General features: G+C 38.3%; 4 protein-coding genes and 1 long non-coding RNA gene across 7 annotated transcripts in view; 2 read left to right on the top strand and 3 right to left on the bottom strand.

Moving 5' to 3' along the window:
• The window catches only part of RHOJ (ras homolog family member J), a 78,699-nt gene extending 20,959 nt beyond the window's left edge, over positions 1–57,740 (bottom strand). Inside the window, exons 1-2 of the mRNA XM_032405268.1 lie at positions 57,089–57,740; positions 8,510–8,568 (exon numbers count right to left, since the gene is read on the bottom strand). Of these exons, the coding sequence (XP_032261159.1) occupies positions 8,510–8,568; positions 57,089–57,329 (300 nt within the window). The 5' untranslated portion in view covers positions 57,330–57,740. The remainder of the gene's footprint in view (positions 1–8,509; positions 8,569–57,088) is intronic.
• Positions 57,741–59,050: 1,310 nt separating this feature from the next.
• Positions 59,051–67,441, top strand: LOC116632681. Its single transcript, XR_004299483.1, has 4 exons — positions 59,051–59,148; positions 59,496–59,671; positions 65,696–65,761; positions 67,244–67,441. It is a non-coding gene; the product is annotated as an uncharacterized LOC116632681 (long non-coding RNA).
• Positions 67,442–166,731: 99,290 nt separating this feature from the next.
• Positions 166,732–465,643, top strand: KCNH5 (potassium voltage-gated channel subfamily H member 5). 3 transcript variants are annotated; one of them, XM_032405260.1, is made up of 11 exons: positions 166,732–167,634; positions 197,917–198,040; positions 210,158–210,264; positions 214,730–214,858; positions 224,840–224,955; positions 230,868–231,260; positions 263,833–264,259; positions 362,567–362,766; positions 400,217–400,469; positions 412,458–412,654; positions 464,639–465,643. In XM_032405260.1, the coding sequence occupies exons 1-11, from the start codon at positions 167,562–167,564 to the stop codon at positions 465,584–465,586; spliced, it is 2,967 nt and encodes a 988-aa protein (XP_032261151.1). In that variant the 5' UTR covers positions 166,732–167,561; the 3' UTR covers positions 465,587–465,643. The 3 variants fall into 3 exon arrangements, with proteins under 3 accessions (XP_032261151.1, XP_032261152.1, XP_032261153.1); XM_032405261.1 differs by lacking the exon at positions 464,639–465,643 and adding an exon at positions 419,225–423,335; XM_032405262.1 differs by lacking the exon at positions 412,458–412,654 and having other exon boundaries at positions 464,639–465,585.
• LOC116633044 (60S ribosomal protein L36a-like) lies at positions 314,630–315,021 on the bottom strand. The gene has a single exon (XM_032405267.1). It carries the CDS (start codon positions 314,989–314,991, stop codon positions 314,674–314,676), a length of 318 nt encoding a protein of 105 aa, XP_032261158.1. The 5' UTR covers positions 314,992–315,021; the 3' UTR covers positions 314,630–314,673.
• A 26,485-nt stretch (positions 465,644–492,128) lies between the features above and the next one.
• Positions 492,129–494,049, bottom strand: LOC116633041 (TOX high mobility group box family member 4-like). The gene is given in 2 exon segments (XM_032405263.1): positions 492,129–493,401; positions 493,404–494,049. Coding segments are annotated over 2 exon segments (1,854 nt in total). The 5' UTR covers positions 494,032–494,049; the 3' UTR covers positions 492,129–492,175.
• Between the last annotated feature and the right edge of the window lie 82,667 nt (positions 494,050–576,716).

Raw genomic sequence — 576,716 nt, 5'->3', positions numbered from 1 at the left:
TATAAGATGGCAAGGATGCTGAAAAATCCTAAGTCCTAAAAAGTAAACTAAAAGAATAAAAAAATCAGTTATAGTGGCTCATTGATCATATTTCTATTAAGCCAATAATCGGAGTTGGGGGCACTGCTGAATAAACGCTGGTCATACTGGGCTGTTGGGCTGGGCCTACAGGTTACTTATCAGCTAAATTGTTCCCTGTGTGTGTGTGTGTGTGTGTGTGTGTGTGTGTGGTGCTGGTGGTGACAAGGCAGTGGGGAAGTGGACAGCTCATTTCTTGTCACTATCCCCTCCTCTTTATACAAGAACCCTGTAACCAAGCCTTCTTGCCCACGGTCTCTGCACTGCTCTCCGTTCTCTCTGGGGCTTTCCCTTAGGGAGCAGCTGTGAGACTGACAAGCTAAGAACTCTCCTTCCCAGGCCATAACTTACAGCTGTTCATGATACCACCTGCCCTCTGCCACTTCATCCTCCCATCTGGATTGTGATAAATGGAGCAGGGACCATGCTGTTTTTTTCCTCATGCCCTAGTTATACTCCGTCCACAGCACACATTCCATAAATGCCGCTCACAGATTGGGGCAGTGACCTGCAAATGAACACATGGCTTTCTGTTGGTCATTTATGGCAGAGTTTTCATTAGAATCACCAGGGGAACTTTTAAGTCCATCCTGACACCCTGCTAGCCAACTACCTGCCTCTCTCCCCACACTCCAGACCCAATTAAATCAGTTTTTGGAGAGTGGGCCGGGGTATCGGGGCATTCTGGTATCATGGGCTTGGAATTGACGTGGAATTGAGAATAACTGATTTGCATCATCCTTATCTTCATCATCACTGAGGTTGCATCAAGGGCTTAGCATGAAGGGTCAGGCCTTGTTTCAGGCACTTACATTCATTACCTTGTTGAATCTTCACCATAGCACTGGAGAGATGGTAGCATCCACATCTTTATTTCATAGAAGAGGAAGTTAAGTTTTAGAGAAGTTCGATAATGATCTATTAAATACTGGGATGGGCTATTTAGCCCAAATCCAGCTGCAGCTCTTAATTGTGAGAACATTATTTGCTTCATCTCAGAACTTTAAGTGACAGATTAAGCATTTTTTTTTTTTTTTTGGAAAATTCAGTTATCTGGGAATCTTAATACAAATGCTTAACCCAGGAATCTAAGAAATGTTGGACCTTCCAGGTTTAGTATCTATTTCATGGCCTGCAATTGCTAGTAATTACCACCAGATGGCAGCAGACACTGCATATTTAAAACCTCAAAGCCAAAAACCAAAAACTGCACAATCAGACGTGTCACAACTAAATAAGGTAGGAACAAATAACTAGTGGTCTGAAAGGATCATGTTTATTTTATTTCTATACCCAGAAGCTATCAAAGCAATTCTGCTTCCATTCTGGAAGAGTTAGGAAGACCACGAGTTGCTGTGGGGGCCTGTAGGTGGAGTGTGAGAGGAGCTTGGGTTTTTGATCATTTACTCCTGGCAGGGTAGCCAGCGCCCTCCAGCTGAGCGACTTGCGACTTTGTCCTTCACTGGGCTTTATCTTGCTCCGTATTCTGGATACCTCTTCCGTAGAAGCCTTAGTTCTGCTGTGTAACTCCATTCAGAAAGATGGATTAATTGTCTCCTGCACTGTTAAAGATGCTATATGAAGCCTAGAATGTGAATAAGAATTGACTCTCCACTTGGGGGAAAGAAAATGAAAATATAGAAAGAACTCAGTTTATTTGGAAGTGAGGCAGGCCAAGTTTCTCTTGCTCTTTGTTAGCTCTGTGATAAGGTAGAATATTTATTTGACTGGATCAGAAAAGCACAGAGCAGGACAGGAAGAGGTTTTGGAGATCGGTTAGTGCAGGAGCTCCCCAAGTGTGGTCCCCACCTGGCAGCCTTGGCCTGGGAGTGTGTAAGGAATGCACATTCTCAGGCCCTTCCCTGCCCTCCTGCGGCTGCGGCCCTGGGAAGGGGGGGCACCGTCTGTGTTGGAAGCTCTCCAGGTGACCGTGCTGCAATGCAAATGTCACAACTACAGGTTACTGTTCTTCCTGGTCCCCTCAGCTGATTTCATAGTTGAAGAAGCCAGACTCTAGACAGACTGCGCGATTTATTCAGGACCACAGAGCAAACACACCTCTACAGAAGGCTCGCATGTGGGCTGGCAGGGCTCCTGTCGCCCCCCTTAGCCGCAGGCTGCAGTGATGACACGTGGCAGGGGCTTCCGAATGTATAAGGGGAAGCGTCCTCTTGAGAGTGAGGGCTGGGCGGTGGAAGGTTGGGGGGGGACTGAATTTGTACCAGCTGATACGGTTTCCCAAACAGGGCACATTTTGAGCCTAGGTCGGATGACCACAGGTGGAGATGCTGTAAAGGAGCTATGAGAAATGGAGAATTCGTCTAGCTGGCAGTTGAGGCCCCTTACAATGTTGAGACTGGGAATGGAAGACCGGGGCTGAATGTTTCTAGAGGAGACAGTGTGTCAATCTAAAATTGAGACTTGAGTGGGGTTTGGAGGGCTAAAATGGACAAGGGGTTGGGGGGGTGGCTTCAGGGGATAGGGAGGGAGCTGGGGCAAGGTAGGCTTTTGAGTACTTTCCACTAACTTTACCCCGAAGGCAGGAGACTGGTTTGAAGGCAGATCCTGTGCTCTAGGATGACTGTTGGCCACTATGAAGAAAGAACAGTTCATGGGCAGCCTCGTCAGATGGCCACACGCCTTCCACATATGCTTGGAATAGCCAGAGCGTAGTGGTCCAGGTGGTGAGGAAGTGAAACGATTCAACCAATCCTTCTCAGACTTTAGGCACCCCTGAATCTTGTTAATGTGTGGCTTCTCATTCAGCAGCAGGGCTGGGATGAAGCCTGAGAATTTATTTCTAACAAGTTTCCAGGTGATGCTGAGCAACTTGCGACTTTGTCCTTCACTGGGCTTTATCTTGCTCCGTATTCTGGATACCTCTTCCGTAGGTATCCAGAGGAAGATACCTCTTCCTCAACCGATCTTGTCACTTTGAGTGACAAGGAGAGTTGCATTGAGACTACCCCTCCCCCAAATCCCAAGCCCACCCCAGCCCCTACCCACAATCATTTGGAAATAGAATTCTGCTTCCAAGTCCTCTTGGGTTTAGTGACATTTATCCTAGATTTTAGCATAAGTCTCATTTTCGTCTTCCCCCATAAGTACACTCATATCTGTCAGGCTTGGTTTGGAAAATGTGAATAATAGCCAGAGGGTGGGAGTGTAGCATAGTGCTTAAAAGCGTGGGCCAGGGAGACACATTCTCTAGGTTCAGATCCCAGCACTGCCTGGTGACTCCTGTGTGACATTGTGTAAGTTCTCTTGGCCTGTTTTTTTATCTGTAAAATGAAGTTGATAGTAGTGTTTGCCCCATAAGGTTGTTTGAGAATAAAGTGCATTCGTATGTGTCGACCACTTAGAGCACTGTCTTGAATGTAGTAAGTTCTCTAGTGGTCAAGAATCCATCCCCGTGAACAACAGCTTCAGTGTCCCCGCCCTCAGTGGATACCAGGGCTGAGTCTGAAATTCACTTTCTCTAAACTGACTAGTAACAAGACCCACGTACTTGCATATTCTAATTACACCTCTGAACCAGATGTCCCTACAGCTCAGTTTTTTTTTTTTTTAATAATTTGAGAAGTAAGATTGTGTCCTAAGGTTACTTTTACCGGTAACTTGTCGTGTTGCAAACTTCTTCCTAATCTCCAAATTGCACACCTCTAAAACCACACTAAGATACCTATGAGCAAGAAAAGTTGAGTTGCTCATTGGGAAAAACATTTGTTTTGAGGTGTTAGGCAAACTTTCCATGGAGGGTTGATGCCAGGTTCTGTGCTCCAGATGGCCCCATGGGGTCAGCCAATGGCCAAAGGGAAGGCTCATGTCCTTCCAAGTGGACCCTGGGTTGCCATGAGTGAACCCCAGTGGTACTTGCCTCGCATGCCTCGTCAAGCTCTTGGGGGCAGAGGCGCTTCCGGAATCAGGGCAGGTGAAGACACGCGGTGTGCAGTCCCGGCTGAGGGCGGCATGTGGCTGATATGGCCTTTCTACTCCCACACTTCCCTGGTCACTGGTGACAGCTGAGCTGCTGGGGGCTGTGGCTTTGCAGTGACGGACACCATTCCATGCTTGCCAACATACAGATAGTCCCCCATCCTGTGGGGCTTGTGTGCAGAGAACCCCGGGGGTTCATGCTGCTGAGATACCCAGCTCCTGACACCAGGAGGTCCCTATTCTTCCCTGATGGGGCCGCCAACACCACTTTTGCAAATGTGGCCTTTGAGCCATGTCTATCCTGGAGTTGGGCCTGAGGGGCCACGATCTGAGTAGGGCTTCACCTACATGGCTCGTGTAGCTGAGGGCTCACTGACAGGAGGAGGCAAGATGTCTCTTGCCATGGCAGGCTCCGTTCTAGGTGGCTGGGAGCAGGATGGGAGGTTGCCTGGCTCTGAGCCATGACCTGGGACAGACATGTCCCCCAGTTTGGCATTCCTCGGTTGGCGAACGCCCAGGCTTCACTGCAGCGTCCCCACCCCAGCATCCTGTTCTCTGCTTGGTCTCTGATGACGCACTCGAAACACACTGGCTTGCAAGTACGTCATGGAAAAGTCAGCTCTGGGACTCTTTGTAGCTGAGCCAAAGATCTGAACTCTAGAAATCCCTTTCAGAACCTTTGAGTAATACACTCCCAGGGGCCTGTGCCGTACAGCATGACTTGGCACAACCTCAGTAGATTTGGCATCCAGGCCCGGCCTTACTACCTCTCCAGTGTGAGCTGAGGGGTCACGTGCAGAGTCAGCCTGCAAAAACTCCCTCACCCCATTGCCTTAACTTAATGTTTGGAATTCTACCTAATAGATGAACCAGAGTTCTGAAGACTCTCTGTTTTCAAAGGATTCTACTCCAAGTCCCAATATTCCTTTGTTTCAGGGATTTGGGGAGGGAGCTCATTAAACAGAGGGAACACAAGCAGGGGGAGAGGGAGAGGGAGAAGCAGGCTTCCCGTGGAGCAGGGAGCCCGATGCGGGGCTCGATCCCAGGACCCTGGGATCGTGACCTGAGCCGAAGGCAGATGTTTAAGGACTGAGCCACCCAGGAGCCCCCATGTGACTTCATTCTAAATTGTCTTTAGCAAATGCTTGGTGGGCTTCTGAAGGGCCAGGAGCATATCTATGGAGGGGGGGCTGGTGGGGCCACAGTGGTATGACTAGGTATGGCCACGTGGACAGAGCCAGGTTAAAGCATTTTGTCTAGCACTGACTTTGAGGGTAGAAATACCGAGTTCCAATCACTTTACTTTTCAGAACATGTGCCTCTTGAGGTTGTTTTCATCAACTCTGACCCACAGTTAGCTCAAGACAAAGAGGAGGGACACTACTTCCCGGTTTATTCATGTCAGAAAATCTAATTATTCCCAGCAAGATAGCATTCTGGAGTTGGTTTCAGACTTATTTCTTTTTTGTGGTTCAGAGATTAATCAGTTGGTTTTGAGATCACCTCTCTTTCTTAGTAACTCTGGCCATATGAGTATTTTTGAATTAGTTGAATGTTCCTTAACCTTGTGACCTCAGTGACGTTTGCTGAAATATAACTGAGGACAGTGGATGATCCTGCCTGAGGCAGGCAATGGGTATTTTGGGATCATGGTTCTAAGTTAAATGTGTCACAAAGCGTTATTGGCAGAGGTGTGGAACCAGGGGAATCAACTCAGGTAAGGGGTATTTTCTGCTGCATCCTCCTAATGTTAGAGCCATGCTTTGATCACCAGAGACTTCTAGAGTAGTGCTTCACATATGGATCATGTGGGGATCTTCCTAAAATGAATTTTCAGATTCAGTAGGCTGGAGTCTGAGAATCTGCATTCCTAACAAGCTCCCTGGTGATGTTGATGTTGTGGTGGACCACCACTTTGAGTGGCAAGGTTCCGGAACAGTGATTCTTTTTTTTTTTTCCCCAGCACTGGGCTTGAACTCATGACCCTACGATCAAGACCGGGGCTGAGACCAAGAGCCAGACGCTTAACCGACTGAGCCACCCAGGCGCCCCAGAAGTGTTTCTTAAAATATGGTGTGCAGACTAGCAGCCAAGACACCAGGAAGCCTGTTAGAAATGCAAATCCTTGGGCCCCATTCCAGACCTGTAGAATCAGAAATTCTGAAAGTGGGGCCCAGGGGCTGGGTTTTAACAGGACCTGCATGTGATTCTGATGTCTGCTCAAGTTTGAGAACCACCACTATTGTACAAAATAAATTACATGTCACCCTTTAGGTGGTAACACACTCCAATATTTAATAATCCTTTGCTGCTGGAAGGTTTCCCCTTGGGTCTGGCCTCAAATCATTTTAATTACTCCAGGTCTTTTAGGCCTTCTTGAAGTAGTCTGTTAAAGTCCTGATCATAGAATTTTAGGCCCAGAAGGAATCTTAAGATGTGTTCTGATTCCTTTTCCCCAAGCTGCATGCCCCTCCATGAACCTTGTCCACTTTTGAGCTTTCAAAGTAGCTGGTGGAAAGCATTAGAGTACAAGTTGAGTTGAATATTTATAACCCACTTGTTGTGATAGTTTGTCAGTGCCCATCACTTCTTCTGTGTCAGGTTTGGATCATTCTATTTTCTTCAATTTGGAGTTTAAGGATATTTTTATACTGCTTTAGAGCTTCAAGTCTTATACTAGTGTTATTTAAATTTTTTTTCTAAAATGGACAGTAGTGGGAAAGAATAATTAAACTCTATAGGAGCTTTTAAACAGTTATATTGGATTTGAAATTAAACAGAAGCTTAGGGAGTTTGTTCTGAGGACAATGAATGGGTAGAAGCTAACAATTGTCATGGATTGATATAGAAGAGGGGAGCACTGGATGGGCGTGAGGGGCACAGGGAGCTTTTTAGAAGGTGAGGGAAACAGAGAGGTTTCAGAGCCAGGCAATAATCCTTGCTGTACTGAACTTTTCCAACTAGATTGTATTCATAAACTCTGACTATGGGGATGAAAGGTGTAAACTCTCTCTCTTCCAGGCTGTGAGATTCTGATGAATGGGGACACTCTAATGACTATATGACTGAATGAAAGTAGGCAAATTCAGTCCAAAAAACAGTGTACCTCTATTGCTGGAAGGCTTTCTGGTGGGGGGGGGCAGTCAAGTAGTGGGTGCATGGAGGCCTTTGTACCTTAACCCAGAGGAGCTGAACCAAATTTCTGATTTAGGCATTTGGAACATCATTTCCTAATTGTGTGTCTTGATATCGATGTGAGAAGTCTCCTCCACTCCCCAGTTCCTGAGAGTAGCTGGCTAAAACAACCATCTGCAAATGAAGGGTAACTGACTAATTCTTAGAAGTCTTGAGTCTGGTGCAAGATTTTCCAGGTTCCCCACTGTCCAGGCCTATCCTACATCAGCCTCTGATGTCCCACAGGCATTTATACATGGTCCTTGCAAATACATACAGAAACCCCCAAAGGAATTCCATTTATTATTATTTTTCCTAGTACAGAGTTTTCAAGTTGAGCAAAAAGACATATCTCCAGATAATTGTGAACAAAAGGCCCAGACAAATGCATAACCACAAAGAGCAATGACCAGGAAACACACAGTGGGAAAGAGCATGGTCAATGTTCACTCCAAAGGACTTAAGATGTATGAACAACCCGCTGACTTTGACCTAAATAAATGACCCAATGGTAACAAAACTCTACCAAAGAAATTGGGCCACAGCCATCAGTTGCTTAACCCATGAATTTGTAATATTAGAAACTTTTCATAGTGGAGTGTGGGGTGCGAGGAAAGAAAGATGAGGTGGCATTTTTACCCAAGTAGGGCATGTGCTAACTGATAAGTGTTGAGGGTTCTTTCTAGTCTACGGCCTTACATTACTGGGTGGCCACGTTCTCCAACTTGAAGACACATCTCTGACACAGTGAGGATATTTCAAGAAGCTTAGAGAATTTAGAGTCAACCTCCAGTTATTCAGGGCTCAACCCTCACTTTTGGAAACCATTCAGGATCCTGGCTTTTCTTCTTTCCAATACTTAATCCATCTCCCTCCCACCCCCACCCACCTCCCCATCTCTTTTTGGACCTTTCCAGGGCTTATTAGGCAATTCAAATAAAGGCTGGGCAAAGTATATAATGTGAACAAAAAATAATGGGTGAAAGTAAAATTTATAAAATTGACTCATTCATTCCGAATTCAAAATTGGTGTGGGTAGGAAGAAATTGAGGCTCTTGGCCAAATATGTTATTTTGGTTATTGATAGTCATCAACCAATGAATGAATCGTTATTTGCCCATCAACACTTTGAGTAATGATTTGGTTTTTTTGTAATTATACGTGTTAAGATATTAAGAATGTACCACTGGTTGTCATTTAGATAGACAATAAATTTGTCCCAAGTGATCAGAAGAGGTAATATCTGTTCCCATATGCCTAGCCACATGGATCATTCTCCCCACTCCCAAACCCTTAATGAATCAAAACAGCAAAACGTTACCTGTCCCGCGGTGTCATATAGTCCGAGCAAGTGTTGCTTGCCTCCCACTGTCACAGTAACTAGGGGAGAAGAGAAGAGGAGAGTCCATAAGTGCAAGCTTTTATCAGGAGGCTTCACATTTCTCCATGACAACCTCTTCCTGGGCAGTAAGAAGCATATGCCTCATTGTGTATATTCTAAACCAAGGTGACAGCGTGATTTCCAAATGAAAGGCCACCTTGGCCTGCAGTGGGAGCAGATGGGCTCAGCCAAGTCCACATTTCTCAACCAAGATGAATATTATTTGTCCCACGAGGGCACTCTGTAGGCTACTCATGGATCCCTATTAGGCCCTCGAATACCAAGCTCTTGAAAGGAAAAGGATGCTGGACCCTTTCTTGGTTCAGTTATTTTTTTCTTTTGTTCCGTTGGAGCCACCTTTCAGGATAGAGAACTGTGTGAACAGCTTCTCTGCTCCAAATCTCTCTGCTTTGGTCTGTCTCTGAAATGTTAATAAAACCATAAAAACCAAGAATAGTAACCCACCTACATATTTTATAGTCTATAAGGCAAAGCTAATAATGAAACAAGAAGGGCTTAATATTTATTTTTATTTTTATTTTTTAAGATTTTATTTATTTATTTGAGAGAGAGAGAATGAGAGACAGAGAGCATGAGAGGGAAGGGGGTCAGAGGGAGAAGCAGATCCCCCCGCTGAGCAGGGAGCCCGATGTGGGACTCGATTCTGGGACTCCAGGATCATGACCTGAGCCGAAGGCAGTCGCTTAACCAACTGAGCCACCCAGGCGCCCAAGGCTTAATATTTATTTTTAAAAAGTTTTTTTTGTTGTTGTTGTTTTTAAATTAAATAGTACAGTGCTTTAGCCCACCTGATTTATCACAATATTGAATGTTAGGTGCAGGAGGAGATGTTGTCCGGGTTTGCTTTCATAGACCTAAAGGGTGTGCATAGGGTGGAAAGTTGACAGTTTGATTTACCCAGCAGGCTTACTGCCTCGCCCAGCAATTGTGTCCAAAAGGAAGAAGTAATGGAGGGGTATGGACCACTCTGTACATGTCTGGAAATGAAATAAAGTCTCATCTTGAAACTAAACTGAGATGGATCACATGGAATGCAAAATCCTCATGGCGAATGGAAACAGTGAATTTAAACACCCCCCCCCCATTTAATCTCTTTTTAGAAAAAGGAAGTAAAATGTGAGGGAGAATGTGATTTTTTTTTTCCCCTACTTGATCAAAAAATGTGCAAATGCAGTGTAAAGATGATTTTTGTTTCCTCCAACCATTAGCTGTGCAGGAGAGAAAGATCTACCGGGTAGTAACCTTTGTCACCAGCTCTCTGCACACACCCACTGCCCCATTCTCCAGCCTGTTGCTCAGAGTTGCTGATTCAGGACTGATTGGACTTTTATTTGTTTTCAGGTTCCTGGGCTACATGTAGGCTAAGTACCTCTCAATGGCTCATTCTCTGAAAAGCACTTGTTTAAAAGCGCTGTGTCCCTAGACACCAGGAACAATGTTTCTAATCTGCCCAGGTCAACAGGTGTGCAGCTTGATAATGTGGCTGCCGCCTCTCACCCAGAGGAGCTTTCAAATGTGTATGTTGACGTGGTGAGCGCAGCTCCATGCAACGCTGGGCACGATGCTGACAGAAGGGCTTCCAAACATTTTGATTCCCTTTCATGTCAGGCAAGCAACGGGAATGAAGGTGAGAACGTGTGGCCCCAAGTTTGGTCCTGTTCCATCTTCCTCTCCCTGCATGCTTGGAGCGCGGTCAGATGTTCCTGAAATCTGCCAAAGTGGTTTCTTTAATGACCAATTCACTACCTAGTCATGGGTCAGGAATGAAGGGAAGAAATCCAACCATTACAACATGGAATTTCCTGCCTCTGGTGAGCCCAGGACAGGCGGGTCGGGGGCGGCTGTTCTGGAGACCCTCCTGGAGCGTCCCAGGACCTACAGGCCCAGGGCCATCAGATGCCTGGTCATCCTCACGGCCCATGTGGACACTGCAGATGTTCCTCAGCAATGACTCTGACCTTTGTCGCAGGAGGGCTGTGGGCTCTTCCCTCTGGCCCGTTTCCCTTCCGGCCCCAGCTTTGGATGCAGGGAATTGCACCGGCCCGAGGGAGTGCCAGCCCAGTGAGGCGGCGGGGCAGGAGAGACTCCGGGCAGAGTTTTCCCTTCTGTCTGTCCTTCCCTGACTCCAGGGTTTATGGGGTTCCTGGACTGCGCTCAGCGTTGGGAGTAGAAAGACCAGCTAGAATTCCTCCTGTCCTGGAGGGTGGGGAGGAGGGGTTCACCCGCAAGGCTGGGCACAGCGCCACGTAGTAAACACCATGCCTGGCCAGCACGGAGGGCGGTGGGAGCACACAGTAGGGCCATTGCTGTATTACTGTGTGTGTGCGCATGAGTGTGGGTGCCGGTGGGGGTGGGAACACGCACGGCGTGTGCGCGCACGCACACACGCGTGCACACACGCACGCACGCGCGCACACCCGCTCTGTGGAACTTCATCAGAGAAGGCTTTCTGGAGGACAGGTGTAAGGCGCGTCCCAGGGATGGCCGTGAGTTACTCAGGGTGCCCTGGGGGAGGGACAGGGGGTGGTTCACCAGCTACACCGGCTTTACTGGGGGGGGGGGGGGGTAAGCGCACAGGGTCTGGCTGTCCTGACTCACTAGTTTAGATTTTTTTCCAAAGGCTTTGTGAAGCGTCGAAAGTCTGGAATTCTTTTTCCCAAAGAAAGCGAAAGAGAAGGAATTGAGATCATTTCCTCGTACTAAGTAAAAACGGTGGAAGGAGGAGGGAGGGCATTTTTCAGGTGGAAATCTCGTTGGCTTTCGGCTTTGCTGGGTGTCCACTCTGTGTATGTGGCCAGCCCTGGTGGAAGAATCCTAAAGGAAGGGGCAGAGCTTGTACCTCTAGCCCTGGCAATCACGGTTATTGTCTCTTTTCTGCCCTTTCAGTCTCCCATTTTCTTGGAAGGGAGATAAGGGGATCCCACAGATGATGCTAGGGAACATGAAGGGACAGATCCAAGCATCAATCCCATGCTGTCGAGAGTGCAAATGGCTTTGTGAGTCCTTATCTTAAAGGAGCAGTGGATGCCTTATTGCTCACCAGCCTTTGTCCTGCAAAGTTCCTCAGTTTGGAAACAGATCAGTCAGACAGCACAGAAGGAAGGGAGGCACTGCAATGCTAATAGTAAAGGTAGTGAGGTTGAAAGAGCAGGATCTTTTAAGTCAGATGGTTCTGTGTCCAATACCTTCCTTTGCTATTCACAATCTGAGTGACCTCGGGAAAGTCACCTAACATCTCTGAGCCCTGCCTTTCTTATTTGTTAAAAATAGGGATAACATCACCTACCAAAGAGAGCACCTGTAAAGAGCATATTAAATGAGAAAACACCTGGCACACGGCCTGGTCCATAGTAAGCGCTGAGCAATTATTACCTCCTCTCCTTCATTCAACGAATGCTTCCTGAACCTTAAGTAAGGACTTGCTCTCCACCGAATCACCAGTGCACCTTAACTGGCACAAAAGTTTATAATACTTGTGAATTACTGGTCACTTTTTTTTTTAAAGATTTTATTTATTTATTTGAGAGAGAGTGAGAGCCAGAGAGATCACAGAGGGAGAGGCAGAGGGAGAAGTGGACTCACCACTGAGTGAAGAGCCCGATGCGGGGCTCGATCCCAGGACCCTGGGATCATGACCTGGCCTGGAGGCAGACGCTTAGCCAACTGAGCCACCCAGGTGCCACTACGGGTCACTTTCTACCCCAAATGACAGCTGTTTAGATCTATGTCTTGTATCCCCCACTGGATAGGAAGACCCTTGAGGACAGAATGTCCACACTTCGTATCCCGCGCGGTACACAGCACAGTTCCTAGTATACGTGGTTGAAGCTGAGCACATGGTACAGAAATGGAACACCAGGGCAACTCAGGTGGAAGAAAGTCCTTCAAAATGCACCGAGCTGCAGCTTGAAGCTCCCTGGCAAGACACTGACTGCTGGGAAGCGCCTGCAGCCAGCAAATCTGCCTGGCAGACCTCCGTCAGGCTACAATCCCAGATCACCGTCTATTCTTGGAGCTATTAGAGCTGTTTACTGAGCTTAGAGAGATTTTAAAGAGAGTGGGTCAAATGACCCGCTAATAGCTCCGTTGGTTCTCTCAATAAAGTGTGAAAGTTGTCAGTGACCTGTTAAGATGTAAAATGAAGGCCTTCTTCTCCAAATCCATTAAACTTTTTGCTTCCTTGTGGTTCTTTGCGCAGACGGGAGTGGTTAATTTTGTGAGCTGGATGAGGTGCTAATGAAGTCTAAGTCAGTGGTTGGCTCTCTTGAGGATCAGTTAGTTTTACCCAGAAAGAAAATGTCCCAGGCGGGCTCTGAGCCTACTCCCCTTGGCATTTCAGTCACCTCGTGTCTGGCCCTGCGTGTCATTTGCAAACCTGGATGAGGAAGTGTTGGTCGTTCCCTGTAAGCCAGCTCCGACCCTCAGACCCTCAGCCCAGCTCATCAGCAGCACGAGGAGCCTGATCCAAAGTCCCTCCCTTGTTAGGTGGTGGGCTGGCCATCTTATCTGCCAAGAGCAGTCTTTTGAAGTCAACATGATGCACAGATGATGAATTCAAAGAACTGGAATGGTGGAAATGCCGGGTCAGCTGGGAGGAAGCCACCCTTTCATTCCCAGCACCTAGCTAGCTGCCTGCATGGCTCATGTTGAGTGTACTCTTTTTGGGGGGTAGGATGAGGCAGACCTGACGAGGTGTGTGCATGTAATACCATAAAGGTGCTATTTCGGAGGAAGAAACACTAGATGATATACATAGCAAGAAATTGAATTTTAAGAGAGTTAAAAACGTGGCTCTCAGGTAAATATAGGATGAAGATATGTCAAAGAGTTATTAACTTACTGATGAGAGAACCAGTAAGGTGACAAATCTTATACAAGGAACATTTTGAAGAACTGACATTTATAGGTACTTAAAAAGCAGAAGGTTGGGAGGAAGAGACTAGGTTCAATGGGAAACTAGTTGTTGTCCTATGGAAAAAATAACCTTCGGTGTTGTCTTTTCTACTAAATGAGAAATCTTTGCATGTCTACCTGACAAGATATACAAGTTAACATGCACCTGTACAAAGGTACGTTCCCCCAGATTATTAATCCCTGGGGGGAGGGTGCCCCAACATGATAGCAAAAGGACAGTTTCATGCTCTTGGCCTTATATCCAAGTTTCAGATAATTTTTGTTCATGTCTGAATCTAAGTCCATACTTTGTGACTCATTGGTGAGATGTTGGGCAAGCCAGTAGGTCTCTCTCACCTGGAAAATGAATCATGTTTACCCTGAGGGGGCATAAAAACTCCTTCTAAGCTGTTCAAAAGCCAGGGGTAATCCTCACAATATTCTGTCCGTGTCTAGGGGGCTATAAGAAATGGAGAGTTTAAGTGAAAATTCTTGATTCTGACTCTCATCATGCTTAGCTGACTGGACATCTTCAGGAGCAGCCTCACCTTTCTCCTCTCTGAACCGACCCTCATCCCCCACTCTTCTTTTTTCTGGAAGAGCCCGTCTGGGGCAGTGACGTACCTAGCTCCCCTGGCCACTCTTAGGAGCTGCTTGTGCATGTTTGTGACCTGGTTGAAGCCTCACAACAGGCATGTTTGTTTTATAAGGGACCAACTCAGAAGCATCTGAGATTTTCTTCAAATTAAAGTAAGTCAGAAAGCTGTATGAAACTAGAAGTAAATGATATATTTTCCTGAATATGAGTGGTAGTGAATTTCTTCCTGGTCAGTTTCAAACTTCCAACATACACAATCCTCTTCATGTGGCTTGAAACCTTTCTCATCCATCTACACTGGCCCACCCCAGGCAGCTCTTTCCCCTTCTTTGCAAGGAATGCTTCTTGTTTGCTGAGCAGCAGATTCTCTCTCCCTCCACCCTCTTCTCCGCCCCCCCCCCAAATAAAAGTTGCCTGGGGAGGTCTCTTATTTGATGTGCAAGCATGAGGTCTTGTTTCTGCAGAACACAGACCAAGGAGAAAACCTGACAGGCTACCTGAGATTCTGTTAGGACTCTGAGTTGAGGACTTTTTGTTGTTGTTTTTAGGTCTGTATATGTGTCCTACAACAATGAGAATCCATTTGAACCAGCTACCACTTATCTGCATGCATCTTCCATCCCTGGTCATGTTTCTTTCTCCTTTAGGCATTTAGGTATTATGACAGGGGATTGGGTTTGTAATTATTACAAGTTGTAACCACCCTGGATTTTAAGGCAGAAGAACTGGTTGGAACTGTGGATTCACTGCAAATGAGCTCGGGGAGCTTTAGCAAGCTACAGCTTCCCTAAGTCTTGATTTTTTTATTGGAAGTTTGGGGAGCAAAAGAAAGCATGAATATGACAATTTTGTACAGCAAAGTTTACCCAAATGGAAGGTGGCATCACTGGACAAATGGCTTCTTAAAGAACAATACCGTTGAGGACAGAGTTTGAGGGAATGAAGCTGCCTAGGTTCTGGGTTTGGGGTGCGTGTTCAGGAAAGGTCTGCCCTTGCCAGTACTTGTCTGATGGCGGAAGAGAAGAAGGAGGAGGACAGGAGGAGGGGGCAGAGCTTGTTTAGTTCTAGGACGCTTGGAGCCAACTGGGGATGAACACACTAATAGTCTGTTCCTGTCAAGGGTTTTCAAGGAATTTCAAAAAGCCATGATTCCATGACGTCCACATCCTGGAATCTCAGAGTTCTGCTTGGCCTCACTTTTCCTTCCACGACATTCATTTGGTCTCCACATCCTGCCAATTCTACCTGCTCGGCAGCTCGGGAATCAGTCCTCTTTACCATCCTTGCAGCTGACCCTGTGTGGCCCAACCTCCCAGCCTTGTCATTGCCAAAGCCGCCTAATCCACATCCGGTCTCCAGGCTCAGCTGCTGTGCTTTCCCTACTGCCACTAGAGTTCATGCAGCTGTGGTTCCCGAACATCTCCAAGATAAACTTCAAATACCTTCCAAGAGTATATGGAGTCCTTGTAAGCCGGCCCTGGCTTACCCTTCCAGCTCTCTTCTATTTTTTGACCCTCCAGTGATCCAGACTTCTTGCAATCTAATATACTCATGATGCCTTTGCTTAAGCTGGTCCCTCCGGAATTCTGGAAAAAGCAATTCTGGAATGCTTTCTCTGCACTTGTCAGTCTGGAAAACTGCCACAACCATAAAACTCCCTCCAAATTTCCCTCCAAAATTCCCTCTAAATATTAAACCTCTTTCCACGCCTCCTTGCTCCCTGGGCCATACAGTGCTGTATATTATTTATTCTCACGTCTCAGAGTTAGCATGGGCCTGCCCTGTAACTCCACAGATAGTGGTTGAGTGACTGAAATGCGTTAAACTCTACCCAAACTGAAGGTTTTCTCTGTAGACGAGTCTTTGGCGTTTCCTGAAGGGTTACCATGAGCTTTTCTGTACAGTAACGGGCAGGATGGGGTCACCAGCAATGGCGTCCTCCCCTGGTGCTGGCCCACCTGCCACGAGAGGATACCCTGGCAGTGGGGCTTTGCTGGGTGGGATCTGTGCTTGGAGCCCTCTGCCACTTTTCCAGGCAACTCTCATCAGCCATGGGGCTGTCGGATTCTAGGCCAGTAGGGCAGGGCCACTGCCAAGGTGTCCTGAGGTTCACTGGGGCTGTGGAAGCCATAACAGCCAGGCAGCTTGGTATTAGTCACAGAGTACAGGGGAGCTGTCTTTTAATTAAGACTTTGGGAAGAAGTGACTGAATGATAAGTGAAGCCTGCACACGGGCTTGTCGTGGCAAACCAGAGCATGCTTTTTGCAGGATCCCCTATATAAAGAGATACTTAAAAAAATGCCAGCTTCTTCATAAATTGCTTAAAAAAAAAACCCTCACTATTATTAGGCTTGCATTGAGGTATGGTGGGATAGATGGCTAAGGTGGAGGCAGAAATGTTCAATTGTAGCCTTTTGACTCCGTGATCGAAATGTTTCATGGCAGCCAGCAGGGGGAGCTAGTTAAAAACACAGAGTCCCTGGTTTCACACCCCGCTCCTAAGATTTTGAGGAAATAGGTGTGGGATGGGACCCAGATGTCTGCATTTTAATCAAGCTCTTCAGGAGACTGATTCAGATCTGAACCTGTGTTTCCTCATCTTAAAGGTGAGACTAATGACAACTCGATTACTCTAGAGTATTCATCCCCTTTAGACAGGTGTTGTGAATATTAGATGAGGTAATATGTGGGGAAGACTGTAAAGTTTACAGAATGCTACACAGATATTATTATCCTTTTGGCCATGTCTGACTTACAATATGGGGATGAGGCACTTTGGGTATAATGGCACTCTCCCCTCCTTGTCTAGAAATAGTCACTGGAAATGCAAACACCTGGGTGATGATGAAAGTGGAATAGTGTGTTCCTGTGAAGAATTTTCAAAGAATTATTGGCCCATAAAAATTCTATCAGGTACCAGCTATAACTCGTTAGAAAATACGATGGAAAGTATCCTTTTCACAATGACAACAAAAACTATAAAGTGTCTAGTAATGTGCAAGACCTTTCTGGAAAAAGCACTCTGTTGAGTGACATAAAAGAAGGACGTGGAGAAACATGGATTTGGGTGGGAAGCTGTGCATTAAGATGTTAGGCCTCCTCAGTTTAATAAGTTTAAAATAATTCCAATAGGATTTTTGAACTGGGAACACAACAGAGTGATTACAGTTGTTGTATGGAAAATGAAATTGATGAGAATAGCTAATAATGAAGAAAATGACAGGATAACCAGGTTCAGACACATTAACATGTATTATAAAGTTATACTAATTAAAGGAGCATAGCACCAGCACAAGAATCAATGAAACAGAACAGGAATCTCAGCCACAAAGCCGATGCTACCTGTGTAAAGATTTAGTATATAAGTGGCAGTGGAAAAAGACGAAGTAGTCAATATATTGTATTTAGACAGTTGGTTACTATTTGGAAATAAAACAGCAAGTGAAGAACACCATAAATAAAATGATCGATATACTTGATTTTAAAAAAAGAAAGGTAAGTGTACTGGGAAAAAATGGTCATGATATATGAAGGTTAAAGAAGGTTATCTCTGATACATAGGGTGTATTCTAATCAATAAGAATAATCCAAAAGAAAAGAAATAAAGAATATGTACAATTTACAAATAAGTTAAGGGCCAATGAATATCGGAGTGAAAATATTCCAGTTATACAAGATATAATCTCTGGCCTATCAAATTGACAAAGATGAAGAGAATGGCACCCAGTGTTGGTGAATACATGAAGGTGGAGGAAATGTAAATTGGTTCAAGTTTTCTGGCAAGCCATTTGTCAATATAGATGAAATGCCTAAGCACAGGTCTGTCTCTGACTCAGCAATTCTATTTCTATGGTGTATCCCCAGGAATAATCATACATGTGCACAACAATATATACATAATACAGTTTATCACCAAAGTATTTATAATTGCTACCAATTGGAAACAGCCTAAAAGTTCAGGAATTGGGGATTGGTCCTCTTCAGTTATGGAGCAACCTTACAATGTAAACTTTTATTTTGTATTTTTTAAAGATTTATTTATCTTAAAGGGAGAAAGATCTCGGGGGAAGGGGCAGAGGGAGAGGGAGAGAGAGAATCTCAAGCAATCTCCATGCTGAGCATGGAGCCCAGCACAGGGCTCAATTTCACGACCCTGAGATCAGACCTGAGCTGAAACCAAGAGTCTGTTGCTCAACCGACTGCGCTACCCAGGTGCCCCAAAATGTAACCTTTTAAAGAATATTGAGAAGTGAGACAAAATAGTGAGGATATAATGTCTGATAGAAGGAGATAAAATTCTACATTGCGTATGTAAAAATATTTATAGAAAATACTTTTTATTTTTTCCATACTTTGTTACCTTGAACACGTAAGTCAGAAAAAAAAATGATATTTGGGTGCTCACCAGTTGTGGTTATCGTGTTCTGATTATCACTGTTCTATACAGACTAGATTAAATGTCATCTGGTTTGTCTCCTGTCATTTACATTCTCCCATTATTTCTAGGTTCACTCTCTGATTTTGTCTTAGGCTCCTCCAGATTTATTTGAGGCTGTAGGACCGAGCTTTTATTCTTATGAGGAGGCACATGCGATGCTTGCTGCCGCGGAAGGTTATAAACTGTATTCCGGAGCAGCTCATCTTCTTCAGAGGATTATGACAAGCCCCTAATGCTCTACCTATACTTGCTTTTCAAAGGTACCGAGAAAATATTGTGCATTTGAGGATGCTGGAATCTGCCAAAATGTATTAGTTGTAAAACCAAAACAAGTGTATGAGCTGTAAAGACAACAGCAGTAAATTGGTTCCAAATATAGCCCTTTATTGACAATGTCTAGGCATAGTGAAATAAACCAGCCCAGCAGATAGTTAGAGTATGTGTTTGTGCTCTCAATAACTTCTCCACCAAAGGATGACAAGATAATTTGGAGAACATTAAACGATTTTTCTCTATTTTATACTTTTGTGCATGGTGGTTGTCCTAGATTATGTTTACTCCTCTGCCTCTTTGTTATTCAGAAGCCTAGAATTTTGAGTACTTGTGGTTTTTTTTCCCTTTATTTATTTCATTTATTGTAGTCTAGTATCTGCACAAAATAGGGGTTCTTTAAAGTTTTATTTTTTGCTTTTTTAAAAAAATTTGAGAGAGAAAGAGAGAGAGCTTGTGCACGCACAGTGGGGGGAGGGGCAGAGGGAGAGGGAGACGCAGGCTCCCCACTGAGCAGGGAGGCTGATGCGGGGCTCGATCCCAGGACCCTGAGATCATGGCCTGAGCTGAAGGCAGACGCTTAACCCACTGAGCCATCCAGGCGCTGTTTTTTACTTCTTAACAACTGTCCAGAAATAATAATTTCTGGTTAATTATGATCAAAAGAGGATGTATGTATGACAGTCTGGGATAAAGCAGTTCTTGGAGCCTTTCTGCAATAAATATCTGTGAGACCATCTTGTAACTTTATTGTTAAGTATTTTCTCAGTTTGTATAAGGTAACGTCTACCAATTTTATGTCCTTGTTCACAGGTTTTTCTCCAACTATTTCTCCTCAAACCATCTGAAAATAAAACTAAGTTTTGGGAATGCTTATCAGCAACACACAGTGCATGGCTAGCCAGTTCTGTTAAGGACAGGTACATTGATAGTAGTGGGTTTGTGACATGCACTGTCACTCAAAGCTAGAAAGAAGCTTCGTACAAGGCTTGGTGCCTCAGATCAACTGGGTCAGTGGATTAGCGGTCTGAGGCTTTGAATTCTTATTCTTGGTTTTGCTGATGCTTTTCTTGTCAACCATTCTGACCATAAATGAAAGATAAAGACACCAAAGGGAGATTCAAATCATAAACCGCAGCACTGCTTCTTAAATTCATTTTCTCAATATTTTTCAGAGCCTACCAACAGCTTTGAAGCTTTGCCCCTATCCTCCACTCTTCACCAGCACACCTTCCGTACATATTTTAGTCTTCTTTCTGCCAACCTACAAGGAAGCCCAAGGCTTGTGTGGCGCTCTCCATTAGGCTTTGGAGGGGAGGGAAACTGAGTAGTCAGAGGTATTTTCGCTCTTCCATAGCAGTGGGGGTAGGGGCAGGAAGAGGGGGAAGGGGAAAATAATAAACATTTATAATTTAATATCCTTTCTTGTATCCCTGATGCATTTATAATGCAGCTGTTTGTTTTACAGGTCAGGGGGCTCACTTGCTGAACTCGGGTGTGATACTAACATCATGTCTTTCTCTTGGAACCCATAGGCACTCAGTAGTTTAAACTACCACATTGTCAAGGACACCAGGGATAGTTGGAAGGGCAATTTCTACCAGACCAGAGGTTAAAGGCTCAAGGGCTGAAAGGGGAATTAGAGATAAGATAATGGCTCTCTTCAGTTGTCGCAGATTGTCAAAAGCAAAATGAGGTTGTGCCGGTGGGAATGCCCTGGACACAGGATCAGGTGGTTGACAGGTATCTGTGAATGGGGAAGGGTACTGAACCACAGAAATGCGGGAAGGAGCTGGGTCCAGCCGCTGGAGGGCTCACTCTCACCTGCCCCCTCACTGGTCTTCAGGAATGAAGGGGCTGGGGGTATAAGCACATTACTGGTCCCGCTAAGAGTGAAGGCTCTGGAGATGGCTGCTGGTTTCCTTGGTGGGAATTTGAGGCTTGGAAGGAATGTGTGCCAAAAACGAGGACTGCAAAGAGACGAAATTATAAACAAGTAATCTTGAGGCTTGGAAAATGTTGTCTCATTCCCCTGGGTCATCACTGAGGGGAAATTGACCTCAAAATGTGAGAGCATGAATAAAGGGAGGGAGGCGAGTGATTTGGGCAAATGAGACCATGAAAAGGGCCGATTTGTTCAGTAATTTATTTCAATATTTCAGTAGATTGTACCCTGGCAGCTTGGAGCATAATAAAAACCAGTGTGCTTTCTTGTATATGGGGATTTCTGAGTGTCTTTTTGAAGTTCTGTGACCTATTTTAAAAAGTGTGCTTCTGGACCTGTGGAAGTGTCTACTCTTGCTGTCCGTCTGTCCAGTGTAAGGGCCTGTGCAGCCCTGGCTTTCGGAGCAGCTGGTGAAGTCAGACATGTTTCATTTGTCTGGGTGAGCTCCCCTCACCTCATTTTCCCCTCTCTGGCTCAGTAACTGGTGTCCTTCTTTCCCCTGCTCCCTTACCAACGTCTATCGTCCTCTGTTTTCCCCACACATTGAGGTTCTACAAATGATTAATAACTGACTAGACTGTGAATTATTTACAAGCAAAGACAAACTTCTAGGATCCAGCAGTGTTTTGGAAGTAATGGGTATTCAATAAATGGGTATTTGTTGAATGAATGGATAGTCTAAACTACCGCCCCTCCCCCCCCGGCCCCCAAGGAAAGCGTACATTTTAAAGGCAATCACGCCAAACTGATAAATTTCTAATAAGGATTTCAGGAGCATCTGATAGGTTGGAGGAGATTCTGTGCAGACTTGCAGCTTTCCTCACACTCAGGAAATCACAGCCGAGGGTCCTGGTGATACTTTCTGGTGTAGATGCCAGGAGACACAATTGTTGAATTGAAACTGATCAATTCTAGAAAACAAGGAAAGCTATTGAGCCCAAGGCTTGGGCTCACTCCAAGATAGACAGTGATGGCATGTTTGGCTAGTTCCCAGCACTGACAGTTGAGACAACCCTGATCTGGTCTTGTGTGACATAAGGCAGCCCTTGGGGTTGTCAATTTCAGGGCCTGGGGGGAGCAGCCCAAGCCCTTGACCTCTACCTTTGCCAGGGACTGGCTCCACCATCACTCCAACCACCATGTTGCCTGGGAGCCCTTTGGGGGACAGTGTGGGCACCACAGACTCTGCTTCCAGATCTCACTCCCCAGCCAAGAAGGAAAGAAAAAAATAACTAAACACATCTGCTAATTATGTTCCAGATAGTTTTTTGAAAATACAGAATTAGTGAGGGATAAATGAGCATTAACCATACCTCTTGAGACAAATTCACACTTTTTTTTTTTCTTAAATCATCACATTGGCTGATCCTTCAATGGTCAGCAAAAAATTTTCTCTTTTAGACTTTGGTCTAAAGTCTAAAGATCAGGGGCACCTGGGTGGCTCAGTCGTTAAGCGTCTGCCTCGGCTCAGGTCATGATCCCAGGGTCCTGGGATCGAGCCCCACATCGGGCTCCCTGTTCGGCGGGAAGCCTGCTTCTCCCTCTCCCACTCCTCCTGCTTGTGTTTCCTCTCTTGCTGTATCTCTCTCTGTCAAATAAATAAATAAAATCTTAAAAAAAAAAAAGTCTAAAGATCAGGTCTTCTGGCTCTCCATGAGGTATGTTTTGTGACTGGTTGTCGTTACATGATCCCAGGAAGAGTGAGAAAAGATCAGTTTTACAAATCAGTAAGTGCTGACCCACCTAAAAATAGAAATGGCTGGAGGAAAGCAGAGATAGGCAAGAAGGGGGCAGTGGTCTAAACCAGTGAGAGAAAATACTAAAGAAATGATTTATGATATTATCTAAAACCTACATGCTTTTGAAGTGTATTCAGGTGAGTGTATTTTTAGCAGATGAGGGAATTAAGGATTGGCATTTGCAGGCAAATGACAGCCGGACGCTCATGATTAATAACAAACAAGTATCTATTAAATGTCCCTTTGCATGTCACCACCCTGAATTCTGAAGGGTTTTCACCTTAAGAATTATAGAGGCCTTGACCTTTTGTTCAAGCATAAGGAAAGGCAAGAGAATAAACAATATACATAAAAAGTCCAGAGCCAGCAGCAGGGCTAGAAAAATGATCTAAAAATCCAGTCAGATTCTTCTTAAAGAGTTGTGGGAATTTCCTAATTTCTCTGTCAAAGATCTCATCTTCACATTCCTGTTCTTAGGAAATACTTCTTACCCCATCTTCATGTCCCTGTTCTGACGCTGCTGCCTTTCTGGGAATGGGACTGGTGGAATGACCAGAGGGCAGGAAATCCTAGGAGTGGGGGTGGAAGGGGTGGGAGGGTCTGGAGGACCACAGAGACTGCTGAGAGTTCCAGGCGGTGGGGGGTGGGGGTGCGGGGGGGTTGGGGGAGCAGAATAACAAAATAGTTTTTTCATCACAGCTGCATGCTGGAGGGCTATTGATTAGGAGGAAGTGATGTTTTTGTGAGGGTTAAAATCAGCTTTGGAAACATTCCTAGACTACTTTTCCAGGGCCAAAAAGTATTTTTTTTTATCATGTCTTTCGACTTAACTGTTTTAATAAAGGAATTAGTTTGAGTGGATGGTTCCAGATACTGGAGACAGTTCTTTGATATTGTTTTAATCATATCCCAAATTCATACCTTGGCATATCCACAGACACCTAATTTAGTGTAACAATGGTAAAGCAGAATAACCATCTCCCAAAGGTATCCACCTCCTAATTCCCCAAACCTGTCCATAGGTTAACTTATGTGGCAAAGGAGACTTTGTTAATGTGATTAAAATAAGGATCTTGAGTTGGGGAGATTTTCCTGAATTACCTGGTGGGCTTGATGTAGTCACACGTGTCCTTATAAGGGAAGGAGGGAGGCAGGGGAGTAGAGTCAAACACGTCAGAATGGGAGCAGAGGTTGGAGTAATACGAAGGGGTCCACAGGAGCTGGAAAAGGCAGAGAACGGACTTTCCCCTAGAGCCGGTAGGAATACAGCTCTGCGGACACCTTGATTGTAGCCTAGTGAGATACATTTTGGATCTTCAGAAATGTAAGATGATAAGCTTGTAATTTGTTATAGCAGCAATAGAAAATGAACACAGTAAACTTTATATTGTAAAATAACTACTAGTTAAAGAAATGTTTGCAAGTCAATAATGTTTGGGGAGAGAGGATGTTCTTTCCCTTGACTTAGAGTTTCCACGTGAAGGGTATCAATTAGTGTTAATATTCTTGGCCTGACCTCCCCCAGGAGAGTGGAGAGAATTAGAATGACCTGATTGGTAAGTGTGGGAGCCACACCTGGGCATGCCTTGCTTAGCCCTTCCCACTTCCCCTTTGGGATCCATCTGCCCAGAAAAGTAAAAGTTCTGCTCTCTCTTTGGATACAGAGGTCTTTGTTTTCCAATGTTTTTTTTTTTTTGTGATGGATTAAGAAGCCCACTGTTACCCATGTGCCTAAACCCATTCTAGTCTTTTTCTGTTGGATTCTTCTTTCTCAAGCAGGGAAAAGAGGTCTTATTTATTGAATCCAGTGAAATACAACTCATCACATAAATATGCTTTCTCTTTTCCTTGAATAACTTATGTGTCATTATTTAATTTATTTATTATGCCTTGCTTAGTTCCAGAGAGTATTTAAGATGGCTTATAAATACATTATAATTAAAAAAGAGGAGTAGAGGGGCGCCTAGGTGGCTCAGTTGGGTTAAGCGACTGCCTTCGGCTCAGGTCATGATCCTGGAGTCCCAGAATCGAGTCCCGCATCGGGCTCCCTGCTCAGCAGGGAGTCTGCTTCTCCCTCTGACCCTCCCCCCTCTCATGTGCTCTCTCTGTCTCTCTGTCTCTCTCATTCTCTCTCTAAAATAAATAAATGAAATCTTAAAAAAAAAAAAGGAGTAGAGGGGGAAATGAACGAAGGATTGATTAGATGAAAGTAGAATGAGGTTAGAATCATGAGCGTCTCCTCCAGTGCTGGCAGGGTTTGGGGTGGGGAGGCTCACAAATCTGACCCTGAACTTCTTATCAGTCAAAGCAAAGAGGGAAGCCTAATTGGTTAATGATTTATAGAATCATTGTAGAATCAAAGTTGAATGATTTATGGAATATGATAGCAAAACACCCAGCAGGTCACTCAAGAGAAACTAACTATACCTAACACTGGGACTGTGGGAAACTTCCCCTGGGTGTTCATAAAGGGAACGCTTATAGAATGTAATGAACAGGATTCTAAACACTATGTTGAGTAAACATGGCTGTACACTTCATGATCTATTTCTTACAACATCTCTCTCTGTAAGTAAATGGCACAGTAAAACACACTTATTTACATTGAATATTTACTGAGCATCTACTATGGGTCAGAGAAAGTAGTGCTGGGTGATCAAAACAGAATTGTCCTTGGGGCACCTGGGTGGCTCAGTCAGTTAAGCATCTGCCTTCGGCTCAGGTCCTGATCCCAGGGTCCTGGGATCGAGCCCCGTATCGGGCTCCCTGCTCGTCAGGAAGTCTGCTTCTCCCTCTCCCTCTGCCCCTGCTTGCACTCTCTCTCTCTCTCACTCTATCTCAAATAAATAAATAAAATAAAAAAAACAAAAAACAAAAAAACAGAATTGTCCTTGTCTTCAAGGAGCTTATAGTCTAGAGGAAGTCAGATGCTGTAAAAATAACCCCACACTGGAAAGATATAAAATCAGGCACTCAGTATAAAACATGGGACTCACTTTAGATTAGGCGTCAGGGACAACCTCTTCGAGGAAGTGACTTTAAGCTGAGATTGTGGCAATAAGTAAAGTGAGGAAGGCAAAGAATATTTGCGTGTTTAGTGGAAAGAGATCAGGGGTGTGTGTGTGTGTGTTTAAGGGAGAGGGAACAACACACACAGAAGCCCGGAGATGGAAAAGATGTGGAGGAAATGAAAGGTCAAGGTGGCCAGCCCGTAGTAAGTGAGGGGAGTGAGCAGACAATGGCTGGAGAGTTTGTATGTTTTGTAGCATGAGCAATGGGAAGCCTTTGAAGGTTTTTGAGGAAGGAAGTGACATGTTCTTATTTATATTTTAAGAAGCTCACCCTGGCTGCTTTGTGACAGCAGAAGCAGGAGAGAATCGGGAGCGTGCTTTCATGGCTGAGGAAGATGGCGGTGGCTTAGCCCGGGTGATGGCAGCAGAGACGTGACATGTCTACGGTGGTGGGGGCAAAAGCATGCACAGATAGGTGGCTTGCTGCTGACCTAGAGAACATTTCTCCCTGTTTCTGAACTTGATTTAATCCTAAATCGATGTTGTTTCTTAACTGATTGACTATAACATTTAAGTTAGTTATATGTGCAAATTGGACATGTTTCCTAGGAGACACTTCATCTCTAACAAGGTTGTACTTAGAGCAGTGGTTTTCAACCTTGCCCATGCCCTGGACCAATGCTAACGGGATCTCTGGGGCTGAGACCTAGGCATAGATATCTCCGAAACCTCCCCAGAAGATCACACTGTGTGGCCGAGGTTAAAAAACACTGACTTAGAGCATTAGATTGATGATGAGGGGTAACACGTGGGGTGAGAATTAAATCCAATATATAATGTTGTAAACAAGGTGGAGAACGAATATTTCTACTAATGTGAGGTTTGGATGGAACCCCCTGTTTGCAGTTTTCTCTAACCAGCTCAACACGGGGAAAATTAAATCGTGATCAACCGAGGAAACTAACATCCCTGCAAAGGCTTTAACTTTCAGTAGCTCTTGTCAAATTCATCTGAAGCCTTGCACTTATAAATAAAGGTGAATTCTTAGGCACTACATGAATCAAAGTGTAGGCTAATTGGACATGAAAGGTTTTACTTCTAAATCACTGCCAGAGGCCAGCAATTTTGAGCATATGGTGGCTGCTCAGTGGTGGTTTTTAACAGAAAAGTCAGCCTGAATTCTGTTGCTAGGGGAAAATTTCCAGGGCTTCACACTTGTTAGCCCTCATGTATCAGAAATGATTCATGCATGCACTGAGTTGTGAGTTCCCATCATCCTGCCAATTCTTCAGAGGCTATTAGCTCTGTAGGGACAGGGAGTGGAGTGGATGTATCTTGTTTCTTCCAGCACCAATTTCATACCTTCCTCTGTTTCCTAAAAGTGCCCCGAGCTTCTCAGCAATAGGCAGAGGGTTCAGACCAGTGGCAAGAGGGAGCTGTGATTACTGTAAGCCTGTCACATATTCTGTATCCCTATTTGGTTGACTGGTTGGGAATTACACATGACCCAAGTCAGACCAGTTGGGACCAACAAAACTCAATTCCAGGTCCTTTACTTGAGCTACAAGAGAATGGATCTCCTTCCGGCTAGAAGTGAGTGAGTAAGGAGTTAGCTCCAGGAGCTACTGGTAGCCATTTGGAACTAGGAAAAGAAATCTGACAGTGGAACCAGTGTTGAGAAGGCAGGGCTGAAAGATGTTTGAGTCATGTATCAAGTTTCATCTAAAGCTAGGACTCAGGGCACCTGGGTGGCTCAGTCGGTTAAGCCTCTGCCTTCGGCTCAGGTCATGATCCCAGGGTCCTGGGATTGAGTCCCGCATCGGGCTCTCTGCTCAGCAGAGGAGTCTGCTTCTCCTTTTCACTCTCACTCTATGCTCTCCCAATCTCTCTCTCTCAAATAAAGAAAGAAAATCTTAAAAAAAAAAATAAAGCTAGGACTCCCCCTGTAACTTGCAAGATGCTTGCAGGCACAGTGTCCCTTGCTCACTGTGGCTCCAGCCTGACAATAAATGTTTGTTGAGTGAATGAACAGTAAGCAGAGGAAAAAGAGCAAGCTTAGGAGAGAAATCAGTATGGAACTTTTGTAATTACAGAAGAAAAGGTCATTTTCTTTTTCTTTTTTTAAGATTTTATTTATTTATTTGACAGAGACAGCGAGAGAACACAAGGAGTGGGGGAGCTGGAGCGGGAGAAGCAGGCTCCCCCCGCTGAGCAGAGAGCCAGATGCGGGGCTCGATCCCAGAACCCTGGAATCATGACCTGAGCCGAAGGCAGACGCTTAACGACTGAGCCACCCAGGCGCCCCGAAAAGGTCATTTTCAAAGACACCAAATCCCATCATTTCTCTGACTCTGAAATCTCCTTGAATTAACAAAGTATGGAATTTCCTTCTAATTACCTTACAATGACAAAGGGAGCTAAAATGGAAAAGAGCAATCATAAATAATAATCTGGCCATGAGGTGGATGGGAGGGGGCAAATCCTTTTTCCATAACACTAGTATCGAGGGGAATCTGGCTCAGATTTAACGCATGTAAGTCAATAAGTTGCCAAGCTGAAGTATTTTATTATTTCCTTAGCTTTACAAATGGTTCCCTTCATTTAATCGCATTTACCTTGACATAGATTATCAAAATTTTGGCCATATATGAATTTATAGAGTCACTGTATCATGAAAGAAAATGTATTCACCTGTTTCAGTACACTAATCAAAAGATAAACACACCTAGTCAGTGATCCCCATGATAATTTGTTACCTTATTGAGAGCTGTAAGGGTACTTTATATAAGGACTCTATCCCATTTCACCTATAATATGTGAGAAGAAGACAAAAGGAAAAAGATCTCTATGATGACCAGTGATCAGACCAGTGACCTCTATTGATGATTTTTATCCAAGGACATATCCAAGTATGAGAAAGAGACAACTCACTTTTATAAATGAGAAAAAAAGATAGTTTTGCATTTGCCAATAGAAGCTTAAATAGTGTCTTCCAGGACACTACGCAATGAAAATTTTCATCATTTCTTCCCTTCTTGCTTTTTTTCCCTGTCTTTTTCCCCCTATTCACTAGAGAAATCTAGATTCTGGGCCTACAGGAAAGGGGGAAGTAGACAGAGAAAATGATAAACTGAGGGTAGGGTCTGCAAAGGTTTTAATTTCAAATCTCATGCTTTGGAAATCCAGATACACTTGGTGAGCAGGGACCTGCCGCCGGGGATGCCATTGTGGAGCTAGGTACCTGTTGTAAGATGTATCCTTCCAAGTCTCCTGCTGAAGAGACTTGTCGAGGGTCTAGGGAGCCACTATCACCCTGAGTGTCTACACTGAGAAAACCTCAGTGTATTATTCCACCATAATCTACACGAACTTACTCTTTGATGTCTCTACTCTGTTCTTCACTTCATCTAACAATAAGGGCCAAGACCCAGCTGTCCCTTGGGAACCTCCCTGATTGGCTCTGCTTCTTTCTGATCCCAGCCTTGTTCTGCATCCCCTTCCAATTCTGTCTCCAGACCTGTAACATGGAGCTGGGTAGGAACACAGGGAATAGTTAAAGGGAATTAATAAGCCCATTTCCACCAAGGGCTGACTCTTAAGATCTCATATGCGCCGGTAAACAGATTGTGATCTGAAGTTTGTCTAGCTGAATTTGCAACTTGGAATAGAGTCTCCCCACCCCCTCAATGTTCAGGTTTCTAGGCTAGCCCACAATAGCACATACAACAGCTGACTTCTTAGAAATATATATGAAAACAGTAGTAGAAAGTGTTCTTACTCCACACATTGTTAAACAGGAAAAAGTTGTTAAAACTGCATCTTGAATCTTAGTGGTCAAAGGAAAGCTAGGTGCCAGAAACAGGAGGAGGGAACCAATGGGATTAATAATAGCTGACAGTCACTGCATACTTGTCATGTGGGCACTGTGCTAAGTGCCTTATATGACTCATCTCATTTAATTTCTCACTTTAACAGTTAAGGGAAAAAAAAAGTCTCAGATTATGTGATTTCCCCAAGAACACACTGATAGTAAGAGTCAGTAGGCTTGTCTAATTTCAAAGCCCAGGCTTTATCCACTCTGTGGTTTTGGTAGAGATTCTGAAGAAAACTTCTGGAAACTTACCAGGCTCTTGATGTCACTGGCTTATTATTAAGGCCAATTTTCTTAAACTCAGACGCTTGACTTTTTTATTGTATGTCATCCTTTTGGCTTACACATGAAATGAGAGAGAAGAGCCTGAAAGAGAAAGATTTGGAAGCCCAAGGTGAAAGGTGGGGGTTGAGATGAGGGGAGGGAAGCAAGGACCTGAGGAGGAGGAGAGGCGAGTGAGTGCTGGAGAAGGTGATGGGAAACAGGCATGGGGTTGAGCCCAGTTACCTTGGTTGTTGTCGGGAGGGAGCTGCAGTCTGGGAGGGAAGGGTGAGACACTCCTAAGCTGGGTCTTTGAAACATTGGGAGTCCTTGCCCTAACTACGGAACATCCTCTGGGGTTAGGAAAAGGTCATCAGTCATCTAATAGTAACACCAGCTGCGCAGGTAATAAGTGTCAAAATGAGAATTAGAATCCAAGCCTGTTCGAATTCAAAGCCCAGGCTCTAACCACTCCTTCTTTTTGACGTCTCGGATGGTCTGACCTACTGTGTGTGGGTGTGGACGTCCTCTATGACGTCCCTGCCATTGGTGGTTATGGATTTTAGAAGTTTGCCAGACCCTTCAGTTTCCAAGCATTTGGCCAGAAAGAGATTATAGTCCCAGATTTATACACTGGTCTATGCTCAGGTCAGATTTGGACAGCTTAGGAAATATATCTTTTTCTAAATATACCGTGTGTATTAATGCAGCCAATCGAATCTTCTACCTTTCTTTTCAATGAAGCAAAACAATCTTGTACTTATTCCCATTATTGAGCTTACACTGTGATGACTCAAAGGTAAGACAAAGTAATGCTGAGGAACACCACTGAAAGAACTGCCTTACTACCTTAATGCATCCAGAGTTCTTTAGCACTAGATGAAAACACCTTGGGTTTAACATTTCCATAGATGTGATTGAGGACATTTTTGGTTTTTTAGTATTCAGTGACTTCATATTACTGGATCGATTATTTATCAATAATTGATATATTACTCAATTTTGTTCTTTGTGTGTTCAATATTATGCTTTTCCAGAAACTGTCTAAAGGGGGTTACTAGAACAAATGTAAGATTTTTGTAAAGTGAGGAAATCAGGGTGAAAAAAAATTAATGCAGGAAAAATTAAGTGAAGACAAAGAAGATGTTATTATACAAAATAGTAGTCTAAGCTGTACACAGCTTAACAGTCTAATCTGTTCTACTTGTGAGAAGTAGAACACAGATTTGGTCCTGCTATTTCGGCAGCTAATGTGAGGAGGGTCATAGGATGACTCACAATGTACATGTGAGTCCATCTTATATTTAAGGACACTGACGTGCAGAGAGGGTCACCCAGCCAGAAAACCCTGGATTTGTATTTAAATTCATGAGTGTTTGACTCCAAGCTCATGCTGTTTTCAGTAAGCTGTGCTGCTTTTGTGAATACCCATGTGTGAGTGGACTCAATCAGAGACAAGTATAAAGCTTTGCTTACTTGAAAACTCCCTTATTTGTGGAAAATTAATTTTTATGCAGTTTTATGACCTTGGGAAAATCAATTAATGGATTTGAGTCTCAGTTTCCTTGTTTTTGAAACTGGTATCTTAACACTTAAGGAATTGTTGTAAGGATTAGAGACAATGTGTAGACATCCTACTAATATAATGCTTGCGATATGACAGGTGTTCAATATTGTGGCCGTTATCAATTTCCAAAGCTGCTCATTTTTGACCAGGCATTTCCTCAGTTTGATAACGTCCCTCATAGTGTCACAAACTAGAAAGCTAACATTTCTTTTCTTCTTGCAATGTGTGAATTGTCAAGCGCTTTTTCTGAGCATGTCGTCTCTCACATATTCCTCCCCAAGAGCCTGTGAAGTCAAAGCTCTATCGTCCCCATCTTTGAGATGATGAGACTGAAGATGAGAAGTTAATAGAACCATCTGTTTCAGAAATGAATGTGGTCCACATTGTGGACAGGAATAGGTGCTGTTGATCAATCTGTATTAGTCAGTTGTAGGAGTTCATCTGTAAAATATGCTAGTCACGACGCCACCCTTTTAGCGGTATATCATAGCGCCCATTGCACAACTGTGTCAATGACTGCCATTCATCTCGGAAGAGTCTGTGACTCTGACAGCCTAATTCAAAGAAGACCACCACTCCAGAGTAGTCACTGTTACTGTTGTGCTTCCCATGTTGCATCTGAAGGAGTCAAGAGTGAAGCCTTCCTTAATGGCTGAGGAGTTATTTTATGGCAATATTTTTCAAGCTATTCTGGCCATTTAGGTAAAATATGGTGGGTGGGTCACTGTGTGGGTCATTGGGTCAGATCCTTTGCTGATGCATTAGAAATACCGAGTTTTATGCAAGCATGCTACTCCAAAGAGTAGGAGAAGAAAAGGAGCTAGTTTGGGTGCCATGGGTGGATCACTCTAATTGAGAGACCAGTTAGTGATGCCGTCTGGGTTACCGAGAGACAAAAAGGGGAAGAAATACTTTTCTCTCTATGGCTTTTAGAAGGGCTTGTTCAGATAGGAGGTGGGGAGAGTCTGAAGGCATATTTTATCCCTTTTTTCCTCTGGGAGTTTTTCTTCAATTAAGTTTTTAGTTTAAATTAAAACAATAATGAGAAGGTGCAAGTACCATAGTTCTCCATTTGGCCACCCTATCATTTGAACACTTCTGTGCCCACAATATATATTCCAATGCCCCCTGGAATCTGGTGGGTTCCTTGTATTTGATGGTATGATGACACAGCACATGCTCTCTATTGATTTGAACTGCAAAACTCAATAGGAGATGAGTGAAATTCAAATGAGTTTGAATTATTTGCCAGAGATTTTATTTATTTATTTTTTAAGATTTTATTTATCTATTTGTCAGAGAGAGAGAGACAGAGAGAGCGAGCACAAGCAGGGGGAGCGGCAGGCAGAGGAAGAAGCAAGCTCCCCGCTGAGCAGGGAGCCCCATGCCAGGTTCTATCCCAGGACTGTGGGATCATGACCTGAGCCAAAAGCAGACACTTAACCGACTGAGCCACCGAGGTGTCCCTGCCAGACATCTTATTTCTATAAAAATACTGAATGTAGCAAATAATTGTGACCATTTAATTTTAAATCTCTGAGTTACCTCTCTTGTATAACTGTAAAACATAACTGCTTGTATAGGTCTGTTGACAGTTGCATTTGGTTTGGATAAGAGCTTATGGATTTTTCTCTCAAAATGGCAGTGGAGAATGGCTTATTTAAGGAGAGTTATGGCAAAGAAACTTATGGTGATTGCTAATGTGTGCCTTTTCATCAGCACCCAGCTTCTTAAAGTGGGTTTGAGTGACAAGGAAGAGAGAGAAAAGGGGTGACTCTTCCTGCAACATCAACTCCCAATAAAACAGCCGGATGACAACACTTCATTTTCACATTAAAACAAAGAGAGAGCTATGATGGGACAGAATGCCAAATTCATAAGGATATTAAAGGCAAAACATGAAACTCTAAAGAAATTTTCTGCTTGTCCCTGCTAGGTATGCCCTCCCCCTCCCCCCCCATCGCTCCCTGCGTCCTGCTCCCGCTATTTCCAAGTTGCTCCCCTTCCTTTAGGCTTGCACCAAAGGATTTCCTTTGCAGTCACTTGTACCAAAAGACTACCTATGGTAGAAACCTTTGTGAGGCGCTGGTGACACCACCAGGACCCTTGAATTCACTTGAGGGTAATGTGGTCTTCAAAGTGGAAGCCTTATACCATTTATTCATTTATCCTCCTAACGTGGAATCTCCTGACCTGAATATAAATTAGCTTGACATTGAGCTACTGAATCAACCAGCACTGGAGGGGGCTCTGCTTCTGCAGACACCCTGCAGGCCTCAGGCTGGCCTCACAGTGGGCCCTGGGTGCCAACCTGCACTTTCTCCTCTTAAGTTCTTAACCACGTAACTAACTGCTCTGCAAAGCTAACTGGGTATTGATGTCCTTGTCATCTGCAAAGCTGCAGAGAACGCATAAAGGTAGTTAATGTGAGTGTCTTTTGCTTGTACTTGCTTTTCTTTACATCAATAAATCCTAAACCTTCCGTTGAAGTCACCAAGAACGACTGGCAAGTCATTCTTCTGAATGTGTGCCCAGAGACAAGGAGAATAAGTATTTGTTGAAAATATAAAAATAAAGCCTGCAAGTCGGTGATGGGGCTAGAAATCTCTTCCTCTCTTCCTCTTTCTCTCTAGTGATTATGACTGTATCCAAGACTTGGGAGGATACAAACAATTTTTTGGTCCTTATTTTCCCAGAAAGCTTAGAGGATGAATGATCAATACTATTAGGATGGCATTGCATTTTTGACTTGCTGTTTAAAATTCACATTTTTTTTTTTTTTAAATGTGAACCTCCAATGACTATGGAATGAATGCATGTATGGTGTGGCCTTCCAATATGCAAGAGCTGTCCCCTGAGTAGCATTTGTGAGCTACTCTAGGGAACTGATAATAACTTCAAAGGAACTTTCCTGTGAAATCTTTGATATCTGGAATTTACATTAATCATTACTTCTCATGAGTGCTCTGGGAAGAGAGCAAGTGAAATATTGACAAAGGACTTGCCATGTGTTGGATTTGGAATCAAAAGCTTTCACAAATGGGAAAACAAATACATTGGAATCCTGTTATAAATGTCTTCGATGATCTGTGGGTTTTGTTGTTGTTGTTTTGTTTTGTTTGTTTGTTTTTAAGTAAACTCTGCCCCTAACTTGGGGCTTGAGCTCACGACTGGGAGATCAAGAGTCACATGCTCTACCAACTGAGCCAGCCAAGCACCCCTTAAATATCTTACTTACATTAAATAAGTTGGATAATTTTCTTTCAAAAATCTAATTGCATGAAAATCCTGATACAACTTGATTTCATTATGTTCTTATTGGTTCTGTAAAGCCGGTAGGTATTTCTGCAGTATCCATTGTAAGACTTAATAACAAGATTATAAGGTGGTCCTATAGTTTGTGGGCTTGGTTGTTTTTCTTGACATTTTGAGCTGGGTATTTATCATCTCCCTCCCTTATTGCTTTTGCCATGTATTCAGTGTAAATATTCCAGTATCTTTCTATTTACTCACTATTTCTCTTCTGCTCTCCAGAGCCCTCCACATCTTTAGCCATATCATTTTTTTCCTCTGAGATCAATCAACCAGCAAGTATTTTATATTGTTGCTGTAACAGGCTTTGCAGGAATTAGGCTATAATTCCTAAAGGAATGGAGAACATTTCTGTCCAAACTGCTCCATATAACAACTAATAGAGTAATATTTCATGCCAAAAAGTACTTAATGGTTTTGATGACAATAATAAATAAATACATTAGAAAAGAATGGGATCTTTACTTTCTATCTTTTAAACACAAGAAAACTTAGACTATTCCAGAAAGAAAGTATATTCACATACTCTTATTATTAAGACTTTTTATGTTTTTGTTTGACCATGAGTCACCTCCTAGCCTTTGCTTCTTTCTATGAACCAAATCCAGCTCCTTTAGGGTTTTCTCATGGGTCTTATTTTCAATATTATAAATTATTCAATTTATCATTCCACCATATTCATAGAGTATTTACCATACAGAATAAAATATAAAATGCCATGACACTTTACAAAGGTAATGCAGGTCAGGGCCATTGCCCTTGAGGATTGGAATAGTAGGATTCAGAGAGCCACAGAGGTTTCTATTTTAGTTTTTCAGAATTTCATCTCTGGTCTTTTAGCCTGGAGCTGACTTGCATGATGACCCTTTCCACTGCCCTTAAGTCCAGAAAATATCACACATGGATCAGTAAAGAACCTTCTGTTTCCCTTCCTCTACTCATCTTGAAAGAAGGTGGCTTTCGTGTATTTCTGTCCTGCAGGAAGTCAGCTGTGACCATCACAAAATTACAGCCCAGGCATCCTGACCTGACTCTCTTAACCCCTGAAATGCAGAAAAAGCTCTTGACAGGGGCAGTAGGTCAGTCATGTCAGGGTCTGACAACTAAATGAGTGGTTCTGGTCAAAGCAACTTTCAGAAACAACTTGAGGCCATTTTAATTTCCCAAAGGTATCCATAAAAGTATTTGGGCTGCTGACTTCTACTGTTCTAGAACAACATAGGACCCCAAAGAGTCTCTGAGGGTCCCCTGAAGTCTTTCTGATAATACGGGTCATATTTGTTGGATGAACTCTCATTTCAATTTCCACTCTAAAATGATTTGTTGTTCATTCCCATAAGTTGTGTTTAGCAGTGTGTAATGACCTAGAAAGGCCACAGGCTGGGTTTGGGCCCTCGTTCACTCAGCCCCCAGCCTAGGGTGTGATAAGGCAGTGTGGTTTTATGGTTATGAGCATGGGTGTGGGATGTCAGCCCTGCTCACTGGCTCCTATATGATACAACTGGGCACATTTCTTAATTGTCTTGCATTGTTCTCATCTCCAGAAATGGAGAAATCACAGTCACCTCCCAGGATCACCATGAAAATGTACTGATAAATACAGAAGTTCTCCTCACAGTTCCTGAAGCATGAATGGCGTGCCATAAATTCCATGCTGACTGTGTTATTGTCCTAAGCATGACTAAAAATACATAGCTCGAGACTTTCCCCGACCCTGAGTTTTGGAAAGCTAACTTTAATACCATGCTGATGATGGCTGTTCCTTTAACTATTTCTACAACTTCCTCAACATGGCCTTGTCTAAACTCTATTTTTTTCCCTTTGCCCGAGCGAAACAAAGACACAAACAAGCAAGCAAAATACTGGAGTTACCTTTAATACTTCTAAGATGACTCTGACTTCAGCTTTCTGAATATACCTGAACTCTACATTCCGCCCCTCCCCACCCCCCCATCTCTCACTTAGGAGTTATCAAGAAAAAAGTTTTCCGTGAAAGGTTTGCTATGTTAGGCCATGATCTGCTGGTGGAAACCTAGGCCAAGAGGCGAACCCATTACAGGGACTCTAAAGTGTGTTGAATATGGTCTAAATCTCGCCAATGCTTGGCAGCAGGAGAACAGCCAGGCTTAAGTGGCAAGGAAAATGCCTCTGACACCTAAGTTGTACTTGCTAAAGAATGAGAAGCATGTGAGAAATCCCTTGATCTCACTGTGCTGAGCTAACAAGACCAGGTGTGGCTGAGATGGTCCGATGGTACACATCAGTTAATTCAGCCTCACCTTCAAATACAGTCGAACTTCATGATAAAATCTGACTTACAAAATGAATACCTAAATTTTCATCAGCATTTCTCAGTTATAGCTCTTGGTTTTTTTCTATATTTAGATACTGTTTGGAAAACTGAACAAGAAATTACTCTTTGAGGCCATAATTAAACTGAAACATAACAAGAGTGTAATTGGAATTTTTTACTAATAGCTAACAGAATGCCATGTCACACACCACTCTCTTGCTCTTGGCCTAAGAGAGACCAGGAGGGTTTCAGAAATCATACTGACTGTCAAGAGCAGATGTGTTTTAATATTTAAAATTAAAATTTTCCAGGGATTGGTATTGATCTGATTGGTATTGAATACCAGGGAGTGGTATTGAAACATTCATACTGTTTCAAGTGCCGTGGAGAGCACTTGGAAATGAAAGACCATTATCTTTTTATGTTTGAAAGTTTTTTCTCATGAGATAAACTGAGCTGGTTAATGTTTTGTCAAATCATGCTTTCTAGGCTATGTCATCTTATTTCCTGCTAGCGTCAAGCTCTTTTTTAACAATAGAGAAACTCTGATTTTTTTTCCTCTTGCTATTTTCTCTTATTTCTGTAGGCAAATTATATCTGTGAAATATCCTTTTTTGTCAGCTCAAGTCCCATTGACATAACGTTTCCCATAGTGTGTGTGTGTGTGCGTCCGTGCGCACGCATGTATTTCAGACTTCTTTCTACAAAGAGAGAATTCTGGAGCCTTCACTGCTTTTTGGCCCCGAGAGTACATTCCATGCCCCATACGGACATTGGAAAGAATATCCCAAAAGGCATTCAGCTGGGTCATTTGCCATCTTGGTTCACATAGCAGGTTTTGTTGACAAGGCTTTGTTCAAAGCAAAGGGACTATGCCAAATGGTTCACAACCCTTGTAGCCTCTCCTAGAACCTTCAGCCTTTCTTGGAACTTGCCAGCCATTTAAGAGACTTTCTAGAGTCAGAGTAAGGAGAATGGATGTAGAAGGGGAAATGTGATATATGTAGAAAAATGCAGAAACAACTTAAAGTCTTTGTGAGAACTGCATTTAGCTTTCAGAACATTGAAATAATGAAATGTGTTTATGAAGGAGAATTTCTTCTATGTGTCCCACATGACATTTTTTTTCCTGGGGAAATATTTATCCAAGCAAAAAAATATCTGTTAAAGAAAGAAATGAATTTGCATTTTGATATTTCCTTTCTCTGGGAGAAAATAATGCTAATTCCAGGTCTTTTGGAAGGTTCTAGGGTAGGATTAGCTAATTGACTCTTCTGATATAAACACAGTTCCAGAGTTAATCAGAAACAAACACTGCCATCTCTGTATCAGTTCCAACAACAGACTTACGTTTAACACGAACTTACCATCTCAACTGGAAAAAATGTATGTGGCTGCACAGGGCACAACTATGATTTAAAAAAAAAAAACTTTCTTCAAAGTGGATTTTATCCTGATTTTGGAAAATTTGGAAACATACTGAAAAGTTTAAAGAACGATAAGAACACACTCTACCTCCCAACCTAGATTCAATAATGTGAATGTTTTACTGCATATGCTTTCTATCTCCATGTCTATGATGCATACAGTTTTTCCCCTGGAACCCCCTGAGCTGCAGACATATGGGTGACATTTTACCCATAAGTACTTTAGCAAAAATAAGGACATTTCCTCCCAAGCCACAATACTATTATTATATGCAAGAAAATTAACCTTAATTTCATAATTAATCTAAATTATTGCATATTAAAATGTCCTTCATTGCCCACAACATGTCTTCAGTAGCTTTTTTTTTTTTTTTTAAGTCAGGATCCAATCAGGTTAAAACACAGTGTTTAATCAAAAGTGGTCTCTTTACTTTTTCCCTCCCTGTATTGCTTTTATTTATCTTTTTGAAGAGTCCAGACCAGTTTTTCTGTGGAATGTATCATATTTGAAACTACTAATAGTTTTGATATGGCTTCTGATCATTTAGAATCACAAAGAAGCAGCCTAAGAACTTAGTTTAGTGTATTGGTAAACGAGAGTTACCAAAAAGCTTTTATATTAATATAGAAGCCTCGGGAGATTTAGATTAGATGGAGTAAATTTGGCAGGAAACAAAATAGTATTTTGGGATCACAATGTTTACAAGTTTACTGGTTTTTAAATATTCTAAAGTCAAAAGAGAGGGAAACGATTTCTTTAGTGGGCCATCATTCTTCAGTGGAAATGTTTAGCAAATGGCCGGGAATGGCGGTTGGCAGCTTACAGGAGAAATTGCCGTTACAGAAAACAAAGTGGATTGTGTCACAGTGTGGATTGGGAACTGTGGGGACAGGAGCCTTCACCTTTCTTCCCACATGTACAAGTTTACATATGTTTTTTAAAAAAGATACATGTGGAAAGTGAGATGTGAGAAAAGCCATCTTCTTTTTATGGTTAATTTCGTCTCTTCACATATGAAAGTATATATAATTATATATGTGTATATGCATTGCATATCTATATTGTTTAGATTGGAACAACCAGAAAACAGCATTACTGTTACTAATACCAATAAAGCCTATCTCTTTGGTATCAGGTATTTTATACTGAAGTGAAAGGGGGGTTCATAAGTAATGTTGGCAATGTTCAAATAATCTCTGTAGTTTCCTTTTTTCATTTACTGACGGAATTGTTAAGCACTTACAATGTACCAGGCGGTACACTTGAGGCAGGAATGCAAAGATGAACAAAAGAACATGATTCCTCTCCTTGAGGGATCACAGTCTAGGGGGAGGAGGCAGAAATGTACTAAGTTATAGCTGTATGAGACTTGGTATAATAAAGGGACATACGAGGTGCTATGTGCTGACCCACAGCAGACCCTCAAAAAATATTTTTTTTGAATAAATGGATGAATGAAGGAATCATAGAGTAGGAATCATCTAGTGATTCCTAGAACTGGAGAAATAAAAGATTGTAAGAAGGAGGTGAAGTTTAAACTGTGTCTTAAAGGCTGGACAGGAGTTTTCCAAGTGGACAAGGATGGTTGAACATACCAGGTGGCTTGTACAGACATGGAAGCAAGAGTATGGGGAACACGTATAGTTCAGTTGGCCCAGTGTCAAGGTTCGCATGGAGTGGTGGTGGGGGGACATGGTTGAAAAGAGGGCTCAGAGCACAGACAATGAAGAACAGACAACTCTATTCTGGAAATGGTTGAGGTCCAGTGAAGGATATTGAGTAGAAAATTGATGTGCTTGGATTTTTTTTTTTTAAACCTTTCTGATGGTGGCAGAGAATGAACTGAAGGAGGGAAGACAGGCTGATTAAGAAGCACTTACAATAATTCACAGAAGAGACAATGAATAAATCAGGGACAGGAGGAATAGAGATGAGGACAGATTGAAGAGTAATTTGGCCTAGTAGTCAGTTGTTACTGTAATTATTAGATAGGACTCTGCATATGCATTTAGGAACTGAGAACTTTGATACATTTTTATAAGGGTTAGAAATGAAAATATCCCTCATTTTATTTCAGTCTTTAGCTACTACCCAGTTTCTGTTTAACTTTTTTCCCCATTCATCTTCTTTTAAAATTTTATTTTATTATGTTAGTTTAACTTTTATAAGAAAAGAGACTGCATTACTATCTTCACTTTTTTTCCAGTCCCGATTATTTTTACAGCTTTAAAAATTGAGATATAATTCATATACCACATAATTCATCCATTCAAAGTGTACAGTTCTGTGGGATTTTTTCTTTTTAGTATAATCACAAAGTTGTGCAAGCATCACCACAATCAATTTTAGATGATTTTCATCACTCCCAAAAGAAACCTTGTACCCGCTAGCAGTCACTCCCCATTCACTCATTCTCCAGTCCCTGGAAACCACTAATTTACTTTCTGTCCCTATGGATTTGCCTACACTGGGCATTCTATAAAACAAAGTCCTACAATATGTTCTTTTGTGATTGGCTACTACCTTCACTTTTGCTCACCCTTAGAGACAGGAAATTGGGAGGGGACTAAAAAACGGAGAAAACTTTTGAGAATCTGCCCTTTCCCTCCAAAGACTATAGAGTCCAGAGAAGGTACAGTTAGTTGCTTAGAGCTCTGTAAGAGGCCAGATAGAGGTAAAAAAATATTTTTTCAGTAATGATGCTACCTCTAAATTATCATAAAAATACATAATAATATTTCCATGCATTAAATGCTTGTTAGATGCTTTATGTACAGTAGCCCATTTATTCCTTACAACGTATTTATGAGGTAGGTATTTCACTTTTTTATAGGTAAGGAAATTAAGGATCAGGCAAGAGGTTACTTATTTCGTATCTCACTTGTATGAGCTCAAAAGCCATGCTCTCGATTACTGTTTGAGAGCAGGAAGCACCCTATTTTTTTTAATTCCCAGGTAACTTTTCTTTTTTATTTGCCACTATTCATGATCTTCACATTTTCCTCAACTTGGAGTAGCTCGCTTATCTTTTGGCTACTGGCCTCACCTTTTGAAGCACTAGGAAAACTCATGATAGATCGATGAATAAAGAGGTTGTGGCACATATATGTACAGTGGAATATTACTCAGTTAACAAGTAGTATCTTGCCGTCTGTGGCAACATGGGTGGACCTAGAAAGTATTATGCTAAGTGAAATAAGTCAAACAGAGAAAGACAAATGTAATATGATTTCACTTATATGTGGAATCTAATAAAACAAATGAACAAACAAGAAGTGGGAGGGACAGGCTTCTAGCTACGGAATGAGGAAGTCACAGGGATAAAAGGTACAGCGTAAGGACTCTAGTCAGTGGTGTGTAATAGTGTAGGGTGACATACGGTAGCTACACTTGTGGTGAGCACAGCATTCTACACAGAGTTGTCGAATCACTATGGTGTGTACCTGAAAGTAATGTGACACTGTGTGTCAGCGACACTTCAATTAAAAAAGAAAATAATAGCAACCAAAGATACTATCTAAATTTTTAAAAATAAACACAGTGGGCATAGTGTATCATAGAAGCGTAAAACCTCCATAGAGGACTATGGAATAAATATTGCAACAAATAAGAAAAAAGAAAACGCATAAAAACATGTCTTTCTTAAACAGTGGTAGGACTAAGAATCTCCCCATTTCCCCATCCTTAGATGGGGTTGGGAGAAAGCTCTATTGTGAAAGTGGGTCAGGGTAATTCCTGTTTAATCACCCAGCCAAAGGATGAGACTCATTACTTGAAAAATATAGGCATTTATATATATATGTAATGATTACAGAAATCACATTTTATTTATTATTTCTTCTCAATGTTTTATGAGAAACGTGATAATCTGATTCAATGTTAAACCAACTCTGGCTTATTGTCTGGATATAGACTGTGCTGTGAAGAGCTGTCCGCAGGGGTCAATGATGCATCAGCTGTCAGCTCTCTATTCTAGCAAACTTCCTTGAGTGAAGTGGCTCTAAGAAATAGCTTCTGTTTATTTTCCTTCTTTCCCACTCTCCAGGTACACTAATTTATCTTTCTCCCGTGTGCCATTGTCTAAATCTTCCTTGAGATTATTGTATCAGCCAAGTGTAGTTTTGGGAAGGTGAGACGGCTTTTCCTATCTTGAATTTAAATTTAACAAGCACTTGTGAAAATTAGTCTTTTCAAGTATCAGAAGGGAAGAAGGTATGTGTGAATGCCCAAGAATGTAAGAATTTACTTGAGTTTGTCCCTTATGATTCTCTAGTTGAAGATGATTCGATGAAACCCACAGTATGGGGGAAGCTTTGCCAAGAAAAATAAAATGCAGGTTTCGGAGGGACCCCAGAAATGTGTTTCATGGGATCCCCTGCCTTAGGCATGTCAGTGTCCTAAGCACTCAAGTACCACGAGACTGTTCTCTTTGTGAAGAGATCTTCATGTATGTAACTTTGTAACTCCCGTCCTCATGTCAGTGTTTTATGAACACATCAGAGTATATTGAGTTAGTCGATGGACACTTTGTGTTGTTTACTCTTTCCTGAATGTTGGAAACTACCATAGTCAGGGAAATTACAGTCTATGAGGTCAGATGTTATGGAAAGACAAAGAAGTTGGGTCAAGTGTCTCTCCCACATGAACAAAAACAACAATAGCATTTATTCAACACTGATAAATATACTGACACATTGGCTCAATTAATCTTCATATGTCCTAGATGAAGTAAGTCCCATTATATCTTCATTCTACACATAAAGAAACTACAGATTAGAGAGTTAAATGATTTGGCCAAAATCAAAATGACCACAGAATGATAGAGCTGTGTGTCTAATTTAGGTATGTTTGGTCGAAAGCCCCTCTTCTTTTATTTTTAAAGAATTTATTTCTAAGTAAACTCTACACCCAATGTGGGGCACAACCCTGAGATTAAGAGTCGCATACTCCATCGTCTGAGCTAACCAGCCACCCTGAAAGCAAATCTTCTTGACTCTTCTACATGTATATGCATCCATTCCTAACATGGCTATGCAACATAATTATATGATAACATTTTGCAAAAGCATGGCTAGTTCTTTGCCCACATAACCAGAAAAAAATGATAGTTCAAGCATGACGTGTTATAAAGAAAGTAATTTTTATTTATTTATTTAAAGATTTTATTTATTTGACAGGGAGATAGAGAGATAGCACAAGTAGGCAGAGAGTCAGGCAGAGAGAGAGGGAGAAGCAGGCTCTCCACTGAGCAGGGAGCCTGATGTGGGACTTGATCCCAGGACCCTGGGATCATGACCTGAGCCGAAGGCAGCCGCTTAACCAACTGAGCCACCCAGACACCCCAAGAAAGTAATTTTTAAAAAATATTTTATTTATTTATTTTATTTTGAGAGAGATCGTGTGAGTGGGGGGCAGAGCAGAGGGAGAGAGAGAGAGAATCTGCAATGAGCATGGAGCCTGACTTAGGGCTTGATCCCACGACCCTGAGATCATGACCTGAGCTGAAATCAAGAGTCGGATGCTCAACTGACTGAGCCACTCAGTTGCCCATAAAGAAAGTAATTTTGATTTATTTGACTAGCTGTTAATGTCACCCAGCAAGATGGTTGGGTTCACTGAATTATGGAACTGGTCAACTTCTCTGTGATTTTTCATAAGTATGCTCTAATATCCACTATAAAGGACTCATAAAATCAGAGGGGAAAGGTAGAGATGGATACAAATAATTGTTGGAATTAAGGAAGAACCAACATATACAAATAATTAGAAAGCATTGTAACCTTTTAAATGTTCATTCACTCATTCAGAAGATATCTATTGAGTGCTAAGCGTTCTTCTAAATGCTAAAGACATGGCTCCCCATCCCCATCTGACTAGACAAATGATAAAGCAATGTGGTGTGTGAATGCACACATATATGCATGCAATATTTTTAGGTGGTTATAAATTCTGTAGAAAAATAATGCAAGATAAATGGAGAAAAATTCATTATTATATAGTGTGATTGAGGAAGACCTTGCTGAAAAAGTGACATTTGAGTGGATCCTTGAAGGAAGTTATCTAAAAGGAAGGACTTGGTATGGAGAATTAGTAAGAGGGTAAATGAATGGAATGAATAGAATAAAACTTCTACAGCAAAGTTTGTACCTAATATTGACACTTAAGATTTAACGTTCAATATCTCATTTGAAAAGTTTGGTTAATAACATGTCTACTCTAGAAAATTCTTTTTTTTTTTTTTAAAGATTATTTATTTATTTGACAGAGAGAGAGCTCGTGCACATGCGCACACAAAGCAGGGCGAGGGGCAGCGGGAGAGGGAGAAGCAGGACCCCCTCCTTCCCCCCTGCTGAGCAGGGAGCCCAACTCGGGGCTTGATCCCAGGACCCCGGGATCATGACCTGAGCTGAAGGCAGATGTTTAACGACTGAGCCACCCAGGCGCCCCTACTATGGAAAATTCTTAAGGCTCTTATTTACCAGCTTGAACTATGGCAAATGTCATATGAAATTCATTTTAGTTGAGGAAAGAAGCATTTAGTGCTCATAGTGCAAGCTTATCCAACATGAGCAGAAAGGAGTCTTGAGAGAGAGAGAGAAAGAGAGAGAGAAGCCAGTTTCCTTCTCATATCTCTTACTTTGGCAAGTATAAAATGCCTCATTATTAACATATATGAACATGTTCATTGCATTTCTTGCAAGCATACCAGCTGAAAATTAGTATGCTTTCTAGCTAATGAATGCTTGTGTTTTATATATCATTCATAATTCCTAGGAGTTTTATGCCTGTTATACATTAAGGAGATTATTGATTTACTGTTTTTCCTCATAATTAATCTCATTATCTGGAAAAAAAAGCTATATGGCATATACTTTAAGGAATTAAGCTTTTCTTTTTGTCTCTATAACATCCAAAAAACAGAGATAAAACAGAACTCCTTTATATAATTAGGAAAACAACTTTTGCCTGGTTAAATCCCCCAGATCTCACAAGTTTGAAATATGACTAGAACAAAATATTTTAGAATTTTTTTCCTAGAAAAATAAAATTGTTTTGCAAGTTCTAAACCAAGCCAATACAATATTTCTGAATGTATGTTTATGATGCTTAGGATATAATTACAGAGGAAATAAATAGGTCTTAAAATGAAGCCTTATTTATTCCGAGTGGTCTGGCCTCACTGAGGAGATAACATTTGAGCTCATAGATTTGAATCCTTTCTGCCACTTCCCAGCCTTGTGATGTTGGACAGGTGACTTAGAGCTCTGAGTTTCAGTTTTCTCATCCATGAAATGAAGATACTTACTACCTAGAGAAATTGTGGGGCTCGAAGAAGTAAGCAAAAGTAACACAGGGTTTGACACGTACTAAATACTTAGCTAAATAGTATTAGTGAATTATTATTTTTTTTAAGTAGGCTCCATGCAAAGCATGGAACCCAACATGGGGCTTAAACTTACAACCCTGAGATCAAGACCTGAGCTGAGATCAAGAGTCAGAGGCTTAACTGACTGAGCCACCCAGGCACCCTGCAAATTACTATTTTTACTAATCAGCTGTAGATTTTCCTGCAAAAGGATCAGGAAACAATTTTGTTCACTATGTTGCATTCTGCTCAGGCCACACAGAGCATTGTTTCTCCCCTGTTGGCAAGCAGAATCACATTCTGAGGCTTGATTTGCTAATTTGTATTAAAACAGCTGGAGAAACTCCAAAGGAAGGCTGGGTCCCCACTAGCAGGATTGTTTGTCAACTGGTTGACCCGGTAACTGTGCCTGAGTCCCAGTTCTGAGATTTCTGCCTCCCCCAGAACTGACATGCTATCTCTTTCAGGAACCGGATTCTAGCCCAAGGAGGAGCCTTTCTGGATGCTCCGTAACTGCATTTTTTTTTTTTTTTTTTTTTAAAGATTTTTTATTTATTTATTTGAGAGAGAGAATGAGATAGAGAGCATGAGAAGGGGGAGGGTCAGAGGGAGAAGCAGACTCCCCGCCGAGCAGGGAGTCCGATGCGGGACTCGATCCCGGGACTCCAGGATCATGACCTGAGCCGAAGGCAGTGGCTTAACCAACTGAGCCACCCAGGCGCCCTCCGTAACTGCATTTTAAGAGGTTTTCCATTTTTGTTTTTCCCCAATGTAGGTCAAAGCGTGAAGAACAGAAGGATTGGCCGAGGGGAAACAGATGTTTATGTTCATTTCATAATCGTAGGGCTGGGTGGTTGTGGAAGAATAGTACAGAGCATCCAAGACGTCCAGAGCTACACCAAAACCACCCCCAGGGTCCCTGGCTCCTTCCTGTTTTTTAAGACTCCTTTGCTTCTTCCCCTGAGAGGAGGCGTTCTCTAAAATTTCCCTCAATGAGCCCACCAACAGTCTCCCGGTCAGGCCAATGATTGTTTTCCAAACAGCAGGCTCAGTGAACAGAGAGATTAATTGTGGGACTTTGTCAGTCACAGCCAAGGCTGTTCTCCCAGCAGCTGGTGCTCAGGGCACCCCAGTTTGCTTAGTTGGCCCCTTTCTGCTGTCTTACAATTCCTACTCCTCTCTGTTCTAAGCTCTGAGGCTTCCCAGCCCTCCCCGCCCCAGCCCTCTCCCAACACTTTCTGAGTCTCAGCCTCGTGCATTCTCTTTCTTCCAGGATCTCTCTACGCCCAGCCTTGACAGCAGATCTCTGACGAGAGCACTCTGGTCCTCACTTAGGAATTTGCTAGTTGTTTCTGAGAGGTTCTAAAGGCCTTTTCTGTTTTATGCGACTTTCCTTGTCAGAGACTCCCAAGTCAAGAAATTGTATATGTGGATATGTATTTTTAAGTTGCTTTTTACTGATGGAATGTTTTATCATAGAACTGTCCCTCTTGACTTGATTTATAGGCACCTTATAGTATAAAGAAAGGTTTTCTGAACTTGCTAAATTACATTAGATTGAACTATATGACCTTATGATATCCAAAAGATTTTGAACTGTAAAATGGAAGTTTCGTAGGTTCCATCTAATAAGAAATGCTTAGGATGCTTGTTGAAATCTATATTTATCTCTCTTTCTCTCAGTGGGTTTGATATAGCAGACTAAGGCTATGGCATGGACTAAAGAATCTGCATTTTCAACAAGCAGGTTTTTCTGATGAGCAGGCAAGTTTGGGAAATACAGGTATGTCATTTGTAGCAGAATAAACACCTCATTCAGTACGGTGCTTAGGGCAGTTTCTATTGTTTATGTGGGTCTGCTATATTTGGCAGAAGAAATCTCAACTTAGTGATTATAGTAAAGATTACTAGGAGTACAGTAAAATCTGTTTGCCTTTTCTTTGGGCGTAAAGCTAACCTCTGTCACAATTACACGTGGCCCAGGGTCTAACTTCTCTGTAATGAAGTGTGAACAGAAGTGAGGCATGCCACTTATAAATCTGGCCCACAGCACCGCTCCTTGCCCTCACTCCTCCCTATTCTTTTATCGTCCACTGTCTCGACACATGGCACTATTAAGCCCCAGGTAACAGCAGAGTCACAAGATGGAAAAAAGTCCGTGAATGGCCACAGGGGGCAGAACCATCTCATCAATACGAACACTTGCCCAGCCTGTTATATGAGCAAGAAATAGAATTCTAATAGTTTGAATCATTATATGCTCCAGTCTATTTGTTACAGTATCCTAGTCTATTGAGTGTGGTGTTATTACAAGAACCTAAAAAAAAAACAACAACAGCAAAACTGTACTGTTGGCTTAGCTGTTCAGTGGCAAGTGGTAAAAAAAAAAGAGTCTGGAAAGATGGAGATCTGTGCTCTCCTGTGGCAAGACTAGTTTTGCAAAACTATTATCTGTGAAACCTGGAAGGTAAACTGAGTCCCTACAGTGTCTGTAGCACTCAAAGGAAAGACCAGGGAAAACCAGAATGTTACTGTATGTTAATTGTTACTTACTGTGTTTAGCAAGGTGTTCTAAGAAAGAAAAGAGCGGAATCGGTTGTTTTTTTTAAGCAGAGATTGATAGAACACAGGTATTGATGGACTTACAGAGTTGTAAAATTGATTATTTTTGGATTCCACAAATAGAAGATACAATTAAAAAAGGAGCCATAAATGTCCATTTCTCTGTTCAAGCAGGAGAATCAGCTCTGTGTCAAAGATACGATCCCTTGCATCTAAACCTCCTGCTTCATACGGCCTCTTGGTGGCTATTGTTAATTTGAGGGGAAAAATAAAAGACATTGGCTACAGGAGGCAGACAAATAAAGTATGTTTAAGAAGTATGTCTAAGGAAGACATACTTTAGTCTTGGATGTTGTTACTGGTCCATGGAATTTACCAGAAACCTGGTAAGTTTTTGAGACTTGTGTTTCCAAAGAAATGCCAAACTTGGACAGAATACGCTTATAGCTATAAAACTACACTGAGTCCCCAAATTGTACAAGCAAGAAGCAGGCTGTGAAAATGTTGTAGTCCCTGAGGAAAACATGCTCCCAAAGGCCTCATTGAGATGTGTGTCACGGAGGGCAATGGATGAACAAGAAGAACCTCCTAGACCCGAGCCAGGAAAAGTCAAGATTAATAGAAGCAAAGTCAAGACTAAAGGAAGCCTGAATTTCTCCTCCCAGAGAATAGCATCAGGGTCAATTCCCAGAAACTTCTTCCACTGACAGCACAGAGGGTCTTCCCAATGTTTGCTATCAGGATTCTGTTATTGCCATGTGTCTCCCATTCTTTCCTTTTCTGAAGGGGTTTTGAAAATTTTAGTTATTCCATCCCTGTTCTACCATTGTTTAAGGGGTGATTGTATAAATGGGGCAGATGATGAATCTCCTATTGCACCACAGGAACCATGTCTCCATCAGATGGAAAGAGCTGTGTATCACCTGCAAACACTGGACTCTGACCTGGTGCGGTGACAGAATAGGACTCTGGGCGGTCCTTCTGTGGAAAAGGGCAAGTTGGTTTTTTTACATGGGGGAAAAGTGTGGACGGATATTTAGTGGCTGGAGAGTCTGATACAAGCAGAGATGTCTGATCTCCACTGAAATCTATTCTTCCCTCTCTCGGGCCTGCAGGTGGGTTTCCTATCCCAGCCTCTCTTAGACTGAGGCGTGGCCTCGGGACTCATTTACAAGTCCTCTGGAGTGTGACTGGAAATGATGTCTGTCACTTCCAGGTTTGGCCCACAAAACTTTCCATTTGAGTTTGTCCATGTTCTTTTTCATTAGGCTGGTTGGATGCAGGTAACTATGAGATCTCAGGGGATGGCAGGGTCACAAGATGGAAGGAGCCCGGGTGTCTAGATGACTAAATGGAGGGAAGTGGCCCCACTGACTTGATTACTTGCCCAGGACCGTAACATCAGCAAGAAACACCCTGCCATGGTGTTAATCCCTTACATGTTTGGGTTAGGTTAGCATACCCTACCAGTGGCTTTTTGATTAATGTTAATAGCTATAATGCTCTACACTGCTTATGTTGTTTGTGTACTGTCTCATGGCCTCCATTTACTCCTTTACAAGTCATTTAACCTTGGGCATATTGGTTAATATCTTTGTGCCTTGATTTCCTCATCAGTAAAATTGGGAAAAGAATATACCTCACAAGAGCATTGTGAGGAAGCAGTGAATTGATGTATGAAAATATTGCAAAATGCCTGAATCATAGCAAAGACTCTGGAAGTGTACAGCTACTGTTATTGTTGTTAATACATGTACTAATGACACTTGAGTTTCATAATTAACACTACCACACTGCTTGTTGGATCACACATGGCCGTAGAGACTCATGCTAACACCGGAAACGAAGAGCACTGGAAATAAAAGCTGTGGAAATAAAACCAGGTGGATACACATGAATCAAGTCCTTTTGTTTCATGAAAATTGGACACATTCAAGAAGCTGGTGGACTTCAGAGCTTTTAGGAACAATGCCGGGCCACTCTGTGACTCACAGTTGGTCTCTATTGAATTCATGATGGAATTTATCCTGAGTTACACCCGGAAAATTGACTGTTTGGATTCTGCTGACTAACCCAACAGGTGGCATGGATTTTTGTATGTGGGAAGGTAAATTTTCAGCATCATATCAGCATCTGCGTCCGTACACAGAGGGTAGGGTCTCCGTCATAGGCCCTTGTAATCTTGGGCTCAGGATTGATGAGGGAGAGTGTTTCTCTTGAGTTTTCTTACCTGTTCTTTCCTGAGAGGTCTTATGTTTGTTGCCCATCTTCATGCTGCCTTTTTAAAACAGGCCAACTGTACCCAAAATGTCCAATGTGCTGGGCCATCCCTGAGCCAAATTTGTTATTTGTCTCACACTAAGAGGGAGAAATGGCAGATTTTGCAAAAGCTATTCCTGAAATAAAATACTGTTTCCCTGAAGCCCAACCTCCATGGGCAGGTTGGTAGTAAAATTTATGAAGGATTTCCTAGCCTGGACATGAAGGGAGTTAGGCCATGTGGAACTAAGTGTCTTGGTCACAGGGGGCCTGTCCACTGGAGCCTGAATTGGTCTCGCTCCTTGGTTTGTTGCCAGCTAAAACTGGAATGCAGGACTGCTGAGAACTGCAGATGCTGTTTCCAATCCTGGGAGCATGGTTGTTTTTGGGTCACAGATACTTAATTTTCTTGATCCCTCTTCTGTTCTTCTTTCTTACTCCCAAGAGCTGCAGCTCACAATTCATAGTCCCTGCAGTTCGCTTTGGCTTTCCGAGTGTAATTTGCACCCTGGAAGCCTCTGAATGTGCTTGCTTCCAGAAGCATCTCAGGGTGGAAGGAACTGTTTGTGTGATTCCCGCCACTGCCCCTTTGGTGTGGCCTCCAAGCGTCCAGAAAAAGCATCAGCCACACATTACACTCCCTCAAAAGGAGATATTGGGAGGTTGGATACCTACAAGATTTTGTGTTTTTGAGCCCCATTGCATTTAGAAGGAACAGAGTAAGTGAGTCCACTGGTCCATTCTTGTCTCCTCTTACACAAACTTTTATATTTTCATCTGAGGTTAAAATCTGGTGATTTAGTTCATAGTCCCATGAGAGTTGTTTCAGGTTTCCTTTTAGCTTATAGAAAATGAATCTCATCCATTCTCTAGAGACTCTCAAGTGTCTTCAGAAAGAGCAAAAGAGAAACTCCTGAGTAAATATTCCCAAATGGGTAGAACTATGTCACAAACCTTTATAGGCCCAGGATTTGGTTTTATTCACTTTCTATTATTTTGTGTTACTCCCCCTCCCTGGTGGATTGGACAGTTTCCCCTGCTCTGGCCATTAAGTTGTGATTAAGTCTACCTTGGATGGATCACCATTTAATTAGGTGAAAAAGTTAGACCTGACTTTCAGCTCTCTGTGAAAACGACTTCCTTTTATATCTCACTCAGCTGATAGAACAGCTAGATTCCCACCCCACCCCCATGAATCCTGTGAATTTCCTGCATAGATGGCTGGATTTGCAAATAGCGACTTCAACAGTGAGTTTTGAAACACAGCTGGTTTTTTGACAAATTCTAGGAGGTACGGGTGATAGAAGAAAGGGCCACAGACAAAATCAATTCTAAGCCAGAGGCTGATGGAAATGGTGAATGAGGTACACTGTGCGCAGGCCCCAATGTGAATAGGCTTATTTGACACGCCTGTGTACATGAACATACAAACCATGGACGATCTAACTTGACACACAATCTAAGAAAACAGAAAATGGAAGTGTTATCCTTATGTCATATGTTCTGTGAAACAGAAGCATGAGTGGCCCTATCTACTTTCATCCTGCTGCCCCTAACTTTTAGTCCTAGCCCTTGGTTGAACTTGGGGTCACTCTGAGGCATGCTCTGTATATAAGAACTGTAAGTCTTTGAGGGGGCCTCTCAAAATTTAGGTAGGCTTTTGAATATAATGCTCATGGAGCAATTTGCAGCTCATCTGTTTCCAAATGAAATTTATGCATTGCAGAGTTACATTATTCAACAGATGTGACATTGGACGCTTGGGTCAAGAAAACTCAATGCTATGTTACAATTCCAGTAGAGATAAAATAATACTTGTGAACAAAAGAGTTCAAAAATAGAATAAATTTAATAAATTTCTAAACATATTCATTCCTAAAGATTGGACCAGCCGTTTGTTCGTTTATTCAGCAGTTTCAATGGGCTAGAAATTACCTAAGCACTTGAGGGACAAAGGTGATTAAGACATATGAACTCGTTTATTCAATAACTATCTATTGAGAATCTACTGTATGTTGGGGTCTTTTTTAAAAGTTGGATATAGAGCAGTGATTAGATAGAGCAGTGATTAGTGTCCTCATGGAGTTCACATTCAAGTGTGGGATAAAAATGGTAAGCAAATAAATAGAAGTATAATGCCAGTAGTGTGAAATGTTATAGGTATGTAGTAGGATAAGTGGTTAAAGAGTGACTCTGTGTGTGTGTGTTTGTGTTTTTGTGTGTGTATGTGTTAAATAATGTGGTCAATTGAAGCTGAAGAGGATCTGGGGGAACAGTGTCAGGCTGGGGGAAGGGCAAGTGTGAAGTCTTCAAGGAAAATGGGATATCGGTGTGTTTGAGGCATACCAAGATGGCTGGTACGGCTAGAGCAGAATAACTGAAGAGGAGACTTAGGTGATGGGGGGTGGAGAGATGACAGGGACCAAGTCATGGAGTGCCTTGTAGACCATGATGAATGATGGGTCTGAGTGTGAAGGGATTGGGGGATTTGGGCTGTGAATAGCCCCCCTGCCAGCTGTGTGGAGAGCTGACTAGAGGGGGGCAAGGTTGGAAGCAGGGAACTGAGAGGTGATTACAATAGTTTAGATGAGACATGATGGTGCCTTGGACAAGAGTGAAACAGTGTAGGTGGTGAGAAGTGATGGGGTATTTTGAATGTTGTGCTGATCAGTGGCAAGAAGGAATAATAATGGTTTGAATGGAGAGGGTGGGGGGTATTGTCATAGGAAGAAAGGACTCAACGATAATACTGAAGTTTTGGTTCTAAGCAACTGGGTGCAAGACAGTGGTCATGTACTTGCATGGGGAAGTCTAGGAGAGGACTAGATTGGGGCAGTTAAAGAATTTTGTTTTAACAGGTTAAATTGGAGATGCCTATTAGATATTCAGAGGGACAGTTGGATCTATGAGGCTGGGTCTCAGGGTGAATATTGGGACCAGAAATATAAATGTGGGAGCCATTGGTAGATAAATAATAATTAAAGCCATGAGACTAAACACAACCAACTTGGGTATGAGTGTAAATCAAGAAGGGAACTGAGGGACTGAACACTGAGGTTTGCCAACATATACTGTTTGGGAAGAGACAGAGTAGGCAGCAGAGGAGATGGAGAGAGATTTGACAATAAAGGGAATAAAAGCCAGGAGAAGCTGTTATCCCAGAAACCAAGCAAAGAAACAGTAATAAGCCATAAAAAAGCCTCCAAGCCATCCAGTAAGATGAGAGCTGAGAACTGACCATGGGATTTGGCAAGACACAACCTTCTCCCTCAGGAGATTCAAGCACAGTGGAAGTGGGAAAAACAAGAAAACAGATAAATTGCTCTATATTGTGGAAGCCGTCTTCTAGAAATGTAAAGAAATTTCTGGAGATGGGTTGAAGATGGAGCAAGGAACTCTCCTTATAGAGTCAAGGGGGCTTGGAGAAGAAGGATGCCGGGAGGAAAGATGCCTGCAGGAGATGTACTTTTGGGCGGAGGGAAAAGAACTAAGATTCATAAAACTTAAATATTTTTTCTAGCTGGTTGTTAATTTTTTTTACAATCACTCATTCAAAACTGTTATTTCCCCTCCCAATTTAATATCCCACTACTATTACTCCATGCATATTTTATCAATTATCAATACATGCGATTACTGTATTATAAGGACATTACATACATCTCATCACATCCTACTCCATTTGGAGGATACTCTTCAAATTGTATTTTTCTTTGTTGTAGTTTTTATCTTTTTAATTTAGAGGTGGGGAGGGGCAGAGGGATAGGGGAAGAATCTCAAGTAGGCTCCATGCCCAGCATGGAGCCTGATGCAGGGCTTGATCTCACAACCCTGAGATCATGACCTGAGCTGAAATCAAGAGTTGGATGCTTTTTTTTTTTTTTTAAGATTTTATTTATTTATTTGACAGAGAGAGACACAGCGAGAGAGGGAACACAAGCAGGGGGAGTGGGAGAGGGAGAAACAGGCTTCCCGCTGAGCAGGGAGCCCGATGCGGGGCTTGATCCCAGGACCCTGGGATCATGACCTGAGCCGAAGGCAGACGCTTAACGACTGAGCCACCCGGGTGCCCCAAGAGTTGGACGCTTAACTGAGCCACACAGGCGCCCCTGTAATCTTTATCTTTTAATTACATTTTAATTTCCTTTCCTAACTGTGTGCAAGTGTAGAGAACTTACTCTTTATAATAATAGCTACTATGTACCTCACACCATGTGTGAGTCACTGTTCTAAGAATTTCACAGGTATTAATTTACTTTGTTCTTACAAACACTCCTAATACTTCTATTGTCCCTTTTCTTCTCTTGTGATAACTGAGGGACAGAAACGTTAAGTAACTTGTTCAAGGCCACACAGCAATGACAGTGCCAGTATTAGAACTAAGCTCTCTGGCTTCAAAGCCCACCATCTTGAATAGTATGCTATTCAAGTATGCTTCCATCCTTATTATTGTTATAGCTCTACTTTCCTGGGATGGGTAGCTGTTAGGGAAAAATCTTCAAGGGATAGTCTCTCTTAGACTTCAGCTGCAATTTTCTAAAGACTCAGGAATTCAGTTGCTGCTTGTGATTTCAGAATGCACCAGTAGGACCCAGAGACTGGATACTGGATACTTGTCCATATGGAAAAGAGAGGTAAAACCATAGAGTAGCCAAAATCTTTAAGGTGCTTTGGTACTCAAATAACAGTAAGTATATACACATTTGAAATGTAAAATAATTTCATCCTGGTGGAATCTAGTGGTAGTTCAGCCTTTGTTTGAGCTCTAATATATTTTTTATAGGTTGACTTTATCCCTAAAGATGGTTTTATCCTCTTTTTTCTTATACTAGGCTGATAACTGGTTCAGCCAATAGATGGGGATTGGGATACATCATTTTCAAAAGCACTTGAGGCCTCTCCCTTTAGTCAATTTTGGGCCTCACCTTTGATCAAAAAGTTTTTGAAATTAGGTACCAGCCAGTTTTCCTTTCCTGGCAGAAAGAGGGTATAGAATAAATAACCTTTGCTAAGATGTTTCCATGTCAAGTACCTTTACTTAAGTCCCGGACCTCTTAATCTTATTAGTTTTTTTTTCCCCCCCTCAGAGTGAGTCTTCTGTTCTCTTTATTCTGTTCTCATTAAAATGTTCTTCTCTGGTCACAGTCATTATACTTTCGGAAAAGCTTAAGGGAGCCAGACTTAAAATGTGCTCTTAATTTTACAAATATATATATATATATATAAAAAGCCTCTGGGAAGTGGATATTATTTTCACTGTGGTACTGTGGTACTCTCCCAATGTACTATGTAATACTGTCGTAAATCATGTAACTGTAGGAGAAGGAGGGGACTTAGGTGATTGTTTAGTTCTGGTAAAGAAGCTACTTCCTAACAGGGAGAGGATTTCAAATGGCCACATAGCAAAGTCAACATTCACACAGGTTTCCTGTGGGCCACTTCCCCTTTGCTGAACCTGACCCAAAGCCAAGGTAAAGGAAGGGAAAATTTTCTCTTATGAAATCTCAAATCTCTGATAACTCACCAAGCTGATCACTCTGTTGAAAAGAGTTATAAAACTAGGGTACTATAAACTTGAAGAATTTCATGAACTTGTTTTTGAGGAACAATAGATATGTTTTGGAAATTAAGAGAAAAAGTAAGAATGAAAATGGAAAAATTGATGGGGCGCCTGGGTGGCTCAGTTGGTTAAGCGTCTGCCTTTGGCTCAGGTTATGATCCCAGGGTCCTGGCATGGAGTCCCGCATCAGCTCCCTGCTCAGTGGGGCCTCTGCCCCTCTCCCTTTGCCCCTCTCCCTGCTTGTGCTCTCTTTCCCCCCTCTCTCAAATAAATAAATAAAATCTTTAAAAAAATGGAAAAATTGAGATAAGCTATCACATTGTCAAGTACACCTACAAACTTTAGAACACTCAGAAAATAAAAGTAACTGAAAGGATTAAGTTGTGACTACTGTATTTTAACTGTCATGCCTTAAAATATTTTATGTCCAATTTAATCCTTTCTGGACATACTCTAAAACGATTCAAATGTTATTTTTCTCTTTATTTTTACTTTAAAAACACATTAATTAAAAGTGTTTCTTTGAATTCAAGATACAGACTGCCTAATAGATACTTAAAACCTTTCAGTACTCCCCCCGCCCATTTACAGCCCCAGGAAGATAAAAGCACAATAGTACAGCCACCGATTGTTATAGAAAAATGAGTGTTCTAATGTTTGTTAATCTTACCATTTCATTTAAGAATGGCGTGAGGTAAATATATGAAAAGTGGCAAAAATACTTCTTTCACTAGTTGTGTGGTTAGTGGTGATTTTTTTTTTTTAATGGTGTTGCAGTTACATTTTAGAATGTTCCCATAAAAAGTTATGAATCTTCCCAAGAACGTTGCGTGAAATCTCTGGCCCCAAAGCCTGGAGGGCAGTTCAGGGTATTTCCCCAGTATTCGTCATTTGATTTAAGGAGGGTGGGTGGGGAGTTGTGAGGATACCAATGGACGGACGAATTGTCCTAACCGTTCCAGCAGAGACCTTGGCTGTGTGTTTCGCTCCGGGACCCGGCGGCGGCCAGGCCCGCAGCCCCTACCGGCTGCCCTGCGAGCTAAAGCAGGCCCCTCTGAAGTTGGGGTGTGGCGGCCCGCATCGCGCAGCCCGTCCGCAGGGCAGGGTTTTCCGCCTTCCCTTACCTGCATAGTGGTCAAACACAGTGGGCACATACTCCTCTGGGAAGGCGTCGTTGGCGTAGCTCATCAGCAGGCAGGTTTTCCCCACGGCGCCGTCCCCCACCACCACACACTTGAGCATCTTCTCCTCCGTGCCCCCGCAGCCGCAGCGCCTGTCACCGCGCTCGGTGCAGCTCATCCCCGCGGCTCCAGCTGCCGGCACCGGGCAGCTGCTGTGGCTTCTCCTGCTTCTCCCGAAGCCCATGGAGCGCGGGAAGCGGGCGAGCGGCGGGCTCGAGATCACCCTGCCTTACTTAGGGCGCCTGGGATCACACGGACCTGTCCCAGGCAGCCGGCACATGCCCTCGCGCTTACCATACTGGTCAGGAAAGGTAGCACACATTTGGGAGAATGATTAAAAGCATCTGTCCCTTTCCCCTTTAGTTTGAGTTAAGAAACCCTCATTTTTTCTCCGAATTCGCTGTGCTCTTCCCCTCTCCAGCCTGGCTAGAAGACACAGTGGAATTCTGCTAAATCTTCCCCTTTTTCCACTTCACATCTAACATGGAGGGAAGCTGGGCTTTTTAATGGAGTTTTCCCCTTGCTTCCTCCAGCTTGCCGAGTACCAGGAAATCATGGGTTTCCTGCTGCATTCCATATTAGGATCAGTAGGCTGGGGAAGGCTGCAACAATGGGAGCTCTGTGTGTGTGTGTGTTTGTACTTGTGGGGAACGCTGCCAGGGCATGGAGTGGGAAAACACTAGGGGTCCCACTGCAGACTCAAGCTGTCCGACTTCCTGTTTCATCTGCTGCTGGGGAGGCTGTTTGCCTGGGGCTGGCTGGGAAGAAGCTGACGACAGGATGGAAACTGGGGAGTGCTGTCTGCCACAGAAACAGAGGGAATGGTTTAAGTGAGCAGAGAGAACCACACCAGCCGTTGTAGGATAACAGATGACATCATCCCTCACTGAGTCACCAGTGAAAAGCTCTGCAGAGTAAAAATGGACAGTTCTTCACATACTTAAATGAGAAACTTTAGGCAATTCATCCAGGCCATAGAGAAGAAAACCTTCCAGAATTACATTGTTTCAAAGGGAAACATTCTTATAGATCATAGGTATGTGTGATCAAGTTTATGGGTTGCCACATTTGAGCACAACGCTCAGACGTGTACTCCAGACACAAACATCTTTATGGTTGTAGCACATAAGAAATCAACCAGACGTGGGATGTTTGCATCTTCTTATTTTAGCGAACAAACACACATGTGCTTGGCTCACAGTCTTGGAACTGAGAGTATGTGGGATGGCTTTATTGGTTTGCTTCAGATCCCCAAATGCTGCTTTTGCTTCGATGGTTCCCTTTGAGCTTTACTCCTATCCGCTTGGGTCAGCCTGGTCCTCGGCCATTACGAAGGAGCCATCGGCAGCTCATTTATTTGTCTGTTGGGTTGCTCAAAATGAAGCTCCTTTGAAGCCCTGTGTTTGATTAATGTACTTGGTCTTGGAGAAGAAGTGGAACTCTGCAAATGATTTTGACAAATGGATCAAGACTTTTTTGATGGGGGAGTCTCAGTTAATTTGAGATTTGTGAGCACTTATTTTAAAGCATTTAGATTACCCAATTGATTTGAGAAGGTTTTTTTGTGTGTGGGGAGGAGATGGGAGAGAAGTCTGTTTTAATAGGTGGCTAAAAATACTATAGGTAATATAATAATATAGAATATTACTATAATAATGTATATATGTAAAATGATACATACACATATATATGCTACAGTGTAACAGATAGAGCCCCAAATTTCTTCTGTTTTAGATTATAGTAACATTCACCACAGTGCTTAGTATCCCGATATTTTTTTTCCTAGGTTGTGTTGCCGTAATAAACAACTCCCAAAGTTCAATTATTTAAAGTAACACGTGTGTTTCTTGCTCACATTGTTATCCATTTTGCATATTTTTGTCACCCGCATTCAGGGATCTAGAATGGTGGAGCAGCCACATTGAGAACCGAGGTGATCGCTGTGGCAGAGGAAGAAATTAATGTGGTCAAGTGGCATTGGCTCCTAAAGCTTCCTTCTCAAGGTGACATTTCTGCTTGCATTTATTGGCCAGAGCAAGTCACATACCCATGCTAGGTTCAACAAAGTCAGAAGTATAATCCTACCATGTGTCAGGAAGGAGGGAACCAAATATTGGAGAACAGCCTGAACAGTTTAGAGGTAGTTCAGATCACAGAGATATTTTAGTTAGTTGAGATTACGTTAGCAGTAGGAAAGTTGAATTCTTTATGGTTGGTGTCATTTGGGAGCATTTGAAGGCACCTATGACCGCATGTGATTTGTATCATTTTATTTTCATTTAGTCTACCCAAAACATTGGGAATATGTGATAATAAAATTGCAACTTGAAAACTTATGTTTTTCTTCTAGAAAAAACCCTCAAGGGTGAAGGTGGCAGCCAAGCAAATCTGCGCAGGTAGAGTGGTTGACAATGTCAGGAACCCCAAACTGAAGATGAACAAGACCACTTTGAGCACAGCGGGATGATTTGTGTTTGGCAGAACTTTGAGGCGTTCTGACTTTGACCTCATCCCTGAGATCAGGCAGTAAGTATGGCATTGAGTAAATATTCTCGAGCAATGCCTGGCCCCACCTGTATTCCTACACTACAAATATGCTTGAGCCCACTGAACACTTGGACTAAGAAAAAACTGAGAAATTGGATTGGGTGAAATGTAGCTATATCTGTGTTTAACCTAAATCTTGTGTCATCACACACAGATATTTAAGTCCATGCCAATTGGTATGTGACTAAAAATTGGGATGTCGAGGAAGAGACTGGAAGCATCCAGTTGTGGTCCTTGACATTTAACTCTAACTCAGAGGATTGGTACATCAGCCAGATCGGGTTGTATGCAAAGATGGGTCATGGCTGTTGAGAATGTTGGCTCTATTTCTCAAAATAAACTTGTTTCATCACTGTTTACTGCCCTCCCAACCCCAACTGAATATTTATAAGAAAAAAATGTGTGAGACATTCTGTGGAAAATGGCAAAGAAAGTTAAAATTTTAATAGTCTGCTGATTATATGGATCACATTGTCCATGTGAGAATAAATCTTTTTAAATATTAAAAGATGGCAGGGCGCCTGGGTGACTCAGTCTGACTCTTGGTTTCAGCTCAGGTCGTGATCCCAGGACCCTGGGATTGAGCCCTGCATCATGCTCCACACTCAGCATGGAGTCTGCTTGATATTCTCTCTCTCTCTCTGTCTCCTTCTGCCCCTCACACTCGTGCTGTCTCTCTCTCTCTAAAATAAATAAATAAAATCTTTAAAAAAAAATAAATATTGGGGCGCCTGGGTGGCTCAGCCATTAAGCGTCTGCCTTCAGCTCAGATCATGATCCTAGGGTCCTGGGATCGAGCCCCATATCGGGCTCCCTGCTCAGCGGGAGTCCTGCTTCTCCCTCTCCCACTCCCCCTGCTTGTGTTCCTTCTCTCGCTGTGTCTCTCTCTGTCAAATAAATAAAATATTTAAAAAAAATAAAAAAATAAAAAAAATAAAAAAAAATAAATATTAAAAGATGGCTCGAGCCAGAGTAACAGAATTTAAAGAAAAAAAAAAAAGTGAAGACAATTCAGCCTTGTTTTTATAGGTCCATGAGTCCATAGAACTGTGACTGCTTCCTTGTTCAGGTAGAATGGTCAAGAATATGCTTTAATTCCAAAGATTTATAGTTATGAATTTAGAAGTGGTATGAAAACTGTTTGCTGAAATATTCTCAACTAGATGCCTGTATTTTAAGGATCTTGGGCCATTTGAATGATCGAGTGGTGGTTTCGTAGCCATTAATTATTGGTTTACCTCGAGCACCAACTTTATACAAACTTACCAGTACGTGGTGAAATCTTGTTGGGCGATATTTCCTGCTTTTTTCTGAGATCCCAGTTCCTTGGCTCCCTCCTGTCCTCTGAGCTGTGGTTTCACACGAATTTTCCCAAATGCCAACAGAGCATTTTTGCAGAAAATTCTGACTTCTCTGATTGCTTTCAGTTTTAGTATGACTTTAATAAAAGAGCCCAGATTTTTCTCCCCTATTTTTTTTTCTTTTGTGCTTGAAACTAGAAGTTGCACAGGGAAATAAGGCAATTGGACCAGATACTCTGATTCGGGATTAGCTTCTACATAGGAGAATATTTTGACTCCGGTCTTAGGAATGTGGGATGTGCTGTGGTTATGGTGATTCCGAGATGTCCAGCCCAGGCACGAGTCACCGCCTGTTCCAAGGAAGCCCTCTCTGGGGCTAATGTGGAAGTCAGGCCTCTAGTGGTGGCGGGCAGGTGGGAGACAGAAAGGGGAAGCATAGTTTAGGAGTTCTGACCCACATCTCCCACTGGACCTAACCCTTAAAATCAGTTGGGATATTGCTAAAACTTAACAGGCTGTCCTAGGACTGGCCTGGTCTGGAACAGCCGCTCCCCAAGAGGGATGAGTCATTATTATCAAGAACACTCATGTATCTGTGTTTTTTTAATCTGTCAGACCACCTGTACTCAGCCTCTGACTATTGCCCATGTTATAATCATAAGTCATATGGTATGATATGATAAGATATCATAATCATTTATCAGCCACATTTTCTTGGATATGATCTTTTTATAGTTCTTGAAATGGCTTCCTTTTTCCTTGCTTGGAGGATTTTTCTTTCTTTGCCAAACCTCTTAATTCTGATAGAAGTAGTTACTTGTGAATCTCGGGCAAATGGGGACTTCTCTCTGTCCTAGGAAAGAAGAGGCTGATTTAGCCAGTAATGGTGAAGGGGTGTGTGTGTGTGTGTGTGTGTGTTCTGTATTTCACTATTGCATAATTTAACTCTGAATATAAAGCTTTGTCCTGGACTTGTGGATAATCTATTAAAAAAAATTTTTTTTGGTCTCCCTCCATAGAAACCCAGAGGTTAGGGATCTTTCATGTTCCCCCCAATCCGGAAAATCTGGAGATAGCTAACAGTTTGGAAAGAAATTTCCCATTGATTCCTGATTTTGTAGATTGAAGAGGTATGTTTCGGAAGGCAGACAAATATGAGGTTGAGGGGGTGCTGAGTTGTTTCTCTGTCAAGGCCATGGAGCAGGAATAGGTTTTGGAAATAGCCATCTTGGAGTCAAACAAAGATCTTTGATGATTATTTCAACTCATTAGTGATAGGGTCCAAGATGCCTAAGGTCGTTGGATTGGTCATTGTCTGAGTGGGAAAGCGTCAGTGTCACTGCCTCAGGCTGAACTTCTTTGGGCTCAGGGCCCTGCCACAACTTATTGCCCTTTTTACATGTGGGATCTATCGGAGAAAGTGAGAAAGATTGGTGTAAATCTTCATCTCTGCTAGAAAAACAACTCCAAATTTGCCCTCTACTTAGGATGCATTGTTGTTACATGAAAAATTAACACAAAGATTGAGGAGTTGAAGGGCAGGGGACGTGGGACTCTGATGTATATAAGGAGGCGTTTTGGTTGTTGTGACCAGATTAAACCCACAAAGGAATCTACCTGAGACCCTGCAGGTTACCGACCAACTCCTTGTTGGTGAGACACTAAATGCAGAGGGAAATACAACTCTACTCTGTGGACGTAATATGTCTGATCACACTTCCTGAACAGCCCATTTGCTAATTAATTTGTGTCTAGAAATCACCTGCATCAGAATAAAGAGAGATATAAAGACTACCAGGGCTTACATGAGACCTCAGTTTGGATCTCAGATTTGGTGTTTGTGCATGACAGGGACTGAGGGGAAAGATCTGGAAACTAAATCCCAGGGGGATAAGTGGGAGAGAGGAGAAAGAAAACAGCTTCAAACAAATCTATTAAAACCCCCAGGACAAAGGGAGGAAGACAAAGTCTTCTGTGATTGTAATCCCAGCAACCAAGGGCAGAAGGTAGGCGGAATCATTATGTGAAAGGACGCATGGCTTTCAGGTTGAATGTCCTAGAAAAGACTCCCTTCTTATTGTCAACATGGAGAATTCTTGCAAAGTGTTTATTTTCCATTCAGTTTTATGAAATTTTCTTTTTTTGTGAATTTTCTATTCACTATTGTGCTGACTCATTAAAAGTGAGTATTTCAACAATGTTAGCAGTTTTTAATTTGCTTCTCTTGTTTTCGATCACATTATGTTTGGAAGTTATTTTGTACTTTCCCTCACTTTTTGGAAAACTGAAGAAATTGTCATCGATTTTATGAGGTGTATATCTTTTTTCCTACTCTGAACGTCTGAAGGTAACTTCTTTATACTGTAGTTTTGTATGATAAAATAATTTTTACTGACTTTATAATGAGAAAATTGGTAAAATGGTTTTGTTTTTATAAATTTCACATATGCAAGCTTTTATCCAAGCTTTATTTTGTTCTTTCATGTTGAAAGGAAGGTGATCCTCCAACACTCTGCACATCTCTGAAGCATTCATGGCTAATTCCAATTACAGCAAATGCTCGGTACCATCATTGACTTGTTATCTCAAATGTGGAGACTTCATGATAATTGCCGCCCATTCTGTAGATGCTCAAAGATTTATTTCTGTTGTATTTTTATTTTTTATTATGTCTCAAAATTCTTCCAGACCTCAATCTCATTGAGTCTGGGAGGGACTTTTTATAATTATCAAATCCAACTTTTTAAACAATAAAGGAATTTTCTTTACAACGAGGCTCAGAGGCTGTGCCCTTTTCATGAGTACTGCTGTTCACTATGTAAAATGGCAGCTACTATTATTTACTATTTGAATAATCATGGTGTAGTTGGGCTTGTAGTGGACATTTGTTGCTTTTGCCGATCTAAGGTCTCTTTCCTCTTTTGGGAATGGCACTCCAATTTTCCTTCTACCATCTATCTACAGTCCAAGCTGTTCAGCTCAGGCTAATCGCACCCTCTAGCATAGGAGTGGGTACTTGACCCAGGTTTGGCAAATAAGAATGATCTCTGGGGCATTTGCTGTTGCTCTCCGGAAATAGGTGCTCTTCTCCCCTGGAATTTCTCTCACTAAGGATCACCAAGTGGAAAGATCCTACCATACTGATCATAATGATGATGATAAAGTAGTTTTTTTTTTGTTGTTGTTGTTTTGTTTTTTAGGTAGGCCCCACACCCAGCATGGAGCCCAATGTGGGGCTCAAACTCACAACCCTGAGATCAAGACCTGAGCTGAGATCAAGAGTGGGATGCTTAACTGACTGAGCCACCCAGGTGCTCCAAGTAGTATATATTTTAACTCATTTAATCCTCCCCCCAAACCTATGAGGTGAATATTATTATTTCCTCCATTTTCATGATAAAAAACTGAGGCTAAGTGAAGTCGGGTGATTTGGTTAGTGTCAAACAGCTAGGAAGTGGTGAATCCGGGATTCTAAATCTGGCTGCCTGATTCTAGAGCTCATGCTTCTCCCATTATACTAAAGAAAAACATGGCTGTAAGAGAGAAAAACGGATTCCTGATCACAAAATTTGAGCTCTTGGATCAAACGATTCCTAACAGAGCCCTGGATTTCCCTTTTGAATGAACCATTACATTATCTTTTTGGTTTAAATTAATTTGGGATGGATTTCCATTACTTGCACTTGGAAGAGCCCCGACTACTGCCTGAAAGAGCAATGGGGAAATCTTGGATAAACTGCCACATGATATTTGAGACAATGCATGTAGAGATGACTTGTTTAACAAAGCTGTGAAATGCGGAGTATCATTTTGGGCACATGTGATTATAATTTGAGTTGAGTTGCTCCTCAAATTCGGGCTTTTGTATTTACATGTTTACATTCAGTATGAACAGAATGTTTGTTCCCCCCAAATTCACATGTAGAAACTCAATGTGATGGTATTAGGAAGTGGGGCCTTTGGGAGGTGATTAGGTCATGAGGGTGGAGCCCTCATGAATGGGATTAGTGCCCTTATAAAAGAGGCTCCAGAGAGCTCCCTTGCCCTTTCTTTCTTTGTTTTTTTTTTTTTTTTTTAAAGATTTTATTTATTTATTTGACAGAGAGACAGCTAGAGAGGGAACACAAACAGGGGGAGTGGGAGAGGGAGAAGCAGGCTCTCCGCTGAGCAGGGAGCCCGATGCGGGCCTCATGACCTGAGCCGAAGGCAGACGCTTAGCGACTGAGCCACCCAGGCACCCTCCCTTGCCCTTTCTGTCATGTGAGGACAAGGAGAGAAGACAGCAGTCCATGAACCAGGAAGCAGGTTTCCAGATACCAAATCTGCCAGCACCTTGATCTTGGACTTCCCAGCCTCCAAGAGTGTGAGCAATACATTCCTGTTGTTTATAACATTTGTGGTATTCTGTTAGAGCAGTCCAAATGGACTAAGATACATGGTTAAGAACTAGATGCAAGTCACTTTAGCCCCCATTTGTATAGACTCTGAGAGAAACCTCATCAAATAATAATTCTCTGCTTTTAAATAAAAATATATTAATAACATCTCTATAAATGTAGTCATGAATATATAAAAGATCTAAGAAACAAAATTAGATCCAAATTAGCTTAAGCTAAAAGAGATTTATAATCATGTAACCGAACATTCCCGGGAAGCTGGCTTTGGGATTGACTGACCTAGGACTTACTATTGTTGCCACTAGGATTCATTCTTGGCCTGCCACTTCTGGGAAGCCTCCATCCTCAGCACATCCACAGCCACAAGCCAGGTGAGTTTCACTTCTTCAGCGACCTAGCCCGGTGGAGAGGAGAGTGTGTGTCTCAGGATTTCCTGCACAAGGGCCAGGTTTCTCTCTGACTTGGGTTAAGTGAAATGTGCTGATGGGTTTAGGCCAATCAGGCTCCACACCTGGTACCCACCAGGCAGAAAATGGAAGATGCGGTTGAGAGAGGAAACTCCAGAGACTGATGTTAGGAAGGGGAGTAAAAAATGTAGTAATAATAATAGTAGTACTTGTAGTTACAATGAGAATAATAATCATGGTTAATAATCCAGTACATATTATATGTTGGCATCTATTAGCATATTTAATCCTTACCACAACTGTATAGGTACCATTAAATTCTCATCTTACAGAAAAAATAAGGAAAGCTTTGGGGCACCTGGGTGGCTCAGTCATTAAGCGTCTGCCTTCGGCTTAGGTCATGATCCCAGGGTCCTGGGATCGAGCCCCGCATCGGGCTCCTTGCTCCGCGGGAAGCCTTCTTCTCCCTCTCCCACTCCTCTTGCTTGTGTTCCCTCTCTCACTGTGTCTCTCTCTGTCAAAAAAGAAATAAAATCTTTAAAAAGAAAAGAAAAAATAAGGAAAGCTTTAAAAATACATATTCCTTAATTTTTAACCACATGTCTAATTGATTACCTTTTATTGAATATTGTGATTAATCACATTTTTTTTTTTAAAGATTTTATTTATTTATTTGAGAGAGAATGAGAGAGAGCACATGAGAGGGGGGAGGGTCAGAGGGAGAAGCAGGCTCCCCGCCGAGCAGGGAGCCCGATGCGGGACTCCAGGATCATGACCTGAGCCGAAGGCAGTCGCTTAACCAACTGAGCCACCCAGGCGCCCTAATCACAACATTTGATAGGATATTTGTATGACTTCCTGAATGGGGGATGGGGAATAGATGTTAGTATATTACCCAGGAGCCAAACTTAAGGATCCTCTAGAGTTAAATGAAGATGTATATTCATATTCCGAAATATCTAAATATTACAAATATATCTTTTCCTTTGTTTAAGCCATAAAATATATTTTATTTGGAACATACCAGTACTCTTGCAATAATATATTTATGATATATTGTGATAGTGAAAAAAAAATTCTCATCTTACAGATGAGGTAACCAAAACCCAGAGAGAGGAAGTTTGCACAGATAGGAAGTAGCAGAACCAGGATTCACACAGGCACTCTGGCTCTAGAACCTGCACTGTTTACCTGGCTTTGTTAACAATGGATGGTGGTGAGTCACAAACAAGGAGTGTCCTACACGCAATTTCCACCCTCCAATTATAATCCTTGGCCTTTTAGTTAAGAGCTTGTAAAGCCTTGGCAATGTTCAGTGCTATGCTTTACAATCCAAGCCTACATTAGTCTGTTTGTGGTGATGCTGTAAGCCATGTGGAGTAGCCGATCCATTTCTGAACACTTGAACTTTAGGTCATTGTTAATACTCCTTTGTTCTTACTGAAGGTGTTGATAAAGCACCATACGTCTTCATGAATCATCTCTGCAGCTGATTTCAATTATTCCCGAATCAAGGATGACCGTCAAATACCCTTCTCCCCTGTTTGTCTTCATGGCTATCGTTTGCATAATCACAACAGGATCAGGACTGTGGGTAAGGGTGAAACTGCTTGGATGTTGTGACGATATCTTTAGGTCCATGTTTCTTGATTTGATATAGAACAAGAGCCATCCAACCATTTGTTTGGTTTAATTTTTGTTTTCTTTTTTTTTCTGGTAGATAAATTTGGCACATAATAGGAAACATTTATTTCCTTCTACTCTTATGTACAAAAGCTTATTATCAGATAAGTTGCTGCCTTTGATATCAACTTAAAAAAAAAAGAACTAAATACCATTTTGCCCACTCTCTTCTTTCCTTCAAAATATATCTTGGCCATAACACACATTTTTAAAAATTTAGCTATCACATTCTCTATGCCATGAAAACAAAAGCTACTGTTACTAGGCCAGGTCAACTTGATGAATAACATAGCATCTTAGGAGAATAATTATATTCATGTCTAATGTTCTTTTCTTCAGTTAACATCTGTCTCCTGCACTTTTCTTAATATTTCTTACACCATTGGAATCAATAAAATACTTAATCTTAAATTATTCTGGATTGAAGATCTTTAAAAAAAAAAGCCGGTATTTTCTTTATGTCATTGGGAAAAGCTCCCTTAGAGTAAATGTGGGCCTTCAAAATCTAGTTGAGGAGTTGGAGATTTGTGAAGCCTGATTAGCTAGCTTTCTGTGCTTTTAGACCCTGAGTATACTGAAATATACTGAAAGAGGCACACTCCATAAAATGGAGCGACAGCTCAATTGTCTTGATAAGCCTTTTGTAGAAATACAGATTTTCTGCTGTCTTTCCTTAAGCCTTTCCTTAACCTCGGAAATAATTCTACAATTGATGCTCCTTTCACAGTTACACTAGAAAAATCACACGAGCATTTTGAGAAATAGAGGGTTCTCTGTGAGGCACTAGGGTAAACCATTAAAATCAGGATGGTAGATTCTGCTTAGATACCACCATTTTCCTCCCTCCCCCTAATTCCAAGCTAGATGTCATCATAGTGCAAGTTCTAGATGAATTTGAACATGGCCATCAAATCCTTCTCAACCCAGTTGCTCTAGGCATCTATCACAAACTGATTAGTATGTAAAGTAAAATCCTTTTCCAGCTTTTCCTGTGATCAAGGAAGAAGGAGAAAAAGGGAGATGGACCTTCTAACATTTAATGAACAACTATTATATGTTAGGCACTATGTTGAGAAATTTTGCACACTTACCACATTTAATCCTTTCAAAAATCAGAGGTGGGTGATGTGATTTCCATTGTTCTTAAATGGAAATGAAATCTCAGGCTCAAAGTCACAGAGCTGGTAGGTTAAGGGATGTATCAGGGATTCAAGTCCAAGTCCGAATCTGAAGGCCATATCACACTTGCTCTTCAACCTTTTTAGAATCATTTTTAATAATCAATTGTTTATATAATTTTAAATGTATAGTATTAGTTTGGGAAAATGGCTAGAAGTACAGTTTACCATGGATTTATTAATTTCTGCAACAAATATTCTTTGAGTACCTACCAGGTGCTGGGAATATTGTGGTGAACTAATCAGATAAAATCCATCATTGCCCTTGTGGAGCTTACATTCTAGTGGGAGGAGGTAAATAATAAACAATGAACATAGCAAATATGTAATTTAAGTTAACAGGTGATAAGTACTATTGGAAAATAAGAAGACTTCAGTAAGATAAGAATAATTTGTCAGAAGAGGGGTGGAGCAGAAAATAGTTCTCAAAGGCTGAATGTTTAATAGGGGATAGAATATGTGAGGGAAGAATATTCTAGACAGAGGGACTAGCCAGTGCAAAACCCCTAATGTGAGGGTATCCTTGGAATGTTTGAGCTCCAGTGTGCCTGGAACAGAATGGGTGAGAAATAAAGCAATGGAGGAAACAAAATGCTGGCTGCGGGGCCTTTTAGGTCCTGGTATGGACTTTGGCCAAGTGTGATGAGGAGACACTGAAGGGTTGGAACAGAGGAGTGCTGTGATTGGGTAGTATTTTAAAATGATCACTCTGGCTTCTGTGAAAAATATGGACTGGGAGTGGGTGGGGAGGAGGATGAAAGCAAGGAGATCCATTGTAATAATTCAAATGACATGTGGGTGGCTTGGACCAGAGTGAAAGTGGAGGGAAGAGGTCATATTCTGGGTGTACCAGTGATCTGAATGATTGGATGTACATTATCAGAGAGTACGAGGAATCAAGGATGAACCCAAAAGGTTTTGTTTTGAGCAACTGGAAAGATGGAACTTCCATTAACTGAGACTGTGAGTGGAGAATAGAGGGTAGGGAAGATCGAGATTTCAGTTTTGGGGCTGCTGTGTCTGTTAGACAAAGAGGACATACACAGTCCTGGATTTCAGGGGAGAGCTAGGGCTGAAGATGTGGATTAGCTTCCCTGGAAAAAGGAGAACTCTCCTGAGGTTATAGGAACAAAGGGATTGAGGAGGAGCAAAGAGAGTGCCTCAAGAAGGAAGCTGTGAGAGTGTGGTGTGTCCAGGAGCCCAGGTGAGAAGGTTTTTCCTAGAGGAGGCAGTGATCAACAGTGCCAAATACTGCTGATGTTCAGTAAGAGGAGGGCTGGTAACTGACTATGAGATTTTGCAATGTGAAGGTCACTGGTGATCTTGACAAGGCTGATTTTGGTGGAGTTGATGGGAACAAAAACCTGACTGGAGAGGTTTAAGAGAGGGATCAGAGAAAGCAGAGTTTTTTTTTTTTTTTTTTTGAAAAGAAGGAATAACGGCATAGTTTTTATGCTAATGGGAGTGACCTAATAAAAAGGAAAAAAATTGATATAGGAGATAGAGGGAAAATTGTTCGTGAGAGGAAAGGTGTTCACAAGCATCTGCAATGAGGGAAGAGATAAAACTCTTTCTTCATGATGATCTGATAATGACAGCTTTATGCCATTGACATATGTTTTCAAGTGGTTTGCTCAAATGGTGTATATTACTGATATCAGAATCTCAGTTTGATCCATTATTTTGGCATATCGAGATTTTTAATATTGAGAGTAAAATGAGAATTTGTTTCTAAGACTGACCTACAGTGAAAAGAGCTCCATTGCTGAGAATTTTATTTTTCTCAGCACATGATGATGTTCTTCACTGACCCCAGGAAAAACTGATTATGTATTATAGGGGTATATTTGAAAACCGTATCTAAATGCTATAGTAGAACCTGAAGAAATGCTGTTAGAATTGGATTCTGTCAGAGTGGATTGAGAATTAGATCCAGTTGCTAACCTTTCTGCTTTTGTGTGTGTTGGGTTCCTTGACTCAGCATCTGACAGAGCTTTGAAAGTAATCTTCAATGAAAAATCATCCTATAATTTTTGGGTCATCTGCTTAATTCAGTTATGAGCTGTCTGAAGATCCATCCTAGATTGCCATTCCTGATATCTACAACTGTAATTTAGGATTTTAAAGTTTACTAGAAACAAAATATAAGAAAATAAACCACCTATATGTGGATGGAAAGTGATCTAAGTTGATAAAGAACTGGATGCCTTGGTGAAAAATTGCAAACAATATACTACCTCTCGCTTACATGTGACCATTTTCATTTTTATTTTTAAATTATATTTTTATTATTTTAAATTGGATTAAGCCTTTGCTTCTTTTTTTAAAATCTAAAACTTGTAGCACTGTGTCAACTGACTGCCCATCATATGGGCTTCAGCTGCCAAAGGTTGGAGAAACATTAGACTAGGTCATGCAGAAACATGTAGGCTTTGGAAAAATGTTTGAATTGTATTCAAGGGCAATAAGAAGCCACTGGGACACATTAAGCAGGGCAATGTGATGCTTATAAGTGTTTTTAATAAAGATCACCTAGTTCTTGTTTTGGTTAGAGAGGTACAAATGTGGAATTAGGGAGATCAACAAAAGGCTGGTCTACTTGAGGGGTGATGGTTATTTGGAATGGAGTGGTGGCAAAGGAGACAGCAATATTTAACATTTATTGACTACTTACTATAAGAATCTTACAAAGTAGATACTATTATTGGTCCCAATTTTACAGATGATGGAAACTGAGGCACAATGAGGCAACGTAAGTTGTCCAAGGTTACACAGCTATGAAATTGGAGCTTGGCTTTCAATCCAAGTGATCTGATTCCATAACTCATGATCTTGATTACTAAACTAACTTGCCTCTCTTGGATGGAGATGAGAAAAGTCGATAAAGATATATTTAGAGGTGAGATCAGGAGGACTTGATAACTGATTGGTTGTGGATAGAAGGTAGAAAATAAGATGGAAGATGCAGAGGTGACTCCCATGTTTCTCCCTGAATCAACTAGAAGGATTCAATGTTCATTAAAACAGAGAAAAGTGGAGGATACCTAGATTTGGAGGAGAATTTCAAGTGTGCTGTTTGGCAGGTACAGGTTAAGATGCCTTTGAGAAATCCAGGTGAAGATGGTCCATGTAGAAGTGTAGCTCAGGAGAGGTCTGGATTGGAGAGATCCACGTGGGGACTAGTGGTTCATTGGAAACTATGGTTGTGCTCTGAGTTGACCTGCAAGCAATACAGTACCTCGTACGTAACATGGGTCAGTAATGCTGAAGGAGTGAATCTGTAGAGTAGCCATAGATCTTTGGATTTGGAATGCACCATACATAGTACCAACTCATGAATTCAGAGTTTTGCTTTCTGGCTGTTAGATGGTTAACAATGTTCACTCAGAACATTCTCAGATATTTCCCATGGAATGACTGTGAAAGAAGAGCCCTCTGAAAAAATATCCATTTTGAATATGTACATGAATACTTAAAACTGTCTGCTTAATGAATAGCTCTAATGATCTACATTCTTATTTTGCTAAGAGATAAGCTTTTTTTTTTTTTTTTGCTCTAGAACTCAACCAACATTATTAAACAAGATGGTGGGTATTGAAAACAATGATAACTTTTGTTATCTTTCAAATCTTAATACCCTCATATTTTATTTTATTTATTTTTTAAAATAAGTTCATATTTTAAAAGAGTTAAGTTTAAACATTTTTAAATTTAAAATAATTATAAATTTAAAGAAAAGCTGCAATAATAGTACAAAGATCGCCCATAAATTCTTTTTTAAAATTTTTTGTAATATATCCAAGAATTTTATTTTAATTTAATTAATTTTTAATTTTTAATTTAAGTTCAATTAATTAACATATAATGTATTATTAGTTTCAGAAGTAGAGGTCAGTGATTCATTGGTCTTATATAATACCCAGTGCTCATTACATCACTAGTCCTCCTTAATGTCCATCATCCAGTTTCCCCATCCCGTGACCCCCTTCCCCTCCAACAACCCTCAGTTTGTTTCCTATGAGTAAGATTCTCTCATGGTTTGTCTCCCTCTCTGATTTCATCTTGTTCTATTTTTTCCTCTTTTCCCCTATGATCCTGTTTTGTTTCTTAAATTCCACATATGAGTGAGGTCATACGATAATTGTCTTTCTCTGATTGACTTATTTCACTTAACATAATACCCTCTAGTTCCATCCACTTTGTTGCAAATGGCAAGATTTCATTTTTTTGATGGCTGAGTAGTATTCCATTGTATAATATGTACCACATCATCTTTATCCATTCATCTGTTGATGGATATCTGGGCTCTTTCTATAGTTTGGCTATTGTGGACATTGCTGCTATAAACATTGGGGTGCAGGTGCTCTTTTGTTTTTGTTTTTAAATTTTATTATGTTATGTTAGTCACCATACAATACATCATTAGTTTTTTTTTTTTTTTTTAAAGATTTTATTTATTTATTTGACAGAGAGAGGCACAGCGAGAGAGGGAACACAAGCAAGGGGAGTGGGAGAGGGAGAAGCAGGCTTCCCGCCGAGCAGGGAGCCCGATGTGGGGCTCGATCCCAGGACCCTGAGATCATGACCTGAGCTGAAGGCAGACGCTTAACGACTGAGCCACCCAGGCGCCCCTACATCATTAGTTTTTGATGTGGTGATCCACGATCCATTGTTTTCATATAACACCCAGTGCTCCATGCAGTACGTGCCCTCCTTAATACCCATCACTGGGCTAACCAATCCCCCCTCCCCCCTCCCCTCTAAAACCCTGTTTGTTTCTCAGAGTCCATAGTCTCTCATGGTTCATCTCTCCCTCCAACTCCCCCCCCCCCATTTTTCCCTTCCTTCTCCTAGTGTCCTCCATGCTATTCCTTATGTTCCACAAATAAGTGAAACCATATGATAATTGACTTTCTCTGCTTGACTTATTTCACTTAGCATAATCTCCTCCAGTCCCATCCATGTTGATGTAAAAGTTGGGTATTCATCCTTTCTGATGGCTGAGTAATATTCCATTGTATATATGGACCACATCTTCTTTATCCATTCATCTGTTGAAGGGCATCTCGGCTCTTTCCACAGTTTGGCTATTGCGGACATTGCTGCTATGAACATTGGGGTGCATATGGCCCTTCTTTTCACTACATCTGTGTCTTTGGGGTAAATACCCAGTAGTGCAATTGCTGGGTCATAGGGTAGCTCTATTTTTAAATTTTTGAGGAACCTCCACACTGTTTTCCAAAGTGGCTGTACCAACTTGCATTCCCACCAACAGTGTAAGAGGGTTCCCCTTTCTCCACAACCTCTCCAACATTTGTTGTTTCTTTCCCTGTCCATTTTTGCCATTCTAACTGGTGTAAGGTGGTATCTCAATGTGGTTTTGATTTGAATTTCCCTGATGGCTAATGATGATGAACATTTTTTCATGTGTCTGTTAGCCATTTGTATGTCTTCTTCAGAGAAGTGTCTTTTCATGTCTTCTGCCCACTTTTTGACTTGATTATTTGTTTTTTGGGTGTTGAGTTTGAGAAGTTCTTTATAGATCTTGGATACCAGCCCTTTATCTGTAGTGTTAATTGCAAATATCTTCTCCCATTCTGTGGGTTGCCTCTTTGTTTTGTTGACTGTTTTCTTTGCTGTGCAGAAGCTTTTTATCTTGATGAAGTCCCAAAAGTTCATTTTTGCTTTTGTTTCACTGGCTTTTGGAGATGTATCTCGAAAGAAGTTGCTGTGGGCGATGTCAAAGAGGTTACTGTCTATGTTCTCCTCTAGGATTTTGATGGATTCCTGTCTCACATTGAGGTCTTTCATCCACTTTGAGTTTATCTTTGTGAATGGTGTTAGAGAATGGTCGAGTTTCATTCTTCTGCATGTGGCTGTCCAATTTTCCCAGCACCATTTATTGAAGAGACTGTCTTTTTTCCGTTGCATGTTTTTTCCTGCTTTGTCAAAGATTATTTGACCATAGAGTTGAGGGTCCATATCTGGGTTCTCTGTTCTGTTCCATTGGTTTATATGTCTGTTTTTGTGCCAGTACCACGCTGTCTTGGTGATCACAGCTTTGTAATATAGCTTGAAATCAGGCAACGTGATGCCCCCAGCTTTGTTTTTCTTTTTCAACATGTCCTTGGCAATTCGGGGTCTTTTCGATGTATGAAAACAATGGTATCGATGATTCCATACAAATTTTAGGATTGTTTGTTCCAGCACTTTGAAAAATGTCATTGGAATTTTGATTGGGATGGCATTGAAGGTATAGATTGCTCTGGGTAGCATAGACATTTTAACAATGTTTATTCTTCCGATCCATGAGCATGGAATATTTTTCCATCTTTTTGTGTCTTCTTCAATTTCTTTCATGAGTGTTTTGTAGTTCCTAGAGTATAGATCCTCTACCTTTTTGGTTAGGTTTATTTCAAGGTATCTTATGGTTTTTGGTGCTACTGTAAATGGAATTGTTTCTCTAATTTCTCTTTCTACAGTTGCATTGTTAGTGTATAAGAAAGCAACTGATTTCTGTGCATTGATTTTATATCCTGCCACATTACTGAATTGCTGTATGAGTTCTAGTAACTTGGGGGTGGAGTCTTTTGGGTTTTCCACATGAAGTATCATGTCATCTGCGAAAAGAGAGAGTTTGACTTCTTCTTTGCCAATTTGAATACCTTTTATTTCTTTTTGTTGTCTGATTGTCGTTGCTAGGACTTCTAGTACTATGTTGAACAATAGTGGCGAGAGTGGGCATCCTTGACGTGTTCCTGATCTTAAGGGAAAGGCTCTCAGCTTTTCCCCATTGAGGATGATTTTCGCTGTGGGTTTTTCATAGATGGATTTTATGAACTTGAGGAATGTTTCCTCTATCCCTATACTCTGAAGAGTTTTAATCAGGAAAGGATGTTGTATTTTGTCAAATGCTTTTTCTGTATCAATTGAGAGGACCATATGGTTCTTCTCCCTCCTCTTATTAGTGTGTTCTATCACATTGATTTGCGAATGTTGAACCACCCTTGCATCCCGGGGATAAATCCCACTTGGTCGTGGTGGATGATCCTTTTAATGTATTGTTGGATCCTATTAGCTAGGATTTTGTTGAGGATTTTGGAATCCATATTCATCAGGGATATCGGTCTGAAATTCTCCTTTTTGATGGGGTCTTTGCCTGGTTTGGGGATTAAGGTAATGCTGGCCTCATAGAATGAGTTTGGAAGTTTTCCTTCTCTTTCTATTTTTTGAAACAGCTTCAGTAGAATAGGTATTATTTCTTCTTTGAATGTTTGGTAGGATTCCCCAGGGAATCCATCAGGCCCTGGACTCTTGTTTTTTGGGAGGTTTTTGATCACTGCTTCAATCTCGTTACTGGTTATTGGCCTATTCAGGTTGTCAATTTCTTCCTGTTTCAGTCTTGGCAGCTTATAGGTTTCCAGGAAGGCCTCCATTTCATCCAGATTGCTCATTTATTGGCATATAGTTGTTGATAATAATTTCTAATAATTGTTTCTATTTCCTTGGTGTTAGTCTTGATCTCTCCCCTTTCATTCATAATTTTATTAATTTGGGTCCTTTCTCTTTTCTTTTAGATAAGTCTGGCCAGTGGTTTATCGATCTTATTAATTCTTTCAAAGAACCAACTTCTAGTTTCGTTGATCTAGTTTCTGGTTTCTAATTCATTGATCTCTGCTTTAATTTTAATTATTTCTCTTCTAATGCGTGGCTTAGGCATCGTTTGTTGCTTTTTCTCTAGTTCTTTAAGGTGTAGAGTTAGTTGGTGAATTCGGGATTTTCCTATTTTTTTGAGTGAGGCTTGGATGGCTATGTATTTCCCCCTTAGGACCGCCTTTGCAGTATCCCATAGGTTTTGGACCGATGTGTTTTCGTTCTCATTGATTTCCATGAATTGTTTGAGTTCTTTGATTTCCTGGTTGACCCAAACATTCTTGAGCAGAGTGGTCTTTAGCTTCCAAGTGTTTGAATTTCTTCCAAATTTTTTCTTGTGATTGAGTTCCAGTTTTAAAGCATTGTGGTCTGAGAATATGCAGGGAATAACTTAATCTTTTGGTATCGGTTGAGACCTGATTTGTGACCCAGTATGTGGTCTATTCTGGAGAAAGTTCCATGTGCACTTGAGAAGAATGAGTATTCTGTTGTTTTGGGGTGGAATGTTCTGTAAATATCTATGAGGTCCATCTAGTCCAATGTATTGGACTATTTTCTGCTTAGATGATCTGTCCATTGCTGAGAGTGGAGTATTGAGGTCTCCTACAATTAACGTATTGTTATCAATATGACTCTTTATTTTGGTTAACAGTTGGCTTATGTAGATGGCTGCTCCCATGTTGGGGGCATAGATATTTACAATTGTTAGATCTTCTTGTTGGATAGACCCTTTAAGAATGATATAGTGTCCTTCTGTGTCTCTAATTACAGACTTTAGTTTAAAATCTAATTGGTCTGATATAAGAATTGCTACCCCAGCTTTCTTTTGAGGTCCGCTGGCATGGAAGATGGATCTCCATCCCTTGACTTTCAGTCTGGATGTATCTTTAGGTTCAAAATGAGTCTCTTGTAGGCAGCATATGGATCGGTCCTGTCTTTTTATCCAATCTGCAACTGTGTGCCGTTTTATGGGAGCGTTTAGGCCATTCATGTTGAGAGTGATTATTGAAAGATATGAATTAATTGTCATCATGTTGCCTATGAAGACATTGTTTTTATAGATTGTCCCTGTAAATTTCCATTGTATATCACTCTTGGGGTCTTTCTCCTTTTATAGAACCCCCCCTTAATATTTCTTGCAGGGCCGGCTTAGTGGTCACATATTCTTTCAGTTTCTGCCGGTCACGGAAGCTCTGCATCTCTCCATCCATTCTAAATGAAAGCTTTGCTGGATAAAGTATTCTTGGCTGCATGTTCTTCTCATTTAGTACCCTGAATATGTCTTGCCAGGCCTTTCTGGCTTGCCAGGTCTCTGTGGATAGGTCTGACGTTATTCTGATGTTCCTCCCTCTGTATGTAAGGAATCTCTTCCCCCTAACTGCCCTTAAGATGGTTTCCTTGGTTCTAAGATTTGCAAGTTTTACTATTACATGCCGGGGTGTTGGCCTGTTTTCCTTGATCTTGGGAGGGATCCTCTCTGCCTCTAGGATGCGAATGTTTGTTTCATTCCCTAGATTAGGGAAGTTCTCAGCTACGATTTGCTCAAATACATCTTCTAGTCCTCTCTCTCTCTCCACTCCCTCCGGGATTCCAATTATTCTGACATTGGAATGCTTCATGGTGTCACTTATTTCTCTGATTCTAATTTCATGGATTCTGAGTTGTTTTTCCCTGGCCTCCTCTTTTCCCTTTTTATCTATTATATTGTCTTCCAGGTCGCTTATTCGTTCTTCTGCCTCACTTACCCTAGCTGTTAGATTATCTAGATTGGATTGGATCTCATTGAGAGCATTTTTAAGTTCTGCCAATTCAGCTTTCATTTCTGCCTTTAGAGACACTATGTTGCCATTAATGGATTTCTCCATTCTGGCCATTGTCTTCACAATTGCTAGCCTGAATTCCATCTCTGACATCTTGGTTATATCTGCATCCATTTGTAAATCTGCAGCATAAGTCATAATCTCTGAGTCTTTTCTATTTTGGGGGCTCCTCCTCCTAGTCATTCTGTTGATGGGTGTTTGAGGGAATGTATAGAGTCCAAATTATTGACCAGAACCCAAGCAAGATGCACCTGTTTTCTTGGGACCTTAGGGTTGCTGGCCTCTTGTTTTCCCAGCCTGTCTTCTGGGGGAGGGGCCTGCCGTGCTGTTACTCAGGCAACCCTGTTTGGGCGGAGTTGCCCTGCCCCCCTGTGGCGGGGGATGGGCTCAGCGGGAATCAGTTTTTGGGGCTTTTGTTCTCTGGTGGCTTTCCTTGGTGGCTTTCCGCGTCTCTTCCGTGAGTCAGAGCAGAAGAGACCGTTTCCAACCCTCTGCCTCAGAGCACAGAGACCGCAGTCTGTTCTTCAATGAGCTCTCCAGGCCACACCGTCTCCATTTCTGTCCGTGCTGCTATAAACTGCAGCGTCCTGGGTTGTGAGCCCCTCCGCAGTGCCCCCAGTCCTGCCTCCAGGTTGGGGCACGTCTCTGCCCTTTGTGCTTCTAAAACCGCCAGCCGCTCCCAGTTCACCCATGCGACCCTGCCGCCCCGGGATTCCGCCCTGGGGGCTGCAGTTCGCAGGTGTGACCCCGCCGCTCCGGGTTTCCGCCCCGGGGGCTGCCCTAGAATCCTTTCCCCACCGCTACCGGTCTGCGAGTCTGTGCCTCGTCTGCAGTGCGCGAGGCTGTCGCTCACCAGCGGTGCAGGATCCCCACGGCCAGGCACCCTCCTGCTGCCATTTATCCTCTGATATCTGCCCGGAATCATGACTCCCCACTTCATACCTCAAAACCAACCGCCTCCGATATTGTGTTTGTAGAGATCCAGATCTTCTTACATCTCAGGCTGGTTTCGTGGGTGCTCAGAGTGGTCTGGTAGATATCCAGCTCAATTCCGGGGACCAGTTGAAATAGGGTCCCCTACTCCTCCACCATCTTTCCTTCCCCCCGCAGGTGCCCCTTTGGATCACTACATTTGTATCTTTGGGGTAACTCCCTAGTAGTGCAATTGCTGGGTTGTAGGGTAGCTTTATTTTCAACTTTTTGAGGAACCTCCATACTGTTTTCCAGAGTGGCTGCACCAGCTTGTCTTCCCACCAGCAGTGTAGGAGGGTTCCCCTTTCTCCGCATCCTCACCAACATCTGTCGTTTCCTGACTTGTTAATTTTAGCCATTCTACTGGTGTGAGGTGGTATCTCATGGAGGTTTTGATTTGGATTTCCCTGATGCTGAGTGATGTTGAGCATTTTTTCATGTGTCTTTTGGCCATTTGGATGTCTTCTTTGCAGAAATGTCTATTCGTGTCTTCTGCCCATTTCTTGATTGGATTATTTGTTCTTTGGGTGTTGAATTTGGTAAGTTCTTTATAGATTTTGGACACTAGCCCTTTATCTGATAAGACATTTGCAAATACCTTCTCCCATTCTATTGGTTGTCTTTTGTTTTTGTTGACTGTTTCCTTTGCTGTGCAAAAGCTTTTTATCTTGATGAAGTCCCAGTAGTTCATTTTTTGTCTTTGTTTCCCTCACCTTTGGAGACGTGTCTAGCAAGAAGTTGCTGCAGCCGAGGTCACAGAGAACACAGGCTGCAGGCTCTGTTCTCCTCTAGGATGTTGATGGATTCCTGTCTCACATTTAGGTCTCTCATCCATTTTGAGTCTATTTTTGTGTATGTTATAAGGAAATGGTCTAGTTTCATTCCTCTGCACATGGTGTCCATTTTTGCCAACATGATTTGTTGAAGAGACTGTCCTTTTTCCATTGGACATTCTTTCTTGCTTTGTCGAATATTAGTTGACCATAGAGTTGAGGGTCCCTTTCTGGGTTCTCTATTCTGTTCCATTGATATATGTGTCTGTTTTTGTGCCAGTATCATACTGTCTTGGTGATTACAGCTTTGTAATAGTGCTTGAAGTCTGGAATTGTGATGCTGCCAGGTTTGGTTTTCTTTTTCAACATTCCTTTGGCTATTTGGGGTCTTTTCTGGTTCCATACAAATTTTAAGATTATTTGTTCCAGCTCTGTGAAAAAAGTTGGTGGTATTTTGATAGGGATTGCACTGACTGTGTAGATTGCTCTAGGTAGTATAGACATTTTAACAGTATTTGTTCCTCCAATCCATGAGCATGGAATGTTTTTCCATTTCTTTGTGTCTTCCTCAATTTCTTTCATGAGTGTGGTATAGTTTTCTGAGTAAAGATCCTTTGCCTCTTTGGTTGAGTTTATTCCTAGGTATCTTATGGTTTTGGATGCAATTGTAAATGGGATCGACTCCTTAATTTCTCTTTCTTCTGTCTCATTGTTAGTGTATAGAAATGCAACTGATTTCTGTGCTTTGATTTTATATCCTGCCACTTTCTGAATTCCTGTATGAGTTCTAGCAGTTTCTTGCGGGGGGGGGGGGGAGTCTTTTGGGTTTTCCACATAGAGTATCACGTCATCTGCAATGAGTGAGAGTGTGACATCTTCTTTGCTGATTCAGATGCCTTTTATTTCTTTTTTGTTCTCTGATTGCTGAGGCTAGGACTTCTAGTACTATGTTGAACAACAGTGGTGAGAGTCGACATTCCTGTCATGTTCCTGACCTTAGGGGAAAAGCTTTTAGTTTTTCCCCATTGAGAATGATACTCTCTATGGGCTTTTTGTATATGGCTTTTATGATATTGAAGTATGTTCCCTCTGTCACTACACTGTGAAGAGTTTTAATCAAGAAAGGATGCTGTACTTTGTCAAATGCTTTTTCTGCCTCTATTGAGAGGCTCATATGGTTCTTGTTCTTTCTTTTATTTGTGTAGTATATCACATTAATTAATTTGCAGATGTTGAACAACGCTTACAGCCCAGGAATAAATCCTACCTGGTCGTGGTGAATAATCCTTTTAATGTACTGTTGGATCCTACTGGCTATATCTTGGCGAGAATTTTGACATCCATATTCATCAGGGATATTGGTCTGTAATTCTCTTTTTTGGTGGGGTCTTTTTCTGATTTTGGGATCAAGGTAATGCTGGCTTCATAGAAAGAGTTTGGAAGTTTTCCTTCCATTTCTATATTTTGAAACAGCTTCAGAAGAATAGGTAGTAATTCTTCTTTAAGTATTTGGTAGAATTCCCCTGGGAAGCCATCCAGCCCTGGACTCTTGTTGGTTGGGAGATTTTTGATTACTGCTTACATTTCCTTACTGGTTATGGGTCTGTTCAGGTTTTCTATTTCTTTCTCTTTCAGTTTTGGTAGTTTATACATCTCTGAGAATGCATCCATTTCTTCCAGATTGCCTAATTTGTTGGCATATAGTTGCTCATAATATGTTCTTATAATTATTTATATTTCTTTTGTGTTGGTTGTGATCTCTCCTCTTTCATTCATGATTTTATTTATTTGGGTCCTTTCTCTTTCCTTTTGGTAAGTCTGGCCAGGGGTTTATCAATCTTATCAATTCTTTCAAAGAACCAGCTCCTAGTCTCATTGATCTGTTCTACTGTTCTTTTGGTTTCTATTTCATTGATTTCTGCTCGAATCTTTATTAATTCTCTTCTGCTGGGTTTAGGCTTTATTTGCTGTTCTTTCTCCAGCTCCTTCAGGTGTAAGGTTAGGTTGTGTATTTGAGACCTTTCTTGTTTCTTGAGAAAGGCTTGTATTGCTATATACTTCCCTCTTAGGACCACCTTTGCTGCATCCCAAAGATTTTGAGCAGTTGTGTTTTAATTTTCATTTGTTCTCTGAGCTTTTTAAATTCTTCTTTAATTTCCTGGTTGATCCATTAATTCTTCAGTAGGATGCTCTTTAGCCTCCATGTGTTTGAGTTCTTTCCAAATTTCCTCTTCTGATTGAGTTCAGGTTTCAAAGCATTGTGGTCTGAAAATATGCAGGGAATGATCCCGGTCTTTTGGTACCAGTTGAGACCTGATTTGTGACCCAGTATGTGATCCATTCTGGAGAGTGTTCCATGTTCACTCGAGAAGAATATGTATTCTGTTGCTTTAGGATGGTATACTCTGAATGTATCTGTGAAGTCCATCTGGTCCAGTGTGTCATTCAAAGCCTTTATTTCCTTGTTGATCTTCTGCTTAGATGATCTGTCCATTGCTGTGAGTGGGGTGTTAAAGCCCCCTACTATTATTGCATTATTATCAATGTGTTTCTTTAATTTTGTTGTTAATTGGTTTATATAGTTGGCTGCTCCCATGTTAGGGTCATAAATATTTACAATTGTTAGATCTTCTTTTTGGATAGATCCTTTAATTATGATATAGTGTCCTTCCATCTTTTATTACAGTCTTTGCTTTAAAATCTAATTTGTCTGATATAAGGATTGCTATTCCAGCTTTCTTTTGATGTCCGTTAGCATGATAAATGGTTTTCCACCCCCTCACTTTCAATCTGGAGGAGCCTTTGGGTCTAAAATAAGTCTCTTGCAGACACCATATCAGTGGGTCTTCCTTTTTTTATCCAATCTGATACCCTGTATCTTTTGATTGGGGCATTTAGTCCATTACATGCAGAGTAACTATTGAAAGATGGGAATTTAGTGCCATTGTATTACCTGTAAACTCTGTATATTGTCTCTTTTCCTTTCTGGTCTATGTTACTTTTGGGCTCTCTCTTTGCTTAAAGGCCCCTTTAATATTTCTTGCAGGGCTGGTTTAGTGATCACAAATTCTTTTAGTTTCTGTTTGGGAGGCTTTTTATCTCTCCTTCTATTTTCAACGACAGACCAGCTGGATATAATATTCTTGGCTGCATATTTTTCTCATTTAACACCCTGAATATACCATGCCAGTCCTTTCTGGCCTCCCAGGTCTCTGTGGATTGGTCTACTGCCAGTCTAATGTTTCTAACCTTATAGGTTACAGACCTCTTGTCCTGAGCTGCCTTCAGGATTTTCTTTTTGTCTCTGAGATTTGCAAGTTTCACTATTATATGTCAAGGTGTTGACTTATTTTTATTGCTTTTGAGGGTGGTTCTTTGTGCCTCCTGTTTCCTTCTCCAGATTAGGGAAGTTGTCTGCTATAATTTGCTTCTGCCCCCGCCCCTTCCTCTTCTTCTGGGATCCCAGTTATTCTAATATTGTTTCACTTTTCTCTCGAATTCTCCCCTCATGATCCAGTAGTTGTTTATTTCTCTTTTTCTCAGCTTCTTTATTCTCTATCACTTTGTCTTCTATATCACTAATTCTCTCTTCTGCCTCATTTATTCTAGTAGTTAGAGCCTTCATTTCTTATTGCATCTCATTAATAGCCTTTTTAAAATTTCAACTTGATTAGATTTTAGTTCTTTTATTTCTCCAGAAAAGGGTTCTCTAGTTTCTTCTATGCTTTTTTCAAGCCCAGCTAGTATCTTTATAATCATTATTCTGAACTATAGTTCTGACCTCTTACTTATATCCATACTGGTTAGGTCCCTGGCAGTCAGCCCTGCCTCTTGTTCTCTTTTTTGAGGTGAGTTTTTTCTGTCTTGTTATTCTTGCAGGAAGTGGTTGCTTTTCTATTAGAGTTGCAGCTCTTCTTTTCTTAGATCTCTGGATGAGTTTGCAGGTGTTCAGAATGATAACTGTCTAGTTGAATTCCTGGGACCAGATGAAACTAAGGTCTCCTACTTCTCCGCCATCTTGGATTATCTCTGTTCTCCCATAAATTCTTAATCCAGAATCACCAATTATTAACATTTTGCCATATTTGCTTTATCATGCCTTTTCCCTTTATATGTAGTCTTTCCTGGACCTTTGAGAATATGTTGCAGGTATCATTCCTTTACTTCTAAATATTTAAACATATATTTCCTAAGAATGAGTTCATTCTCATCTATAGCCACAGTATAATTTTCAAATTCAGGAAATATAACATCTTTGTATACCACTTCATAATTTGCTGTCCATATTCAAATTTCTTCATGGCAATTTTCCCTCCGGTAGAGGACCCAACCGAAGGTCATGCATTTCATTTAGTCATCATGTCTCTTTAAGTCTCCTTTAGTTTGGGCAGTTACTCAGCCTTTGTCTTTTAAGATGTAATTTCTGAAGAATATATAAACATGTTTTGTAAAATGCTCCTCACTTTGAGTTAGTCTGATGTTTCTTCAGGATCAGATTCAGGTTATGAGTTTTTGGTAGGAATACAACAAAAGTTAAGGTTGTGTTCTTCTCGGTGTACCATGTTAGGAGGCAAATGATGCTGGTTTGCCTGATTATTGGTGGTGTTAACTTTGGTCTCTTGGTTACAGTGGTATTTGTCAGGTTTCCTCATAATAAAATTATAATTTGTCCCTTTATAATATTAAGTAATGTGAAAGAATTAAATTTTAAGGTAATAGCTACTACATCTATAACTCAGAACCTGGTTTTTTCATTGCCAGATCCCTAGGAGGAAGATACATTAGGAATCTAGAGGTCAACTAACAGAATCTGCTGTGGAGCCCCATGTTAATTTCCTCAGTTTCTAATATTCACCTTCTAATTTTGTTTAAATCTCTTAATCACACCATAGGGCTAAGATGGAAAGGGGTGGTATGTGATTATATTCATGATGTGGTTCCAGCCCATTCTGGTAGATAGAAGAAAACTTCTGGTCTTTGTACCATCCCTACTTTCCCTCACAACCCAGTACTAAAGAAAGGTTGCCTGATGATTATTCAATATACCTCCAAACTATTTTACATAAATTACCATTGGCTTATCTCTCCCCCCCGCCTGCTCCCCACATACGCAAGGATTCTAATATTCATAATATCCTGGAATTGGGTATTGGCTTTTTACCTTGTCTCATTCCCTATACTTACCAATCTTAGGATGCCAAAATGAACCTTAAAACACCAAGAATCTACTCATATAAATAAGAAGCAATGTATAAATGAGCTTATTTTCATTCTATTCTTAAATTAAATGGTTATTCTCTCAGCCCTGTAATCATGAGGTTTTTTTTTAATTTTTATTTTTTTTAAAGATTTTATTTATTTATTTGACAGAGAGAAAGATGGCGAGAGGGGGAACACAAGCTGGGGGAATGGGAGAGGGAGAAGCAGGCCTCCCACCAAGCAGCGAGCCCAGTGCGGGGCTCGATCCCAGGACTCTGGGATCATGACCTGAGCCAAAGGCAGACGCTTAACGACTGAGCCACCCAGGCGCCCCTGTAATCATTAGTTTTAACACAAATTCTGTAACAACCATAAAAACATGAAAAACAACATACTTGTGTAAGGCTTTATGCATATTTTATCCATTTTTATTTTATAAACTTCTAATGAGTCATCCAGTATGAATTTTGGCAGACTAGTGTAAAATAGTGCAGTTCTATGATTTTTCAGACCCTGGTAACATTGGGTCACATTTTGCCTTTGTTCCACATCTGCTCAAAGCTTGTAACAAATTTATCAAAATTCCTGCTGTATGAAATGTATATGAAATGAAAGAGATTTCAGAGAACAATCTCTTTCAAGCATGAATATTTAAATAAGACATTTGTCCTTAATATCTTCCCATGAAAATTGGCTTCTTAGCCTGGTTTCCTGTTATTTAACCCTCAAATGAATTCCATTGGGTTAAAAACAATAAGAAAAATTTATTCCATTCAATCATGTTGTCTCCATGATTGACCCCCAAGGTAATGGAATGGACCACAAAATAGAAAGGAAAGCACATCTTATGCTGTTAAGTAGTGTGTCAAATCTGGTAAAAGTCAATTGCCTCATTTACTATGAATAAATTTAAAACTATTGAATATCCAAGTTGAAACAGGAATCTCACCTCATTTGGTCAAGTATTGAGATTGGATACTTCAAAAATATACATTGCTAAGATGAGCAACTAATCTTAGCCCAATAATAGCCTGAATACATTGAATGCCCTTAGAATACTTTTCAACTAATGTCAAAATTGCTAGAAAATTTTTTTGTAGCCTTAGTACATTGTGCTTTATAATAAGTTATAAGACATTTTCTCGAACAGAATTTTTCGGACTGTCTTACAGTGTTCAATTGCAGCAAGACACTTTTCCTGTAAAGGAATATTGAAAGACACTGATAATTTTATTATGATGTCCCTATCATCTTTTCTTCATGAAAAGAATACCAGACAATTTCAAATTGACCTTAAGCATTATTTAAAGCTAAAGCACAGAGGGTATATGAGTTAGGATGAAAGCTCAGATGCTACACCAAAGAAAGTGAACAATACTGTAGCTTAAAGAGCACAGAAGCTTATTTCTCTTGTGCTGTAGTCTAATGAGTCTAGGCTGGGGGGGCAGTGGGATCCATGGAGTCATTCAGGGGACCACATTCCTTTCATCTTTTTTCCCCCCAATTTTCTCAGATGTTGTCTTTGTCTAGAACTTGAAACTAGGTTGTGGGCTAGGTTTGAAGCTAGGTTGCATTTTTAAAAAATTTTTTGTTGTTATGTTAATCACCATACATTACATCATTAGTTTTTGATGTAGTGTTCCATGATTCATTGTTTGTGTATAACACCCAGTGCTCCATGCAGAGCGTGCCTTCTTTAATACCCATCACCAGGCCAACCCATCCTCCCACCCCCTCCCCTCTGGGACCCTCAGTTTGTTTTTCAGAGTCCATCATCTCTCATGGTTCGTCTCCCCGTCCAATTTCAATTTATTTGACAGAGAGAGACACAGGGAGAGAGGGAACACAAGCAGGGGGTGTGGGAGAGGGAGAAGCAGGCTTCCCACTGAGCAGGGAGCCCGATGCAGGGCTCGATCCCAGGACCCTGGGATCATGACCTGAGCCGAAGGCAGATGCTTAACAACTGAGCCACCCAGGTGCCAGCTAGGTTGTATTTAAAAAAAAAAAGCTAGGTTGTCTTTGGTTGAAGCTAGGTTGTGGGCACACGCATGTTTTGATTCTTCAGAAAGGGAAGGGAGCATGAAGAAGCACATGTTCAATGTCTTAAGGTCCAGATCAAGAAATGGTACACATTTATTCAGTTCATCTTCCTTAGTCGCATGGTTACTAAATGTAAGGGAGGCTGGGAAATGTAGTGTAGCTGAGCAGTCCTGTACCCAGTGAATATTGTGTGACTATGGAAGAAGGGGTAAATATTTAGCTCCAGAGAGGTTGGATAATTAGCCTTAAGGCCACATAGCTAGTGAGTGGAAAAATAAGTAAGATTAATGCCCAGGCAATCTTGTTCTAGAAATATTGGCCTTAAATATTGTTTCAGTTTTTGTTGCTGTGTAACAGCCATCCCCAAATGTAGCTATCTTTCATGCTTCTGTGGGTTGGCTGGGTGGTTCTTCTGTTGCCTGGAGTCACTCAGGTGGATACATTCAGCTGGCAGATTGGTTTAAGACTGGGTTCAACTGGAGCTGCAGGTGGGGCATCTTGATTCTTCTTGGGGCTTCCATAGCATTATGAAAATAGTGGAAAACCCTAATTGCAAAGGGTTTATGGGATGGGAACTGTTGTGTCCATCTTTCTAAACAATTTACCACAAATACTAGGCAATTCTACTTCTAAAAATCTAGGCTTGGAGAACACCTAGGGAAATCTGAGAGATGCTCTGATCAGGTCTGAAATTCACATAAGAAATATATGGAATCTGTGGTCTTCCCATTTTCATTCTGCCCTAAGGAACGATCAGGACAAGAAGCATACCAGGATGGAGCTAAGAGACTATGAAAGAATGTCTGGTTCTGAATGGGTGATACACACTATTGGATTTCCTATGGCATAATGTATTTACATTTTGGGGTGTGTTCAAGGAACTAGGAGGCTTGATGTGTGGATACATGTTAGTTTTGTTCACTAGAGGGCACCTGAGGTTGGGAATGACTTCATCTGGGGTATAATCAGGAGGAGATGTTCTCTGAATAAAAAGACCTGGATCTTGGGGCCAGATTGCCTCTGAATTGAGAGAGACAGTCTGAGAAGCAGGGAATCTAAGCTCTGTAGGGCAAGGTAGAGGGGCCAATGCTGCTTCAAGTAGGAGTCAGGAATCTATAAGGCAGTTGACAATGGGAAATAAAGTTCACTGGGATGATGGGCGAGGGGATCAAATGGGATTGGGAGCACAGAAGAGGAGGATATTGAGAAGAACTAAAACTTCAGATGGAAACCTGAGATAATTAGTCCTGAAATCTTCAAGGGTAGTAAGTGCATCCCATTTACTCTCACATCCCTCGCGAGAGTTGGTGTTAAACATGTGCTAGATTCACATAAATGTGTATTTAAATAAAATAATTTTGTACTGAAGCAGAAGTGAGAAAATTCCTAACTAATAAAGGCAAGTAGTAGTGGGTGCTAACAAAAAGACCAGGAGGCTAGTTGGTAGCAGATGGTCAGAATTTGTGATTTTGAAAATCAAAATGGGATTTGTTTCTGCCCATTTTGTGGGAAGAGGTGCTTAAAAGAGCCATGGTCCTTTTCTGCTATGGTCTCTGATTTGATGGGAAATACAATTTCCCATCTATATGCCTGTAGTTGTAGGACATAATTTGGCTTCCAATAAAACCCAAATTCATGAAATAGTGGAGCATTTTAAAAAGGTTTTCCTAAATTGTACAGTTAAATTCCCAAATCTTGAAGATGGAGGATCCCAGTTGTGCTGAATTACTGATTTTCAACTAGTTCAACATTTTTAAGTCTCTTTCAATATGGCAGTATTAAAAAGGCCTTTTCATAACATTAATTCTGTAGTTTTTTCTGTCCTTAGTTTCAAGCATGCACTCAAATCTAACTTTTAAATAACTCTCTTTTTTTGGTCATTGAGGTTTATCATTCTAGGCAAAATAAAAATTTCCATGGGTTTTAGTAAGCAGCACTGCCAGCAGGTGTTAGTTGTCTCTTAACTATACTGTCTAGTGTTCAAGGTTGGTTGATTATATCCAAAGTTTCTGTATGTTTAAGCTGAATTTGGACACATACCCAAAGAATTGATGCAGCTCCTGAGTTTTTGTATAAAGTATTTTTGGAGTTCCTATATGCTATCTTGCAAGGGTATATACCCAAGTAAGAGTAAAAAACTTTCTACTTTTGGTTATGATACAGAAGAATAGGAAAAAATATTTACTCTCCTGGTACCAAGAACTAAAAACTCAGATAAAATTATTCTTTTATATGGGGCTTAGGAAGAAAAGTGAACACAGGAAGCCTTGAAGAACCAAATTCTAGGTAAAAAGAAAAAGAGAGAGGGAGAGAAAGAAAGAACAAAAGCAAGCCAGCAAGCAGCCTTTTATAGATAACAAAGAAGTGTGGCAGCTTCCATACATGGGGCAAGTCACCACTCCAGGTTTGGGCAGATGGAGTTGCGGACCTGCTATAGATGCAGAACTCCTGTAGGATGAGGAGTAATCAGCCGAATCTTAGATGACTGTGTGGGCTGCTGGGATGGACTGAAATCTGGGAGAGCACTAGAGACCAAAGCAAAGTGATCTGAAAATCCTCCCTTTCCCACTATCCTTGAAGATTGTTGAGAAAGCTACAGTGGATGAGGCACTGGACAGCAGAGAGCAATCATTTTGTTTCACATATTCTTATAGGAGTGGATTCCATGGCTCTACCAGAGTTAAATACAAAGATGAATTTATTTATTTATTTATTTATTTAAGATTTTTTATTTATTTGAGAGAGAGTGAGAGAGAGAGCATGAGAGGGGGGAGGGTCCGAGGGAGAAGCAGACTCCCTGCTGAGCAGGGAGCCTGATGCGGGACCCGATCCCGGGACTCCAGGATCATGACCTGAGCTGAAGGCAGTCGCTTAACCAACTGAGCCATCCAGGCGCCCCACAAAGATGAATTAAAAAAAAAATCTGTCTCCAAACCCTTCCTAGCTTAAATGCTGGTTGTCAAAGATTCTGAGGGTCAGATTTTACCATAATCGCAAGCTAATAGGTTAGACTGCCACAGGTTCATGGATGCTGGGAGAAGACACGGAACTCCCGGGTCATAGATGAAGGATAGTCTATTAATTACAAAAATAGCAGTAGCCAGAAAATAAAAATATTTGCATTGGTTCCCCAAGCTCCAATTCATATAGGGTGTTGCAGAGAGGGTCAGATGATTCCTGAATAGGCAGTGAGTTCTGTTACAAGAAAGTAAACCTGAGCTCAGGGAACCCAAATATTTTATAATGGGTTGTAGGCATGACTGCTCTTTGTTGCTATCCCTGTCTTCCAAGACTGTGTGCTATACAAACATCCTTGAAAAGACAGTCTGGAAGACTGTCAGTCTGGATGATAGTGAGTGCCTTTCTTTGTACGATATGAAGAAGTATTAGAGATGTGTGAAAAGTGAAAAATTGTTTCCCCATACTGACCAAAAGGTAGAGGCTCACAGGGCCATAGGGATTGGGGCTAATCACAGGTGAACATAAACAAAATAAAGCTGTAGCCTAGCTTCAGCTTGACTGAATATGAACTCCTCAATTCAACTGTCTGATGAAGGAGAGTTACTTTCTGAAAAAACATTAAATCAAAAGAAAACAAAAATATTATATTCGGTCATCATTGTTTTTTTTTTTTTTTTTTTAAGAGAGGGAGGGGCGAGGGCTGGTGGAGGGGGAGAGAGAGAATCCTAAGCAGGCTCTATGCCCAGTGTGAGCCTGATGCGGGGCTCCATCTCACAACCCTGAGATCATGACCTAAGCTGAAATCAGATTTGGACACTTAAGCAACTGAGCCACCCACGCACCGCAGTCATCACTGTTTTTTATATATAATGTCTATAATACAATAAAAATTGAGACATGAAAAAAAGCAGGAATATTTGACCAATAATTAGAAGAAAACAGAACCACTAGATGCAGACTTGTAGATGACCCAGTTATTGAAATTAGCAGGCAAAGACATTAAAATATGTTAAAATAATTTACAGGAAGGATGGTTATAATGTGTGAAGAGATAGGATATTTGAGGAGAAAAATAGAAATTCTAGATAAGAACCAAATGAAAATTATCAAATTGAAAAAATATAATTTCTGAAATAAAATCAGAACAATGTATGGACATCAACTAGATTGGGCACCACAGAATAAAAGATCAGTGCTCTTAAAACCATATCAATAAACATTACCTAAATTAAGTAGAAAGCTTAAAAGTAAACTTTCTAGGGGATTGAAATGCTCCATCTCTTGATAGGGGTTAAATGGGCTTATATAGTTGTCAGTATTCATCAAACTCTGTGCTTAATATCTGTGCATTTCGCTGTATAGAAATGATAATTCAATTAAGAAAAACAGAATCATGACAAGGAGTTGAATATTACAGAGAAAAATAAAACTTGCCTTGTAGTCCATGTTCTATAATGCAATGGATAAAATTTCTTTGAAGTTAACATGGACTAGTAATTTTTTCATTTAGCAAAACTGTATCGAGTACCTCCTGTGTATAAGGCATGTTCTAGGAACTGGTGAACAGAGAAAATAAACAAGCTTGGCTTGCATATGCTTTACATTTTAGGCAAGGTAAAAGGTTCATGTGTAGCGGGGAGAAGCAAACTATAAATAAATGACTTAATTGATAAAATTATTTGAGATATGGGCCATGAGGAAAATTGGTTAGAGAAGGGGTAAGAGGAGAAATATATTAGATCAGGTGATGAAGGAAGCCTTTTGAGTGGGTGATATTTGAGCTCAATCTTGAATGATAAGAAGGAGCCAGTCATATGAAGATCTGTGGAAAAGCATTCCAGGCAGATGGAACAGCCAATAAACAGGCTCCACCGTGATAGTAAGTGTGGCGTGTTGAAAGGACCAAAGTAAGCCTGGGTGTCAGGAGCACAGTGGACAAGGGGGAAAAGAGTAGATGATAAGGGTCATCTTGTGCCTGTTACTTATGCTATGTGGATTCTCATGGATTGTTTTGAATATAAATATTCCTGGTTAGTGTCCAAATCATCTTATGGATGGAGAGTTTGCATGAGAATATCCTTTGTGAACTGAAAATAACTAAATGCATTCGGTTATTATTGCTGTTATTTTAAATTTTTATTTGTATGTTTTCATCAGCAAACCCTCCTTTAAGCAGAGTTATTAAAACTCTGCTTTTTTATTGCTTAGTAATCTAAGTTATAGTGGAACAATTAGAAAACCATATTTAAAGCCAAAAGAAAAAAAAAACCAATCCTGGTCATATTAGGTATATAATTCTGGACATAATCATGTACATTAACCAGCCATGTTGTATTGTTCTGAAAACTGATATCACTATTTCCATGTCACTTAATATGTGTTACAATATTATCTTAAAGGCTACATAGTGAACTGTCGCGATCCTGTAATCCTGTGATCTTGAATATTTAGGTTTTCTATTCATCATGATAAATAATTGTGCATCTTTGTATTTATCCCTAATTATTTTGGGGATACCTTTTTGGAATTGTTCTTTTTGATATATACTAACTGACGTACTAACTAACTACATCTGTACCAATATAATGAACTGTTTCAATGTAACTTTCCTTTACAAAAATTACCTGGAAAAAATGATCAGTCTTTCTATTGTTTTGTAGGCACATTCTGAACCAGGAAATGTGCTGTTTTGGTTTTCAGAAAATCTAATCCAAGACAAAAGCTTTTTTTGAAAAAAAAGAAGAAAGGTTATGGTCCAGTGGAAAAGTCATGGCTCACAGGTTGACCCATTTCGCTTCCTTCTTCCTGTTTGGCTGATGTGTTACTGGAATCATTACGTGGTTGTGTTATGAGGGGAAAGAATGAGAGGGAGACGATGGGTAATAGGATGAAGGGACTAGATGCAGATGGAACCAAGGAACAGGGCAAGGGAGATAGAATGAGCCTGATATGGGAGGCAGAATAATGGCCCCCACAAGATGTCCACGTCCTAACCCCCTGACCCTGTAAATATGTTGCTACATGTGGCAAAGGGGACTCTGCAGATGTGATTAAGTTATGGATCTTGAGGTAGAGATTATCCTGGATTATCTAGTGGGTTTAACGTAATCATAGGGATCTTTATAAGTGAAAGAAGAAGGCAGGAGAATTAGAGTCAGAGAAAACGTGGCAACAGAATTAGAGGTCAGGATGGTGCAATTGCTTGCGAGAAGGAGGCAGCCTCTGGCAACTGGGAGAGGCGAGGAAGCCCAGCCTCCCTTAGGAGCCGCCAAAAGGAATGCAGCCCTGCCAACACGTTGGTTTTAGCCAGGAAAACCCATTTTGACCTTCTTACCTCCAGAACTTTAAGATAATAAATTGTTTTAAGTCATTAAGGTTGAGGTAATTAGTTACAGCAGCAATGGGACGGTAACAGGTGCTGAAGGTAATGGGGGATTTAGGAAAAGGAGTTTGACATTCAGGGGGGAGAGATGATGATGGAGATAGGTAAGGTATGTGGGAACTGCAGGGAGGGGCTGAGCAGAAGAAGGGGGACTCCAAGATGAGGTCTTGACCCATTGCTGGGTTTTCTCAGCACTGCATACTTTTCCTTCCTAGCACGGCTTCCTATATACGTGTAATGATTTATTTGATCTCTATCTTTCCCTCTAGAATGCAGACTCTATGAGGGCAGAGACTGCCTGTTTTGATCATCATAATCTGAGCAGGGCTATAATAACTAATAAGGAACACATAAACATCATAAAGAATAAGTCAGTGACTGAGTTGGGAGAAAAAGCCAATGGATAAATAGAAAATAATAGAAAATCCGACAAGGAGGGAAGCCTGACACATAGCCAGTTTCTTATAGATGTAAACCTCCTTACACAGCCGATCATGATTTTTCAGTCAGTAGGGTTTACTGTTTGATGCAGTTCTATAGGCAGAGTGATTGATGAAGAGCAGGTGGGAAACTAGATTTCTTTGGTTCAAATCCACGTAGCTATGCATACTGTCATATTTAAGTATGTCCCTACTTAAATGTGATACTTGTCAGATAAGCTGGGCTAAATAGAGCAAAAGGCTCCATGCATCCATGCATCCTTGCATCCATCCGTCCAGTCCAGGCTGGTGGTTAGGAACACAAGTGGTAGGGGTGCCTGGGTGGCTCAGTCGGTTAAGCGTCTACCTTCGGCTCAGGTCATGATCCTGGGGGTCTGGGATGGAGCCCCGCATCGGGCTCCCTGCTCAGTGGGGAGTCTGCTTCTCCCTCTCCCTCTGCCCCTCCTCCCTGCTCGTGCTTGCTCTCTTTTTGTCTCAAATAAATAAATTAAAAAAATCTTAAAAAAAAAAGGAACAAAAAAGTTACTATAGGACACTGGGCAAGTTACTTATAACTCAGTCGTTTGATCTGTAAAATCGAGGCACTAACAGAGCTGTTGTGAGAACTAGATGTAAAGCCAATAGAGTAATTGCTGGCACCTGGGCATTGATAACTATTATCTATTAGTTATTATTATTATTATTATTATTATTAGTTGAAGAAGATAAATTTGGGGTTAAATAGAAGCCGAGACCAAGTCTGCCATTACACAGCTGTGGGAGTGTGGACAGATTCTGTATTTCTGGTTAGGGAGAGGAATTGTTCTAAACTGGTGATTGTCAATCTCTAACATGCGTATGAACTGCTCGTAGATGCTTGGAAAATGCAAACTCGGGTTCAGTGGGTCTGGGTGGAGGCCGGAGTTCTGCATTCTAACAGGCTTGCAGGAAATGTGACGCGGCCGGTCCGTAGACCACACTCTGAGCGGGCTCCTGCTAGTTATAATACTTCTGCTCTTTGTGTCACCAGCCTTCTAGTTTCGCAGGCTGGGGAAACCTCGCACTTTCCTTCCACTTTTTCTTCCCTCTCATTGCCTGTTCCAATCTTTTCTTTGCTGAGTCTGTTCATCTTTTAAAAATGTCTCTTTGGTGTCCACGGAGCCTACATTATGAGAGAATGATTTAGAAAATTGATATAACTGCTGTGTAGCCACTAAAATGGTGAAGACTATGAATATGGCAAAATTTGTATAATTCGATATTACAATTATGAAAACATACATCATGTACGATTAACTCTAGGATACTCCCAACCCCCAGCATTCTATATACAGAGGAAGAAGGGTAGGAAGGAAATACCCAAATGGGCTGAATTAGGATGGTAGAAACATGGTTCTCTCCAGGTGTGTATTACTTTTTTTCTTTTCCTATAGCTCCTTTAATGAGTATGTAGTATTTGGAAAATGAAAACATTGTTTTCAAAGAATTGCCGGACCAGAGTCCTTCCAATGCAAAGGTATTTCTGGAACCTTTAGGGACTGCTGCACTCCTTTCTAAGTATCTTTATAGGCTTTTCTTTCTCCTCATTCTTTATCTTCAGGCTTCACTGACAGAAAAGGCCCCACTCTCCAAAAAGATCTTTCTTTCATCTCCCCTGTGAGTGGAAACTCATCCCCTCCACCCCCCAGGTTCTGCCTGATGGAGGAGATTAGCCTCTTTCCTGTAACATGGTACAGAACACGGGTCCCCACACAGCCAGGTCTTGCTTCCAGTGGCTGCCAGGGGCCCAGGGCCAGAGTGCTGATGCCATCCAGAATCTTGCCCTGACCCCTCTGGGGTCTGCTCCATGTCAAAGGACAGGGAGGGGATGCGGAAGGACGGAGCCACATGCTGCCCGGCTGCAGCTGATGCCGGCAGCGACTTGGGAGGCGGCCCCACAGCTGTGAAGCAAGCCAAGCAGCCAGCCACGTCCACAGCCGCGGAGTCTCCAAGGGAAAAAGCACCATCAAGCCAGATGTTGTTTCTAGAAAAAAAATTGCTGTGGAACTTGGCCTCTGAATGGTGCATCTGTCCAACTTATCTCTGCTTGGTCATAGATGATGAAAGCTCTGCTAGGAAGCCTGGAAAAAAACAAGGAAGAAGCATAACTTGACTTTGAAAAGAAAGTCATGAAATAGATGTTTTTGCCAAAGCATTCATTTTGGAGTTTCTCATATTTCTTAGCTTGAATTCATATGGAAATGTCCTTTCTGGTAGGAAAAAATGTCTGTTAATCAACTGCTGATATATATTCTCCTTGATTCTACTTTTTATGTCCCATGGGATATGAGGAGGACACTTGATTACACCTTAGAGGAGAGAAGGAAAACGCTTGGCTTGTCCTCGATTCTAGACCTTTCTGGAAAAAACCTCCTATGTGAAGCCACTGTACTTTCCAGGACTGCCAGGTATGGTTGGATGGGTTGTTCACTGCCCAAGGGGCCTGACTGAGGAACCAGAAGGGGGCTAGAATGTAGCCTGTGCTCCACACACTAGGCTGTGCCCTGCACAGGTCTGTGTCCAGCTGGGAGGGGTGTATTTCTATAGATAACACAAAGATGCTGTCCACTTGCCGAGCGCTGTGCCCACACCTTTACCTCCATGTGGACAGGATACGGTTTCCTAGTTAGCATAAAGTGTTATGTGGGCATATAGCCCAACCTGACCCCATTTCAGACCTTCAGACTGAGACCACTGCCCTCTCAGTTGCCGAGCCAGCAGCCGCCTCCATCCTGACTGCAAACCAGAGAGCTTGTAGGACTCTGTCCAGGGGCCAGAGCATCTGGCCCTGAATCTGGGTCTCCATTCTGATCAGGGAGGTTTTATTGTGAGGTCAAGGCTCTCCACTTATACCTAAGAGAGAGAGATTCTTGTCTTATTTTCTGAGCCAAGTTGCTATCTGAGAGACATGCCTGGTGTTTTGGTTCCTTTGGAGCTAAGGACCTGTCTTGGTCTGGCCATTCACAGGCCAGGAATCTGAACAGAGCTCTGCTCCCCAGCCTACTTACTGCTCCTAGTTTCCCCAGTGGTCCTTTCTAATTAGATCTTGGAATGTGACCTGTTTCAGAGTGAATCTCTTTATTGTTCCACTTGCCTATATAGATGCTCCTAGCAATTTGTGTTATGTTCCTGAAGTTGACAGCTCCCCTGGACCACTTCCTTTCTCTTTTGCCTTGAATCCTCTGGACATGGTATTCTGAACTTGTCCTTGAGGCCTGGCTCTCTCTATTGGGTGGGTCTGGTTCAATGTCTGTTCTTTCCTAAGCCTCCTGATCCTGCTTCAGGGAAGAGGGTGCATACTTATCCATCCTCTGAGATGTGGTGCTTAGATCTGGGAAGGACCCAACTTTATATGAGCAAATAATCACTTAAATGTTATAATGAATGCTCCTTCCTGCCAGGTGTGCAGTGTCTGAAATTCTGTCAAAGGCACTTTTCTCTCCAGGAGGGACAGGGAGAGGGACAGTGACCAGTGAGTTACAAATACTTATGGGCATTGGTTAGTAATATCATTATCTTTCTTCACTATAGGAATCCAGGGTAGCAGGCAGACCAGGGAGAGCAGAAGGGAGACTTATACAGAGAGCAAGTTAGGGAGAATCGAGGACAACTCTTCCCATTTTTCTGCCCTTATCTGGTCCCAGTCCTGGGATAGCAGCTTACGTCGCTTTAGACTTTGATATAGTTTGGACACTAAGAGAATATTGGGCAAAAATATTGTCCTTTAGGGCCAATGGAGAAAGAAACAGAAACAGGATTTGGCTATTATTTGGAAGTGGGCAGAAAAGCTGAGGAATGAGCCATAAGTGCACCATGCAATAGATTATAATGTAAAATAAGGACCTAAAAATGATTAGTGTCAGAAATGAGTTAGGGATAAAGGCCAGGGAAAGGATGCGGGATCACAGGCAAGACGACTAGCAGTTAGACCTCCTGTCACTAACATTTAACTTTGAATGTAATGTACACACTCAGATGCTCACGTAAACGCTCACCTCTCTGGGACAGGCTGGAGTACCTTACTTCCTCCAGGTTAATAAGGGCAGTACAGGCTGATGGGAAGAGCTTAATATGTGATTGATAGGTCACTAAGTGGGAATTGAAGAACTTCTTGTGATTTTCTTGAAGCAATAGGGTTGCTGCATGGAAATTCAGCCAGCCATGGGAGGTGGTGATCCAGAGTGGCTGGGACATGGCTTTGGTCTCAGCCAGGATGGGGTGCTCTCTAGTCCTAGCTCAACCACTTGCTAATTGTCTATGCTTGAGCACTTAACCTAGGCCTTACTTTCCTCATCTATGAACTGGGTACAATAACAGTACCTGTGTCAGAGGGTATTGTGAGGATTGCATGGGATCATATGTTCTTACACAACATGATATTACGAAGCTCCAAATAGAATGTCTGGCAGGTGGTGAATGTTTAGGAACGGTGCCTTTGTTTTGGAGGAAGGCCCTATTTTCCCACAAAACAACCTGGTATTCCTGTCAGCAGAGTTCTCAGATGTCTAAAGAGGTCAGAGCACTTTCATTTTCGAATCTTCTGGTGTATGAAGAAGCGAAATATAAAAATAGATTTATAGTTTACATAACTGCGCTTAACAAATCAGTGCTGTTAACACACAAACACACACACACACAGCATTGTGCAACATGGTTGTGTTGTTCATATGATCCTGGTGAGCCTGAAAGAGCCCCAGGTTTAAAGTTATATGGGGAATGTCCTTCAGTTCTGTTTGGGTGTTTCTATAACTGAGTGTTTAACGTTATTGGGGGTTAAGGTGAAAAGTCTAAATTTGAAGCTCGGGCTAACGGCCCTCCTAGCCCCTTACGTGTAAGCCTCAATGAAAGAGAAACCTGAGCTGTACAGATGACTATTCTGTTTCTGCTGGTAGAAATCAGAAAGCGTCTGCTCTTCTCCTATCAGTGTAACAGATACACGCAGTTTAGGTTAAACTTGTCTTTATTTCAGGAGCATCTTTATGTGGGACAGGCACTGGACTAGGTATGAGGAGCACTGTGTTAAGGTTTGACTCCATCTACCGGCATCAGGAGGTGTGGACGAAGGTGCTTCTCTTCTCCAGGCTCCGGTGCCCTATCATTCAAATGATGGGGCTAGGATTTCATTGTCCAAAGGTCTAGGCTCTAGGTTTCTGTGATCCTGTGTGTGCATGTAGAGTGTACATGTGCATGGGGCACACTTTCTTAAAGGCTGAAAGAATCAAGCAGAGCCAAAGATTTGATCTCATACTTTTCAGACCAAGTTAATTATAAAAGGTAAAATTAGTAATTAATCGCTAAGTTAATTAAAGTGATTTCTTCTTGGAATAATCAAAGTTAATGGTATCTTTAGATTTTTGGGTATCTTTGCAAGATTTAAACATCAGGGAAAACAGTGAATCTGAAGATGAAAGGAGTAAGGCATCAAATATGAAAGGGACCATCCTAGAGTAAAAATGCCACCAAGTTCTGCAGATACAACCCCAGGATCCCAACAGATATTTTCCCATTCAGTCCTTACTTCTTGTTCTTCTTTTTTTAATTTAAATTCAATTAGCTAACATATAATACATACTTAGTTTCTGATGTAATGTTCAATAATTTATCAGTTGTGTATAACACCCAGGGCTCATGACATCAAGTGCCCTCCTTAATGCCCATCACCCAGTTACTCCATCCCCCCACCCACCTCCCCTCCAGCAACCCTCAGTTTGTTTCCTGTAGTTAAGAGTCTCTCATGGTTTTTCTCTCTCTCTGATGACTTCTCATTCAGTTTTTCCTCCCTTACCCTATGATCCTCTGTGCTGTTTCTTATATTCCATGTATGAGTGAAACCATATGATAATTGTCTTTCTCTGATTCAGTCCTCACTTCTTTCATTTTCTCACTGAGTTTCTTTTTAGCTTTATGATCTCCCTCTCTAAGTATCTGTGTCTGTCTACACTATTCCACTTTTATCTTTTCATTTTTTAAATAAGTTTAGGTATGGGCACCTGGGTGGTTCAGTCGTTAAGCGTCTGCCTTCAGCTCAGGTCATGATCCCAGGGTCCTGGGATCGAGTCCCACGTCGGGCTCCCTGCTCAGCGGGGAGCTTGCTTCTCCCTCTCCCACTCCTGCTGCTTGTGTTCCTGCTCTCGCTATCTCTGTCTCTGTCAAATAAATAAATAAAATCTTAAAAAAAAAATAGTTTAGGTATATGTCATAATGACTTGACTTACATGTATCATGAAATGATTACCACATTAAGTTTAGTTAACATCCATCGCCTCATTCAGATACAAAAAAAATTTTTATACTTGTGGTAAGAATCATAGGATCTACTCTCTTACATTTAAAAAAATTATAAGGTTTAAAATGGCAGATTCTGGAATATCCTTGAGCAAAAGGAAAAGCATATCTGTGAAACAACTCTGACTTCTCATTTCTTCTCTCTGCCAACAACGATCAGTTGGAAAGTAAGAAAACATTTTCCAGTAAACAACTCACATATTTGGACATGCCTAACTGTTTAGATGAGGGATGAGAAAATAAATGTATAACTTTATTTGAAGAGATAGTTAAAAGTCTGTATTCGAGGTCTTTTGTGAAAGTGATTAAGGCATTAAAAATAGGAGAGATGTGTATTCAGAAGAAAACATTATAAAGAAAAAGAACAAAAATTATGCCGTGATTTAAAAAGTTTGAGAGATAAAGGATATAGCAAAAGGCATTTAATGGAGTTAATTTATGTATTTGAATAAAAATGTCTTTTGACTAGAGAAACAGATTTCTTTATGAAATACTATTCACATAAGTTATTCAAGGATAATGGGAAATTTACTATATTTCCAGATCAAGACAGATCTTAGGGTGGGTTATGGGTGTGACAGTTGTTCTCAAATTTCACCCTTATGAGTTTTATTCCTTTGGATTCTAAAGATCTTCTGTCCCTCCAAGGCCCCCAGGGAAAGGGGAAATATTTCTGGAGTGTATGATTGTTGTCCTTTGTTTTTTTGAAGGCAAGGGTGATATCTGAGTGTAGCCCAGGGACTGGAGGAAGAGACAAAGGGGCATAATCCCTTCTATTTCACAGATGTAGCAAGAGCTGTGTTACCCAGAGCTATGTGGAAGGCTAAACGCTGAGAATCAGAACAATGACTCATTAATTCAAATTCTGAGGATTATCTTGATCAGAAGGGCAGGGAAATCACTCTTGGAAAGTGAATGCATAGATTCCAGGGGAAAGAGTAATGACCTCTAAGTGCATGAAATAGTTGGCATCGCCATTCATAGAGATTTCTTTTGTTTGCAACCGAACCCAACCTACTGTTCAGAGAAGTCACTAAAGGAATCTTAGAAACTAAAAATTCAGTTCATGCCTTTGCCTCGGGGGTCACTGGGTGTCTTTCTCCACCTAGTGGCCAGTCCCTCCCAACCACAAAACTAAAAGACAATTAGTTATTATGGCAGCGGAACAAGTGAGGTTTTGCAATACCAGGCTGTCGAATCCTAGAGTGAAGAAGATATTTAAGCATGTGTTTGGAAAAGCCAGTGGGCGTATTAATAATTAGGTTGGCTTGCAAAGCTTCCATTGTTCAGATGACATGCTTTGCATTCTAGTGGAGAAAGCGCAGTTGGGAATGCTTGCTGATCAAATAATGCACACAAGTAGACTTAAAGCTTGAGGCCAATTTTATAATATGAAGTGTTTCCAAGGACAGAAAAAAATGAGAAGAAGAGATTTAAAGAATCTCTAATTATTACTTTTGGATGATTTTTGGATAATCTCTCTCAGTTATGCTCTGGGCATACTATAGGTACTCAATAAAAGCCTTCTGCACTTAATTGAATTTTATAGATCCCTCTGTGCCTCAATTCTTAAATTGTTCTTGTTTCTACTTCTCCCACCTAAAATCCTATTCCATTAAAAACAAATACATGTTTTGAGCATTTTCAGCTGTTTTCGTGTTGGTCTCGGCAGGATTTGACACTGTTGAGTACTCCCTCCTCCTGGAAGCATTTGTCTTCATCTCTGCTCTGGTTTCCATGACACCATCCTCTCCTGCTTGCCTCCTACTTCCCTGGCAGGATTATTTTTTTTGTCTGTTATCCAGCATCAACCTCCTTTCATGGTCTCTTAAATACTCTTGTGGCTGAGGTTCTATTCTTAGCTCTCTTTTCTCCATCCCACTTGTCTTCCTCTGTGGTCACACATCACTATTCGAACCCTTGATGTTGACACTGATGGTTTCCAGTCTCCAGCTTCAGCTCCACCCATTTTCTCCTGAGCTCCAGACTGAAGTTCTAGTCTGTTTGTTAGATCTTTCCACCACAACATCCTACAGCCACCTAGAACCCTGGGAAGTCCTAAATAAGCTCATCATTTTGTGGCCTTATGCTACTTGCACCCTTGCCTACATTTTCTATCTGGGTATGTGACGTTCAGTATTCAGGACCCAGAAGATTAATGGTGTTGTCTTCATATTAATAATAAGAACTATAATTCGTTAAGCAGTTAGGATTTTCCGTATCGTGTACTTGGTGTTTCATACATGTACCAGATAGTTTCTGAACCCATGACATATGGCCTATATCAGCTTGATTTTAGTGCAGCTATGGTGAAAAGTTCTGTGCTGGTTGCCATCACCCCACCCCAAGGACATGCCTCAGGTCTTCCTCTGAAGCTGGGGAGGGCTGCTTAGCCAGTGAACAAGCCAGCTGGGAGGTGAGGGGAAGATTAAAGCTCCTTAGCGAATGAGGAGTGGGATTAGTGGATAAATGTCCCAGCTTCCTATCCTGTAGAAGCACACTTTGGAGGGCCATTCTTATAAGGTTCCTCCAAAGGCCCCTTGCAGGATTGAACACCAGTTGCCCGGAATGGTAACCAGTCCAACAATGTATTCTTAGTTGGCTTGGCATTCCTCCTTTTCTTGCCCTACCCTCCCGTCTCCCGGGGAACACCCCCTAAACAAGCTCTCTGAACCTGAGTCCTATCTCAGGCTCCACTTTTGGGAATACCCAAATTGAGACATACACATTTAGTCCTCACAATAGGTCTTCCTGTGAGATAATGGAATGCTTAACCCCATTATAAAAATGAGGAAACTGACACCCAGAGGAGGTAGATAGATTTACCTGGGGTTATTCAGCCTACTAGCTGAAGAGCTGGGATTTGAACACAGGCACTCTGACTCCCAAACCTTTGCCCACCAAAACAGTGACCTGATGGGCAAGGGAGAGAATACCTGAGCAGTTAGACTTGATTGGCTCTGATAGCCATATGTCATTGTCTCTTCAATGTCAAGAGATTTTTTTTTTTTTTTCCCTCAGCCTTTTCCAGTTTCGTGATGAGAATTCTCAGGAGATTTTTGGCTTGATGTCTAATAGAATGGAAAGATTTACAATTAAGGAACTGTATATCTAAAAAAGAAAACAAAGTAGGCTTGTATTTGTGGACAAATCTAAAGGATATTAATGTTTTACATGGGAAAATATGCATGCTTTCTGAAACTTTTTGGCACTTTGTACACTTGAGGTTAATGCTTGGATGTTCTTGCGAATCTCTTTGCTTTTTGTTTCCATTAAATGAGTATGCACCTTCACTGATAAAAGGCATTTTTAAATGTAGGTAAAAATGTGATAATATTGTACTAATACATGGTAAGAATTTTAGAAACATTAGTGGTTCCTCATATAATCAATAGATTCAGACAAAAGGAAAAATAAAATGTGAGAATTCACCTTAATTTAGAGTAGCAGGTAGATTTTGAAACATTTTTGAAATTGGAAATAGGATGAGGAAAAGGAACCATGTGTTTCCCTATGTGGTTTATTTATTTATTTTTAAAGATTTTATTTATTTATTTGACATAGAGAGAGAGAGAACAAGTAGGCAGAGAGGCAGGCAGAGAGAGAGGGAGAAGCGGGCTCCCTGCCGAGCAGGGAGCCCGATGTGGGGCTCGATCCCAGGACCCTGGGATCAGGACCCGAGCCAAAGGCAGCTGCCTAACTGGCTGTGCCACCCAGGAGCCCCTCGCTATGTGCTTTAGATACATGATCTCCTTTTACTTTCCATCAACCTTGCAAATATTCTCGTCATTTTTCTTGTTTTACAGATTAGGGATTAAGTTTAAAGGATCTGACAAACTCCCTTCAAATCACACACCTATGAAGTGGCAAAGCTGGGATTTAAACCTAGGTTGAGGGACGCCTGGGTGGCTCAGTTGGTTAAGGGTCTGCCTTTGGCTCAAGTCATGATGCCAGGGTCCTGGGATTGAGCTCCACGTCAGGCTCCACACTCAGTGGGGAGTCTGCTTCTCCCTCTCCCTCTGCTCCTCCCCGTACTCATGCTCTCTTGCTCATGTGCTCTCTCTCTCTCTTTATTTATTTATAAATAAATAAAATCTTAAAAAAAACCCCAAAAAACCCAGTTTGAGTAGCTCTCAAATGCTTGTTACCTTGCCTGGGCAATAGAACGTATGAGCAGGATGCAAGGATTTTGAGGTTGCACATTTATATATATATGTCTTTCCAGGTTACATGACACGTCACCTGTAGGCCAATGGTGTGGTATAGGATATGCACAAGTACCAATTTGGTGGACCTTGAATTAATGCAAACAATGACCTCCCTTGGAACAGCGACCTCCCCATTTCCTCAATGTTCTCAGGAGCAAATTTTCAAGAATTTTACATATAATTTTAACTCAAAAGTATTCTAATTTATAAAACTACCAACCCTGGCTAAATCACCACACCAAAAAGAATTAACTTGCTTTGCTCTTTTACCAGAAAACTGTCCACTGTGGGATGTTATCTTTTCTACCAGGGATTGGCACACTGGCCAAATCCAGCCTGCCACCTGTTGTCATTCAGCCTGTGAACTAAGGGTTTTCACATCATGAAATGTTTTTTAAAAAACCAAAGGAAAAAGATTATTTCATAACATGAAAATCATGTGAAATTTAAGTTTTAGTGTGCCTAAATAAAGTTTTATTGGAACACAGCCCTACTCATTCATTTGCATATTGTTTATAGCTGTTTTTGCACAACATCTGAGTTGGGTAGTTGTGACACAGACAATATGGCTCTCAAAGCTGAAAATATTTACTATCTGGTACTTTACAGAACAAATTTGCTGACCCTTTTCTACACTATTTGGTGGCTGGAAGTGAAACTTTGAGCATTGGCTTTCTATGGCTTTATTTTCTAAAAATCATTAAAATCCAATGCAATTAAAAAAACAAAATCCAATGCAAATAAAATGTACACTCAAATACTAATGTGCACGTACACTTTGCTCATACAAGCTAGATTTTCTTCTCTACTTTCAAGATAACACTATCTTGAAACTTTTATCTTCCAGTGTTGGTTCCAATAATAAAGAGACATAGGGATGTGAGAAGTGAATTCAAACTGGGACTGAGTCATTCTTTGGAAAGCAGTTTTCCTGGTAGGAGTCATATTAGTAGTAATAATGGTGACCTAGGAGTGTACAGTTTAGAAATCACTTTTGAACGTCAAGTCACATTTAATCTTGATTTAATTTAACTTTGTGAGATCATATTATTATTACTCTCTCTTTTGTTTACACATAAGGAAACAGAGAGTCTGTGAGATTAGTTGACTTGTCCAAGATGCCCAAATCAGTAAGGATCAGAACCCAAACTCAAATACAGTGGTTACTTCTTTTTCTTTTTCTTTTTTTTGGGGGGAGGAGAAACTTCATTGTTAAAAGGAAACATTTATGTTTTTACATCTATGAGCAATACAAATGTTTTGGTATCAGAAAAGTGATGGGAATTTACTTAAAAAAACAGCTTTTAGCATTTTGATTTTATTTTTGGAGGTTTTTACTATTTACAGTGTTCTTTGAAGCAACATCCTTTTATCACCATAATTGTCAATATTTCTTTGATGCCAGTTAAATTGTCAGCACTGAAATAGATTTTGCAAGTAGTGACATATGTGAGTGTATACTAAAATGATTTTTACTTATATGAGTATAAGTATGAACAAATATGTTCATTTAGTTATAGAAACATGCCCATTTCAGTATTTTTCTGAATGGAAACCAATATTTTAAATGAATAAAATATATTAAAGAAAAATGTCCCAAGACATATGATTGAACTTAACAGGGTCCTAATAAATGGTTTATTTGGATTTGTATTTTACTTAAATCCTATAAAGTTATTTTATTTATTTTTCACATATTCAAAAATATTAATACAGAATAGATGAAAGCACTATGTCAGGTATTGGTGATGGGGTGTTACCCTGTGCTTTTATTAAGTTTATGGTTTATAGAAAGATTAGCACAGGAACCAATAGTTACAGTATAACTCAGGTTGATATGTGCCATCATGGAAATCTACATGAATTTGCTATGGGTACGAATTAAGTCTGATTAGAAAATGAGAATATTGTCAGAAGGTAGGTGGAAGGATTGGGTGAATGGATGGTTCCATCTAAATAGAGAATATAGAAGAGAATATAGAAGGGAAGTTTGGGTGATAGAAAGTAAAAAACTGGATGAGAGGGTTGGAGTATGAAGAAGTTAGTGAATTTGGTTTGGACATGTTGTACCACTAACAGTCTGGTGAGAGCTAATACAAGAAAACATGGTTGCAATATTTTGTGAAAAGGGCTGTGATCAATAGCATGGGGTACCAAGGGAGAACAGAAGATGGGCACTAACTTTGACCAAGTGAGGAAGTCCAGAAGAGATTCCTGAAAGAAGGCACCTCTACAGAGATGCTTAAAGAAAGAGCAAGGGGCGCCTGGGTGGCTCAGTTGTGAAGCATCTGCCTTCGGCTCAGGTCATGATCCCAGGGTCCTGGGATCGAGCCCCGTGTCAGGCTCCCTGCTCCGTGGGAGGCCTGCTTCTCCCTCTCCCACTCCCCCTGCTTGTGTTCCCTCTCTCGCTGTGTCTCTCTCTGTCAAATAAATAAATAAAATCTTAAAAAAAAAAAAAAAAGAGCAAGAGTTATCTGGATAAGATTGGCAGATCACCACTTGTGTTCCTGCTCTTGTTATCTCTCTCTCTGTCAAGTAAATAAATAAAATCTTAAAAAAAAAAAAAAATTCCCAACAGGGGATTCTGGTCATATGGACTCAGATGTGAATGGAGTTCCCCTGGAGTTCTTCAGTGCATAACCTGTGCAACCATATATGCTGATCCTATATGGGAATGGGTATTGGGTGTTCTAGGTAGAAAGGAATGAGAGAGAGAGAGAGAGAGAGAGAGAGATCCTGGAAGAGTAGGCCACAAGAGAAGATAGGAGCTCAGAGGTAGGAGTAACCATGAAATGGTCAAGCAGTGAAAAATGGATTTTAGTTTCTGTTGTAGAGTGAAAGAATGGGGTAGTGAGGTAGGGGAGAAAGGACCAGAAATAAAGCTACAGTGGTAAATATGGACTAATCATCCAGAGAGTTGATATCAGATAGGATGTTGGAATTAGAGATGGAGAGAAGTGAATAAATGAATATATCAGGAACAGATTTAGGAAATAAGCTTGAGATGCTTATAGGAAATTCTAGAAAGTGATACCTAATAACAAAATAAGAAGAACAAACACATTGTGCTTATTATGTTTCAGGTACTATTCTAAAACTTTACATATATTACATATAAAAAACCTTTGCATATATTAAAGCATTTAATTGGAACATTAATCCTATGAAGTAGACACTGTTGTTTACCACCCTCCCCCAATTTTACAGATAAAACTGTAGCACAGAGAGAGCTTAGGTGACTTCCCCAAGATCACACAGCTCAGGCATTCTGGCTCAAGTCCACAATCTTAACTACCACACTCTTCCACCTTTCTATAAGAAGTCAAAATAATGGGATTGACTGGAAATCAGGCATGAGGAGGCAGTAGATGTAAATTTGGAAATCATCAGTGGAGAGAAAGAGAAGACTCAGCGTGGTGCTCTGCAAGTGAAAGGAAAAGTTTCATAACAAGAACCAGTGGACAACGTCAAGGGCAGCAGAATATTCTATTTGAAGAAGTTACCAGTCTTCACAGGCTTCAGTAATAGAGGGTCACAAGTGACCGCGGTGGAAGCAATTTTAAAAATGATGATGGGGGCAGATGCTAGCACATCCTGGGTTGAAAAGTGGATGGGCACTAGAAACAATGGAGGGAGCCAAGGTAGATGTTGATGGAAGTAGAAGAGGGGGCATTAACTAGAGGAAGATTAGTCAAGGCGGGGGGCGGATATCTATCTATCTATCTATCTATCTATCTATCTATCTATCTATCTATCTATCTATCATCTATCATCTATTATCTATCTATCTATCATCTATCTATCTATCTATCATCTATCCTCCTACCTACCTACCTATCCATCTATCTATCACCCATCCATCATCTATCTATCTGTCTCAAGGTGATATTACCTCCACAGGCTGTGTATCAACAGGTGGGGTACTTTTGATACCTGCTGTATATTAGTTCCCATATCATAGCACCATCTTCTAATGTGCCAGACCTAGCATGCCCACCTCAAGCATGGAATGGAGGGTAGTGCCTAGAAAGCCATGGCAAGCCCCAGAGTTGGTTCAGAGTCCCTCCTTCCTTTTACTCCTAAAGGTCTGCCTCACATCCGTTCCCACCTCCATTCCCTCTTCACTTGGCTCCCTGTTCTCGTTTTGTTCCATTTACACAGTTTACTCTGGAACCAACTAGGCAACTTTTTAGGGTACACTACTTCTGACTGGGGCCCCTTGGCACTACCTGTCCTACAAAAGGTCCTCATGGTATTACTGGTGAGGCTCACAGTAGTCCTCACAAAGGAAGTGATGAGTCGCTGGAGTAGTTTCTAGGCATGCTTAGAGATTGAGGGGAAAAACCCAGTAGGATGGATGTATTTTGTCTACTTGATTACTGAATTCATATCCAGGGCCTTCTCAAATCTTTATATTTTTCTCTTACTTACAAAAATTATATTGTTGACTCCTATTCTTTCAATCAATGGAAAAATAAAACATGAATGAAAAAGTTACGTCTTTTCTTAAACACTCTATCCTGCTTGTCTATCTATTGATCATCTATCTATCTATCATCTATCTATCATCTATCTATCTAACCTATTTATGTGTGTTCATCATCTACCAGTCTTCCAATCAACTATCTATCTCATGTTAAGTTATTGGAAAGTAGGAGCTTTTTTTTTCCATGAGTAGTCACTGATTTTGCATTTTTAGGAAAATGCTTTTGTTCCACAAATTTTAACTATTAACTTAAGAAGAAAAGAGATTTATAAAACTAGAGCCTGTGATTCTGTTAGTCTAGAAAGGTCCATGTTAAGGTTGAAAAAATTATCTCAACAGTCTTACAGTGACAATCAAAACCAAAGAGATACCTTCTGTGCTCTGAAAGTTTTCAGGTGTGAATTATCATATTGGATATTTGTGAAATGTATCTATGAAGAAAAATTTGATTGGCAAAACTCCCTTAAGTCTTATTTATTCTTTTTTTTTTTTTCAAAGATTTTATTTATTTATTTGACAGAGAGAGACACAGCGAGAGAGGGAACACAAGCAGGGGGAGTGGGAGAGGGAGAAGCAGGCTTCCCACTGAGCAGGGAGCCCGATGTGGGACTCAATCCCAGGACCCTGGGATCATGACCTGAGCTGAAGGCAGACGCTTAATGACTGAGCCACCCAGGTGCCCCTTATTTATTCTTTAAATATATATTTTCGGGGTGCCTGGGTGGTTCAGTCGGTTGGGCAAGGACATGTCCTGATCTCAGGGCTCAGGTCATGATCTCAGGGTCCTGGGATCAAACCCTGCATTGGGCTCTGCACTCAGCAGGGAGACTGCTTCAGGATTCTCTCTCTCCCTCTCTCTCTCTCTCTCAAATAAATAAATCTTAAAAAAAATATATTTTTAATGTAGTCCTTTTTCCCCCACTTTGCATTTTATTTTATTTTATTTTCTCTATCCTCTACATCCTTACTGTGCTTTTTTTGGTGCCTCTTCCTCCTTGTGTTCTTTGTAATTTAGTTTTCATTTCTGAAATGGCTTTGTCTTTTTCTTACTTTTTTTTTTTTGCCCTGCGTGCTCTCAGTTCCTGTTGCATATCCTCCTGTTATCTACTATCACTTCCTCTCATCTGGCCATCTGTTCTCTGAGTTTGGGTGTTTCAATTGCTGCATAAAAGTTTAAGAATCTCAGTTGGAATGTTAGATTACACTTCTTATCTGCTTTGTGTCGGTATTTTTCTGCTGTTTTCACTGTAAAAAAGCTATTTTACTCTTTTCCATCTTTTGTTTTTTTAATTTAATTTAATTTTTTATTTATTTTTTATTTTTAAATATTATATATTTAAATATGTATATTCACATATATTATTATATTTTTATAATATAAAATATATTATATTTTTAAATATTAAAATTATTTTATTTTATTATGTTATGTTAGTCACCATACAATACATCATTAGTTTTTGATGTAGTGATCCACGATTCATTGTTTTCGTATAACACCCAGTGCTCCATGCAGTACGTGCCCTCCTTAATACCCATCACTGGGCTAACCCATCCCCCCACCCCCCTCCCCTCTAAAACCCTCAGTTTGTTTTTCAGAGTCCATAGTCTCTCATGGTTCGTCTCCCCCTCCGATTTCCCCCCCTTCATTTTTCCCTTCCTTCTCCTCATGTCCTCCATGCTCTTCCTTATGTTCCACAAATAAGTGAAACCATATGATAATTGACTTTCTCTGCTTGACTTATTTCACTTAGCATAATCTCCTCCAGTCCCGTCCATGTTGATGTAAAAGTTGGGTATTCATCCTTTCTGATGGCTGAGTAATATTCCATTGTATATATGGACCACATCTTTATCCATTCATCTGTTGAAGGGCATCTCGGCTCTTTCCACAGTTTGGCTCTTGCGGACATTGCTGCTATTGGGGTGCATATGGCCCTTCTTTTCGCTACATCTGTGTCTTTGGGGTAAATACCCAGTAGTGCAATTGCTGGGTCATAGGGTAGCTCTATTTTTAATTTTTTGAGGAACCTCCACACTGTTTTCCAAAGTGGCTGTACCAAAGTGGCTTGCATTCCCACCAACAGTGTAAGAGGGTTCCCCTTTCTCCACAACCTCTCCAACATTTGTTGTTTCTTGCCTTGTCAATTTTTGCCATTCTAACTGGTGTAAGGTGGTATCTTAATGTGGTTTTGATTTAAATTTCCCTGATGGCTAATGATGATGAACATTTTTTCATGTGTCTGTTAGCCATTTGTATGTCTTCTTTGGAGAAGTGTCTGTTTATGTCTTCTGCCCATTTTTTGACTTGATTATTTGTTTTTTGGGTGTTGAGTTTGAGAAGTTCTTTATAGATCTTGGAAATCAGCGCTTTGTCTGTAGTGTCATTTGCAGATATCTTCTCCCAACCTGTGGGTTGCTTATTTGTTTTATTGACTGTTTTCTTTGCTGTGCAGGAGATTTTTATCTTGATGAAGTCTCAAAAGTTCATTTTTGCTTTTGTTTCACTAGCCTTTGGAGATGTATCTTGAAAGAAGTTGCTGTGGCCGACGTCAAAGAGGTTACTGCCTATGTTCTCCTCTAGGATTTTGATGGATTCCTGTCTCACGCTGAGGTCTTTCATCCATTTTGAGTTGTCTTTGACCATTCTCTAACACCATACGCAAAGATAAACTCTTCTCCATCTTTTAAATTTTTTTTCATAGGACCTTTGTGTATGTAGAGCATATTGCTTTGTTGTTAATCATATTTTAATGAGATGGATTTTTGTGATATTTACAGGGGGTTCCTGTGGAGGCATAAGGCCAGGGTAGATCCTAGGCTTCGCAGCTCAAGGGCATCCTCCTCTGCTGCCCTAGTGAAAAACCTAAAGTATGGCCTTCTTGTGTGGTTCCAACTTTTAAAATTATTACTATTTCTTTATTCAAGTATAATTAACATACAGCATTATATTAGTTTCAGGTAGATGGTATAATGGCTCAACACTTCTGTACATCACTCAGTGCTCATTGTGATAAGTATATTCTTTTTTTTTTTAAGATTTTATTTATTTATTTGACAGAGAGAGAGCGAGAGAGGGAACAAAAGCAGGGGGGAGTGGGAGAAGGAGAAGCAGGCTTCCCACTGAGCAGGGAGCCCAATGTGGAGCTCAATCCAAGGACCCTGGGACCATGACCTGAGCAGAAAGAAGATGCTTAACTGAGCCACCCAGGCACCCCTGTGTTAAGTGTATTCTTAGTCCCTTTCACCTATTTCCCTCATCCCCCCTACCTCCCCTCTGGTCACCACCAGTTTGTTCTCTATAGTTAAGAGTCTGCTTTTTTGTCTTTTTTTTCTTTGCTCATTTGTTTTGTGTCTTAATTTCCACATATGAGTGAAATCATATGGTATTTGTCTTTCTCTGACTCTTTATTCTTCCCTTCCAAGACTACTCCATCATTGGGCAGGAATTATTTGAACTTTTCTCATTTTCTGTTTCCTGGTTTCACTGAGAATAAAGTTTACGTGTTTATTCTCCTTGCTGTTCTTTATGATGAGCAGATTCAGTGCTAAGCTGCCGCTGTATTCCTAGCAGAATCAAATCAGTGTAATGTAGTGCTTGTTAGTCCTCAAATTTATTTGGGCCCCAAACTTGATTCCCCATTTCCCAGATCTGCAAGCTTGTTCCCAAGCCTGAGGTGATGAATAACACTTATTTTGAAGAAATATGGGGATAAAGATTGAGACTAGAACAGATTATTTTTGATTTTATGTTTGTGCCTCTTTTCTCCTATGCAAAAAAGGTTACTTCCTAATAACATTTCCCATTTACTGTATTTTAAAAGTAACAGTCATAATATTTCTGCTAAAAATAATATAGCTGAATGCAGCTTGTGATTTCATGGCAGTTCTTTTGTCTTTTGTATTCATTCCCAGAGGAAGATACATTCAAAATATAATATTTTAACAGTCACTTGATATGATTCTTCTCGATGTAGTCATACTATTAATTTGATACACTATTAAATACATCTGTTTCAGATTGTTATTTTTATAGAGTATTCTTTTTTAAATCTATTTTTTAAAGTTACATAAAAACATTTATATGGTTCCAAAATCAGAACAATAAACAAAGTACATTCAGAGACATAGCTTTCATCTTTGTTGCCTGTACCCTATTCTCTTCCTCCCTAGTTTATTCATTTTTGGTTTATTCATCAATTGCAGCTTTTTGGTAAATAAGCATATTTATATCTTCCTACCTCCATTCTTAGATAAAAGCTGTCATATAATAAATATTTTTCTGTGTTTTGATTTTCCACTTGATACTATATCCCGGAGATCATATCCTCACACCAGAGCAGTGTATGAAGTTCTCTCTCCCTCCCTTCTTCTCTCTGTCCCTCTCTTCTGCTTTTCCTCTCTCCCTTCCTCCCTCTACTTTCTTTTTCTTTTCTTCTTTCTTTTTCAAAACTGAGGTATAATAACATGTATACAGCAAAGTGCACAAATCCTAAATTTTCAATTCAGTGAATTTTTTATTGTGTGATCACTACCAGATCAAGATATAGAAATTTATCCCCATCCAAAAAGGCTCCTTTTTGTCACTTCCCAGTCAATATTTCTCAAAGGAAACCACTTTCTGATGTCTATTTTCATGGATTAGTTTTGCCTAATGTATACATTTGAATAAAAAGTCTTTTGTGTCTGGCTTCTAACATTATGGCTGTGAAATTTATTCGTTCTCTTCCAATGTTGTGTCATATTCAATTGTATGAATACACCACAACTTATTTATCCAGTCTGCTGTTGATAGACATTTGGTTATTTCTAGTTTTGGGAGACTATTTTAGTTTCATATGCATGTCTATTTTTAAAAAAAGACTATGTCTTTATGCACTGAATTGCATATACATCTTTGTAAAATATATATCCATGAACCTATTTCTAGAATCTTTACTCTGTTAGGTTGGCCTGTGTCGACTCTTTTACCAGTGCTTTACTTCTTGAATACTAAAGCTTCAGATTATCTTGAAGTCAGGTAAAGGAATCCCCCAGCTTTGCTCCTTTAAAAAGAAAATTGTTTTGACTGCTTTAGTTCCTTTGCTTTTCCTATAAATGTTAGAAATAGCTTGTTGTTTACAAAAAAAATGCTAGGATTTTTACTAGGATTGTATAGAATCTACAGGTCAGTTTGGGGAAAATTGACAGCAATATTGAGTCTTCTAATCCATGACCACTGTGTATCTTTCCATTTATTTAGGTCTTTGACCTAATTTTTATTTCTTTCATCAGTGCACATATTTTGCTAAATAGTACCTGAGGTGATATTATAAGTAGTACAGTTTTTAAAATTTCAATTTCCATTTTTTAATTTTTAATTGTGTGTTCAAATACAACAGACTTTTGAATATTGACCTTGTATCTTACAATCTTGCTAAGCTCACTTATTAGTTCTAGGGTTTTTTCTTTTTTTCCAGATTCAGTGGGATTTCCACTATGATAATCACGTTGTCTGAGAATAGGTCACAATCTGTATGGCTTTCTTTCTTGCTTATTGGATTAGCTACGAATTACCTCTTTTATGCTCCCACTTTTCCTGTGAAATTTAGGGAAATTTAGTGAAATTTCCTGTGATCGATGATTGAGAGAAATTTACATGCAGATCATGGAGCTTTCTTTCCCAGGGCTCCCTTCTCTTTGTGATTTTAATCTTAAAGTTTTAGCCCCTGTGGTTGCCCAGATACCAAACTCTCTCTCCATAGCCCGTTAAGACCAGTGTATTTCTGGCAGAGCTCTAATCCTCTGCTTCCAGAAAACTGGAAAGCAACCTAAGGAAAGAGCCAGATGAAAATGACAAAGCCCACTACCTGTTCCTTCTTTTCTACATGCATCACGGCTCCTCAAATCCTCCCTGTACTCATCCCCCCTCCATTCCTGCCATTATTTTAACATATTTTGTCTAGGTTTTGTAATTTTTTCAGTGGGATGGATTAGTTTGATATCAACTACTCCATTATGGCTGATACTAGAAGCTTTTAAATGTACTTTTATGTGAAAGAAACAAGGAAAATAGAAAAGCTGATATTAAGGATTTATTTATACAAATGGTTCTCAGCCTTTCTTTTTCTATATGGTTCAGGCTGACGTGTAACTATTTGAAAGTTTGTGGGAACACCAACCAGGTTGAGGTGTGGCTGCTTTGGTATCTGCAGCATTGATATTGTTTGTTACCATTGCACAGTGGTTACAAATTCCAAAGTGGAACCCCAAAGTATGACTAGGCACACAAGATACACCACTCTGTTTTTTTTCTGGAATTTCCTGATAACATGAGTGCTTAGTGTCACCACTCTTATCTTTGCTCTTAGAGGGCTCACAGGCACTTTGGGTATCCCTGCCAACACCCCACTCTTTTATTGCCCTAGGCAATGACTCAAGAAGCATTAATCACAATGATTCTTACAAAATGTTGCTGATTCCTCTCTATCTGAAATTCCTATTGCCATTTAAAATTTTTATTTCCAGCCTTGAGGCTCTCGCCATTTCTACTAAGCCAGCAAATGTTTCCCTTTATTGCACCTTCCCCTTAACCAAGCTCCTCTGAGTTTGGATCCAGACATGTTTAACACTTTCTGATTTGTTTCACACCTTCTTTTGATAAGCTCAGCATTTACATTCTCAATTTGATTTCAGACTACTTTCAACATTTCCTTGCTAAATTCAAGTGTTACCTCCCATGCTCTGGGCCCCAGGTGGAGTATAAATTTCTTTAAGAAAAGGACTTTGTCATCTATATATTTTGTGCCTACTTCAGATCTTGACAGAATATGTTGGTTCACAGCTGTTCCATAAATATGCTCAACAGCTAAATTACAGTTTTATAGAACATTATCTTTAGTTGCTATAAGTATAGGTTTTCAAGGTTATTTTTTCAGATGTTATTGGTGTTCAACCTAAAATTAAACAGTAAACAATTTGAAGCATAAGAGCTACTCCAAGGAAAGCACAAATATCGTTGATATCCATTGCCCATGTAGTGCTAGAGGACAGACATTACCAACATTTTTCCATGACTCTTAACTTCAGAGGTTTATAATTGCAACAGTGAAAAAGAATGTACATGAAATTTCAGGAACTCACAATGCCAAGCTGTTTCAGAAACAGAGTTGGTGGTACAATATGTTTGCTGCAGTTTCTTGTAGAATTGCTGGGCACTTGGGTCATGTTGTGTCATGATGGAAGGAATGCTGGTCGTCATTCTGCCATGCCCAGCAGCCCTTGCTTGTGATCCTTTAATCTTCTGCCATTGGTCTTCTTGTGAGCAGATTAATTGTAGTAGAAAAGTATTGGCATTTATAATGAGACTCAATTTGTTCTGAAAATGAAGACCATAAGTGAATGTTTTTCTTCTTGTATTTCCTGATAGGACTTCAAATCGAGAGACAAAATAAATGTTAGAAACATCTAGAAGTTGGTCTTAGAAATTGAAAGTGATCACAAGCTCTTTGAATTACATCTCTGTTAACATTGAGGCCTGTTCCTTATTCTCTCCATGCTGAGACTTCCTTTTTTGTCAGAGGTTAATGTTCCCTCTTTATTCATACAAAAGATTAAAGAGGACATATAAATATGAAACGTGCTTTTCATTAATCAAGGTTTTAACTCATCTTCTTGATAGACATCAAAAGACATAAATTGCTGCGTGAGAGTTAGAATTATATAATACAACTAATACGAAGTGGATAGCTTTATTTGAAATATGTAAAAGTAGTTAATGTTGTATTTCTTCTCATGGTAGAGGAGGAGTTGGGTGATGGGTGACTATTCTTGCCCAAAAGGAATCCTTTGGTTTCTTTTTATAGAGGCCTAACCTTTCCTTCTTTGGGAACAATAGGGAGTTTGGTTGGAAGCAGTGGGAAGAAGGTGTGCCAGGTGAAGGAAAATGGAACTAATTTATTACCGTTAGAATTGTAGTGCTGTAAATGACATTAGAGATGATCTATTCCTGATCCTTATGTCACAGATGAAGAAAACTGATATTTAGAGTAGAAGTAGACTTGCATGAGATCACACCTGCAATTGGCTGAGCAAGAACATAGCCAGGAAAAATGTTCTGATCACCCCATAACTGTCACAAACCACACTCAGTACTCAGGCTGCTCTTTGATAGTAGGGAGTTTCCCCAGCCCCACAGAATATAAAGAATGGGTTCATGGGAGGAATTCCTGCTTAGGGTATTTGTTCCATGAGCTAGGGGAACAAGAACATTCATACTTAGTTTTTAAAGATCTTTATGACAAGGTAAAGCAGGGTCAAATGACCACTATCAGGGAGGCTCATTCTCATGCAGGGTGTCTGCCAACTCCCTTCTAGCTACGTGTTCTCACACCTGGTAAGCTAGATCTATTCTGCTAAACCAGCAGCACAGCTCAGGTGAGATTGCTCAGAGGGAAAAGTGAAGGTAAATGCAACACCAATTCTAACACTGCTGAATTTTGCTGACTAGGGTCAAGTGGTTTTGACATTGTAAATAAAGGCAAAGTGGTTTAAAATTTGCGATGTCTAGTATTTTTAAAATCTGTGGAAATTACAAAAACCACACCAGACCAAACCAGAAATGATTGAAAAATACTTCAGTGTCACCAAAGAAATCTCCTCTTACTCCACCCTTCCTTTTTTGCTCCATGGTACCACTGGTATCTGATTAATGAGATTCCAGCTCTTTTGCTGTGTGTACATAAACAAAAAAATGAGGATTTTATTTTGTTTTTATAAAAATGAAGCTGTACCTAGTACACTTGATTTTTTTTTTAAAGACTTTATTTATTTATTTGACAGAGAGAGAGAGACAGCAAGAGAGGGAACACAAGCAGGGGGAGTGGGAGAGGGAGAAGCAGGCTTCCCGCAGAGCAGGGAGCCTGATGCAGGGATTGGTCCCAGGACCCCGGGATCATGACCTGAGCCGAAGGCAGATGCTTAATGCCTGAGCCACCCAGGTGCCCCATAGTACACTTGATTTTTAACCTCAGTAATATTTCTTGGATTGCACCACATATCAAGACCTAGCTATATACTATTCCATAGTAAGGTTATTCTATTGTGCATTATAACATTTCTGTGTTGAAGAACATAAAAGTTGCCTCTGGTTTCTTTTACTTACAAGCAATACTGGAATGAATATTCTATACCTATCCATGTGAATGTGTGTGATCATTTCCTTAAGCTATGTCTGTACAGGTTGAATTTTTTCATTAATACATTTAGGCATTGAAAATTTTTCTAGGTAAAGTCAGTTCATCTTAAGGATTTGATACAGAGGTGAGAGCCAGGGTAAAGGGATAGATCTGTGTAGAAGTCCTGAGTGTTCTCAGTTCCAAAAATCTACAAGGATAAAGAAATGAAAAGAATTAGTTTCTCTTACTCATTTTGGTATTCACTCAAAGTGGCTCTGAGCCAGGGCTCCTCAGGATAATAATCAGACTTGGTGATTTGCTAGAAGGACTTAACAGGATTCAGAAAAGCTCTTACACTCACAGTTATGGTTTATTACAGTGAAAGGATGCTGATTAAAATCAGCAAAGGTAAAAGGTGAATGGGTGAAGTCCAGGAGAAGCCAGATGTAAGCTTGTAGGTGTCTTCTCCATTGAAGTCACATGGGTATGGCTCATCCTTCCAGCGATGATGTGTGACAACATGTAGGAAGTGTTGCCAACCAGGGTAGCTGGCCTGAGCCTTGGTGTCAAGGGTTTTTACCATTATAATGTTTCAGGTTGGTTTTATAGGCATGCAGCACCCATGTGATTAACCTTAGCTACCCAGTTCCAACCCCCCCAGAGGTCAAATTGGTGCAGCATAGCCCATGACCTCAGGCATACAAAAACAGGCACTTACTGCAAGTCACATCATTAGTTAGCATAAACTATCTGGTCAAACTGACACAGCCTGACCAAGGCCTTGGGAATACAAGACACTTTTACCAAGCAGGATATTCCAAGGGCTCAGAGGTTATCTCCTAGGAGCTGGCCAAAGACCGATCCTTCTGGGTCAGGCCTTTCTTTGGAATATACAGGGCTGGAGCAACTGGGCCTTAGTTAACCCTTTACTGCACCATCTCCTTGTACTTTATTGGAGTGATTCTGTGATCATATGTCTTGATCTACTCAAAAGGAAGGAGATATTAGGGCTACTTGGAGTATGTTGATCATTTATTTATTTTAGGCCCGAGCAATTTCTGCTGCTTCACCTAATGGGGGCGTAATGCATATGGTGGAACCAGTGCCTGACCAGGCTGACGTGACTTGATTTGAGTCCTAATCTAAGCAAGTCCTGAATCAGAGTCTGAGAGGCTCATCATTCCGATAAAGATCAGTGGTTTGTATGTGGAAGCAAAGTAGGACTTTCCAGGGATGAAAAGGCAGTGATGAGAGTTTGAAAAAAGATGTCCTTTGGGGGTATTGGTCTTGGTCTGGAGGGAAAGAAGTGCCATTAACAAATATTCAAGGTCCAACACCAGTTAATGTTTATTCAAAAACCACAAACATCTGCTTTATACTTACTATATGCAGGTACCATGATGTTCAAGTAGGGACAAGACCAACAACGGGTAGAGTTTCAAGGGGGCAGATGTTTTAACATTATACAGCTTAGGCAACTCTATCATTGACCCAGTTCTAAGGAGAGTGAAGTCCAGGGACAAGAATACAATTTCTTGGTTACAGTGATAGCAGACAGAGAATCCAGAAATTGTAAATTCTACTCTTAAAGGGAAAAAAAAGAATCTAGCCATGAAGTGGTAGACCATAAAGTAGGAACTTAGATAAAGGATAACAAGAAGACAGGGTAAGGATTCAGTCACAAGGAGCCTGGGTCACAAGTCAGGAAATAAATTACTGACAAACTGAACTTTTCTATCAGCATGGAACCAGAAGTAAGCTTGAGGCCAGACTCTTCTATTCCCTGTATAGGAAACAGATTGGTCTCAGAGTCTGGGAGGGACTTAGTGGCTCCATTTGTAGATTGGAGCTATTCAGGGGCCAAATGTGTCGGGCTTTATACCACTCTGACATTCATGGGTGGTGACTTTGCTTTTGTTTTATGAAAAAGAAATTAGTGCTTTATTTATTAAGTGACTAAAAATTAAAAATGGGAGATAGGAAAATATAGATACAGTTGACTTATGGAAGAAAAGGAGGTGGGTGGTGTGAGTTGACGGGTGATAAAATGAAAAACAGGAGGGAAGAGTTTCCTTAAGTGTGGTAATTTTAGGTGGCTTGTTAAAAAGAGAAACTTCAGTCGGTGGACAGCAAGCAGTCCCAATTCTATTCTGGTCCATTTTCAGAAAGACCCATTTCTCCTGTTATGGGTTGAATTGTGTCTCCCTCCCTGAAAAATGAAGAAAGATGTATTGGAGTCCTAACCCCTAGTGTCACAGAATGTGACCTTATTTAGAAATAGGGTCTTCACAGAGCTAATCAAGTTAAAATGAGGTCATTGGGGTGGGCCCTAACCCAATGTGACTGGTGTCCTTATAAAAAGGGGAGATTTGGGCAGGTCAGAAATGCACAAAAGGAAGATGGGGTGAAGACAGAAGATGGCCATCTATAAGCCAAAGGGAAGGGTCTGGAGCGAATCTGCCCTCACAGCCCTCAGAAGGAACCAACCGTGCTGACACCTTGATTTTGGACTTTTGGATTCCAGAAATGTGAGAATGTGAGGCAGTGCATTTCTGTTGTTCAAGCTTCCCAGTCTTCGGTACTTGTTTTGACAATCCTATCAGACTAGTGTACTTCCCTTAGCTGCCTCTATTGCCTTTCTTATCCCTGACCTCTAACTCCAAGGGCACAAAACTTTCTATCTTTAATCTTTGTCGTATCTATCAGGCCCCTTTAAAATAAATGTTTTTGAGTCAATACAATAGGTCAATAAGATGTCATATTAACTAAATAATTAGGTAGGTGGCAGGTAAAATATAGCTTAGGGGTCAGTGAAGAAAAATTAAGAACACTTTAAGTAGAACAAAGACCATTATGAAAACACAGAACCATTCAAGGCTTTTCGGTTTTAAGTAGATTGCTGGTTGGGATAATAACAAAGAGAGAGAGAGAGAAGTGATTTTAAAATCTTTATCCTGGGGTAGTTTGTTCCTTCACTGAATAAATGACTAAAACAATCCTCTATTATACTAACACTACATTACTGAAAAGTTTTGACATGTAGTGATTTTAGTTTTGTTATTGTCGATCTGAAATAATATTTTTGAACAATTTTCCTTCTTATTTACAGTAGTTCTTGCTTTATATCATTCACTTATAAAAAATTATGGCAGTTTATTCCTCTTGTCAATACAAATTTCTCTCTTTGTGCTACTTAAGTCTTTGTGTGTAATTCGTAGGTGTCCCTCGGTTACTTTTTGTTCCTGTATACCTGATAAATATATCACCATCCTCTTGTTTTTGACATGAAGTGCTCCCCGCTCAATTCCTAGTGTCTGGTAGGCATTCATTTGGTGTGGCCCTGCCCGGTTGATGCAAGATCTTATTGTTTTTCACTGCCTCTGACTCTATGAATCATTGTGGCACATGGAAAATTAGAATCCCCAGCACTGCCTCCACCCAGTGCTCTTCCTCCCTTCAAGAGTTTACACTGAGGACAGGACCTCTCAGTGTGAAATATGCTGGCTTTCTTCCTCAGGCTCCTTCCCCCACCTTCCTAGTTTGGTGTTTCCTTGAAATTGCAGCCTCCTGATGTGTGTAGGTAGAAATGTAGTACTGTTCCAGCCATCTGGGAAGTGGTGGCTCAGAATGGATTACTGACATGGGAGAGGAACTGTTGCCACTTTTCCATTAGTGTGGACTCTGAATTTCTGACCTGAGGATAACAAAGCTGTAATGGATATGATTTTTGTCCCCCTCTATGCATCCTCCTTTTCCAGGTACCCAATTTAATTTTTCTTTCAGAGAAATATTCCTTCTCTATTGCCCAGGGCTGATATGGGGTGGGGATATGGAAGCAATTGGTTCACTGGCGCATCATATTTTCCCAAAGTAATGCCTTCACAGAAAATTAGATCCATGGAGAAAACAGCCAAGGTATAGCTTTGTATGCCTTATTCTCCCCAATAGGGGATGTGGCTCTACTCGATCCCTGTGGTTTCAAGGGGGCTCCTCCCCTAGTTTGAGGGAGGAGGCAGGTGACTCTGGCATGGCAAATCAGAGGACTGCAAGTTCCCCTGGTCACAATGATTCATTTAAGGTTGGGAGGTGACCTAGGCAGAGCCAATGAGACATAATGGTCCCAGGCTGAGACACAGATAAATGTTCTTCTGCTTTTGAGCCCAGGAAAATATGACCCTGGAGCTGCTAGGGGCTATGCCATGAAGCCTGAGATGTATTCAATTCAGCCAACACAAGAAAACACAGACAACACATGAAGGGGAACTGAGTCTTTTTTTTTTTTTAAGATTTAATTTAATTTAATTTATTTATTTGACAGAGAGAGACACAGAGAAAGAGGGAACACAGGCAGGGGGAGTGGGAGAGGGAGAAGCAGGCTTCCCGCTGAGCAGGGAGCCAGATGCGAGGCTCGATTCCAGGACCCTGGGATTATGACCTGAGCCGAAGGCAGACGCTTAACGACTGAGCCACCCAGGTGCCCCGAAGGGGAGCTGAGTCTTAATCATATTATACAAGCTTCTCCATTATTCTCTGCCTGAATTTTATGCTAATTTGAGTCAGGTTTCTATCATTTGGAAACAAAGAAGCATTGACCAGTACAGTGGGAGAGGGATGTGTTGTCTCTCTACCTTCTTTTGGGGCTTGTTACTTATGCCTCCGGTAGCAAAGGGTGACCCAGGGGTCAACAATTATTTCTCATTCCTACTTTAACAACTGTACAGTTAGTTGAAATTCCTTCTTGACTCATAGAATGCATTAACAGTAAGCTCTGGTTTTCTCTTTCTGGTCCTTATAAATGTTTAGTGGGAGATTGAGTGAGAGTTAGTGAAGGACTCTTAGATACACTTTAAACTGGAAATGGTGATGTCCATGGCTGAGCTCTATCATGTTCTTACTTGACATTCTTTCCCAATTGTCTCATGCTGATCCCTTATTAATTAAGCTTTTTTTTAGTTTGGCTGCAGATAGCAGAAAATCCAAGTGAGAGTAGCTTAATCTAATTATGATTGATTATTAAAATATTTTTTCTTCCAAATTTTTACTTAAATTCCAGTTAGTCAACATATTAACATTATTTAATGTTAATTAGTGTAACATTAGTTTCAAGAGTAAAATTTAGTTATTCATCACTTACATACAACACCCCGTGCTCATCATAAGTGCCCTCCTTAATACCCATCAGCCATCTGGCCCATCCCTCACTCACCTCCCTCCATCAACCCTGTTTGTTCTCTATCATTAAGAGTCTCATGTGATTTGCTTCCCTCTCTTACTCTTTTTTTCCTTCTTATTTGTTCATCTGTTTCATTTCCTAAATTCCACATATGAGTGAAATCATATGGTATTTGTCTTTCTCTGACTGACGTATTTCGCTTCGCATAATACATTCTAGCTCCATCCATGTCATTGCAAGTGGCAAGATTTCATTCTTTTTGATGATTAATATTACATCACATATATATACCACATCTTCTTTATCCACTCATCAGTAGATGGACATTTGGGCTCTCTCCATAGTTTGGCTATTGTTGATAATGCTGCTATAAACATGGGGGTGCATGTACCCCTTCAAATCTGTATTTTTTTTTTTTTTGTCCTTTGGGTAAGTACCTAGGAGTGCAATTGCTGAATCATAGGGTAGTTCTATTTTTAACTTTTTGAGGAACCTCCATACTGTTTTCCAGAGTGGCTGCACCATTTTGCATTCTCACCAACAGTGTAAGAGGGTTCCCCTTTCTCCACATCCTTGCCAACACCTGTCGTTTCCTGACTTGTTAATTTTAGTCATTCTGACAGGTATGAGGTGATACCTCATCGTGGTTTTGATTTGTATTTCCCTGATGATGAGTGATGTTGAGCATTTTTCATGTGTCTGTTTAGCCACCTGGATATCTTCTTTGGAAAAATGTCTATTCATATCTTCTCCCCATTTCTTGATTGGATTATTTGTTCTTTGGGTGTTCAGTTTGATAAGTTCTTTATAGATTTCGGATACTAGTCCTTTATCAGATATGTCATTTGCAAATATGTTCTTCCCAATTTTTCCTCATGTAATGAGGGTTGGAGGTAGGTAGTGTAGAGATAGAAGGGTTCTCTATGACGTGATCAGGGAACTGACTTTTATCTTTCTGCTCAAATATCTCGAGCATGGATTTTTAGTCTTAAGATCTCAGGACCTTGACACAAAATTCCAGACAGGGAAGAAAAAGACCAAGGAACAAACATGTGCCAGTTGAATGAATCCCTTAGGAGAGCCTTCTTGGAAGCCTTACCAAGTAATTTCCATTTACTTCTCATTGGCTCAAACTGCCACATGGCCACCTCTAGCTGCAAAGGAGGCTGGAAAGTGTAACTATTTAACTGGGGACATAGGTGTTCCAAATAATAACCGTGTTCTTTTCGTAAGAAGAAAGAGGAGAAGAATGGTTATTGGATAGACAGCTTTTTAAGTTTCCTTAATAAGAAGGGTCACCTGGGTGGCTCAGTTGGTTAAGCGTCTGCCTTTGGCTCAGGTCATGATCCCGGGGTCCTGGGATTGAGTCCTGCATTGGGCTTCCTGCTCAGCTGGGAGTCTGCTTCTCCCTCTGTCCCTCCCCCCGCTCGTGCTCTTTCTCTCTCTCACAAATAAATAAAATCTTTAAAAATATAAGTTTCCTTTATGAGAAGAACAGATATTGATTGGATAGGTAATTGGAAGCCTCATCTTATATACTCACTGCTTTGTATCTATTCCTGTATTTTTTGGTTATTATAAATATTCTCTGTATTTTTGTCATTGTTGTTAGCCTTGTGTCTCTTTCCTACAGTGCTCTGTTCTTTGAAGTCTCTGAAGCCACCTGTAGTCATATGTTGAAGGATACTAGTAGATTGCATATTACTCTTGTTCAGGTTATTATCTTACATATTTAAGCCATGGCTGGACCAGGGGTATGCTGGAGCTAGCTTTACTGTCTCTAGGAGTGGGTTGTTAAATTTTCAGGTATTTTCTAAGCCAGCTGTTAAACACAGCCATCATTAAAAATGTAAATTATGAAAACTTACACTGAGATAAATTATTAAAAACAAAGGAAAAGTGCCCCAAACTCATCACTTCTTAATTATTTCACTCTGTAATTATTATCTATGCTTTGAGGTTATTTATGTGTATTTTATCTATATGGTAGATTAGATGCTAGTATGTCACTGTGCATCTCTTCTCAATTCTGCATTCTATGACATCATGTTGGTAGCTGGAAGGGGCCATGGTGGGAGTATCTATACCATGGAAATCAGCAAACACTACGGATTAGGACTTGAATTATTGTTTTGTTGATTGTCCTTCTAGACTTAAGAAAGTGATAGAGCAGTGTTGATAATGCAGATTAAACTTAAGCATGTGGTGCCTAGCTGTTTTATTATGACTAGCACAAAAAATTAAGAAAATACTCTTCCAGAATTAGGAAATTATTATCTGACTCAGTAAACAAGTTGTTCACATGAAAAACAAGCCAGTGAAATTTCAGACATCTTAATTGTTTCACATCTGCCTTACTTGCTAACAGTAACCAAAACATCAAGCAATATTCAAGTCAGAACTATAGACAGATAGTCAGTTGCTAAAGATTTACCAGCATACCCTGGCTGCAGCCTAATGGGGGAGAAAGTCATGTTCTTGATATCTAAACTAGAGTTGGTTTATGTTGGAAAGAAACATCAAAGAACTTGGTTTTTTCGTTGTGCAAGAGTCAACACAGCATCATAAGACCCATACTCTAGCTTCTGCCTGCCATTTATGCTCAAATTGTCTAGGTTCACAGACTACTTCTATAATATTCCTTACTTTGTGAGTGGTTTTCTTAAATCAACTTATTCTTATTTACTACTTTAAGTAATATATGGGTGGTAGATTATACTTAACCTCCTGTGCAGTGTGCTGTGGGCTTTTTGGACAATCACTAGTGCCCACACACTCTGAATCTCCCAAGTCCTTTGCTCTTCCACTACTTCCTGGGAGGAGGCTGGGATTTGCAGAGCTTCTCCTCAGCTAAATTTTCAGATGCTCTAGAGAAAACCATGCAAATTTGCACTATATCCAACATATTAAGCTGTATCCTATTGTAGTGTACCTGAGTGCTCCAGGTTCTCAAAGATTTATCACTCTAAGGAAAAGTATTCAAAAGAAGCTGAAATTTGTAGTTAGTTATTTTGAAAATCAGAAAGGCAATAGGAATCTTTCGAACATCGGGCAGAAAAAAATTGGACATGGTCCATCAGCTCAGTAAGATAATTTTACTGAATCACTTTTTCTTGCCAGCCATGACATTGTTGGCTACTAAGCTGGTGATATTTTTCAAATAAATAGAGAAAAATCTCATTAGTTTAGATGCCACTCATGTATAATTTGAACAAAGGCTGGTTTGGAGTTTTTCTGTGTACTTTTTTTTTTTGAAAGATTTTATTTATTTGACAGAGAGAGACAGCGAGAGTAGGAACACAAGCAGGGGGAGTGGGAGAGGGAGAAGCAGGCTCTCCGCTGAGCAGGGAGCCCGATGCGGGACTCGATCCCAGGACCCTGGGATCGTGACCCGAGCCGAAGGCAGCCGCTTAACTGACTGAGGCACCCAGGCGCCCCTTTCTGTATATTTTTCATGATGAATAAAGACAACTAAATGAATAGTCAAACAAGAAGAGAGAAGCAAGAGTACAAAGATTTTCAAGTACTTTAGTAGAGCAATTGTAAATGGTTTTGTTTGCCAGTGTTGCTAATTAGCTAACCATTAATGCTGATCTTGTAGGCCTTCACTTGGCAGAGCTCTGTCAGTCACCAGGTGAGTTCAACTTACTAAAAGTAGTATAATTACATAACCTGAAAAATCACCTATGATTAAGATTTTTCACTGATTCAGATTGGCATTTTTCTTCAAGTAGACTCAATTAGGTATTAAGGTACAGATGTAGGCACAATTCTGAAATATTACACACTAAGTTGCATATATGCCCATCAGAGTGCATTTCTCACTGTTATTAAAATATTAGTATTTTACTTCCTTTGAGAGTCATCATCCTCTAGTATCTTTGTGCAGCTGTGAGTGTGTGTGTGTGTGTGTGTGTGTGTGTATGTGTGCTAGAGGAGGAAAGATCCTTGGATCTCCTCTTCCTGCATTCACTCTTTTAAGTCTTGTCTTCCCACCCACCACTCTATGCTGTACCACAAGACATGGCTGTCTTTGCTAAAAGTTAAATCCAGCAACAAATAGTCCATAGCTCATTCAAGACAATATTGTTCCTATCTGAAGGACCATCATGAAGAGGGCTGGTAGAGAACATAGTGGAGGTAGGAAACACATGACAGGGCTCACTTCTCTTCTTTGTGTTCTTCCTCACTTCCTTTCAGGACTTAACTACGCTAACTTGTACAAACAAGAAATTATATTAAGGGAAGACTTTTAAAACTTTCTTCAAAGTATTACCTTTCCCATGGCTCAAAAGAAATAGAAATGGATCCAAGAGTTTAAACCTTTGTCAAATAGGCACTTTGTGGGCCTTCAGTATTCCCCTGTAACATTTCCTAACTTTATTCTTGTGTCTTTGGATTTACCTTCTCTTTTAATTTCCTCAAGGTGAATCTCTGTTCATCTTTTATAAACCCTCTCCCCCTGGCCAAGTATGGCCTCAGATCCATCTCTTTTGCCCAGTAGTACATTTCTCAATGTTTGAGTAATGTAGTCTAGAAATATGCCGTTGGGGCTCTGGGAGGATAGTGTAGGATGGCCTTTGAAAGTACTCCAGTCTAGGGTAGAATTGAATCCTCAGAGTTTTTCCCCCTTCAAATTTCTCCCCTAAAATAAGCTGTAGATAGGCCCTTTATACTATTCTTTCTCTCATTCTCTCTCTCTCTCTCTCACACACACACACACATGCACGTACACTACAACACACACCCCTAAGGACACATATATATTCTCAGTGATGTATAGTGTGGTGTAGTATAGTATAAACTCACAAGATGAAGAATATTCCCAATGACATTATAATTTGTGAGGCCACTTATCTCAAAATACAGATTTCATAGTATTATGTAGAACATGATTCATTCATCTTCATTCATTCCTCTCCATTCCCTCCAAATTGTGCCCCTTCAGTCCCATTGAGGATAAAAACCAACCAAATGATATATGCCTCTTAAAGAAAGCATTCAGTGACACAAAGCCCCAGCTTGTAAGAGCTTCATTAAACTTTCAGATGAGTTATCAACCACTTCTTTAGGTTCTGTCTAGGCTGGAGAAGTTTAGTTTTTCTGTTTACACCACTCTTCCCCATCAAGCAATCTCCTACTCATTCTTCGTGCCCACATATTGGGAGCTTTTCCCCAACTCCAAAAATAATTGGTCACTCACTTCTTTGCTCCCATGTTACTTTATACATATCTCCTCAACAGTCCTGTTCACCTGATAATTATTTATTTATATATTGGTCTAGATTGTGCTGTCCAATATGGTAGTCACTAAGCACATGTGGCTATTTAAATTTAAATTAATTAGAATTAAATAAAATTAAATGTTTATTTCATTAGTTGCATGAGTAACATTCTAAGTGCTCCGTAGCCATATCTGGCTAATTGCTACAATATCAGTCAGAGAAGTTATAGAACATTTGCATAATCACAGAAAGTTCTATTAGAGAGTGCTGGTCTGTGAACTCTTGTATTACTAATCATTGTATTCCCTGCCCTTAGAATAGTGTCTGTAATAGGTGCTCACCAAATGCTTGTTGGATAAGTGAAAGAATAAATGAATGATGAAGAATCCTTTTATGTTGGCTCTGCAGTCTTATATGTTTTCTGCAAATCTTCAGTCTCTTTTGTTCTTATTGAAATGGAGGATCAAGAGTTTGTTTCTGAAGTTTTTCTTTTTTAGAGATTTATTTATTTATTTTAGAGAGAGAGAGTACACGCATGTGCATGAGTGGAGGGAGGGGCAGAGGGAGAGGAGGGAGAGAATCCCAAGCAGACTCTGCACTGAGCACAGAGCGCAACACAAGGTTAGATCTCATGACCCTGAGATCTCATGACCCTGAGATCGTAACCTGAGTCAAAACCAAGAGTCAGGTGCTCAGCCAAGAAGGGTTTCGGGGCCCTCTGAGGAATTGAACTTTATTCTGCAACTCTGGAAAATAAATTGTTAAGAAAGAAAATTACTTTGGATGTCTGTTTTAGAAATATCATTGTGGTTATAGGACAGAGGATGGACTTAGGGGGAAGATGGACCATCAAGGGACTTACTGCAAAACAACTAGAAAAGAAACAGTGAGGGTAGTGTGCAGGGGGTAGGGTGAAAAGGAGTTCGTCTGAGAGAGATGTGGGTGTTGGAAGTGACAATCCTGGCAACTTTTGAAGTGCGGGTGAGGAAACGAGAGGGTTGAACGTGACTGGCCAGCTTTCTGGCCTGATTCTTCTTGCACAGGGAGACCTTTTACTGGCATTGGGACCACTTGAGGAAGAGCAAGTATGGGTGGGAAGTGAGGGGACAGGAGGTGTCAGGTGTAAATTTTAAATGCATGGATTTGGAGGTGTTTGTGGGATATTTAGTTGGGGATGGCCAATGAGTGATTACAAATTCAAATTTGGAGCTGGGGAGAGAAGTGCTGGATAAACAAATAAAATCTAAAAAAAAAAAAGTGCTGGAAATAGAAATTTCTGTTCATCAGAGAAAACTTGGTAGTTGAAACTGAAGAAAAAAACACATGAGGTGAAAACTAGGGAAAGAAGAGAATGTGGTACATTAACTTTTAAGGAGCACATGAAAGAGGAGGCTTCAGACAGATGGAAGAGGGATGCTTGAGAGAGGAGGGACAATTGCTGCTTATCTCAATCCTCAAATACTCCTCTCTGATCAGGTGTTACCTGCACTTGGGAGGCCCAACACCAGCCATCCTAAACATTTGAGCCCAAGTACACTGTTACCAAGTATCCTTTCCTTTGTTATTGGCATCTTGAATCTGGTCTATTTCTTTCCCCTGGGACTTGGGCTCCTATAGATGTCCTGTTTTACTAGGCCATTTGGCCCATATGTAATTTAAACAAATTATATAATCTTTCTGGGACCCAATTGCTCATTCGGAAAATATCAGATTAAGAATTTTCAAATTCCTTTTAGTAGCCATAGAACCCTTTTCTCAAATAAAATCTTTCGTGGAGCTTCACTATATTAAACAGAAAAAAAGGTATAGCTGCTTTGGTTGAGGTTGGATCAGGTGTAACCAGACCCTGTGCTCTTACTTATCAAGCTATCTACCTCAACAAATGGTTTTAGATTTAAGCTTAAGTCTTTGCTTATAGACCCAAGTCCTATTAACTCACTTAAATAGAGGAAATATATTTTGGCTAACAATATTTGTGAATTTTGATGAAGATGATGTTCTTTTGTGGTACTTTTGGTTGCCTATCAATAGCCTTTTCCTTGTCAATTCCATTTCTCATTTCTCCCTGTCCCTCAACTTTTCATTGTTGGCAGAGCTCTGATTTTGTTTTATTGTTTTCCTCTGACTGCTTAAGAAAAGTAAACTTTATTCCAGCTCCAAGGAATAATTGATAATTCGTCTAATTGTGATGGTCTTAAACTCTTTTCCAGTGATTTGGTTAGGAATGGGTACGGCATATATCTCAATCTTGGCCTATAGAATTGAGGGTAATTCTGGGAAAGGTTTTTCTCATTAATAAAAAGAGTTGAATGGAGGAAACACTCCTATTGTTAGCTGGATGTTGTCATCCACCTGTGATATCTGAAATGCTCTCGTCATCTTGTGACCATAAGGGGATGGTCCTGTTCATGCATGCTGAGCTTGCAGAGCAGAGAGAAGGAAAGAAACTGGAGGCTGAAAATATTATTCTGAAGCTGAAATAATTGACCCAAAGCTGACCCAAAGCTGCCCTCTCCATGGTCTTCTAATTGTATGATATAATAAAAATTTTTATTGTTTAGACCTCTATTAGTTGGATCTTCCATTACTTGCAGCTAAAAGGATTATGATGGGTTCACCTGCTCTTCTGGCGTAAAGGTGATAATCTTCAAAACTGTTCATTCTTTTACGCATTCAATAAATATTAATTAAACACGTATGTGCCAAGCATTGCCTAGGTGTTGATGATACAGTAGAGAAGAGCACAGATACGGAGTTGACAGCTTGGAAAGTTGTAAAAACAGAGAGAAACTTAGTGTGGCTGGAGCACAGTGACCAAATTATGTGTAGTGTTACAAGCCAGGTTGAGGATTTATAATTTTATTTGAAGAGGGGTAGAAAGTATTAAAGAATTTAAAATGAAGGAGACATAATCAGATTTGCATTTTTAAAAAGACATGCTGGCTTCTGTGTAGAAAATACACTGCAGAAAGTCTCGAGTAGAAGCAGGAAGGAGAATTATTTACAGTGGTCCCGTGAGAGATGAAGTTCATTTGAAGTAGGGTAATAGCCTTAGAAATGGAGATTCATATTTCAAGTTATAATTTAATGGAATCATTATCATGTGCTGATCAATTGGATCTGGGTGGTAAGGGAGAGATCGTTGTCAAAGTTGGCTCCCAAGTTTCTGGCATTGCATGGATAATGGTGCAATTTTTGAGCTAGGGAATGCTGGAGAAGGAGCAGATTGAGGTAGCCTAAGAGGTAAGAGTTCAGTTTTGGACATGTTAAGTATGAGATAGCTAAGTGAGACATTTAAGTGGACATTTTAAGGAGGAAGGTGGAGATGTAAGTCTGCATCTTCAAAAAGGTGTCTCTCAGGAGAGAAAGAATTTAAATAATCTGATATTCCACTAATGATGATAGATTTGTGTAATCAAACCCTCTGTGCTTGACAACCAAACACAAGTAACTGCCACGTGTCTGCTCACAGGATCCTTAATTCCCCTTAAGGAGAATATGCAAAAGCACAGAGGAATAAGGTAGTATTGGTTTAGGGAACTAAAAGTTAAAAGAGGAAACTAATGTTAATCAAGTATAATTAGTCACTGAGATAAACACTTATATTATAGAGAGAATTAGTAATCTGCTTAAGGTTACATAATCTGTTCTTTTAAAATAATATGGTACATTGTTATTTAATCAATGTGGCTTAAAATACGAATGGGTTTGTCACATAGTTCGGGTGGATGGGAGAGATTCATGCTTAGAGGTAAGGCTGATACAGGGCAAGTATATGGTCAGTCTCATGTGCCACACGAGGTATTGAGATTTTGTGCTGTAACTCAGTTTGCTCGAACTCATGTCAGAGGAGGCTTGGATGATGATGAAAAAAAACACATTAGTTCAAATTCAACAAATAATTATTAAGAAGGCTATTGTATAAGCTCTGGGTCATACAAAGTGAGGTCAGACTTGGCTCTGACCTTTGAGGTGATCATCTGAGAGGGAAATGAGACATGCAAGCTCATAACTACATTACAAGATGGAATGTGAAGCCAGAGGGCTTTAAAGTCAGGAAATGTGGGAAATGAAGGTGTTCCAGGGAAGGTGGGTGAAGCATGAAAGGCAGAGACAAAGCTTTTGTAAATTTGCAAGTGAGTTTGTTGTCTGCACAAAAGAAGAGGAAAGGACTGGTGGCCTTTCTCCTTATGCCTACAATATTTCCTGCCCCCTGATTGCTTGTCTACTAATTCCTACCTCATTTCAAGGACTCTAAATTTACATCATTAACCCCAGATTCTTTCCTGACCCCAAAACCATACATCCAATTGCCTTGCTGACATCTTCACAGAGAGATAGTAGAAGTGTCTATCCTGATTCTGGTGGGATCAGAAAGCGATGAAGACCAAATCTGTGAGTCAATGAGTCGCTCCAAGAAACCCAGCAGAGTTCCAGATTTAAAACAGATCAATTAGAGTAAGGTTAACGATGTTACCGAATAATATTTGGTCTTATAAAAGAATTCGCCATGGAATAAATAAGCAGTGCCCTCCCCAAAGACAAGGGAGAATTTTGTTTAAAACATTTTCTTTCTACAGGTCTCCAGCTCCCACACACAGCGAGGTCCTCCTGTGATCTGCCCCTGAAGCCCATATGCCGCCTGCACTTTCTCTTCTCCTTTGGTGCTCGGGACGATACTGCTATAGCTCATTTCCTGACCCTGTAACTGCTTCAACCCAACGGCAACTAGGGCACATGTAGAGTAGAATAAAAATGTAGGCAATGAAAAGACATTAATAGCCTGAGCAGGTAGTTGGGCGGCTGCTTTGAGGGAAGCTGATCACTTTGCTTTATAGGATAAAGTCCTTGTGATAATGTTGGTCAAAATCTGCCCAGGGGAAGCAAACTGCTTTTGTCTGCATTGCCATGGGTTGGCAAACCATTAGACTGATTTTTTGGGTTTGTTTGTTAATTCTCCATCAAATCTGGATAATACTATAAGCAGAAAGCAGCAAGCTTAAAATTAGAAAAAATTTTGAATTTGGTCTGAAATCATGGTAATGTATTGCAAAGGAGAAGAAAAAGCAAAATTGAGTTTGTCAAAGCTAGCCATTTTTTACTGGAAAAAAAATTGGGAGATTCATAGGGTAAGACAAAAAAGTTCTATTTTGATAGTCTGAGATTCAGAACCAACAGGGGGGAGAAAGAAAGTCTAAAGATCTTAAGACTCATTTAATAATGAGTTCGGTGTCTATTTTAAACATTTGCAGAATTAAGACTTCCATTGTGAAGTTGGGTGTTTATTGGGAATGCAGGTTTATATCTCTCCCCTGACCCCTGTTCACCACAACCTTCATTGATTGGAGGTACATTGTATCGTGTGTGGGTCTGTGTGTGTTTAAAGCTTTTGCTAAATTGGATTTTTTCTTACCAATCTTACAGGAGGATTTGTGGAATCCTTTGCTGATATGATATTACATTATTGTAAAAGCTTTATTCCTCTTATCTTCGTGGGCAGAGGGTCAGAATGGACTACATATGAGGATTAAAATCAGCCTGTGGTGGAGCAGAGTAAACTGGGATGGATTACACAAAACATTTTAACAAATGCTGGAGGTCTTGGCTTGCCTTTATCTTTTACTTCTGAGATTTCAGAAAATGTTTCAAGAACATCATTTGGAGGAAAGCAGAAGTCAGAAATATAAAATTCCAGTAGCAACGAAGGCTGAACTTATGTAAAACATTGATCTTAGTTTCAGGAAACACTTAAATGCTTAAAAAAATAATGGTAGAAATATTCTTAGCTCTTCCTGCATTGATGAAATAGGGCACCCTAAGGCTCTACGTTATGCTCTGCTCTCCCCTGCCCTCCTCAAAGGAGCTGACTTCCCTTCTTTGGTTTTCTTTGTAACCTACAAGTGAGGGTCTGGACAGTGTCCAGCCATACTTCTGAGCAGACCTCACATCCTGGGGCTGTCCTACTGCCTGGCATGTTTTAATTGAAAGTTCTAGAACTGTCTCTCATCCCATGTGGCTGATATATAGACCAGTCCCTTTGTTACTAAATTGTTATCACGAAGTTTTTGTGGGAAAGTATTAACTCAAGAATATATTAATAGTATGGTCTAGGATTAATACTTTTTCTTCTCAAATGCTACAATTTAAGAAATGTATTGGCCTGCCAGTGCCCCTGGAGAATTAGCAAGAGCACCTCCATTTGAAGAGACAGAAGTTTTCTGTGCAATTAAAGTATAAGTAAGTTATAATTAATTAAGGTGTTCATAAGAGACTTTAAAAAACCTGAAATTACAGTGAACATAATAACTGACTTTTAATGTGGGTAGAATAATTAACAAAGGTGAGAGTAATCTCTATGTGGGAGCTGATGGGTGAGAGGGAAAGAAAAGAGAAGAAAATGGGCCTCTGTCCTGTTCTTCTGGACATATAAGTCAGGGATGCCAGAGGAATGGTCCATTATTGAGCAAAGCACATTAATGAATCTTAGAATATCAATGATATGCCCAAGCCAAGCCACAGGGAGCAGAGAGTTAAAGTGTTCTGCAAATTAAAGATGGGATTGAGTTTCCAGAGGATTCCAGAGAGAGGGGGGAGCTTGAGAAGCAGAGATGCATGAAGTCTTTAGGGAATATCTATTGTTCCAAGATTTATTTATTTTTGTTCCGTTCATGGTATTCAAACTTTATGCCTTGTGTTTTGGGTAGAAATCAAAGCAAAGGGGTGGTGTTCTTTCTCTTACACAGATCTGGGAAGACAGAGTAAGTGTGACTAGAAAGGAGAAAAGCAGCTTCTTTCTTATTTCCCCTCTCTTTCAGTCCTGCCTCCCATTGGGGGAAGCCCCTAGGAGGATGGGCAAGGTGGCCCACTTCCTCTGCATGGGGGATGGTGGCCCGAAAGCGTCTTCCTAATCTCAAAAGGCATCTACCTTACGCTCAGCTCTAGATGTCTGCTTGTTAAGCATTTTCAAAGGGAATTCTAGAAGTGGAAGTGAAGAGCATTCTTAGAGAATAATTTTTGGAGCCACCCTGACCTGGGTTTGACTCTTGCATCTGACAATATAAAATCTGTATGAATATGGACACATTTTAAGACTTTTTAAAAACGTTTGACTCCTCACCTATGAATTAGTGTTGTACTAAATTACATAATACTTGTCAAGCAAGTGGCACTGAGCTTGGTGCATGACAGGTATTCAATACACGTACCTTATATTAATGTCAGTGGATTGGGTCTCTGTAATGAAACCTCAGGATGCACTAAAGCTGAGGCCAAAAGACTCATGAAGAAGGCTCACCTATTTCTCCTCTCCTCTCTTTCTTTTTTCTTTCTTTCTTTCTTTCTTTTTTTTTACCTTCCTTATCATCTGTTCCTGCTCTGAACTATCATCTATTCTGTGCTGAGGTGATGTAAGAATTAAATCAGGAGGCAGCTCAGGGTGGGTAAGAAGTTACTAGCAGACAGAAAAGAAGAACACAAATGCAAAGATGGGTGCTTAGCAGCAGAGAGGAATTTCCTTGGTTTTCTGGTCAAGGTGGCACTTCCTGTGCTCACTTGGCTGACAGGGAGGCATGCTCCCCTCTTCCCGACCACATGCCAAACCATCCTGCCCCTTAGGGCACCTCCTGATAACTTTGTCTACAGCATGGTGCTTGTCAAACAGGTGCCTCCCACTGTTGTCATCACCAAGCTTGGCTGGATGGAGGTGGGGTGAGGAGGTGGCCCATCCTGGTTGTTGGGTCCCTGCTGCAGATGGCTGATGACAGGTAGGCCTGTAGTTTAACATACAGAGCATATCAGGAGGGAAAATGACTTTCTATCGTCTGTGTTCTGTCTATGGTGCCTGGCCCTCTTCTGCTCTCAGCTGCCTTTTTTTTTTTTTGGCCACCTCTAGGTCCTGAATGCTATCTTCACAGGGGTTTCTCATGGATTTTGGTCTTCTGAGTTCTGTTAACTTCTTCCTGGCCATCTGCATGGCTCAATTCAAGGGTGAGAAAGCCAGCCCTCTGTGTATGTCATCCTTTCCCCTAGCTCTCTTTGGAAATGTTCTTTTTCACATCTTTGATTCTGCTCAGATGTTACTCAGCCTGTTAGAGAGTTTAATTTTGTAATAGGTCTTCTGGGAAGGAGTCTACTCAGTATTGTGGAACCTTGGTTACACTGATTAGGTAGGAAGGGAGGGAGGGTGACTTTGAATTCAGATAAGGAGAAACTCCATTAGGTGTTCCTTCTGTACACGGGGGAGATGCTTTATAACTTGTTAAATGCATAATTTAAAAAATGGTTGCAAATTGTCCCACAGTATAATTTGAGAAAATGGCAGTGTCAGGCTTATCACTAAACTCCGTAGGATGGGCATTATCAGAATCATACAGTAGAGGTATGCCTTTTTATGGTAAGATCACAATAAAGTATTCTAGATTCAAAATAGGATAAGAACTAATAAGAGCCTTCATTGCAACATGCAAGTAAGCTGTCTTGAATGGTGGCAGAGGTGAAGAATGTTGACCGTTTTGTTGATTTCCCTTCCTTTCTTGAAGGGAGGATTTGATCATCTAAAGGCACTGTGTGAAAGAAAACATTGTAACTGAAAATCATGTCTTTACAAGAAACAATGAAAAACCTATTCAAATTGGCTTACTTCCTACATCAGCTTCTCTGTGCTATGGAACTTCAAAATGTAATTACTGGGCCAAGCAAAGATAATGAATTAAAAAAAAAAAAAGGCCCTACAACCAAGACAAGCACACTCCCTGGTGTTTCTTTGCTTATGTGTAATCCCCATTGCCTCCACACTATAAACAATCCGTTCTGTTTTCTAAATCTTTATTAATATTACAATAAATTAAATATCCTCAGAGAATGATTATTTTCTCTTCATGAATAATAATAATTGTTCTGTGCTGACCATCCATGGCCACATTTCTCCAAAGAATTGATGCCCCCTGTTCTTCGTACATTTTTTTGTTTATATTTGTGATTTTATTTTTATCCTAGGGTATTTTAAATTGAGACTGTTATTATGCCAGACTTGCCATTCAAGTGAATCTGTGAGACTAGAAAAAATAACATTAAATGTTAGCTGGGCCATAGGTATATTGTCTTGCTCAGGTTAATTAACATCTTGTATTTCCATTTCTTCATCTGTATAATGGGAATAATACACTTAATGCATGGAGTTTTTAGAAGGTTTAAAAGAGATTATGAATATGAAAGCAGTTTTTAAAGCATGATGCAAAATACAGTTATTAGTTGTTCTAATTATTCATAATAAGATAATAATTACTATCATTTGAGAAACATGTTCCTATCATTTACTGAATACTCTGATTTTTAGAACATTTCTGCCTGGACTCAACGAAATCTTGGTATCAAAATACACAGTGGTAAAAGTCTTTGTTTCTACTTCCATAGTTAGATTCCTTTTCATTTCTCAGAGGTATAGACCACCAGTGCAAGGGCTCAGGGAAACTTTGACACTACCCCACATACCCCACGACCCATCCTTGTTAGATCAGTCCTTGAGTGTGTACAGATCTATGAGAATATTTTTCTTCATAAGCACCAGCAATTCATGCCAACAGTTTGTTTACTTATATGAGATTTATCCAATGTAATTAATTGATTTGTCATCAAGACTCCAACTTGGGCTTTAGACCTTACTGATAGTTTGGCAAACTGTTACTTTATCACATCCTTGGGTTCTGCATTCATGGTTTGTGTGCTTCAAGTGATCCCCCTTGGAGCATATTTGCTCTTATCTGTGGTCACTGTATAAAGAAAGCACACCGAAGACTTAAGAGAGTCAGTCATCTGCCTAGAAGGTTAAATTTGCTTCACTCCTTGAATTTGTTTGCAGGACAAATGGCCTTTCAAAGATGTCTGTATGAGTACCAGTTGCTTTATTGTGCTTAATTGACCCCCCCCAACCTTCAAGAAGCTTGTTCCATGAATTTTGTTGCAATAATTTAGGTTTGTGAACCTCTAGAACTTCTAACAATGCTTTTTAAGAGATGATACAGGACCCATCTATCTGGCATGGTTTAAGACACTCCAAACCTGAGTGTGGTGAGATTCACAATATCCAGACACACTGCCTGGCCTAATAGTTCTATGAATCTCTAAAGAATGTCATAATTAACTGGAAAATGAGATATTTCATGGCACCTTCATATCCTTTCATAGTTTTCTTCTTTCTTCAATATTGTAACTTTGTATAACAGCTTCTCTCTTTGATCTATCTGTATAAAGTGTTTATGTACAGATAAATTCCATGTATTCCTGTTTGAATTTAACAGGTCCTTATACTACAAGTTGCAAGTTGGTAGAATACGAATGTTTTAAATCCATGCCTTAAGGGAAAATGACTCAAAGAGATAATTTCCTAGGACAGATACACCTCAAACTGAAACTTACAATTCATTTTCATAGGAAGAGAGCCAGGGATTATTTCAACTTCAGATCATCTTATTCTGAATCCCTCAATCTTCTGTGTGGTTTTCCAGGCACTTGTTATATGTTCTTGCCTCCAGACATTCTTCAGTATCATTTCAAATACGAGCTGGTGGCCCACTTACCTTTGTGCAGCCAAACTGTTGTAAACTCAACAGTGCCTTCCATTCTTCTTAGACAAAGGAGCCTGGCATTTATTGAGTACTAGGTGCTAGATGCTATGCTAGGTGCATTGCCCACATTATCTCATTTAATCTGTAGAGAAATATTATGAGGAAATGCATTATTGTCTCTTTTATATGAATGAAAAACACAAGGGCTCCCTGCTCAGCTGGGAATCTGCTTCTCCCTTTCCCTCTGCGTCTTCCCCCGGCTCGTGCTCTCTCTCGCTCAAATAAATAAATAAATAAATAAATCTATCTTTAAAAAAAAAAAGAAATCATCAAGTTATAGTAAATTACCTCAGTGTGCATCAATGTAATGTAATGTGTGTGTGTGTGTGTGTATAATTATAGCCTGTCAACTTGCAAGTAAAGATTTGAAGTATCTCGGAATCCCAGTATGTCTAGTGTCCCCTGCTATAGAACCACATGTGGACATGGTCTAGCATTTGCCTGTACTGCTTAGTCAGCATGGACATGATCCCCTCACATGACTTTGGGAACAGAGATCTCGCTTTGGGGTGTTTCCCTCTGCTGACATCTAGTGCAAGGGTATCACTGCTAATAAATGCAAAATGAATTTAGAAAACTCCAAACTACCATGAAATTCAGTGCTGCCCTGCTGGTATGACTTTTAATCCCAGTGTGACCTAAAGTACATAAATTAATTAGCACGTAATTAGCATGAGATGAAGCCAGCGGTCTAGTTATAGATGGCTTTAGAAAGTGGCACCAGGGACCCAATACTGGCAGCGGTCCATACTTCCTTTCTCTTGGAAGGAATAGGAATCGTCAGTGATGAACACTGGCAGGATTGGGTCTTTTCATGCTGACTCAGAGTTTATGCAGAAGAGAATTTTAATCCCCCAGATGAACAGAGACTTGGGAAATGGAGGGTTTTTTCATGGCTCTAAATTAGTAAGATGATATATAGATAAAATAACGTGGACAATATATGGCCCTTTAAAATTATTAAATATCTACCTTTGAATGAGGAGGAACTGATCATGTAAAGTGTAGTAACTTCTTATGCAGGGGCAATTGTAGATGTATACAGATAGATAGACAGGTAGATCCATCGATCCATCAATCCATCGATCCATCCATTGATCAATTGATTGATCGATGCATCCATCTGTCCATCCATGTGTAACATAGGAAAAATTAAAGTAAATAATGAGACTTAAGTTATTTTTCTCCTATGGTCAAATGTAACAACTATAACAGTAAAATGGAATCAGTAATACTAATATTTGGGTAAGGACCTCAAGACTTGCAATGACTCCAATTTTGTATTTATGTATCTTTATCAGAGAACAATGGTATCCATGTCTTCACAACTCTCAGAGAGTCAGGAATCACAAATTGTACTTTAACTCTTATTATTTTCCCCACATGTAAAATGAAAGGGTGAATTAGATGATCTCTAAGATCCTTGTAAAAATCACAGGATAAGTAGAAAGAGCTGACTTTTAAATTTGACTTGTGTTTGAATCCAGGCTTCATTCCTTTCTAGTTATGTAACTCCTCTGTGCCTTAGGTTTTTTGTTTTTGTTTTTTGTTTTCTGTAAAATGAGAATGTAATATTATTTCATATGGTTGATGGGAATATTAAATTAGAATAACAAAAAGAGCTTAGCACATTGTAGATAGACAAGGGATTTTTTTTGTTCTCTTTCTATGACTATAGGGACTAATTGAGATACTAAAAGTTAGCTATTGTTCTTGCTCTTGATTTTAATGGTTCAGAAGAAACTGTTAAAAACGTATAATATTACATGGGCCAATAGACAATTGCATTCCGATAAGCCATGGTTAGGAGAGAAATATCTCACACAGCTGCTGTGGAAATTAAATAAATGAGATATTTTGAAGTGATTTGTTGATTCCTCCATTCAAAATATGTTTACCGAGAGGATCTATGGGCTGATGTCATGCTGGGTGTATACTGATGGGCAAACCCAGATGAGTCTCCTGCCCTCAGGAGAGTGGGGAGACCATTATTATTCAAAGCAACACACTGAAGTAGCACTGTGTGGCCCCTTCCCTTGGGAGAATTAATCCACCTTGATTCCTAAGAGATACTGAGTATGGTAGGCTTCCTATTACTGAGACTTGAATCAGGGGTAGTGCATGTGAAGTGAAGTGCTTTTGATATAGGAAACTGGAGTTCACCCAAGATCCTGTTCACCCAGTTTATCATGAAGATACCTGAGAGCTGATAAAAGAAAGTAACCAAGAACTGAGGCCACTTTAGAGACTTGGGGAGACTCTGCCTCCTTGTGGGCTGTTACGGTCTCTTTGCTTGTAGTGTCTTGTTTCTCTGTGGGATTTTTGCCTCATAACATTTGATTTCCATAACTTACCATGGCCCTGACAAGCTATCATGGCTTGATTCCAGCTTCTGCTCTCTAGCCTAATTATCTTACTAATGCCTAATTAAAATTTCCAAGGGAGGCAACTTGGATTATCTCTCCTTTTTGCTCTAAGTCACACCAAAGTCCCTGACCAGTGTGTGGATGCTGCTCCTGAGTTGGGTGCATATTCTTCATCCTATCAGTTGTGGCCAGGGCTGCTGGACTGACTTTTAGCAGGAGTGGTGAGTAGGAGAGGCTCTGGGGGTGGTCCATTGTGGTTCATCAAGACTCAGCATAAAGCCTGGATAAAATATTTGTCCAGACCATCTGATTTGTATACTCCCCAAACAACCTTCTGTTAACTTACATGTCTTTTCAGGCACCTAAATGGGAACACAAGGCTGTGAGTAAGTTATGAATGGAATGGCTGCTGGAATGTATTGGTCACTCCATTGAAAATCAGTACATGGATGTTTGATCTGTAGTTTCATCTCTTGTTGGTCAGTGACCGCCAATCTGACCTGCTTTATGTGTAATGACAAAACAGAATGTGTAACACCTGTTAGAGTCGCGAAAATAAAAAACACAAGAAGCAATGAGTGTTGGTGAGGATGTGGAGAAAAAAGGAACCCTTGCGCACTGTTGGTGGGAATGCAAATTGGTGCAGCCACTGTGGAAAACAGTTTGGAGACTCAAAAAATATATGCACCCCTTTGTTTATTGCAGCATTATTTGCAATTGCCAAGATATGGAAGCAACCCATTGTGTCCATTGATAGATGAATGGATGCAGAAGATGTGGTATATATACAACGGAATATTACTCAGCCATAAAAGGAAGGAAATCTTGCTATTTGTAACAACATGGTTGGACCTAGAGGATGTAATGCTAAGTGAAATAAGTCAGAGAAAGACAAATACCATATAACTTCACTCATATGTGGAATTTAAGAAACAAATGAACAAACAAACGGAAAAAGAGACAATAAAAAAAACACACTCAAATTCAGAGAACAACTGGTGGTTACCAGAGGGGAGGTGGTTGGGAGGATGGGAGAAATAGGTGAAGGGGATTAAGAATACACTTATCTTGATGAGCACTGAGACATGTATAGAATTATTGAATCATTATATTATATACTTGAAACTAACACTGTATGTTGATGATACTTGAATAAAAAAAAAAAAGAAACACCCAAATGTATAAAGTGGAAGACAACACACTGGGATGGTAACTTCTCCAAGAACTAGATTTGTTGTTGGGATCTTAAGTCTTTAACCTCACAGTATTAGAGTATGCGCACACAATTTCAGTTCAAATTTGAGAATTAGTTTGTTGGTGTATAATGCCTGAAAATTACTTCCTTATAAAAAATAGTACAGAATAGACAGATAAAATATAGAAAATAAAAATAGCTATAATCCTGCTCCTGAACAATAGCCAATATTTAAATTTTTATGTACATCCCTCCCAAAAGGGGATAAGAAAGCATGCAAAATATATGTACAGCTACATTTATAAAAGTGGGATTATACTATTCATACTTTTGAAGTCTGTTCACCTTACAGTATTTCTCTAGTTTATATCCATTTCTCTAAATGGTCTTCTACCATATCTTTAATGGCTAATAGCATCCTTCTGTATGAACAAAACATATACCTTCTAAATTGTTGGGCAATTAATTGTTATTACAAACAATATTACGATGAGCTATTTTAGCTAAATATCTGCCACTCTCCAGAAGGACTCCTTTGGGCCACCTAGTAGATTTGGTTGATGCCCTGCCCAGACTCCCTTTACTAGACCAATGCATCTGTCCCCCAGCTGCTGCATTTTGGCTGCTAATGACTCACAGCTGCTCCCTTCCCCCAGCTAGATAACAGCTCCCAGCTGATATGGGAACCTGCTTGTCAAAAAGGTTACAACTCTGGGGCTGGGGGCAGCTGCAGCCTAAGACCAACTAATACGAGGATCCATAAGACCATCCTTCTTGATTCAAGGTAGGGATGATTCTGCAGGGACAATTTAGGCTCTTGCTTGACTCTTTTCTCCTCCAAAAATACAGTCCTCACTTCCTTAAATGTTTCCCTGAAGAGTACTTCCTCAATACATTGTATGCAGTAGAATCCAAGAGACTCTGGCTCTGCCTCGGGGGGAATACGACCTGAGAACATGATGAATACCTACATGGTATGTATAAGAAAGGGCATACGGAAAGGACCACTGATTTTTTTAAATGACATCTTTATTGAGAATAAAATTCCTTTTAGAAGGAAAAAACCCAAGAGTTCAAAAATATTCACAGATAAATGTGCCCATCAGGACAATTTGAGAATATTTTATCACCTCAGAAAGAAACCTCTTATACTTTAGCTGCACCCTCTACCCAATCATCTGTTCCAGCCCCAAGCGAGCACTAATCTACTTGCAGTCTCTGCAGATTTGCCTGATTTGGATATGTCACATAAATGGAATAATATGATATGTGTTCTTTTGTGACTGGCTTCTATCACTTAGCATAATGTTTTCTGTTTTCAAGGTTCACGTGTTCATATTAAAATTTCATCAATTGCCCGATATTGATTTTCATAGCTATGTTTTCTTCATTCTAATCCAGATTCATGCAGTGCATTTACACATTTAGGGTTGCTGTGATTTCTTGGCGAATCGATCTGTTTAACATTATGGAATGTTCCTCAAATTCATATGTTTTAAAAGTTATTATATATTTTTATTGAATTTAGAAGCTCCATATTACTCCGGATGCAAGTTCTTTGTCAGATATATGTATTGCCAATATTGTTTTCTGGTATATGGCTTGTCTATTCATTTTCTTTCTTTTTTTTTTTTTACAATGGCATACTAAATTATATTTTACTATTTTATTTTTTTCAATTTTATCATGTTATGTTAGTCACCATACATTACATCATTAGTTTTGGATGTAGTGTTCCATGATTCATTGTTTCCGAATAACACCCAGTGCTCCATTCAATACATGCCCTCTTTAATACCCATCACCAGGCTAACCCATCCCCCTACCCCCCTCCCCTCTAAAACCCTCAGTTTGTTTCTCAGAGTCCATAGTCTCTCATGGTTCATCTCTCCCTCTGATTTCCGCCCCCCTTCATTTTTCCTTTCCTACTATCTTCTTTTTATTTTTAAACATATAATGTCTATTCATTTTCTTGATAGTATTTTATTTTTTTAAGTTTTTTTATTTATTTGAGAGAGAGAGAGAACTCAAGTGTAGGGAGGAGCAGAGGGAGAGGGACAAGTAGACTCCGTGCTCACGGGGCTCGATCTCGTGACCTGAGCCGAAATCAAGAGTCAGATACTTAACAGACTGAGCCACTGACGTGCCCCGATAGTATCTTATTTTAAAGTTTTTATTTTAAATTCCAGTTAATATTCTTGATAGTATCTTTTGATGAGAAGTGGTTTTAACATGATAAAGCTAAGGACTTTTGCTTTATCATATATATTTTAGAAAGACCTCATCAGTTTCTGCAAAACACCTGCTGGGATTATAATTGAAATTGTGTTGACTCACTAGATCAATTTAGATATAATTGACATCTTAACAACATCATTTCCAATACCTGAACATGATATATTGCTCTATTTATTTAGGTGTTCCTTAATCTCAGCATTATTTTTTTAAAGATTTTATGTATGTATGTATGTATGTATGTATTTATTTAGAGCACAAGCAGGGGAGGGGCAGAGGGAGAGACAGAATCTCCAGCAGACTCTGTGTGGAGCGTGGAGCCTGATAGGGAGCTCAATCTCATGACCCTGAGATCATGACCTGAGCTGAAATCAAGAGTCAGTGGCTTAACTGACTGAGTCACCCAGGCTCCCCAATCTCAGCATTATTTTAAGTTCTCTTTGTAGTTAGCTTATATGTCTTTTGTTAAATACATTTGTAATTGTTACTTTTTTGATGCTATTGTGATACAAAAAAAAACTTTTCCCTATGGTTTGCTGCTAGTATATTTGTCTTATTTTTGTATGTTGACTTTCTACTTAGAGGCCTTACTGAATTCGTTTAGGATCTAAGGATTTTCTACCTAATTAGTGATATAATCTGTGAATAGAGACTGTTTTACTTCTTTCCTTTCAAACTTTATGATTTGTATTTCCTATTTATGCCTTTTTTCTCTGCTTAAGACCTCCATAAAATTGAATAGATGTGGTGGGAGTGGATATCCTTGTCTTATTCTTGAGTTGGGGAGAAAGTATTCGGTATTTCACAATGACATAGGATGTTAGGTGTCTTAGATTCCCCTCATTAAGTTAAAAAAGTTCCTTTCTGTTTTTGCATTTAGAAATTGCACATTTATTACATACATGGATGTTGATTTTTGTTAAATGCTCTTTTTACCATCAATTTAAATGGTCTTCTTCCTTTATTCTTTTAGCATGATTAATTGCATCAACTGATTTTGAATGCTAAAACAAACACATTTTTAGGGTAAATTGCACTTGGTCGTGCAGTATTTTCCTTTCTATGTTTTGCTGAATTTCATTTGCTAGTGTTTTTTTTTAATTTAATTTTATTATGTTATGTTAATCACCATACATTACATCATTAGTTTTTGATGTAGTGTTCCATGATTCATTGTTTGTGTATAACACCCAGTGCTCCATTCAATACGTGCCCTCTTTAATACCCATCACCAGGCTAAGCCCTCTCCCCACCCCCTTCCCCTCTAGAACCCTCAGTTTGTTTCTCAGAGTCCATAGTCTCTCATGGTTTGTCTCCCCCTCCGATGTCCCCCCCTTCATTTTTCCCTTCCTACTATCTTCTTCTTCTTTTTTTTTTTTAAAGATTTATTTATTTATTTGAGAGAGCAAGAATGAGAGAGAGTACATGAGAGGGGGGAGGGTCAGTGGGAGAAGCAGGCTTCTCACTGAGCAGGGAGCCCGATGCGGGACTCGATCCCAGGACTCCAGGATCATGACCTGAGCCAAAGGCAGTCACTTAACCAACTGAGCCACCCAGGCGTGCCCCCCCCTTTTTTTTTAACATATAATGTATTACTTGTTTCAGAGGTACAGGTCTGTGATTCAACAGTGATTCACATAAATCACAGCGCTCACCATAGCACATACCCTCCCCAATGTCCATCACCCAGCCACCCCATCCCTCTCACCCCCCACTACTCCAGCAACCCTCATATTGTTTCCTGAGATTAAGAATTCCTCCTATCAGTGAGATCAAATGATACATGTCTTTCTCTGATTGACTTATTTCACTTAGCATAATACCCTCTAGTTCCATCCACGTCATCCCACATGGCAAGATTTCATGTGTTTTTTTTGATGGCTGCATAATATTCCATTGTGTGTGTATATATATATATATATATACACACACACACACACCACATCTTCTTTATCCATTCATCTGTTGATGGACATCTTGGCTCTTTCCATAGTTTGGCTACTGTGGACATTGCTGCTATAAACATTGGGGTGCATGTAGCCTTTCGGATCACTACATTTGTATCTTTGGGGTAAATACCCACTAGTGCAATTGCTGGGTCGTAGGGTAGCTCTATTTTCAGCTTTTTGAGGAACCTCCATACTGTTTTCCAGAGTGGCTGCACCAGCTTGCATTCCCACTAACAGTGTAGAAGGGTTCTCCTTTCTCCGCTTCCTCGCCAACATCTGTCGTTTCCTGACTTGTTAATTTTAGCCATTCTGACTGGTGGGAGGTGGTATCTCATTGAGGTTTTGGTTTGGATTTCCCTGATGCCAAGTGATGTTGAGCACTTTTTCGTGTGTCTGTTGACCATTTGGATGTCTTCTTTGGAAAAATGTCTGTTCATGTCTTCTGTCCGTTTCTTGATTGGATTCTTTGTTCTTTGGGTGTTGAGTTTGATAAGTTCTTTATAGATTTTGGATACTAGCCCTTTATCTGATATGTCATTTGCAAATATCTTCTCCCATTCTGTTGGTTGTCTTTTGGTTTTCTTGACTGTTTCCTTTGCTGTGCAAAAGCTTTTTATCTTGATGAGGTCCCAATAGTTCATTTTTGCCCTTGCTTCCCTTGTCTTTGGCGATGTTTCTAGGAAGAAGTTGCTGCGGCTGAGGTCGAAGAGGTTGCTGCCTGTGTTCTCCTCTAGGATTTTGATGGATTCCTGTCTCACATTTAGGTCTTTCAACCATTTTGAGTCTATTTTTGTGTGTGGTGTAAGGAAATGGTCCAGTTTCATTCTTCTGCATGTGGCTGTCCAATTTTCCCAACACCATTTGTTGAAGAGAGTCTTTTGGGTTTTCCACGTAAAGTATCATATCATCTGCAAACAGTGAGAGTTTGACTTCTTCTTTGCCGATTTGGATGCCTTTTATTTCTTTTTGTTGTCTGATTGCTATGGCTAGGACTTCTAGTACTATGTTGAATAGCAAGGTGATAGTGGACATCCCTGCTGTGTTCCTGACCTTAGGGGGAAAGCTCTCAGTTTTTCCCCATTTAGAATGATATTTGCTGTGGGTTTTTCATAATGGCTTTTATGATATTGAGGTATGTACCCTCTATCCCTATACTGTGAAGAGTTTTGATCAAGAAAGGATGCTGTACTTTGTCAAATTTTATTAATGTGTTGTATCACATTGATTGATTTGCGGATGTTGAACCAACCTTGCAGCCCAGGAATAAATTCCACTTGGTCGTGGTGAATAATCCTTTTAATGTACTGTTTTGCTAGTGTTTTCTTATGGAATTTTGCCATTGTTTTCCTAAAGAATGTTGGTCTTCATAAAGCTAAAAAGGACAAATTTGAGTTCATACATTTGTAATGCCTACAACTAATGATTTGAAAAGCCATGAGGAAAGTGTTGAAAGTTTTGACAATTTGTATATATTTATATATAAAGAAAAACAAAGGCAAATTGTCACATAGATTAAATTCACACAGAATAAAACTAACTTTTTTTCCTTTCTCTTAGGTAGCAAAGTTATTCTCTGTCCAGGTAACAGAGATTTCTTTTATTTGTTCTTACTCTTTTATTAATAAATTGTTCTTTTTTTTTTTTTTAAAGATTTTTTATTTTTATTATTTATTTGACAGACACAGCGAGAGAGGGAACACAAGCAGGCGGAGTGGGAGAGGGAGAAGCAGGCTCCCCGCAGAGCAGGGAGCCCGATGTGGGACTCGATCCCAGGACCCTGGGATCATGACCTGAGCCGAAGGCAGTCGCTTAACCGACTGAGCCACCCAGGCGCCCTAATAAATTGTTCTTACTCTGTGCTTTTTGAATACTCTTAAATTTCTTTGAAAGAAGATTACTTATTCTTTCAAAGTTAAAACTATTAATAGTTATGGTTACTTATTTAAAAATATTGCATGTAATTATTTCTTATCTTTGGATATTAATGACTTATATGCTCTTATCTTTTCTGATAAATCTGATTTTGCCTTTCTCAAAATCAAACCTCAAACTTAAAATAAAATTATTAAGATGGCCTTTATGTTTGAATAATCTTTTGAGTTTCCTGGTAAGGCCACCAGGAAACATAAAGATTTCCTCTTCCTTTATCCATAAAAAAGAAAGTGAATAGAAATAATTATTTCTTGGCGCTCTCTATATTTTAATTAATTCAAAACTGTTGTGAGAGCTCTTTTGTTTACCAAACACAGAATAAAGGAATGATACATGGAATCAACTCAAAAGAAAATTTCAGTCTTCCTAGGCTATCTATGTTAATATAAATAGATCTCAATGACCGTATATCTTTCATACTAAAAGAAACATTATCATGTGCATGTACAAAAGCTGACAGTATTTACAGAATGTTTTATTTCTCGGTTTTAATACTCTTGTCAATCAGGGACAATCATAATACAGTTTTATGGGATAAATTAAAGTCCTAGGGGTTTGTCAATTTTCTCACTTTTCATAGTATATCATCTTTTCCCCAGCATAATCAGTGCCTAAATCTTTATAAAATTGATTACATATTATAGCTTAGTAGAAGGTTCCATTCTCCTCCATTCTGGTATTTTGATAATTGTCTGATAAATTGTCTGATTATTGTCTGATAAACTAACAGACAATTTGTTTTTATCATTCCCAGGGGCTTCTACTGCTTCTTTATATTCACCTAACTGTCTCTGATGTAAGATTAAGAACTGGAATGTGTCTTCCAGAAGGAACACTAAAAGGATCTGAGTAAGGAACTGTAACAGGTGTTCTTTCTCTTTCTCCCTCCTTTTTAGGATGCTCACTTTTGGAAAACTATGAGCATGTTGTGAGGAAGCTGGGCTATGTACAGGTGCTCTGGTCAGCATCTTCAGCTGATGTCTCAGCCCATGGCCAGCATTAACACTGGGCAGGTGAATGAGCAAGCTTTCAGATGATTCCAATCCCCATCCTTCAAGTTGTCCCACCAAATGCCCAGTAAAGTGGAGATGAGTTGTCTTTGCCAAGGCCTGTTCAGATTTCAGATTCATGAGGAAATTAGATATCTTTTTGAGCCACTAAATTTTGGAACAATTTGTTATGCATATCATCATCAAATTGATTTTAGTTCTGGAACACAGTAACTGGAACAGATAATATAGCGAATACATTTATAGGTATCACTGAAATCATCACCACCAACAGTGACTGAGTCAAGATTTCCAGAACTATTTGAGTTCAGAAGCAGGAAACAACAGCAACAGGTTGCTTTCTTCCCAGATTATTGGCATAAGTCTCCCAGATTCCAAGAGCCAGTGCTTGCCATGAGCTTCTTTGCACGTTTTTATGTTTTATCCTTTTTTTTTTTTTTTTAAATCATACCTTTGTAGGAAACTCTGTTCTTTAGTTACAGTACTCCCAAACTCCTTATCTTAACAATTATGAGATATGCAACCAATTTTTCAAATGCAGCAAAGTTATCCTGGGATTGGATATTTTCTACTGGGAATTTATAAAGTGAATCATCTACAAGTTGACTGAAAGTTGAACATCTAGATGAAGAGTTGGGAATTAGAACTTTTGGATAGATTTACCCTAATTTTATCTTGTGGAGGAAATGGGGGAATTTTCCCCGCTGTGTGTTGATGTGACAGATTACAATCTTGTTCACAGCGTGTGAATGCAGAGCACACCTGCAGCACCTTGTGTGGTTGGTTTATCCCTTCCTTCCTTCATTGTTTTCACTGCATAAAAATCTTTTGGTTGCAAGTGAGAGAAAATATAATTCAAACTAGCTTAAACAATCGAGGGAATGATATGTCACCCTAACAGATAATCAGATCTAGAAGTTAAGAATGTATGTGTTCCAATCCAGTTGGAAGCTCTGTCTATTGACCCATTATAGCTCCAGGCTCTGCCTTTTAGGTAACAAAATGACTGCTTTAATTCGAGGTTTCATAATCTACCAACTAGGGGGGAGAGAGAGAAAGCTACTTCACAGGAGTGTTCGATAAAATCTTTTCACATCTCTTTGTTTCTAAGTAACATGGTCATATTTAAACCAATCACTGTGGACAAAGTGGATATGGAATGCTGATTGACTTAAGCCAAATACTCCTCTCCTGGAATTGGTAATGCATTGGGGGTCAAGGCCATCTACACCATATGACTGAGACTGGGAGATGGAGGCTGTCAAAGAACTTTGGGGATACCAAGGAATACATTTCAGAGAGGGAGCGAATACATGTCTATATATCTACTGAGTATTTACCCTGTACCTGGCACTGTGGTGGTAAATGCTATATGTTTGGCAGCCCTGCTGGCTCTTTTCCTGTTTTACAGGTAGAATCTTGAAAACGAGAATGCAGGCAAGGTAGGAAGGGGATATTCATGTATGTATGTATGTATGTATGTATGTATGTATGTATTATTTTTCTGAGTATGCTGAGGAAGACATGTTGCTAGCATTATCCTGAATATTGTTGAGAAGAAATAAGCTTGCCTGTAATTTAGAATAGTCTTTCACTTGATTTTTGTTAACATGGGCAGCTACCTTATGTTAGGTGTTTGCTCAAATAAGTCCCTTGGGACGCCACCTTTTCTCTAATTAGGCAGTGCTGTTTCCTTCCATATGGAATACAGTTTAAGGGAGAATGGATTTTGAGCATTCCTGAACAAAGTGAGAACTTTTGAACATGACATAGAGAAAAATATTTATTATTATTATTTTTAATTTAAATTCAATTCGCCAACATATAGCACATCATTATTTTTTGGTGTAGTGTTCAGTGATTCATTAGTTGCATGTAATAACCAGTGCTCATCACATCACGTAAAATATTTTTTAAATCTTGTAGGTGATTCCAGCTTTTTTTTTAAAGATTTTATTTATTTATTTGAGAGAGAGAGAGAGACAGACAGACAGAGAGAAAAAGTGGGGGCGGGGAGGAGCGGAGGGACAAGCAGACTCCCTGCTGAGCAGGGCCCAATGCGGGACTCAATCCCAGGATCATGACCAGAGCCAAAGGCAGATTCTTAACCGACTGAGCCACCCAGGCGCCCCAGGGATTCCAACTTTTTAATCCCTGATTTTATTTGAGTCTGATTCACCTCATTGCACATAAGACAAAGTGATTTGGGAAGATATTAATAGATTATAATGCTTTATTATGTTAATAAATATAATCTCACTCTCTGGAAATTTTATTTCAAATACTCTTTTCTGGGTTGCATAGATACTAAAATGAAAATATCATAATTTCTTTGCTTCATTTTGGTCAATTTATCCATATTTTGAATGTAAAGCATAAAAGTAAACATGTCATGTGCTTTCTAATCATTTTATAAGACAAGTACTTTTCTTTATATGATTATTCTTATTAAGTATCTTGTAAGATATTTCTGAATACCTGGTTCATATTTTACACAGGAAATTTAAGAGGCATCAATAGTAAACCACAAAATAAATAGGAATCTCACCACTGAAATTTTAATTTTGTGGATCTTGTGATGGACTGAACTGTGTCCCCTTAAAACTCACATGTTGAAGTCATAACATCCAATACCTAAGAATATGACTGTATGTAGAGATAAGGCCTTTAAAAAGGTGATGAAGTGAAAATGAGGTGGGCCCTACTATAATCTGACTGGCATCCACACAGAGACACCAGGGATGCCTGCACAGAGGAAAGACCATGCGAGGAGACGACAGGAAGGCGCCCATCTGCAAGCCAAGTGGAGAGGCCTCAGAAGAAACCAAACCTGCCGACTGACACCTTGATCTCAGACTTCCAGGCTCCAGAATTACGAGCAAATAAATTTCTGTTATTTAAGCTGCTCGGTCTGTGGCACTTCATTATGGCAGCTCTAGCAAAGGAATATAATCTTCTATAAATGTGTATCTAAAGCCAGGTTACTTTCTTGTGCGTTTGTCAAGGTCAGGGAATAAGGTGGGTTCATCGGTGCTTCCTCATCATCTGACTAGAATCCAGCCCCGAGAAGGTGCATGGGAAGTGTTTGTTGAATTGAACTGAAATGAATAAACACACGCTGTTTTGATCATGGCAGGGGCAGAGTGGCTGGCTGCCAGCCTGGCTCTTTCTGGCTTCCACCTGAAATTTCCAGACTGTTGTTTGGTTCTTCCTAAGTGAAAATGGCTGTTTTTGTTCTTTCTGATTATAAAGACAGATGTAAAAACATACACATATAGAAATGCATGTTCATTGTAAAAATAACCTGGTAATGCACTAAAGTATGAAAAAGAAAGTAAAATTCACTCAGAATTCCCCCACCCAAAGTAACCACTATTTAAACTTTGACGTATGTATATTTTTCAAGGCTTTTTTTTGGGAGGCAGGGATCATACCAGTATGGTTATTCATTTCTCTCTCTCTAACAAATAAATGATATGATTATATAGCATTTGTTGTTTTGTAAAATATTTTTTCCATATAATTTGAATATCTTTCATACTGGAAAATAAAGGTAGATTTATAGTAGCAATTTCTAGTGGTTGACTTATATTTCATTTAAGGAATGTGTAATAACTTATTTAAGCCTAGTCCCAACTATGGATAGTTAGATTGCTTCTAGGGTTTTCCTCATGTGAATAGTGCTGTAAGGATTTAGTCTTTTTGCTGTGGTTCTTATCTCATTATCCCTCTTTCTACTTGCAAACTCTTTACTTGCTAAAGACAGGAAAGATATACAACAGCATGCTCTTCAACCCTTGTGGGGGAATTGTAGAACCGGTAACGTAGACACAGAGGTCATGTAGACGCCTTTAGAGGAAATCCTTGCAGAATTCCCTTGGTTGGGATTTCTCCATCTGCTCTCTGGAACCAAAACCTCTGCCGTGAACTCTAGGCTCAGAGCATCAAATCACCTCCCTGACGTCTCCACTTTGGATATATCAGCTTCAAAATGTCCACACCAGATTTCTCTCCTGGAACATGTCTTTCCCTGACAGATCTTCCCCATCTCAGGCAATAGCACCGTTGTTCACCCAGTTGCTGACGTCAGGGACAGAGGTTAGTCCTGTCCTTACTTTCCACATCCGTTCCATTGATGAGTCTCTGTTGATTTTATCTCCCAACTCACCTCCACCCTGCCCCCGTCCATTCTCCACTGTTCATTTTTGCAGCACACTCTCACCGCTTGCCTAGATTATGACATCAGCCTTCTTGCTGAGCTCACACCCTCCTCTCCTGCTTCTTCCTGACACAGAGTGATCACGCCACACCCCACGGATAAATGCCTCAGTGGCTCCCCTTTATACTTTGCAAGGAAAAGTTCTAACTCCTTGCCTTGGTCTACAAACTCAATGTGATTGCATTTATTTATGTTCAACATCACTTTGCACCCCTTTCCCCCTTACCACTCTGCTCCAGCCCCACTATTTTATGGTTTCTGTAAGGTCCCCCACTTTTTTCACCTGAGGCCTGGTACAGGAGCTGTTCCCTCTTCCTGGACTGCTCTTCTTTCCACCCTGTTGGGCTTAGCTTCTTTCCATCCCCTAATCTGCAGCTTCAAGGTGACCTCTACAGAGAGACTTTTTCTGAGCATTTAATCTAAAGTGTGTCCCCCTCCCCTTAATTTTTTTTTAACTTAATTAGCCGTGTGACCTGAGGCAAGTTATTGATTTCTCTGAGTGTCCGTTTCACCATCTGTAATGTGGGGTAAATAACATCTATCTTGAAACGTTTTGAGGATTAGTGATTACCTATGACAAGTAGCTGATATGGGGCCTAGCATACAGCTGGCACTCAAGCCCCACCCCCGGCCCTCCCCTTTCCTAGCTTCTTTCTCCCATCCTCCTAGCCCATGATGCCGATTCTGGCCTACACTTGCATGGGCTATTTCAGGCTGTTCTTTCTCTCCTGATCTGAGCTGACTTCTTTAACTTCCTGAGTTTCTGTTTTCTTTTTGGCCCATATCCTTTAAACAAAAAACTCTCTTTTGACTGCCTCTGGTTTACACATCTGAGCCACTTTGATGTATTTCTTTCTGGCATAAGAGACGTTTGTTCACTTTTGTAAGTAAAATGCATGCCATAGTTTTTTTTTCAAAGACCCCTATCGTCCTTTCTAGAGAAGATGCTGGCCTGATCTCCCCAAAGATGGTGTATGGGGTGGATGGCTTTCATTACATCCACATGCAAAGGATGTTCTTACAATAAGGGACATTTCTTGCCCAATTTTAAGGCTCTAACATTGTTTTATACTGCAAATGGAATATAACATAATGGCCCTCTGTGTTAAGAATCTTTTTTTGCAATGACTTTTTAAACGCACAATCTATTTTTTTCAAGGTTACAATTAGAATTACATGACCATAGGACTTTTCTGGAAGGCATAAAGCTGTTTTCTGGAGCCCAGCCCCCTCAGACACCTTGGCATGAATAATTTGAAGAATGGCTGGGATCCCATATGTTTCTTCATTCCTCCTAGACAGCGCTGACATTTGGGAATTTATTCTTAGAGTTTGCTTCTTTGAACATGTTTGGTTCAATTAGTCTACTGAAGCTGAGGTGGCATAAACTGTTTTTTAAAGAAGTGGTGCCATATTCAGAACAGGATGTTTGAGACACAACAGATGGGTTTGTGATCAGGCTAGCTTGCCATTTATCAAATTTAGAGTAAACTTAGTGGGTCCACAGCACCTAACCCAGTTCTTGAAGAAGTAGAAGCTCAAGAAATGCTGATCACAAGAAAGAATGAATCATAAACAAAGGCCGGAACTCTATTGACGCCTTGGGGAAAGGAGAAAATTTAAATGAGTTGGAGATGATTTAACCTTAGAGTGTCAGATGTACCACAGAGTGAGTAACTTGCTAATTTTCTTTCTTGAGATTAAAAGGTCAGAACTGCTTTACATGATAGTAACTACCATTTATGAGGACCCACTGTAATGGGTATCTATTGTTTTTGTTTGTCCTGCTTCTCTGTTCTTTTTGGGGTACTGGTAGTCAGTGAGATGATCAACCATGGTCTTGCCCAGCACATGCCCCAGGATGAGCCACTTCCTATACCATATCCCCTATGCAGCTGTTCTTGGTGCCACAGGTAGGGCCCGTTGGGGGCTTCCTCTGGACTGGTGTTGAGATATTGAGAATAAAGCTTTCTATTTGAACTGGGATTGCTAAACTCAGAATTGGTGAATCTAGACACTAGCATGTGGGTAACTGTTTGATGGCTAACTCTGGTTGACTTTTAAAAATGCATATATATGTATGTATATATATACACATTTAGATTTATTATACATTCTGTTGATGTAAAATATGTGTAGCATATAATTTTCAAGTAATATTAAAATGTTCAACACTCTTTATTATAAATTCCATGTAGCTTGTTGATTCTCACAGGATACTTTCATGGATTTTTGCTTAACTCTTGAGTCTGCGGTCGAACTATGATTGTCACTGATGACAGGGTAGTTCTAACGTGAATATTGGTTGTTATTTTCATTTATCTTGATGAAAAAGAAAAAAATAGATATAAGCTAGAATTTACATGCTTGCCAACGATGTGACTATTTTGTTGAAGGTGGAGGAAGCCAGTGAATAGAGTTCTCTTTTCTTTAGGTCAAAAGCTTAGTCATCTTACAGATGCTGATCTATTCACTACTAAGTAACCCTATATTTGCCGAGAATGCAGGCTGAGGAAGTTGCCTTGCAGTCAGACAGAACTGGGCTTGAATCCCGCCTGGGAGCAAGTCACTTTTAACATCTCTTGGTTTATCAGAAAAAAAGAGAACAAAGAAAAACAGGCATCCCGGCATCTTATAGATTGTTCCGAGGATTAAATGAGACAACATGTAACAACCCAAACACTTCACCTGTAAAACGGAGGCAATACCCTCTGCGTGCAGCCATTTTAAGAAATGGAAGTAAGAAAGTGCTATAAATAAGCAGGGCCCTCCACACGGCAGAACTGTTTGGTGGCTACAAAAACTCAGGTCCATCCATCTAGCTAGAGCAAAAAAAGGAAACTGAGAAAATCCCTGGGCAGAATCCCTTCTGTTGGTCCCTGCAATTAGGGTTTCCCCTGGCAAGTGGCCTTTGTTCTGCAGACAGGCCCCCTCCACCCAGCAACAGCCCGATGTTCTGTGGTGTGCCAGAACCAGCTTGTACCTGCTTGTGAGAGCCAACTTTTAAAATTTCAGGGATCTTGTGACTGCGTTGTGAAATGTAGTCACTAATAAAGATTAAATTATATTAATTTGCAATTAATTAAATTGTATTAAAAATGAACATAGTCAATACCCAAAACTCATCACTTCCTAAATTATGTTACTACCTTTTGCTATTATATACATTCTTGACATTATTTATAACTATTAGATCTGTAAGGTGGAAGTTCTGTATAAATGTATGCTAGTGTGCAGCAATTTCCAACCCCACGTTTAGTGATGTCACATTAGAAACTTGGTCAGCTATGGAAATCAGCTAATGCTACAAATCAGGGTTTGATTTATTGCTTTGTTGATTATAGAAACTTAACAGAGTGATGGAGAAAATGCAGATTATAAATAATGCAGATTAAATTTAAAAGTGTTTATGTCTACAGCTATCACATTCATTGTAAGTAGCGACAAAACATTTGAGGAAATAGTCTTCCAGTAGTCTCAATCATATGAATTATGAATAATTTTTCTCATTCCTTTAAATTCCTCTTCATCTACGTTATGCTTTTTATGTGTGTGCAGGTGATAGAGTTTTGATGTTCTCAAAACTGCTTTTCCTTGTTATTTATAATTTCCTCTGTTTTAAAAATAATTTAGAAACCTATTTTAAATAATTGTTACATGTTTAACTTAGTAGCATATTTGGAATTTATTGTGGTGTATTGTGTGAAGTGTGGGTAGAAATTAAAATTTTTAATTCTACACTAAAATCTTCCCAGTTACATTGAATAACACATCAGTGTATTTTGTAACCTGCATGTTCTAGGCACTGATTCAGAGCTAAAGAAACATATATGCAGAAGACTTGATCTCTGATATTAAGGAGTTCACAGTGTGGTGACAGAGACAGGTAGGTAAAACCGATAATATAGGTGATTTAATTTTACTGGGTTTCACTTTCTTTGCTGCCTGGGTGACCCTCTAGTGCATGCGAGAATCATTCCACTGTGTTCAAGTCCACATGTCCACCAAGGTCTGGGGAATTCCTCTTTGCTAATTAAGATCCCATCTCTTGAGCCACCCAGCTCAGCCATCTCCTCTCCAGGGTCTTGTTGCTTCTCTAGAGTTCTACCCAGGAGAGGGGTAGATCATCTCTGTCTTGGCTCCCATAGACTTACTGGGGTTTTTTGTTATTTCCCTTAGAAATCCAGGGCTCTGTCCATATTGCAGTAGAGACAGGACTTCCTTACTCTTTGCTTTCTCTCCAGCTTGTTCCCTTCTCTTAGCACGGGGGAATTTTTTTCTTATCTAGGCTGGAAGTGGGAACATATGAGATAGCTGGTTCTTTGGGAAATAGTATAGTGCCATGGTTAAACGGAAGCGTTAAGAATTTGGGCTCTGAAAACAGAATACCTGGGTACATAATCCTAGCTATAACACATATAGGTTTAGAGACCTTGTGCAAGTTACTTAACTCCTCTGTGCCTCAGTTTCATTTCTGATTCAATGGGAATAATGTAAACACCTACTGTAGTGCCTGGTACATAAATGCTCAATAAATATTTGTTGGATTGGATGAAGTTCTATTTTACTCTATTAGAATTAAATGAGATTAGGGGCACCTGGGTGGCTCTGTCAGTTGAGTGTCAGACTCTTGATTTCAGCTCAGGTCATGGTCTCGGGGTCGTGAGATTGAGCCCTGCCTCAGGCTCAGTGCTCAGCGTGAAGTCTGCTTGGGATTCTCTCTCATCTTCTTCCTCTGCCCCCCCGCCCCACTCACTTGCACATTTTCTCTCTCGCTCTTTAAATAAAATCTTAAAAAAAAGAAGAATTAAATGAGATTAAATGAGAAAATGCATGTAAAGTACTTAAGGCAGTCTAGTACAGGGTAAGAATACACATAGTCTTTATCATAACATTTTATGTATTGCGTTTCTGTTTCGCCAATGCTTAGGCTTTTGAAATTCAAAAGCCAAGAAGAAGTGAGCTCTTGTGAGGAGTGACAGTGTAAGGACAGCAAGAGAGTATCAGTAAATATGGAGATTCAGGGGGAGATAATTATTAATGTATCAAAAATATCATATCCTCCTATGCAGGGGTCTGTCATATAATTTCTCCAATCCTGGTCTTTTCTCTCTGCAAATCATCTTTTTTAAAAACAATCGAGATATAACTGACATGTAGTATATTAATTTCAGATATACAACATAATGACTCTAAATTGTGCATATTGCAAAATGATCACCACAATAAGTCTAGTTATCATCCATCACCATATGGAGTTACAAAAATTTTTTTTGGTGATGAGTCCCCAAAGCATCTTGCACACCAATTACATACAGATTCCTTCTCCTAAAATACCATGTCACTTCTTTACTCAAAACATGTCTTTCCTTGCCCACAGAATAAGCCCAAACTCCTTAAAGTGGCCCAATGAGTCCCTAACTGTGACTCTAATTCTATCTCCCATTTCTCTTTGTTAATTCTGAATTATCTACTTTTTGTCACACATCATAAACTTTTCTATTATTATGCTTTTCCTTTTTTTCTAGTTCTCTCACTTAGAAAGGCTCCCTCCGCTTCCCACGAAGGGCGCCCATCAAGGGTGAAATCCAGCTCATGATCATCTTACCAACTGGTGTGTGTGCCTGCCTTAGTCCTGTGACTGTCCACAGGAGACTTCCTTTCCTAATTCTCCCGAAGATGCCAAAGTGGCTGGCCAGTAGCAGCGCTGGTGAGGAGAGAACTAGGGTTTCATCTGTATTTGTAATCTTTCCTCTACAACAGTGAGACAACCCCTGCACTAAAGAAAGCGTATGGTGGCGTGGGCAGAAGACACAAGAAGGGCTCTTTTTCCAGTCTTAGAAGTCAAAGAGACCTTTCAGAGGAGATGATATCTAGTCTACGATCTGAAGGAATATGCCTGGTGATACAGGACATAGGTGAAGGAAGAAAGAAAGAGCATGGTAAGTACGAGGAATAAAAGGGGAGTGTAGGGAACAAGCAAGTATGGGGATGTGGGGTGGGCAATGGGAAATGATGAGTTGAGAATAAATATGTAAGTGGGAGTCAGGGATGGAAAGAAGAATGCTAGCTAAGGGCTTTGGACTTTCACCTGAGGGTAAGGGGGAACTTAGAAGGGTAACGTAAATAGATTTTAGGAAGTACGGGGTGAAAAATGAATTGGGGTGGAGCTCGGAGATGGGAATGGAGCAGAGTAAGACAGGAAAAGATGGGAAGCAGGGGGACAAGGTTAGAGGACCCTTGCAGCAACGCAATGGCAAGATGAGTTCTGGTACTGCACCATAACCTAGTCTGTCCTGATTGATGCAGTTATGAACTTGTTTTATCTTATTTTATTTTATTTTATTCTATTTTATTTTATATGTTTAAAGAGTTTCTTTATTTGAGAGAGAGAGAGAGAGTACCAGCATGAGCAGGGGGAGGGGCAGAGGGAGAAGCAGACTTCCACTGCTGAACAGGGAGCCCGATGCGGGGCTCGATCCCAGGACCCTGGGATCATGACCTGAGCTGAAGGCAGACGCTTACCAGACTGAGCCTCCCAGGTGCCCCTGAACTTGTTTTAGGTACAAGAAATTAGGGGAACAATAATTCTCACCCCTGACTGCCCAGGCAGAGCCCTGATCGCAAACAGCGCCAGGAATGATAGTGAGCAGTGGATACTTTTAAGAGATGCATGGGAGGCAGAATGAGCAGCATTGGAGGTGGGGGATAAGGATAGAGAAGGGTTAAGTTACCGCTTGGACAACTGGGTAGGTGGAGGGGGCACTCTAAGATAGGCAGCACTGGAGGTGGAGAAAACTTTGGATATGTTGAATCGGGGGTCCCTGGGGATTGCCACACGGAGAGAGCCAGTCAGCACACAGGTGTGCGTGCTTAGCTATACAGCAAAATATGTCAATACTCACAGCCGGTGGGATCAAGAGAGTACAGACAGCCTCCTGGCTGGTCACGTCAGGCTTTTCTGGCACACAAATCTGTGAAAAGAAAACTTAAGGATTTCAAAGTTTTCCACTTCAGCAGTGTGGATACGAGACTGTCCACCTGTACGATCTCATTTAACTCTTACATCGACCATATGAGGTAGGCACTATTACTATTCCATTTTTACAGATAAAGACACTCAGGCACAGATAGGTTAATTAAAATGCTGAGGTCACAAAATCAGTATTCCAAACCAGTCTCAGGTGAGAGAATGTTTTAAGAAGAGAGGAGTGGTAACAGGACCAAATGTCATAAGCAGGTAAAGTAAAATTAAAAATAAAATTGCCTCTCGGGATTTGGCAATTTGGAAAATGGTCTTTGGGAAGGCAGTTTGAGGGAAGAAGTGGGGTGGAGGCCAATCCACGGTGGGTAAAGAAGTGCACAGGAGGCACGGAAGTCCTTACTTCTGTCCTTACTTAGTACAGAGTCCTTACTTACTACAGAGTCCTTACTACAGAGTCCTTACTTACTACAGAGCACCCTTCTGAGACATTGACATAAAGGGATGGGAGGACAGTTAGTAAAGTGAGGTCCCTCCAGAGGCACAAGTGAATAGGATGCAGAGCACTGGTGGAGGGATGGAGAAGGAAATCGCTTCCTATTCACCTAGAAGAAAGAAGGAAGAGAGAGAAGCAAAGCAGGAGGTCTAAGGATTGACAGCATGACCTGTTCTCTGTGAGTCATCTTCTGAGACTGAGAGGTGAGAGGGTGACATCTGAGGTGTGAAGACAGAGGAGAAGCTCAGAAAAACCTACTGCAGAGAACAGAGGGGATGGTTGAGGAATGCATAGGAGGATTGGGCTGCATTGAGAAGGCAAGTGGTTTGGAGGCTTTGAATTTATAGCACATCGGTCTTGGAGATTACTCTCCTGAGATGCCCAGTAGCTACAAGCATGGAGAAACTCACAGTTAGGGCTGGGTCTTTGCTGGGTACATGTAACTGCAGGTCTGATTCTTGGGAGTTGAGGATCTTGGCACAGTATCTAAATCCCAGAGATTCCTGCAGAGTGCAGCGTTGCTCTAGGACAGTTGTTCTCAACCTTGATGCACACTGAAATCACCTGGGGAACTTTAAAACTGCTGATGTCTGAGTCTCATGCTCAGAAATTCTGATTTACCTGGTCTGGGAGCTGTGCCTTGGATGTTGGGATTTTGAGAAACTCACAGGTGATTCTAACGTGCAGTCACAGAATTATTATTCCCCAATTTCCTGCACCTAAAGCAAGTTCATAACCTGTGTCGGTCAGGGTAGATTAGGTTATGGTATAGTGATAAACAATGCCAGGATCTCTGGGTCTTCATTAACAAAAGCTTATTTCCTGCTTATATGATGTCACCGCAGGTCTAGGGGACTCTTTGGGGCAGCCGTTTTCCCTGTGTTGCTTGGCATTCCATCACCAATGAGGCAGAGGCAGAGGAGTGTTAAGAATTGAGTTCTAGCTATTGTTTATTTTCACCAGGAAGTAACACACATCCCCTCCATTCACATGTCAAGGATCAGAACTAGTTTATGGCCGCAACTAATTTCAAGAAGGTGGAGAAGGCAACTGGATATTGGTGAGCATTAGTAATGATCACCACCTAGAGCTTTTACTGTAAATGAAAGCAAAAGGGGATAAAACCATTTTACTTTATAAACACTTATATGGTACTTGTTACATGCCGGATATTATTTTAATGGCTTTCAAATAGGAACTCATTTAACCCTCATAGCAGCCCTATTAAGTAGATCATTTTTACCCCCATTTGACAGAAGGGGAAATCGAGGTTACATGACTTACTCTAGGTCATATAGCTAGCATGAGGCAAGGTTAAATTCCAGAGAGTCTGGGTCCAGAGTATAAGCACTGGCCCTCTATATAATATTCAGCTATTCTCCTGTCCATTCTGCTTTTTCTCAACTTAGTTTGGGTAGGTGGTGGGAGAAGAGGAGGAGGAGGGAGGTTGTAAGTTCAAGTGTGGGACTTTGTGCATGCAGAGGAACTGAGTAGTAATGTTTGGGTATATCGCTCCTAGAGCTGGGGCAGGGCTCTGAGGGAAACAGAGAGTGACACTTGGGAAACGGGTTTGGGAGCAGGAAATGGTTTGGACTGATACTGCTCTAATGAGACCAACCCTGGAGGCCAAGTTGGGGAGCAGCCTCTGGCCCCTTTCTTCTTTTCTCCCATTCCTCCATCTGAGCTCCCCATGCAGCATCCACAGATTGCACCTTAGACCTAGGCCGAGGTTATCTCAGAAACAAAAATTGGAGATAGGGAGAAAAGTCATTCCCCTAGAGAGTAGTGGGTAAGCTATTTTCACAGAAGGGGTCCAACATTAAGTCAGACTGGACCTATTTCTAAGGCATTTCTGAGAGTTTACATATAATTACACTCCTGTCAAATAAACTACATTTAAAAAATCTTCAAAGAAGGGGTGCTTGATAAAAGAATCCTTCAGTGAACCAGTACTGATTACAAACCACCACTTCCTAATATGTCAGATTTCCAAGTCTTCACTTTTATGTTAGTTGCTGTTAAAATGGAATGCACCTGCAGTTCAGCTAACATCCGTTCATTTCCGAGCTGTGACTTGGGCATCAGCGAACACTTCTGGGTATCAGAACTCTTGGTTCTCACAGACAACACCACTCTAATGGCAATGCCTGAAGAAAGAAGAAAAGGACAAATGATTCTGCTTTAAAATGGAATCCTTGCAATGAAACAAACAAAAAGAAGCCCTTTGTGTGACATTGAAGCTTTTTGATTCCTCTCTCTCTCACCTGTTAAATCCTGCAGTTTGGTTACAACATATGGACTCTGTCTGCAAAACACTTTTAAAATCCTGTATTGACACCTTGCTGCAATCTGCCAGCGCATTCCTCAGGGCTTGTCAGTCCGTATGGTGCCACTGTCTTTTCCTTAACTCTATTTTGATTAGGAGCTAGCTGTTGCAAATTGTTGCCAGGGGTTTCTCTTCTCTCCAGTGCTGCAAATCAGCGATGGCAAGAGAGATCACTGGATGTTGCTGGTGGTTACCAGTATTTAGGCAGCATCAGATTATTTTCTATTATTTACAAGGAGCTCTTGCTACAGGGTCAGAAGACTTGATTCTAGGTTCAGCGCAGCCTCTAAGGCACTGTGTCATCTTGGACTAGGCACTTCATCTCTCTGGGTCCTCGTTTCTTCCTCTGGAAAATGAAAATTTAAACTCGAAGATTAAGAAAAGTGTGGAAGCCAGAGGTCTGACATTTTATAATTACCAATTTTTTACAATGATTAAAATAATCCAACAGTTTTTTTTTAATCTGTCAGCTCTACCTTTTAAATGTACCTAGAACCTGACCACTTCTTTTTTTTTTTTTTTTTAAGATTTTATTTTTATTTTTCGACAGAGAGAGAGAGAGACAGCGAGAGAAGGAATACAAGCAGGGGGAATGGGAGAAGCAGGGGGAATGGGAGAAGCAGGCTTCCCGCCGAGCAGGGAGCCCGATGTGGGGCTCGATCCCAGGACCCTGGGATCATGACCTGAGCCGAAGGGAGACGCTTAACGACTAAGCCACCTAGGCGCCCTAAAATAATCCAAGTTTATAATGCTATACAATTAAGGACAAAGAAGAAAAGATAAATGCCATTTTAATTAAATCTGCAGATGGAAATAAACGGGGAAGTTCTACCAGTAATTGTGTGACTGTGTCTTAATGGAGTCCAAAAGAGTTTCCTCTTTGGGAAGTGTGAGCTAATACACCCACAGAGGAGTGATTAGGAACAGAGATATTTATACTAGATGGGAAATGCTGGGAAACAGAGGTTTTATATCAATACCCAGAGGCGAGATGTGGGCAGCTGATGATGTGCAAAAGAACATATAGATCTGAAGTATTTCCTGTTAATGATGATGATGGATTTATCATGTTAGAAGTCTAGGATAGCAATCTATGAAATAAATATATTATATATATATATATTCCTGTTAATGATGATAATGGATTTATCACGTTAGAAGTCTAGGATAGCAATCTATGAAATATATATATTTTATATGTTTTAAATATATATTTATATATGTATTTACCTGTCTGTTACCACTCCAGCCTGTGAATGGCTCATTAGTCTAGGACCATGGTGTGTCCGTACATTAGGTTAGTCCCCATAAACACAGGTTATATAAGACCCATGGGGGAGGGAGGAATCCTTTCGTGCGTTTAAAAACGCCTTTCCGCTTCGCCCCGCCCCTAACCCACACCCAGTCAATTGCAGGGAGGGAGCTGTAACCTCAGCCACATATCTGACTCCTGTCAGTGGCAGGCGGTTTAGACGGATCCAATGCGTGCCTGAGTCCCTTGTTATTTAACTAAATACACCCCAATGTATTTAGAAGACCTTCTAGCTGTAGGGGAATTAACTTGCACCACCAGCAGTACTTGAGTAGAAAGCTAAAATAGCCTAGTGTTATTCCACAGTCTCTTGATTTTTTTGCCGAAGGAATCCTAGCCCAGCAAACTGGTCTTTGCCTTGCGTCAACCTTCCGGGTTTACTCAGCCGCCCAAGCTCTGGGCAAATAGGTGGAAATTTCAGAGTGGAGAGGGGGAAAATGCCCTAGGCTAAAACCTGGATCCTGTGTCTCTCGGTCACAGGCAATGGCCTCTTCCCCCTCCCCCCGGGTGCTCTGGAGAGAGAGTGATCGAAAGTCGAGGCCAGCGGTTGGTAATCTAGGGGTTTCTAAACAAAGTCAGACACCTTCTCTCTTTCCTTCCTGCCCAAGGCAGGAGCTGAGCAGATGTTTCCTGGGACCCCAGCCTGAGGATTCCTGCCGCTTCGTAGCAATTTAGCCTTGACCATTTCTAACAGGGGTTACGTAGCATATTATGACCCCAGCAAAAGGAGACGCCCCCGCACAACTGTCCTTCGCTTCGACTTCTGACCGTGCTGCAGCGTGCGCTTTTTGTCCTTAGTCCTTGAACCTGCTTAGCAGTCATTCTTTCTGGATAGGCCCAGTGGAGCCTCTGAAGGGGCTGCTTTAGATCCGAGCTTCTGCAACTTGAGCGAGAATGCATCTTATTTACCTGGAGGGCTTGTTAAAACAGATTATTGGCCCTCGTCCCAAGTGTTCCTAGTTATCTAGCTTTGAGGTAGAGCTCGATATTTTGCATTTCTAACAAGTTCTTAGGAGATGCTGCCAGTCCGGGACCGCCTTGAGAACCTCTGCTTTAGATAAAAGAAGGTGCCTCGGCGTGAGCTCCCCCTTTTCCTTCCATCCCTCCGAGCTACATTCGCAATTATGCCATTTCCCCTTCTTCGGGTAGTTTCCGGCTTTTGGACTAAGTATTCTAAAGGTTCCACTTCTGTCCCTGGTTCTGAGCGGATGGAGGGTTCTTAGAGAAGATTCCTGCCGCCTCCCAGCCCCCCCCCCCCCGGCTGCTTCGTTCCCACCACCTTTACTGTTTTTCCACCACAAATGCTGCCCGCTGCACTCCTCTCTCTGGTGTGAATTATTCACCCTCTTCCTCTACTCCTTGCATTAAGTGCAACCTTTCCCGCAACTTAACCCGGGTAGCGGGGCTCGCCGCTCGCCTCCCGCGCTCCGCGGCCCTGGGGAGGCTCCCCCGCGCGCCAGCTCCAGCCGGAGGCGCAGGGGCCATTCCCGCGCTCTCCGCGCGCAGACCCTAACTGGCCCCGGCTCCTGGGCGTGGGTCAGGGCGGGTGCTGACGGCTCTTCTGTTGAGCTTCGGGCGCCAAAGCCCGGAGGGGGGCGGTAGCAGCGTCAGGTGGCTGCTCTGCGTCCCCGCGCGCCTCCCAGTCAGTCCCTGCTCGGCGCTCAGCCACAGCTGGAGCGGGAGCTGCTCGACACCTTCGCCCTGACAGCCGCGTCTTTGGGAGCAGCCGGGGCTGGAGACCCCGGCGGGAGAAGCTGAGATGTAAGCCCTCCGACTGTCCATTGCTGTCTCTGGCATCCTGCTCGCTTCTCACTTCCTCTCCCGCTCCGTGGCCCCATTGGACAGCGAACGTTTGTCTGGATCTCCGGGGAGAGAGGAGCGGCCACCGCGCGCACCGCCCGGCAGAAGTTGGGCTCAGCTGGGCAGCCGCGATCCAGCTGCGCGGGAGGGGTGGGCCAGGGAAGGAGGAGAGGAAGGCTCAGTAAAGAGGTCCGCATCTGGACTGAGAGGGACTGGGAGCGAGGGCTTGAGTTGGCACTTCCCGCTCCCCGGCCCCGGGGCGCGGGGCAGAGGGAGAAATGCTGAGTCCGCGCTCAGGCGACCGCCGCCGCGGCAGCAGCCTCAGCAGCAGCTTCAGCATCAGCACCGGCGGGACAGCGACAGCGGGGGCGGCGCAGGCGCACTGTGCCCCGCGGAGCCTGCAGTTCCCGAGCCCCGTGTGCGGCACCGCCACAGACTGGGCAGCGGCGGCCGGGGGAGCGCTACTACCATGAACTGCCTGGTCCTCCTCCCCAGAGCTGCTCATCCGGGTCCGGCTGGAGACACAGTCAGGGGACCCCGTCGCCGCCGCCGCGCCCCCACTTCTTTCGGCTCGATCTTCTTCACCTTTTCCTCCTGTTCCTCCACCTTCTCTTCCTGCATCCCCCCCTCCCCCGCCGCGGATCCTGGCCGCCGCTCTCCAGACCCAGGATGCCGGGGGGCAAGAGAGGGCTGGTGGCACCGCAGAACACATTTTTGGAGAACATCGTCAGGCGCTCCAGCGGTAAGAAGAGTTGCAGTTCAGAACACCCCCACCTCCATCCTGCCCACGCGCGCCCCCCATCCTCCCCATCCCATCCCTCTCCTAAGGCGGAGGGGGATACAGACAGCTCTACCTGGTGGCTTCAGTTACTACTTGGACCTGATTTGGGGTGGGGAGCAGAATAAGGTGGTGGAGGAAAGTTAGTTGCATCCCCTCTCCAAGACATACTCACCTCCCACCCACCTGTCCAGAGCCCAGAAGGGGGGGAAGGGAAGAGAGAGCGGGTAGGGTGTAGGTTCAACTGGAGAATAAAGTTGAGTTTTGCTTTGATGAGGGATATATTTCTTGTTCATCCTTTCCCCACATTTTTTCCCCAAGTCAACTTCAGGGACTGATCAAATTCTTAGAGTTAATCTTAGTGGAAGCGTTTCCCTCAAGTTGGGAATGGCTGTGAAAGTGGCTACTTAATAAGATTTAAGTCTCTGGAATGGCTTTTGGGCCCAATGAGCACTGCTGAAAGAAACCTTGTGCAGGGGAGAATAGTTGGAGTTGAACCTAATAGAGTACTTGAAAAATGGGAAGGCAATTACTATGGTTAAGTTCGTGTTTAAAGTTTCTTTATTTAATTTTTTTTCAGTATGCAGTGGTCTATATTAATCTATATGATATATTTGATTTGACTTAAACAGGAGAAATGTAAAAGGGAAGCAATAGCTACAGTGCTTTTAAAGTAACTGGAGAAAGAATTTTTAGAAATGCCATTCTACTTTGCTACTGATTGTAAGGTTTTCTTGTCTTAAAGTGTCTTTAAAAATGCCATGCATTTATAAATTCATTTCCTCCAAGATATTCTGAATTGGGATCATTATATAGTTCACATTTTAAGACCTTCTAAACTTTGCATGTTACTGAAATCTCCATCTTTCGTGTCTTTTTAATTCTTTTATATAATTTCCAATTTTAAAGCAAGATATGTAAAGTATCCTTTAAAGTTTTTTCCTTTAGAGGCCTGTTATTTTATTTTGAGATCTCTTATTTGGAGACTTATGAGAAAGATATTTCTGCATATTGATCACAGTAGAGCAATGGAAATACTCTATGCAGTTCCATAATTCATTGTTTACTCATTCATTGAAACAATATGTATTTGGGTGCCATATACAACAGACACTCTCTGGGGTCCTTTGGATAAAAGAAATGGTGAAAACACTTCTGTTCTCAAGAAGCTCTCTGCCTAGTGCGTAAGAGAGGGTCACACTAAAAAAAAATAGTTATGCTTTCCCTAAATTGGTTGACTAGATTATACTAATTCTTAGATTAGGATCTCTTCTAAAACTAGGCTTGCAAATATTTCCCCTGATTTTGGGACTGTCTATATTTAAGTGTCCCAAGGTAATTTTCATAAATCTCTGCTGTGATATTTGGTTTTAATTCGAAGCTTGTGACTTTATTTCTTCCACTTTGGTCAACACCTGATATTTTACAAGTCTAGAGCAGACTTTTTGGTTGAAAAAGTAGCTAATAGTCTCAGTCTAATTAAAAAAATCTATAGTATTTTTAACCATTCCAGTGTGATTTCAAATGTATTTTTTATTTTTTATGATAATACAAAATACAAATTCATAACGGTAGGCAATTTCTGTGTTTATACATTACCCTTATGTATATTAAGCAAAGACTTAGAGTACAACGGGATGTTACTATTAAAACAACCCATTTGGGAAATTTAAAGGTTATTGGGATTAACTATTTAAGATACATACATTTTATTTGAGCTTTCTTATCCTTTTGGGTTATTTCAACTCCATGCAATTTGGTCTGTGAGAGGACTTTTCAGAGAAGGCCTTAAAAAATAAAACCCACAGGCTCTGTTCCTCTGCACGATAATCAGAAAGAAGATGAGAATTCCTTGACTGAAGTTGACTAATATAGCATCTTTGGTTGAAACTTCTTCTACAGATTGGAACTATGAGCCAGTTTTTAGAATATCTCTTATTGCAGATATACAAGAGATTAAGACTTTACCTTAATGTGGCTTAGAGATATCTGCTTCTGCTGCTGCTATTTTACAGTTACCATCCAAATTAATGAATGTTTTATCTTTTTGACACCTCCCCTACATAATTGCTTCATTGGTTTAATGCTTCTTTCCATAAATAACAACACCAAGTGCAAATGGAAATTGATCTGTTTTGGCATTTAAAATATCACTTCTCATTACTTATGGCTAACTTTTAATACCACCACTCAATACCTCTGAGCTTTGTTTGAAATGCGTTGGACATGTAAGCTAGGTATACGCATGTGTAGGTAGTAAAAACTAGAAAGTCTCAGTACTACTTTTACAGGAAGAACCCCAGAAATTGAGAATTACAGTGTTAAATTGGTCTGCACATTCATGTGGGAGTATCCCGCAGTTGTTGCCATTTCTATATGATTTGGCAGAGAAATAGAAAGATTCATTCTGAGAAATTGTTTAATTGAGACTAACAGAGAAAATTCCCTTCAGGATTCTCACAGATGGATGAGGTTTGTCACATTGAAGATTTCATTATTCACTAACTTAACCACATTGAAAGTGAAGTGTTGGCAGAGCTTTAGTGGAAAAGAAAGAAATTGAAGAAAGATAGGCTGGGGTTGCCTATTTACTTTTACCCCATGAAATGCTTCTCTTTCTGATACAACATCATTTTCTTCATATGAAAAGATCGGATCTTTTAATGAGTGTCGGATGATATAGAAATTATACAGAGAGACGTACGGAGATAAACAGAAAACCATTCACCCAGACACAAAGATGGAGGTACCGGAAAAACCTCTCTCTCTCTCTCTCTCACACACACACACACACACACACGCAAAGAGCAAAAGAGAGATGTGGAAAGTAACAGAAATACAGAAACAGAGATACAGAAGTCGGGGGGAATATCAGATTTGGAAAAGTAAAACATGAGGCACTTATTTGTCCATGGATATCACTAATGAACTGAAATCTCAGCCAATTAGACATCCATCAGAGAACTTCTTGATGACGTGGAACAAAAGAGCATGAAATGTGGTCTATTTGGATGTAGCTTTTAAATTGGAGCACTTCCTAATAAAGTTCCTAACTCTTCAGTTGCAATTTCCCAGGCGAACAGCGCTGTATTCTGTGCCCTACAATAGTACTAGCTCCTGTTTGCAGTTTCTTTACACCTCTTGAGATTGGATTTTTATTTTCCTTATTTGGTTGACTCAGTCTGTTATGGGGAAGCATTTCAAATTGTTACCAGTGATTCAAAGTCTGTAAAATAAAATAATGAGGGCTATTGAGTAGGATGAATACAAACATACTTTATGGCCAAATCCCCAAATAGTACAAGTAGGGAATTCCTCTTTTTAGTGTTAAGATAAAAGACAAGATCAATTTTAGATAAATAAAAGGAATTACAATAATTCTTAACATGTGATTCTAGTGGATATCGTCTAAGAAGTTGTAAAGGTCAAAAGTATAAGTGTAATAGCAAGGTTTAGATACATTTTTGGCCAGGAGGTTCAAAATGAGTTGCCAGGAACAGAAAGTTTGGGAACTAGTTCATCACATCTGTGAAAGGTCTCATAGAAGGCCTCAGCCTGAAGTGCTTATTGACTGAACCCACATCTGGCACATTATTAGGCTATCTTCCCTTATTTAAATTTCAATTATTTATGAAAGCTATTCATCAGTGTACATTGGGCTGTAGGGAGCAGTAAACCTGTGGGTAGAGGGTAAATAACAGAAAGAAATCAAGTATTTAAGAGTTATAGGTGAAATTTGGGGCGCCTGGGTGGCTCAGTCGTTAAGCGTCTGCCTTCGGTTCAGGTCATGATCCCAGCGTCCTGGGATCGAGCCCCACATCGGGCTCTCTGCTCCGCGGGAAGCCTGCTTCTCCTTCTCCCACTCCCCCTGCTTGTGTTCCCTCTCTCGCTGTGTCTCTCTCTGTCAAATAAATAAATAAAATCTTTAAAAAAAAAAAAAAAAAAAAAAAAAAAAAAGAGTTATAGGTGAAATTTTAGACTCAAACAAAACAAAACACAACATTTCCAAGGCCTTCAACCTGACTATGTCCTGGGGCAGCACGTTTTATTTGTATGTTGTCTTTGATTCCTTAACAAATAGGCAGAAATGATTAGTGTCCATGACAGTGAACTAGGTTGCTATTTTGAAATATTATACATACCAAATTTAATATCTTTTTATTAGAATTTGATTATTGTTCTTTAATATTCTAAACATTATGAAAAACTAGAAATGTTTTTCTCTTTAGAGGAAAAAAAGGGGCTCAGGAAAGAAGAAAACAGAAAAGGTAGTATTTTATCAACCACTTATCCTGCAAGAGAAGTTCAATATACTCGATTTTCCATTATGGCTTGAGATATTTATGTTGTACAAGCACTTTCTTGACTCAGTCACCTTTTACAGAAAATCCAAAATTATTTTTTTGCTATAATTAACATTTGTGAAAACTGAGATCTTAAAAGGGAACCTATAGGAGAAGAAATAGAGAACTAATGTTTTAAAAATAAAACAAAAAAAAGGTATCATACCTTTTTAGTAGTATCCAAGGTAAAAAATGGTGAAAACATGATTTTTTTTGATATAATGTTCATGATATTTTTTCTTGAAAGATTTCCTTTAACATCTAAACCACTATTCAGGAAATAGTGACAGAACCGCATAGTGTCTGAAGCATTGATTAACCCAGGTCTTACCATGTATCACTTTTACTTTTAATACATTGTAGAGGTTGAAATTATACTGACCACTCCCTGAATTGTATTTATAAATAAACCAGCAGATTATCTCTGGCTCTAGAGCCCACACTGTGTTATGTAACGAATAGCAATGCTTTACTGACCAGAACGCTGCTTATCCCAGTTCACTCTTGTCTTCACCAGAAATTGCCCTCTTTGTCTATCTTTTGCTTGATTCCAGGAGCAGGGGTGTTAAGAACTCCATGTCCCCAGTCATCCTTTGCCCTACTGAAAGAACCATGTAAGACACTGTAGTTTTTAATAGAAGAAAGCAACTATGAATATTTTCATTGACAATGACTGAATAGACTTCCAACAAGAAATCCTTTAGTTTAGTTAGTATTTGTCTTTTACTTCCATTGTTGGTGATGGCTGTTTGCTAGCACGGAGGAACAATGCTTCTATGTTCTCCAGTGTCTGGCCTAGGAAAAGGTCTTGTTCTCCAAAGCTCTGTAGATAGTATTTACCACAAGAGGTCACTGTAGGTTCTAGCACAGGTGAACCAAGTAGTGCCTGTCTTCCTTTTTCTGTTTTCATGATTTTTCCATCGAGTTTGATTGAAGGTTAAAACCAGCGTAGTTAGTTGTTACTCTTGGAAGAAAATAACTAAAATGTAAGACGTATAGGGAAGTGAAATGAAAAAACGTATTCATTTCTTTTAATTGTTACAGTCTCATTTTAGTTGATAGCAACCAACATTTTGTGACTAAATAAATTGGCTATTAATAAAAACAGTTTATGTAAAGGAACATATTTAAATACATTTTAGACTAGTATACCATTTACTTTAGCAGATGAACAAAACTTTATTGTAATAAACCATTTTTGGTGCGGTGGTGATATCCATGAAATAAAAAGTTTTGCAGAAGAACGCCATATAATGTCCATATATATTTTCTATTTCAACAAAATTTTTCCTCTACCAGATGTCTTGATATAATTCATATTAAATCAGTGAAGTAGAATCAGTTCCTGACAGTGCTTTGATTTTATTCAAAGATAGTTCACAGATTTATAGTTATTTTCCTAGGAGATTGTAGGATTCTAGTATTTTGATGTTATCCAGACTTTTAAAATAAAATACAGAGCTAGATAAAATATTCTCTGAAGTTCTCCAAACTTATTAAACTTTCCCCAGAATATGGTTAGAGATAATACTACTTGAAGAGATTTTGTTTCTTGCCAATCAGCAAGTCTGAATCTTGGCTTCAGGAATTTCTTTTTCTTTTTGGTAGGGTTAGAAACCAAATATTGGGAGATGCTTCAAATGTCCCAAACAAAATTAGTTTTAATTGGAAAAATTAAAACATTCCATACAGCACTTTTATGAATAAAGGAGATATGTTGTGAAATCCAGTAAACATGAATAACAAGTCACAATCCAAAACCAGTGGCAATTATTATTGTGGAAATTCAAGTCAAAGACAGTGGTTTGATGTGCTCTAAGAAATGGACATTTATAAAACATTTTCCTTTACCAATAACAGAGTAGAATTTTTAAAAATCCCACCTTATGTTCTTGTCACACACACAGAGGAAAAAGAAAAAGTGTGTGAGGTGATGAATGTGTTAATTAACTTCATTGTGATAATCACCTCACCATGTATACATTTATGAAATCATCAAGTTGTACACCTTAAATATATAACATTTTTATTTGTCTATACCTCAATAAAGCTGAAAAAAATCCTCACGTTTCGCCAAATACTCTAGCTTTATAATATATATGGCATGACTCCTTGTCATCACTAAAGAATCACTAAAAAGAATCATGTAAATATTCTCATTTTATAAAATATAGAAGTTAATATTGGAAATGCTTAGTCTTGGAATATTTGATTGAATGGTGGAAGTGATAATATTGAGTGTGAATTTTAGACATTATTTTAGTTTTTGGTTGTATGTGGTACTATTACTAATAAAGAGATATTTGTATATATTTTATTTTTTATTTTTTAAAAAACATTTTATTTATTCATTTGAGACACAGAGATACAGAGAGAGAGAGCATGAGCAGGGGGAGAGACAGAAGGAGGGGGAGAAGCAGGCTCCCCGCCGAGCCAGGAGCCCGATGGTGGGTCTCCAACCCAGGACCCTGGGATCATGACCCGAGCCGAAGGCAGAGGCTTAACCATCTGAGCCACCCAGGCACCCTGAGATATTTGTATACATTTTAGATAGTAGTTTTGTGATACATTAAGTTTTCACGTGGAAAAGGTAGAAAAATTAATTGAAGAGCAGTTAAAAAAAACTTAGAAAGGAAGAGTGGTTGAAAAGCTATTTGAAATTTTGTTGAAATAGATTTCTTTGTTTCTCAGGGTCTGGTCCCATTAGAAAAATATAAATACTAATTACAAAGGTATGGGACTTGAGATCTGAGCTTAGGGGCACAGTTATAGCAGTTCCTAGAGGTAATGACTATAATTAGAAAGTCATGGACATGTTGCTGTATGAAATAAGGTCCTTAATGATATGGGTCATACCTCACAATACTTTTACATCTTCCACTGTGAAGAGCACAGAGCACCAAGTATTAGTTGCTTTTTGATTTTGTCTCCGAAATTGAACAAGTCCATAATTGATTTTTTTCAAAAACAATGCTGATTAAATCTATTAAGTAAGCTTATATAAGTGATTGAATAGTTTAAAATATTTAGTCAATGGGTATATCTGAAAGTGGAAATTGCATTGTATAGGGCAAATCACATGGGACTCATGAGAGCAGGAGAGGTGAACATATAAGCGATCTCACGCTCATCTCCTATTCCAACTTGATGTACAGCTAAAATATTTCCTACTGCTTTTGTTCTACTCTCTAATGGTTTAAAAGCTAGACTGTTTTGTGTAAGAAAAGCGTATAGAGATTTGTTGATTCCAGTTAAATTTTTTAAAAAATAATTTCACAGTTAGGAGATGTCAAGTTTTATCCTTGGGAGTCGATCCTTCCCAGTTTAAGTATCTTCTGAGTGAGTTTTGCCTTGCGGAGCAGCTTGTACTTCTGGACAGAATCCCACAGATGAGAGAAAATGGATTTTGGCTTTTTAGAGATGGCAGGGCCAGCCTCAGATCGCCAAGTTTGACTGAAAAGCAAACAACTCACTTGGATTGAGGGGAGAAGTTAATCTTTATCCTGATCTTTTCTGTAAGCCTTTTCTGTCTGCTGGCGTATTTTTTATTTGGGGCAAGTTAAAGCACAATAAGTTTATATTCATATAGTTATAGCATTGGGAGAATAGAAAAATTCTTCAACAAGGGTTGAATGGGCGCAGAATAAAATCCCCCCGAAACAGCTCCCATCCTTTTGCTTGACCCTCATATACTCTTTTTAGTTAATAATTTATTAGTGAAACAAAAATGTACTGAGCGCCTCCTATGTGCTAGGCGCTGATATAAGCACTGGGGAGGCATAATAAACACAATGATAAAAATAATGCCTTTTTTTTTTTCTGTGAGGGGCAGTGTGCCCATTGGTTAGGAGCCACAGGCTGGCATGAGAGTCTTGACTCCAATGCTTACTAGCTCTGTGCTTTACTTATTGGTACCTAGTTTTCTCCTCTGTAAAATACAAGTAATAAGAGTACCTAGCTTATGGTGCTGGAGTGAGGATTAAATGAAGTAATCCATACAAAGTAGTGAGAACAGTGTCTGGCATGTAACAAATACTTTGTCAGTGCTTTTGGTTATTACTATCATTTAGATGTTTTAAATCTTTGAACGCACCATCGGTAGTCGATGTCTTTGATTCTTGGTCACCATTTCCTTTTGCACCTCTTTCAAATGATTTCCATCTGTACCATAATGTTAAAATGTCCTAGAAGATTACGAGCGAGTATTCTTGTGAATCCAAAGGCCTTTTATTTGTTCCTATTTTCTGACTTTGCAGGATTTGAGATGATGCTCCACCACCCTCTCCCCACACTTGTTTGTCTTTTGGCCTTCATGACTTTGCACTTTCTCTGGCCCTTTTTCCTGGTTTCTCTTTCTAGTCCCCTCCTCTTCCTTTCCTGTTCCCTTTCTCCTCTCTTCCTTGCCCTGTCGCTCCCTTCCCCTCGTCTCCCCTCTCCTGAAGAATAAGTGGTCCTCCAGGTTCAAACTTCAACCATCTTTCTTACACATCTTCACCCTGCTGTTCAGAGGAAGCTTGTCCTCTGTCATAATTTAAACTGTATCCTCTCTGTGTCCCAGTTCTGTGTTTCCAGTGGCCTACAGAATTTCTCTTCTTGTATTTCTCACAAGTAATCTAAACCCCAGTGGTGGCCAGAATTGAAGTTATCATTAGTTTTGGCTTCAAACAGACTTACTCACTTTGCTGTTTCCCCATCTCTGTCAAAGGTGTCTTTAATATTTTAGTCTTTTAGCAGGATCACACTTACAAATTAACAGAGAAGAAACTGATGGTTGCCAGAGGGAAGGGGGATGGAAGGATGGGCAGAATGGGTCAAGGGGGGTGGGAGATACAGCTTCTACTTATCGAATGAATAAGTCATGGGAATAAAAGTTACAGAATAAGGAATATAGTCAATGGCATTGTAACAGTGTTACATGGGGACATCCCCACTTGTGGTGGGCACAGCGTAACTTATAGAGAGGTTGAATCCCTATGCTGTACACCTGAAACTAAGACAACATTGTGTGTCAGCTATACTCCAATAAAAAAAAATTAAAAATTTTAGGCTTTTAGTCTAGAAATCTGAGGGTCTTCTTTGGCTTCACAATCAGTGGAATATTGGTCTTCCTAACTAGATGATCAATCCTTGGAGGTAAGAATTTTTCCATGTACTTCTTTTGTACCTCCTAGAAGTGTTGTGTGCAAAGTAAATGCATGATGATTAACTATACTGATTGATGTCAGGGCATGAAACGTGTCCACAACTGACAGCATCTGCAGCCAATATATGTAAATATGATGGACCAAAGAAGGAATTATAGGTGGAAAGAAAAGAGTTGCTTCATTAACGGGGCTCAGAAACAAAATATCTTATCTCTGTGTGAGGAATGAAAGGTGTGATACATTCTCCTTCTTCATTTTAAAGCTGTCTTTCTCTCTCCTAGAGCAACTATAGTCAAAGTAACTGGCAATCTTTCTGAGACTCTGTGGGAACATTTCTAAGGCTCAGAGAACAGAGCTCTCCACAGAGCAAAGACATTTCCATCGTGATGACACAGACTCTTGTCCCGGCTCTAGACCTTACCCATGGTGAAACACTAGCCCTCTCTAGGATTGTAAATACTACCTTGCAAGTCAGCGGAAAGACTCAGCAAACCCATAAATGTAACGGAGCTTGCACTGTACCTCATTATAGTAAGAGCTTAATAAATATTCACCTTTTCCTATTTTCTCTAGATAAGGTAAGGTAGGGGAGATTTTCCTTCCTTCTTTCTGTTTTGTGTTTTGTTTTGCTTTTTTTTAACTTGAAGAAAGCAAAGAATTAACTCAATGACATTTTAAGTCATATTTGGACTCATTTGACCAAGGGCTTACTTATTTGGAGAAAAAAACAAAACTCCAGACAAACACCGCTCTTCCCTCCAACAAATAACTACTATTTAGAGCCAAAGAAACATCAGTTCTCTTTAGCTCAGTATCTGGCAGTACTTGCAGAAGCTGAAGAAGGTGGAAATGTCAGCCTCTCTGTACCTGGCCCTGTGAAAGCTGGCCAAAGGAGAGAAAGGAATTGAATTTGTGATCTGTATATTTCCCTTACACAATTAGCTCCATTGCATAGATAATAGAAAAAAATAGAACAATGCTTTAGAAAATTAATTAGATTGTAAATGCATTCAGAAAAGCCTCACTTGTGTGTTTCTACCAGGTGTGCAAGTTAGTCTCATCTCTTAATTGGAATTCTTCATTAGTTATCTAGCCATTAGTGTTGATTGCCTTAAAAGGTTAACTTCAAAGAAAATATATAATCCCTTCACAGATACAAATCTTTTGCAAAAACAAGGTTTGTTTATTCGCAGGATTGAAAAATGCTTAAAGATTAAATATGTAATGCTTTTTCCCCCTGATAAACACATTTTGACTGATTTGACTTTTGTCCAAGATTATATAACTAGTGATGTCTTATGGCTTCAGGTATTTTAAGAAATTTCATTATAATAAAATTCAGTAAAAGTTTGTCATTATCTATATCAGGGTGAAGGTTTTCTATTGTATTCCAAGACTATGAGTCCTATATTCATTACTGCCATTACATTTTGCTTCTAATAATTCTGACCAGTATACTTTTTATTTTTTTTATTTTTATTTATTTATTTTTTTACTTATTTGACAGAGAGAGACACAGCGAGAGAGGGAACACAAGCAGGGGGAGTAGGAGAGGGAGAAGCAGGCTTCCCGCGGAGCAAGGAGCCCGATGCGGGGCTGACCAGTATACTTTTTAGAAGCCCATCTTCTCATGAACAAAATACCAACTACTAAAAGTAGAAATTTTGAATTGTTGAACATTCTTTTTTGTGCATGGAGAAATATTTTCTATAGCAAAACTGCTATTATTCCTATCATTAGAATTTCAGAAATATATGTTAAAGAATCTCATGCATTCTAAACCACTTTGGCTAGTTGGAAAAATGTTGAAGTTAATGCCATCAAAGAAACACAGAAACTTAAAAATGTACCTTTGATATTGAAGGAGATGAAAAGTGGAGGCATATTTTTATCTTTGATGACAGCTGAACAAGTTTGAATAAATTAACAGATATTTTTTGCATATTTCAAACTCCCACAGTGATGGTCTGCTTAATGTTGCCAATATTATCATATAATAATTAGTCTCATTGTGGAAGGTACAAAGTGTATGTATCTACACACACACACACACACACACACACACACACATACACACACACACACACACACACACACACTACCTTGCTATAGAGCTGTAGGGTAAAGGTGTATCTGTAAGAACAGGAAAGATACCAGCCTTATATTCTGTTATTCCATAGTGGAAGTGAGCAATGCATCTACCAGAAATCAATATTGTGGATTATGACATATTAGTTATTTATGCTCTTGTTTAGCCATCTGTGCCAGAATTTTATTTAACCCAAATAGCATGTGCTATATGTGCTTCAGGGATTGTTCTGCTGTTACTCTTCTATGAAGCTTAAATATATCTATAGATATCACTTACCCAGAAGACAAGTTTAAAAAATAGGATAGACTCCACGACTTAAATTTACAAGTTTCCAGAGTGTGGGGAAATCTGCTTGGGAACCCCTGATTTTTTTTTTTTCCATAGAATTGTCTGTTCTTTGAAGAAAAAGAACAAATGAACCTATGGGAAGGGGGGAATTATCTGTAATTCTTGACAATATCTAGCATTGCTCTAATAATTGTTGATTATATGACTTTAAATAGGATTCAGAATTTTTATATTTGGTTTTGATCATTCAACAAACATTTGTGGGGATATAGTGATAAATAAACAGACATGGTCTCTGACTGCATGGAACTCAGAGTCTGGGAGGAGAGACAGGAATTCAACAAACCCATGTCCAACATATGATTACAAATTATGATAAGCATCGTGGAGAAAAGGAAAGGGTGCTGTGACTAAGAATAACAGGGATTAATTTTGATTGGGAGGTGGTGTCAGGGAAGGTCTTTCTAAGGCAGTAGTGTAAAATGGAGCCCCAAAGTAAGAGATGGCTAGATGATGAGTGGGCAGAAAAATATTTCAGGTGAAGAGAAAACAGGTGAACAGTCCTAAAGAGAGACAGAGAAAATGAGTGGCTAAGTTTGTGAAGTTTAAAGGCCAGTGTAGTTGGATTGCAGTAAGCAAAAGAAGAGAAAGCTGGGGCCTGGCTATTCAGGGTCAGGCTTTTGCATTGTATTCCAAGTGCAGTGGATAAATCTCCTGGCCACAAGGATTACTTGTTGTGTAACAACAAGTTAGGTCAGAAGGAGGAGGAGCCATGGTAGGGGACCAGCGAGGGGACTGTTGCAGTAGTCTAGGCAAGAGATGATGGTGGCCTGGGCTGGGCTGGGAGCAATAGAGATGGAGAGAAGTAGATGCATCAGACATGTTTCAATTGGTAGAATTATTAGGTTTTAGTGATGGCATAAATGAGGAGATGTGAAGGATGCCTTTCTGGGTTTTGGTTCAAGCATCTGGGTATAGATAGAAGTAGTGCAGATTTCCCTGAGAGCCAGGTTTGGAGTGAAGCTTTAGACATCACCTGCATCATCACTTTGTTATCTAGCTCCTTTTCATTCCCCTGAAGTGAAGAAGAATGCAGCCAAAGGGAGTTTAGTTCAGTGTGATTGTGTACACAGGGGACTTCTGCATTGTACTTACAGAAGTTCAGGAAAGAATATCACAGGCTAGGTAATTAGCTTGGTCCGTCTGGTTGTTCTTGTGGACTAGAAACATGTAGCTTCCGACTTTAATAAGAGGCTGATTTAGACCAGAAACAAAGTAAATTTTTTAATAAAACCAAAATTTCAACCCAAAACCTTAATTTATAATGAATAGCTGACAATCAGCGTTGTTGAAATGCCCTCTTTAACCAATCCCTTTCGGAAAACATTAACAATTACTACATGAATTTTAAGTGTTGCTTTTAAGCTTCAAATTTCCCTTTTTGGTCACTGATTTTTTTTTTTTAATTTAAATTTTAGTTAGTTAACATACAGTACAATATTTGTTTCAGGAGTAGAATTCAGTGATTCATCACTTACATGCAACACCCAGTGCTCCTCACAACAAGTGCCCCCTTTAATCCCCATCACCCATCTAGCCCATCCCCCCCCACCTCCCACCATCAGCCCTCAGTTTGTTCTCCTTCATTAAGGATCTCTAATGGTTTGTTTTCCTCTCTTCTTTTTTTTCTTTCCCCCCTTCCCATAGGTTCATTTGTTCTTTTTCTTAAATTCCACAAATGAGTGAGAATTATTTCACTTAGCATAATACACGTTAGCTCCATCCACGTCATTGCAAATGGCAAGATTTCATTCTTTTTGATGGCTGAGTAATATTCCTTTATATATATATATATATATATATATATATATATATATATATATATACACATATATATATTTATATATACCACATCTTCTTTATCCACTCATCAGTTGATGGACATTTGGGTTCTCTCCATAGTTTGGCTATTGTTGATAATGCTGCTAGAAACATTGGGGTGCATGTACCCCTTTGAATCTGTATATTTGTATCTGTTGGGTAAGTACCTAGGAGTGCAGTTGCTGGATCATAGGGTAGCTCTATTTCTAACTTTTTGAGGAACCTCCATACTGTTCTCCAGAGTGACTGCCCCAGTTTGCATTCCCACCAACAGTAAGAGGGTTCCCCTTTCTCTGCATCCTCACCAACACCTGTTGTTTCTTGTGATGTTAATTTTAGACATTCTGAATGGTGTGAGGTGGTATTTCATTGTGGTTTTGATTTGTATTCCCTGATGATGAGTGATGTTGAGCATCTTTTCATGTATCTGTTAGCCATCTGGATGTCTTCTTTGGAAAAATGTCTATTCATGTCTTCTGCCCTTTTCTTAACTGGATTATTTGGTTTTTTGGGGGGGGTTTTGAGTTTGATACAATTTATTTAAAGGTTTTGGATACTAACCTTTTATCAGATATGTCATTTGCAAATATCTTCTCCCATTCCATAGGCTGCCTTTCAGTTTTGTTGATTGTTTCCTTTGCTATGCAGAAGCTTTTTATCTTGATGATGTACCAATAGTTCATTTTTGCTTTTGTTTCCCTTGCCTCTGGTGACATGTCTAGAAAGAATTTTCTACAGCTGAGGTCAAAGAGGTTTCTGCCTGTGTTCTCCTCTAGGACTTTGATGGTTTCCCATCTCACATTTAGGTCTCATCCATTTTGAATGTATTTCTGTGTATGGTGTAAGAAAATGGTCCAGTTTCATTCTTCTGCATGTTGCTGTCTAATTTTCTCAACACCATTTGTTGAAGAGACTATCTTTTTTCCATTGATGTTCTTTGCTGCTTTGTCAAAGATTAGTTGACCATATAGGTTGTGGACCCATTTCTGGGTTCTCTATTCTGTTCCATTGATCTATGTGTCTGTTTTTGTGCCAGTACCATACTGTTTTGATTACTGCAGCTTTGTAATATAACTTGAAATCTGGAATTGTGATGCCTCCAGTTTTGTTTTTCTTTTTCAGGATTGCTTTGGCTATTTGGGATCTCTTTTGGCTCCATACAAATTTTAGGATTGTTTGTTCTAGCTCTGTGAAAAATGCTGGTAGTATTTTGATAGGGATTGCATTAAATGTGTAGATTGCTTTGAGTAGTATAGACATTTTAACAATGTTTGTTCTTCCAATCCATGAGCATGGAATGCTTTTCCACTTCTTTGAGGTCACTGATTTTTGGAATGTGTGTTCTTTAGCTCTTTGAATCAGAAGATTTGGAGGGTGAGGTGCTACTTGGAGCCAGGAGTACCTGTGCTCAGCCCTTCTTCACAGAGACCCAGGGGATCTGGTGAGCAGCTTGAAATAGCTCTCAGCCAGCTTTCTGGGCTTCCACCTGCACTGAACCTCTGTTGGAGGATCCCTGTCCTGAGGTTGTAACTTTCAGAATAACAGTGCTGGTTTCTGGGTGGTGTGCTTTTCTAAAGTTAGGATGAAGTGAACATAGAGAGAAAATCCTGTTAATTGTCCTCAGAGGCAACTCTAGACCTTGGAAAAACTATACATTAGTGAAAGTGGTTCATTTGATGTTTCTGGATTCTTTTTGTGAAGTACTTTCCCTTTCTCACCCCCACTTGAGATCTTCTCTCCTCCTTAGTACTCTAGAATTCTTTTGTGTGTCTCATCACTTCCTAAAATATCTGAAAACTTCTCTGTGCTAGTGCTCTGAAATTCATCTCTCTAGGGTAACTTGCGTAAGAAAGTTGAGGGAAGAGGGAGGGAGGGAGGAAGGGAGGGAGAGAGAAGTAGAGAGAGAGAGAGAGAGAGAGAGAGTTAATCCCCCAAAAGGTGTTTCACCTTGTTAATGTCCATGGAATCTCTGGACCACAGAAGGACATAGTTTTCATAAAAACAAAATAAAACAAAAAAAAATTTTTTTTAAAAAGATTTTATTTATTTATTTGAGAGAGAGAATGAGATAGAGAGAGCATGAGAGGGGGGAGGGTCAGAGGGAGAAGCAGACTCCCTGCTGAGCAGGGAGCCCGATGCGGGACTCGATCCCAGGACTCCAGGATCATGACCTGAGCTGAAGGCAGTCGCTTAACCAACTGAGCCACCCAGGCGCCCCCCCAAAAATTTTTAAAACTGTCTAATCATGCCAGATACAGGTAGTGTTGGAGCAGCTCAGAGGAAAACATTTTTTCCTGTAATCGCTGTAGAAAGGGAAGGAACATCTCCCATACTTTTATATTGTCATTGACCGAATATAACTTCTCTTCTTTGAGAAATTTTTATCAGTCAAGACTATTGACTTCATAGTTTGTATATGATCTCCTTTAAGAATGGGATTAATATGCAAGGGCATAGAATATGGATATTTTCCTGTTATCTGAAGAAATTGCACTTTAAAGAGGAAGTGCTTCCTTTATATTCAGACAAAGCAAAACAAAAGCTTAGACAGCAGTTCAGAAATACACTGTGATAGGACAGAAAGTCTTAGTGAGGCCTGGCTGTGTGTTTGTCTCCCACCAGACACTCTTTTCCTGTGTACCCGAGTCTTTTAATTTTCTGGGCCTGCTTTCTCATCCATGAAAAGAAGGAAAGAATGCGTAAGATGAGGGCATTTGTGGGCTTGAGGATCACCTGATGATCTTGTTAACATGCAGGTTCTGATTCATCAGGTCTGTGGCTGGTCCCAGAGTCTGCATTGCTAGCAAACGTCCAGGTGGTACTGGTCCACACTTTGAGTAGCGAAGTACTAGGTCAGTTCCCCAAACCTGGCTGAGCATGGGACTTTCCTTCAGAGGCTGTATTTTTATGTTCCATCTTGAGGGATTCTATTCAATGTGTCTGCATTAGAATTTAGCAATCTGTATTTTTGACATTTTTGACACTCATGACAGGATTCTGTTGCAGCCACCAGTATTTGGGGATTATTGCAGTAGATTAGTGCTTTTCCACTCCGACTGCACATTGTAACCACCTCAGAAGGTTTAAAAACAAATACTGATGCCTGGATCTCACCCCAGACCTATTAAAACAGAATCTTTGAGGGGTGAGGCCTGGAACGAGTAACTCCTGGGGCCCTTTCCAATGCTCCTCAATCTCCAACCCAATGAAATGTGCAGTCAAAATTGGGAGAAACACATAATGATTCCTACTGGGTCATTTTGAATCAGGATCTTGTGATTTATTTTTTTGACCTTCTAACCCATGAGGGAAGAGTGCTTGATTTATTTCATGTCCATCTCTGAGAAAATACTGGATGGTCTTGAAAGAATAGGAGATGTTTCAAGACTTAGCCCCTTTGCAGAAATTCAGTCAAGAATCTGCTCATGTATGGGGCACCTGGGTGACTCAGTTGGTTAAGCATCAGACTCTTGATTTCAGCTCAGGTCATGGTCTCAGGGTCCTGAGATCGAGTCCCCCATCAGGCTCTACACTATGTGCAGAGTCTGCTTGTCCCTCTCCCTCTGTTCCTCCCTCTGGTTTCTCTCTCTCTCTCTCTCAAATAAATAAACAAAATCTTAAAAAAAAAAAAAAAAAAGAGAGACTCTACTCGTGTAGAATTCGGCTTCCAAAATATTGTACTGGACTGCTAACACCGAGTAGGGATAATGACTTGATTCTTAGGCCCCTCATGCAGGAACATACTGTGTATTTGAATCATTTGGAAGGAAATGCTTGCAAACATCTTCAAGGACTGAAATAGGCTGGATTCCAAGAAAGTTGAATTTTCCAGAATTCATGGCTCTTGGTATGCTAAGAGCTGTGAGGACAAATCAGAACTGGTTTCCCTGTCAAGATTGGTTGAGGAATGTCTTAATCTATTTGGGCTACTCCAACAAAATAGCATAAATCGAGTGGCTTCTAAACAGCAGAAATTTATTTCTCCCAATCTTGGAAGTCTAAGATCAAGGTGCCAGGATGGTTGGGTTCTGGTGAGAACCCTCTTCCTGGTTGTGGACAGCTGGCTTCTGTTGTGTCCTCACATGTGGAGAACAGAGCAGAGGCATCAAACTCTCTTGTGACTCTTAAAAGGACACTAGTCCCATTCATGAAGGACTTCACCCTCATGACCTCATTGAATCCTAACCACATCCCAAAGGCTCTACCTCCCAATGCCTTCACATGAGAGGTAGGGTTTCAACATATGAATTTTGGGAGGACACAAATATTCAGTTCAGAACAGTGAGGATGGTGGTGGTCACCAAGAATTCTGGGCAATTTCCTTAATAGCTTTGTGTTTCCAAAACTTCTGAACTGATCTCACTTTCAAGATTTGTAACTCACCTCCTTTGAAGAGAAGTTATCTCTCAGTAGCCAGACTGCTTTTCCCCACCATGTTTTATTTTATTATTTATTTTTAAATTATGTTATGTTAGTCACCATACAGTACAGCATTAGTTTTTGATGTAGTGTTCCATGATTCATTTTTTGCATAAAACACCCAATGCTCCATGCAATACGTGCCCTCCTTAATATCCCACCATGTTTTAAAGCCAAAGGAAATTAAAATGTTCCAGGAAACAATTTTAATTAATTTGCTATCCTGTTCTTAATGTTTCTTAATAATACCAGATTCCACATTCACTGAAACAGTAATTTTCATGACTATAGGGAAATGGAACAGTTGTATGAATATTTCAAATACACAAATTGTTTTTCAGTTAACAAACAGACAAATATCCAAAGGAAAATCCTGGACAGTCTATTTAATATTTATCAGTTTTCATCTAATCTAGCCTTTGACATGAAAAGGAAATCTGTTTCCCCTTCTTTTGTGCCGCCCCATTCCTCTTAATATTTTATTTTGTAGTTTAGCTTTCAGTGACAAATACAATTTTGTAGGTTTTGGTTTGCAGGGTCAACATTTAAATATTTGTGTTTTTTTCTAGTTCTTTGCTTGTACATACATATACAGAACTCACATATAGAAAGCTCTCTCTGAATGGGCGCCTGGGTGGCTCAGATGGTTAAGCATCTGCCTTCAGCTCAGGTCATGATCCCAGGGTCCTGGGATCAAGCCCCACATCGGGCTCCTGGCTCAGCGGGGAGCCTGCTTCTCCCTCTCCCTCTGCCTCTCTCCTTGCTCATGCTTTCTCTCTCTCTCTCTGTATCTCTGTGTCTCAAATGAATAAATAAAATCTTAAAAAAAAAAAAAAAGAAAGCTCTCTCTGCATATATGACAGTTGTACAAGAATCTTGTACATAATAAATAATAACAGTTATTAGTTTATTAAGACTTTCTAAAAATTTAAATTCAATTAGTCAATTTATAGTACATCATTAATTTCAGATGTAGTATTCAAAAATTTATCAGTTGCATATAACACCTAGTGCTATAAAGACTTTTTGCTCTAATAGTTGATTCATAATGATTTTGCTTGCATTACTCTATTTCATCTCCATAAATTACCCAGAGTGGTAGGTATTGGTATCTCTAGTTTGTGTGTGAGGAAACCAATAACCTAATTAAAACTCCCTAGGTTTTTCAGAGTAGCTCCCTTGGGAGTATTGAGAGGGGATCCAAGTGCTGGCAGAAAGTTTGGGGACAGGGTTCTTTGTAGTAACTTGATTGTTATGAATATTTACCAGTTGATGACTTGTTATATGAAGTCCCTGGCACTGTGGCTAATTTTCTCAATTACAATTTTATAAAACATTCAGAAATGATAAAAGCAGTTCTCATGCTTTTCCTCCATAAACCCAGAGCACATATTGCTAACGTGCAATTGTTAGGACCTTGAGGTAACGCCTAGTGAACACGTAATTACTTCACTCTCTGATGGTCTAAATGAATAAAATCAAACTTGAAGCATAAAGATGAATAGACACCATATTTCCTGGACTATTTAATCTTTAAGTTGGTTTAAAAAAGCTCTCTTCTGAGTTGCTAGGTCTGATTGAACCTGTGAGCAAATACTCTAGTATGTAGCTGGCAAATACCTGAATAGTCCATATTCTATGATCATTGGCTAAAACCAAGTATATATTTTGAAAAATGGGATTGATTCCAACTTCCGTGTTTTTTTTTTCCCACTGAACAACTCTGACTCCAAGCTTATAAGAGAATTTATCCTGCCTGTAGTGAGTGGCTTTAGGACTTCTTCACTCTTTGACTTCCTACGTTTCCATTATAGGGAAAAAAAGACACAATTTCACCCAGAAAATGTTTGAATTTGCAAATATCTCAGTCAAGAATTAGAATTTAGGGAACCTGCGTTCTAATTGCTGGTCCTGGGGAATCTGGGCTTGGTGAGTCTCTGACTCATTGCAGAATGGAGTTGTTTTCCAGATTAGAGATAATAGATATGAAACCTGTCCCAATGCCTAGCACAGAGTTTGGGCTTCGCTAAAGGTTGCTCTAATTTTGTTATTACATAGAGTTATTAGAGTATAAGTGAAATAATATATCAACAACAAATGAATAATCATAGTTAGGCCCTACTGAGCTGGAGTCTTAATTTTCTCACTGTAGAGTTATTAAAAATGGTATGGTGGGAGCAGTTTAATATTTTTAATAGCAGAATTAACTAGGAGCAATTAGAGCTCCTGATCCAAATCCTAACAAATGTCTTGAAAACAAGTCTGTTTATGACAGAGGGAGGTCTGCAAGACCTTGGGGATGTTGTGAGATATAACCTTTACTTTGGGGTATAAAATTGATTTAATGGGTCTTAACTAGCACACCAAAAAATTGAAATAGAATAAAAAAGGAGGATATCTCATGGAGTAAGTGTTGTTTGAGAATTTTTTTTAGTTGTGTGTTTGTGTAGGTACATGTGTGTATCTGTGCAAACACATTTTAAGATACTATATAAAATTAATTTCTTACTATGAACTTCAACTTAAAAGAAGTTTGAAAACACTGGTTTGCTTAGTTTCTGGAGGAGAGAAAGCATCCCTCAGTAGGACCTTTCATGTTTATATTAGTTCTTTTTTAGAACATTTGTTTTCCATTTCCTGGGATAGAAAAAATTATTTCAACCAATAAATAATTACTATATTACAACTCTTCTAGGCACAGTAGGCATAAAATTCATAATCCTAAGGACTATATTATCTAAGAAGTTAAAAGTAACATATATATGAAGTATTTAGAGAGGCATTGCATTCTAAATTCCATGATACCAATTATATAAAGAGAGATCCCTGCATGAATACATTAATTCGTTTGTATATTGATATAGTCAACCAACAAGCAAGCATCTACTATGTGCCAGACACTGTGTTAAGTACAGGAGGATCAAATTGGACCAAAGTGCGTACAGGCTCTGTCCTATAGAGCTTACAGCCCAAGAGGCAGATGTGCATTCATCATATCATAACACAAATAGGTATAAAATTATAACTGTGTTAAGGGCTGTGAGGAAGAGGTGCATCATGTCTAAAATTATTAGGTATGACCTGGTCAGAAGGTCAGGGAAAGATTTACAGAGGTCATGAGAGTTGAGTTAAGATCTAAATAACTGCAAGTGTCAATCAGGTAAGTGAGGAAAAGAATGGTGTTTAGGCAGAGAGAATGGCAAGTTAAAAGGGTCTATGTTGGGAGAGAGCTTGAAGTTTACAAAAATACAAGAAAAATTTGACTGTGGCCGATTTGACAGACTTTGAAGTCATTATAGGCCAAGGAAAGGATTTGAGCATTCTGAGAGCCATTATAAGTTATTGACAGGTATTAAAGCAGGGAGAGAACATGATTCAGTTGGAAATTTGGAAAGACCTCTCTGGCTTCAGTGTGGTCAATCCATTGAAGAAATCCCGGAGAGGATTGATGTAAATCAATTAGATAGCTGTTGGAGTGATCTAGGGGAGAGGCGATGGAAGCTTGGATTTGGGAGATGACAGTGAAGATCCAGATAAATGGAGAAATTTGAAAGTTTGAGGAGATAAAATTAATAGGATTTGGTGATGGATTAGATATAAGGATAATGAGAAGGATATTGAAAGATGGCTCCCAGATTTCTGGCTTACATAACTGTATGGATGGTAATCCCATTCTCTAAGATACTGAGGTCCATTTAAGATATCTAAGAGGTTATCTAGGGGCACCTGGGTGCCGCAGTCATTAAGCGTCTGCCTTTGGCTCAGGTCATGATCCCAGGCTTCTGGGATTGAGCCCCGCACTGCATCGGGCTCCCTGCTCAGCGGGAAGCCTGCTTCTCCCTCTCCCACTCCCCCTGCTTGTGTTCCCTCTCTCACTGTGTCTCTCTCTGTCAAATAAATAAATAAAATCTTAAAAAAAAATATCAAAGAGGATATCTAGGTCAATGTGGATATCAAGATCTAGAGTTTATAAAAGAGGTCTGGTTTGGGGATATAAAGTTATGAGTTACTGAATCTTTGGAGACAGGTGAAGTTATAAGAGGAACTGATGTGGAGAAACTCCAATATATACTCACTGGATAAAGAATGTTGAGCCTGCAAAGGAAATGGAGGACTGTTCAGAGAACCAGGGGAAGGTCATTTTATGAAAGCTAAGGGTCAAGAAATTTTAAGGAGGGAGTGGTTACCAGTGCTTCTGAATTGTCAAGTGAGATGAATAAAAAGCATCCTTTGGGTTTGGTGACATGGAGAGGTTACTGGTGATCTTGGTTGTCCTGGAGTGGTAAGGAAAGAACCAGATAGGAGTGAGTCGAGTGAATGGGAGCTGAGAAGATGGAACCAATGAGAATAGACAACTTTTATGGAAAGTTTGTCCAGTGAAGTGTTGGAGACAGATATGGTGGTAGCCAGAGGGGGATGTAGGCTGAGTGGTACTCACTGAATGTCTCATAGGGAAGGTAGAGTGAGCTGGTTCTGAAAGGTTTGATAGGTAAAGCAATGGGAGAAAAGCATTTCAAGTGGACAGTAGGCATCATGGGTGAGTATATTTTGGAGCCATAATGAGAAAACTGACTTAACTGCAATAGTATGGACTTTGTATAGGTAGGGAGAGTGAAGTTCTCTATGCTTTCTAAGTCTGGGAGAGAATCTGATAATGTAAGCACTTGGGAGTCTTGATCTGGATGAGGAGTGGTAGGATGGAGGCAGGGATTCGGGGGGACAAGTGAACATTAGTGTGACAAACAAGATCAGCTGAGGCAGGGAGACCATGTAGCTGAATGGACTGCCATAGCTGCCTAGTCATGAAGTGGAGAGCATATGGATTAGCAGGAGTAAACTGAGTAGGACCCAGCCTGGGCTAAGAGGAGAAAAGTTAGTTTTTGATGATCACATTATAACCATTTATACTTGATGCTATACATAAATGAAAATGTCATATATTTATAGAGGAATTTATACTTTATGAAGCATTTTTTGTGGGAAGTTCATTTTAATCTCTACTTTAACCACCCTATGTACCAAGAAAAGGTAGTATTACCATTCTCGTAGCTAAGGTTCATTTCAAATGTCACAGCTTTCCTAAAACTTCTGAATCTCTGGTCTTTTGTCTTCCTTGAGTTTTCTTTTAAATTTGAGGTAAGTAATTAATATGTGGTAAAATACACAGATCTTAAGTGTACAGTTCAATTGCTCTTAGAGGAATATATACACTTGTGTGACTTATACGTCTATAAAGATAGAGAACAATGACCTTCCCCAGAAAGTTTCTTTTTCCTTTTTCCTGTCAGTTGCCTACCCATTCCCTTTAGTAATAATTGTTCTGATCCCTATCACCATAGATTAACTTTGCCTGTATTTAAACTTCATATGAATGAAATTATAGCTTCTGGCTTCTATCAATCATTATAATGTTTATCAGATTCATCCATGTTGTTGCATGTATGAGTAGTTTGTACCATTTTAGAGCTGAGTAGCTTTTCTTGTATGAATATGTCACAATTTTTAATCCATTCTCTTGTTGATGAACATTTGCTTTGTTTTCAGTTTTTGGCTGCTATGAATAAATACGATGTGAACATTTTCTACAAGTCTTATTGTTAACATATGTTTTCATTTCACTGAGTAAATGCCTAAGAATGAAATATCTGGGTCATAGTTAAATATTTAACTCTACAAGAAACTATTTTTCAAAATGATTGTTCCATTTTACATTCTCATTAATATTTTTATAAAGAGTTTCATTTATTTCACATTCTCATCAAATTTTGTATCATTAACCTGTATAGCCACCCTAATGGTTGAGAAGTGATATATCATTGTGCTTTTAATTTGTATTTCCCTGATGTCTGATGATGGTGAACATCTTATTCTTGTGGTTATTGGCCATTGTATATCTTCTTTTGGGAAATGTCTGTTTGAGTCATTTGCCCATTTTGTTTATTGGGTCATTTGTCTTTTTGTAGGATTTTTGGGTATATTCTGGATAGGAGTTCTTTCTCAAATATCTGTATTGTAAGTATTTTTTCTCATTCTGTGGATTTCCTTTTCACTTTTTTTGACAATGTCCTTGAATGGGCAGCTGATTTTAATTTGATGATGTCTAATTTATCAACACTTTCTTTTATGGTGATTGCTGTATGAGTCCTATCTAAGAAATTCTTGTCTTCCTTAAAGTGGCAAAGATTTTCTCCTACGTTTTCTTTTTAATTTTCACTTTTCTATTTAGGTCGATCACCCATTTTAAACGTATGTGTGTGTGTGTGTGTGTGTGTGTGGTGTGAGGTAGCAGTCATGGTTCAATTTTTGCTCATGTGGATATATAGTTGTTTTAGCACAGTTCATTGAAAAGACTTTTCTTTACCCATTAAACTGCCTTGGTATCTATGCAAAAAATCAATTGACCAAATGGTCTGTGAGGGTCTGTCTCTGAACTTTTTAATCTGGTTGTATGTTTCCCCAACTTGGTTCTTCTTTTTCAGATTTTATTTTGGATTATTTTAGGTAATTTGTACTTTCATAAACATTTTATGATTACTTTGTCAATTACTTCAGAAAAGCCTATTGGTATTTTCACTGGGATTGTATTGAATCTATAGATCAATTTGCAGAGAACTGATGTCTTAAAAATATCCAGTTTCAATTCATGAACATGACACAGCTTTCTTTTTGTCTAGGTGTTTTTTAATTTACCTAACCTGAGTTTTTTTAGTTTTCACTCTAGAGGTCCTACACATCTTTTGATAAATTTATTCCTAAGTATTTTATATTTTTTTATATCATTCTAAGTGAAATTATTTTTCATTTTTCAATTGTTTAATGCTAGTATATAGAAACAAAACTGACTTTTATATTAACTTTATATCCTGCAACCTTGCTAAATTCACTTAATTTTAGATGTTCCTTTGAATATTCCTTAGGCTTTTCTCTGTAAACAACCATGCCATCTGCAAGTAGAAAACAATTATATCTTCCTTTCCAATATTTATATCCTTTCTGTTTTTTTCTTTTTCCTTTTTTTGGCCTTATTTCATTAGTTGGGCCACTAATAAAATGTTGAGTATAAGGGTTGAGAATACACATCCTTGACTTTTTCCTGATCTTAGGGGGAAGTTATTCAATATTCTACTTTTAAGAATAATGTTAGCTATAGATATTTTAGTAGGTATCCTCTATCAGTTTGAGGAAGTTTCCTTCTTTTCAGGTTTGCTCAAAGATTTTAATCATGAATAAGTGTGTCAAATGGTTTTTCTACATCTATTGAGATATAATGATAGGTTTTTTCTTTTATTCTGTTGATATGATGGATTACATTGATTGATCACATAATGATAAATCAGCCTTACATTGATAAGATAAACCCTACTTGGTTATATGTATAATATATATATATTGCTATTTCTATTTGTCAATATGGTCTTCTGGATTTTTGCAACTATATTCATAAGATCTATTGGTCAGTAATCTTTTTTTAACAGACATTGTCAGCTTTTGGTATTATGATAATGCTAACCTCATAAAACAAGTTCAGAAATGTTTCCTCATATATTATTTGAGAGTTTGTATAATATTTATATTATGTCTTATTTAAATATTTGAAAGATTTCACTGAGCCTGGAGCTGTCTGAGCCTTTAATAAGTATTGAGAGAGTTATGTTTTCCTAATGAATTGACCTTTTTGTTATCATTAATTGCCTCTTTTTAGCTCTATTATCCTTGTCTTTAAGACTACTTTATTTTGCATTAATGTAGCCACATTTACTTTCTCATGCTTAGTGTTTATGTAGTGTATTTTCCCCACACTTTCACTTTCAACTTGTCTATGTCTTTATACTTTAAATGGCTTTCTTAGAAATAGTAGACTATCAGTTTCTTTGTTTTAAAATCCAGTTTGAGGGGCGCCTGTGTGGCTCAGTCGGTTAAGCGACTGCCTTCGGCTCGGGTCATGATCCCAGGGTCCTGGGATCGAGTCCCACATCAGGCTCCCTGCTCTGCGGGGAGTCTGCTTCTCCCTCTCCCACTCCCCCTGCTTGTGTTCCCTCTCTCGCTGTGTCTCTCTCTGTCAAATAAATAAATAAAATCTTAAAAAAAAGAAAACAACAAACCAGTCTTTGCTTGGCTTCCAAAACACCACTTTAAAAAAAAAAAAAAAAAAAAAATAAAATCCAGTTTGAAAATTTCTGTCTTTTAATTAGTCTATTTATCCCATTTACATTTCATGTAATGCTTGATATGGTTGGATTTAGGGCTACCATCCCACGGTTTACTTTTTTTTCTTTTAAGATTTATTTATTTATTTTACAGAGAGAGAGAGAGAGAGAGTGCGAGAGAGCATGGAGGTAGCGGCGAATGGAGAGGGAGAGAGAGAGAATCTCAAGCAGACTCTGCACTGAGTGTGGAGCCCAAAGCAGGGCTCTTATCGCATGATCTTGAGATCATGACCTCGAGATGATGACCTGAGCCAAAATCAAGAGTTGGACGTTCAACCTACTGAGCCACCTAGGCACCCCCGGTGGTTTGCTTTCTGTTTGTCCCACCAGCTGTTTATTTTTACCTTCTTGACTTTTTTTGTGAGGGTCATCATTATTATTATTTTGATTTTTTTCCCTTTCAACTAAAACACCTACCACATTTGTTTTACTGTGATTCTGCTGGCAATGAATTCTTCCTGTTTTGTTTCTGAATGTGTCTTTATTTTGCCTTCAATTTTGAAGGATACCTTCGCTCTACATGAAAATCTAGGTTGATAAATATTTTCCTCTCAGTATTTTAAAGATGTCATTTCATTGTTTTTTGGTCATCTTTGTTTTTCATGATTTGTATGCTGTAATTATTATCTCCCCCATCTCCCCTGAAACATACTTAAATAATCTTTTTTCTTTGGATGCTTAAAAGACCTTTTTTCCCTTATTTTCTATGTTCAGCTTTACCTTTACCCATCTTTGTACTGTGGCTTTGCTTGCATTTATCTTGCTTTGGTTTACTGAACTAAGATCTGTAGGTTGTTATTTTTCATGCAATTTGAAAAATTTTAGTTATCCTTTATTCATATAACATTTATGCCCTATTCTATTTTTTTCCAGCCTCAACTACATAGGTCTTAGACTGCTTGATATTGTCCTATGGAACATCTTTAATCTCTTTCTCTTTTTGCTTCAACTTGGAATCATTTGCATTGATATGTTTTTAAATTGTTCTTTCTTAGTGTTCAATGTACTGTTAAACCTATCCAATGAATTTTTTTATTCCAGAGGTTGTATTATTTATTTCTATGTTCCCATATTGACCTCTCTTTCTATGGCTTATTTTTTCCCTGGATTATCATAAAAGTTTTCTGTTTCTTTGCATGCCTAATAGTTTTTAAGTGCATACCAGACACTGTGTTCATACATTATAGAGAGCAGGTAGTTAAGTTATGGGTGGGTTTCCTTGATCACGATTTTAGCTTTGTGGGAGTGTGTGTGTGTGTGTGTGTGTGTGAGAGAGAGAGAGAGAGAGAGAGAGAGTGTATTTTCCACATTTTTAATCTTAGTCCCAGGTTATAACCCATTATCCTGGGACTTGTTTCTTATTCCTAAAGCATGACCTTCTGTGGCTTGAATGGAGAACTTGAGGTATCTACCAAGCTTCTCTAACTTGATAGGACTTGAACTCAAAAATTTGTCTTCTAGCCTTGAGAGCTGGTGAAATTTCTGCTTACCTCTTGCCTTGTAGTCATTGCTGGAGTAGACAGGTTTCTTGTAGACTCATTTTGTGCATGCATAGTTTAGATCACAGAGAAGGATTTGAGGTAGATTTATATACAGGTTTATGGCTCCATATGTTAAAGGATCTTCCCCTCAACTTCAAGCTGCTCTGGCAGCCCCAAATTGTGACTTTTGACTATTTAGTCCCATAAAACTTTTTCTGCTTGAGCTCTATCACCAATGAACTGTATAACCTGGAAATTTGCTCTCTGGGAATGGACAGTTAAATGAATATCTTATTTAATGTATCTCTTTTATTTCAAGGGTTTGTCTTTTTTTCAGTTTCTGTCTATTTTTGGTTGTTTTTAGTACTTTGAAACAGATTTTTGCCATATTTTGTCCAATACTTCTAGATTTAGCATCTATTCTGATAATTGTAATTGGTTGTTACATATTTATTTTTCTTAACATGGAAGTTTTTTTGAGAGTAAAGGGTATGTTTTAATGATCTTTATTCTATCCCATTGTTTGACCCAGAGTAGTGCCTTTTACTTAGCAGCTACTTAGTAAATGTTGAATTGCATTGCTATTTTTATGAAGACCAACTTTGAGTCAGGATTTAAACTTAAAGTCTTAAACTCATAAGTTAATTTCCCTTTTAGGACACTATTTTGAATATGAGTTCAAAGGAGATTTTTTTGGTAGATATTTTGAATTTTTGAAGTATAGTAATCCCTTAAAATTTACTCTTTTTAAATATTGGATTTTTAATCAAGGTTGATACCAAAGATATTTTTTGTATTAATTTTTTTTTTAATTTAAATTCAAGTTGGTTAACATATAGTGTAGTATTGGTTTCAGGAGTAGAATTCAGTAATTTATTACTTACATATAACCCCCAGTGCTCATCCCAGCAAGTGCCCTCTTTAATGCCCATCACCCATTTGCCCATCCCCTCACCTACCTCCCCTCCAGCAATCCTCAGTTTGTTCTCTATATTTAAGATTCTCTTATGGTTTGCCTCCTTCTTCTTTTTTTTTTTTTTTTTTTTTAAGATTTTATTTATTTATTTGACAGAGACACAGTGAGAGAGGGAACACAAGCAGGGGGAGTGGGAGAGGGAGAAGCAGGCTTCCCAGCGAGCAGGGAGCCTGATGCAGGGCTGGATCCCAGGACCCTGGGATCATGACCTGAGCTGAAGGCAGACGCTTAATGACTGAGCCACCCAGGCGCCCCTCCCTCTCTGTTTTTATCTTATTTTATTTTATACCTGAAGCAAAATCACTTCTCTGTGCAAAACAGACCAAAGGTATTTCTTTTATTTACAATAATGATAGTTTCCAAATTCTGTGTAGAATGTGGTTGAAAATAATATATTTGAATAATTTTATTTTTAAAAAGGAATCTTCAATGTTATTTTAAATTTCTTTTAAAGATTTATTTATTTATTTGAGAGAGAGAGAGTGAGCGAGCAAGTGGGGGGAGGGGCAGAGGGAGAGAATCTCAAGCACACTCCCCACTGAGCATAGAGCCCTCTGTGGGGCTTGATCTCATGACCCAGGAGATCATGAGCTGAGCTAAAACCAAGAGTCTGAAGCTTAACCAACTGAGCCACCCAGGCACCCCTCTTCAGTGTTATTTTATTTTATTTTATTTTTTATTTATTTATTTATTTATTTTTATTTATTTTTTTTTTTTAAAGATTTTATTTATTTATTTGAGAGAGAGAGAATGAGAGAGAGCATGAGAGGGGGGAGGGTCAGAGGGAGAAGCAGACTCCCTGCTGAGCAGGGAGCCCGATGCGGGACTCGATCGCGGAACTCCAGGATCATGACCTGAGCCGAAGGCAGCCGCCCAACCAACTGAACCACCCAGGCGTCCCTCTTCAGTGTTATTTTAAATTAGACTTCTCAAGATCAATCTAATGGACAATTTGTCCCATCATGTCAAAATTATAATAATAGAATTTTTGGAGCAGTCATACAAATTGCTTCAGTATTATCAAGTTTAGTTTTCTCAATTAGTGGAGAAGTGACTCTGGCCCTATTCTTAAATTAATCTGTGTTTAGGTATAATTATTATAGTCATTAACATTTACTTAATATTAACCATACTTGTTTTTCATAGATTAGATTATATTTGAATGCAAAGAGGTATTATAAACTGGCTTTTTTTTTTAATGGGGTTTTTGTTTGTATGCAAATCTGGTACTTATTGCTGATCTCATTAGATAATCATGCTAAACTGATTATGTCAATCTCAAGAATAGGCTTTATTATTTGTACCATAACAAACCATAATTGTATTTGTCTATAAATTTGTCTTTTTGTTTACTTGAAAGAAGTACATTGTTAAATGAAGATAAAAAAACTTCCTTTTCCTTCTTTCTTCTTTAGAATCAAGTTTCTTACTGGGAAATGCCCAGATTGTGGATTGGCCTGTAGTTTATAGTAATGACGGTTTTTGCAAACTCTCTGGGTATCATCGAGCTGATGTGATGCAGAAAAGCAGCACTTGCAGGTAGGTAATAGAACAGCTCAGGAATCTTTTCTGAAGTTCAAGTAAATGCTGAATGTGGTTAAACTTACAGTAATCCCCCACTTGACCTCGGTTTTGCTTCCTTGTGGTTTTTGCTTCCTGCGGTTTTGTTTCCTGTGGTTTCATGCTTCCAGTAGTTTATTACCCACAGTTTAAACTTCCAGGAGCAGATGCTCCTCCTTCTGATGCCTATATCATTCACCTCACTTCCTCTCATTTCCTATGAAATGCTATGCTATTTTCTCATGTCACATCTTCACAAGAAAGGTGAGTACAATACAATAAGATGCTTAGAGAAAGAGAGAGACCACACTAACACAGCTTTTATTACAGTATATTGTTATAATTGTTCTATTTTATTATTATTATTGTTAATCTCTTCCTGTGCATAATTAATAAATTAAACTTTATCATAGGTATGTATGTATAGGAAAAGAAAACCAGTATCTACAGTGTTAGGTACTATCTGCGATTTCAGACACCCACGGTGGGGGGTCTTGGAACGGATCCTCCCCAGATAAGGGGAAACTCCTGTGCTTCGACTCTGTGATATTGGGATTTATTTATAATAAGGAATATATATTTGGTCTTTGACACAGTTCCTGGCACAGGTCCTTAAAGCCCTTAGAATTTCCTGTGATAAGAACCATAAAGGTGCCTTTTATTATGTTAATGGTGACTTTTGGAAAGTGCTTAAGTAACCTTAGTATGGAGACTATTGCCAGGGGAACCATCCAGGTAACTGGAGGGTTGAAACATTCAATACTCAAGCCCCTCAACCTCCCTACCTCTAGGGAAGATTCTCTTACGGTTTGCCTCCTTCTTCTTCTTCTTTTTTTTTTTTTTAAAGATTTTATTTATTTATTTGACAGAGAGAGAGGGAACACAAGCAGGGGGAGTGGGAGAAGGAGAAGCAGGCTTCCCAGCGAGCAGGGAGCCTGATGAAGGGCTGGATCCCAGGACCCTGGGATCATGACCTGAGCTGAGGCTCAGGGCTGGAGGTTGAATTAAGAATTAATCAGTCATGACTATGTAGTGAAGCCTCCATAAAAACACCAAAGGACAGGGTTCAGAGAGCTTCTGGGTTGGTGAGCATGTGGAGGTACTGGGAGAGTGGAGCACGTGGGGACAGCATGGAACTCTGTGCCTTCCCCCATAGCTTGCCTGCGCATCTCTTTGATCTAGCTATGCCTGAGTTGTATCCTTTTATAATAAACCAGGGATCTAGTAAGTAAAATATTTCTCTGAGCTCTGTGTGCTGCCCTAGCAAATTAATCAAACCCAAGAAGATTGTGGAAACCTCCAATTTGTAGTTGGTAGGTCAGAAGTACAGGTAACAACTTGTGCTTTCAACTGGTGTCTGGAGCAGGGGGCGGGGCGTGGTCTTGTCAGACAGAACCCTTGACTTGTGGAATTACGCTATCTCCGGAGAGGTTGTGTCAGAATTCAGTTGAATTGTACGACAGCTGTGCCTGAACCGATGTGAGTTCGTTCCTTGGTGAGTCAGAAACTGCACCAGGTTGAGTATCAGTCGCACAAACAAAACTTTATTTGCAGCAAATAAAGACATGAAGGAGAATGGCTTCCAAAGCCGTGAGTCCCCAGAGCGAGGGTGAATGGATTCCTTTTATTTAGGGTTAGGATGAATATTTAGATAGGGAAGCCTTATCATCGAATGCAGAGGTGGGCATAAGGTCATGAAAAACATGCCTATACCCACATTGTATGTTATGTAAATGAGGCTTGTGCTCCTCCAAGGGCGGAGACTGTGGTAGTATAACGAGGTAAAGGTAGTTGTCGGTCATTCCAGAGGTCGCTCCGTCGTCCATCCGCGCAGGCGCGAGTTAGGGGTTAAGCTCAAACTGGTCCCTGTGCTGGGTCCACTGGAGGTCTTGTCAGCGCAGCCGCTTTCGCTTGGAGGGGCGGTTTCACTTTCCATTTGCTGGAGTTAAGAGCTAAGCTGGAAAGAAGAGCTTAAGGAAAAATGTAGGAGAAAGGTCGGTGAGTACAAGCAGGTGGGCAGTAAAGGTCAGGTCTTGGGGTCTAGCTGGTGATACAACCAGCTGGTGTCCCAAGAATTGCTTGTTGGTGTGGAGACTGTTGTCCCCCTTTCCCCACCCCTCCCCCCATCGGTACCAGAATCTATTTACTCACATCTAAAAACTGTAGAGTAAAAATTGTATTAGAATATTAAGGAGACTAAATTATCAGTGGAAAAATATAGTTTAAGAGCCCTTGGGGGGAACTTGTGCAAAGAAAAAGATTTTTGCATATCTGTAAATCTGTTAATTCATTCAATAAGTATTTTTTGACTATCTATGATGAGCCATGAACTATTCTAGGTGCTGAGTGATGAAAGGAGCATCCTCTATCAGAGAACCACTGATGGTATCAGTACTTCTTGAGCTGCTAAAACGGTCTTGAAGAGAGTAAACAGCCCCCAACCAAGTAGGACGTAATTCACGAACATTTAAAGAACGTCAAAGTGAAGTTTTTACATCCTGTGTAAATCACATGTACTTTGTAATGTTGGTACATTGTACCATTGTTATTCTGTTTGGCTTATGTAAAACAGAATCTGGCATTTACATTATTTATAACAATTCTTTCTAAAATATGCCATGTCTGTGAGTTTAAAGAGAGTATTATGAAAAAAGATCATATAAAAGAAAAGGAAATTCTATAAAGGAACCAATTTAGATCTGGAAACTTTTTCACAATATTTCAGTAAGGCCAGATGGGAAGTTTTTTCCTTGAGTTAATTTTTCTTCAAAGCTCTCACTTAACTAAGCACCAAAATCATGTTATTTTGGAACTATAAGGGAACTAAATTATTTTCTACTCCAAATCCTTTGTTTTCCAGAGCATAAAACTGAGGTAGAGTTATGTTTAGGGACTTGCCCAGGGAAATACAGTGATTTATTTGTCTTTTTTTCTATATATCTATGTTGAAAAAAAATAAATATATATTCTACATCTTCATGGAAGCCAGGGATTTCATATTCTACCAGTGAGTCTAAACCTGACTACATGTAGGAATCACTTGGAGAGGTTTTGCACCACTTGGATTCCCAGATCTTACCTCTGGGAATCACCTGTTCAATCAGAATCACCCAGGGTGGGAGGTGGGGGCAGGTATCAGTACTTTTAACCAAAGGCTCAGATGATTCTGATGTTTAGGCATGTTTGAGAAATAGTTGGTTCAGATATCTTCCTTCACTTATCTGGTCCCCACAATCTTCGTTTTTCTCTCTAAAGTTATTTTCACATTCAATCTTCACTCCCAGGTCTGAAATTGGTAAGCAAGAGTGATGGAAAACTGTGGCCCTTTATTGAGAAACTGCCTTTGGTAGCAGTTTTTCTGTCTTTGTGCCTTTTTCTTCTGTTGGACGAATATTAGCTCCCAGGCCAGCACTGCCGCTACGGTGTGTGTTCTAAGTTCTGGGAGGTTAAGGTCTGTATTGAGCTTCTCTGTTCTCTTATGTCTCAGCAGGCTTAGGTTAGGAAAATGTTAGTTTTATAGTAGATGTTACTTATAGAACAGGCTCTATAGAGAGTTCCAGGGACTGTAGATGCTCCCATACCCATTTCTTCTTCTTTTTTTTTTAAATTTTATTATGTTATGTTAATCACCATACATTACATCATTAGTTTTTGATGTAGTTCTTTTTGGACTGTGGACATCCCACCATCATGCCATGCCTGTTTCAGATGCCGTCTTCCACCTGAAGGTATTTATGATGCTCTCAACAAGATTTTCCTCCTCTGACTCCCTTGTGGTTCATTATTTGGCATCATCATCTGGCCTTGAACTAGCTTTCCTTATCCCATGGGGTTTTCATTGCTATTGCTTTTGTCATTTTTGAGACATATTCCTCTTCATATCTGGATATATTGTAAAGTCCTGCTCCCATCTCTTCTTGATTCCGTGTATCTGCCTCTACTTCCAGTCTCTTTTCGTTGGCATGTGCAATGTGTCCTACAAAAGGGTTCATTAAAGAAAATGCTTCCATGTTATAGTAGCATATTCTCTCCCCTAAAAGAGCTGCTTTTTTCCTCCCACCACCAGTGTTAGATTATAAATGTCTTTAAGGAAGGAATTTCATCTTGTTCACTTTTGTATGCACTAAGGACACAGCTCAGTGTTTTGTGTTTGTATTTGTTGAATTGGATTGGCTTGTGTTGCAATAAACCCTAACCTAGGTCTCCTGTATAACTGTATAACATGATTTTGTTTATTGTATTTCATCCCAAGTGGTATGGTGTTTAAGGTGGGTGAGAGAACGGAAAGCTTTGGATAATGTTATGCTTTTTCACTGTGGGAAGAAGTATGCAAACCTTCCCCAGTTCTTCTTCACTATTGTTAGAGATGGCATTTTCAAAATGATAATATTCTTCTTTTTAAAGCATTTTTAAAAAGATTTATTTATTTATTTGAAAGAGAAAGAGTGTGCTCATGCAGGAGCATGAGTGGGAGGGAGGGGCAGAGGGAGGGAGAGGATCCACAAGCAGACTCCCTGCTGAGCGGGAAGCCCCCTGTGGAGCTTGATCCCAGGACCTTGAGACCATGACCTGAACTGAAACCAAGAATCAGCTGCTCAGCTGACTGAGCTACCCAGGTGCCCCTGAAATGATAATATTATTAACGTAAACAGTTATTAGTTGATTGCACAAAACACCCAATGTGTTTTGCTGATCTAAAAATTGCAACCAGTTCAATGCCTTCACAGAACAATGAAGACTAGCATCTGATACATGAGCAGTTGATATTTGAACCTTACCAGGTTTTCTTATAGGCATAATTTATTCTAATGCACTCCCCTTTTAAGCCTCCTTGTCTCCTTTTAAAATTAAACTCTACCCATTTTATGTTTACTGCAGCATTCTTTAGAAGAATAAAGTCCTAGAAATAGTCAAAATGTCCAGTAGTAGGTTTGCTAAAAAATATTTTGGCAAAGCCTAACTTTCGAAATCATATGTTGGAAGGATAAGACACTGAAAGAAGCTAACAACATTTTTTTTTTTTTTGCTAACAACATATTTTGTAAGTAAAAAAATCAACCAACCAAACAAACAAAAAAAATAGTTCGCAGAACAGTATCTGCATTCTGATTCTGATTTTTTTTACATATGGCTTTTTTCTATTTCCTGTATAAGTCTATAAAAACCTTTGAATATCTTGCACAAGGAAACAAGAAAAGAAGGAAAGAAAAAATTAGGAATACATTGTTAAAGCTAAGAGTTATTATAAAGTTTGGAATCACCACAATTCTAGTTGGAGAGAACTAATTTGGTACTGAGGATAGCCTTACAAATAATTCAAAGAATTTTACTGATTTTAATAATGAGAAGTTTTAGGCAAACGTAACAGAGTACGAAACTACAAATCAGTGAGCATCAGTCTGTGAGGAAACAGTATGACATTTTATATGCTGAAAAAATCAATCATCTTTTCATATAACTTGCATTAGATGGATTAAAGTAGTGACCAACAAAAATTAATGTTCTACATTTAATATACTCAAATATGAGTTGTTTGGGAAAATGAAAAAAATATTAATTTGTGATTTTACAATAGCAAGAGGTTAATAATTTAGTTCTTCCATTTCCTTGTTCCTTCTTTGCCCTTTCTGTCCAGAGTACCTGTTTCTGCTCTCAGCAGCCACAAGGGAGTGTTTTTTTCCTACATCCTTGTACTTCGTAATAGTACATAATAGTATGTACTTTAAAAAAAAAATTATGTATTTGAGAGAGAGAGAGGAGCAGGGGGAGGAGCAGAAGGGGAGGGCCAAGCAGACTCCACCCTGAGCACAGAACCCGACTTGGGGCTACATCCCAGGACCCTGAAATCATGACCTGAGCTGAAATCAAGTGTAGGATGCTTAATGAACTGAGCCACCCAGGTGCCCCTACATTTCTATTTTTAAAAATGTGATGTGTGCTAGGTACCATCTCATTTTTGTTTTGGCTAAAATTTCAGAAAAACATTCTAATGACACTTCAGGATTGGTAGGAATTTCAAATCTAGTCCATTTTATTGTGTAATAATTGCGTTTCCAAGCCTTTGGACTGTTTTGCTATTTATTGAAGGACACAAAATGTATTGCATATTTAAAAGAGATTGTAGGTTTTGGGGGGAGGGTATTTAAAAGCATCTGATCTTATCTCATGACCCCCACGAAGCCATGACATTAAAGACATCAAGACATGCTATCATAGGTTAAGTAGAAACCACTTTAGCATTTTACCTTTGGTTGACCTGAGAGATTTTTAAAAGCCCCTTCTGTTTTTTTGTTTGTTTGCTTTTGTTTGGTTGCTTATTTTTTAGAAGTGTGAGAAGAGCAATAATATAGGTAGGGAGGATTGGAGTATATAGATCCTTTCAAATACATTTTTTTTTTTCCTCTGGGAGGCTCATTAATAATCCTTTATCCAAGCCATCAAATGAGACAATGAAGCAATTAAGAGGCACTTTATTGGATGTATTTCACAAGTAGTTTTATTAACTCAGGGTCATCTCAGCCAGTGAGAGCACATTACACATGATGGATGTCAGTCCGTTTGGTTCCATCTGGCTGAGGGCTCTTCCTCACACGGTGGCACCAGGGGAAGGTGTTGGAGAGCAGAGGTGCCTCAGTGACGTCACACTCCAAAGGTTAGAGATGTCCAGGGCTCTCCCTGATTTCCATTAATTACATGCCATGGATCTACCATTTATGACTCCATCTAAATCATTTTAAGCTCATAAATTAATGGGTTGTGAAACATTTTGGTTACGATTCAATGTATAAAGTAATGCTTTGATTTATTCTAAAATTACCTCTTTCAGGTTTTGAAAGCTGTGTTATTTGTTTGTAAATTTTCTTCCTTACTCCCCCTCTCTCAGGCTTTTTACTTTTTGATCCTTTGACTATATAGATTTGAGCCCATTCTTCCATTAACTTTTGTGATAATTTTATTCTTGTGGCTGGTTCTGAGTGAGAGACCACATTTACCAACTGCGTTAAGTCAATCTGTGTGGTTTCTGTGATGAAGAATTTGCTAGGCTGTGAATTACAGCCTATAGATAATATTATCCTTTTTGCAGTGACTAAATATGGTGTTTTAGTCCAAGAGTATTGTTGACCATTAGCAGATTAAGATAGATTGGCAGAAGTCATGAATAGGTTATATATATTTTTTTGTTTGTAAGGTTCCTTTCTCCCTTGGAACTCTGTCAACATTTATAGCCATCCTTGCTGGTAGGTATCATAATGAGGCTTGTTTGTGAGATTTTGTTGGCAGAACAAGGGATCCAAGATAAGTAAATCCTGCTATAAACCAAGGCCACCTGTCCTTAGAAATTTGCCAGGGCAAATTTGCCCAATGCTCAGGCAAGCTGGATTTAGCCTAGGCCAGGCCTCAGGAAAATTTCTCCCTTACTCCCAAGACCAAATTTTACCACCAGTTAGTTGTGTGGCAAGAAAAGTGGCCAGAATATTCAGGAGTAGGCCCTGGGTTTGTGCTTCAACCTCATGGGCTCATAAAGAAGACACACAAAATGATGTATGTATCCCTTTAAGACACAGTGACCCTGCCCATTAACAAGCATGGCCCAACCCCTGTTCTAGAATTGTAGAGGAGCTAGAGAGTAGTGGGGTTGGGGCTGGAGGGGTTTTCTTCTAACCCCACCCATAAGAAGCATTCCAGTCATGAATTCAGCCATTGTATAGCACATTATAATTTGTGACTTCATGTGCATTATCTTTTTAAAACCCTCACTCTCTGAGGTATATGAACATTATCATCATTTTACGGATGAGGAAACTGAAGGTCAAAGCAATTATATGTCTTGCCCATGAATTATGCAGTTTGTAAGTGGTGGGTGGACTTCTGTTATATCGTGACCACTCAGTATTATAACGGGGATAGATAGCTTCTGAGCATCTAATTTTATTTTCCTTTCCAATGAAGATAACAGTGCAGCTGAAGAAGTCATTTATAATTACTCTAAGGAGAGCTTGGCATTCTAATAGAGCAATTTGAAGTTCTGAAAATTTTTTTATATTCCCATTATATATTCCTGGAGGGTACACATAAAAAATGTGCAAAATTATTATATAGGTATATAGTTTCTAAAGCCTGATGATTACCATTTCTAAATCTTGGTTTCCTTCAAATTCCATTAACCATTCAAAGACTGGATTGAGCTTCAGCCATCCAGAGTCAGGCTGCTGGAAACCTTGATAAAGACACTCAACATTTACGTGTAAATAGCTGAGCAAATAAAAAATGTACCATTCTCGTAGACTTTGTGGAAGCATTGACTTCATCAGTATGGTTTGAACAACATCAGATGGAAATACTTTCACTGGGAGGATGGATAATACATTTCAGACATCTTTTATATTTTTTATATATATTTCATTTTGAAATATTTTTTATTCGTTAATTGCTGCATTTTACCACCTCAAATATGCATTCTGTCACATATATTTGGTTTAATAAACTTAAAATGAAAAATATGAGTGAAACAATGTAAGAAATAAAAGACAAATTTTTAAGGAAGTACTCAGATTGTAATAATCTGGGATTTTTTTTTTCTTAAAGTGCCTCTATTAGGACAGGTAATTTTACCATTGAGAGGGCTAATTTAGTGAAGAATATATTATAGAATTTTTAGAGTTTATTTGAAAAGTTGCTTTTTTCATCTTCTCTTTGGAATTTTCACTGAATTGGACTTGTGTTTTATTTTTTATTAAGTGATATTATTACATCAATTTCCAAGACAGTTTTTTAAATTTAAGTTGTAACTTATTTTTAAATACTATTAGAATTAATTTTTCAAAATTTTAAAAATCTTAATTGCTTGTTATATTGTAGATGCTTTCTTGTTTTTAATGTTTTTCTGTTGGTCAGTTGTGGATATTGTGTTTTAGTTTATTGAACCATAGAGCTCTGACATTTACTAACAGGAGTAAAATGGTTTTTCTTTTCTTTCCTATTAAGACCATAAACATTTAGTTAACTTAACCATATCTTAACTTTTTTAGAAAACTAAACATAAAACATAAAAATGTTTTTAAATGTTTTCTTTCTACTAATAATTCTTTAAATGAAAAATAACAGTCAATTAAAAAAAAAAACTGGTTGATTTAAAAATTTCACCTGTCTGTAAAAAATATTAACAGTAATAAAGTAGTGTCTTATTTTTTGGAGGGCAAGGAGGGTGCCTTTAACTGAGTAATTCTAGTTTCAGTGTAATGCCTTTAAGAGATTTTCACGAAACTGTCATGAGCTGGAGTTCAGGCTTTGGCAGAAATAATGGTTTTTCAATGCTGTGTTATAGGTAGGCTCGGAGGCTTCTTCTGTGAGTCTGGCTCTGAGATTATGGGGTTAGAATCTGTCATTTTATTCTGAGATTCTTTTGCTTATTTTACTGTTATAATGACAATGAAAATTTTCTTTTTTAATAAAAGATAGAAATACTGTAATTGAAAATGCAGGATGCGGATTAGGCAGTCTTCAGTGAGCTTTATCTATTTCTTTTCCTTTTTTAGTTTCTAGAATTCTAGTTGCTTAAGTTAGTGTTATCATAAGATGGGCCATGACTCTGTAATTTCTGGCTGTGACATGGTATTGCTGTTGAAGTCATTATTTATTTATTTTTTTTTGCTATTCAACTATGTTTTTCATGTTGTAAATTTTCTAGGTTGATAAATTCGGGGGCAGATTTCCCTTGAAGACAATGAATCTTAACTCAGGGGCCCTCCCTTGAGTGGATGTCTTCCAAAGCTCTGTACCTAATTTTGTTTTATAATTTTATATTATTTTCTTTAAAGAGGGTCCCTAAGATTGTATAAGCTTTAGGCCCTACCTCACTTGGATTAGCCTCTGGCCGATATGCAAACTCATTGAAACTGGAAGAAAAGCAATAACACAGATAGACTTGAACCTTCAGAAACTTAGTCGAGGTATCTAGCAGGTGCCACATACTCTTTTCTGGTGGAAGATAGGTTCTGGACAATTATGCTAACTAGTAGATCTATGTATCTAAAACCAGATGCACAACTGATGATCGTGGAAGCATCACAAGTAAAGTTTTAGAGGCTTGTAGTCCTTGACTGAGTTCTGTTGTGTAGATAATCAGACTTTTGGTGAGGTTCTCTTAGAAAAACAGATAATTTCAAACATTGGGAAATTTTTGTGGCATGTAAAATCTCACTCTTTAACCTATATTTTGTATATTCCCTCACCCATGGCAACAGTGTATATCTTCTTCAATTTATCACCATTGTTTTTCTCCTGTTAGCCATTCCTGCACCTGTCTTGAGAAAAATCCTCATAACTGATGAGAATGTTGATGTAGTATATGTGTAACATGGACTCTTCACGTATCCTTGTGTGTGGGAAGATAAAAAAGACCATGCAGGGCGCCTGGGTGGCTCAGTTGGTTAAGCGACTGCCTTCGGCTCAGGTCATGATCCTGGAGTCCTGGGATCGAGTCCCGCATCGGGCTCCCTGCTCAGCGGAGAGTCTGCTTCTCCCTCTGACCCTCCTCCCTCTCATGCTCTCTGTCTCTCATTCTTTCTCTCGCAAATAAATAAAATCTTAAAGAAAAAAAAAAAAGACCATGCAAGCTGAAACCATGCAATATGATCTTAAAACTCAGTGGAAAAATTTGTGATTATTCTGTGACTTTACCCATGTCTGTCAAAACATTAAAAACTCTCTTACTCTTGTTTATAAATGCAGGGAAATGCAAATAATAGTAAAATTCATATTTAGCACACTGTGATTTAGAACTTAAGAAACATTGAGAATTAAAGCATTTCATTTCTTTTTAAGAAAACTGTCATGAGTCACTTCAATTATACTGCCTTCTCCTGACGCAGCATGACATAAAGAGAGCATTTTTTTCTCTTAGTAAATGCTCATACTCCTTCATAAATCTGCACCAACCACAACTATTTTACTCCTGTACTCTCACGATTGTGAACTATCTCCTGTGGTTCTTTTAATGTGAAATTTTTTTACTGGCGTCACTTCCTCTGGGAAAACTTTTTTTTTTTTTTAAAGATTTTATTCATTTATTTGACAGAGAGAGACACAGCGAGAGAGGGAACACAAGCAGGGGGAGTGGGAGAGGGAGAAGCAGGCTTCCTGCGGAGCAGGGAGCCCGATGCGGGGCTCGATCCCAGGACCCCGGGATCATGACCTTAGCCGAAGGCAGACGCTTAACGACTGAGCCACCCAGGCGCCCCTGGGAAAACTTGATCGTCTTTGTCACAATCGCTTTCCTGATTTATGTTGATAAGTTCACCCTCCCTAAGTTCTTCCAGCTGCACATCTAGAGTCTCTCAAATGACAACAGTGTCAACATGCCATAGTCTTGGATTTCATCTATACCTTCATTTATGTTCAATTTGAATGTCCCCTTCCAGCATTATCATTTTTCATTTCTTCACTAGACTTTAATCTTTGATGGCTAATTCCTGCTTTCAGTTATCCGTTTTTGTAAAATGTCACATGGGTTTATTGCTGAGAGCCAAGGAGGCAACACAACTACATGCTTTGAGTCTGGGCGTGAACTGAATAACAGATGTACAGGGACCAAGACTGAGGGGCTTGGAAAGAAGTGATGTGATTGGTTACTGATTGTGATGTGTATCTGTTACTTACTAGTGATTTGTAGCTGAGGAGCTAACAGCAAAGTTTATACTTTATGCAGTTATTTACAGTTAATATACTATGGTAACTGAAATTTGAATTGTGCTGTTGGGAAACTGGTGTTATTTAACTAAACCGTAGTTACTGAAATTCATGCCTATATGAACTATGTAAGTTGATGATTCTCTCTCTCCCTCTCTCTCTCTGTGTGTATATATATATATATATATATATATATATATATATGAAATAATTTCTAAACCTAGCTTTTAGCAAGAAGTTTAACAATCACGATTAAAACATTGTTTCAATAATTTAGTTTGTTTTGTGGGAGCAGTATTTAATTTTGTAACTAAATTTGAATACTCAATCAAAAGAGACAACTATGTGATTTTATATAGCATTTGAAAAGCAACACAAAACTGAAATGGATTGTTTGTTTTTTCCCAGTTTTATGTATGGAGAATTGACTGACAAGAAGACCATTGAGAAAGTCAGACAGACTTTTGACAACTATGATTCAAACTGCTTTGAAGTTCTTCTGTACAAGAAAAACAGTAAGTATCTAAATTACCAATAAGATGTGTCAACTCTGATTAATGTTATGTTTTGGTTAGTGGTGGTTGAGCTATAGTGTAGAGAGAATATCAAACTTTGTCCTTCTCTTGGTAAAGGCAGGGGGTGCTGATAAAATTAGAGAGCAAAACTAATGAATGATTCTTCCTATGAAAAACAACCTTTTGAGGAATGGCAGGAAAATATGGTGCCTTTTAAATGTGATTTTGTATGTGTGTGTGAGGTGGCAAAATGTTTTGTAATTAATAGTCATGGTAAAGATCCTACAGTTACATGATAGCAACTAAAAATGATAGAGAAATTCATTCATTTCTTCTTGTGGTTAATGGAAAAGGTGATTGGTATCACTGAGTATGTGTGATTCCCTTTCTACATGTGCACGGCTGACGTGGTTATTGACTTGAGGTCTTCACCAATATGGCCTTTTGCTAGACTCTGACTCTTTTGTGTAGAAGGCTAACAGAAGTAGTTCCTACTTTCAGAATAGGCTATTCACATCTGGTAAATATGTATTGATTATGGTGAACTGTTCTCTAGGATGGAATTTGTGAATGATCAGTTGTCCATTATATATCACATAAGACCTCATGATATGGACTCTCTTTCAGAATTTGCAGCCAAACAAAAACGAACTATTGTACTCCACAACCAAATTTCCTTTCTAATTTGTTTTCTTTGAATAGTTTGGTCACTGACTTTTATTTCTTTTTCCCAAGTTGACCTTTTTTTTTTTTTAAATTTTTTTTTTAAATGAACAGTCACTTTACAAGATGGGTCAATTTATTTAGTGTTAATGATAAATGACAGCAAAGCCAATTATCATTTTTTAAAAGATTTATTTATTTGACAGAGAGAAAGAAAGGGAGAGAGCATGAGTGGGAGGGGCAGAGGGAGAGGAATATCAAGTAGACTCCCTGCTGAGCACGGAACCCAACGTGGGGCTCGATCTCATGACCCTGAGATCATAACCTGAGCCGAAATCAAGAGTTGGACACTCAATCGACTGCGCCACCCAGGCGTCCCAAAGCCAGTTATTATCTTTAGTGGAAATTGATGGTTACTAAATTCTTCCCCAGCTTGGGAAGCATTTTAGCTTCAAGAGGAAGCACTTGCTCCATGTTCAGAGCGGGCTGGATTTTTTACAGCATAATTCATCCTCTCCATCTTACTCAAACATTTATTCACTATAAAATATTTAGAATTGAACTTAGGTTTTTCTTTTTATTAATAGACCATCAAAGACATAATCACAGCCACAGGCATTGCTTTAAAATTAGTGCACTTGGTAATGGGAATACTGGTCTTTAGTGGTTTTACCTATGGAATGTCTTATTATTTTATCTTTCATTTTAGAATCAAGGCCAAAGAGGTATTCCTCTTTATTCATAGCCAAATGTCTGTTGGCTTGTCACCTAGAAAACAATCCATTCTGAATGATCTGCTCTGGCCTCAACCGGAGAAAAGTCAAGCTTGAGGTGTCCTCTGGGTCTTTCTCACCAGGTCCATATATATATCAATAAATTTGTAGTAGACTCCTATGTCAAAACCCTGTATCCTTTTCATATAGGTTGTTCTCCTTTGAATGACTTAGATATGTGCCCTGAGTTTAGCAAATAATTTAAGGATATTCCCTATTACTAAAGTCATTTCACTTTGACACTAAGAAGAATAAACAAATATTTGCCCGATTTTAAAGCATGAGAACCAAGTTCATAGTGCCTGAGTTTCTTAAAAATACCTTTGTGGAGATTCTGTTTTCCTTATATCCTTTAAATCATGTTAACAAGAACTTGAATTTTACATTTCCAAAAGTTTCCTTCCAAGGTAGTATTTTGCTTTATTTTAATGTTTTGAAATTCTGTTATTTGCATTGAGTTTTTTTCATTAATATGGATAGGTATCATTTAGGTATTTTAGTGGAGTTCTACTACACTGAAAGGAGCTTTAAAAAATCTTGTAAATTGTTACCTGAACATCAACTAAAAAAAATATGTTTTTGTAACTTTTTAAAAATGTTAGATAGAAAAATTCACATGTCTGTAGATAAATGTTTTGGGAATGCCTGAATGCCACGTCTTCCTAACACTTCCATTAAGTAATTAGGTTAAACAGCATTTTGCAAATGGGGGGATTGAGGTATCTGATTTAACATGTGTCATCGTTGACATTTCAGTTTGTAGGCTCTATTTTTAAGGTGCATTGCTCCGATTAGCGGGAACCGTTTCTACTGTTGGGAAGGAAACAGTAGCAATGGGGTGATGGTTTAAATGGGTCTTCCTGTCTGCACAAAGGCACACCTGTGATAGCCTGGGCCGCCCAGATAATCAATGCTAAGACACTGCCCTGAGTTTCCATCTACAACTGGCCTCTCTGCCTAACCCTCTCAGACTTTCTGCTCCCTTGAACCCCCAGACCAGAGTATGGATATTTTACCAGCCACTCAGCAAATACTCTGTCTACTTGGGGAATCTGACCCTGTAAGTCAACTTTGATAGCTGAAAGCAGTTTTAAAAAAACAGTCCTGACTCTAGGCTAAAATTTGAAAAATTGCTCTTTTCATAGAATGTGCAAAATGTAACATCATCTCTTTCTGTTCAGATTTTTAACAGACCTTGGAAAATGACTGATTTTTAATGCCCTTTTCTCTGTTTATGACCCTGCTGCCTCAAGCTCACTGTGTTGGAACAGCCATAGGCCACATATCTGCTAGCATGTGTGTCTGGTGATTTGTAGAACTGCGTATATCACTCACAGTTCTTGGGTACACTGTATAGAAGAAGGAGCAGAAAACAAAGAACAAGCCTCTCTGGGAGATGGTGTGGTGGTTTTTGAGATCCCTGTCTCACCCAGTGATCATTTTGGAAAGGGCCGTGTTTTCATAGGGCCCCAGGGTTGCAAAGGATCTGGTTGTCAGAACTGAATATTCCATAAACACCTCCTCTTTCTAATTCTCTGACTTCTTGAACCTGGTAGTTAAGCCATCTCTTCTTGTCTAGATGACAAATTCCCCATTGTGGTGACATTACTCTGTGAGTTTTTTGGCCAAAGGTATGAAGGTTTTTCTAATTTGGTTTTCGTTGCACCACTAACAGACTATCAACTCTCACAGAGACTATTAATAGCTGCGTATTTCACTCCCCAAATCCCAAACCTAACAAAAGCCTTTATGTCTTTAAGATAGAAAATTTGGAGAGGCTTTACTGCACTATGGCTTGGAAAGAATATAATGGAAAATGTGTCTTTTTGATTCTGATGGAACATTCCTTCAGTGTTTTATCATTTAATGGATAATTACTCCTTTGAAGGCATTTCTTGTGTCTTCAAATATTTATTGTTTGAAATAATGCCAGTTCCTGGTTTGTCCAAATCCAAAGCCTTAAATGCTCTGAAACTCTTTGTTTTCTGGAGTCTGCAGGAGCCATTGTTTAAAGAACATAGTGACAGCTCAGAGGATCATAGGGGAAGGGAGGGAAAACTGAATGGGAGGTCATCAGAGAGGGAGAAAAACCATGAGAGACTCTTGACTATGGGAAGCAAACTGGGGTTTGCTGGAGAGGAGGTGGGCAGGGGGATGGGGTAATTGGGTGATGGGCATTAAGGAGGGCATGTGATGTGATGAGCACTGGGTGTTATACACAACTGGTAAATTATTAAAAAATAAAGAATATTTGAACAACTGCAAACAAAAAAAAATAAAGAACATAGTGACAGAGTCAAGCCTCATTCTTTGAGTGAAGGAGATAAGAAGCAGTGGCTCATGAAGATACCTGAGAATCTCAAGGGCTGGGGGCATGTCTTCCCCGCCCCCCCCTTAAGGTCGCCTTAAAAGCTTCAGGTAGAGTTCTGTGTACAGCAGACATCAAGCGTTGCTGCCATCCTCTCTCTCTGATGTGGGGGTGCTGTCAAAGGCATAGAGCCATCTTATAACTCTGACTGACGAGAGAGCCTTGAGGTAGGAAGAGCATTTCAAATGTTCTTCCAAGAGGAATGCTTATCAGAGCATCAGGGATTGCTGCTGAAGTCATTTGGAAACACTTCTCAAAGGGACAGGAAGAGTGAAGCATGTAGGAGTGGTCACACATGGTGACACTATGAAAAGGAAGTTGGAGAGAGCAGCGGAGGTGCAGGGACACAGACCTAAAGGGAATGCTGGTGTTACCGTAGTGACACAGCCTTTGTGCTCCTGCGTGGTGAAATGTCACCCTCAGCTTTACTTTCACAGTTTGATATTTTGGGTTGAAAAATGTTTATTAATATTTGAGCAATTGGTAATTGATACAAAGTTAAAGTTTTTTTTTTTTTTTAAATTCTGGAAGCAATTAAAATACTGTTGTTTCGGTGCTCGTTCCTGGCACAGCAGTGGGCAGCTGAAGAAAGAGGCAAGGCAGGAGACCAAATCATTGCTGTGGCTATGTCACACTCTCTTGTCCTTTCTGTCTCTTACAGGAACCCCTGTTTGGTTTTATATGCAAATTGCACCAATAAGAAATGAACATGAAAAGGTGGTCTTGTTCCTATGTACTTTCAAGGATATTACGTTGTTCAAACAGCCAATAGAGGATGATTCAACAAAAGGTAATTTTCTTTTTCTTTTTCTTTTTTGAGAGAGAGAGAGAGTGGGGGGAGGGACAGAGGGAGAGAGAGAGAATCCTAAGCAGGCTCCCTGCCCAGCATGGAGCCGATGCAGGGCTTGATCTCACGACTCTGACATCATGACCTGAGCTGAAATCAAGAGTTGGTCACTTTAACTGACTGAGCCACCCAGGCGCCCCAACAAAAGGTAATTTTCAAAGGAATGGCCACACTTAAGAATTAGGCTGTCAATTAAATATATTTTTATTTAAAAAATACATAGGTTGCACTGGAACACAAAATTTTACTATTTGGTACTTCTTTTGCTTTACATTCATGCTAGTAATTATCCACAACCAGTTTTATTCAATCATGCCATTTGAATGGAAATAGCGTGGCTATCCAGAGTAGAAATAATAGTTGGTTAACTTAAATTATAATAAGAGGAATTGAGATAAGACATAAGGAAGAACTATCGTAGAGCATTATTAATTTAGAATCAATATAACGGGAATTTTGACAACTTCTTCCAGGATGAACTTTAGAAACACAAAATATAACAGCCTGTGAGATGGTTTGGGTGAAGTCCTTTTACAGCACAGTTGATCAGTTGATTGAATTTTGTTGAATTGATTAGAGATTGGTTAGTTGACTTTTTTCACGTTACTTTTCACCCTTTACTTACTCAGCTTTTGTAGATTCTCTTGGGTAGATGCTGTTAGATTATGTGAAGAATAATTTTGTTATCAAGAGAGTGGCTGGCAAAATGCAAACATCCTGACTACAGTCTTACTGACTTTAATATTCAGGAGGAGAGTTATAGAAAGCAGTAGTCAGTGGCATGTGCTTTTATCTTGTTTTCTATGTAATTTACTCTCATTTTATTCTCTCCAATTATGTTTAAATTAAAAACTGGTATCTGATAAATGAAGAATTTCAAATACTCTTAGAAGTTTTATGACATGTTATTTTTAATAATCTCTTAGGAGACTAAAAATGTCATCTTCCTCTTTGCATTTGGCATTGCCTTTTCTTACCTCTTTAAAAAAACTGGCACGAAAGTTTAATTTTTCCAACTGTAATCATAATTGTAGAAAAATTTTATAGGTTTATTCCTTGCATATGAATTCACATATATTATACTGGGTCAGTTTTTGGTTAACATCAAATTATAAGTGGAAAATTTTGTAATGTGTAAACCATTTATTTTTATTTTTATTTTTTTTAAAGATTTTATTTATTTATTTGAGAGAGAGAAAGCACAAGAGGGGGGAGCGGGAGAGGGAGAAGCAGACTCCCTGCTGAGCAGGGAGCCTGATGCGGGACTCGATCCCGGGACTCCAGGATCATGACCTGAGCCGAAGGCAGTCGCTTAACCAACTGAGCCACCCAGGCGCCCAGTAATGTGTAAACCATTTAAAGTATAACATGGAACAATTTATTTGTGAATGTTTCTGAAAATGTGTGTATTAAATCATCTCCTGGAAGATCGAATATTCACTTTTGGACTTATTTTACCTGTTCTTCTACCTTTACTCATAGACCCAGTGTCTAGAAGGTTTAGGATGAATTTAAATACTGTTTTTAAAAATAGAATAGTTTTCTAATAGTATTTAGGTTTAATGCTTGTTTGTTTGTTTTAAAATTCAAGGTGCTCCATCCAATGGCAACAGAATTTGTGTTCTCAAGCTTACGTGGAACATTCACTAGGTAGATCACATTCTGGCCATAAAACACACCTTGGCCAATTTAAAAGAATAGAAATCTTAAAAGGCATGTCCTTAGACCACAATGAAATTAAACTAGAAATCAATAACAGAAAGATAGCTAAGAAATCTCCAAATACTTAGAAATTAACACATTTCTAAATAACCCATGGGCCAAAGAAGAAGCCTGAAGATAAATTAGAAAAATATTTTGACTAACTGAAAATGAAATTACAAATTATCAAATTAATGGGATATAGCAAAAGTAGTGGTTAGAGCAAAATGTATGTAACATTAAATGCATATATGAGAAAAGAAGAAAGATATAAAATTAAAACCCTAAGCTTCTACCTTTGGGAGACAAAGAAGAGCAATTTAAGTGAAAGCAAGCTGAAGACAAGAAATAAGAAACTTTAGAGCAGAAATCAATGAACTAGAAAATAGGAAAACATTAGAGAAAATCACCACAACTCAAAGCTAGTTCTTTAAAAAGATCATCAAAGTTAATAAACCTCTAGCCAGGCTAACCAAGAACAAAGGGAGAAGAAGCAGATTACCAATATTAGAAGTTAAAGAAGGGCCATCACAACTCATCTCAAGGACATTAAAGCATATAAAGGAATACTTTGATCAACTCTATAGCCACTGAATTGATAATTTAGGGGAAATGGACCATTTCTTTGAAAAACAAACTGCCAGAACTCACACTAGGAGAAATAGATAACTTAAATCATCTTATATCTATTAAAAAATAATTAATAATTAATAAACTTCCAAAACAAAGAAACACCATGTATGATGTTTCTGTTTTTCATTTTTGGCAAATCTACAATCTTTTCCAAAAATAGAAGCAGAGAGAACTCTCCTCACTTGTTCTATGAGACCAGCACTACCCTCATACCAAAACCAGAAAAAGACATCACTAGAAAAGAACATTATAGACCAATATTTCTCATGAATATTCATATAAAAATACTCAACAAAAATTGAATCTACATGACAACTAAGTGGGATCTATTCCACATATGCAAAGTGGGTTCAACATGAAAAAAATCAATCACTGTAATCTACTATTTGAACAGGCTAAAAAAAGAAAGATCATATCATTTCATTTGACATAGAACAAGGATTTGACAAAATCCAGCACCCATTCATGGTAAAAACTCTTGGCAAAGTAGGAATGGAGAGCAACTTCCTCAACTTGATAAGGAACATCTATGAAAAACCTCCAGTTAACAGCTGACTATATCTTAAAGTAATATGTTTTTAAATAAAAGATAAGTAATTTTTATATGATTTGTGACCTAACATTCTTCAGATGAATTTGTCTTGCTTTCACACTGAATGACAGTAATACTGAGTAAAAAGCTTTTGTGTCACAGTATTTTCCCTTATATAATATTTATATTTATATTTGATGAATATTATAATTCTCTCTCTTTAAGTGATTTCATGACACTGCTGAAGTTAGGGAGAGTACATACAGTACATTCTCAATTTTGATATGCTGAACATTGATTGATGGTGTCAGTATATGTAGTCTATTTATGGAAACTAAAAATTGACAGCATTTTTTAGTGAAATTGGGGAAAAGGTGCTAATATTGAGCATTGACTTTTATTTCTCAAGTTAATGCCCTTCCATTTATCTGCCTACACCTGCATCCCTGTATCCTTATATCAGAATCTCAGAGTTCTTCATCAGGCAAAATCTTTTAAATGCATAACTCATTCTTACAAAAAAAATGGCATTTGAATAAACTCCAAACAACTCAGACCATTTGATTTTGAACTATGTGCTTGATAGGCATGTAAATTAGAATTTACAGGGAAAATCAGACCCCATTGTGAAAATCATTAGAGAAGACTATCTCTTTCCAGTGCCAGAATTTGTAGGGGAAGAGCTTATTTTAAACAGACTTTTATTTTGAGACTTTTCCACACCTTTCAAATACATAACAGATCACTGAAAAAAGTATTGCACGATGTAACTATGAATGCTGTATATGAGCTACTTTCTATTGTTCAAATGAGCTGTAAAATTAATATGAAAAATTCAATAGAAATAAAATATTTATGACATTAAGTAATCATCCTACTATCTCTATGAAGGTAGAAGTATAGGAAAGTGTGTTTGGAAATCTTGGCAGAAAAAATATGTCTCTCAAATTCTTAAGTTGAATAAAGGGGACTGTGGAACTTTTGAGAAAGAGCAGAGGAGATTTCATGATAACACCATAATATCAAAATGATTTGGGTCTAAAACAATGAACTGGGAGATGGTAGATTTACTTTTAATTTAACCTTGGGCACCAGAGTTACTTAACATGAGCCTTCTTATGACTCTTGTAGGAAAGTTTTGTTCCCCTTGTTTATCTATTTTACTGATTTTTTCCCCTCAACCAAAAATGCTGATTAGGCGTACAGAATGGTGCAGGCACCATTCTAGGTCCTGGAGATACACAGTTCCTTTCCATCCTAATGGGGGGAGGGGAGACAAACAAGTAAATATATATTGGAAGTTTTCTTCCGATTGCTCTTCTCAGGAATATAAAAAACATGGTTATCACCTGAGAGTAAGGATGGTGAAGGAGATGAAGAAGTATTGAAGTCATGGTGAGAGAGAAGTAGGTATGAAATGGTAATCTAAGAGGGTGGAGAAGTGAGCAGGCAAAGGGAATTTGGTAAGCTGAACACTAAGGTCTGCTTGGGACTAGTGGTCATGAGTTCCACTAGAATCTATGAGCATGATTATTGTTTTACTCTATCCATATTCAGTCAAAGATCTATAGATGAAGAAGTAATGAAGAGTTGGATTTAACCAGAGTTGGGATTTGGTAAGGTGAGTGAATGGAAAAGAATCAGGGCAAAGTATCAGGGAGTTGAGGCTGTTGCAAGGGAAGAGATGGAGGGTGTTTGTAAAATTTGAAGAAATACTTAGGTAATAGAGTTCTACCTAGGACATAGGAAATAGTATTTTAAGATACAGAATAGACAAGTGAATCCATACCTTAGCAGGCCAGAATGGAACTTTTAATCCCAGAGCAAGGGTATTTTTACCTTCCCCCTCCCCCTCCTCCTCCTCTCCCTCCTCCTCCTCCTCCTCTTCCTCTTCTTCTTCTTCTTCAATTCTTCTTCGAGTTAGCAGACAATTAATAAATTTGATAAAGGGCATCTACAAAAAGGATATCTACACAAATATCATACTTAATGGTTGAAACATTGAAAGGTTTCCCTTTGAGATTATTAACAAGTAAACAGTGCCCCCATAGCCACTGCTATTCAGCACTTTACATTTGACTTTCTTAATGTGAAAAGGGGCCAGTGATTAGAGCAAGGGCCTAAGTCCTTTGAGGATTTGCCAAGGTTGGAATTGACATCAATTTCCTACTTGCTTTGGTATTTTTACCAAGAAACTCAGATACATGGTTGAAAGAGTTGAGTAAAGGCTAATTCTGAATTTTATTTCTAAATTGTATCTGGGATAGTAACTATAATATGATGGCAGCCAACCAATCTGAGTGCGCCTCTTCCTCATAATGAATCTTATAATACCAAAACTTCATTCTAGGTTGATTTTTTTTCCCTTAAAAAGAATGGCACTGAGTGATGTCAGTGATACCTCTGACTTATACCATGACGGATGGTAGTAAAAACCATCGAAGGGGAAGGAATCCAGTTTTGATGGAGTAGTTACTATATGTCAGGAAGTTTATGTTCTTTATTGCTCTTTCCTATAATTCTGAAAATTAGTATCATTATCTCCATTTTACTGTTGAAGATCCTGACATGCAAAGTGTGACTGATTTCCAATCCCATGTTCTCTCTATTGCACCATGCTGTCTCATCCTTTCCAGTGGAAACTTATTATTGTGGTTTGGCCACATTAATACCCTGCTCACCTTTTTTCCTACAGCAATTAAGCACATGTTGAGAACACTCTGATTCTGACAGAATTGAACTGTTTTGAACCAAGAAATTTACTGATAATAATTCAAGGGGGCAAAGCATTTTTGTTATCTTTTGTTCCTGGTACTGAGATCTTGGAACTGTTGCTCAGATAATCAGTCAATGGTACCTGATTCATCATTTGTAATAATACAAAGGGGAAAAATTACAGCCAAGAAATCCATTTCGTTGATTATCCATGTGTGTTCTACAAGAGATGGCCAGAATCTCTGCCCATTTATCCTGTACGGTATTTTCAAACAGATTCCAAAACTGCCAAGACACTCACAGTGTGAAATATCCTGTGCCAAATAGTTATGGCATCTTCATGCCAATAATTGAGACAAAAAAATTCTTACAGAATGAAGCTAACAGCAAAAATAGCAACCTTCCCCTGTGGGAAGCCAGTGGTTTTCTTTATAGAGAGGAAACAACAGATGAAATATGAGTAATTATGCCATGTAGTCTCTTTGGCCAAGAGTATAATTGTTTACCTAAGCTTTTTTCGTATAGATTAGAATCTTGTGTTGCAGTCTAATAGATTGATTTAACTGCCTCTGTGACTTCCTCTTATTTTTAAGATTAGGCAGTGCATGACAAAGAGGTTAATTGCAACCCAATAGAGCTAAACTAATGTTTTATTAAGAAGGAGATGGCATCCTGAGCTTTTAGGAGAACAAATGTTCTCATAATTCCATGAACAACTCATAGAGCAAGTATTAGGCTCTTCATAGTCAGCTGTCTGTTCACATTACCCCATATCGACCACATCTAAGTAACATCAGCGAACTGTGCTGAATAATCAGTTACACCAGTGAGGTCTCTGTAAAGGTGAGATCAGTAAATGTATCACTGGGAAAAGTTAGAACTGCTGATGTGTCTTTTTTCTCTGACCTAGACAGTATGGCTGCTCAACTTTTTCAAAGTTTGACTGTATAGTGGGGGTTGGTGACAGATCAAATGAACTAATTTAGTTAATAACATAGGCAATTCCGAATGTGTCCAAGGGCACAAAGGGATAGGCATAAGGAAATTCACTGTGGTGTTGTTAGTGATAGTGAAAATCTAGAAACTACTTAAATGTTCATGAATAGAACATGTGCATGATCAGAAAAGAGCAAATGTCTACTACTCTGAGATGATAAAGGTGCAGGCAAGAATCAGTGCCATACAGGTGGGTCTTGAGATGGAGGGGACAGAAGGGAAATTGAGGGCTATCTATTATGTTTCTTTTGGCTTCTGTTTATTCAATAACATTTGACAAGGTAATCTGAGAGTGAGGAGAAAGGGGTGGTATAGGGGTCTTGAAAAAAGTGCTAACTGTTTAGAACTGAGGACTATAAGAAAGCCCTAACCCTAGCCATTATCCTAGGAAATGAGAGAATGCATGCCATTTGATGATTTGTATTCTTCTATATGTCAATGAATTTATTCCTCCAATATCTCTTTTAATTTTTTTCAAAATATTTTCTGGATAAACCTTATTGAACTCTGGGAATAAAAATGGGCTTCTTTCTAAATCCAGTACTCAGAAGTACTAAGATGTGTAACATCACTTGTCTTAGGAAAATGAAGCTTCAATAAGTATAACATTGCCTTGTAAGTTTCTAGAAATATTCAATGCAATTATAAATCCAGTTGAAGTAAGAAAGAGAAATGATCACAAGAAATATTTCAGGTGCCAACATTGTTACTGTCATCTGAAGATACTCTTACCACTATGAGTGGATCAGAGAAGCTTCCAGAAGGAGATAATGCTTTAACTGAGTCTGGAGGTGCCAGTAAATGCATGAAAGCCTGGAAACACTGAATATCATGGGGTGTACAGAGAATTCTTAGTAGATTTAATTTTAGTTTTGAATTTATTCTTTTTTTTTTAATTTGCTACTGATTTTAGTAAGGCTGGAATACAGAGTATATATGAATAAGTAGAAGGGGATGAATGCAGAGCAATCTTTGGGATCAGAAACTAAATGACCTATATACCAAGGATATGCAATGTTATACTGAAGGCTTCCAGGGGTCTCTTAAAGAGTTTGAAATAAGGGAAGGGCGTGGACCAGTTGTGTGCTTTAGAAAGCACTTTGGCAGCAATGTAGAGAGTTGCTTGGGGAGTATATGGTCAGCGAGCAGATAGAGAGTATAGTCTTTAAGATGCACGGGTGGAAGATGATATACTGTCTGACATATAGGGATGGAGAGAGGAGATTCAACTTGAGTATTTATTAATAAGTTATAGTCTATAAGACTTAGAAGTGATTGGATATGTGGATGTGGAGATAATAGTGAAGGAGGATGGTAAATTTCAAGTTTCTGATTTGGGCAATGGAAATATCATGGGCCCATTCACCAAGTCCAGGAATACATGAAAGATGTGGAGTTGGAGATGGAGAGAGAAGATGATGAGATCAATTTTGGACATGTTGTCAGATGCCTATAGACTATCTTAGTAAGAGGTGGCTAATGGCTGATTAGATACTAGATAGGTCTAGTCCTCAGAAGAAGAGTCTAGATTGGTGATAGAGATTGCATATTGGTCTTTTACATTGATGTTAAGTTCTTAGAGAGCTGGTGGCATATCTGGTGCTTCCTTTTTTAAAATTTTTTTCTAGCACATTACACAGGGTTAACCTTAGGGTTACATACAATTCTCAAGGCCTAACATTTTTTTTCTTCTAGCCACTAGGATAAAGTCCATTAATTAAGAATTAAGGACCTTCTACCAACTGATACCAGTTTACCTATTTTCTAATCCACTTGTTGGATACCATAGACGGAGCTGAATTGGTAGGGAAATACAAAGCTTAACTGAAGTCAGAATTAGCCTGAAGAATGGTAGTAAACTATGATGTAATCTACCTAGTATAGTTTGAAAGACATTTGACAGGTGTCTGCCCAGGATTTCTTCCTTCATCTTTTGTCACATTGTTTGAAATTTCATCATTGCCATTACAGTTATTCCTTGGGACCAGCAGGAGTTTTCCTTGTTAAGGAGTTATTTGACAAATAACCTAGTTAGGGGCACTAGCATAGAAATTATCACATGGTCTTAATGGAATCTTTAATAAATTAGAGTCTTTGGGATATGTAGAGAAAGGGTAATTGAGATAGGACCAGAGTATGGTTAGTTTTGCTCTACTTATTCACATTTCCTTGAAATTAATTATTTTAGTAACAGGAATTTGAGGCCTCAGAAGAAATTTCTTTTTTTTTTTTTTTTTTTTTAAGATTTTATTTGTTTATTTGATAGAGAGCGAGAGAGGGAACACAAGCAGGGGGAGTGGGAGTGGGAGAAGCAGGCTTCCCACTGAGCAGGGAGCCCAATGTGGGGCTCAATCCCAGGACTCTGGGATCATGACCTGAGCCGAAGGCGGATGCTTAACAACTGAGCCACCCAGGCGCCCTCAGAAGAAATTTCTTTCTCATTAAATTCACATCCCTTTCCCCCAGAAGTTAAAATTACTACTCTTTCAGAAAACAATATTAGGGATTCTAGATATTTAAGGAAGGATCTTTAGCTATCACTGTAGTTGTTAAGAGAGAAATAACATTTTTCTATGTAACAAGAAAAGATGGAAGTGTGATAAGAACCATAATATGTGAGATTTGTCAAAATTGGGCTTCATTTTCTTATGTGTATATATCTGCACACAATGCACAGTAGAACTGTTTTTATTAGTCTATAATAAATACCCCTGCCCCCAACTTTCAGTGGCTTAACACAACAGAAGCCTATTTCTTGCTCACATTACAGTCCGAGGCAGGTGATCCTTGGCATATGGCAATCTTCTGTGCCCTAATTCAGTGCTTTACCTTTCCCTGGGGCCTTGTTGTCACTTGCATCCAGCTGGTAGAAAGAGGAAGAAAGTGTAGAGAAGTCTCACTTGCTTCTTATGTTGCGGCATGCACATGTGTAGGAGTGACACACTTCATTTCTGCTTTTATTCCATTGATGAGAACTAGGGACATGGACACAGCTAGATGCAAGGAATGCTGGGAAGTGTAGTCATGGCTGGGCAGCTGTGTTCCAGTAACAAATCTATATAATGCAAGGGGGAGCACAGAATTTTGTGGGCAGCTGTAACTTGGCTACTGAGACTATGTAATAGATATGAGCAAAACACAAAGGTCACATATAAAAATTACTCATTACTTTATAGCTGCGCTTGAAATGTGATTATGTTTATGCAGAAATAAAATGCTTTAGATTGATACTTTTTATTAGTTCTGGATGTTGTGCTATTTCTTAGATCCTTTGAATATTAGCAAGAATGTTGGGTTCCATATTCATTATATGTGAAAAACTGAGACTTTCTCTCCTTACTTTTAAGGTTGGACAAAATTTGCCCGATTGACACGGGCTTTGACAAATAGCCGAAGTGTTTTGCAGCAGCTCACGCCAATGAATAAAACAGAGGTGGTCCACAAACATTCAAGATTAGCTGAAGTAAGTGGGAGACTAACTTTCCTTCCCAAGATGGTGGTGGTGGTACATTTTTTCCCCCCAAATGATTCAATATAGGTATTTCTGGTTATTATTTTACAAGTACTTATCTTCTAATTATTTTTCCCTTATGGAATTACAGAAATTTTAAATATTTCTTTTTATTTTATCATATTCTTGAAATGAGAAACTAGTTCATGACATCCCAAGTGGTATTTGTAGAGGGTGAGGTTTTCTTTGAGTAAATGAGATAGGAAGTTCACTCATTTTATCTATTTATGTATGCAGCACAAACTCATTGAGAGTTTTCTCTGTGCCTGATACTTTACAAAGGATGTGAAGATGAATAAGCAATGGGCTCTACCATCAAGGAACTAAAGATCAAGCAGAAGAAACTGACAATAGGATATGATAAATAGGATGATAGGGTGCAGTGGGAACACATACAAGAGCATTTGCCTAGACTTGGGGCTCTAGGGAGGCTTACCTGAGTGAGGTGATACCTGGGGTGAGTGAATGTTGAAGGAAAAATATGAGAAATGGGTAAAGAAGAGATGCAGGTCATTTCTACCAGGGAGACCAGCATGTGCAAAGGCTCAGAGATGAGAGAGTATGATGACTTTGAATATGAGTTCAGTGTGGGTGAAGTCAGGTGAAGGAAAGGTTAAAGTTATGTAGAGTGAAACAGTGGTGGTTGGTGTCCCATGTGCCAGGGAAATGATATGATCACATTTATGCTTTAGAGAAACCTCTCAAAGGGAGATTGGTCCCTATGGTTTTCTTTGCAATGCCATGTTTTTCTTGTATTAATTTAAAAACTTGATTCCAAGAAGGGGTCCATAGCTTTCATCAGATTACCAAAAGGGATCTGTGGTACAAAAATGATTAAAAACCTAGTGGCTTTGTGTTGAATGGGTAGATAGGGAAACTAGTTAAGAAAACCTAAGAGTAAATCAGCTAGATTGACCATGGCTTTAAGCAAGGAAACCGGAAATGGAAATGGGCAGATCCAGACACTCCAAGATTAGAGTCAACACATTTGTTGATAGATAAGAATTGAATGTGAAAAAGAGGATGAGTCAAAGACAACTGGATAGATAGTACTGTGGCTAATAAAATGACAAATATAAGAGAAGGAAGAGAAGGTTTGGGGACAGTGGGAATGAGTTCAGTTTTGGGGATGTTAAGTTTAAAGTGCCTGACAGGAAATCCAAGTGGAGATGCCTCAAATGCAGAGGGATGAAGGGGGGGGAAATAGGAGGGGGAGATGAACCATGAGAGACTATGGACTCTGAGAAACAAACTGAGGGTTCTAGAGGGGAGGGGCGTGGGGGGATGGGTTAGCCTGGTGATGGGTATTAAAGAGGGCACGTACTGCATGGAGCACTGGGTGTTATACTCAAACAATGAATCATGGAACACTACATCAAAAACTAATGATGTACTGTATGGTGATTAACATAACATAATAATAAAAAAAAAAGGCAGAGGGATTTCTGGGTCTGGCTCTGGAGGGATATCTGGGTCTGAATTTCAGGCCTTGGTGCCCTAGGACTAGATGATGTTACCCAGAGAAAGTATATTGAAACCAGAGAGAAAAGGAATTGAGGACAGAACTCCAGGGCCGCTAAAAGCTTTCTTGTTCATGTGTCTTCTGTAATCATCACTTGTCTTCCTGGTGTGAATGATGCCAAAAGCTAACTAAACTACAAAAGCTTGGCTAAGCACTTAGTGGGCACTCACAGAATATTCTGAGGTAGCTTACCAAAGAAGAGAAAGATGAAATTAAATATATATGTTCATCAGTTTGCTCTGCTGGAGAAAAGTGAGTTGAAGAGCTCCAGAGTAACTTTCTAAACTAGTGGCAGATATTAAATTTGGTTTGGAGAGGGTGTGGAAGTAAAGTTTGTTCCTTGAATTTGGAGGACTCTGGATTTTTCTTGGACCATAGCTAACAGGGGACTTAGAAGGCTTTCTGCTCTAAATAGCACTGTTAGCCTGGGGAGAGATTAATACTTAGATGTGCAATCAGGTTTTTAAAAGCCCAGGTAAGACATTAACATAATTAAATATTAACTAATAATAATAATCACAATATTTTAAAAGACAATATGCAATTAGGACAAGATTTAAAGCAGGCTATTAGATACAACTTCCTTTGTCAGTGATGCTTGTTATAAAGTACTACTTGATTTTAAAGCTTTCTTTTCTGCCTTGAGTTGTCCCTTTTTTTCTACAAATCAAGCTGAAGTGGAGGGACATGTTTCTGTGACTGCTGACTTTCATAGTCATGATTCCTTCTGGGTCTTAACAATACCTTATTCAGAGTTTTTCTTTTCTCCGTTGTACAACTGGGCAAGAACAAGAGGAAGGGACCATAGAGAGGAAAATATTTTACCTTAGCACCCTGAAACATTCATTGGTTTTTTCCTTCTGCATCAAGTGGGAAGTTTCTTTCCCCTCAATAGCACATGATTTTTTACTTTTATTTTTGAGGAAATTTCACCCCTGTTTCTTCCCATCTGATTTTATTTTATTTTTGCATCGCCTTTGGATTATTGATAGTTTCTTTATTGGTCATCTCTAATTCACAAACCTGACTCAGATACAAAACTGTTTTCTGTCAGGTCATAGGCTTGATTTCAGAGAACATGAAGAAATAATGAGATTTTCAAAAGATATTTTGTCTGCATGTGCTCTTAGTCCAAAGTTTGACCCAAAAGAAGCAACAAGTTAGCAGAAGGATATCATTTCAAAAATTTTACTCAGAGTCATATAATTTGTTCAACCTGACTATTTGGATTTGCTGTTGAACTTCAGGTTTTCACTTTTTCCAAGACATATAAATTTTATCACAGTGCCATCGGGACACCTACATTTGGAGCCAGTTCCTGGTTTCAAAGATCTGGGTCTCCTTGTAGGTAGTTCATCAGTTGTCCACAAGAACTGACTTCCTGCTGACTGGCTTCAGCTTTTCACTTTTACAGGGGTGAAGATAAATATCTGTACCAATGCCATGTCCTTGGTTCTGATTCTATTAGTGTCAGTGCTCTCAGATATTCAGAGAGAAAGAACGTGTTTGTATTGGTACAAAAATAATCTGAAAATGTGTTTTCATCCCCCTCCACCTAAGGCTCGTCACTTCTCAAAGTACAAGTGGACTAGCAACGAAAATGAAGGATTATTACTCATGGCTTTATAAAAGCGCCCCAGAGTCAGAGTGAAGATTAAAGTCGTGCTCTGCATATGAGAGAGATCAAAGTGTGAGCATGAGTGTCCCTTTGTGGTTGATGCCATGCTCCTCCTCCTCCTTCTCTCTGCCTGCTTCTCCTCCCCCTCTTGTAGCATTTCTGGATCCTTTTACATATGCAAGTCACTGTCTGAAGAACTGGGTCCTGAATGTCTAAGGAAATATCACACAAGAGTTTTACCTTGGACTGTACATTATAATCACTCAGGAAAGGTTTTGAAAATATAGATCGCACAAGATGAATTTAATTGTCAGTGGGGGCGCATTTCTAGGTATGAGTATATCATCGTTTAAAAAATTTCTCCCAATGGTTCTAGTTTGTAGCCAGATTTAAGGAATACTAACCTCAGGAGTGATCCAATTCCATCTCTAGAGAAGACATCTTATGTTCTGCCAGCGTGCTGAGCAGGGTCAACTTGTCTATAAGCAGTGTGTGGGACCACAGCATTTTTAGGGGTCCATGGGATGTCTGAATTTCTATTAACAGTAGAAGGAAAAATTGAACTTTTAGGTAAAAAAGTTGGATTTATAATAATTTATTCTTCTTTGTAACAATGCAGTTGTAAAATGCAATTTTTATTTTATTTTATTTTTTTATGGAGAAAGGGGTCCAGGAAGGCAAAAATGCCTAGGGCCCATGAAGGTCATAAATGCACCCTGGCACTTGAGTTTATTTTCTAAGTCTGATTTCTTTGTGCTTCAGCTATAGGCTGTGTAAATATAGATGGTAAAATATTAACATTGACTATGAAGAAAATTTTCACGTTTAACATGGTGAAATTGGAATGGATCGATCAGTGGCTATAAAGAGAAAGAGAAGCCATGATTCTGTTTGATTCTGTCTACATAAAGCTCTATCCCAACATGAAGCTTATATTCTTGGTAGGAAAATTTGTTGCTAAGTAATCTAAGGCCTTATGGGAGAAATATGGCTGGGGCACTGATAATGAGGATAAATACATAAAAATCTTTCTAAATAGTTCTGATAGCCCCCAAACAAACAACAATAGTTATAATACACAACTATTGAGAATACTAATGATGTTTTTCACATTTCAAATATTAATAATGGGTATTATATACTTAGTTTTCAGTTATGTAAGTTCTATGCACAAGAGAAACTTTTCAGGATAATTGTCGAGTTTCAAGAAGTGCTAGTATATTTGTTTTGTTTTGTGGCGTATGAGTTATGTGCTAATAGGTATTTTTGTTTATGTCTATTCTTATATTCAAATATTTAATGCATTTATAACCTTATGATAACTTTTTGACTGCTACCTTCTGGATCCCATTAGTCTTAGAGATGCTAAACACTTGGATATATAAGATGACAAAGCTGCTGGAAATATTTATCAAAGTCCCATTTACAAATTCCTTAACACATAGATTTGCTCAGCCTTAGCTTCATTGATGGCATGGAACAGAGCTCTCTGATCTATTCCTTCAACTCTTTTTCACAGTTTCCAAGTTCCAGGTCCTGGAAAGCAATGCTAAGTCTGTGTTTGTTACTTTTGCCCAGCAGTGCCCAGGCCTCTACTCTTGCTCTGTCATCTGCTTTTTCCCTTTGTCTCTTTAATTAGACCTGCTTAGAGTAAGTCAAGGTTCATATAACCTTGCAGTGAAATTTTTCCGTCTGTCAAAAAGGTATGGAGAAGCAAACCTGAGTATTTAGCATTTTCTTTTTTCCAAAGCAAATATGCATCTGGACAGGAAACACAATTCTTTAAGTCCTGATTGAAGGGAGAAAAGGAAAAAGCAGGCTATAACACTTACAACCCTGTTATCACTATGCCGCTCATTAGGGCCCTTGCTGAGTCCCACTCAACAGCAAGATCACCAACAGTGTGGTCCTGGGGTTCAGCGAGGCCATCAGAATCAAAGTTATGCTCCCTGAGGTGCTAAGTATGTGTGAAAAATGGATAACGGTGAGTCACCCAAATAACTGTTGGACAATCAGAGATGTGTGATTTTAGGCAGGCTTGCAAGTGAGTGTACAGAAAGCAATCCCATAAGTGGACATCCAGCAGTGCTGTGGATCAGTGTTGGTGTTGGAGGAAGTTATTGAGAGGATGTGACTGCTGGCTGACCCCGGAACTGGACCCAGGCAATCGGAGGCTCCTCATTCTGGTCCTTGGAATGTACACTCTGCCAACCATTCCCACAGTGGGAGCCATTTTCAAGGACATAGCCTTGAAAGAGTAGGATGTTGTTGAGACCATTTGGACTGTATATGTGACTGGATCCAGTTAGGGTATCTATTAAGCTTTTAAGATTCTGGTAGGTGGGTGCGGAGGTCTACTCATCTTACCGTTTCCTATGACAAGCCTTGTAAGTATGTTCCCTTGCTTATTAAACTGCCACCTAACGATCTGGAGTGGTCTGTCCTTTTCTTTGTTCTCTCCTTGCCCTTGGTGTTTGGGGGCCAGTTTGTGAACCAACAGTTGGCCACTGGAGAGAAAGCCAGATAGAACAGCAGAAAGATTAACTTCCTTTAAACAAACTTTGGTACAACTCAGAAGAGGGAGACAAAACTTTAGGGTTTGACTGGTCTTGAAACCAGGAGTCATGAAAAATACACTGTGGTTTGACTTCCAGTAAGTTTGAATTCATTACTAACTGTACAGAGATGTTCAAGTCATTTATATACACATTGTCTCTCTTTTAGGTTCTTCAGCTGGGATCAGATATCCTTCCTCAGTATAAGCAAGAAGCGCCAAAGACGCCACCACACATTATTTTACACTATTGTGCTTTTAAAACTACTTGGGATTGGGTGATTTTAATTCTTACCTTCTACACCGCCATTATGGTTCCTTATAACGTTTCCTTCAAAACGAAGCAGAACAACATAGCCTGGCTGGTGCTGGACAGTGTGGTGGACGTTATCTTTCTGGTTGACATTGTTTTAAATTTTCACACGACCTTTGTGGGACCTGGTGGAGAGGTCATTTCTGACCCCAAGCTGATAAGGATGAACTATCTGAAAACTTGGTTTGTGATCGATCTGTTGTCTTGTTTACCTTATGACATCATCAATGCCTTTGAAAATGTGGATGAGGTAAGTTTCTTTTTTTTCTGAGTACTGTGGACCGTATGTTTTGAGAAAATTAAGATAAAAGGAGTTTACAGATAATCCAAACTTCTTTTTTTTTTTTTAAGATTTTATTTATTTATTTGACAGAGAGAGACACAGTGAGAGAGGGAACACAAACAGAGGGAGTGGGAGAGGGAGAAGCAGCCTCCCCGCTGAGCAGAGAGCCTGATGCGGGACTCAATCCCAGGACCCTGGGATCATGACCTGAGCCGAAGGCAGACGTTTAACGACTGAGCCACCCAGGCGCCCCAATCCAAACTTCTTTTTAGCCACCACTTTCAGCTTTCACCCTACTTGCTGTAAATTATATTATTCAATGACTTTAATTTTCATCTGCTTCTTTTTCTTGATTTCTGGTTGATAATACCAATTACTAAGACAGTGGTTGTGGTTCGATGTTGTGGTTTGAAGAAGTGGAGGTTGTGGTTGGAGGAGGTGGAACAGAAGAAAAGCAGAGCATTTGGGGGTCAAATACAGTTATGAATTAGGTAATTGATTAAGAGAGATGAAATAGATGTATTTTCTTTGGAAAACAGTAGCATTCTATGCATCCATAGATGTTTTGACTCTTCCTCTCCAGATATATATGGTAGCAGTGCTTGAGTTAACATTAAAAAAAAAAAAACTTTTATGGAAAATCCTCAAATTTTTGCCTGTTTGGTTTCTTCTTTATAGCCTTTGTTTTAAATTTTGTCTAAGTACATTTGTGATTAGAGACTATATTGGATGACTTCTGATGTCTGGTCTAGTTCAAGGTCCTGTTCATTCAGTATTACCTGCACAACTAGAAATACTTAAAATGTGGAGGGCACCTGGGTGGCTCAGTTGGTTGGGCAGACGACTCTTGGTTCCAGCTCAGGTCATGATCTCAGGGTCCTGGGATTGAACCCTGCATCGGGCTCTGTACTCAATGGGGAGTCTGCTTGAGGATTCTTTCTCTCTCCCTCTGCTCCTCCTCCTGCTCGCACACACTCTCTCTAAAAAAATTAATCTTAAAAGAATATTAAAAATGTGTAATATCTTTTTTTAAAAAGATTTTATTTATTTATTTGTCAGAGAGAGAGTGCACACAAGCAGGGGGAGCAGGAGGCTCCCCGCTGAGCAAGGAGCCCAAAGTGAGACTCGATCCCAGGACCTTGGAATCATGACCTGATGTCAACGTCTAGTGCGTTGGGGTCCCTGGGTAAGGGTCGCGAAATCACCAGGACACAGGGGATGCAGAGCAAAGGCAGCACTTGCAACTGCATACTGCCGTTTATTTCTTGACATCTTATATACTCTTTACAATCAAAATATATTGTTACTGATTGACAATGTAAGCATTAAGATATCCCGATACTTCTTTACGCAAGAAAGGACAAAAACAAATCAACTCCGGTTGCACCGGAATAATTACATATCTTAAGTAAATCTCATTCTCTGATCAGCTTTTGTGCAAAGGTACTTCATGACCCATTCCCCGAAACTACATAGAGATAGAATCAAATCCTATGCAGGAATGCTGAGATTAGACAACACCCCGCATATACATTTGAAGCAGGATGTTATCTGATCATCACATCCCCGCACACGAAGCCACTCTCCTCGGTGGGCGTCACAAGGAACAATGTGCCCAAGATTACTCAAAACATCATGAGCCATTTCTCAGCTGACCGGATGCCTGAGGCATAGGCACACAACAAGGCGAGGGAGACTTTTCCCCCTCTCAGGCCTGGGCGTTCCCGACCTTACCCTGTGTGCGCCACAGCACACAAACAATTCCGGCCACAGAGGGCTCACATGCCTATGTTGGCCTCAACCTGAGCTGAAGGCAGATGCTTAACCGAATGAGCCACCCAGGTGTCCCTAAAAATGTGTAATATCTTAAAAGACCACTTCATCCAGAGCTTCATAGCTTTTACCCTAATAGTGGATGATTTCCAACTTGCTACAGCAAGCTGATAGGATGCAACCAATAATCTCAACTAATAATGTAAAAATGAGTCAATATAGAATGCATCTATTATTAAAATGTGTTCATAATGATAATATTACAAACTTAATTTCCCTAAAGATTCTACTCTGTCCTTGTAGACTGCTCAGATGGAAAATTCTCTACTGTATTGTTGTTACTCTACGTATGTTGGGAGGTAGATAGAAACTATTCAGTGACTTTTTCCCCATAAAATTTCTACACTCAATTAACTTTAATAATATTAAAAAAACTATTTCCCTGAAAGTTTAGTGTAGATATTGTGTTTTGATGCTGTACACATTACTTTAAAAATTACGGGAAAAGGAGGAATTATAGTAAATTGTTTCCTAATGTTAGATTCCATTTACACATGCTTTTAAAGGTACATTTATTTCTTTCCTATTTACCCTCTGAAAGGGGTTAAAAGGAGTTAATTTTGAAAATGTGAAATATGATGAGATGATAAGCAGTATTTGTATTTCACTTACTATATGAATTAATATATTAAGATCAATATATTAAGATTTCAATTATTTAGAACATAGGCATAAAAGGATTTTAATAACAATAATCAAAAGATTGGCTCAGCTCATAGAAAATACACTAAATATGTTACAAAATAATAAATGCATTTAACATAATATATAAATATATCAAGAGATCCTCAGCCTCATGCATATTAAGTAAAATGCAGAGTAAGACTACAAACTACACCAACATACCATTTTCACTTATCACACTGTTGCAGTAAAAACTCTGTTAACGCACTAGGTTGGTGAGTATAGTAGCTAAGAAGGTGCACTGCTTAGCTCATCCTTCATGGAAACCTGCTGTCTGGAGCACAGTTCATAGCTTCCTGGAACCTGCTCTTGGTTTGGGAAAGCCAATTGTTAGGATCTTTTCCAAACTCAGCATTCATTCGGTGAGTCATTACACTGTCACACTAGTAGCTTGAAACTGACCGCAGTGGGAGTATTTACACTTAGAAAGCCTAAAATGCTATAAATAAAGGCTTTTTAAATTTTATTTTATTATGTTATGTTAATCACCATACATTACATCACTAGTTTTTGATGTAGTGTTCCATGATTCATTGTTTGCGTATAACACCCAGTGCTCCATTCAATACATGCCCTCCTTAATACCCATCACCAGGCTAACCCATTCCCCAACCCCCCAGGCTTTTTTTTTTTTTTTTTGACTGACAGCTGTTGCATTTTCTCATCTGCTGCAGTTCACACACTGAGGCCATATTTCCCCAAGGCTACTTTTAGCCAATAATTAAGAATGGGGGCAATATTATAATTTAGTCTAGTCCTTCTCAACACAAGACTCCTCTGTTGAGTAACTTTTGCTCTGGGGCTCCCCATTTACTTGTACTGTGGTCTGACGCTCTTCTACCCAATACCCCTTCACCCATGTCAGACCCGCATTTTGGTCTGAAGGCCCCTCCCTCCTCCCTTATCTTTCCCAGACCTTTATCTCAGTAAAACTTGCACCTCTAACCCTGATTTGGCAGCACTCCGTAGGGGACCCGAACTGATAAAGTGATGGTACGGGCACTCTCATACATTGCTCAAGGGACTATAAGTTGGTAAAACTTCTATGAAGAATGATTGACAATATCTCATTTTGAAGAAAAAAGAAAAAAAGGCCTTAGAGGCAACCACTTTCAAATTGTTTAGGGGATTCTTTTATTATTTTCTTCCATGTCAGCAAACAAAAAGATTATGTACCTACCTCTTGGTTTTTCAGTTTTAGGCCTTGTCTTTGACTTCTCAATGTGGCATTTGAGGTTCTAGCCCTTACTATGTCCATGTACTCTTCTCATCACCTCATTCTCACAATACAGGTATATCATTCTTTTGGGTCAATAAATATCATTATGACTACAAATATGATATTTATGGTGGAACCTTAAACGTGCTATGATTGTTTTTCTGCACTTTCCTCAGAGTTGATAAATAGCTGGATTTATTGTTTGCTTAGTTTTTTGTACTTATCTCTAATTCAAACACTAAACTCTCTGCCAATTGTCTACATCTTCTCTCATTACATTGGTGCGAGCAATATTCGATCAACATCACTTTCTTAAACAAATCTCTCTTTATTCCCCCCTGCCACATGATTGACTTTGGCTAACTATAATACTGTAGGCTAGAGATAATTAGGATTTCTGACCCTTTACATGTGACCTGTGCTCTTTTTGGAAGTTTGATGTATCCTCTCTGTCCTGGGGTTCTGAATCTTTCTGATGATATGCCTTAGTGTGGGTCTGTTTTCATCAGTTTGGCTGGGCATTGATGGTGGCCCTTTTCAATCTGGAAAAGCACGTTTTATGTCTTAATTTCTTTTTCCTATGATGATTATCTCCACCCTTCTCCCCCACTTTTTTCTTGCTGGACCTCCTTTTATTCAGATATTGTACCTTTTGGACTAGTCCTCTAATTTTCTTTTTCTCTTCTCTCCTATTTCCAGCACTTTCTATTTTTGCTATCCTGTCTGGGAGATTTCCTCAACATTATTTTCTCACTTTCTTTGTCCCTAATGATTGTTTTTGCTTAAGGTCTATTTGGCTTGATTCTAGTAGAGCTAAATTAGCTTTCATATAGTATTTGGTATATATATTTCTATATTTTAAATTTTATTATTATAGATTATTATACTCTAGCTGTATCTTCTGAAGATAGTATATGGATTCTGAGAGTGTAACTGACAAGCTTAATCTATGTATATTTATCGAGATTAATTGCATGTTGATTTACTTGAGCATATTCTTTTCTACTTTAAAATGCCTTTTCTTTGCTTTTCTCTATGTTTTTATTTCCTTTTTCTTCTTTTCTTCCATCTTTTGGATTTTTTTTCTCTCATCTCCTGGATTCCCTCCGCTAGTTTGGAAGTTTTTCTGTTCATTGATTACTCTTTTTTTTTAAAAGATTTTATTTATTTATTTGACAGAGAGACACAGCGAGAGAGGGAACACAAGCAGGGGGAGTGGGAGAGGGAGAAACAGGCTTCCCACCGAGCAGGGAGCCCCATGCGGGGCTTGATCCCAGGACTCTGGGATCATGACCTGAGCCGAAGGCAGACGCTTAACGACTGAGCCACCCAGGCACCCCTCATTGATTACTCTTAACATTTTTAGCGTCAATATGTGGCTTATTAGTATCTTTACCCTTCTCCTAATTAATTCAAGGACCTCTGTTCATCTTCTCATCTTTCAAATTATTATTGTCTTGTATTTTGCTTCTATATTGTTTTTAACTTTCTCTTTTAACTATTATATTGTTGTCTTATTTAATTTCAATACTTATTTAGATATATCCATATGTCTACCAGTTTCTTTGCTGACATTATTTTATGCATTTTTGACTTCCTTCTGGTTCAGTTCCTGTGGGTCAGCTCTGTATTATCTGTTACATGACATCCAACTTTCTGGAACATACTTCTTCAGGGAAACCTTCCTGCATTATGTTAAAAAAAATTCAACTGAGTAAATTTTAAAGATCCTATTGGCTTTATTCAATGATTCATGAGTTGGGCAGCATCCCATCTAGCAAACACAAAGGAGCTCTGAGGAGCTATACAAAATAGAAGACTTTTATAGACAGAAGGGGGCAAGACAAGGACATTATTAGCAAAGAGTGGGTTATTTCAGGCAAGGTCACCTTCCTTTAGAAGGCAGGGGTTCTATCAGGCAGTTACCTCACTAGAGCTGACCAGGTAATTCCAGATGGACTGGTTAAGATTACATTCTTGGGAGAGGCTGAAACTGCAATTAAGTTGGTGTTAAGTCTTGGTTTGGTGACTCCATTTTGGGCCTCTTGTTTTTTTAAAAATGATTATTTCCAAGCAACTGTAATGAATATCTTCATCGTATTTCATCTTCATTTATGTACCTGAGTGCACATCAATATAATTAAAGTTATTTTTCTTTTGTAGCTTTGTGTGTGTTCATGAGCACTGTAACCATTTGTTGTGTGATCTGGGGTCTTATGCCTTCCCTAGAACATGTTTGTTGTGAGCCTTTGGGATGGTTACTCTGGCTCTCAGTTTCTGTGTCTGTAAGAAAAGGAAAGGAATACCTAATTACTTACACCACAGGGTGGTTATAAGGAACAAATGGGAATAGAGATATGAATGAATTTTGCTTGCAGAATTTTGCATATCTGAGAGGATATTATTATTTCATTTGTGTATGTTTGTTTCCTCAGCTTGACTATAAGCCTTGTGATGGTGAAGAATGTGGCCCATCTCCTTGATAATCCTTTTTTACTCTTAGTGCATATCAGTGACTCACTGACCTGAAGCAATGAAGTGTTAGCAAGGTTTTAGTAGATTGTACAACGACATAAAACTTAAGAATGATGAAGTGAGCTGGTGGTAGCTTGGGAATAGGAGAGTATGAATCTGAAAGTAGCAGTTTAATCCTTTAACGTGATACAGGTGCATGACTTAATAACTCTTTATTTTTATGATTGTCTCAGTTGATGTGCTCTCTGAATGTAATTTGATTTACTAGGAATTCATGAACTGGATATGTGATTCTGTAAGAGAGCTGTGAGGCACAGAAGGCAGCATGCATTAGAGGAAAGTGTTATGTTTGAGAAGTATGCAGATTTCCTAGGAACCATAACACAGGGTAAAAATGTTGTCACTAGGAATCCAAGGAATAGAATCAAGCTCTTTTGTAGGTGCATTTGAATGCAGCTCTGGGTGGTCCTCAGAACCTGATTTCTGGGAGGCTAGGGGGAACTGAGAACTGAATTATAGGGCATCAGAGAAAGATATGGCAGCTGAAGATAATGTACCATTTGGTAGTGTAAGTGAACTTAGGAAACATGATACACAGGATAGTGAGTGGTATTAGTAAGTGGTAAACATGATAAACTAGGTCATGACAAATTGAAATGGGGAAAAGATCACTTTTGCATTGTTTTAGGGGACAAATGAATGGGACAGCTATTGCTAAGTAAAAATATATAAATATTTTTAATTTTCTGAAAATCTTATGCAAAATGATTTCTAAATTATTTTTTTGCAGATTATGCTTGTGAAGCTGCCACATGAATTATTGTGTTTGAGTATACATTGTTTAGATTGCATATTTTTTGTTTCTTATCTAGCCATCAAATCAAGAATTGGAAATTAAAGAAGCTAATTATGCTTGTAGATTTTGGTGACTTTTTCAGCTTCTGATCTCTTTTTCTCCCTTCTGTTGAATCTCAGACCCTCTACCAAATATAGCATTTTAGAAATTGCTATTTAATACAATTTGGTTGCCATTACTTTTTCATTAAAGCCTACAGATAATTTAAAATAATGTTTGAGTGGTACAGGTAGGGATTATTTAATATTTAATATTTCTTTTTCTTAGTTTTCCTAGATTTCATCTTCCTAGATTAAATCCATAGAAACACTGTCCAGTCCACCTTGGAATTGATTGATTTTTCTTATCAGTGTGTTTGCATAGATGATAATAGACTTTATTTTTAAGACCAATTTTAAATTCACAGCAAAATTGAGAGGAAGGTACAGAGCTTTTCCATACAGAGATTGCCAACTCCCCCCCTCCCCCCCCGGACAGCCTCTCTCATTACCAACATCCCCCACCATAGTGGTACATTTATTACAATTTATTACAATTGATGAACCTACATTGACACGCTGTTATCACTTAAAGTCCATGTTGTATGTTCTGTGGTTTAGGACAAATGTATAATGATATGTATCCACCATTACAGTATTATACAGAATACTTCCACTGCCTTAAAAATCCTCTGTACTCTGCCTATTTATTCCTTCCTCCCCCCAACCCCTAGCAATCACTGATCATTTTACTGTCTATATAGTTTTACATTTTCCAGAATGTCATATGGTTGGAATCATATAGTATGTAGCCTTTTCAGATTGGCTTGTTTCATGTTTAATATGCATTTAAGGTTCCTCCATGTCTTTTTATGGCTCATAGCTCACTTCTTTTTGGAGCTCAATAATATTAGATTGCCTGGATATACCAGTTTATTTTTCTGCTAAAGGAGATGTTGGTTGCTTCCAAGTTTTGGCAATTATGGATAAAGCTGCTGTAAAATTTGTGTGTAGGTTTTTGTGTAGGAGTAAGTTATCAACTCAGTTGGGTTAATTCCAAGAAATGCAACTGCTGGATCATATGGGAAGATTATGTTCAATTTTGTTAGAAATTGCTGAACTATCTTCCAAAGCTGCTGTACCATTTTGCATTTTCATCAGCAGTGAATGAGAGTTCCTGTTGATCCACATCCTCACCAGCATTTTGTGTTGTCAGTGTTTTGGGTTTTGATCATCCTAATAAATGTGTAGTGGTATCTCCTTAATGTTTTAATTTGCAATTCTCTAATGACATAAGATGTTGAACAGCTTTTCATATATTTATTTTCCATCGATATTTCCTTTGGTCAGGTGTCTGTTCAGATCTTTTGCTCATCAAGTTTTTAATTTTCTCCTTGTTGAATTTTGAGAGTTCTTTGTATATTTTATGTAATGGCTGTTTATAAGATATGTCTTTTACAAATATTTCTCTCAGTCTGTGGCTTGTCTTCTCATTCTCTTGATCATATCTTTCACAGAGCAGAGTTTTTAATATTACTGAAGTTCATTTTATTAATTTTTTCTTTTATGGATCATTCCTTTGGTGTATCTAAAAAGTTATCAGAAAAACCAAGGTGACCTAGATTTTCTCCCATGTTATCTTCTAGAAGTTTTAGTTTTGTGTTTTAAATTTAGGTCTGTTATCCATTTTGAGTTAATTTTTATGAAGGATTTAAGGTCTGTGTCTAGATTGATTTTTTTTTCGTTTGGATGTCCAGTTGCAACATTTGTTGAAAAGACTATCTTTTCTCCATTGTATTGCCTTTGCTCCTTTGTTAAGAATCAGTTGACTAGATTTACGTGGGTCTATTTCTGGGCTCTCTGTTTTGTCCCATGGATCTGTTTGTCTCTACTTTCACCACACTGTCTTGATTACTATAGACTTAAAGCAAATGTTGAAGTTGGGTAGTATCTGCCCTCCAACTTTGTTCTTCTCCTTCAATATTGAGTTGGCTATTCACAACTTTTTCTCTACATATAAACTTTAGAATCAGTTTATCGATATCCACAAAATAACTTGTTGGGATTTTGATCAGGATTGTGTTATAACTATAGATCAAGTTAAGAAGAATTGACATTTTTTTTTAAAGATTTATTTTAGAGAGTGAAATAGAGAAAGTGTGGGGGGGAGGGGCAGAGAGGGGGGAAAGAATATTTCTTTATTGTTTATTTTAAAAATTTATTTATTTTTATTTAAATTCAATTAACATATAATGTATTATTGGTTTCAGAAGTAGAGGTCAGTGATTCATCAGTCTTATATAATACCTAGTGCTCATTCATTGCATACCCTCTTTAATGTCTATCACCCAGTTATCCCATCCCCCCACCCCTCTCCCCTCCAGCAACCCTCAGTTTGTTTCCTATGCTTAAGAGTCTCTTATGGCTTGTCTCCCTTTCTGATTTCATCTTGTTTTATTTTTTCCTCAGAAAGAGAGAATCTTAAGCAGGCTCCCTGCTGACATGGAGCCCAATGTGGGGCTTGATCTCATGACACTGAGATCATGACCTGAGCTGAAATCAAGAATCAGGCGCTCCCACCAATAGTGTAGGAGGGTTCCCCTTTCTCCACCAACATAAAAAAAAAAAAAAAAAAAAAAAGAATCAGGCGCTTAACTAACTAAGCCACCCAGGCACCCTGAGAAGAACTGAAATCTTGACAATATCAAGTATTCCTCTTCATGAACATGGGATATCACTCCATTTATTTAGTTCTTCTTTGATTTCTTTCATTAGAATTTTGTGGTTTTCCTCATATACATCTGTATTTATGTGATTATAATGTTAGCTGTAGGTTTTTTATGCATGTTCTTTATCAAGTTGAGGAAGTTCCTCTGTTACCAGTTTTCTGGGAGTTTTTATCATGAATGACTATTATATTTTATTAAGTGCTTTTTCTGCATCTATTGATATAATCATGTGATTTTTGTTCTTTAGTCTGTGATGTTATGGATTATCTTAATTGATTTTTGAGTGTTAAACCAGCCAGGCATACTTAGGAAAAATCATACTTGGCCATATTGTATAATTATTTTTATATATTGTTGGCCATATTATATATTTGCAATATTTTGTTGAGGATTTTTGCATCTATATTCACAAGAAATATTGGTCTGTAGTTTTCTTTTCTCATAATGTCTTTGTCTGATTTTGGTAGTAGGGTAATTCTGGATTCCAAAAGATGAGTTAGAAGGTATCATATCTACTTCCACCTCTGGAAAAAATTGTAGAAAATTGGTATATTTCTTTTGAAATATTTGGTAGAATTCACCCATGAACTCATCTGGGCCTGGGGCTATTTTGGAAGCTTATTACTGAATTGATTTGTTTAATAGATATAGTTCTTTTCGAATAGCCTATTTTTTCTTGTGTGAATTTGGGCAGATTATATCTTTCAAGGAATTGGTCCATTTCTTTTAGAGTTATTCATAGTATTCTAATACTTTTTTTTTTTTTTTTAAAGATTTAATTTACTTACAAGAGAGGGAGAGAGAGAAAGAGAGAGAAAGAAATCCTCAAGACTCCCTGCTGAGCGCAGGGTCTGGAGCCCAATGTGGTGCTCCATCCCAGGACCCTGAGATCATGACCTGAGCCAAAATCAAGAGCCAGCTGCTTAACTGACTGAGCCACCCTGGCGCCCCTTTTAAGGCATTCTCTTAATGTCTGTGTAGTGCTGTTCTCTCTTTCATTTCTCAATATTAGTGATTTGTGTCTTCTCTATTTTTTTTTCTTAGTAAGTGTGGCTAGAATCTTAATAATTTTATCTATTCAGAGAACAAGCTTTTGGTTTTGTTGATTTTTATCTATGATTTCTTATTTTCAATTTCACTGATTTTTTTTGTTCTAATTTTCATTATGTCTTTTCTTCTTGTTGACTTTGTACTTAATTTTCTCTTCTTTTTTCAGTTTGCTAAGGTAGAAGTTTAGATTGTTGATTTTGGATCTTTCTTCTTTTCTAATATTTGCTGTCAAAGCTATAAATTTCCCTCTAAGCACTACTTTCCCTTCATCCCACAAATTTTGATACATTGTATTTTCATTTTTATTTAGTTCAAAAACTTTAAAAATTTTTCTTGAGATTTCTTATTTGACTCATTTTTTAATTTAGAAGTACGTTGTTTAGTCTCCAAGTATTATGAGATTTTCCAACTATCTCTCTGTTGTTGACTTCTAGCTTAATTCCATTGTGATCTAAAAACAAACACTCTATGACCTCTGTTCTTTTAAATTTGTTAAGGTGTGTGTTGTAGCCCAGAATGTGTTCTATCTTGGTAATGTTTTATGTGAGCTTGAGAAGAATGTGTTTTCTTTACTGTTTTTATATAAAATAGTTGATCAATGTCAGTTATGTCCAGTTGATGCATGGTGCTGTTGAGTTCTACTATGTCCTTACTGATTTTCTGTCTGCTAGATCTGACCATTTCTGATAGAGAGGCATTGAAGTCTTCAACTATAATAGTGGATTTATCTGTTTCTCCTAGTAGTTCTACTAGGTTTTGCCTCACATATTTTGATGTTCTTGTTAGGTGCATATACATTAAGGCTATTACCTTTTTGGAGAATTGACCATTTTATCATTACGCAATGCCCCTTTTTATCCTAACAACTTCCCTTGCTCTGAAGAGCATGAGACTTTAACTATGACGAAATCTTCATTTATTGTTTGGGGTGATTCTACCTTCTATTCAGACATAGGTTTTTTTAGTGCCTGCTTAAAAAAACTTCAGCTACAGTTTTAAATCCTTTATACCTTCTAGTTCTTCTCTGCTTGAGAAAGCACCTTAACAATGTTAGTGATTCTAATAACAATCAAAAACCATTTATATTTTTACTGAGGATTAGATTGGTGGTTTACCCACACTTGACTTTCACCTATACACTCAGAGGAAAGTGTATGGATGGCCACCCTATTTAACATCCTTTAATTCTTCTTGAAGTCAAAAATTAGGATTGGGTAAAGTTCAAGAATCATGATACAATAGTTCAGGATTGGTGGAAACAGCAAGGTGAGGATTTTGAGGCAAAGAATTCAGAGAACCTTAGGGCATGAACTGTTTGTTTATGTTTTCTACTGAAGAGTTAATGGGTCTTTGGGAAGTTCCTATGATGAAAAATCAAACCATTTGCCTGGGCAGGAGAGTCCTGGAAAAATTAAGTCATGCTAAGGAAGACAGAGGACTAGCACAAAGTCATGTTAACATCGTAAAGTGTGGTTTCAGTTCTGAATGTTCAGACTGAATGTGGGGTTGCACAGTGTCAGTTCTCTAGTCTTTAAGTCAGGATGATCCTAGTATCTGCCAATTGAGTCTCATTTGCTTACTTTTGAGTTGTCCCCTTGGGAGAAGGGCACAACTAACATAGCTCTGTGGACTGCTACATAGATAGCTATGAGGTCAAGTCTTGCAGGATGCCTTCTGCTGCCTTACTGATAACCAGTGATTTCTGCCCTGTATCTTTCTGAGTCTTCTGAGAACAGTTTATGGCAGTCTTGTGAGTCTGAATGTTTACTAGGTCAGCATTGCAGATACAAATATGGACTTTACAATCAAATGCCTGGTGTGCATTTTTCCAGAAGATGCCAGGTTTGCTGTGATTTGTTTGTGCTTAGGTCATTGTGTCAGTCAAAATAAGCCACCTTCAGTTACATTCACATTTATACATAAGCTTATACTGAGTTATGAATGGCCATACTCAAAAGTTTTTGTTTGAGCTTTTGCAGATGTTGTAACTGTTTTGGCCACAGTAAGTAAAGAGGCCTAGATGAAAGGAGATTATGCAACAGTTATTTTGTGATAATTACAAATTGTTAGGCTAGCAGAATTTTTAACTCAAATATGGTCGTGCTAGAATTTTAGAACCATTTGAACTGCTTGTGTTCAATATTAAAATCTAACAAAAGTTTAATAGTAGTACATATATTTAACAACAGTTTCACCTTTATTGGCAAAGAAAGTATTCATATTTAGGGAATAAAATTTCCACGTGCAGAAGCCTGTCAGTACATGTAATAAAGTTATGTCACCAGGACTGATAATTTCTTTTCTTTAGTGTTATTAATAAGCCATGTACCTAGATTGAATTTTGAGATGTGGTAGTTCATTCAGAAATATAAAGGAATAGCTCAAGAGGGATTTTTTTTTTTCCTCTAAGTCATCCTTTAAATGCAAAAAAAAAAATGCCTTGTGTGACTTCATTCATCCATTAATTCAACAGGTATATATTGAGCTACTTCTTTATTGTAAATATTGGGAATCTCAGCAGTGAACAAGCACACAAATCCTCCCTATCTTCATGGAACTGTCAAGGAGAAATTGCACTGAACACTTGTTAAAAATGGGAAGAAAGACTTTGTTCAAGACTATTGCAATAGGGGAGTGAGATTGAACTTAACTCTGTTGAAACAGAAGGCAAAGAAGTTAGTCAATGTGATTAAGACATCTGTGTTTGCTAATTGGTGTCATCAAAGTTAGGCTCCTACTCTCCCACAGGCACTGAGAGATAGGGGTGCTATTTTTCTTGATTATGTTTCAAAGGGATGGCTCCCAAGTCCTTGAAAAAGACATTCCTGGCTTGTACAACTGACAGGAGTCTGGGAGAAGATTTATATCTCAAAGGGGCAGAGAAAGAATTTATGATTGAAAGCTTTCTAAAGTAAGTGCTCTAAGAAAAGGGAGATCAGGGGCCTAGAGTCAAGGAAAAAGCCTGTCTAAAGTTTAATCAAGCTGCATTAAGGCTGTCTTGGTCAGAGTTTTTATTCTGGTGGGGAAAAACAGACAGTAAACATATATGGAAAATTTAACAAGTATATATAAAATTTCAGATAGTAATATGCTCTCTACATAGAAATAACACAGGGCAATAAGATAGGTAATGACTGGGATGATCAGGAGTTGAGCCATGTAGGAAAGCATGTACTGGGCTAAATATAGCTGTTAGGTTAAGATTTTTTTGTTGTTGTTCTTGTTGCAAAGAAAAGTCACTCAAGTAACCTGAAGTGATGGGAGATACAATATAAAGACAGACATTTTTCAGAATGTTGGAAAAGAAACGGGACCTTAAGAACTAGTGTATGGTCCTGGACCCTGAGAGCCATGGAAACCTTGGCCCAAGGCGCAGCCAAGTTGTAATAGTAGGGGAGTAAGCCTGGAAGTGAGTGCTTGGCCAAAGAGTTAGGTAGGGAGGAAAAAGCTTACAAAAGGGGAGCTACTCTTTGACCACCTTCTTTGCATGTCTCACAGCCTTGCTTTGAGATTGCTTCATCTTTTTATTATAGCTTTAACAACCATATTGTCACATATTATCATCACAATTGTTGGAAAAGGGCCACTTTTAGAAAATAGTTTTGGAGGACATGACTGTTCACTCTGCTCTTCTGTTTTTCCAAAATTTGTAGATCTGAGTGTTCCACTGTTAGTATGATTCACTTAGTCCTATTGATATCCTTTCCTGTCTTTTCTTTACTGATGGAATTCTTACCTTCTCTTCTTCTTTTCTATCTCTTGGCTCTCATTCCTGAATCTTCTGAACTTTCACTAGCACATGGTCCATCATGGTCACCTCAGCCTTTCTCTGCTTCAACTCTCACTCTCCATTATTCCCTCAGCATTTCTTGGACCAGGCATTTATTCTGTAAAACAAGGGTCTTAATCTATTTGAGGATGGGGATAGTTAAGGGAAGTCTCTGAAGAGGTGACAGACCTGAAAGATAAGTAGGAGTTAACCAGGCAAAAGGGGTGATTGGTAGGTTCAGGAAAGTGTTTTAAATATCATGGTTAGAAACCCCAAGATGAGAGAATATTACATTTTTGAAGAAAAGAATGAAGTTTTCTATGACTGGAGTATAGAGGACAGAAGACAGAGATGCACAAGGTGAGCGTGTAGAGGTAGGCAGGTTGCATTAAGGCATTTGGATTATTGTAAAGGCAACAACAAGTTATTGAAGGATTTAAAGTATCCCCCAACTTAGTTTGTACATGTATCATGATATTCGAAAAAAATTTGAAGCTTCAGGCAATATACCTCTTTTTAGGGTATGTATTTTGGTCATGCTTTGTATTTACTGTGGACCCAATGGATAGTAAAGGGAAAAAGTCTTTTCCACAATAAGGAGCACTTAAAAAGTACATTATGGATATTACTGAAGATAGATATCTGCTCTTCATCTGTCTATTCATCTATCTATCATCTATCTATCTATCTATCTATCATCTATCTATCCCACTGTGTTCTGATAAGAATATAAATTGGCTAAAACAGGTGGTATGTACAAATTATCCAAATTGAGATCCTTCTCTAAAGCATGTTAACTAATGCATGGAGTAATTAAGATTATTTCCCCATGGATGTCTTGGTAGAAGGAGTTGGAGATGTGAGTTTTGAATAGGAAGGAGACAATGGAATTTGTTATCTGGGTTAGAAGTTCAGATAACAAATGTACTTTGTAATTTTCTTTGTCTTTAAATTGTGTTCTGCAAAAGAAAATGGAAACACACTATGTAGTAATTCATGTACATAATCTATTTAGAATAAGAACCCAGTGCTTATCAAATGGAATTTATTATTGTTTTGTGGTTTTTTTATCCAGTTGCCTGATGTGGTGCTATCCGTGAAGCTGAAATAGCTATTTATTATTAATTATAATATCAATGGTGGAGGAATCAGAAATTATTAGGAAAGATTTATGTATTGGTTATTTAAATAATGTATTCATTCTTTCAGTAAATATTTGGTGCTTACTACATGCAAGGGAGTGCTAAAGAACATGCGAGGAATAAAAGGATGAACAAAACATATACAATCACAAACAGACAAATGTCATGAAGAGAATGTACATGGTCCTTTGAGATTATATAATGAAATGACCTGACCTAGCCTGGAGAGGAAAGTTTCCCTGAAGAAACAATGATTGAGCTGAGATCTGAAGTATGAATAGATCTAGCTAAACTAAGGACAGAGGGTATGAAAGATTAACAAGTGCATAAGCCCTGTGTTTGAGGGAGCAAGGCATATCCAAAAACTGAAAGTTGGATGAAGAGTGAGCTTAAGAGTGTTGAAGGATGAGGTTAGAGTGGTAGGGGCCACAACATGCAGGTCTTTGTAAACCAAAACAGATTTTAGAACAATGGGAAGCCATTATGTAATTTTAAACTGGGAATGATTTTGAAAGGTAACTCATATAGTGTTCAGAGCAGATTGGTTGGGGTCAAATAAATGACTTGAAACTTATTAAGAAACATCTATAGATCCAGGAGACAGATGCTGGTAGCATGGTCTTAGATGGTGACAGTGGAGATGGAGAGAAGTGGATAAATCTGAGAGATATTTAGGAGCTAAAATTAATAGGATTTTAAGATAGATTGGGTATTCGGGATGACAGAGAGAGGGGTGACAAGAATACTTCTCGGTTTCTGGTTTGCTTAATCAAATGGCTAATGCTGACATTTGCTTAGATATTAAAAGAGGACCAGGGAAGTGGTCTGGAATGGGAAGGTGGAGTTTCTTGCAAGTTTCTTGGAAACTGTATTTATTTATTTATTTATTTATTTATTTATTTATTTATTTATCAATGAGATGTTTAAATGTCTATGGGAAGAATGTAGTTGAAGAGGGGCATGGTGAGGATTTTGAGCAGAGTAGAGAAAGTTGGAAAAATAGTGAGTGCATAATTTATAAGAAAAGCAGTAAAACTATTAGGTAGTTGTGAGATTCTTTGAGATTAATGATAATGAGTTTATAGTGGAACCAATCTGCCCTATTACATGTTCAAGATTATGACTTTCTTTACAGGTAACACAGGCATGAAGAAAGCTGATAATTGAGCTAGGATTCGGATTTTGATAGAAGTTATAATGAAGAGATAGAGATGTTAAGGAATTCAGGGTGTATAGTGTTACTGCCATTATGGGGCCACATAAAGAAGAGAGTGGAGAATGGAGAGAGTTGATAAATTGAGAAAAAGTAGATCTGTTGGTGGACTGGAGTTTCAATAAGGTTGACTACTATCGCAGTTGTAATTGGACCAGTTAGCTCAACAGAGAAGAGGAAGTGGCCAGATAGCAGGGTGGTTGAGTTTAAGACTTCAGAGTTGGAAAAACGTTTAGGATATGACAAATTTCAGATTATGACCATGTAAGTGGGTGGTCTGAGGAAAAGTGGAAAGATTATTGGAGAGGAAGTGGTGAAGAAACTGTGAGGCCAAGGTATTGGAAGGCTCATCTACATGGATAATAAAGTTACCTAGGGGATGGAAACATTTTAGGTGAGGTTGTATTTGAAAAATATTTATGAAATCTGTGAAGTAATAACTGGAGTTCTCTATTTTCGTGGAATAGTCATTGGCACAAGTCTATTCAAAGCAAAATAATGACACATTTCCCAATATAAAAGATAAATAATATCTAGCATTTGTATATTAAATTTTATTTTACATACCTGTATCTTACCTATATTGGATAATCTTATTAAAATGGGACCTTTGTATCTAGTAGGTATATATATTGTCCTCAGTGTTAAGTCATACCGAGTATGAAATTCTACGTACATAAACACATAACATATGTGTTTTCCCCACATTTGTATCAGTTAGCTTTTTTCCCTGCGTAACAAACTACTCCAGAACTTTGTGGATAGTAACAACCACCATTTCTTTAAAACTCACAAGTCTTTGACTCCATTAGGTGGTTCTGCTAACTTGGGCTAGGTTTAACTTATCTCAGCTAAGTTTACCCATGCATTTGTGGTAGATTGCTGAGTTGCTTGGTAGCTGACAGGTCTGGGATGGCTCAAATGGATGACTCAGACGGCTGCTTCTCTGGTTTCTCATCATTCAAAAGCCTTGTAGGTCTTCTTCACATAGCCAGTAGTCTGGGTTCCAAGACCGTGAGTGGAGGTGCTATCCCTCTTGAGGTCTAGGCTTAGAACTGGCACAACGTCATTTATGCCACATGCTGTTGGCCAAGCAAGTCCTAAGTCCAGCTCAGACTCAAGGGTTGGGGAAATAGATCTTATTTCTTGAAGGTAGGAGTTGCAAAGTCACATTGCCAAGGGGTGTGGATATAGGAAGGAAAATAACCACAGCTCTTTTTTTTTTTCCTTGCAAACAATCTTCCATAACATCCTGTGTGTGGGAATGCAAGATGTAGGTGCATCTGAAACACCATGCACTGGATATTAAAAAGCTGTATTTCTGCTCTATCACACCCACTTATTTGTCATGTATCCTTGGATAAGAAAGTTCTTGGATCATCCCTTTTCTCTTTATAAAGCAAGAAGGGAAGAAAGGAAAAAATATTAGCTGAGCCATTGGCCTACTATCATTAGTGATGATTCATTGAAAGCATTGATTTGTGTTTTAAATGGTTTATCTTTGAAATACATTGTTTTTATGCTAATAACATCCCACATCTCTTTAATGTGGGAATCCATAAAAATATTGAGGAGCTAAGAACTCAGAGATGTTGGGGAGGAGCAAGATGGCGGAATAGGAGACCTGGATTTCGTCTGGTCCCAGGAATTCAGCCGGATAGGGATCAAACCATTCTGAACACCTACGAACTCAAAAGGAGATCGAAGAAAAGAATAGCCACAACTCTCTGAAGAGAAAAGCGACCACTTTCTGGAGGGTAGGACGTGCGGAGAAGTGAATCCAAGGCGATATTTGGGAGGATAGACGGAGGGGGAGGGGGCCTCCGTTGGCCACTTCTGGCAAGTGATAGAGCCCCGGAGCACAAAATCGGAACTTTTAGAAGTCGGCTCTGCTGAAGGACATTGCTCCAGTGGCTAAGCGGGGGATGGAACCCTCGCTGGGACAGTGTGGTCTCAGGACCCTCGGGGTCACAGAAAGACCGGGGGTGCCTGAGTGCAGCAGAGCTCCCAGGTATGGGAGTGGGGAAGCCAGCTGCAGAGATGGAGCCGAGGAGCGGGCTCTCAGCTCCGGGTTGCCATAAACCGTGATCCGCGGCAAAGTCGGGCCACTGCTCCTCCAGCAGGGACCCAACAAGTGGCAGATCCGGGGAGACTCCCCTTCCTCCCCTGGGAGGAGTGGCGCAGGAGCGCACCGCAGGGATCTGCTGGGTTTGGAGACTCCACACGGGGGTCGTGCACTAGAGATAGAAATGCTCGGTCACAGGCTGGGTGAGCACGGAGTGCGGCCAGAGACCGGGGAGATGGGAGTGATTGACTGCTTTTCTCTGGGGGCTCACTGAGGAGCAGGGCCCCGAGTTCTCGGCTCCTCTGGGGCGGAGATTGGGAGGCTGCCATTTTCACTCTTGGCCTCCAAAGCTGTACAGAAAGCTTGAGGGAACAAAAGCTCCTGAGACCAAACCCCAGCAGATTACTTAGCCTGGACCGGCAAGGGTGGGGCAATTCTGCCTCCGGCAAAGACATTTGGGAACCACGGCAACAGGCCCCTCCTCCAGAAGATCAGCGAGAACAGCCAGCCAAGACCAAGTTTACGGATCAATGAGAACGGCAGAACTCCAGCGCTAGGGGAATTCTGCACATAGAATCCATGGCTTTTTTCCCATGATTCTTTAGTCTTTCAAAGTTAATTTTTTTAACTTTTTTTTTTTGAATTTTTCTTTTTCCCTTTTTCAACCAACATCTTATCAATCCCTTTTTTTAAAAAATCTTTTTTATTTTTCATTTTTAGAGTCATATTCTATCTGTTCATAGTAGTTAACCTTATTTTTGGTATATATATATAAGTTGTTCTCTCTTTAAAATTTTAGGATACAGTTTCCTCTAACAGATCAAAATATACCTTAAATCTCTAGTGTATGGCTTTGTTCTAGTCTGCCTGATTCTCTCCCTTTTTTTTTTTAAATCCTCTTCTTGATTTTTTCAACCAAATTCTTATCTTATCAATTCCTTTTATAAAATCTTTTATAATTTTCATCCTTACAGTCATATTCCATCCCTTCATCGAATTAACCCTTATTTTTCTACATATATAAGTTTTTCTTTCTTTAAAATTTTGGGAGGCACTTTCTTCTAACAGACCAAAATACACCCAAAATCTAGTGTGTGGTGCTGATCTATGCACCAGCCTGATCATATTTGATCATATTCTGTTTTTTTGTTTTGTTTTGTTTTTGTTTGTTTTTATATTTTTCTTTTTCTTTCTTTCCCTTTCTTTTCCCCCAGTTTCAGGTCTTTTCTGATTTGTTTAGAGTATATTTTCTGGGGATGTTGTTACCCTGTTAGCATTTTGTTCTCTCATTCATCTATTCTTCTCTGGACAAAATGACAAGACAGAAAAAATCACCTCAACAAAAAGAACAAGAGGCAGTACCGACTGCCAGGGACCTAATCAATATAGACATTAGTAAGATGTCAGAACTAGAGTTCAGAATGATGATTTTAAAGATACTAGCTGGGCTTGAAAAAAGCATGGAAGTTATTAGAGACACCCTTTCTGGAGAAATAAAAGAACTAAAATCTAACCAAGTCGAAATCAAAAAGGCTATTAATGAGGTACAATCCAAAATGGAGGCTTTAACTGCTAGGATAAATGAGGCAGAAGAAAGAATCAGTGAGATAGAAGACCAAATGATGGAAAATAAAGAAGCTGAGAAAAAGAGAGATAAACAACTACTGGATCATGAGGGCAGAATTCGAGAGATAAACAATACCATAAGATGAAACATTAGAATAATTGGGATCCCAGAAGAAGAAGAAAGAGAGAGAGGGGCAGAAGGTATATTGGAGCAAATTATAGCAGAGAACTTCCCTAATTTGGGGAAGGAAACAGGCATCAAAATCCAGGAGGCACAGAGAACCCCTCTCAAAATCAATAAAAATAGGTCAATACCCCTACATCTAATAGTAGAACTTACGAGTCTCAGAGACAAAGAGAAAATCCTGAAAGCAGCTCGGGAGAAGAGATATGTAACCTACAATGGTAGAAACATTAGATTGGCAACAGACCTATCCACAGAGACCTGGCAGGCCAGAAAGGACTGGCATGATATATTCAGAGCACTAAATGAGAAAAATATGCAGCCAAGAATACTATATCCAGCTAGGCTGTCATTGAAAATAGGAGAGATAAAAAGCTTCCAGGACAAACAAAAACTAAAGGAATTTGCAAACACAAAATCAGCCCTACAAGAAATATTGAAAGGGGTCCTCTAAGCAAAGAGAGAGCCTAAAAGTAACATAGACCAGAAAGGAACACAGACAATATACAGTAACAGTCACCTTACAGGCAATACAATGGCACTGAATTCATATCTTTCAATAGTTACCCTGAATGTAAATGGGCTCAATGCCCCAATCAAAAGACGCAGGCTATCGGATTGGATAAAAAAACAAGACCCATTGATATGCTGCCTGCAAGAGACTCATTTTAGACCCAAAGACACCCCCAGATTTAAAGTGAGGGGGTGGAAAACCATTTACCATGCTAATGGACACCAAAAGAAAGCTGGGGTGGCAATCCTTATATCAGACAAATTAGATTTTAAACCAAAGACTGTAATAAGAGATGAGGAAGGACACTATATCCTACTTAAAGGGTCTATCCAACAAGAAGATCTAACAATTGTAAATATCTATGCCCCTAACATGGGAGCAGCCAATTATATAAGGCAATTAATAACAAAAGCAAAGAAACACATCGACAACAATACAATAATAGTGGGGGACTTTAACACCCCCCTCACTGAAGTGGACAGATCATCTAAGCAAAAGATCAACAAGGAAGTAAAGACTTTAAATGACACAATGGACCAAATGGACTTCACAGATATTTTCAGAACATTCCATCCCAAAGCAACAGAATACACATTCTTCTCGAGTGCACATGGAACATTCTCCAGAGTAGATCACATCCTAGGTCACAAATCAGGTCTCAACCAGTACCAAAAGATTGGGATCATTCCCTGCATATTTTCAGACCACAATGCTTTGAAACTAGAACTCAATCACAAGAGGAAAGTCAGAAAGAACTCAAATACATGGAGGCTAAAGAGCATCCTACTAAAGAATGAATGGGTCAACCAGGAAATTAAAGAAGAATTAAAAAAATTCATGGAAACCAATGAAAATGAAAACACAACTGTTCAAAATCTTTGGGATGCAGCAAAGGCAGTCCTAAGAGGAAAGTATATAGCAATACAAGCCTTTCTCAAGAAACAAGAAAGGTCTCAAGTACACAACCTAACCCTACACCTAAAGGAGCTGGAGAAAGAACAGCAAATAAAGCCTAAACCCAGCAGGAGAAGAGAAATAATAAAGATCAGAGCAGAAATCAATGAAATAGAAACCAAAAGAACAGTAGAACAGATCAACGAAACTAGGAGCTCGTTCTTTGAAAGAAAACAAGATTGATAAACCCCTGGCCAGACTTATCAAAAAGAAAAGAAAAATGACCCAAATCAAAAAAGTCATGAATGAAAGAGGAGAGATCACAACCAACACCAAAGAAATACAAACATTAGAAGAACATACTATGAGCAACTCTATGCCAGCAAATTAGATAACCTGGAAGAAATGGATGCATTCCTAGAGATGTATCAACTACCAAAACTGAACCAGGAAGAAATAGAACACCTGAACAGACCTATAACCACTAAGGAAATTGAAGCAGTCATCAAAAATCTCCCAACCAACAAAAGCCCAGGGCCAGATGGCTTCCCAGGGGAATTCTACCAAACATTTAAAGAAGAATTAGTACCTATTCTTCTGAAACTGTTCCAAAAAATAGAAATGGAAGGAAAACTTCCAAATTCGTTTTATGAGGTCACCATTACCTTGATCCCCAAACCAGACAAAGACCCCATCAAAAAGGAGAATTACAGACCAATATCCTTGATGAACATGGATGCAAAAATTCTCACCAAAATACTAGCCAATAGATTCCAACAGTACATTAAAAGGATTATTCACCATGACCAAGTGGGATTTATCCCTGGGCTGCAAGGTTGGTTCAACATCCGCAAATCAATTAACGTGATACAATACATTAACAAAAGAAAGAACAAGAATCATATGATCCTCTCAATAGATGCAGAAAAAGCATTTGACAAAGTACAGCATCCTTTCTTGATCAAAACTCTTCAGAGTCTAGGGATAGAGGGTATATACCTCAATATCATAAAAGCCATCTATGAAAAAACTACAGCGAATATCATTCTCAATGGGGAAAAACTGAGAGCTTTCCCCCTAAGGTCAGGAATGCGGCAGGGATGTCCACTATCACCACTGCTATTCAACATAGTATTAGAAGTCCTAGCCACAGCAATCAGACAACAAAAAGAAATAAAAGGCATCCAAATCGGCAAAGAAGAAGTCAAATTCTCACTCTTTGCAGATGATATGATACTTTATGTGGAAAACCCAAAAGACTCCACCCCAAAACTGCTAGAACTCATACAGGAATTCAGTAAAGTGGCAGGATATAAAATCAATGCACAGAAATCCGTGGCATTCCTATACACCAACAAGAAGACAGAAGAAAGAGAAATTAAGGAGTCGATCCCATTTACAATCTCACCCAAAACCATAAGATACCTAGGAATAAATCTAACCAAAGAGACAAAGAATCTGTATTCAGAAAACTATAAAATACTCATGAAAGAAATTGAGGAAGACACAAAGAAATGGAAAAACGTTCCATCCTCATGGATTGGAAGAACAAATATTGTGAAAATGTCAATGCTACCTAGAGCAATCTATACATTCAATGCAATCCCTATCAAAATACCATCAACTTTTTCCAAAGAAATGGAACAAATAATCCTAAAATTTGTATGGAACCAGAAAAGACCCAGAATAGCCAGAGGAATGTTGAAAAAGAAAAGCAAAGCTGGCGGCATCACAATTCCGGACTTTAAGCTCTATTACAAAGCTGTCATCATCAAGACAGTATGGTACTGGCACAAAAACAGACACATAGATCAATGGAACAGAATAGAGAGCCCAGAAATGGACCCTCAACTCTATGGTCAACTCATCTTCGACAAAGCAGGAAAGAGTGTCCAATGGAAAAAAGACAGTCTCTTCAACAAATGGTGTTGGGAAAATTGGACAGCCACATGCAGAAGAATGAAACTGGACCATTTTCTTACACCACACACAAAAATATACTCCAAATGGTTGAAAGACCTAAATATGAGATATGAGTCCATCAAAATCCTAAAGGAGAACACAGGCAGCAACCTCTTCGACCTCAGCCACAGCAACTTCTTCCTAGAAACATCACCAAAGGCAAGGGAAGCAAGGGCAAAAATGAACTATTGGGACTTCATCAAGCTAAAAAGCTTTTGCACAGCAAAAGAAACAGTCAACAAAACCAAAAGACAACCGCCAGAATGGGAGAAGATATTTGCAAATGACATATCAGATAAAGGGCTAGTAACCAAAATCTATAATGAACTTCTTAAACTCAACACCCAAAGAACAAATGATCCAATCAAGAAATGGGCAGAAGACATGAACAGACATTTTTCCAAAGATGACATCCAAATGGCCAATAGACACATGAAAAAGTTCTCAGCATTGCTCAGCATCAGGGAAATCCAAATCAAAACCTCAATGAGATATCGCCTCACACCAGTCAGAATGGCTAAAATTAACAAGTCAGGAAATGACAGATGTTGGCAGGGATGTGGAGAAAGGGGAACCCTCCTACACTGTTGGTGGGAATGCAGGCTGGTGCAGCCACTCTGGAAAACAGTATGGAGGTTCCTCAAAAAGTTGAAAATAGAGCTACCGTACGATCCAGCAATTGCACTACTGGGTATTTACCCCAAAGGTACAAATGTAGGGATCTGAAGGGGCACGTGTACCCTGGTGTTTATAGCAGCAATGTCCACAATAGCCAAACTGTGGAAAGAGCCAAGATGTCCATCAACAGATGAATGATAAAGAAGAGGTGGTATATATATACAATGGAATATTATGCAGCCATCAAAAGGAATGAAATCTTGCCATTTGCAATGACATGGATGGAACTGGAGGGTATTATGCTGAGCAAAATAAGTCAATCAGAGAAAGACATGTATCATATGACCTCACTGATAAGAGGAATTCTTAATCTCAGGAAACAAACTGAGGGTTGCTGGAGTGGTGGGGGGTGGGAGGGATGGGGTGGCTGGGTGATAGACATTGGGGAAGGTATGTGCTATGGTGAGCGCTGTGAATTGTATAAGACTGTTAAATCACAGACCTGTACCTCTGAAACAAATAATACATTATACATTAAAAAATAAAAAAAAGTAGAAGATAGCAGGAAGGGACGAATGAAGGGGGGGAAATTGGAGGGGGAGACGAACCATGAGAGACTATGGATTCTGAAAAACAAACCGAGGGTTCTAGAGGGGAGGGGGTGGGAGGATGGGTTAGCCTGGTGATGGGTATTAAGGAGGGCACGTTCTGCATGGAGCACTGGGTGTTATATGCAAACAATGACTCATGGAACACTACATCAAAAACTAATAATATAATGTATGGTGATTAACATAACATAATAATAATAAAAAAAGAACTCAGTGATGTCTCCTGGATATTGTTTGTTGTGCTCCTGTGGCCTGAGGGGGGCTTCTCAAGTAAGGAAATTAGCTGGAAAGGTGGAAGGCTCATGACTGAAGGTTCTCCATTAGCCTTGTGTTCTCTTTTACATTTCATGTGTTTGATATTCTCTTCCACCTGTGGAACCCCAGGGATTTGTGTGCTAAGAGCTCAGAGGTTGGGACAGGGACAGAAAACCACTGGACTTCAGAGGAGGACACTGGAGGACTGGAAAGTGTGGAGTGAAATGACGCAGACAATGAATGAGCAGATAAAACTGGTAGAAAGTACAAAATCAAGAAGTTGTTATCACAAAGGTGGTAGTTCAGAAGGAGGGCATTTTTTGAGGATTGGCCTTCAAAAGTATCCAGTGTTACTCTATGGGTGAAATTCGAGTTTAAACAAGGAATTAAATACAGTCTGTGGCCCAATCTAAAGGTCATGAGAGTGAGTCATAAATAAGGAAAGTCTCTTATTTTAATACAATATTGAATATGGCTCCCCCTCCTCGAAAAAATCATATGATGCAGAAGAAATCATTAATCTTAATGTACTGTGGTGAAATGTTAACAACACAGAAGTGACTGCTGGATTTTCCAGAACATTTTTTTTTTATGTTTAAATATAGCATACTCAAAGAAAATTACAATTTTAAAAGTGTGGAGCTCAAAGAGTTTTGAGCACACCTAGTAATTACTAGTCAGATTAAGAAATAGAATGTTGCCAGAACCTCACATTCCTCCTCATACCCCTCATAGTCACTACTTCTCCCCTACAAAGGGATCCGCTATCTTGACTCCTAATTCCACAGAGGAGTTCCACCTGTTTTTATACTTTTTATACAGGAAATCATATAATATATAATCTTTTGTATCTGGTCTTTTTGCTCAACATGATGCTTTTTAGATTCACTCTTGCTGTTGTATATAGATAGTCTGTTCATGTTTATATTTGGATAGCATTCCATTGAGTGAATGTGTGATTATGTATTTACCGATTATACTGGAGAAGGACATTTACATTTTAAGTATTTCATCACATTTTTTGTTTTTTTTTCCACTGGATATTCATTCCTGCTTTGTTGAAGATTAGTTATTTTTTCATCACATTTTAAAAGCAAGTCATTTCACTTTGAGTTTTGGTTATAATGATTGCATTAAATTCCCTTTGATACAAAACAATGAAAAATGAGAAAGTTAAAACAACTTTCCAAATAAAGCAAACTTGCCTATTTGCATATTATTCATTTTGAATAACAGTTTCTGATTTTATAAGTAGTTGAAGGGAACACTCTGGACAGATTCAAAGGTGAAACTTTGGGGTTGTGTTTGGGAGCAAATAGGAGTTTGACCCGAACAGTATTGCTATGCAAAGGCTTGGTGGGAAATGACCTGGCAGTGCAGATGGAGGTGGGCCTGGGCACCTTGAAGGCCTGCGCTGGAGATTGTGGTTAATGTAAGGTCTGTGATGAGTCCGTGGAGGGTACTGTGTATTAGAAAGATGAATATTGAAGGGATCGTTGGGGCTCAGGACAGGAAGACTGCACAGCCATTGGTTGTCGTGGGAAATGCACTAAGAATCTGAAGGACTAGGTCTGAGTGATGCTTCCATTCATTCCTAGCTCTGTGACTTTGGAGAAGTCATTTACTATGTCTGAGTTTCAGGGTCCCCATATGAACAATGGAGATAGGAATCCCACTGTTGTGGGAATGCAGTGAGTTGGTCCATATTAGAGAGTTGCAGACTCTACAGAGTTCTAGGGCCTCCACATACCCCTGCAGTGGGTCATGGCTGTGCCTGCGTGGGAAGAAGAGTGTGGCAAGGTATTTAATCTCCTTTATTCAGTCGTGTAGAGAATGACCGCATATAAGGTAGTATTGCAGGTACTAATGTACTTAAATTACACATTATGCTCTAGGTATAATATAGAGTTTCAGAGTGAGGTCAGATAGTGAGGTGGTTAGAAGCAGGGAGTCTGGAGCCAGACTGCCTGTATTTGAAGCTTGGCCCTTCTTACTGGCTGTGTGAACTTAGTCAAATTACTCAACCTTTCTGGGCTATCTTTTTTTTTTAATTAAAAAATTTTTAAGATTTATTTATTTATTTAGAGAGAGGGTGCACGCTAGCACACAAGTTGGGGGAGGGGCAGAGAGAGAGAGAATCCCAAGTGGACTCCCCGCTGAGCATGGAACCTGACCTGGGGGCTCAATCACATGACCCTGAGATCATGACCTGAGCCGAAACCAAAAGTCAGACGCTCAACTGACTGAGCCACCCAGGTGCCCCCAGGCTATGTTTCTTTCTTTCTTTCTTTTTTTTTAAAGATTATTTATTTATTTGTTTGACAGAGAGAGAGAGAGAGAGAGAGCACAAGCAGGTGGAGTAGCAGGTAGAGGGAGAGGGAGAAGCACGCTCCCCGCTGAGCAAGAAGCCTGATGCAGGACTCTATCCCAGGACCCTGGGATAATGACCTGAGCCGAAGGCAGTTGCTTAACCAACTGAGCCACCCAGGCACCCCCTGGTCTATGTTTTAATAATGGTACCTACCACATCGGATTGTGTTGAAGATTTAATTAGTTAATGCTTATAAGGCAGTTAGAAAAATAGCTGGCCTGTAGTAAGTGTTCAATATTATTGTGAATTATTTGTCTTTTCTAAGTAGCAATGAGTGATCTTACTTTCTGGTTGGTTTATTGCGTGGAAATGTGTGGTACAGGCTTGATGAAATCTTTATTGTATCCTTCTATCCCTGTAGCTCCAGCTATGATTCAGATGATCTACATTAGGATTACACAGAATGAGCTCAACCCTCATCAGGGCCCTGTGTATTTGAACACAATTATAATGCCCTGCCCCAGTCTCCTTTTTTCTATTTCCTTCCATATTTCCTAATAGGGTATAATTTTGAGTTCTTTTTTTGGCGGTCCTCTGCTGAATATATTTTATGTATCTCCTATACTTGTGGTCTGGTTGTTAGAGAAATTAAGGAGAATTTCTTTTTCATTCTTCATACCGTATCTTTATTACTGTAACTCAAAGTTACATTGCCTGTTTTGTTGTCTATATTTTACTATTAAATCATATCACATCTATTATTAATTATCCTCCCCTAAATTTACACCATCCACATTTGGCTTGTCTAAGTCTTTTGATACATTCATCAAATGTATCAACTGTTTAGCATATTACCATAGACAAAGCTTTGTAATTGACACTAGATATATTCTTCAAGGGGTCTAGAGTTTCCTGGAATGTCATGCATGCCAGCTAGACTTGTAATAAAGTGTTATTGTGATACTTGTTGTGATAGAAATGTGCAAAGAGTGTATGATAACATAAAGGAAGAACACTTAACTCTCACAGTGGGGGAGAGGTTGAAGGTATGTCACTGAAGATGGTTGGGGACGGTGGAGATGTCCGGGAAGTGCACACAGAGGAGAGAGTGTTTGTCATAAACTGCAATTAAGATGCTAGCCACTAAGAGAGTGGGAGGACAAACCCCTTAAGAAGAAGGAGCAACTAGTAACATGGCGTGAAACAGATGGGCTTCTGGGAACTACACGTAGCTAAGTGTGGCTGGAACATAGAAGGCAGGAGCAGGAATTGGTGGGAGGTAATAGGTTCTGAAGGCAGATAAAAGTTAGATAGGCAGATAATAGGTTCTGAAGGGCTTTGCATGTCATAGTAGGGAGTTAATACTTAATCCTATAGGTATGAGGTAACAGTTAAGATTGGAGAGGGACAGGAATAAATAGATATGATTTAAATATACACCAGACTGGTAGCCTGTATAGAGTGATCTGTGAATTAAAGGGAGTAGGAGCAGAGGTAAGGTGGCTGATGGAGAGGCTTTTCCTGCCACATAAGTAAGTAAAAACATGAAGTCATGACCAAGACAAGGCCTTGGGAATAGGAGAGTAGGGAAATTTTTGAGAGATTTATTAAGTAGATGTATTTTGAGCACTTACTCATGTCTTTGATAACACTTGATAACCAGCTGGATGTGGCAGGAGGCTCAGCCCCAGGTCTGAGGGATGAGGCAGGTAATGATGTCACTCACAAGAGTAAGAGATGGAGAACTCATTCAGGAGGAGCAATGGATTCCCTTTGGGACCAATTACCTTTTGAACACCTGTGAGACATTTAAATGGAGATGTATAGTGGGTATTTGGCTTCTGTATCAATAAGTCAGGAGACAGTTTTGTGCTAAGAAGTGGACTGGTGAATTCGATATATAAAAGTCAGTTGAATCATGCATATGCAGTAGATCAATTGGGAGAGGGCTGAGGATAATCATGATGAGAACCCTAACACATCATAGAAGCATAGAGAGGGATAGCCTTAGAAAATGATTTTGGAAGAGATGTCAGCTGGGGAGTTGGTAAAACCCAGGAGGAAGTGGTATCACAGAACCTGTGGCAGAGTTTATAATGCTTACAAAATGTTTTGTAATGTTTAAGTAGTGTTGGACATGGCCATAGAAAATGGTGTTGTTTGATTAAGTGGGATCCTGAGCAGGTACCCTTCAGGGTGGAGCACCTCCTTTTGAAGAGCTCTGCCTACATCAGAAATCAGGGGAGTGTGCCCTCCCACCATTTGGGCCTAATTCTAGTAGGTCCTGGTTTTTCGCATTCTGGTGAAGAGTTGTGACTGTTTTTTAGTTTGAATGAGGGTAAAGATTTCCTCTCTGTTTTTTTCTTCTCTTTGTTTTTCGTTGTTTTTAGAGAAAAAAAATTCAGATAGAAATGACTTTCTGTGCAGTTTTTTTGTTTTATTTATTTATTTTTTTAGAGAGAGAGAGGGAGAGGAAGGGAGGGGCAGAGGGAGAGGAAGAAAGAGACTCTTAAGCAGGCTTCACACACAGCACGGAGCCCAATGCAGGGCTCAACATGGGGCTTGACTTGGGGCTCGATTTCACGTCCCTGAGATCATGACCTGAGCCAAAATCAGGAGTCTGACGCTGAACCAACTGAGCCACCCAGGCACCCCTTCTGTGCAGTATTTTATTGGAAGTATCATAGTTCCTTTAAAATTTTAAGCTAACTAGAGAACATCTATAACAACACAGTTTAGTCATGCATTTGGTCTATGTCATGCATTTGGACTATGGGTTTCTTTAGAGCAGAAGCAAGGCATATTTATTTTAATGCCCCGAGGGCCTAACTCAGACCTTGGCCTGTAGAAGTGCTTAATAAATGCTTATTTTTGTCTTTGTTTGTGATTACACAGTTTCATTTCTGAGAGCTTCCAAGTTCTCTTGAATCTTCTTACCTTCCGAGATCTCAGGTCACTGAATTATGCCAATTCATCTTCTGAATTTTCATAATTCTACTTTTTTTAACTGCCTAAAGTTCAGTATCTGTTTCCCCGCCCCCCCTCAAGTGTTCAAGCAAAATGAGAATTTATTTTAAGGCTGCGCATTGATGCCACAGCATTTAAGAGCAGGAATTGAAATAGAGCCAGACCTAAGATATTGAGCTTGAGACAGAAAACTGTCAAAATGTTCCCGCTACTTTCGTTTCCACAAGGTCTCTTGTTTCTACTTCTCTTTGTTCTCTCTCTTTCAAATATTTATTTTGAAATATCTCAGTCATATGCTACCATATGGAGTATAATATAACCAAATGCATTCTTTTTTTTAATTTAAGATTTTATTTATTTATTTGTCAGAGAGGTAGAGCACAAGCAGGGGGAGCGGTAGGCAGAGAGAGAAGCAGGTTCCCTGCTGAGCAAGCAGCCCGAAGTGGGACTTGATCCCAGGACCCTGAGATCATGACCTGAGCTGAAGGCAGACGCTTAACCAAATGAGCCACCCATGCGTCCCAACCAAATGCATTCTTAACCCTTTCATCTTAACTATCAAGAACCTTATGATGCCAAAATTAGTGTCTTACTAATGTCACATCTGTTCCACTACACCAACCAATTCCTCTGTGTTGGTCAGAAGGAAGCTCACAGTGAGTTATGCTAGACTCCTTGTCTCCCCCCTGGGAGAAAGAATTAGCAATAATGGAGTCATAGACCTCATGAGATTTGGAGGTGATGGTCAGATGAGAGGCTTCCCGATCACAGCTCTACCTTCCCTCCCTGCATCAGGAATGAATTTATCCTCTTTCCCCACATGGCTTAATATATGCTTCCAAAAAAAAAAAATTACTATGGGACTTTCGGTGTTTGAAGAAAGTGTATTCTGTATTTCCATTTGGATAATGCTGTATTTGGATTTTAAGCTTCTCAGCAAAATATGAATTATCTTGCTGCTGTTCCCTTAGTATTCTTTTCTATGACTATTGCTAGGGGATGATAGGATTTTGTAGATTATGTACCCATTCTATGTTCAACTCTTAACTTTTTCAGAGCTCTACAAATTTAGTGCTTATCATGACTGTGACAGGAGGTAGTGGAAACAACAATGGCACCTGCTCATTCTCCCCACATACCCAGAAGTATTTCCTGTTTGCTTGCCAGTAAGATTGGGATTCCTTTCTCAGAAGTTTGGTGCTCATGGTTATTATAAAGTGAGAAATAAAAAAATAAATGTTTTCGAGTAGAGGATAAGTTTTATAGGAAGAAGTAATAAAAGGTCTGATTTCATCATCCTATTTCTGTACTCTGTATATATTGCATTTGAGCAATTTTCTCCTTTAGTTTTTCTCTGTGCTATTGATACATCACTTCTGAAGACAAATTGGATCTTCCTTAGCTAATGAAAAGTTGTCTTATTTAATAATTCAGAAATATCTTATTTCTTTGGGGAAAATCTGCTTTTTTAAAGAAAAGTTTCTTTACCGTTTCAGCATTTTTGTTGACTTGAAGTCAGAGCTATATTATGTGTATGTTCTTAGCCTATAGATGGGCAATCAAGTTCGTGAAGGTAAACCATTGAATTGTTCCCCAGCCTTTTCTTTTCTGAAAGTCTCATGTCATTTCTTTTCTTTTCTTTAGGGAATCAGCAGTCTCTTCAGTTCTTTAAAAGTGGTGCGTCTCTTGCGACTGGGCCGTGTTGCTAGGAAATTGGACCATTACCTAGAGTATGGAGCAGCAGTCCTCGTGCTCCTGGTATGTGTGTTTGGACTAGTTGCCCACTGGCTGGCCTGCATATGGTACAGCATTGGGGACTATGAGGTCATCGATGAAGTGACGAACACCATCCAAATAGACAGTTGGCTCTACCAGCTGGCCTTGAGCATTGGGACTCCGTATCGATATAATACCAGTGCAGGGATATGGGAAGGAGGACCCAGCAAGGATTCTCTGTACGTGTCCTCTCTCTACTTTACCATGACAAGCCTTACAACCATAGGATTTGGAAACATAGCTCCTACCACAGATGTGGAGAAGATGTTTTCAGTGGCCATGATGATGGTTGGCTGTAAGTATCCTGTTTTTTTCTTTTTTAATTAAAAAATCATTGTTGTTGGCAGTTTTCCAGACTCCAGTCTCTAACAGGATTAAAATGAAGCTACTTTGTCTTCAGAAAGGCGTTTAATCCATATTATTTGCATTGGTTTAATTTTTATTCAGCCTTAGAATATAAATATGCAAATAATGTATTTTACATTTTAGAATGTATTAGCACATGAAAAACAATGTAGATAGACTGATACAAAAATCAGGATGGGAGCTCTTTGATTTAATTCTGTTCACAGCATCCTGTCTGGCAGAGCTCTTTCCAAGGGAGACCAGCATCTAGAAAGGCAGCATCTAGCACATCCCATAGGTTTTGTTGGCCGTGTATTAAATTCCAAAAAAAGCAGACAGGATATGATGGGAGACACATAGTTTAGAAACTACTTTAGTTAGTAATTGAATTCTTGACTAGCACCGATCTCAGGATAGTTTTATGTTGTTTTTTTACAATTAGGACTCATAAAAAAGTTTTACAAATCAGGTCTTCATTACAAACACTCTAGGTTGAATATATGCGCCTTTGAGAGAATGAAAGGATTAGTAAATACAAGCTCATTTGGCAATGACAAAAGTGTCCAGGATTTAGCAGGCACACCTGAGTACTAAATGTCTGGATGGTGTTCCAGGGAGTAGAATGTTCTCTAAGGAATGAAAGAACACATGTTCTCCACTCAGACTGAGGATGGATTATGTCAGATCAGAACATTAAGGAGATACGTATCAAAGAAGCTGTTTTAAAAGAAGACTTTGAGGGAGATTTCACCATCATCTACCCCGTCAGGTTGACTTAGATGATTTATCCAAGCCTAGTTCTGACGCCTAGAGTAACCTTAAGATCATCGTACTAGAGGTATGGTTAGTGTTATTAGCACCTGTTAAGCCTTTGGGTCATGGTCATTGGTTTGTGGTCTGAGCCATCCTTTTGAGATTCCACCATTGCAGAGGTTTGTATTTTGACAGCGATGGGAAAGATGTTAAGAGTCCAGGAATGTCAGGTGGCCCATGAAAGGTCAATATCTTGGGTCAATGTAAGGCAGTTTTCACATTTTCAGAGTTGAAAGTTTTTGATAGCTGTTAGAGCACTGATGTTAGCAGTTTAGCTTCCGTCTTTCTACACTCCTTTGTGCAGGTGCAGAAACCAGAACACACAGGTTCTACTTGCTGTTTAGAGGTAAGGAGGTAGATTGAGAATGCCAAGTGCTGCTACTTCAGAGGCCTTTAGGAGGAAATATGTTCCTGCATACAAAGAGATCCTGATGATTAATTAAACTGCTGCCTAACACCCAACATGGTAAAATGTATTGGAGCATTATAAATTCAGAAGACGACATTTTGTCAGATGTGGTATTTATTACTATACTGCTTTTAGTATTTATATAATGCATTTTACCTTATACTCGAGCATAGTTAGATTTAAAAAAATTTATTTTGAAGCAATTGTTGATTCACTGGAAGTTGCAGAGATAGTATAGAGAAGGCCTTTGTGCCCTTTATCTAGTTTCCTCCAACAGTTACATCCTGTATAATCAATCCAGCACATGATCAACATTGTCACTCACACAATATGTGTGTGTAGTTCTGTGTTGTTTTATCATGTGTAAATTCCTTTAACTACCACTGAAATCGAGATACAGAATTGTTCCATCACCACAAAAACTTCCTTCCGCATGTTACTCCTTTATAGTCATACCCACCCCTTCTCCCAAAGCATCCCTAAGCATTGGCAACTACTGTCTTGCTCTTCATCTATATAGTGTTGGGAGTTTGAGAATGTCATGTAAATGGAGCCATGCAAAATGTGACCTTTTGAAATTGGCTTTTAACATTCAGCATAACCCCTTGCAAGCCATCTAAGTTGTTGAGTGTATCCATAGTTTATTCCTATTTATTGCTGCGTAGGATTTCATGGTTTGGATATATCACTGTTTAACTCTTCATCTATTGAAAGCCATTTTGATTGTTTACAGTTTTTGCCATTACAAAGAAAGCTGCCATGAACATTTGTGTACAATTTTTTTTTTTTTTTTTGGATATAAGTTCTCAGTTCTCTGGGATAAATATCCAGGAAAGAGATTGTTGAGACACACAATAAATGTATGTTTAGTTTTTAAAAGAAATTGCCAAACTATTTTGCAAGTGGATGGACTAGCATAGTTAGATTTTTCTTTCTTTTTTTCTCAAGATTATTAAACAATAGGATAATAGAAAAAAAATCTATATAGAGTTGAAGGATAGCACTATTCACTTTGTTTCTCAGGCCCCAAACATAGGTATCATCCTAGATTCCTGTTTCTTCTCATTTATTACATCTTTTTATAACCAGTCTTGTTGGCTTTACCTTCAGAATACATTTGATTATTTCTCTCCACTTCCGTAGCTTACCACTCAAGACCAAATCACCATCACTGGTCTGGACATTTACTACAATCTCCTATATGTTCCTTTTATTTTTACTCTTGCCCCATAGTCTCTACCCAGAAGTGATGGATGGAGCTAAAGAGTATTATGCTAAGTGAAATAAGTCAGTCAGAGAAAGTGAGAGTAGCCCTTTTAAAGTAAATAAGATCACACCATTCCTTTACTCAAAGCCCTCTGTTGTGTTCCATTGCACATAATATAAAATCTAGATTCCCTACCCTTCTATCAAAGTCTTAATGGTCTGGTTGTTGTCCACCTTGTCCACTTCACTTTTCATTGTTCCTGCCCTTGCTTATTCTATTCCATCCATGCTAGCCATCTTGCTTTGAACACTTTAAGCTCAGTCTTGTCTCAGGGTCTTCATACTTGCTTCCCCACTGCTTATAACACCCCTCCTCTTATTTATACCATGAATTCATGCAGGTCTCCACTCAAATTGCCTCTTCGAAATTCCTCCCAATGCTATCCTCTATAAAAAGAGAACACCCAAAGCCAATCACCCTTAATCCTTGCCCTTTAATCTTTTGCTTCTGTACTTACCAAGACCTGAAAACACATTTACTCCATTTTTCTTTTCCTTTGGAACGCAAGTTCATGACAGTAGTGCCTTTGTCTGCCTATTTTTCCTTCTGTATACTCAGCTTCTAAACAACTTTTTATGCCATCCTCAATCTCAATTTGTTGTATGAATGAGTGAAACTGAAGATGTCCTTGATGGTTATAATGAGAATCTCCTGTTCTTGAGTCCACTCCAGTTAGGTCTCTGATGAAGATACATGCTGGGAAAATGCACACTCTTTAAGGTTTGGCTCTGATTCCTTTGTGAAAGCCCTGAGTTCACCTGTGTCTGCCTCTGGGAATGTAGTGGCTCCTACATCTGGATTGCTCCAACTCTACGTCTCTAAGTTCCTGATGAGAAGTTCTAAGAGGCTAGTTAGTGAAAGCGCCAACAACCCTGTCTCCCACCACTTTTTACTGTCTACCTTTGGAATCTAGGTAGACATTGAAAATTTTCATCGTAGATTGAATTCAAATCATTGAAAATTTTCACGTAGATTCAGTTGAGTTTTCAAAACTTCATTTGGTTCATTTTGGTTACATCCTTTCTCTAGTTCATGTATGGCCAGTTGTAGTGCTATATCTAAAGGTCTTTCTCCTTCTTTTATCTCTATTTAGTTCCTATCTTGATTTCAAGATGAAGACCTGGTCTTAAACTTGGCCCTTTTCTTTTCTGAGTTTCTGCGATTTTCTTAACACCTGAGCATTAGTTTTCCGTTTATAAATTAGTTTCTGACATTTCTTTTGCCTGTTGACTTCGGTTTTCTTTTTATGCCTCAAGTCCAGTTTCTGTTGCCGGGAGTGTTCTAGGGAAATGCTTTTTAATTTCCTTCTTAGTCCCTGGGTCCTTAGTAATTTAATGGCATGTTTCCTTTGCAGCCACCAAGAAGCTGATAGAAAACTGTCAAGACCCATGAAGTGTTACAGTAACTTCTTGCAATTCCAAAATTTATTAGACACACATGCTCAAAATATCAACCAAATGTGCCTCTTGCAGCTGTTTGTAATCTTAGTATCACTTTTCTCCCTACAATAACACCAAGGAAGACAAACAAAACAAACTGCTGCTGTTCCCAGAACCCAGTAGGTGTTATCAGTCATAGATGCAGCTCCGGAGTTAGCGTTATGTCTGTATGCCTCTGTGTGTGTGTGTGTGTGTGTGTGTGTGTGTGTGTGTGTGTGATGGGGAAGGAGAGTAAAGGAAGAGGGAGATAGAAAAAGAAAGCTTCATGATTTTAGTTGTGCTAAGATTCTAGTCAATCTAGAATTGAGTGGTGTTTGAGAAGTACCACTTATAACCTTATAACACAGTAACTGAGAAAAACGTTTTATCAAAAGGTTGGTGGAGAAACCAACTGCCTATACTCTGTGGAGAAAAACGCCTATATTCTGTGGAGAAAAATAATCACTACTTGTAAAATGATAGCCTCTTTTTCTGGAGAAAGTCATCTAAAGTTTTCATGCCTTCTAGCAAAATTGAGAAATTTTAATGGCAACAATTCCAGTTCCTAGGTCCATTCTGAGCGCTCTTCTTTCTTTAATGGCCTCTCCTCTCTGACCTCTAGGTCCTTTCACCCCTAATGCTGAATTGCATGTGGACTCTGTCCAGGAACACAGTCTCAGGGTTCTGCTTGCTGCTTTCAGACAAATCTTCAGACAAAATTTATGGCTGTGTCCTTCCTTCAATCCCAGTCACCTTATGTTCCCTCTTGATCCCTTCTATGTCAGCAGGATCCCTGGGTTATTTCTTTTATCTGCTACCTGGGGATTTCTTAGACTTAAATCCTTTGTCCATCATTTGCCCAAGGTGGAGAATCTTCCTGCTCAGATTTCCAGGACTGGAAAAGTTGTTTGGATCTTCTCAACATATGTCTACCACCATGCATTCTTTATCTCAAATTTGTCTCTTCTCAATTTTGGCATGCTCTATGCCTTGAGTAGAACTTCATGGCTCTGGTAGCAGCCATTATACTATCTCAGGATAGTAAACTCTCTCTCATTCCTTTGCATTTGTCCATTCATGAATGAACCTGATGACCCTGCTGATGTTCATGGAATTCACCACCAAAGGACATTTGTGAAAATATATTTTTGTAGTTAGTTCTGCCAAAAAAAAAAAAAAGTCAGTTGTGGAAAATAGCATACTTTTTTTTTTTTTTTTTTTTGAGATCAAGATGTGGGTAATCTCTTTGCTTATTTGCAGAGCAAATACTTCATGATATCTTCATGAAATGTTTTCTAATCCATTTCATTTATATAATCTTATTGAGCCCTTAATAGTTTTCTTTTTCCCCATGATTAGCAGACTGACTAATTTTGCTTCTATTCAGAAAGCATCTCAGTGCACAGATGATTTGTTTTGATGGCTATATAACAAAGCAATATGAGAATGGAATTTTTCTGATATGATTATCCTTTTGTCTTAATGTATTTTTATGAATCCTCTTCTAAAGATTTATCAAGGAAGTAATTACTTACTTAGTTTTTTCTTCATTACTAAATGATCATATAAATTGTATTTTACTTTAACCCAACCATTACAAAAATCTATATACTGGCATTTGTCATTATAATTTTTAAAGAAAGAAACATAAAATAAAAATAGAAGTTATGAATAACTTTTTGCCATAAGTAATTTGTGTCTAACCATAAATTTCTCTCTCTTTTTCTCTCTCCCTCTCTTTCTCTGTTTTGTTTGCTTGCTTTGTTTTGTTTTAACACACTGTTAAATACATTAATAAACATGTAGACAGCATAGTTTAGATAGCATATTTCAAAGGACTATAAGATTAGACTTTGGGTACTTGCTTTATTTAAAAGTATTTTTTTCTTTTTGATCTTTCTATTGTTGCCTGCTTGGTTGCTAGGTTGAGGCAGCCTGACTCGTGGTATACGGCAATCAGAATCTGTCCTGGCAGGAGTCCATGTAATTAAGTCTTTAAAAGTAAAACAAAGCAAAACTAAAAACTATCAATATGAAAACTGCTGAGATTTAATTGGTAGACAGGCAGGTAGTCATAATAATGCTACTCTGCTGTTTTCAAACAGGATGTAATTGGTGATAGCTCAGTCTAAGATCTTTGTGTAATTGACTGATACGGTTTATAATGCAGCAGGCAAGTGGTTTAGCACATTTAGAAGTATAGCAGGACCATCTGCCAGTGGGATGTGTATGAAGAGAATTTCAAATCTCCATGTGGGTGGTTAAGCCACCAGGGACCACTTAGTTACATACTGGTCACTCAGTATCATGCAGAGGAGACTGATGCCACGCATCATATTCTCCAGTTGGTGATCTAATTTAGCATTCTCTGTGGAGTTCAGATAAAAGCCAAGCTGCGATTATAGGCATTGCTTTTATCTCTCTCTATAGAAAAAGGAAATAAATAGAAAATGGTGAGACCCAGAGATTGGGAGAATATAGAATAAGTTGAAGGCAAAGGCCTATGTGACCTTGGAGAGTCTTTGAATCTCTTTGGGTTTTAGTTTTTTCAATTGTGTAATGCAGGAGTTGATATAAATGAGTTTTAAGGTCTCTTTCAGTGCCAACATTTTATATATCTAAGATTCTGTTAGTGCAGTTATGCCACTATTCATAGAATTGGGCTGTTTATTGGAATGGGGTTAATAATGAAATGGAAGAGATGTTACAGGTTTTAGGGCTTTTCATGTATATTACATACCTTGCTTTATACATGCGTCTTATATGGAATATATTCAGTAAAGAGTAAAGGGGACATTGTCAGGAGATATTGTAGAGAACAGAAAATGTGCTTGTGGAAAGAAAAGTGTTTTTCAAATAGAAATTAAGCAGAAAAAGACATTCTTCAGGACATAAGAGTGGGGCCCAGGGAGAAATCTGTATACCAGGCCAGTGGGGACTCTGAAGGAGTTTGGCCCTTATGGATATCCAGGCAGGTTTAAAAGTGAACTGTTAACTAACTGGAATTTAAATAAAAACTTGGAAGAAAAAAAAAATAAAATGAAAATAAATATTAAAGAAATGCTGCTAAAAAACATAAAAGTGAACTATTGCCCTTTTCCAATATTAAAAAAATTATTCTACAAATTTTAACATGAGACTTTAGATGACTGAGATATAATATTAAGGAACATGTTGAATTTTTTCTTGTCCTTGCTGTTGTGGTGTAGGTAGGAAGTGGAGTGTGAACATGCTGATTTTCATTTCTGGTTTTAGATTCAGCCAGATGGAGAGAATTTTAAGCTTAATGTTCATTTTGGAAACTGGGTCAATTCTTTGTGTCTGCTTTACCTCTGCTTGTAAAAAAGATTTCCTTTTTTTTTTTTTTTTTTCTTTTTTTGGGTCTCTTTTCTTTAATGAGCTCTGAGTATCCTATGAGGAAAAACATTTTGTGGAACACAAAGTTCAGGGTTATAAGTACCTTTTTTCATGGTTCAGTAGTTTCAGATGTATAGTCCAGTAGTTAGAAAAAGACTATGTGATGTGCACTTTATTCCCTGTTTCTTATTCAAAATAGAGCTTGTATCTTTTACAGGAATGTTCTTTTATACTCATGCTCCTTTTTATACCTAGTCACATTTTCACAAAACCTCTCAGATTTTCTAAAGATTGAGTTTTCCCAGAAAACAGGAAATTTTTTCAGTGGCCTATTAACTAGCCTGACCTCTTTGCAAGGACTTGGTCTCTGGAACTACCTTGTGTCTCTGTATCACTCAAAATTATTTAATTCATCCAGCATTGTCCCAGGTGTTCTGGTAGTATTGTTATTAAGGAGACAAATTGGATACTTTCAATGGATACTTTCAATACTTTCAGTGGTATGGTGAGTTAAGTTAGTGGCATGGTGAGTGTCAGACAAGAGAATCACTGAATCATTTCTTTCTCTCCCATTCTCTCCATCTCCATCTCCATCCCGATTCCCACTGCCAACTCCATCCCTATCTCCGTCTCCATCCCCATCCTCGTCTCCATCCCCATTCCCATTTCCATCCCCATTCCCATCTCCATCTCCATTCCCATTTCCATCCCTATTCTCATCTCCACCCCATCTCCACCCCCATTCCCATCTCCACCCCATCCCCATCTCCATCCCCATCCTCATCTCCGTCTCCTTCCACATCCTCATTTCCAACCTCATTCCCATCTCCATCCCTTTCCCCATCCCTATTTCCATCCCCAGTCCCATCTCCACCCCCATCTCCATCCTAGTCCCCGTCCTCATCTCCATCCCTGTCTCCATCCCCATCTCCATCCCAGGCCCCATACTCATCTCCATCCCCATCTCCATCCTCATCTCCACCCCATCTCCATCCTCATCTCCACCCCATCCTCATCCCCTTCTACATCCTCATCCCATCCAGGTCCTCATCCCCATCTCCATCCTCATCCTCATCCCCATCTCCATCCCCATCTTCATCTCCATCCCCATCTCCATCCTCATCTCTATCCTCATCTCCATCTTCCTCCTCATTCCTATCTTCATCCCCATCCCCATTTCATCTCCATCCTCAACTCCATCCTCATCTCCATCTCTATTCCCATTTCCATCTGCAACTCCTTCCCCATCTCCATTCCTTCTCCATCTTCATGTCCATCTTACCTCTCTTAATACTATGAGCTAAGAGCTAAGACTTTGAACAGATGAATAAAGAAGTTGGGCTGAACTATAAGGCTGGTAAGAACAGGGTCTGTATTTGTCCTATTTGTCATTATATATTTAGCATAAAGCATTGTGCCTAGTTGATAGTTAGGCTCATTAAACATAATTTGAACGAATGAAAGAAGTTTATCTAGCTTATCCTGAACGATACAGGAAGATTTTTAGGAGGAAGTGACTCTTGAGCTTAGAATACAAAAAACACGTAGGACCTAGGCATTTTTTGAAATAAAGAGAACATATGTGAAAAAAAGCAGTAATGAAATGGCTTGGCCCTTTTGTAGAACTCCATGTATTTCACATTGGCTTGAACAGAAAGTAGATGTGGATGGGGAGGAAAGAAGGAACTAGGATGTCAAAAAGCCTTGCATAGCTTGATAAGGAATTTGTCTTTTATCCTAAAGGTTGTGAGATAAATAAGAACTTTATTCTTCAGTGTGGAAGATGGATTGGAGGAGATAAAGCCTGAGGGTAGAGAAACCAGTTAGGAGGCTGTTGCAAGGACCTGAGGTGGTAGGGTTATAGAGGATGGTATAGTTTCAGAATTGGCAAATTGTTTTTTCTATAAAAGGACAGATAACAACTATTTTAGGCTTTGTGGTCTGTAAGTCTCTATTGCAACCACTCATCTCTGCTATTGTAATGTTAAAGCAGGCAAAGACATAAATAAGCATGGCTATGTTCCAATAAAACTTTAAACAGGTGGCAGGCCAGATTTGGCATATTCGTAGCTTCCCACAGTCTAGCTATACAGCATGGTTTATGAGAAGACCATGGACTTTAGAGTCAGACAAACCTACATTCACTTATTAAGAATTTACATCAATTATCTAAACCATCAGCTGTAAAATGGAGATCCCTTCATTGCAGAGTTATTTGGAATACGCAAAAATAGGTTGCATATAAAATTCCTGAAACCTTTTTTTAAGTTGTTATTGGTGAATGGATAAATGTGTCAAATATGGTCAAGAGAAGAGTCAAAAGGACTGATAGTGTCTGGCTAATTCAGCTGAGTGAATGACTAAATTCTTTTCTGAGACAGGAAAGAAGAAGCAACCATTCCTGGGGGAAGACAATAGTTCTATTTTGAATGTGTTTAGTGTGAGGTGCCTGCAGGTCATTCAGTTGGTGATGTGTATTAGGTTAGGCAGTTAAAAGTGTGTTTTGGGGTTCTAGTGATGTGAAGCATGGTGGGATCTCTTTGTGAATCATGGTGTAGACAAAGTAACTGATGTCAAGAGAGTGCAGGGTAGAGTCAGAAAGAAGCTGGTGAAGGGTGACACTTGAGGAAGGAGAGCCACAGAAGGGTAGAGAAGAGAACTGAGAGGGGTAAAAAGGAAGCATGACTCCAGAAGAAGAGTTTGTTGCAACAAAGGATGAAAGAATGTCAAGAAGGAAGGGAGAACAGCATCATAAATGGGACAGTGAGTTAGGAGGTCTGGTTGGCATCATGAGCTCATTGGTGACCTTCTGCAGTAGTTTCATTGGATAGTTGAGGGGAGAGAATCACATGGAGAATTTGCCTTTATGGGATCTAAACCTTTTTTTTTTCTTGCATGAAGGAAAATAATTTTATCAGTAGCCATTAACCTAGTGCGGGTAGATTATACTTACTCAGTATTTTTCACTGCCAGTGATGCTTTTTTTCTGAATCACCATTCAAGTTCAATAAAATATATTTAAATTAGACTATTAGATATATTACATATACTTGGAGTTTTCATGTTATAAGATAGAAAATAAAATTGACTTGGTAAGAAGTTTTTATGAAATCCCACTTTCTAAGAATAGGGAAGAATTTTCTTCTTCCCTGTCTTTTAGTCAGGGAAGAATTTTATTTATGAGATTATATGGTAACCTTCCAATAAATTTGTGTTGATTCCTATGAATGGGTGTATTGTCCAAGATAGGTTGTTACCTGGTAGGTGAATTGTGCTTTGCTAGAGAAAAAGCCCTGGGGACTTAGATGATCCTTATGTATGTGATATCAAGGATCAATTGATATATATAATTTTAATTGTGCTGGAAATAAAATACAAAATTTTTCAAAGGTTGAAAGACTAACAAATCCATATATGAATATATTTAGAATTTGCTAAAATAAATGTTATACCCAGAAGGCCTTATGTATGGATTTAAGAATTGCTTTGGTATGCTCAGAGAGGGGATTTTATTTGGAACAATTTCTAAGCCAGTTCCTAAGTGACTGCTTCTTACCTATTAATATTCACATAAATTGTGATGACTGAGTTAGGCCTCCCTGGGAGTAAAGGTGTCAGGTGTATGGTTGTAGCTTTGGGCTACATGATTGTAGATAGGGAGATTTTTATGGGATGAGAATTATGTTCAGGTTGACTGTCAGGAAATACTGGTGGCTTTAAAAAATTCTCTCTGAAGCTAGTTCTGGAGCTAATCTTTTTTAAAGTTGAATTTATGTTTTTAACAACCCCCCAAAAGTCTTCGTCTATGAAAGTGTAATTTGGGAGCCTTACTGATTTAAAATGAATGTAAGGGAAGGACACTTAAGCTCATACCTGTAGTTAGACTTTGCCAAAAGAAATGGGTGTTGACTCTTCTAATGAGAATTAGGGGTAGGTGCTATTGACCTCGGGAACTTTTCTTACACTGAGCTGCCTCTGACTTGGCCTTTTCAGTTTTCTTAGAAAAGGCCTCAAAGGACCCGCATAGTCGGTGCATTTCCCACCTCCCTTCTCTTCGGAGGGTCTAGCTAGAGAACACTCTTCCCTCATCCCAGACACACACCAACATTCGAGATTCCATCATCCTTTGTCCTCTTGCTGCGCTGTGTCTTAAAAAGTCCCCAACCCGAATCTACTTGTGTCTTTTGTTCCTGTTTCGGGACTGTTGAGAACTGGCTGGCGTAAACCACAGCTACGTGAACAGGTGCCACTAAAATGCATTGTTCATGATCTTACAAATCTTTGCTTATTTTAGGTCATCTCCCTCTCACATTTTGCTGAATAGCTATTCTTGTGCAACTCTCCCATGTTTTCTTTCCACCTCTCCTCAACCTCTGACTGCTCTTCTTCATTTCAGGAGGTGGCCTTTCTTTTATTTCTCTGAAAAGGAAAGCGTTGCTGTAGCAGATGTGCATTCCTGGACTTTCCCGATCCTCTTACAAAGACGGGCTGGAGGAGGGAAGTGGCTTGGGAGTGAGGGGGCAGCCAAACCACACAGGACCTTCGAGGTCCAAGGAGTGACTTTTTTCTGAGTCAGATGGGAAGGCGTTTGAGGGCTTGGGGCCAAAGAGTGGCATGATTTGTCTTGTGGTTCATAAAGATCAGTCTGGCTGCTGTATGCAAAATAGACTGTGAGGGATTGAGGATGGCAGAGGGCAGACAGGTTAATAGTCAAGGTGAGAGATAATGCCATTGGTAGTTAGAATTGGTTAGGTTCTGGACAAATGTTAGGACCCACAACATATGAGGGTATGAGAGAAAACAAGGGTCAGGATTTCATTTCAGGCTTTCGGTGCAAGCAACTGCTGTGCTAAGTGGCAAATGGTCACTTGTTATGGTGCGTGGGCAGTTTCATATTTGAGTCTAGGGTTGTGTGGATGGTCCAGGGTGTGGTCATGGATTTGTTTTGTCCTTCGATGTTTTATTTCCTCCAGTGGTTTGCCCTTGTTTCTCCTGTGTTTTCCATCTCTCTAGCTCTCTACTGGCTCTTTCTCATCAGCCCATAATCATGCTCATGTCTATTTAATCCTAAAAAAATACACATATGTGAATAGAACACTCCAGTTTGCACTCTCTTTGCCTGTGATCTAACTACCAATTCTTCTTCTTCTTCTTTTTTTTTTAAAGCAAGCTTCCTAAAGCATGTGTCTTCATTTTATCTTCATTTGCTATCTATTAAAAGTGGACTTCCCCTTCCACCACTTGAAAGACGTTTGCTAAATTTCACAGACCCTTTTTTTTCATCCATGCAGAAACATCTCTGGTTTCTTGATGTTTATCTCTCCCTGGTTTCTCTCCCACTGCTCTGGCTACTTTTTTTTTCTATTTCTTCTTTTTTATAAAGACTTATTTACTTATTTGAGAGAGAGAGGATGAGAGAGAGAGAGAGAGCACATGGTGGGGGGGGAGGGTCAGAGGAAGAAGCAGACTCCCTACTGAACAGGAAGCCTGATACGGGACTTGATCGTGGGACTCCAGGATCATGACCTGAGCTGAAGGCAGTCACTTAACCAACTGAGCCACCCAGGCGCCCTTTTTTTCTATTTCTTTTGCTGGATCCTTATACTCTGTCACTTAAATATTGGAAAGTGTGATATTGGGAACAAATTTTGAAGGATCAAGGGCAGCTCTCCGATAGGCTGAGCAGTGTCTCCCTACAAGGAGTGATTTAGGGGAGCCAGACAATTTCCAGATATCTCCCTGATCACTTTGCCGATGGTCCCTGTTTTGTGTGTCCTTCCCTCTAGAAGGCCCTTGTGAAACTGCCAATTTGTTCTCTGAAAGGTCTAAGTCTTTTTCAGCACACAAGCATGGACTGAGCTTCAAACTATCTCACTGCCACAATGAAGAAGAAAGAGATGCTGAGATTTCAGAAGACGGTGGAGAAAACATTGGAGCATGGGGCACTGCTTGGCAGGCAGGGGCGGGAGGGAGCTAAGGTGATGATGCCAAGAGGGAAGAGATTCTTCAAGAAAGACTCTCTTATTCTTCCTAGCTCTGTGGTGGGAAAAGTAATCAGAGATTGATGAATCGTGTCCCTTTTCTCTGGTTCCTTGCCATGCATGGCAAGTTCTAAAACTTTCTTCCTCAGTCTGTCCAAAGTATCTCCATCCTTTATATCTCATTATCCTTTTATTATGGGCTATAATTATGTTCTTTAATTCTTTCTTTACGTATTTTCTACTTGTCTCCCCAGCTAAAGTGGGAGCCATGAAGGCAGGGAGCTTGTCTATCTGGTTCACCTCTGTATCCCTGGTATAATCGGAACGTAGTAGGTAGTCAATAAATTCTTTTTGAACAAGTGAATGGGTCTTGATACTCCTTATTGAAAAGCCTGTGTATTTAGAGCAAAGCAAAACTACACCAGTTCTCCAGATCTAAGCATTTTAGTGGTGGGTTTAAATTTTTATATGATAGAACTTAGATACGTGAATATGTGGCTGACTTCATTTTCCTGTAGAGAGCTCATTTAGTTTGTAACCTCCCACCTCACTCTTTTCCACCTTTCAAAGGTGTCTTTCATGCTGTATCTGTCCTATGGTTGTGCTCCTTACTCTTTGTCTGGTGCATACCAGAGTTCTGGATGGGAGGCAGGATACACTTTCTCTGTTGCTTTTGGATTTCCCCTTACCCGATTTCAAGTTTCCTTTTTCATCTATATTTCCTTCTATTCTGCCCACCTATGTTTCACTGTCCACCCCCTCCCCCAGTGTTTTCTGGGAAAAGAGCTAAGGTTTTAACAGTAAAAATAAAACACAACAAGAACAACAATAACAAAAAAGCCATTTGCTGTCTCGAGGGCCTGGCACTTGCAAAGGAAATCTATTCTTTCAAGATTATTGTTTTGGCTATGGGCTTAAAAAAAAGTCTAATTTGAAACTCAAAGCTACGCTGCTTCCTTTGTTCCCAGCTGTATCCATACTCCCCTTGAAAAGTGACTGCCATTGTTTGAGTGGAAGGACAGCAGAGGGGCCATTAGGAAGGACCAGTGGTTAGAGGCACTGAAAATACTCCTGTGTGTGTTCCTCACCCACAATTGTGGGTGAGTCCTGGCATAAATGAATGAACTACAACCTCCCAATCCCTTTTTGTTCATTGGCCATAGAAGAGAAGCACCCAGGGATTTAAATGGTTTGGAAATAACTGTACCACACATAGAATTTAATGATAAAGTTTGGATATTCTATTCTTAGAGGCCACATAAGATTAGTACTATTTCAACCTCAATCAGAAGCATATATATCCTTGTTGTTATTGTTGTTGTTGTTGTTGTTATTGTTTGCTAAAGAAACAAAATCACATACATGTATTTTGGAGAAATTTGCATCTTGAAACAAATGTGTTCAAGTGTGTCATTCACCCAAAGGGAAATTTCTTTGGCTTCTGATGTTTGGTGAAAGACTTTTTAAGGCTATGTGACTTTAACTACTCATTTAGTCGTTGGAGAGATTTCCAGAGACAGGAAGATGATTTGGTTAGAAAAGAATAGGATTTGGCTAATATTACAACCCCAGAGATGACAGCTGAGGTAAACAGGAAGGGACCCAGGGCCCACAGAGGAAAGGAAGGAAATCCGAATATTTTCCAGACCTCTGGCTTTCCTGGCTTCTTCTTAATTTAATCTGTGTGGTAATTCAGATTGTCTGCCTATTTTTTTAATTTAATTTTTAGATCAAAGTAATATATGCACATAAAGAGCCAAATAGTACTATAAGGTTTATTTTGAAGAGTAGAAGTTCCCTATTCCCTATATATTTTTCTATTTCCCAGAGATAACTTTAAAATATTTTAACTTTTTTTTGGGTAAAATCTCTTTTTATCTCTAAATAGGATGATTATTAGAGAGGATTTTCAGTTTTAGTCATTATCTATTGACTTCCATCTTTGGAAGATTAAAATATAGTTCTCTTTTCTGTCCCCTGTCTGTTAACCACCACCACATACACATATATACATTTTCCAATTTTCTATCTTCTCGATATATTTAGATCATACTTTTGATTAAATCAATGGCCTGTTTTCATTATGACTATGCAAACACTATTTGCAATGGAGTCACGTGCTTTGCTATAATTATTTTCCCATACAACATTTGGTTTTATGTCATTTTCTTTCTTGGTGTTCCACATGCTTCTCCTCCATCATGTAATGCTCATCTCAATACCCTTTTATTAGGTAGTTATCAACTTCTTGTCTAAGAGGCTTCCTTGGAATCTTCTGACTTTCCCCAGTCTGGACTAGTCTCTATAGACCTGACCCGCAGCTCTCACTCAGCCCAATGTCTCCCTTCATCTGTGAACTTGAGAATTTCCTTTGCCTTTCTTTTTTGTGGACCCTCTGTTTCCTACATCTGTTTGGATGGAACAGCTCTTGCAATAGCCTACAGAGAAAGGTGCATAAAAGATCATTTTTTTTGAGGTTTCATATGTCCTAAATTGTTTTTCATTTATCCTCACACTTAATTGATAATTCATCTGGATAGAGATGTGAAGGTTAGAAATAATTTTATGACAGAACGTTTAGGCATTCTTCCTTTGTCTTTGAGTTTTCAGTGGAATTATTTAGAAGACTGATTCTATTCAAGTCTTGATTCTTAAAAATATGTTTTTCTTCTCCCTTTGTTTCTGGAAAACTTTAGAATCTTCTTTAGGTACCCAGCATTATGAAATACTATGACAATGTCCCTTTATGTGGGTCTGTTTTTATCCACTCTTCTAGATTCTAGAATCTCTTCTAGATTCTCAATGAGTATGTTTCATCATTTGGAAATACTTATTCTTCACCTCTGGGAAATTTTCTTGAGTTATTTTATTGATAAAGTCCTATTTCTTTATTAAAATACCTATTATTTAGATATTGGATCTCCTGGATTGATTTTTAAAAAAATTTTTTTATTATGTTATGTTAATCACCATACATTACATCATTAGTTTTTGATGTAGTGTTCTATGATTCATTGTTTGCCTATAACATATACCCTCCCCAATATCTATCACCCAGCCACCCCATACCTCCCACCCTCCACCACTCTAGCAACCCTCAGTTTGTTTCCTGAGATTAAGAATTCCTCATATCAGTGAGGTCATATGATACGTGTCTTTCTCTGATTGACTTATTTCGCTCAGCATAACTTTTGATGGCTGCATAATATTCCATTGTATATATATACCACATCTTCTTTACCCATTCATCTATCGATGGACATCTTGGCTCTTTCCATAGTTTGGCTATTGTGGACATTGCTGCTATAAACATCGGGGTGCACGTACCCCTTCAGATCACTACATTTGTATCTTTGGGATAAATATCCAGTAGTGCAATTGCTGGGTCTATGGTAGCTCTATTTTCAACTTTTTGAGGAACCTCCATACTGTTTTCCAGAGGGACTGCACCAGCTTGCATTCCCACCAACAGTGTAGGAGGGTTCCCCTTTCTCCGCATCCCCACCAACATCTGTCGTTTCCTGACTTGTTAATTTTAGCCGTTCTGACTGGTGTGAGGAGATATCTCATTGAGGTTTTGATTTGGATTTCTCTGATGCCGAGCAATGCTGAGAACTTTTTCATGTGTCTGTTGGCCATTTGGATGTCTTCTTTGGAAAAATGTCTGTTCATGTCTTCTGCCCACTTCTTGATTGGATCATTTGTTCTTTGGGTGTTGAGTTTGATAAGTTCATTATAGATTTTGGATACTAGCCCTTTATCTGATACTGTCATTTGCAAATATCTTCTCCCATTCTGTCGGTTGTCTTTTGGTTTTGTTGACTGTTTCTTTTGCTGTGCAAAAGCTTTTTATCTTGATGAAGTCCCAATAGTTCATTTTTGCCTTTGCTTCCCTTGCCTTTGGTGATGTTTCTAGGAAGAAGTTGCTGCGGCTGAGGTCGCAGAGGTTGCTGCCTGTGTTCTCCTTTAGGATTTTGATGGACTCCTGTCTCACATTTAGGTCTTTCAACCATTTGGAGTCTATTTTTGTGTGTGGTGTAAGGAAATGGTCCAGTTTCATTCTTCTGCGTGTGGCTGTTCAATGACAGACCTGTACCTCTGAAACAAATAATACATTATATGTTTAAAAAAAAAAAAAAAGGAAGAAGAAGATAGCAGGAAGGGAAAAATGAAGGGGGGAAATTGGAGGGGGAGACGAACCATGAGAGACTATGGATTGATTTTCTAATTTTCTTATTCTCTTCCTACAATTTTCTGTTTTTGTTTTTTTTTTCTCTATTGTCTGGAAGTTTCTGTCAAGTTCATTTTCTAATCTTTCTACTGAGTTTTCATTTCTGCTAATTTCCAAGAGCTCTTGAGTTCTCTGTGTTCCTTCTTTTTTTTTCCTAATTTATTTATTTACTTATTTTTTATTATGTTATCTTAATCACCATACATTACATCATTAGTTTTTGATGTAGTGTTCCATGATTCATTGTTTGCGTATAACACCCAGTGCTCCATTCAGTACGTGCCCTCTTTAATACCCATCACCAGGCTAACCCATCCCCCCACCCCCTCCCCTCTAGAACCCTCAGTTTGTTTCTCAGAGTCCGTATCTCTCATGGTTTGTCTCCCCCTCTGATTTCCCCCCCTTCATTTTTCCCTTCCTACTGTCTTCTTCTTCTTTTTTTTTTAACATATAATATATTATTTATTTCAGAGGTACAGGTCTATGATTCAGCAGTCTTATCTGTGTTCCTTCTTATAATATCCTGTTTTTCCTTCATAGGTTCAAAATTTTCTCTACCATTTCTGAGGATGTAGGATAGTTTTCAGATCCCCACATAGTCTCTGTGTCCTTCAAATTGATTTTTGGTTTGCTGGTTTTGGTCTCTGTTTCTCATGTTGGAGGTGTTATGCATATGTCTAGAAATCCTTATTGTTTGTATATGGCTGGACTTACGACCGTGGCCTTAACGTAGAGAGATCTGTTGGCTTATTTTGTGGAGAATACGCAACATCATTTTTTTTTCATCATTTCTGTTGGGCTGTCAATTTCCTCAAAGAGGAATTTTTTCAATTTCCAGGCTGCAAAATATAAGCCTTGCTCCAGATTTCTGGAAGCTGAATGGAGAATAGAGCTGAGCATTTGACATTTAGAGTGTAAAGTTTCACGTAATCCCCCTGGTTTCAGTATGGCACCTTTATTCTCTGGTCTTCCCTCAGTCCAGAGACCCTCTTCAGTCTGCTGAGGGGTAGAAAGGGAACTGCCTGGCTCTGTGGAGTTAGGTAGGGCATAGAGGAGATGGGTATCCATCTGCTGCTTAAACAGATTATCAACAAATCCTCCAGTTTCAGCTCCACTGTTGCCCCCCCTCCCACTTCCAGGGGGTAGTGGTAGTAGCCATTCCTGGGATATATGCAGGTTCTATAGAGCACATTATGTTGAATTGTTTTCCCTTTTGCTGGCTTAAGATTCAGCTTTCTTGGATCTGCTAAGTCAGTTACTACTTGTTCTATGTTTTCTACCTTTCAAAATTTCACTGTTGTTGTATGTTCTCCTATTCTCTTCATTCTTGTGGTTTTATGGCTTTAAAAAAAAAACCCCACTTACTGTTAATTTAGTGGAGCTTTAATAGCTTTAATAAAGATAAAGAGCTTTAATAAAAGATTTTATTTATTTATTTGAGAGGGAGAGAGAGAATACAGAGGGAGAGTGAAAGGGAGAAGCAGACTCCCCACTGAGCAGGGAGCCCTATGTGGGACTCGACCCCAAGACCCTGAGATCATGACCTGAGCCGAAAGCAGATGCTTAACCGACTGAGCCACCCAGGCGCCCCAATTTAGTGGAGTTTTGAGAGAAAGAAGAGACACCTATATGTGATCAATCCTCTATCTTTGGTTGTTCCTTAGGCATGGTTCTGTCAGTTCTCCTGGTTCTTGCTTCTCTTTCATTTATTATCCAGATTTATATGACTTTTAATCTAAAAGTTCCCACTATTTACCATTTGTCTCAAGGTACTAGGTTGGTAGGGAGTATCTCAACCTTCCTAAACCCATCAGAGGTTCATATCTGTCTACTTAACCTGTAAATCTACTCCACCGTCTGCCTGACTTCTCAGCTCTGCTGCGTGGCCCCTGTTCCTTGGAAGTCCTGTGCCATTTTGACACTGTCTGCTCAATCATTTTCTCTGGCGGTCTTCCTTCTGTATTCGTGAGAGCCAGGCTTTCTCTGATACTACATTCCTCCTCAAGCCCATCTCCAACAGGGCATGTTTCCCCAATCCCTTATGAATACAGACCTAACCCTGTAAAAATGATCTGTCTATGTTGTCAGCCCAATTGAGTCAGGAGCCTTAACTTTTTCACGTAGCGTTCTACTTTAGAATTTAAGGAAAGTGGGCAATTTACCAGCATCATGGATGAAACCAGCCTTAAATATCTTCAATTTCTTAAAGCCAGGATTCTGTTATGCTCTTAGGACTAGAAGTGGTCAGCAATAAAGGAGTGAGAGGAAAAAACTACTCTCAGTACTATGGGCTAAATTTAAAGCAATGGCTAAAATTCTTCTTCTGTCAGCCTTTAATAAGTAGCATCCTATAGTCAACAGTGAGTTCAGCACAGTGATGCTTGGATTTCGTTGATAAACCTGTTATAGGTGTTCCTCAGTTTGTGTTGGGGCTGGAATACTGTCAGCTGGAATGCTTCACTGAGGCAGTCGGTGTAGGATGGGAACATATGTGCTTTTGATGAAAGCTGCTTTGCAGTGAAAATCACAGGGATTCCTGTGAAGCTCTATCTTGTGAACATTGTTATATAAGCACCGCCTTTAAACTCTCTGGCTTAAGTCTCAAGTAAATAGGTTTATAGAGTACGGGCCTACCTGGCTCAGTAGGAGTGAAAATAAAATGTCTCACTATTGTGGTATTTGGGACTCTTCTATTGTCAGATGGAACTTTGCCTACATCATTTTAAAGCAGGGGAAGGGCAACTAATAAAAATCTCATGATTAGTGGTAAAAAGCAGGCTTAAAAGTATCATGATCAAGGGCTGTGTCCTTATTATAAATTGAGTAACCAGAGAGTCTGGGATAGAGTGAAGTAGGGAGAAAATGGTGTGGGATGAGGTCAGAAAGGACTGGGGACCAGATCATGCAGGGCCCTGAAAACCCTGTTAGTCTGTGGATGGGAACTTCTAGATGATTCTGAACAGGAAATGACACGATCTGGCATTTTAACAGGGTCGCTCTGGCCAATATGCTGAAAGTAAACTTTAGGGTGACAAGGGAGGGAAGAGACAACTCAGGGAGGCTATGGCAATAATCTTATTGGGAGGGGTGCCTGGGTGGCTCAGTCATTAAGTGTCTGTCTTCGGCTCAGGTCATGATCCCAGGGTCCTGGGATCGAGCCCCGCATTGGGCTCTCTGCTTGGTGGGAAGCCTGCTTCTCCCTCTCCCACTCCCCCTGCTTGTGTTCCCTCTCTCGCTGTGTCTCTCTCTGTCAAATAAATAAAATCTTTTAAAAAAAAATCTTACTGGGAGATGATGGTGGCTTGACAAACGTAGTAGCAGTGGAGGGGGTGTGCCGTGGTTAGATTCTAGTTATATTTTGAAGCTAGAACCAATAGGGTTTGCTGACAGATCGGATATGGGATATTAAAGGAAGAGAGAAATTGAGGATGACTCAAAGTTGTTTTGTTTTGGTCTACTCTTCTCTAGGGATGGAAATGATTATGGAGAAAGCAGAGAGATTTTTTTGGGGAAGGATATCATCGAATTAGGAGTTAAATTCTGATGAGTCGTGTTAAGGTTGAGATACTTGTTGGACAACAAGTGCAGATATCTAATGGGCAGTTGGGGAGAGAAGTCTGGATTTCAGGGGAGAGATTCTGGCTAGAAACATGCATTTGGGAGTGTTGGTATAGAGCCGATATTTAAAATATGGCTGAGGCTGGTTGAGCCCTCCATGGGATTAAATGTAGATGGAGAGGAGATCTAAGAATTAAGCCCTGGGCATTCGAATGGTCAGTAAGACAAGGCATAACCAGCAAAGAGACTGAGAAAGAGCACTTAGTGAGGTAAGAAGAAACTTAAGAGTGAAGTGTCCTGTAGGCCAGGTGAGGAAAATGTATCAAGGAGAAGTGAGTAAGCAGCCATGGGAAGTGTCACCTGTAGATCAAGCAGAATGAGACCTGGGAATTGATCGCTGGATTTTTTCAGTCAAGGTGTTGCTGGGGATCTTGAGCAGATTTGATGGAATCTTGGGGGCAGAAGCTCTTACTCTAACCTCTTTAAGCCTCAGTTTTCCCATCTGTAAAATGGGGTAATATTACCCATTTCACAGAGTTGGTGTGAGAACTAAACAAATTGATTCATATAAAGTACTCAGAGCAATACCTGGTACATTGTAAATGCTAAATAACCATTTTGTTTTGTTCTTACTAGAAACCTCCATTCAGGTGGACATTGTCAGTCACGATCCTGTGGTGAAGTCATGCAACTAATTGAGAATCTGCCTAATTGAATGAGCATTCAATCCATATAACTCCCTTCCAGGCTATCATTGAAAACCTTGTTTACCATCTCACCAAGGTGTAGGTGAATCTGCACAGTGCAGTGACTATCAAGCAAGAAATGAGGTTAGCACAACTTCTGCAGGACCACTGATGAGTCTTAGAGATCATTCCTCTCATTTCTGGGTGCTAATCCATTTTAAACCTTGTCAAAGGACAATGCCTAGTTTGCCCTTGGAATCCATGATATTTTGTTATGCTTATTTAAAATCACAATCAGGTTTGCCTTATTCCTAGTGTTTTGCTGATTCTAAATTCCTCAAACATAGGAAGCAGGGACACAGCGATCTCTTTGGCAGATTCTCCACTGTGTCTTGGGATGAAATCTGATGGGCCCAGAACGCATGAATGCTTTTAGAGCTATTAATGCTTTGTTTTCTTTTTTAAATCAATTTGTCTCCTGTCAGGTTTATGTCCTTTCACACAAGTGCTCATTATAATCTATCCTCTGGCCTGAGTAGTGTTCGCTTGAAGTAGAGAACGGGCAGAGCAGGAGTCAAAGACTTGTGTTTCCTTTGGGTCATCAATAAACATTGACCCATAGCCCAAGAAGCAGGTGCTGTGGACCCACTGAATTGTGTTTCTTCCAGATACTTAAGTTCCAGCCCCATCTCCCCATCCCAGCCCTCCCCCGCCACGTGACTGTATCAGAGATAGGGCCTTTAAGGAGATGATTAAGGTTAAGTGAAGTCATAAGAGTGAACCCTGATCTGATAGAGCTGAAGTTCTTATAACAAGAGAAGGTGATAACAGGGCTCTCTCTCCACCATGTGAGGACATGGCAAGAAGGCAGCCTTCCGTAAGCCAGGAAGAAAGCTCTCACCAGAACCCGACCATGCTGGAACCCCAGCTTGCAGACTCCGAACTGTGAAGCATATCGACTTTTATGGCTTAAAGCACCTCGTCTGTGGCATTTTGTTAAGGCAGCCTCGATGGACTAAAACAGTGGGGGCTCTTCTTTCTTTCTACTATTTGTTGTTCTAGCATTTTTTCAAACATTGGTTCTTTGGGGATTTTAGATTTCCTAACAATCTAGTTAGTCATCTGTGTTTTAAAAAATCCCTATTTAGGCTTTGAAATACTGGCAACTTCTTTAACTGCATCCAACATAGTGCTTTGAGCTGTAGACCATCTAAAATTTTCATGAATTTATCACAGCAACTATAAAGATGCACTTCTAGTTTATCAGGCTCCTTAGCATTGAATCACTTTGATTTCCTGAAATTAAAGAGTAAGATAGTTGGTGCAAGCCTACCCTCCTTGCCTTCCTTGCAGCCTTTTCTTTCCTCTCTCCCTTGTATTCTCCTTCCGTATTAACCACTTGCAATATTTCCTGCCTGAAACATTTTGAAATGTTTACTGTATGGTATTTCAGGATATATGAGCATTCACCCGGCATTGATTAGTATGTAGCTTTCGTCATTTTTAAAGTTTGTGCAAGCCTATACCGGCAAGAAGAAAAACTTACCTATTTCTCTGGTTTGTGCATTAACAGCAACAAAAGTGCCAGTACCTACAAGGTCTTTTCTCTGTTCCAGATCTTATTTTCCCTAATGTGGGCATTTCTTTCTTCTTTAATATTGTGTCAGAAAACACCGCAACATTGCCCTACTATTTTTAGTCTCTGGAAATCCATAATTGGAAAACTAACTTCAGATTCCAGAATTGTGTCCACATGGGTTGATTAGAAGCTGCCTTGTGGCCAGACTGTGGACCATCCTGTCATTTAGGCACAAAAGAGAATGGCTACTCCCTGGGAATTTAAGGCTTTAAAGATACCAGGTATGTGTGCCAGGGGCAGTGGGAGAGGGTTAGTTAATACGCTAACTTCCCTATCTTCTAGCTGGGAAATGCAGAATGAATATGTGTCTGTATTACCTATATCTATATACCATTATATATCCTATTATATATAAATATGTATTTTAGGCTGACACAAATCTGATGTTGAAGAATATTCATTGTGGTACACAAGGCGAAAAATATAACAGTGTACTTTTGGAGAATTTTCAAGGAGGAGGAGGAAACATTTAGAAGAACAGTTAAGTATGCAAGCTGCAGTTGCACAAAAGAAAGCCCATATGGTTTAATGCCATACATTAGTTTGTTTTAAACCTTTTGTGGTTTATTTTCAATTTAAAATGAATATGTGCTTTAATTAGTTTTGGAGTGAGATAGGGAGGCATATGTCTTTTGGTTAAACACAGAGTAATTTACATGGTATCTCTCCCTTATACTTTGGGATAGGTCTGAATTCGTTAGCCAACAGATCGTCGTCCATAGGGACTCAGCCAATCCTTAATGTGTTGGGAATCCGGTTTGGTTTTTTTTTTTTCTTATTATACTTTGCTTAACTGAAAAGAAAGAATTTCTAAGTCTTCATTCATCTTTTAATCGATCAAACACTTAGTTGACATATTTTATAATTTTTTATATCCGCTATATAATACAAATTCATGTGTATACACATACTTGTGTCCTCGGTGCTTTTATGTCTCTCTCTGTCTTTCTCTGTCTTTTGAGAGGTAGAGAGAGAGAGATGGGTATAGATATAAATATAGATATTAAGGCCCAAGGTTAGAAATTCAAGTAAAATCTTTTTTTCTACTCTCAAAACTTCAGGGATACCAAAGGAAAACTACCTTATATAGTTGAACCTGGAAGTACGATTTAGATACCCAAATGCACTATATAAAGTGAAACCCAGAATGTATATCCTCTGCATCACTATGTCCTAGAAGAAGCCAGTACAAGAACATTGGTCATAGATACCATCATGCGGTCCTATGTATGTCAGAGCTGCTACAGGGTCAGATAAAAGAAAACATGGGAGCATGTTTTAAGCTTTTAAGCACAAAACGTATTGTCGGTATTCTCAGGATATTAAAAATTCAGCCACCAATGTGTCTGTCCCTTTCAAAAGGAGCAAAATAAGATGTATTGTATTCATTATATCTTGGCCCAGAAGGCTGGCCGGTGAAAGGACCTGTCCTCATGGTCCATTCTGGAATCAGGTCACAACCAGTGTGGTGGGCCCTGAGAGACAGGTCAGTCTTCATGCAGCCAAGGCCCTGAATACAGTTGGGGAATGGGTGGAGAGCCGGGCCAGGGTTGTTCTCTGGCGTTATGCTTTCCCTGGAATGGTTGTCTGCTCTTCCCGTGTCCGGAGGGGTGCAGCTCCTGCGAGTCATTTATGGCCATGAGAAATTGTAGGCTTAGTTGAGATTTCCCAGAATGTTGATGACTCAAAACTGGATCATACCAGGCTGCAGTTGTCTCCAAACCTTTTCTCCATCATGCTCAATTTCTAGGCATTTTCTTCTCACCACAAATGGTCTGTTAGACACTTCATATTCAATTAGGGTTTTGAGATTCTACCCACAAAGTCATGAAAACACAGATACACTTTCCTGTATTTTAAAGGACAAGCGTAATTTAGCTTCCATTTATTTAGAGAAGTGATAGGTTTTTAAGCTCCTATTTCTACTCTGCAGTAGGTTTTTGGTAGCAGGAGAATGAAAACGGAGTCCCATGTCCCTGCAACTGTGTTTAATTGTGGGACATGCTGAGCCACATTTGGCCACTTTTTGTTTCTGAACTAATAATGTCAGCTTCTCCACGTTTTGCAGCTCTACAACAAAGGATAAAAACAAAATAAATGTGTGGGAAAGTGCTTTGAGATAGCTAAAGATAGAGAGCCACACAAAAGCACACGGGCTTTGGTAGGAATGACAAATTAATTGTGCTGTTTTTAAGTGATAACACAGAACAATTAGTGCACTTAATTGCTTTATTGAAACAAAAAGCTCTTTTGCAGTTTGCATAATTTCTTTGTGGAATAAGGATGTTTCAAAATTTATAAATGAATGTATGACCTCTGATTTAGGGAGCTTTAGTAATATATCTCTTTCTGTACTTTTTACTTGATTTTTATTTTCAGACAGTATTTTTCTTTCCTTTTGTGTAAATTCAAAACTGAGTTCATAATGAGATTAAATTATTAGTAGTAGTTAGGGAAGGGAAAGAAAATGAAATCATTTTAGAATATCTAACAGCTTTGAATAATTTATTGGTATTCCAATTTATTTATTTATTTATTTATTTATTTATTATTTTTTTATTTGAATATAGTTGTCACACAATGTTACGTTAGTTTCAGGTGTACCACTTAGTGATTTGACAAGTTTTTACATTATGCTCTGTTCACCACAAGTGTAGCTGACATTTTTCCTGTTACATTGCTATTACACTATCATTGACTGTGTTCCTTATGCTCTGCTTTTTACTCCCTTGACTTACTCATTCCATTTAATGAATCTTGTTTTCAAGACTGTGTTTTTTTGCTTGATGGGAACACACCCTAAGTAAATTTATTTTGAGGATTTTTTTTTTTTTTTAAACACAGAACAACACTGAGTTCAGTGGTTCTTAAGTTGCCCTGAAGAGTTGAAGATTTCTGAAGGGTCACCTTGGAACTGGCAAGGCAGGTGAGCAGGCAGGACACCACACGATGAGCTACATGAGGGTTTTTGTACCTAATTGTATATCTAGCACTTAACACACTCAGTACTTTAGAATACATGAATGAACAAGCTGACCCCATCCCTCCATCCCTGCTTTAACTTGAGAGGTTCTGTTTTTCCCATTTTCTTTACTGCACTCAGAATGAGTTTTCGGTATCCTGGCTCCTCTCCCTGTTATCTGCCTTGTCTTCCCCATTTCTCTCCACTGTTTTTCCTACGCCTTCAGCTCCCCTGTATTATTTGCCCCAGTGGGAGTTGGTGTCCTAAAGTGATGGTCAAACACCAGTTTCTGTTCCCACATTGAATTGGCATGGTGATCAGAAACACTGCCAACCCATTATGGAGATGGGCAAGTTCCCTGAAAACTGTCATGCACTGTATAAATGTAAGGTATTAGTAATAGTTTTATATAGGAGTTTATTGATTTGTCAAAGTAATTGATATCACCTTGCTAAGATTGGACAACCTCAGATATCCTGGGACTTTGGCTATCTGGCATGCCTTCCTAAACCTTTATTGGCCTTTCTTTCCACCCTTGGTTTGGAAATGCTATATTTAAATTTATTAATGTTCAATAGACTGTTTGATCTTCCTTATTCTGAGATAGAGAAAATGATTCATCTTCTCAATGTCCTTAGGTGACGCACAATGAGCAGATAGATTATAACAATAGTAAATATTTATTGTACTTCCATGATGGGTGATGATGATTCTACACATTATCTCATTTTACAATGAACAGCTGACATTTTTTTCTAGGATGTTGGGTATGAATCTAAGTGCTTTACATAAATTGATGCATTTCATCCTCATAATAACTTTATGAGTTAAGTGATATTATTACTCATATTTTACAGCAGAGAGAAAATTGAACATAGAGAGATTCAGTAACTTAAGCCCAGCCAGTAAGACATGAAACTTGGTTAGGCAGTCTTACTCTAGGCCAGAATGTGTGATGCTCACTGTTTAATCATCTTGGCAATGCTGTAACTTCCTTTTATGTTTTTCCTTTTTTTCCCTGTGGATCCCAGCTTTTTGAACTTCATAAAACATACAGAAAAAACCTAGGGCACTTATATCATTATTAAAATATCATCTCTAGGGAAGTAGCTATAATATTTGTTTTCTAATATGAAAATAGCTTTATTTTTTATCTGACTATAAAAATAATTCATACTCGTGAAGAAAAATGAAACAATACAGAAAATACAAATGAGAAATCATGATCACCTGTAGTCCTACTACCTACAGATACTTGGGTGGATATGCCTTCTGACAGTTCTCTGTGCACATGCATGTATGTACAGATAGCATTTTGATAAACGAGACTATACTATACCTGTTGCTTTGTAACCTATTCTTATGCTCACATGTATTACGGGTGTCTTTTCTGTGGCAGTGACTATAAGTATGTGCCATGCTTTTGAATATGGTGCTACTTTGTCTGGCTATGCCAGACTTCATTTAAGCAATTCCATATTGATGAACATTTAAACCACTTCCAATATTTACATGATGAACAATGTTATGGTAAACATGATTTCCACAAATACTTTGGTGCGTGGACATTTTACTACTTGCGAGCAAATTCCTGGAAGTGGGATTGTTGGCACAAAGGACATTCATATTTTTTATTTGGGTACATAGTGCCAAATAAGAAAGGCTGTAACAACTTCACCCTCTACCAGTATATTTTGAGTGTGCCCAACTCTTTTACTTCTTGCCATTGTTGATTCTGTCAATTTAAAAATATCTTGGGGCACCTGGGTGGCTCAGTTTGTTGGGCATCTGCCTTCGGCTCGGGTCATGATCCTGGAGTCCTGGGATCGAGCCCTGTGATGTTGGGCTCCCTGCTCAGCGGAAAGCCTGCTTCTCTCTCTCCCTCTGCTGCTCCCCCTGCTTGTGCTTTCTCTCTCTCTGTCGGATAAATAAATAAAATCTTAAAAAAAATAAAAAAAAATCTTTGCCTGTCTGATAGTTGAAAAACATTTTAATTTTAATTTCTAATACTCAGTGTTTAGTGGGGTTGAATATATTCATTATGTTCAGTGACCATTTGTATATGTTTTGCACATTACATTGTAATGTCTTCTCTCCATTATTTTTGTTAGTGTGCAGTTTCTTTTTTGCTGATTTTTTATTACTTTTTTTTTTGCACATTAAGGATATGAGTCTTCTGTTTATTCTATATGTTGCAAATATTTTCCCCAGATGATGGTTAGTTCTTCAGTCTTGTTTTAGTAGCTTATTTACTTATTAATCTATTATTTGGCATTCAGGAATTTTAAATTTTTATGTGGTCAAACAGAACTCTTCTTTCATGGATTCTTTTGGCTTTTGAGCCATTTTTAATAAAACTGTCTTTACCTAACCCAACATTGTAGAAATAGCTTCATTTTAATAGGACACAGAACCAGGCCAGGCCATGTAACTGTCACTTATGTGTCAATTACTTTAAAGTTTACTGAGTTTTCACAAACACATTCTCATTTAATTCAGTTCACAATATAACATTATTAATATTTCTCAGATGAAAATGAGACAAAGGGAATAAAGGATCTACTAAGGGTTAGAATATAGATTAGCCTGATGCCAAAGCAGTATTTTAGCCTTGGAGAACACTGTGATCCCTTAGGTAGATGGAAATGGAGAGGAATAGTAAGGTTAAATGGCCTATCTCATGCTGAAAAATATTCCCCTTTTTGATAGAAAGATTAGGAACTGAATCCTTGGATATTAATAGGATGCTTCTTGTAGTAATCGAGTTCTAGTTCAGTCCTTTGAAAGGAATTTCAGTGGAAAAACAACCAGGTATTAAAAGAAATGAGGCATAGGAATGTTAAGGCATTACATAATATGGGGTGTGCTTTGGATTTTAAGAATTAAGAGGATGATGTCCAAGTAGTTAAATGAATTTGTGAAAATGGGTCAACGCGAGAGCACCATATCAGAATGCTCGGTCCATTTTCAGGCAGGCATATTGAGCAAATTCTTCCCTCATCTCATTTCCAGTAAATAGTGAGACCAAGTATTAAGCAGGATTTTACATGTACAATTAGAAAGGATTTTATGCCTGGTATTATGCTGGATTTTGATGCAGATAAATTTCTCATCCGCAGAACACTTTCAGTCTTCAGGGCAGAATTTACCATTAGAATAAAGAGGCGTGTAGATTTCAGTTGATATCACATCATTAATTATCAGCACTTGTGTGAATGTACTGATATTTTTGGCAAGCACTGTATTTGAGACAATGCAAAAAATAAAGGTTTTTTTTTTTTCTTTCCTCTTTTTGCCCTCTTTCCCCCTTGTGAGGATAAATTTGAGTAGGGAGCAGTAAGCACTTGATTCCTGGTCTTGCAGTGAGATGCACAGAGCTCAGTCTCATCAAACATAACTAGGAACTATATAACAAGGTAAAACTATGTAACAGGAGTAACACAGGTCTTGTGTTGACTAGGGCAAAACAAGGGTCTTCGTTTTCTCATCTATCCTCTTTGCTAGAAGTTAAACATATTTTAAACTATAGTGTAAGCTTCAATTTTTATGTTAGTTTGTATTCCTATTTCATTGGTGTGGATCCTCAAACCCTAATTTCTTGCATTTCTAGAAAGCAAACCACCATACCTCTCAGGTGAATTTCTTCTGGATCTTTCAGGGCTCTTCTCAGTGATCAAGTTGATAGAAAATTGCCTAGATGTACCGGGTGGGCTCTGCTATTTTACCTTCGTCTGGACCTGTCCCCTTAGCTGAATTAAATCAATCATTTGTTGGGATTGAGAGCCATAAAGAATAAGACTGTTTTCTGAGTCTCAGCCTTAATTTGCACCTGTGCTGCACTGAGAACGTACTGAAAACGACCCCAGCAGAGGGTCGTGCTTCTCTCTCTAAGCAAAGCTTTCATTTCCAGAGCTTCTCTGTGTTCTCAAATCCTGTTAGTGTTTTCTAGCCTGGAGGTTTTCAGAACAGAATCCGAGGTTTACATGGCAGTGGGGAAAGACTGTTTTCTCATCAGAAAATCAGAAAAGGCACCTCAGTGATACAACAAACTGAATTGTTTTAGTGTTTCTGACAGTTAAGTCTTTCCCCTGAAGTTAATTACTTCTCACATCAGGATTATTCTAATAAAATGAAGCAATGACCCTAAGAAGAGGCCGATTTTTTCCTATGTTATAAGGAATAACATTAAGGAATTTGGATGTTAAGAAATTAATTGACCTCTTTTAACAGTAGTAGTGTTCCTTTCAGTGTGTTCCCCAATAACCAATTATTCAGGGTATGGTTGTTAAGAATATGAGCATTGGCTTCACTTGTATTCAGATCCTGGCTGGGCCATGGACTGTGTGGGTGTCTTTGGGCAGGTTGCTTGTTTTTAAACCACAGTTTCCTCAAATGTCAAATGGGAGTTTTAATGCCTTTCTCTTACTAAAGTTGCATTGAAGATTAAATGAGGTAATGTACATAAAAATGCTTTCATAGTGTATTAAATTTATTTAATAAAAAGAATTCAGTACTTTTATTTGATACTGATTGTTATCAAATTATTGGTACTTCCATGAACAGCTGACCATTATAAATGTTTTTTTGGAATAACATTTTTTCACTCCTTATACTTTTGCTTCATCATAAATTGAGGGCCAATGTGTTCAACATTGGGATACGAAGAAAAATAAATACATGGCTTTTATTCCAAAGTAGTTCAGGGGATAAACAATTCCACTTTCACTTTTACTGTCTTCACTCGTTTAAATATCATTTGTGCATCTTCATGGCATTTGTAACCCTAGAAAAGTCTACAGTGAAAGAAAATAAGCATACTACCCATGAGTATTCCATTTCTTGCTCTGGTGTTTATTCATCAGATTTCTTCTACAAGTGACAGCAGTTTGGGAAACTCACAAGCCTGACATATTTTTTTTAAAAAGATTTATTTATTTATTATTTTAGAGAGAGAGAGAGAGAGGGAGTGGGGGAAAGGGCAGAAGGAGAAGGAGAGAGAGCATCTCAAGCAGACTCCCCACTGAGCATGGAGCCTGACTCAAGGCTCGATCTCACAACCCTGAGATCATGACCTGAGCCACAATCAAGAGTTGGACACTTAACTGCATGAGCCACCCAGGCACCCCAAGCCTTAAATATTTTTTTCAGTGTGGTGCATGCCAAAACATATAGCCTTCAATTAACAGTGAAGGAAGGACTTAGAAGAATATGCAAATTTATACAGTGAGTTGATAGCATTAATTCAATGCAGAAAAGATAAAAACACAATTAGTTCTATCCAAATAATTGGTAGGAACCTCACAAGAGTTTTGGCCAGTTATAAAGTCACACAGCCAATTAAAGAAAAAGATTGTTACTTTTCGTATATTGTTTAATTGGAGCAGGGGTGATCTCTGGTTGAGACCTGTGGTGTCCTGATCTGATTCCATAAACATTTATTGAATGTCCGTTCCGTGCCAGGCACAGGCTCAGCTTTGAAATTACAAAGGTGAGTAAGACAAAGACCCTGTTCTCAAAGAATGTAAAATCCAAAATTTAACGGGAATTTACATCATAATTTATGCTTGAGAATTCACTTTCTGTCTATTCTCACTGCTCAGATGGCAAAGTGTGCACACTTGAAATGTGAATATTCTCATGAGTATTTCATCACATATGCTCCCTCTTTGTAATACCTCATATGGCAGTATTGCATAGAATTAATTGCCAGATTGTGAGGGGGAACGTGTGTATTTCTACATATAAACACTTCTGCATTTTTTAGTTATGTAGTGGCTGGGTATTAAATATAATTTAAAGTTGTTCCTAATTCCTTAAGTAGTAAGAGAAGGGAACATAAAGGAAATATCAAAACACCCAGCTTTATGATAATTTCTAATAAATACTTTTTTCAGTGCAATAATACTTCATACTCAGGCTGAAAAAGTGAAACAAAGGAAGATGGGGTAAATTCATGGCATTGATTTCTAGAGTGTCAAGTAAAAGTGTTATTTTATTAATTTCAAGTCTGTTTCTAGACTAGTACCCACAGACTGGAATAAGAATATAAGATAATCATTCTTCTAAAGAAAGATTAAGGAAACTGGGAATGTGTAGGCTCTTATGACAGGTGGGTTCTTCAACTTGACTTTCTTAAGGATGGTGGTGCCAGAAAATGGACTATTAATTTGCACTACCATTTTCCCCTTTACAGCTTACTTTCTGAGAATTGGAACTGCTGGCGATGAATGATGGTTATGACCTGTTCCTCCTTCCCTTGTCTCTTATGTTTATGGAACATCCAAGTTCCTTAATGTTACTCTTTGTAACATGTCAAAAAATTGGCTTCCTCTTAGGGTCACTGCTCCATTTTATTAGAATACTCCTGTGTTTGCTGAACATAAGACACTGTGCTTATGGTGGGGAAAATGAGGCATGCATAGCACTAATGTCACTTTTGAGGTCAAAGTAGTAGATACAATAATGCGGATGCCCTCGAACAGTGTAGTACTTCTGCTCCCGCACTTGCTGATCATGTCACCTTGGACCATTTACTGACCTTTCTAAGGTTTTGTTTCTTATCTTAAATGAATGGTATCTGATGGGTTGTATGAGGCTTAGAGACACTGTGTTCATTCACCAAATATTTGTTGAGCCCCTACTGTGTGTCAGATACTGTTCTGTGGCTCTTAGAATATAGCAGTGAACTAAAAAAAGATTCCTGCTGTCATGGTACTTACATTCTAAAAGGGGAGGGATGGGCAATTAATAATAGACATAGTAAATAAGAGAATGAATAGTCTATTATGAGGACAATAATTAGTGGATGGAAAAAGGATAGGCAGAGCAGGATCTGGGCATTTGGGAGTGTGGGAGGCAGGGTGGAAGTCAGGTATGTTTATTGAGAAGGTGGTAATTAGGAAGGACAAGGCAGTGAGACTTACCCTGTGCATATCTGGTGGAAATGCCTTCCAGACAGTGAGAACAGTTAGGGGACAGACCTTTGATGCAATTGTGCTAACATCCGAGGAGTAATGAGAAGGAAGCCGCCGTGGCTACGGCAGCGTAAGGAGAGGTGAGGGAAAATTATACATATTGACATACCTACAGGTGTCTGACCAATAACAGCCACAATTGAATGATATGATTACAGCAGGAGAAGCTGAATGGGCTGAGATAGGCATCAGACTGTTTTTGTGGAACCCATGGTATTTGAGATGTACTTTAAGGGACAGGTAAGAAATAGTGCCTGCTAATTAGCCTCAGTTTTGTTATTTTGTCCTTGTACTATGGAGAGCCTAGAACTCCAATTGTTCTGTCATCGTAGTGACATGATCTAATAAGCCTCTTGTTTTATTGGGTGATATAAGATCCCTCTCCCACTGATATTCTGCATGTTCCTTACATATCTTCAAAGAAAGATACACATGTAGCATGTGTAAATGTACATGCAATATGTTTTATGTACAGGTACGATACATGTAAATGTGAGAAGAGAGAAATGAAGAGATGTCCTTTTCTTCCAATGGAAAATTCCTAGGAAATGAACAGTTCCAGTCACTTGTGAAGCCACATTGTAACAGCCTCCTTTTATGAAATTTTATATAAAATCATGATTTTAACTATCTGTTTTCTTTTTTTTTTTTAAGATTTATTTACTTATCAGAGAGAGAGGGAGAGAGAGAGCACAAGCAGGGGGAATGGCAGGCAGAGCAGGCAGAGGGAGAAGCCCGATGCAGGACTCAACCCCAGGACCCTGGGATCATGACCTGAGCCGAAGGCAGATGCTTAACCGACTGAGTCACCCAGGCACCGCTTAATTATCTGTTTTCAACTGTCTCTCTGTTAGAGGCCAGTTCCACTTAATTTATTCAGTGATTGGAGTTCCCAGGTGGTGCAGAATCCCTGTGGCATTTTCTACCTCTATTTCCCTATTGTCTCTCTTTTTGTTGTATCTTTCAGTTTAAAGGGGGTGGTTTGGAGGCCTCCTGAAAATATAAACACGAGTGAGACTTTCCCAGATCACATTAGGCCAGCATAAATGATGACTCATCATGAGTAATCCAATTGAGATGGTGATTAACAATTTCTATTTTTGTGGAAGGAATATGGTTAACATCTGAGAGTTCTTTATATATCATCAGCAAATCTAATTTTTTGTAATAACCCTTGATATATTTTCCTATTTTAACAAAACACATTAGAGTGGTGTTTACTCCTAAAAACCCAGCCTTTTTCACTCAGTTCCGTTACTGGAATATCTCTGAATGTGTTTTTTTATTGATATTTTGTCAGACTTGAAGATGAAGTGACAAATAATCCTTGACTTTCATACACAGGGTGAGAGATTTTAGTTGGGGAGGTTTGAGACTAAAATTGTTGCTCCTTTCTCCAAGACTCCAAGAGCATATTACGGGAAGGAAGCCAAGAGAAATTTTTTCTTTTAAACCTCAGGGATGTATTACTGCTTTACAGTTACTTGAAAGATGAATAAAATTCTTTGACAAACTATGTTATTTTAGGTGATGATTATTAATCATTAGGAAACCAAAGCTTCTTCCAGTATGCATTAAAAACCATTTGCCTTGGATTTTATAGTGTTATTACTCTTTCAACTTCTCCTGAGCACTATAATTATTCTAGGTGGTTATATAAATTGAATTTAGAGAGTCCCTATTAATTAGACAAACCATTGCTAGCTTACTTGCAATTCTGAATCAGTTGCCCACCACTACTCTTCAAATAAAGAAGTTTCAAATTTATTTTAACGTGTGGTCGTTTCTGGATTTATTTCACTATTGATTATTCATGGTTCATTTTATATACTAGGCCTAGAAAATGTATTAGATTTATCCTGTGGCTTCATTTGTCTTGACAAGTCACTGCCCCAACCTTTCCTCCATACATTTTTATTCCTTTGGAATAAAATTTAAAGTAAGTACTGATTTAGAAACCATTTTCAGGTAGATGTTATTGGAAAAAAATATATATATATGTATATTTGTTAGGTAATTCTTCACAATTTAAGTAAAAAAAGCCACTTTTTGCTTTATGTCACAATTTATATTCCCAGCAGGTGTTTAGTCTTAAGTAGACAGATACGCCAATCCATGCACCTTTAAGGGGAACATACCTGGCTGTGTATATTACTTCAGTGTGAAAAAATGTAGTTGAAGCTTTCTGTTCCTTTTCATTTTTCATGCTCAAAATGGCTTATAAAAGCAATTGTAAATTTAATTATGTTGTATTTGTACATGGCAGATTGCTTTTAAATTTAATCTAATTTTATTGTTATGTTAGTCACCATACAGTACATTAGTTTTTTGAGGCAATTATTAAAATAAATTAAGATATAAGAGAAACTAACAGCTAATAGAGCAAGGTAAGGGAATGTAAGACTAGAATCTGTTTTGAATGAGCACACATTTAAGGACTAAAAAATAAGATTAAGATTTGATTGTTGTCATCAATTAATTTTCCATTTATTATAAAATTGTCAAATAATTCTTCATACTAAATTGACTGAGTGTTAGGGACATTTAAAAAGATTTTATTGTTCTTTAACATATATCAGCTCATTTAATCCTCACAAGCTTAAGAGGTAGGCAGGCTTAGGTAAAAGTAATCTTTAGTCATATATATATTTTCTTCAGTATCTTTCCCCACCCAGCTTTATAGAGATATAATTGACATATAATATTGTGTAAGTTTCAGGTATATAATGTGATGAATTAAAAAATATGTATCTTGTGAAACAGAGGAGTATGTAAAACACTTTATATTTCTTGAGTTTTCAAAGCCTTTATCCACCAACTTGAAATGCTGATTTTTCTCATATACAAAATTTTCACATGCCATGGGCCCAGTTCTTCTTTTATTCTATTTTATTGATCAGAATGTCTAATTGTGAACCAATGTCATGTTTTATTAATTTGTACATCTTTGTAATATATTTTGATACCTGGTAGGACACAATTCCTGAGTATTGACTCTTCTGTATGAATTTCCAAAATTATCTTGTCAAGTTCCATGAAAACATTCTACTGGACTCTTGATTAAGATTGCATTGGATTTAGGGGTGCCTGGGTGGCTCAGTCAGTTGAGCGTCTGAGCATCTTCCTTCCATGCTTCTCCCTTTTCTTCTCCCTTTGTGTGTGCACACTTGCTCTCTCTCTCTCAAAAAAAAAAATTTTTTTTTTAAAAAAAGGTCACATTGGATTCATAGGTTAAGTCTAGATCATTAGCTTACTTTTGCATCAACCTTTCCCTCCATGCATGTAAATATCTCAATTTATTCAGGTATTCTCGTATGTCCTTCACTTAGCAAGTATTTTTTCAACACATACTATTTTTAGGGCACTGTTATAGGTGTTGGAGATATAACATCGATTAAAATGTTCCTACTTTTAAGCAGCTTATATTTTAGTGGAGGAAAAGAGAAAACAAATAAGATTCAAATATATAATATGTTGCAGAGTGGTAAGTGCCCAGAAGGAAAATAAAGTAGGGTATCGGGAGAAAGAACAATAAAGGCGCATGTGTGCGCATGCGTGCACGTGTGCACTCTGGTTAGCGAAATCTTCACTGATAAAGTAACATTGGAACAGAGTTGCATCAGGAGAGGAATTGAGCCACATGTATGTCTTGAGAAAGAGCTACTTTTCAAGTGGAACCACGGATGCAAATCTTTGAGGTGGGAGATTGATAGCCTGAGGTGTTTGCTCAACAACAGAGCCCGGAGGGCGTGGTTTGAGGGAGAGGGAAGAAGGGAGGGGGGAGAGAGACGGGAGACGGGGGAGGGACATTTTGCAGTTGTCTCCATAAAGATCTTGAGTATTTCTTGTTAGGTTTATTCCTGGGAGCATTTCACAGTCTTTTCTCTGAATACCTTTTTTTAAATGTTCTTTCTAAAATTACCCGTCTAATTGGTCATTGGTGGTGTATAGGAGAATTACTGATTCTTACATGTTGATTTTATATCTTGTTACGCTGTGAACTTAGTTCTAGTATTTCAACAATTGATTCCATTTGGTTTTCTATTAAGTAACAGTCCTGCCTAATGACTATCTCCTCCATCCTGGCCTACGTGTTTTATTTCTTTTTTCTTTGTTTTACTACATTCCTAGGACACTCAGTAAAATATGTAATAGCTATGAAAGTGAGCATCTTTTTTCCTTTCTCTAATTTTAATGAAATGCTTCTCATTTCATAATAAAGCATGATGTTTGCTGTTTCTTTCTTTAATGGAGCAGGGAATTTTTCTCCTACCTATAATTTGCTAAGAGACTTTTTAAAGTAAAAAATTTTCAGCATCTGTTAAGAAGTTCGTATGTATATGTAACACATATTAATGTAGTGAATTGCATTGATCTCTCTCCCTATGTAGAACTATTTTTCTTTTTTCTGTTTTTTTTAATTTAAATTCAATTAGCCAACATATAGTACATTGTTAGTTTCAGATGTAGTATTCAGTAATTCATCAGTTGCATATAACACCCAGTGCTCATCACATCACATGCCCTCCTTAACTGTTTTTCAATTCTCAGATACACATTGATTAGAAAACTATCAAGTGTCTACATGTACAGGCAGTGTTCTAGACTCCTGAGTTACATCAATGAACACTCCGAAGTTCCTTAGTTCATGAAGCTTGCATTCTAATAATGGAAAGCATAAAATAAACAATAAATATGATAAATGAAAAAATTGTAATTTTAGTAGGAAGAGATAAGTGCATTGTGAAACAGAGATAGCAGCACAGGTAAGGGGACTCAAGTGTGAGGAGAGGGCTTGTAGATGGGCTGACATTGCTGATTCTGGGCAGATGAGTGTCATGACCTGCCTTGTGGCTGTGCAGGCTCGCTCTGGACTAACAGACATATGGGAGAGATGAGCAAGGGAAGAAGAGGGAGATGTGGAAAAGCTCATCCCAGTGAAACAGGAGGGAGATGATAGAGACAGAACAGACTTGGTGAATGGTAGTGGAGGCGATGAAAATCTACTTCTATTTTGAAGGAAAGCTAACAAGAGTTTTAAGGATTTTCAATTGCATTTAGGATATAAGAGGAAGAGAGAGGTTAAGTTTTTTGGCCTGAGCAACCTCATCATGATGTTTCTTTCTTTTAGTAAACAGCTAGATTTGATTTGCTAATAACTTGTTTAGGACTTTTGCAATGATACTCTAAAATTGTGCTAGGTTTGTCTGTTATTCCATAAGCCATGTTTGGTTCTTTTAGCCTTTTAAAATACATAGGGTAACTTTTTAGATGTTTGAGATATAAACAGCTTGTATAAAATGAATTTTGTTTTACTTAAAGGTTTGGTTAAGCTTGCTCAAAAAGTCATTTGGACCTTTGCCTTTTTTTAGATAGTGAAGGGATGTGTCAGGATTCTCTAAGACCACCCCCAAGTCTGGTGATTTGCTAGAAGGACTCACAAGATTCAGTATTTAGTTTTATTCACGGCTAAGCTTTATTACAACAAAAGGGTGCAAGGCAAAATCAACAAAGGGCAAAAGTGAATGGGGACAAAGTCTGGAGGAAACCAGGTGCTAGCTTCCGTGGTCTTCTCCCAGTGGGGTCACATGGGGTAAGCTTAATTTCCCCAGCAACAAGATGAACATATATGAACTGTGCCAAAGAAGAACATTGGAGACTCAGCACCCAGGGTTTTTTTTTTTTTTTTTTTTTAATTGGGAGCTGGTTACATAAGCACCCTTTGTATAATGTGCACCAAAATTCCAGACTCCCAGAAAGAATGCCGGGTTTTAGCATAAACCATATTCTTTGTACAAACAGTTTAGGCACGGCGAGCCACTCATTTAGAGGAAGTTTTATATCAATGTAGGGAAGTGTTTACTGGTTGAGATCCCAGAAACCAGCCAAGAGCCAGCCTTGCAAACTGACCTTCCTAATGATGGCAGTCTCAGATCTGTCATAATAACTTTTCTGCATGGAGGAATTGGGTGTCATAGAGAGAGGAGGTAGATCATATTGATTACTGTTTCAGTTTCTTCTGTATTTATTGATCGATTCAGATTTTTAACTTCTTTGTGAGATGATTTAGGTAATTTTTTCCTAGAAAACTTGTCATTTTAACTAGGTTTCAAATTCATTGACAGTTGTTCATAATATTCCCTTATGATATTATTTTTAAGTTTTTTTTCTTTTTAATGTTTACTTGTGCCTTGTCTCAGATTAGACTTGACAAAAGTTCATCTCTGTTAATTTTTGTAATCGAGATAATTGTAGATTAACATGAAGTTGTAAGAAATAATACAGAGAGATCCCATACCCTCTTTACTTGGCTTCCCTGATGGTGGTACTGCTTTGCAAAGCTACAGTGTAGTATCACAACTACTATTCAGACATTGATGCAGTTCACTGATCTTACTCAACTTTGCTCAATTTTGCTTCTACTTCTTTGTGTCTGTGTTTGTATTCTGTACAAGTTTTATCATATGGCTAGATCTGTGTTTACAGTGCTGTGGTCAAGATACTAAAGAGTTCCATCACCATGGTCATCTCTCCTGTTACCCTTTTATAAGTACACATACCTCCATCCTCCTCCCCGCTATATACACAGTTTCCCCATCTTTACCTACTGGCAATCACCAATCTGCTTTCCTTTTTTTTTTTTTCCTTTTTCTTATTATCATGTTCAATTAGCCAGCATATAGTGTATCATTATTTGTAAGGATTTTTCATTTCAAAAATGTTCTATAAGTGGAAACACACTATATAACCTTTTGGCTTTGACATTTCATTCAGCATAATTTTCTGGAGATTCACCCAAATTGTTGTGTGTATCAATAATTCTTTCCTTTTAGTTGCTGAGCAGTATTAAATGGTATGTATATAAATAGACATCTGGGATGTTTTCAGTTTTTGGGAATTGTGAATAAAGCTGCTATAAACACTTGTTGACAACTTTTTGTGTGAACATACGTTTTTATATCTTTAGGATAAGTGCCCAAGAGTGCAATTGCTGGGTCTTATGGTAACTGTGTGTTTAGTTTTATAAGAAACCACCAAACTGTTTTCTGGAGAGGTTGTACAATTTTAAATTCCCACCAATGTATTCCCATGCAATGTGTGAGTGATACAGTTCCTCCTCACCAGCTTTTACTGTTGTCACTAGTTTTTATTTTATCTACTGTGATAGGGGTGTAGTGACAGTGTGATTTTAATTTTTGTTTTTCTGGTGGCTAATGATGTTGAACATCTTTTCATGTGCTTATATGCTACCTCTCTTTGGTTATTTATTTTTTTTAAAGATTTTATTCATTTATTAGAGAGAGAGAGAGAGAGAGAGAGAGATGGAGCAGGGGGGAGGGGCCGAGGGAGAGGGAGAAGTAGACTCCCTGCTGAGCAGGGAGTCTGACATGGGGCTCGATCCTAGGACCCTGAGATCATGAAGGCAGATGCTGAGCCAGAGGCAGACACTTAACCGACTGAACCAGCCAGGCGCCCCTCTCTTTGGTTATTTTTTTTTTTTTTAAAGATTTTATTTATTTATTTGAGAGAGAGAGAATGGGAGAGAGAGAGAGAGCACAACAGGGGGGAGGGTCAGAGGGAGAAGCAGACTCCCTGCTGAGCAGGGAGCCCGATGTGGGACTTGATCCCGGGACTCCAGGATCATGACCTGAGCTGAAGGCAGTCACTTAACCTACTGAGCCACCCAGGCGCACTCTCTTTGGTTATTTTAAAAGAACTTGTTTCAGGGGTGCCTGGGTAGCTCAGTCAGTTGACTATCCGACTCTTGATCTCAGGGTCCTGAGTTCAAGTCCTACGTTGGGTGCCACACTGGGTGTGGAGCCTACTTAAAAAACAAAACCAGGGGCGCCTGGGTGGCTCAGTCGTTAAGCGTCTGCCTTCGGCTCAGGTCATGATCCCAGGGTCCTGGGATCGAGCCCCACATTGGGGTCCCTGATTGGTGGGAGGCCTGCTTCTCCTTCTCCCACTCCCCCTGCTTGTGTTCCTGCTCTTGCTATCTCTCTCTGTCAAATAAATAAATAAAAATCTTTTAAAAAAATAAATAAAAAAACAAAACAAAAAAAACCCCATTTCATTTCATTGGTACTTTATTTTTGCCTTACAAAAGTTGTCTGTGACATCCATTCTGATGTTAAACTTTTAATTTAGTTTAAGTTATTAATGTAACTTAGCTTATTAATTTAAACTTTCACCGTTGTATTTTCTTTGAGTTTATTTTGTTTTTATCTTTAATGGAAGATTGAGATAGGAGGTAGATTGTATTGATTACTGTTTCAATTTAATAACATCAATTCTTTAGGTTAATATTTTTATTTTCTATTAAATATACCTGTTGCTGAAAATTCCCTCTGAGAATCTCTTTGGGCATACCCCACAGGTTTTGATATGCTATATTTTCATTATTGTTATATTTTGTGTTTCTACTTTGTCTTTAAATTTATTCCTTAATACATGAGTTATTTAAAATTGTCTTATTTGTGAGTTTAAATTTTTGCTTTGCCTTTTGAGTTTAGTATAGTTATGCTTAATTTGAATTTTGCTTCATAGGAATTAATTTGTGTTTACTATGCTTTCTTCTCTTTCCCCCACCCCCTTTTTTGCTTTTTGTGGAATTGACTGTCTTGTTGTGTTTGGTGTTGTCATAGGTGTTTATTTACTTCCCCTTTAATGATTTGGAAGCTAAATAATTCTCTTGGCATTCTAAATTTTTAATGCACACACTTAACCCCCTTTAAAAATAGTTGTATTCAACATTGACATACAATAAATTGCATATATTTAAAATACAAAATTTTGTATTTTGAAAGACTACATATATATGTATGTCCGATTTATATATATTTTAACATATATGTATATATTTTTAACATGGCTCAGAATTACAATGTTGTTCTATCTTGTCCAAGAAAAGAACTACAGAATTCTTTCAATTTTTTTTTCCTTCCCAAAATCCCGACTATCATGCTGACATCATCTAGAATTTGTTTCATGCTGTTGTTATTCTTTTGTTGTTGTCATCATTAGCAATCATTTTGTATTTATAGCTGTTGAGTTCCAGTCCATTTGTCTGGATGTTGGAGCTTTGTTTTCCTTCTTTGTTTAGATACTGTCTCCCATCTTGCAGGGATTCCCAATAATTTCCTTGAATCTAGGATTGCTAAGGGATCCTCATCTAAGTTTCAATAAGCTGTTTTGTAATTTCTAGGAATTTGGGGTGGGAAGGAGAGACTATAGCATGTTCTAAGACCACCATCTTGACTAGGAACTCAGGAGGCACTTTTTATATGAACAAGAGGCAGGCAGATATTTGGAAGTGAGACTTGTCTGTTAAATCTCTGCTCCCCTGACTATTAACCAAGTAGTCTACCTCATTGAAACTTTTAGTTTCCTAACCTGTGAAATGGACATCATAGCAGTCTTGTGAAGATGGAATGAGGTTGAAGAATGAACACACAGCCTTCTATTACTACATATTTGATGCTTAATAAATATTGGTTTCTTTTCTCTTTTTCAGGTCAGATAAAATGAGATATGGTACTTTAATACAAGCTAAGTTGTGAACATATGGAATATGTTACCCCCAAGAGTTTGTGTAGTTTGTATACTTAACCGTGTTTGAAAATTGTTTATATAAGGTCTTAGGTGATAGATTCATATGGAGTATCAAGGATACCCTTGGGATATCTAAGAACATATTCCCCAATACTTTGAAGATAGCATTGTGGTAGGTGACTTCCATCTTGCACAATGCACTCATGGAAATCTAACAGCAAGAGAGCATTGATTATTAGTTGATTACTGAGTTGTATATGATGTTGTTATGTAGGACATGGGCCAGAGCAAGTTTCAGATGCTGCTGTACTTTGTGCCTATCATTTGACACTCAGCCAGGAAACCCAGACTTGAAAACTGCTTCCTGCTTTACAGAAAATAAACAAATGAGCAGGAAATGATAAAAAGATGTCAGTTAGTATTGAGGTCTTATTTGCTTTTAATTTCTGATACTTGTTACTCAAACTCTTTGCTTCAGTGCGGTTCCCAGTTTTTCTACCCTGTAGGCATTCCTGGATTGCAGCTTCTTGGTTTCTTGTCCTGAATACTGATCTCTTTGGATTCCCGGCCCCTTGTTATATAACCTTGGGAGTTGCCCTTTCTTTAAGAATAGCATGAAACCATCAACGAGACTATCATGTGGGAGTGAATAAAAAGCATGATAAACTAGGAAACAGCGTGGTACTGTGAAGACAAATCATTGCAGACTTATTTCATTTTCTGCTCTGATAGAATGACAGGCCTCATAAACAAGGGGGAGTAATGGACAAGATCTATGTTGCTTCCCTGTAATCACTCCTAAAACACTCCAGGTATGACTGGGCCATATTTTATGTTTCTATATAGATGAGAAACACAGGATCTTTGTCACTGAGCCTGATTAATTTTTCCAGTTTTCCTGAGACTGTGCATCCAAGCCAACATGCCGGATGTTATGCTAACGAAAATCAAGGCAGCAGAATTAAATAATTAAAGAGAGACCTCTGTTTATCTAGGTTTTGTACATGTGGGAAATTGTCAGAATTACAAGAAGGGATTCAGACTGTAAGATTAAGAAAAAACAATGGGGCTTAACAAAAAATTCAGGAAAAAATGAGATGGTGTTGTAAGTGTCCAATGAAGGACACAGTTTTGTTTTGAAATACCTTAGGTAAGGTGTTAGAAAGTATTTTGAACTGAGTTGGATTCTGATTCCTGTTCAATCCAGTAAACAGTCTTTACAAACATGTACCTTTCATGTACCTTCATGGGGAAAGTGAAATGAGAAGGAATATTGATGTTACCAAAAATAAGAGTTCCCAAGAGGGGCACCTCGGTGGCTGAGTTGGTTAAGCATCCAACTGTTGAATTCAGCTCAGGTCATGATCTCAGGGTTGTGAGATTGAGCCTCCAGTCAGGCTCTGTGCTGGGCATGCTTAAGATTCTCTCTCACTTCCTCTCCCTCTGCCCCTGCCCCTTTCTTGCACACCCTCTCTTTCACTATCTCAAAAAAAAAAAAAAAAAGAAAGAAAGAAAAGAAAAGAAAAAGCCCAAACTCTCTAATTTGTATCCTACTTATGGTGGGTGAACAACATGACTTTTATATGTGAAGGGTGGTCTGTTCTTTTAATATTTATGAGTTTAACAATTTCAGTTGGAAAGCAAAGGGGAAAAGCCTAGCTGTGTTCTGTTTATTGTTCAACAGAGAACTAGGCAGGTCTTACATTTTCAGTATCCAACCTTTTCTTTAAAAGAGGAGATGGATTTTTCTCATTCTTAATGGAAATTATGGGCAGTGTTGACTCAAGTGAAATATAGATTTGTGTCAAAGAGAGGAAAGTGGCTTTGTTACGGAATGAGCTTCTATGTTTCCTCTACATCTCAACTTGATCACTATTTCATTGGAAGTCTTCTCTGACCTTCCAACTCAGGTCATCTCAGCCTTTAATAAACTCCCAGCACCAAGTATATATATGTCTGTGATGACACACATCCACATACAAAGGTCACGTGTGTGACTTTTAATTTCATCCTCCCCACTGGATAGATTGTAAGCTCCCCTGAACACAGGGAATGTGTAGGTTTGCTCATCATTTCCTAACAAGGACCGAGCATGGTGTCTGACAGTCGTTAGACTCTCAGTGAATGAATGACAATGAATGAATGAATGAATGAATGCACTCAAGATATTAAAATACTGGAGAAAAATTGAAAAAACAAACTATGAGGTTGAATAAAACTGTAGTCCTTGTCCGTGAAGGGAGCTCACGTAGTTTTACAGTAGGTGTGTTACCTTTTTGAGTAAGGAAGGCAGCTTTCCAACCATGTGGAAGAAGCAGAGCAATAGGCAGGAGGCAACGCTGTCATGTTCTGCGTGGGTGGCGGATGGATGAGAAGTGGGCCTGGTTCCCGCCTCAGTTTCCGCCCATCTCAGTAACTGTTACTGAACATGTTTCTCTTTTATCGTGCCATGGAGAGCCTATTTAAAAGCACAAAAAAAAAAAAGAAAGAAAGAAAGAAAGAAAAGCACTCTGTGGGTCCTTGCGATGTAGCAAGTGAGTGTGACTGAGGGCCTGGGAGAATTAGACATGGTTGGCTCAGCCTGGAAGCTGGCTGCACCACACTTCTCTCCCCTCTGCTGACATTGCTTCCCAGAGTGGGAAGTTGGCCTCATTTACTGGAGAGTGGGAAAGCTAACAGGAATTTTGACAGCAAATGAACACATGCCACCGAATAATTTTCTGTCCTTTAGCAACTTCATGATTTCATGACTTCCTTTTTGTTGGGAGAATCCAGGACTCTTACCTAACATCTGTCATCTTGTGTTTTTCCCCCAAAGTGAAGGAGAAGAGAGGAAAAGTAATCTTAGCAAGGACAGGAAAAATAAGGTAGAAAGAATCCAAACTTTCATCGTGGGGTCATTGTGAGATTAAGGCCAGGATGGGAGTGACTTTCATGGCAGACATGCATAATGCTCACTTTCTATGGCCTTATTCTCTGTGCCTCATTATTTTCTATCTTCATTAATAATTTTCAGTATCAGGGTTATTATGCAAATGTTACCAAAGCTGAAACAAAACAAAAGAGGCTTCATTGTATATTCCAAAAAGATCTGAGGAACTGGTGAGGTTTTGAAATTTGGGGAGAGGAAAGGAAGGGAAGTTGTGGCTACTTATTGGGACTTCATCAGGAGGGGGGTAGTTTTTTTTTCTTAACCTAGTTTGGGTACAGTTCCATCTGAACCCCAGTGATTGGCTTGATGACTTCTCAGTGACCCCTCCAGAGCTCTGATTCTGTAAACAAAAAAAATATACTCAGAAACACATCTAGATCAATGGTGGGGTAAAATTTAAACTTTATAAATGAATATTCTTTACATCATAATCTAAGTTAGTTCCATTCTCTTTTAAACTTTTTTTCCCTGAAAAGCAAAGCTCTTACATGTAAGCTAATGGTTACTATTGGTGGTAAGCTTTGTGGAAGTCAGACATAATCAAATTTCAGATGTAAGACCTCCATTTGGCTTGTGGTAGGGGAAAATGAATTGTGAGATGTACATCCAAGGTGGGAACTCAGCACTTTTTATTTTATCAAAGGCTAGTGGTTATCTTTAGCAGCCACTTAAACTTCAGTATATCATCTGTGAAAACTATGAGAAATGATAAACCTGACTAAAAGAAAGATGATTTTGCACCTTTGATGAGGGCTTAGTTTCTGTGAAGTGTGTGTGTGTATGTGTGTATGCATGTGTGAGGTGACCCAAGGCAGCTTCTCCAGATCAGAGATGGTGTGGCTTATAAGGAAACCACAGAGGACGGGGGGGGGGGGGGGGGGCGGGGGGAGGGCTGGGGCTCTATGTGTAGGTGCAATTTTGCTGAAGACGAGAGGATCTCTCTGGTTGGATGGCAAGAATCAAACATAATACCCCCTCCAGTCAAATTAATTAGGCTACTTCTAACTAGGTTTCATCTGCTTTTGAGTCTATAATAATAGCATAAAAGTGGCATCATATGACTGAATTCAGTGTGGAGACCCTTCACTTGTGTAAAACAGCAGAGCCGTGCTGATGAAGGAAAAACACATACAGTGATTAAGAGAAAATATTCTGGTAATTTCATTCTTGATGTATAAAGAGTTAACTTAGACTAAAATTATTTATATGCCCATGTGGAAACAGCTATTTTTTGATTTACTTGCATTCTTGATGAAGATGATGTACATTTCTGAGGAAGTTGCATTTGTAATGACTTCATCAAGGAGTAGTCTTGGGGTAATCTTATAGGGATGCCATCATTTCTGACATGTTCAAAAGCCATGCTCTCTTAATTTCACATAAATGTTTTATAGCTCCTTAATAAATTGATATAAGAATGACTTTTTTCATTTAAGGAAAAAACCTATGATCTCACAATCAATATTTTCTGAAAAATAAATAAATATTATTTATAATATAATGAAATTATTTAGATATGACATAAGATCAACTTTTAGTATTAAACTATTTATAATAGCTTTAGTAATCATACATTCTGTATAACTTTGATAGCCCTAGCAATGAAGCCAACCATCCATCAATCTAGTCATTATTTTTCTAGCTGCTTCTTCGGGCCATATGAATGATGCAGTCCAGTTTCGTCTTTGTCATTGTGGAATAATCTTCTTCTTTATTTATCACTGATCCCCTGGCACATTCCCTGCCACTTCTAAATTATTTTTTTTCTGAGCTTGCAGTGAGTCAGCATCCTACATGGGCTGATAGAGTGCTAGTACTGAAGAGGACCATACATGTTGGCTGACCAAGCTTTTCAATTAAACTGGGGTCCAGAGATGCAAAGTACAAGATTGATGGTACCCAGCATTCACTTTCACTGTCTGCCTTTCAGCCCATCTTTCCCTCAATCTCAGAAGAGTGGTCCCTTCTTATTTCTAAAGGGGCAGACTCTGAGTTGGGTCCCATTCCTTCCCCCTCTGGGAGAAACCCAATTTTCAAAATAAACACTTGCCACATTCTCATCCTGAGAAGATTTTTAGCAAAATGGAAACCAGGAGGGGAGTAAGATTTAGTAGTAGAGGAGTGTGTGGGTGTGGGTATGGGTGTATGTGGTAGAGGTAGTGGTTTGAGGACTCCATCTTTTGACAGGAACACAAGGGTGTTGTGACGAGGAAGAAGGGAGGTCACTTCTTTCATTTGGAATATAATCAGAGGACTACAGTATTCTGCTCTTATCCACAACTACTTATTATGCCCTAGTTATGGGTCTGACACTGTTTCTAATTTTCATAATTTATGGAAAACCACATAATTTTCATAAATGTATTTATAACAGTCTTATGAAATAGATATTATTATCCACATTTTTTTCAGATGAGAAAATTGGAACAAGGAAAAATTAAGTGATTTGTCTGAAGTCCTACAGCTAACTGGTGGCAGAGTCAGATTTCTCTGACTACAGAATTGGCTTCTTAAAAAATATACCATACTCCCTCTATCAGACTCAGCCTACTTCAGTGTTAGAGAGGTCATTAAGTCACAGTTTCCAAGAGGGGAGAAATAAATGTGCAAGTAAAAAAAAGTTTCATGAAACTTTATAAGGGTTTGTTAGCAAGATTCAGTTCTGCAAGATGGAAACATTGTGTAGCAGTTGTAGAAGCGTCTAGAAATGCCATTTCAAAATCTGTTCCGAGGCTAGGTCCCATGTTCAGTGTTCTTAGCACAACAAAATAAAATAAGCTGCATATGGATTATAAAATAAACATCTGTTTACATATATATATATATTTTTAAGATTTTATTTATTTATTCAAGAGAGAGGGGGAGGAGCAGAGGGAGAGGGACAAGCAGACTCCACACTGGGCATGGGGCCCCACAGGGGACTCCAACTCAGAACCCTGAGATCAGGACCTGACAAGAGTCTGACACTTAACCAACTGAGCCACTGAGGTGCCCCTACATGTATTTTTTAAAGTATTATGCATTTTGCTGAGGGTAGAAATTACAAGTATTCTTTGTTAAAATTGTTTTTGTCATGTGATACATCATGTACTTAAAGAGTGTCTATCAAATATATGTACAGTATCAAAGCAGCAAAATGCACCTACCACCCAGCTTAAAGAAAAAAAGTTAGGTTCCCTGATTACTAATCAGAATTTTAAATTTTTTTTTTTTTAAAGATGAGAATCATTTCATATGTCTCTTATTCTATAATAGACTTTTTCAAATCTTCTGTTCATTTTCATTTGGTTGTTTGTCTTTTTAATTGATTCCTAGTTATTTTTTCTATATTCTGGATATATCTTTAGTTGCAAATATCTTCTCCCAGTGTGTCGCATATTTTCATTTTCATTGTGGTGTCTTATGGGCCAGCAAACTTCCCCTGCACCACTCTGCTACCTTCATTATGGTATCTTAGGAACAGATCTTCATTTAATGTAGTCAAACCAATCTTTCATGGTTTGTGCTTTTGCTGTCTTGTTTGAGATCTTAGGAATACTCTCCTATATTTCCTTCTGAATGTTAAAATATTTTTCCACTTCGATTTAAACCCTAGTCAGATCTAAAATGCATTTTTTATTAAGATGTGAGGTAGGGAGGGGTGCCTGGGTGGCTCAGTCGTTAAGCATCTGCCTTCGGCTCAGGTCATGATCCCAGGGTCCTGGGATTGAGCCCTGCATCGGGCTCCCTCCTCAGCGGGAAGTCTGCTTCTCCCTCTCCCACTCCCCCTGCTTGTGTCCCCTCTCTCGCTGTGTCTCTCTCTCTCTCAAATAAATAAATAAAATCTTTAAAAAAAAAAAAAAGATGTGAGGTAGGGATTATTTTCATTTTCCCAGATCTGGACATTTTAGTACCATTTATCGAATTGTTCATTTCCCCCAACTCATCTGCAGTGTCACCTGTTTTATACATCAAGCTTTCATAAACGCACGCAGTTGATGGAGTTATCTGTCTTTCCATATATCTACCACACTGTCTGTTTATCAAATACATGTATAGTACTTACTATGTGCCGGTTGCTGTTCTAAGAGTTTTATAAAGATTAACTCACTTAATTTTTATAAGGAAGTTACTCTTATTACCCTAATTTTATAGATGTGGGCAACTTAGGCACAAAAGCTTAACTTTTCCAGAGTCACACATCTGGAAAGTGGCAGACCCAAAGTTTGAGCTCAGGCAGTCTGGCTCTGGATACTACGCTGCCTCTCCAATATTTACTTGTTGCTTTTTGTTAGTAGAAGTTTATAATTAATATTATTATAAAGTAAGGCAAATCTTTCAGTCTGGTGCTGCTCATTTTGGAATGTATGACCCTTCTTCGCATTTTTCTCTTCCAGTTTTAGAATCACCAAGCAAATTTATGTACACACACCTAGGAATACCTACAACCTGTTGATATTTTGATTTTACCTTGAAACTGTAGATCAGTTGTTAGAGAAATGGTATTTCATGATATTGAGCATGGTATTTCTTCTTTCTTTTTTTTTTTGAAGTGAACATAACCTCAAAATTTTATTGTCTTCATAATATTAACAAAATATGAAGCTTAGAACTGGATCACTTGGCTCTCTCTCTTCTTATCTCCTCCCAGTTCAAAATGCTTGCATCTCTTAATAGCCAGCATTCTCTTAGATCTGCAATTGGGCTCAACACATTCAAGCCTCAGCACAATCTTTGTAGTTTTAGCCTTTTTCCGGAAAATTGGCTTAGTCTTCCCACCATAGCCACTCTGCTTCCTGTCATAACGCTGCTTTCCCTGGGCATAAAGAGAATCTCTGCCCTTCTTGTACTGTGTCACTTTGTGGGGCTGGTGCTTGCCACACTTCTTGCAGAAAGTCCGGCGGGTTTTAGGAACATTCAACATGTTTGTGAGAGCGCTATTGGCATGGAAAGAAAGGAGCATGGTATTTATTTCTATGTGTTTATAATTTTCTCCATAAAGGTCTTATATATTTATTGTTAAGTTTATAAAAAACATATACATTAAATATATAATATATGATAATATAATATATATGGTGTATATTCTATATTATATATAATGTTATATATATACATACATATATATCTATAGTGAACTTAACATGGGCAGAAATTTTTGTGCTTTATTTATTTATGTATGTGTGTTTTTAACTTATATTGTCCCAGCCCATAGACTAGTTCATGACACATAATGGCCACTTAATACATGTTTGTTGAATTAGTGAATTATAATAGTATACTTTAAAATTATGTTTTCTAACCATTCATAGATATTGAATAGGAAAGCCATTAATGTTTCTTTATTAAATTTATAGGTTAATCATAGTGATAAACTTTTATCATTTCTAAAAAATTATCTATAGATTCTTTTGTGTTTTGTATGTGGTAAAATACATAATATTTCTTCTTTCAACCCTAACACTTTTAACTCTTTTTTTTTTTTTTTGGTCTTATTGGAACCATCTAGAATTCCTCATTTGGTGACAAAAGTGATGAAAATGAATATTCTTACCTTGTTTCTGCTTTCAAAAGAAATACTTTTCTGTTTTACCATCAAGTATTATGTTTGTTACAGTTTTAAAAAATACCCCCTATCATGTTAAATAAAGAAGGGTCTTTTTATTCTAGTTTGCTGATAATTTTTGTAACAAATTTATTGAGAAGATCATGTTTTCTCTTTTAATCTGTTAACATAGTAAACTAGAATAATACATTTTATAACACTAAATCTTACATCTTTGGAATGAACTTGTTTGGTCCTTATGAATCATTTTCATGTAGATGTGTAACTTTTTTCATAAATTGGTGAGTTATTTTTGCTAATGTTTTACTGAGAATTTTGCATCTATATTCGTGAGATTAGCAATGGGTATCCAGGTGAACTAGCCCCATAAAGAGTGGGACTTTTCCCAATTTTTCTGGATTCTGAAGGAGTTTTATGTAAGACTGAATTCATATTTCTTGAATGCTTCATAGAATGTCCCTGAAAAAACCATCTATACTTAGTGATATTGTGCTAAGATTTTAATTCTGATTCAATTTTTTCAACATTTATAGTGTCAAAAGATAAGTTTCCTTTTTCTTTTTGAGCCAGTTTTGCTATGTTGATAAGTTTTGTTAAATTACATTTAGTAGAAATGTGTTCATTTCACATGAATTTTCAAATTTATTAGCATACGTTTTCATCTCATCACAGTTGTTAATTTCTGCTGTGCCTTCATTTATGTTTATTCTTTATTTTATTATTATTTGTTTCTACTTTTCTCTCTCTTCCTTGATCAATGTTGCTAGGCACTTTTATTCTTTTTTTTTTTTAAAGAACCAATTTTTGGTTTTGTTGACCCTCTACATCATATTTTTTTCTTTCTTTCTTTTTTTTTTTTTAAAGATTTTATTTATTTATTTGACAGAGAGAGACACAGTGAGAGAGGGAACACAAGCAGGGGGAGTGGGAGAGGGAGAAGCAGGCCACCCAGGTGTTATTTTTAAGAAATATAGTTTTAGGGGCACCTGGGTGGCTCAGTCGTTAAGCGTCTGCCCTCGGCTCAGGTCATGATCCCAGGGTCCTGGGATCGAGCCCCGCATCGGGCTCCCTGCTCCGCGGGAGGCCTGCTTCTCCCTCTCCCACTCCCCCTGCTTGTGTTCCCTCTCTCGCTGTGTCTCTCTCTGTCAAATAAATAAATAAAACAAAATCAACCGTGTACAGCAAACGTATGCAAAATTCACCCTTCTCAAACATCATAGAGACACATACACGTGGACTTCGCATCTTCCAAAGTGTCTAGCCCTGGTCCCCAACAGCAATAATGTAAGTAGCTGGATGGATGAACAGAGTGATGGATGGAAAAATATGTTCTCACCTGCCACATCCCTACTATCCTCATGTAACTTTATGTTATTATCGTGCTAAGTCTCAGGACATTCAACCACTTTTTTTTTTAAGATTTTATTTATTTATTTAACAGAGAGAGAGACACAGCGAGAGAGGGAACACAAGCAGTGGGGGTGGGAGAGGGAGAAGCAGGCTTCCTCCTGAGCAGGGAGCCCGATGCGGGACTAGATCTTAGGACCCTGGGATCATGACCTGAGCCGAGGGCAGACGCTTAACGACTGAGCCACCCAGGTGCCCCTTTTGTTTTCTTTTTTACTAGTTTTTGCTCTTCTCTTAGCTATTTCCTTCATTTAATTTTTTTTTCATTTATTTTCTTAAACTTCTTTATTTGGATGCTGAGCTCATTTGTTTTCAGACTTTCATCTCTTTATTGTAAGTGTTCAGTACTTTCTCTCAGCTTTATCACACAATTGCCACATATGGTACCACAGTTCGTCATTTATTCTAAGGATTATTTTGTATAACACTTACAAAAAATAAATTATAGCATAATGGTTTCTTACCATTCCTAATTTTTATTTTACACTTATTGGATGATTCTATACACTTTTAAAAACATGTAGTTATCTCTTTGACATCGGCCACAGCAACTTCTTTCAAGATACATCTCCAAAAGCTAGTGAAACAAAAGCAAAAATGAACTTTTGGGACTTTATCAAGATAAAAAGCTTCTGCACAGCAAAGGAAACAGTCAACAAAACAAAGAGGCAACCCACTGAATGGGAGAAGATATTTGCAATTAACACTACAGATAAAGGGCTGGTATCTAAGATCTATAAAGAATTTCTCAAACCCAACACCCAAAAAACAAATAATCAAGTCAAAAAGTGGGCAGAAGAGATGAACAGACACTTCTCTGAAGAAGACATACAAATGGCTAACAGACACATGAAAAAATGTTCATCATCATTAGCCATCAGGGAAATCCAAATCAAAACCACACTGAGATACCACCTCACACCAGTTAGAATGGAAAAAATGGACAGGGAAAGAAACAGCAAATGTTGGAGAGGTTGTGGAGAAAGGGGAACCCTCCTACACTGTTGGTGGGAATGCAAGTTGGTACAGCCACTTTGGAAAACAGTGTGTAGGTGCCTCAAAAATTTAAAAATAGAGCTACCCTATGATCCAGCAATTGCACTACTGGGTATTTACCCCAAAGACACAGATGTAGTGAAAAGAAGGGCCATATGCACCCCAATGTTCATAGCAGCAATATCCACAATAGCCAAACTGTGGAAAGAGCCAAGATGCCCTTCAACAGATGAATGGATAAAGAAGATGTGGTCCATATATACAATGGAATATTGCTCAGCCATCAGAAAGGATGAATACCCAACATTTACATCAACATGGATGGGACTGGAGGAGATTATGCTAAGTGAAATAAGTCAAGCAGAGAAAGTCAATTATCATATGGTTTCACTTATTTGTGGAACATGAGGAATAACATGGAGGACATTAAGAGAAGGAAGGGAAAAATGGGGAGGGGGAATTGGAGGGAGAGATGAACCATGAGAGACTCTGGACTCTGAGAAACAAACAGGGTTTTAGAGGGGAGGGGGGAGGGGGGGATTGGTTAGCCCGGTGATGGGTATTAAGGAGGACACGTACTGCATGGAGCACTGGGTGTTATACAAAAACAATGGATCGTGGATCACTACATCAAAAACTAATGATGTATGGTGACTAACATAATAAAATAAAAAAAAATTAAAAAAAACGTGTAGTTATGCCACGTATTGCTCTTGTTCATATATGTGAAAGAAATATTTATAACCAAATTGGTTAAGATATTGATTAAGCTTCTTCACATTCAGAATCCATCTCTTCTGAATCATTCATTGATTCAGTCATAGACTTTTATTTTTGTCCATATTAAGTCATCCTCTGTGCCATCAAAGGCATTCCTTAAAGAGTGCGTTACTGGGGCGCCTGGGGGGCTCAGTCGTTAAGTGTCTGCCTTCGGCTCAGGTCATGATCCTAGGGTCCTGGGATCGAGCCCCGCATCAAGCTCCCTGCCCCGCATCGAGCTCCCTGCCCCCCATCGAGCTCCCTGCTCCATGGAGAGCCTGCTTCTCCCTCTCCCACTGCCCCTCCTGTGTTCCCTCTCTCGCTGTCTCTCTTTGTCAAATAAATAAATAAAATCTTAAAAAAAAAAAAGAGTGCTTTACTATTTTTCCTGGGATTTGCTTCCAAAATGCTGACAGCTATTCTGTGAGTTTTGACCCAGGTGCTCTCTTGATCTTACCAGAAATATGCCACTGGATCATTTTTGGTGAACAAACAGAATTTGTATTTTTTCCTTAAATGATCCTAAATGTTTTGCACACGGGAATATGAAGGATGCAATTTTCTTGTTAAGTCACCAGGAATAACAATCCGTTATGTGAAGGTAATGCCAATTATGTCATTTGGCCAACTATAGTTGAAAGTTATCATTGATTTTAAGATATATTCTGATTTCAGAGATATTAAAATGTGAAAAACTGCATGCCTTAGATTAGATACAAGATAGTATTCAGTTCTAAGTATTTTCCAATTTCTATTTTGATATCTTCTTTCTTCTTTAACCTGTAGGTTATTTAAAAGCTTATTTTAACATTTCTAAATGCATGAGTGGTTTTTTTTTTATTTTTGCTATCGACTGCTAAATTTTTTCCATTTTTATTTATTTATTTCAGAATTTTTAAAATTTGAGTATAGTTGACACACGATGTTACATTAGTTTCAGGTGTACAACATAGTGATTCAACTTCTCTTAACATTATGCTGTGCTCACCCACAAATGTAGCTATCCTCCATCACCATGCAATGCTATTACAATATCATTGACTATATTCCCTGTGCTGTGCCTTTTATTCTCATGACTTACTCATTCCGTAACTGGAAGCCTGTATCTCCCACTCTCCTTCACCCATTTTACTCCTCCCCCCTTCTCCTTCCCTTCTGGCAACCTTCAGTTTGTTCTCTGTATTTATAGGTATTGACTGCTAACTTATAATCTAATATAAATATTTAAAAATATTAAAAATAAACATTTATATTAGGTACATTAATAAATATATTTGTATTTGTACACATATTCTAATATATATAAATATATTCTACATTGTGCCAGTGTTTTTGAAATTTGTCAAGACTTGTTTTACTGCCTTGGTATGGTTCATTTTTAACATTCCTTTGAGAAGAATTAAATTCTCCAGCTTTTGTGGTTTATGTACTGTGTTGCTCAATATCTTTAAAGATTTTTTCATCTGCTTGATGAATCTGTTTTTAAGAGAGATGTGTTTAAAATCTCCTTTCATTTTTGTGAATTTTTCAAACTCCTGTCTATTGGCAATTTCTGCTTTATATATTTTGAAGCTATGTTACAAGGTACATACAAGTTTAAAATGTCATCTCAGGATAATTAACATTTTGACCCATATGTAGTTACTCTATGTATCACATTTTGCATCTAATGTCTATTATATAACTATTATTTTTTGTATGTTTCTTTCTTAAATTTAATTTAATTTTAAGTTCCAGTATAGTTAACATTATTATATAACTCTTATATCTCTAACAATAATTCATAATATCTCTAGTAATAATTTTTATATTATTTGATCTCTAGCAGTATTTGCATATATTTCTAATAATGATTTTTGAATGGGGATCTATTGTCTATTATTAATACCAGATTTATTTTGATTAATATTTGTCTGACATAATTTTTAACCTTCAAGTTTCAACCTAAAAGGTTGAACATTAAAAGTGTTTTATTTCTCTTTTGAATCTCACATAAATCGTTCATTGTTATATTTTTGAAAAATTCACTTTGGCAATCTTGATTTTAACTAAAGATTTTAGTCTGTTTACATATGTTTTAATTACCAGTACTTTAAAATTCTATCTATAATCTTACTTTGTAAGCTTTCAATTTCTAATTTTTCTGTTTTTCTTTTTCTTTCTTTCTTTTTTCTTTCTTTCTTTCTTTCTTTTCTTTCTTTCTTTCTTTTTCTTTCTTTCTTTCTTTCTTTCTTTCTTTCTTTCTTTCTTTCTTTCTTTCTTTCTTTCTTTTCTTTTCTTTCCTTCCTTCGTTCCTTTGTTCCTTCGTTCCTTCCTTCCTTTTGGATTGACTTTTTCCCCCTTGACTATTTTGGGAGTTATAATCTCTATGTCTATTCTTTTAGTGATTTCTCTAGAAATCTTAATATGTATGTTTAACAAAGTCTACTGTTAATGAGTAGCTTTCCCTTCTTTTAGTGCAACATAAGGGATTTTAAATCAAATCCACTCATTCCCCTCTGTACTTTTTACCATTGTTCTGGTCTTTTAGTTCTATTTTTAATACCAGAAATTAGATATCATAGTGAGTAAAACACACATTATACTATTTTTTCTCTTACTTTCTAAAATGTAATCTTAGAAAGTAACTCTTTATTATATTATATGATAAAATATCTTACATAATATTCTCTAGTCTGTGCCCCTAACATATTCTATGCTCTTTAGGACTAAACATCTGGTTTTATTTATTTATTTATTTTTATTAATCCACAGTGCCTGGGACAATGCTGTGTACTTAGCAGGTGCTTAATAAATACTTGCTGGCTCATTGACTCAGCATCCAATTATTCTCATGAGTTTTCATTAAATGAGAAAATTTAACATCCAAGTTAAAATGTTTAGAGATTTTTTTTTCTGCTGTGGTTGGTATTGGTTTTCCATGCTCCATTTCCGTGGGACTGATTCAACTGGAAGTTTCAATTACCAGGCCAAGTTGGTGTGGGAAGTGGTGGTGGGAAGAGACATAAAGAGAAAAATAGGGAATGCAAAAAATATTATTGCATTTTGTGATTATGTGAAAAGCAATAAAGCTAGCATGGTTTCATATTTCATTTGCTGCTCTTCTGTCTAACTATATTCTTTCTTTTTTAACTTACTGACATTTATGAGTACTCATAATAGTCCCATGCTGTAGATGAGGCAGTGATAGATTTTATTCCTTGGCCTCATTCTGAGTCAGATAAGGCCATGTTAGATTCAAGGCAAAATTTACATCTCTTTTCTTTTCATCCATGCCATTTTTTCCAATATTCCAGTGTCTTTCAGATCAAAAAACCTCTTTCTTCAGGGCGCCTGGGTGGCTCAGTCGTTAAGCGTCTGCCTTCGGCTCAGGTCATGATCCCAGGGTCCTGGGATCGAGTCCCACATCGGGCTCCCTGCTCGGCAGGAAGCCTGCTTCTCCCTCTCCCACTCCCCTGCTTGTGTTCCTGCTCTCGCTATCTCTCTCTCTGTCAAATAAATAAATAAAATCTTAAAAAAAAAACAAAAACAAAAAAAACCTCTTTCTTCAGTATGTGATGAACACCCATGTTAATTTTTCAGTCTTATCTTTTTCACTTGGTTCATCTAGAAAAGCATTTCTTTCCCACTAATAAAAACACTTTTCTTGCCTTATAGTATCTGATTCAAGAGAGCTTAAAAATAAACCTGAATTTCACTTAAGATAATGCAATAAAAGGACTCTGGATCAGACATCTGTTACTCATTATTTATAACCTCTGGCTAAAAGTCATGCTAATCTAGAGTTATTGCTATTTATTTCTCATACTGCTTGCTCAAAAGATTCATGCATTGTCTTTAGTTATTTTCACTTTGCTTGTGATGTCAGTAAAGCCTAAGTAAAATCTGAAACACTAGGTGTTGGTGTGGGACAAAGGACCACCACCATAAAGCAAGTTAGTGGTCAAAATTTTTCAGTTCTAACCACTGCATCACAGTGACCTTTTGTCACCATACTTAGTTGCTGAAGAATAATTTGGAATTTTTAGCTTTCAATAATTGTTTTCTGCTGTACAATATAGTAATTTAACACTTCAGGTTGTACAGCTGAAACTAATATAACACTGTATGTTAACTAACTGGAATGAAAATAAAAACTTATGTTACCAGCAAAAGAATAATAATAATAATAATAATAATAATAATAATAATAATAATTGTTTTCTTCTAAAGAAAGGCAGGGTGTTTTTATGTATATCCTTCATATGTGGCCATATGAGATTATTTATATGATCTTTAATAATTTTTAATCTTTCATTGAGATTATTTACTGGGTTGTTACATATAATTGCTGGGATCCAAAAGGATCAAGAGAGGGATTCCTATGACCTCATGAAAATCTTTGTTTCTGAAAATCTTTGAATTCTGATCAGAATGCCTGTAAAGAAACAAGAATTCACTTCATAGTCTATAATGAGTTAAGTAGCAGCTTATTATGTACATCTGTTGATGCCTGGACAAGATATGCTATATTGATCATAAAATTGAACTCTGAATCTACCTCAGAAAGACTTTTGAAACATATGGATCAATATACTTTCTGCTCTCCCTTTAAGGATACTCCCCATGATAAGAGGAAGGTGGATGGGGGATTTCCTCTCAATTCTCAATATTCATTGGCAATGTAAAATGAAGAATTGAAGCAGCTATCCAATAGTAGGTCTCCATCTTGCATTCCCCCCCAACCCCTAAAACATTTTTATCTAAGTTGCCTGCTATTTGCTGACAAAGGTGAATCAAACTTTTTCACTGTATTACTAGGTAATTCTGATTGATTCATAGCATATAGCTTCAGTGACCTATTGACAATTCAAATGGAAAGACAGATTTGCTTAGGACTTGTGCCCTTCCCCTCCTCATCTAAAAGAATTGCCATTAGGGAAAGTGATATTCTTGGGGCTGTTGCTGTAGATTCCGTTTCTGGACATACCTATGGATTATTGGGTTGAAGACATAGCGTAGATTTCCATCATTTCTGCCCACTGGGAAAGCTTATGGTATGAAAGCAATTTCTTCCTTCTATGCCCACACCTTGGTCATTATTTTCCCTATACTTAAGAGTAAATTAACTCTTTATGTATATGGAGTTAGGGTTATACCTCTTAAAGGAATTCATAGAAAGGAGGGTTTAATGTTGGGTATCCATGCATGCCAAAAAGAGGTGTTTCTCAGTAATGCTGAGGCAGCTTTACAAGATTATCTCTTCGGAGTAAGTTTTATGAGAAAAAGACATAAACCTTCTTGTCTTAAATTTCAGTGTCCTATCTCTGAACCAAAAAGACTGCAAAGGTAGATGCTGCATTTGGAGCATCTTAATTTGTCTTTGCCCCCATCCTGACTCAGAAAGTGATTTGCTTTATTCAAATCATGATGCAAAATGAATTATTGTTGACTAATGAGTTCCTTAATCTATACTGATAGCATAAAGGTTAAATCTGGGGGCACTAGGTTATCAGAATCTTTCTATAATTTCCTAGGAGCCTGAAGAAAACAGAACAGCAAAGTATATTTACAGTTAATATTACTACTTTAAAATATCTCAAAATAGATGTAGGAAAAACCTTCCCATTTCACATTTCCAAAGTGTAAAGGCTTATTTAAGAGTTAATTGAGCCATGAGAATTGTATATTATTTGTAATATATTAACAGAGTCTAAAACTAAAGAAAAGCTGAAATGTCAAGTTTCCTTCCATTACTAAGTTCACTATTATGAATTTAAGGCTTTTGCTCCATTTCTGAGTTATCATTAGAGTAGATTATAAGCTTGGTTATCTATAGATTCCCAGCTGTAGAAAAGAGGGGAATGTATTCACTCAAGTTTTAGAAATTAAATTAAGAGGAGTTATCTTTCAAAATATCTGAAAAATTTATTGAGCCTTAGTGAGTTTAATTTCAGTGTGTTTAATGAAAATCAAAGGTGGATTCATTTAGTTCAGGCTATCAGATGAAGGAAGGTGTTCTTCCATGCAGAGACTTCAAGGAAGAGTGGAGGATGATTTACACTTCACCTCTGGCTTCTGATTTAGCGAATGGTCAGACAAAAGCTATCTAGAATTGGTTGGATGTTAACCAATGTTAGGTAGCTTTTGTTCTGGTATAGTGGAAATCATTAGTAACCTTGACTTCCAGGTATTCTAAGGGATGCAGCTTGAAGGTAGTGATAAAAGTGAAGACAAAATAACTTGTTGGAGGAAACAAACTGAGGGTTGCTGGAGTAGTGGGGGGTGGGAGGGATGGGGTGGCTGGGTGGGTATGTGCTATGGTGAGTGCTGTGAATTGTGTAAGACTGTTGAATCACAGACCTGTACCCCTGAAACAAACAATACATTATATATTAAAACAAAAAAAAAGAGAAGATATTAGGAAGGGAAAAATGAAGGGGGGGGAACCAGAGGGGGAAACGAACCATGAGAGACTATGGACTCTGAGAAACAAACTGAGGGTTCTAGAGGGGAGCGGGGTAGTGCCTGGTGATGGATATTAAAGAGGGCACGTATTGAATGGAGCACTGGGTGTTATACGCAAACAATGAATCATGGAACACTACATCAAAAACTAATGATGTAATGAATGGTGATTAACATAACATAATAAAATAAAATTTAAAAAAATAACTTGCTGGAATAAGAAACTTGGATTAGTTCAGTGTCATTGCCGCTTGAGTTGGAGGAAATCTGTATGAGGTGGTTGAACACATGCAATTACTAAATACACGAGGGCAATAAAGGGAAGCACTCGTATTTCTTAGTTGATGACAATTTTATTACTTACAAGTCTGAACTCTTCCTGTCCCACTCCCACACCACCAGGATAGAGACCCCTTCTCTTAATACATAGATTCTGTGTGCACGTGTATGTTGTGGTGTGTGTATGTGTATATGTGTTCTCAGTATAGGGTTATAGGAGTAGGGGCTTAATGTTCATGTTTAGTTTCAAGTCTTGATGACTCGTATTGATTTGATGACTAGTTGATCAATGACACTTTTATGACCTTCAACTTTTAATTTTTGTACATAACCTAATGCCTTTCTGAGCAACTGTCTTCCATACTCATGGATTACTCACTTATCTCCTAGGTAGTTACATATTCAATTGAAATACACAGTATTTAGGATAATTTATTATCACACAGAATTGTTATTATGTGCAGAATTTGGTACTTAATGAGCCAGTTTTGTCTCATATCCAAAACATTGCAGGTACTAAAATAGTCTGGGTGTCAGAATCTGCCCTGGCTTCTCACCTTGTAGAGATTTGGTTCTTAAGAATCAGAATGGCAGAGCAATAGGAACTAGGCCAGCCGTAAAAACCTAGCCTCGTAGTGTGTGATCACTGGCTAAAAGTTAATGTGATCCCTGGCTGTTCTCTGGACTACCATATCATCATTTTCCTTGATTCTGCGCATCTGACTCTTAGTTCTAGACTTTCCCCTTGTTTCCTGTCACTGGGCTGTGCAATTCTTGATATTCTTCTCACTTGCAGTTGAGCTTCTTCAGTACAGTCTCTACCTTTCCAGGGTGGGTTTCCATGTGATGTTCTACTAGAATGTAAGCTCTGCAAGGGGAGGAAATCTATTTTGTTCATTGCTATGCCTTCAGTGACTAGAATAATGCTTGGCAGGTGTCAAGTTATCAATTAATAAATATATATTGAATAACATTTATTGACTTCTATTTCTATCATTTTGTTTTCCTCTAATTCTCTTACCTTGCACTTCCATGAGTAGCCTTTGTTGTCAGGTATCTAACCTGTGTTACCTACAGGGTGATCCTGGAACTCCAGAGAAAATCTCCTCTTTCTCAGTGCTCATGCCATCTAGCCACTTCTAGCCCATGGCAATCCACTGCATGATATGCTCGAGGATGTTAATATTATAAGGTGTTATCACCTATATTAAAGTACATTTCAGCTGGCACTAAGGATGAATTAGAGTCTCTATGTGACTTTGCCTCTCCCAAAATAGATATTTTTATGACTAAGAAGTTCTTAGGTTTTATCAGAGAGCAATTTCAGGAAATTCTTAGATAAGCAGACTTATTTTTCTATATTATCCAACTGTTGGGGGTCAATGATCTTTTCTGCAGCATAAAAAATATGCTTTGGTATGAAGGACACAGATCCAAATGGATTATGCAGATGGGTGACAGGCATTCTGCAATCTCAGGAAATCTACAAGTAATAATGATACTATTGTGGAGGCGCCTGGGTGGCTCAGTCAGTTAAGCATCTGACTTTGGCTCAGGTCATGATCTCAGGGTCCTGGGATCAAGCCCTGTGTCGGGCTCTGCGCTCAGCGGGGAGTCTGCTTGTCCCTCTCCTTCTCCTTCTGCCTTTCCCCCTGCTCATGCTCTCTCTGTCTCTCTCTCAAATAAATAAATAATATATTTAAAAAAATAATGATACTATTGTGTAGGTGAAGATGTACACAGATACTTGCTTCTAATATCTAGTGACACTATCTGCTATTGAGAATTAATCTAATACAGTTCTCTGAGGGAAGCCTTAAACTTCTATTAGACCAGGTTTATAGGAATGTATATCAAATTAGTTTTCAACTTAACAACACAGAAATAGAGATCATAGAGCTTAAAGTCACCTTAAGAGATCATCTATTTCAGATACCTGCCTATGGGCAGATTAGGTATAATTCAAATTTCATAGAAAGCATTCATCCTCATGAGATCCAAAGAGGTTGAATGACTTTCCTGCCAAGGGTGGCATAGCAAAGCTTTGAAAGAAAATAAATTTCATCTACTGAGATATAGTCCAAAAGGGAATATATGTTTTCATAATTTTTGTTTAAATTTTCCCTTAATAGAAAACTTCTAAAACAATCAGCAGTGTCCTAAGCACATCTTCTTATAATATGTGCAGGACTTTCGGTCTGTAGTTTCAGCCGAATGGGATTAGAGGATAAAATCAAAGGCTTTCCCTTTCTGTAAGGCAGAAAGGGTTTATGCTCTTGTAAGACAAATCATAGTGCATCTAACAAAGTATAGCAGGCCAGACAAGTCATCTGCAGAGCCTCAGACTCTTGACTGAGAATCAGCATGTCCTCAGTTTTCACCATTCTTAGGTAAAAGAAATGTAAAATGCTCTTAGAAATACATACACTAGTATTAACTGAAGGATTCATAAAATTTTAGAGATAGCTGAGACTAAAAATCATCTTGACTACCCTTTTTATTTTAAGTAAGAAGAACTGGGTCCTAAAAATTGATGAGGCTATATATTTGACCACAGTTAAAGAAAAAGTCGTGGGGCTCCAAAAGTTTCATTCTAGACCACTCAAAGGTGGCAAAGCCGTCACCAGAACACTTGTTCTGACCCCAGAGGCCAAGGCTTTTTCCATTTTAATGAAGTGAGTCTCCTTCTTTGAGCCTCAAATCTTATATCATGCTCAGCATTATTTTATCTGATGTGTTCAGCCCTATGGTTCAAGTTGAAGGTTTATTCCCACACTTTTTTTTTAATATACTCAAATGATTTTTGAAGCATTGGTAAGAGATAGATGTTGTCTTGCTCTTTTCTTATACCTCTGTGTTTTGTCTTCCTGCTTCTGGAAATATTCACCATACAGTCTCCAAATACTGACATTGAGTTGCATGAGGCACACAACTTTTGGAAGCGTAGTCTTGGGTATTTTGCCCCATCCTCAACCAAGAACTTGCATTTGACTTGTATTGCTTTCCTCCTATTGCCAAGGAGGTCATACAAGCTGAGTGGTATAGTTTTGAAGTCTGTCTGATGATTAGATCTGTATTTTGTCAAATGTATGCAGTGATAAATAGTAAAATGAACATCTCATTAGAAATAAGATAGCATAATAATTTATATAAGGGAAATTAGGAGCAAGAGGGCTAATTATGTATTTTCCCTTAAAATGCCCTTTCTCCCATTGTCAGAAATATGGGATTAGGTAAACCAAATGTGGCATTTTGTTTGGTATTTTCTTACGTCTAGAAATGTTATTTTAACACTCCTGAAAAGTACAACTTTCAATATCATCATACTGCCAACTCTACTCAGAGCTAACATTCTTTTATTCAACTGTCTCTACTAACAGTCTTAACTGGTATTATTCCTTACTTAACCATTTTTATTGTTTATACAGAGATGTAGTAATTTCCCCATTTTGTGCCTGTTTCAAAATGCTCCTTAAGTGCAAAGCTATTCTGTACCATGACCTAGTGTGTGGAAGGAAATAAGCATCCAACCATGCGTGTACATTAGCACAATGCTCATGTGGACAGGAGCCATATTTTTCCTGAAAAGCATGATTGATGAAGCCAGTTTTGCAGACGAAGAGCTTATGACCAATTTCTTTCAAGGTTCAGTTCAAGTTTGACTTCATGAAGAATTTCATGTAGCAAATGGGAAAATACTCTTTTTAAATTTTCAGGTAGTTTCACTATCATTATGGGCTTCTAAACCTACCCATGGCCCAGCCCTGGTTAAAGCCGGGGTGGCTCTGCTCAGCCCCAGGTTTGGTGTAGCACAGCTGTTAAAGAGAGCATGTGGCCGGTTGTGTTCCTGAAAATCTGTAGCCCGCAGGATTCCGCTTTCTGTTAGTATTAAGTGCAGACCATATGGCATAATGCAAAAATGGAAGCACAAATTTTTACATACTACAAGTATTGCAGTTTCTGACCAAGCAGCCAGACTGCTCGGCTGTTATCTCTTGCACTGACGGGCTCCAGAGAAAGTCAGCTGTGCAATTAGAGATGTTTTGTCTCGTCTGCACCAGAGTTGAAACCTGAAGATGCCCGGAAGAGTGATATTCTCATGTGTGTGTGTGTTTTCTCTGCAGGTGCTAAGTTTTCAAGGAGAGAAATGTTCAGCTTGAGCAAACATGACTAATAATTGTGAGATGTTTATTTGCAAACAGACAAGTGTTGGCAGCACAGAATCCAAAGCAGAAAGTATTACCTTCGAGAAGTGCTATGGGATTTGGGGCTTCATGTTTTCCTTACAGGCTTAGCCCTTTCTTCTGAGAGTCCTTCTTTGGAATTTCAACATTTTATTTATTTGTAAAAAAAAAACAAAACAAAAAAACAAAACCCACTATGTAACATACTGTCTCTGTCTAGCTTTGCATTTAATTGTACTTCTTCCATCTACTTTGTGCTGATAAATAATAATTCTGAAACACAAAAGGATGTTTAGGTAATGGTCTTCGCCATTCTTTCAACAAATATCTCTCCTTATACCCATGATATTTTAAAATAGTTACTTGTTTAACTGCCTGCTACTTCTACTGGAATCTAACTCCCCTGAAGGCACAGGCCATGTCATTTTGTCATTGTCCTCCCCACTGTCTGACACAGTGCCAGGCACATAATAGGTATTTGGAAAATGTCTAATTCAATGAATTGTTCTATCATTTTTTAGTACTTGTTCAATATATTTTTGTGCTTTAAATATTTTAAAGTTTTGTCTTCAAGTGTGTTATGTAGGATAATGCTCCATTAGCCAGTCCTCACCTTATGCAATCAGGCAGAAAACATGTTTTCCTATAAGAATGTTTTTCACTATAATTTTTTAAATGATTATTTACAAGACTGGTCAATATTGAAGATTGATGATCTTAGTTATAAGCCTTTATCTTTTCATCATAGTTCTGGGAAATACTTTTTTTCTTCTTATGTTCTTCTATAACATTTTATACTTACCATATTCTTAGAATATGGGATATAATAATTATAATTAATATAATTGTCTTAGAGATGAAAAGGACGTTAGATATCATGTAATTCAAAGGAAGTAGAATTAAATTAAGGTCCAGAGAGATGACATGGCTTGTCTAGTACCATATTGGTAGGTTTTAGTACCAGTTGTGGGTTGTTATGTATCATATATATATGCTCTTGTAAGACCATATTGGTAGGTTTTAGTACCAGTTGTGGGTTGTTATGTATCATATATATATGCTCTTGTAAGACAAATCATAGTGCATCTAACAAAGTATAGCAGACCAGACAAGTCATCTGCAGAGCCTCAGACTCTTGACTGAGAATCAGCATGTCCTCAGTTTTCACCATTCTTAGGTAAAAGAAATGTATATATATATATATTGATGGTGCTATAATATAATATATATATATATATTTGGTGCTATTTCAAGAATCTTTTCCCGAGCACTAAGATCAAGCATGAAATTATAATTACTATCATTATCCAATTCATTCTTCAAGAACGGGTCTTTATTTTCACTCATTAAAGTAGAATCATTGTTTTTTAGGATTTGAGATCATCTTTGTCTTTTTGTATACTGGCATCCTATAAAGTTATATAAATAATTCATTGATTATGTGCTTTTGTTTTCAAAGCATTTTTAAAAAGCATCTAGTTTGTGTCTGAATTCATTTATTTCATACTGGAAGTGGTATAATTTTGTTACAGAATTCAGGTGAAAATTTTCTGATGTTGTACTTGCACTAATTCAGGTTTAGATTTATAATGTTTTCATCATCAGTATTTTATACTTACTTCACCCAGCCTTCTATTCCTTTGTTTTTGTTATTTGTCTTTTTAAAAAGCTGGCATATTCATGGCATGTTTATATCCCCTACACATACATGCCTCAAAGCTATATAAATGACAAGCCAAGAGTAGTAATTTTTCATTTTTAAGTCTGTTGCTTGGAATGCAAATCACAGACCTAGGGAAATCAGATTATAAGTTTGGCTATATACATACCGAAAGCTATTAGCATCACATCATAGGTGCATTACAGATTAAATGGAGGTTTGTATTATTGTCCAGTTTTATTATAATTTTAATTAGAAAAATTTTTAGTTCTAATATAGATCTTGAAGAAAATTTGCTCTTTCTGCAGTACTGGGGGTTCTCTAAGTTGCAAAAAGGGCTTTGGCTATCAAATTAGATACTTCTGGATTTAGAATCTTGTTAAATTTCCATGTCTTAATAAGAGAAAACAACTGGCTATGTTTCCATAGCCAGAAATTCCAAACTGAGAGCAAAGGACATTTGCCTCCACACTCCTCCAACTTTACTCTTTCCACTTATTATGAACCACTAATCACTATTATTATTATATCATTGTTATTATCATTGCTGTAATACATATCCATGGTGGGAAAAAAGAACAGCAGGATTAATGTGAAAAATTTATCTTCCTTCACCCTAACTATCTCATCATTACACCAGAAGTGTTTAGTATTATGAATAGCATCTTGTGTATTATAACAGAAATTTTATGTATCTACAGGTATATATTTTATTCAGACTCTTTCAATCTTCGGTTTTCTCTTGGATAATCCTCATTTCACATTGGATCGCCAGCATCCCAGATTTAATGTGTCCTAGAATTTTAATTTACATTAAATTTAATTTACAGTGCATGAGTATCAGCAAGGTTTCGCTGTCCTGAACTTGAAAGCAGTTCCTAGTTAGTCATAATTACTCCTGAGAAAAAAACTTCTATGTTTTTCAGGTGAAATCACTGCATTTCCTGGAGTACCTAAGGGACTAATTCATTTACTAGCTTTCAAAACAGGGCAGCTAAATTTTCTTAGACACAGCATAGGTAATTGAATTCTACTGAACTTGCAAATACATCCAATTCTTACTCAAAAAGTTGTCCCAATTGGATCAAATAGTTAAATGGACAGTAAGGATTGGGAGAAGAACCATACTTTAGAGAGCAGAAAGCAAGCATCTGCTGTTTATCTCCCAGATTAATGAGCGCAGTTCTGTTGGAAGAGTGAGTACTAATTAACTCATTAAACAGTTCTCACTGTGATTCCTCAATATAATTTCAGGCTAAACTCATATTTAGAGACTTAAAACCTAACCACAAATGTTTATCATTGTAAGCTATTGATATAATTTTCAAGGATATTAGAAAATTTCTTAGGCCACATAGTAGAAAGGAAGTAATATAAAGCTAAAGGCTCTTTTTGTGTAGAAAATACTTGAAAACTTTTTTAGCTTAGTTTCCCAAATGTTAATGAAGTTAGTTGATCCCTATGTGCTAAAGTTGAATGTTTTATTAATAAGAACTTTGATTGAGGGGCACCTATGTGGCTCAGTCCGTTAAGCATCTGCCTTTGGCTCAGGTCGTAATCCCAGGGTCTTGGGATCGAGCCCCGCATCGGGCTCCCTGCTCAGTGGGGAGTCTGCTTCTCCCTCTCCCTCTGTAGCTCCCCCTGCTTGTGCTTTCTTGCTCTCTGTCTCAGTCAAATAAATAAATACAATCTTTAAAAAAAAAAAAGAACTTTGATTGGTTGTGAATTTGCATTCGTGTCTGATTCTGAAGAGTCATGCTCCTCAATTAAAACCCACCCAAGAAGCATGTTCAGCATGGGTTATAATGGTAAAACAAATTTAGTAAACTGCATTAAAACAGAAAAGAGAAAATGAACAATTTCCAACTTTGTTTTGAAGTGACTTTTGTGTGAATCAGAATGGTGGTGGCTCTATTACTCCAGGACACATGTTATATCTAGTTTAGAACCACGAAGGCATGTGGCCCTACTCTACATCAGCACTGTGGTGGTTAAGTGTCAGTATTGTTAATCGTGAGTCCCATTACTGAGTGTGTAGCACATTGCTTGTGAGACTTGGCTGAAGTCCTATGGTTGTGCATGTCAAGGAGCATAGAAATTACAGCATGCTAGGTGCACCTGGGTGGCTCAGTTGGTTAAGCCCCAGAGTCTTGGTTTCAGCTCACGTCACGATCTCAGGGTTGTGAGATCGGGCCCTGCCTTGGGCTCTGCGATCCACGCAGAGTCTGCTTAGCACTCTCTTCCTCTCCTTCTGCCCCTCCCCCTCACACACACACAGTCTCTCTCTCTCTCTCTCTCTAAAACAAATAAACCTTAAAAAAAAAGAAATTACAGCATGCAGCTCAGGACCTATCTGTAATTCACATGCTCTCTTCTTAGAGGGAATTATTATTTTCCTGAGAAAGATTTTTAACCTGTAGTCCTCCTCAGATGACCAGGAGGAGAATAACGTTGAAGAGTTTCAGTGGATTCCAGAAACTCCCTAAAAGATTAAGTGTTTTAAATAAAAGTTTTCCAAGAATGATAGAAATAGAGTAGATTATTGAAGTTATTTTAGGAGACCGTTTATATATCTGATCGGGTGATCGGGAGGCAGGACTTTGAAAGTAGATAGCCTGAAATTCACTCACCAGCAACTAGTAACTTTGGGACATGATTTAACCTACTGAATCTTCTTTTTCTTCATCTGGATCTGTAAAAAATGGATACTTACATCAACCTCAGAAAGTATTGTGATAGAAAGTGGTCATTAAATGGCACCTATTACTAGAAATATACATGGTGATAATTAACTTTTAAAGATTTTATTTATTTATTTGAAAGAGAGAGAGCATGAGAGGGGGGAGGGTCAGAGGGAGAAGCAGACTTGCTGCCGAGCAGGGAGCCTGATGTGGGACTTGATCCCAGGACTCCAGGATCATGACCTGAGCCGAAGGCAGTCGCTTAACCAACTAAGCCACCCAGGCGCCCATATTTTCCATTTATTTATAGCATGAGGGATTTCAGGGATCTCAGAAGAGAGACATTCTTGTCTTAGGGATTTATAAATGATGGACCTGATAGAATCTTCCATGGAAATCTTTAAACAAGTGACATGCACTTAGTTTCTTTTTGTTCTTATGTACCTTGAAGTTGCTTATTTTAGAATCTAAGCTCTTGGAAGGTAAGCACCGTGTCAGGGTACCATTGACTACCTGTAATGCCAAATAGGTGTAGAAAAATGTGATCTATTATGTGGGCTAAATATTCCCTAATGCACATGCATTTTATTGAAGGCTTAAAAGTGTTTCTATACGATGTCAGTACAACTGATTGAAAAGTGAAACATTTAGATAAATTCAGCTCTCACAAAATGGCTGCAGCTTTGCTGCATTTTTTTTTTTTCTTCTCTGTGTCAGTGAGAGTAAGGACTGAGCCATATATCAGTGGCTGGTTCTCACTGGATGTGGAACCTTTGTTAGCTCCAGATTCAGCTTGGCAACAAACACATATGAGACTTACTTGTCATCTTCTAAAAATAGTCCCTGTTTCTGAGATGTTTTCAAATGAATAAATACTGTACTACATTTATACTGGCTGTTCATTATTTTAAAAAGAGAAAAAAAAAAGTAAGAATTGGGCACAGTGATGAAGTTGCCGCTAATGATGATAAAATTCTTCACAGTCCTCTCTCCTCTGCTTGCCTACCATCTACTTCTTTTATCTCTTACTCTTGTCCCCAAGAACATCTATACATCATCATTTTAATATGATTCTAAAAATTTATGATTTTATGTAGTTTCTTCAACATAGTTGGTAGGCAATAATGTTTTGTGTGTGAGGTTCTCCTCTTGGCTCTCAAATGCACTATATCCTAACTGGTGTGCCTGATGAGATCCAACAGTTCTCATTCCACCAGCGTTGACCATCAGATCCCACTTTCTACTTTTTTCCATTGTGAAAGGATTTTTGAAACTCAGTGTTGGGTCTTCTTTTTGGAAAAATTTTCTCGTAGTTTGAGATTTTTTTCCTTTAATTTTGAGAGTTTTGAGTGGTATGTGTAAATGCATGAGTGTGCATGTTTGTGCATTTTTAAAAAGGGTGGAATTTATAGCTCTGATATATGATTGTACCATTGATGAACTATTTTTCAAGTGCCACAATCTACTCCACAGAAAATATAATTACATGCGGAATGATCTAATAAACTGTTGCAATGTTTTGATTGTGAAAGCACGAGTAGAAATTGAGATAATACCTTTAGTTCAGTGTGTCTCACATAGAATTGCCACTCAAAATTTCACTGAATGTAAGTGTATATCAGTACATTTCTCGTAGAAAAACATAAAATCCAGCTTGTTGTGAAGCAGCTATGTTGTAAGCAGCTAATAAACACATTGCTTAGCATTCTTAATGAAATATTCTCTAATAAAAATGTTCTCATGTAGCAGAAAGTGGACACAAAGTTCTGTCCTGGCTCTGTGAATTTAAAAATTATTATATGGGCTGTATTACATGGAAGGCATTTGATTTTGAATAGCACTAAAAGCAAAACTATAAAAACAAGATTTTTCCAAAATATACAAAGAAGAAACAAATTTAGTGGAAAAAGATCAACACCTCTGATAATTAATGAAATACAGACTAAAAAAGTAAATTCCAAATTAAATTGGCAAAAGTGCAGTAAATTTTAATGCCTGACACTGGGTAGAGAGCAGAATGAACACTGTAGCACCCTACAGATAGGAATATAAATCCCTACGAGTTTTCTGGAGAATATTTGGGAATGCGCTTCAGGAAGTTTAAAATGTGCCTAAATTACCAGACATGCGGTTGAAAGTTTACCTTTACATTGGAAATAAGCTAAGTGTTAAATAGGAATGGCCCAGTTAAAGAAATCCATTCATGAATTTAATATTTTGTCTGTGCTCATTACGTGCCACCCACGGTTTCAGTCTCAGGATGTAGTTGGGAACAGATGATATAGATATGATTTGACACTTATTAGAGATTACATCGTTAGAATATAATCATGGAGATTACATGGGGTTGTTGGTCATATGGTAAGTATATGTCACTTTGTAAAAGACTGACAAGCTGTTTTCCAAAGTGGTTGTACCGCTTTGTGTTCCCATTGGCTGTATGAGAGTTTGGGTTGTTCTGTATCCTTTCCAACGTCTTCTTTTAGTCTTTAAAACTTTAGCCATTCTGTTGGGTGTGTAGTAGTACCTCCCTGTGATTTTAATCTGCATTAACATGATTACTAATGGTTTTGAGAATTGTTTTTGTTCCTGACGATCATTTTTTTTCTTTCTTTCTTTTTTTTTTTTTTTCAGTTCACCTATTCCTCCTCCCATTGCCCCCTGCTGCCTCCTTGCCTCTGGAAACCCCCAATTTGTTTTCTATATCTGTGAGATTGTTGTTGTTGTTGTTGTTTTAAAATCCCACATATAAGAGAGATCATACAGTATTTCTCTTTCTCTCTCTAATTTATTTCACCTGGGATAATGCCCTCGAGGTCCCATGTAGTTGCAAATGGCAAGATTCCATACTTCTTTATGGCAGAATAATATTCTATCACATATATATCATAATTTCTTTATCCATTTATTCATGGATACTTAGGATGTTTCCATATCTTGGCTATTGTAAATAATGCTGCAATGAACATAGGGGTGCATATTATCTTTTTGAGTTAGTTTTTTCAATTTCTTCAGATAAAACCCAGAAGTGTAATTGATGGATCATTTGGTAGTTCTATTTTTAATTTTTTTGAGAAACCTCCATACTGTTTTCCATAGTGGCTGCACCAATTTACATTCCCACCAACAGTGCATGAGGGGTTCTTTTTCTCCACATTCTCATTCACTCATGTTATTTGTCTTTTTGAAAATAACCATTTTAAGGGATGTGAGGGGATATCTCATGGCTTTGATTAACATTTTCCTGATGATGAGTGATAACGATCATCTTTTCATGTACCTATTGGCCATTTATATGTCTTCTTTGGAAAAATGTTTATTCAGATCTGCTGCCCATTTTAAATTTGATTGTTTGTTCTTTGCTATTGAGTTGTATGAGTTCTTTATATATTTTGAATATTAGCCCCTTATCAGATACAAGATTTGCAAATATTTTCTCCCATTCTGTAGGTTGCTTTTTTATTTCGTTGATGGTTTCCTTTGCTGTGCAGAAGCTTTTTAGTTTGATGTAGTCTCACTTGTTGGCTTTTGTTTTTGTTGCTTTTGCTTTCAGTTTAAAATGAAAAAAAATCAAGACCTATGTCACAGAGCTTACCGTCTATATTTTCTTCTAGGAGTTTAATGGTTTCAGGTCTTACATTCAGGTCTTTAATCCATTTTGAGTTCATTTCTGTGTAGGGTGTGAAATAGTGGTTGGGTTTTATTCTTTTGCACATTGCTTTGCATTTTTCCCAGCATCATTTATCAAAGAAACTCTCCTTTGCCCATTATATGCTGTGGGCTCATTTGTAATAAATTAATTGAATAAAACATATATGCATGGGTTTGCTTCCCATTGACTTATGTTTCTGTTTTTATGCTAATACCATTCTATTTTAATTACTGTAGCTTTGTAATATAGTTTGAAATCAGGGAGGCTGATTATTAATCATTGTTATCTTTGGGTTTTTTTAGTAAAGGGGTTATGGGATGAATTGTGTCCCAAAATTAGTATGTTGAAATCCATAGTACCTCAGAATATGATTTTATTTGATTATAGAGTCTTTAAAGAGATAATTAAGTTAAAATGAGGTAATTATGGTAAGCTCTAATCCAATATGGCTGGTGTCTTTATAAGGATAGGAAATTTGGACACAGACAAGCACGGAGGGAAAACCATGTGAAGACATGGGGATAAAACAGCCATTTACACACCAAGAAGAGGGGCCCCAGGAAGCAGACCCTGCCATCACCTTCATCTCAGATGTGTAGCTTCCAGAATTGTGAGACAATAAATTTCTGTTATTTAAGCTACCCAGTTTGTGGCACTTCATTATGGAGCCCTTGCAAACTAATACAAAGGAACTTCAATTTTTTTTTTTTGCCCATTTTAAGTTACTAGTTAACACATATTTTTTATATATTTTGGATAAGTCATATAAATATATATATTTATATATATTTTCTTGCAACCCATGGTGTGAATTTTTATTTTCTAATGATAATACTTTCAAGTGCAGAAGGTTTTGATTTGTAAGATGTCCAGTGTTTCAATTTTCAAAAATATGTAGTGCTTTTGTGTTCTGTAAAGATATTTATTTGCCTTAAGGTTGATAAGATTTTCTCCTGTATTTTCTTTTAGAAATTTCCTAGCTCTAATTGTACTTTTAGGTGTATTTTGAATTAAAAAAAAAAAAACATGTGGTGTAAGAATCAAGATTCATTTTGTTTCATGTAGAGATACGTCGTTGTTCTGTCTCCATTTATTGTGGACTACTATCTTTTCTCCATTTAATCACCTGAGCAAATATCAGTTAATCAAACATGTGGTTCTATTTCTAGACTCTCTATTCTGTTTCATTGATCTTACCTATCTTACCCTTATGGTAAAGCCATTTTATCTTGATAAAAGAAGTCTATATAGTATGTAGTATATAGTATGTTTTGTGGATTTTATTGTTCAGGGTTTACACATATTTAAACTTATCTTTAAATGCTTTCATGCTACTTGCTTTTTAAAATGTCATTGTTTTTCTAATATACTTTTTCAATTATTTGTTGGTAGTGTATAGAAATAAAATTACACTTTTGTTTCTTCTCTGTGGGTCTTGTTTTTTTCTTCTTTTTTTATTACGTTGTGTTAATCACCATACATTACATTATTAGTTTTTGATGTAGTGTTCCATGATTCATTGTTTGCATATTAACACCCAGTGCTCCATTCAGTACGTGCCCTCTTTAATACCCATCACCAGGTTAACCCATCCCCCCACCCCCCCTCCCCTCTAGAACCCTCAGTTTGTTTCTCAGAGTCCATAGTCTCTCATGGTTTGTGTAACATGACTATATTCACTTTTTTATCCTAATAGTTTTGGTGATTTCTTAGGATTTTCTGTTAGTATCATGTCATTTGTGAACCCACCCTACTTCACTTTTCCAGTCAGTGTGTCTTTTATTTCTTTTCCCTGCATTTATTCCACTGGTTAAGACCCTACCTTAATATAGAATAGAAGTGCTGAGAGTGAGTAGGTTTTACTACCCATCTTAGGAGAAAATCTTAAGTCTTTCACTATTACTATGGTGTCACTTACAGGCTTTTTGTAGATTCCTTTTATCACTTTGAAGATATTTCCATCAAGTTCTACTACCAGAGAATTTTTAACATTAATGGGCATTAAATTTTGTAAAGCTCTTTCTTGGAATCTATTGAGATGATTGTATGATTTTTCTGTTTTAGGCTGTCATTTTAGTAAATTACATTGATTGATTTCCCAAATGTTAAGCCAATCATACATTCCTAAGATGTATTACACTTGGTCATGATACTTATCCTCTTTAAATATTGCTGAATTTGAATTGCTAATATTTTTCAAGCATTTTTGTATTAACATTTGTGAGATAAATAAATATTCTCATATTTGGTTTGTAATATTCTTGTATACGTTTGACTAGCTTTTGCATCAGAGTAATGTCGTCTTCTTCAAATGAGTTGAGAAGTTATTTCCTTTTTATCTATTTTCTGAAAAAACTTGCCTAAGATTGCTATATCTTTTTCCTTAAATATTTGAGCAATTCCCCATTAAAGCCATCTGAGTGTAGAGTTTTATTTGTGGGAAAGTTTTTAATTTCAAATTCCATGTGTTTAATAGATATTGTACTATTCACTTTTCTGTTTATTCTTGTGGCATTTTGGCAAATTCTGTCATTTTAGGATTTATCCATTTTACCTAAGCCATTGAAATTATTGACATATTTCTTTTTATTTATTATTAATGAAAGCATCCACTTTCATTCCTGATATTGATAATTTTTGTCTTTTTTTATTCTTGATCAATTTAGCTAGAGATTTGTTAGTTTTATTGCTTCTATTCAAATAACCATCTTTGGGTTTCATTTTTTTCTTTTTTTTTCATTTTTAAGTTTCATTGACTTCTGCTTTTAACTCTTTATTTCCTTCTACTTAATTGGGTTTTAATTTAGATGTTTTCTAAATTCTAAAGGTGCATCCTTTTGTAATATAAATATTTAACGTTATGATTCCCAATTAAATACTGCTTTCATTTCTTTCATTTCATATAAAAATTTTGATATTTTTCATTCTCATTCAGCTCTAGCTATTTTCTAGTTTTCTTTGTGATTGCTTCTGTAATCTATAGACATTTAAGAGCATGTTATTTAATTTCCAAATATTTGAAGTTTTTTCCAGATATTATTAATTTGCTGTTGATTTCTGGCTTAAATTTCTTTCTTTCTTTCTTTCTTTCTTTCTTTCTTTCTTTCTTTCTTTCTTTTTTTGTGGTCTGTAGAATTTCAATCCTTTTTTGAATTCAGTGACACTTGTTTCATTGTATGGCATATGGTCTACCCAGGTGAATATTCCATATATACCTGAAAATAATGTGTATTCTGCCATTGTTAGGAGTAATGTTCTATAGTCAGTTAGGTTAAATTGGTTGATAGTAGAGTTCAGATTTTACATTTTCTTATTGATTTTTCTGGTACTGTTCAGTGAATTCCTGAGAAAAGAGAATTAAAGTCTCTAACTCTATTTGTGAAATTGACTACCTCCACTTTCAGTTCTTTTAGTTTTTACTTTGTATTTTGAACCTTTTTTATTAGGTGGATAACATTTAGGATTCTTGTGTATTCTTGTTGAATTCACTAATTTATTATGAAGTTTGCCTCTTTATTTCTGTCAGTATTCCTTGTATTGAAGCACACTTGATAACTGTATCCCATTCAGCTTTCTCATGCTTACTGTATGTATGGCCATTTCAAAATTTCAAACTATCCATATCTTTATATTAAAAGTGAATTTCTTATAGTTAGGTCTTGTGTTTTTATCTAAACTGACATTCTCCACTTTTTAACTAGAATGTTTAGGCCATTTACTTTTAATGTATTGTCATTGGTTGGGTCTATGTCCACTATCTTCCTATTTGTTTTTATTGTTTTTCCTTTTCCCCCTTATTTCTGCTTTGATATTTAGTGAATACTTTTCACATTCAATTTCATTGCCTCTATTGATTTATTAGCTAAACTTCTTTGTTCTAATTTTTAATAGAGGTTTTAGGGTTTTAAATATGTACATTTACTTTATCATATTTTGCCTTCACATAATGTTATACCACTTCACATATAATGTAAAAATCTTATAACAGCATATGTTTATATCCTACCACTATTTGTGTGCTATGGCTAATCATATACTTTACTTTCACATATGTTATGAACTCTACAACATAAAATTGTTTTTACTTTAAGGGCAGTTTCCTTTCAAATAAATTTAAAAATGGGAAATTGTCTTTTATATTTACCTATGTATTTATTCTTTCCAGTGTTCTTCATTCTTATACAATCTAATCTGCTATAAATCCTATTCAGTAAATTTTTTATTCCAGATTTTGTATATTTCATCTCTACAAATTTCATCTAGTTATTTATGTACCTTCCCTTTCTCTCCACTGTATAATCATATTTTTATCTAAATCTTTAAACATATTTATAAAAGCTGTTTTAAGTCCCTGCAAACTAATTCTGTCATCTCTGTTAATTCTTGATCTGTTTATATTGTCTAATTCTTTTCATGTCTATGGGTCACATTTTTTTCCTTACATATCTAATAATTTTTGATCAGATGTTGGATATTGTCAATATTATATTATTGATGGATTTCATTGTCTTCCTTTAAAAAGTTTTGAGTATTCTTTTGATATATGGCTCAGTAATTTGCATTTAAATTTGATCCTCTTAAGGCTTGTTTTTTTTGTTGTTGTTGTTAATTCATACATTTATTCAACAAGCATTTATTATGATCTACTGGCTCATCACATGATAAGTCCTATGTTACTGGACAATGAAGGAGTTTAATGAAGCAAGGGAAACAGGCTGATAGCACCATGTACAGTAGAGGAAAATAGAACATACACAGAGGAGGCAATTTTCTGTGCCAGGGAGATTAGGAATAACCTCTTTTTCTGAGAAAAATATTTTTAATGGATACTTAGGATGCACAGAAGTTTCACATATGGATAGGGGGCAGTTTTGGAAGTTCCTCCAGTGACAAAACAAAGGCAAAAAGCAAAGATTTGCTAAATATCTAGTGGCTGAGTCAGAATTAGAAGTGTCTTTTGAATGACTGTCTGGTGATCTGTTAGCATCTTTGACTTTGTAATTTCTCTTTCCTTTCCTTTTTTTTTTTTTTTTTTTTAAATTTTTAATCACTTCGTTGTTCTCTCCCTTTCTCAAGTCCTTAAGTTAGAAATACTCATTATTCAGGTTATCTGTATTTGGGTTCATTTTTCAAAGTAATGTACATTCAGCTAATTCCAGACTTTTGTTGCTTCTTCTCCCATATGCATTTCAAATTCGGTATATCCAGGTCTTATTTCTTCCAGAAGAATGTGAACTGGGACTCAGTAGTGACAAATTTTCCTCATTCTAAGCCTATTTATAAATGTATCACTGACCATCAATTTTTTTTCGTTGTTTGAAATTTTTATTTAAATTCTAGTTAGTTAACATATTGTGTAGTATTGGTTTTAGGAGTAGAATTTAGTGATTCATCATTTACATATAACCTCCAGTGCTCAAAACAAGTGCCCCTTTAAGGCTTGTTTTTAAAGCTTTGTTAGCTGAGTCTAAAATAACCTTTATTTATTTTTTTTAATTAGTTAATTTATTTCTTTTGAGAGAGAGAGTACAAGCGGGGCCAGGGGGCAAAGGGAGAGAGAGACAATCTTAAGCAGACTCCACACCCAGCAGGGAGCCCAACATGGGGCTCGATCTCATGACCCTGAGATGACCTGAGCCGAAGTCAAGAGTCAGATGCTTAACCAACTGAGCCACCCAGGTGCCCTTTGCCTTTACTCTTTTACTAGTTTATCCCTATTCCTAAGATATGACTTTTCTGGGTTTTCTAGTGAATATCCTTCATATTCAATGAGGTCTCTTCACTCTGGCTGGTTGGAAGACAAATCTAGAACAGTCCTTTATGAGACCTTGGTTCAGCTTACAGATTCACCAGGTATTTCTATCTTGAACTCAAGGAGTATCACCCTATCCATACACTGTAGTGTGCAGGCAGACTCAAGGGGGACCTATGGAGATTTCTGAAGTTTCTTTCTTTGCTTGTCATATTCATTTCTGATACTCTGTCACAAAAATTTTAGCCTCCTTAGCCTTCCCAAATTCTCATCTCAGTCTCATCAGCTCAGCTCGATCATCTGGATCAACCTGAATTCCCTCCCCTTCTTGTTCTGTGGTCAATCACTGGGCTCATCTTGTCTATTTCCTGTCCCTCAGGGAAACAGTTATGTCCTGTTTGCTGCCCACCTTTTAAAAACTCTTGTTTGAAATATTTTATCCAGTTTTCTCATTATTTATAATGGAAGGATATGGCTGTTATCAGTTACTACATCTTGGTTGGAAACAGAAGTCCAGATTTCATTTTTAGGAAGGCAGTTAATGTTCCCTAAATATATGTACCATAATTTCAGGTTGTTCAAAGATGAACTTAATGAGAAACAAGAATTATAGAAAATAATCTTTCTAGTCTAAATTAGCTTTTTTGGCCTTTCATCTAGCAATAATTTTAAAAGCATATTTGATACTTTGTCATCTTATGGTTACTTGCTTTATTAAGTTTTTTTGTAGTCTATTTTTAAGAATAGTGCATAAGAAATCCAGAGTATATTTAAAATAGCAAGCAAATCTTACTAAAGTTTTAGAATTTGAGATTTGACTGATCACTTGCAGTCATGTTCTTATCATAAAAAATGCTTAGAAAGTATTTTTCTGACTTCCAAAATCTTTAGATAAGCCAATATAATATTGAAGTCAGATTTAAATTTTCCCCTATAACAATGTACAGAGAGCTGGCAAGATTTCAGTATTACTTACAGAACTGTAGCTTACTTTTATTTTTTTAAGTTGAAGCAGAGTTGATATACAATGTTATATTAGTTTCAGGTGTACCACACAGTGATTCAACAATTCTATACATTATGTTATGTTCAACATGGTAAGTATAGTTACCATCTACCACCATATGACATTATTACCATAATATTGACTATAGTCCCTATGCTGTACTTTTTGTTCCCATGACTTATTTATTTTATAACTAGAAGTTTGTATCTCTATATCCCCTTCACTTATTTTGCTTGTCCCCTCATCTTACCCCTCTCTGGCAACTATCAGTTTGTTCTCTGTATTTGCAGGTTTGTTTCTGTTTGTTTGTTCATTTGTTCTGCTTTTTAGATTCCACATATAAGTGAAATCATATGGTATTTGTATTTCTCTGTCTGACCTGTTTCACTTAGCGTAATACCCTGTAGGTGCATCCATGTTGTTGCAGATGGCAAGATGGCATTCTTTTTTTTATGGCTGAGTAATATGTACCATATCATCTTTATCCATTCATCTATTGAGGGACATTTAGGTTACTTCCGTATCTTGGCTATAACTTACTTTTGTTGAGTGCTTTTCATGTGGCAACCTCTGTGCAAACCATTTTATATGAATCATGTCATTCAATTATTCCAAAAACTATATAGGCACGGTTTATTATTATTATTACTGATTTTTTTTTTTGCTGAAGAGACAGAAACTCAGAAAGATTAAATAACTTTTCCAAGGTTACCGACTATTGTGTGGGTGCTTTTGGGATTTTGAATTCAGATTCTGAATGCAAAATCCCATGCTCTTAACCTTACCAGCCATTTAAAAGGAAAAAGCACACTTATACACAGGGTGCTCAGTTGCTTTAATTACGAGCTTCCTTGTGAAGTTAAATCTTCTGTGGTAGCAAATACACAAGCAAAATGTCCAGCAAAAACCTCACTTTTTCAGGAATAAAGTTCTAGGAGATAAACTTTATGCTCTGTTCTTTCTTCTATGGGAGGATTTTTAAGTTTGTTTTAAATAAGAATTATTGTTTGTGTATGACACTACATCAAAAACTAATGATGTAATGTATGGTGATTAACATAATATAATAAAAAAATAAATAGGAATTATTTTCAGGCCTCAGGACTCTCAAGCCTCTTGCATGCTTAAGAGTTAGTGGGTATTAAGCCCCCTAAAATACACTGTTATGTTAGAAGCCTGAGTTCCTAATTAAACATAGAAAGCTAGAACCAGATCAGCCCTTGGAACATGAACCACCAGTTGACATGTGCATACACAGAAATCACTTTGTGTCTGATGATAGTCACTCCATCTTTGCAGTGTCTAAGGTCTCCTCTCATTTCCAGTATCTTTTATACCCTACTACCTCATTCTTTCATTTGGAGAAAACATTGAGGAGGATTTGGGGCATTTATGATAAATGGATACAGAATTTTATTGTTTTCTTTTACTCCCAATCTTTTCAGAAAAGTAAAAATAAGTGATTGATTGATTACAATAACTAATGTAATTTAAAGCACTGAATCATTAGACAATCATTCTTCCCAAATGTAATGTCTGTGACTTAGTCAGTTGGACAACTCACTTTTACTGAGTGCCCGAGGATGTAGAACATATTGACATGTGCTTGAATCTGTGCTTTGTGTATAGTTCTCATTTTCAGATAAATCATGAGTTTTCCTAATAACTGAAACAATTGCACAAGGCATTTATTTCACTCATCAAGAGCCACATTATAGATCTATAAATTAGGCATACAAACAACATAATGAACTGTGATCCACATCCACCCTAGAGTTGTGAACAAGTAAAAATTGGTTATTGTTAAGCAACTGAGTTTTCAAGTTCTTTTGTCCTCCCAGAAAAGCCTAATATTATTCAGTTCTTATAGCTGGAACATGATCGTTGGCAAGGATGTCAGTGAGGAGGCTATGGCAGTCATTCAGCTGAGAGATGATGAGTGTCTGAATCAGGGCAGTGGCGATATGGACGGGGAGAAGAGACATATTTCTCACCCATAGGTGGAGAATAATGCCCAACCCCATGTTTGTTAGAAGGATGAAATGGGAATGTGAAAGCACCTGTAAATTGTGAATGCTGGGAGGTCTTAGGTGGCATATTCCTTCTTCTTCACATTGTTAATGACAGCTGTCAGCCGCAGTCACCCAGCCTCTTCATGTAAATGTTCAATTTTAACCTACTGTCAGGTTATGTACTACCTGACAGGAGCCCTGAAGATCTTTTTCATCACATGCTTATTATAGTTGACATTTCTGCCACAGTGATGTGCCCAGTAAGATGAACTTGGTATGGCTTTATTCCATACACGTCAGACCTTGGCAGTAATGATTTATTGAAAAGGTGAACATTTGGTACCAAGTGTTATTAGAAAAGAATGAAACCTAGTAATGTGGGAGATAGAGAAGACATTTAGTAATATATTATGTCGTGTTTCAGGAGATGCACAGTGCTTCATGGGATACACAGTCTTGCAAATTAAAAAGATGAGGATAATTTTATCAAATCAAAAATTAAAGCCTTTGAAACCTACTAAACCAATGCATTTCTGTTGACCCAATAGGTTAATATTGGCTCCATTCATTATAGGCAATTAACTAAGTTCTGCATTTCAGCCAGCAACTAATGAATAGGCTGAGGGTGGAAAATTTCCCTGGCCAGAATACTCAAAGTTTCTACAAATCATAGTTCCCAGGAATTGTAAGTGGAGTAATATATTCTATTTCATGATGGATTATTTTCATGTCTTCATATATCATCACATGGATTTGTTCCTTTCATTGGATGATGATATGATTGTCTTATACATGATAGTCTCTTGGTGATTAGTCTTTAAAAGATCCAATCCTGTTTAAACACAGGATGGGAATTTATCTTTAAAGTAAGTCAGTGGGGCGCTCTCTCATACATAAAATGCATGTTTATAATGCATGCTTAACATCAGTTAACCTTTTACATCTTTTAATTTATTGCTCCAAGCAATGTACAAGATTCTCCTCAGAAATGCACAATTCATGGAAAATATGTTTTCTTGTTTACAATAAAATTTACACTTTATATATATAGAAAAGCTAAATGTATACAACTGAAGTGATTTACAAAAAGATTCGGAAAGGTACAGATCAACATAAAGGAAGATAGTACACACCGAATATGCAGAGTGACAAGCTATGGCAGACCCTTCCCAGGCCCCCAAGACTGCAAGGGTATAACTGCATATGGGCCCACTGACTTAAGCTCCTGTCTTGCTGATTCCTCCTTGTGTTTTTGGCTGGTTGATTTCTCTCTTTATCTGCTAGCCCCTGCTCTGTTTCAGGTACTCTTGATTTCTTCTTCACAGAGATGGTTACCAACCTGCTGGCTTATTCACCTTATTCACCTGTGAACGTCTCTTTCACACTCCAGTGCAAGCTGTCTACACCCACAAGAGCAAGCTTTTTCAAATAGCATTTTACTCTTTATTCATCAAACTCTGACTTCAGACCCAATTAGAGAATGCCACTTTGAGACCCACAAAACGGTGGCAGGGGAACCCAGGGAGTCTGCCTACAAACCCAACAACTCTGGCTAAACCATCTGGGTTAGATGCTAGTTGATCCCATGAATGGCCAGTCTTCCTCAAGGCGTGACTTCTGATGCAAAAGACTATCAGAAGCCCACAGACCTTGTTTCTTATAATGAGGGGAGGAACCATAGGAAGAGGAATTGGAATAAGAATGGAGTGACAAGCCCTGCCAACTCACCTATACTCTCCCCTCACCTTGCTCTCTACCACTGCCTGGATTATTTTTTGTTCAAGTTCAAATTTGGCCTCACCACGTAGCTAGCACTCCTTCTCTTGCTTTTCCTTTAGATAGGCATTACCTTCTACATCAGTCTGTGACACTGGTCGATATAGCACCCCCAGTCTTTAGATTTGCTAAAATGGGTTCTTCACTGCTGGCCTGCATTAGCATCCTGGGACGGTGGCAAGTCTCTCACAGGCTCCAGTGCATGTATTGTGAAATGATTTTCCATGGAGATCTGCAAAATGTTCCTAAGGTTTTAATGAATAAAAAGGGTTCCAAGAACAAACAACTATGAAAAATGGTGTCTTTACTGCAAGGCTTCTCAGAGCTTTTGATATGTTAATAAGCCTTGTGATATGCTAATGTGAATTGGGACTCTCAGAGAGAGCGAGCTAATAGAAAACTTATTTGATCCAGAAACTATTTTTTTGAGAAAAACATCTGTTAAAGTCATAGAGAATTATAGTGTTCCAAGAGAATACGGTTTGCAAATTCCAGACTGCTCCATCAAATCAAATTCCTTCCACCTTGTTAAGTCATTTTCCCTTCTATAGACAGGATTTTCTCATCTCACTCATATCTTTTTCAAAATTTGCTGTTCATTTTAAACTCTCAGGGTCAGCTAAATTTGTATACAGTCCCAGCAAAAAAAGAACGTGGGGGTTTCAGCTTCTAGAGCCTTCTTTTTATACTTTATGTCTGTTCAGATGACGTAAAAAGAAATTTGGGGAATATTCTAGGCATGATTCCTTCTGGTCACCACACTAGGCAGTTTGAGAGATATATTTGTCCAAATAAAGTGATGTGTGTAGGTACTTGTAACATGAGATGGCAGGACATGAAAACCATCTGGGTTAGATGCTAGTTGATCCCATGAATGGCCAGTCTTCCTCAAGGAGTGAGTTCTGATGCAAAAGACTGTCAGAAGCCCATAGACCTTGTTTCTTACAATGAGGGGAGGAACCATAGGAAGAGGAATTGGAACAAGAATGGAGTGACCCATAGTGTCCCTGGTATACCTGGGAGAGATCGACTAACTCCTGTTGTCCCAATGTAACTATTGAGAATGCCCTCTTTTACTCTCAGAAGGTGTTGGTTTGGATGATTAATTGGACAGACAGCTTAGATAAGGGAGGAGACAAGAGCCAGGAGAGGAACAGTGTGTCCTAAAAGTGAAGGAGATATCACTATTTAAAAGGAAGAGAGTAATGAGAGTTGTCAAGGGCAGTGTTAAGTCAGTGATGACGAGGCTAACCTATGATTTTAATGTAGAATAGTCTCAGTAGGAAAGTAAGGTCAACCTGTTCCATTTTGACTTTATTGACTCTTCTAGAGCATTTTTCCATATGTATTATTATTTAATGATCAGGATTCTTATTGTGTTGATAGTTTGTCAGATTTCTGATACCTCACTGAAGAACATTTTTAAGGAATATGAGAACATTCATAATCATTCCTGAGCACAGAATTTTATAACCAAATTGCTTCCAGTGTTAATTTAAAAATTTAAAATATGTTTATAAAATTGCACATCTCTGTATCTCCCATAGTGCCTAGCATTGTGTTTACATACAGTAAGCACTTAATGCCTGTGTGCTTGGATATGTCCATGAATACCCATGGCCAATGCATGGGTGGGGGGGGCACTAATTATGTTTATAAAATGTCTAAAATACTATTCTTAAAAGTTTTGACAGTGTGCATAAAACGTAATGTCTTTATGCTCACAAAAACTCGTGGTATAATTTCACCAAACAAGGGACAGAGTCCCTATCACTGTTGTAACTCTTTCATCTTAGTCAACGACTTTTGTCGGTCACACACTTTGTTGAAGAATACCTAGTTATTCCTGAGGATTCTGAAGGAAATAGATGATACTGGCCCTGGCTTAAAAAGCTTATAGAATACATTCATTCAGGGATTATAATGCCTTTCCTTTGATGAAGTGTTTGCTATGCATTACATGAAATTCTCATAAGTAGTAAGATTGTTCATGCTTTGTATAGGCAGCCAGAGAGATATAGTCATGCTAATGTTCTGTTATACTCACATAGTCAGAGAAATCCTCACGTCCCTTTATTTATAGAAGGCTAAATTAACTTTCATTTATTCACTCACTAGGCAAAACTTTGACTTGGTTTGAAAAAAAGTCAAGGATATAGTTTCTAACTCTCAGTAGCTCAGAGTCTAGGTGGGGAAGTGATAAATAAAATAACTTGTGAGGGAAAAAAAAGTACTGAGTCTGACAGATAGATACTTTTTCCCATTGTAGAGATCATCCTACAGTTTCTCTCAGAGTGGCCTTTACCTTATAGACTATGTGCATATACTAAATATTTTTAAGGAGGAAAATAGAATCACAAATTTTAGTATTTTAGGAGATTGTGCCAGGCGTCCATATGCAGACTGTATTATAATGGAGAACAGAGATAAGGAGAGCAGTGAGGAGGTTGTTGTGGTTAAGCTAGCCATGGAATGACAAGACTGGATTCTGAGATGTTAACAGAAAGGAAGCTGTAAGAGTTCATCTGAAGGCAGCATGAAAAACTCTTAGTAACTGATTTCATAAAGGACTCTTACAGAGAGAGAGGAGCCAACAATTGACCAGAGAACAGCAGGGGTGCTCTTTTTTTTTTTTTTTTTTTTTAAGAGGGAGAGAGGCAGGGAAGGGGCAGAGGGAGAGGGAGAGAGAGAATTTTAAGCAGGCTCCCTGCCCAATGCAGAGCAAAGCGTGGGCTCGATCTCACAACCCTGAGATCATGTCCTGAGCCAAAATCAAGAGTCGGACTCTTAACCGACTGAGCAGCAGTGGTGCCCTTGATCAAAATGTCTGCCTCATAAAATTGTTCAGTTTTACCTTTGAAAGTTGTAACTTTGCATCTCCACCATGTAAAGGGTCTATAAATTATATATGTTGAGAAAATGGTAACAGAAAGAAATGTACAATATCTCATCTCCCTTCCTAGCTCCAAAATGAAAGGCTTCACTCCACCCTCCAAAGTGCTGTTTATCTGGCTTGGAAACTTGGTGTTTAGTGTAGTTTACAGATAGAAGGGAAGCAGGAGAATAGTGACAAGCAGATGTATCTCTAGACTGGACAAGTTACTCTGCCTACTTCTTTAAAGAAAGGGTTCAAAGATGGCTGATAAAAGGTATTTATTGCTGAGTTCAGTGGGCTGACCCTAATAATTGAGAAAAAAAAAAAATAGAAGGAGGAGTCCAGCTGAAGGTCATTACAATCATTGCAAAGTGATGACAGGGCATCTAAACTAGATTGTGATGGAGGATCAAAGGGTACATTTAAAGTACATTTAAGGTGGGGCCCCTGGATGGTTCAGTCGTTAAGCATCTACCTTTGACTCAGGTCATGATCCCAGGGCCCTAGGATCGAGTCCCGCATCGGGCTTGCTGCTCCGCAGGAAGCCTGCTTCTCCCTCTCCCACTCCCCTTGCTTGAGTTCCCTCTCGCTGTGTCTCTCTCTGTCAAATAAATAAATAAAATCTTTAAAAAAAAAAAGTACATTTAAGAATGTACAATGTGAGGATGGTGATGGGGAGACTGTAAGAGTTAGATTTGTATTGTTCATGTCCCCTGGGTATTTTGCCTTCTAAGATTCACAAATTAGAAATCCCATTCTGTCAGTTAAGTATATATCCAATTTTCTTGAATTTTTAATTCTGTCAAAATAAAGATAAATGCCTGATTAGTATTGATATGTATCATAATATATAATAGTATATCATAGTGAATAAGCATAAGCAACATAAACTAGAATTTTCCTTTTATGTTACAGAGATATTAATCAATAAATTTTGTTTTCTACTGCATTAAATGACCATTTGGGTATTGTGGCAACCATAGCAGATTTAAGGGTTTCTTGTCTGTATTCATGTAAGCATATCCTAGTTTAGTGATGGGTACATGTCACTTAAGGGGTGCGTCCTATTTCTACTTGACCTATAATGTAGACCTTGGGAGTATTTGATTCTTTGAGATCTACTATTCCTACTTAAGAACTTTTGGCCAGATCAATGATTAGTAAACAGCTAACATTGGCTATATGAGGTCTGCTATGGGATAAGGTGATTATTATTTGCAATATCAACATTAAAGCAGATAAGCGTGTTAGTTTGTGTAGTTACTGAGACTCTGACCTGACTTTGGGCAGATTAATTTCCTGAATTTGTTTTCTTATGTTTACAATGAGGATAAAATAGTAACTTAGGGTGATTGTGTGAATTTGATGAGATAACATATGTAAGGCTCATAATAAGCACTAAGTAAAGATTTGCTATCACCATTAGCATCTTGGGTTTTTAATGACTTTTCATGAATATGTCACCTGGGAACTGACTTAATTGTCCTTTAAAGAGATTTATAGCTCTGTCCTTTCTAAAAATGTAAATAACTTACCCTTTTTGTAAAAATGGTACATGCTTATTGTAAAAATTTAAATGTAGGTTAGTTTAAGGGACACAAAAATTGCCACAAATTCTATTGCCCAAATATAACAACTATTAACATTTTGTAAACATCCTTCTAGTCATGTTTCTATATATACCCATAAATCGAAAGCAAAGTTGCATAATATCATCTATGCCACCTTCTATTGGAAGTCATAAAGCCAGCCCAGAGTAAAGGAAATAGATTCCACCTATGGTAGAGAGGCAATAAAGTCTCAATGCAAAGACATGTGCATATCAAGATGGAAAAAAATTTTCATATTTTGCAATCCACCACAAAGGAGTTGTGTGAACAAAGATTTGGAAGTAAGAATGAAATGTATTGAGGGTCAGCAAGAAGACAGGTTGCAATAGTATATGAGAAGCTCTTGGCTGTTCCACAGGTACTGTTCCTAGGAGCCCTCAGGTTGTTGGCAGTGCCACTTCCCACTTTTGGATCTTGGACCAGTAATACTTGTGTTTTGGCAAAAAGGTATCTTAATATTATTCAAATACTGTATCTGGTGCTTCCATCCAATGTAAGCATAATAGTAACACCCACTTTATAGATACATAGAAAGAGTAAGTGATTTAATGTTATGCTCTACTTATTGTTTCTTTTTATATTCTGGTGCTAAAGATTGCAAAAATAACTTGCAGATATCATTACTGAAAAGTTAACACTACCGAAAAGCAACTAAAATGTGTATTTAGTACAAGATAAACAGAGAAGAGCCATAAGTAAAAGAAATTCCATTTTCACCTTAATTACACCATGATGAACTCACTTTATTTTCTCTCTCTTTTTTTTTTTCCCCTGTAGCTCATAAAGCTGGACTTGTAACTAGGTAAAGCAGGTTGATCTTGGCATTCCATAATTTGAGGGGCATAGGAAAATTCCTGTATCAAAATCATTGAACTGCTATAGTCTGAATCTTACCATTATGGTTTCCTTATTTTGTGTTTTAAAGTTTTTTTTTAAGATTTTTTATTTATTTATTTGAGAGAGAGAGAGAATAAGACAGAGAGAGAGAGAGAGAGAGCATGAGAGGGGGTAGGGTCAGAGGGAGAAGCAGACTCCTCGCTGAGCAGGGAGCCCGATGTGGGACTCGATCCCGGTACGCCAGGATCATGACCTGAGCTGAAGGCAGACGCTTAACCGACTGAGCCACCCAGGCGCCCCCTTAAAGTTTTTTTTAAAAAGAAAGATACAATATAAGAATTTATAAATATCCTGAAAAATACAACTTATATCATTATTATCTATTCATCAGATCAGATTATAATTAAACTCCGTGTGTGTGTGTGTGTGTGTGAATAGAGATGAAGAGAGGAGAAAATGTGCCTTCTCCTAACTTAACAGAGGAAAAAAAAAATGGAAACAAAATATAAGTACAAAAAGTACATGTTATTAGTTAAGTAACTCATAAAATGTAGTTTATACTTTCAGTTGTTCCTAGAAACCGAAACAGTAGCAATTTTTAGATATAGAAAATAAAAAGGTCCATCATGCTACCTTTTCCAAGTTGGTATTCTGCCTTTTGTGTTTGTGCTGAACTTTGCCCAGCTTGGCATCACCTGAAATGAACATACCTTATTTTCCTTTAGTCATTTGTACTCAGCTGAAGTTTTAGTCTTTCTTTGTAACTATGATTTTTGAAATATAATGTCAAAAAAAAAGTGTCTCCTTTCCCTTCAGGCATGTCTGAGTGACTGTGCATCACCAGCAATCTCTGTCTCTGTGCCTTTTTATTTCCAAACCTCCTCATATTTCTCCTTCCTCTGTCACTTTCTAAGATGGCTTTAGAATTTCTGAGAAACATAACAAGAGTGACCAGTGTCCCAAGGATGGCAGATCTAACAGTGCCCTTGCTTGAGATGGTGTTCAGTGCCTAAGACAGCTCCCTCTGAAGTTGTGTGTGTGTGTGTGTGTGTGTGTGTGTGTGTGTGACTAATCTTGCCTTTGCATCAGCTGGGCAATGCACCAACCAGGAAGATATGATGTCCTAAGCAATGAGGTAGACCCCTGTAAGAAGGGGGCTCAGGCTGGTGGTAGGTATATCAAAGAGAGGGAAGAGGTGGGCACTAAGAGGGAGCTGGGGGCCTCTAAAGATAACCCTAACGTTTGGTTGTCTCTGGTTGCCTGATATATTTTGATACTTTTTAGGAACTATTGTTTGACTCATAATAAATGAATTTGAAATGATGAGGTTAGTATTCATTGAACATCTATTATTATCTATTATTATCATTCCTCTTATTTCAGAGTCATTGTTCTATATTTTCCAGCTAGTCTTTATCAAAGTTACAAAAACTTCTATAGCTATATAATCAAGGTAAATGTACTAATTTTATTGGAGTACAAATGAATTTTGCTGGATTAGAAAGAAAAAGAAAATGGATTTGCTTAGCATAAAAAAATAGAATAACTATCACAGAAAGATAAAGTGAAGATCAAGCTATTTTGATCCTTTGATTCTTTGTTTTTACTCGAACTTTAATTTCTTGGAATTCTTCTGAATGAACAGTCCTCTTACATCTTTCCATTCATCTCCCTCCCTTTCTGTCCATCTTTGATGTTACATTACTAATTGATTAACAGAGGTTTCTGTTATTATTATACATATTAATTTCATAAAATTAAGCAACTCTTAGGATACAGGAAATAATATCAATAATCATTGCCATGTAATTATTGAGACTATTTTGATGTAGTCAGTTGTTATGGTACTCATGGGATCATCTATAAACTGGTGCAATCTGTCCAATATTATGCTATAATTTGCTAAGTTCTAAAAATTGTCCCTCTGTGTCCCAACTCATCTCACTAGTTAACATTTAATTCAAATAATGATTTAATCAACTCATTGTATTAACTGGAATTCCTCCCTTCAAAATTCCAATATCTCTTAGAGAGCTAGTATATTAAATAGTTTTCAATATTTAATGTAAAGTAATAAGATTCATTTCTAACTGGATAATTGGCACATTTCAGGTACTAGGTGGAATGGGGCATAGATTAAGTGAAGATTGGAAAAGAGAAAATATCTGCTCATAAGTGGATACCTAGAGGGTGCATACATATATGGGTCATTGCAAAAGAGCATCCAGGGAAACCAGGAGCCATTATGAGAGCTGGAAGGAGAGGAAGACTTTGAAACCACAGGTTCCTGAAGATCAGCTTCTTCACTTTGTCCTAAGACCAACAGGAGCCATTTCATATGTTTTAACAGGCTGGAAGCTACCCATACAATCACCAGATTGATGGAACATTTTCCTTCTACATCTTAAATATCATTATTACAGGTGGACTTTAGTGAATGTAAATAGAAAGGCAATGATGGTTAAACTAAAGGTTACCAGAAATACATTTTCATAGCAACATTTTAAATTGCTCATTCTAAGGCCAGTGTTTACTTGCCAAGATTTATAAGAAGGTAATTAGGAAAAGTAAATGTTGGATGTCATCATGAACAGTCAAAAAAAGTCTAAAAAGTACAAATCAGTCATTAATGAGATGAATGGATATAGCTTGACCTAAGGAGCAAACAAAATGAAGCAGCTGGAGAATGTAATTCCTTCAGAGACCCAGATATCATCATCTTAATCTGTTTTCTTGAGCAACTCCTAAGAGTGGAAGCTGAGTTAAAATTAATTCGCTGAACATAGATTTTTGTTTGACTTTGCAAATTATTTAACCATGAAAAATAAACTATATTTAGTTTATATACATGGACTGGCTATAAGTTTATTTGTGAATTTTTGTAACCTATGAAAAGGAAAAGATCATTAGCCTTCTTTCAAAGAATGTGATTTGGGAGAATTAAAGACTATACTTTTCTATAGAAAGTAGTGCTACTACTTGAGAGCAGGAATTACGTCTGTCTTTTTATCATCATTTCCTTACTGGCTAGTGTAGTGGCTGGTATAAAATAGATGTTCAATAAATATCTACTGAATTCAACAATGTTGAATGGATAATGAAATCTGTGATTAGTTATAATGACATTATTCAGTCTTTTAACCTATGCCTCCTTTTGAAAACATTAAACATTAATGACTTTAATGTTTATATTATAAAAAAGGTGTTTTAGAATTTGAAAATATAAAGTATATTAATTTTTTTAGATTTTTATTTATTTATTTGAGAAAGAGAGAGAGAGCATGAGCAGGGAGGGGGGAGCAAGGAGAGGGAGAAGCAGACTCCCCGACGAGCAGGGAGCCTGATGTGGGACTCGATCCCAGGGCCCCGGGATCATGACCTGAGCCGAAGGCAGAAGCTTAACCAACTGAGCCACCCAGGCGCCCCGAAGTATATTAAATATTTAAAAGTATCTCCTAAAATATACTATTGAGCTCTGATGTGCATTGTAAGGAGCTCACTCCCCCTCATCCCCCAGGTTCTCTATCCTGTTGAGAATCAATCTGTTTTATTAAGGTTTAAATTATTTTAGTTGTGTAACTAATCAAACTTAGCAGCTTAAAATAAGAACATCCATTTATTTTACTCTTGAATCTTAATTTATGCATGGATAGGAGGGCATGACTTATTTCTGGTCCATGTGGTATCAGTTGGGGTGGCTTGAATGGGTCTGGAAATCCACTTAGTTGGCTCAGCCACAGACATGGCTGGTTAGCTGATGTTGCCAAGCTGTGTGTTGCACACATAGTTGTAGATTTCTTTTTTAAAGATTTTATTTATTTATTTGACAGAGAGAGACACAGCGAGAGAGGGAACACAAACAGGGGGAATGGGAGAGGGAGAAGCAGGGCCCCCGCCGAGCAGGGAGCCCGATGCGGGGCTCGATCCCAGGACCCTAGGATCATGACCTGAGCTGAAGGCAGACGCTTAATGACTGAGCCACCCAGGCGCCCCACACATAGTTATAGATTGATGGAACATTTTCCTTCGTATTTTTTATAATTTTTAAAAAAGATTTTATTTATTTTGAGAGAGAGAGCATGTGTCTGCGCATGTGCAGGGGAAGGGGCAGAGGCAGAGGGAAAGAGAATCCCAAGCAGTCAGCATGAAGCCTGATGCGGGGCTCAATCTCATGACCCTGAGATCGTGACCTGAGCTGAAATCAAGAGTCAGACACTTAACCGACTAGCCACCCAGACTCTCCTCCTTCGTGTCTTAACAATCATTATTAAATAGAAATAGAAAGGAAAGATATTATTGAATCACCTATATAGCCTTAAGTGTTACCAGAAATGTCTTCTCATATCAATATTTTAAATTGTTCAGTTTAAGGCCACTGCTTAGCTGGGAGCTCAGCTATGGCTATTGGCTAGGTGTCTTGATTGCTCTTCGTGTAGGCCTCTCTAGAAGAATGCCTGGGATCCCTCACAACATGGAAACTACATTCCAAGAGCAAGTGTTCCAACAGCAAAGAATTGCAAGTTTCTGGTTTCTTAAGGCCGGGGCCCAGATCCTGACATACGAGCATAGTAACTGTATTCTATCGGTCAGTCATGGAGCATGCCTGGATTCAAGGGGAAGGGTGTAGACCCTGCTTGTCAATGGAAGAGGTGTCAGAGACTTGTGGCCATCTTCAGTCTACCATAATTATCTTCAAAATAATTTCTTTGTGTGAATAAGAAAATATAAGACTTTTTAGATAAGATTATTACCCAACTGTATGCCAGAATTACCAAGACTTTAACTGTGATAAGCTTGACTTGTCTAAAATTGTCTTGAGCCTAAAAGGCTATGGGAATGCATATAAAAAAGGCTTATCAAATTTTAATAAATTAGCTAAATTATTATTAGTAAAGTAGGTGAATTGACTATGTAGCACTGCATTCAAGGGGTAAAATTATGTAACAGGCCTCTATAAAACTGGCCAGGCCAAACACGGGCATTCATGTTTGATGAATGATAATGGGCCTTCCCAAATTATTTATTATCTTAATATAGCCAGGGCATGTGTCACCTTAGCTTCTAAATATTTTATTCTCCTACTCATGTTAATAATGTGTATTCCTTCTGTGTTTTTGTATCACCAGTAGTGAGACTTTGATTAGCAAAAAGGATGTTTCTGAAAAACTGTTTCTTAGGTTTTTGGTGTGTGAATATACTGGAAAAAAATATTTGAACACTTACTATGTTCCAGAACCTGGTCTGTATTCTAGAAATACAGTAGGGAGCATTGAAGACAAGGCCTGAAATATAGCAGAATGACAGGGAGGACCACTGTTCTCCAAGGGATTAGAGAAGTACTTAAATAAAGAAGAAAAGATTAGTTGATGATAGCCACATTGTTGTCAAATATAAGGTTTATAAAAATAGACATTTTGGGAGGTGCCTGGGTGGCTCAGTGGGGTAAGCATCCAACATTTGATCTCAACTCAGGTCTTGATCTCCGGGTTGTGAGTTCGGGCCCCACATTGGGCTCCACACTGTATGGAGCCTACTTAAAAAACTAGGCATTTTGGCAAATGCACATAACACAGAGATGTGCGCATTTATCCTGGGAACACAGACTGTGGCGGGACACAGTTTTCTTGCTTGCCATGGAACATTGTTGCTTGCTCTTACTATGGTTTTTGAAATGTATGCTAGTCCCAAGCATTGAGAATATTTTTAAGGAAGAAGTAGTTTCTTTTTAAAAAAATATAGATGTATTACACAGATCTGTATATGTGATAAGATTTTATAAAATTATATATCAAAAAATGAGTGTGTGTAAAACAATGGTGAGGCGCGCCTGGGTGGCTCAGATGGTTAAGCGTCTGCCTTCGGCTCGGGTCATGCTCCCAGCGTCCTGGGATCGAGTCCCACATCGGGCTCCTGACTCAGCGGGGAGTCTGCTTCTTCCTCTCCCTCTGCCTCTTCCCACTGCTCATGCTCTCTCTCTCTCTCTCTGTATCTCTGTGTCTCAAATGAATAAATAAAATCTTTAAAAAAAAAACCAAAAAAAACCTAAATTTTAAAAAACAATGGTGAAATATGAGTAAGATCTATAGTCTTGGTAATTGTATTGTGCCATTTTCAATTTCCTGGTTTTGATAAATGACTTTAGTTGTGTAAGATGTCATCACTGTGAGAAGCTGCATGTAGGTGCATGTGAACTTTCTGCACATTCTTTGCAACTTATTTCAAAGTAAAAAATTTTTTTTCTAATGTAAATACACAAAATTGAATGTCTTATCTTAAATTCTGACCTTGTTTAGTCCTACCCAGTGTAAGCTGCCACACTCCCATGAAAATGGAAAGCAGAAGTGGTTATCTTTGTAATATGCCAAACTTAATGGGATGTTGATTATATTCTTCATTTATTAATGCTGCACACTTTTAATACTTTGGCAGTTTTATTCATGTTTTAGTGCTGAAACTTTTTATATGAGCAGAATGTGTGCATATTTAATGTACCCAAAAAGATAAAATGTGTGGTAATTTATTAAACTAAAAGGCAGTAGTAAGACACTTTGGCAAGTACAGCATATTGCAAGCATTTTAGGGAGCCAAACAAGCTGAACATGTCAAAATAATAGGTGGCTCTGTGATATTTATTGACAACTTACAATAGCTGAACACTATTCAAAACAATGATTATAGCATTATTTCATTAACTTCTGAAATGTTCATTATTTTAAAGACATAAATTCTCTTTATTTCTCTTTTCTGAAAATGAAAACTTCCATATTTTGATATATGATTCGTCTACCCTTAATTTGTTTACATTTCTTTGTCTTTCCTGATACCAACAATGATGGAATAGAGATATTAAATCTGTGATTACCTACTTTTTTTGTTTTTGTTTTTAAATATAAATATTCAAAGATTTAAAGACCCATCTTGCCATTGGCAACAACATGGATGGACCTCGAGGGTATAATGCTAAGTAAAATAAGTCAGTCAGAGAAAGACAAATACTATATGATTTCACTCAGATGTGGAATTTAGGAAACAAAACAAATGAACAGAGAAAAAAAAGAGACAAACCAAAAAACAGACTTTTAACTGTAGAGAAGAAACAAACTGATGGTTACTAGAGGCAGTGGGGGGGGGGGGGGGAACAGGAGAAGGGGATTAAGAGCACACTTATCTTGATGAGCACCAAGTAATGTATAGAATTGTTGAATCACTATATTGTACACCTGAAACTAATATAACTGTATGTTAACTACACTGGAAATAAATGAATAATTAATTAATTAATTAATTCCCAGTTGAGAAATGTCAGCACTATACGGTTCCTAGTCAATTTTGTTTTTGTTTTTTTGTTTTTTAGCAAAGCAAGGTTTATTGAGCGATAGTAAAATAATAGTACAAAGCTCCCAAAGAGGAAGGGGACCCAAGGAGGTTGCCTTGTTCCTACTCAGTTTTAACAAAATATCATCGGTCTTAAAAATTGTTCTGAACTGGCATCAAAATGCCTAAATAACAGCAAAAACAAAAAACAAAACAAACAAACTGAGTAAATGTTATAAAATCACAGCTTTCTGTTGTGAATTTATAATTTGTTGTATTCAAAGAACAACTGTTCTTAAAAAAATGAATGATTTCTGAAAACAGATTAAGGTTAAGTTGCTTTCCTAGCTTGATTTTATACCACTGTCATCAAACGGGATTTGGCTGATGAAACTGCAAAATGAATCCATACTCAGTTTAGAGGAGTCATTTTTCAAATGCTTGGAGGATGTAGAAAGGAACTGACCACTGGTGATACTACACTTATTTGTGAAATGCTTATGGAATGTACATGGTTGCTAAATACTGTGTTTATGAATATTAAGGGGAATAAAGTATTGCCCCTTTTCAAAAGAGTTTACTGCCAAGCAAGGAATGGAACCAAAGGGACAGGATAGTGTGGGGTGGGTGGGATTGGAGGTATGTTGAGTCTGGGCTGAACTCAATTGTTTTTAAAAGTTTTTACAAGATGAGGTTAACATTGTAGCCCGACCACATCTGGAGAGAGAAGAGTTGGTGAATTATGGGTTGAGGGAGGGGCCTGCTGCATTCATAGGGCTCTGATGATAAATAACAGTGGTCTGCAAGCTGGCTTTACTTGTAATTAAAATGATGGAATCAAAAACCTTACGATGCTGGGATTAAACATGATATTATTATTATTTTAAAGATTTTATTTATTTATTTGAGACAGAGAGCATGAGTGGGTGGGGGGAAGGTACAGGTGCAGAGGCACAGGGAGAAGCAGACTCACTGCTGAGCAGAGAGCCTGATGCGGGGCTTGATCCCAGGAGCCCGGGATCATGACCTGAGCCGAAGGCAGATGCTTAACCGACTGAGCCACCCAGGCGTCCTTAAACATGATATTAAACATGAGTTTAATAACTGGAATTTTCAAGCACTTGCAAAGTTTTAATTTAGCTATTTATTCCAATCCTATTTCCTTATTTAAAAAATGGAACTCTTTAATTTGTCTTTACTCCCTATATTTCTGATGTTCTGTTAAAAATATTTATTAGCAGAGAAGTATTCCAAAAAGCTGAAAGAAACAAGCAATGAAAAAGAGCATACATTTCTAAACTGGATCATCAATCCCTGGAAAATTTAAATCGATTAGGCTTCATTCAGGAGGACAAGACAGCAGGATGTCTTTAGTCATAAGGCTAGAATTCCTTAGGCAAATTATAACTCTGCCTTATCTAATTCTTTAGGAAGTTGATTAGCCCGTCTCATGTTTTGCCACATTGACTAGGATGGCACATACTCATGAAGTCGTGTTTCTCAGACTGAAGGTAACAATTACTGAGTGAATACCAAATTCCAGGCACTCTTCTCAGGGGTTAACATGCCTTAATCTCTAAAAGTTTATAAAGACATCTCTGTCAGATGATTCATTGATTAATAAGTATTCATATTTATTTTTCACTTGGGATATTTGTTTTATTTTCATTATTTCTTCTCTTTCAGCTCTTCTTTATGCAACTATTTTTGGAAATGTTACTACAATTTTCCAGCAAATGTATGCCAACACCAACCGATACCATGAGATGCTGAATAATGTGCGGGACTTTCTGAAACTCTATCAGGTCCCCAAAGGCCTTAGTGAACGAGTCATGGATTATATTGTCTCAACATGGTCCATGTCAAAAGGCATTGACACAGAGAAGGTATGGGATATTATTGTTGTTGTTACTTATTTCCCATTTCAATAGGATCTTCAGATGACTGTAGCTCTCCCACTCATGTATTGCTTGTATAATTGCTTTGTGTTACTTTGTTTTTCCTAAGTGACGTATCAGTCAATCGTAGTATGTATCGAGTGCTTAGAAGGTGCTAAGCACTCAACCATTAATCATCAATTTAGAAATTGTTGTTTCTGAAAACAACTAATTACTCCATTTCCCTAAAACACTCATTACCACTCAGAGTAATTTGCTGCATTCCTCTAAAACTAACAGTGCTGCCATCTCTCTGGTCAGTTTTATTCTTGATTTCTTCTTTGACTTTTTGCCCATTTAAAATTTAGAAAGAAACTTTCTTGCTTATAAAGTAAAAAAGTGATATGTCTTCTATGCTGTCCTCCACTTAAATCTCTCCCCTCTCTCACACATGTTTATGAAGAACATACAATTCTTTATTTTCCTCTTTTCCTTACATAAATCTATAAAGTGGATACCAGGCTCCCCATTCATCTGACATCTCTAATGTCTTCCTTGTCTTCTCATGAAACCTCTTCTAATTTTTCCCATCTCTCTTATATTAGAAAAGAAGGACCCCCCCCAAAAAAAAACCCAAAAAAGACTTGGTCGTGGTGAATAATCCTTTTAATGTACTGTTGGATCCTATTGGCTAGTATTTTGGTGAGAATTTTTGCATCCATGTTCATCAGGGATATTGGTCTGTAATTCTCCTTTTTGATGGGGTCTTTGTCTGGTTTTGGGATCAAGGTAATGCTGGCCTCATAAAATGAGTTTGGAAGTTTTCCTTCCATTTCTATTTTTTGGAACAGTTTCAGAAGGATAGGTATTAATTCTTCTTGAAATGTTTGGTAGAATTCCCCTGGGAAGCCATCTGGCCCTGGGCTTTTGTGTTTTGGGAGATTTTTGATGACTGCTTCTATTTCCTTAGTGGTTATAGGTCTGTTCAGGTTTTCTATTTCTTCCTGGTTCAGTTTTGGTAGTTGATACATCTCTAGGAATGCATCCATTACTTCCAGGTTATCTAATTTGTTGGCATAGAGTTGCTCATAATATGTTCTTATAATTGTATGCAGCCATCAAAAGGAATGAGATCTTGCCATTTGCAACGACGTGGATGGAACTGGAGGGTATTATGCTGAGCGAAATAAATCAAACAGAGAAAGACATGTATCATATGACCTCACTGATATGAGGAATTCTTAATCTCAGGAAACAAACTGAGGGTTGCTGGAGTGGGGGGTGGGGTGGGAGGGATGGGGTGACTGGGTGATGGACACTGGGGAGGGTATGTGTTCTGGTAAGCGCTGTGAATTGTGCAGGACTGTTGAATCTCAGATCTGTACCTCTGAAACAAATAATGCAATATATGTTAAGAAAGAAAAAAAGAAGAAGAATGTAGCAGGAGGGGAAGAATGAAGGGGGGGAAATCGGAGGGGGAGAAGAACCATGAGAGACGATGGACTCTGAAAAACAAACTGAGGGTTCTAGAGGGGAGGGGGTTGGGGGGATGGGTTAGCCTGGTGATGGGTATTGAGGAGGGCACGTTCTGCATGGAGCACTGGGTGTTATGCACAAACAATGAATCATGGAACACTATATCTAAAACTAATGATGTAATGTATGGGGATTAACATAACAATAAAAAAAAAAAAAAAAAAAAAAACCCAAAAAAGAAAAGAAGGACCCAAAGTCCTCCTTAAAATAAACAAAACCAAATTAAAAATAAATAAATTCTCACTTCCTACACCCAGCTGATTTACATCCAGTATGGGGGATGACAAGTGGGGCCTGCACAGGAGTTTTAGAGAAAACCCATCTTGAGCTCTTTTTCTTTATAAGCATCACGGGAGACGATTATTTTTAGGTACTGAATTTTGACATGATAATCAGATAGTACATTACTTTCCTTGTCATTTCCCACAAATTCGATTTGTTCTTTTAATCATATGATGTTGACTTGGAGTTTTTCTGAAAGGTCTGCTCAATAAGCACCTTTTGTTGTCAAAGGGAAAGAGCAAATGAGCAAAGTAGATATTCAGTCGGAGGAATTTCATTGAGGTAATTTTAAGCCACAGCAGCTGTTGTTAGGAGCAGATGGTTGAGGGGATATTTAGGGGTCAGACATGGAAGAGTTGAGGGAGGGAAGCCTTCACAGGAAGTGCAGGTGAGATACTTGGTGGGGGGCGGGGAGGGGGTAGGAGCAATTATTCGAGGAATCATGAAAGAGGGTGAGATTTCTCCCTCTTTCAACATCTTACAAGCTGCAGTATTAATTTTCTAGTTAAATGGCCATTAAAATGGAATGTATGACTACAGATGGGAAAAGGACAAGCTACATTCTGTGGAATTTGATTTATATATGCCTGAGCCAAACAATATATGGTTATAGGGAGGGTATCCAGAGAAGGAAGAGAATCTTCCTCAGGGATACAGGTGAGACTCAGTGTTTAAGACATCAAATGCATGATGTTCTTTGAGGTCCACATTCAGTGAAACTGCTACGTGGCGTGTCCACTCCCAGACACACCACATGCCAGTGTATCAGGAAACAGTTTCTGGGTTCCTAGTATTTACCACGTTTTTTTTTTTTTTTGGTGTTTGTTTTGTTTTGTTTCGTTTTTTTGGTTTGCTTGTTCATTATTTGTAGTCACAGAAATGTACTTCTGATCAGTAGAGTATCCACAGAAAGTGGAGTAATAGGAAAAAAAGATTGGGAGGCTAATATTAAAGGTAAAATAAAATGTTAGTTCAAATGAAAAGTTTCTTAAAGAAATAATTTAAAATATTAAAGTGGATTAGCTTTTGGATAAGAAAAAAATCACAGATGTGCCTCCTAACTGAAAGGGGAATCCAGAAAGAGTAGTTTTTTACTAAAGGGGGAAGCAGAGTTAAATAACTGGCAAATATGAAAGGTTTGTTGTGCATGTATAAAACCTATTTAAAGTTTAATTTAATGTGGCAGCAAACTCTCCATGCCTGTATTGATTTCTCTCAGTCTGTTAAGAAAATCCCCACCCAAATGTGTGAGAACTAGCTGTAATAGAACTGTAAATAAAGGGATATACGCCAAAGTCTGGGCCTGGGACAGAGTTATAGGAGATTCTCTTGAATTGTATAGTCAATGAGGATGAATTTAAAAATGCATTCTTACAGAAACAGACTCTGAACTATAGAGAACAAACCGATGGTTACCAGAGGGGAGGGTGGTGGGGGATGGGTGAAACAGGTGGTGGGGATTAAAGAGTGCACTTGCTATGATGAGCACTGGGTGTTGTATGGAAGTGTTGAATCACTACATTGTACACCTGAAACTAATATTACACTGTATGTTAACTAACTGGAATTTAAATAAAAACGTTAAAAAATGTATTCTTAGCACGCCATATGCTCTACTGAACAAAGAGAAAACAAAAATTGTCATTCAACTTTTTGGTTTAGTAGAGAAACTCCAACCAGAGCAGAAGAGCCACATTTTTGTTAGGCATTCAGTAATTTGACTACATAGTGTACATATAACTTTAAAATATGGTAATAAAGTATCAAAGTATAGACACAAGAATTATTAGCCAGAGCAAAGAGTGGGAATAACTATCTCAGAACTAGATTTTACTATAGATAAGAACTGAATTTAAGTTAAAGGACATATCACAAAGAAGGAATTGATATATTATTTCATATAATTATAAAATGAGCTAAAAATTTCAGAAAATATTTAATGAGGGTTTCCCATGTGGCCTAACATAAATATCAGATGGACTGAGTTAAATGTAAAAAATAAGAAACCATAAACTAGTAAAAAGAAAATACATGACCATGTTTACTTTATCTTTGTACATATTAAAGCAATGGAATACATAACAAAGTGATAAATAGATTTGGCTAAAAAATGTAAAATCTTTCACACCAAAAACCATGAAAATGAAAATGAGATAGAGTATTTGCAACAGATATCACAAGTGAAAGGTTAATACCTTAATATGTAAAGTGATTTTGTAAATGAATAAGAATTAGAATACCTGAGGAGAAAAATGAGCTAAGTACATAGTTAATTTATATAAATATACAAAAATACAAATTAGCAATAAACATATATAAATATTATTTTAACTTGTAATAAATAAATATTGAAACAGCAAGAGACCATTTTTAATGTCAAATGGACAAAGATAATGCCCCCTCTTAGCAAAAGCTGTAGTGACTGACACTATCATAAAATTGTGGTTTGTGTGTAATTTGGTGTGGCATTTCTTGAAAGCAGTTTGACCAAGATAATATCTTAAACTGGGGTATATTCTAGAACTAAGTCCTTGTGCCTGTTCCCTTTTCTGTTCATATTCTCTCCTTCAGTGATATCATACAATCTTACGACTTTAAAAATGTATGCTAACACTGCCCAAATCTACACACTCATTTGGATCTGTTCTTGAACTACAGACTCCCCTATCCAACTGCCTACTCACATCCAGTGAAGCTGTCCAGAACTGGGTGGCTCAGATGGTTAAGCATCTGCCTTCAGCTCGGGTCATGATCCCAGGGTCCTGGGATCGAGTTCCGCATCAGGCTCCCTGCTCGGAAGGGAGCCTGCTTCTTCCTCTCCCTCTGCTGCTCCCCCTGCTTGTGCTCTTTCACTCTCTCTGTCAAATAAATAAATAAAATCTTTAAAAAAAAAAAAAAAAAAGGCTGTCCAGAACTGAACTTCTCATCATCTCCCATAAACCTGCTCCACGGACATTCTTCCCTAATGAAGTTAATGGAAACTCCACCCCTCAGTTGCTTAGATAAACCTCCCCACATTAAAACCTCCACCAAATCCTGCTGGCTCCATTTCCAGTTCTCACCACTCCATCGCCATCTCCTCGTCCAAGTCACTATCATGTTCTACCTGGGTTACTGTATAGCCAAATAACTGGTCTGTCCCTTTATAGTATATTCTCGGCACAGCAGCTTTTGAGTTTATATGGCTTTCATAATAAAGCTTTCTATCTATCCATCTATCATCTATCTATCTATCTATCTATCTATCTATCTATCTATCTATTTATCTATCTTCTATCACATATTTGTGTGTACTGCAGGCTTTTTTGAGAATAAGAATAAAATTGAGCTTGTTAAAATACAAGGGTGGAAAAAAGGAAATGAAAGATTGATGGTAGTAATCAAATAAATTCTGTAATTCACAATCTTAGCAATATGAATGTATTTGAAGATGTAGCTGTAGTAAACAGCATCTGAATTTTAACAATTATCCTGTATTTGATGTCAGAGACCTCTATTCTACTTCCTCAGTAAGCCAAATACTTTGTCTTACTATGTTTCTTATCTCACATTTTGTTGATAGTCTCTTTCAGATATTTTTTTATGTTGGTTGTTATCAGATTTAACTATGAGTATATACTGAAAAAGATTGAAATGTACAAAGTCAAATTTCTTTGTTCTAATGCTTCTCTTGTTAGTTCTGAAACAGTGAGATTTTTTTCAGTTGCTAGTACAATAGAACTTAATGATGCATTGCAGCTAATTAGAGAAGAACCTTCGCCCTAATTACTGACATTTCCTTTTATCATTTCCACATATTTAGTTTCATAGATTTTTTGAATTCAGCTTTACCCCACAAGCAAATTAATCACTGTGATGTAATTCAGTCTTACCTTGCCTTATGTGAATAATGCTTTCTTTAATACAAATTATGGCATTAAAGTCAGGACTGACGTGAAGATTGTAGCATTTCTATCAGGAAAGTTTGCCTTAGGCAAGATTTTCTATATGGAACAGTACCGAGATTAATTTTATTTAGTTGAAAGTATTTTATTGACTACTAATTGCTATAGTTGCTTTAGATTCTTTTCAAATTTAATGACCAAAATCTGTCCTCTGGGCTTTGCTGCTCATAACATCCTGTGCACTTAAAAGACTGAGAAATGGGTAGAATGATTGAGGATTTAAAAAGGAAAAAGGAGATTATGGGAAAAAAATAGAAAGGATGATGAAGCTTAAAACCTTGTCATTTTTTATTTTTCACTGTCTCACTTTTTTTTCTAACATGTAATTTGAAAAAATCAGTAGAAAAAAGCTCTTTGGTCTTCATTTCTTGTTTCGTGTGTTTTGTAATAAGCATAAAGTCTCAGTAGGAAGATGTCATTATATGAAAAGTTCTGGCAGAAATATGCAAAACATTCAGGCAGAAATACGCCTTTAGAATTTAAACAAATTGGGATTTGAATATTTTAAAATCTTAGATTATTTTTTTAACCAAATCTATCAAAGAAGTACTCTACTTCTTCCAAATATGGTAGGCAATATATTTTGTTTCTCCTATAAGTTAAAGTAACTTCCTTTTAGCCAGTTTACTTTTATCTTTTTTTTTTAATTGAGAAAAGCATGTCTAAATATTTTTCTTTGTATTCCTAAATGTGAAAAACAGGGATGACATTTTCATACCTGGCCTCATTTTCTTGGTTTAATATCTGAATAATTCAAGAGGTTCCTATGGCGATGTACAACAGAACCTAAGAGTGAAGGCACCAGCCTTCCAAGAAAAACTCTACAGACAAATGTGCTATGTTAAATAGCTCATGTAAAGACATACATGTGAATATAGTAAAATGAAACTGAATTGGTCTTAACATGCATTAAAAGCACTCTTGTCTTTGGATCAAGAGAGGTAAGAATCATTCCAGTCCATGTTAATCAGATCATACATAAAATATTGTGTTATAATTCTAGCTGGATATTTTTAAAGAAATACTATCAAATGACAGCACATTTACCAGAAAATATCCATGATGGCATGAAGTTCTGGGAATCTTGTTATATGGTGGATAATTAAAGGAAATATGAATATTTAGTTTGGCTAATTGAAGACCTGGGGAGAGGTATGACAGGTGACTTTAAGTATTTTAAAATGCAGTGATCTAACTGTTTCAGGAGAAAATTAACTCCCTGCGAGTAAAGGATACAGGCCGAATGTAGTACAAAATGAACTTGCACGTCCTGACACTAATTTAGTAGTATTAAAGATATTATATGATAATTGTGTCTGAATGATTTGGAGTACTAGTATGTATCATATCTTATTTCAAATTCAGACACACATTCAAGATATTCTATATAAAAATTATAGAGTAAGATTCTATGGTGAGTCAGTAATTATTTCTCAACAATTTTTTATTACTACATCTATGTACTGTAGTTTTACAAATGCAACTAATTTTTAAAAAATTCTGAGGAACACAGAATCTCTGATGGGGCTAAGCTAGGCCATGCCCAGGAGACAAATGGCATATTTTTTCTGTGGTTGTTAAGTAACCTGTTTGTGGAGCAAAAGAGACTGCTTAGTCTATCCTTGTAAGGGACTACTCTTCAGCCTGGAGAAGCATCATGCCCTGAATTCCTGAGAACTCTGAGCTTCCTACCTGTCTAGAAACGTGGTAAGGGAACTTAAATATTGTCATGGCCATGTGTGTGGCTCATTCGTTACCCACTGAAATAGTTTGAAGCATTCAGAGTCATTATGGACATTCCTCTGTCCTAGCTGACCTATAGGCTTTCTCTGAAAATGTAGACTTTATCTGAGACTTCAATTTTATTTTTCCTTCCATGTATCAGAAATTAAAATAATACTCAAGGGTTTATGAGAAACATTACAAGTAAAGGAAAACTTTAAATATTTTCTGAAATTTTTAATATTTTTCATATTAAAATTTAATATTTTCTCTGATATTTCAGAACATTCAAGTGTATACGTAGTTTGTCATGGCTTTTGGCATAGTTCAGGAATGCTCCAATGCAAGATTTATATTACTATTAGCTGATATAATTATTAGTAAACTTTCTGTGTGGTAGTAGGCAGTATTATTTTGCTCTAGTAATGATAGGGAGGCATTGTATGACTAAAATAAGCCCTGAGTGAACCAAACCTCTCTCCAGGAATGTTAAGTGTATTCTTTTATTTATAATTTCTTTTTAGAGAGGGAGAGGGAGAGAGAATCTTAAGCAGGCTCCATGCCCAGGGCAGAGCTGGACTTGGGGCTCGATCTCTACACCCGTGAGATCATGACCTGAGCCAAAATCGAGTCAAACGCTTAACCAACTGAGCCCCTCAGGTGCCCCGTAAGTGTAATCTTTTTATGTACCATGCTGAAATTACTTCAGTGCAGTAGTGTGGGCGGGCTTGTATTTCATTTTCTTACCAATCTGCCACTAGTCTCTGAGGAAGGGACTAAGAAATCATTTGATATCTATAGTCTAGGAATGAGAAGAAGGACTTGCTTATTTAGGGCAATGGATGACTTGCGCAGTAGCGTGGCTTTATATAGACCAGGAGACTGGGTTTCATTCTTCTGTGTTCACATTTGTGTTGGCGATACAAACACCCACCTTACTTATTTGACAGGAAGATGAAAAATACCCATGTAGTGCCTGCATAAGAGAAACAATAATAAGTGCTAACAAGTAATTTAGTCTGTGGTGGTTATAATTTATTTCTTCCTTTACCAGTTATAAATTATGAGAACTTGGTCATGCCTGGCACCATTTTTAATCTTAGTCTTCAATCTTAGTATTCAGTGCATCCTGTCATCTTTAAATATAGATGAAAATAGAACCTCAATTGTAGAGTAATTTGGATAAATAAAATATTTCTATATACGTACACACTGAACACAAATGCACAAACATATTTTAGACTTAGGGGAAAAATTAAATCGTGAATGAATCCACATGCTGCAGACAGTGTTATGGTAGGAGTAGGTGTGTGTATTTGTTCTGAGCTGCCTTGATTGATCTGTTTTCAGAATCACACTAGAGTAAATCTTCAGAAATGTCTACTGAAAAACCTATTTTTGAATGAGATTATAGTATTTCCTACAAATTTTGCAGTTTACTAGACAAAGGTAGAATTATGCAGATGGTTGGATTTTATAAACGGAACTTAAAAAAAAAGATGTCTCCATTCCTGTGATTTCTGTTGTTATTATTTGACTGTGTTTGTTATGTTAGATTTTCCTTCCAGGGCTCTGTGGCTTTCTATTCCTTAGCCACTTTCCCATCTCTTTTCTGGTTCTTATGATAATGCCTAAAAAATGCCTGTATTTTGGCTCACGCTGGTTGTTTTTTTAATTTTGGATTCATTTATAGTTTTGGAAGTACCGAAAAGCCACTTTTAGCTCCTTTACTAGTAGTGCCAAATAACCATAGGCATCTCTGTCTGGCACAGCAGAAGGCAGCAAGAGGGTGGAGAAAATAAATACATGAAAAGAAAAAGAAAAATTGTTATGTAAGAAAGAGATTCCTCTAGTTGTTCACTGCCAATTGCCTGAAATGCTACTTCATTCCCTCCTCCTGGGCATGGTCCTGGAGTCAAGGAGAGGAAAACACAGCTATGCAATCCGGTGCCTTTCTCTCAGGTTTTGCTTTTTATGAGTCTTGACCTGTCTTGAGACTGAGACCTTCAGGCATTCTCTTCTTTTGTCACATTAGCATTCTTCCTGATTTCTTTATATCTGGAATTTTCTTGAGGAAGTCTTCACTTCCCTCATTTCTCCTGGGGTATCTCTGAGATACAGAAGACATCCATTAAAAAAGGATCTATGTTATGGTAGAATTTACAAATAGGAAAATAGCCATCCTTTAAAATTTACATCCACATCAAACAGAACCATAGTTTTGTAGGATATTGTAGTAATTGCTATGGAGTGAAAAATAAAGATAAACACAGTCCATGCTCTTGTGATGTTCAGTGTCTGATGGGGGAGGAAAGACTTAAAAAACCACAGAGATAAACATAGGATTCCAAATCGTGATGATCCTTGAAATACAATATAGGGAGCTATGTAAAATTTTTAAAGGAGAGGGGGATGAATCTAATTTAGGTTGGAAGGATGTGGGTCAAAGAAGGTGATAGAGAAAGCAATAGAATTTGGACATAAAAGCTTGTTAGAAACTGAAATTCTTCACAGATTTTATAATAAAACACAAATTACCTATGTGCTAATCATCATTACTGATTTGAAGTTGGAGAAGAATAGAAAGAAGAAAAAGCAAAGATCCAGTTAGTCCATTAAGTCCTAATAAATTATTAATTAACCAACATTAATTAACTGTACATGGCTTGTACATTCCATGTGCCATAGAATAACTTCAACTGATCTTTCACATTGGTTAAAAATCTTACTCTAAAGCCGATAACAACACATAAATTATCAATTTAAGTACTGACCTCATTGGTACCCTGATCCTGTTTAAATTAACCAACACATATGTGTTTAGAACTGGGTCTGCTGCCTTTGTGGGCAAGTGTCAGAGAATAATACATTCATGATCCGAGTATAGCTTTATGCATTCTGTTACCACTTCTACCAAGGGTGAATAAATGTTAGAAGAATATTTTGTAACTATCTTGTCTATAAAAGGTTTATTTTACATAAACATTTTGTACATAGGTACATATAAATATTATGTAAATATAAAATGTTTATAATACATAACTGTTATGTAAAATTAGAAATAAGAGCTAGAAAAGAAGAAAATATAATAAATAATCCATAATCCCACTGCTCATAGAAATATGGCTTGCCACATTTATTCTGTGTGATTTTGTGAACATATATTTATATTATAAACATATGCTACAAAAACATTTGTATTCTATTTAAAGGTTATAGTATATATTTTTAACCTCCTGTTATTGGATATTTAAGATGTCTAATAATTATATTAAGATAAACACTGAGAATGGGGTTTGGCAGATCAAAGAGTATGTAAATTTTATTGTTTATATTACTTTTATAGTATTGTTGTCTGTTTCCTTTGCTGTGCAGAAGCTTTTTATCTTGATGAAGTCCCAAAAGTTCATTTTCGCTTTTGTTTCCCTTGCCTTTGGAGACATGTCTTGAAAGAAGTTGCTGTGGCCAATGTCAAAGAGGTTACTGCCAATTTCTCCTCTAGGATTTTGATGGATTCCTGTCTCACATTGAGGTCTTTCATCCATTTAGAGTTTATCTTTGTGTATGGTGTTAGAGAATGGTTGAGTTTCATTCTTCTGCATGTGGCCGTCCAATTTTCCCAGCACCATTTGTTGAAGAAACTGTCTTTTATCCATTGGCTTTCCTGCTTTGTCGAAGATTAGTTGACCATAGAGTTCAGGATCCATATCTGGGCACTCTGTTCTGTTCCATTGATCTATTTGTCTGTTTTTGTGCCAGTACCATGCTGTCCGGTGATCAGAGCTTTGTAATATAGCTTGAAATCAGGCAACGTGATGGCCCCAGCTTTGTTTTTCTTTCTTAACATTTCCTTGGCGATTCTGGGTCTTTTAGTTTATTTCTTCTAAAAGATCAAATGAGCTATAACCAACATAGGTTTATATGTGTCCCTTTTCAGAATAACATTGTTAATATTGGGCATTAATCTTTTAATTTTTGTGAGTTGAATAGGGCAACAATTTTAGTGTGTTTAATTTCTACTCTTTCCAACACATTAAGTACTATAATTATTTCCATTTGCTACATTTACTAATACAGAAATAGTCTATAAGAGATGAAATGACTTATTTTAGGTCACATATGATGAAATTAGGTTTGGGTTAGGTCTGTATCACAGAGGTAATGCTCTCAGGCATTCTGTTCCCTTGTTGCATATTATTATCAACTAATATGTTACGTATTAGTGACAAGTATCTCCTTATCACACCTGAATTTTTCCTGTTTTTTTTTTTTTGCAAGTGTTTATTTTTCAAATAAAGTTTCCCTGCTCTTCCAACTTCTCATTTTCCTATATCGCCAAAATGAATCCCATTAGCATTTGATTAGAATTGCATTATTATAATGTCAGAGTTAAACCATACCGCAGAGACCATCTGAAAACTTGGGCAGGTCGGTCAGGATGAGGTAGAGTGGGCTCAGGAGAAGTAATTATAGAGCTTGGACATAGCTCTTCTGGTGCAAAGTTGGAAGTTCCACTCCTAGAAGCCAACATGAAGATCAAAGGATTCCACAGTCTGGGTACAAACTGGAGGGGGCGGGGTACGATGGACAAAATGCTAGACTGGTCACATTCCAGCTGGATGATCAATCACTTAAACTCACTCAGATTCAGGATATATCTTCTTTCATGATATTTCCATTTCTAAGATTAAAATTTAAACATATATCTGAGAAGTGTTTGTGAGAAATATTAGTAGTTTCCTTCTCACACCCAGGAAAAATCAGAAGGCAGTCTAAATTAAATAGTATAATATTGTAACTCTGTATCAAACTTTGTCTTGGGACACTGAATGAGAAAGTAATGGGAAGCAGCCTTCTTAGGGGAAACCAGTCACCCTTAGCAGAGAAATAACCCATCCCAGCCACCAGGTCACACCCAGTGGTTTCAGTTTAGATTCCTCTTGCCTAGGGCACAATTTAAAATGCCAGTACATCCAAAGAGACTTGCCCCATTTAATCTGACAGTTAGTACTTGGCTTTAGAGTGTATAGTAAAGCAGTAAAATCAATGGTCACGTAATTTTACATGTGTTTAATGATTCATATACTTCAATAAATCACAGAGCACAATATGATTAGAAGCAATTCGTTTATTCAACCATTCTCAGGACAGCTGAGAACCATCCTTCCATATGGTAAGAAAACAAACAAAACCCAAACCCTAAATCCTCTTTATTGTTAATGGTGACACTTCATTATCATTTTAATTTTCTGTTAGAAGGACTTTGATTTAATCATGGTTTATTAGCTTTGTAATACAATTTTGTATGGTTAGAGGAGGTAAAATTCTCTGTGCTGAGAGCTGAAGCCTGACAAGAAGTTTCATCAAGAATTCATAAGTATTGGGACACCTGGGTGGCTCAGTCGATTAAGTGTCTGCCTTCAGCTCAGATCATGATCCCAGGGTCCTGGGTTCGAGTTCCTCATTGGGATCCTTGCTCAACAGGGAGCCTGCTTCTCCCTCTGCCCGCCGCTCCCCCTGCTTGTGCTCTCTCTCTGACAACTAAATAAAACCTTTAAGAGAAATTCATAAGTATTTAGGTAAATATTGATGTATAGGTTGATGTTTAATTTAAAGATCTGTTTCCTGTTCCAATTTTTTTTAAAGATTTATTTCTTTATTTGAGAGAGAGGGAGCAAGCAAGTGGGAGGTGGGGGTGGAGGGAGAGAGAATCTTAAGCAGACACCCTGCTGAGTGTGGAGCCTGCCATGGGGCTCAGTCTCATGACCCTGAGTTCGAGACCTGAGCCGAAACCAAGAATCAGAGGTTTAACCTACTGTGCCACCCAGGTACCCAATTTTCTGTTCCAGTCTTGAATAATAAATGTTGATTAAGCCTCTATTTAGATTCAAGACATTGTTCTAGCCTCTGCAATGCAATAGTGAGTGAGACAGTCCTGCCACATTGGACTTGCATTCTAGCAGGACTGATCAAATCAATTTCTGCTTTCTTTGACCTACTGATACTATTTTATGGTTACACCAAGAGGTACTTGACTTCAGGGCCTGGAACACCTGGAAGAATGCAAACCAAGAATCAGAGGTAATGGTGTACACATTTAGTGCATGTGATGGCAGAGAAAATGTTTGATTCTGATCCCTAGGGTTCTGACTCCAAAGTCAATGTTCTTTGCCCTACATCACTCACTTATTCCATACCTACTGTGTTCCACATGCTACGCCACACTCTGGAGATGAAGCTGTGAGCAAGATAGGCAGGGTCTTTGACTTATGAAACTTACAGTTTAGTGGGGGAGACAGAGAAGAATAATTAGGTGAACAATTAATATTTTCCAATTCCCTAATAAAGATTTAAATGAAGTGTTAGCATTAAGGTAAAAAACATATATATATATATTTGTGTATATATATATATTTGTATATATATATATATATTTGTGTGTGTGTGTATATATATATATATATATATTTTATTTTATTTTTTTTTGTAACTTTGGTTTTCTTCCTTAACATAGAAAAGTATGGTTCTCCCCTGCACTGAGAATGGTGGAGTAAATGCACTATTCCTAAATATGCTGTACTCTGTGATGCATTGAAATCTGAGTTTTTATAAGCATATTACAATTATGGGATCTTTGATTGTTACTTTGTAATAATAATAGCCAGATAATAACATGATTGTGACAATTCTTGCTTCTGTTTTTATTAATCAGTAAGAGGTATATAATTTCACTAAACTGAATTGGTGTAATTGCAATCAGGAGCAATGAAACTTGGAATTTTAATGAGCTTATGCTACCTAGCTTGGTATGAATATTGGATTAATGTTAGGGTTTTCCAATACTGAAAAAAAATGTTCTTGTGCTCTTACTGGTTTTGGGATTGGGAAAAGCTGCTTTCATTTGTACAGGCGTTTAGTATACAACATTTCAAAAATATATACAATTTTACTTTCTTAAATTCTCTCTAAGAACCTAAGTTTCCTTAAGAACTTAATATTTTAGGAGCACCTGAGTGGCTCAGTCGGTTAAGCGTCTGACTCTTGATTTTGGCTCAGGTCATGATCTCAGGGTCATGATCTCAGGGTTGTGAGATCGAGCCCCACATCGGGCTCTGTGCTCAGTGGGCAGTCTGCTTGAGAGTCTCTCCCCCTCTCTCTCTGCACTCGCCCTCCCCATGTTCTTTCTCTCTCTCAAATAAATAAATACATCTTAAAAAAATCCTAATATTTTAACGAACAGATTTCAGAAGGCCATCAAACTTACTACTTACTTAAGACACATATACAACAAAAACACCTGTTTCTATAGTCTAAGTTTGGTGGATACCAGTGCTAATATTTATCTTTAATTGGTTTTAAGAAAGTTCTTCAACTGAAATCTTTCTACACACCCACAGAAAGAGAATTTCATTTATTTAGCTTTTTGAGGGCTATTGTAAAAGTTTGAAAAATAAGACAAAATAAAACAAAACAAAATAAACAAGCAAACAGACAAAACCCCCCAACAGCCTGATTTTCTTTCTTCACACTTCATTTTCAAAGTATTTTATAGGATATTCAAGAAGAGTTGAGAGATAAACCCAAATATTAATGTTATGACTTTTCCTTTCTAATTAATGAAACATGTGACATGAGATTATCACTTAATCTTAATATTCCTCCTGTCTCTATTGGCAATGGTGCATAAGAATGTTAGTGGCGGGCGCCTGGGTGGCTCAGTCGTTAAGCGTCTGCCTTCGGCTCAGGTCATGATCCCAGGGTCCTGGGATCGAGCCCCACATCGGCTCCTTGCTCCGCGGGAAGCCTGCTTCTCCCTCTCCCACTCCCCCTGCCTGTGTTCCCTCTCTCACTGTGTCTCTCTCTGTCAAATAAATAAATAAAAATCTTAAAAAAAAAAAAAAAAAAGAATGTTAGCGGCAAAGCATGAGCTGGTTCACAGAAGTAAATTTTCCAGTTGACTGAGACTTGTTCTTTCCTGCAGTTATTTAAGGATCTTGAAAAAAAAAAAAAAGCCTTTCAAATGTTAGTACTGTCCTAAATGTTTATATAAAAATATTACATATTATATAAATTAGGACAATATTTTGGTCACAAAGGAACACTACACCTCCTCATGGATTTAGCCGTGTGTTCGTTTCGTCCCGTAATTCCAATTCCCGTAACAGAGAAAGACAGTTTGGTCATTACGATTTTATGGATAACCTCTTAAAATAGTTATACCAAACACAACTTATCCTTATGTTTGTTCATAGTTGTATTGACTTTCACACAAAATTATAGACTTCACATAAATTAAAATCGGTATAAAACAAGACAGCACATTGACCTACATAAACACACACACATGGAGGTAAAGGATTAAGCACAATAGAGGTGGCTGGCCACCTGGCCTGTCATTGTTACTGACGCTGGTCATATTGAGCTTTTGGTTTTCCTGGCAGCTGAATTGAAAGAGAAATGTTTTTGTCTAATAAAGGAAGCAAGTACATTTGTCTAAGGAGTTACATGTTTTCTTCCGGCATTGAATCCAAAAAGAACTTTGCCATGTGAAACTTTTGGTTTGCAAGCAATAAAGCATATTGATCAAGATCAGGGATCCACCAACTTTTTGTATAAAGAACCAGATAGGACATAGTTTAGACTTTGTGGGCCATATGGTCTTTGTCTCAGCTACGTCACTTTGCCATTGTAGTGTGAAAAGAGCGATAGACAATAAGAAGTAAATAAATGAATATTTCTGTGTCCCAGTAAAACCTTGTTTGTGGACACATTAATTTGAATTTCACATATTTTCAAATGTGATGAAATATATTTTTCTTTTGATTTTGTTCAGCCATTTAAAAATGTAAAAACCGTTCTTTGCTCAGTGACTGTACAAATACAGTTAGTGGGCCAGATTTGGCCTTCAAGTTGTAGTTTGCCGACCTCTGCTTAAGATTATTGGATGTCTAGTCAGACTGTCAGATTTCTATTCTATTCAGACTTGCAGCATCTCCACCCCTAAAATTCTTAGGCACCTTCCCTGATTTAGCTTTCGTCACAGAACTTATCATAACCTGAAGTATTATATATGTATATGTATATATTATATATTATATATGTATATATATATGTATATATATGTATATATATGTATATATGTATATGTATATATTATATACATATAGTATATATAATATATACATATAGTTCACTTCTTTGTTAAAGAATTAGAATAGTTCTTAGAATGATTAGAATAAACATTTCATGCAGGCAAGCAATTTTGCCTCTTTTTTCACTGCTAAATAATTAGCATCTAGATAGTGAATGGTACATGGTGGATGCTCAATAAATCTTTATTTTATCAATGGATATAATTCTGGGATCACAAGGGTATATGCATTTGGAAAACATTAGTGTATAAAAGACCATCAACACCTAGCTGTGATCACTCAAAATGACATTATGGCTAAGGAGGACAAAAGAGTATAAGATCAAGCTTTGAGAAACTCCTACAGTTAGACATCAAGCAGATGAGAAAGGGCTAGAAAGAACATGGAGCAGTAGCTGGTGATATCAGATGAAAAGTGGAAATATTTGATTTTATGTAAGCCAAGAGAGAAAATGAACAACTATCTTGAAGTCTTCTAAAAGACACATAAAATGTGAAACATTCCATTTGTATTTTGCAACATGGAGTTTATTGGTGGACTTAATAAAAACAGATTTACTAGAATAGTGGAGACAGATGCAACATTGGAGTGAGGAGGAGGAATGTGTAATAATTAAGACAGGATGATTTTGGCATAGGGACAGTCAAATTGACATATGGTAATAGCATAAGATAGTGAGCCTAAAAATTGCCCCAAACATATGGGGAGATTTTATATGGGGAGATTTTATGTGTCAGAGACAGGCAAATGTAGATCTGTGGGAAAGGTGAGACCATTCAATAATTATGTCATTGGGATTATGGTTACCCATATGGGAAAAAAATATTCAGTTTAATCTCTCCACACCATGGCAATCAATTATGGGCTTTAAAGATTTAAATATTAAAAACTGTCATTTTTTACAGAAGTAGGAAAAAAATCCTAAAATTCATATGGAACCACAAAGGACCTCAAATAGCCAAAACAATCTTCAGAAAGAACACACCTGGATGGTACTGACATAAAGACAGATAGACCATACAGCACCCAGAAATAAACCCTGGTTAACTAATTTTTGATAAGGGCTCCAGAGAATACACAATGGGGAAAGGATAGTCTCAACAAATGGTGTTGGGAAAACTGGATATTTACATGCAAAAGAATGAAATTTGATCTTTATCTTACACCATACACAAAAATTAACTCAAAATTAAAGAACTGAACTTAAGACCTGAAACTATAAGACTCCTAGAAGAATACATAGGGGAAGCTTCATGACATTGGTCATAGCAATGATTTCTTGAATAGGATACCAAAAAAACAGGCAACAAAATTGGTAAAAGACAAGTGGAACTACATCAAACTAAAAAGCCTCTGCATAACAAAGGAAAACATTAAAAAAGTAAAAAGGCAGCCTGTGAATGGGAGAAAATATTTTTAAGCACTACATTTGATAATGGGTTAATATCCAAAATATGTAAGGAACTCATATAATTCAATAGTAAAAAAAAACAAACAAAAACAATAACTCAATGAAAAAATGGATCAAGGACTTGAATTAGACATTCTTCATAGGAGACATAGAAGACATACAAATGACCAACAGGTATATGAAGAGATGCTCAACATCCCTAATAATCAGGAAAATGCAAATCAAGATCACATTGCGGTATCACCTAGCATCTATTAGAATGGCTATTACAGAGAAAGAGAGAGAGAGATAACTGTTGGCAAGGATGTGGAGAAATTGGAACTCTTGTACACTGTTGGTGGGAATGTAAAATGGTACAGCTGCTATGGAAAACAGTATGCAAGTTCTTCAAAAATTAAAAATGAACTACAGGGGCACCTGGGTGGCTCGGTCAGTTAAGCGTCTGCCTTTGGCTCAGGTCATAATCCCAGGGTCCTGAGATGGAGTCCCAAGTAGGGCTCTCTGCTCAGTAGGGAGTCTGCTTTTCTCTCTCCCTCTCCCTTTGTCCCCCCCCCACTTGTGCGCACGCTCTCTCTAATAAATAAAATCTTAAACAAAAATAGAACTACCATATGATCTAGCAATCCCACTTATGTGTATTTATCCAAAATAATTGAAATCAGGATCTCAAAGAGTTACTGGCCCTCCCATGTTCACTACAGCACTATTCACAATAGCCAAGATGTGCAAACAATTTAAATCTATGGGTGGAAAAATGGATAAGAAAAATATGGTATACACATACAGTGGAGTATTATTCAATCATAAAAAGAAGGGAATCCTGCTGTATGAAACAGTATGTATGAAACAGGAGGACATTATGCTAAGTGAAATAAACCAGTCACAGAAGGACAAATACTGCATGATTCTGTTTACATAAGGTATCTAAAATAGTTAAACTCTTAGAAACAGAGAATAGAATGGTGGTTTCCAGGGACTGGGAGAAGGGGCAATGGGGATTGCTTTCAATGGGTATAAAGTTTCAGTTATGCAAGATGAATAAGTTCTAGAGATCCGCTGTGCAACATTGTGCCTGTGGTTAACAATACTCTATTGCACACTTAGACATTTGTTAAGAGGGTACATCTCATGTTAGTGTTTCTACCACAGTAAGAAAAAATAATATGTAGAAATTTTTTGATTAAATATATTTTTAATTTCTTAAACATGAGACAGTTTGACTAAATAACAAATATTAATAAATTTAACTTTATTTTTTATTATATTATATATATTTAATATTATATATATTTAATATTATATTAATTAACTTTTTGTTCATCAAACTACACCACAAGAAAAGTGAAAAAATAATCTACAAATTGGGAGAAAATATTGAAATATAATTAAGCAGTAAAGGATTAGCTTCCAGAATATATAAAGAGTTCCTATAAATTAATAAGAAAAAGATAACGCCATAGAAAGATAGAGAACAGATACAAACAGGCATTTCTCAGAAGAGGAAATACAAATTAAAAACATAATTCTGACCTCTGGATTCCCATAATATAATCATGGCAGCCAAACTTTGCTCACAAATCTTCTCCCCAAATCTCTAGATTAACAAGGAGAACAAATAAAGTTACCCTCAGAGTATGGCTAAAGCTCAGGTAAGAAACAGAATACTGTAAATTTTTATACTGAACTGAACATTTTATTCATGTCCAAACCAACAGAGTAAACTCTGGGACACACAACAGAGCTGGGAGTCAGGAGGGAAATACACAGAACAGAGGAAGAAGCCTGTGGTCTTTGTCATGATGGAGAACAGAAAACAGCGACCAGGATTCATCATCAGAATGAACAATCCCATCCAGAATGCAAAATACTGAGGACAGGACTGAGACCAGGCTTTTGTGGAGTTGGGCAGCTTGGAGTGTGCTTAGGATAAGAAGAAATAGTTTGGGAAGGCCATACTTCTGGGGAAAAGGAAAGCCTTGGAAGACTGATGTTTTTCTTAGAAGCTTAGTGGTGAAAGGGTGAAAAGAAGTGTCTGAAGAGAAGAGGACTAAGAACAAGATATAAGAAGTTAGATCCAAATTGTATTGTTTACAGAGAAGTTACACTTACCTGCTGTAGCAGAGAAGGGTGCCTTTGAACTAAGGAATCTGGTAGGATAACAGAAGAAAACTTGCCCCCTACAGTCTTCCATTTCTCACCCCTTCCTTCCCCTACACACAGAGGATTATCTACTTCTGCTAGTTAAGAAAAATACAACATAAATAATGATAAACAGAAAAAGGAGGGGTGCCTGGGTGACTCAGATGGTTAAGCATCTGCCTTCAGCTCAGGTCATGATCTCCAGATCCTGGGATTGAGCCCCGTGTCGGGCTCCCAGCTTAGCGAGGAGTCTGCTTCTCCCTCTCCCTCTGCCTCTCCACCTGCTTGTGCTCTCTTTGTTTCACTCTCTCTTAAATGAATAAATAAAAAAAAAAAAAAAGGAGAGAGTTCATATATAGATATAGTACAAATATAATGGAAAAGAAATCAGAAAATAAGGCTTTTGAACATGAAAGCACACTCCTACAAAAAGCCACAGTACAGAAGAAAATGGATATAATACCCAAATTAAATTAAATGTAGTGAAACAAGAAATTAAAGATGAGAAAGAACTTCAGAAGTCATAAATCCAAAAAATGAGCATAGAAAGAGAAATACAGGGGGCTGATCAATGTCAGAAAATAAAGAAAGAAAATAAAATAACCTTCTAAGCGAAGACTAAAGTACAAGGTACCCACATTTTATCTTTTATTATAGAATAATAGTTATTTTTTTTAAATTTTATTTTATTATGTTATGTTAGTCACCATATAATACATCAACAGTTTTTGATGTAGTGATCCACGATTCATTGTTTTCATATAACACCCAGTGCTCCATGCAGTATGTGCCCTCCTTAATACCCATCACCGGGCTAACCCATCCCCCACCCCCCTCCCCTCTAAAACCCTCAGTTTGTTTCTCAGAGTCCATAGTCTCTCATGGTTCATCTCTCCCTCCGATTTCCCCCTCTTCATTTTCCCCTTCCTTCTCCTAATGTCCTCCATGCTATTCCTTATGTTCCACAAATAAGTGAAACCATATGATAATTGACTTTCTCTGCTAGAATAATAGGTATAAGAAGATATATAGAGAATTAAAAAGAGCAAAAAAAATTAATGAAATTGAAATACGGAAAGAGGTATACCATGTGCAAACATGTAATAGAGAACAGAAGTATAAAGACCCGCCAAAAAAAAAAAAGACCCAACATACATAAAATTCGTGTCTACCAAAACATGAAATAAAACAAAAAGAACAGAACTGATGTTTAACCTATATTCAGGAAAGCAGCCTGAAACAAACAAACAAACTCCTAAATTACATACCTGGCCCACTGCATACTGGGGAATAAGGGCCTATTATCATAACTTCAAGGTATGTCCTACACACCTTATAAATGTCCGGGAAATATAGTAGACATGCTAAGTATTGACAAGTGCCCATTTTATGTTCATTGTTTTAAAATAAAAGCATTCATCAGAATTGTGTGGTATTATCTAGCCAAAGAGAGATGAATCATAGGTGGGGTTTTCATAGATAATATATAATGGGGAAGAATCATACGAAGTGTTTACTGTGAGGAGCAGTAGAAATCTATGCTAGACATTTAAAAAGTGAAGACACGAGAGGTCAACTTGGTAGAGAAGGTGTTGGGGATGGTCAATGGCTTGGAGATCTCACTGCGGTTAAGGAACTGCCAATGACAGTGTGTGTGGATCTGACTGTGGGGTGTTTGGAGGCATTTACTTCCACAAGGTCTGAATTGCCCACACCACCAGTCTCTAAATGTGCGAATAAGATGCTCCATGACAGGGGCGCCTGGGTGGCTCAGTCCTTTAAGCATCTGCCTTCGGCTCAGGTCATGATCCCAGGGTTCTGGGATCGAGCCCCGCATTGAGCCCCGCATCGGGCTCCCTGCTCCGCGGGAAGCCTGCTTCTCCCTCTCCCACTCCCCCTGCTTGTGTTCCCTCTCTCGCTGTGTCTCTCTCTGTCAAATAAATAAATAAAATCTTAAAAAAAAAAAAAAAAAAAAAAGATGCTCCATGACAGTCTGTCCCATTGTATCAGGGAAATTGTGAGCTTTCTGAGTCAGTCACTCTGAAATGAAGAAACTTGTGAGAAGGGGTGAGCTAAATGCAGAAAATGATTAGATTTATTAGGGAGTGAGTGGGATAAGATCAAGGGTTGTTTTGAGGAGCAGGAAGAATATAAAAAGATTAGAAAGTCAGGGCAGGGAACAGATGGCCATGTTGCTGCAAACTGATGAGAGTATTGAGAGTTGGGCTCCAGAGTCCTAATCTGTGGATCTTTCAGGAAATGTCTCCAAAAGGGCCACATGCTGTTGTGAAAACCATAATAGATAGCATTCTGAATCAGGTTTAGGTTCTATAGGCAAATGTGCCTCCCACTGTCTCAAGTTGACCTGGGATAAATTTCTGTTGATTGTCTCTGTATTCAGAAGCAGTGATATGTTACAGAAAGAGCAAAAGGGCTTTTTAAGTCACCCAAACCATGGATCTGTTAATAAACTTTGTAAAATGGAAAGAATAATACTTATATTGTATAGTTTGGGTAGGGATTAAATTGTTGCTGTCATTTTTTCTTTCAAAGCCTGAATCAGTTGAATCTAAGGAAACAATATTGAAATCGCTGCTGAGCTGTGTTTGAGCCTTAGGAGAGGGATATTTGGTTTGCCACTCCGCTAAAATGTTAGATGCTGTGATTTCACAAAAAGGCCTAAAGCTGCTCACTATCCTAGGAAAGAGATCTTTTAAGTCACTTTATGCCTTCCCAGAATGTTGCTTATATCTCATTGATAACATAGTATAGGTTTTTTTGTGTGTTTGTTTTTTTGTTAAAATATCTTAACCAACAGATTAGAAGCTTCTGAAGATAGTGGCTGTGTTGTTGTTGTTGTTGTTGTTGTTGTTGTTTGTCTATATCCAAAGACACAGCATGTTTCTGGCATTCATAGGTGACCATCCATCGATGAGCAAATGAAATAGCAAACAATGACAAAACTGTTTTAGAGGGCTTTGAAAACCTCCATGAACTTAGGGAAGGAGTTATTCCTTTTTCTTTGACACTGCTCCCTCAGTATATTAGATTAGATAAAATTTGCAAACCTAATATAAATAACAGATTCATTAAAGGGAAAATAATAGTGTGAAGATTTTGTTCAGGTAGAAAACATCACCAAGGGCCAAGCAAACTCTGTCTAAATGAAATTTTCAAGACAGTTTTGAAGTGTTCTGGGTATTTCAGAAGATGAAACTAGAAGGTATTATAGAAAGCTCTGTTATAAAATGCAAGGTTGCATGTTGATTTCCCAAAGCAAAGATTTTGGGGGGGCTAACCCCTTTGGCTTTGTGCTAGAGGCTAAAGCCTCCGGTCAAAAGTTTGTCGTGAGTTGTAGTATCCAGGAGCAGAGGGACAAACTAAAATTGTCCCTGGTGAGATTCAGCTCATCTTTCTGCCACGTTGGCACATGTAAATCTAGGGATTCAGACAATTCTCCTACCGAGTGGCTTCTCCAGTAGTTTTGGCTTTATGAAAAGGAGCACTTAATAAAATTGTGTTAATGGAAACGAATGATAAACCCCGTTATTAGTTAATATTCCAGGGGTCCCGGTTGTTTGGAAGGCTACTTGTCTCTTCCTCAAAAGAAAGGGACAAAACTTTAAGCTTTTTAAAACCACTTTTTATTTTGAGATAATTGTAGATTCACGTGCTTGCAGGAAATAACGCAGAGAGATTATATATATACCCTTCACCCAGTTTCCTTCATAACCAGAAAATTGACATTGATACGAATCATCAACTTTATTCAGATTTCACTTGTTTGACACACGCTCGTGTGTGTGTGTGTGTGTGTGTGTGGTTTTATGCCAAACAATTTTATCACAAGTGTAGATTTATGTCATCACTGCCACAGTCAAAATACAGAAGAGTTCCATTACCCAGATCTCTTTTGCTACCTACCCTCTTACCACGACAGCCACCTCCCTCCCCACCACCTTCCTGAATCTTGGCAACCGCTGATCTATCTATTCTCTGTCTCTTCAATATAATCATTTCAAGAATGCTATATAAATAGAATTATGTAAATTTTGAGATTAGCTTTTTTCATTGAGCATAATTTCCTTGAGATCCATCTAAATTATTGCATGCATCCATAGTTAGTTCCTTTTTATTGCTGAATAGGATGCCATGGCATGGTACAACAGCTTGTCCAACTATTCACCTGCTGAAGGAAATTTGTGTTTCTTTCAGTTTAGAGCTATTGCAAAATAAATCTGCTATAAGCATCCATGTACAGGTTTTTGTGTGAATTTAAATTTTCATTTCTCTGGGATAAACACCCAAGGGTGCAATTATGGGTCATATGGTAAGCACATGCTTAGTTTTGTATGAAATCATCATACTCTATTACAGAGTGGATGTACAATTTTGTATACCCAGCAGTATATGTGCAATCTAGTTTCTCTACATCCTCACATCATTCAGGGCTATTGTTATTTTTTTATTTTAGATAGGCAGTGATATCACATTGTGGGCTTAATTCATATTTCCCTAATGGATAATAATGTTGAACATATTTTCATGTGCTTATTTTTTATCTGCATATTCTCTTCAGCGAAACATCTCTTCATGTCTTTTGCCCATATTCTAATTGGGTTTCTTTTAATGTTGAGTTTTGAGACTGCTTATGTATTTGAGATATCTGTTCCTTGTTGTGTATGTAATTTGCAAGTATTTTTTTCCCAAGTTGGTAGTTTGTCTTCTCATTCTTTTCAAGTTTTATAGTGCTACATTTAAGCCCATGATGCATTTTGAGTTAATTTTTGTGTAAGGTGTGAGGCTTAAGTTGAATATTGTTGTTTATTTGCCAATGTATGTCTAATTTCTCCAGTACCATTTGTTGAAAAGGCTATCTTGGGGCACCTGAGTGGCTCAGTCCTTAAGTGTCTGCCTTCGGCTCAGGTCATGATCCCAGGGTCCTGGGATCGAGCCCCACATCAGGCTCCCTGTTCGGCGGGGAGCCTGCTTCTCCCTCTCCCACTCCCCCTGCTGTGTTCTCTCTCTCGCTGTGTCTCTCTCTGTCAAATAAATAAAAATCTAAAAAAAAAAAAAAAAAAGAAAAGGCTATCTTTCCTCTGCCAATACCAGACTGTCTTGATTAGTATAGCTATATAGTGTATCATAACATTTTGAGGAGGGATTCCTACTACTTTGTTCTTTTAACAATGGTCTTAGATATTTCCAGATCTTGCACTTTTCCATATAAATTTTAGAATAAGCTTATCTATGTCTTCAAAAGAGCCTTACCGGGACTTTAATAGGAATTACATTAAACTCATAGATCAATTTGGGTAGAGAGAATTGACGTATTTACTATGTTGGGTCTTCCAATTCTTCAACACAATTCTCTCTCCATTAACTTGTGTTTTTTGATTTGTTCTTTCGTCAGCATTTTGTAATTTTCAGGATACAGATCCTGTCCATATTTTGTTAGATTTATACCTGAATATTTCATTTTATAAATTATAAATAGTATTATGTTAATTGTGGTTTCCATATATTCATCATTATGTTTTACCTTTTTTTGAATATTTGGCATGAAGCTCTCATCTATTGCTTTTCCTTATAGTCAATACACTCACCTATCAATCTGCTGCCTTTGAGCTGCCCTGGGCAGAAAGTAGATCACATTTGCAGGATCTGGGATTCTGGTAGGGTTCCTTGAGGCAATAAGTGATATGCAGGGGCATCTGTTACATGTAAATCCTACATGCTCTGTGACAGTGTTTTCTCCTATTTGTGGACATTTTTACTTGCTCTGGTATCCATGGCTATTTCCTGGATGATGACAATTCCAGTAAGTTGATTACTGACATGTCTAGTTTCCCAGCAGTGAAGACATTGGTGACAAATATCAATGTAAGTAAGACATAAACCAAAATTCATTTAGGGTTTATTTCCCAAAGTCCTTTTAATAATGTCAACATAACATGCTATATCAAAAAGATGATAATTTGGTTTCTAGGGTATATAGAATACTAATGAGTTTTAAAGGAATTTCTTAAACTTAAAAAAATATATATTTCCCCTGTGCTACTAAATAGGCTCATGCCTGTAAGAAAGGTTTGTTTAATTTTGGTCCTAAAAACGTTGTAAAATTTTAGTCACCATGACAGCATACATACTGTTAAGTAAACAATTAAATAGCTAACAGTGTTCACTGTTGTATTTTCAGGTCTTATCAATAGCTTTGACACAAACTTAATGAAGATAGTAGATACTACATTTAGTGATAGAAATTCACAATGAGGGGCGCCTGGGTGGCTCAGTCAGTTAAGCATCTGCCTTCAGCTCAGGTCATGATCCCAGGGTCCTGGGATTGAGCCCCGTGTGGAGCTCCCTGCTCAGCTCCCTGCTCAGTGGGGAGTCCGCTTGTCCCTCTGCCTCTGCCCCTTCCCCCTTCCTCCCGCGCCTGCTCTCTCTCTCTCACCCACTCTCTCTCTCTCTCAAATAAATAAACAAAATCTTTAAAGAAAACAAAGAAATTCACAATGATGTACCCATCATTTAAGAAAAGCTGCTTCCATTAGATGAAATGAAAATAGAGGTTTCACTATCATAAAGTTGATTAATTGTAAAATGGCCAAGTTTTCACTTTGCCTTTGCCTGTGTAGACTTCTCCCCAAACATTCCTTACTTACACCTTCCTCTGACCTGTTACATATTATTTCCCCTAGAGTTGGCTTCCTTGTGCAACATACTAGCCTCTCCCTGTAGCTTCCACCAACCAGTAAGTTTTCTTGTCTTCCTGGTAAGATGGGCAGGCACCCTGCATGCTGGAACTGTTTGGAACCAGTTTTTAATGGTTTCACATATATATATGTTTCACCTATAATAAACACTGTATACCAGTACTATATAATTATTGAATGAAATTAGGTAGTCACGTGTCTTGCAGAAGTATTCTATCCCATAGATAGTGCAACTTAATTTTGACCAAATTTGCCAAATGCCAGTATTTTCAGTGGTTGGGAATGGTGATTGTAATGACTTTCCATGTAGTATTTTATCATAGAAAGGCACACACACATACATACATACACATATAACATGTACAAATCTTAGGCATACAGATTGATAGATTTTTTTGTACGTATATATATACCATGTAACTGCTACTCAGATCGAGCTAAATTTTTTATCACCCTAGAACACTACCCCATGCCTTGTCAAGGCAATTACTGTGCCCTTTTGAAACCACCACTATTTTAAAAATTGAGTTATAGTTCACATATCATAAAATTCATCATTTAAAAATGAATAGTTGAGTGGTTTTAGAAAACTCTAGAAAGCATACTTGTGCATATAAATATTCAAATAACTATGCCCTTTTTTCTATTCCAGTGGTCCCAGAGAGCTAAATTCCTGAGGCAGTTTATTTATAGTGAAGGGTTTAATTTACCAGAAAGCTCAGTCTGACATTGCTATCCTATTTCAACTATATGTAATAACATAACGGACTTTACTTAATAAGAACATATTGATCAAGGTCTGGTCTGATAAATGTCAGCATATTGGGAGAGTGAGTGGAAGAGCTTAGTGTTCTCTGAAAAGTTTCTGATTTTACAGTTCAGAGTTATCTTACACATAAACACACCAATACGTATATATATATGCACCCTATCTGCCATCTATATATGAGTGTTAGAGTTGTGAAAAAATGTTTCAGTGTGATCCCAATTGTGTGAACATTGATATTTTGTTTTATTTCATTTAGTTTTTCTTCCACTTAATAATTTCCCAATCTTTTCAAGACAACATAATTTTCTAGGTATTATTTTATATATTATTTTATATATACTTGATTTAATCTATCTGTATACACACATATAGGTGTATATGTATATTGGCACATATATATATATTATTTTATACTATCAAATAATCAGATCTCAAATTCTTTTTAGAATTAGATGCAATATGAATGACCGACCCACATATCTTTTGCTTCATTTACTACTCTGACTTCTTTTGACTACCTTTACTTTCTACAGTTGGTGTATACACACACACACGTATGTGTAGCTATATTAAATGGCATAAATAATTTGAAAGAATGCTGGTGCACATCTTTTAGTTTGCTCTCTGTACTGGAAGAAGAGTAAGTTGAGACAGAAGCTTTCATAATCACAATCATTCTAGAAATAGTTGTCACTATTGATTTGGCAGCTCTGATTTCTGTTTCTTTCATTTTCTTTAGGTAATACTTATCTGTTTAAAAGTACATTTTTTAACAATAAAAATTGTATATATTTAAAGTGTACAACACGATTTGATTACATATACATAGTGAAATGATTACTCCAATCAAACTAATTAATATATCCATCTCTACACATAGCATTTTGTGTGTGTGTGGTTTTTAAAGTAAACTTTTAAAATTAAAATATCACACTGAAATGTGGGAAAATTATGTTATAAATGGACAGCTTAATAAGTTTTCACAAAGTGAACACATGTGTGTAGTCAGCATCCCAAAACCCCATTACCAGAAGCTCCCACCCCATGTTTTATCCAGGCATTAGCCAGCTTTGCCCCTCCAGGGTAACCCATATCTTGACTTCCAGAACCATATATTGATTTTGCCAGTTGTTGAACTTTATATAAATGGAATTATATAGAGTATACTCTTTTGTGCCAGGTTCTTTTTCAGCCAACATTATGTTGTTGAAATTCATCTGTGTTATGTGTAGCTGTTTCTTTTCTCATTCTTGTTGCTGATAACAGTACATTGTGTGAATATACCAGAATGTATTTATCTATTCTAATGTTTATGGATGTTTGTGTGATTTTCAGCTTGGAGCTATTATGAATAGTGCTCCTACAAATTCTCTTGTTTATGTGGTTTGGTATATATATATACATTTCTGTTAGGCATAAACCTAGAAGTGGAATTGTTGGGTCTTAAGGTATATATATGTATATATGTTCAACTTTTGTCAATATAGTCAGGTAATGGAAGTACCTGGAAGTATGTGAGAAGTGCATTCTTTTAAAGAAGCTGGAACATCATTTGTCATAGGTGACTTTAAAATGATCATGGCCAGATTGTTTCCAAAATTGTTTCTACTCTTCTGGATAATTCAGTCAAATATATTTTAAAATATATTTCTAATTTTAGAAAATATTTTCACATGTGGAAAAGTACTCTTGCTTTTACTTTTTAAAAAATTTTCAGATTAGTTGACATACAATGTTCTATTAGTTTCAGGTGTACCATGTAGTGATTGACAAGTTTGTACATTATGCTGTGTTCACAAGTGTAGCTGCCATCTCTCCCATTACATTGCTATCACAATATTGTTGACTGTATTCCTTTTGCTCTGCTTTTTATTCCTGTGATTTACTCCTTCCATAACTGGAGGCCTGTTATCTCCCCTTCCCCCTTCACCCATTTTGCCCAACTCCCCCCCTCCCCTCTGGCAATGGTTTGTTCTCTATATTTATAGTTCTGATTCTGCTTTTTATTTTTTAGATTCCATTTATGAGTGGAGTCATATGAAATTTGTCTTTCTCAGTGTGACTTATTTCACTTATCATAATACCCTCTAAATTCATCCATGTTGTCACAAATAGCACAATCTCATCCCTTTTTATGGCTCCGTAATATTCCTGTGTGTGTGTGTGTGTGTGTGTGTGTGTGTGTGTGTGTACACATCACATTTTTCTTATTGATTCATCTATTGATGGGCGCTTAGGTTGTTTCCATGTCTTGGCTATTGTAAATAATGCTGCAGTAAACATAGGGGTGCATATATCTTTTTGAATTAGTGTTTTCATTTTCTCTGGATAATACCCAATAGTAGAATTATTGGATCATATGGTATTTCTGTTTTTAATTTTTTGAGGAACCTCTGTACTGTTTTCCACAGTGGTTCTACCAATTTTCATTCCCACCAATGGTGTACAAAGGTTCCTTTTTCTCCACATCCTTGCCAATACTTGTTTCTTGTCTTCTTGATTTTAGCCATTCTAACAGGCATGAGGTGATATCTCATTGGGGTTTTTATTCTCATTTCCCTGATAAGTAGTGATGTTGAGCATCTTTTCATGTGTCTGTTGGCCACCTGTATGTCTTCTTTGGAAAAATGTTTATTCAGGTCCTCTGCAAAAATATTCTTATTTAGTCAAATATATGCACATAAAAAAGTACAGACATAAGATCAAGAATAGAGAACAATTGAATCTCTAAGTTTCATCAGAGCCCTAACTTCGGAAAATTAGTGGCCCAGAACATCAGCACCTTTAACTAGCTAAAAAATGGTAACAATTGCTGTTTCTTTTTATTACTTACTTTACTGCAGAACCAAAACCATGAAAAATTTGGTAGAATTGGTTCACTACGTTTTTTTAAACAAAAATCTTAAGTCTCACTTTTGTATATGTAGTCTATTTGAAGAAAATTTATCTCTAAAGTGAAACCTATGAATTTTAACCTATAATCTCTTACTGGTTATAGCAGTCTTCTGTTGATATGACCTTTTACTTTTAAATAATGGAAGTTAATTTGCTTTGGTTTTATTTCATTACATTGTTCCTGAGTTAATTCCTTAGAGGTTTGGATACCCCAGAAATTGGCAGACTAACCTCTAGACAGCTGCTCTCCCTTGGTCCTCATGGCTCTCTGGTTATACTTAAAAAAAAAAAAAAAAACTGAAAAGAAGGTGAACTTTCTTTTCTTCCCATAAAATGAATGAGAATTGAATTCCTGTAGAGAACTTTACTTCATTTGTTGGCAGTCTTTGTGCTCCTCATTCCCAAGAAGGATTGTAAAAATGTTTTATGTGCAAATGTCACTTGCCTTCCTCTCTCCACTGATTTTCACTAATTTAATACCAATTTGGTTGAATCGGTGAATTTAATACCAATTTGGTTGAATCGGTGAATTTAATACCAATTTGGTTGAATCGGTGATTAATTAGCAATGCATAACTTAATTGCATCAAAGGAAGCAGGGATTTTGAAGAAAGTCAGTGGTAACTTCATTGCCTATCAAAATGTCATTAATGCATTTATTCCTTTTCCTAAGAAAGAGAACACAGGGGTCATCTGCACTTATCAATTATTATTAAAAATAGCTGATGCTATATTACACCTGGCATAAGATTTTGTAGATAATCAGCAAAATAATTTATTTTAGCAGTGAGAGACATCAAAAGGGAGCCTTGTTTTGTTCACTACTTTCAGACACTTAAAATAGAATTATCACAATCATCCTGATTTTCATATTAGAAATTTGATATAGATTGATTAAAAGTGATCAGTCTTTTGTCACTGAACTAGGGCATAGTGCGTAATAGGAGACTACCTCCCACTAAGATTAAAGCTCTCAGCCTTCTGTCTCATTACAGTTCCATATACAATTCCATACAAGCCATGTACAATTCTATTTTTGTTTCAGGTAAAATTGCCTTTTCTTTTTCAAATGCAAATGAAGAATTTGAGGGGAGGGTGATTCTCATACACTACTGGGTTAGAGAGTAATTTGATATACTTTTTGGGAAAACAATTTGGCAAGATCCTTGAAAATATTTTTATATTTTACCCACTAATTTTTCTTCTAAAAGAATATGTCCTCAGACATTCCGACAGAGGGACAGAGTATTTGTTATACCTTGATTTATGAAAGGGAAAACTACAAATCCAGATATCCAGTTATAATGCAGTGGTTAAGTTAATTGTGTTATAATTATATGATGGAATATTATGCAATGATTCAAATTATGTTTTTAAATCAGTATTTCATGGCATGGGAAATGATTATAATGTGATACTGGGTAAACACAGAAAGAAATAAAGGTTTAGAGATTCAGGTTTTATGAAAATGGTTATATACATATATAAGTATGTGTAAATAATGGAGAAAACTTATGCTCTTTATAGGTTTTTGATTTCCTACATTTTATATAGTGTTTGTTAAAATGCATTTTTTAGTGTATTCAGAGTTAATAACAGAGAGGATAAAGCCTTCTTCTTTGGGCTTTGTGTAGTCAGTCATTTCCTTAGGGAATCTTGATTTAACTCTTCGGTTTCTAATTATTTAGGCTTGCTTTTCTAAACTTTTGCAGCATTACTAATATTATAATGGATAAAATGATGGGGAAACAGACATTTATCAAGTATGTTCACTCCATGCTAATATCTAGCTCAGGTCCTTTTCCTATATACATTAAAGCTTATATTTCAAATAAGATGACTTCCTTTTAGCAAGTAGTAATGGGATAAATAAATAATTTATCCTTATATGCATCCTTATGTCTTTATCAACACACTAAAATGTGCCACACATTTATTTGAAGCTGAAATTAAAGTGTTTAGAAATGGAAACACATCTGCAGAGAAACCTAGGCTGTTCTATGGTGGTGGTAGTGGTGGTGGTCACATCAGTGATTTCCTAATAATTAAACTGTATTTTGATTAATAGGAATTTCAATGATTTTCAGAAATCAGCATTTATATTTCTGTATCAGCAAAGAACCAGAAAACATAAAAAAGTGCCAGATGTTACATTTTATTTTTGGTTGAGCTTCATTGAGGAGCATGGTTTAACAACTGGAACTCAAAGAGTTTTGGGTTTTGCTAGTAACTTATTAAGAGGCCATGAGCAAATCACATAACCTTTATGCAGTACATTTGCCTTATCTGTAAAATGAGACACTGGACTAAGAACAGTGATTTTTTTTTTGTTTTGTTTTATATAAATATATATTTTTTAATTTTTTTATTGTTATGTTAATCCCCATACATTACATCATTAGTTTTAGATATAGTGTTCCATGATTCATTGTTTGTGCATAACACCCAGTGCTCCATGCAGAACATGCCCTCCTCAATACCCATCACCAGGCTAACCCATCTTCCCACCCCCCTCCCCTTTAGAACCCTCAGTTTGTTTTTCAGAGTCCATCGTCTCTCATGGTTCTTCTCCCCCTCCGATTTCCCCCCCTTCATTCTTCCCCTCCTGCTACATTCTTCTTCTTCTTTTTTTCTTTCTTAACATATATTGCATTATTTGTTTCAGAGGTACAGATCTGAGATTCAACAGTCTTGCACAATTCACAGCGCTTACCAGAACACATACCCTCCCCAGTGTCCATCACCCAGTCACCCCATCCCTCCCACCCCACCCCCCACTCCAGCAACCCTCAGTTTGTTTCCTGAGATTAAGAATTCCTCATATCAGTGAGGTCATATGATACATGTCTTTCTCTGTTTGACTTATTTCGCTCAGCATAATACCCTCCAGTTCCATCCACGTCGTTGCAAATGGCAAGATCTCATTCCTTTTGATGGCTGCATAATATTCCATTGTATATATATACCACCTCTTCTTTATCCATTCATCTGTCGATGGACATCTTGGCTCTTTCCACAGTTTGGCTATTGTGGACATTGCTGCTATAAACATCGGGGTGCGTGTACCCTTTCGGGTCCCTACTTTTGTATCTTTGGGGTAAATACCCAGGAGTGCAATTGCTGGATCATATGGTAGCTCTATTTTCAACTTTTTGAGGAACCTCCATACTGTTTTCCAGAGTGGCTGCACCAGCTTGCATTCCCACCAACAGTGTAGGAGGGTTCCCCTTTCTCCGCATCCCCGCCAACATCTGTCATTTCCTGACTTGTTAATTTTAGCCATTCTGACTGGTGGGAGGTGGTATCTCATTGAGGTTTTGATTTGGATTTCCCTGATGCAGAGCGATATTGAACACTTTTTCATGTGTCTGTTGGCCGTTTGGATGTCTTCTTTGGAAAAATGTCTGTTCATGTCTTCTGCCCATTTCTTGATTGGATTCTTTGTTCTTTTGGTGTTGAGTTTGATGAGTTCTTTATAGATTTTGGATACTAGCCCTTTATCTGATATGTCATTTGCAAATATCTTCTCCCATTCTGTTGGTTGTCTTTTGGTTTTGTTGACTGTTTCCTTTGCTTTGCAAAAGCTTTTTATCTTGATGAAGTCCCAATAGTTCATTTTTGCCCTTGCTTCCCTTGCCTTTGGCGATGTTTCTAGGAAGAAGTTGCTGCGGCTGAGGTCGAAGAGGTTGCTGCCTGTGTTCTCCTTTAGGATTTTGATGGACTCCTGTCTCACATTGAGGTCTTCCAACCATTTGGAGTCTATTTTTGTGTGTGGTGTAAGGAAATGGTCCAGTTTCATTCTTCTGCATGTGGCTGTCCAATTTTCCCAACACCATTTGTTGAAGAGACTGTCTTTTTTCCATTGGACATTCTTTCCTGCTTTGTCAAAGATTAGTTGACCATATAGTTGAGGGTCCAAGGAACAGTGATTTTTCAAGCTGTTCCTGACTGGAAGCTCCAGGGAGGCAGGCACTTTGAGAGTTTTTGCTCTTGGATCTGGAGGGCCTGCATACTAGCCAGCATGTAACCAGTATATAACCAACTCTCCTCAGCTCTGAGTTAAATGAGTGACTGAGTGTGCCCTTGGCATCATAAATAAATACATTTTAAAAAGTTTTATTTTTCAGATCCTGGCATTCTTTTCTTTTTTCAAGGTTGGTTGCAGAATTCTAAAAATGATTCCTTCCGTAGAGCTATAGCTCTTCCAAAGAGAAATCTTATTGTCTTAATTAAGAATCTAATTTATAACTATCCTGACACGAAGAGGGGATAAATAATCACTTTTAGTATGAATATTTTCTACTGAAATGTAATTTCATTCATTTATAACTATAAGATACCCATTAGGGAACCTACCCACAAGAGATTGGATATGACATTCAAGGCAGAGTTCATTGAAGTTGGGACTAATGGAGCAGGTGTTAGAATCATCTTGAATGGTAATTTTATCACTTAAAACTAAATTTTGCCTTGCCTAAGACACTTATTAGTGCTTTCATTTACAGAAAAAATAACACTATATTCATATTTTGATGACAGACACAGCATGTAAGGCACATGCTCTATCCAGGGGTAGGGAAAGAGCTTGCCGCTGGGTCTGACTTGGGTCTATTTCAACTTAGTTTTGACTTGTCACTTTATGACATCTGGACTTTAGTATATACCATCAATAAAAATAATAAATGAGTCAGTGTCATAAGTGGAGTGAAACAAAAAGGGGAAAGATGCACTTAAATGTAATAAAAATCCTCTTTCAATATGCCACTGAACAGAGAATATTGCTAACATTAGAAGATTTCATTTGCAGCATGAATCCTGAAAGAAATAATTAAAAGGATATAAAATGACTATTACCAAAATGAATCAAAAGAATTAAAAATCCTGTAAGGTGAATGGAATAGAAACAGAATGATCCATTTCCCATTAAGCTATTCAGTATAATGTTTATGCATGTGTGTATGTATTTTAAAATTATTTTTACTTTTTGGCTTTTCTAAGCACTAATTTCACTTTCAACTTGAGGAAAATATTAACATTAGCTAGTGCTTGAAATATCTTCAGGTTCAGTGCTGAAATATTTTCTTAATTTTGCCTGGAATCTCATCAAACAGCCAAGATACAGAATTGAGACTGGGGTGGAAAATCAAAGAAAAGCAAATTGCTTTTGCAGAGAACCAATGCAACAATAAACTTTGTAAGAAGACTCATGTTCAATAGGGATAATAAAAGCCAATGTTTCTTTAGTCCCGGCCATGTGCAAGGCTAAACCCCCTACTGTATGGTTAGCGCCTACATGACAAAGACAGTGTCCTACTTACCCTTCTAGTTCCACGGGTTTAAGGCGGTGGCACGCCCCATCATAGAAGCTCAGTAAGGACCTATGGAATGACTAATGTCATTAAAAGTTAATATACTAAAGAAAACATTACATTATTATGGAAAACAACGGACGTGGAAGGAAAGTGCTAATTGCTTCTACAGTTCTGTTTGGCATTCTTTTCCTCAAAGATGCGATTTTTCAGGGTAGGTGAGTTGATCCCTACTCCCTATGGGAATTCAAAGGAGTATGAAAAACCTACAGAGTAGCTTAAGTGATACAAAATAATAGGGACAGTATTAGGAAAGATTAAGGGAAGGGATACTGAAAGTATACTTTAATTAATGGTCTTCACATTTATGATGGACTCGTCTTCTACACAGGGAAGTGACCAACTTTTCATTGATAGTGAGCCCCAAACGAAAGGAATCCTCAGGATATTTCAAGCCTTGGGTAATTTTTAAAGGTTAAAATGCATGTAGTACAGGAAGGAAAACTATTGCATATTAAAAATTTATTCAGTATAACTTAATGGAGAAAGATCAGCTTAGACTTCAGTTTGAGGGTTGAAAGCCTATCAAAGAAAAACATTTCTGTTAAGGAAGAGTTTACCAAAGGGGTTGGGCGAGGATTCTAAGTGAGTTTGTACATGGATCTTTAAGGTGGGTGGTACTGACTTCTGTAATCACATCTTGCTTGATGATGCTCTGATTAAATGTGATGGTAGTGTCCATTTTAATCTGGGTCTTTAATTGCGCTGTCTGAGAGCTACAGGCAATAAGCGCTCTCTAACCCTTAGATAGGCCATTTGTGCTCTCTTCTGAAGGGTGCCTAGAGCTTGAATTCTCCTGTTTCCCTCAGCAGTCTCTAGGAGTCAAAGACCAGGACGAGCAAGGGCTGCCATGCGGTAATGGTCCCACCTTGTCGGCAGTGCCACTTCCAATTGTCTGAGGCCTACAGAAGGCTGGTGAATACCCTTTTCACTCCCTGGACATAAATTTATTTGTAAAACAAAAATCTTTCAGAGTGACAAAAGACACACATCGAGGCTGGAGTTCTCTCAGCCAGTGCCAGCATGTCAAGCTGCGTGGGTACTTTTGTTGATTTTGTTTTCTTAGAATTGATTCATACAAATCCACCTTCAGTGTGGAGTAAAGTCCATTATCCTGAATTTTGTTTCAGTTGTGCAAAAACTCTAAAACAGAGACTAGACTAAAATGAATGTTAATGTCCTAGTTTATTTGGCTCTTTGAGGAAATTATATCAAGTTTTTTTCTGAGACCCTTCCTGACCACCTGAAGACTCTGTTCTTTCTATGGGGAGATCCATACCCCTCTCAAAGCTTTACTTTGTGGTACTGTATTGTAATAGTCCATATACTCATCAGTCCATCTCACTAGGTTATTAGGTCCTTGAGAGCAGAGATGTGTCTTTTAACTTTGCATTCCCAGTATCTAGTACCGTGGGTTGCAGATTTTGTCACAGTCAATAAATATTTATTGGATGACTTTTTTTTTCTTTCCTGAAATAGCCCTTTCTCTTTTCTTCTCACTTATTCGTTTCTCACTCTCTTCAGGTTCTCTCCATCTGTCCCAAGGACATGAGAGCTGATATCTGTGTTCATCTAAACCGGAAGGTTTTTAATGAACATCCTGCTTTTCGATTGGCCAGCGATGGGTGTCTGCGCGCCTTGGCGGTAGAGTTCCAAACTATTCACTGTGCTCCTGGGGACCTCATTTACCATGCTGGAGAAAGTGTGGATGCCCTCTGCTTTGTGGTGTCAGGATCCTTGGAAGTCATCCAGGATGATGAGGTGGTGGCTATTTTAGGTACTGTGAAATTTCCTAATGTAGTAGCAAATGTGTAACAGTTTTAGAGATTGTGCTTCTCAGGTTTCTTAAGAGAAATTTCCTCTGCTTGGTGACTTTGGAAATTGGGTCACTAATGAGATGATGAATCTTAGTGAAAACTAGTAATGCTCTTTCAGCAAAGAACATTAGTACTGGTCACAGCTTAATGAGCTGTACAAAGGTTTGATTAAACCTTCTTTGGCAATAGTAGGACAATATCTTTTAGATTAGAGCTGATCATAGCCTAAGGTGACTGTACCTCCTGGTGTTGGTAAGTGTGAAGATGGCTTGTGGAACTATTTTCAGGTTAGTAACCTAGAATGTTAGTCTCAGAGGGGCCATAGAACCTGTCTAACTCAACACTTTCCTTTAGAGATGAACAAAATGAGGACCAGAAAAGTTTAGTGACTTGCCCAGCTAGTTAGTAAATGAGTTAGGACTTGAGTACAGATCATCGTATTCTAAATATTTCTGCCTCATTCATCACAGTGGACCTAAGTAATGAGCTAAAAGTAATGAAGAGGTAAGTGAATTTGACCCATTATATTGGAGTAATCACAATACAAGTAAATTTAGGTTTATAAAGCTGGGTCAATCCATTCACAAACCAACAAAATTATTTCACTAATAATAAAATCCATTCGAAAATTTGGAGACCCAGTAGATGGTTATACTAACAAAAAAAGGCAGTGATAGTGTATGTAAATAACAACATTTTGAAGAAATTACATGTTCGGGGCAATGTAACATATATAGATAAAACTCAACTAAATGGTACTTTATTTTTTTTTTAAAGATTTTATTTATTTATTTGACAGAGAAAGACACAGCGAGAGAAGGAACACAAACAGGGGGAGTGGGAGAGGGAGAAGCAGGCTCCCCACTGAGCAGGGAGCCCGATGTGGGGCTCAATCCCAGGACCCTGGGATCATGGCCTGAGCCGAAGGAAGACGCTTAATGACTGAGCCACCCAGGCACCCCTAAATGGTACTATAGATCATTTCTGCTCAAATCTCTGTAACAGGTTCATGAAGTCCACATAGATATAAAAGGAAGCAATAATGAGGTCAGAAGAGAATCATCCCTTGTTTTCTCTCAAGTAAAAGAATTTAGAATTACAGGATGTCAACTCCATTTTCATCATATTTTTCATGGCTTATGCCTCATGAAAAATGAGCTTGGTTTTTAAACTATTGGATTTTTTAGCTACTGAGGTCAACCTACCATAGCTTGAATGCCACTTATTCTTGTGAGTCAAAGATTGACTTACGTATCTGAGAAGCTGGAAAAGCAGAATCCAGTGCAAAAATGAAGAACTGATTTCAAAAAGCACAGTTGCCTGAAAAAAGACAGAATTGAGAATTGAGAAGCAGTGGCCTTTCATGGGAAAATACATTTAGTAAAATTTGTAAGAATTATAGAAGGCAGTTCAGGATTGCAAGTGACCGAGCTCTATTGTTTTATAAACCTCTCCTTAACTGCTTAGAAATAATATTACAGTTAAGGTGAAATCTCTTTCAGGAACTATTTTTATTTGTGATTTTTCCAAGAGAAATTCATACCGCACTTGAGAGTCAGCACTGTGGGTGTGTTTAATGCTACTTAGTGTTTGTTCCACTTTGTTTCCTGGAGTATAAAGGAGTTATATATAATCCTTCATAGAAAGTGTACATTTTGCCAGAACAATCCTTTGTGGTAAAACGAAGCATATACACACTGCAACCATTCTTGTTTGCTTAAAGAAGAGCATAGAACACAAACCCGAAACAGGTGTATTTTCTTTTCCTGCACGTTGGTGTCAGGGGTGGGTGGAAGGCATTGGAAACACAGTAAAGTAGCTCTTTCTTGTGATGAATGACTTCGGCTGTGTACTCATTGTCGTTTGCTTTGCCCCATTTTCTTCATCACAGCCTCACCTTGGTAACTTATTTTCTACAAAGAAGGCTAGAGAAAGCCCCGGGTGCAGTGCCTCCGGGCTGGGTCTGTTAAGCTGAAATCATTTGCTCAGTGAGACGGACAAAATGCATTTTCTTTTCCCTTTAAAATAAAATGGTAGCTGGTTTTGCACAGTGACATAGTAAAAATGAACGCAGGGCCCCTGGGCATTGGACCAGCCTCATCATACAGCTGTCACATTTTATTTCCTTGTGTGCTTTTTGTTTATCTTCATCAAAATATCTTGGGATTCAGAGACTTTTCATCTCTTCCTTTAATGAGTCAAATGATATGTACACCTCTCCCTTCCCTGGCAACTTTTCTTCCCTTTTTTTCCATGGGCCTCTAACATAGATTAATTCAGCTAAAGGGCAGTTAGACGATTTTTGTTAAGGAAAAAAAAAAAAAAGTTTTGACCCGGAAGTGATCTCTGAGGGCGGGAAGTGCGTGCGTGAGGCGGAGAGGGGCCTCTGCGGCGGAGGCTGCCGGGGCTGGCGGGCTGCTTGGGCGCCGCGGGGCCGGGCAGGCGCTGTCTCACAGGAGTCTGTGGTGTGATTCAGGGATGACACGACAGATGCGGAGACGAGCTTTGAGAACTCTGTCCTGGTGTACAGCCTTGTGCCGACCTGGGTTTACTGGAGAGGCAGCCTGAGGACACTGCGGGCTGGACGTGCGGACTCGTGCTGACCTTCTGCACGAGAGGGAGCGTGGGGCCGCGGACGGGCTGCCCTTGTGTTCACACCGGAGGCAGGTCCACCCTGGAGGCAGCCGAAGCCCCGCCGGGAACCTGCCAGAAAGGCCTCTCCCGAACAGCCAGCCTCTTGACTTGTAGATCCTCACTCCAGCCCCATTTTATGACTTCTTAGTCTTGTGGTTTTCCATTGAGGATGCATGTTTCCAGACTTTTCTAAATTAAAGTACTTTCTTTGATGATTAAGAGAAGGGTGGCAGGGTTGTTTAACACTCAAGATGCCTTAACAGTGTTTTAAGAAAGGGAGAGGAAAAGGGAAATTCAGTAGTGTCACTCCTAACATTTTGGTGACTGACCATTCCTTTCCCGCTCCTCCTGTTTTTCTTCTTCCTCTTCTCATTTTTTGGTAGTTGAGTTTTGAAATAATTGCAGAAAAAATGAAAAGTTGCGAAAATTATCAGGGTGTGAAGTTTGATATGTATCTTCAGGTTTTCTGCCTTATTAAGGGATCTTCTGCCCGCATAAACTTTGGGAGGTATTACAGGTTTGATTTCAGACCCCCACAAAAAAGAAAGTACCACAATAAAGTGAGTCAAATGAATTTCCTGGTTTCCCAGTGCATATGAAAGTTACGTTTACACTGTACCGCAGTTCATTAAGTGTGCAATAGCATTATGTCTAAGAAAAAAAGTATATACCTGCATTAAAAAATATTTTATCGCTAAAAAATTGCTAACCATCATCTATGCTTTCAGTGGATCATAATCACTGATCACAAGTCACTATAACATATGCTAATAATGAAAAGTTTGAAGTATCGTGAGAGTTCCCAAAGTGTGATACAGAGATAGAGTGAGCAAACGCTGTTGGAAAAATGATGCTGATAGATTTGCTCGATGCAGTGTTGCCACAAATCTTCAACTTGTGAGAAACCACGATATACGGGTGTTCACGTGTCTTATTACTCATGTGTTTTCTGTGTCTCCTTGCATCTCCTGTCGTTTGTGCTATTCAGTGGTTGCTGCTGGGTTATTTGGTGCACAGCTATTCCTAACTGTATATCCTCATTGTGAATTGTGGCTTTTAGCATTGTAATGTGTCCTTTTTTCGTCATGTCTAATGATTTTTTGCCTTGTAAGAGTCGGAAAGAAAGAACATCTCTCACATCTAAGCATGCCTCAGAAAAATGAGAATTTCTCTCAGTTGGTCTGATAGGAGATTTTTATACTGATTCATTGGCTAGTTGAAAGGTAGTGAAGGGAGGTCATTTTAAAATTAATTAAAATTGCTGAATCCAAAGAACAGCTGCAGTTTCTTTCTTTTGGATCTTTGCCTCTAAACAGTCTCCGGGTAGGTACGTAATTCTTTAGTATGTTAAAAATGCTAAGTGTTTAATGAATAAGTTCTGAACCGTAACTAATTAATGGAAAGATAAAAAAAAATGTAGTCAGCAAATACCTTCTGTTTTTAACACTGAAGGATGGCTTCAAGATGTTTTTCTAAATAGGGCAGGTGAACATAATTGCAGTTCATGTCTTTTTCCAAGTTGAAGTTCTTTCAACTCCTACACTTCCACCTTTTTCTTTTTGACCTCACTTTTTATGAAACACAAAGAATTCCAAATTAAGTTCAGGATGCATACATAATATTTTATATTCTTTCATATCTTCTTGCATTTAAGTTCCTACCCTATAATTACTTAATGTGAACAGATTTCTTAGTGTGGCTAAAATAGCTAGGTTACTTTTAAGTGTCTCCATGAGGGATCTTATACATTTAAGGGCTATAAAAGTGACATATCCCCGTGAACCATAGACCTGGCCCCTAAGATACTTGTTTTGCTGCATTCACATTTTGTCTTTTCTGTGTCTACTCATTATTAGGATCATAGAGTTGGAGTTATTAATGTAAAACAATCTGTATCTAAGTCTTTTAATTGTAAATTCAAATTCCTAGGCTCATTTACGTAGAGCTTGGATGGAAGGGTTAGATATTGTTATGGGGCTGGGGACAGGAGCATAAGTGAGGCAGGGACAGACAGAATCAAATAACAATATTCTAAAAAAATAATTTCTAGTACCTGAGTTAAGATTTCATTTTAATTAGAATCAGTTATTTATAAACATTTTTGCATTATCAAAGAAAACTTATAAATTATGGTGCTCAAAATTCAAAATCTGCTTATTTTTATTCCAAAAAGAAAAAAAAATCCGAGATGTGAATGAATAATATTTTGCTATTTTGAGAATCTGTGAAAATGTGACTTCTATGCTACAGTTAAGATTTCTTCCTGCATACTTGCTATTAGAAGTCAAGTGTTTCACACTTTAAATCCTTAAAAGGGCTTTTCCCAAGCCCCAGACAATTATTTTCTTTTGTATCCACATTTCTGTGTTTTGAGATGTTGAACTATGAACCAGGTAGGTTTGCTGTACATTATGATGATGAACACAGTTAATTCAGACATTTCCATAAAGGTCAAACTAGTTATTTGCTTTTTAAAAATTGCATCCTTGTCTTATTTTAAAGTTTTGAAGTAGTGATTATGATATCATTTGTACATGGTTCAAATTATATACTTAAGAGTTTTTCAGTCTGTAGATTTTTGGATAAAATATAAATCTTTACAATCTCGTAGTTGGGACTCAACTTCAAGTTGTCTCCTCCTTCTCTTTCAAAACTAAGTCTTGTTTACTCTCCCACCTCGTTATTTCTTTATCCTATGCATAATATCCCTTCCCATGACAATGGCTCATAAAATTCTGGTCCTGGGCTGTGGCTGCCATCCTAAAGACCTTTTAGCTCATAGTCCGTCATCTGATTCAACCTCCAATTCTTTGTTACGTGGCCGCCAAAATAATCTTTCTAAAATATAATTTATCAGGTTAGTCTTCTCACTAAGATTGACTTTTTAGCAACTTGGGGATAAAATGTAGCTTTGAGGCCATTTTGGTCTCATTTCCTTTCCAGCCTGACTGGTGCCATTCCCTCGCCCTACAGTGTTTTCACAGCATGCTGAGTTGCAGGAAGATTCCTGATACCACCAGGTTCTCTCCTACTAGCAAGCTTCCTTGTTTACAACACATTTTTCTCCTCTTTTTACTTGTCCTGTCTCTTGCTTCCTCATGTTCTTTCATTCTTTCCCTTATTGCCCTGGTCTGCATTAGGTGCCTCTAATCTGGGCTCTCACCGCATGCCTACACATTTTTATCTTTTACCTGTTTCACTCTCTGTCTGCACTGTAAGCACTTGAAACATCTTGCTCATTTTTGTCTCTCTGTCATCTGTGATAGGACCCCTTAAATAGGTTCTCAACAAGGTTCAATTATCCAGATTAGCTAGCACTTTATTTTGCCGTTAAGCTCCTTTCATCACTGAGTTTGTTCAGGGTACCCACGAAAACTATGTTGTGTTCTGTTGCTGTTTTCTTTATGTTTTATCTTGAAATACTGACTACCCTCTGTTTCTCTTTCCTCTAAATGCTTATAGTAAAATGCATTTCCCTAAGATTCTAGCTTTAGCATAGATCTATTATGGATTGAGAAAACATTTTCCTACTATTAATTAGGTACTTTGTAAAAGGAGACTATGGTGGGCCAAATGTTAAATATCTCAAGTCACTTAACACTCTTTAATAAAACACTCCTTCCTTGTTCGAGGAACTCCTAATATCAAGAAAGAATCTCATTTATACCATGGTCATTGGCCACAGTAGGAAAACTTGAAATTGTATCTATGGAAGGGGACTTCACTTTGATTCCTGAAAGCGGCATCACTTTCCTCATCAACTGGAATAAATAGTTCTGCAAATCAGAATTAATTTTATTAGAAAATAAACATTTAAGAGTTAAAAGGGGCTTAAAAAATGTTTTGTAGTTAGTAAATGAGCCCCCCTCCCCATGCTTAAGTAAAATCTAAAATCCATGCATATATTTTGATTTTAATATTTATCAAAAGTATATTTTAAAAAAATGTACTTCAGCCCCTTTGAGAGTCTGATTTAAGTACTAATAGTTATTGAGTACTCATTATTTTATATGCATTATTACGTCAAATCGTTTAACTCTGTGAAGAGAGCACTTACTGTGGTCATCTTACAGATGAAGAAGTCGAGGTTCTGCAGTTATCAGGTGATTCACCCCAGGTCATAACTATTTTTAAATAGAATTTGAAACTATACAATTATTTGGTTTAATCTTGACAGAAAATGTAGGGCCTATATTAATGTTCCCAATGTGTTTCCTTTTATTAAAAAAATTTTTTTTTCTAACCACACTGTTAAGTGCCATACCAGTGTATATTACAAAAACGCTTCACCAAATATTACCTGAGTATAAGATGGTTAATCAGCCATTAGGGATCTAAAAATCCAACCCTCATAGTGATGAGTTTACCACCAGGCAGGTGGTTAGGACTAGGGAGAACTGGCTCAGAGTGTGAATCTTGGGAACCTTAAGAACACAAGATGGGGATCTTAAATTCTGCTCACAGGTCTTTCCTCTGGGTCCTGGAAGAGTTCCGTGCCTACCTAATTAGTAGGTATTAAAGTGGAAATGAAACTTTCAAGGATGCTTCAGGATTGCAAGAATGGCCACAAATCTTTGCAGTTTCTTCCTTGAAGAGGTGGACTTATTTCTCCACTCCTTCAGTCTGTTCTGACCTTGTGACTTGTCTCAGTTTTTACGCTGAATGCTCCACCCTTCCCTTAAGTGCTGACTTCTCTCAACAGGGTGGGGCTGCTTGGCCGGCTGTCTTACTGCTCTTCTGTTTTCCTGAGGTCACCACCTCCACTTACCGAAAGCTTCATCTGCATTTTCCCAACTGTCTTATACCTACCATACCTCAGTGTCTTGTTCCCACTCTCCTTCCCTACCTTCATCCCTTATTGATGTTAGGAGACTCTATTTTTACATCTACTTAGAGCTATTTGGCTCACTCTTTGTGTAAATAAAAATTTATAAGCTAAATCAGTGATTTTTTTTAGTAGGTAAGAATTATTTGCTTCTCTAAAAGTGTCTTCCAGTTTGTATCCATTATAATTTTTGAACAGAATGACTTTGGACATCACTGAAGATTGGCAGGCATTAATTCTAAATGTTTTTTTTTAAAGATTTTATTTATCTATTTGTCAGAAAGAGAGAGCATGAGCACAAGCAGGGGGAGCAGCAGGCAGAGGGAGAGGGAGAAGCAGGCTCCTCACTGAGCAGAGAGCCCGATGCGGGACTCGATCCCAGAACCCTGGGATCATGACCCGAGCCGAAGGCAGACACGTAACCTACTGAGCCACCCAGGTGTCCCCAATTCTAAACATTTTAAGAGATTCTATTCTAATACACCTATATAATTTCTTAATTTTAACACTTATCACCTTGTTCTTTCTGTTCTTTTCCTTTAAAACATTACTGAATGGTACTTGTTGTTGGTAATAGTCAAAGTCCATTAAAAATCATATAATTCTAAAACTCATAGTGTTGTTCATTTATAAATGAATATTTTTATGCCTATTTATTCATAATAAAGTTTATGAACCTACTGCAAAAATCAATCATAGTGAAGGGCTGACTAATAAATAAAAGTGAATACAGGGATTAGGTCCACTCTGTAGAAAAATTATCAGATAGATCCATCACTGACCCCACAGGAAACGACCTAAGCTTCGAATGCTGTATTTTTAGGGATTCATTGGCTATATTCACCAATGAATAACTGAGATAATTATTATGCATTTGTTTAATCCATTTCATTAACTCACCAAATAATGTGTTTCAAATTTTTTAAAAAGCTTTGGCTGTAAAGCCAGCACCTCAGGGGATTCATCATCCCTAAATATACCATGGTCGGCATTGCTCCTTTAATTATGTTGTAACTCGTTGTCTCTGTTTTGTCTTGACATTTTCCAGTTTCCTAGTCGATGAATCTGAAACATTTGCTCCTGTTTTCCAATCCTGTTTCCTGTGGTTTCGAAGTGAAATACTTCATAAGACTTGATGCAAAGAACTGAGAAAATATAAATAGACCAAACAACAACTTTCATGTTGACTGTGAACTTTTCTACTAATTTTAGGGCTTTGGGGGAAGGTTAGTTTTCTCAAGCTCTGAAATGTTTGTAGCTGAGACTACTTGCATCCAGTGAGAGCTGACCTAAAAACTAGCATCAAATATTCTATAGCCATGAAGATGAACACGAGTTCCCAGCCCTGAAATTCTGAAATTGTGCAGTTATTGGATATTCCGCACATAATCCCATGCCTCCACAACCTTGGTGTAAATGTGCATAGTATTTCTTGAAGAAGAACATTAGCCAGCTCTACTGTGGCTTGTAAATTAACTGATTTACAAGACACATCTTCCAAAAGAGCCATAAAAGTTTATTGTGAATTGAGCGACTATAAGATGATATAGACAACTGGATAAAGCAAACACACTTTAAAATGATTGATTAGATTAATATCCAATCGATATATTGTGTATCCTAATGGAAATTCTATGTCATAAGACAATTAGTATTGCTTATTATGTAATGCGAGTTTCGATGCTGGGAGCAGAATTATCCACATTTGTCAATTTTGCTATGCTTCTCTAAACTTTTTTAAGGGGAGAAGCAGGGGATAAGTTTTACTTTGGTTGAATCAATTAACTTTTCTGTACTTTTTAGTCTTTCAGTGGTATTTGGAGTTGAAGCCCTAGATTTTAAAGTCTTTTTCTTTTAAATGTGACATAGAAAAAAAACTACCCTGAAAATATAATTTGATGACTTTTAGTTGACTTACTATAGAGTTATAGATGGACAGAAACCTTAAGCATTAGTTTTTGTTCATCTTGTTTTCTTTAGGGTCAAAGGAACAGATGTTGATTCAGGGAGTTAATCACTTGATCTAAGCCACACCCTTACAGACGAAGCCCCACATCTAACTTGGATCTCACAATTCTCAGTTTGTTCTTCTGTGTCTTTCTCCTCTTCTCCCATTTTTTCATTCACGTTTTTTTTTCAATAAATATTTGTTGAACTCTTAAGATTTATTTATTTTAGAGAGTACGCAGTGGGGAGGAGCAAAGGGGGAGGGAGAGAGAGGATCTTAAGCAGACTCCCCCACTGAGCATGGGGCCCATTGAGGAGGTTCGATCTCATGACCCTGAGATCACAACCTGAGCCAAAACCAAGAGTTGGATGCTTAACTGACTGCACCACCTAGGTGCCCGATGAGCTCTTGAACTGTTCTAGGCATTGGGTGTTGACCTGAGTGGATGAATCAGAGAAAATTCCCTGCCCTCATGAGTTTATAGTCCAGCTTAATGCTATTCTTTTCACATCACAGGCTTTTTATTTATGAAGGATACTAAAAAGATAAGTAATTTAAATTTAAATTTTTGGAGAGAAGTATGGTAAGAATTTTAATTTCAGCAGTTAGGTAAAATAAAATACATAACAGACATTTGAATGCCTCCATATTTAAAAATGGTCTATATTGGCAAGGGGAAATTCATTTATATGTGGAGTATCTTTCATCTATTGATGATGTATTCATCAATGAATATTTATCTATTATTCTGTAGCTCTATATACATATTTTTTATAATATAATAATTTTTACAAGTATTCCTCAGTTTATTTTTAATTGAAATATAATTAACATATAATGTTATATTAGTTTCAAGTGTCCAATATAATGAGTCCGTATTTCTATATGTTACTCAGTGCTCATTCAATGAATATTCTTATCATTAAATTTGGTACTTCTGATAATGCAGTTAGAATGAATACTTACAATTGGAATTACTTGTTTAAAATTTAGAGAATGCCACTTACAGATTTCTGAAATCCGTGTAGTCAGTGGAGGTCTCTAATTAACCTTCCTTGGATGAATGCATGGCTATCAGACAGTTAGTTGAGTTTTGGTCAGTGTCACTAACTAAAAGAAAATTTTGGAGTGTCCAGAAACAAGTAAGATTGCTCAAGATGAATTAAATATCCATTATGGTTATTTTATGCTGATCAGATGATTACATGGTAGTTTTAACCACTTTCTCAATAATATGCATGTTTTCTCTTTCCATCCCAGAGTGGCTCGTGGTTCTCTAAGGATTTCCAAACTGCCTCTGTGGGCAAGAGTCTGTAATGTCACTTCCTCAACCTCAGTCTCTCTGCCTCTCTCTCTCTCATTTCTCTGGTTACATGTTATCTTTTCTCTCTGCTCATCTAGCTGGCCTGAAGTGTTATAAGATGCCTTTCTTCTTCCTGTTTTCTTGTTAGTTCTGACTTCGGTCTTCATGATGAGAGTAGATACTTACTCACCTCTGTGGTTAGCATGTTGAAAGCATAAGTCTTTGGCACAGTGCCTTCCGGAAGATCTTTCCTGCCTGGATAGATTCCTTGTTTTTTCCATTCCCAAACTTCCCCTTTCCTGCAGAGGAACAGAGAATGCATTTGAGGAGACTTCAGAAGCCAGGGGCTCTCATGGAACTGCCTTTGCAGGAAGTCCTTTTGGCACTTTACCCCTGGGTGTTCCTTATTCCCCACCTTGTTTGGGCAACTAAGTACTCTTGATTTGGGGTGGTGAACTGCGGAGTTCAGGTCACCAGTGGATGGTGCTCCGAAGTGAAGAGTTGATTTCTGGGTGATTTGCAGAATTTTAAAAAGATATCCATATTTTACTACAGTATAGCACTCTTTATGGAACTGTTGACAGCATAACAAACCTGAGTCTCCATGTGTTCCCGTACTCAGCAACTGAAGCTTTGTAGTTGTGATGGGAAGCACCCCCCCACCTCCCTGGGCTGGGCCCTGAGGCCCTGCATAGAGTTTGGCTCAGGGGAGAGGGAAAGGCATCCTTGAAGAATAAGTCATGGTCAGTATTCGTCTGCCTGGAGCACAAGACTTAGTTGCTGAATGATGCATATTTAATATATGTCGAATCAGTTCCAGATATATAAAGGCTGTAACAGTAGATCCTTATCTTTTGCATTCTACTGTCATCTCTACAGAAGGAGCAGAAGAGAGAATGAAACTAAAAAGTCACCTTTGCTCCTTCTAGTCAGAATGGGAAAAGTTATGATGGCAGGAGATAATGAAACTATTTGTTAAAATGAGATTTTTGGCTTCTCTGTTGGATTTCATTTATTCATACCACTCTGGATTTCCACCGAGAACCGGATTCAGGGTGATGTTACTTTACATATTATATGAAAGTGTTATGCATTGTTATACGTATTTGGATGGGGTTATCCACTCAGGCTCTAAATTATGCTGGTAGATCAATACCATATATGAAACTGAATAAAAATAGTGATTAGGATAAGAACTAGTGTAGATAGTTGAATCCATATCTTATACTATTTTCCAGGGAAAGGTGATGTATTTGGAGACATCTTCTGGAAGGAAACCACCCTTGCTCACGCGTGTGCCAATGTCCGGGCACTGACATACTGTGACCTCCACATCATCAAGCGAGAAGCCTTGCTCAAAGTTCTGGACTTTTATACAGCTTTTGCAAACTCATTCTCAAGGAATCTCACTCTTACTTGCAATCTGAGGAAACGGGTATGTCGTGTGGATCCACTTGCCCTTATTAGAATCGATAGGGTTAATATGTCATGCTCTATTAGCTGAGAAGTGCAAGAGGTATTTCATTTTGCACTCATACATTCTCTTCGATGTAAAGTGACATAACTTTCTTTCCCTTTCTTTATATTTTGTTTACTTTTTAAGGGGGAGGGGATTCCTGAGTACATGGTTAAAGACTTGAATCTTTATAATTTAAGTGTAAAATGAAAACCAGAGTCGAAGAGAAACAAACAAACTGTACTATAACCTAATTAGTTCTTAAGGTTTATAGTAACTGCCATAAAAATAACATGAGTGTCTCTTAGTTTATTATTTGGGTTTTTTTTTTTTAGGTTGGTAAGGTTAATCAAGCTGGTTGCTTATTTTATATTCCTGACTCTATTATAAACACCCTTTCTCATTTAATGATCAGTTCATAAAGCTTATTCCCTGTGAATTCTTTCAAAGCACACTATCTTAAAAAAATAATTAGCCACACTGACATATCCTACAAATAGGTATAGCAGCTCTTAACTTTGCACTGCTGCTGCAAATATAATATTCGTGGCCATTTTCTTTTTTATTGATGAGTGTGACACAAATATAATTTGCATAAAGAAATCTCCTAGCTATGATTTATAGGTCGTTGGACATAGGGCTCTTTTATTGCCAAGAATGAAATACACACTTGGACAACTGCACTTAAGGAATTTCATCTAAAATGATTGCCCGTCTATGGTGAAGTATTTTGAGATAACAAGCCTTCCCTCCCACTGCCCCCTTAAATAGGACCTTCCCTTTAGTTAACATGGAGGAGAAAAATCAAGCCAAGAGACAAATCAGCATCTCTACTGTAGCAACATAGAAATGAACATAAGCAAATCATCATAATTCTCTACAGGGGGGTGGTTCTAGGAGAGGATAGGACTGCTGGAGTCATATTCGTACTAGCTGTGTCACGATGTTGGATCTATATTTGAATAGCATTTTCAGTTTCTATTTTTGTTATAATTGGGTATTGAGCATCCACAACCTGCTAGACAATATGTAAAGAGTTGTTGCAAGCACAGAGACGAAATAGAGTCCCTGTGCTTAAGGTGTGAGTCCCTATGCTTAAGCCAAGTGTGAATATTCTATGAAACACAAATAAGTGAAACACATATTTGTACTAGTAATTGAAAGTTAAGGTAGTGGCGGACGTGGAAGAGGGCTGCCGATAGGAACTAACTGTGGAACTTTCTTGCTTATTCGTTAGGGAGTGTGGAGTCTCGTTTAAGTAGAAATATGTCTCCTTTGGTCTGTACTCTACCTTCCCCAATGACAAATTCCTCTTCTACAAGGCAGCCCGTTAGATATTTGAAACTCTTATATCTTATTAAGTCTTCTCCAATATAAATTTTGCCAGCTTTGGAGTCTTCCCACATACCACAAGATTACCGAAACCCCTATCCATCATCGTTATGGTCCTCAGGACAGATCTTATTTGTCACTGTCCTCCTCGAAGCATGTTGTTTACACAGTATCTCATCTGATGTTTATAATATTCCTGTGGAAAAAAAGGACAGTTATTTTCCCTTCAAAACACATGAGGAAACTCAGGCCCAGGGGATTAATATCAAATAACCAACTGATATATTTGCAGTGCAAGGTCTCAAAGAGGGATAATTAAGACAACTCACCAGTAGAAAATAAATATTGGTTCTTCAGAATGAGTTCATCACAAAGCTCTCTCACCTCTTTATTTTCTCTTTTGCACATCTGAGCACATGCACACCACACACACACACACACACACACACACACACACACATTGTAATGAATGCGGAGTGCACATACCTCTGATAGGAAGAGAAGCTAGAGACAGAAAACTCTGTGTGTGTGTTTTAAAGATTTTATTTATTTGTTTAAAGAGAGAAAGAGAGTGGGCAGGGGGCAGAGGGCAAGTGAGAGACCATCTCCAGCAGACTCTCTGCTGAGCGTGGAGCCTGACGCAGGGCTCGATCCCACAACCCTGAGACCATGACCTCAGCCGAAACCCAGAGTCGGACGTTCAACCGACTGCACCAGCCCGGTGCCCCTGTGCATTTTTTTTTAATAGGACTTGGGGATGCTGGTGCACAAGTTACATCAAATGGCTTCTTCCCTTTATGACGTGCTCCCTGTCACAACCTGTGTCACGTTTTTATTTTTTAATAATTCCAGCCCTTCTTCAATTGATGGATGGTCTCAATAACTTGGCGAAATGTGGGGAGAGGTGTACTGTCAGTCAGTGTCACTTCATTCTCAGGAGAAAAAAAAGTATTCTCATAAAAAAAACAAACAAAAAAGCAACAACACTGAGAAAATATCCTCCAATGACTCGTGAGAATAACTACCATTTTGAGGGCCTGTTTCATAGCCATGCACTTCAACATATTTTATATATAATAATTGACCTTATGAAATTTCAGTAACCCACACATGAGGCACCTCACTTCCATTTCGTCGATGAGGAGGCTGAGGTTCTGAGAATGGGACAGCTAGCTGCCAAAGAAATTATGGCTCAGGGTCTGGATTTGAATCCTTCTCTGTCTGATTCGAAAACACAGATCTTTGACGCTACCATGTTGCTTTGGCTTGCCAAAATACTTGGTATTTTTTTTCCACAACAGTATTCCACAGACACACTGTCAACCATTTATAGTTTCTCATGTGCTCAGTCACTTTCACTTCGTTCCCCATGGAGCTATTAATAAAAGGGTATTTTGTTCTTATGGCTATTACTGCAAGCATTCTTGCATTGAGTATTTCTTGTGAATTGGATATTTGTTGTGAGTTGTATAATCAAAACCATGTCCTTAGTGTGCTCTTGATATCTCATAGCTATCAGAACCACTAATTAAGGGCGTGTTTCTAGTAAGCTGGGGGAGTAGATTTGGAACCCGGGATTTTCAGCTGTCACAGATTACAGCTCTGGCCACATGAGTGGGTGTGGTGGCTGGGTGGAGAGCTTTGCATGGTGTGGGACTCTTGGTGGTCACAATAGTGGGGGATGTGGCAGCACTTTAGCTGCCTGTCTCCCCTGCCCCCCATCTCCATTACAGAAGAGTAAGAGATTTGTTATGCCAACATAGTTCCCACTAACCATTCTTAATTTCCTCTCTATAAAAATTCTAGAACTAGAACCATAATTTCATCCAATAACTAGAGCAGGGGTTGGCAAACTTTCTCTGTCAAGGACCATTCAGTAGATATTTTAGGATTTGAGGGCCACAGAGCCTCTGTCTCAACTACTCAAGCTTGCCATTGTGTGAAAGCTGCTGTCTTAGCCCAGGGGGCCCTCACAAAATACTAGACGTTTCAACAGGAATTTATTCCCCACAGTTCTGGAGGCTGAGAAGTTCAAGATCAAGGTGCTGGGCCCAATTGGGTACCAGCGAGAGCTCTTTTCTTTCTGGCTTGCAGACCTCTGCCTTCTCACTGTGTCCTCACATCGCTGTGAGTGAGGGAGAGAGAAAGGGAAGGGACGGAGAGTTAGGGTTGGGGTTAGGGTTAGGAGACAGAAAGGGACAAAGAGAAGAAGGGGAAAGAGGGAGAGAGGGAGAAGGAGATCTCTCGAGTACCTCTTCTTATTAGGGCAGTAATCTTATCATGAGGACCTCACCCTCACGGCCTCATCTAAACCTAATTGGGTCCCCAAAACCTTTTCTTCAAATATCATCACATTGGGAGATTAGGGCTTCAAGTTATAAATTTGGGGGGAATAAAATTCAGTTCATCACAGCAGCCAAAGATAGTATGTAAATAATTGAGCATAGTTGTGCTTTACTAAAACTTTACATAAACTGGTGGCTCTCACGGGCCTTAGGGTGTCCATTGCTGAAAGGAGAAGACTGGAGGTTAGCTAGGGAGGACAATGAGTATGCACACAGAATCCTCTCTCCTTGTATTAGAAAGCGAATCTACCACTTGCCACTCAGAGGTTATCATGAAATGGAAAATGCCATACAGCAGAGGTGGCTGCAGAAGCCAGCTCAGTAACACCCACGAGGGAGGCCAGGCTCATGTGGCCGTTGAAAACTAGAGTTCACACCATCTGTAGAAGGGGTGGCTGCTACTCGGTCTGGTTGCACCCTGCCTTGGTGGAATGCCAGCCCAGTGTTGCTTGGTCTGCCTATTTTTTTTCCCCAGAGAAGACAGAAGTACGAATTTTTATGCAAAATCACGTTAGTTTGGTAACTAATTTGCTTTGTGGTTTTTTTTGTTTGTTTGTTTTTCCTTTTTTTTTTTTTTTTAAGAATATGGTCAAACAAAACAAGTCAGCTTGCTCTTGGTCCAAATGTTTGTGAACTAAATGGAATGAGTTCATGAACTCTTGATCTCATGATAGTAGAAGCCTGAAATTTTTACCAGAAGCCCGTGAATTTGGATAAGAAAAATTACTACATCTTTATTTTCTTTAATTTCTAAGTGAAATATAGCTTGTCCTTCAATTATGAAGGTTGGTAACAAACTACAGTATTAGTAGAAGTACCAAAAGAAATCATAGAAATTTTCATATTATATTGTATTTGTTGAAGTGTTTAGGCCCATCACTACTTAATAATTATTGTAGTTATTATAGACATGCTCGTAAGATAAGGTAATTGTTTAAAAAAAAAAGTACATAGATTACTATTTTGTGAATTTTTTTTTAAGATTTTTTTTTAAATTTGAGAAAGAGAGCACATGAGAGTATGAGAGCAGGGAGAAGGAGACTCCCCGCTGAGCAGGGAGCCCGATGCGGGGCTCCATCCCAGGACCCTGGGATCATGACCTGAGCCGAAGGCAGACCCTTAACCGACTTAACCAGGCACCCCACTATTTTGTGAATTATTTTTTAATATTTTGGTAACTGAATTTCAATATAATGTTTTTCATTTGCAATACTATGTATTTTATTTTGTGCACTTAAAACAACTTTTCTGAACTGAGGCCTGTTGTACAGGCTTTACTGGCCTGCTAGAGATGAATACCCCCTGAACTACAGTCAGAAACGGGACTCAGTTGAACAAAAGGACGGGTTGGTGTATTTTTTCCAATAAGAACACAATTCCATAGTTTTCACTAAGTTTAAACATATTCAGAAAAGGCGTAGGAGAGCAACAGAGGAAGGTTGACTCACTTGCTGACTGTATGTATTTATTTACTTAGTTAATGGAAAATACAATTTGCTGGAATGGCAAAATGATGTTTCTCGAGCTGAGGACCAAGCCTCAGGTGCAGGTCTGCAGAGGCAAGCGGCACACCCAGCACAGGTGATACCTAAATTTTAAAGGATTTTAATCAGACTTTTAAAGTAATTAGTGCTTCTACTCATTCTGCCGAGTTGTGATGCAATGAAGTTTATCTTCTGTGTGAAAAGAGTTAACGGAGCAGGTCTGACTGCTGTGCTTTGAAAGACCTGCTTATGAAGCGAGCCCTTGGCTGGCTGGCTTCTGGGAACTTGGGTTTCAGGAGGGTTCCCTCCAGGCTAACAGGGTGAGAGTGGCTCATGGTGCCCACACTGTTTATTCAAACAGTGTGGTCTGTGCTAAACATTTACTTATAGCTGCATTAAGTGTGGTTGGGGTTTTGAGTTCTTTCTAAATATTTCTTCCACTTTCAAGCTAGCATGAACATGTTTTCCTCCAGATGGACTATTTAGATAAGAGGAATAAGGAGTTTTATTTCTATTTTTGGTACTTCTTCTGACAAGACCCTTTGACAAAGTGTGGCCCAGAAAGTATTGACGGGCTCAATGTATATCAATATATATCCATCACGACCCTACTACATACCTAGGGGGTCACGGAGATAAAAGACCCAGTGCCTGCTCTCTAGGGGCCTGCAGTCTAGCAAAGAGTCAGATAAATCCTAACAGAGTCCGAAAAGTGCTATGTGAGGGTTTCATTTAGGGTACACGGTGGGGGATGGGGAGATGAGATGAATCCAACTCATCCCAAGGAGGACACAAGGAGAAATTTTAGGAGGTGATGATGACATTGGCATTAGGATTTCATTTTTTTTTAAAGATTTTATTTATTTATTTTACAGAGAGAGACAGCGAGAGAGGGAACACAAGCAGAGGGAGTGGGAGAGGGAGAAGCAGGCCTCCTGCTGAGCAGGCAGCCCGATGCCGGGCTCGATCCCAGGACCCTGGGATCATGACCTGAGCCGAAGGCACACACTATACCTACTGAGCCACCCAGGCACCCCAGGATTTCATTTTAAACAGAATAATGTTCTAGAGGAAGGAAGGATCTTGTAGATCACGTGGTCCAACTTACTTTCTTTGCAGATGAGAAAACAGACCCAGAGAATTAAATGACTTGCTCAAGTTTGCTTAGCAAATTAGCATCAGAGCTGGGATGGGAATCGAAATGCTTTGAATTCCGTGCTGCTGGTATTTTTACAGGTTAGCCTCGTTTACAAGCCCTGTGTAGAAGATTGTGAGTAAAATGCAACACTTGATTGTGTTCATTTTTAACAGGGAAAAAGGAAGGTGGATGGCCTGAGCTTGCATGTGATTCATAGATTGATTTTAGTGTTTTTCACACCATGTTTCAGGATAAAACCAACAGTGGAGCCCCCAAACCAACCTATAGGCAGTGTTCAGAGCTGTGAATAGGACTCCCAATATCTGTATGAGCCAATGTGTATGGTGTGGCCACAGCAGGTACGTTGCTTGCATTGTGAAGGGTCCTATTTTTAGTAAAACTTGTAACTTACATGTCAGTATTGTTCAAGAGGTGTTACTGAATATGGTGAAATACTGCCTTGCTGATAATCCTGTGGTTCTGATGTACTCTCTGCTATCGGGCCAGTACTTTTAAGAAATATACGGGCTGCTACAGCAGTTAGTATAAACATGTATAAAAAGAAAACTTCCCACATTAAACAAAACTCCTACTTTTTTCCATCTTTGTATTTTGAGTTATTTTCTTAAGAGTCTAGTATTTTCACATTAGAAGTTATGATAAAAAAATATTGATGAGTTTACTGCCCAGAGTGACATTAGTGCTAAATCTGTTAGTTGATTAAAAAAAAGGGGAAGAGGGAGAGGGAGGAAGAATGATTGGAAGGAAGAAATAAAAGAAAAACAAGTATTTCCATATAGAACTGGGAAAATTTGAGACCCGACAGCAGGAAGCAGGGAGGGAATGAGCTGGTACCGAGAATGACTCTGTTAGGAATGAGAATGAAGAATGCCATGTGGTCAATTCCAAAAACTCAAATGAAGAGATTGCTAACTGAAATTTGAAAAGAAAAAAAAAATAGTTACGATTGAACAATGTCAATACGGGCCGAAAACTGGGTAATAAACTGGGCTTCCCTCTTAAAGGCCATATCTATTATATTAATGAGTGTGAACCCCTCTGTAGTTCCAGGTTGAGGCCAGAGAACTATGTGTCTTTTCATTCCGTGGCTCTGCTGAATTTGTTGCTGGTGTTGTGAAAATTTCTAAGCCAAATGGCTGCAGAGAAAATGTTCCTTGTACATCTACTATTGTGATGGAGTGGATCCCCTTGGACATTGATCAAAAGTGATGCCAAGCTGACACTTGCTCTCAGTCGTGGTCTCAAAGAGACATTGCCGCAGAGACCCATCCTGCTCCTAGTTTATACTCCTTTTTACTGAACATCTCTGTAGTTCAGACACAAGCCAATACAGGACCTGCTAATGGTATTAATGTATCCCTTGTATTAATCTGCTCAGAGTGCCATAACAAAATAACACAGACTGGGTGGTTAAACAGAAAGGGATTATCTGACAGTCTGGGGGCCAGAAGTTCAAGACCACGTGCCAGTAGGGTTGGTGTCTGGTGAGAGTTCTGTCCTTGGGTTGCAGATGACTGCGTTCTCGCTGTGCGCTCATATGGCCTTTCCTCTGTGCATGCATGTGAGGAAGGAAAGAAGGAGCTCTCTCCTATCCCTTCTTATAAGAACATTAATCCCAACCTTATGACTTCATTTAACCATAACTGTTCGATTAGAGGCCCCATCTCCAGATAGAGCCGCACTGAGGGTTAGAGCTTGAACATATGAATTTGGGAGAAGGACACAATAACCCCATTTTTTTAAAAATTAAATATGAAGGAGTAACTTTGAGAAGTATTCTAAAATCAAAACTTACAGCTGAACTAGGTCTGCATTACCGGGGATACGCAGCAGCACCAGCGTTCAGGACTGATTTTTGTAACATTGAGGCAATGCATGATTATCAATACTAGCAAAACATTCTTGGGCTCCTACCATGATTTAAGAAAGGATTCCCATTTAAACGTAGACAAATTTCCCCCAAGAATGATGAATACACGTTGTAAATTGGAAAAACGGAACATAGAGGTACTTATTCCTTTCACCCCATAAAGCCAGCGTCCTTTTCTACAAATGGCCCTGCTCTTAAGTAGAGAGTAGCAGAAGCCAGCTGGTCATGTTATGGGTAGGGATAGCACGGATCCTGTATTTTAATGTTACAGTACTAAGAAACAGTGGGTTAGGCTAACTCTTGCAGTTCACACAGGCTCAGAGCTCAGTAACTGTTGTTCTTTCCAGAAAGCATTCTTATCCTGGTGAATCCAGTGGCACAGAATGTCTTTTTTTTCTGTAAGCAGTGAAGCATCTCTAACAAATTACCTTCTATGGATGGAAAACAGACTGGAATCCCGGCTAGCGAACAGGCTTTGAGGACTTGCGTGGTGGACACATGCTGCAGACTACGTGTTTCTCAGGGGTCAGTCCTGGTATCTTTGAAGAAGAACTCTAGGATTGTCGTAAGGGCAGTTCCAACTTCACTACTTTCTTTTCTTCCCCCTTTCTCCCACCCTGACATAACAGCTGAAACAAAATATGGGAATATATTCATTCCACAAGCCTTCAACTTTTGTCATCCCATTAAAAAGACATCACTCAAACACTGTCCACACTTGGAATAAAAGCTAATATGGTCTCCCTAAAACTCCAAAGTATTCTGTAGACTCTATGCTTCTCTCATAGCCTGGACTGTGGTACTTTGGTTTCCTATATACATTTTTGTTTTTTCAACTCAACAATGAGCTCCTTAAAGTAGGTATTTTCTGTGCTCTCTTCACTGCCAATGAGCAGAATAGTGCCCGCTGTGTCGTTGAATGAGTGATTTGGTGAATGAATGAAAAGGGAAGCAGACATAACCAGCCAGCACAGTTTTTATCCTTACTGACTGGAATAATCACTGTCATCCAGAAAAACAAATGATACCCTTGACAATTTTGGCAAAGAACCTTATGAAATAGGATTATGAAAAGGACCATTACTAATTAGTGTTAAATCACAATTAGAGTTGAGCCCTGTATGCCGGCAGATTCCGCACAAGGCAGCGGTCTCTCCAGCATGTTCCGAGTACAGCAGTCTTGACATCATCGTGTGCATTAAGATCACCTGATGCCAGGGGCTGTGATCCTCAGAACAGTACCTTCCTCTCATTCAAAAGGACTTTGAAGAACAAACTTTTTTTCTCAGTTTCTTTGGAAGAATCTGCATACACCCTTGGATGTGAGCAGGGGGCAGTTACAATTTTCATTCTCTTGGCTGATCATCAGGATTGCAAATTCGCTGTGAACGCCCGGGCACCACTAGCTCTGCTTCCGTGCGGCGGCTTGTAGAAGTTTCCCCTCCAAACCGAGGGAGCTCGCTGCCTTGCAGTTTACACAATACAGACTCTGTCTCGTTTGAGCTTCCAATCGACACTGTAGGGAAGGGAGCTAAGAGAGGTGAGGTGACTTGCTCATGGCCACATGGCTGATCGCCGCTCTGAGGTTCCAGCCTCCATGTCTCCTCTCCAAACTGGCTCTCATTCCACTGATGGGGGTTAAATAGGCCGACTTTCAGCAATTCCAGAAGTTTATCATGTGCATTTAGAGGAAGCAGAGACTTAATTATGCAGTCTTTTGATTCCTTAAGCTGCTTCTATTTAGGGCTCTCTTGATCCGCTTCCAGATCTGCTTCCAGAATAAAACCTTTTCCACATTTAGCTACCAGGACGTAGGTTCACAGATCCCTCACTCTTCAGTGATGCCTCCAAAGCGCTATTTAAGGACAGAGTTTCCCAAGTTTCACAGTGGGGGCAGGATTCAGTCATTTACCAACATACTTGACAGTCGATTATACTGTCTGTTTGATAGCTCCTCTTTTCAAAACTAGAGTTTATTTTTATTGCAAGAAAATATGTATTCTAGTAGTAAACGAGGGAAATAGATAAGCCTTTAGTATAGTCAGAAGAGTATTTAACTAACGTAAGAAGGTAGACATTTTATAAATCATTTTTCTTGGGAATCTTCAAAGTAGTCAACCGTCCACTTGAAACATTTGTTTTAGGGCTGAATCCTGCCTGACAATAGTGCCTTTTTAGGGTCATCATAGCTGGATCCCAGACTGTTCATTTCCATGTGTCTACCACTTCTTAATTCTCAACCATTAATGTTTGATGAGGGGCCTCTGAGTGCTATGTCACACCATCTTCATTTAAAGGAAAACCCTCCTTTTGAATGAACCAAGCAAGGATTTCTATTAATATCACGACTGAAATGTATGTAATAGTTCCTTCCCTAATTCCTTTTGGTGTTGATTTGAATTTCGAATACATGCAGTTTTCCCTATACTAATTTCTTATGTATCTTTTTCCTTCTCTGTTATGGAAAAAGAAGTCGATGGATCACCTTTGTGGTTGTATATGTAGTATATATATAATATATAACAATAGGTGTGTATTTTACATATATATACATATTACCTATATGTATTTTACATATATATATGTATATATATATAAAATGTTAAGTTTGGATCTGTTCATGGATCTGTATTTCAGTATATTTTCAGGCAGAGCTCTTTTGGGGGGTTCCTCCCTTCCCAGTCCCCAAGATAACATCTAAATTTGATTACATAATTTGTCCTTATAGGGATTTCTTCCCTTCACTTTTTGAGCTTAATCCACTGACTCAGCTTTTTCTGTCCTCTGAGGAACCTGAAAAAATACTGAGCTCAATAGACATGTATTCAAAAGGTTTCCATGCTGATTCTGAGAAGTAGCTTTTATAACAATTACAACAGATTTCGAAAGGTTATTCAGAGGAGGGGTTTCAAGATGTTTACAGTGAATTCAGTGAATTCAGACTATTGCCAAAAAAGCAAAATAAATATTGCATTAAAATATATTAGTATATGTAGACTAGAAAGCATTTTAGAGCATTATATACATTTTGCAAATAAAAAAATAGAGATCTGCTCTGTGGTTAGACTGAATTCTTAATAGTTAAGTATTATGACCAAAATAGTATCTGTCTTCCTGGAATGTCCATTTTTTTTCCCCATCTGAGAGGTGCATTTCATAGATTTTGACATTCCAATCAAGTGATCTTCCCCAAAGGAATCAAATCAAGTCATCCTACCAAATAATCAGAGACACTCAGATGACCCAGTGAGGCTACAGTAATTTCTCCCATAGACAATCATTTATTTTCTGCCTCTTCTTTCTGAATCAGGTTATACTTGATTTACCCAACACTTTCAGAAGTTGGCATTTGGTTTCACTGGGGTTTGCCCTGTGTCCACAGTTTGATCCTTTTGAGAGTGATGTCATCTGTTGTAAAAGTTCAGCAGAGGCGCCATCCCTTAGGAAACTCACAATCTGGAAGGCAAACTGCAGAGGAAAGACGGTAACTGCTCATTTTGCACGTCGGAAGCAGCTAGGTTCCCCAACAGCAGCACACAGAAGTAATGCTGGGCACTGGACCCTGTCCAGGAATTTGCTTTCCTCTTTTACAGGTGCTTTAGCAACAGCTTTAAATGTGGTTGTGAATGGCAGCATAATCCCAGCAGGTTAGATGGGTAATATGTAACACAGGTCCTTTGCAAATTAGTTTCCCATGACAGGAAGATACATAACCCCCTCTTGAGTGAGAAAAGCGTGTTTCCTAGTGTTTGGAAATTCAGAAGGCGGGATGTCGAATGACCCACTTAGCCATTGGAGAGTGCACTATTACATGGGGAAGGGTCTGCAAGCACAAGAGATCAGATCCAACCTTCCGGATTTATGACTCCATAAAATGAGGCCAACTGCCAGCTTGTTAATGGCAACATTGCCACACCTGACAGTCACTGAGTGGCTCGTTACTGTAATCATACACCAGGAAGACTTTCTCCATAGGCTGTTGGGAGTGGCAATGGTCGCGTGGAGTAAAGAAAGTGCCTGGCGGGGCCTCAGTCCCTTTATTCTGATGCAGCTGACTTCTCCCAAGGGTTTGTAGAGAAGGTCGCAATATGGCTGTTTGCCCTGGTGAGAAAACTATGAGAGATTTGGATTTGGTTGCTTTGCCAAGCTCAAAAAATCTCTGTTTTGGGGTTCCTGGGCCATTCTACTTGGCACATTCCTTTTAGAAGGGTGTTTTTAATTGTGAACCAGCAATTCTGTGGAGGTTGACAACATAAACGAAGCTCAAGTGATGCTGAGAGAGGGAGAGAGAACTTTAAAAATTCAAAGAACCCCCAAGACAAGTCTGTCAGCAGAAAAGATTTGCAACAAATGTAATTATATGAAAATGTATCTGATGCTTGAGGGTAAGCTGGCTTTACTATGCCAAACAGCATATAAGACACTTGAATTTCCAGTTTTTGAGTAAATTTTATAAAACAAACGTATCAATCTCTTTCTGGAAGCACAGGCACTTCAGTATTTTCCATGGTCATATATTCATATCCCAGAAATAAATTTGCCATTGATGCCATAGAAGTTCAAATTATCCAGGTATTTTTTCATTTTGTCCAAATCCCTTTCAGAAAAATATGACCAATTTAGAAAACTGCTATTTTAGATTTCAGTGAGTGGCAGGATTCAATAGTCAGGTGCATTCCAGTCTGTCAAAGATGCAGCTGATTAATTTTGATTAAAGATCAGAGATGCATTTTAATACCTCACCAAAATAAAATCAAACTAATGTGAGGGACCAGGGCTATGATAAAGACAAACTATACCCATTCATACAGCAACAAAAGTGGTTATTTTAAATGGAGAGCAAGGCCAAAGGTTTTCCTATATTGAGATATAAAAAGACCTCTGTTCTCTAAACTAAAAATTTGAGATCACATCTTTAAAATATGGGACAGTGAAATCATCAAAATTTAGACAAATGGAAGACAACTTGGGAAAAAAATACATTATGAAACTTGAATTGCTATTTTATAAAAGAATCTAAGCACCTTATGCTGTGATTTTGGCTCCTTCCTCAAGGACCAGCTCTGTCCCCACTTTCTCCATTTTCCTCCTGTCCTCCAGCTCCACGTGACTTCTCCTTTCTCGGTACTCCTGTACCACACACCATTGTAGCATTTTCTTCAATATTTACTGTATGTTGCTTTGCAGGGTTACGTGTATTCAGTAGGTGGCCTGTCTTCATGCATTGGCTATTAAGCTATTAAAGATAGAGAAATGTCTATTATCCCATACCTCCAGCTGTTCTTTGTGCTCTAGCACTCCAATGATATTTCTTGATTGAATGAGTGAGTAATAATATTGCAGAGTTTATGGATTTAAAGCAATGTGTGCTGCTTCCCTTTCTAGTCGTAGAGCCCGATACCCATGGAAGAGTAAGCAGTGAGGGGAAAGTAGCAGGAAAAGGGGTATCTGATTTATTTTTTTAAAAATTCTGATAATTATTAGGATAGTTTTGAATGTAGACTTAATAAGAATTCGCAAAGATTACACTTTTGAGAAATTAGAAAATTCTTTGCGAAATTAAACATGAAAAATTTAGACTTGCCATTGGATTACTGTGAGCAAATACATCTTAACTGGTTAAAACTTGTCCAAAAATAGTAAAGGGAAATGGCAATATTTGGGATTCTCCAGGAGGCACTTGAATTATTTCTTCACTAGAATTAGACATTGAATTTAGAATAAATCTTTAGTTGTTTTGGTGAAGGAAAAGGGAGAAAGCATGTCCTAAACACATGGCTCCGTCACTCTTAAACAACTGTAGGCAGAAGTGGGCCATAGCTTCTACCCAATTCAAAAAATAAAAGTGATCCTATTTACACTCATAGCCAAGGGGCATCTATAGTCTTTCCCAGGGGATGTTCTAACATCTGTCTTTGTAAGGACTAGAAAGCCAGCTTCGGGTTCAAGTGTATGATCTTGTGCACATGAGTTTATCACGATGCCTCTGTTCACACATCTATAAAATGAAATTAACAGTAGCCAACAAATATCCATGGAGTGCTTCTGAAGTGCCAGGCACTTCTCTAAATGCAGAATATCTAGGAGTGAATAAAGCAGATATTTCCCCATCTTTGTGGGCTTTAGGATCTAGTACCTCCCTCACAGCCTTGTTGTATTAAGTGCATACAGACTATCCCACATGAGGTTTTAGTGAATGTTAGCAGTGATGGTGCCAGTGATGATGGAGATGAAGGTCGTGATAAGGACGCATTTCAGAAATGGCAGTGCCAGACTGGTGCCCACGATTCTCTCCCAAAGTTCTACTGGGAAGAGGTCGTCAGGCCGTAGTCTCAGTATCAGCTGTCAGTCACCGGTGATAAGGGAAAAGTTAACAAGGCGCCTCGGTCTAATCTCTGTAGAAGATAGAATCCCCCTCTTGTGAACAAAATGTAATCGGTAATGCCAAGGACTTCCATACACAGCAGTAAAATATGCTGAAAATTGCAGAAATAAACATTTCTACGCTTGCCCCAAATAATGTTGAGTTTTTCCAGAGGAAATGCCTACTTTCTTCTGTTAACACAAAACAATATCTATCTCTACCTCTTTCTAAATTCCACACATTTAGCATAACTTCTATTACTGGTAAACTCCCAACTGTGGTCTCTAACACTGGATGAAATGATTTGGTTGATGATACATATTAAGGGAGCAGACAGGAGTTGGGGATGTCAAGGCCAGTTCTTGGCACTTTTTGCTCATGGATTGTATTTCTGTAACCTAGGTTAATGAGCAACGTCCATGCTCTGTTTTGTTGTGTGTGCTAAGATTAGCATTAGCCAATGTACTTTGATCTAAAAACTTGCACTTCAACTATAGGTTCTAAACTTATGGTGAATTATATCTGACTGTCTGAGCATTCTGCTCAGAGTTTGACTGTCTGAGCATTCTGCTCACCATTGAACTACTCCTCCCAACCAAGCCCCTGTGGCTGTAGTAACAGTGAACTATGTAAATGTGTTTCCCTTAAGGGTGACACTCAGGGAAAGCAGTGGGACAAATGGAAAAGAGCTTTTCTATCTGTGTCTGGTATTAACCCAGTAGCTAACCAAGTAAACCAAGAGCTAAGTTCATTCTTTTATTTAGAACCCGAAACTAAATTTGCATTGCACTTTTAGAAGTGAAAGGCAACTACGTTTTCTTTCATAAAATTTTTAATTTCACCTGCCTTTAACATTAGGACATCTCGGGGCGCCTGGGTGGCTCAGTTGGTTAAGCGACTGCCTTCGGCTCAGGTCATGATCCTGGAGTCCCGGGATCGAGTCCCGCATCGGGCTCCCTGCTTGGCAGGGAGTCTGCTTCTCCCTCTGACCCTCCTCCCTCTCATGCTCTCTGTCTCTCATTCTCTCTCTCTCTCAAATAAATAAATAAAATATTAAAAAAAAAAAAAAAAAACATTAGGACATCTCTGAAGGACTTATTTAAAATATATATATATACTACTTGCATCCATTCATCTGCTTGTGAAAGAACATAATAAAGAAAGGCCACTGGTATGTAGAGAAAGAGAAATATTGCTTGAACAAGCTCATACCACTAGTCAGATCTGTTAAAGAAAAGGTGAGCTCATATCTTTCCTTTTTGTAATATTCCCTGCAAGAAAAAGTTGCTCATTTTATTCATGTTTGACATTTCATAAAAAAGGTAAAATTCATTTTTAATGAAAAATATTCCACAGGGTTATTTTTTTTTTTTAAAGATTTTATTTATTTATTTGAGAGAGAGAATGAGATAGAGAGAGAGAGCATGAGGGGGGAGGGTCAGAGGGAGAAGCAGACTCCCTGCTGACAGCAGGGAGCCCGAAGCGGGACTCGATCCCGGGACTCCAGGATCATGACCTGAGCCGAAGGCAGTCGCTCAACCAACTGAGCCACCCAGGCGCCCTCCACAGGGTTATTAATTAAAAGAAATGCAGGAAGAAAAATCCATCATTTAAAAAAGAGCAACTCATGAATAAGAGAAAGTTTCAGGAAAAACTACAGCTCAGTGAAATCCTCTCAGGATTGCTGGCTGGCTGGGCAACAAGTTTTGCATCAAAGCTTTGGTTAACTTAGAATAGTAGCTCCTTGAGCTTATTGCTTGAATCTTTGATTATACTTCTTATTTTTGGCCCATTGTTCTCACCAAATTGTAAACTACTTGAGGCCAAAGATTATGAATAATGTAATCATAGCACCTAGAGTATAGTATTTTCTACTGTAATGTTCAAAAAATGTTTGGCAGGTGATTGAATCAATATTTGAGTGTCTCCTATTTACAAGAGGACTGAATATAGTTATTATTACGTGACTTTATGTTCCCCTAACATAAATAATATCTCTAGGAAAAGGTTAAAAAGGCTAGAATTGTTTAATTTGTTGAAGAGAAGTTAATGCTATAAAAAAAATCTGCAACAGATAACAGTCATGAGAAAATTGTAACATATATTTTCCCTTTGGTGAGTCATACTTTCCTCTCACCTCCTGGAACTTCTACTCTTTCCTCCATCCCCACTCCCTATAAACCTTATTCTCCACACAGCTTTTTAGAGCTTAGAAATAGCCACTCTTCTGCCAAGTTTGACATCTATCTCTTGGGGCATTGTGGAGGTACGAGGGATCCAAGATAGAGTATTCCTACGTTCAGCTCATATTTGGAACCAATTGAGAGTTCAAAATACGACTTATTCCTAAGAAAGCTGATGTGGCTTTAGGGCTTTATCAAGTGGACTTTCTACATGTTAGCCCTGAGTTAGGCGTATTTACCATCTAGGCACTGGTCTGGCTGGGAAACCAAAGCTCTTCCCTAATATGGCAGAACCTGCTCTGACACACTCGTGCCTCAGTAGATGGGCCAAATGCTCCATCTCTGTAGAAAGGACTCCTCAGAAAGGGGGGAGGAAATGGATAGGCTCAGTTTCTTTTTCCAACCTCACTAACCAGAGAGATGGCTCCTTTTCTGGGGAAGAGGAAGTGAAAGATGGAGGAAAATGTTAGGAATATTAGCCTAGTAGAAGTCACTTCATTTGTATTCTCCCCTCATGAGTACAAGTGGAATCATAGTGCTTATGAATCATTTATAACATACAGGCATGACATCCATATGCATAAAATATATAACATTTATAACACATACAACACTTATATACATTTATAACACGTATAAGACTGATAACAAATACATATGAATATATAAAAATACATATGTATGTATATAGCACATATTTCACAATATAGTGCACGTATTACATATTACGTATGTATATTTACACTTTAAAAGACTATTCAATCTCTACCAGTGGAATTCCAGACAAAGAGATTATGACCTGAAGGATTGCAGGTAACATGGAGGAGTTGCTTTGTGGCCACGAACATTTTGGGGGATGATTTAGATCAGACCATAGGAAAAAGTGAGGATTGTGGACTAAGGACAGCAGAATCACTTGGATGCTTTTGTCAAGTTGCAGATTCTTGGGTCCCACTTCAGATACTGAACCACAGTTAGCAATTATGGGGGGCAAGGATTCACAGGTGATTCACATGGATGGTAGGACTGGAAAGCCACTGCATGACTTTAACGTGTACGGGGGATTGTGATCACCTCCCCCCCCCCCCAAAAGGAGAGAGAGAAAATGGCTCAGCTATACGGTGAATTATTTAGATTATGAATGAAGCTGTCCTGACAATAAGGGTGACCGGGCAAATGGCTGCTCTGTATGGAAACTGTGAATAGTTCCAAGCGTGCAGCATTTTTTACCTAGAGATTCCTGGCACTCACATCCGTGCTGGGACATAGGATCCATATGGGAAGCAGGAGTAATATTATCCAGTCTGTCTTCTCATGGACCTCTGTGATGAATATCCTAGCCCCTCACCAACGTTCAGCCCCCATTCAGCCTTTATTCCAAGGCTCTCTCTGGCCCCTTGCTTCTAACCAAAGTCCCCCTTCCAAGGATTGCTTAAGTAAAAATAAAGAAAACATATGTAATTAGTTCTCTGAACATTTTAAACCACATATCACATAGGTATTAAATTCATACTTGTTCACAGAGCTGATGAACTTGGGACTTTTGAACACCCCATACAGTGTTAGATGTTCTAAGGAATGACTGCTTTTGTTGGAAAGCCAGACTCAACTTCACACTGATCTTAGGTTAAAGTTGTCTTTTCTAGGATGACAGCCTCTTACAGTGTGAAGACAGCATGTTATTCTTTAGAAGTAGTGTGGCTGCTGCCCTGTCTGGGACAACATAGGCCTGAAGATGGGGGGAAAGATGACATTTTGAGACTTCCCAGCTCATGAGCTTGTGGTCTACATAGACAACCTGAGTAACCTGCCACTGACTTGATTTCCCACACAGGATAAATTTTGTGCGTTAAAAGCCCAGAGATTTGACCTTCACTCTTGCGGGCAACTTGTAATGTCAGCATCTTACAGGGAAGCAAAGTGGTAAAGAACTCCCTCTGCTAGACTCCAGTTGAAACAAAACTGTAGAGGCAAAGACCAAAGACCAAAGACCATAGTGTGAAGGTTGGGGCTAGTTGTCAAGGAGAGTGAGTTTTCATTTAGTTGTTGTACTTGTTACTTCAGAGTATATAAACTCATGTGGTTATACTTCCTTTCCCAAAGATACGGGGAAGATATGAAAAGCTCTTTTTGTCTTTCTTTAATATCCCAGACCATAATAAGTTCCCTCTCTCTCTCCCTGCCTCTCTCCTCTCTCTTTCTCCGTATATATAAAATACATATATATATTTTTTACTTGATTTGATGTCAGGAAGTCCATTTGGTGGTATTCTGAGACTACCTGTGATAGTATGGAAAAAAATTACTGACTAGGAATTAGAAAATCTGTATTTTAATCATGGTAATATTTCTTACTTTCTTCATTCCTTGGGTGACTGACCACCTTAACCTCTTGTGCCTCAATTTGATTATCTTTAAAACTGGAATAATTATAACATCTGACACTTCTGTAACTCTTAAAGTTTAGAAATCTATTGAAAATGCAGTGTTTTTTTATGTTACTTCAGGAAACAGATCATTGTCTCCATTTTATAAATGAGAAAACCAAGTCCTACAGAAGCAAAGTAACTTGCTAAGATCCCTCAGTGTTAAATGGCAAAGTAATAGTCCTGGAACCCAAACCCAAATCTTCAGAAAGTTGACTAATTTTGCTTTTATGAATGTGTCTTACAGAGCTCAAGGAATTATTGCGAGCAGTAAGTGAGGTAACAGCAGAAGAGTTTTTTTTTTTTTTTAAATCACTAGTTACACAAATGTAAATTAATATTTAATAAAGTGGAATTGTCTTTACCAAAGAAATCCTTCAATATTCTTACTTTTCTCTTTAGTTCCTTGAGGTTAGAAGAGTTTAAAGCTGATATGGGATAAAGAAATTAATATAGAGAACATACCTTTGGATGGCAGTTCAAGAACTTAATTCCTTATTGCTTTGTTGAGTCACCATTCCGAACCAGGCCGAGGCTGTTTCTTGGCTCTTCTATGGGATAAAGACCACACTGACATCTCCCAAGTACACGTGGTGCTCTGCAACCAGCTTTCTTGTCCTGGATAAGAGAGCTTTCTTTCAAAGCCTACACCATTCAGCAAATTTCTAGTGACTTCCACAGCTGGTACTCAGGAGAAACATTAGCCACTGTTAAACAAATACCTGTTATTGCTCACCTTGAAGCCACCAGGAATTGTCCATGTGAAGAAATAATTTCTTTGCAAATTGAGCCCTGCCATTCACAGCTTCTGTCCTTGTGATTTTTGATGATGGCCTCATATTTGAACCACTCGATTTTTTTTGACTGTGGTGTCCTGGTGCATATACCCTATTCTTCCAGAGTGGCAATCACTCCGGCTTTTCACTGCATCTTTTCTACTGTGGAGAATGGCTGCTTAGCTGTTCATGATGCTCCCTAATGTGCGAATTTCATGTGTACATCACATATACATGAAATACACCCTCCAAATCTGGTGGAAATTAGTCTATTTTTGCATGATGTGGTGGTAGATTGAAACAGATAATTTGATTTATATAAATTTAGAAACATAAAACAGCAAGCTTGTAAGTTGTAAGTTCTAAGTTCAGCTTGGGTGGTGTGGTGTTTCAGCTACCAGCATGTTTTCACGATGGACGACAGAACTTTCTAAAAACAAAGAGGCTGCTATAGATTGAATGTGTCCCCTGACCCCCAAAATTCATATGTTGAAATTCTAAGGTGAAGGTATGAGGAGGTAAGGCTTTTGGGAGGTAATTAGGTCATAAGAGCACAGCCCTAATGAATAGGATTAGTGCCTTTATAGAAGAGGCCTGGGAAAGATCCCTTTGCCCTGTGCTCTGTGAGGGCACAGAGAGAAGGCGCCCTCTATGAACCAGAACACAGCCCTTTACCAGACATGGAATCTGCTGTGTGTGGTCTTGGTCTCCTCAGCCTCCAGAATGGAGAGAAATAAATTCTGCTATTGATAAGCCACTCAGTTCATGATATGTTTGTTATAACAGTTCAAACAGACTAAGAGATCCACATCCAACCAACAAGTATGTGTTGAGTGACTACTGTGTGACAAAAAGTGGTGATGGAATAAACAAATAATAATAATGAAGTGAAAACCCTCTTTTTAGCATCAGTTTCATTCTGGGAATTAAATTGCCAAGATACAGGATGGAATCGAGTGGAACACATCCAGAGAATTTGAACCTCTGTGGATACAGGCAACTTAGCAAATACAGGTGGTAAGGAGCCATCCCAGCCTCCAGCTGGGCATCTGCAGGTAAAGGCGTTTGTGTTTTGAGACTGATTCCTAACTTTCACCTTGACAGTTGAAGCAGGGACTCTTGGAGTGCTGCAAACAGTGTTTTTCCACCCAGGCTGTCTGTTAGAATCACTCCCGGAGCTTTGAAAAAAATGTCTGATGCTGAGCCTTACCCTAGAGATTCTAATTTAAATTGGTTTGGGACAAGGCATAGGTATCTTTTTTTTTTTTAATGTTCTCTGAGGGATTTTAATGCACAGCCAAGGTTGAAAACTATTGTAGTAGATTAGTGATTCTAAAACTGTGTGCAAGAATCACCTGGGGTGGCAGGGGTGGGGGGGTGAAGGGTGGGAGGTTGGGGGAGATTGGTTAAAATTTAGATTCCTGGGACTGGCCTTCAAAGATTCTGATTTGGTTGGTCTGAAGTGGGACCCCGGAATCTACCCTAAATGATTATAACTTGGATGCTTCTTGGAAAACACTTTGAGAAACACCCCTTGTGAGCTTTAAGTATTTGTAATCTCATCTGCTGTCTTGTGGGAACCAGACTAGAGATTTCAATTCACTGAAAATGAGTATCTAAACTCATCTTTCTCAGATAGCTACAAGAAACGAATGTAGCAATTTATTCCTTATTATTTTTAAAAAATGTCTTGTCCATCTCCATCATCTATAAAATTAGATATTTGCTGTGCAAGAGCTTCTCACCTTTTCAACATAGACTCAGTCTATGAAATCTTTAAGAGTTTCAGTTTTCATAAAAAATGAATTGAATTATTTTTATTCACTTTATTTAGGATTTTTGCTTAACTCATTTTTATGTTGACTTATTTCTGTTAAAGCCTGACAATAAAACCTAAAAGAAATGAAGATCTTTCATAAATCTCAAATAAGCTGAATCACATACTATAAGGTACCTTGTACTCTTTTGCTACTTATGACATCAGCTATTCTAAAGCTTATAAAATATGTTGTATACTCGTCATGCCACCAGTTTCGAGATGTTATTTCATTGAATCCTACCAAGCCTTTGAGGACGATATTACTATTCCATTTTATAATCCAGAAAACTGAGATCCATAGAGGCTAAGATTAAGTTGATCCCCAAGGTTGTAACCCTTTGATAAGCAGCAGAAATGGAATTTACACCACAGGGTCTCACTTTGAGGCCAGTGGTCTTTTCTTATACTTAACTGTCTTCACCTACAAAAAATTTTTGCAGAATTAACAACTTTTCATTTAAACCACGAAGGTGATTCTGTCTTTGCATGGATATTTATTAAAACACAATTGTAGAGGGTGTTGTAAAATAAAAGCCAAAACCCAAACTATCTTACTGCCTAAAATTTTGAGCCCAAAGTTTCTTTCTCACTTTCTCTTTCCGTCTCTCTGACAAGACATTTAAAGAAGAAATCATAATAAGTAAGCTGCAAATACCACTCATGTGGGTGCATCCTCCCCGGGCCCTCCATTATCACCAGGCCAGAGGAAGGGACTAAAACAGGTCCTACAAGATACCAGAAGAGATTCCAGAGCTTTTACAATCTAAAATCTGGATAACTCAATCTTCATTTTAACTGAAAGTTGGCTTGGTATGTTCAGTTTATTAAAAGAATTGAATCACGGGGTGCTAGCAGTTCACTATCTCCCTGCAGCCTGTACCCCCCTATCTACCGAGCCTGCATTACAATAGAAGGTCACTCCATCTGCACTATCATGAGCTTTCCCTGAAAGCTTTTCTCCCGTCCCAATCTAGCCTATTAGTAGAGCAGGTTCTTGTATTGTCAATCATCCTCTCATCTGAAAATATAATACGGTCTTTTCTTTTCCTCCTACAGCTGAAGCATTAAGTACCCTAGAAAAGTTCTTAAGGAATAGATGCAAACCACTTCATCTATCAGGACATTTGTTTTGCAGGGAAAGCTCCATCATGAGTCTTATTCACCTAACAGTCGATTTAGAAGCATAAGATTATAATGCCCTTAAAAATGTAACAGGGATGCCTTTTACACGTATAAGCATTTTCCTTTTTTTTCATACTCAAAGAAATCAAAGTATATGTTTAAATGACTTCTACTTAAAATAAGATGTATCTGGAAATTAGCAGATTACATTTAGTTAAGTAAGTAATGGAAGCCAGAAACGAGACTATTAACAGCTTCCCATGAGTTCTTTGTTTTAAATTGCTGCACAGAGAGCTCATCAGTCTGTATTGCTGTAAAGAGACAAGGGGAAGGCTTTACATGTCAGTGGGTATTAATTCCATTCTTAGCAAGTATTATCCAAAAGTGATTCCTTGACACTAAACAATCAGCTGTGTGATGGAGAGTTGACTAAACTTCATTTCCACCTCCCTATTAAATATTTTTTATTTTATGCATAGCCTGCCAAAATAGATGAATAACAAGGTAAGCTTAATAAAAATAAACAAAGGAAGAAAATCAGAATGAAGTGCAAACATAGGGATGTTATCCTTTTAGGATTACATCTCTTACTTGTCATGTTCTTCTCTGAACTAGCTTCACAGAGCAGGAAGTCTTTTTCAGAGTGGGGCAGAAACAAGGGGCAAGCCTAAGTGCCCTGTTAGAAAGCCGGCCGGGGAGCAAAATGGGATAAGGGCTGGTGAGCAAGAGTGCAATGGACAAAATAGTATCCGACCAGTGAGGCAAGAGATAGAACTGTATTATTATTATTGAGTTTCTGAGATTAGGTAAGACAAATAAACACACACAGACCCAAGGATGGACAATGGACAGATGGAAGATACTGATAAGAACTCTATGTTTCTGTAGTCAAATATACTCTCACAGTCCATATGCACAGCCTCTGTATACTGTGGCCACATGGTTGTTTAACAAACATATGTTGATATCTTAGTCCATTCCGTCACAGTGTCCCCTGCTTGCTCTTTATTCCCCTGTTGGTTTAACCAGATCTGACTTGTTTAAATGTGTGATGTCTAGGAATGGAGAACAGCTTAACTATTGGTCTGTTAACTATATGGTCTGTTCATCTGTCAAGAGAAAGGGTTCTGAACACTGCTGATTCAGATGTTAAAACATTCCCATGCCCCCTCCTCAAAAAAAAAAAAAAAGAAAACCATCATCTTACTTTGCTAAAAGGTTTACATTTAATTATGTTCTGTGTTTAGAGGCTATTATAAAATACCATTAAACTGTTGTTGTAAATCAAAGATAATGTTCTATTGGCAATCCTTGAGATACACAGCAAACTTTTCCTTCAGTTCTTCAAGCTACCTGCAGGTTTATATGACAAAAAGTAACACTCAAATCCCATGCCCAGGGTCCACAGGAACATAAATCTTTGTCCGGTTGTAATGTTTGTGCAGAACTTTCTCATATAAGCATTTCAGTCCGCACAACAGTGTTGTGATTGCAACTGGCAAGACTTTGGGATTTACAGTTTCAGTGGGTCACAGAACTCCCTATCAAAAGTTTTCTCCATTAAGTTGGCAAATGTTGATGTTCAGTAGACAGTATCTTAGACATTCCCCGACACACCAACGTATAATTTCTTGTTTTTCAAACGCTGTGTTATTTTAACACTGCCCTCAAAACTTTTCCTCTAAGAACTCCTAAATGCCCTGGCACAGAAAGGGAAAAAAATTCCCTACACAAATAGTCATCATTTTGACTAGAGATTCTGAGTCCGAGGTCCAAATGCAGGCTTTGAAGAATTCTACTAAACTTTTGAAATAAGATTTAAAATTTTTCATGTCTTAGACAATGTGTACTATTGAGGGAGGTTTTTAAAGTTTTATCAGATTCCCCCCAAATATGTAGCACTCAAAAGATTGAACACTTCTTCAGATCTAGTTAAGAAATCCCATGTACCACGCTGTCTTTGACTATATACCAGAGTATAATTTGTACCAGAGGGAATGTTGACCAGAGACATTATTAATTTCCACAGATTAAAGATGACTCCTGAAAAACCACATTGCCCTTGAAACCTACTTACAGATAAAGTTGCCACAAATCTGTCTAAATTCTTTTTGAAATTTTTGCTGCTCCTGGTCAAGTTATTCCCCCTTTCTAACATCCCCCAACATCCTCTTGAGACTTCTCTTCCTATTGAAGTCCTTTATGACCTAATTAAAATAGCACAATTTCTAAAAACTTTTTCAGAGGCCCTCAGTCAGTTTCCTTCTCTCACAGTGTACATTTGGTTTGTGCATTTCTTTTATTGAAGAGCCTCTTAGAGTTTGATTTGTATTGAGGTTCTCTATGGCTGTATGTTCCTAACTAGATTGCAAATTCCTGTGAAAGAGAGAGACCAGGTTTTATTTATCATTTCTCATTCCATCAGGCACAGTGCTTGGCCCTCAATAGATACCTAAGAAATGCTTCCTAATTAACTATTTGATGAATGTTAAGTTGATACCGAATGTCCTAAGTATGATTGGAGGATCTGATAGGGAGATGGACACAACTGTGCATTATTCATGGAAAACTTACTTGGCAGGAACATTACTAGCATGTGTAAATCATAGTGGGCAAGGTAGATTAAAGAAACCACAGTATGATGTTTTAAAATATTTTCTCTTCCCTTTTTTAAATGAAGTGATACACTCTCAGTCAATAATGCTGAGTCTCATTCACTTATAATGAGCCCTCTGTGGCACCAAGAAAGCTTAAATGTCCTAGGTATTTTGCTATATACTCAAGTATGTTCAGTAACTCTTAGCAAGTGGTAGCTATTAGTAATGAATGTTGCATTTTGCAGATCCCACTTTTTACAAATTTTCAAGCAGTGCTTGACAGGGATTCCTTTTACTTTTTCTTTTTTAGAACCTATTTTCAGTAAGTCTGACTTCTCAACAATTAAGAACATCATCTTTTATTAATTACCTTTTAACACACAGAATCACTTCCATTCTATAAAACCCTGAATAGATTTATTCTAATAATAGCTAATATTTATATAACACTGTAAAAATTACACATGTAATTTTATATGCATCGTCCAAGTTGACCCTCAGAACAATAGTGTGAGGTAAATAAAGGGGATTTTATCCTCCTCATTTTCACAGATGAATAAATAGACTCAGAAGCTCCTTACCCCAGGCCATTTACCTCTGGTAAGTGATTCAGTGGGGGTAGAGGACCCAGGATTCTTTCTTCAGTGGCAGTCGGTATTCATTCTACCACTTTGTGTTATCTCTAAGGTACCTGAGATAATTTATTTATTCACTCAACAGATACGCCTTATGCATTTTTTATGTGCCAGATTCCGTATGTTCTGGGCACTCAGCATACCTCAGTGAACAAACAGATATCAAGTCTTTGTTAAGATTAAATTCATGTTGGGAAAATGACAACAAAAATAAATACTATCCATGATATATTAGATGGTGATGATTATTGTGGAGGCAAATCAAGCAGAGGAAGGGAGTGGAGCATTTGCTGGGGGCTGCAATGCAATGGTATATAGGATAGTCAGGCCTCCTCCAAAAAGGGATGCTTGAGCACAGACCTGAAAGAGGTGAAGGAGCCAGGCTACGGATATCTAGGAGATACATGCAGAGGAAACAGCAAGGGCAAAGGCCCCAAAATAAGGGTTTTATTAGCGTGTTTGAGGGAAGAAAGGAGGCCAGTGGGGCTGGACTGTGGTAAGCAAAGGAGAGAATAATGGGAGATAAGGTCAAAAGGTAAAGAGTCCACTGTAAAGACTTTGGTTTCCATGCTGAATAAGATGGGAAAACATTGAAGGATTTTGACTAGAAGAGAAATATGACATGATGTGCATTTTAAAGCTTCGCTCTTGCTTCCATCTTATATATTGAGAATAGATTCCTGGGGTTGGGGGCAGGGTGGAGAGGGAGAAGTGCAGAAGAGACCGGTGAGGAGGCTATTGCAACGACCTGAGCACTGGTGGCTGTCTTGCTTGGCTAGGGCACAGTTATGGAGGCCCAAAGTCTGAAATCCTGCTGTCAGTAGGGCTGTCCTGTGTCTGTCAGCTCCGATGAGAATCCTTCCTTACCTCTTCTAGCTTCTGGGGCTGGCCAGCAGTCACGGGTGCTCCCTGGCTGGCAGATGCTGAGCTCTGGTCACGTGGCCATCACCTCCCTGCACGTCTTCACCTCTTTCCACTGTGCATGTCTGTCTCTGTCTAAATCTCCCTCATGGATGAGGACACCAGTCATCCTGGATTAGGGTCCATCCTAAAGACCTCACTGTAACTTGAGTACCTCTGTCAAGACTCTGTTTACAAAGGAAGTCACATTCTGAGGTAACTGGGGCTTAGTATTTCAGCAAATTTTTTTGATAGACACAATTCAACCTGTCTAGTCTAGCTTAGACTAGAGTGGTATGAGTAGAAATAACAAACAATAGTATTTACTGATGATATATTTGTGTGTGTGTGTTTATAATATATAGTATAGCACAGTGACTATTACAAGTGCTTATTAGTAGCTATGATTCTTTTGTTGTTAAAATTATTAACATGGTCAAATGATCACAATACCAACAATACTTGTCTGAATGATAACAAGCCCATGTTTACTTAGGTAATGCATGAAGAAAATGGTATCAGTGAAATTGAGAAACCTCAGGCATCAAATCCTTCTCCTCAGTTCAAGGGTCTCTAGGGTAACCCATATGGTCCTGAGTAGTCCTGCCTCACTGTTCTCCACTGTGTGCTCTGCCTATAACTGGGGGTCACTCTCACTCCCGTGCCCACCCAGATCACTTCCTGATTACAGCTGCAGCTCCATCATTCCTGTCAGCTCTTTATGTCACCAACATTGATTTGATTATACTGACTCTTCTTTTTGTTTGTTTTTTTAAATTATTTTTTAATTTATTTTTTTATTTCTCTTCCCTTTTTTTTATTAATATGTTCAATTAGCCAGCATATAGTACACCATCAGTTTTTGATGTAGTGTTCAACGATTCATTAGTTGGGTATGACACCCAGTGCTCATCACCACACATGCTCTCCTTAATACCCATTACCTGGTTACTCCATCCCCCCACGTCCTCCCTTCTGTAACCCTCATTTTGGTTCCCAGAGTCCAGAGTCTCTCATGGTTTGTCTCCCTCTCTGATTTCTTCCCATTCAGTTTTCCCTTCCTTGCCCTGTGGTCCTCCATGCTATTCCTTATGTTCCACATATGAGTGAAATCATATGATGATTATCTTTCTCTGCTTGACTTATTTCACTTAGCATAATACCCTCCAGTTCCATCCATGTCAGTGCAAATGGTGGGTATCCATCCTTTCTGATGGCTGCATAATATTCCATTGTATATATGAACAACATCTTCTTTATCCATTCATCTGTTGAAGGGCATCTCAGCTCCTTCCATAGTTTGGCTATTGTGGATATTGCTGCTATGAACATTGGGATGCATGTGCCCCTTCTTTTCACTACATCTGTATTTTTTTTTACTAACATATAATGTATTATTTGTTTCAAGGGTACAGGTCTGTGATTCATCAGTCTTACACAATTCACAGCACTCATCATAGCACATGCCCTCCCCAGTGTCCATCACCCAGCCACACCATCCCTCCCACCCCCCTCCACTCCAGCAACCCTCAGTTTGTTTCCTGAGATTAAGAGTCTCTTATGGTTTGTCTCCCTCTCTGGTTTCGTCTTGTTTCATTTTTCCCTCCCTTCCCCTATGATCCTCTGCCTTGTTTCTCAAATTCCACATATCAGTGAGATCATATGATAATTGTCTTTCTCTGATTGACTTATTTTGCTTAGCCTACCTTGAGGTAGATACCTAGTAGTGCAATTGCTGGGTCATAGGGTAGCTCTATTTTTAATGTCTTTTTTTTTTTTAAGATTTTATTTATTTATTTGACAGAGAGAGAGAAAGCGAGAGAGGGAACACAAGCAGGGGGAGTGGGAGAGGGAGAAGCAGGCTTCCCGCGGAGCAGGGAGCCCGATGCGGGGCTCGATCCCAGGACCCTGGGATCATGACCTGAGCCGAAGGCAGACGCTTAACGACTGAGCCACCCAGGCGCCCCTATTTTTAATGTCTTGAGGAACCTCCATACTATTTTCCAGAGTGGCTGCACCAGCTTGCCTTCCCACCAAAAGTGTAAGAGGGTCCCCTTTGTCCACATCCTCACCAACACTTGTTGTTTCCTGTCTTGTTAATTTTTGCCATTCTAACTGGTGTGAGGTGGTATCTCATTGTGGTTTTGATTTGTATTTCCCTAATGGCTAGTGATGTTGAACATTTTCTCATGTGTCTTTTAGCCATTTGTATGTCTTCTTTGGAGAAGTGTCTTCTTTGGAGAAGTGTCTTCTGCCCATTTATTGCTGGATTATTTGTTTTTTGGGTGTTGAGTTTGAGAAGTTCTTTATAGATCTTGGATACCAGCCCTTTATCTGTAATGTCATTTGCACATATCAAAATACCGACTCTTCTTTTTGATCCCACAGTCCTTGTACTACAAAATCCTTCTCCCCACTTTCAAAATGGAACATCATTAATCTTTGTTACCTGCAAGGCCTCTAATAGGGTCTCAGCTGTAGGAGCTGGGTATCAGCTCTAACACATGTTGGCAAGATACCTTCCCCAGTCTTGAGGCATATAAATCCAGCCTGCTCCAAGGACTTATATGCACTTGCCTTGACTTCAGGTGAACACCTGGTGTACAGTGGCATAGGGCTGCAGCATACAATATATCAGCTTATGGCTTGGCAAACTATCCTTTAATATATCAGAATACTAATTTTTTCATGGATATTCAAAACACTGCAATGCTTATTTTCTAAGTAATGACACTGAGATTAAGGAGTAACAAGAGGCTTGTTATTATTAATAATTATCTTTTAATTTACAAAAATTGCTGTTAAATATTTGCTTTGATTCAACTGTGCTCTGCAATTGTTAGAAGATGGCCAAGTCTTCTTCCCTGCCTCAGAGCACGTTAGGTTTAATGAAGTAGAGAGAGATGCTAACAGATAATTTCAATATTCTATCTTAAATTCTCTGAGAGATTGGAAGGTATTCTGGGAGCCCAGTGGCCAGCCCAAGTGTCATCCGAATATACAGATAGTTGTGTCAACATGCAGATAGCTAGATTTGGACAGTGTTGGGTATGCTTAATGTCTTGAGAGTAGAGGACTTCACTTTGGAAAAGCATATGATATGAAAAGAACATTGGGCCAAGGACTGAACTATGGGAAACACCAGTATTTGAAGAGTTAATAGTAAGAAGAACCCCTTAGTGAAATATAAAGGGAGAACAATGGGGGTATCATGCATGCTAGGGAAGTAGATTTACTGGAACAATGGAGTGGCCAACAGTATAAAATATAGAAAAAATGTACAGTAAAATATGGACTGAAGAATGACCACAGGATTTGTGTATGTTGGGGATCAATAATAGTGGCCAGAGAAAAAGAAAATAATTTTAGTATATGGATGGTTGGGACCAAAGCTAAGTTGTGTGGGTTGGCGACTGAATAAGAAGTGTGTAAGTAGTATCTATATAAACTATTCTTTCAAGAAAATTGTACCAGCCTGGGACCCAGCAGGAGACAAAGGGCAGACTCTTACTGGATAATTCAAGGAGCCTAAATAAAAGGCTTATATATAAAATGGGCAACTGTTATGGTTTCTTCATATAAGGAATAGTGCTACCCATGGGCTAGTTATAGCACACTGTTACCATCCATTGGCCAAAAGAGATAAGATAAAGGAGAGAGAAGAGGGTAAGGAGGTGAAGGGGAGAGAGAGAGAAAGAGAGAGAGACTGTATGAAGAAGGCTGCCTGACAGGAGCTGTGACCTGGAATTAAGTCAGAATTGAACCAGCCCATGTCGACACCTCAAGGAGTTGGAATAAGAAGACTCTGATTCCTCACTTTCCTTCCTCTGTTATATCTCCTTCTAGTGCTGCTCATTGGACAAACCCAACTGGAAGCAAGGCAGCAAGTAAGCCCATTGGTGTAGTCATAGGCCACCATCCAGGGCAGGTAGAGAAGGGTGGGAGTGGGTCTAGAGGGGTAAATAGGGTATGTGCAGTACAAAATTAGTTTGAGTAGAGCAGTAAGAAGATACAATATTAGTTAAAGTGGCTGCAAAGTAAAAGAAAGGGGTTGAGTTTTGCAAAGTTTTTTCCATACTGCACCAGTATGGTAGAGATGAGCTAAAAGCCGAGGTAAAAACTCAGTAGAAAAAAAGTTAAAACTATTGGAGAATATAAGGATAATTGAGGGAGAAAAGTCCTGAAGGATTCAGGTGACAGATAGAGTCAAGGTGAAAGAGTTGGCTTTAAACAGAAGGAAGAACATTTCATCTTCTCAGACTGGAAAGAAGGAGAAGCAGAAGCACAGTTGTTTTGAATCTGTAGGTGATGAGGGGACCAAAAGGGAAAGTCAAGAAATTGAGAGAGCTGATCACTTTGTCTTAATTTTCCTGATAAAGAAGGCATGATCATCTGCTGAGAGTGGGAGGGTGGGATGTGGGTGGATTGTGAGGAGAGTTATATTTCTCTGAATCTGTCACTGGGACAGGGGCAGGGCGGGCAGGATTGACCAAAACAAGAAATGTCCACTGAAAGCCCAGTTGATGTTGGAGATCCCGAGCTATCATGTACTGATTGATGGATTTTCTCATTCAGTTATGGATGCACAGCAGCCTGACTGTGTAACTCAAGAAGGCCAGTTGAAGGGATGATTCAGGATCATGGCTTTATCAGATTAGCTCGGTAGCAGGTCATACTCATTGGAAATGAGACCATTGATGCTCACCCCTCAAAATCCATCTTATACAACTGAGATCATTTTATTTTCCTCCCTTTCTTTTGGATGCTCTTTTTTTTTAAAAAGTATATTTGCAACATATTTAAACCCATAATAATGGTGGCACTCTTAGAATTATTTCATAAAATTTAGATAAAATTCCTACAAGTATAATTAGCATTTTTATGCTCAGTACAACACATTTTTTCTGAAAGTTAAAGCAAGTGTCACATAAGGCAGATAAATAGTCAAGGTTTAAATTTTAGTAAAAAACTGTGCCACATTTATATACTTACATTCCATGTAGAAACCACCTATTTGCTAAATCCTCATAGCTTATAACTAACAAATTAATATTATGTCTCAAAAGGAAGAGAACAAATTGAATTATTACAGTGACATTATTGCTTCGTTTCTTTTGTTTTTTTCCCCACCAATATGATTAGTGTTTTTTTTTTTAAGATCTTATTTATTTCGGAGAGAAAGCACAAGTACAAGCAGGGGGAGGGGCAGAGGGAGAAGCAGACCCCCCCTGAGCAGGGAGCCCGATGCAGGGCTCGATCCCAGGACCCTGGGATCATGACCTGAGCCGAAGGCAGATGCTTAACTGACTGAGCCACCCAGGTGCTCTGATCAGTGTTTTTTTAAATGGTCAATTATATTTTCAAAGTTCTAAACATTTTATTTTTTACAAATAAAGTCAATGGAAAAATGGTATTGTTAGAAAAGAGTGTCACATGCTATAGCTACTACCCCCCTCCCCCAAATCTATACTGATTGTTTGGAACATAGTTCAATATCACCCAATTGGAATTGTGCCTTTGCAGCTTTACTCTACCAGCTTTTGACATTTGTGTCCTTGTGTGGGGGATGAAGTCTACCTACCGGTAAAGACAAATTTTAATCGTACATAATGTCCTCCCAACAAAACTGAAGATTTCTGTGAGTCTATTATGTTCTCAGATTCATTTAACAAATAAACACTCTCCTATATTGCTGTTCTTGATTAGGTGTGGAAACAGGTTTCTTGATTCTGTTAATATTAAACAAGAAGTAACAATTTGGAGAGATTTCTTTCCATATAGTAAAGAATAACAAAAGGAAAATAAGGAGCTGGGATGTGTCATGTAAATTGATTACTGTGCCACTGATTGCACTAATTGATCCATGGTGGACGTTGCTGCTGTAAAGTTATTGATTTTGCCTCTCTTGCACCATTTTTCCTATAACAGTTAAAGGAGGTAGGATGCTTCTACAGGAATCACTAATTCTAAGGCAATGCTTGAAATTAAATTACTATACTTTAGCAGCTATTTTATTTTGGCTTTAGTAAAATAAGGATCAGACAATAATACTTTATGCACGTTTCTTGTCCTTGCATACAATCCATTAAGTCCAAAAAGTATATTTTCATTTCGAACTATAAATGTAAATGCTTAGAATAACTAGTATTCTTGCAGAGTCTGAAAAGAATAAAACAGAGACCTGCTTTGCATGTAAAGTGCAGATCACTGTAACTTACTCTTCGACTTCAATTCAATAAGATGATATTTATTGGGGAAAAAGTAGAAATGGTGACTACCGTCATGGAACTCAGTCTTTTGAGGAAGAACAGAAATTTTAAAAGTAAATTAAAAATTACCTTTCTAGATTAACTTTCTCTTAGTCCCAGGGACCTTTGACTCCAAGAATATAGAACAATTCAAGGTTCTTTAAATGCACCATGATCTTAGTCTTCTGCACTTCTCTACCAGCTGTGTGTCTCTGCTCACAATTCCTTCCAGGCTTTATTTCTTTGGTGAATTCCTACTCATGATTTAAGATCCTGCTCAAAGTCTTGTGACGTTTTCCCAAATCCCCACACTAGGCAATGTTTGTGGCTTCATGCAACAGACTAACATTAGCCACTTCTTCCTCTCAAGATTCATCCTATTTGTCCTACACCTTCTAGAACTCCAGCTTTCTTATCTGATGTGATAAGATATTAATAGCTAACACTGATCAAGAAAATCCATATGATAGGCTCAGCATTCTTCAGAGTTCTTTAGGTACAGCAATGTATTTATTCCCAACAACGACCATATAAGGAAAGTACTATTACTATCCTCCTTTACAAATGAAGTAAATGAGGCACAAAGGGGTTCAATAACTTGTCTAGAATCACATAGCTAATGAATATAGATAGGACCACAATTTGAACCCAGTGAATAAGGCACTAGAGCTTATACCCTTACCAAAGCATTGTATGTAGCTTAGTAATTAGTAGTTCAGTAAAAACTTTTGGTAGGTGTTTTAACTTAAAACCTTGAAAAATATATGCAAGGATGAATACCCACCATTTGCACGACATGAATGGAACTGGAGGGGATTTTGCTAAGTGCAATAAGTCAAGCACAGAAAGACAATTATCATATGGTTTCACTTATATGTGGAACATAAGGAATAGCATGGAGGACACTAGGAGAAGGAAGGGAAAAATGAAGGGGGGGAAATCAGAGGGGGTGATGAACCATGAGAGACTATGGACTCTGGGAAACAAACTGAGGGTTTCAGAGGGGAGGGGGCGGGGGGATGGGTTAGCCTGGTGATGGGTATTAAGGAGGGCACATATTGCAATGAGCACTGGGTGTTATACACAAATAATGAATCATGGAACACTACATCAAAAACTAGTGATGTACTGTATGGTGACTAACATAACAATTAAAAAAAAGTTTTTCTTAATTAAAAAAACCTTAAAAATATACATTCAATTACCAGTGTTTTGAAGCATTATTAATCTTTGTTATGTACACCAAACATAATAGAGCCTCTGAGATTTTCAATTTTGGTTTCTTTAAGTGGAACAAGAGACTCTACTGATAAACATATATATATAACTGACTATTAATGAACATACAGTTCAACTGATGGATGTAGAAGTTTACAGGTTGACCAGTCTAGAGCATCTGGTGTGCTGTGGGCATCAGTCAGTGTGTTTTACAGAATGGAAAGTGATGGTCAATAGTCATGTTGATTAAGTGGAGGTTAATTAAAGAGGTCTTAGTCTTTTTCTCATTGTGCGCATTCCTCTGCTTCTGCATTTACATATTGTGTTGAAATTACCTGTTTACGTACCCTTGTTCTTTATGGAACTGTAATCAATAAGCTTATTTTATTCATCATTATATCCTTTACACTTACAAGCATGTCCTGCACATAATAAGGGCTCCCAAAAATCTTTGATGAATTATAATAGACCAAATTGTCCCACTGCATTGTGTAACATGCTAATGAGAGGGTCTACTCCTACCACACTGAGAATCCTTGGGGATGGGACAGGCTCTTGTTTATTATGTAAATAAAATGTTAATTGAAATATAACTCATTTATAGAAATGTGTATAAACCATTAGATTACCGCTTGATGGATTTTTACAAAGTGAACACATCCATGTAACCAGCACCTAGCCTGAGGAACATGTCAGAAGCCCATCCCCTGCTCCATTGCATTCATGACACCCCCCTCCCAAGATTTAACTACTGTTCTGACTTTCAACACTTTAGATTAGTTTTACCTCTTTGGGGGGATTTATTTATTTATTTATTTATTTATTTATTTATTTATTTATAGTGAGCTCTATACCCAATGTGGGGCTCATACTCATGAACCCGAGATCAAGAGTTGCATGCTCTCCTGATGGAGTCAGCCAGGCATCCCTCTTTTTTTTATTTTTTTATTTTTAGAGTTATATAAATGGAATGATACAGTATGTACTCATTTGTATCTGGCTTCTTTTCACTCACTGTTATTTTGTAGGAGTCATTCATGTTGTCTGTCGTTGGGGTTCATTAACATTCATTGTAGAGTTTCTTAGTGTGTTACGGAACCTGGACTGGATCGCCCGATGGAAGAACCAAGTGGCACTCAGAGATCTTGGAGGATAGGAGGTTTATTTAACACCAGCAGGCTCAGAAGAGAATGATCTCCAAAGGTCTGAGCCCTGAGCACAAGCAAAAGGGGGTAATTTATACACTCCTACTTCCGCATACTTGGTACTTTTGGCACGTGCGGGAAGCGGAGCAGGGAGAAGAACCCAGGAGAGCCCTGGGGCAGGGACTGGGACTACCCTCCTGGCTCAGTGGGCCATCTTAGGATACAGATTTTCCTCTTCAAGTGAATATTTCAGCTTATCCATTCTGCTCTTGATATACATTTGGGTTTCCAGTTGGGGCCATTATGATTGGTGTGGCTACCAACATCCTTATACATGTCTTTTGTATACATTTGTACAGTATTTTTGGAGGGAGTAAAATTTTCGAGTCTAGAGTATGTTTATCTTTAGCTTTAGTAGATAGTCATCAAACTGTTTTCCAAATGGTTGTATGAATTTGTACACCCACCAGCAGTTTATGAAGATTCAATTTTGCTACATTCTCATTAACACTTGTTCTTTTCTTTTTCTTTTTAGCCATTCTGGTGAGTATGTAAGGGTAGGGTAATACATTATGGTTTTAAATTGCACTCCCTTGATGTCTAATTAAAATGAGCACTATTACATACATTTAATGGCCATTTATATAAATTTTTTTGTAAAATGCTTATTTTTCTATCAGAGTTGTCTGTTCTTAATGATTTGTAACAATTGGAATAGAATAGAGATGGTCCAAAGATGCAGGACAAAGTCATTTGCATGTCTAATTTTGCTTGTATGGAAAGTTGAAAAATCTAAGTGGTGAATAAAGAGGAGAGATTTCTACACCAGAATTTGGTTATTTTGCAATCAACAAATACTCAGAGACTATATTCTTAGTTCATCTGGGTGAACACATGCTATACGTACGCCATTCATTAGATTCAACATAAGCAGTTGGCGTTTACTTTACGTGGAATGCCTGTATCATTCTGGTAAAATAGAGAACCATTTACCTTAAATAGATCTTTAAGTACGCCTGATGTTTAGAAGGGCTAAGTGGCTTGGCCAAGTTTATACAGGTAGTCACTGTCAGAGACAGTATCTAAACCTTGCCTCCTGACTCTTGAGAGATGTTTTAAAATTTTTTTCTTGCCACACAATTCTGATCTAGAAACAAGAGATGCTCCATAGAGAAAATGGAGAATGGACTTAGAAACCAGGAAAAGTGATTTCTGGGTCCAACTGTCAATGGCTGTCTATACATCCAAGCGCCTAATCCTTTTGGCTCCTCTGAGTTTCAGCTTTCAGATTACCCCAAATTAAGAAATACTGATGAATTATTACATTTCAAGTAAATTTGATTATAACTGTAGAAGATTGAAACTAATATATCATCTAGACTAGATATACATTTCTAAATATTTCTAGAAGATAATACTCCAATAGAGAAAACTATTTACCTACTTAGTCTATATTTCCCAACAGTGAAGAATTTATGTGTGTGATATTAAGTAAAAGCTTCATTGTTGTTTTAGAAATCAAATGCAAAAATGAACACATACTTAAATAAATGTACTAGAATTGGTTTTCCTAAGCAAAAGCTGTAGAAATTTTCTTTCATTATGAACAAATATCTTTGAAGGTGTTGCAACTAACTGCCCTACCTCAGGAATTGTTCCCTCAGAGGCACAGCAATTATCTTACAAGGCAAAAGCTAAAGGCACATATTAGATGTGTTCCTGGGGACGAAGGAAGAGTATCAAGTGAGATCTAGTAGGGTAATACAGTTGAGAGTGCATTATAAACTATAAACAAAATCATACACAGCATTGGAAGGTCAGCACGTAATAATGGAGGGAACACTGGAGTTGGCATTAGGAAATAGATTTCAGTCCCAGGTTGGACATTTACTAGCTAAGTGAGCTTAGGCGAGTCCCATAACTTCTCTGACCCTCATCTGTTGAATAGGGATAATAATAATTGCCCTGCTTGATTACTAAAGTTTCGGGAAGAAATTAGGTAACATAAGCTGAAGTGCATTGTAAAATGTATTGCATTTGCCAAATGTTAAATAATGTTATTTTCTACTTACATACTGAAGACTCTCATTCCATATTCATATGTATACATCCCCTTCTGTGTGTTCAACTGCCAACACAGAATCGTGCCTTTGGTCGTCCGCCATCATGAAAGTGATTCAACCTCCTTTATCATATGATTGCTTTCTCCCCAGGCCTTGATCCTTTAGACCCTTTGCATCTCTCTTAAATTTACATTAGGAATTCTCAAGTCAGTGTAGCCTACTCTTTGAGTTCACTAGACCTGGGTTGGAAACCCTGCTTTGTCACTCATTAGCTATGTAGATTTGAGAAGGTCTTTAAATCTCTCTAAGCCTCAGTTTTTTCATCTTTAAAATGGATTATTGTAGGGCACCTGGGTGGCTCAGTCGTTAAGCATCTTCCTTCCGCTCAGGTCATGATCCTAGGGTCCTGGGATCGAGCCCCGCATGGGGCTCCCTGCTCAGCAGAAAGCCTGCTTCTCCCTCTCCCACTCCCCCTGCTTGTGTTCCCTCTCTCGCTGTCTCTCTCTCTCTTTGTCAAATAAATAAATAAAATCTTTTAAAAAATGGATTATTGTGAAAATTAAATAAGCACATAATCCATGAAAAATACTTAGTACAATTCTTCTAATCCTGGTATTTTTATTGCAAAGATTCCAAAATGAAAACATGTGGAAACAATCGCTTCTGTGACCAGAATAACTATATTCTCAAAGACAGTGTGGTCTGATGGTTCATTTAAGACTCAGGCAATACAGGGGTGCCTGGGTGGCAAGGTCGGTTAAACGTCTGACTTTGGCTCAGGTCACGATCTCAGGGTCCTGGGATCAAGCCCCATGTCCCGCTCCTATCCAGCAGGGAGTCTGCTTCTACCTCTCCTTCTGCTCCTCCTCGCTGCTTGTGCTCGCTCAAATAAATAAATAAAGTCTTAAAAATAGACTCAGGCAACACTGAGGGTTGCGTTCTTACATTCCCAGCAAAGCATAATGATGATGGTTTTTCTTTATCAATTTTGTTCCTTTGAACTTGAGTGTGCTAAAAATTCTGTGGTGAGAACTTAGAAATAAAACAATTTTATTCTTCTGAGTATTCTGAATTTTCAAACGCTAACAAATAGATGGTAGTTGCAATGCTACTTGGACATTAGTTTAAATTGATACCAGTTGTGGGGTTCTGCCTCTGCTTATTTCAAAATATGTGGCATTGACACAGCAAGAGTGGAAATAGGTAAGGAAATTGACATTTGAGACTTTGAAAGATGAAGGCAAATATTTATCAGTGACAAAACATTTGGTAAAGTTGCTACTTGTGATTGCCTTTCAATGTTGTAGCTCTTTTGGAAGAGGTTGGAAAACAACATTAGTAGTGAGTGGGGGCTATGACTGGTTACTTTTAGTAAGATATGAGAAAAAAGAGATGATCCCAGACAAAGGTTGGCTGGCCTATAAGCAAAGGAAAGGAATCGAGAATGGGAAGAAGTAGAAATAAGATTCAAAAGTCATACAAAAAAGTCCATTAAGACTCAATTTTGTAGCAAAGATCAGATAATGGATGTGACCTCTCACAAAGCCTGATGCTTTCAATGTAGCAGCCATTATGGTGGGTGGGTGGGTGGGGAGTCAGAGTCGGGGGAGAGAGAGAGAGAGAGAGACACAGGGCCAAGAAAGCAAAGCATTAAATCAGGCTTGAGAGTTATACATAAGTAAGAACTTTTTATGAGATTGCAGGCACATGGCATTGACTGTAAACAGGTCAGAAACTTACTAAATTTTTGGAAGAGGTATATTGCCAAAGAAACCACAAGCTTGGTCTTAAAAAAATCCTTTTACTATGTGAGCCTGAAACCACACCTTAGGCCCCCAAACTTTCAGGAAGGAAATAGCTAAGGAAGTTCTTCAATCCTGAAATAGGACAAACTCTCCAATCCCTATCTCAGGTCTGACTATAGAATAGGGACAAAGAACCACCTCCAAGAAGATGGAATTGGGAACCACAGAGAACACTGGATGGGAAAGCTTATCTCACATAGCTTGTCCCATACAGCAGGCTGAGAGACTAATAAAGGAATTTACTGCACTGCTGGGGCAGACGGGCCTTCCAGGGCCTGCCTGGCACACTCCATCGCTGCTGTGGACCAGTGACTGGGGAGTCTTTGAGCCATTTTCCCTGCCCCCTTTTAATGGGAGTGTTTAGTCAGTCAGCCTGTTCCTGCTCCGCCCTTGTCTATTGTGCACGTGTGTATGTGTGCAAGCATATTTGTGTGTGTGTGTGTGTGTGTGTGTGTGGCTGGGGGGGTGGGGCAGGTGGATAACTTGCCTTTCTAGTTTATGGGCCACTCCTTTCCAGGCTTCACCATCTCAGAAGATGGCATTATCATTTATCCTTGGGCTTAGACTAAAGAGAGGCTTTTAAAAGAATTTCTCTTTTTCTCTCAAATTGTTCATTGCTTATCTGCAAAACTATCAGTTTTACTGGCAAAATAAATCCAGAATCTGACCATCTCACTACATCCATTTCTACCTCCTGATTCTAAGTCATCCTGACGTCTCACCTGGATGAGTCCAAGAGCCTTCTAATTGGTACCATCCTTCTCTCCTCCCCACTTCCCAGTTTATTTTCCCCACAGCAAGCTGAGCGATCATTTCAAAGTGGAAGTGAGATCATGTGCATCCTCTCCCATGACTTCCCTCAGATCCAAGTCCCTGGCCTCCCGCATTAGCAAGTACTGCCCCCCCTTTGTCCTCCTTACTGCTCCTTGGCCCTGCAAAGTACCCTCTCTCACTTCAGGGTTCCACCTCTCCCCATGGCTATCTGCATGGTCTGCTTCTTCATTTCATCACTACCTCAGCTCACATATTCCCTTCCTCAAAGAGACCCAACAGCTCTTTATTTTTCTTTGTAGCCCACATCGCCACCTGACATTTTCTAGAATATTTAAGGAGTTTTGTTTTGTTCACTGACGTATACCTAATTCCAAAACACAGCCTGGAACATAGTGGGTGTTTGACATAATGTGAATGAAGATCTTGTTTGCTGCCGCGTGCCACCATCAATAAGTGACAAAGCAAGTGCCGTTAGGCCGTAGAGTAGGATGGACCAAGTTCTTCCTGGGGCAGTAAGTGAAAGCCTCCTAGTGGAGCGAGCTTCCCGGATGCTCAACCTGCGCCATACAGAGCTTTGCACTTAGAAGGGCCCTGTTCTTGGTTTAATGCTCTGCTGTTGTTATCTGGAAATTCTTAATAATTTTGAACAAGGAGACCTGCATCCTTTTAATTGTGACAATTCACACACCATACAATTCACCATAAAGTGTACAATTTAGTACTTTTCAGTCTGTTCACAAAGTTGTGCAACCATCACCCACTATCTAATTTCAGGACCTTCTCATCGCCCCAGAAAGAAACTCCATACCCATTAGTAGTCATTCCCCATTTCCCACTTTCCCCCCTGGTCATAGATAATATCCTCTGACTAAATTTGCCTCTTCTGGACATTTCATGTAAGTGAAATCAAACCTCTGTGACTTTTTGTGTCAGGCTTCTTTCACTTAGTATGTTTTCAAGGTTCATCCATTCTGTAGCATGTATCAGTACTCTGTTCCTTTTTCTGGCTCAGTAATATTCCTTTGTATCCATATAGACCACATTTTGTTGGTTGATTCACCAGTGCTAGATATTTGGGTTGTTTCTACTTTTTGGCTATCATGGATAATGCTGCTATGAACACTGTGTTTGTGTGACTCTATGTTTTCTTTTTTCTTGGATATCTACCTAGGATTGGGATTGCTGGGTCATATTGTTACTCTATGTTTAACTTTTTGAGAAACTGCCAAGCTGTTTGCCACAGAGGCTGCACTATTTTATATTCCTTCCAGCAATGTATGGGGGGGTCCAGTTTCTCTACCTCCTCCCAACGCTTGTTATTTTCTGTCATCGATAACACATTATTTTTCGATTATAGCCATCCTAGAAGATGTGAAGTATATCTCATTTGATTTTGCATTTCCCTAATGACTAATGATGTTGAATATCTTTTCATGTGCCTATTAGCCATTTGTATATCTTCTTTGAAGAAATGTCCACTCAAATACTTTGATTATTTTTTAATTTGTTTTTCTTTTGTCTCTTAATTGTTGAGTCATAATAGTTCTTTCTGTATTCTAGATATTAGACCTGTATCAAATATATGATTTGCAAATACTCTCTCCCATTTTGTGGGTTGTCATTTTACTTTCTTGATAGTGTCCTTTGAGGCAAAAGAGTTTTGAATTTTGATGAAGTCCAGTTTGTTTATTTAATTATTTTTGGTGGCTTAAGATTTAGGTGTCTAAGAAACCCTTCCTTAATTCAAGGCCACCCAAATTTATGCCTTTGTCTCCTAAGAATTTTATAGCTTTAGTTCTTACATTTAGGTCTTTGATTCATTTTGAATTAAAGTTTGTATATGGCATGAGGCTGGTATCCATATTCATTTTATGTTTGTGAATGTGCAGTTGATCCAGCACCATTTATTGAAAAGATAAATCTTTCCTCATTGAATGCCTTGATATCCTTGTCAAAAAACAGTTGAGCATAGACGCATGGGTTTAGTTTTGGACACTTACTTCTGTTGCATTGATATATAAGTCTGTTCTTATGGCATACCTCACTGTCCTGATTATGGTAGCTTCGTAATGAGTTTTAAAACTAGGAAGTATGAGTCCTCCAATTACATTCTTATTTTTTTGGTATTGTTTTGGCTATTCTGGGTCCCTTGCATTTCCATCCACATTTTAGGGTCAGCTTGTCGATTTCTGAAACATTGGCTATTAGAATTTTGATAGGAATTGAATTGAATCTGCAGGTCAATTTCAGGAATATTGTCATGTTAACAATATTAGGTCTTCCAACCCATACACATGAAATGTCTTGCTATTTATTTAAGTCTTTAATTTACTTCAACAATGCTTTTTAACTTTTGCATGTAAGTCCTGCACTTTTGTTAATTTTTTCCTAAGTATTTTATTCTCTTTGATGCTATTGTCAATGAAATTGTTTTCTTAGTTTCATTTTCGATGGTTCCTAGCTAGTATATAGAAATACAACTAATTTTTTAAAGATTTTATTTATTTATTTGTCAGAGAGAGAGAGAGAGCACAAGCAGGGGGAGCAGCAGGCAGAGGGAGAAGCAGGTTCCCTGCTGAGCAAGGAGCCCGATATGGGGCTCCATCCCAGGACCCTGGGATCATGACCCGAGCTGAAGGCAGGTGCTTAACCGACTGAGCCACCCAGGCACCCGAAATACAACTACTTTTATATTGATTTTGTGTCACGCATCCTTCTGAACTCCTTTATTAGGTATAATAGCTCTGTGTGTGTGTGTGTGTGTGTGTGTGTGTGTGTATTTCTCAGGAATTTCTATATACATGACCGTGTCATCTCTGAATGGAGATAGTTTTAATTCTTTTTCATTCTGGATGTCTTTTATTTCATTTTCCTGACAATTTTCCTGGCTGGAACCTTCAACTACAATGTTGAATAGAAGTGGCAAGATGGTGCATACTTACCTCTTTCCCCATTTTAAGGAGAGAGCTTTCAGTATTTTACCATTAAGGATAATGTTAGAGGCTCCGAATTTTATGTTGTTTTGGGTCGTGCCTCATAAAGGAGAGCACAGCTGAGCTGAGTATTAAAAGCTAAGTAGGAGTTCCCCAGCACGTGAAGGGAAAGCGAGAGAACACTATTTGCAATATCACAGATTCTGGATCTCAAAGTGATTGAGTGTGTCAGGTACGTGGAGATCGAATGAGGAGTGAAGGAAACCAGGTTGGAGAGGCAGGCTGAACTGAGCCACAGTAGGCTAGCTGTCTTATTAAAGGGCTTTACTTTTATTCTGTGATTTTTTTTTTTTGCCTGGGAAACTATGATATTTGATACACAATAGCAAAAAATGGAATGAGGGGAAGTGAGACTAGAAATTGAGGCAGGGAGGGCAATTTGTGGATTACATATCTGAAACAATGAATCTAATCTTGCCAGCTTTACCGTGGAATAGCCATTTACGTGGTTTGAAGACTTTATCTTCCTTCATTCATTATTTTTCTTAAACAAAAAAACCTTTAGTAATAGAAACATAAATACTGAGCAACTATTTCAGAGTTATGCTAACACTAGTAATGGGGTTCATAATATATGTTTTGTTATTTATTAAAAATACATTTTCATATTTATGATAGCCTGGAAAATTGAGATTAATGATCTTTTTTAAAATTTGCTTTTATTTATTTATTTATTATGTTCAGTTAGCCAACATACATCAAAAACTACATCATTAGTTTCAATGATTCATTAGTTGCATATAACACCCTTTTATATGGTAAGGAAAAATGGGGCCTAGAAGATTTCATTAGTAAATTCAGGAATAGTATTAGTAATTCTAAGATGTTTTGCATTTGCATCTTACTAACCACACATCCATACTAGGCATTACCTGACACATTAACAAAATCAAAAGATACTCCTTTTCTCCCATCCTCCTCCCTCCCTTCTTTCCTTTTTTCTCTCAACTCACCTCCTTCTCCCTTCTTTTTACACTTATCAGTTAATTAGTTAATTCCTCAAGATTTATTTAGGACCTAAGAGGCTGAAGTGGATCTGTAACACATTCCTTGTCCTTGAAGAGCTTACAGACTTATGAGTGGCTGAAGTAAAGCAAGGCAGCCATATTTCAAAATAGAGTGTGATGTGTCATTGTTACCCTTCCTTCACACATCTAAATTTACTGAATGACCATCTGCCCCAGCCCCATCACTGTGGCCTTCATTAAGATGAGCTTATAGCCTCTGTTAGGTACATGATGGTGTTTAATAAATACTGCTTTGTTGTGTTAGTTAGTTTTAGCTTGGAATGGATTGAAAGATCTAGAGGTAGAATTAGTGACTAAATTTATAGAAACAGTAAAAAGAACCAAAGAACAAAACCAACTAGATCCCATAAGAGTCAGATGGACCGGAGTTTCTGCCTGATCACTTACGGCTATAAATTCCTAGTCAATTCCCTAGATTCACAGATCTGGAAAGTGATGGGCCATTTGAGGGGAAACTCCTCTATCTTCCTTCAAATTATATAACACTAAATCCATGTCATTAAACAAATGATTCTAGCCCTTTTTTTCCTTGCCTTTATTGGATTTCAAAGTTCAGTACACATTCAAATTATTCAATTTTGATATCACTTTTATGATCAAATGTCCTACTTTCGAAATGGAAAGCTCAGTTGGCCATGCTCCCTGTTAAGTTTAAGAAGCTTTTATCATTTAAATAAATTAAACCTTCCAGCATGGGCTCCACAGAACATAATGAAGCACGGAGAAGAAAAGATTAAATGAAATAAACCTCTTTGCTGATAGAAACAGTACAGGTATTGTGCATTCTACCAATAAACGTGTGGCTGGAGTCACAGCCTGATTCATGATTTTTCTTTTTTTGATTTTGTCCTTAATTTTTGTGGTGTTCATCCGCAATTTGATTTGCAAAAGATAAGACACAGAGTACATCAAGTGCAAGAGTTTTAGGTTATTAATACTGAGAAAAAAACCCAAATATTAGATTTTTAAAAGCTGATTTAATACCATGTTGAGAATCATGGATATACATGTTTTCTTTTACATTGTTTAATTCATGTGTTCTACGAACACTCAGATCCTTTCACATTTTCTAAAATGATTTCGTTGGGGGAATTAAAATTTTTTTTTCCAGAGAAAAATATAGAAATACAACTAATTTTTTAAAGATTTTATTTATTTATTTGTCAGAGAGAGATTTCTGTGTAATAATTGGTTAAAATTAATCTATATAACTTATGTGTTTATTTAGCAGGAAGTGTTTTCTTTTCTGTATGACACATTGCCCATATAGGAATCAGCTGAATTACGAAAATGCTTATTGTTTGCAGATCTTTCAATTGCCAAAGGCTAGTTTTTACAATCTAAATAAAAACATCTTTTTAAAGGGCTTACCTAAATAAAATTTATCCATCTTTCCATTCTGTTATTAAGTTGAACCATTTTATTATATGCATAATTAAAAAGTTAAAGTAAAAAGCACTTCTTAAAAGGAAGGATTCAGCAGAATATGTTTGAGAATGCTCATGCTTGTAATGGTAATGTAGAATAATTACCATGCTATTTTTATGATGAAATTTAGTCTCCTTAGTAATAAAGATACATTGTTATTTAAATTTGGAGTCTAGGGTCATAAAGTTATCTTTAAAACAATGAGAACTTATAGAGAGGGCCTATTACATTTAATGTAGTGAGTTACTTCCATTAGGCACCCCTGCTGTTTTATTTTCTTGGTCTATAATGCATTTTTTATAACTTAAGACAGAACAAAAAGCTATCATACTTTACATATAAGACATGGTTCAACTGGTGGTGGTACCTCAGTAGGTAATTAGTCTTTAAACCTTGTAAACATGATAAAATCATCTCTTCATTTTTCATTTCTTTGTTTTTAATTTCAGTGCCTATTACCTTGCATTAAGAAAGTGTGGCATTGTCACCAACTGGAAAATAAGTTCTTAATGGATGTTATTGCATCCTTACAATGGAAATCGGAGATAGGTTCTCATTGAAGTATTTTAATGATTGATTTGTGGGTCAAAGGTTTGAATGTGATTTTATTCAGCCAGCATTTGTTAACTATCTACTTGTGTCCAGCCGTGGGCTAGGTGCTAGGATGCCAGGAGGTAGATGATGTAGTGTTTGCCTCCAAATGAGGAAATAAGAGTAGACATTAATGATCAATTACAATAATATAGATAGCATTGATTCATTGTTTAGTGAGTGAAAAACAATTTCTAAAAAGTAGAAAATCTTCCTGTTGGTAGTATTTTCTATTCATAGACCTATCACAAACATACTTTGCTGAATGTATGAGAGGTTACTGAATTAATGAATAACATTACTTATTGAGGACTTTCAATGTAACGCTGTTGTAAGAGATACAACACGTAACAAAAGAGACAAAATCTCTGCCCCCATAAATAAATGAATCTAGGTAGTAGTGGGATCAAGAATGGTATTAGAGTCCGGGGAAAATTACACCTTTTGACCCGCCCTGCCCCCTGCTTTTGGTAAAGGTAATATATTTAAGTAGAAGCAAGTTAGAAGAAAACACAAGAGCTGCCTTGAAGAGAACAGGAAGCTACAAAATGGCAGCATGTATTTTAAAGGGAAATAGAGTGAAGCCAGCCTACTGGATTTGCCTTTGAGAATGAGGAGAGCTTAGAAGCTGTCTCTCCTAATACCCTCCCTAGCAAGCACAGAGCTGCGGTCCTTTCTTCAAGTCACTGCTTTCAGGGATGGTTCTCCATGGCAAATGTTCTGTGAAGGGTTATCTGTTGGATGTGAAACTGCTGTATCACTCCCTACTTTACCCACTCAACTATCCACATCTTTGGGGGGCCCAGGAAGAAGTGTCAAAATTACCTTACAGAGCTGCAGTAGAGTGTAATGGTTAGGACTGCTTGCAATCTGACTTCTTGGATTTATCCTGGTCACTTACTCCTTGGGTGACCTGCAGCAAACCACCAAATCAACTCTCCATGCCTCACTTTGCTGTTCTGTAACATGAGAATAATAAGACCTACATCAAAGAGTAGTTATTTTAGTTAAATGAGATAATACATGTGTGGAAGTGACCCTTTGCTATATGCAAACTTTTAATATCTATTTTTCAATAAGTCATAATTTCCATTCTATAGCCTGGTTATGGTAAATAGTTGATCAAATCCAAGTATTATTGTTTTCAGTTGGGCTCCAGGTCAAATTCTGTAGCTTGGGTAAGAAATTTCCTCATGACTCTCTCTTCCCAGGTTTCCCTCTGCACCTGCTTTTACTTTCACTGGGCTCATGATTTCCTGTGGGCCTGCCACTAAGGGAAGGGGGTCCACTTCACACCCAGGGCTTGTCTGTGAGACCTGGAGGGCTTGTGGCAACTCCTCAGAGTGTTGACCTTTGAGCCGGCTGCACCAGCTACTGGGCACTATTTACTGTGTGGCATATTTAATGGTCTGAGCCCTGTCAGCAGGTGTCCCACAGAATGCAGTAACTTCTCCCACCCCATGGAGTACCTTTGCCTCATCCGGCTTCTATGGGGCTGAAATCACAATTGTCTACCTTCTGTAGTTCCCGGGCCCATGGGGATCCTAGCCATGCCCCCCCAGGCACACAAGAAGTGTGGGTAGACACAAAGAGGCGGACCTTTCCCCTCTAAAGAGGGTGTATGCCTTTTCTAGCATGCTTTGTTGGCTCTGGAGAGTAAATGCATGGGTCCTGCTGCTCTGCAAACTCCAGATGAGAAGTCAGGGCCTGTCTGAATGTGCATAAGTACCTGTCAAGCTCCGGGGGTTACATCTAGTACCACCTCACCTCCTAGCCCTCTGGAGTGCAGAGATGGGGGGAAAGGAACAACGTGCAGCACTGAGGATTTTGATATCCCAAATCTCTCTTCTCTCTCTTTCTCCGTTCCTTTTGTATCTTCATGGTGGCCAAATATGCCAACGCAGGTTCTGTCTCATTTGTGCCCTGATGCACACCGGCTGCCTGGTTCTGTGACAGGACTCCCTTTGTACTAGCTGGTTTGGCATTTGGAGTCTCTGGTCTCAGCTTAATAGTAGCAGTGCAGACACCTTTGTTTGCTCTTGGTTTGTGGGAAGGGGCCAGGTGGTGGTCAGGGAAACTGCAAAGGCTTATTCATTGATGTTTTACATGGGCTTAAATCATTAAACATTCTAAACTTGCTAAGCACACAATAACTGTAAACAATCAGTACCCATTATATTGAAATTTTAAAACATAAAACTCTAGCCTAAGATACCAACAAATTCTCAGTTCCAGGGACACCAAATATTTTATTATAATTTCTGAAAACTGTGAGCTTCACACAGCAGTACACATGGACACTACAGAGATAGTAATATTTTTGTCTATTATATACCAGTAGCGTTGCTAAATTTGGCAAACAAAAATACAGGACATGCAGTTAAATTTAAATTTCAGGTAAACTACGAATATGTTTTAAAATATAAATATGTCCCTTGGGGCGCCTGGGTGGCTCAGTCGTTAAGCGTCTGCCTTCGGCTCAGGTCATGATCCCAGGGTCCTGGGATCGAGCCCCGCATCGGGCTCCCCGCTCTGCGGGAAGCAGGCTTCTCCCTCTCCCACTCCCCCTGCTTGTGTTCCTGCTCTCACTCTCTCTCTCTCTCTGTCAAATAAATAAATAAAATCTTTAAAAAAAAAAAAATAAAATATAAATATGTCCCATTCAGATAAATAATGTCTGATTTTTCCATATAAAGTATGTCCCAAATATTGCATGGATGTCCTGCATTTTATCTAACATTCTTACATGCCAATCACCCGCCTTCCTTTGTTGAGAGTTTGAAATAGATCCTTTTATTGTAAATGTAAAGGTGACTCTCAGTTACTACATTGCACCGGGGTTATATCTATCCAAGGCTAAGGAGCTACCTTTAAAAAAACAAACAAAAAGGTCAGAGTTGAGTGGGAAGGAGGGTGTGGCCAGTCATTTGTCCCCTCATGTCAGTTCCTAAAACCAAATTGAGTACCTTTTCAATGAAAAGGGATGGAATAGGAACATGGTATCTGTGTTTCCATGTTTGGATCTGTCTCATCCCAAAGAGTGTTAATATCTTGAAGGCTCAGCATAAGCTCTGTTTACTTAGGAAGCATGAGAAACATGTTAACCCTTTGAAAAACTTCTAATTAAACTGCTGGAGCTTTGATGTCAGACTTTCAGATTAGTATTACATCATTTAAAAAGATCCAATTTCGGGGTGCCTGGGTGGCTCAGTCAGTTAAGCATCTGCCTTCAGCTCAAGTCATGATCCCAGGATCTTGGGATCAAACCCTGCATCGGGCTCCCTGCTTAGTGGGGAGCCTGCTTCTCCCTCTGCCACAGCTGCTCCCCGTGCTTGTGCTTGCTCTCTCTCTCTCTGTCAAATAAATACATAAAATCTTAAAAAAAAAAAAGATCCAATTTCATGTGCCACTAGAGAGGGAAAAATATGCTGGTCTTCATAGACAGTTATTGAATTTAGAGAATATTTATTTTAAAATACAAATCATTACCATTTGATAAGCTGTATTTAGTGCATCAATCTCAATTTAGAAAGTGTGCTCTTAGAGAATTGCTATTTCCCTAACTTTTCTGTTAAGTGACCATCACTAGTATTGGTTTCTAGTATAAATCGATGTTTGTATGTTACTCTGGAAGCTGTTGAATCTTCAAGAGATGATGGAATTGGTTTCAAATAGAAAGTATTTTATGAGACTTCAATGGAGAGAACCAACATATTTTGAGTATCTTTTATATGCCGTGGACTTCACATATATCTCCAATCTAACCAGTAAGTTAATGAGAGAGGGTGATGAGGTAAGTAATTTTGCCAGCCTCATAAAATTGTCTGATTCTGAGAGCACTGTATCTAATATAACTCCCTTCTGAATTTTCCTTATAGCCCTCACCTGCAGTTATTTTGTTCTTCAGAAGGAGACTGAGCAAAAAATCTCACACTCATTAAATTCACGTCTAACTCTGGTAATATGAGTGGTGATTTCTTACATGGTGAACACTTTTACTTCTCTTGATGGAGTTACAAGTTCTTCCTGGTATTATTTTCAAAAGACATTATAAATGAAATTTATGCGTACTTATTTGTGGTTACCTATCTAACAGCACATGCATTATGTATTTAATTCTATAGTTAAAATTTACCCCCCAAATTGAAAAAAAACTAATTCAAAGGATACATGCATCCCTCTTTATTGCATGCAGTATTATTTTCAATAGCTAAATTATGGAAGCAACCCCAGTGTCCACTGATAGATGAATGGATAAAGACATTGTGGTATACATATACAATGAAATATTATTCAGCCATAACAAAGACTATCCTGCCATTTGCAACAACATGGATGGAGCTAGAGAGTATAATGCTAAGTGAAATAAGTTGGTCGGAGAAAGACAAATACCATATGATTTCACTCACATGTGGAATATAAGAAACAAAACAAATGAGCAAAGGGGAAAAAAAGAGAGAGAGAGAGAGAAACCAGGAAACAGCCTCTTAACTATAGAGAACAAACTGATGTTTGCCAGAGGAGAGATGGGTGGGGGGTGGGTGAAACAGGTGCCGGGGATTAAGGAGTGCACTTGTCGTGATAGGTGCTGGGTGACGTACAGAAGTGTTGAATCACTGTGTTGTACTCTTGCAACTAACAGAACATTGTATGTTAACAATACTGGAATTAAAAAACTTAATAAAAAAACTTCCGGAAATATGCACAGAAAACTATTAACAATACTTAGTTCTGAGGCAACAAGTTAAAGTCTGAATGGGAGAAACACTTACTTTACACTGAAATTGTTTATAATATTTCAAAAGGTAAGAAAAGCCCGTATGTAGGTTGGAATAATGATAAGAGAAAAACGAATACTAACAGTAAAAAAACAATTTTAAAGAATACTGAAATTTGAGGAGTCCAATCTCCCACCCTGTGACAGTATTACATGGACAACATTCTTACTTCTGTTTGGATACTTTAGTGGTGTGAAGTTCGTCAGTTTTCAAGCCTGTTTATTCAATGAATAGATAGCAGTTTGAAATGAAGTATATATTCAGCTGGTATTTGCCTCTTGGGAATTTTTACTTACAGATCCTAGTTCTGCCCTCTGCAGCCACCTAAATAAATGTAATCCCTCCCCGACCCAACACTGGTGCTATGTTAGTAAACCTTGTCTTAACGTTTTGGTACTTTTATAGCCTGGAACGCATAATTTGACCCCTAAGCAGAGGATGTTATTAAAAATGGTATTGAATATATATGTATATAAAAGGAAAACATACAAAAAATAATGATGTATTTCAAGGAAATTTACTGTATTTCCTTACACATAATATGCATACACACACATATACTAACATATATGTTTACATATTTCCTATTAAACGAGAACATAAACTAGAAAGCAAGTACCTCTCTTCAGTTGTCTTTCCATTACATTCCCCCTTCCCTATGCAAGTGAGTGGGACAACATGAGCTAAGTCAGTGTTCCTATGGTGAGTTTTCAGTATACTGCATCTGTTAAATGGCATTGGGGTATTTTTTTCCCCTTCCGAAGTGATCTTACCCTGCGAGGTTTCCTCAGTAAAACAAAGTTTATCCAGCACCCTATCACACAATTGTAAGTCCATCTATGTTTATAATCATGTTCTGAACGTCTCTCCCCCTCCACAGATCATTTTCCGAAAAATCAGTGACGTGAAGAAAGAGGAAGAGGAGCGCCTCAGGCAGAAGAACGAGGTCACCCTCAGCATCCCCGTGGACCACCCCGTCCGAAAGCTCTTCCAGAAGTTCAAGCAGCAGAAGGAGCTGCGGAATCAGGGGTCCACCCAGAGCGACCCCGAGCGGAACCAGCTCCAGGTAGAGAGCCGCTCCTTACAGAATGGAGCCTCCATCACGGGTACCAGCGTGGTCACCGTGTCACAGATCACGCCCATCCAGACGTCTCTGGCCTACGTGAAAACCAGCGAGTCCCTCAAGCAAAACAACCGCGATGCCATGGAACTCAAGCCCAATGGCGGTGCTGACCCCAAATGTCTCAAAGTCAACAGCCCGATCAGGATGAAGAACGGAAATGGGAGGGGATGGCTGCGACTCAAGAATAACACGGGGGCGCACGAGGAGAAAAAGGAAGACTGGAATAACGTCACGAAAGCCGAGTCGATGGGGCTATTGTCAGAGGACCCCAAGGGCAGCGATTCCGAGAACAGCGTTACTAAAAACCCATTACGGAAAACAGATTCTTGTGACAGTGGGATTACAAAAAGTGACCTTCGTCTGGATAAGGCCGGAGAGGCCCGAAGTCCGCTGGAGCACAGCCCGATTCAGGCTGATGCCAAGCACCCCTTTTATCCCATCCCAGAGCAGGCCTTACAAACCACACTGCAGGAAGTCAAGCATGAACTCAAAGAGGACATTCAGCTGCTAAGCTGCAGAATGACTGCCCTGGAAAAGCAGGTGGCAGAAATTTTAAAAATACTCTCCGAAAAAAGCGTGCCCCAGACCTCTTCTCCCAAATCCCAAATGCCTCTCCAAGTACCTCCCCAAATACCATGTCAGGATATTTTTAGTGTTTCAAGGCCTGAGTCACCTGAATCTGACAAAGATGAAATGCACTTTTAATATATATATATATATACATATATATTTGTTAATATATTAAAAACAGTATATACATCTATATACATATGTGTGTATATACAGTATATACATATATATATATATATATATATATATTTTCACTTGCTTTCAATATGATGAACACAGTATGGATTTTGATATGTAAATATTGCATGTCCAGCTGGATTCTGGCCTGCCAAAGAAGATGATTATTTAAAACATAGATAGTGCTTGTATATTATGCAGTTGACTGCATGCACACTTTACATTTATTTATAGTCTCTATTCTAATACAAAAAAAGTATGATTTTTGTTAACCAAGGCAATGTAATATTTGAAGAATCAGGGTCCAACCTGCCAATGTTGCCATGACAAATTTGATCTCAGGCTGAGTATATTGAACTGTCATTTTCTCACTGTTCTGTTAAGTTAAAATTATAGATTAATGCCAAGGGAGACTTCAACCTTTTAGACTGTTGGTACCATTTTATAATCTCTTTTCATAGGATATTTTTCTGTAACTTAGTGTTAGGTTATTTTCCCCAATAGGCAGTGTTTGCTCCATCTAAATGACTGTTTTGTTGCCTAAATCAGATAGCAGTGTGGGATATTGAGAACGTATTGCTATGAGTTTTGTGCATGAATTGCATTTTCGCTCAACTATACCTCTCCTTTTTTAACACTGTACTTAGATAGTAATCATTAACTCTTATGTAAGGAAATCCCTACTCCCTCCGTCTTGGAGAATAGCTGCCATCTTATAAGCTGATTTTATCAACCCCATAAATATGAAACTATTAATATAGTATATATTATTATAGAAAAACTGCACCACAGGGTAAAAGGGCCTTTTAGCAATTCACGTTAGTGATGCTGGTTTTCCAAATGTGATGAATGTTCTCAATTTGTGTTTCTAAAACTTGTTCAAAGGTGAGGTTGAAAGGCTCTTGGCAAAGAAACAAACAAAACACATTTAAGTAATCACATCAAAATTTTAACTATAATGATCTAAATAAAAAAGAATGTAAACAGATAGACAAGTTTTTGTAGCATATCTGTAACTTAGGGTGAAACACAGGTACAGAATTGTTCACACATGTTTCTTAACAATGTTTATAGGGATAACACAGGAAACATGGTTAGAAAAAAATCTAAGAAGTTGACGTCAAGTTGCTCAGTTCAGATAACTGCTTTTCTATAATTTTATCCTGGTTACAATTTTCTAAAGCTTTTTTTGCACACAGTTCTACTGCAGGACTTCTGCTGAATTGATATAATAGACTACTGTGGCTCAGGCAGATCCATGTAGGAAAGGGGGGTACTAAAGACTGAATTTCAGGGTCTTTGAGTCATAAATCCTCTTCTTAGAAAGTGCCTATTATCAACTAAAAAAAAAGTCACAAAGAGTTGTGTATAGCTAGTCCCTTAAATGGTATGTATTGAGAATAAAATACATGTTCATTTGTAAGAACCCAGAAAAATTTATTTCTTTTGACCAAAGTATATTTTGTGAAATTGATCAAAGAGGCATACTTTTAAACTGGTGCATGCATGACGTTTAATTGTGGAAACAGGGAAGTTATTGTTTGCATCAAGTCGAAAATATATTCCAGTAATTTGTACATTATCGGAGCATCTGTACATATATGTTAACAACATACACAAGATGATAGCAAAATCAAAGGAGCTATTTTGACCTATTGTTGCCATTTTTATGAGCTTTTCTATCTCCCAGCATCCCCAAATAAAACCACCAGAACTGAAAGACAAGTTATCGCAATCAGACTGGAGAAGTGCAGAACAAAGTAATTTATAAAAACAATTGATATTTTAGAATTTCTATTAGAGCTTCTTCACATGTCCACAAAATGTGCCTCTTTAATCCAGGAGTCTCAGAACAGATGTTATGTGCCATGGGTTCCATTTCCCCTTCTTTGTGCCCACAACTTCCATTACTCAGCATGGAAGTTTCCAGGGGAGCATGTCTCCATGCTATGCTACAACATCTACCTACCACAGGCACAAGAAAATGAGGTACTCACAGTATAAGGAATCAGCCTTGAAATGGAGATTTAAGTTGCTTTCATGGTGAAGATGGTACTTTTTTCTTGACCTCTGACATTTATTGAATTTCAGGGTATTTTTCTATTTAACCATGTATGAGACAAGCTTGGTTAAGCTTTTAAAGGTGAGTGAATGGTAAAGATAATCTGCATATAGAAATGGTCAAACTTCAGCCACATGCTTCAAAAAAATAACCATTGGTGTAAAGCTATATCAGAATGACTAGAACAGCAGGGCAATTTGATGTTGCAATCCACGCCTTTGCTTATTAGTGGTGCAAATATTTGCTGTGTTCTGCCATTGACTCAACTGACCTATGATATTATTGTTCATATACATGGGCAAGAAACATGGTTTTGAACTCCTCCAGGTTGTCACCAAGGGGGAAAAAGTATCAATTGCTTGTTTATGGTGCAGTTATCACAGTATTCTTTTCCAGTCACCTGTGTTCCTATGTGCATGCACGACGAGGTGCTGAATGCACTCTGCTTTTTCAGCAGAAATGCATGTGTTCAGCAAACATTGTATATAGTCTTTTAGGTTCCCAGATTCTGCAATTCTTACCAGTTGAACTTACTCAGATTTGAATGAAGGGTGAACACTTGCTTTAATACGTGCAATAATGATAGAGTCCTGTTCTGTGTTGCCTCAGCCAGCACATGGGGGACCAGACGACTGCATGTTTTATTCTTACACTGTATAGATGCTTTCAGTGCATCCAGAATAAAATTTTTATTATTATATTTCTGAACAATGTACTAGTAGGAGTAAATAGATATGTATTTCCAATCCAAACATTTTCCAAAGCAACTTACATACCTTCAATATTTTTCTATGATAATATAGAAGATCAGATGCTGTACCCTGGACAGGTGGTTGTAATGTAATAGCAAAAGTCAAACAAAAACGGAAATGTGAGCTGTGCATTGTAACGACAAGTTTTGCCAGTCTGTATTAGGATATTATTGCACTAAATATGATCTAGTAGATGGAAGAGCTTATGATAGAGAGAACACAGGCACACAAATGGCAGATGACAATACCAAAGCTGCTAGTGTCCCACAATGACATAAATAGTACTCAGAATGGTTTGGGCATAGATGTTGAATAGAGACATATACATCATTGTTAAAATGGAAAATTTTTATTATGACACCAGTTTCATCTCACATTAAGTACAGAAGTAAAATTGTCCTAAGTACTCAGTTAAAAAAATGTATGTAGATCAGAGCAAGAGAATTAGAAAATTTGGGATTTTAAACTGCTTTTAAGAACAGGCATATACTCCTGGAGTTCCCAGCATGTTAACAAGAATATTAATTATGACCACTAACAAAAATGCCATTTTGAAAATTAATCCTATTGGAACCCAAATGCAAATCACAGCTTCCTTTAAATTTAAGGAGATTTTGTTCTCCTGAGATCTGGCCCATTTGCTGTTCTATTTTAAATTACTAAATTCTTTTAGAAAACTTTAAAAAAATTAATCTTCAGAGCAGTGACTGTTTTTAAAGTGTGCAGTGGCTGGTACTGGTGAAATTATGTGTCATATTCTTAATGAATTCTACTATCTTGTATAATTTTTATCTTTTAAGCTATTTGTCTCTTTTCCAAAATTTTATGTAGGTAATGAGAAAATTTATCTAGAATGTACATATCATACATGGAAAACTTTAAAATATGAATATTTTGTAATTATGTGAATGTTGTGTTTTAATATTTTGTTACATATAAGAATATTTCTCTTGTGGTCTTGATGGAAAGGGAGAGAAGAACAATTTTTTTGGAAAACATCCGAGGATTAGTATCTGAGCTCTGTCTTGGAGTCTGAATCTAGCTTTGTCACAATTACAGTGTAACTTTGGGCAAATTAACTGTTCTTTGGTGTGTCTGGGCTTCAATTCCCCACCAATAAATAATAAAATGAAGATAAGAACTGCTCCATTCTTACATCAAGATGATATTAGGTCAGTGGGAAATCATCTTCCTCTCAAATGAAAATCACATGAAGATAAATTATTAATTTTTTCTTTCTTTCATAGAAGATCAGCTGAGATACACTCTTTAAATATTTTCGTAGGGTTTAGAGATTTCTCTGGTCAGAGGTTGGTGGGGAAAGGCATTGATGGCTAAAAAATTATTAGTCATTGGCATGTGAGCAAAAGAAAGTTGTCTGGGAATTTAGAACTACTAATTAAATAAACATGGAAAGAGTGAAGGTCTTTGGAGAGAAGAGAGAAAGAAGAGAAAAAGACATGTAAATATTATGATTTTTGCTTATTCTATTTAATCATACTGCTCAGCAGAAATTCTCAATCTTGTGAGAAAAAGTAAAAAAAAATTGTTGAGTATTCATGATACAGAGCAGTTCATCTTTCAAATTTTTGTATAAAAATAATCATGACTTACTCAAGATACATGGCTCCACATGGACAGATGTTCTTATAACAAAATTCTTAATTGTGAAAGAAGCTTTTCCAATAACCAATCGATTTTTCAATGTATATCTTGAACTAGAAAAAAAAAGGTAAAAAAGGAAAACCATTTGAATTACCTTAAAAAACCACCTATGTTATTGTGTCCTAAATTAGAATATTCTAATTTAAAAAGTTATAATATGTGATTAGTAACATTGATAACTCTAGGAAGCCCCTGATAACATGTAAACATTTTATTTTTGAAAATGAGATTCATTTTGTTAACATTTGTTCAGTCTGCAAAGACAGTCTTGTATCCTAAAGAATACACTCAAACCTGCCGTCAGTACCTATGTGGTGACCCTTGGTATAAAGAAAATAACAAGAGCACCTAGAAACAAGGGGGGCAAATCTTACATACTATAAGAGACATTTCGATCTCTTACTAATCTTTCCGTTGTATCAGAATTTTAAAACTATTACTACAAATTAGGAATTAGGCATCATTTTGAAAGCAGACACAATTTCTCAAGTTAAAGAAGGATTAGTTATAAATGCCTGATATATTTAAGAAATATTAAGGGAGATTTAAGGGGATCGTTCATCACTGACCATGACTTTTTACTATCCATTCTAACATTTTTTATTTATTTGCTAAATAGTTGATAACATTTATATTTGTATCCACTGTGATAGGCCCATGGCATTCCAAATCACAGTTGCATTACATATGTATTTCACACATATGTAAATAAATATTTTCAATCAACTTGCTCTCAGTGTAAACTTTGTACTTACAGCCTACATGTTGTTACCACTCAGGTAACAAAAACTCTTACAACTATGGAATGACACATATAATTTTTTTAGAGGGTTGATACAGATCAAATTGACACTATAGGAAATGTTCTTATCTTGGTCCAGGAAAATAAACCAAGAGGTGATGTGTGTGGAGCTACACAGAATAAAAACAAGAGTCAGGTTTTAAATAGGTTAGTAGTGCCAGGCTATGTGAGCTCACAAAAGTCCAAGACAGAATTTCCATTTCCACCTTTGGGACAAATCTACAAAGAGGAGCATGATGGTGGTCACAGTTTAGATCTAAGCATGTCATTGGTAATGCTTATGGGTGCATCAGATTGAGTCTGGTGAGTTTATATAAGATTTTTTCTATAGTCTTAGCTTTACTGGTGTACATTGCTTTATAAACATTACTTTTATTGACTGCTCTGTATAAGTATGTGCAGCCTTCTCCATGAGAAGGATTGACTAAGTCTGGATCTGCCATTAGTCATCAAAAAAAAAAAAATGTGGAGGGGCAACAAAAATAAGTTTATTTGAACAGAAACAAAACCATAACACCCACGTTTCTATAGTTATAGCTTATTTTTCTCACTGGCACATCACCAGACAAAACAAAAGGACAAACGTGGATGCATTTCCAAGTGTCAAAGACTCTTAAATAATAAATAATGTGAATTATAAAACCTAATGCAATCCTAGGACTTGAGCAAGTAATAAATTCAAACATATCTATGGTACATACATTTTTCTTTAGTATCGGTTTTTCTCATCCTTAAGTAAAAGAGTGCTTATGTGAGATGTTTCTAGTACCCATAGATGAATTATGAAAAATGCAGTTTTAACAATGAAGCTACAGAATGGTCTCATTAAAAGAGACACGTATTCGGGTTTTTCATGCAAACTCTTTGCTGTGAAATTTAGATCTTTGATAAAATTATTTTCCCTAAACTTTATTTTCACAGAATCATCACTCACAAGCTTAATATTAATATTTGCACTACTTCATTTTGGCACTTGCCACTCACCTTTTTTTTTCTTCCACAAAAGTGTCTATTAATTTTTCACAAATTTACAAGTTTTTTATCTCCTGGATTTTACCTAATTTTTCTCATTTAGAATATTTTCCAGAACTAGAGATTTAGATGCTACAAATAATGACTTTGTTAGTAATTCTCTTCCTGGAAATGTGAGTTATTCTGTATGTTTAACATTTACAAATCAATAGACTTTTCTTATATTAGGATAAAATGCTTACTCTGTATTTTACTGGTTTTATTTTCCATCCTTGATAATTTTTCTCCCAAAAAACTTAAAAAAAAAAAAGACTTAAAAATAAATTTTTTTCTTTGACTCTAGGTCTTTTTCCACATTGGAAACAATGAAGATAAACATTTATATAATTATAAATTTGATCTTTACTTTGTTTTCATGATAATGGAATTTAAGTTATAATTCTCATAATTTAATTTATAATTCTCGTATGTGGTAATATTTCCAAAAGTCATACTGAAAATCAGTTTGGGGCCATAAGGGATGTGAGGATGAGAAGCACTAAAAAAATGAACATTCTTTATTAACCAAATAATAGAATTATGATGCCTAATTATATCAAACAAATCAAGTTGTTAAGCAGTGTCCATGTGAATTATTACTAATATGTTTAATCTTCAAAGCATTTTATGTAAAATAATTGGTTCTCAACCATCCATTGAGGGCACAAAATATCTCTTACCCAAATCCAGAGGCCAGGGAAACACAATGGAGTTCTACTACCAGTCTTTCCTGTCCTTCTCTACCTCTCAAAACACTTGGGGGTATGCAGAAACACACATAACCAAACAAATCATCTTCTACATAGAGAAAGGCAGTTAACACTTTCATTCTTTGTTGAGTATTTAAATTTATTAAACTGCATGGTGAAGTTTGAGAGTGAGAGATTTTTTTCAGTAAAGAGAAAACAGGTCAACATCTATGCTGACATACTTGTTTAGATAGTACTAAAATCTGTAGTTGGTCCTATATTCTAATTAAAATTCTGAGTCATGTTATGTAGGAAAGGGACATATGAGCTAGAATTTTTTAATACCTACTGTGCCAGATGTTGTAAGAGTTTTGGTCTGTCTTCTAACTTGAGATATCCTATCCTTTGAGTTTCATGATGAGACCAGTGTGTTTGCATGCTTTATGATGGTCAAGACCATTGAGATTTGGACTGGGAATCAGGAACATTATGAAGGCAAAGGATGAGAGAAGACTGAATGAAGTCTATCTGCTTCTTGACCTTCAGGCTTAGAAGTTAAATAAGTGAATTTGACTTGTATTTATTGAGTGCTCATTCTCTGTTTATGCTGTGCTAAACACTTTATTCAGATTATCAAATTTAATTTTTGCAAAAACCCTATGAAGTAACAGATAAAGGAACTTGTTAGGATAGCATAGCTCTTGAGTGGTAAAGGTGAAGTTCTAACAGAGGCAGACAGACTTTAGAGAGATTTTTATAGAATACTGACATTGCAAGGACATCTAGTCCAACCACAAATTCCAAGTCTTTCAAGACATGTACTTTTAAAGGCTCCTGAAATTAAAATAACTTTTAAAAATTTCACTCTGTAGTGTAAATGTAAATATTTGATTTTTCATGGTAGGTTAGAGTAAATGATAGAGATTGAAGTCATAATTGTTATAAGCACAAGCTGCTCCACCCCAATAATGGAATTTTCCTTCACTTCTCCTAATAATCGAGAGGAATCTGTAAAGGTAAATTGCCAAATGTGGTAATAAGTAAGAGGCAAGTTGTGGTCACTGATATTAACACTTTCTTTTCCAATTGAATTTTAACCTAAGGAGGTAATGCATGATAGTCAAGGAAAGCAAGAGACATTCAGTTGTGTAAGACTGATGAATCACAGACCTGTACTCCTGAAACAAATAATACATTATATGTTAATAAAAAAAAAAGACATTCAGGATTTTTTTCTATAATTTCTCTCAATTTTTAATATTGGCATTTGGATGAGACTCTGGAAAGATTTTATTTTTAAAATTTATTTTTTGATGCACTGAGTTTTAAGTGGATTATGCAGATCTTTTTATTGATTACACTGATGTTGCCTTCTTGGCCAAACGACTATTAAATGCATTATCCAAATGAACCATTTCTGTTTAGAATGGCAATTTGTATTATTTCCAAATTTAATAGGCCTGTTGTCTGTTTCCTTTAGAAAGTTTAAATAATTTTCTCTAATGAAAAAATGTTAATTTTATTAATGTAATTTATTTGTCTTACCCTCTGAGATTTTTTTTAAAGGTAATGTGTTGCGATAAGGAGAAGAAACAAGGTTATTACAGCATTACACTCTGGGATCCTTAGCTCAAACCATCTTTTTCATTTTGATGATAACACAGCCAGAGGTAACTATGGAAAAGACCATTTCACTTTTTCATAACAATGGTAGAGGACCACAGTGATACTATCCAAAGCTTTTTATAGTTAGCTCACTTTCATCCTTGACTATTATATTATCACTGCATTATTATTTAAATGAGGTCATGACTTGTATTACATCTGAATGAAGGTACTTGGTCAGAGAACAACTGAGGAAAAGAAATAGAAGAGTAGGGCTAGCAGTTGCTTCCTCATCATTGGTTTCTGAGTGTGATGTTTTAAAATAGTTTTTATTTATTTTTTGAAATAACACATTGTCATAACCACTGTTAGGATTTTAATGAAACATTAGGAAGCAGTTTGAAAGCTTGTCAAATATTGGGGTTTTAAAAAAATAAATATGTATGTGAGTGTTCCTCCCACCAACCAAGTTTAGAACCTCTGGTTCTGACCTAGAAGCTCAGTTGTAAGCACTTGGCTGGCTGAGCTGTACGTTATGGGGTAAAGCCAAGAGGGTCTGACCACTCTCTCCTTCATGCAGAATCACTGATTGTTGAATGACCAGACCAGTCAAGGCCAAAATATCCACACTGTGTCTGAATATGCCAGATTGAGTATTCATAGTAACTAATTTAAGTACTTCATTGTCAAATATTTTATCCTCCTTCTCTGCTAAATCATCTTCGGTAACAATAAGGTGAATGCCCTTCTTCTCCACTGAGTTAGGGAAATTGGACTTTGTAACTAAAGCAACAAAGATTATTGTTGATCGCAGAGCTCTTGGTGTCATGGATCCCTCATTGGCTCCTCAACTTTTTTCAATCGAAGTATGACAGGAAATATTCCTGATGAGGCCAAGATTGAATAAACAGAAAGAATAGCTAGCAAGCTATGCAAAATCACAATATAGATTCATTTTGAATTCCATGTCAAAGAAAGTTTGATAGGCCTGAGTCTTTAATATTGGTATATTTTGTCAAAAACATGCATTTTCAGTTTATACAAAAGCCAAATGCACTTTCATTTAAAATCAAGATTATTTAATATATTCGATATTTAGAAAAATAGTGGCAAGGATTGTTTTGTGATCTCTGTGGGAAGGTTTTCATGTTGTGATTCTTGAGATTTTTCAGAGGTTATAAACACAGTATTCACTTACGTTTTGTTTGGGTTGGCAGCATGGGCAGCTTCCACTGAGTAGTCATCTTCCACCCTAGAACCCATTCACAGTTAAAGGAAGACAGAACATGCATTTCGTATTAGGAACAATATGACTGTCACCACACTGAAATTGGAAACGGATCTAGCACCATTTCTACCCTGAAACATTCACTGTAATTTATTGAAAAAGCAGTGACTCCTAGAATTGCTTGATATTCACACAACACAAATCAGAATGTGCATATTTATAATATATTGAAAGCTATAGATTTCCTTTATTCTATGTTCTAATGACTTTGTTTACTCCAGTTGCAGAATTTTGTAAATTATAATGCAAATTCCTCACTATAACACGACTGTTACTATGGGAATTTATTTTTGCAAATTCATAAATGTCTTTGCTACTGAGACCATATTGGTGGCAGTTTGGGGTATTAAAAATGCCTCTATAAGGGTTAGGGTTAATTTACTCCAGTTTTCAACGACTGATTCATGTATTGGCCATGGAAACAATGCAAAAACTTCATGTGATGTTTTTAACATCATTATGCTAAGCAGTACTTGTTTGTTTTTTTAAAAATTTGATTCATGCTTAGCGGATCATTTCTTTCTATTTAAACAAAGGTACTGCAATGTGTAATATAGAAATTTTGTATGTACTGTTAACCTATCACCTGATTGCTGAGAGAATGTGTGAAAATATTTTAACTTTGACTTTAGGGTCAATTCTGGAATACGTGTGATCAAAATTTGATTGGTTTTGGGAAGTTTGTGGTGATTATCACTTCATTTAAAATTTGTTCTCAAGAAATAGTCTTTTTAAAAAGTGAATTGGCAGGTGGAAGTTTCTAACCCAAAAGAATTCTGGGTTTCAGCACAATAAACTATATTTCATCAGGGAGGATTATTTTGGTTTTTTTCACACTTTATTTAAATGTGAATATTTTTTCATGATACAGAATAAAATGTGCATTTTATGGAACTTGTTTGAATTGAGTCTTTGTTGAAAATAATTGTTTTGAATTTCATTTAATAAATAAGAAGCTCTCCACTACAAAAATATGAAGCAGTGGGTTCAGAGAAAATATTCTTTTGATATATTAGCTTTGATAATGTTATTTTAAGCTTCTATAATATTTTTCCTCTAATAAATTGCACTGTATTGGTATACGCAATAAAATTAGTGCCATACTGGTGTGGATGGAACTGGAGGGTATTATGCTGAGCGAAATAAGTCAATCAGAGAAAGACATGTATCATATGATCTCACTGATATGAGGAATTCTTAATCTCAGGAAACAAACTGAGGGTTGCTGGAGTGGTGGGGGGTGGGAGGGATGGGGTGGCTGGGTGATAGACATTGGGCAGGGTATGTGCTATGGTGAGCGCTGTGAATTGTGCAAGACTGTTGAACCACAGACCTGTACCTCTGAAACAAATAATACATTATATGTTAAAAAAAAAGAAGATAGTAGGAAGGGAAAAATGAAGGGGGGGAAATTGGAGGGGGAGACGAACCATGAGAGACTATGGACTCTGAGAAACAAACTGAGGGTTCTAGAGGGGAGGGGGATGGGGGGATGGGTTAGCCCAGTGATGGGTATTAAGGAGGGCACGTTCTGCATGGAGCACTGGGTGTTATGCACAAACAATGAATCATGGAACACTACATCAAAAACTAATGATGTAATGTATGGTGATTAACATAACATAATAATAAAAAAAAGAAAAAAGATAAAATTAGTGTCATATTGGAAGTTAAAATTAAATAGATCAGTACACAAATTATTGGTAATTAACACCTTTTCCACTCTGCCCTTCCCCCCTTCTTTCCTTACATAAACACACACGCGTGTGCGCATGTGCATTCACACACACACACACACACACACACTTAGCAATCACTTACAACCTCTCCTTGTAAATTCTGTGATAATACATCTATTGAGAAAGATACGAACTTTCGAAACATGAGTATTGTATAAGACTGATGAATCACAGACCTGTACTCCTGAAACAAATAATACATTATATGTTAATAATAATAAAAATAATAAAAGATCATAAAATAAAAAAACATATTATAGATTTGGATGAGTAAGTACTCAAGTGCCAAATACCATTAAGAGGAGGATGAGACAAATTTCGGTCCCATGGGCTATTTTCTCCAAAGTGTGATGCAGAATGGAACCTGCTTGAGCCCCCAGTCCTCAGTCTTGTGTCCGTGCCTCTACTCCCAACCAGCAGGGAATGTTTTGCTTTCTGGAAGATCACTGAAAACACCCAGTTTGCCTCTATCAGGTCAGATCCATTTTGTTTAATCTACGCAAATTAGCACAATGTGCTATAACTGGATTAAATAACGATGTGCCCTGTGTGAACAACCCAGAACTGGCATACATGTTACAGCTGGAAGAGACCTTGGAACTGAATCAGCAGCATACCTACTTTGAGAAACGAAGAAACCAAGCACTGGAGATGGTAATTGGTTCTCCAAAATTCTATGTACAGCTGGTAGAGGAGCTAGGATTCAGATTCAGTTGTCTTGATTCCAGGTCCAATGTTTCTTCCCCTCTATCACATTGCTGTCAGGGGTTTCCACAGTGCAACACACACACACACACACACACACACACACACACACACACAGAGGCATTTCAGCTAATGCTACTGAAGATGTTGCTAGATTCATCTCTGGGTGTTGCTGAAAGGACAGTTGTATGTCCAACTATGCTATTTACATAAAGTGTGTCCTTCATTTCAGTTTTTTTGAACCTAAAAATGGTATCTCATAAAAGGTGTACACTTCATGTGATATGAAGGTTGTTATTCAGTGTTTACGATCATGATACCTTGTACACCTAAGAGTTTTAGAATAAGAACTAAATACATCATCAGTTTGTTGTCTCTGGCTAAAGCTGCACAACTGGGTCAGAGGTTGAGAAGACTGAAAAAAGACTGGCGGGAGGCTGACCACCCCAGATCACTATGTGAAGAACAGAAACTGCAACTTCTGGGTCTCTTCTTTCCTGTGAGCCCATGTGGGTGCATCAAACACTGCTTTCCATCTCATCTGATTCTACTGTCTTCTAGTGACCAAGCTTAAGTCTTTGTGTGTGTGTACACATGTTTGGGGAGGACAGTCTTCTCGGTTCTTAAAATCTACTGGGGCTATTCCCGTGAAAAGGCAAAATAAATGTCTATAATCATGGTTTACAAATAACAATGTCCAATCTGGTCAGTGGTGGGTGGAGAAGTGCTAACATCTTCTCACCTAGAGTCATTCAACCTGTTAACAGATACTGCTTCATTGTATGATATGGTGACCACAGTGACCAAATCCAGTGGCACCCAAAGTGTGGACCTTACGGTTGTCTTCCAAAACTGTGAACATCCTGTTCTAAAACCTACACGATTCTGTTGAAATTCTTCATATCAGTGACATTCGAGCTATTTAGTTTATTGACTGGCAGGAATTCCAGGAACAATATCCAGGTTTACAGAGGGAAGAATTTCAGCTCTCTCAGGCCTTCTTTAAATTTCCATGGCCTCCACTCTTAACAGCCGCCCCCCCCGCCCCGGATCTTAACAACTCAGGCAAGGAGAGAAGGGAACAGATTTTTCAGAGTCCTGGTTCTTCTACTGCTGCACACATAGCCTTGTCTTCTGTTCCGTGTAATTTTCCACTGGCCTCAAAGCAGAGGGAGGAGAAGAAACATTCTGCAGGTGACCTGAAGCTGCTGACTTTGTGGTTCACTGCCTGCCTAAGGAAAAAAGGGAGGACTAAACAAGTCATCCGGCAATGACTACTGAGCCCTCTGAAAGGTAGTCTTAGAGGCGGAAGGTCAGGGAGGGGTTTTGCCTTTCAGCACATAAGCAGCAAATAAGATACCTCTGTGCTGGTGGAGCTGCCAGGAGCCTCTCTCCTCATCCTTCCTTGTGCTAGTGGGGACTTGATTCTCTGTGTAGCCCAAAGCAGGTTGGGACCAGATCAAGAGAGAGAAGTGAAAGTTCTTTGAAAAACATAATGGGTTATACAAAACTTGAGGTTCTTTGTATTTGCCATTGATTTTCCAGGAGTCAAGAATAGATTCCAGAACCTATTGAGAAGGGGTCATAAATATTAATAACATACATTGACGCCCAGCTTCTAGTGAGGTTCCAAATTTTTCTCACTTACATATAGAGAAAATTGGACATGATTATAGTGTGTTCAGGTGTGGTTAGCAGCTGAAGTGTTTTTATTTCCCTATGCAAGCACAGACACTACATATACCCAGTCCTGTGCCTCACCCCACTTCTAGAAATAAAATATTTTTAAAGAAATCATTAACATGTAGGCCACATCATAAATATAGCCCTAGCTTCATTAATCTGAAATTCTCAAGAAAGCAGTACTATTTGTACTATTTGAATTTTTCACTTTCAGAGTTACTTATCAATATCTTGTGAGATTTCTGTCACACAGATTAGGAATTAAGTTCTGTTTCAGAGTTCTTCCTGATTTATGATTTAGAGCTACAAGATAAATTCTCAAAGTTAGTGTTTAAGCAATAAAGAGTTTCCTAGATGTAAGAGTTAGTTTAAGACTTTCACCCAACTTATTTAGATACAAGTGAGAAAATAATGCTGGAGTTGACAATTTAAAGTGTTTATGCTAAACATAACACAAGACCAAAGTTCAATACTAACAACTTTATCATCCCCATCAAGCCTCTCTTCTAAACCCTGACAGGATGTCTGTACTTTTTATAGAACTCTAACTGTTATGTTTTTGCTGCTGTTGTTATTGTTATACTTGAATTGATTTTGATATAGAACCAAGTTCTCTTCTTACTATTTTGTATGTTGTATATGGATAGATGGATGGATGGATGGATGGATGGATGAATAGATAGGTAAGTAGAATTATCTGTTTGTCAGATAGAGTTCTTGCTCCCAATAGCCCCAGAGAGAGACAAGGCCACAGGCTCTGGGTAACTAAAAGCCTTTTCTAAGCTCACATAGCTATGATCTCAGAGAAAGTTTTCAAATCCAGATTTCTGACTCCAAATCATGTTTTGTTTGCCTCAGAGTGGCTCTCAGACATGCATTAGATACCTGGTTTTCATATCAGCATTTGTAGAAATAAAACATATTAAAATTATTTGGGGGAGGACTCTTTAGTGGTTCAAGGTCTTCACATAAAGTTATCATCTGAGCACAGAATTTCAGAGTTTGGTCTTGTGCTGGTCTTTAAGCAGGAGAAACACTAAGATTCACCTTCATGTATGGTCTGTCTATTCACAAATATGAAATACTGCAATTCATGGCATCACCTTAGTTTCTCCTTTGCACAGCGATCTATGTGGAAAGCCCCACAGGAGCACCGAGGTCAGTACAGGACACTCTGGTGATGCAGACATGAGCCACTTGAAGGAAAGGGCTGTGATTTCTTCTCCCTTTCTAGCTCCTTGTGGTGTTTAGAGGTATGTGCCGTGCCCAGTACAGTGGCGTCAAAGTCTTAAAAGAATGCTTAGAGTTGTTCAGATCTATTCTTTTAAGACTCACTTCTGTTTTAAAAAGCTTTAACACAGCTAACTCATGTGGGAAAGATATGCCTACCATTTGGTGTTATCTTTGCATTCAAGATGACTAAGACATCACAAATCACTTCTAACTGTCTGAGAATGTGAATTATAAGGCCTAAAATTCCGAGTGCTGCCTTGATATCTTTGTGCCTCACAGGGCCCCAAAGACGTAATCATGAGTTCCTCTGTTCTTGCTACATGTATAACACTCCCCCATCCCACCCCATCCCTAGCAGGAAAATCTTCCCCCCACCTGGCTAGTTCTCCATGAGCCAGAACAGCTGCATTCCACCCAGTCTTCAACCTAACTTCTACTTCCCTGACAGCCCATGAGTTTTTTCAAACAAGCCAATCATATCCACATGTGAGAGCCTTATCCTCTTGCTACTATGAAGACTTCAGCCCCTGTTTGTTCTGTTCCTGAATGTAACTTCAGTGTAGACCTGCACAGTATGCAACGTCCTTCTCCTCCAGGTGGTGAGTATATGTGACTAGTAGATTGCTCTCTATTTCATTTGTTCAGTGTTTGGTGTTGTACATTTAACTGTCTTGTACTATTTAGAATGGTGGATCCCTCCCTTGCCAACAAGGTGAATGGGATGCAGCTAGAACAAAATATTAATTCACTTTATTGAAGAAAATTGTAATGTCTGTCAACTAATACTATTCATCAAAAGTAAGCACATTATGTCTCTTCTTACTTTGATGGCTTAATTAAATGACAATCTGTGGGACTTTGTAGTCAAATGTGGTGATAAAATTTGATTTAGTATAAATTTTGGATTTTTTTCTTTTAACATAATGCTGCTAATATTTTGTAATAAAGGCAAATTGTTTAGCATAGATGGGGGTCAGCCATGTAGTAAAAATCAGTCCCTTTTTATCCAGTTGGAATGCTTAGAACAAACTCATTTCTCTCATTCACTGTTCTAGATGTTGGAGTTTGTTGATGCAAGAAAACTGGAGTAATGATAGTAATGATACTTTTCTTCTTGCAAATGTTTTCACTTTCCAACTCACTCACTTTGCATTTTCTAGGTATCAACTAATCAGACTCATCTGGACAACTCAATGGTGAGAGAAATTATACTTTTTCAAAGTTCTTATCAATCCTTCGACTACTCTAGAGTTTGGACTGATCATTTTTTTTTAAAGATTTTATTTATTTGACAGAGAGAGACACAGCGAGAGAGTGAACACCAGCAGGGGGAGACGGAGAAGGAGAAGCAGACTCCCTGCTGAGCAGGGAGCCCGATGTGAGGACCTGAGCCGAAGGTAGCCACTTAACGACTGAGCCACCCAGGCACCCTGGACTGATCATTTAGACCACTGGTTCTCCACTAAGGGCAATTTTACTCCCAGGGGAATTTTGTCAATTTCTGGGGACATTTTTGGCTGTCCAACTGGGGCAGAATCACTATGGGTACTTACTAGGTAGAGACCAAGAATGCTGCTAAACATCCTGCATTACACAGGATAACTCCCACAATAAAGAATTATCCAACCCAATATATCCATAGTGTTGAGGTTGAGTGTGATATTGTGATTTATAATAAAAATGTATATTTGGCTTTTGTACCCATTTCTGGCACACAGGTTCTAAAACTCTTGGAATTTTTTAAGTGATGAGAGCAATGGATGTCTTTTATTATGTTAATGAGGTGACTTTTGGAACACACCTAAGGATGGGGGTTGTTTACCAGTGGAATCAACCATGTGTTTAGTCTCACCCCCAACCTCTAGGGAGAGGAGAGGGGCTGGAGATTGAGTTGTATCACAATGGCCAATGACTTAATCAATCATGCGGAGGTAATAAAGCTTCCATAAAAACTCAAAAGGACTGGGTTTGGAGAGCTTCTGTGTTAGTGAACTTGGGGAGAGTGACAAGCGTGGAGAGGGAACAGAAATTCTACTCCCCTGCCCTATGCATCTATTCCATCTGACTGTTTCTAAGTTATATCCTTTAAAAAATAAATAAATAAAGAGTCATCTAGAAAGTAAATGTTTCTCTGAGTTCTGTGGGCCACTCTAGCAAATTAATTAAATCCAAGGAGGAGGTCAAGGGAACTTCTGATTTACAGCCTGTCAATTGGCACTTAAAGTGGAGAGCAGTCTTGTGAGACAACCCTTAAGATGTGGAATCTCATGCAGTCTCTAGGTAGACAGTGTTGGAAATGAGTTGAATTGTAGGATACCCAGCTGATGTTGGAGAGTTGTTGGATGTGTGGGGAACCCCTGCCCCTGACACACACATAATACTCACATGGTATTCGGTGATCATAACCTTTTTACTAAGAAACACTGGTTTAGACCATATGATGTGTGCTTTTCAAATTATAAAAACCATAATATGAATAGTTTGACCTGTAATAGGGTCAGAAGTTGGGTATTTGGAAAGCAGCCTTTGAGAACATTCCTAAAAATAGTTCTAAGCACCACAACAGAGGCTGGAGGCAAGGGTGTGGCTGATCCAAAGTTTTTAACCCTTTCAGTCTGTATATAATCTCTACACCCATCTGTCTGAACAGAGAAGAATCATATTCTACCATGATGAAATGGAAATACTCAGTCCAATGGTATAACTTTCAGCTCAGTATAACCCTTACAAAATACTTTCATCTTTCACTTGATATTTAGGTTTTCATATATTTATAGTGGTTTCTTTCAGGTGAAATTTGTAAATTAAAAAAAATGATAAATTCCTAACTTCATTTTGAAAGAAGAGTTTTTTCACCAGTCAAAAGACTCTTTTAAGTATCTCTCAAATTACAAATTAGCCTATTTTGTTAGTACTCAGTACATTATAGCTTAAATTATAGGGGAGAGAATAAATGTTGGCAAAAAATGTGTGAAAATTTTGTGAATGAGTGATTCCTAGAATATTTCTTGAGTCCAGCAATTTTGCTTCCCTTACCCCTGCTAGTGATTTACAATTTGTTTACAAATAAGTTCTGTCTGCTATTGGAACATTGCTGCCAGGTGCAGATCTATTGGAGAAGCTTTTATTGTAGAACCTTTATTGCCTCTTACAAATAACCTTTTGAAGTGCAGTTTAAATAGCATAAAATTCACTCATTATAAGTATACAATTCAATGACTTTTAGTAAATTTATATAGTTTCACATTCATCACTATGATCCAGATATAAAACATTTCCAGAATCCTGAAAATGTTTCTGATGCCCATTTACAGTCACTTCTCACAACCAACCCAAGCCCTAAGCAACACTGTGCTGTTTCTATAGATTTGCCTTTACTAGAAATTTTATTTAAATAGAATCATACAATATGTAGGTTTTTGTGTCTAACTTCTTTCACTGACAAATGTTTTTGAGGTTAATCCATGTTGTTGCATGTATCAGTAGTTCATTTTTACTGCTGGGTTGTATTTCAATGCACAGTTATAGCCCATTTTGTTTATCCATTCACCAGTTTATGGACATTTGGATTGTTCCATTTTTTTGTTGTTGTTGGTTATTATAAATAATGCTACTCTAAACATTTGCATACAAGTCTTTGTGTGGACACAGATATTCACTTGTTGGGGGTAGATGCCCTGGAGTGGAATTACTGGGTCATCTGGTGGGTGTATGTTTAACTTCTTAAAGAAAATACCAAACTGTTTCCATAGTTACTGTACCATTTTACATTCCTACCAGCAATGTATATACTGGTCCAGTTTCTCCACTTCCTTGCCAATACCTAGTATTTTCAGTGTTTTTGATCATAGCCATTTTAATGGGTCTAAGTGGTATCTCTTTGTGATTTAAATGTGCATTTCCCTAATGACTAATGAAGTTAAGCATCTTTAAAGTGGCCTTCCTACATCTTCTTTGGTGAAATGTCTATTTAAATGTATTGCATTAAGAAAACATTCAAATCTCTTACCTTCACTTTGCCTTTTGGTGACACTATTTTCCAGCTCCATGAAATGACAATTAATTGGGACTCTAAGAGTCCCTATTCAGATATTTCAGTGGGTTGATGAGGAGATAAGAGACACTAATACTTTGGAAAGGTATTAACTTGAAGTTATAAAGCTACCTTAGTGCTATGTCTGGACCCATGTAGACTATCTCCTAAATGCAGCTAATAGGTGCTGGACAACAATTGTGATGCCAAACATTTTTAATCTCAAAAAATCTTACTTATCTCAAGAGCTGATTTTGAAAAGGAATTCAGAGGGAATTTATCTGAATGAACTCTAGTTTAAACTATAAGAAACGTCAAAGGTGAACCACCTTAAGAATTAAAGATGAAATGGTCCAGACAATGGAATATTATTGAGAAATAAAAAGCGATGAGCTATCTGCCAAGAAAAGACTTAGAAAAAGGAAACTTAGATGCATGTTACTAATTAAAAGAAGCCAAACTGACTAGGCTACCTACTGTATGATTCCAACTATGTGATTCTGGAAGAAGCAAAACTATGACACAGTAAAAAGCTCAGTAGTTGTCAGGGGCCCATGGGGAGCAAGAGATGAAAAGGTGGAGCTAAGAGAATTTTTAGGGCAATGCAATTACTCTGTATGATACTGTAATGATGGAGATGTGTCATTATATATTTTTCTACACCCACAGAAAGCACAACACCAAGAATAAACTCTAATATCAACTATGGACTTTGGGTGATAATGATGTGTGAATGTAGGTTTATCAATTGAAATAAATGTACCACTCAGATGGGGGATATTGATAATGGAAGAGGCTCTGTGTGTGTGATGGCAAGGGGTAATGGGAAATCTCTACACTGCTCAATTTTACTGTGAATCTAAAACTGCCCTAAAAATCAATTCTACTAAAAAAATGAAACATGTTTATCCAGGGAAAATGTGTTCCTTGCAATCCAAGCAACTTAGTGTGTGGGCCAACTCCTTTATTTTTCACACTCTCTCTGTCAAATCCTTTATTTTGTGGCAAAGTCAATGAGTTGCTCTATTCACTAATTTCTTCAGCAGCCTGTGCTTTTTTTTTAAGACATGCATACCACAAACCACCCTACTTGTTGGTCACTACATACACCACCTTCAAATTTGCAAAACTCCTGTTTGGAGGCCTGTGCTTTTTATTGTTGTGGGTTTTTGTTGTTGTTGTTGTTTATTTGTTTTCAGTTAAACTAAAATAAAAAGATTCTTCTTGTTCTGTGAAACAGGAGACATGGCTATATAGCAATGCTATAACAATATTCTTTTTAGAAAAATCACAGTTTGGTTCACAAGCTTAAGAAATGCTGTAATATAGAATTTACCAGTTTACCTTTGTTGGTTTGTATTGCAAACTCATTCCTGAAAAGCCATGAGGGAAAGATCTTTTCTTTTGACTAGTCAGCTACAGTTCATTTTTCCAGATTAACCTAATGAGAATGAGGCTGACCAATTCTGAGCAGAACAGACTTGCTTGCAGTTAGAGAGACTCAGGATTGCTCCAAACCAAGTCTTTTGGCTCACTCTTCCCTGCCACATCTCAAGCCACAGTGAAGCTTTGAAAAAAATGCCTATTAAAAAGTGCTTCACAATTCCGGGACCCCAGACTGTGTTGCTTCTAAATATATTCGCTCTGTCCTCATAAAGTACAGACTAGGCTCCCACTAATTTACAAAAATAAATCCCATTCCCATTGGACTGATTCTGTGACCTGATTCTGTGAAGGCTAAGAGCACATCTCCTGGATACCCTTGTTTCTTCAGGACCCCGCAGAGAGCCATGCATATGGAATACATCCAGTAATTATTTGTTGACTAAACAAACACTGAATGTTATCTTAACATTGTTGTCAACTTTGTGAAATGTTGAATGAATATCCGGAGACTACCTTCTAGCTCAGTATTTTCAGGCTTCTTTAAATTTATTCCTTTTCATGCAATATAGTTAAAATGAAGAAACCAGTGTTATATATTCTGGAATGGTGCTAACACATTATAAAAAATACAGAATTACCAATACCTAACTGTGCCACTTTAATTCTCCTGTGATTACTCAAATGTGATTTATCTTACAAACATACGTGAGATTGGTTGTATAACTACAATGCCTAGAAAGGAAGGGTTAGAGAGGTAAATCAGGAAGAAAGCTTACTTTCAAAGGAGCTTAGAATTCAGGGTAGGAGGCAGAGAGTTAAACAAATAACACAAGGGATTGAATACAGGTGGGAGGAATGGGGTGGGGAAAGAGAGAAAACCCTGATTGTCAATAGAATCATCCTGAAACTTCCAAATGGAAGTGCCAGTGATAAGGCCCAGTTTATACTCCCAGGGATATAGGGCTGCGAGCAGAAGCAGGTGGAAGCCACTGCTCCTGAGTCCCAGTGATGTGGCTCATGGTCAGGAGCCCACCCTACCCCAGTTTAAGGGACCCAAGGTTGTTAGAAAGATGTATACAATCCTCTAGACCTGTCACATTAATTTTTCTGAGCATAGGTGTATTAATTTATCATACTGTCTAAGTTTTTTCCAGAGTCTATTATTCATTGGTTTAAGATTCTAAGTTTATGGAAACCATGTTATTTTATTGGATAGAAATTAAATTAAAAATGTGTAATCTATAGGGGGCGCCTGGGCTGCTCAGTTGGTTGAGAGTCCAACTCTTGATTTCAGCTCAGGTCATATCTCAGGGCATCAGGCTCCTCCCTTAGTGGGGAGTCTGCTGGAGACTCTCTCTCCCTCCCCCTCGGCCCTCCCCCCCACCAACTTTCTCTCTCTCTCAAATAAATAAATAAATCTTAAAAAAAAAAAAAAAGAAAACGTGTAACCTATAGAAATAAAGATGTACTATTTTATTTTTGACTTGACTTCTGGGACTGCTGTGCTATTCTAGAGGTTCATAAATATTGCAGATGACACCTCCCTGCCTATCTTTATTGTCTTTTAGTAAATGAAATTCACCATCCTTTAATGTGACCCTTTCAGGAAAAGGGCTGCAAAGGCTATTGACACCTTTTTAATTCAAACTGCACATTAAAATTTTAACAACATTTTCCAATACTAATATTTTTTACATTAAACATTTTGTTTTGTAATAATTACAGAGTCACGGGCAGTTGTAAGGTATTACAGAGAGGTCCTGTGTATCCTTCACGCAGCTTCCCCTAATGGTTACATCTTACCTAATTATAATCCTATATCCAAACTAGGAATTGGACACTGGCACAGTCTGTGTTTATATTTCTAAGTCATCTTATCTCCGGGGTAGTTTTGTAGCCACCACTGCAATCAAAATACAGAACTATCCCATGACTACAAAGATCTCCCTTGTGCTGCTTCCTTCTAGTCATATCCTCTTCCCTGCCATCCCAGACTATCCCCAGTTGCTGGCAACTGCTACTTTGTTTTCCATCCCTATACTTTTATTTTAAAATGTCTTGTGAATAAATTCACCTAGCATGAAAAAATGAAAATCTTTTATCCAGCATAATGCCCTTGAGAACCATCCAAGTCATTGTGTGCATTAATAGCTATCCCTTTTTATTTCTGTAGAGTGTTACATGATATGAACAAACTATGAAACAGTTTGTTTCACCATTAAGGGGCATTTTAGTTGCTTCCAGTTGTAGGCTATTACAAATAAGGCTGCTGTGAATAATTGTGTACAGGCTTTTGTGGGAACATTAGTTTCATTTGTTTGAGATAAACGTTCAAGAGTACAAATTGCTGAATCATATAGTAAAGTATGTTTAATATTTTAAGAAACTGACAAAATGTTTTTCAGACTGACTGTATGATTTGACATTCCTACTAGCAATGCATGCAAGATCCAGTGTCTCTGAATCCTTGCCAGCATTTGGTATTGTCACTGTTTTCTCTTGAGCTAATCTAATAGGTGTATAATGATATCTCACGATGGGCTTAATTTGCACTTCCCTAATGGCCAGTGATGTTGAACATGTTTTCATGTGCTCATTTGTCATCAGTATATCATTTCCAGGGAAATTGCTGTATTTGTCATTTATTTTATTGAATTTGTTTTTTTAATGTTGAGTTTTGAGAATTACTTATATGCTCTTTTTAAAAATTTTATTATGTTATGTTAGCCACCATACAGTACATCATTAGTTTTTGATGTAGTGTTCCATGATTTATTGTTTGCATATAACACCCAGTGCTCATTGCAATACGTGCCCTCCTTAATACCCATCACCAGGCTTACACACCCCCCCACCCCCCATTCCCCTCTAAAACCCTCAGTTTGTTTCTTGGAGTCCATAGTCTTTCATAGTTCATCTCCTCCTCCTATTTCCCCCCCTTCATTTTTCCCTTCCTTCTCCTAATGTCCTCCATGCTCTTCCTTATGTTCCACAAATAAGTGAAACCATATGATAATTGACTTTCTCTGCTTGACTTATTTCACTTAGCATAATCTCCTCCAGTCCTATCCATGTTGATGCAAATGTTGGGTATTCATCCTTTCTGATGGCTGAGTAATATTCCATTGTATATATGGACCACATCTTTATCCATTCGTCTATTGAAGGGCATCTTGGCTCTTTCCACAGTTTGGCTATTGTGGACATTGCTGCTATGAACATTGGGGTGCATATGGCCCTTTTTTCATTACATCTGTGTCTTTGGGGTAAATACCCAGTAGTGCAATTGCTGGGTCATAGGGTAGCTCTATTTTTAATTTTTTGAGGCACCTCCACACTGTTTTCCAAAGTGGCTGTACCAACTTGCATTCCCACCAACAGTGTAAGAGGGTTCCCCTTTCTCCACAACCTCTCCAACATTTGTTGTTTCTTGCCTTGTCAATTTTTCCATTCTAACTTGTGTAAGGTGGTATCTCAATGTGGTTTTGATTTGAATTTCCCTGATGGCTAATGATGATGAACATTTTTTCATGTGTCTGTTAGCCATTTGTATGTACAGAAGAATGAAACTTGACCATTCTCCTACACCATACACAAAAATAAGCTCAAAATGGATGAAAGAGCTCAATGTGAGATAGGAATCCATCAAAATCCTAGAGGAGAACATAGGCAGTAACCTCTTCGACATCGGCCACAGCAACTTCTTTCAAGACACGTCCCCAAAGGCAAGGGAAACAAAAGCGAAAATGAACTTTGGGACTTCATCAAGATAAAAAGCTTCTGCACAGCAAAGGAAATAGTCAACAAAACAAAGAGGCAACACACAGAATGGGAGAAGATATTTGCAAATGACACTACAGACAAAGGGCTGATATCCAAGATCTATGAAGAACTTCACACACTTAACACCCAAAAAACAAATAATCAAGTCAAAAAATGGGCAAAAGACATGAATAGTTATATTCTCTAAATATGAGTCCTTTGGAGGATGTGTGGTCTGCAAAGATTTTCTCCCAATCCATAACATGTATGGACATCCACTTAATGGCATCTTTTGTAAGGTGAAAGTATTTAATTGTGATTAAGTCCAATTTAGAGACTTTTTAAAAAATAGATAATGCTTTTCAAATTATATCTAAAAGCTACTCATGAAATTCCAGGTTCTGAAGATTTTCTTCTATCTTCTAAAAGTTTCAGATTTTTGTGTTTTACACCTTAACCCTATAGGTCGATGAATTAGTTTTTGTAGAAGGTATGAGACAGGTTGACAATTACTTTCTTATCTAGAGATGTTCAATTGTTCCAGAACCATTTGCGGAAAAGGGTATTCTTCCTCCACTGAATTATATCTGCATCTTTGAAAAAATCAGCTGGTCATACAAATCTGTTCCATTTATTTATGTGTCTGTTGTCTGTTGCTCTACAATACCATATGATCTTGATTATTGGAGCGATATAACAAGTCTTGAAATTGGCTAGAATAATTCCTCCCAATTAATTCTTTTTTTTTTTTTTTTAAGTAAGCTCCATGTCCAGCATGGAGCCCAATGCAGGGCTTGAACTCATGACCCTGAGATCAAGACCTGAGCTGAGATCAAAAGTTAGATGCTTAGCAGACTGAGCCACCCAGGCACCCCTCTTATTTTTTAAAATTACTCATAGCTGTATTAGTTCCTTTGCTTTTCCATATAAATTTTAGAATAATTTTGCCTATATCTACCTATAGAAAATCTCATTGAGATTTTGATAGAAATTGCATTAAACCTGTGTATAAATTTGGGGAGAATTAACATCCTTATTATGTTGAATCTTCCAATCCATGACTATAATCTATCTCTCTATTTATTTAGAGATTTTTAAAATACATTTTTTTTAAAGATTTTATTAATTTATTTGACAGAGAGAGAGAGAGGGAACACAAGCAGGGGGAGTGGGAGAGGGAGAAGCAGGCTTCCCGCTGAGCAGGGAGCCCGATGTGGAGCTCGATCCCAGGACCCTGGTACCATGACCTGAGCCAAAGGCAGATGCTTAATGACTGAGCCACTCAGGTGCCCCTTTAAGATACATTTAATTAGCATTTTGTCATTTTCAGGATATAAGTATAAGTTGTACTGAAGATATATGATGTACACATAGTGATTACAGGTAGTATTACATTTTTATTATTTTATTTTATTTTATTATGTTATGTTAATCACCATACATACATCATTAGTTTTTTTTTTTTTTTTTTACTTTGGTAAAGCCTCTTATATTAAGGATATAGACTTCTGCCTTTTACACTCATAAACTGTGATAAGTGCAAGAGGGAGGATCAAGAATTACAGAAATAACATTATTTGTAAAGAGAAATAAATAAGAAACTCCCAGGTGATAGTATTTTCCCTACAGCCCAGGGTGCCTGTTCTGTTGAAAACTTTTGTTCTCAAAGCAATCGTTCCTGTTTAAGAGATAACCTTTAATGCAAATTTTTATCCCCTTTAAAATGGATGCACACAGTGTTTTAGCCTAGGCTCAAAGCTGAGTATTCTCCCATCATTTTAATAATTGTTTAGGCATGTCCTATGACAATTATACCGAGTTTCCTCAAACAAACCCCCACCATCACCACCCCTATGTTCTGCTTGTTCATATTCCCTTTACCCTTTTCTCTGCTATTATCACGTGTATCTCTGCTTGTACTTGAAAGTAAAAAGCAATTCCAGATTACAGCCAACTCAATGGCCTTGCTCCATAGTATGGCCCCTGATGAAGAGACAGAAAAGGGGAGAAGCATGAAGGACCATCATGGGTTGAGATCAGGCACTACCAGAAGCCCAACTTGTTTTTTAAAAAGAGGCTCTTAGACATGTTCCCAGCAGGTAAGTCTTGACTGGCTTGGAGAACAGGAAGGACTACTTCACAAACACCACAGTGTTTGAATTTCTAGAGGCCACCCAGGCCAAGAAGACATCCCTGCAGTGCTTCACCACACATTCATTGCTGCGGTATTCATTGTCCCAGTCCTTACTCACAACAGGAGGGTTCTCACAACCGGGTCTCACACGTCGAGGCTGGGGTGAGAGTGTCACAGGAGACCCACTCACCAATTCAACATCCATTTGAGAAGGAGACTCAACCTCAGGAACTACATCTGTGATTGTCTCACAGATTGTCTCAGGAGAGGTTTCCTCCACCGTGTGGGCCTCAGGGCTATTGTTCATAGGCCACCCAGGACTACTTTCCACAGCTGGTGGGACTAAGGGCATCTGCATTTTCAGAGTGGGTGGAGGCACAATCTTGATCTGCAGAGGAGGTGGCTGTTGCTGTAAACTGATCCGAACTTTCTGAGGTGGAGGCTGTTGCATGGCCTGCAGTGGGAGAGGCTGCTGCAGAATGGTCACTTGCTGCTGAGTGGGGGGCTGAGGCATCTGTTGCAGTGGAGGGGGTTGTATTCGGGGTGGAGGCAGGTGCATAGAAGCAGCAGCTGCTGCCGCCGCCTGCAACACTGAGCGAGTGACAATTTGGGCTTGTTGACTGGGTGGGATAGTGGCTGTACTGGTTTGGCCTAGTTGGATCCCCCAGGAGGTCACCACTGTGGCTGGGATAACGGTAACCATCCCTCCTTGAGACATAGTAATAGAAGAGGGCAACATCTGTTTGGTAATAATCAACTTGGTGATATTGGGCTGACTCCCAGCCCCAGAAGATGCCTGGTTTGCCACAAAGGAGGAAAGAGTGGAGTTAACAATGGAAGGGGACAGGGCAGGGGGCTCTGTTGAGGCTGGTGCTGGAGATGCTGGGTCAACAGTAGCCATAGGAGGTGGAGAAGGTGTCTGTGACGGTGGCACTGGATCCAATTCTACTATTTCCACAGTGGCCTGACACTCTTGATTGTCTTTATATGCAGCCAGAGGCTTCAAATACTCTTTCTTGGCAGCTTCAGTTTTCCTCTTATACACCTGGTTTTGCTCCTCTCCAAGACTATCCCACATGGAGGCCACAATTTTTGAAACCTCCCCAAAAGTGGCATTGGGATTCTGTCCCTTAATGGCAGCCTGTGTATCATGGAAGAATAAAGCATATGCTGAAACTGGCTTCTGAGGTTCATTAGGACCTTTCTTTTTTCTCTTCTTTGGGCCTTCTGCTTTTTTCTTGCTTCTACCACAACTGTCTTCTGGCTGAGAAGTTGCCTCTGGAAATCTTCAACACCATCCTCATGAAGTGAACTAGTAGGTGAAGGGGTGGTTGAAAGACAATCCTCAGGTGACTGGTCAGGTGGCAGGATGGTGCCACCCCCTAAGCTCAAACCAAGTTGAGAACTCAGTTCTGACTGATCAGTGGTGGTCAACTGGCTATGCCCCATCAAGCCAGATGTCATGTCTGTCATTGGTACATCAGTTGTAACAGGTGGGTTGGCACTATACTGAGTTCCTATAGAATGGTCCAAGTCCATGGTCAAGCCCCCACTCAGGAGCCTGCCGCCCTGCTCCATCAAGCCATGGGTCATGCCCACAGGCATGTCCGATGTCTGGACCCCATATTGGGCTGAAAAGCTGCCATCCTGAGAGGAGGAAGGGTCTGCCAGGTCATCAAAGTGGCCAACCACATCTGAGACAGCCAGTGAAGGATCAGAATCCAAGGAGATAGGTGGGACTTCAAATTCCTCATCTCCCAAGCTTGGTGTATGGAATGTCTCGGCCCCTGACAGGAAGGGGTGCGAGGGCCCTGTGATCGTCAGGTAATTGTCATTTCCTCCGGGAAACTCCATCTTCACACAACGGCTACCACCATCTCAGTTCCCTCATCGCTCCCACTGCCCCCACCCCATACATCATTAGTTTTTGATGTAGTGCTCCATGATTCATTGTTTGTGTATAACACCCACTGCTCCATTCAATACGTGCCCTCTTTAATAACCATCACCAGGCTAACCCATCCCCCCACCTCCCTCCCCTCTAGAACCCTCAGTTTGTTTCTCAGAGTCCATAGTCTCTCATGGTTCATCTCCCCCTCCGATTGCCCCCCTTCATTTTTCCCTTCCTACTATTTTCTTTTCTTTTCTTTTTTTTTTAACATATAATGTATTATTTGTTTCAGTGGTACAGGTCTATGATTCAACAGTCTTACACAATTCACAGCGCTCACCATAGCACATACCCTCCCCAATGTCTATCACCCAGCCACACCATCCCTCCCACCCCCCACAACTCCAGCAACCCTCAGTTTGTTTCCTGAGATTAAGAATTCCTCATATCAGAGACCATATGATACATGTCTTTCTCTGATTGACTTATTTCGCTTAGCATAACACCCTCTAGCTCCAACCATGTCGTTGCAAATGGCAAGATTTCTTTTTTTTAATGGCTGCATAATATTCCATGGTGTATATATATATATATATATACCACATCTTCTTTATCCATTCATCCGTTGATGGACATCTTGGCTCCTTCCATAATTTGGCTATTGTGGACATTGCTGCTATAAACATTGGGGTGTACATACCCGTTCAGATCACTACATTTGTATCTTTGGGGTAAATACCCAGTAGTGCAATTGCTGGGTTGTAGGGTAGCTCTATTTTCAACTTTTTGAGGAACCTCCATACTGTTTTCCAGAGTGGCTGCACCAGCTTGCATTCCCACCAACAGTGTAGGAGGGTTCCCCTTTCTCCGCATCTTCGCCAACATCTGTCATTTCCTGACTTGTTAATTTTAGTCATTCTGACTGGTGTGAAGTGATATCTCATTGAGGTTTTGATTTGGATTTCCCTGATGCTGAGTGACGTTGAGCACTTTTTCGTGTGTCTGTTGGCCATTTGGACATGAACAGACATTTTTCCAAAGTAGTATTACATTCTTAATTTGGTTTCCTCAAGTGTGTTGCCATTATACAGAAATATAACTTATTTTTGTATGTTTATCTTGTGTTATGTGACCTTGTTGAACTTACTAGTTCTAGGAGTGTTTTTGTAGTGTTCTTGGGGTTTTCTATGTTGACTATAATATCATCTGCAAATAGGGATAGTTTTACTTCTTTCTTTCTGATCTATATGCCTTTTATTCCTTTTCTTGCCTTGTAGCACTGGCTAAAACAGAGATGAAAGAAGACACTGGGTGGTTAAGCCCTCTTCAGGGAAACGATGAGGAGTCTAACTTGGAAAATCAAAGGGTACAGCTAGGTTATCAAACTCTTGTATCAAACTCTTTAAAAAAAAAGATTTATTTATTTATTTGAGACAGAGAACGGCAGGAGGGAGAATCTCAAGCAGAATTCCTGATGAGTGCAGAGCCCGAAGCAGGGCTCAATCTCATGACCCAGAGATCCTGACCTAAGCAGCTGAAATCAACAGTTGAGTGCTTAACCGACTGAGCCGCCCAGGTGCCCCTCAAATTCTTGATAAGGTGCAAGAAGGGACTGAAGAGATCGTTTATAAGCACAATGAGAAAGACCTCTTCTTATTTAAGAAGAAAATTATGAAAGTAGTATGACACATTGGATAAGAAAGCTACAGACCAAAGCTTTTCTTAGTTTTTTTCTTACTTTTCCCCCAAATCACTCATATTTTACATTTTGAAATTTATTAGAATTTTAATCCCATTTTACAGTTTAGATTCTAAGATTTAAAAAGCAAGTCAAAGGGCAAGAAGTTTCTTTGGCACTGGTTTTGAAGTTATTTATTTTTTAAGACAAAACAAATATGCTTTATTTAAAATTATTATTTTTACTTTTTCACTTTTTATTTTCTCATTTTTGTTAAACAATAAGTCTATACTTTTTCACAAATTCACCTTGCCCAGAGTTATCAAACATTTCCTTATAGAGAAATCTATTAGAAGATGTTTAAAGGAGCTTCTTCAAACCAAATCAAAGATGAGTGATCAAGAAAAATATTTCTAAATAATTTCTAACGCTTGACAAATTTTAGTCACTCACTATAAGTACAGTACTTTCCTACTCACTATAAATAACAGTAGTAAAGACAAACACAACAGCTACTTTAAGCATATTTATAAGAGCTATGTACGGTGGAAATTTTGTTAAGTGTTAAAAAATATAAGCAAACAATAGACAAGCTGAAAAATGGGGTTGTAGTGGGTGGTTGAAGCATCTCTCTGTTAAATCATGTCATGAATGCTTCCCTCACAGGCGGAGTTGCATCATTTCTTAGGGGATTTTGTTGTCATGACAACAAGTTTTACAGGAGCATTTTCAGATTCCATAGTTAGAATTGCACAAAAAAGAGTTTGATACAATGAACACAGGTGAGCTTTAGTGATTACATTTGGATAAAGGTCCCCTGATTTTTCATAGTCACATCCTTGAAAAAATTAAAAATATGACCTTTCTTTCTTTTTCAGAGGAAGGTCATTTTACTATAAAGTTATTTTTTCCTCAAGAAAATGAATTTAAAAGACTCCAAACTGGGGACCCTTGGGTGGCTCAGTCAGTTAAGCATCTGCCTTCTGTTTGGGTCAGATCCGAGGGTCCTCTGATTGAGCCCCACACCTGGCTCCCTGCTCAGCAGGGAGTCTGCTTCTCCCTCTGCCCCAAATGACCCCCACTGCTGCGTGCTGCATGCACATGCTCTCTCTCCCAAAAATAAATAAATAAAAATCTTAAAAAAAAAAAGACTCCAAGTTGCCTCAGTTTAAATACTATTAGATTTCAAGGTAATTTATAATGGATAAGACATGATGACATCTAATATATAAAAAGACTTAAAGTTGTAGTCTATTTCTTATAGCGATGGATTTTGATAAGTAATAGTAAGCTAAATATAGTTGTGAGTATAGGTTGAACATGAAATACTGTTAAGAATATGACAGTAATCTGCATTGGGCATTATTTTATACTACTTGAAACTCTCTCATTAAAATCTCTTGAAAATCTCTCATTAATGTTGGAAAAAACCCACCTCTCTGGTTGTCCTATTTCTCTATTGCAAATTGCTTCAAGATAACTGGCAACTCTTTGTGTTAATTCCAAATGTGCACTCCTATTATATTGTTTTGTAGTTGTGCATTTATAGATAACCATCTTGAAAACAATTAACACATCAAGTTTTATCTTAGAATGTTCATAATCATCTTATTTCTAAATAGAGAGGTGGGCAACAAATCAATATTTTGTGCTTTTAAAAATCTTTTTTTTCTATTTCTGCTCACTACTGGAGCCCCATCCATTTCATCTGCATTCCAAATGCCTCAAAACTTTTAAGGAGACTTCAAGAAATACTAAAAAAAAAAATACTTCTGATTACCTTTCATGGGTCAAGACTTAGTTATAGATCCTACTATAGTTGTAAGAATGACTGGGACATGTTGAGTTTTAGCAGGGTGGCAATATGGCTGGCCAAATATACCGGGTTACCTTTGCTAAATAGAAGTAGCAGAATGAATTTTGGGAGATGATTTCCAATACAGATTCCTAGTAAAATTTTTATGATGCTGTTTTATGCTTAATATTCCAAAGTAGTATGTGAAATAACTGAATGCTTCAATTAAGAAACTACTTGGTAAAACCATCCTTTTCCTCAGTGTGCAAGACACATAGTTAATTCACTTAATGGGTTTACAGAGCTGTGCTAAAGGAAAGGTCTTCACTAAATTAGCTGTTAGTCTGCAGATAAAATTTTAACCAAGCTCCACATAAATCTATCCCTGAATCTCAAACATATTTATTCAAAATCTATTATTTGTGAAATACTAAGCATGATTCTGCTAGGGCAGCAACAATAAGGTACTCTTACCATTTTTTATTGGGGGAGTTTAAAATAAGTAGCCATTATTTAAGGCATGATATAGTAAGTGCTATAAAAGAGCTATGAAGTATGTTTGGAGTTCAAGAGAAGAAGGTGGCCCTGGAATCCAGCGGTTAGAACTCCAATGGATATGGTGTTGAAGCACTGGGGGAGAGTGCAGAAAGATAAGGCATAAACAGAGGTCCGTATGGAAAATGATAGCATGAATTGAGGGGAATGGCTTGACCACCTCATGCATATATTAGAGAGGAAGACAGAAAGCTTAAGGAGGCTAGAAGAAGGAGGGCCTTACATGCTTTACTAAATGGCAAATGTGTTCTGAATCTATTAAGAAAATGGTGAGCCACTGAAGGTGCAAGCAAGAGAGCGACATGATTAAAGTTGTATTATAGGACACTGAATCTTACTACGTGTGTAAAGGGAATCAGAAGCAATGAAAAATGGAGGCAAAGAAAATGAGCCAATACTTACTCTAATAGGAATGTACAGATGAAAAGTGAATAGGACCTGGATGAGAGGGCCTTTGGAGTCAAAGGTTTTGGACTTGGTGACTAAAATAATTGCATCACTATTACATCAAAATCAGGAAGAGAAACTTGTCAAGGACTGTGTGTGTAAATATAAAAAGTTCCTTTTTTGATAAACTAAATTAAAAACTTTACAAGTGAGATTATCTGAAAGGGGCTGGAAATGATAATCCAGACCAGGTTTATGGGTATTTATAAAGCCAACTCCTCATTGGTCAGTTACTAATGGTGTCAACAAGTTAATTAAGCTCAGTGTGTCTCGGTTTTATCATGGGTACATGCCTCATTGAGTTGTTATGAAGATAAAATGATTGGATACTAGTACCTAGCTTGTGGTAAGGAATTTTCACTAGTCATCATTGTAGAGATCACCATCATTATTTGTCAGGTGTTCTCATAATGGTTGTAGGGGTCAAGAAGAAAATGAGTCAGCAAAGAAGACAGAGGAAGAACGACAACAGAAGAAATGCAATGGGCTAGAGTCCATAGGGAGATGGCAGCTTGGTTTCTAGGGTCATAAGAGGAATTGCCACTAGATTTGGAAAGTAGAACATTTGAGATAATAGATTCAGAAGAGAAGTAATGGCAGACAGACTGCAAAGGGTTAAGAGGTAAAAAGATAGTGAAAAAGTAGAGGCAAGGTTATTTATCCTATTTGTTCAAATACAACTCGGGGAAAAAAACAATTGGTACTGAAGGGAAGGAAAAGAAGAAGGTTTAAGTGGCTGAATCTGACAGCAGAGGCAAGAGAAACATTTGAGATTAGTCTATTCATTTCTGTGTGCTATGAAAGGTGAACGAACGTGTTGTTGAAAGGCTGTTTTATACTGAGAGATTTTTTTGCAAGACTTCGCAGGAAAATTTTACTAGAGAACCTGGGTATACACACAGCTTTGTTTTGTTTTTAATGATTCATGCTGTAACACCATTGTTTACAAAGGGAGGCTTGTGGTAATCCTTTGAAGTTTTTATATGCTTGACAGTTATTAAATATTTTCAATAAAAGGTGGATGATAATCTAGCAGTGTTCTGTTTCATTTTTCATTCTGTTTCATTTCATGTTCTGTTATTTTTAATTCATCAACCAATAAATGTTTATTGGTCCTTTACTCTGTACAGGCAATGCTGGGTGTGGGAGACACAAAAATATAAAGAATTTCTCTTTCATTGAGTGCATGACACAGTTGGAATCTGGGTAATTTAAACACACTTTCTAAGACACTGGAGAAATATAATTTTCTAAAAACAGAAAATTTGTGTTGGTATTTATTTATATTGGTGGGAAGTTCATGTAGTTTGCTTAAAGACTTTAAATTGTTTCAGCAATGTTTTATATTTTTATCTGATTTATTCCAGAAATTTTAAGAGTGCTATCTATAGACAGACACACATATATGCACTCTAGTAACATGACTCCTTTGGGAAATGTTTTATCAGAATTACAGAATATTGTAAAAACTATATTCTTTTATTTTCAAATAAATATCATGGTTACAATTCACTGTTAAATACATTTATAAGTACAATAGACTCCATTTTTAAAATGTGACTTTGTAATTCTTATTTACCTATAAATAGTTAAGACTGAACTGCAGAGCTGAAAATATGGATTTATCCTAAATGACAGTGTCTTGCTGCAAGTTGACATGTGGAAGAGAGATGCTGTAGCCCTTTCTTTGCCAGCATGACTGATGGTAATTATCATCTGTGTGTGGGGCTGTGGCTCAGAGGATCGATCAATACTGAGGGGCAGGCCTCACCACACGGCACCCATGTGACACTGATCTTTGATTTGTGGTTGAAACCATTGTCCACTATAATTTTGCATCAGATAAATTACATATATACTTTTGTGGTTGAGAGTTACTGGTATCTCTTATTCAGATCTATATTCTCAATATTTATGTTAAAGAAGTCAGGCTGCAACCAAAACAGTCTGTTGTTAAATATTCCTTACACCTTAATGAGCAATGAGGCCATTAGGAAGCTCGAAGATGTAGGCTTTATTGACCACACAACTGCTTACCACCACAAGTCTGATATGCTTACTCAAGGCCAAAAAGTAAGGTCATACTCTACCTTCTGTCTGCTCAGTTGGCTACCCGTGCGGCCTCTTGAACAGAACTGTGCCCAGTAATGACGGTTAAGTAAGCAAAGTACGTCTTTGGTTTTCCCAGAAGCTCCTTCTCCTCTTCATATCCTCTCTCCTACCATCAGCCAGAGGCTTAGTTTCCATGTAGAAATTCATGTCAATATACAGAAATGTGTGCCTTCTTAACAGAGAACATCTTTTATATCCCTTCTGAAAACTAAGCCAAACCAAATCAAACCAAACAAGGAAAAACTTACGCTTATTTTGAGCAGGATGTAGTTTTCCACAGCTATAGATTTGTTGCCATGTCTTAGTAATATATGTGTGTGTATGTTACTATATTTCTTCTTAAGCTCAAAGACCTAAGTTCAATTTATCAAATCTCTGTGTATCTGTATGAGACATCTGAGTATGTTCTGAGCCCTTTCCTAGCTATTTTATTCTGTGAATTTCCAGGTACTTTCTTCATCGATGACCTTTGCATGCTTCAAAGGAGTTGTTTATAAGTTGTGACTGATAATTTTGTTTCTCTCTCTCCATTTGCACTTGGGACTCCTCTAATTGGATCATCAAAAAAAAAAAAAAAATGCAGAAACATCCTTCTCTTCATGTTCTTCAGTTCCTCTCCAGGACTTTAAGGTGGCAAACTTCTATTCTCTCTTCATTCTTCTTTCCTTCTTAGTTGAACTCCTACATTATGATGATGACTTCCTAGCATCTAGGATACATCTTGGCTTTTGGCAAGAGAGATTTGGAAGGCTCTAATCTAATGCCTTGGGAGACAGATGGAGGTCACCTAAGATTCTTCCCTGACCTTGTGTTCTAGTTAGTTTTCCCAGATGAGGACTTTCCTTCTTTCTACTTTCTCATTCCTTAAATCTGAGTCCTGGATTTGGTCACCTGCCTATATCCCTGCTTTGATCTTGGCATTCTCCTCCCAATCATGTATCCCTGACCTCAAACTCCAGGCTATTGTAATGGTTCTGCTATCTGCTGACAAATTTCCAAGCATCTCATTACCCAGTCCAAAACCCCATAGTGCTTTGTGTACTTAAGAGATACTCATTCTCCCAGATGCTGAGGCCACTATCTTGTTACTGCTAATTCCTCTTGCTATCTCACTTCACATATTCAGCCAATTGCCACATTCTGCAGATTCTTCACCATGTCTTGATGCTGCCCCTAATTTGATCCCATGGCTATTACTCTGAACCAACTCCCATTTTCTCTTATATGAAGTATTAGAATATAATTGGTCTTATAAGCCCTGATGTTCTCTCATTCTAATTGTTCTGGGTCCATTCCTCTGTGATAATGACCATGATCCTCACTGAAAGAAGTAGTAACTTCTTCTTCGCTATCTCTATACCTACTGACTTTAAGAGAGTAAGACTCACACTATATCAGAGCCATATTTCTATATATGCCTGGTGCTATTTTCAGTGCTTTACAAATATTAACCAATTTAATGCTTACAACAACCCTATAATCCTACTTTTATAGAAGAGAAAACTAAGGCACAGAGATGATAAGTCACTTGTTCGAGGTTGCCTAGCTAGTACAATGATAGAGTCAAATTTGACCCTGGCAGTCTAACTTCAGAGTCTTATATAACTTCTCTAATTAAGATTATTTATTATCTCCTCTTCAAGGATATTCATAAATATTCAACAAATTGTACATAAAATAGCACTAATTACCTGGGTTCACTTCTTGCTTTAAAGAAACTTTCCATTTTCCATTTTGAATACCTAGTGTTATTTAGACAGGTTTGTTTTCTCTGCTTTGCAAGACATGAAGTATCTTTGGATATTAGTTGTACTAGTGATATTTGCACTCAGTCTATGCAAGTTATTATTAAAATCTAATAGTTTAGGATATAATACCTTGAAATAACAAGTCTTCAACAAGGAGAAACTAGAGTGAGGAATAAGAGGCAGCTGTGAAATACCAGAGGGCTTCAAAAATAAGCATATTTTATGTATATATATTAGGAAAGCGGCAGAAGGTATCTGAGGTCAGACAAGGAGAGAAAAAAGGAGGAGCAAAGTGCAGGATCGGTTCAACTTGCTCAGGGGAAAGCAATGGATGGTAAACTGTGAACTCCGCAAGTGTCCTTTTGGCATGGGAATGCCCTTACTATTAATTGGACACTAGCGTTGCATAAGGAATCCTATGTAATTTGGTAGGATGCATCTCCTTTTGAGCTGGTGTAATGTCAAGAGATAAGAAAAAATGAGAGAAATGCAAGAAAATACACAGGGAAACACATTTTCTAAGTGAAAAAAATTTAAGTAACCTCAAATTTTCTCTCATAATATTTGCTCTTGTGATGATTAAATGTGACAAGGTTGAAACCTGAACAAACTTACAGTTGAATTATTTATTCAAATTTGGTCTAAAGACAGATTAATATGTAAAACTCTTTCCATTGTCATGGAGAGAAAGACATTACTCTAAAAATAGCGACTATTAAAAAATGTGCTAGACTGTGGGTAGAAAGTGTCATTCTCCTTGCTGTGTTTTTAACATCTGTAAATATGATCTCCATGGCATATTATCCACCAGGAGTGTGCTATTTCACCTTTGGTGAGGTACTTCTTTACCTCCTATTGATTTGTTTGATTAGTAAAAAATGAAGGTTAAAGGATGGCATTTGCTATAAACACTAAGTCAATAACCAAGACCTGAGACACTTTCTGAACCTTGAATGGTACATGAGAAAAGATCCTTTTTAAGAAGCCCTTTTATCATCTCTCTACTTCTTCTACTCATGTATAGAAACATGGAGCCGAGAAGCACAGAAAATGAAAGAAAGGATCAAAATAAACCAAAGTTTTGCTCTATTCAACGATGATTGTGACTCCCATTTGTACTTTGTTTTTTCCTAGAATATCACACACTCCTATACACAAATGTATGTGTAAATATAAAATGAAATGCTTTGGGATTATCCTAGTAGCCATGCTTATCTATGAGGCAACCAACAGTGGCTACATTTACAGATTCCTTATCATGAAATAAAGCAACATCAAAAACAAACTGAAAAACTCCTGAATCTTATATTTGCTCTATTTTTATATTCTTTGTGTGGCAGGAATGCCCAGCATTTTATACCCTCATTCAAGGCTGATAATTAATTTTTAATAAAAGAACACAGTTGTTTTTCAAAGATTAGTTCTTATTAGTGACTAAGTATATATTCTGTTCCAGAAAAAAAAAAAGAAAAGAAAAGAAAAGGAAAGACATCAAGCTGAGATGGAGATGAAAGGGATGGAGATGAAGATGACAGAGGGCATAACCCATTTGGATTCCTCAGTTCCACTCAATCAGCATTCCAGCAAGGGTTTGGGTGAGTAGGCAGCTCTTCACCTTCTTCTCTGGGCTTCCGAGTATCCTTGAACCACACTAGATGGTCCTCACAAAGCAGCCATGCAAACAGCCCTCAATCCAGAATGCTAGCCAGGACTACTTGGGGTGGGCTAGTTCTGCTTTGTTCCCCACACTGAAATGCAGTGAGTGAAGATTATTTTTTTAAGAAATCTTGGATCTTTTTAAGAAATTGTTGAGATTAGTTTTTAAGAAATCAAATTATTGATCCTTTGGGACAGGCTAACTATTAAACATGATAACTTTCTCATTGGCATATCCAGAACTGATCACATCTATGCCTCTGAGGGCTCTTTCCAAGCTGGTTCAATTTTCTATCTCTGGAGTGACTGTCTGACACCCTGTAAACACCACAGTCTCAGAATCTTGCTTACTTTAGTCAGTATTTGATCCCTAGAGAGACCATATATATATATTTTTAACACCTTCTTCCTCTGTAGGGCAAAAATATTTATGATAATAATGATGTAATAATCAAAAATAATTATTTCCAGATTCTTTCTTTAGTTTTATAACAAATAATTAAAAATGAAAGATAAAAATTAATTGAAAATAATTATTCAAATTCAGTAAGCCAGTTTACCTATGAACTAAAACTTGCACTTACCAAAGAAAAATATACCTCACAGTTCATACTTTGTTTTACTGTTTTGACTTGTAAACAAATAAAAACAATTATAATATATATCATTTATATATCTTTAATTAAAACTCAACAATAATGTTGAATATATTTAGAACTTAGATGAACAAAAACACTTCATGAGACATATGTTTATCATCGATGTTTTAGGAGTTCCCAATTAATGGTGCTAATAAAATGCAGACTCCTTTTTATTTGGTTTTATTATTCTTTTCAATTCTTTAAAGTCAAAGCATCCCTTTAATGCTGCACCAGGAAAGAACTCTCTCAACCACTGGCCTTGGTACCACCCTGCTTGTAGAATATCCCTAGTAGCTCAAATTAGCATCTCTTATGCCCTTTCACATAACTGAAAATAATTTAGGTCAAATGAGTACTTTCTGGTGCATAACAGCCAGTCACACACACACACATACCAACGCCCACACGTATTTCTTACAAATAGTAATATATAAATGATCTTCGTGGGATCAGAACTTTTACTATAAATGTTTCTTTCTGAAACTCCCTATGAGAACAATAGTTCTGTCTGATCTACCAGTGAGCCTCAGGATAATGGATAATGCTGGCCACAATGTGATTTATCCTCACATTCCCTCTGGAAATCAGCTTAGCCCAATTCTCTACTGTTACGCCAAGCTTCAGGACTGAGAAACCTAGAAATTTCTCTCTGCTCATAGCTCAACTAGAGAACAGGTTTTCCTGGTCCAGATTAAAGGGATTACAATTATACATAGATGAAAGTATAATGATCTAATATTCATTTTTAAGCTGTTACCTCCAGTGAAGGGGAACAGAAAATAGAGTATCTAGAGAAAGGAACATGCATGAATATCATGTTAATAGCTTTCTTGCTGGTTAGGACATCGTGAGCAAATAAAAGTAGTGTAATAATTTAGCAAGACAGAGGGTATTAAAATGAATCATTACCAAAATGGAACCTAAGCCAATATTGCTGATGTCCATTCCTTTTGCAAACTCTATCATGTGGTGGAGTGGGAGTTTTTATTTGCTGAGTTGTGAAGATCTGTATTTGCAGAAACTTTTATTGTTAAGCAAGGGATCTAATAATCTAAAAAGCCAGAAAGCTGACATTACTGCTTTTCAAACATTTCCTTTCTGGCTATCAAGGTAGCTGTGTGAGAGTCCTCTTGTGTTTCTTTCAAGATCGATCTATCTATCTATTTATCTATCTATCTATCTATCTATCTACACACACACACAGGCATACGTACACATAAAAGTTTGTGTATGGGGAGAGGGTGGTAGGAGCCATGTAACACATTTATGGACTCACTAGCTTTGCATTCCCATTGTGTGAACTACAGAAGTATTAGAAGCCCAAAGCCAAGTTTAGTCAATATAATTATTTATCTACATGTTTGTGGCAAAAATATGAAGTTTCATGAAACTGTAAAAACACAACTTAATGTGAGATAATTGATCTCCATAACTACATAAAGAAAAGTAATACCTATGTAAATAATGTCAATAAAATTATTTTTACCCCAGTGTAAGCAGTTTAGGAAAAACGAATAGTTCTTTGAATTGAGAACCTTCAGCTAATCACTGAACAGAGTTTAACCTATACTCAACTCTACTAAATATAATTGTCATAAAAATGGGGTCAATATAGCTTCTTTACATATATAGGGAGTATATATAATCTCCCTGGTATGTATGTCATATATCACATATGCAAGTATTACATACATAAATAAAACTCCGGTAAATCACTTAATAATTATCCATTTTGTATTTTAGGATTTATTTATAGCTTATACACCTAGTCACATCCAGTTGTTTCTCAAGCCTCGCAGTTTGTCACCCCCTTCTGGTTCCCTGGCTCTTCCTAGCTGTAGGAATCACTTGACCTCAGGGTACAGATCTGATGGCACCAACCTGACTTCTGGCAAGAGGGACAGAATCTCAAGGCAAATGCTTTGTCGTTCAATATCAAGTCACCCTGACTTGCCTCTAATCTGGCTTTGAGCTTGAATCCTCATGACGACTGGATCTTCATCTTGCCCCTTGTACCTAAATCTCAATATCAGGCATGCGCTTAGATCAAGCTTCACTGAGAATGGCCGTTAGCTCAACCAGGAAGCCCAGACCTTGCATAAAAGACCATTCCCTGAATCTGTCTTCCTGAACATTTCTCCTGCTCCTTCAGTCCCTGCAGTCTGGTTCTCAACTATGAGTTTGCCTTTTTTTTTACTTTGCTCTGTTCTTTGAATTACATGGCATCCAAATTTACCTTATGTAAAATAGGTGCTCATAAAATGTTTGATCTCCTGGTTTCCAAATTTCTAGAGCTTCTGCCTTGGTTGACCTCTGGACTTGGCATTCTTTGGTTCTTTTCTGGTTTATTACTTGCCCCAATTTTAACTCTTCCTCTATGTTGTGAAGAGTTGACTTCCTGGAAAATCTTACTGTGAATCTTTGGTACCCAAAAAGTGAGACCTTATTTCCAGACCCTTAATTTTACATTTACTTCCTGTGTCTCAGCTCTGCCCTATTCTAGTCCATTTGTTTCCTTCTGGCCCTATCATTCTAGCCTGCCTCTTTGCTCTGAATGCTTTACCTTGTCACCAAAATTCTAGAGATCAATGTTTAATGTGCTTTGAACGGGAAGGAGACTTCATCAAGCTATATGACACAAAGAAAATACACAAATCTTGAATTTAGTGCCATAGAAACTTCTGTGGCTTCAGGCACTTCACCTATTTTTTTTCTTACCATTTACTTAAAATGAAGTTTTGTGAGGTTTTAACTGAACAGTGTATAGCAATGCACCTGTCACAGGGCCTTTCATCCCTTCTGTGTCACTCAGGCTTTGGTCAGAACAGCAAAACCATCAGGAATGAGACAGAACAAGCAATTTATTAGAGGGACTTGACATTGTGCAAGTATGGAGGTTGGTTAAATAATTTATGTATGGCTGTTTCTTTTGCATCTGGTGCTTGGCCTGAAGTGAGTGGGGAGTTGGAAAGGAGAGATGGGTATGAAGTGGAGGAGAGCAAGGGCAAGCTAGAATCTGGGAGGATAAGCTGGAAACTGAGTTGGTCTGTCACCACCTCCTTTTGAGTCCTATAATTTTGATGATGCAGGTGACCTGCAGCAGAAGGTGACACTCTTAGAACCCTAAAAATGTACTTGGTCCAAGAGTTAGAAAAGCCCAGGGAGGAGATCATCCAGAAGCCAACAAGGTGAACCAGGATATCTGCAACAACATATATGAGCTGCACTAGCCTCTAACACTGCACTGATCTGCCAAGGTAGACAAGACTCCCGACGCACTTCTGGAGTCCATTGCTCTCACAAATTTCCCTTGTGGTCAGCCCTGGCCCAGAATCACACAGAGAAGAGAAGCTGGCACAACGCAGAGACACCAAACCCCTTTCTTTCTTCCCATCTGTGCTTCAAGTCTATAGCTAACAAGGTGTGCTGAAAAATTACATACACATTTTTTAGGTCTTGTTTAAATGACCTAATTGAATCGGCAATCTCTGAATTCAGTCAGTAGGGTCATTTTATTCCATTTGTCTGGACATTTGACATCTGGTCAACTCTATTTTAGTCTTTGTGCCTTAAGCTGGATCAAGTTATTTCACTTCTCTTTGTCACAGTTACTGTGTGTCTAGGATTTAACACTACCTTTGAGGCTATGGCTACAGCAATTTTGTACTTCTTTCAAGGATGATGGGAGGATAATTGGTTTATGACATATGAGGCCCTTTTAAGCTTCTTGGGTGAGGGGGCGGCGTCACACCACCAGTTTCATAAAATTGTTTATTTAATTGTTTTACTCATCCAGGCCCACTGCTGATAATCCTGATATGAACACTATGTATCTTTCTTCCAAGGGCAGGGTTATTTTAGCTTTAGAAAGGTTTCCGGAGCTTTTTAAACCTATTTGAGCTCTGAAGGTTTGGAAGAGCAATGCATTTTTCACCATGTTAAATAATACATTCAAGTGTAAGTGGCTTTCAAATGAAGAACTAAAGAAAAGGGCACTGGATGAAGCTGCTCTTGCTGTGTCTCCAAGGTGACTGTTTGTCATGTAGCAATAGGCCGGCTCCCTAACAAGGCTGGTAACAGTGGCCTTGGTGGAGAGGGACAGCCTAATCAATAGAGCCCCCATGGAAGCAGTTGCTCATAGACTAGATCTGAGTAAATTCTCCAAAACACTTAGTCCAGGTTTTGGGAGAAACAATTTGTTTCTGTGGCAGAAAAGGAAATAGCTCACTGTGCATATCAACCTCTAAATTTAAAATCAAAGATGATATATTAATTTTCTGAAAATGAATCTCTTAGGAACTCAGATTTCCAACATTTTCAAATGCATACTGAGAGAAGAATGTGGGAATCTGGGACATGCCTCTAAGCAACAGAAGAAGAGAATCCTTATATCCTCCTTTAGCTACTTACACCAGTATACTGGTATACTTTTCCATAAGAAATTAGTATTTCTTGGAATATCTGGAATATCTAATTAAAAAATTATCCATCAGCCCTATAAATATTGAATCTGAATATAAGCACCACATGGAAATGATTCCAATTGTTAATTTTATTTCTAATTTCTAAATTAATAGTTTTTTAATCTTCTAGCAACAAGTCTGTGTCATCTAATCATTTATTAAAGACAGAATCCTGTATTAGCGATTAATTATGGCCAAATGTAAGCCTGATTAAGACCTCTAGGAACTGTCCAGAGGGAAATGGGAGGACATGAAGCGTGGAGGGGATGGAATTGAGTGGAGCCAGAGAAGAGGGGATGGAATTGAGATTTTCTGACTGTGGGTTTGGGGAATGTAGAGAAAAAAAGCCAATCTGGAGGTTTCTAGCTTGGACCATTAGGTAGATGGTAATGAAATGATCTAAGAAAGAAAATGCAGGCAGAGAAGCAGGTGGGGGATGAAAAGATCAGTTTGTAACTAATATCTGGAACGAACTGCGGCATTGCTGCATCACTGCGTACATCTGTGGAAGTGGCTCTCCCATCAGGATCCATCCTGCTGAGCACCAGCGAACACAGTCGGACTCCTCACCAGCTGCACGCAGGGAGGGAAGTCACAGCTGCTTTCCTCGTCCCCACCGCTGGAAAGCCCCCCAGTGCCGCCAGTATTGCAGAATGGCTGGTTGGCACTGGTTCGATTTGTGGGTGTACATCATTGTTGATAATAATAGTGGTGTTGGCTGTTCTCAGGGCTAGTGATTTGTCTGCTACTTGGCATATGAAGCAAAATTGCTGAAATCAGGACACCTGGGGGAGCATCTTAAAATCGTGTCCTTTTAAAATGTTAACTAATGAACTTCAGTTTGGTATTTTACCAGAGCCTATGGGATTGTGGGTAATAAAAACTAAAAATGTAAGGTTGATGTGCTGCAAGCAATGATAAAATTTGCTTTTTATGCACTTTTAGAAAATGCATGAATGCTCCAGGTCAGGCGGCATGGTAGCTGTCATAATGTGTTGGCATCTTGTCACTCTTACACTTTATCCTCTGCGTAGGTCTGTGTTTGTTCAGACCCCGAATTGCATTAAGCTGCTTCTTATTAGAATAAAATATGCTCAGTTCCATAAATACCAAACTAAATTCACCTGGGTATTTTAATGTTGGTTTTTAGTCCAGCCTCTTGCTTTTTATGCTCCATCTTAATAAACTCAGATAGAGGTACCGAAGCATTAAGTGACAATTGAGATGTTCTTTACAATCTTATGTAATGAGTAGAGAATGGGGTTTCATGACTATCGACTTATTGTGTGGGTGTGTTTTAATGTACATTTGATTTTTTTCCTGTCTACACAGGAAAAGTATAACTTTTTGTTTTTTGGCTTAAACAATAGACATTTATTTCTAACAGGTCTGGAGGCTAGAAAAAGTATAACTTTGAACAGAGTAGCCCTGTCCTTGCATACTTACTTTTGTATTATTCAGACTACCTACCTCTATATAATATGCATTCAGAATATTGGCTATAGACGTTGCTCTCTATTTGAAGAAAAATGGAGTGAGAAGGAAAATCAGGCTTTCTAAACATCAGTTTGGAAAAATTAAATAGACATGTATCTTAAAAAATATCTGAACATGTCACCTTTTAAAAACTTACATCAACTCCCCAGTTCTTGCCAAAATTATCCTATTGTAAATAAAAATTTGATTTACTTATCTTTAATGTTCTCCTTACTTTGGTACTATGAGCATCCCTGAGCTTCACCTCTGGACAGTCCCTGCATCACTGCATTCCTGCTTCAAATATTCCCTATTCTCCAGCCATTCCTTTCCCAACCACCACAACTGTTCGGTCTTTACCACACCATCCCTGGGGCTACTGAATGGCTTTTTAGCAAGACTTTCTGCTAGTAGTCTATCCACTCCTCATCGTCTTATACAGTTTAATCTTCTTTAAAATAAATTTCTTCATACTATTCCTTTTCTTAAAAACCGTCAGTGGGTTCCTACTTCTTACTATGAAGGTATGAAATTGAACCTTTTAGCACTCAAGGATTTTCACAATTCAGATCTATCTCCTTAATCCAATATTTGTATCATTCATCTATTACTATTATAAATTGTTCAACAATGTATCTCCTCTTTTCCTTTCCTCATTGCTTTCACTTGCTTAAAATGCCCTCCCAACTCCTCTGCCTATCCAACAGGTACTCACCCTTCAACATCCTGCTTCCAGGCCCATCCTCTCTTTGACACTCCCTTCGAACATTCTCTGACTTAATAATCTCAACCATGTAGTTTAGTGCCTAATTAAATGCTATTTTAACATATAGTGCTCGGAGACAGAAATAAACTTTCACTTTTTGACAACTTTTAATTGTGGAAAAACATCTCAATGAATGCAAAAGTAGACAATTTAGTAAAATCAGCATCTATATATCCATCCCTTGGCTTCAACAATGATCAACTCATAGCTAGCTAGTTTTGCTTGATCTGTGCCCCACCTATTTTCTCTCCCATAATATTTCAGAATAAATCTCAGGAATTGTGTGTCATTTTATTTGTAAATATTCATAATGTGAAGTAAACATTTTGACAGTACTATGTACCTGTTTTTAAGTGTCCTTAGGCACCTGAATCCATCTTGCAAAAGTCAGGCAGCCCCTCCCTAGTTCAAACATCTCTATCTCCATATTCATAACCATATCTACATCCATATCTATAGTCACCCCTATATCTATATTAATATATATATATATATCTATATATATCTATAACTATATCTCTATATCATATCCATATGTCTGTATACCAGAAAGGATTCACTACCAAAAGATGTTAACAAAATGGACCTAGGTTATGGATTGAGAAGACTTCATGTTCCACTAGTCATTTAGCACAAGCAAAATTAAATATTTTAAATAACATATTTTCCACAATAGGTTTCTCACATTAGTTTCCTTGCTCATTAAGGAAGCAAGCTATTTTCCCAATGAAGGAATTAGTGGAACCCTTGAACCAAGAGTCTCCTCTGCTCTGGCCAGTGTCTAGCTTCTCTTCCTCTCTCATCATAGAAATCGCCCAGATCCTCACTGAGTGTTCTGTGCTGTATTTGTCACACATAAATCCTCCCTGGGATGATCAGTCATTATATCAGGGCCCTTGCTAGGTATTCCTGATACATCAGTAAATATTCCAAGTTCACTCTGATACCCTTAATCAACCACCATACCAAGGAAGCTTCAAGTGTCTGTAAGATGCTCGGCAAAATGCCCGCCACTAATTACATTACAGCCGCTGATTACCGTTACTCTGGGAAGGGGTGCTCTGCATGTGTCTCCCTGGAATCTGAACTCTATGGGGTCTCTGGCCAGTTGTTCTTTGTTCCACCCTTCTGTTTTCTCTAAATTTCTTTTCTAATTGGCAGATAAGAGATGTTCCTTTAGACTAGATGAATCACTTTCTAACTGTACTCTCAGCTGGTAACAGTACTCCCCCTTTATTGGAAGGTAGAAATACGGTCCCGTGACTGTTTCAGCTCAGGGTATTCTTATTAACTTACTGATATGCAGACTCCCCTGAGGGAACATTTTGGATGGTATTATATCCCCAACCCCTTCTCTGGCAGCAAGCATATTTTATACTTCAATCCAACGAAGATTTCTGAGCATCTACCATGTGCCAGGTATTTTATTAAATGCTGGGCAGTTAGGGGTTTATTTTTATTTATTTATTTTAAAGATTATTTATTTATTTATTTATTTGTGTGAAAGAGAAAGAGAGACAGCATGATGGGGGGAGGGACAGAGGAAGAGGGAGAAGCAGACGCCCCACTGAGCAGGGAGCCCAACACTGGGTTCAGTCCCAGGACCCCGAGATGATGACCTGAGCCAAAGGCAGACACTTAATAGACTGAGCCACCCCCAGGCACCCCGTGGGGTTTAAAAAGGCATTACTTCTTCTACTGAGGGCCTTGCAGACAATGAAAAAAATTTCAGTTTAATATTTTATTGGTCATGCCATTTTTCTTTAGTATCTCTCTACTCTATCATTCTGTGTTACCACAGTTTCTGGTTTCTCCAACCTCTCTGATCATTCCTCTTTCATTCCTACTGCAGAATTTCTTTTTCTGTCAATTCTTCAAATGTTAGCGTGGTGTGGAGGAGCACGTAGGTGGCTCAGTCAGTTGAGTGCTGTCTACCTTCAGCTCAGGTCATGATCCTGGAGTCCCGGGATTGAGCCCCACATCCAGCTCCCTGCTCAGCGGGGAGTCTGCTTCTCCATCTCCCTCCTCCCCTCCCCCTGCTCCTTCTCTCTCTCTCGCTCCTTCTCTCCCAAATAAATAAATAAAATCTTTAAAAAAATGTTAGTGTGGTATGGCCTCTATTATATTTTGTCTTCTTCTGTCTTTAATGTACATATTCTCCCAGAGTGATCTCATATACCCCATCCTGGTGATTAATAGTGGTATTTCTAACTAAAATATCTCTCTTGCACTTCAAATCTGTACACATCAATTTATTAGATGTCCATTCTTTTCCTACTGAATCTTTTTACTGTTTTTCCACTGGCACCCTGTACCTCTGCCAAAGCCTGGCTGTTAGCCCAGCATCTTCCTCCTCCCCACCCCTCTCTCCCTACATGCAGCTAGTGGTAAGCCTGGCCAATTCTTTGTTCTTTTTCATTTCTCAAATCCTTCCATTTTCCATTAATAATTCAATTTCACTAGCTTTGTCTCTCTTCTTCTCTTCCCTGATATATTAACAAAATCTATCAGATCTTCCTGCCTTACCTTGCATTCTCCAATGCATTCTTCACATCAGAACAACCTTTGTAAAATATTCCATAAAACATAAAGCACAAAAGTAAAATATTATACCCCTCTGATTAAAAACCTTTAATGATTCTCTATTGCATACCTGGTAATTTCAAATGCCCTATTTGGGAAGGCTCTCCTTATTTTGACTCTACTTCTCCAATCTTATTTCATGATTCTGCTGCTCCTTTCTCTCTCACCTCCCATAGCCACCCACAAACACAATTTCACCCATTTCCAAATAACACACGACTATTTCTGCTGTTTCCCTGGGCATCCATTCTACTTTCTCAGGAGAACACATCTTCATTTTCTAAGACTTAGTTCACATAGTTTTTATTTATTTACTATTCATTCATTTTTAAATAGTAGATTCCATGCCCAGCGTGGAGCCCAACGTGGGGCTCAAACTCAGGACCCTGAGATCAAGACCTGAGCTGAGATCATGAGTCACTCAACCGACTGAGCCACCCAGGCGCCCTTTTATTTTATTTACCTGAAGTCTTCCTTTATGCTTAGGTAGATGTGACCCCTCACATATTTCCACCTCCACTGTGCTGTGTACATGAATTCATAAAGCACCCCAGCTACACTATGGCATTATCTGTGTACATATACGTCTTCTACTGTAAGTTCACTGAGGATAAGAACAGAGTTAAATTAACCTCTGAGGTCCCAGGACCTCTCAGAGTGCCTGGTCTAGAGGAGACACTAAATAAATGCTTACTGATAGGTGGGATGGAAGAATGATGGAAAATTCATATTTTTAAATGTTATTCAGTTATATATTTGTATGTTTCTAAACTTTATCTTTCTGGGCATAAATATCTGGTTCTCTGAAGAATCTCTACCGGTTCACCTTCCTCAAAGTATGGACTTGGTAATTAAATTTACTCTTTCAGATGTGGTATAGCCCATATTAAAAATGAGCCATTTTGAGTCAAAAGCCTCTGAAGGAAACATAACTCAAACTTCATGTTGGGTCTTACCACTAAGTGTAATGGGCACAAGGGTTTTTTTAACTACCCAGCATCTGAATCCCCTTCCTATGTTTCCAGTATATGTCCTGGTGGGAGGCAGGCCCTGAATCCTACTAAAGCTGCAGAAAGCCCAGCTAAGTCAGATTCAGGCTTCTCTCATGAATGAGGTCCAGGCTTAGCCAAGATCAAAGTCCTCCTGGCACTTTGGAGTGACACAAGAATCAGAGACACTGGGATGCATTCATTTGCGCAGCAGCTACACGCATGTCCCAGGTTGGCAGTTGTGGCCATGACTATTTCCAGTGGCAGAGAAGCAGTATCTTCACGTAGCAGTTCCTGGGACCTACCTGCTATTTCCTTGTTCCTGCTCATTTTCCAAGCCTCGTGCTCTAGCCTCCTGAGGAGTTTCCTGAGTTACTTCAATCTTTTTGTTAAAATCCTTTCGCTTCAATTGGCCAGAGTCAGTTTCTGCTTATTTCTGCTAACAAAACTAACAACTATGGATGAATTTTACTTATGCAAAATTGTTTAAGTAGAAAACTATATGCTAGTATGCCTCTAACTTAAAAATGGATGTACTTAATTCTCTAAATACATTGGACACAGCTATCCTAAGTAATGAATACAGAAGCAAAATGTTCTTCTAACACAACACCAGGGAACAGACCCTGTGGGTAAGTGACATAAGTAATTTATGGACAATAACTATTGCTTTGCCTTCAGATATTTCTTTATCTCTTTTGCATGCCTTTCCCCAGGTGCCATCTGAGAGGGGAATAGTAGGCGGCTAATGAAGGTGTTCTCAGTGGTATTACATGCAGCCTCAAGAATAAGGAATGGAGCAATTGTCTGTAATGATAACCAGATGTTGCAAAGCTCTATAAGCCTTAATTGCTGTTGTTTCAATACAGCTTTTTAGGAGGAAAAAAAATCAATATACTAAAATAAAGTATCTATGGGAAGCATTTACTGGCCATTTTTCATGAGAAAATTACTATACAAAGACTTAATTGTGCTCCTTGGATATAGTTTGAAAGTTGAAAAGCTATAGGATTGTGTTTGTACTTGCATGTTTGGCTTTTGTAAGAAGTTTTATGAATTATCATTGGGACATCTATAGAGGCTTTACTACTGAAAACTATGCATGCTGTTGGACTTTAAGCAACTTAAAATATATGAAAGAAAAACTATATCCTGTTCCGCTGAAAACATGTACTACTAAATGGAACAGATGTGGGGCCTCGAGATTTCAATATGTCAAAATTATACTTCTTCCCTCTCTCTTAAATTGCACCTCTGGTGGCTACAAGAATAGTGAGCAATCTGTGCATGAAGCCATCCAGATATTTTCCTCCTACTCGAACACCAGATTCATGGACAGGCCAGGCTGCAAATTAACTAGGAGATGTTGGCATTTTAGCCATATTTTGACAGTGAACCTTATGGTTTCTACCAGTGTTTCCCAAAGGATGGTCCTTGGATGACATGTATGAGTCACTTGGGGTACTTATTTAAGTGCAGATTCCTTGGCCCCACCTTACACACTTGAATTAGAGCTTCTGTGGATGTAGTCTGTACATCTGTCTGTGATGCATTCTAGGTGATCAGTGAAAACTCTCTGAGTATCAGTCATTTATAATGTCTCTCTCCTCTTTTTTTTTTTTTTTTTTAAAGATTTTATTTATTTATTTGACAGGGAGAGACAGCCAGAGAGAGAACACAAGCAGGGTAAGTGGGAGAGAGAGAAGCAGGCTTCCCGCCGAGCAGGGAGCCCGATGCGGGGCTCGATCCCAGGACCCTGGGATCATGACCTGAGCCGAAGGCAGACGCTTAACGACTGAGCCACCCAGGCGCCCCTGTCTCTCTCCTCTTAACCCCCCTTTTTAGGACTATAGTTAATTCTAGTCAAAATGTGAAGAAATACAGATTTATATGCAAAGCCTTCTCTACTCCTCCCCAATTCATTTGGCAGCATGTCTTCACCACCCCTTTATCCTTTTCTATGCAGTCCAAAATCTGGTACCTTGTTCTTCCACTGCTTTCGCCTAAAGCCTTCTGCTTTCTGTGATTCTGCTCAGAATTTCGCCACCCCATTCCTCAAACTCTATTCTTTCATTAAAACAACTATCCCAGATTTTATCCCCATAGCCAAATCATCTAAAGCAATAAGGAACCACTGACAAGCAACTCTGTAACTAGTATGAGAGAGCTGGAGGATTCCTCAAATAATCCCTTACTGAAGGATACTCAAGCATTTAACAGAAACCCCCCCCCCCCACCCCGTGCAAAGCACTTGGTTGACTGTCTCTTCTAAGAGAATTAATCAAATGAGATTTTGCAGCAAGTACACTTTTAATTAATATTTGTTAAAAGAAGGGTGGGAATTTCAATTCAGGTTGTAGGAAATGGTAGTATGATGGTGGGGTGTGGTCTATGAAAGAAAGAAAGCCTCTAGTTCAGGAATATAAAATGGAAAAGGCTGGTCAGTGGGAGGTACATGATTTCATACCAGTGAAGTCAGAATGCACTATATGGAATGATCCAAAAAAGTCATTAGCCCAGTAGAACAGAGAGGTAGCTACAGCCTGAATGGGGGGGAGGGAGGGGGCACATGTGAGTGGTACGGCAGGCCAGGACACTTCTTAAGTACATCTTAAAGGGACTTAGGTGGGATCTGACCAGACACACTGGGAGGGATTCTATATGAACGAAACACCATGAGTTAAGACAGAAACTGGAAGGGCCTGACCTTGGATATCTAGAGGTCTAAACTGGAAATGGGAAAAAGAAAGTTGTCATTGGAAACAACTGAGGAAGAAGAAGGTGGAGGAAATTGACTACAGCTGGCCGAGAGGGGGGAGGCTGACGCTGCTTTTAAGTCCACCTGATACTAAATATATTCATAGTTTGAGTGTGAGAATAAGCCTCATCTTTCGGTAAGTCTTAGAACTGTTTTGTCTGAAAGTCCTGCCCATACAGAGAGTTTGGGTCTTTTTTCTTATAGCTTCTATGCTTCAGTGAAAACACACCTTCTATTTTCCATCTTTCAGTTATTTGCTATAGTACCCACGTGGTGACCGTCTTATTACTGGAATGTCCAAGTAAGATTTTCAGGAAATGGAGAAAGGGTGTTTGTAAATTGCAATCTGTTTTTCCTTTGAAATGTGAAGCATAACATTCTTGTGATACTATGAACCAAAGGCCGTTAATTTGATTTCATTGCACCATAGATAAAGAACATCATGATTGTTTTGTTGCTTTAGTGAAGTAGAAGACATTACCCACAGGCAAGAAACTATAGGAGAAAAAGGCAAGAGAAACTATTCTATAGAAAAAGGAACAAAGAAGGCAACCCATATTTGCTAGGGCCCTATCCTTATCCAGGGGACATGGTGTTAAGTGCTAGAGTCAGTTAATCCAGTAACAAGATTTAGGAAGAAAGTCTAATATCTTTTTTTTTTTTACTTTTTTAAAAATTATGTTATGTTAATCACTATATATTACATCATTAGTTTTTGATGTTGCATTCTAGTATCTTTTTAATTTAAATACATCTCCCTATCAATTCATTTAGCATTTCAAATATTTTTGAGAGTTGGATTTTTAAAAATCTGCCAACAAATTCTTTGTTTATATTAAACTTCCTTTTTTGATCTCTGAGAAATGTTTTCGTATCTATTTGGATTCAATGACATTTCTTCCAGGATTAGATTTTTATTTGTTTGTTTCTGAAGAGTTGGGGAAGAACTCAATCACACATGGATATCCTGGTGAAGAGTGAAGTGAATCCACCATACCAGTCATTGGCCTTCCTCATTTTAATTTAGACACACCTTCTATATCCCCTGCCAGCTTGTCTCACTATTTCTCCAGTGTCATATAAAGGAAGAAATTTTGCAGCACCTGGGTGGTACAGTCGCTTTCAACTCAACTTTGGATCAGGTCATGAACTCAGGGTTGTGAGATCAAGCCTTGTGTCCAGCTCTGCACTCAGCATGGAGTCTGCTTCAGATTCTCTCTCCCTCTCCCCACCCCCACTCACTCTCTCTCTCTCTCAAATAAATAAATAAATAAATAAATAAATAAATAAATAAATAAAATTTTACTCTAAAATGTAGGAGAGATTGTTACCATGATATGTATATTTTAGGTCCTAAATTGAATATGAAATAAGGAATTTGATATTGTTTTCCTGTAACACAGTTAACTATGTCTTATAAACTCAGTAAGAATACATAGAAACAAGATAGTGAGTAATCTCCATAGAATGTAGACACTTGTAGCCAGCAAGGCTTTCAATGGCCACAAAAGTAAACTAAATATTTTAGTAATATTTTAATTCTCATTATAATTAAAGTGAATTAAAGGGCGGGGAAACATACCTAATAATTAAATAGTGATATTAATGGTTTAAGCTTCTATAATACTTCAGAAGGGTCAGGTATTTTTTATGATTTTAAATTTGTTTAATCTTCTTGACACAAAACCTAGATAAGGCAGGGCAGATATTATTTCTTTTTGATGCATATTAAAATGGAGCTGGTAAATGGCTAGGCTTAGTTCTAAAAGCTAGTAAGTAGCAAAGCCAGAATTTAAATCCTGGTGGACTTTTGACTTCAATCGGTGGTGTGCCTAAAGGGTAAATGAAGTGTCTCTCAAGTCTCATGCAGGAATTTGGAATAAGACTTCCACTGTTGTAAAAAAGTACAAGTATATTTCAGCAATGGGTCTTTTAAATATATTCTAGCTCTTATGAAATATCTTACAAGAGAGTAAATAGGGTTTTGTTTTGTTTTTTATAATAAAAATACAGCTTAAATAGTAAAGCAGTAATGTTAGGCAATTTCTTTTCAAAATTTATCACAAAATGCTTTGCAAACTTAGAAACTAGAAATCAAGATAAAAGCTTAATGACTTAAACACTCATTTTATTATCATATCTTTTATTTTTGTTTTTTTATTTTATCTTTTAGAAGCAAACACTGCTATTAGTATAAAACGTCATCATAACTTTTTAGTTTCTAGCAACTTAAAACTTCAGTCATTTGAAAAAAAACTAGATTTAAAAATCAGCCCAAAGCCAGCTATTCATGAAAGGCTTGAACAAAATTTTTCAATTTTAAAAGATTTTATTTATTTATTTGACACAGAGAGAGAGAGAGCACAAGCAGGGGGAGTAAGTGCAGGCAGAGGGAGAGGGAGAAGCAGGCTCCCCAAGAAGCGAAGAGCCCAATGTGGGACTCAATCTCAGGACCCTGGGATCATACCACCCAGGTGCCCCTCAATTTTAAAAATTATGATAAATTTTAGCACTTCTTAGTTTGGGCAAAGAAAATTCTCACCATAATGGATAACTTTCTTAAAGCTACTTGTATCTTTCCATTGGAGCTTTTGAGTTTTTAAGTGAAAAAGATGACTAGAAACTATGGATTGAAAATATGCTAGTATTTTATAAGAACACTAGCAGAAAAAGATCAGATATGAGACTTCATGAAAGAGTCCATTCAAAAAAGTTTCATGATCAAAGACACCAAAGCACCTTGTTAATATAAGAAGCACATTCATGTGTCAAGCAAATAATATACAGCATGATTTTGGTATCAACTTCCACTTCTGTGTAAATGTGTTTTGGAGAAGTGTGTCTTCAAATCTCATCACTCGGTTCTTCTTTGTTGGTTCTAATTCTGAATTTTAGTGCTCCAAATTGACCTTTACTGGAATGGTCAATTGCTTGGCTAAGACTAGCACAGCAATTTCAAGGAAATTCTCAGTCTCGCAGTTTAAATGCATCATCTATTTAATTCTTATTTTGCTTTTTAAATTGCTTTACACAATTCTGAGGAATATTATAACTTAAGGGGGATGTATAACTTAGCTCCCTCACAGTGTATTATTTGCAAAAATGTCTATAGAGGTCTTATCCCTGGAAATATATACAGATTGTCCTGCCTCTCAGTAAAAAGAGCCTCTGAATCCCCATCCCCCTGACCCCACCCACATTCCACACTGCACTCCAGAAACCTCTGCTGGCACAATCAACCTAGAGGTGCTCTACTTATTTGTTTGATTCTCATGTCATGAGTGTGTTTCATGTCCATCTCGAAGAGCACACCCTCCCATCATCTCTTGATGTTAGAAAGTTATTGTCCTTTTAAACAAGGCATTGGTTAGTCTAAAGAAGTGAAGAATGAGATTTTAGGCATTGTGACATGGTGAGAGGAAGATATTTACAAACAGAAAGAGCCTTGCCACCCGTAGGTAACTAGCCATTCTTTCTTCAAATTCCATCTTTAGAAAATTGGCCTGGTCTCCACACCTTGCCTTACTGGCTATATTTTCCCATAAGGCTATGAACAGGGGTATGGTGGCCATTGGTCTTTTCCAAGCATTCAAGTTACTTTCTTTCTAGACAGAGCCAGATTAAACTTTCTCCCTTCCTTTAAAGTTAGGAGGGATCACATGGTTTGCTCATAATCTATGAGCAGAAGTATCACAAATCACTTTCTAGCAGATACTTTAAGAGTCAGCACATCAGTCACCATGATCCCTTTTCTCCATTTTTTGTAGTCATGGAGGCACATAGATAGAACTCCCTTAGCCTGGGCCCCTGAGTGTGAATGATAATAGGGCAACACTCCCTCTTCAGATAACCCATGATAAACAAATAGCATGAGCAAGAAATACACCTTTGTTGTTTTAAGTAAATGATATTCTGGAGTGGTTTGTCATTACAACAAAAGTTTTCTATCCCGACTGACATAAGAACCAAGTTGAATAAAATGTAAAATTGCTTCAAAAAGTTTAAAGCCCATATAAATATAAGCTCTCATTTCCATGTGAGATGCCTCTTACTCATAAGACAGGTAAGTATATTTGGTTCATTGAAAGCAATTTGAATTGCTAAGTTCAATCTTGATATTTGTACTTTATCAATCATCAAGTTTTGCTGGCAAATATATTGATGAACATAGGATTCTGGAAGCTGCCTAGGTAGTTTCCTTTCAAACTGAGACATCTATTACAGAGCAACAGAACAGGTTATTGGTGGACAATAGATAGTTGTAGGATAGGGATCCTTATTTTCTGTGCCAGGGACCCATCAAGATTCATTAATGGAGCAAGAAATTGAGCACAGCTTTGCTGGCCATCTTGGGAACCCAAGACGATTTGGGCCTCATGTGTCTTTGTGTCCTATCTCATTGTCTTCAGGTTTTTTGCTTGGTCACCCAATATGGCTCCTTATTAGGTTGCAACATGAATTGCAGGACTACCGTTCTAAGCTGTATTTAAAGTCACAGGTAAAAGCTATTTGGAGGCCCAGATATAACTCAATATAGTGATTGAGAATCTAACAATTAAAAAAAAGCTTAAAATACATGTCAAATGGTAAGGCCATAAGATGTTTTTCCAATATATGCTTCAGAAAGGGTAGCAGTTTTTTCCTTTTTTCTCCCTTCATTATATTTCTATGTAATTGAATTCCATCCTTCTGCTCCATTTACCTTCAGAGAAACTATTACCAGGTGGTGGGCACAGGTAATGTCAGGTCCCTGCGAAGATGCATGGAGTAATTTACAAACACATAAAATGTGTTAACAATCCATCAATGTATTAAAAGTTTTTAGAAAAGACTGTTAGTAATCAGTGATGTTAGATGTCCAGTGTGTAAGAAAAATAGGATGACGATGGTTGTAACTCTTACTTCTACCTTGAAAATAAGCAATATATTTACTGATCTGACCTTTCAAAGTGAACTTCTGATCTAGTTAAAGCAACTGTTTTGACTCAGTTCATGTTTTCCTACCATTATGTGATACTTGAAGCTATAGGACTTCTTATATCCTAATGTTTAGTGGCATAGAAACTGTAAGTAGACATTTTTTTCTCTCTAAAACTGATCCAAAATATATAGATGTTTTAATTTCTACAATATGGGTATAACAAGGTAGTCAAAGAAAATCTTCAAGTTCTGGTCAGAAGAGCAGTCACTATTTTTCCTTAACCATACTCTGCTTGATTGGAAAAAAAAAAAAAAAAAAAAAAGCATTCAGTTTGATGTTTTTTTCTCCAAGGAAGATCAGCAGAGCACATGTGATGTAGGGTGCCCTATTTCAGGGCTTTTTAAGGACAGTATTCTGATCTCTGAGGCTTAACAAGCAGAATTTTTAAAGCTTGAGCAAGCAATAAAAGCACTCCTTCACTGGGGTGACACAGGAGTCTGAGGAGATCAGCTGTCTTCACCTCAGAGGCATTCTGCCCAGCCTGAAGTAAAATGCAGAATCAAGAAAAGAAACCTATTGAACTAAATGAGGAGCAAATGTACACATGAGATGCTCAGCTAATAAAATCAGCAGGAGGAAATATTTATACATTTTAATATGCTTAGTTTTATTTTTGTTTCTCACAGAGCCACTGTGGATGTGGAAGGTATCTGCTCAAACATGAGCATCTTGGAAAATTTCCTTAAAATGAAGGTAAAATGGGGGTGCCTGGGTGGCTCAGTGGGTTAAGTGTCTGCCTTCGGCTCTCAGGTCATGATCCCAGGGTCCTGGGATGGAGCCCTGCATTGGGCTCCCTCCTCAGCAAGGGAGTCTTCTCCCTCTGCCCCTGCTCATGTGCTCTCTCTCTCTCTCTCTCATTCACTCTTTCTCTCAAATAAAAAAAATCTAAAATAAAATAAAATAAAGGTAAAATGCACAGTGAGTGTATACATACATATCCAAACACATACACATACACATGCACACACACACACACACAGAGGAAGACTGGTTTAATTTTATTTTCTCTTGTAAAATTTAAATTGCTAAAACTTTCTGATCCAACAAGCTGACAGTTTAGGACTCCAAACTTCCAGTTGACTGCCCTTCCTGAAATATCCTTTGTGCTTCTTTAATCTTTAAGCAGCTTGTGTTTTGCTTAGCTAGTCATCCCAATTTTTTCCTTTCCTCCATTTTTTGCTGAAAGAAAAAATTGGGACGTGGCCAGACTCGATGATTCAGGGGACTCAGAGAAAGATATTGTCCACACGAAATAATCATTCTACTTCTGAGAAATCATTCGTGGCTCATTTCGGTGTATGTCAAGTTTCTATTGTCTTGCTTGTCAAATTTCAAAATTGTTTGCATTTTGAGATGGAAAAGTGTCTAAGTTGAACATACAGAAAATGAGTTTAGCTAAGAAAGGAAAGTGAAGCAGATCACAATAGCAAAAGTATAAGAATATCATGAGAAAGGAATTACAATTATCTACTGAAAAGTTAAAATATCTGAGTTAAAGAGGTTGTATATATTAAGTCTCATAACGTAACCCCACTGGTGGGACTTTACTTGCCAATTTGCTGATTTTCCCCCCAAATGCTTTCCCCCTACTCCAATAATGAGAATATTGTAAGCTTTGAACAGTGAAGTATCAATGTGAATAAGATTTGTAATAGATTCACTAAATTGGGAATAAAAAAGACCAAATCATTATTAGAATCATCAAATTGTAAATGCTATCACAATCATGATTTGTATTGCAATTGTAATTGTAAGTCGTATTGCATTTTTATTGTCTGTTGACATCAGAGGTAGGTATGAGAAACATGTCAGTTTAAGGGCATTGTTTGATTGCAGTAATTAAGTATCTGCCGTACTGTGCACTCCATTATATACACAAATAAAAACCTATAGCAACAATATAGAAGTTGGATACGTTTACCATGGCCTTCACAGCCAGCATTGGTTCAGTAATAGTAAATTAACTCAAATTCCTAATCACAATTCATTTTTCAAATAATTCTTGAAAGGAGAACCAGAAAATAATCTTAAATGAGAGGGTAAGAGACTCTAAAGCAAATCTATAAAACTTAATTCAATGTATTCTTGATCGTGTATGAACTTATTCAGGACTTAATCATAATCATTGTATCAACAGTAGACAGTAGAAATACCCACTGTTTACACTGATGTATAAGAATTGTTACTTTGAGGATATTAGTTGTGCATTTACCTTCTGAGTCTCATTTTCCTCATCTGTGTAGTGGGCAAAGTAATAATCACTGCTCCATAGAATGAACATGAAGACTAACTGAAATAATGTACTCAAAGCAGCAATTCAGGTATCTTGGCCATAGAAAGTTCTTTCAAAAACAATCCAAATAATTCCTCTCCTGTGTCTTCCTAATTGTACTGAGAATAAAACCCACTCTATCATGGCCTTTCATGGCCCTAAACATATGGCACTTGCCTACATCACCATCCTTACTTTATACCATACTCCCTCTGCTTCTGGAAGGTTGAACACACCAAAGAAGTTCTCCATTAACCTTTGCACATTTTGCTGCCTCCTTCTAGAATGATTGTCCTCCAGGTACTCATTTCATCCCTCAGGTCTCAGCTCAGTGGGGCTCTCCTCCAGGTTTTTCCTGACCAGCAGAGTTAAAGCTATCCAGCCCCTTGCTCATCTCATCTCTCTTGGCCACACTAACCTGGTTTCTTTTCCCTTTGTGGACTTCAGTCATTATTAAAAGGTAAATTTCAGAAAAAGGTAAAACCAAAACCCTCATGCAGACATAAAAATGAACATTTTAAAATTCTATCTACTCTTTAATAAACAACTATACAGATGTTATAACCAGTTCAAGAGATAATCTGTAGATTAGACAAAGTTATAGATCAGGAATATTGAAAATGAATGTGCAAATGGAGATAAAACTGGTTTTTCTTGGGGAGAATTGGGGGGGTATGGGGAAGAGAAGTCAACTGTACCTCTATGATACAGAAAGAATATGCAAGTGTATAAGAATTATTTTGCACTGCCATCAGTTGTCTACAGCTAACAGAACTGTAAAATTGCTCAAAGACAATGAATAACTAAAGCCAGATAACCTGGAGGGATATTCTCCCGACAGTGCATGGTTTTTCATTAAAGCATAATTTTTTCTATACTACATACTAACTCATTAATTTATTTACTTATTTTCTATTTAACCCACTTATCCAACTACTGAAGTATGTCACCAGCGCAAACTTCCTAGTGCAGGGATTTTGATTTGAAAACAGATGAATCCCAAATGCCTGGAACCATGTTTGATAGATAGTAGTCACATTATAAATACAGTTTAAAATCTAAAGGAAATAGTTGATATATGGCTGTTTTCACTGCTTTCTGGGTACTATTTCTATCTTTCTCAAAATTTGTACAATCTTGTCCACATTTTTATTCTCCTCATCTTCCCCTGGTAATGTTAACATCACTAGAAACATAGAGATTTAATGCTAAGGGAGAAACTACGAAACCAATCAAATTCAAACCCCCTGTTTTATGGACAACAAAACTGAGGTCTAGAGTAATTTGCCAAATATTGTTGGCAGAGCCAGGGCTAGACCCTGCTCTCTTGATAGTCAGCTCAGGGTTCTTCCCCAAATAAAATCTGAATTCTTAAATCTGAATAATATAGTAATTCCTTTTAATAAGAATAAAAAGTCTGATAACTTGGAGAAGCATTGACTTAAGAGCTCAAAGTTTATCAAAATATCTTTGAATTATGCATTATCACCCCAAAAGACAAGTTTGTCTTTATAATTGATGTTATTAATTTAGATTACCACCAAAATTAAAACTGCAAATTAAAAGAAAAATTCTTTTCTCAAAAGTTCTTGAGACTGTATGAATGCATTCTGGTTCAAGAAACACTGCACCAAATTATGACCCTCCAGCCAACCTGATATCATAGCTTTGCACCTTTTTTCATTATCATAGCCTTCAAATTTATTTTAATTCTACAAATGTCTATAGTGCTTGGGCACTCAAAACAAGATATGATGAGACAACAAATATAAAAATGATGAAGCTATAGTCATTATCTTGAAGAATTTTTAGTCTGGTGAAAGAACGAAGGCAAAAAAAACCAAACAAACGTATATTAGTCAAGTTCTCCAGAGAAACAGAACCAACAGGATGTATACACAGAAAGAGATCTATTAAAGGAATTGGCTTGTGCAAGTATAGAGGCTGAGAATTCCTAAGTTCTGCCTCTGGTGAGTTGGAGACCTGGAAGAGCCAATAACATAGTTCCAGTTAGAGCACACAGGCCTGAGAATCAGGAGCGCTGCTGGTGTAAGTTCCAGCCCCAGACATGGTAGGTTCATGAAGAGCCCATGTTTCAGTTCAAGTCCTAAGGCAGGAAAAGACCAGCCAGTCAGACAGGAGAGTCCCCTCTTGCTCACAGGAGGGGCAGCCTGTTCCTTCCAACACAGGCCTTCAACTGAGTGGATGAGGGCCACTCACAGTAATGAGGGCAATCTACTTTGCTCAGTCTACCAATTCAAATGATAAACTCATCCAAAAACATCCTCGCAGACACCTAGAATCACATTTGACCAAATATCTGCACATGCCACATCCCAATCCAGTTGATACATAAAATTGGCCAACACAATTTGTAAATGGCCATAAAAAGTAAAATTTCATTGCTATACAGATTTAAAAGTTTTGAAAGAAAAAGATTTCACATCAGAAAAAGGCCATCGAGTCACCTCATTTATTCTTCAATTCTTCTGTTCACTCAACAGATACTTACTGAGCATTTACATGGAAGAGATGTTGTTTTAAAGGCTGGGATGATTGCACAAAGCCCTACCCCCAAAGAGAACAAATGTATTGGCCATATGGACAGCACCTAGACCACAGATTTGCACAACATTCCTCCCTATTCTATTGCTAAGATCTTGGCCATGGTGACCCACTTCCCACACTTTCTATGGCTGCCTACATGTCATCTCTCTTGCTTGCCAATGCTTCAGGCAAATTAGCCCCCGTATTCCTCTTCTGCATTCACCCATATCCATATTACTCATTAAGAAAGCTGGTGATTCCTGGCCTGGTCTTGGTCTGTGGTTGGATTAGGCCGTTTAATCTTCTCTTCTCCTTTCAACTTTGCCTGCTGGGCCCAGCCCACATCTTCCTACCAACCCTCACGGCACCTGGATTACAAGGACCCTCACAGTCACTGTGGAAGCCATCACACATAGGGACTATATGCTCCTTAGTGCCCCACTGTACCCTCCATACTATTCAATAGCTATATCTATTTAGCACAGTTCTTCATATCTAGGCAACCTTCAAGGATGGAAGTTATTATGAGCCCCATCTGCAGAGGAGAAAACTGAAATTTCAAGAGATTTAAAAAAAATCTCCAAGGTCATATATCTCATAAATGATGGACCCAGGATTTAAAGTCACACAGTCTAATTCTGATACCAAATTCTTCCAGGTGTGTTATTCTGTCTTCCCAGTCATTATCCTCCTCCCAGGACACCCTCTAGCTCCCATCACTCTCCCTGGGCTCCTACTTCCACCTTCTGTCTCCTTTTTCTGTATCTAATCCAGTTTGTTTTCTATTAACTCTTTCCTGACTCCAAACCTGCTTAGCTGTCTCTATCTTGAAAGGGGAAAAACAGTCCTAAGTTAAACAAACACAAATCTGTTCAGTACACCTTTCAGTAAGTCACTGAACCCTGCCAAATATCAGCCTACATGTCTCCCTTCATGCCAACTTGCAGAAAAGCAATTTCTACTTTTTAAAAATCACATCTCTCTCTTTCTGCCAAACCCCGTAGTCTATATTCCTCTCACTGTGCCAGAATTATGCCTCCTCATCCCCTATCTGTCAAATAGAATGACCTTTTCTGAGCCTTTGTTCTATACGACTCCTGTGTTCTATTTGATATTGTGGACCATGGAGTCATTTGGAATATTTTAGTGGCTGAATCTCTGAATAGAGCGGTGGTTCTCAAGTGGGCAGAGGTGAGGGGAGGGCAATTTTGTCCCTAGGGGAGATTTGGCAGTATCTGCAAACATTTTTGATTGACAGGACTGGGGAGTGCTACTTGCTTCAAGTGAGTAGAGGCCCGGGATGCTGCTAAATATCCTACAGTGCACACACAGTCCCCACAACAGAGAATTATTAACCAATGTTAATAGTGCTAAAGTTGAGAAACCTTTAGATAGAGCAAAAGGAAAAGAGAATTCTTTAAATTTTCTGGGGTTCAAACTCCAAGTAGATCCACTGGTTTAAACTGCCATAATGGGATTACAGAAATGCCTATTCCACCTCTGTTTTCCTCTTTGGCATCTGGCACAGAACCCAGGAGTTTGATGAAATGGTAAAGGCAGCAGAAGAACACATCCTGACCAGGTCTGAGCATGTGTCAGAATACAACACCAAGTGCTAACTACCAGCTACAAATTCCTAAGAGGTTTTCAGGTTGGATGCCTTTCAAAATCTACCTGTGTGCGGTGATATTCAGGTCAGCAGCGGTGTTCCTATTAGCAGTGCTCAAAATCCAGCTTCATGAAACTAATGACAGGGAATTTTCCACAGACAGCCTTGCTCATCCTATTTCTCCTCATTTCTGACTTGATTTGGAAGAACAGAGCTTCAGTTTCTGGTCTTCACTGCTCAAACATAGGGGATTTTTAAGAGTTGGTTGCAGACTTACTAAAAACAAGATTTTATTACATTGTGGAATATCTGAAAAATACTCAGTACAGTATAGGGAAACTTAAGCTTAATTCCTGATACGAAAATGCAAATGTCAGATACAGCTGTATATTTTCACAGATATTTGTTGAATAAGCTACAAATCTTTCCATTTTGATTCTAGAGGCTGGCATCATCAAATTCCCATCCTGAACCCCATGGTCCTCTTCAACTCTAGGACCTCCTCAATTAGACCAATTAGACCACAGGCTGGTCCCAACTGACCTTCAAGTTTTATTTCTCACTAATTTTGTCTATGAACCTCTGTTCTATTCAAACCAGTATAATTGAAGTTTCAAAAATATCAAGTCTGTTCCCACAAGTCTCTCTGAAGTACAAGACTTGTGCACTAGAAAAAAATGCCTCTTCTGAAAATGTAATAAGCCCAACAGTCTTAATTATTTTTCATGGGCAGTACTATAATGTTAAATGTTTATTAATACTGTTTACAGTAAGAAAACTCTTTACACAAAATGGAAGAAAATGAGAATAAAATTGAGCTTTGATCCAAGAAAAAAACAATGTACATAACAGGCTCCTATCCAGGGATCTAATACTAGGACATTTGAAATTTTGCCTTTCAGACAAGTAGAAAAGCTTGCCAAAATGTCAAAATATGTTAACAACCTGTTTCTTTACTTCACTGCCTTCCAACAAATGCTGCAGTACACAGAGCACTGAACAATCTCCATTTTTATTACAACTTCACCCACAATTCGAATCAATTCTACAAAGTTGATTTATGTGTGATAATATTTAATATTACAGATGCTGCATCAAAACACCCTACTTCCTGGGGGCATCAGTTCCTTTTTTTGCCCTGTGTTGTGGAAATTCCTTATTCTCCTAAAATCCTATTGTCTTACCCAGTTTACCATTCATTAACTCTCCATTGCTATGTTTTTTGTCTTTCACCTGAAATCCTCTCCCTCCCATGAAACTCATTTCATCCCAGCTATGCTGAGTGGCATACCACAGGGGTTAGAGCATTTTGATTTTGGAATCAGACATTTCTGGATCTTAGTCCATATTTTCTCACTTACTAGTTGGTACTTGAAGCCTCTTGGCCTCAGGCAACATGGTTACTGCTCCTTCAGGCATTGCTTTCATGCTCCAAGCTGAAAGACAAGGAAAGACCAAAAGTGAAAATCCTTCCATTATGGTGTTATCTTGGAAGGAATGCTTTCTGCAAGGACTTTTGGTTACATCTCATTGGCTAGCATAGTGTCACATGGCCACCCTAGATTAAGGAAGAGATTGGGATTGATTTATCTTGCTCTCCTTGTCTATATTAGAGGAAATGGAAGGGTGAGGAGGAAGGAGGTTGTAATAATGTCTGTAGAGTCACCTTTCATTCTTTGCCATTGGAGGTACCCTTCAGGAGGTGTGGAAGTTCCAACCATGCAGAAGGCTTTATGGCACCTTTATTCATTTGTTCAGTTTCAGTGTATTATCATGTATTTAAACTTACATGTTCTTGGTTAGGTGGATTTATGGGTTATATATCTAATTATAACTGAATGAAACCTCACATAAAACACATGTGTTTTAAAAATGATTCTTGTGGTATGCCTGGGTGGCACAGTTGGTTAAGGGTCCAACTTTTGGTTTCAGCTTAGGTCATGATCAGGGGTCATGGGATTGAGCCCTGTGTCAGGCTCCATGCTCAGTGCAGAGTCTGCTTGAGTTTCTTTCTCCCTCTCCCTCTGCTCCTCCCCCGTTCCCTGCTCTCCCTCTCTCTCTTTCTCAAATAATTAAATAAACCTTTAAAAAAATGATTCTTGCAAGGAAACCATGATATGAAGATACTAGTAATAATTAAAGAAACACAAACTACACAAATTCATTATCGCACACATTCTGTGATTAAAATGATCACAATCCAAGAAGATCAGACTAAAAGTCAAACAAAACATCTTGAAATTATCTAAAAGACCTAAGGAAGGATCACCTCATCTGAATCGTATATGGGATCTTGAGATGTTAGCATGAAACCATCATGGTTTGTCTGAAAATACCCAGAATGTAAAACATTTAAGTGCCAAACATGTGGAACCTGAAAATATACCTCTACAACTTTTGTTTTATTACTGTTTAAGTTCATGAGATTCTCAGTCCATTACTTTAAATTTTTCAGTAGACTTGATAAATATTCAGAACTTTCTTTTGAAGTTTTCTCATCTATTAGGGAAAGACAAAGAGAAATCAAAAGGAAAACGTGTTCCCGTGCTGCAGCAATGTTGGCTGAAATGATATATGAAAGATAATATGGTGATAAACTAAATGCATATCTCTGTCATCAAGTACTACTGGAAGATTTACGGGGGGATACATTGCTGCTACAGATTTGGAAGAGATACTATTTGAGTAAGTTATTCAGTGTGGGAGGATGGCTATAGAGTTGGATAAAAGTTGTATTTTACAAAAATATTTTTTGTTATTTGTAAAATACAACTTTTTTTTATTTGTAAAATACAACTTTTGTTGTAAAATTGTAAAATATTTTTAACATCTCTCAGCTTAAGGAATTTTTTAAGTATCCCTTTTCAATAATGACTATAGAAATAACTGCTTATTTGTGAACCACTGAAGGAAAAAAGGTACCAGAGATTATATAGTCTCACCATAAAATGAATAATGTATCAGGAGAAGTTGTGCTATTTGGTAAAAAATTAACTCAAAATTACAATGCCCTAATATATCAACAGTTTATTTCTCTCAGTAGTCTTCTATGAGTCTATTGGCCTTTTCCCAAAGGAGCTGTCTTCTAAGCAATGGCCTAGAGATCCAGGGTGCTTCCATTTTTATGCTCCATCACAGGACAAGACTGCCGGGTCACTATTGCAGGAGAAGAAGGGGCTCGATCTTCATGCATGGATATTTTACTGCCTCGGGCAGGAAATGACTCAGGTCACTTCCATTTTGGCCAGAATTAGTTGATAGCTTCACTAATGGCAAGACAGTGAGAAGTATAGATTTCCTGTATGCCCAAGAAATAGAGAAGAAATGAGTGTTGATGACCACTACTAATGTTTTCTGCATTTAATAAATACATTTTTGGAATGAAAGAGTGTGTAAAAGTAAACATTATGGAGCAGTTTCTTTGATGGAATGAGAAAAGGAATCCAAGGCAAGTGCTATGGAGATAACACTATATGTAAAATCCATTGTTGCATATTTTACAGACAACGTATTTTAGCAGTGAGGTGGAAGCCAGGGTATCATAGAGGAGGTTAATTTTAAAATACAAGGATTTCTCAACTCATCAGAATCTTCAAAATACTTACATGAGATCCAGCAATTGCACTCCTGGGTATTTACCCCAAAGATACAAAAGTAGGGACCCGAAAGGGTACGTGTACCCCAATGTTTATAGCAGCAATGTCTACAATAGCCAAACTGTGGAAAGAGCCAAGATGTCCATCAACAGATGAATGGATAAAGAAGATGTGGTATATATATACAATGGAATATTATGCAGCCATCAAAAGGAATGAGATCTTGCCATTTGCAACGACGTGGATGGAACTGGAGGGTATTATGCTGAGCGAAATAAGTCAAACAGAGAAAGACATGTATCATATGACCTCACTGATATGAGGAATTCTTAATCTCAGGAAACAAACTGAGGGTTGCTGGAGTGGGGGGTGGGGTGGGAGGGATGGGGTGACTGGGTGATGGACACTGGGGAGGGTATGTGTTCTGGTAAGCGCTGTGAATTGTGCAAGACTGTTGAATCTCAGATCTGTACCTCTGAAACAAATAATGCAATATATGTTAAGAAAGAAAAAAAGAAGAAGAAGAATGTAGCAGGAGGGGAAGAATGAAGGGGGGGAAATCGGAGGGGGAGAAGAACCATGAGAGACGATGGACTCTGAAAAACAAACTGAAGGTTCTAGAGGGGAGGGGGGTGGGAGGATGGGTTAGCCTGGTGATGGGTATTGAGGAGGGCACGTTCTGCATGGAGCACTGGGTGTTATGCACAAACAATGAATCATGGAACACTATATCTAAAACTAATGATGTAATGTATGGGGATTAACATAACAATAAAAAAATTAAAAAAAATACTTACATGAGATGGAGAATAACTAGGAGAATCATTTGTATTTCATAGAAATTTGCTAGCAATCTAATGGCAATGTATGGTACAGTTATGGAATTTAAAGTTGAATTATGTATTAAAAAATAAAATAGCAAGTGTTCTAAATTTTTTTATTATTTGTGTGAGGACAAATGGCTGTTAGTTTAATGTTGCCTAACACATTTTTGAGAAAAAAACCATTCAAACTTTCAAGATAAATGACCAATTTGATGTTTAAATGATGTTGAAAAATAATTACTCTTCAAAAAAAAATCATACTATCAAGAGAGTATTTTGAAAACAAATGTACAGAAAAGTGGAGATAACTTTACTTATTTTTAAAAGCATCATGGGAGTAGTGTCTACATAAGGTGATACTATTAAAATCCATGGGACTGAATGAAATAATCTAAAATACTTATACAAAAGACCTGTGTGAGGGCGCCTGGGTGCCTCAGATGGTTAAGCATCTGTCTTCGGCTCAGGTCATGATCCCAGGGTCCTGGGATCGAGTCCCACATTGGGCTCCCTGCTGAGCGGGGAGCCTGCTTCTCCCTCTGCCTCTCTCTGTCTCTTATGAATAAATAAATAAAATTTTTAAACAAACAAACAAGCAAAAAAAGACCTGTGTGAGACCAAGACCCAAGGTACACAAATACTTAGAGGTCTAGAATATGGGTAAGTATTAGAAAAGGTGACTAATAAAACATAAGAAATGATACAAAAGGGCAAAGAGAATGGTATTCTGGAGGACAAAGAAAGAGTCAGCCATTGTATACATGGATGGTTGCTCACAGGCTGAAGAAAATGAGGCTTAAGAAGCCATAGTGAAATTGATATAAAACCTTCTTGGGGTTGCTTCAAGAAATAATGGGTGGGAATGAAGTTGAGATAGTAACTCTAGAGTTTTGCTGTAGTAGGAATCAGAGATATGTGTAGTAGCTGGAGTAGAATGTGGGGTAAGGCAGTTTTCTATTAAGGTGGGATAGATTACAGAGTGTTTATATAACTTTGGGAATGATTCAGCAGAGAGGTAAAAACTGATGCTGCAGGTGAAAAGTGACAATTGCAAGAGTTGAGATGAGATTGAGTGCTGGGGCAGAGGTGTTAACATTATGCCTTATTAAAGATGGAAAGGCATAGTGCATGCAGGTGGGTTGGTAGGTCTGGCAGTGCAAGCATGTTCACATTCTCTTCTAGTTGCTTTTATTTTCTCAGTGAAATAACAAGGAATTTATCCTGACTGAGCTTGAAATAGGGAGCAAATGTGCTGAAAGTCCAGGAAGGAGGAGAAAATATGAAATCATCTATTAGGAGTGGGGGAGTGGATTGATGAAGAAATGTAGGAAAATTTCTGGGCAGCACCAAAGGCTTGGTAGATCACTTAGCTTGGTTGTGTGATTTCTCCTGGTCATATTCATCTACTCAAGTATGGGAGTGAAGAGTTGGATTTCACCACCTGTGACAACTATGATGGCAAGAAAGAAGTAATAGTGGAAGGGGATACCAGGAGGTGATTAGAAAGATACACCCCATAATCTAAGCTGGGCAAAGAGAGAAGTAAAGACATGAAGTTCATGAATGAAAATGTAATAGGATTTGTGAAGATGCAGAACAGTAGTGTGAAAAATATTTCATTACTGGATTACAAAGGCAGTTGAGTGGGTCACGGTCAGCATTTTTAAGAATAAACAGAATAGAATGGGATGGATTAGAATACAAAATACCAGACAGCATCACAGATAATAAGTGTAAACACTGTTTCATGAAAACATTTGTTTTAGTTATATACATGAATATGTGTGCTGGGTGGCAATATAAAATATATTTTTTTAATGTGGGTCCTGGTCAAAACTCTGTCATCTCCTTATTTAAAGGAGGTACATGGTAAAGGCCTGGGGCACCAAGCCTCATCTATTAGTATGAATGCAGCTTGACTGCTACAGTTTAAAACTCTTCTGTTTGGGCAAAAAAAAACAAAAACAAAAACAAAAACAAAAAAACCCAAAACCCAAAACAACAACAACAACAACAAAAAACAATTGACTTTTTCAACTCTATTATGATCCAGATTATGGGGCTCTCATTCAATCTAGATTGCGGGCAGGGTCAGAGAACATCTCTCTCAGAGTGCCATACTCCCCATCTTAGCTTTCTGACTGGTGAGGTCTAGTTTGAGTTCATATTTCTTTTTCTTTTTAAGATTTTACTTACTTATTTGACACAGAGAGAGAAAGAGCACAAGCAGAGGGAGCAGCAGAGGGAGAAGGAGAAGCAGGTCCCCTGTGGAGCAGGGAGCCCAACATGGGGCTCGATCCCAGGACCCTGGGATCACGACCTGAGCTGAAGGCAGACGCTTAACCAAGTGAGCCACCCAGGCGCCCTGAGTTCATATTTCTTTATCAAGGCATTCTTGCAGAAAATGACAAGAAATAATCAGCATATACCAAAAAAATCTAGATTTTCTGCCATTTCCCCTAACACTGCAGCCTTAATAGGAATATGACTTGTGTTTCAAGGTCGAACAGGTAAAAAATTGGCCAAATGTCACCACCGCATAACAAAAGTCATCAGTTCTCCAGTCTATAGTAAGTGTGTCTTGCATCACAAGGTCCTGCTAAGCTAATTCTGTATGGTAGCATCCACCTCCTCTTACCAAATTCTGTGTCAGGCAAGGGTAGTAATCAGTTGAATGCAGCAGAGAATACAAATAGTTGTTTAAATAAATCAGAATTTTATTTTTCATGAAACAGAGTAACTCAGGGCTGTTAAAGCAACTCCTCAATGCCACCAACATCCCAGAATCTATCTTTCCACCAAGTTATCATTGATTATCTACCAGTTTTCTGCCTGTTTTTCTCTCCTCTGCTTCAAACTCCTGGCCCTGGGACTCTGCAATCTATATTTCCCAGACTCTTTAGGCAGCTGGCTTTTTATTAATTCTGCCAAAAAGGAGTCACTGATAGGAGATTTTAAAGTGGGAGGAAGAAAGAATAATTCTGGGATGCCTGGGTGGCTGAGTTGGTTAAGCGTCTGTCTTCGGCTCAGGTCATGATTCCAGGGTCCTGGGACCTAGCCCTGCATTGGGCTCCTTCCTTGGTGGGGAGCCAGCTTCGCCCTCTCCCTGCCGCTCCCTCTGCTTGTGCTTTCTCTCTCTCTTGCTCTCTCTCTCGGACAAATAAGCAAATAAAATCTTAAAAAAAAAAAAGAAACAATAATTCTGATTCTGCCTCTGAAAGCACTGGCAGTTTCTCTAGTAGCTGCTGGTTTTAAGAATAGCAGAGACCAGAAGGTACTCCAGCAGGTCAGCTCTCCCTGGATTCTGGCTCTGGCAGGGTAGCACTCTTTAGAAATGCTAGGAAGTACATGAAAATGGGCTCCATTACAGAGGTCATAGCAGTTTACTGATTTCAGGGTGACGTCTTTTCTTCCTTCTGCTCTTCCAATCCTTTTCACACATTTTAACAGTTTCCCAGTCTCTCTGCTTTAAGTTCTTAATATATATTGCTTCCTAAGTAGATCCTGTTATTTTTTTCTTTGGAAAAAAATGATCAGAAATAAGAATCTGAATGAACTTGAGCAAAATTACCACTCATTACCAGTGGAAAATATAATACTGATAGCCCGGGACATGGTTAATTTTCACAATTATTTTAAGTATAATCTGTTGAAAACTGGAAGAGAATGCCTATAGAAGACGGGGCTTGGAGAACCAGTTGGATTCTGAAGCAGACCATTATGGTGGTAATGAATGCACAAGAATGATGAGATGATTTGGTTAGTTCTGATTGCCTGAGAGAGCTTATACAAAGAAAATAATAAGCTCAAGGCTTAAAACTTTCACCGTCAGTATGATTGAGGGCTGAAATTCTGAAAAACTCTGAAAAAAATTGTTTCTAGTTTGCAAATTACAATATAAGTAACATTCATACACTTTCCAAGTCTCTCATGTGAAAGTTAGGGCCTTAATTGAAATGAAGGGTGCACGAATGGTGCACTTGGGTAGAATCTGAGAACCGCAAACCCTCCAATTTCCTCAGCATCCTGTGCCAGTAGAAGAAACTCTTCTTCCCCTATTAAGGACACTAACTTGCTGGAAGATCCCCTGAAGCAGGTGCCTTACAAGAAGATGCTCATTCTCCCCTAGACCCACTCCATTACCCCTAATTACTCATGACTAGACACATAACTAGAGAAAGCTCTAGAAGGAAACTTAAAAACTCTAACCAGGATAGAGCTGAGTTTGAAATAGTAGAAAAATGCTAGTTTATAATAGGGGAAATTTGGATAATGTGTGTTGAAATGAATTCTAAGGGTCTTAGAGTTTATGGAGATCAGCTGTTAAATGGGGTTGGCATCTATCTCACAGTGGGCCCAATGGATTTAACCATTCCGTGGTTATTTCTTCAGTTCCTAAATACAGAATTGGGATAGACACACTCAACAAATGCAAAACCATCACACTGGTTCAGGAACTTGCCCTTCGTTTCAGCATGTAAACAGAGCCAGGGCTTTCTGTATGAAAGTACTGCAGAGATTAGTGCCCTCATTAAAGCTTGAGAGTGGCAGGGATGATGCTTCCTATCACATTGTCATTTCACTGCCCTGTCTGGCCAAGTGGATTATAGACAATGACTAGAGAGGATCACAAATCCAATTAGGTGGTGATTTCCTTTTATAGATGCTCTTCCAGATGTGGTATATTTATTGAAGCAAATTAACACAGTCTGTGACAGCTGATATGCATCTTGATCAATTAAGAGCTTCTTTCCTCCCTATTAACATTAAGGATTACCAGAAGCAGTTTCTTTTCACCTGGCAGGGAGAGGGCCATAGCAACTCTTCTCTTCTTAGTCATAATAGAGTGTGGAGAATCTTGACCCTCCTGAACCCCAGAGATCATTCATTATATTGACTGAACCCGAGGAGTAGTTCACGTCAAGTATCATGGAAGCCTAAATAAGACAGATGTGTGCCAGAATGTGGGACATGAACACCATGAAAATTCAAGGGTCTCTTTAGAAAAGTTTCTAAGGGTTCAGGTCTGGGGCTTGCTGGGATATCCCTTCCAAAGTGAAGGACATGATTTTGTACCATTAAGAAAGAGGCACAGTCATCTCTTTTGAAAATTCTGAAAACAGTATATACCAATAGGAGTGTGCTGCCCTCTCTCATTTGCTGAGTAACTGACAGTTGGGTGAGGCCTGGAGCAAAACAAAATTTGCCAGAGGACCAGGAGGCAGTGCAGGCTACCGCATCACTGAGGCCTTCTGACCCAGCTGATACAATGGTGCTCAAGTCCCTGGCAAACAGGGATCCTATAGCATCCTGCTTGCTGCTGGGCCCAAATAAAGACTAAATTTCTGACCTTGGAATACCAGGTGGTCAGACAACCTGAGCTACCTGTAATGAACTGAAGGATATCTAATCCACCAAACTATAATGAAGTCTGTGGGATATCAACACCGTATTAAGTGGTAGTGGAATATGCATTCTGAACCAATGGCTACAATATGCTCATTAAAAATGGGGCTTCTTAATCCCATAGCCAAAATACTACAAATTCAGGAATCAAAGGGTAGAGGTGGAGGAGGTTTCTCCCAATATTACTTTTAATAACCCACTCCCAACATGTTGCTCCCTGTCCCTAAAACTTTGAACTCTATTGATTCAGAGATCTTAGTTCCTACGAGCATATGCCAGTTTGTGTTAAGTGCTTCAAAGGCCACCAATTAGTCCCCACAACAGGTTAGTGAGGTAAGTAAAATCGTCCCCTTCTTACAATGAAGTTTAGTAATTAGCCAGAGGTCATCCAGCTGGTAGTACAAGGCAGTGCTGGGATCTGAACCCAGGTTCTTCTGCTTCCAAAGCCTGTGGCTCCCTCTCATTATGTAATTTTTCTCATTATGTAATTTTAACCTCAAAGAGAATTGCAAAAATGCTGCAAGGCAATGTTATTAATACCAAGGCACTAAGCACTCATCCCTGGCACAAAAGAAACCGTGTCTTATTGGCAACAAGCCCATTCATTCTAATTACCATTGCTGTGTAACAGTCACTCCAAAACAATGACAGCTTTTAGTTGGCTCATGAATCTGCAATTTGGGCAAGACTCAGTGGAAATAGTTCTGCTCCACTAATGTCAGCTTGAAGGTTGAGGGCTAGAATCATTTGAAGGCTTGTTCACTCACATCTGCCAGTTGACTATATCACTGGCTATCACCTCAAACCTTAGCTGGGGCCACAGACTGGAACATCTATGCATGGCCCCTCCTAGAGCCTGGGTTACCTGACAACATGGTGAATTATTCCCCAAGGTGAACATAAGAAAGCAGAGAGAGCCAGGTGGAAGTTGTGTGACCTTTGCTGACCCAACTTCAGAAGTCACATAGAGTTAATTCTGCTGCATTCCATTTATCCCACAAAGGTTGGTTCAGTTTCAAGAGGTAGGAAAATAAACTCTACCTCTTGGCGGGAGAGTAGCAAGGCTCTAGAAGAGCATGTGAGGTCAGAAATATCGCCATGGACATTTTTGGACAATACAATCTGCCACATCATTACTAAGGCTAACAGCAGTAGAACTAAAACTTATTGGTATATATTCAGACTTAGCCATGGTGAATTCAGGAACAGTGGTGGTCTTAAGTCTATGGACGGGATCCATGGTATATTAAGCATAGGAAGTTGAGAAGATGAATCAATTACTTATTACTTGGAGAGGAGGTTACGCATATATGTATATATATATAATAGCTGTAAGAAATTCCTGCCTCACCACCCACCCACATGAAAAAGAGCCCACGCTACTCAATTTATCATGTCTGTTGAGTATTCTGCACAAGTGTCTTTGAGTGCAGCAGTGAATTTTTACTGCTGTCTTTGAGAAGGCTAATACCAAATGTTATGAGGATGATTTTTATGAGGAAATAGCAGCACCTTGTTCCCACTCTGTCATCATTTAAAAAATAAAGCCATTATTAATTACCAAGCCATTTTATAACAAAAGTTAAGAAGAAAATATATGAGGAAGTCATGTTATGTACAGAGGGTAAAATCCAGTCTTACCATTTATCTTTACTTCCTCCTAGAAGGTGAAGGAGCAATGTGATAGCTTGATATATAGCATGCTACATGAACACTGACACACTAAACAAGGAGTAGGGATAGACAAGCAGTAAAAATTGGTGAATGACACTCAATGTCTACCTGAGTAGTATCTAGTAAAGCCAAGTTTCTCTGGGCATCACTAGCTCATTGGCTGTTGGTGACCTGCCCCATGCAAAGACTTAATCTCTGCTCTGTCACTACCCTAAGTGTAATGGGTGGTTCCCAGGAGTGAGGGTGGGAGGTGAGAATGCTCCATGGGTTTACCATTGTTCTCTCAGGGTTTACCTACTTCCTGTGAGCACTCTCGTTTCCACACCAACATTGTTATCTACCTATGCTTCCCAAAGAGCAAGACCCCCCCACAGGGCCTGTGCCATGTGACATGTGAAGAACAGGGGGAGAATTTCTCTGCTAACCGCCCTGTCACATGTAACCCCTCTGTACCTCTCATGAGAACCCCATGAAACTGATTTCTTCAGTTTCCCCCTTCATTAACCTGGCATACATTCAAGGGGTTGGCCTAGAGATTAATGGCACAGACTAGTGTTTCTAGACTATTCATCCCCCTAAGCAAACCACAAGCATCACCTATGTTTTCAGCTATGCCCAGATGGGTTTGAACCCCAGTTTAGGCTCAGTGTTGGGTCTTTATTACAATACTTTCATTTTGCAGCCTCTTTAAATCTTTACAGTATTTTCTAATTGTCATGCTGGGTCATGGGTAGTAATGAGATTTGGTGAGTAAGGCAGGACTCATGGCCTGGAAGAAGTCTGAACTGTGAACTCAGAGGTTATTCTGGGAAAAAAAAAAATTAGAAACAAGGACAAGGCAGAGATGGGATTGTCAGAAAACAGCTTGAAGCCTGATCAGATGTGTAGGAACCAGCCACTGACTAATTACCTCCATTCTCCCCTCAGCCCCATTTACTTTCATCATGGAAGAGCTAGATGGGGACAGAAGTGGAAAACACTGAGTACAAAAGTTAAACATTTCTAAAACATGAATTTCATTATATTTCTCCTTGATTTAAATATTTTGATATTTCCCCAGCACCTTCTGAATAAAAGCATAAACTCCTAAATATGGCACACGAGGGCCTCCCTAATCAACTCCTTGCCTGCCCTTTCCATCTCCTCTCCTGGATTAGTTTGCTAGGGCTGCCATTACAGGGTACCACAGACTGGGTGGCTTAAATAACAGAAACATATTTTCTCATGATTCTGGATGCTAGAAGTTCAAGATCAAAATGTCATCATGGTTGGTTCCTTCCGAGGCCTCTGTTCTTGGCTTGTAGATGGACTTCCTATCCCCTGTGTCTTCACATGGTCTTTCCTGTGTGTCTGTGTCCTAATTTCCTTTTGTGATACAGACAGCAGTCACATTGGATTAGGGCCCATCCTATTGACCTCATTCATTCTTAATTTCTTTGGATTCTTTTTGCACATGTTGTTACTAGGTTGGAACGCTCAATAAGTCCTTTAAGCTCTGCTTCCTCAAAAGCCTTTGCTACAACTCTGTCCATCAGATTATGTTCCCATAGAGCCTTCTGTAAGGTTCTATCATGTGGTCTGTCACATAGAATTATACTAATCTGTCTCCTTGCCTTTCCCCCACAGGCCCATGGAGGCAAAAAAGACATATGTGACCTCTACCTACACATAGTAGATGTCCTACAAATTTTTAAAGACTGAATGAAAGGTCTGCTAGTTATTTTATGTCTAATAACTAGGTGATAGTGATGATTAAGTTAAGGAGAGGGGCCATGAGCAGTATCCTGACCCATAATTTTCCCCCCGGTTAGAGCTAGGATAAGTGCTGCAAGGAAAGAGGTAAAAGCTGCCAGTGGATACAGAGTCTGGTGCCTGAGAGTAGAGTAGGGGCCAAAGCAACACAGAGATTGGAGGAACCTGGGCCCAGAGTTAGGCAAGTCCTGGCTCTACTAGCTTTGCTCTTGCAGGTCAGTTTCTTGACTTCTATGAACTTAAGTTTCCTCATCTATAAGACTGGTATTAATAATGCCTATTTTGAATTTATGTGAGAATTCAGTGAGATAATATGCATAAGTAGGTAAGATAATTATTCTTCAGCCTTTAAAAAGATATTGAAGAGAAAAGTTTTAATGATATGGAAACATTCTAATATTTAACCTGAAGACAAAACAACTTTATGAAATTAAGTCTATAATACGAGCTTAGTTGTATAACAAAAATTACACACATATACTGATACAGACATTTAGATGATTTAGAGAGATTTAAAGATTTAGATTTAGAGAGCAAAGATATCTTTATGTTAGTCAGGTCTTATAGGAGTGTGTTTGTTTGGGGGAGCTTTGTCGGGGGAACACTACCTGCAAAAGAAGAAAGTGCGAGGAAATGGAGTTGGGCAGAAATAGCCTTCGGACCACTATACAGACCTGATACTTTGAGAGGAAAAAGTGGAAAAAGCACTCTTCACAAAACAGATCTGACAGTCTCTGCCAACCCATCAGGGTGCTCCAGAGCAAAGGCTGACCATTAGGGGAGTTCCATTTTGGGCAGAAGTGGCCAGGCTCTGGTATTTCCACCAGGCTCAGTTATTGGCTGGGAAGAGCATGGCCTCAGTTCTAGAGCTCAGTTCCAAGCTGTTAATGGCTAGAGGCTGTCAGCTAACTATATTCCTTGCAGCTGCACTGAGAATTTATTCGTGATGGGAGAGCCAAGTGGCTCATCTCCATAGCTGCCCACTAATTATCCTTTTTTAAAAGTATGTAATATATTTTTATCACTATAATCATTATGCTGTACATTAGATCCCTAGAACTTGTTCATTTTATAACTGGAAGTTTATATTCCTTGACTGACATCTCCCCTTTCTACCTCTCAGCCCTGGCAACCACGATTCTAGTCTTTATTGCTGTGATTTTGGCTTTTTTAGATTCTACATATAAGTGATATCACAGTATTTGTCTTTCTCTGTTTGATTTATCTCACTTAGCATAATGTCCTCAAGGTCCATCCATGTTGTGGCAAATGACAGGGTGTCCTTATTTCTCATTGTTGAATAATATTCCATTACACACATGCATGTGCACACAGGCACACACACACACCCTTTTTGTCCATTTATCTGTATGCCTTTTCAAAGAGGGTAAGAACTATTTCCATTTCCTTCTTCATAATTTTCTGTATTTTAAAAATTCTTTATACTTTATTATTCATTCTCTTTTAATTAGAAACATATTTTAATCTAAATCCAGAAAAAAATCCTTTAAATTTCTTTCATAAAAAGTAAGATAACCTGAATGCTAGAACAGTAATAGTTTTATTTTTTTATTTTTAAAAAATATTTATTCATTTATTTTAGAGAGAGAAAGAGTGTGGTCAGGGGTGGGGGGTGGGTAGAGAGAGGGAGAGAATCTCAAGTAGACTCCCTGCTGAGTGTGGAGCCCAATATGGAGCTCCATTCCATGACCCCAAGATCATGACCGGAGCTGAAATCAAGAGTTGGACACCACCTGACTGAACCACCGAGGAGCCTCCAATAGTAATAGTTTTATTTTTTTTAAGATTTTATTTATTTGTTTGAGAGAGAGAGAGCGAGAGAGAGCACAAGCAGGAGGGAGGACTAGCCTTCCCGCTGAGCAGGGAGCCCAACATGGGGCTTGATCCCAGGACCCTGAGATCATGACCTGAGCTGAAGGCAGATGCTTAACCGACTGAGCCACCCAGGTGCCCCAGTAATAGTTTTAATAATGACATTTATAACTAATATTTTGTTAAATGTATACTGTGTGCCAGTCAGTATATTAAGTGTTTGACCTATACTTTCCTATTTAGTCTTTGCAAGTGTATTATTTTTCCCATTTCATTGGTCAGAGTTCTTAGAGGAAAACAATAGAACCTGACTTGGATTAACTTAGGGAAGGAATGTACTGGATCGATATGGGAAAGCCAACAGAATCTGCAGGAAGGCAGAAAGATGCAGCAGGGAGCCAGAACCCCAGGGCTGGGAGGAGTGCAGCCAGGTCAGATGGTGCCTGCGGATTCCGCTGCTCCTGGGTGCTCCTGGCCACCTCTGCTGTGCTCTCTGCTTTATCTGTTCTTTTTTTTTTTTTTAAAGATTTTATTTATTTATTTGACAGAGTGAGAGATAACGAGAGCAGGAACACAAGCAGGGGGAGTGGGAGAGGGAGAAGCAGGCTTCCCGCCGAGCAGGGAGCCCGATGTGGGACTCGATCCCAGGACCCTGGGATCATGACCTGAGCCGAAGGCAGACGCTTAACGACTGAGCCACCCAGGCGCCCTTGCTTTATCTGTTCTCATCTCTCCTTCCTGTGTCCGCTTCTCCCTCCAGAGACAAAGCCTCAGCGGGAAGAATTGTTGGCTGAGATGAGGTGACATGCTGGAGCATTCACCAACAGGGTGGGGAGTTGAGAGGATATCTGGCCTCTTGGGACCTAGGGGAAAAGGCTTACAAGTGCTGGATTCCTCAAGAGGAAGCCAAGGAAGGCTGTATAATGCTAGGTAAGTAGAAGGGGGGGCGGGGGGAAGAGAAAGAAGACAAGAGAGAAGAGAGAAGTGAAGAAAAAAGAATAGAGAAAAAAAACTCCATTCTCATTTTACAGGTGAAGTAACAATAGTTAAATAATGTCTTCTTAAACTTTCAGATGATAAGTAGTAAAGCCAAGAATCAAACCAGGGATCCTGATTTCAGATTTTGTCTGTTTAATCATGTTACTGTTCTTGTGCCCCGAACTCTGACAGGCCAGACACATAGAATAGAGTGCACTAAATACAAACTTCTGCTTTTCCAAGGTTACCTTACTTCCTAGACTCTGCAGCTTTCCAGGCTCAGTGCATAATTGCATATTGGTTTGATTTGAGCACAACTTCTGCTCCTTAAAAAAGCATGTACTAATGGAGAAGATGAAGTACCCTACACATATGACGCAAGCCAGAAAGAAAAAAAAGCTGATCCCAAGCGGGATATTTTGAGGTAAAGTACATTTGTTGGTAAGCAGCTTTTCCCAGGTCTAGCTCATGGCCCTTCTTGCTGTACCCGAGTGAAGCATGAGCAAAAGCCAGCTGTGACTGTTGGCTGTGGCTTTATCACCTTAACACTGGTCCTTGTGCGAGCTATCAAAAAAACCCACAACAACTTCTGTTTTTCCTTAAAAGAGTATGCTTTTCTCTGGGATTTTTTTTTTCCACGTCAATACCATAATCTACATTCGCAAAGTGTTTAAATTAAATGCTCAATTTTCTAAAATGAGATCCACCACTAGGACAGTGACTTGAATGGCTTAACAAAATTATTCCTCATCTCTTTTGCTTATTGAACTTATTGTTACTTATAGATCTTTCATTAATGATCTTATTTGTCATACTCTCTTTCTCAGTTGCCTTGATTTTCATCTCATAAAGACAGTGACACTGGCCATTTGAATTTTCTTCTCCTTCTAAGAGACACTTTTATCATATCTGTTCTTTGTGGCTCACAATTAAGTTTCAGAAAGACTAGAATTGTTTTTGAGGTGATCAAAAACCAGATGGTTTTTTAAACAATCACCCCAGGGATTGGGGTGATGAAGGCCTTGGAGGGATGAGCACTAGAGCATGGTAGAAAGAACTCCTGCTTTGGCTTCAGGAGAGCTGGGTCTGAACCCCAGCACCATAATGTATTAACTGCATGACCTTGGGAAGGTCACGTACCCTTTGTTAGCCTTGATTTTCTTGTAAATGAGAATAGGACACTGTGTTTCCTTGGGTGGATACAAAGCTCAAGCTGGATAATGTGTGGGGATGAATTTGAAACTGGCAAGTGATTTGTAAAAGATGTCACTTTTGTTTCTGTGGACAGTCTGGAAAGAGTCTCAGAAGCTAGAAGAGTAGGTTTCAAGCTTTTCTGACTTGCAACAAACATTGTTTTCTTTGGACAGACATGAAACAGAATTTCCCAGGCAGTGGTCTATCATAGACAGTTCTGGTCAAGGCAGTGGATGAGGCGGGGGGCGGGCATCTCTGGCTGTCAGACAGCAGGGTGCCGCCAGCTTGTACCTGGCCAACACACCAATAGACCTCGACTCAAGCTAAACAGTGGGCTTCAATATCTACATGGTGCTGAGAAATTGTTCTTCCACAGCATTACTAGGAACATTGCTCTGCACATCTGTGCCCGGGGCCAGACGTGGGGAGGAGGAGACTGCTTAAACTTTATGTCCTCACATTCTGCTCTTTACTTTTACTTTATATCTTTTATCACAAATTATCATATTTGTTTATGTGAGAAAAATGGTCTCTACATCTACACTATAAATTCATTGAAGATATGGAAGATGTCTATTTTTAACACGTTGTGTTCTTAGCACCACACACATCTGTCATAAAGTAGTCAGTTTAGGACAATTTACTGAATAAATTTGTGAATAATAAAGTATTCTTGGGAAATTTAGTAATCAAATTAATTCCATAGTGACTATCATCTTTTGTAGGAATATTTTCCTTTCCTTTTAGTATCCCGTAAAAGTAGAAACATAGGACAGGGAGTTAAGAATTGGTAAGGATACAAGGGTCAATGGAAACATTGTTTTTTTCTCTATTTCATATTTAATCAATTATTTGAGTAGCTAATATTGACTGAGATAATATATAAAAAATATATTTTGTTTTCCTTTTGTCTGTCCCTTTTCTTTTTTAAAGATTTTACTTATTTATTTGAGAAAGAGAGTGAGCACAAGCAGAGGGGACAGGCATAGGGAGAGGGAGAAGCAGACTCCCCGCTGCCCAGGACCCCAGGATCATGACCTGAGCCAAAGGCAGACACTTACCCAACTGAGCCACATGCCCTATGTGTCCCTTTTTAATGTCTAAAGCATAATACAGCAATGAAGTGTTCAAGCTTTGGTTCACTCTTCAGAGATCCTTTGGGAACACCGTACTTTTAGACAAGACCCCAGAATCTCAGGAACACTGTTGCATAAGTACATGATTGACATTCACCAACTTGGTGAGGAAAGAGACCAACATAAAAACAGTGGGGAGCCATTTCTGGGGCATGCATAGACATTTCCCAACTCACTTTTCTTTTTCCATGGGCAGAGAATCCATGCAGCTAATGACAGACATCAATTTTGGAGAGTTGTTTTGTGAAAACATTTCTAGAGAGTATCTACAATTTATCTCATCAAGCAAGAAACATAAATTTTTTTTCTTTGTGTGCGTGTGTGTGTGTTTGTGTGTTTAAGAACAAAAGATGCTTTCTCAAATTCACCCTGGCATTGATTGGGAGAAAAAAATAATTTTAGTAGCTCTGAGATACATTCTCCCCTGGCCATCCATATTAAAACCCCATAAAAAACTCACGATTATGGTTGTTGTATGAACTGGATTTCTCACACTATCATGGCATAGTGCTTTGCAGCCCGGCAAGCCCAGTAACTAATGGTTTGCAGCTGTCATGGGCACTCCAGTGGAGGCTAACAAGAAAAGCTCTGGGATGTCTAGTAAAGTAACTGGAACACAAAATAAGAAAACTGAGTTGAGTATTCTGCCAGAGATAAGGACCTGATCTCATAGAAAAGCTGGGGCTTTCATGCCACTCAGCCAAGGCATGTATTGAGAGGAGGCATTACATAAATAATGCCTGAATATAGCTGAGGCTTCTGCAAAATGCAAACAGATGTGAGGAGAAGGGAGATAGAGCAGCATGTCAGGAAGAATTTTTACCACAAATATATAGATAATATCTCTGCCCATTTGCAAATAAGCATACTTACTTTAAAATGCCACATATTTGTAAGGCCCCTGAAACCATCATATATGGGTAAAACTGAAGCTATTCATTTACACATTTGTCAAGCACACAAAGTGTGCCACATACTATGCTAAACAGTGGAGACCAAAATTTCCTGGCCTCCAGAAGCCTCCACAAGCTCCAGAACGAAAGAGGAAGTAAACAAACACTAGGCAGTGTGAAAAGAGAGCTAGACTAGACCCAGGGCTTCATAGAGGGAAGACCTGTGTCTTCATCTGTATCTCTAGCTCTTAGCCCAGTGCCTGACTTATGTAACTAGTTCTTAATAAATACTAAAATTGGTGAGAACTGAAATGCTATTATAGAGCTTCATCACATAGGAGCTCAAGGGAAGGGCACCTAATGTAGTCTAAGTGGTGGGAATAAAGAGGGGGAAGAGACAACTTTTCAGAGGAAGTGACATTTGAACAGAATTGTTAATGACAGGGGCTAAATAAGCAAAGAAAGAGGTCAGGAACATTCTACATAGTGAGAAAAGTTTGTTCAAGAGAGAGGAGTGATTGAGAATGGGGCAACTGCCTAGAATTGCAAATATACTACTTTGTTACACCTGCATGGAATAGTCAGACATGGGGCTGGACAGACAGACAGGGATGGGATCTTGGAGAATGTCATGCTAATTAGTTTGAATTTTAACCTTAAGGCAATTGAAAGATCATTGAAGCATTTTTGGCATTACTGTATTTATAGTGTTAAAAGACCACTATGATAGCTTTGTGGAGGATCACTTAGGAGGGCCATAAAATTGTAGGGAGAGTGTGATAGAGAGGCTTTGAAATGATCCAGACAAAAACTGATGGGGACCAGATGTCAGCCACTGGCTGTGAGGATGGAGAAATGTGGACTAATTTGAGAGATATATAGGAGTAGAACTGGCAAATGTGGTGATGATATGCAAGGGTGGGCAAGAGAAAGGCATCAGGAAAATCACTCAGGGTTCTGACATGGCACCTGAGCGAAAGGTAACACCATTCACTGAGAGGATGAACACTGAAAGGGAGAGGTTTGGCCTAGCTAGAAAATAATGGGTTCTCTTACTTAAGTGATGAGCGAGGGTCTGGAGAAGTTTATACTAAGATACCCAATCGGCTGCTGAACATTAGGGATGTAGATGATAGCTCATAAGAGAGCTCGAGACTAACGATGTAACTCTCAGAGTCACTGACTTGTACAACTTGTAACTGAGCATAGAGACTAGACGAGGTCATGCAGGAGAGTATGTACATTGAGAGGAGGACCTGACACAGGGCTTTGAATGGTCCACAGAGGGAAGAGAGAAGCTCCTCAGTGGCTTACCTGAAAACAAAAGCTGAATAAATAGGGAAAGAAATCAGTAGAATGTGACCATTTGGAGTATATGTGTATCCATTAAAGGAGTAGCACCAACAACAACAACAACAAAAAAAAAAAAAAAAAAGAAGAAGAAGAAGAAGAGAAAGAAAAAATGAAGAATGGATCAACATCTTGGTTCTAAGGCTACTGCTTAAATTTCACATTTATTGTCTCTAACAATCAGCATGCCCAATCATGGATCAAAATATCAGAACTGCATATTCTTTTTCTTTTCCCAGTACAAGTGGCATCAAAAGTGTATGTGTTCGTTGATAACAGCAGGAGAGCCCCAAAGAAAAATATCTATTTGGGAATCAGGGTACAATTGCAAGTCAATCTTATCTTCCCTGATAAAGCTCCTGCTGCTTATTTTGTGATATGTGTTGTTATGATGATGGGGGTGGAGTACAGAGTCTAAGAGGAGAAAATTGTAAAGGGTGTTATAAAATGTAGAAGGATTTACATTTTATATATCTTTGAAAAAGTGTACTCCTTGTAAAGAATATACTGAGATTTGTTTCCACAAGGCCTGGGGTAGTGATGGGCATCACATGAACAATAAGGTTTCCATCATCACCCCAGACGGTGGGGGCTTTACAGCCTTCTACTAAATGCATTTTCTGAGACTGTTTTTATAATGCTCTTTCCCTAATTAAGTTGGATATTTTGATGATGCAAAGTCCACTTTTATTTGTCAGCCTTGGCACTTAATTTGATGCCTATACTCCCATTTTCAGTGACATTGGCAGTCATTTTCAAAATGGAAATCACCAAAATAAAATCTAGAGCTATCCACCTACTGTATGCTACTAAGAAGCCTTAAATGGCCTTGCTTATGCCAGATTGGCATTCATTTAAAAAAATATATGACGCCTGCCTGATTCTATTAATAACTGAAATACTAATTTATAGTTGTTTCTGGGTATTACATACAATAAAAACAACATAGGCTAGATATGCACCAGAATACAACAATAAGGCCTTGAAAACAAGGAGGAAACAAATCTACAAATCTTCCTTCAATAAATATACTCAAATAAAAGCAAAAATAAAAGTAAAAAAAAAAACCCAAAAAACAATGGCTTTATTTTCAAACAAAGCCACGTTTTAAAAGTCCTTTCAAATTTATTATTTTGTTGCCTCACCATCAACCCTTCCAAGGCAAGAGTATTATCCCCATTTTACAGATGAAGAAACTAAAACAGAAAGATTGAGTGACTTGACCAAGGACAAAGTTAGAGAAGAAATGAGAATTCAAACCCGGATCTTCCATATTCACCTCCCAGAAGTCATTCTTAATTCCACGGAAATGAAGAACTGGTGATTTGCAACTCTGTTGTTTAAGTAATGATGGGAAATCATGCACTTCCAAAGTACATTGAAAGCCTATGAATCACCATCCTTAGCAAACAAATCCTATCCAGATAAAGACACATTTCAGTTTTTTACTTTTGTTTTGTTTTGTTTTGTTTTGCATTTGGTGTCCATGAGTTAAAAATTTCTTAACAATAAATATATTTCATAAGTAAAATTATTCTATTCAAAAAATATTACTAAACAGTGTATCAGGGGTCCTAGTTTAATTTTTTTTCTTTCAAACAAGTGATAAGGCAAAATTACAGTCCCAATACATTCATATTGGTTTTATGAACTTGTCTGATGTGAATATTCCAGGATAGGCAATTCATTGAGTTCTCAGTGAACTACGTTCCACTGGTGCATATTTTAATGAACACCTTTTAGGCAGTGACAACATGTTTTTCTAGCTAGATATGAAGGTTTTCTTTTCATGTACATGTAATTCATATATATATATACATATTCTTTACATATCACATACATTGATAAATAGATAAATGAATGTATGTATGTATGTATATATGCATATACATGATTGCATGTAGACTCTACAAATTACAAACTCATTGTAAGAGTTTAATATTTAATGCATCCTAAGAGAGAAAGAGAAGGAAGGAAGGAGGGGGAGAGAGAGAGAGAAAGAGAGAGAGAGACGGTGGGGAGAGAGAGAGGGAGAACACAAAGACTGAGACTCAAAGGGTGGAAGATCTTGAAATTTTCTCTCTTTAATTCTGAGCAGTTTCTTATTCTTCTAACAGGTCAGTCAGATCTATTCTGGACCAATATTCAACAGAAGAAAGCCCAATCAGATTCTATACTGTACTGAGGATTGAGATATTTATTCATTTCCATGTTAAATGAGGTATATGATATATCTTAGAGCAGGCTTTGTAACAATCCTCTGTAAGAGTTTAATATTTAATGCATACTGTTAGTTTAATAACTCTGCAGTAAGTTTAATTGCACTAAGTTCACAAGCTCATTTAATAATCAACCCAAATTTCTGCTCATTAGATCATTAGATTCATGGCTGACCAGGCATTTTCACATTAACTTGTCTTCCATGACATTCTATAATCCAGGAAAATGTTTCAAATTTTACTTTAAAAGATATTTGTGTTACTGTGGTATTAGAACATTTGGCTAAATTAGCAAGTCAAGCATAAAAAGGCTATTGCTAATATTTTAATGATAGGAATATTCATATGTTAACATATTTCATATAACATTTTATATTGAAACTTTATGAGTCCTGTTTCCTCAGAAATATAATTTTTGGCTAAATAAAATATAATAAATATTATTGTAGAACGTGGACTTCATGTATTTCAATTCTTGGAAATTTGGAGACCACTGTTTTGCCAAGGCATTGTTATTCTTATATTTCAGAATTTTTCTGGATACTCTTGCCTCTTTTTTCCATATGAATTATAAAATCAGCTTGTCTATCTCTGCCCTCCCTAAAAATTCATTATAGTGTTTTTTAGAGTCAATTTTATGGAAGGACAATTTACATAAAGTATACTCATTTTAAGTGAAGTTTAGTAAGTTTTGATAAATATGTATAGCCATTACATTTCCTTTAACCCACAGAGTTTCTGATGTTTTTTTGCAGCAATTTCCATACCCTGGCCCCAAGCCAAAAATCATATGCCAACAAACTGGACAACCTAGAAGAAGTGGATAAATTCCTAGAAACATACAATCTTCCAAAACTGAACCAGCAAGAAATAGAAAATCTGAACAGATCAATTACAAGTAACAAAATTGAAGTGGTAATTTAAAAACTACCAAAAAATAAAAAAGGATCAGATGGATTCACAGGTGAATTCTGCCACACATTTAAGAAAAGTTAATACCTATTCTCCTCAAACTATTTTAAAAAATGGAAGAGGAAAGAAAGCTTCCACACACATTCCACAGGGTCAGCATTATCCTGATATGAAAACCAAAGACACCCCCCACCCAAAAAAAGAAAACTACAGGCCAATATCCCTGATGAACTTAGATGCAAAAATGCTCAACAAAATATTAGGAAACTGAATCCAACAAAACATTAAAAAGACCATTCACCACAATCAGGTGGGATTTATTCCCAGGATGCAGCCATACTCATACTTACGGTCTTTCTTTTCCACTCTGAATCCCCTTTAACATTTCTTGTAAGGCGGGTTGAGAGGTCAAGAAATCCTTTAGCTTTTCTTTGTCTGGCTAGTGTTTTTTATTTCAATTATTGTATTCTTCAACGACTTCCTAATATTTTCTATCTCTTTATTGAAGGTTTCACTGAGTTCTTCCACTCATTTCTCTAGCTTGGTGAGTATCTTTATGGTCATTACTTTAAGTTCTTTATCAGGCATATTGCTTATCTCTGTTTCGTTAAGTTCTTTTTCTGAGGTGTCTTATTGTTTCTTTTGGAGCATATTCCTCTGTCACCCCATTTTGCTTAACTTCCTTTGTTTCTATGGATTAGACAAAATGGCTATTTCTCCTAAAGTTGGAGTGATCTTGTGTATAGTGTCTCCTATGCAGACAGTGTGTGCTTGGTGACTTTGGCTGATTGTCTGGAGCTGTGGCTATATATGCTAGTTTGTCTTTTAAACTGTAGCATTTTATGGAAAGAATAAAGAAATACTAACAAAAGAAAAAGGAAATAGTAAAATATAAGAAGGAAAAAGAAAGAAGACAAGAAAGAACAAAACAAAAAATAAATAAAAATAAAACAAGGCAAATTTTTAAAAGTAAAAAAAATTAAAAGTAAAAATTAAAAAAAAAGAAAAAGAAAAAACCCCACAAAACTGATGCTTGTTTCTGTGCCCCAGCACCACAGGGTGACTGATGTGGGCTTGAGGACCCTAGGCTTGCTGACCTTGCAAGCTTTCTGTGACAATCTGACCCACAGGCATGGCATGGGGACCCACTAATTATGGAATCTGAACCTGTCCCCTATCCAGACCCTGCTCAGCCTGGGCTTTTAAGGGGGAAGGGGAGAGAGTGTTCCCACAATTCCTCAGCCCTTTTATTTATTTTTTATTTATTTGTTTTATTTTATTTATTTATTTTTTATTTTTAAATTTTTTATTATGTTATGTTAGTCACCATACAGTACATCATTAGTTTTTGGTGTAGTGTTCCATGATTCATTATTTGCATATAACACCCAGTGCTCCATGCAATAGGTGCCCTCCTTAATACTCATCACTGGGCTAACTCATCCTCCCACTGCCCCTCCCCTCTAAATAACCCTCAGTTTGTTTCTCGGAGCCCATAGTCTCTAGGGTTCGTCTTCCCCTCCGATTTCCCTCCCTTCATTTTTCCCTTCCTTCTCCTAATGTCCTCCATGCCATTCCTTATGTTCCACAAATAAGTGAAACCATATGATAATTGACTTTCTCTGCTTGACTTATTTCACTTAGCATAATCTCCTCCAGTCCCATCCATGTTGATGCAAAAGTTGGGTATTCATCCTTTCTGATGGCTGAGTAATATTCCATTGTATATATGGACCACATCTTCTTTATCCATTCATCTGTTGAAGGGCATCTCGGCTCTTTCCACAGTTTGGCTATTGTGGACATTGCTGCTATGAACATTGGGGTGCATATGGCCCTTCTTTTCACTACATCTGTGTCTTTGGGGTAAATACCCAGTAGTGCAATTGTGGGGTCACAGGGTAGCTCTACTTTTAATTTTTTGAGGCACCTCCACACTGTTTTCCAACTCCACACTTACTAATGAGTAAGGAATATTGAAGTGTCCAGCTTGCGTTCCCACCAACAGTGTAAGAGGGTTCCCCTTTCTCCACAACCTCTCCAACATTTGTTGTTTCTTGCCTTGTCAATTTTTGCCATTCTAACTGGTCTAAGGTGGTATCTCAGAGTGGTTTTGATTTGAATTTCCCTGATGGCTAATGATGATGAACATTTTTTCATGTGCCTGTTAGCCATTTGTATGTCTTCTTTTGAGAAGTGTCTTTTCATGTCTTCTGCCCATTTTTTGACTTGATTATTTGTTTTTGGGGGGTTGAGTTTGAGAAGTTCTTTATAGATCTTGACTATCAGCCCTTTGTCTGTAGTGTCATTTGCAAAAATCTTCTCCCATTCCGTGGGTTGCCTCTTTGTTTTGTTGACTGTTTCCTCAGCCCTTTTAAACCCTAGCTTCTTTTTCTGTGCACCAACAGGACTAAGGCTGGGATGTAGGCTTGGGGAGTCTTGACCTGCTAAAGTCCCAGCTCACTGAGATGAAAAGACCAGCCTGTTATGGTCTGGACCCTGCTTCAGTCTAGGCTTTTAAGGATGGGTGGGAATATCAACTGTGTTGTTCTCCCGTCCCTCTAACCTGGAGAGGTTTCCAGCAGCTCCTGTGCTGCTTGGCAGAGTTCTAGTGTTGCCTCTTTTATATTCGAGTTGCTCTTTTAAACCATAGCTTTTTTTCTGTGCCCAAGGATAGAGGGATCTGTTTCTGATCCCTCAGCACCATCCCTCCCCACTGCTGTTGGCAGCACCTGGGGTGTGTGTTCCCCTTGCTACCATTATCTCTATTTCTCTTGCTGTTCTCTTGCTTTTCAATCTTTGATTGTTCAATATCTGTTCAGTGAGCCCTCAGTTCTTCTTCAGGAGGAACAATTAATAGGTATAATTTGGTGTATCCCATGGAGGAGCTGAGTGCAGTCTTCTTACACCACCATCTTGAACCAGATCAGAATGTTTTTCTTTCACCATTAAGTATAAAGTTTGCACAGATGTCCATTATCAGGTTGAGAGTACTCCCTTCTATTACTAGTTTTCTAAGAGTATGAGTTTAAATTTTGACAAATAGTATTTCTGCAACCATTGAGTTCATAATACAGTTCTTTTACTGTTAATATGGTGATTTACATTGATTTTTTTGAATAAGCTAATCCTGTATTCTTGAAATAAATCTAACCTGATCCTTACAAATTATCTTTTTTATATAGTGCTTGAATCAATTTGTTAAAATTTATTAAGGGTTTTTTGCATCTATAATTATGAATAACTTTTATAATTTTTCTTTTAATGTATTTGTCTGCTTTTGATATCAGGGTAATGTCCACCTCAATAAACTTCTTGAAATTTTTCCTTATTCAAATATTGAGTTTATGTAGGACTGGCATTGTTTATTCTTAAGTGTTAATAGAATTCACCAGTAAAACCATGTGGGCTTAGAGTTTTCTTGTGGAAATTTTTAAATTCAATTTTTTTTTATTTTATTATGTTATGTTAGTCACCATACAGTTCATCATTAGTTTTTGATGTAGTGTTCCATGATTCATTGTTTGTGTATAACACCCAGTGCTACAGCTGTGGAGTTATTAATATTTTCTATTTTTTCTGGTATGAATTTTAATAAATTGTGTCATTTGAGGATTTTATCAATTTCATCTAAGTTGACAAACTCATTGGCAATATTTGAGCAAAACTGACCTTACTATCCTTTTAACGTCTATAGTATCTATAGTGATGTCCATTTTCTCATTCCCGATATTGCTGCTACTAATTCATTTGCAGGTCTTCTCTTTTTCCTTTTTACTCTATTGATAATTTTTAAAGACATGTTTTGGTTTTGTTGATTCATTTTTCTTATATTTATATCTTTTTAAAACATATTTATTTCTCTCCTCCTTACTTTTGGTTTAATTTTCTTAGTTTTCAAAGATTTTAAAGTGGAATTTTAAATAATTGATTTAGCCCTATCTTCTTTTCTAACATGAGCATTTTAGGTTACACATTTCCCTCTAAGCCTTGCTTTAGGGGCATTCCACAAATTTTGAGTTAATGTATTTTATCATCATTCTTCCCAAAATATTTTTTAAATTACTTTATTACTTCCTACTTGATCCATAGGCTATTTAGAATTTTGCCTTTTATTTTCCAAGTATTAGGACATTTTTGAAAAATATTTTGCTATTTATTTCTGGTTTAAGCCTTTTATGATGAGAGTATATATTCGGTATTATTTCGATTCTTTTAAATTAATGAGTCTTCTAAACACATCAAGTGTATACATAAAAATCTACAGCTTCAGTATGTCAATCATATCTTGATGAAGTAGTTAAAAAATAATGAATCTTGTTTCACAGCCCAGGAAATGGTCTATATTGGTGAATTTTTTGTTTGCATTTGAAAAGACCATGTATCCTATAGGTGCTGGGTGGACTGTTTTATAAATATCAGTTAGTTCAAATTTGTTAACATGGTTTTTCATTTCTCCTATATCCTTTTAGATTTTCTGCCTACTTCTATTAATTACTAAGGAATACTGAAGTGTCCAAATATAATAGTGGAATTATATCTTTCTCCCTTCAGTTCTGTTTTGGCTTCATTGTACTTTAAAGCTGTATATACTTGGATCTTTTTACAAACACAATTAGTAATTTTATGTTTCTTTGATGAATTAGCCCTTTATCATTGCAAAATGTCACCCATTTTGTATTTTAATATCCTATGTTCTACAGTCCTCTTTGATATTAACATAGTAACTCCAATTTTCTTTTATCTTTTTTTTAAGATTTTATTTATTTATTTGACAGAGAGAGAGAGAGAGAGGACACACAGGGGGAGCAGCAGAGGAAGAGGAAGAAGCAGGCTCCCCATTGAGCAGGGAGCCCAATACAGGGCTTGACCCCCCGGGAGACCGGGAGATCATGACCTGAGCCGAAACAGACACTTAACTGACTGAGCCACCTAGGTGCCCTGTAAATCCAATTTTCTCATGTGTTTCATAATGTATCTTTTTTAACCCTTTACTTTTAAGCTATATATTTATTTACATTTAAAATGAGTTTCTTGTAGACAGCATACATAGGTCTTGTTTATCCTGTAGGGCAATCATTGCTTTTTGAGTGTTCAGAATATTTATATTTAATGTGGTTATTTATATGGCCATGTTTAAGTCCATCATCTTGATACTTGTATTTTTGTCCCATATTGTCTATTCTATTTTTCCTATTTTCCTGTCTTCTTTTGGATTAAGTTACTATCTATTAGCATTCCACTTTATCTCTCCTTTTGGCTTATTAGCTATACCTCTTTGCATTAAATAAGTGGTTGCTCTGGGTATTAAAATATTCAACTTACCATGGTGTATCTTCAAAAAATAATATACTATTTCCCAAATAATACAAGAAAATTAGAGCAGTATGTTTCCACTTACCCTCTTATTTTTGTAGTATTATTCTAAATAACTTTTATTTCTACATATAGTGATGTAGTCAAAACACACTGATATTATTTTTGCTTTGAACAATTATCTTTAAAAAAATTTAGAAAAGTAGAAAAAGCCTTTTATGTTTACTCACAATTTAACATTTGCAGTATATTTTATTGTTTCATATGGATCCAAGGTTTCACTTGAAATCATTTTCCTTCTCTGGATGCTTTTATGATTTTTCTCTTTATCACTAGTTCAGTAATTTGGTAAAAATATCCCTTGGTATACTTTTAAAATATGTTTTTCTTACTTGGAGTTTACTGAACTTCTTGGATACTTAGGATTAATCAGATTTGAAAAATTTCAGCCATTTTTTTCAAAAATTTTTTTTCCTATTTGATACCTTCCCCTTTTAGGATTCCAATTAACCTTATATTAGGTCATTTTATATTGTCCTACGGGTCACTGAAGCACTATTTATTTTTTTCCCATATTTTTCTTCACTGTGCTAAATATGCTATATCAGTTATCCCAAAATGTCTAGAAGCAAAAGTCCCCTTATTACTCTTTTATTTCTGTGTAATTTTAATTAATTTCTATGTAATTAAATTTTAAATTATTTTCCCAAAATATGTGTTTGATTTTTAATTCATATTAGGAAGTAAAAATGTGAAAGGAAGACAAACATACTGTGTAAGTTGGAAACAGGATTTCCATGAATAATCAAAGTTATTTTTATTTGTTTAAAAATACTTCTGTATTATGTATATGCTAGTCATCTTTCATTAGTAAATGGAAAACTAAAGATTACCAAAGAGTTGAAAAAATAGACAAAACAAAAGAAGTCCAATATGAAGTAACAGAACAAATGCTCCTGAAAAAAATTAGAGATAACTATGGGAAAGAAAAATAATTCTAATTGGTATGCTCAGAGAGACTGGGAAGGATAGACACTGCATTCTTTTTTTTTTTTTTTTATGTTATGTTAGTCACCATACAGTACATCATTAGTTTTTGATGTAGTGTTCCATGAATCATTGTTTGTGTATAACACCTAGAGCTCCATGCAATACGTGCCCTCTTTAATACCCATCACCAGGCTAACCCATCCCCCCACCCCGCTTCCCCTCTAAAACCCTCAGTTTGTTTCCTGGAGTCCATAGTCTCTCACGGATGAAAGACCTCAATGTGAGACAAGAATCCATCAAAATCCTAGAGGAGAACATAGGCAGTAACCTCTTCGACATCGGCCACAGCAGCTTCTTTCAAGACATGCCTCCAAAGGCAAGGGAAACAAGAGCAAAAATGAACTTTTGGGACTTCATCAAGATAAAAAGTTTCTGCACAGCAAAGGAAACAGTCAACAAAACAAAGAGGCAACCCACGAATGGGAGAAGATTTTTGCAAATGACACTACAGATAAAGATACTGCATTGACTGATCTGAAAAAGGAGTTGTCATAAAAAATATTTTTGAAATTAAGATATTAAGAGAATTAAAAATTCAACAGATGAGATTTAAAAAGATGAACTGCTATAGGGTTTATTTCAGTATCCTAGTTAATGCCAGCCACCTTGCAAATACGGCAAAATGGTTACAACAGAAGAGAGATTAAGTAGTCAGCTCAGCTCAACATAAATTTATTATCATCTTTTTTTTTCTGTGAAAATTACCCCAAAACTTTTTTTGGCTGTTTCCAAAAAATCATTTTGATAAGGAAAGGACAACACATTGCAAAGTATTATGAGTAACGAGGTTTCTCCTTAAATCCATGCATGTGCTGTATTTCTTATCTATGCATTCTTTGTTATTTCTAATTTCATTGTCCTAGTCATAAAGAAATCGTCATTTATTTTATATAAGGAAAGTTTTAGAAACTGTTTTTTAAAGACAGAGCTAATGAAGCCAGAATTTAACCTTACCTGGACCTGCCTTGCTGCCTCATAAGTAATTCAGATAAATTTTTATTTAATTGCCTGTACTTTTAGAAGTAGATTTTAACAAGTAAAATTGAATAACAGAACTGGAATTTTTGCTTGTATGTGATACAATTATAAAATTAGAGTCAGTCCACTCATAAATAATTGGTTAGAAGCTGACAATAAAAGCAATAGATTAATTTGATTGCCTGGACCAAAGTATTGAGCATGGAAAGTTTGCTTTGCATAAAATTAAATTACGCATATAAAACACTGAATGATTAACACTAGGCCAGTGCTTACACTAAATCAAATCAGTTGTGCTACTATAGGAACAAGCTAATGAATTAGACTGGACTTTGTTTAGGGTGATTAGTATGTCTTTCATGTTAAGTATGACTAATAGTTACTTTTTATGAATTATAGTAATGCGCTTAAGCCATCAAAATGTCTCAGATAATCATCATTAGCATCTAGCATTTTATATATCCAAGATACTTTACATCAACATGTTTTTTCTTCAAATTACTGTCCAAGGCATTATATCTTAGGCCAATCTTAGTTATTGCTGGTTCCCAACAAAGACACTATTTTTCATGTTTGTTTACAAGTCAAGGATTTGAAAATGATAAAGAGTGTTTTAAATGGCGATTGTATTAAGAGTTTTCTCACTACTATTATGAAAATAATATGGCTGGATACTAAAAGTATTATTTTCTGTCTCTGGGACATTCAATACCCTGGTACTGAGCTATTATAGGAAGAATGTCAACCATGTGTTCTCTTGCCTCTATTGATTCCAATTATAAAGTTATTTTTATTAAAAAATGTTCTAATTTGGCTTTTTATGCCAACAATGGAATATCTGGCCTCAACAGTCAGGTTGAATATATGGTTGGGAAGCAAGAGTCCTTACAATTATGCTTGAAATATGCACATAGATATTTGGAATGTCATCAAAAGAAGCTTGCTTTTTTAGTTTCATTCCATGGAGAATGGAGAAAGGAAGTTGACAGATATGGTCCATGTGCAGAGAAGTAAACCAGCAACTGCTGGTTTCAAGCCAGAGCCTAAGATTCTAGTTTTTCCTGCTGGCAGCCTGGCTGCTGGCCAAGGTCCTTTCAGTCCTATCTGTAAAATTTCATCTCCCTACACTGGATTGCTTCATATTTTTCTTGTCTTCAATCCCTGCTCATCTCCCTTCCCTGCCAAGTTATGTTGAATGAGATCAAATAAGTAAAGACTATCACAATGCCAGCAAGTTGTGTAAGTTTATAAATTAGTTATTTTATTTCATTCTGAAGCAAACATCTGAAAGCATAAATCCCCCCTCTAGTCTTTTCATTCTCTGCTTTGTTCTCTAAGTCTTTTTTTTTTTTTTTAAAGATTTTATTTATTTATTTGAGAGAGAGAGCAAGAGAGGGGAAGGGTCAGAGGGAGAAGCAGACTCCCTGTTGAGCGGGGAGCCTGATGTGGGACTCGATCCTGGGACTCCAGGATCATGACCTGAGCTGAAGGCAGTCGGTTAACCAACTGAGCCACCCAGGCGCCCTCTAAGTCTTTTAAATGCCATATACACTGAACTGATTTTCACTGTGTCCCTCTCTTCCCATTCCCTTCACTTCTCTCAAATCAGGTATATGTATGTATGTTGAGTCTCTCCCTAGTTATATAGTATAATACCCATATTACCTTTGGAAAGAGGTAAAACTGGACTAACAACCCATAAATACTAACCAAAGTACTTTTGCCATCTTAAGAGTTCCTAGTTGGTACATATTGTGCTTGACTACCCAGGTAGTCAAGGACCTCTACCTAGGAATAGTTGGCAGGCAGCCTGGGAGGCACTAAGGGCTTAAATCCAAATCTATACTGGGAAAGAGCACAGGGTGGGAAAGACTATAGTGATTTCAGGCTGCTAGGGAGACAGGTCCAGATTTCCACCCTGTAAATATGTGAGCTGGCAAGTCTGTGTCATTTCAAGTAAGTAGAGTGCTTTTATACACAACACCAAACTAGGTGCTATGGAGGACAAGAGAAGAAAAGGTATATGGAATCTTTACCTATAAAGAACATGTCATCTAGTTGAAACATTGAATCATTTAGCCAAATGGTGCACTGCAATATAAGAAAATGTCAAACAAAATGCCACTAATTAGCTATGATTTAAATAAGAGGAGAGTTTTATCTGGACAGTAACTGTTTTATATTATAAATCTCCACGACTACAGAATAAGAGAAAATGGACATAAATATAAGTCAATGGATTTGATTACAAGCAACATCTCATGAAATAAAAGATAGTGGCTTTTTTTTTCTTAAGCAAAATAGCAGTGGCTCTGCTTTCATTACGGAAGTTGGAAAATAGTATTTCATTGTCTCTTCCAGCCCTATGTTTTAGCTAATAGTAATAACTATTAATTATTTTTATATTATTAACATCATTTTTATTTATAGAAATATTTTACCACTGTATTTCAATGGTGACAAATATACTAGACAATTGAAATGCATTAGTCAACTATGTCATCCTTCTTTAATGTTATTAACATAAAGGCATGACTATGCCACAAAATAATAAACTGGGGACAGTAAGAATTATATATAAACAAAGATCATATACAATTATATGAATCATAATTAGTATAATAAAATGATCAGCCAATATAGTGCATATTAAAGATATAAAATTATCACACTATAAATGAAAAAAAACATAGATGGTCCATAGTCCATGCAAATGGAAAACTCGTATTTTAAAGTGACCAAATTGTTAAGTAATCATGATAACCCCCATCTCTGTCTCTCTGTCTCTCACATACATGCACATACACACACAAACTTTCAAGCAAAAATATCAAGGGCTAGTGACAATTAACAGTTTGCTATAACTTAATTTGTTTAGATAGACATATCTAATGATCTCATAATCTGTGCATTTAAAAAAATATTAATTTGAGAGAGAGAGAGAGAGAGAAAGAGTGTGAGCAGGGGGAAGGGGCAGAGGGAGAGGGAGAGAGTCTTAAGCAGACTCCACGCTGAGTGTGGAGCCTGCCCGGGATCACGACCTGAGCTGAAACCAAGAGTCAGATGCTTAACCGACTGTACCACCCAGGCACCCCCAATCTGTGCATTTTTATATATAGGTTTCATGTCTTTATATCAATGTTACTTTCTAGCAGGTTGATGTTGAACTCTAATAGACAAAAACCACTTTCTTTAAACTGCAGTGGATAATTAGATAGAAATTAACGCTATTATGTATTCATTTGCACACTGAATTCTGAATTTGAAAAAATAGGAATAAGAATGATCTAATTTTAACATTATATTCTAATGGCATAAATTTAGACCAATAGGAGGAAAACATACACTTTGGTCTGATTCTGTGTTTCTTGATAAATTCAAGTAATCCTAATGTTTATCTAAATCCTCACCCTTTCCTAAGTGTAAATTTCCAGTTCACTCTAAAAGTCAATGTAGACAAACATATAGTCATAATCAGGCACAGAAAATACTGCTATCCTCTTTTTAAGAATGACTGGAATACAGTTACTATTTATTAGAGACTTAATACTAAGACTAAACTTTTTTAAAGCAAAACTCTGGATCAGAGTCAAGGATACAGGCTAGCTAGATTAGGAAAGGTAGGAAGAGTGAGAGTAAGACCAGCAGCATGCTAGATGCAATGAAGAAACAGAAATACCAGAATAACACATATCAGAGAAAGAATGTGTCATGGTGACTGGGGAGAGCAATTATCTGAGAACCAAATAAATTGTAAGTAATAAAACAAACCTAGCCAGAGAGTTGACTCAAGTACTCAAGGAACAATATCAAGATAAGATACTCAAATTCGGAGTTGTTCTGGTTCGGGTTAAGTACTTTTACCCCTATTACTTAGAAATGTATTGTCCAATATGGTAATCACTAGCCTCACATGACTATTTAAACACTTTTTTAAAAAATTTATTTATTTGACAGAGAGAGAGACAGTGAGAGATGGAACACAAGCAGGGGTAGAGGGAGAAGCAGGCTCCCCACTAGCAGGGAGCCTGATGCGGGACTCGATCCCAGGATCCTGGGATCATGACCTGAGCCGGAGGCAGATGCTTAACAACTGAGCCACCCAGATGCCCCCTCACATGATTATTTAAATATAAATTAAATAACACTTAAAAATTCAGTTCTTTAGTTACACTGGCCATGTTCTAGGTGCTCAATAAATGTATGCAGTTAGTAGCTCCTTTATTGGGTAGCATAGGTAGAAAATATTTTTGTCATTCAGAAAGTTCTGTTAGATAGCATTGACCTAGAAATATGAGTTGATCCATCATCAAGCCTAAACTAGCATTTGCAGCCATAAAGAAAAAACCTCTACTACTCTCCTCTAGTCCTTTTCTCGTAAATAATCATAAAATTGAACAATATATATAAAGCAAATATATTTAAGCACTGCACAACAGGTAGTACAAGAGTGCAATACTTAAGGGCTGAGAAACTGAAGGTGAGATGCATAATCAGACAATTACCTGCCTAGGTGTAATATTCTGACCACAGCACAATGAGCCAGAGTCCAACTAGAGCATGGCAGTCAGGCTGAGCTGAAGGGTCAGATATTAAGACCTCCTGGCAGTTTAAGTCACTGGAATATATGGGAAAGACAATGGAGATAAAGCAACTGCACAGAGGGTTTCTTGGTGGGTTCTTAGGAATGCACTGGACTCTGAATGGGCAGGACAAGACAACACTGGGCTAACCAGATTGTAGCTGCAATGGAGTCGAGCCCAGCAAGTGTAGAGAACTTATAAATATTCTTTTAAAATGATGAGCATTCAGATGAGCCATCAGAAAACCCCCACCTTTAAACAGCGATGGCAACAACAACAGAGCAACAAAGCAACACCTCCTCTAGATCTGCCCTAATAAAGCCTAAAACCATGTCCGGGCCAGATATACAGGGGAGACAGAGTTTAAATGTTGAGTCCTGTCAAGTTAGAAGGGTTTGGGAAAAGGAGTGAGCTTCTCAGAAGCTCCACTAGCAAAATGTAAGACTGAGCATACACAAGTTCAAGATGCTCAGCTGGGAAATGAACAGTAAACTAGAACAATAATCAACATTTTCCAGGGGAACATAACAGATTTCAGAGCTTCTAAAATGTATCATTTATAATGTCCAGTACAAAATAAAAAATTAGTAGACATTTAAGGAATAGAAAACTGTGACTTATAGTCAGGAAAATAAAAAGCAGTCAATAGAAATTGACTCTAGTGACCCAGACATTGGATTAATTAAAGATTTAAATCAGCTATTATAAATAAATATGTTCAAAGAAAGTCAAATATGTTCAAAGAATTAAGGGGAAACATAGTTTTAATGCACATACGTGCACTGATTTTGAAGTTAAAGTTGACTGGAATAACCAAAACAATTTTGAAAAGAAGAGCAAAGTTCACTTTAAGACTTACTATAAAACTATAAGTCAGTGCAATGCAGTATTGGTACAAGAGTAAACATATAGATTAACAAAGCAGAATAGACTGTCCAGAAATAAACCTACATATACACAGTCAATGGAATGAAAAATGTGCACATTCATGTAAATCCATGGGGAATGTATTTTTTTTCAAAAAAATATTTTGAACTGGTGATCTATGTTTTAAAAAATGAACCTCAATGCTTTCCTCAAACTACACAAAGGTTTATCTGAAATTGATCCCAGAGCTAAATAAAAAGACTATGGCTATAAGGATTCTTGAAAAAAATAGAAGACTGTTGTGGTACAGAACAGACAAACAATAAAGAAAAAAAACCCCTATAAATTGAACTTTATCAGTCTAACATCTTCTTTTTAAAAGACACCATTAATAAAATGAAAAGACAAACTGTAAAATAGGAGAAAAATATTCACAATACTCATATCTTCAGGGAAGGACTATTTTCTAAAATTTATAAAAATTCTTAAAAAGCAGGGAGTGGATAAACAGTCCAAATAGAAAAAATGGGCCTGGAATTTTAATGGACATTTCAAAAGAGAAAATGGATAAATGATCATTAAGTACATGAAAAGATGTTCAACATAATAATTAGTCATGAGGGAAATGTAAATTAAAACCACAATGAGAAACCTATGTAAAACCATGAAAATAGCTTCAGAAATGATGATATCAAGTGTCATTGGGGAGGTAAGATAATGACAATTCTCGGACATTGCTGGTGGGATTGGAAAAGAGTACACTTTGGGAAAAAACTGGGCAATTTTTAATTCAATTCAGCACATACATACTCTGTGACCCAGCAATTTCACTTTAGATAGTTATCTGAGTGAAATAAAAGCATGCTCCCCCCCAAAAAATACCCACCAAATTAAACAAACAAAAGAGCATTTATACAGTTATAAGTTTTATTCCTAACAGCCAAAAAAGTGGAATTAACCCAACTATCCATCAGCAGATGAGTGGATTTGTTGGTTTGGTGGAAACATCTGTTACAGATAAAGATGCAAGGGAAGCAGAGTAGAAAATTCCTAAGATCATGATGCACATCTCAGATCTGTGCAAAGCTAGGGGAAAGGAAGGAAGGTTTGGTTGAAGAGTCTCAAAGTATAGTGCAACTCTGAGAAAGTCTTGGATTACCCACTAGAAAGTACTGGCACAAAGATTGCCCATTGATTAGGTCTTCATTGGACCACAAACAGTCAGGCAAACTGTGCCTGACTAAATACAAACTGTGCCTAGTTATTGTCATTGTCTGGCATTGCCCAAGGAAAGCATGACTTATCTCAAACACTGGGGCACTAAAGAGACTGCAGCTAGGGCCTGTCAGCTAACTGCACTCCTTATGCTGTTCAGCAAAAAAAAACCCCAAAACCCCAAAACCCAAAAACTTATATATGCCACATGGATGTAACTCTTGAAAACAGAAACAAAAAAATGAATGGTTACTCTTGCTAATTACAACAGTATCAAATAACTACATGAAATGTTAGTGGATTTCTCTTATTTATATATATTGTACATAATTACTACATATGCATTATTTGCCCATTTTAACTTAACATCACAAGCATTTCTCCACAAAATTCATCAATATTATTTTATTTTATTTTAATTTTATTATGTTATGTTAATCACCATACATCATTAGTTTTTGATGTAGTGCTCCATGATTCATTGTTTGCGTATAACACCCAGTGCTCCATTCAGTATGTGCCCTCTTTAATACCCATCACCAGGCTAACCCATCACCCCACACCCCTCCCCTCTAGAACCCTCAGTTTGTTTCTCAGAGTCCATAGTCTCTCATGGTTCGTCTCCCCCTCCGATTTCCCCCCCTTCATTTTTCCCTTCCTACTATCTTCTTCTTTTTTTTTAACATATAATGTATTATTTGTTTCAGAGGTACAGGTCTGTGATTCAACAGTCTTACACAATTCACAGCACTCACCATAGCACATACCCTCCCCAATGTCTTATCACCCAACCACCCCATCCCTCCCACCCCCCACCACTCCAGCAACCCTCAGTTTGTTTCCTGAGATTAAGAATTCCTCATAACAGTGAGGTCATATGATACATGTCTTTCTCTGATTGACTTATTTCGCTCAGCATAATACCCTCCAGTTCCATCCATGTCGTTGCAAATGGCAAGATTTCATTCCTTTTGATGGCTGTGTAATATTCTGTTGTATATATATACCACATCTTCTTTATCCATTCATCTGTTGATGGACATCTTGGCTCTTTCCATAGTTTGGCTATTGTGGACATTGCTGCTATAAACATTGGGCTGCATGTACCCCTTCGGATCACTACATTTGTATCTTTGGGGTAAATACCCAGTAATGCAATTGCTGGGTCATATATGGTAGCTCTATTTTCAACTTTTTGAGGAACTTCCATACCGTCTTCCAGAGTGGCTGCACCAACTTGCATTCCCAGTCATCAATATTATTTTAATGTCTATGTAATTTATTTCTTCAGTAATACATACCTAATATGTTCTAAAACTAAAAAAAAAAAAAACCCGAAAAACCTCAAAAAATGTTCTTTACTATAAAAAGGAATAGAAATTAGTGGGGAGATATTATTGGGCATTTAGTTCCTCCCTTTTTTTGATAGTAAAGTAATAAGGAACCTTTATTCTTAAATCTTTGTGTTTGTGATTATTTCCATAAAGACTAGAAGTATAATTCCAGACACAGATATTTTTAAGTATTTTGATATATATTTTTTAAATTCCTTTTAATTGTACCAGAATAGCTGGGTCTGTATCATTATATATTCTCCAATTTGGAGAAATCACAACATTTTTTAAAAGTTTTGCTAATTTGTTAAGCTGAGGAGTATTAGATACAGAAATATAGAAATCTAATTAACTTATTATGAAATTAACTTCTATCACAATTGAATTTTTTCAAGTGTTCATTAACTATATTTCCTTCTGTATTTAATACCTGCTTGAACTCTGGCCTATTAGAATTTTTTGCTCTCTACAGTGTTAATGCTTTTATATAGTTTCATAAATTTATGTATATTATACTTCAATGTTTTTATCATATATGTTGCATTGTAGGACTTTTTAAAACTACATTTTGTGTACTTTAATGTCCTTTGGGCATGAAAACAAACATCCATTTATTTCTTGACTCATCATCTAGTCATTACTTGGAATTGCTGTTTTTACAACAATTTACCCATAATTTTATCTAAATGCTTGTGCTTACCATCATTTTAAATCTCTGGGGGTACTTTCATTGCACAGATCCCTAAATTTATGACTGCCACTTGAATACCACTGGCACTTCAAATTTCATTTACTTAAAACTGTACTTATTTACTTGTTTTCCCACATTCTTCTCTTTCTGAAAGTCTCACATTCCCTATCATCTCATATACGATAAATCTCTCTAATATCCCTGAAAACTGTTCTGTCTTCTCTTGTTCTGCTACATAAATTCAGGTCCTCATTACTTTCCATCTAGACCTTAACTACCATAATGTTCTACTTCCAATCTGTATTTTTCATACCATTCTATTTCTTTTCTTTTTGGACTCATTCTCCTAATGTACACCTTAAATCATTACAGAAGGTGACAATCTCTTTCACTAAGTGTTCATTGAGACTAAGGATGTAGGTACTGCAGCTTTGGAATCCCAAGTGACAACATGTAGGGAAAGGGAGGTTGTTACCATTTCTCCAAGGTACATTATATGGCTCCAGAATTTTGAATGCTGCATGAAATGTTTTGTCATTTAGTCAAGTCAAAGATTTTTGAAGTCTTAGGAAGAACCAGCAGGCAACACCCCAGTGGAAAAGGAAATTGAATTTCCCAATGAGTGTGCGGGTAGTTAGGCAGCAGTGAACTACTGTCTTCAAGCAGATTTTTAGGTGGTGAACATTTAGGATTCTTCCCGCCACCCCACACCACCACCATTTTTCCACCTATCACACCCCTCATTCAACGAAACTGTCTTCCAAAGATTCCAGACTATGCTCTAAAGTTGTTGGGGCCTAAAATTATTAATTTTGCTTGTGATGATGCTGATGGTGACTATAATAAAGCATTGAAGAACGTATCAGCATACAGAAATGAACACATAAATAAAAACATAAACACTACATCAGAAACTAATGATGTAATGTATGGTGATTAACATAACATAATAATAAAAAAAGAAAAAAAGAGAAAAAAGAAAAAACAGCTTCATCTAAGAAGCACAGTCAAAATGCAAATAAACACAGGTCTATTCAACACAAAATGTTAACAAGATACAATGGAAAGGGATTATCTAGTTTCTATAATGCAAAGAAATAAAAAATTGAAGAAGCCAGAAGTATAGGCAAATTGGTCTGTAGGACATAGAGAACTGCAAAACCATATCAAGTAGGGTTTTGGTAAAGAACCTCAGTGGGGTAGATGAGGAAATTAGGAAGAGGAGGCTTTTGATCTAAATTTAATGTGCAAATCCAAATCTGTATGTGTGAGAACTTTTTGAGTACTTAACAACCTGTCATTTTCAAGTAGGTTATAGTTGGTATATATAGGACATAAATCACAAAGTTGCCATTACCACACTTCCTCATTTATTATTAAGCATCACTGCACAAAAGAAATAGATTTGAAAAATGGTAAATGTACTTCCTTGGTACTCTGGGTAATTCAGTCTTCAATCTCAGTAATCTAGACCAATGCTGCTCCAAGTATGGTCTGTGGATTGATAAAGGCCAATCTATTACAGATACACAGAAAGATAAGTACTCTGAGTGTTAGCATTTAGACATTTTTATAGTAATTTGACATACTGTGACATCCAAGAACATGATCAGTGGATTTGTCTTTCTGAATATGATCTATGGTATGAACTGTATACTACACACCTAGTAAGATAGTATTGTGAACCAGAATGTTTTAAGGTTAGTCTGTTGTCTCTAATTCAAAAGATATAAGAATCTGACAAAATATAAACATTAATTTTATAGCAATATTTTTAAACTATTTAAATTTTTGATCAATCACACTTTTTCTAAATTTAGTGTTTAGAACTACTGGCTAAATTAAGGAAGTAAATTTTGAATTATTTATTTTAAAACATAATTTATACACGGCAAAACAACTTTCTCTGGACTCTCTGTCAAACAAAAAATACCCTTTTCCTAAAGTGGAAATAGTTACCAAAACAAATAATAAAAACAAAATGATTCTGAAGAAATAAAGACAAAAAGAGTTTATCCAAGTTACATTTAATTAGGTTTTGTAAACATATTTGATGATGAAGTGAGAAAACCTCAATGTATTATTTGCAGGGATATACTGGTTAAATGAAGCAATTAAACCAGCAAAACCTGGAATTTTCATAAATACCATTACAAATAAATTCCCACAGAAATAATAATTCGGAAGGAAGAATACTCAATTATAAAGTCAAGAGAAGATGTTTAATATGTCATATGTGAATATTAATAACTAAAATGTATTCTTTCAATGAATACATACAGGTTTTATGTTAATTTCATTTTTTACATTTTATGTATGTTCTGATTAGATTTTTGAAATGTAATTCTATGTGTGCTAAATCTAATAAAAATCAGGATTTTATATTGCATCTTATTTTATTTTACATTAATACATTTTTATTGTATGTTATAGATGTATGGGTCTACAATGAATATGAACAACAAATAAACAAAAACTTGAAAACATCCAGGGATAGTTTAAGAAGCTCAGGGCAGCCTGCATTTTAGCTTAGTGTTTCTCAGACTTTTTTGTATATAAAAATCACCTTATATTGTATATAAGAATCCCTTTAACAAGGGTATCTCATTAAAATGCACATTCTGATTCAGTGGAATTATAAAACCTGGTATTCTGCATTTCTAAAAAGTTCCTAGATGAAGCTAATACTGCTGGTCCACGTATTACATTTTCCATATCAAGCCATTATACTTCTCTCTTACATACTATCTCATTTTACTAACACTGAGAAGTTTGGATATGCCTTGAAAAAAGAGTAGAACAGGAAGCCAAGAGAAAGACTAAACCTCCAGTACATACACTAGAAACAGAAATACCAGACATAAAATCTAGGATAAATATGTAAAATCACTCAACATATGAAGGCACCGGATAGTGATCAAAAGCTGACAGAAATTGGAGAGGAGGTTTTTTTTTTTTTGAGAGACAAGGAAGATAAGATCCTGGTTAGATTTGTACATTTAAAGCTTTTATTGTCTGACTTATTCCTCAATCTTCCAATGGCTCAAGGCTTCAGAAAACTATTCAGAGCATCACAGAACTGTAGGTTTGCTGGCTTCGTAAGTCCAAAGACAGCATTTGAGACTGGTAGAACAGATAAAAATTAGGAGGCAGAACATCATGAAAGGAAGGGGTCATATAGGTAGAAACTTCTGCATGTAAAATATAAAAATTGCCAAATCCTCAGCTAATGACTTAACTGTACAATTGCAGAGGAGACACCAGGGTCTGCTGAAAACCAGTGACTTGAAGCTAAAAGAACTGAACAGAGATTTCAATTGCTTGAGTCTGAAGTTTGAACCTAGCTAAGTTAATTGTCTGGGAGAATAAGAATTAATCTTAAGGGAAAGGTAACCGAATTCAGTCTCTACAATGTATCTATCATGAACATTAGTATCAACATAAAAAAAAAAATCAAACATGTGAAAGAACAGGAAAATTTGACTTATATGGAAATTAAAAAGGCAGGATATCCAATGTTAGACAAGATAGAATAGCCACAATGCACCCTATTTATTCCACAAATTAAAACTAAAACCCTGGAGGGAAAGTAATAAAATAACTATCAGAAGACTTTGAAAGTGGAAAAAAAGAAGTCAGATTGACTGGGACCTTAGACTCAATGGATGACCTTATAAGTGAGTTTCCTTCACCCGCCCCCCCACACACACACACCTTGGGACTATACCAGCCCTACTATAGGTAAGCACTACAAAAGGCATTGCACTCCATTCTCACACCAATGGGGTTTTCAAAGACGGTAGAATCTAGCCCTTTATCGGATATGTCTTTTGCAAATATCTTCTTTCATTCCATAGGTTGCCTTTTAGTTTTGTTGATTATTTCCTTCACTGTGCAGAAGCTTTTTTTCACTTATATATGGAATTTAAGAAACAAAACAGATGAACATAAGGGAACAAAAAAGAGAGAGGCAAACCAGGAAATAGACTCTTAACTATAGAGAACAAACTGAGGGTTATTGGAGGAGAGGTTGGTGGGGGGGATGGGTTAAATAAGTGATGGGTATTAAGGAGTGCACTTGTTATGATGAGCACTGGTGTATGTAAATGATGAATCACTGAATTTTATACTTGAAACTAATATTACACTATGTGTTAACTAACTGGAATTTAAATAGAAACTTGAAGAAAAAAAAAAAACCCAGGACAGACTGTGGGACAGAGTCTTGTCAGTCATGAAACTTATCTTTAAATATAATGCCATAAGGACGCCTGGGTGGCTCAGTTGGTTAAGCGGCTGCCTTCAGCTCAGGTCATGATCCCAGGGTCCTGGGATTGAGTCCCATATCAGGCTCCTTGCTCAGCAGGGAATCTGCTTCTCCCTCTGCCTATCCCTCCCCCTGCTTGTGCGAGCTCTCTCTCTCTCTGACAAATAAATAAAAATCTTAAAAAAATATAATGCCATAGATAGGTTAAAAGGAAAGCATTAGAAAAAATATACTATGTAAATACTAATCAAACGAAATCTTTAGTGGTTTTATTATTATCAGACTAGTGGACTTCAGGGCAAAGAATATTATCAGGGCTAAACATGGAAATTCACCAAGAAGACAAAAGAATCCTACATGATAAGGCACCAAATAAAGATCTTCAAAATATATACAACACACATATTTATGTAAAACACATAAAAAGTGATCTGAGAGTGGAAATTAAAAATCCATCATAACTGGGGACTTGAACAACCTCTCTCAGTAATCAACAGAATTAGTAGACAGAAAATCAAAAAGATATAAAAAACTGAATATCATCTACCAACATTCTTTTCAAATGTACATGGAGCATTCACCAACATAGACCCCATCCCAAGTCATAAAGCTAAATAATTTAAGAGCATAGAAATCATAGTATTTTCTCTGACTTATAACAAAATCAAAATGACAAAATGATGACAAGAAAATCTCCCCTCATTTGTATTTCAAACAACATATTCTAAATAATTCCTGGGGAGGGGTGCCTGGGTGGCTCAGTTGTTAAGCGTCTGCCTTCGGCTCAGGTCGTGGTCCCAGGGTCCTGGGATCGAGCCCCGCATCGGGCTCCCTGCTCCGCGGGAAGCTTGCTTCTCCCTCTCCCACTCCCCCTGCTTGTGTTCCCTCTCTCACTGTGTCTCTGTCAAATAAATAAAATCTTTAAAAATAAATAAATAAATAAATAAATAATTCCTGGGGAAAAGAGGCAGTCTCAAGAGAAATTCTAATATGTATTAAAGTCAATGAAAATGAAAGTCCAGCATATAAAAATCTATGAAGTGCTGCTAACTCTTTGCTGAGAGAAAAAATTATAGCACCAAATACTTATATTAGAAAGAAAGGGGAAAAAAGAAAGAAAGAAAGAAAGAAAGAAAGAAAGAAAGAAAGAAAGAAAAAGAAAGGGAGGAAAGTTTCACATTAATAATCAAAGCCAGGGTTTGGTAAACATTTTCTATAAAGGGCTGGGATAGAAAATATATTTTTGCTTTTCCAAAAGAAGAAGAGCAAAATAAATTCATAGCAAGTAGACAGACAAGAAGAATAAACATAAGGCCAGAGATTATAAATGGAAAATATAAAAACATTAGAAAGAATCACTCAAACCAAAAGCTGGTTCTTTCAAAAGCTCAATAAAATCAATAAACTTCTTGCAAGACTGACAAAGGGAAAATAAAAGGGAGAGTAGACACAAATATCCACTCTCAGGAATGAAATACAGTATCACTACACTTGCCACAGACATTAAAAAGGTAAGGGGATACTAAGAAATATTCTACATACATAAGTTTGAAACTTAAATGATTTGGATCAATTCCACAAAAATGTCAAGAGCTAAATTCAAAACTAATTCAAGTGGAAATAGATAATCTGTAGAGTCCTACAGCTATTTATTAGTAGCTAGTTAGAATCCTTACAAAAAAAGAAATCATTAGGGCCCAGGTGGTTTCACCGGGAAATTCTACTAACTTTTATTTTATTTTTAAAAATTTTTTTACAGATTTTATTTGAGAAAGAGAGAGAGCTCAAGCAGGGGAAGGGGCAAAAGGAGAGGAAGAGTGAGAATCTCAAGCAGACTCCAGGCTGAGCATGAAGCCCAGAACCGGGGCTTGATCCCACAACCCTGAGATTATGACCTGAGTGAAAACCAAGAGTCAGACACTTAACCGACTGAGCCACCCAGGTGCCACTCTACTAACATTTAAAAAGGTAAATAATTTCAACGCTAATTCTACACAACTTTTTCAGAAAATGGAAGAGCAGAAGGGTTCCTAACCAATTTCATGAAGCTATTATTACCCTAATATCAAAAACAAAGACAATACAATAAAAAGGAAACCATAATCCAATATCTCTCATAAACATAATAAAAATTTTTTTTCACAAAATTTTAGGAAATAGAATTCAGCAATTAAAAGTAAAACTTGAGATCTGTTCCAGGAATGCTTGTCTGGTTCAATATTCAAACTTCAATCAGAGTGATGTTACCAAGATGGTGGTGTAGGAGATCACAGCCTCCATTCCCCACCTCCCTCCCTGGACAAAGATCAACATTTAGACAGGTATCTATGAACAAAACAGTTCTAGTAGACTCAGGAGTTCACTTAAACTTTGTAAACACAGTGGAACAACAACAACAACAAAAAACAGAATAACTATAGGGAAAATATAAAGGAAGGGAGGGCTTACTTAGGCCTGCATCATTCTACCCCCCATAGGCCAGCACTGCTGCAGTGCCAAGAGGAAACTCCCCAGCTAGTAGGAATTTCCATCACTGGGAAAGGGAGGGCAGGGTGAGTGATTAGCCTCCTCAGCCTTTCAGGGCACTGCAGGAAGGACATGCTACAATTTTGCCCAACCCAGAGACTGGCAAATCTGAGTGTAAAGAAGGCTGGGAACAAGGAAGAAGAAGAGCAGCTACCAGTATCAAGTACACAGTGGGAATAGTCATGGTTTCCAGTGACTTGCTCTGTCAAGGACCATAACAGCTTTTGCTACTAGAGAAACCAATAGCCAGTACAGCCAACACAGACTCAGCAGATTTCACTGATTTGGGTTCCACAAGTTTTTATGTTCCCAGGTGCCAGCCACCTGAGTCCTATCTTGCTACCTCCCCCATAACCCCACTGGAGCCTGGGATCTGGACGAGCAGCCAGCCATAAATGTAAGATGCCAGCCTAGACTCCTGCAGCTGACCCCCACCACTGTGTGCATATTTAGGGCTAGCCTTGCTAGCCAGCTAGCCAGCTGTGCACCTGCAAGCCCCATCCTGACTCCTATCACCAGGCTCCACTGAGGTGCATATGCCCATGGTGAGATTATGTAGCCACAGGAATGCACATCAATAGCCAGGACCCCTGAAGTTGCTTATAGGTCTGGATCCAGCTCTGTGTCCTCTGGGTTCACCTGCAGCTAGTCACTCCAGCTGTGCATCTGCACATCTCCAACCTTATATGGAAACCAAAGAGAGCAGGGGTAGCTATAATTCATACCAGACAAAATAGACTTTAACTCAAAAACTGTACAAGAGACAAAAAAGGTCATATATAATATAAAGTCTCAATTCATCAAGAGGATATAACATATTATAATTGTAAATACATATGTACCCAACATCAGAGTTCCTAAATATATTAAGTACTAACAGATCTGAAGGGAGTAATAAACAACAATACAGTAATAGTAGGGGACTTCAACACTTTCAACAGTGGATAGATTATCCAAACAGAAAATCAGTAAGAAAAT

This window comes from Phoca vitulina, unplaced genomic scaffold (assembly GCF_004348235.1).
Source record: "Phoca vitulina isolate PV1807 unplaced genomic scaffold, GSC_HSeal_1.0 scaffold7, whole genome shotgun sequence".
Classification (NCBI taxonomy): domain Eukaryota; kingdom Metazoa; phylum Chordata; class Mammalia; order Carnivora; family Phocidae; genus Phoca; species Phoca vitulina.
This window is presented reverse-complemented; position numbering and strand designations above follow the sequence as displayed.

Bases quoted from the DNA above. Each gene is read 5' to 3' on its own strand.
- KCNH5 (XM_032405260.1), top strand. From the start codon at position 167,562: ATGCCGGGGGGCAAGAGAGGGCTGGTGGCACCGCAGAACACATTTTTG. The intron at 231,261-263,832 runs GTAAGTTTCTTT...TCTTTTCTTTAG, and splicing joins CCTTTGAAAATGTGGATGAG to GGAATCAGCAGTCTCTTCAG. The intron at 362,767-400,216 runs GTATGGGATATT...CACTCTCTTCAG, and splicing joins AAGGCATTGACACAGAGAAG to GTTCTCTCCATCTGTCCCAA.
- LOC116633044 (XM_032405267.1), bottom strand. From the start codon at position 314,991: ATGTTGAATGTTCCTAAAACCCGCCGGACTTTCTGCAAGAAGTGTGGC.